The sequence below is a fragment of the Myxocyprinus asiaticus genome, chromosome 2 (genome assembly GCF_019703515.2).
Source record: "Myxocyprinus asiaticus isolate MX2 ecotype Aquarium Trade chromosome 2, UBuf_Myxa_2, whole genome shotgun sequence".
Lineage (NCBI taxonomy): Eukaryota > Metazoa > Chordata > Actinopteri > Cypriniformes > Catostomidae > Myxocyprinus > Myxocyprinus asiaticus.
This window is the reverse complement of record NC_059345.1, coordinates 41,208,295-41,733,047: the sequence shown is the minus strand read 5'-3', so window position 1 is coordinate 41,733,047 and position 524,753 is coordinate 41,208,295. Positions and strand designations below refer to the sequence as shown.

The following is a 524,753-nucleotide window of genomic DNA, read 5'->3' as shown; positions in this document are numbered from 1 at the left end:
GACTGATGAATTATGATTTTTTCCAAAATGTTAGACTTGCTTATATATCTAATGAGTTTTATAAACTAAAAGATGACTGCAAGCTGTCTGCCACTGAAAAGCACAAAACACAGCACCTACTGTTATTGTTAATGATGCTTTGCGAGATTTAATGATCAAGGTTAAATATGACTGGAATTGCTTGGTGGAATTCCACAAAATTCCCTAACCCTAACTCAGACAACCCAGATGCTATTTGCAAATCATTGACTGAACATAGTTGTTATCATGTAACTGAATGATTTCACAACGGCATTTGTTTTGAATATTTTTAGTACACATATACTGCATTTTTAAAAATAATATAGTACAAAACTATCATACAAAGAATCATTGTCACATTTTGCCTGTTTAAAATGTATTGATTTCAATATAATCAGGGTTGGGGAGTAACGGAATACATGTAACTGGATTTCATATTTAAAATACAAAATATAAGTAACTGTATTCCACTACAGTTACAATTTAAATCATTGGTAATTAGAATACAGTTACATTCAAAAAGTGTTTTGATTACTGAAGAGATTACTTTGCATTTTATTGTCATTTGTTTCATTTAATATTTAGTCCTTTCAGATGGAAAACATTTATACATATAAATGATGCGATCCAAAGTGCATTTGAACAGCGGTGAAACACTTTCTTATGATGTGTTACATTCATACGAGCAGACAGAGAAGTAAGTTTGAAGTAAGTTTGGAGCAGAAGAAATATAAATAAACCTTGTGTAAATTGTCAGCTTTACACTAAGCTAAAATGCTATTTCTATCCATTTTACATGCACGTTACCAAGAAAATTCACGTTGGATCATAATTAATTTTTTCTAGTAAGACCTTTGATATTAGGGCAAAAATCGTATTCTTGATAATAATTTTTGTATTGTTTTCCTGTAAAAATATCTAAAAATCCTTAAAACAAGATCAGTTTGATTGATCTTGTTTTAGAAACAACACTGCATAAGATAGTTAGGTTTTTCAGAGAATGTATTTTTAACATGTGTATTTTGTCTTACTGTACTGGCAGAGTTTTTATAGTCAAAACAAGTTAAAAAATTTACCAGAGCTGAAGAAGTAATCCAAAGTCTTTAGATTAAGTTACTGACCTTGAGTAATCTAACAGAATACGTTACAAATTACATTTTACAGCATGTATTCTGTAATCTGTAGTGGAATATATTTCAAAAGTAACCCTCCCAACCCTGCTTATAATGTAATTATTACAGCTTTGTTAAATACATAGCCTACCTAAAAGAAACAAAAATTGCTCATCAACAAATGTGTAAGTACATGGTGATGATTAAAATATATTGTGTGGTATACCTGAAAAGGAATAAATACGGTGTCTAAGACAATATTTTTTTTTAACCCAAGAATAGAATTCCTGAGAGGTCTGTTGAATAATTTAGCAATTAACCAGCTTCAACAGAGAGTTATGGAGACATATAACTCATGGAGTTGACGTAAATGTGTGACCCTTTTTAGACATCTTTCAAAATGAGAGACCTTCTGAGATGATGAGACCCCCATTTTGTATTCTGAAGCAGCTCCAGGAGGCTTGCAGTAGTGGCTCGTTATCCCCTTTTCAGGTCTAAAAGGCAGGCTATGATCAATAACTCATAAATCCCATCATAACATATATGAGAAACTGAGTGGTTTCCTAGCTTGCTATTACTGTCCAACAATCATCAGAATGCCAGGCAGTGAGTGAGAGACCTATACTTCAATATTTAGGAAAATGTGTGGTGATGATTAGGGTACAACAGGGCTAAATGCACACCTTAAGGAAAATGTGCTTTTTTTTCTGGTCACAAAGTGTATCGAGATTGTTACAGTATGGGGGTGTTACAGTCATAAGAATTTGCATGTTTCCATTGGTCATGGTATAAATATACTTATATATATATATATATATATATATATATATATATATATATATATATTATATTATATATACTGAATATTGATGGGGGGGGGGGTTGTGTTTATATATACAGGTGCATCTCAATAAATTAGAATGTTGTGGAAAAGTTCATTTATTTCAGTAATTCAACTCAAATTGTGAAACTCGTGTATTAAATAAATTCAGTGCACACAGACTGAAGTAGTTTAAGTCTTTGGTTCTTTTAATTGTGATGATTTTGGCTCACATTTAACAAAAACCCACCAATTCACTATCTCAACAAATTAGAATATGGTGACATGCCAATCAGCTAATCAACTCAAAACACCTGCAAAGGTTTCCTGAGCCTTCAAAATGGTCTCTCAATTTGGTTCACTAGGCTACACAATCATGGGGAAGACTGCTGATCTGACAGTTGTCCAGAAAACAATCATTGACACCCTTCACAAGGAGGGTAAGCCACAAACATTTATTGCCAAAGAAGCTGGCTGTTCACAGAGTGCTGTATCCAAGCATGTTAACAGAAAGTTGAGTGGAAGGAAAAAGTGTGGAAGAAAAAGATGCACAACCAACCGAGAGAACCGCAGCCTTATGATTGTCAAGCAAAATCGATTCAAGAATTTGGGTGAACTTCACAAGGAATGGACTGAGGCTGGGGTCAAGGCATCAAGAGCCACCACACACAGACGTGTCAAGGAATTTGGCTACAGTTGTTGTATTCCTCTTGTTAAGCCACTCCTGAACCACAGACAATGTCAGAGGCGTCTTACCTGGGCTAAGGAGAAGAAGAACTGGACTGTTGCCCAGTGGTCCAAAGTCCTCTTTTCAGATGAGAGCAAGTTTTGTATTTCATTTGGAAACCAAGGTCCTAGAGTCTGGAGGAAGGGTGGAGAAGCTCATAGCCCAAGTTGTTTGAAGTCCAGTGTTAAGTTTCCACAGTCTGTGATGATTTGGGGTGCAATGTCATCTGATGGTGTAGGTCCATTGTGTTTTTTGAAAACCAAAGTCACTGCACCCGTTTACCAAGAAATTTTGGAGCACTTCAGGCTTCCTTCTGCTGACCAGCTTTTTAAAGATGCTGATTTCATTTTCCAGCAGGATTTGGCACCTGCCCACACTGCCAAAAGCACCAAAAGTTGGTTAAATGACCATGGTGTTGGTGTGCTTGACTGGCCAGCAAACTCACCAGACCTGAACCCCATAGAGAATCTATGGGGTATTGTCAAGAGGAAAATGAGAAACAAGAGACCAACTAATTTTTTGAGATAGTGAATTGGTGGGTTTTTGTTAAATGTGAGCCAAAATCATCACAATTAAAAGAACCAAAGACTTAAACTACTTCAGTCTGTGTGCATTGAATTTATTTAATACACGAGTTTCACAATTCGAGTTGAATTACTGAAATAAATGAAATTTTCCACGACATTCTAATTTATTGAGATGCACCTGTATATATATTGAATATTGATGGAGCAGCATCATTTGTTTGAAAAGAAACAATAATGGAAGGTTGTTTTCATTCAAATTATATATTTAAAAAAAAGGTGACAAGAGGGCCTTTTACCCCACACCTCGGATTGGATAGTCAATGTGAGCCCACTTTGAACATTTTTCATAACAAATCTATTCGTCCCACTTAAGAAAAACAATGTTTTATGGGGGTTTTATGGGGTTCCCCCAAATATTATCCTTTCAGTTATTGGACAGTTATTGAAAAACTTTTGATTTAATCACCTTGAACAAAACTGAAAATAACAAATATGTATTTTATCATAAAACAAATGTAATAATTTCAGGGATTTTCATTAGCAAAAAAAAAAAAAAAAAAAAAAATGCAAGATTTTAGAAATGATTAAATACAGATCAAACTACTTCAAAATCAAACTTTAGACATTGCATGCAATGATTTCATGGATCAGGAAAATGTTGCAATGACAATTTAGTGACAAACAGGTGTTAAGGAAAGTGCTTTGGTAGATTTTGTTGCTGTTTAATGCTTTGGGAGAAAATCAAATCAAATGGGCATTTAGCCCCGTAGTTGAATTGTTCAGATAATATGTGATGATCAGTGAGTTTGCTGTAAATTTAAGAAAACAATTATGTGCTAAAGTAAAAATATGTAATGCAAAATAATTGTTTTATCCTAAAAATAACTGTATCAAGTAATAATTGTTAAGATTTTATTTTGGGTATAAATCTGGGAAAGCACATTTTTTTATTTTGCTGCGCCATATATATATATATATATATATATATATATATATATATATATATATATATATATATATATATATATATATATATATATATATAAACAGCATCATTGTTAGAAAAACTCGAAATTATTTACATAATTTACAAACAAATAAAGACAATGTATAATACTGTAAACCTTATTTAAAATCATCTTCGAGTACATGATCCACTTCAGTTCCCTGGAGAGACAATCCCTCGCACTGCCACTGGTTTCCTTCTTTTGCTGGGATTCATCCAGGAAGTAATTGTGACGTATTGCAAGTTATTGACCCCGTTTTTAACCAATCGCTTTGTAGGAAGTGTTGTGTTGCCCAATCATATCTCATCATGTTACTGAGTGGGCGGGATATTCTCTGTGTTGTGTTGGTTTCGTAAGCAAGAGCAACGATTTCGGTTTTGTTTTCTTTGATTTCCAGTCGCTGAACTGTAGGTTGAACATTCAGTAAAACCAGGTAAAATGAGACTTTTATGTATTAAAACCACTCGTCTGTTGAAAAAAGCCGTAACCACTAAATTGAAACCAATAGATGAACCTAGGAAAGACCAGAGCGACACATGACTGAAGTTTGTGTCCATCTGAACTAACGTGTCAGAACAGAGCACAGGATTGACGATGTTTCCAAATTACTGGCTTATTTCTCGCTTTGTGATGACAAGCCCCAAATAACTTAAATGTACAAGTGTAAATTAGTGGGAAATTGGGATTTGTCGAGGCAAAGACTGTTGACCTGCTGCTGAGTCATTAGCTAGCTAGTCAAAGAACCTTTAGCCAAGAGGCTAACAGAAGTTCAGTGAATCTTCCTGCAGAAAACAAAAAACATATGAACTCTTGTGACCTCTACAGCTTCAGTGCTCTCTTATACCTGCATTTCTAAAGCACACGCTCGGAAATAATGATGAACTTGTGGTATTACTTCTTTGCTGGCCATTTTTGTTAGCTAGCCTGATTTGATGCTTAACAAATGAAGTCGTCTCTTATGAGACCCACTGTTTTTCTAGAACATGTTACGTTCAGATGTGGTGCTCGGCAGGGCAAAATTGTTTACACGCGCTTATATGTTAATATTTGTAAAAACGTGTTATGCACTTGAACCCATTGTGGTCTATAATAGTTATGTGCATTCATAAAGGTGCAGTAATTTTTCAGATGAAACATTGCTCCTGGATTTTTGGGGACATCTATGGCGAGTCGTCATATAGGAGCAATAATGTTTTGAGATTTCTGGCTTCAGATCGACTCCTGTTATACTGGTCTTATTAATGTTGATCATCCCTGCTGAATCACCATTCACCCCCATTGCAACCTGCTGCATCTCTTCATCACACAAGGATTAAAATGCTTACAAAATCTCTACCATTTATACTCTTTCATAGTAGTACTTAATTAAGCTCATCTTACACACATTTTAAGCATCTTGACCAATGTTTATTTGCACAGGAAAACAAGAGGATAGTCATATGAGAGAGTGTTATTCATTATGGTTTACTAAATTTCTCTAGTTTCCTCACCCTTTTGCTATCTCTTTCCTGCAGGCAAAGACAAGCACTGTGTTGCACTGCACACTGGGTAATTCTGTTGACTGCAGCTCAATGGAAAAATTGTAACCATGTTCAGTTTTGAGGGAGATTTCAAGAGAACCCCCAAGGTGTCCCTTGGAGGTGCTAGCAGAAAAGTAAGTTTGATACGTTATGCTTGCAACATTATTTTAGATTTTTCCCCTTTTTCACCCAATTTGGAATGTCCAATTCCCAGTGCACTTTTAAGTCCTCGTGGTGGCGTAGTGATTCGCCTCAATCCGGGTGGCGGAGGATGAATCTCAGTTGCCTCCACGTCTGAGACCATCAACCCACGCATCTTATCTCGTGGCTTGTTGAGCGTGTTGCCACGGAGACATAACGCGTGTGGAGGCTTCACGCCAATCAACACGGCATCCGCGCCCAACTCACCACGCGCCCCACCGAGAACGAACCACATTATAGCGACCACGAGGAGGTTACCCCGTGTGACTCTACCCACCCTAGCAACTGGGCCAATTTGGTTGCTTAGGAGACCTGGCTGGAGTCACTCAGCACACACTGGGATTCAAACTAGCGAACTCCAGGGGTGATAGCCAGCGTCTTTTACCACTGAGATACCCAGTAAAAGATAGCTGGTAAAAGACGCTGGCTATCACCCCTGGAGTTCGCTAGTTCGAATCCCAGAGTGTGCTGAGTGACTCCAGCCAGGTCTCCTAAGCAACCAAATTGGCCCGGTTGCTAGGGAGGGTAGAGTGACATGATGTAACTTCATCGTGGTCGCGATTAGTGGTTCTCGCTCTCAATGGGCTGCGTGGTAAGTTGTGCGTGGATCGCGGAGTGTAGCATGAGCCTCCATGTGCTGGGAGTCTCTGCAGTGTCATGCAGAGCGAGCCACGTGATAAGATGCGTGGATTGATGGTCTCAGAAGCGGAGGCAACTGAGACTTGTCCTCTGCCACCCAGATTGAGGTGAGTAACCGTGCCACCATGAGGACCTACTAAGTAGTGGGAATTGGGCATTACAAATTGGGGAGATTAGAGGATAAAAAAAAAAAAAAAAATATTATTTGCAATTGAGTTGGCAAAATTTCTGCTGGGTCTATTTGTTTTGTTTCACAAATAAATTTCCGTATTTGTACAGGAGGAAAAAGCATCACTGCTTCATCGAACACAAGAAGAAAGAAGGAAAAGAGAGGTAAGCGTTGGACATGATGGTACTTTTCAGCTGTTTTAAACCCAAAGAGTTGCTGTGCTGAGAAATGCACAGATACAGTCACACTGTCTGTAGATAGACAGCCTTGTCTCCTAGCATCACACAACAAAATTGGGAGGGAAACAGGTTGAATATATTGCATGCCTTTTAAACAGTCATAGTTGGCTACATCTTGTAAGCTGTGATATTTGGACGGCTCTTTTATTGTCAGTGATGACAAATAAATCCCTCATATTAAGGATTGTGTATGATGTCAAATGTTTCTACACAGTGTCACAATATGACTTATTACACTCACGCTTGTCACATATAGATAATTAACTATTCCAGAATCTATGCTTAAACGTGGATGGTTGAATATGTTTTCAGATTAGAGCACAGATGTGAGGAATTTCAATGTGAATTTTGCTGTTATGAACAAACTGGAGATTATGGTATTGTCCTTCATATATGATTTTACTTATCTTTGCATTTTTCACAGGATGAGAGGAAAAGATTAAAGAATGCAATCATCATTCAGTCATACATTAGGGGATACCAAGATAGGAAACAGCAAGTATGTGCACTTTAAACTCTACAAGTGTGGAAGTGTTGTTCATATGTTTGTGGTTGACAATAAAACAAATTGTGAATTTTCATGTCTTTATCATGTTTTGCTTTATTTCATGTAGTATGCCGTTCAGAGGGGCTACTTTGACCACTGTGTGTGTCAGTGCCAGTCAGGCTCTGGCCCTCAACTTGCAGACAGTGGCACTCTCATCCAACTAGCTCGCCAGCTTCTCTTTTTTTACAGGCAGAGTAAAGACTCACACAGAATGGTAAGGACTGTCAGCAGATATGTTCTGCTTGTTCTGTTAAAAATAACAGTTGAAAACTGGATTAATTTTAATCACAATTTAAGAAATACCAGTAGTTGTCCTTGAGGGATCGAGGACAGGCTAATAGATGAACATGCCCTGTGTTAATTAAAAAGACATTACATGGCTTTTGAACTAGAGATCCACTGATAGTGGATTTTGCAGATACTGATAACTAAAGGCCCCGATATACTTCTGGAGATGTTCTTCTGTGTTATTCGTTCAGGGGTAAAAAGAAGTTCTAAATAGCCGAGCAACGGCTATTTAGGTGTCTGAATGTTCCCGAACATTCAGACACCTTCCACACCACTGTGGGAGGTGTTTAGAGGAGCATTTAAATATGAGGATGCTCAGTAAAACCTAAACTAATGTGATGTTAAAATGTGTAATCAATGACCTCATGATTCATTCTATGAGTGGAATTCACACTAGATAAGTAAAAGAAGTTGTTTTAACCACTCGATAATGATTTAAAGAAATATATGCAGTAGAAAATGTTTAATTGGTCTTGTTTAGATTATGAATTCATGACGATAATGAGCTAACATGCGACCATAATATGCGGCGTTTACACTGTTATTGTAATTCATGATGACACTGATACAACTGCAAAGATGGGTGTATAAAAGAGTGTTAATGTGCAGAATACAGACAAAAGAATGATGATTAGAGAGGCATATCTTACTTTGGACAGATGTGTAAATGTCTTTCGCTGCAGATGGCATATGAGATTATTTGAGTATTGAGCCGGTTAGAAGTTTTCCTAAAAGTTCGCCCAGGCGAGCTGTTCCGAACCACCGAAACAAATACAAAAATACCTTCTTTTTAGCAAGATTTTGTTCTAAATGAAGTCATACCCGTTCGTTCTTCGATTTCGTATGAAGTATATCTGGACCTTAAGCTGGCGATAAAGGCAGACAACCGATTAATTGGCCTATAGTTTTATAAATCAATTTGTAGAATGTTAAAAAGAAATTCTTAGTCTTTCATTACGATGACGGGCAGAGACATAAAGGATTCAAGAGTCCAAAATGAATAAAATCCCAGATGCAGTTTATTGTTTAACCAAGTATTACCAGAATAACCAGAAATTATTTTTAGATTTTGTGCCTAATGTGGGACTTTTAACTGTAAGCAAGGGCTCTTATTTTTGAGACATGACTCCGTTACAGTGCTCTATAGTAAAGTATTTTATAGCCTATATATTCACCAGATGTAGAGTTTTTTTTGTGTGTGTGTGTATGTATGTGTGTGTGTGTGTATATATATATATATATATATATATATATGTGTTTGTATATATATATATACACACACACACACACACACAGACAGACTGGCGGCCAATAATGTACAGATTTTGCTGTTTCGGAAGGAAATTGGTGCTTTAATTCACCAAAGTGGCATTCAACTGATCAAAATGTATAGTCAGGACATTACTGATGTAAAAAACAGCACCATCACTATTTGAAAAAAGTCATTTTTGATCAAATCTAGACAGGCCCCATTTCCAGCAGCCATCACTCCAACACCTTATCCTTGAGTAATCATGCTAAATTGATAATTTGGTACTAGAAAATCACTTACCATTATATCAAACACTGCTGAAATCTATTTGGTTCATTAAATGAAGCTTAACATTGTGTCTGTTTTTTAGTTGCCACAGTATTCAGTAGACTGGCGTGTCTTAAGGTCAATATTAGGTCAAAAATGGCAAAAAAGAAACAGCTTTCACTAGAAACTCGTCAGTCAATCATTGTTTTGAGCAATGAAGGCTATACAATGCTTGAAACTGCCAAAAAACTGAAGATTTCATACAAAGGTGTACACTACAGTCTTCAAAGACAGAAAGAGATGTGGAAGGCCAGATGTACAGCTAAACAAGTGGATAAGTACATCAGAGTCTCTAGTTTGAGAAATAGACGCCTCACATGTCCTCAGCTGACAGCTTCATTGAATTCTACCCGCTCAACACCAGTTTCATGTACAACAGTAAAGAAAAGACTCGGGGGTGCAGGCCTTATGGGAAGAATTGCAAAGAAAGCCACTTTTGAAACAGAAAAACAAAAAGAAAAGGTTAGCGTGGGTAAAGAAACACAGACATTGGATAACAGATAATTGGAAAAGAGTGTTATGGATCTTAAACCCATTGAGCTTTTGTGGGATCAGCTAGACTGTAAGGTGTGTGAGAAGTGCCCGACAAGACAGCCACATCTATGACAAGTGCTACAGGAAGTGTGGGGTGAAATGTCACCTGAGTATCTGGACAAACTGACAGCTAGAATGCCAGGGTTTTATGAGGAATAAGGTTTATAATGAGGAATAAGGTTTGTAATTATTTCCGAGATATGAAGTTAGAGACGCAATGTATTTGCTGATGAGGCATGTTTCCATATAGTGTTTTTTTTCTTTGCATGCCCTCACTTGGTTGTAGAACCAAACCTTTCTAACTGTATACTCCTCCAGTGCCGGCCACAGATGAATAAAAAAAGAAAAAATATCAGCAACTATAGGCATTGATTTTTTTCCAATAGCCGGTAGTTCCAAAAAGCAACTATCGGCACTGATTATTACAGTAACTATCGGTACTGCTTCTATTTTAAACTTTTTTTTAATCTTTGAAGCATCAAATGTGTGTTTATTTCAAGTGTTATAGTACGCTTTATAATTATTATAGATTTTTGAATCCAAGAACATACATTGGAATCATGTGCTTTTATGGATGTTGATTTATGAATTAAATTGCATTCATGTCTAAACTGTTGTAGATCTGGATGTGTCAGAGTTTGGTAAAGCACCATGCTCAGTTTATCAAGCTGCTTGCTGGGCCAGAAAGACAGAGCTGTCTGTTTCAGATCAAGAGAATACTGGGACACTGTTGCAGGTACACAGCTATATTGCCCATATGCTGCTTTGTGTAGCACCTTCCCCAATAGGAATCTCTCTAGTCACAGAGACAATTTAACCTTTAGAGATAATTACCTACTACAGATAATTGCTTCTGTTATTAGAGCAGCACATGTTGATTGTTAAGGCTTTTGTGTCTATTTTAGGATGCTACAAGCATGTAATGATGACAGTCAGAATGTGGCGGTCCCGATGCGAATGCTGGAGGTCTTCTCCTCTGAAAGAACCTACTTGCCATTTTTACAGGATGCAGGCTGTGTCACTGCACTTATTGAGCAAATTTTTCACTACATGGTACAGAAAGGTACAACGTTTGCCTTATGTTGGAATTGTCTTTGTTTTACAATAAGGCAATATATGCTTTATATACAGTTAGATACTGTACATATGGTTCTCTCTTTAATTTAGTGAAAGTTTGCATCATATTTCTTAATCATCTGTTTTTTTTAATACTTTGCCATTCTCTCTTTTAGGATACTACAGATCTCTGTATGTTTTGGTGAATCACAAGTTGCCATCAAGTCTGGAGTACAGCGATTCCCCCTCCATTCCACTGGCACATGTGCTGCTAGAACATATGCTCAAACCTCTGCACTTTACATACAGCTCCTGCCCTCCAGATGCCAGGTATGTTTGCAAATAGGTACATGTGGAGAACAAATAAACCAGCTCACAGTTTTCATAGCCTTTACAGTGCACGCTCTACACGCTCAATAGTGTTACTCCTGGATGGCCACGGAGAGCACTCAGTTTGAGCTGTTAGCGGAATGTCTTTGTTATGGTGTGTGTGGTAGATGGGTCCCCCTGTAAAAGATTGCCCACTAACCCCTTATTGGATGGGAGACCCTTCACTTTATCCTTCCAAGGGACCCATGGGTGGTAATTACCTCACTGCTGTGTTTACAGAGAGTTGTAAAATCCAGGCAGACCAATTGACTCAACATGTAATGTTTACTCAACATTTACCCTCCCTTCTAACATTCTGATTGACGAACACTGCTGTTTTCTTTTCACTCTGAAGAACGCCAAGAGCGCGAGAGAAGAAGCTTGTGCATACAGTCCTATGTTTGTCCTTTCTCTCTCTCTTTCTCTCTCTCTCTCACACACACACACACACACACACACACACATACACACACAGACAATCCAGCCAGATGTTCTTTTTCATGTATGTGAAAGCTTCAGATCGAAATTAGTCTTTTAATTTACTCTGAACGTTAATTCAATTTGATTGGAATTATCGTTATGTTTAGGCATAAAAGAACAACAAATGCAAAATAAATAGATGCATGCCAGATTTTGAATGTTGTCAAGCTGCTTTCTTTGCTCACCATAGAGAATTGTGTGGTTTGTTGTCTCATAGATACAGACCTCATATGAGGTGAATACAGTGTGGGAAAAAAAGCATGAACAGCATACAGATGAATCTAGAGAGGTTTTGCTCCATCATGTAATTGTAGTGATATACATTTTATAGATGGGCATATGTAACCTAGCTATACATAACTACACTGTTGTGAAGATGTAGTTCAAGCATCACTTAAGGCCAGTATTGATAGTAATGGTGTAAATCATGTTAATCCTTGTAAATATGGCAGATGCTTACATATTAAGTGGATATAGAGTATGACATTTAGAATTTGATTACACAATCTTATATCCTTACTTAAAACTGAGAGAGATGCATAATGAGGAAATAAAATATTAAGTGATTACTTTGGTTCACAGAAATATTTCCTGTCACCCTCACCCTTTTCTTCTTTTTTCTCTTCTCATTAATAGACAGTTTGTGTTTTCGGCCTTCACTGAGGACTTCATTTCAGCGCCTTTTACTGAACAAATCTATCATTTCTTCGTGCCAGCTTTGGCAGACCCAAGACTAGCTTTCCCTTTTCAGAACTTCCTTTGGTCGCTCCAGGTCACCATAGCCTCCTCTGCCCAGGCCCGAGCTCAGGCCCCCTGGCTCTTTTACTTTGTACTATCTGTTGGAGAAACAGGACTGGGTAAGTTCATGTGTCTCTGTGTGTGTTGTTTGTGTGAGGATTTGTTGTAAGAGGTTAAAACTACAATGTAAGATATATATATATATATATATATATATATATATATAAATAAATTGATTATAGTAATAAAACTATAGGTTTGCTTGGAACTCCCACTGTAAATATGTGATGTATTTTTTCTAATAATGTAATGTTTGAGTATATTGTCCTGTATGTTCCTTTTGTCATTAAGATGTATATGTTTGTATAGGTTCACTTTCAGAGGAAGGGTTGCTTTTGTACTTGAATGCTCTACAAACTCTGTTGCCATTGTTGCCTGTAACTGAGTGCAACAGTAGAACTGACATCAACAGTGATTCAGAAGATGAGGAAGCAACGACTCTAAAGCCTCACGCAGCACAGGTGAAGATACACACTCTCTTTCCTTTCCACATCTTTGCAAATAAATTATTCACACACCTGCATAGTATACATTTATGATCTGATGCATTTGAAGGGATTGATATAATTCTGTTTGTTTTTTTTCTTTAGGATGGCAGTTGGATATCTGTGCATTACATAACAGAGGAATGTGTTCAGAAGTTGGACACCAAACAGCAGACTAACACTTTGCTAACATTAGTGTGGAGAGACTCAGCAAGTGAAGACATCTTCACCATGATGGCCTCCATTTGTCACACTTTGATGGTGCAACACCGTATGATGGTGCCCAAAGTCAGGTAAGATCACACTGTACACACATAATCCATCTAAAACAAAATAACCTTGTCGTTTCTTGCAACCCAACTTCATGGGGCCCAGATTCACTTGCACTCTCATTCTCTTATTGCAAGGCAAGTTAGATGTACTGTACTGCTCTAATCAATATTAAGAGAAACATTGAAGTAAGAGCTATAGATGTCATTGAATCTGAATGTTATGCGCTTTTATATAAAACAGATACCCAAACATCAAACTGTCCTCATGTCCGATTGCAGGTTGTGTTTCTTTTTTATCTTCTGTTTTTCCTCTGCTTTTTAAAAGCTGAAAGCAGTAACATTGCTAATGAAGCAGTCAGTCAGTTAGGTATCATCTTACTGTGGTTTTGTTTTATTGCCGGGGCAAGAAGTGGACGGTTTCAGTTGCTGTCACTCATCAATTAGTGTAATGAGCTCTCCTTTCAATCACCTTTGCTTTATCTACGTCTGGTTCTGCTATGCTGACAAAATGAGAACAGGATTTCAGCAGAAAGGATGGAAGAAAGAGGGAAAATGATGGAGAGAGGTGGCATGATAGACAGAAGAATAGAAAGGAGTACTGGTTTAATGAGAGAGATGTCTGACTGGTTAACCAACTGTGCACTTAGAGGTGGTGTCAATCAGCAGGACCGGTTCTAGACATTAAGAGGCCCTAGTTGGAGGCCCCCTTCCCTCACAAAGCATATTTCTTGTTTGGAAACTGAAAGAATGTATTATGTTAGAGTAGTAATGTAAACACAGGGCTCGACAATAAGGACTGCCCGATGGCCCGCGGCCAGTGTGAGAAAGATTCGGGCCAGTTGCTAGAACTGTCACTTGCCCAGGGTCAGTGCTGTATTTACAACTTTAGCGCAAGTAAACAACAAGCGATAGAACACAAAACTTACACGGAGCGAACGAAGTCTTCTAACCGAGGAGCGAGCGCGAGTATATTTATCTCGCAAAGACGCGCAAATGCATAATATACTGGACGCGCCAAGGCAGTTGCGTGCACGCACAAGATCGTGCAGACACCGAGCACACTCTCCTAGCACTGTCCTCGCTCTTTTCCAAGTGTCTTAGCAGCAGCTATTACCAATGTGTAGAAAATAGCAGGAAAAAAACCCACTAAATTAATTTCGTAGTGGGATTTAACGTCTTTTGCAACACTAAGTATCCCCGCACATTCCGTGTTCACAGTGCGTGAAATCCCCACAATTTTTGTTTTTACATGTTGGTGAAAATGAGTAATCCACACATTGCAACACAAGAAATCAACAGTTTCTTTCTATAGGACTGAAAATCCATGTCTTTCCGTGCAGCATAGACTGTTTAACATGCATGTGCTCTCGTAAAGGGACAGAGCACTAGTTTTATTCCCACTTTAAAAAAACATACACATTTTCTCTCATTAATTCGCCTTTAGAGATGAAGCGCTGAATGAGACATAATAAACTCTGTTAAACCCCAGTTATACACGTGTCTGGAAATCACGAGCTGCTCAATATCCAAAATGTAAGTATAGATTTAATTAGGTAATGTTTCAAAAGGTAAACATTCATTCGACATGATAATGCCGTTTGATATGAAAAGAAGCAAAATCACTATGGCTATTATTATCAGAGCTGTTCAGCTGCAGGGTGAGGATGAATATTTAAAACAGTCTACTTCATTTCATCCTCATAAAAAACCTGTTACATGTCTAATTTCTGGACCATACAGGTATATTTGTTTTTGTTCTTTGTATATCAGTCAGTGTTGGTCTTGTTTGGGTTGTCTGATTTCATGTTATATACATATTAATTCACAGATTAGGCCTAATATCTACCTACTGTATATTACACATCACAACCGATTTAGTAGCAAGTCTGTTCTCTCAGCCAATAATCAGATCTTTAACTCAGTGAATAATCTTTGATCCTTCTTGTGAAAACACTACACATGGGCAAAAGTTGCATGACTAAACAGGTGACCGAAAACCTATCATCTCCTCCACAGAACTCTTCGCTTAAAAGCACATGTGTAAATGGCAGGACGGCTGATGTTAATATGATGAATTTATGAATTTATATCTGTAAAGCGCATATATGGGATTACATAAGGCATAAATCATATCTTGCAAATTATAAATGTGATTAAATTTTGGGGGACATTGTATTTTTTATTTTTTTCTCCCCAATTTGGAATGCCCAATTCCCAATGCGCTCTAGGTCCTCCTGGTGGTGTAGTGACTCGCCTCAATCTGGGTGGCGGAGGACGAATCTCAGTTGCCTCCGCGTCTGAGACCGTCAATCCGTGCATCTTATCACGTGGCTTGTTGAGCGCGTTACTGCGGAGACGTAGCGCATGTGGAGGCTCACGCTATTCTCCACGGCATCCACGCACAACTCACCACATGCCCCACCGAGAGCGAGAACCACACATTATAGCGACCACAAGGAGGTTACCCCATGTGACTCTCCCCTTCATAGCAACCGGGCCAATTTGGTTGCTTAGGAGACCTGGCTGGAGTCACTCAGCACGCCCTGGATTCGAACTCACAACTCCAGGGGTGGTAGTCAGCGTCTTTACTCTGTTTAATACTTTACATTGTATTGAAAACATAAGATATGTAAAAAATATATTATCTTTGTATGTATTTTTTTTAAAGCCATGATGCTAAAAACAGCTATTTGTCATTTTTATGTTGGGGCCAGTGAAAATTTTGTCAGGGCCAATAAAAATCTGAAGCACTGGCACAAACGGGCCAGTAGAAAAAATTCTTAGCGTTGAGCCCTGAAACATCAATTTTACTATAGAGTAGTTCACACAGTTAATTTTAAAATAGTTGTTCAATTTTATGTATGCCTAGAAGTAATACATATTGGTTTGATTTTTTTTTTTTTTTGTAATGGTTGAAATTTTTAATTTATTTTTATTTTTATACTTATTTTTATTAATTACTCTGGTATGACATGCAACAAAGGGTTGCTCATTCAAATAATCACTTATTTACATAACTGCTTCAAACAGTATAATTTATTTCAAAGATTTGATGCCATAAACTTTGCACTCTTTCGCAAATCGAATCAAAAATTAAATAGTTTTCTACTTGTTCTTTCTCAGAAGTGCTTATTGTTGCAGCCTGGTAACTTTTAAACAACTTTGTTGCCTGAAAAGCTGATAAAACATGTGCACCACTGTCTTACAAGTGTTGTATTGCAGCCAGCCAATCAGAATGGATTACCCGCCAGCTCTTGCCATTTTTGCTGCATAATTTTTATGCATCATGCTTGCTGTGAATGGTCATAGGCATGCTGTCCGAGACTGTTTTGTGTGTTAGAAGTACAGCAACTTAAACATAAGGGAGTGCAAATTAATCAATCCCATATCCATAGCACATTTTGATATAATTACATACTTTAATGACTATAATTTTAGAAGTAATATTCATGTCACAATCAATTATAGCCATTTCTAAAACTCCAGCACCAAAGAATAGGCATTTTTTTATTTACTGCTTTGAGATAAACTAATATAATAAATGTAAAAACATTTAATAAAAGTTTTTATTAATAATCATTGTACTGGTTTAAGAAAAGACTACTGAAAAACCCTTGTCTGTCAACCACTGAATAGCCTTTTAGAGGAATGTATCGCATTGTTTCCCTTAAGAAACTTGCTGAATTCAGTGTTTCTAGTCAAAAGCTCAACACCTTCAAGCTGGTCCACTATAAATCAAGCAACTAGACATTCAAAGAATTGTGGGCAAACAGACTAATATCTTGCTTTTTTATTTGATCGCCTCTCAGTTTCTGCTGCTCAACGCTGAGAGAACATTTTCTCAACCATGAAAACACATCCTTGACCATGCGCTAAAGTTTGAACACTCGAGATTTCACAAAAGTAGACATCTGACTCTTTTTACATGTTATCCGTTGCAACGCTTATAATAGGTGTCATTTGTGGATTTTCCAAGCACTAGAAATGAAACTTATCGTGCACAGCCTTGGCTATCTAACAAGTTCACATGTCTTTTGATGTAATCTTACACCTGACATCTTTTAAGAATAACATTTTTATTGATTCAAAGAAGTAAAAGAAAAACAAAACATATATACAATAAATTAACATTTAACTCCCACTACTTCCTCTCCCCAATCAAGGACCCACCCCGACCCCAAACGAACAACCCGGTGGTCTTACATAAGTACATACACACACAAAATAAAAACACCTGACATCTTTAACATCTCTTTACCTATGTACTGTACTGTATGTTCTGCTTGCCTTCATACATTACAGTAACCTCTCCAGAATATGTTTTCACATGGTTCCTTTTCCTCGTGCTGATTTTTTCCTCCATTTTGTTATTTGGTGATATTTTTATATTTTACTGCTTCATCCAGAAGAGAAGGCTTTTATCATAAATTCTGCCTTAAGTACTTTATCATTATTGGATATCTGTACAAAATAATTAGCTGGCCTAGGAAGATTAATTCCTGCAGGGGTAGATGGGATAGTTTTACAAGAGGCATAACAGCTGGCCCTGATTTACAACCTTTAAAGAAGAGCCAGTGAGCATGCAATCTTGGTCCGCTTTTGAACATTATCATATTTTAAAGCATAGAGGATTGCTGTATTTCAGACTATACAAGGTCATTATAGTATCAAAGTTGTGTTAGTGTAAATAGCGTGCTTAGACTTGTCCATGGAAAGGTCTCATTAACAATGTATGTTTTGCCTGATGTTTTACTATTTAAAGACACAAAAAAAAAATGAAATTAAGAGTAGTATGCAGAGAACACAAAGATAAAATGAAGAACACATAAAAAAGATGAAAAAATTTCTTGTTAATATGAGATTATTTGATTTTCTAAAAATTAAAAAGTAATTACCTTTGCATTATCCTTTTTATCGATGTTTAGTTGCTAGTACTTCTTTTGAAATAATTTATTTGTTCATTTATTTACACATTTATTTATTTACAATTACAGATTTACATTTAATTTTTGGACCAGCTTCTCAGAAAAATCAGAGTGTTGTCTTTTTGTTGGTGTATCCTACTTTTGTAGTGTTGCATTCCAGTTATCAGTGCAAATTCTGCTATTTTTTATGTGTGTTATTTTACTGGATAAGTGCTGCTTGACATTAATACTGCACATAGGGGGAAATGATCTCAAACGTGTAACCAAATGAGCTTTATTGTGCGATTTATGGTGGATGTACACATTCTTATCTTAACCCCAATCCTAATCTTTTTTTTCTCTCCCAATTACTTCCAATTTCTTCTTTCACTCTTACAAAAAACAAGCATGCAGTAACTAGCAGAGCGATTTCTCACACCCTGGTGTCATGGCTGTTAGGCTTAATGACTTGGGTGACCTAAACGTAGTATCTAATTTGTGATTGCAACACTGCTTCTATGGTCAGGCAGTTGTGGTTGTGCAACATTGTCTCTCTGCCTGTCATTAACTTAAATGGAGCCCCCACAGGAACCACTGGTCTGTTTACGACCCTGGAGCAGACTGCTAGTTTACTAATGGAAGGTGCCTCACCTAAATAAAGCTTAATGGCTCATTTAATCTTTCCTGTGGTCACAAACACAAAGACGAGATGAGAGGTGGGCTAGAAATTCCAGTTCACTGGGTCTTTTTTTCTTTTTATTTTATATGAGTGCTGGAAATTTGGGAAGTTAAGGGTTTATGGGCAGGAGACGTGGTAATTTGAACATTTAGAGAGATGAATAATTCCTGAAGTAACTGTGAGTGAAAGTATTTGTGAATCATGTTTAGTAAGTATAGCTTTTGTATTTTTAGAGACTTGAATCTTTCAGTTGTTGTACTTCAGCTAGAAACCTTTACGCAGTCTTTTTTGTCTTTTTCATCTTTTTCAGGCTTTTGTACAGTTTAGCCTTTAATGCTCGCTTTCTTAGACACCTGTGGCACTTAATCACATCCATGAAGACTAAAATGATCACAGGGTGAGTTTTCTACATTGTCCTTTTTGTTGTTTGAAATTGTACCTGAATGTGATTCGATTGATCATATTTTCGAATATAATATTAAAGCATATTTTTTTTCTCTCTTTATTCACACACTCTTTTTGTAGGTCTATGGTTCTCCTGTTGCAGGTGATGTCTCGAGGTTCTCCAATGTCTCTGGAAGACTCGAACAGGATTATCCCTCTTTTCTATCTCTTTAGTTCACTCTTCAGTCATTCACTTATCTCTGTGCATGACAGCGAGTTCTTTGGCAGCTCAGCAGATGGTAAACATTTATTCTGTTTACTCATTCTGCATAAATACAGAAAATAGATTGGAAGTATTGAATGAAACTAGGGTTGTCAATCGATTATAATTAGATGAGGAAAGGGCCTCTTAATGCTGTTTGTTTAACAAAACAAGCCTAGATGGAACTTGTGACAGAAATCAAGTATTTTTCAGCCTAAGTAAGGCACATTTTAATCACCACAGAAGCACGGCAAGTCTTAACTATCTCCAAAAAACAGAATGAGATGGTTTTGTCTGCAAGCGCTTTTCATGTGGAGTTCAAAGCCGCGCTTGATGTTTGCGCTGACATCCTGACGCAAATCATGAACGTGGCTTCACGATTGCTGTAGTAAAGCAGATAGCCACAGTTTGCTGGCTGATTAATATTGTGGAGAATGAAAGTTTAAGAGATGTAATGCCCCTTGCAATGAATATGCAACCTATGTGGGAACTAGTTCTTTCAATTTGTCAAACTCCCACTTTGAAATGTTTAATGTTACTTGAATTGGTGCTATTTTATCTGCATTTCTATCTTTAAACTGTGGAAGGCTTTGTTTGGAAAATTTTAATAAAGCATTATATTGTTACGTATTCTTTTATTTTCTTTCCTAAGAAGGAAATAAATGCATTTTAACAGGAAAAGAAGTATATTTAGAGTCAAATTTCAGCACTTTCAAAATCTGCTATTAATTGTGATTAACTATGAAAAACGAGTGCGATTGATCGCAATTAAAAAAGTTCACATGCGTTAACTTTGACAGCTCTAGATGAAACATTATTTCATCTCTGATATACTGATGCACACCTCACACTGCATTGAATTCTGTCCCCTTTTCTTTATTTTGGCCTTATTTATTTTCCTGCACTCCTTAAACATTTTGCTTTGAACCTATAAAAATATGTACTGTATATTCATTACTACTAATTTTTCATTGTTTGTTTGGGCAGGTCAGTGCCAGTTGTCGATGATGCCCTTCTCTCTGGTAGAGTTGGTGACCTTGTCTCGATGTTTGCGGGATGCCTGTCTGGGCATCATTAAGCTGGCGTATCCTGAGACTAAGACAGAGCACAAAGAGGAGTATGTAGCAGCATTCCGCAGTGTTGGCGTGAAAACCAACAGCCAAGTACAGCAGCGCATTCAAGCTCAACAGAAACGATGGGTCCAGCTTTTTAAGGTGATTCACTATCCATCTGCATCTCAGACCCTCTTAGTGCCAGGTGAAATGAGTGCAAAATTCACTTGTGTTAGGTGCTGTAATTGAAAGGGATTAAACATTACTAGGACTGAGAAAAGTGTCACTACCCTTTATTCCCTATTCATTAGGGCTGATGTCCTTAGTGGATGATAAGCATTACTTTTAGCCAGGATGCTGTATTAGCAGTACTAACAACGTCTTTGATGACCTAATTAGATGTGTTGACAATTAATGAGGCGAATAGTCTCAGCATCTGTTAGGGCCATCAGTGCTGATCTGCCAAGCAGGAAGGCCACTCACTCTGGAAATTAATAGGTTGTTTGCCAAGACTAAGTGAGCTGAATAATGACATTAGGTTATTAGTCAGCTATCCCCACTCTCTCTCTTCCTCCATCGTTGTCTTCCTCATTTCACTTCGATCCTAGTGTCTTTGTTTCCATCCACATGTCAACATACAGTGTTTTCTCATTATTTGTTTGTGGTTAAACCAGATCTCTTTGCTCTGAATTGACACTATTACTTACTATCCTTTTGACATTTACCTCATTGACCTATTCTTGTCCCTCCATGTATCAACAGCTTTTCTTAAGCTGATCTGCTTTGCAACAATGTCAGTCAACATTTATATATAATATAATAATGAATGTCTTAATGATGCACCCAATATAAAATTAATGTAAAACAATATATAACATTGTACACTGTGCAGAAATCCTCTGTTTTTCCAGTAATTTGTGTTGTAGTCTTATTCAGAAATTTCACTTGTATACATATGCATGGGAGAAATCTCAGTGTGATTAAGGCAGTAGAAGGAAAGTCCCTCTTTACAGTTAAAAGTTATTTTTTTTTTTTTTGCGCTGAAGAAGCACCATTTATAAAACCATTGTCAGATTTTACTGCTGGTTTGAAATATGATAGTTTATCGTTATCTTGATTATACCGTCCCTTATGGAGATTTCAGTCTTTCCCCATTCAAGCAGATAGAAGCTGTACTTGTATCAATAGAATATAATTTCCCCATTAGGTGAAACAATTATGGCCGCAGAGTGACCTGACTTTGCTTTAAAGGGACATTGGTCTAAATGCTCTCCTTAAAGCAAGGTCCTCATTAAGAAAATCTGAATCTTTGCTAAAAAACCTGGGGGCCGCACAGTTTTAAAATGCTCTTTTGCAAACCTAAAGGTCAGTTTTCACCTGAAGAGTAAAGTTTTCAGTTTCACATTTAAAATTTACTCCTGAAGGGGAAAGCTGAGAGTGACAAATGGCACGTAATGTTTGAGTAATTATTTTAAAAGTTATTTCTGCAAATGACTTGTTCTGAGTGAAACACCTTGTTAAGTGAAGGTTCGGTGTTTGGGTTCTCCTAGATGAGTTAGTACAGCATACAAAAGGCTCTGATAGAATTCCACAAAAGAGGGCGGCAAATGCCTCCTGTCAGCTAAAAGACCCATTAAAGAAGTAAGAGCAGGAGAAATGCATTTCCCAAATTGAATGTGCAATTTACAGTCAGCTCTAACGATGTTGACCCCTCACACACTAATGTTTGCCTCCAGCCATGGGCCGTCCCTCCGGATGTTTTATCACTCCTATTGTCGAGCTATCTATTTAATTGAAAGAAGTTAATTGAATGAAAATGATCAACTAAGCTTGTATTAATATTGCTAATGGAACTTTCTTCTTGGCCGTGTTTGGAGAGGGATGTCACCACAAGAGTTTTGGAGAGACCCATTAAGGTCTGCACTTAACCCGATGTGCTAATTAAGCAATGCTTATTCATTCCACTTAGACAAGAAGAGCATTCTGACCCCCTGTCCCACATAGCCACAGCAACAGAGTTTTGCTCTTGCCATTATTATGGACTCTCTGGTGTTAGCGTGCCTTGGTGAGAGATTGATAGGTATTCTCTAGAAATGGCCAGAGGTTTGTTTGACACTCTAGGAGAAAGAAGTCTAGAAGTAAATTTGGATGAATCTAGGATGTAGAGATTAATTGCCCAATGCTTGAAGACAATGAAATAAAATCCCCAATTGGTCGTTTTCTTTTATTTAATTTTTTTTATATCCATTAGAACAGTGTTTCCCAAACTGGGGTACGTGAGGTGACAATGGGGGTACACGAATACAATTCTGAGATTTATCGTTCTTTTAATTTCATCACAGTCTAAAATAACATTCAAACCCAGTTTATGTGTTTCTCACTGGCAAAAATAATTTTGTGTGCCCTCTAGTGTAGAAACACCAAAATAATGTATCTTAGTAATGATACTTAATGTATCATAAAGGTCAGATAAATATTAAATTAAATAACCCTATCTTTTGTGGTAAAATAAAATGCATCTACTCATGCGTTGTGCGTCACACAAGTATCTTTTTTCGCCAGCCCAGTACACTGCTAGGTGACGTAGCTTAGTGATAGCAAGTAAAATTGATACTTCACTGTTTTACCAGACTCGCACATGTCAGTTGTCCACGATTTAATTTGTCTGTTTTTTTATTTTTTACTCACAGTTTAAAATGTAATTTGTATTTAAGGTTAGATGCATAGGGAGTTTTGACTCGAAAGCTTTGATGACAGGTGTCAGACATCCGGTGCAGCCAAATAATTTTCCACATTCACATGCAGTAATTTTCACTTGCATTTGCTTGCACGTTAGACCTGCTTTTACATTGTTGGATGATGTTTTCTCAGCAAATGAGCACAACTTTGCTAACAGTGTCAAATGTGACATAAAAAAGCACCTTAAGCTGACCGCGCAATTGCACAGATACTTACCCGCAATGCTCAAAGTCGGCCGGCAATGCTGTACCTGCAATGATGCGCAATTCCAGGCACAGAACTGAACGCTATTATTGCGTACCGTGACGCAATGGGGGGGAGTTTTCAAGTTATGCAGTTATATCATATCTAGCATACCCATCTCAATCAGTAAGCCATTTATTCAATATGTATATGATTAATATAACATGTACAAAACATGTACAAATATAACTTGTTTAATATAAGAGAGTTGTTTTACAAAGATAATTGTGTTAAATATACATATTTCCAAAATACCTTGTGTGAATGTTATCTATGTGTTAGAGAGGGGGTACGTGAAAGGATGTTGAATGTTTGGAGGGGTATGCTACTGTAAAAAGTTTGGGAACCACTGCATTAGAAGAATCTAGCCTAGGCTTAGTCCATAAAATTTTGCCATGTTCATGCCATCTCATCATTGTTCAGTGCATGTTTCTTCTAAGCGACTACTAGTTAAACCTTTTTGTGACATATTATGGATACAGAGGGTCTTAAGGCTTTAAGGCCGAACAACGAACGGTTTTATTTAGAACAAAATCTGGCCAAAAAAAAGGTGTTTTTGCATTAGTTTCGTTAGTTCGTAGCAGCTCACCTGGGCGAAGTTTTAGGAAAACTTCTAACTGGCTGCTAAACACCTTCTTACTGCCATTGGTCCATGTCATCAGTAGGTGTGACCTATGTTCGTGTAGATACATTTTCCAAGACCAATTTTTTGGGATTTAAGCCCGAAGGGCTAGAAACCCTATTGTTTTTGTTAGGATTATTAGGGGCCAAGCACTGAAAGTGCATAGGCACCTGTCGTAATCGTTAGTGTTGTTGTTGTTGTTCTTCTTCCGCCACTGAGTCTATGGCAACCCATAGAACCGTATGCGGGAAAGTTGTGAAATTTGGCACACAGATAGAGGACAGTCTGAACATTAACTGGAGCAAATTTTGTGTCTCTAGCGCCAAACCCTCTTGTGCCACCAACTGCCCAAAATTTCACATGTTTATGCTAATAACTTTTGAACCGTAAGTGTTAGAATCAAAATTCTTCTTTCATCTGATTCCTTGGCTTGAGACAAATCGATTGTCTTCATTTTCCCTATGTCGTCATTTTCCATCTTGAAAATTGTTCCGCCATTTTGAATTTTCCGTTCGTCCGATTTGCACGAAAATTGAATCAGATCAACTTCAGACCAGGCTGACAAAAAGTTATGGAATTCAAGCTGATTAGTCAAACGGTTCTCGAATAACACGTGAACAAATTCGACGTAGAACACGGCAAATTTGACGTGAGGCTATTTCTCCCCAAATGACAACCATGACCTGAGGGTACCTGCACAGTTTCGGCACAGTGCCACCTAATGGTCACGAGATATGAAAATGCATATTTATGCGTATAACTTCTGAATAGTTTCATCTAACATCACAAATCTGGTCTTGTTAGATTCTGTGCAGTTTTCACATGTCAGCCATTTTGGACATTGCCCATTTTGAATTTTGTTGTAAAATGCTTTATTTTTCAAACGCATTGACATATCATTATGAAACTCGTTGTGTGTCATTGGCACAACTGAAGGTACTCAAAGTTTTGGGACAGCGCCACCTTCTGGTCAAAAGTTAAACCAAATTTTCATAAAATGCTAATAACTTTTGATTACTTTGTGCTATTGAGATCAGTCTTGGTAGATTCCGTGGGTCATGCCGAGAACGTGGATACCAAATATGCCATGATCGATCGAACTTATCAGTCCTTTAATATTCATTAAATAATATTCATGGTTTTTCAACCATTTAAAATCATGACCAGATTGCTTTACTTATTTTTTTTTTTTTGCTATTGTTGTGCCTAATAATGTTTGATGTGCTTGGCTCCTTAATTGCTGCTTGCAGCTATATTTTTTTATTATTATTCTTTTGCCCTAAAACTGATTTTGCAGACCAAACCATAAGGCCTAGAGACTTGAATCTATGGGGAATGGTAGTACTCTGGCTGGCTAGCCAAACACAGAATCAGCCCGTTCTGCCCATAGGTGGCGCTATAGTGAAGAAATTAAAAATACTTTTTGGACCCTAACTCTTGAACCGTACATGCTAGAAACAAAATTCTTCTTTTTCCCTGTGATTCCCTTCATCATGACATCATTTTGCCCCCTCTAAAATTTTTGCTCAGCCCTTTTGAAAAATGAACTAGTCCTAGGGTGAACTCTAACCCTTTTTTGAACTAGTCCTAGGGTTAACTCTAACCCTTTTTTGAACTAGTCCTAGGCCATTCGACCGATCGGAACCAAACCAGTGCAGAAAGATTCTCTGGAGTCCCAATATTAAAAATTATTTGAACTTTCGATTCATCGTCTCAAAGGTACACGAAAACGTACATAGTGGGCATGGCCACTTTAACTAAAATGGTTATAACTCTTATACAGAATGAGATATCATCACCAAATTTTGGACACTTATGTATGTGGCCATTCTGAGGACACTAACAAAAAATCTCTGCCTCTTGGTGGCACTATAACAGTTAGGAATGTAAAAAATGCAATATCTCTGTGCTTCCTAGCCTGATGGTTCTGACAATTAAGGCACTTTATCATTGTTTTACGTGCTAAAGGACTGTCTTATTAATACTTAATATCAATTGCATATGTACTTAAAGGACCTTAATAGCTTTAACCGCATTTATTGCTGCTTGCAGCTATATTTTTGTATTTTTTTTATTTATTTTTTTTATTAGTCTACAAAAGGAATCAAGTACTACTCAAATACTCTCAAGTGCCCATTCATTCATGTGCCATCTGCAGTGAATGCCAAAGTAAGATATGCCTCTCTTAACATCATTCTTTTCTGAAAGTCTGAATTTTGGCCATTAACACTCTTTTATACACACATATTTGCAGTAGTATTAGTGTCATCATATATTACAATAACAGAGTGTAATCGGCACATATTATGGCTGTATATAGCGTGTTAGCTCAATAGCTCCATGAATTCAGAATGTAAACTAGACAAATAAAAAATGTTCTACTGCATATATATTACTTTAAATCATCATCAAGTGTTTAAAAAAGCATGTTTTACTGATCCGGTGTGGATTCTATTAATTCTAATTAATATCTATTAATTGATAACACATTTTAATGTCACATTAGTTCAGGTTTTATTGAGCGTCCTCATATTTAAATTTACTTCTAAATGCCTCCCACAGCAGTCTGGTGGGTGTCTGAATTCGCAAACAGTATAACGTTGCTCGGCTGTTTAGAATTTATTTTTGCCGCTGAACAAAGAAGAACTTCTCCGGAAGTATATTGGTATTTCATAAGAATCTGCAAGCTTTAAAAAGATTTAGAAATGTTCACTTAGGCCACGTCCACACTAATGCTTCCTTCATGTGCTATATAAATATGAATAAATACGAGTCTCCCACTCGGAAGTTGCACATGAACGACCCCTCGAGTCCTAATTGCAACTGGAAAACTCTGAGATAATTTTAATACCTGAGTTTTAAAACAAGATACATGTACTTGAGAAGCAACATATAAGACATTTAGACTTGCTTTAAGAGAATGTATCTTAACTATAGAGTTGTGCTCAAAAGTTTGCATACCCTGGCAGATATTGTGAAATTTTGGCATTGATTTGAAAATATGACTGATCATGCAAAAAAAAATTCTTTTATTTAAGGATAGTGATCATATGTAGCCATTTATTATCACATAGTTGTTTGGCTCCTTTTTAAATCATAATGATAACAGAAATCACCCAAATTGCCCTGATCAAAAGTTTACATACCCTTGAATGTTTGGCCTTGTTACTGACACACAAGGTGACACACACAGGTTTAAATGGCAATTAAAGGTTAATTTCCCACACCTGTGGCTTTTTAAATTGCAATTAGTGTCTGTGTAGAAATAATCAATGAGTTTGTTACCTCTCATGTGGATGCACTGAGCAGGCTAGACACTGAGCCATGGGGAGCAGAAAAGAACTGTCAAAAGACCTGCGTAACAAGGTAATGGAACTTTATAAAGATGGAAAAGGATATAAAAAGATATCCAAAGCCTTGAAAATGCCAGTCAGTACTGTTCAATCACTTATTAAGAAGTGGAAAATTCGGGGATCTCTTGATACCAAGTCAAGGTCAGGTAGACCAAGAAAGCTTTCAGCCACAACTGCCAGAAGAATTGTTCGGGATACAAAGAAAAACCCACAGGTAACCTCAGGAAAAATACAGGCTGCTCTGGAAAAAACAGTGTGGTTGTTTCAAGGAGCACAATACGACGATATTTGAACAAAAATGAGCTGCATGGTCGAGTTGCCAGAAAGAAGCCTTTACTGCACCAATGCCACAAAAAAGCCTGGTTACAATATGCCCGACAACACCTTGACATGCCTCACAGCTTCTGGCACACTGTAATTTGGAGTGATGAGACCAAAATAGAGCTTTATGGTCACAACCATAAGCACTATGTTTGGAGAGGGGTCAACAAGGCCTATAGTAAAAATAATACCATCCCCACTGTGAAGCATGGTGGTGGCTCACTGATGTTTTGGGGGTGGGGGTGAGCTCTAAAGGCACGGGGAATCTTGTGACAATTGATGGCAAGATGAATGCAGCATGTTATCAGAAAATACTGGCAGACAATTTGCATTCTTCTGCACGAAAGCTGCGCTCTTGGACTTTCCAGCATGACAATGACCCTAAGCACAAGGCCAAGTTGACCCTCCAGTGGTTAAAGCAGAAAAAGGTGAAGGTTCTGGAGTGGCCATCACAGTCTCCTGACCTTAATATCATCGAGCCACTCTGTGGAGATCTCAAACGTGCGGTTCATGCAAGACGACCAAAGACTTTGCATGACCTGGAGGCATTTTGCCAAGACGAATGGGCAGCTATACCACCCGCAATCTACAGAGGTTAGTTCACTCTCCGTCTCTGTAGCGGATGTAACCCGATCCTTCCGACGGGTGAATATCCGCAAAGCCGCGGGCCCAGACGGCATTCCGGGCCGCGTCATCAGAGCGTGCGCGAACCAGCTGGCTGGTGTTTTTATGGACATTTTCAACCTTTCCCTCTCTTTGTCTGTAGTCCCCACATGCTTTAAAACATCCACCATTGTGCCTGTACCAAAACAATCAAAAATAACTTGTTTAAATGACTGGCGTCCTGTTGCTCTGACCCCCATCATCAGCAAATGTTTTGAGAGACTAATCAGAGATTACATCTGCTCTGTATTGCCACTCAATCTTGACCCGCTGCAGTTTGCTTACCGCAACAACCGCTCCACTGATGATGCCATTGCATCTACAATACACACTGCTCTCTCCCACCTGGAAAAAAAGAACACTTATGTGAGAATGCTGTTTATAGACTACAGCTCAGCATTCAACACCATAGTGCCCTCCAAGCTAGATGAGAAACTCCGGGCTCTGGGCTTAAACAGCTCGCTGTGCAGCTGGATCCTGGACTTCCTGTCAAGCAGACGCCAGGTGGTTAGAATAGGCAGAAACATCTCCTCATCACTAACCCTCAACACTGGAGCCCCGCAGGGCTGTGTTCTCAGCCCACTACTGTATTCCTTGTACACACATGACTGTGTGGCAACACATAGCTCCAATGCCATCATTAAGTTTGCTGATGACACAACGGTGGTAGGTCTGATCACTGACAATGATGAAACAGCCTACAGAGAGGAGGTGCACACCCTGACACACTGGTGTCAGGAGCACAACCTCTCCCTCAACGTCAGTAAGACAAAGGAGCTTGTGGTGGACTTCAGAAGAAAAGACAGAGAACACAGTCCCATCACCATCAATGGAGCACCAGTGGAGAGAGTCAGCAGCTTCAAGTTCCTGGGTGTCCACATCACTGAGGAACTCACATGGTCTGTCCACACTGAAGTCGTTGTGAAGAAGGCTCATCAGCGCCTCTTCTTCCTGAGACGGCTGAGGAAGTTTGGAATGAACCGCCACATCCTCACACAGTTCTACACCTGCACTGTGGAGAGCATCCTGACTGGCTGTATCTCCGCCTGGTACGGCAATAGCACCGCCCACAACCACAAAGCACTGCAAAGGGTGGTGCAAACTGCCAGACACATCATCGGAGGTGAGCTTCCCTCCCTCCAGGAAATATATACAAGGCGGTGTGTGAAAAAAGCTTGGAGGATCATCAGAGACTCCAGCCACCCGAGCCATGGGCTGTTCTCACTGCTACCATCAGGTAGGCGGTATCGCAGCATCAGGACCCACACCAGCCGACTCCATGATAGCTTCTTCCCCCAAGCAATCAGACTTTTGAACTCTTGATCTCCCACGATCAAAATACATCAGCACTGCACTTTATTACCCTTACTCTTATATCTCACACCGGACTGTCATAAATTATATTATTATTATTATATTATGTTCTCTCTTAACAACTGACTATCAACCGACAACCTGAATGTCAATACAGTACAATACTGTACATTCTATATATACAGTGCATATATATATACACTATATTGCCAAAAGTATTCGCTCACCCATCCAAATAATTGAATTCAGGTGTTCCAATCACTTCCATGGCCACAGGTGTATAAAATGAAGCACCTAGGCATGCAGACTGCTTCTACAAACATTTGTGAAAGAATGGGCCGCTCTCAGGATCTCAGCGAATTCTCGTGCTCCATCATTAGAGTTTAATGTGATCTCATGTTACGTTAAATGAGATCAAATGACTATTCGACAACAAAACTTTTTGTCGACAGTTTTTTATTGCTGACGTTGTTGATAATGTTGACTAATCGTTTCAGCCCTAGTTTCCAGCTGAAAACGTATTGGTGATACATTTTTGTTAGTTGTTTTAACAAGGGTACCACTACTGTTCTTAAAATGTGCTGAACATTATGTTTTGGATGTGTGTTATAAAAGGTGATTACCAACCTTGTGAAAATGTTGAAAGCACGAGATATTCGAAGACCTTTCTGTCCATCGGGTCACTGGCTCTCTGATGAGGTCAACATCAGGGCTGACAAGGTAAATTAAGAATAAAAATGTGTGTTTAATACCTGTTATAAAATTACTTGTTTTACAACAAAGGGATGGAACAGACTGTTAAAGTCAAGAATCTAAGGACAGCAGTGTTTTTATTAACAGTAAATACTTGATTAAACTAGATAAAGGCAATTGCAGAGTCCTTGATTAGTGTTATGTTCTGTTATTGAATGGAAAGTGTTCGCTTTTTAAAGAATAAATGCAATTTATTATGAATTGAAATGTGATGTACATGCAAAACTGTTTTGTGTGTTTGTGTGTTGTAGGTGACTCAGCTCTATGTGCCCTCCGCAAGACATGTGTGGAGAGCAAGGAGAATGGGACGTATTGGACCGCTTCAGTCCACATTAGATGGTAAGATTTGATTTGAAGAACAACCACATGTGAATCTGAATGCGTATTTATGAAGTGTCAATTTGTTCTAAGTGCCTAGAAGCCTCCAGTGTTATGGAATGAAAACAAACAAAATGTATGAAAACAACGAAATAAAAAAACATAGCTTAACTTTCATGTGGCCATTTCATTACAAATCACGACACAACAATCCAGAGGGTGTTAAAGTTAAGTAGCAATCATGCATCTGATATTGTCCATGCCACCCTTGAGCATATGTGCTTAAAAATTCAATTAGCCAAAGGCAGGACACATCTGGCTGCCTGTTTGTCTGGACCTTTTTCATTTCCCTAAATGGACTTTCGAGGTAGTGACGAATGGCTCTTGTATTGACCATGCTACGCCATATTTCTCCACCAAGATGTCCCTTTGATGGCGGGTTGGTGGAGAGAGAGAGAGGACTGACTAATTGAGTCCACCATTCTAGCAACGTATCAGATGAATGACACTCCTCATCTGCTGCTTCGGCAGTTTTTTTTCCTGTGTTCGAAACGTTTGTAGGACAGAGTTTTAATACAAAACAAATGTCTCCGTAATGGAGAGAGAAGACAGGTGGATTGGAAAATCGCTGTTGAGTTAATTAAAATTGTGTGGTAGGAAAGATGTAGACTGAATTGAGCGACCTTTAATGGGATGGTCTGTAAATACCGCATTCAGCAAGGCTAGAAGTAGACCATATTTAAGGTAGCGCAGGTTTACAGAAGCAAATAAATTAGATCTTTTACAACAGACACATTTAGACCCACAGTCATTGTCTTTGTATAAATGAGATATATATTTTATTTCCATTTAGTCAATTCTGTTGTAAAGGGCATTGCTTAGGAATGCTAATGTAAACCATGTTAAGGTGGGGAAGCATTTTTGAGGGTTGACTAGTAGTATATTTGTCTAGATGATGAATAGTGAGTGTTAGAGATTGACTGTCAACAGGATGGATGAAGATTAGAGGTAGAACGATAGTGGATTTTGCCGATACCGATATCTAAGATGGTGGGGAAAGGCTGATAACCGATTATTCGGCCAATAGTTTTTAAAATTGATTTGAAGTGTCAAAAAAATGTCTTGTTCTTTCCTTACTATGATGGGCACAGACAAAGAGTCCTAAATGAATAATATCCCAGATGCAGTTTATTGTTCAACCAAAATCCCAAACATAACCAGAAAATTTGGTGCATAGCACAGGACTTTAAGTATAAACAAGCCTGAAACACAACAGGGACTCTTATTTTGAAATGATGAAAAACTATTGGTAACTATCGCCATAGATTTTTGCCGATAACAATAGTTGCAAAAAGCAACTATCGGCACTGATTAATTGATAAAACCGACACATCGGTCTACCTCTAATGAAGATGAATGATTAATAAACTAATGGGAAGACCCCTTACGGTAAAAAAAACACATTGGGTTAGGTGAATATATTTTCATAATATTTGTAGATTTTTTTTTTTTGTGGCCTTTGATAGGAGGGGTGAGCAGAATTGTGAAATGACACAAGCCAGATTTTAAACTCGCATTGCCCACATATGAGAGCTGCAGTTTAATATGTACACTCACTGAGCACTATATTAGGAACACTATGGTCCAAATAAAGTGCATGACGTGGTCTTTTGCTGTTGTAGCCCATCCGCCTCAAGGTTCGACATGTTGTGCATTGAGATGCTATTCTGCTCACTACAATTGTACAGAGTGGTTATCTGAGTTACCGTAGCCTTCCTGTCAACTCAACAGTCTGGCCATTCTCTGTTAACCTCTCTCATAAACAAGGAGTTTCTGTCCACAGAACTGCTGCTCACTGGATGTTTTTTTGTTTTTGGCACCATTCTGAGTAAACAGTGTAAACACCGAGAATGTTGTGCGTGAAAATCCCAGGAGATCAGCAGTTACAGAAATATTCAAACCAGCCCGTCTGGCACCAACAATTATGCCACGGTCGAAATCACTGAGATCGCATTTTTCCCCATTCTGATGATTGATGTGATCATTAACTGAAGCTCCTGACTCGTATCTGCATGTTTTTATGCATTGCACTGCTGCGACATGTTTGGCTGATTAGATAATCACATGAATAAGTAGGTGTAGAGGTGTTCCTAATACGAACATGTGCACAAACTGCTAGGCCATGACTCCAACATATTTGGATATATTTAATGAAGATAGCTTTAGAGATAAAAGTAGTGTTTTTTTTTTTTTTTTTTTTTTTTTTATCTGGATGTTTTTTTTTTTTTTTTGTAAAGAAATTTTGTGAAAGACATTGTATGGAAAATAAAGGCTAACAGAGATTTGCTTCATTTTGTTTTTTCCCCCCTTAGTTGGACTACAGCCTCCACCACTGTCAGTATCAGAGGAGAGACACTTGGCTATCCTCACTGAATTGCCCTTTGTTGTGCCCTTTGAGGAGAGAGTGAAGGTAAGACAGCCGTCATTGATATAGAATAGAGTTTGTTTCACTGTCTTTGGACTGTCATGCAACACTTGTTTTTAAAGTTTTCATCCGTGTATTGAAAAGAAGGTAGAAAAGTACATTTATTATATTTTCCCAAACCTTTTTGTTTTTTTGTTTCAGATTTTAAAGGGCTAGTTCACCCTAAACTGAAAATTCTCATCATTTACTCACCCTCATGCCATCCCAGATGTGACTTACTTTCTTCTGCTGAAAACAAATGATGATTTTCAGAAGAATATCTCAGCTCTGTTGGCCCTTTCAATGCAAGTGAATGATGATCAGACCAAACTCCAAAAATCACATAAAGGCCACATAAATGTAATCCATACGACTCCAGAGGTTAAATCCATATCGTCAGAAGCAATATGATAGGTGTGGGTGAGAAACAGATCAATATTTAAGTCCTTTTTACTATAAATCTCCACTTTCACATTATTTCAAATTTTAAAAGTGAAAAAAGGACTTAAATATTGATCTGTTTCTCACCCACACCTATCATATTACTTCTGAAGACATAGATTAAACCACTGGAGTCCTATGGATTACTTTTATGTGGCCTTTATATGATGATTTCTGGAGCTTCAAAGGTCTGATCACCATTCACTTGCATTGTGAGGAGCAACAGAGCTGAGATATTCTTCTGAAAATCTTCGTTTGTGTTCAGCTGAAGAAGAAAAAGTCATACACATTTGGGATGGTATGAAGGTGAGTAAATGATGAGAGAATTTTCATTTTTGGGTGAACTATCCCTCTAAACACCATCAAGAAACTAAATGAACACATGCTCTATGCAAGCATTTGGGTATATACCAGTATGTGAAGTTTCTCAGCAAAACATTGTCTCATAATGTCTTTTAGATTTTCCAGAAATTGATCTATGCTGATAAGCGGGAGGTGCAAGGAGAGGGTCCTTTTTTGGATGGAGTTAACCTCACCATTCGACGGAACTACATCTATGAAGATGCATATGAAAAATTGTCCCCTGAGAATGGTAATCAAGGGAAAACGTACCCCTCAAACCCCTCATTACTCTTAATTATTATATAAATAATTATTTAGTAAAAGAATATTTAGCATACCAACATTTAAACAATCCTTCTTGGTGTCCCTACAATTTTAGTATAACAACGTATTGGATTATAAATTGTTTTTGATGGTAAATTGATTGTTCACTGTGTTTCCTTAGTACCAAGTATAAATTAATGACAATACAATTGTAAATCAAAAGTATTATTTATGATGGCCACCAACATCTTTTGGTGTGGGATAAAGAAAAAGCATTTAGCTTGCTTGGACAAAATAATTCCTAACAGCTCTCAACAAGACCCATTGTGATTTAGGGCCAGTTGTCTTGTTGATTGTAAGAAATTGTAGTGTAATAAAATTATTATTATTTGTTTTGCACCAGACATTTTTTTTAATGTGACATGGAAAACAAACCTGTCGTTTTTTGTGTTCATTTTTGCTCAACTCTAAAGTATAAACCTTTTTCAGTTTAAAACTATAATGTTTGGCAAATGTTTTATGATTTAAAGCCAATGCAGGGTGACAGCAGGTAATCAAATGTGTCTGGTTGTTTTGGAAATATTTTCTCAGACATAATAATTAAAAAAGGATACATAAAAACACCTTAGATCAATTTCTGGTGGGGTTTATGTTCTGTGTGCTGGAGTTATTTAGGTAAGAACTGTGATGGGCTGCCACAGTGAAGTGTATGATTAAAAGCAGTGGTTACAATGATAGACGTCTGTGTCTACGAAGCTGTTGTTGTTGAGATTTATTATCAGTAATTAATTTTCCTGAAAGATGACCTTTTTGATTTGAATGTAGCTCAGGTCAGTGTGAGCTTTCAAGGTTATATATTTAGGGGAATATAATTCGTCTGCGTTCTTGTAACACATGCCAGTTTTGGTTTCACCTCTCTCTTTGTTTAAATAAAGGTGCATTTAGTTGGCAAGCATTTCATTTCATTGTGGAATAAAGTAACCAGAACATGTTTATTTGATTATCTAGTTTTGCCACATGCATTCATAAACAAGTTTTTATTTTGAGAAACAAAATAAAAATACATGTATTATTTTCAATACTCCTCAGTTCACTCCAGACCAATTTAAAGACTTGTTAAATAGTCTTGATAGAGCTTTGCATGTCTCAAATGGCCTCTCTCTGTTTATTTCAGAGCCTGATCTAAAGAAGAGAATCAGGGTTCATCTGCTCAATGCTCATGGGCTAGATGAAGCTGGCATTGATGGTGGAGGAATATTCAGAGAGTTTTTGAATGAGTTGTTGAAATCGGGTTTTAACCCAAACCAAGGCTTCTTTAAGACAACTAATGAAGGGCTTCTCTATCCGAACCCCACAGCAGAGATGCTTGTGGGAGAATCCTTCACCCGCCACTACTACTTCCTCGGCCGGATATTGGGAAAGGTAGGGCAGATTTCCAGAAGGCCACATAATGTATTGCATATCCACACCTTGACTGGTGTGGCTATTCACTATAATTTACTAAAAATGTATTTATCTTTTCAATGGAGACCATATACAGCAAGTTAAAATTTTGCACTCTTGCAGTGGCTCTTCATTGGATTCTCTGTTGCTCTTGCCCTCTTTGTTGTCTTCATCTGTCTTTCAGTCACATACACACTCAAACACAAACAAGGTCATCTGGATAAATGCTGAAGTTCAAAGTTCAGGTTCAATCAGTGGTCTCAGGCTGAGTGGCTTAATTACCATTATAGATCTTATGCATTTTATTTACGAGGTCACTGGAGTTTAAAGTTTATTTGTGACCTTTTGATCCAAATGATTTTTTCCTTGTCTGATATTATGTAAGATCATTTTGGAGATAATCTCTAAGAAACCTCATGCACAATATTAGAAATGTATGGTCACTTGTAAATTGAATAGTTTTCTCACAATTACATTGCTTTGTCCAATAGTGTCATTATATAATTTAGAAAATATAAATTTGCTGCAAGAATGTTCAGGTTCCAAGTTTTGCAATTTGAGAGGATCATGTGTTTTTATGTATAGACGTACTATACAATGCTATGGCACAATCAGCAATTATAATACAAAAGTAGACATTGTCAGAGTATATCTGTAGTTGACATCAAATACTTCTAAGAGGTTGACATGTCCTGCAATGAGTCATACTCCATCTAAAACAATTTTTACAGCATTTTGCTAATTAGAATTATAATGCTGATGGTTTTATGACCATGTTAATTGAAAGACTACATGGTGAAAAAACTTGAACGGTGACAGGATAATGGCACCTAAAATATACACTTTCCTAACATTCATATGAACTTTAACCTAGTCTTTGTGTTGATTAAAAATTGATCAACACATTGTTAATGAACATGGTATGTGTCAAGTAGCCACAAAAAGTAGCAGTATATAGGTAAATAAAAAAATGTATCAACACGTATTTAATGAACATGTGTCAAGTAGCCACATAAAGTAGCAGTATACTAGTATTCATTAGACTACATGGTGAAAAATGTTGAATGCTGAAACTTGAATGGTGACAGGATAACGGCACCTAAAACATACACTTTCCCTCTTACATTTATATGAATTTTAACCTAAAGTGTTTGTGTTGATTAAAAATTGATCAACACATAGTTAATGAACATGGTATGTCTCAAGTAGCCACAAAAAGTAGCAGTATGTAGGTGTTCATTGGGAGGGGGATAGAACGCATTCCGTTTATATCACATATATTGAGATGTTCAGTTGGCTGCAGTAAAGGTGCATGCTAATTTTTTAGGCCATTTAAATGGTTCATAATAAGCAGAAAATGTTTTACAATAAAATCATTGTTACTAACTCTTTTTCTTATTGTCTGGCCACAAGGTAAACAAGACTCTTGATTACACCTAGTGTTTTCCTATTATGGTTACTCCCTGAGTCACAATGTATTGATGCTATTTGGCCATCTCTTGTGTCCCCGCTAGCTGGTATTTATTAGCCACTAATGTTTTTTAAGTTTCATTAATGCGCCGGCCCAGGATTGTTTATCGCAAAGCACATTGACTGGGGGAAGGGTAGATGAATTACCTCATGCCAAGAAGCTTGCTGCTCAATTAGTCTACTCCATTAGCCCATGATTCCCCATCTCTGTTTGTGTAGCCATCGCATTTGGCCATGGACGCTAAATCAGCTTGCACCATAAATAACCGGTGCTGTGTCGCCGGTAATAGAGTTTTGATCTGTTTTACAGTCACGGGCATCAACACAACTTGTGAAGAGGTAATTCAGGCCACTTATTACAGAGCTATAATGAACACACACATACACACACTTTGTATGAAGGAACAGACATAACTGAGCTACTCTGAAGAATGACTAGCCTCACCCCTTATTTTCCTGATCTTATTCCATTCAATTGCCCCCACTCCTTAGTAATGGGCAAAGCAATTATGGTGAGGAGATTGATTTGAATTTGACTTTCAATTAACCCTCCTTTTCTCTCCATAAATATGTGAAAGAGTGACAGACTGAGTGGAATATTGATATTTGTTTAGTGCTGTTATAAAGACGACATATAGATTAGGATTGCATCAATGCTACTGAGAGCCGGCTCCACCACAGATACACACAGACACCATATTAAAGGAATAGTTCACCCAAAAAAGAAAATGATGTGATCATTTACTCACCTTCGTGTTGTTCCTGTGTATTCAAATAATGTAAATGCACAACAAAGTTGGCACACTGTTACTTCCAAATCAATATAATGAAATCAAGAGACAAAAACAAAAATGTTTCAAGCTACATGCTCTTCATGAGACATCAGTATATAACTGAAATATACCCTAATTAATTGGAATTGGAATTGATTTGTAATCAAATCAAATAATGATATCATGAGGTGTATTGCAATACGTATCGTATCGTGAGGTGCCAGGCAATACCCAGCCCTACAAATGGAGATGTTCGGCTGAATGTTTGAGCTTTTCACATTCATTATGTCTTTTTTGACATAAAAGATGACAAAAATTTTATTTCTGGGTCGATTTTCCTTTCATGTCATCAGATTTAAGAGTTTGCCACTGACAGATCTAGTTAGCAGGCCCACACGAAATCTGTGCTTGCAGAATTCTCCAGAAAGCTCCACAGATTTCTACAAAAATGGGACGGCCATTATTTACAAACTTCTACACATCCCACTGCCCTTGTTTTTTTGTTATTTTTTTTTCATGTATAAAATCTTTTGGCTAATATGATTGATTGTTTTTAAGTAAAACAGTCATCTCCTCGCCCTTGTTTAGAATTACACTGGTGAATATTTTTCACAGTCCACACTTGCCCTCAAATACAGACTGACTTTCTCAGTCACACACATTATTTAATGAAACATTACTGTTCTGCAGTTCAACAAGCAGTGCTTAACTGTGCCTTTCCAAAGGGCAACAGAGAGGAAAGAGAAGGTCAGAACTCCTGATTGATGACAAGTGTGTTTGAAACCTGTTAAATTTTTTATTGATTCTTAATGCTGTAAATTAACACATTTATTTGGCAGAAACAGAAGGCAGCTGCTAAGTTGTTGGCATTTACTCTCCTGATGGTGCCACAATTTGCATTAATTGCGTTGCCACTGCACTCACTTATATTAAAAGGCCCAGCAATTCATTAATCCTTTATATCCCGAGTCATTTTGGCACAAATTCTGACAATAAAAACACATAAATAACTTGAAGGTTTGAAAAATAGTTGTGCGTCGTGCCTCCATATCCTTATTGCGGCCTCTTCCCCGGAGCAACGTTATTGATAGGTTTCAAGAGGGCACAGCACATATGTTCCCACAACAGGGCTCATGTGAAGAGTGATGATAAGTGAATTGTTTTGCATAAAAAATGTTCCATGTTTGAAGTTGCACAATTAACCTGTGTTTAGAAAATGCTCTGATTAACCGCCTGTGTGTGTGTTTTAGGTTCATGCATTATGGAGATTTGGGAAATTTATAATCCATTTAGCTTATGTGGTTGGGGGATTTTAGTGCAATCATTTATTCAAGGCCTGTATATTTTAATGTCCTCGGATATAGTCTTTTTAGGACTATTGCAGTACTTTAGCTTTTATGACTCACCATCCTTTTGCTTCTTAATGGAATGACAACTTAAGGATTCAACTGATGTTCTTGAAGTTTGAGCTGCTTAAATATAAAGTGTCAGTATTTGAGATGGATTAACCCACAAGATGAATATATTGTCACATTGATTTTGCCATCTGTTTAGCTCATGGTGGCTGGCTGCACATTACACCATATTTGATACTCCTGGGGGTCATCCTTGGTGAAATCTCACTCTCTCTTTCTGACGCCCTTTCCCCCAGGCGCTGTATGAAAACATGCTAGTGGAATTGCCATTTGCCAGTTTCTTCCTGTCGAAGCTCTTAGGCACCAGTGCAGATGTGGACATCCATCATCTGGCCTCTCTAGACCCAGAGATGTATCGAAATCTGCTTTTCCTCAAGAGCTATGAAGGTGATGTGGAAGACCTCGGCCTTAACTTCACAGTGGTCAACAATGACCTCGGGGAGGCCCAGGTGAGACACTTTGTTTCTCATCTTTGAGCTGATTTGCTTGACTTGTGTTCTTCTCTCTTTCCCACTCTCTCCCCCTCTCCCTCATTCGTTCTCTGGCATTGTTAATGATTGATCTAACTGTTGTTAGTCTTTGCTGATGGAGATAAAGCACGTCTCTTTCTAGACCTCTTTGAAAGGACTTCTTTGTTGACCCGCTCAAACATACATGCTGGAAGGAAGCTGCTTAGCATAGCATTAGAGCTAATCATCCAGCAAAACGTCTAGTAGTGCCACTCCTCACCACCAAACCTATGAAAACTACCATAGGTGTATGGAGGGCAATCATGTATTCTCTTCACATTTGTTTGAAATATACATCAATTTGAATTTCAGAAGTGTTTTGTTAGCTTCATATTCTCACATCATTTACTTATTTTACTTTTTTCTTAAAAGTTTAGTCTAGTATTTTCATCTTTTATTTACTTTCTCCTTAAAATAACAAGGTAAAAGCTTGTTGTGAAAAGGGTGTCAAGCACATATGCACTCATTTCCTCTGTGTTCCTCAAATGCCTTCAACACTTTCCTTAGCAGCTGTACTTTTCCACTTTCTATGAGGAATTAAACCATTATTCAACCCAGAAAACTGCTCCGTGAGAACAGGAATGCTTTTGGCACGGACGGTGCCTGTCACACTTCCATCTATTTGTTCTTTCTTCCAGGTGGTTGAGCTTAAACCAGGGGGAAAGGACATCCCGATAACTACAGCCAACAGGATAGCCTACATCCATTTAGTGGCCGATTACCGTCTGAACAAACAGATCCGAGCACACTGCTTGGCCTTTCGGCAGGGCCTGGCCAACGTTTTCAACCTAGAGTGGCTGCGCATGTTTGATCAGCAGGAAATTCAGGTAGCATCTCAGCTGGGAACACACACATGCACAAACATAGACTCATAGGAGATGTGGGAAAGTGGTAATGAACGGGCATGCATTCAGACACAAACCAATCCATTGTGTCACTAATTAAATGTACCAGACATATGTACATGTATACTTTCAGGTACTGATTTCTGGTGCACATGTGCCTATCTGTCTGGAAGACCTGAAGAGATTCACAAACTACTCAGGTACTATGAACACACCCATCAATCTTTTTTGCCCATTCGAATATTTATTAATTAATTAATTGGTTCATTTTGGCTTATTTACTAGTCTTTAGTTCTATCCAGAGGTGTTAGATTGCTATTATTTTTTTACATATGGACCCTTTTCACAGACATGACGCGTTTCCGCCTTTTTTAACAATGTAAATGTAGCAAACTTTTTTATATTTCCAATTTTAAAAATATTTAGTGTAAATTTGTAACATTGACTTTGTATTATATTAGCCTGGAATACGTTTTAAAAAATCAGTTATCATAGCTGTGATGAGACTTCTAACACAGCAGCTGAGGGAGTGAGAGAAAATTTGGTCTGTTTCTCCTCCTTACTGCTGTTATCCAGCGCTGTATATTTTTATCTTCTTTTGCAAAGATGTGAAAGCATAATCGTTTAATTTTCTTTTGCTGTTGGATCATACGGGTAAGCAAAAATTAAATTAACTGTGGTCCCCCATTCACCGCCATTTAAGTTTAGGCAACTATGATGAGTTCCACTTCGTGGCTAGCGGATGTGTGAAAAGGGTCCTTTCTGTATTTAGTTGTAAGGGAAAGTCGAAGCATGCACAGATCAAGTGTGAATATTTAGTATATTAATTATACACATTGTCCTGGCAACTTAGTAGTGGATGTTTATTTTATTTATTTTATTTTGATTTTGTAGTGCTGTTAAAAACAGCTTTTCCTCTCAAACAGGATGTAAAAGGCAAACATTTTTCAACCATGTATGACACCAGAGACATGTAGTTTTTAATACTCATGACTACATTACACGGCAGATCCACAGAGCAAATTTTTTTACAAGAACTGTTTTAAATAAGATTATAAGAAACAAACATAATCATTCTAGGAAACTGTAGAGTTTTTGAATTCATAAGTACATAAGTGATTGAATTCCTGCAGGACCAATGTATTTAACCTGCTTTACTTGCCATCTAGTTCATAAACTTTTCAACAACAGTGGTTAAGCTGTTAACATCTTTGTTTTAAACAGATACGTTTCAGAACAAAACTGAAACATTTATTAAATATAATGTCCAAGAGGTAGAGGTTATTATTAAATAACTTATTCTTGTATTTTAAGGTGAAAAGATGAGAACTAAAATCTTTTAATGATTGAACCCATAGACACTGATTAACATCCCAATTAACTTCCATTTGAGGAGGTCAAATGCAGAAACTATCTCTACATTGACCAGCCTGCATTTTTATCATGTAATTCGTTTAAACAGAGTGATAGCAGCCCATAAACACTAAAGCCCTGTTCACACGTGTCGCTGAATAAACACGTGTCGCTAGACAATGCGATCTGTGTTGCTGGTGGGCTCTCCTGCTGTTGCTTTAATGTTATTGGAGGACTGCACATCTGGCCATAGTAGCTTTGGAAGTTCTGATTACAGATTATACTGCCAGTAAAACTAAGATATCATTCCAATTTTTTCAAGGAATGAGTTCTATTGCCTCTAAAAGTGAACATTTTACAGGTGAGAATGGTTCTATATAAAGTGTAGCAGTGCTCAATGCATCATATCATGAACAAGATGAACAATCTATCAAACTCACTTGGAATGCCTAAACTGTTTTCCATGCATCATTTTTAATAGGCTATATCCATGTATGTGGTTACAGACAAATGATATAAAACAGTGAAATTGCTCACAGAAACGTTTAAATTCCTCGTCTTGCCTGCTCTCGACTCCAGCATCGCCCACACTCCCTGTCTGGAGATGGATGACGTGAGTTCCACTGTCTTCACTCTCATTGGTAGTCGCACCCGAATGTAGCTCGTCATTTGCATAAAGTTAAACTTTTTTCAACTTTGTCTTGCCGATCGCCACGGTGATCTCTGTCACCAACGGTCACTTAAATGTGTCGCCGGAAGTCGCTCTGCTCTCATTGAAAATGAATGGAATCGTGTTGCGCAGTGTCGCCGGCGGTGTGAACAAGGCTTTAGAGATGCTAAGAGATTATCTGACAATTCAAATATGGTTGTTTTAATTCACACATTTACATTCTGAGAGAATATTTTTTAAATTTTGAACTGCTTTACTACTCAGGTGGTTATTCAGTGAATCATCCAGTGATTAAAATTTTCTGGGAGGTGGTTGAGAGCTTCAGCGATGAGGAGAAACGCAAACTGCTCAAGTTTGTCACAAGCTGCTCACGACCTCCGCTCTTTGGCTTCAAGGTCAGTCATTTTGGCCAAAATCATCTGACTTTTACTAAACTTTTGGTATTTCTCTAGGTGTAACATTTATGCTATGAATACATCTGAGGGTCAGTTCTGTTGTGTCTGGAGTTGTTAAAAGAAAGTTAATATTTTATCTGTGGTTTTAAGGGGAAAAAGTAAAATGTACAAACACAGCCCAACCCAGTGTCTGAGCTGCATCAGTATGACTCCCACCTCTGTTATCACATATGGAGTTCAGGTGAAGTTCATACTGGCTTGCACCTGGTGATGATTTTGTCCCATTTTCTATATTTGTATTCAATAAAGTTATCAGATCCTCACCACAAAGAAGTCTGCTCCCTGCAAGATGTGTGTTGCCTTAACGGAGAAATAATTAAATGAACAGTACATGTTTTGACGCAGCATATCATCATTAATTTACACAAGGTTGTATGAGCAAACATGCACATTGTAACAAATCATTTTCACATTATAACTATTATCAGGATAGGGCTTATCTTGGTCTCTATTTGTGCTAGAGAGGTTGTGACCCCTAGCATTGTACTGTTATTTGAGGCTTTGCCAAATGCCACTGGGTGTGTGAAGTCCATCTGACTGAATAAAAAAGTTATAAAGGGCCTGTTAGTCAGAGCCTAGCGGGCTGCGCTCATGACATGTGATGCGGATGCATCATGGGTGACCCGAGTTCAATTGCCAGCTTGTGAGGTCCTTTCCCGATCCCATTCCCTCTCTTCTCTTCTCTCCGCTGTAATCTGTCTAATAAAGCAGAAAAAGGTAAAAAAAAATACAAATGAATAAAGGGCCTATTAAACTTGGAATGGCTTTCTCCTGATATTGACTGTATCAAGTGTGTTATCAAAGGTTGCTGAAACTGTCAGCAAAAGATGGGGATGAGTGGATAGTGTCTAAGTAGAACAGTGAAATGAAAGAGAAATATCCTCAAATATGTGTTTTTATGCCTTCCTTAGACTAACCAAGGACAGTAATTGTCATTTCATTGACTTTATTACAGATTTTAATAGCGGTCATTAGTTTAAAGCAGATTACTTTAGCTTATATGAATCTGGGTGGGGGGAAAATCATGGCTTCTGAGCAATTCCACAGATACGTGTTACTGCCAAAATTAAAGTGGGGCTGTTTAATGAATTTGACTTTGGTGCTGCAGACGGACTGAGGGACGGATGGAAAGGAGGAGTAAGGGAGGAAAAAGACGAAGAGAGACAGATCAAGGGGAGATGCCCTCTCACCTCGTCTGCCTCTTCAGCCAGCTCAGCCTTAATTAGGTGCCGTTAAACACCCCAGAATTCATTAGGGGAGAAATAGCCCTGTCAGAGTGAGCTATTTAAAAAAGATGATGGATAGCCTTTTCTCAAAATGATGGCTCCCACCGTGACACTTTCTCGACAAGCAATGATACTTTAATACCTTAATTGTTAGAAAAATTGGCTCGTTAAAGCAGGTTTAATCAGGTTCATTTTGGGGTTGAGCCTTGCACGCATGTGGTTATAGGCCCCACAATTTTTTTCATTATCTTGTTTTTCTTTCAACCTCTTATAGTTCTGAAAAGCTGTATGCCCAGCTGTTGCGTCAGGCTGTTGGCTGATTGTTGCATTTATTGGCACAGATGCTGATAAAGCTATTTTCTGCTTAAAATAAAATTGTCTCTCTTTGTGGAAGTAAATAAATAAAAATGTAATATTAAAGATGCTGTAAGCTATTTTGTAAAAATGTTCCTACTCCCTGAACAATATCAATGGCATAAGTGTCGTGAGATATCTCACCTGTCTCTGTGACAAAACTAGACTCGGGCTTTCTGCCTGTCAGTCATTTTGCACTCTATAGTATTGTAGTTGCAGTGAATTATTGAGGCCTAATGACATTTTTATGCCAAGTTGCTCATAACAGTTGTCAATTGAGGGCACTATTTTGCTGCTGTTGTTTATGACATCCGCTTCTGCTCAGTGTCGGTCTCAATAAGGGTGCATCTCAATTGTAAGGCTGCAGCCTAGTTAGGCTGTGTCCTTCCTAGACCAGTCTTTCTGAGGCTGTGTGCTAGGCTCCTCAGCATTCAGCGCTAGAATGAGATGGTCTAGTAAGTTCGCATGGCAAACCCTATGCCTAGAACCATGTGATATTTTACTTAGTTTAGAAAACACACAAGCCTTTATATGTTACATTTTGCAACACTGATCTTAGAATTTATATTGAAACCCTTTCAAATATGAAAAAAACGGAACCCTAGACTTGTAAAAACTCAAACTTTTAAAGCTTTTCAAATTCATGTAAATGCCCTTTTATTTATTTCTTTTTTTGTGTGTGTTTTGTTTCTTTTAATTTGTTGTATGGTCTCAACTACTTACCCTTTTTATTTTTGTTTTACATATTGTCATGGCTGCAAATGCAAATAAAAACTTGAAGAAAAAAAAGTGTGCATAACTGCGTTATAAAGGTTTCCACCTCCACGGTCACACAACTCTTTTCCGCATTTTTTTATAATTTGCGACGTGCAAGGGACTGTGGGTGATTGAAGGCCATGAAGAATGCATTTGATGCATCCTCCAAAATATGGCAGACGAAGTCTGTGAAACGAGGCTGCCTTCCAAGTGTCCTCACAATTGAGACGACCTTCGACGGTGCTTGATAACGTGGCAGCCGAGATGTCCAGCTTAACGAGGTTGCAGCCTTCTGATTGAGAAGCACCCAAAAGCTCATTTGGTATCTTTGGAGTGTGGGGTTTTGGAAAGAGGGGGTGTGGCTAATTCAACAGCTCAGCTTGTAGAAATCTAGAATGGCTAAAATCTGTCTCCTCCAAAGACATTAAGGCAGTCATATTAAACTTCGAAATTCAAGTATTCGTCGAATTTAAGATAAAAAATGCACATTAGAATGCAAAAATTGTGAATTCAATTTTAGATGTGTGCAAAGTGCTGAAGATGATGAGGTCTTCGGCCATTGCGTCTTGCTCTCTTATCAACCTCTCGCAGCATAAGCAGTGCCTTTTAAAATGCTGTGTCATGAAAGGAGTTCAATTTCAAAAGTGCATCTCAAGATTCTTGCGTTCTGTTCCACTCCATCTAGCGTCCTGTTTGAACATTCCCGTTTGCAGCACTGTGCTCAGATACATGCCGTTATTGTGGGGAGTTAGAGGCAAACAAATGACACTTCACAACAGATTTTAACTGAATACCACTACTATCTCGGAATATTACTACTGTACAAACAACTGTAATTAATGAAAACACTGTGGTACTGTCGGAATTTTGAAGCTTGAGTACCACAGTAGTTAACCCTTACGAAAATCGAGAGTTTGCCGCAAACTTTCCACTGATAATTTTCACATGTAAATGAGCTTTGTGGCACATTTGCGGCAAATCGTCCATTGTTGCCAAAGGTTTACCTCTACCGGCGAGGAGCTGCAAATTTCTGGCAAACATTTGTGGTGAATCAAAAGCTCATTTGCATGTGAAAATAACAAGTGGCAAATTTGTGGCAAGTTTGTGGCTAGTTTAGATTTTTTGTATGGCAGCAATATACCGTGCAACACTAAGTTTGCATAGAACTATTGATTAAATGTATGGGTATAAACTGGCTTAAACTTTTGATTGAATAATTGTATGCATTTTAGTTCAAAATGGGAAACACTTTGGTTAACAGCCAGGTGTTTTCTTTGCAATAATTTATGCCATTGCTGTTTGTATTATATTTATGCGTTGTGCCCTGTAGTGGACTTTGGAGACTGTTGATTTAAAAACCTGGTGATCATTGATTTCTTACAGCTTTTTACCCCCTTAATTGAAATAATGCCCTTACAATTTAAATATAATTCGAATTAGTAAAAATGTAAGTAAAATTTTTGTTTCTCAGCACTGTTGACAGCCCTAAAAGGCATGTTTCTTTTCTTCATATGTGTTTTACCTTGTAGAGTCATTGCTGCTCATAAGACATTTGTCATGTTTAAATAGGTACATTCAGCTTTCTCTTTGTGTTTAGGAGCTGTACCCAGCCTTCTGCATCCATAATGGAGGTACTGACCTGGAGCGTCTCCCTACGGCTAGCACTTGCATGAACCTTCTCAAGCTGCCCGAGTTCTGTGACCCTCAGCAAATGAGGAACAAGTTACTCTATGCTATTGAATGCTCTGCTGGCTTTGAGCTCAGCTGAGAAATGAGTCGTCTTCTTGATGGCCTTGGAATCCAGACAAGAAGCTATGGCCTTTGTCGTGGTGACCAGATAGGAAGTGACCAGAATGGACAGACTTTGTCTCTGCTGTGATTTGCAGAAAGTGTTGGGAAATAAAAACAGAGGACAAAAGACAGAGAAATCCAGAAGGACCATTTTAAGTTGTGGCATGGAATAGTACTGTATATGCTCAATTTTATTTTTATTTCAAAGAGACTGAACTTGTGATAATGGAACAGCAGTTATACATTCAAAGCAGCATCCCAGAAGGCATATGGTCAAAAGCACTAACACTGAACAGGAACATCTGAATGTTGGAGATACAATGGACAACAGAATAAAAATGGCAACGTAAAAATTACCTGTAGATTTTCTTTCATTCTTGATAGGACATTTTTAAGAACTGAGTTTTACCGTTTCAGCTGCTCTGTCAACGTAGTGCAGCAAATATTGAGTATTTATGTCCGCCAACAAAGATGCATGCATTAGTCTCGCTAACTCAAGAACAAGCTAAAACTAAAGCTTCTACATTATATCAGCATGCCTGAAATTTCTTAAATACGATACTAAAGAGTTGGCTTGGTTTAAGGTCACACCACATTAGCTGTACCAGTAAAAATGCACATTCCTTTATACAGGGCCAACAGTGTAGCATTTGCTGAAGATTGAATTTATAATTTTCTATTCCAAAAATTATTTTATGACTAATGTTCCTCCAACAAAGGAGTTTAATAGATAAGTGTCATGGCAGTTCGAACCTTGATGTGTGAGGTTAAAAATGGTCATCGGTAGCACATCTCAGAAAATGGTGTATTGTAGTCTTGTTTTAATCACGGTAAAATAATGACTTGAATTGGATGACTTTTTACCGAAAGAATAGTGTTTCATTACACTTGGAACAAATAGGTATTTTTTTAACAACACTGTTTAATAGATTATGCCAGTTAGCTAAAATTACATTAAAGAGCAGTTGCAACAGTCAGGCCTGTTTTTGAGATTTCAGGCCTCAAGGTTGTGTGTCCGTTGTGTTTATCAAAAAAAAAAAAAAAAAAAAATATATATATATATATATATATATATATATATATATATATATATATATATATATATATATATATATATATATTCCATACTTATCATTATGCATTTTGTAAATGCATAATGATGCTGGTATTTGTGCAATAAAGCAAAAATTAAGAACATGCACGTTTTTTTTAAGGGTTTTTAATGTCTGACAAACATGTCAATGAAGGAAAGTTGTGACTTTGAAGCCAAGGCCTGCCTACTGGACATTATTCCAGTATTTACTGTAGCACTTAGCAATTCAGTAGTATCCTGAAGAGAATTGTATTTTCTGTCAGCATCCTCAAGTTGCTTTTTGCTGCTACTTACTGAATGTGTTCAGCATGGCTGTAAGAGGACATGTTGATGGGTTGGAAAAGAGCTGATGATGGATATGTGAATATGTATGTCTAATTTTAACATGTGGTATTCCTTCACACAGTATTTATATAAACATTCTCTGTGTAATTTCTTCTGTTTGGCAACAGGTCGAACAGACCAACATCCATGCTGAAGTAAATTAGAATGACATCATACAAACAGGTGCTGAATATCTGATTGTTTACATGCATTGATGTGAAGAGTTTTTGTCTTGTTGGTGATGAGAAAGGACATGCGAAGTTGTGTGTAAAGATGTAAGTTTTCAGATTTGTACTTTAACAGTAAGTGCCCTAAATGATTTTTTGGAATGACAAACAACAGTGACAAAGAAAGGTGTTAATATGTACCAGAGTGTATGGAAATGATTAAATATGTTTTGAGTTTGTATTTGCATTTGCAATATCTGCATCATCATTTTTTTATTTATTTTTTATATAAAGTTGAACATGAGAGAAAGAAAAAAAAAAAAAAAACAGTGGTATCGAGAATCTCATTCTAATTTTATGGCCTTTGACATATAATTAAAGAAACATCAAGTGATGGAACAAGAAGGGAGGTTGCTCAAGACCACAGATGCATTATCCGTACAACATAAATTAAGGGAGTGTGCATTTGACATAAATCTAATAGGGACCTGCTATGAGAGCAAGAGATGGTTGGAGAGCAGGGAGAACTTTTTATTCCTCCTTGGATCATCTCCATATACTCCCCCACCCTTAATCTCAATCTCACCCTCCTCACATATACACTATCTGGAATGACTTAAGTCTCTAGACTCCTCTGACGAATCTTCAGCATTTTAGCAGCAAGCTCAGACCGAGGTAAAAAAAAAAAAAAAAAAACTTGTTCTATAGCTATGAGGGATTGATCTCAATTATGGGGAGATTTATTTGTGCCTATTACCTTATAATGGATTATAGCTCGCAAACATAATGCCGCAGGAAATCAATCATACCCATACGCAAAGATATACCAAAGGTATTTTATATAGCTTTTAGACATGTTACTATTGCACTTAAGGTCAAATCATTTCACACCAGACAATGAAAAGTTGAAAGATTTAATTTAAGAGAATTCATAAAGAGGAATTTGTTGTTTAAAACCTTGACATTAAGGAGGTCTGATAGCATTTGAAACTGAAGAGAGAAGAGTTTGCAATGCAATGTAATCTGTTTTCACATTACAGAAAGAAAATTGTATTATGGAGTGTGTGGAGGACTGGATTATAAGGGGTCCTGCCATTCCCCCTCATCAGCAAATAAAAAAATAATAATAATAAAAAATAACATGTAATTTTTCTGTTTTACAGATATTACATATCCATACATGTATGCATTTAAACATTTCCTTGTGCCCTGAACAGAGCTCAGAGACTGAAGCCTGTATATTTTGAGAACTTGATTATCTCTCTTCAATATTTTCTCCAGTGCAATAACAATAGTAGTATACATTCTGTCAATTGTCTTAAGCTAAAAACCTGAAGGAAATTTCATTTTAATCCATAAAAACGAGGAAGGACCATGTTGCACTTTCAGGACATCTCTGTCAATAAGATATAAATACAGATGCTTGCAAAGCTTTTTTTATTTTATTTTACACTAAATAACCAACTACTGGCTTTAAAGATCAAAAAAAATAAAAAAAAAGTTTTCGTGAGCAATTAATGTCATTAGAAGATCCAATGGCGCCTCCCTGTGGATGTTTTTGAGACACATAGAAAGAGCTGTAGCTGACCTAGCGACTGGGACTGGGTATTATACATACACGCACAGTGGGGTTCAAAAGTCTGAGACCACTAAGCTGCATTCACATTGAGCTTTAATTCTGGTAATTTTCTGAATTTTTTCACTTTGCACACATCTAAATGTCCCCTTTTGCTTTAATGACAACATGCACTAGACCTGGCAATGGGCTCAAAAAGTATGTGCAAAACCTGATGATCCATGTTATTCCAGCATTCCATTGATTAAAGGGTGTTCCAAAGAGAATGTCTTAACACGGTCAGTGTCTCAAAAGTATCAGTCAGTATCTGATGAGGCCACCAGCTGCATTAAGTACTGCAGTGCATCTTGTCCTCATGGACTGCACCAGATTTGCCAGTTCTAGCTGTGAGATGTTACCTCACTCTTCCACCAAGGCACTTGCAAGTTCCCGGACATTTCTGGGGGAAATGGCCCTAGCCCTCACCCTCCGATCCAACAGGTCCCAGACGTGCTCAATGGGATTGGGATCCGGGCTCTTCGCTGGCCATGGCAGAACACTGACATTCCTGTCTTGCAGGAAATCACACACAGAACGAGCAGTATGGCTGGAGGCATTGTCATGCTGGGGGGTCATGTTAGGACGAGCCTGCAGGAAGGGTACCACATGAGGGAGGAGGATGTCTTCCCTGTAACGCACAGCGTTGAGATTGCCTGCAGTGACAACAAGCTCAGTCCGATGATGCTGTGACACACCGCCCCAGACCATGACGGACCCACCACCTCCAAATCGATCCCGCTCCAGAGTACAGGCCTCGATGTAACACTCATTCCTTCAATGATAAACGCGAGTCTGACCATCACCCCTGGTGAAACAAAACCGCGACTCGTCAGTGAAGAGCACTTTTTGTCAGTCCTGTCTGGTCCAGTGATGGTGGGTTTGTGCCCATAGGCACGTTGTTGCCGGTGATGTCTGGTAAGGACCTGCCTTACAACAGGCCTACAAGCCCTCAGTCCAGCCTCTTTCAGTCTATTGCGGACAGCCTGAGCACTGATGGAGGGATTGTACATTCCTGGTGTAACTCGGGCAGTTGTTGTTGCCATCCTGTACCTGTCCCGCAGGTGTGATATTTGGATGTACCAAATCTGTGCGGGTGTTGTTACATGTGGTCTGCCACTGCGAGGACGATCAGCTGTCCTTCCTGTCTCTCTGTAGCGCTGTCTTAGGCGTCTCACAGTATGGACATTACAATTTATTGCACTGGCCACATCTGCAGTCCTCATGACTCCATGCAGCATGCCTAAGGCACATTCACGCAGATGAGCAGGGACCCTGGACATCTTTCTTTTGGTGTTTTTCAGAGTCAGTAGAAAGGTCTCTTAAGTGTCCCAAGTTTTTATAACTGTGACCTTAATTGCCTTTCGTCTGTAAGCTGTTAGTGTCTTAACGACTGAAAGGGACGTTTCTTTTTTTGCTGAGTTTATAAATCTAGACAGGGCCCATTTCCAGCAGCCACCACTCCAACACCTTATCCTTGAGTAATCGTGCTAAATTGCTAATTTGGTACTAGAAAATCACTTTCCATTATATCAAACACAGGTACAGGTATTGCTCAACATAGATGCAAGTTAAAAAATGACAATTTATTCAATAACTTTACACCTGCCAGACAGAATACGCAACTGAAATGAAAAGTTTGCTTTGGTATGTTAGATGTGTGGAGATTTCCCTTCTGTTCTGACACTCTCTGATCAGACTGCTCATCTACTGATCTGCATTTACACTTACTGCAGGGGGCAGAAATGCGCCTTTATCTGACTGAAATAAAATAAACTACAACTAACATAGTTAGATTATGTTACAATGAACATAAAAATAACATGTACTACAACTACTGCGAATTATAGTCCATATCAGAAATGTGCTTTTAAAGTGAGCACATCGAAGTAAGTTTACTCATCAATATATACTGTAGCGCAGTCGGGTACTGACAAAGGGCGAATTCCAAACGGAAGTTAGCATCCCTATGCCCTACTCCCTCCGAAGGGCTGAGCCCTTTAAGTGGGAACTCTGAAGGGAGCAGGGCACTCGCGTCTCATGTGCGGCCGTTTGGAACACGCTTGATGAAGGGAGTAATGTAAGACATACGTCACTTCCACCTTATTATCGTTTGAAACGTTACCATGACGACGCAGCGCAGTTGTTCTGACAACAGGAATCTCTTATTTATTGCTGTTAATTTACTGCAAATAAATATACCTTTTTAATAGTTTTTGTTCTCCAAACATTACATTTTGTGTATTATTTAAAATTTCTTACTGTTGCTATTTTAATATAATAATAATTATAATTATAATAATAATAATAATAATAATAATAATAATAATATGTACATATATGTATATAAAATACATGAATAAATAAATAATAATAAACCACAGGGTTAAGACTATCCTACATTAAAAAATGGACCCTGTTTTTGGAGTATCTTTCTGCTTATGGCTGTCTACTAACTTATGTTTGAGGACGAATGTAAACTGCGGAAGAGGAGAAGTAGCTGTTATAAAAGGGCTATAGCGCTTGCTCGATCATGATCATAAACGGTAAAATTACTTCCTCGAAGTGACCATCGCATGTACCCTTCGCTAACGGCCTTGTGGAAGGGCCCTCCATGGAGGGCTTGAGTTGCTCACTTTCGTTTGAAACACCCCTTCGTGTGGTGTCCCCTTCCCGCAGTGCCCTTCAAGGGCGCAAAAACGCCGTTTGGAATTCGCCCTAAATTTGGACTGAATAACGCAGCCATTCTGCAAAATTGTATTTAAATTTTCTTGTTTGTGCCTTACTATTATGTAACTTTGTAGTCCCTACATACTAGGACTGAAGGTTTGCCATGGTTGAGTGATTCTGTCAGTCTGCCAGTGTCTCATTTGAGTAACAAAAAGGAGACTTTAATGAACTGTAAAGACTATAAAATGTAGTGTTACATCAGTAAACAAATAGGGATACTGTAATGGTTGAAATTGGGGTGGTAAAGCTTCTACCCACTGATATATATATTATATATATATATATATAACTGGATTGCTCATGACGTCATATCAGTTAAGCCACTGCACCGCCATATTGCTATGCCCAAACATTCCAATGTCCCTATTGACTTCACAGGAAATCACCTCATTTCAGTGAGTAAACATTAGTCATTCAATCACAGATATTATATCTGAAATCTGCATGTACATCCCTACAACGCAAACATCCTACACATGTAATTATTTATTTAAAGTCGGGAATTTTTCCTGTTTCTTGAAAGCCTGAGCGAGTCATGTACAGTATATCTGTATCAAACAGTGTCCACATCTAACAAACTTCATCAATGAACAGATCAGCTGAATGTAAACAAGTTATCTGAAACTGAGGTAAGATACAAACAGACATTTTCGGACTTATTTATTCTGATAATCAAAGTGTTTGTTCAGAGTTACTTGTTTTATGTTTTCATCAAAAAGTGCCTTGTTTTTGCAGTCACTTGAACAGGAGCACGCACTCTCTCCCTCTGTCACACACACAGCAGGTGCTGAGACTGAGAGAGACAAGCAAAGCAAAGCTGGTTAAAATTAAACTGATATGCTAGGTTTAAATGGCCAACGAACACGTATTTATGACATGTATCCATGGATGACTACAGAGAGCACTTCAGTATGAAAACAAGCAAATCCCGGGCATTTAAGGCGATTTAGAAATCCCGCTCTGACTTTTTAAGGACGTGCTGTCACCCTAAACAAGCAGATATTTCAGCTTTTCCTACTTGCATAACAACTTGTGGACAGCTTTCCTGCTTCCTTTGGTGATCGTTGTGCTGCACTGATAGGCTGAACACCGGGGCAGGTGAATGCTCTGACATCGTGATCCGTGTATATCTTCTCCCTCGTAATGAATATGATCTGTAACAAGCAAATTAAACATTAAACATGACAGTCACTAGAGGGCGAAATGCAACTGTCGTATCCGCAGGTCAGAGATGCTTAAACGGGGGTGTTTTTGCCTGTTAGTCAGTGATAATATATGAGAGTTTGGGCATATCAAGATGGCCGCTCGAACACTTCCGGTGGCTTCACCTCCTGCAGGCAGTTTATCCAGTTCTATATTTATATCAGTGCTTCTACCATGTCGTGGTGAACTTGTTTGGTGGATTTTAAGTTCAGGTCTCTATTATGGTGACTGCAAGCTCTTCGAGTGGCCCATCGAAGGATCCCTCCCGCCCATGCGTACGTTGGGCACTCCTGTCCAGGGAGAGCTGGATTTTATTTAAATGTGAAGACGGGCGGCGGCCAAGCTCTCCATTGACTTTGTGTCACAGCAGGCGGGCCAGGGTTAGAGAGAGATCTGTACAATGGTAATTTACTGCCGTCCTGTGCTACCCCGGTCAAGTAGTTTATCCCTGCTGTGCCTGCGTGTATTGTGGAGATGCAACATTTTTGGGACAAACCATTTTTGCACAGGGTGCCTATCAAAGGCTGGACGTACATGATATGGAGGATTTAGGTGTGTGCAGCCCTCCCTCTGCTGTGTCGTAGTTTGTACATCATGATGGCGCCGCGGATGGCCACCTCGGTGTGGAGCGCTTCTATTGTTTCGTTGTTTTTGTTTGTTTGTCCTGTGTTTATTAATCTTTTTCCAGTCAGTTTTACCAGAGATGAATTGCTGAACATTCGACAACATATACCAGTCAATCTTTTCCCGGATTTTGAATATTCTGACGTTTTGTTTGACATTTTAGTCGGAGGCGCGGCTGTGTTGTTTAAACGTGCTATGAGACGCAGGCGAGGGAGACGAGCCAGTGCGCTGGTCAAGCTCCGTCGGCGGGGCTTTCGAACAACGCTGCCGAGCATTCATCTAGCGAATCTCTGCTCTCTTCCTAACAAAACGGATGAACTACATCTCCTTACCCGCACAAACAAGGACTTTTCAACCTCTAAAAGAAGATACTCTGAGAAGCTGAAAAACAAGTTTTCAGCCAACGACCCTGCATCAGTGTGGAGTTGCATGAAACAACTTCCGAATTACAGGACTCCTACCCCCAACCCTGTGGTGGACCAACAACTGGCTGACGACCTGAATGTGTTATACTGTAGATCTGAATGGCCCAATCTCACACCCCACACCCACTCTGACCTTCACTTCACACAAACACCAACACCTCCTGCAACCCCCCTCCTCCCCCCTCCTGCTACTCAACCTGCACTTAAGATCTGTGAAGATCTGTGAATAACTGTCTGGTTTGGTTCAGCTACGAAATCAGACATCAGAAGACTACAAAGGACAGTTCGGACTGCTGAGAGGATTATTGGCTGCCCCCTGCCCCCCCCCCCCCCCTTCAAGAACTATACACTTCCAGATTGAGGAAAAAGGCTGGAAAAATCACTCTGGACCCCACTCACCCTGCCCACTACCTTTTTGAACTGTTGCCTTCTGGCCGGCGCTTCAGAGCACTGAGCACCAGAACCGTCAGGCACAGGAACAGTTTTTTCCCTCAGGCTATCCATCTCATGAACAGTTAAAACTGCCCCTTTGAGCAATAATTAATGTGCAATACACAGCGTAGTCTTTTTATATTATCCAACACATCCTACCTCTTCTGCCTTACATTCCCTTGCACTGTACATAACCGATTTGTATTTAGATTTGCACTACGTATGTGTGTGTGTGTGTGTGTATGTATGTATGTATATTAATATATGTGTATATATGTATATGTATATGTATGTGTATGTGTATTTATGTGTGTGTGTGTGTGTGTGTATGTATATATACATATATATATATATATATATATATATATATATATACATACACATATATATATATATATATATATATATATATGTATGTATGTATGTATGTGTGTGTGTGTATATATATATATATATATATATATATATTGTCTATTGTGTATTGTATATATACTTTTTTCTTTTCAATATTTATCTATTTTTTATTCAATTTTAATTATTTTTTAAAAGTCTTGTTGCTGTTTTTGTATTGTTGTGTACTGGAAGCTCCTGTCACCAAGACAAATTCCTTGTATGTGTAAGCATACTTGGCAATAAAGCTCATTCTGATTCTGATTCTGATTCAAATCACCTCCCCCTTCATTGCCGAGACGGACTGAGATTTTCAGCCTCCATTTATCAAAAGATCTACAGATCTTCAGCCTCAGCCGTAAGGGCTCTTAATGCCCCCTCGCTCTTCCTGGCTTATCAAGCTGAGGTGATGGAGGAGATGGGGAGGCAGATTGATGTGGGGGCCTCGTTGTGGGCAGAGATCTGTGTCACTGAGGATCTCAACTTGTGCACTACAAGAGGGGCAGTCCAGAGCTTTGACCGCAGCATGGGTCTTGCCATGGTGGGTGAACTGGCTTTTTGGCTGGGTCTGTCTGGCCTGTCAGAGAGGGAGAAGATAGACTTCCTGGATGCCCCAGTGGAACCAAAAGCCCTTTTTGGGATTACAGTATCCACAATGTGACATCAGTCTGATTTAAGAAAGAAGGATGGAGAGGCTTTCGAAACCTGCCTTCCCTGGAAGTTCACTTCGCAAGCCCCTTAGATGGTGTATTCAATGTTCACAACCCATCTCAGAGGTGGGCAATCTGGGTTTAGAACCCAAACCAGCCTCCCAGTCTGTATTTCCCCTCTCCACCCACGGGGTCAGAAAAGAGAGAGGAGGACAGTTTGCACAAAAATTACATCCCATTCTGAATTTGGGGAACCTGAATAAACACCTCAGAAAATAGTTCAAAATGCTCACGCCTCAGAACGCACTCTCTCAATTTATTCCTAGTCTCTCTGAGGAAAGTGGTGATGACAGATGTGTCACTCACAGTTTGAGATGCGGTGTGTGTGAAGGCAGAATAGGGAATGGGGTTTGGCCCACGTCACTACAAAACATGCACATAAACTTTCTGGAGTTACTTAGTGTTTTTAGCACTGAAGCACTTTGTACAGTTCCTTTAAGGCCACCATATCCTAGTCAGATTGGACAACGTGACAACAGTGGCATACATAAACAGACAAGGGGGCATGCGTTCACAGCTTGGCAAGCTTTCTCTCAGCTTTCTCTCATTACGGGCGACGCACATTCTGGGAATGATAAATGCGGGGGTGGATCTGTGGATCTGCTAGTCTGTCATGGGATCTGTTCGTGGTCCTGAATTTGCTTTCTCACTCTCCCTTTGAGCCAATTGAAAGTGTAGAATTAAAGCGCTTTTTGTTAAAGGCAGCTTTGCTATTGGCTCTGACGACTGCAAAGCGGGTCAGTGAACTCCCTGCTTTGTCGGTTCATCACTCCTGTATGCACTTTGCTAATATAATAGCATGGGGTTGCGACCTCTAAGCGCAGCCTTACAGGAACACTGGTTGTTTCAGTTCTGCCACATTCCTAACCTCTAAGTAAAACAGTGTAATGTTGTATGTTGTAACGAGCAAGACTAACCCTGTCTCTCAAACCTGCTAATAAGAAAAAGTGTCTGGATTAACCAGTTCTAGAGCAGCACAAGCTCCTTAGCACTGCCTTTCCAAAAGCTTATTCTAAGAAAAGTACTCACTTCAACACTGATAGAGAAGCCATGGAGAACATTGACACTTGAAACATACATTCAATCTCCTCAACAGATCCCGTTTTTTTCCAAAGCCCACATGCTCTCAGGGGACAGGTGCACCTCTTGACTCACATGAAATGGCGTTCCACTGTGAAAGTCCATTCAAAAAGCTTCCTTTGGAGTCCTCATGAATAATACCTTACCCTTACCATCAGCCAGCTGTCCAGAATCCACCCAGAGTCATTTGTCAGATCCTTGCATCGGACCTCTCAGCAGAGGAAAAGGTCTGACCCAGCTTCTCTCTCTCTGCAGCCAGCTGTCAGAGTGAGAGCAGCCAGTCACAAGTCAAACCTCTCTTGACCTCACCACTCTTTATACCTGTGCATACAAGCTTCACTTTCCACTCCACAAGACAAATTCACTACATCTGCACAACTACTTTCCTGTCCCCAGAGCATGACCTTCAACATTCTCTGTTTGATATATTCACATTTTGAACTGATTCACCTAATGACTTAATGATATAATAAATTACTTAGCAGCAATTAACGTCAACAATGTTTATCTATCTTCGTGCACCCGAATGTGTACATATCTAAGATTACTTTGGACTAGGGCTAGGAAATTTAACACGCTAATTTCTATGGTTAATAGTTGACTGTTTTAACACATTAAAACGCAATTAATGCAGTATCTGTTTTTTTCAGTTCCTAAAATACTAATGTTTTTTGAGACTAAAATTGGCATATATAAATGTCCAGAAGGTACACGCTCGACTCAACTGCATATCCTAGCACAGAAACATATTGTGTGGAGCAGTGCATAATTATTCATTACACGCGACACATGTTCTGGGCATAATAAACACGGGAGCAGATTTACTGTACAGAGAATGGAGACTTGACCCGCAAGTGGTAAGCCAGGTGTGGGAGAGATATAGGCAAGCTGCCGTATCTCTTAGCATTGACAGAAAACGCTCACTCACTGTCAGCTAAATCAGTGTCAGAAGAGAAGACCAGTATGTGATCAAATAGCAGCCAGAGAAAATAATAGTTATGAGATTTTAAACTTCAGCAAATTAAACTTTAGCATTCAGTTTTTTTTATATATGTACTGTATGTATAGGCTAGTGTCTTTGTAATGTGTTCAATGGAATGAGGAAGCGGGAGACAGCGATTCCAACAGCATACCAACTCAGGTATGTCACTTTTATTAATAAACAAAAACAAATGTGTGCTCATCAAGCATGACGGTGAAGCTTCAAACGGCCTGCAGCAACAAACACACAAACAGCTTCGGTGTCTGTCTCACTCTCATCCCATACTCTGAGATCTCTCACTGCGAACACAGAAACAAGCAATTACCAACAATTCATTTCAGGTGATAACCTTTATCGCTTACTCTCTAGATGAATGCTCGACCATACCCTCACCTCCACATACCCCCACCGCCTGACTCAGGCCGGGGAACCGTCCAGACTGCCCACTCCCCACCCCCCTTCTGGAGAGGAAGTCTGTGACAGCCATCTGCATCCCCAGCCTGTGGACCACCTCGAACTTAAACGGCTGGTGTGCCAGATACCACCGGGTGATCCGGGCGTTGGCATCCTTCATGCGGTGGAGCCACTGGAGTGGGGCATGGTCTGAACAGAGGGTGAAGGCTCATCCCAACAAATAATAGCGGAGAGTGAGGACTTCCCACTTGATGGCCAAGCACTCCTCCTCTATGGTACTCTACTTAGTCTCACTCATAGAGAGCTTACGACTAATGTACAGCACCGGGCACTCCTCCCCCTCCACCACCAGGGACATTACAGCACCCAGCCCCCTGTTCGATGCGTCCATCTGCAAAACAATAGGGAGAGAGAAATCAGGGGAATGCAGAAGCGGCCCGCCACAAAGTGCAGCTTTTACCTGCGTTAATGCTTGTTGACACGGCTCCATCCACTGGACCGGGTCTGGAGCTCCCGTTGTAGTGAGATCAGTCAGTGGGCTGGTGACGTCCGAATAATTAGGCACAAACCTTCGATAATAGCCAGCCAGCCCCAGGAACTGTCTCACCTCCTTTTTGGTCTTGGGTCTCGGGCAGGTCGTAATCACTGTGGTTTTGTCAATTTGGGTCTGCATTTGACCGTGATCCAAGTGGAACCCCAGATACCATACCTCCACCCGCCCAATTGCACACTTCTTCGGATTTGCTGTGAGCCCCGCTCATCATAGTGACCTCAGAACGGCCCCCAGATGCTGCATGTGCCACTGCCAATCATTATTGTAAATAATGATGTCATCCAAATAGGCAGCGGCATACACAGCATGTGGTCTGAGGACCCTGTCCATAAGATGCTGAAACGTAGCTGGGGCCCAAACAAACCGAACGGAAGGGTCACAAATTGGTGTAAACCAAATGATGTGGAGAAGGCCGTTTTTTCAAGGGATATCGGCATTAAGGGGGACCTGCCAATACCCTTTGGTCAAATCCAGAGTCAAATAAAAGCGAGCTGCACCAAACCAATCAAGCAGTTCAATACGAGTCATTGGATACACATCAAATTTCAACACTGTGTTGACTTTCCTATAATCTACACAGAATGAGCCATCGCTCTTAGGTACCAGAACCACCGGGCTAGCCCAATCACTGTGGGATTCTTCTATTACCCCAATATCAAGCATGGCCTTTAATTATTCCGTCCTTCAGATGAGACGTTAAACGGAGGTCCAGACTCTCCGTGGTCATTAAAAATCCCAAATTCCCCCCATTGGCCCTTATCAATCATGGCTTCCTAATAATCCCCATCCATTATTTGGCTCTATCACTCCACTCTCTCCTCTCCACCAATAGCTGGTGTGTGGTGAGCGTACTGGCGCACTATGGCTGCCGTCGCATCATCCAGGTGGATGCTGCACACTGGTGGTTGTTGAGGAGAGTCCCCTGTTCACTGTGTAAAGTGCTTTCAGTGTAGTGTCAGAAAAGCGCTATATAAATGTAACGTTCATTCATTCATTCCCATACTACCTGTTTCTTGAGTTTGGGTAGGTGGTAGGGACGACTATGTACCACTACCTGGGGGTTGTCTCGATGAGAATAGTGCGGCCGGGGAGAGGCGAGAACATGTCAGAAAAATACTTTTGCAACCTGGCCACCTCCATTCATTGTGATGGCAAGAGGTGGTCTCCACAAGGAACCGGGGTAACTGATTGGCTATTAGATTCACCTCCGGTCCAAGCTCCTCCCTTTCCGGAACTACCATCGCCAAGAATATGGGGACCGCCTTTCTCCATGGTTTTAGGAGGTTGAGGTTTTAAATATGACGTGCTCTGCCCTATCTGTACACACTATTTCATAGTCAACTTCCCCAACTCGCCATGTGACCTCAAAGGGACCTTGCCATTTCACGAGTATTTTCGAGCTGGATGTGGGCAGCAATACAAGTACATTATCTCCCTGTGCAAACTCCCGTAGCCGAGCTCCCCTGTTATACAGCTGGGACTGACATTCTTGCGTGTATAGCAAATTCTCCTGTGACAGTCATCCAGTGTGTGGAGTTTTGCTCTCAGGTCAAGAACGTATTGAATTTCATTTTTACTCCATGAAGGTCCCTCCTCCCAATTTTCCTTCATGACATATAGCACGCCACAGGGCTTATGCCCATATAACAATTAGAACGGGGAAAACCCTGTGGAGGCTTGCAGGACCTCTCGCACTGCAAATAACAGGGGTTCAAGCCACTTATCCCAGTTCCGAGCATCTTCATGCACGAACTTACAAATCATATTTTTTAAGGTCCGATTAAATTGTTTGACCAAGCCGTTTGTGGATGGTACACGCTTGTCCAAATCTATTTAAACCCCAGTAATTCATACAGCTCGAGTAGTGTACGTGACATAAAAGCAGTGCCCTGATCAGTGAGGATTTCTTTCGGAATCCCCACTCGGGAGATAATTCTGAAGAATACCTCTGCAACACTACATGCTGAGATGTTGCGCAGAGGCACTGCTTCCGGACATCACGTTGCGTAATCCACCAGGACTAACGCAAAGTGATGCTCGCATTCTGTCCGTTCCAATGGCCCGATGAGGTCCATGCCAATTCGTTCGAAGGGGACCTCAATCAACGGGAGGAGGTATAGTGGTGCTTTTGGAGCGGCTGGCGGATTCACCAGCTGACATTAACGGCATGCTGCACACCACCGGCAAACATTCCCGTGAATGCCCGGCCAATAGAAATGGGCTATGAGATGGCTTAGTGTTTTCCCCTGTCCCAAGTGACCTGCCATCGAATTATGATGAGCTGCCTGGAATAACATTTCCCGATGGCTCTTTGATTCCAACAATTGGGTTGTATTTTCTTTTGTCACATTGTCCTGTGTCACTCTATACAACTGATCTTTTATAATTGCAAAATATGGATATGTGAGTGTGATGCTTGGCTGCAGAAGTTGACCATCAATCACTATCACTTGGTCAAACATGTGCTTCAGGTTTTCAGCTCGTGACTTCTCTAGAGGGAAATCCTCTACCGGGAATTCCCTAAGGGCGGGGGAGGATGATACCTCCCCTTCCCCGGCATCAGCCTGACGCGGAGCAGACGTAGACGGCCCAGGGCACGCCTCCCCAGCAGTGCTTCGCATATCCTACATTGCTCCTGTGGCCATCTCAGGGCTTTGGCTGTGTGCTCAAAGAGCACGTGGTAGGCCTCCAGATCATCTTGAGGCCCCATCTTCGTGAGCAGCACGTGAGGGTTCACTGCCGCCAGAAAGCGGGCATCGGTCGCCCCCTCCTGGGGTACTAAGCTCCGCAGCACCCGCTGGTCATCCTCCTGGGACCGAAGGAGCGCCTCAAAACCCTGCTGCTGCTCCACGCCTAGGTCCACGAGGGCCTAGTGTTGGGCCTGGTGGATGCTGGCAAGGGACCTGAAAAATTCCTCCAGCGGCGATGACTCCATGGCAGGGTATCCTTCTTCCTCTTCTCCCATGTTTCAGCACCAGTGTAACGAGTTCAATGGAATGAGGGAGCGGGAGGCAGCGATTCCAACTCAGGTATGTCACTTTTATTAATAAACAAAAACAAAATGCATCCGCGTCAAGCATGATGGTGAAGCTTCAAACAGACGGCAGCGGCCAACACACAAACAGCTTCGGTGTCTGTCTCACGCTATCCCCACACTCTGAGGTCTGGCCTCTTTTATTTCCTCTGTCTCTCACTGTTAACACAAAAACAAGCAATTAGCAACCATTCATTTCAGGTGAGAACCCTTACCGCTTATTCTCTTTCCAGACAAATGCTCGACCATGCCCTCACCTCCACAGTCTTATAATGCAATGGCAATGTACTCAGTTCATCTTCTCAATAAAGCTTAATATAAACTGAATCTGCCCATTTAATCATACAATTAAAAAAGTCCACTGGCAAACGTTCGAAGATTTTTCCCAACTTTTAACTACAGCATGTCCACTAATTTTATGGCATGTAAATATGTTTTTTTTTTAATCAAAGATTTATACCTGTAGAAATGTCTCTATTTGCAAAAAAATAAATAAATAAATAAAATAATAATAATAATAATAATAATAATAATAAAAAAACATAATAATAATTTAACATGTACTGTACATACAATATTAAAATAATTAAAATAAATGATGACTAACCAATTTCTTGAAAGTTCTTTGAGAAACTGTGCGATTAAATAGATGGAAAAAATTGTAATCAATTCACAGCCCTACATTGGACATTTTACCATCATAACATTTTTGGAAGTCACAGTGTTTTAGATAGGCTAAAAGTTGGCCGCTGGAGGCGCAATGAGACTACGGATAATAATAATAATAATACTAATAATGCTTTGCTTCAAGATAATTTTTTTTAATTAATTTGACATTTTCAAATTATAAAACCATTACCTGAGAAATCACACTTCTTACTGAGCAATCTCGCACATATCTAATGCTGTTTTTGTATCAGGAAGTGACGAAACGCACTAGAATCATGCCGCTTTTAAGCCTGATTATAAAGGTCGGCGGATTGTTGGAGAACATTAGCGTGACATCCCAGTGTTAAGGCTAAAGACTCTCACCACACGTCTGCTCATCTCTATCCATCACACAGCGAAGTTACTATGCTCATTTGAGACTGTTTTAGGAACTGACAGACCTCGGATCAAACAGAGGAATTTTCCCGAAAAGGAATAATACAGAGAGAAGAGAAACTCGACTGCATCATAGGGATTCACAGCGAAGGAAAGTCCAAATAAAGGAGCGGGAAAAGGACACTTGTCTCATATACGTGAGTTTATACATCATATGTCATTATGGTTATTCGCTTTGCTATTTTAGAGAGATAATAAACCTATTCGGGCTGTGTCTCAAACCCTAAGCTGCCTTCCTACACAGCATCTGTATGCATATATGATGCCCAAAACTGCAGCTCATAGGATTAGAGACGTAGTCACAGTGTCCTCGGAGATCAAGGACTGCTGGTGCGCCCTTAGATCTTCGAAAAACAGGTGACTGAAAGCAACAGCAGGAGAGACTTATCAAGAAAACAGAAGGGCAAAAGAAATACATATCTTCAGTAGTTATATATTCCTATCGGTGTACAAAGATCTTGCCGCAACAACAGCAGTTGCGAAATTTCTCCTTTGACATATGACACTTTGACCTAAATGTCATTTTAATAATTTATTTCATTTTCTGATAAACAGAAATCAGTATCGTTACAGTATATTAGTATCAGTATTGTTATCAAAAACCTCTCTTTATTCTTTGCTCTCTTTCTAGAAAGTTCCTCAACTTTGTTGAAGTTGACCCACCATCTCCAGTTCAATAACAGTAAAACCACATTGTAAAGATGTTCAGTGTTGCATGTAAACATGCTTTTGTTTATTTTTTTATATGTAATGACGCGTGCAGGTAAAATCGAGAAAGTGTGGTGAAAAAAATATGACTCGACTGACTTACAGTGACTTTCCAGAACTTTCTGTTCTAGGTGTCTGAACACACCTTACAGCAACTCACTGCACGCCTTCTTTTAAATGTCAGGTAGGCCTTTCTCATGCATGGATATGTGACACTCATGTCTGGCAGAAAGTATTTCCACTTCATCTCGGTTCTCACTTAGGGAGTATCAAGTGTTTCTCTTTCCTGAGTTTATGTTTACATCAATTAAAACTGGATGTCATAGTGCCCATACAAATGTTATGTTACTGATCCCACAGTATATGATTGTAAAGCCTCTTGTATGGCAACAATAAATTATTATACCTGGGACCATTTCATTAATTTTCAAAGAATTTTAGGTATTAGGTATTAAATATACAAAAATAGAGAGCTGAAGCTTTTTTGAAGCAATTTTCTGGACTCCGGGTTCTGCTCTGGTGTTCAATAAAGTAGGTTGAATGACGGACAGTGGTGTCTGTATTATGGTTCATTATTATGTGGGCTTGTAATGTTGTAGTCCGCTCTCTTTGAGGTTCTGGTCTGCAATTTCAAACTAACACGTTGTCTTATTTAGGCGTGGCTTATATGTTCTTTGTAAGTCTTAAATTTGAGTAGACAAGTGGTGTTCTCTAAATACAGTGGAGGACACAATTGACTGATTGTGCTGTGACGTGGCTTCGCACTTCCTTCATTTCAGTATAATCTTCTTTTGGACAAAAAAGATAAAAATCTTTTCTCCTGCCTCAGGAGTAAATTGTATAGCTGGAGTAGCATACGGCAGTTTGACAATTCTGTGAATTGGATGCTAGTGTTGCCACGGTACCAAAATTTCAGTACCAGTGAAATTTCACGGTTCTTGATACCACAGAAAATGTTTTGCTAATATGATAATGTGCTACTGAACACACTCCTTTAGCCTAATGTTAAATTTCAATGTAAATAATAAATTAAAATATATGCATGTTTCCTTCAAGTGTTTCTACACTTGTTTGTTTTTAAACAGGGCCCTACTGAAATCAGATTTATGTTTTCCCAAAATCCTTTTTTCCTTTTTTTTTTTTTTTTTTTTCTAATTATTTTTCCAGAATTCCATGTTTTAAAGTTTAACTTCATTATCAGATTGATTAGTTGTGCATTTCAGTGTAAAAGGAGTAACAGAGCACATGCTCATAAGTGTGTGAGCATTTGAAAGCAGTTGTGTGTCAGTAAGTCATTGTGTGGGTACTGGTGTTACGGTTCAACTGGTTTTCATGTTAACTGGTTAACATTTTATATATATATATATATATATATATATATATATATGTATAATATATTAGAAAACTGGATCGCTGATGCAACATTAAACTGCCAGCAGGAGGTTAAGCCACTGGAAGTGTTCAGGCGGCCATCTTTGTATGTGTCGCCAAAGGATCACAATGATCACCAAAAGAAGCGGCAAAACTGTCCACAAGTTGTTATGTAAGTAGGAAAAGCTGAAATATCTGCTTGTTTAGGGTGACAACACGTCCTTACCCCCGAAAGGGACTTTAAAAAAAGTCAGACTGGGATTTCTAAATCGCCTTAAATGCCCAGGATTTGCTTGTTTTCAAATTGAAGTGCTCTCTGTAGTCAGTTTAATTCATTGTCCTCCAGTCGAACCCATATCAGTTTCATTTTAGCCAGCTTTGCTTTGTGTGTCTCCCTCAGGCGCTGTGTGTGTGACAGAGGGAGAGAGTGCGTGCTCCTGTTCAAGTGACTGCAAAAACAAGGCACTTTTTGATGAAAACATAAAACAAGTAACTCTGAACAAACACTTTGATTATCAGAATAAATAAGTCCGAAAATGTCTGTTTGTATCTTACCTCAGTTTCAGATAACTTGTTTACATTCAGCTGATCTGTTCATTGATGAAGTTTGTTAGATGTGGACACTGTTTGATACAGATATACTGTACATGACTCGCTCAGGCTTTCAAGAAACAGGAAAAATTCCCGACTTTAAATAAATAATTACATGTGTAGGATGTTTGCGTTGTAGGGATGTACATGCAGATTTCAGATATAATATCTGTGATTGAATGACTAATGTTTACTCACTGAAATGAGGTGATTTCCTGTGAAGTCAATAGGGACATTGGAATGTTTGGGCATAGCAATATGGCGGTGCAGTGGCTTAACTGATATGACGTCATGAGCAATCCAGTTATATATATATATATATAATATATATATCAGTGGGTAGAAGCTTTACCACCCCAATTTCAACCATTACAGTATCCCTATTTGTTTACTGATGTAACACTACATTTTATAGTCTTTACAGTTCATTAAAGTCTCCTTTTTGTTACTCAAATGAGACACTGGCAGACTGACAGAATCACTCAACCATGGCAAACCTTCAGTCCTAGTATGTAGGGACTACAAAGTTACATAATAGTAAGGCACAAACAAGAAAATTTAAATACAATTTTGCAGAATGGCTGCGTTATTCAGTCCAAATTTAGGGCGAATTCCAAACGGCGTTTTTGCGCCCTTGAAGGGCACTGCGGGAAGGGGACACCACACGAAGGGGTGTTTCAAACGATTACTGAAGTGGTATTATTAGATCAAACAGCAGAAGTATGTAAGATAAAAAAATAATAATAACCGAGGTAGGAGATTCAAACTCGACCATCAATAATATTATCAGTGTGACAATTTAGTTTACTATCCATTTGAGCTACTAGACAGCAACAGTTTGAGGGGGCATCTTTGTATTCTCATGAGTGTGTGTTCGGTGTAAAATGGTGCATATAATCCAGCAGTGTGTCCATGTTAACTTGTAACTCAGTTTATAAGCTGATGGTCTTGTCCTATTATGACATTGAATAAAATATGAACGTAATTTTCTCGTCGAAACGATGCACCCAAATATTATGCGAAATCATAAAATCAGTCAGTAATTGAATGAACAAACTTCCAACATTAATAAAGCCATACTGAGTTTGTTTGTTATTATTGTGGACATATGCTCAGTAGGCTTAGGTCTAAATAGTGACATTAATGTAGATCAACATCATAATATCGGAAAAATAAGTAGCCAAAATTACCCGTTGTTGCCCATTGTCAATTAGTTCACTCTCATTTCAACATTTGGTGAAATGGTTTATCATGTTGGTATGCAATAGGTTATTGTGCCTAATAGTGTAACTAACTGTACCGGACTACCAGAGTATAACTATTTGTTCAAACTGCAAAAAGAGGGGTTGATTAATGATATACTCTTATGACCTTTCAAAGCTCTGAAGGGCTTGTGGTGAACATTCTACACATGAGCAGTGGGTAAGTAAAAGTGAGGATGTCTATTTATGTCTGAATATATTCATAGATCTAGATTGTTGTTCATTCAAATACTGATTGATTTTATGATATCGCATAATATTTGGGTGTAGCGTTTCGACAAGAATATTACATTCATTTTTCATACAGTTACATAATCGGAAAAGACCATCAGCTGTAAACTGAGGCACAAGTTAACATGGACACACTGCTGGATTAGACACACCATTTCACACCGAACACACACTCATGTGAATACAAAGATGCCCCCTTAAATTGTCGCTGTCTAGTAGCTCAAATGTGTAGTGTTGTGCTGATCGTTTTATTGATGGCCGAGTTTGAATCTCAAACCTCTTGTTTTTTAATTTTCTTTAATCTTGCGTACTTCTGCCGTTTGATCTAATAATACTACTTATTTTAAATTTGTACAATGATGCCAGCATCATGCAGTTATTTTACATTTAATGGAGAGCAAAATATTGAGTCAGAAGCATGATTTTAGGAATCGATGAATCTATGTCCGGTCGTTCACATCTGGTGTAAAACGGAAGAAGGTCACCAGTTAACATGAAAACCAGTTGAACTGTAACACCGGATCGAGTCAGTGCTCGGTACTACCGGTACTGTAGAATCACTGGTATCGTTGCATCTTTTTTTATTTTGGTACCGACTTGGTACTGAAGTACTGGTACTTTTGACAACAATAGATAATAGTGTTAAATGCCTTTGAATATAAGTTATATAAGAGACCGTCTCAGAAAATATTGGGTAATGTGCCAACTTCAAGGCCTCTATTATAGAGTGGACCAACCAAGCATCACTTTAGTTCTTCTGTGCTATGTGTCAGTGTAGTCCAGCATTTAGAAATTGATTCTATTGAAGGTGCCCTGGCTATTTGATTTTTTTTACCTTGAGGAAGAGTGGTACCAGTGTGCATTTCGCTGTAAGGGTGTAACGTCATCCACCTTATTTTTAATGTAAGAATTGGCTAGGATAGCTTGAAACTTTTGGTGTATGGCTGCAGGTAACTGCCAGTTATTTAAGCTGTACAAAAATACTTCTTTATGCTGCTTGATGTTGCAAACTAGCAATATTTTTATTTCATTTTTAAGATGCATTTTAGGATTTATTATTATTTGGTATGTCCCCCTTTTGCATAATGGACAGCATGCACTTGAGTTGGCAAATGTACTTATTTTTAATAAGTGACTTAGAAAACAAAACAAAAACAAAATGTATGACATAAAATGTGGAAACATTTAAGATTCTGGAATATTTTTGTCACTAATTCAAATAAGCAAATTTGTGACATTAAACATGTTTACTCCTTTGTACAAAATGTCAGATTTCTTGGCCTCCATTGAAGCACACAAGATGTTCTTTGGATCATTCTCAAATCATGATTGGAGAACATAGATCAAGTTTTGAACAACTTTGAGTCCATGAGTTTCATTGCATGCACTCATAAAATCAAAAGGGGCACATGCCAAATACTAAGACATTTTGAAATGAATTTATATTGTTCAACCTTTTACTCAAATTGTAATGCTGATACAATTATTTGGTATGATTTTTTTTTTTAATATTAAACCTAGAATGCATATGTGGGTCAAAAATAGCACAGCTGTCTACTTTTTTGACCATAATGTTTACATTAAGGGGAATTTTTATCTGCAACTCCAGGTATTCCTTAATTAAGATGTCTTTGACCGTGTTAACTGGCTTTTTTAACATTCAGTTGCATATATATATAAATTATAAGAGAGTTTGAATCACTACCCCAGAGCAGTGTTTCCCAACCACTAGTGTGCCGTGAAAGACTGCCAGGTGTGCCGTGGAAAATTATGAAATTCCACAAAATAAATGCATGAAAAAAAATAATTTCAGGGATCCAAACGCCATTTTGAAACCACAATCGGTCACTTTTGTGATTGTGAAGAGCAATGATTAATGTGCAAAAGTGACTATTTATACGCGTTAAGGGTCTTGCACATGATTCGCGTCAGCGCTGCAGAATACATTGAAGTCAATAAAGTGACGCCACTTTACACCAAAGTGTTTTTCACACACATTTTTACATCACCAATAATGTCTTTGAGAGTACTAAGCAACAAGAAATATTTAAAAACTGTCCAAATTTATGAAGAGACATTGAATGTCTCATTTCTTTTAATTAAATACTACCTTATTGTTTACGAATATCAAAGACCCCAGTTATTGAACAAATTTAAATTCACCAAGAAAACAGTTAGACCTAAACATAAACGAGTCCTTTTATTACTTTCTTCTATCAAAGCAACTGCAAGCTTTTTTTCTCTCTTCCAAATACATGTTTTCAATGTTTATTGTGCACATCTCCTGCTTTTTTGCGTGGCAAACTCGTAAAATCACCCCTATGACGCTCTCTGCAACTCTTGTCATGTGGAGGGCAATGCGCTGCTTGACGCTGGCGTTGAACGTAGCATTGATGCCTCAACTCAACTCGTGTGAAATGCGCTTTACAATGACGAAAGAACATTATTGAAACTTAAAATTATTATTGTCTATTATTGTGGTCTTTTCTGATAAAAGCCATGTTCAGCCGTTTAAATAGGCTACTGTAGGAAAATGATAACATAGATTTGCTTTGTGTTTATAATTCTTATACTTGAAGTCAGTAGATTTGTAGCCATGCAAGTTTTAATAAAGGAGAAGGTAAGGACGTTATTGAAACTCACTATAATTAGACTATTATTGTTGTCTTTTTGGATGAAAAATAAAGCTCGGACTGAAGGAGGACTATAGATCTGCTTTGTTCTTTTAATGCTTAAACACTATAAAGTTTCTTGGTAGATTTCGGTCATGAACGACTCGAAATGATTCACTGACTCACTCATAGCACATAAGACTCTCATTTGTCATCACCTAGTGACATTTCCAGAAGAGGTCACTGAACTAATCAGTTAATAAAATTGAACAAATTTGTGAAACAGAAGCAAGCCTCACCAAAATACTCTTTATTTTGCAGCTAATTCTGCAAAATTGTAAACTTGAATAAACTTGAATCACTAAAATAGCTGGAATTGGTGCTTTAGCTTTTTCTTTAAAAAAAAATATCCCCAGAAAATGTTTTCGTGGACCAGTGATTGTCTTGCCTTTTTCGCCCCTCATGAGTTTGCATCCCTGTAATTTGTTGTGGCATTGCAAGAACAAATCTACAAATTAGAAAAGAAGCAAATTTGTTGTTTTTTCATTGACCATTTAGCGCTCTTGCCACCTGTGACCTCACACAGCGTAGCCTACCTATGTGTTTTGTTTTTTGCACAGCCAAATTTCAAACATTACTAGTAAACGCGCTACTAAGACGGACAGAAAACACGGACAAGTTCTTGAAAAGGAAAAATATTGACAATGGTTAGCCTATGTGTAATAGTGGTGTGCCGTAGAATTTTTTAGTTGTAAAAACTGTGCTGTGGCAGAAAAAAGGTTGAGAAACACTGCCCTAGAGTGCATGTATGTCGTAAATGACTCGTGTGTGTTTATTATGGTCTTCAATGCATTTAACAATTTTAGATTACTCATGTAATACATTGGTTGTTTTCAGTTTCCATTTGTTATGTAATTGAACATATGTTAAATACATCATTTAGGTGATGCTTTTATACAAGTTTATAACTAAACTACTTTTTTTGTAAAAAAAAATAAATAAAAAAAAATCCTAGTCCGTTGCACTTATGTATGTGTTTGTGTGTGTAGGATTGTGGAAACATTTAATATTTTACCACCAAACATAGAAACTGTGCATATTTTTGTTACACAGCCTTTTTGCATTGTCAACCAAAAGTCGTACTTCTTTTTTTCAATGTGTGTGAAAACTATTCAGAATTTAATTAAAATATATATCAACCATTTAAAATTAATATTCATAACATCATCATTACATTTATAAAAATATTTTTTAAGAACATTTTAAAGAACAAGCAATATGCACATGCAGTGCAAAATGGAAGCAGTTTCTCTTGTGGGCATATGGTTATTTAATATTTATACCATGGGCTGTTCTAATACTTGATTCTGATTGGCTGGAATGCATGTAGTTCAAACCTTTGAATGCACAGGTAGTTCCGGTCGGTTTTAATCGACGTTTGATATTAATGTGCTGTTTGTAACCATAGCAACATAACATTACAGAGTAATATCCACTTTTCCTGGGGGGTCTTACTGGGGTAACGAATGTGGGTGGGACTTCTGCTGGAAGTCGTTCTACAGCATTCCCTATCTCTGGCTGCAGTCATTTTAAGACCCTGTTTACAGCCGGTAATAAGACGCGTTTCGGGTGATGATCCGAGCGCTAAATATAGTTGTAAACGGGGTACAAAATGTTTTGTGATTGGATCACAAAAAACACATACAGAGGTAGTCAAAAACCACATCGCATTTGAGGTTTAAAATGGCGTCCTGATGTGTCCCGGACAGCAGCAAATCACCACCTCTCACCAGTCAATCACCCGTCGAACAAATGTTTAAATTGCGTGTGGATTTAAAAGGAAATATCTGTCTGATTTTCAAGTTTTCCAAAGCGATTGCATACCCAAGTATAAGAACTTCACAGCTCATCCTCATTGTGTCTGTCTGATTTGAACATGCAGGGTGACAAGTACAAGCACACACATCTGAAGCTGAACTAACACAGGTACTCCACTAAAACAACCAATAATTTTGCTCGAGTTTTGTTCGAGCTTTCTTTGTCTTTGACTTTTTTGCGGTTTATTATCGTTCAGTAACACACTGATATAGTGACTGATGTATGTCCATACAAAATCATACACGCTCTCCTCAAAATCCCAATACCACGACGAAAGAATGAATGGATGTACGCCGCAACAACAGTTGTGTTAACTTGACAATGGAAGTAATGCCCATATTTCTAGTTAAGCATCACGTGACGTAGGAAAAAGGTGGATAATGGAATTTGGCTTGTTTTGCACGGAGGGTTAGAGATTGAAATCAGGACCTATTAAATGCGTCTTTAGCTGTCCAGCAAAGCGATTTAAACTGTAATGTGTTTAATGTTATGTTGCTGTGCTGAACATAACATTATGTTCCACATCTCTGACTCAAGCGCTGAAGGAGAAGCGCTGTTTATTTGCAGTGAAGCGCTACCATGCAAGGACAAATTGCGATTTCATTAATTCAGTCAATCGTGCAGTCTTCATGGATACCATACTGATGTCTCAGAGGTCCAAATCCGGAGGTTCCAGGGTGTTTTGAATGGTTCCCCTCTTATTATACAGTAAGTGCTACTTTTACTGTCACTACCACATTTGTAATGTCGGTTTTTCCACATTAATGTGAAAATGACAATGAACAACCCCTCTACATTCTGTGGATATTATTATTATTTCTGGATTGTGCATTTAAATTCACAGTTTTGACCAAGTGTGTGGTCGCACTACTTTTTCTTTGTGTCTGATTTAGAACAGGTGGAGCTGCAGATCCAAAGCTAAGCATTTTTTTTTATTCTTCCGGTCATAAAAGATACATATAAACTAACACAGATGTATAAATAAATGAGATAATAAAAATAAAAAATTGTTTGGGTCAGGAAAGTTCTCAGCATATAAGAATATAGACTTTTTATTATTAATAAATCAAAAGCATTTATTACTAAAACTGAAGGATGTGGTAAGGGACCATTTGAATACATTTCTTGGTATTATTCATCATCAGTAGTATTACTGACTGATACTGCCGATTCACTTTATGCATATTACGCAGTCTGCGTAGTGCACCTACTCCTTACAGGGCACCATCTTGCCCTAGGGGGGCACCAGAAACTCCACCGGCTGCTGTTCCTTGCACATACAAACCACGTACCCCCCCCCCCCAATTCTCCCTATTTTTCACAGTCTGATGTTGGCAGGTATTGTCATGCTGCCCACCCCTACTGGCATCAGTACAGATTTGTACCAAAACATTTTTGACAAGGCTGCCTGCTTATAGTCCTTTTGTAGGTGCTCATTGAAGGACGGAATGAAGTATTGACCTGGCATCCCAAACTGCTGAGCATGAATGTCAGAACACGAGCCTATCTGCTTCTGGCAGTGACTAACTAGCATCTAAAAGCAGAAACAGGGCTGCATCTACAGTAAAACAAATTCTTTCCACTTCTCCAGTTAAATGGTTTCTTAACTTGATCTTCAGGGTTTTTCCTTTTGGACTCTGATTGCATGCTTTTATTCTTTTTATAGCATTTGTAAAAAATGTATTGTGTCGTAATACTTGGGGCAGATTTAAACTGGATTTAAATAGGATTTTAAACCAACGGAGTCGTATGCATTACTTTTTATGCTGCCTTTTATGTTCTTTTTGGAGCTTGAAAAATTTAGACACCATTTACATTGTATGGGCATCATATCTCCATTAAAATATCATCTTTTGTGTTCCGCGGAAGGAAAAAAGTCATATGAGTTTGAGACGGTGAGTAAATGATGAGAGCATTATTAGTTTTTGGTAAACTATTCCTTTAACATTCTATAAATCGATTTAAAACTATCGGCCGATTAATCGGTTATCAGTCTTTTCTGACCTGTGTATGCTGTCATTAATCATCAGCCTGCATGTTGAGAAACTATAAGCTTATTTTGCCTCTAATTTTCTAGTTTAGCCTCAGAACCACTAAACCAGTGTTTTCACTAACAAAAACTGGATGAACTTTTGTTAGACTGGATCTGTGTTTCAGGGCCGGTTCTGGACATTTAGAGGCCCTTGGCAAACTTTATGTTGGAAGCCAAATTGTGGTTCGCGGCTCTTGAGTGTGGCTGCAAACGCAGTGCAGAGGGAACATTATCTCAACATTGAAAATATGTCCGTGACCATGCGCTAAAGTTTGAGCCCTCGAGATTTCACGATAGCAAAGTAGACATGAGGCTCATTTTACATGTTCTTTGTTGCAACGCTGATAATAAGCTTAATTTGTCGACTTAAGCGCTAGAAAATAAGTGTGAATGGGTTAAAATTTATTTTCGCATGTTATGATTTGTAATCGCGACTGCAAGCAAAACTGTTGCACTATACAGCCCTGGCTAACTACCTAGTTCACATGTTTTTTGGATGCCCCCCCGGCAATGTGGAGGCACTAGGCAATTGCCTAGTCTGCCTATAGCTAACGGCGGCCCTGCTAGGTTTGGTTATTACAATCAAGCGATCTTTCTGAGCTCTGCTGACAGCCAACTCTTAGTTGCACTGTGATAAACCAGCAAGCAAGCTCTAGAGAATTCAGCAGTCATTTCACACGTGTTCACACATTTGTGAGGTTGCCTTGCCTGCTGTTTCATAACAAGTCGCAAAGGAATGTACAACAGAGAGATGAGCGGAAGATAGAAGAGTTGAGTGATGAAGAAGACTTTCTTACAGTAAGTGTATTTCCATGAAGTTGTTTAAAAATGATTGACTGGAGCATGAGTCAGGAATGTAGACTGTAGGGCAAAAGGCGAGGTTTGGAAAGAAAAACTGCTTCATGTATTAAGTATTTTGTGACCATCTTTAACCAGTTTTTCAAACAAGGCCTTATTAAAATGTTTGTTTTAATAATTATTTTACGAGTTTTTGTGTGTGTACCGTTTTTCTGAAGTGTAGTACTCTAGTTAAAGGTTTCTTACTGACAAACCAATGTCAAACATTATTGTGAAATTTGAGCATGCTAGGGTGGCACGCAGGTATAAATCTTCCACTGATTTGTTAAGCTCCAAGGTCTTGGCAATACTGATCATGGTGTGCTTTTCGATGGGTGGATTAACCTTGGTAACCACCATTTAGTCATTTTAGCTGTTCCAATGAGCAATGGGCATTCAGAATCTCCTTGGGAAAATTGTCAGGTACAGATCTGCAAGCACCTTTGCTGACACTATGTGTGAAAAGAAGTGTGCTGCTATACACACGTAATACACCTAGATGTCCTGGAAGTAAAATCATTTTAATTATTTTAAAAGATTATTTTTTTGACATTGTTTAATGAACAGTATGAAATAAAAAAATTGAGAAACCTGCTAAACTGCTTAAAAAAAAAATGGCATTTGATCTCTGCTGATATTTTAGCAAAAGACTGGGATATACATTATTTACATGAGTTAGAATTAAATTGCATTATACTTGGACTGTGCAGAGGAAAACCAGTGCTGTGCCATGTCACCTCTGGGCCTGTTCTGAAGGACACTGCAGATATAAATAACACACTGAATGAGATCCAGCTAGAAAGCTACTGGAACTAGTCATTTGGCTCCTGATTGTTTGCATGCAGTTGTCAATTTGTTCTTTATAAGATGTTTACATCTGAGAGGGCCACTTGTTTTAAAAATTTGTCTGTTTATAAAATAGAACATGTATAAGAACATCTTTTTATAAATGATTTTAGTATGTTTACTATAACAGTTTTTCATTAGGCTTGAACCAATGTATGGTTGAGTATGGTTGAGTATGGCCATGTAGATGAGGAGGTAATATAAGTGTGGGGATGGGGGCGAGGTCGTGTATCTGTCTACGGGAGAACAGTAAGGCTCGTCACCTGGGCTGTCATTATTTCTAACACCTGTCTCTTGTTATAGTGATGGCAAAGGGAGACCTGAAAGGCAGACGGACACAGCAGTAAGGAGAGAGAGATGGAAGAGAGAGTTGGCTGTGTGTGTCCGCTACTGTTAACATGTACTCTCATCGACATTACTTGTGTATATATTTGGCCACTAAGAGCCCTTTTATGTTTTTGTTTGATGCTGAAGAAGTCATAAAAATACTCACATTGACTGTTCCGCTGCCTCCTGACACCTCCATTTGCCCTGAAGATACGAACATTGTTACAGTGGTGCCGAAACCTGGGAATTGGAGGAGAACGTCATAATGGAAGATTCACTGCTGGGCAAAGTAATCAAGTCACTTGCCAGAATCCAGCAGAATTAAAATCAAGCCCTCATGGATTTACACCTGGAGCAGGGACAGCATTTCCAACTCCTGCTCCAGCCACAAGTGGAGGATCGGCAGGTGTTCCGGAGCCTGATCAACAGAGAGGGGGCTGTAGCTGCAACCCCGGAGCCCACAACCCCTGTTACCCTTATCAAGATGGGGGCGAGCGACGATCCCGATGCCTACCTCGACTTGTTCGAAAAGGTGTGGAAATGGCCACCCAACCAGTGGGCTGCCCGCCTGTTACCTTTGCTCTCCGGGGAAGTGCAGCTAGCGGTCCAGCAACTTCCTGCCACCAGCCTCCTCAACTATAGAGACCAGAGGCCATCGTGCAACAGGTTGGCCGTAGTCCTGTACAGAACTGCCAGCGCTTCAGGACCCTGAAATTTTAGAAGCACGGCCGCCTGTTTACTTTCGCGCAACAGCTCAGGGATGACTGTCGAAAATGGCTGCTGGCTGAGGGAACCCGCATCACCGTGGACATCATTGACCTGGTGACATTGCATTTCATCTCCCAACTCCCTAGGGGGATGTGTGAGTGGGTGCAGTGCCACCACCAGGCATCGCTGGAAGAGGCCGTCCAGACTACATGATTGCGTTTCCGGGAGGCAGCGATCCAGAGGCTCTTTCTTCTCTCTCTTTCTCCTACTTCTCAACCCCCTCGCCCCTCCTATTTCCATCCTGTTCCGGCTCTCCGGAAGTGGGGAGGAGCCCCGCCCAAACCCTTTCCCCGACTCATGGAACCCTTCCCCTTAACTGTGTCTCACTCTTCCCCTGTCTCCCTCCGCTCTCCCCCCCAGGTTGACGAGACCGCCTCCATGGGCATGGTAGGGAAGACTGGGCTGGTTTGTGTGAGCTGCGGGGAAGCCGGGCACTGCCAGGATCAGTGTCCAGTGATGGAGGTGGGGACACTGATCTGGATCCCTGACGCTCCGCAGGCCACCCTCGATCAGGCAGGGATGTATCAGATACCGGTGAGTTTAAAAGGGGATACATATCAAGCTTTGGTGGATTTGGGTTGCACCCAGACCTCTATCCACCAACGCTTGGTGCAAGGCGGGGCATTGGGTACGAATAAATGGGTGAGGGTGCGGTGTATGCACGGGGATATTCACATGTATCCGGTGGTTACCATTGAGATACTATTCATGGGTAAAAAAGCATGAAATAGAGGCCACAGTTAATTCCCACCTCACCCATCCACTGATTTTGGGAACAAATTGGCCTGATTTTAAGAATTTATTAAGGGAAATATGTGTGGATGGGTCCTGTAAAATGTTGTCTCGGTGTATGACGTGCGAGTCTATGGCTGGAGAGGTGGTACCAGGGCCGTCTACATCTGCTCCGCGTCAAGATGACGCAAGAGAGGGAATTCCCGTCCTCGGGGTTCATTGAAGGGGATATTCCTCTAGAGCAGTCATGTAACTAGTCTCTCAAACAGGCATTTGACCAAGTGAAAGTCATCGATGGTCAACAGCTCCAGCCTAATGATGCACTCACATACCCATATTTTTCATTATTAAAGATCGGTTGTATCAAGTGACGCAGGACACTCAAAAAAAAAGAAAAAAAAGAAAAAGAAAATACATCCAAATTATTAGTACCGAAGAGCCGTCGGGAAACCCTTTATTTAATCTCCCGAGAAAAAAATGCTTTTTCCACACCGTTTGGCTCACACCAATTTGTGACTCATCTGTTCCATTTGTTCGGGGCCCCTGCCACGTTTCTGCGTCTCATGGACATAATTCTACATACAGCATATGCCGCCGGTATTTAGATGATGATATTATTTATAGTAATGACTGGCGGCGGCACATGCAAGATCTGAGAGCTGTCCTGAGGTCACTGCGACGGGCGGGGCTCATGGCCAACCCGAAGATGTGCGCAATTGGGTGGGCGGAAGTTCGGTATCTGGGGTTCCACTTGGGTCACGGGCAGGTGTGACACCAGGTTAACAAAACCGCAGTGAACACGGCCTGCCTGAGACCCAAGACCAAAAAGGAGGTAGGACAGTTTTCATCCTGCCACCATACAAATGCCATCCAAGGACGCACCTCTGGCCAAAGCCCATGAGGATGCCATGCTTCTCGTAGAATGAGCTCGAATGCCTGAAGGCAGAGGTAAACCACATGCTCCGTAAGCACTTAAAATTGCATCAACTAGCCAACGAGACAGTCTTTGATTGGACACTGAAACACCCCTGTTGCGGCCACCAAAGCACACAAATAACTGCTCTGACTAATGCCACTGGCTAGTACGGTCAACATGAACTCGCAGCGCCAGAACTGGGCAAAGCAGATGCAATCTTTCATGCTCCTCCGACTCAAATGGGGGAGGATAGAAAGCCTGAAAATTAATAGTCTGTAAGCAAAATGATGTAGAAACGACCTTGGGCAAATAGCCCAAGCGAGGTCTTAACACCGCCCTTGACCACCCTAGTGTAAAATCCATACATAAGGGATTAATCGACAGGATAGCAGGGCTGTTTTAAGGGTCAGAAACTTATTAGCGATTGTTGCCAAGGGCTCAAACAGAGCACCCGAGAGTGCCTCTAACAGATAAATTCCATAAAGGAACGGATGGGATGAAAATGTTTAAGCCTGCATACCTCGTGGATAAAACTGGAGACAAGAGAATGTCTACTGACAGGGCACATGCTCAGCTGCTATAGCGGCAACATAGACTTTAAGCATTGCCGGGGCAACCCCAGCCCCAAAATGCTCTTGCAAAAAATCCAGCACTGTACCGACAGAGTAGTGAACTAGATCTTTACATCGTGCTGTACACCAAGAAGCAAAAATACGCTACTTCAACCTATAAAGCATCCTAGTAGATGGAGCTCTTGCATTCAGAATGGTATCAACCACGGCGGGGGATAACCCATCATTCAAAAGAGCTCCCCTTTGAGGTGCCATACCCATAACTTCCACAAGTCTGGCCAGGGGTGCCAAATGCTTTCCCGAGCCTGAGACAACATGTCTGCTCTGACTGGAATCTCCCAAGGCACTTTCTTTACGAGAGAGACCAGAGTCGAAAACCATACTTGAGATGGTCAAAACGGCGCCACTAACAGAAGCCGGACCCGATCCTCCTGAATTCTCTGCAGAACTGCGTGCAGCAGACTGATCGGTAGAAACGCGTAAAGACGTGTTGTCGGCTACTGATGTTCCAACGCATCGATGCTCAGTGGTGCTGGGGCGAAAGGGAAAACCAGAGGGGACAATGTGACATCTCGCTCGAAGAGATCCACTTCTGCTCTGCCGAACCTTCTCCAGATTTGTTCCATAATCTGAGGATGTAATGTCCACTCTCCAGGCATCAAGCCTGTCTGGACGGGAGATCTGCCCCCAAATTCAACCAGCCCGGAAATTTCACGGCTCGTAGAGACCGCACATTGTCCTGTGCCCACAGAAGAATGCGCCATGCCAGCCTCAGCATGGCACGAGAATGCACTCCTCCCTGGCAATTGAACCATGAACACCATGAAGCACCATGAACATCTCAAGACAATTTATGTGCCAATATTGCCGCTGGCCCATCCAAACCCTGTAGGCTGGACGTCCCTCGTATACAACGCCCCAACCCATGGTGCAGGTGTCTGTCCTTATGACTTTGTGGCGACACACCTGTCACAACGGAATACTCGACATCAGAAGGTGGGTCCGTTTCCATGGTAACAGAGTTCGGTAGCACCCACGCGTCACTTTGAAGAGACGGAACGCATGCGTCAGTGATTTGAAGTCCCTTTGTGGAGTTCATCCAGCACTGAAAAGGTCTCACATGCCACGTGCCCATGGCAGCAGAAGCCGCCATCATGAGCCCCAAAAGCCTGTGAAATGTTCTCACAGGGAGAACGCGTCCCACTCTGAACATTGCTAGACACCAGTGGAATGACAGACTAGCTAGACAGACGTGCCTGCATCGCCAATGAATCGCCACCCCTAGAAACAGAGTCTGATCCCTTGGCAACAGGACATACTTGTCTAGGTTTACACACAGCCCTAGATTGCTCAGATGGCTGAGAATGTCATCTCGATGTTGGGCAGCCAAGTCTCTGAGTGGGCGAATCTGAGAAAGCACCTGTGCTTCGGCGCAATCTGAATATGGAAATAAGTGTCCTTGAAATCTGTTGTCACAAACCAGTCCCCTGGCTGCACTTGTGACATTATTTGCTTCTGCATCAGCATTCTGAATTGACATTTCATTAGTTTGGATTTCAAGCGTCTCAAATCCAGAATGGAATGCAAGCCGCCGTCTTTTTCCGGGACCAGAAAATAATGGTTGTTAAAGCCACACTCACTCTGAGAAGGGGGAATCTCCTCTATTGCCCCTTTTTCTAAGAGGCAATGAATTTTCCAAATAAAAAAACAGGGCTTCTCGAACAGAAACATCTTTCGGAACAACACTGTTGAATACCGGTGGAGTTTGCCTGAATATAATTACGTAACCATGCTTTATCGTTCAAAGTACCCAGTTTGAAATGCCCTCCAGCTGCCAAGCCGACAGATGGGCAGACAAAGGGACTAATGCATGGCTTTTGCCTGCAGCACAATCTGTAACCACTAGATGGTGCACTTGGCATACTTTTGGCGACTGCCCCCGAACCAGCGGAACAGCGGAGGGAAGCCTTCACTCCTCTACTACTGAGGCTGGTTGAAGGGAATTTGATAATGTTTTTGCCTTTTGTATTCAGGCATAAAAGATGAGCGCCCTGAGATGCCTTTGCAGCAGGAACGCTGACAGAATAAACCTTTCCCTGGTTTTTTGAACAGGGAAAAATGTACGAACGTTGGGGGAAATGTTTATTTGGGCCCCAACATTCTTTATTGAGGGACAACATGTGGTGCTTGCTTTTACTGTGTGTCTTGTGTACACTTGTGTTTGAACATTGAATTCTGTTATGCATGACTCGAGACCCTTGGTCATGGAGACAGAGGCGAATCCGGAATGTGAGTTTTTAATGTTCGCTCCCCAGCACAATTTGTGGGGGTAAACTGAACTATATTCTGGCTGCTGAGTGTCAGTGCTGGGCGTGTATCCTCATGGCCCGGCCATGCCCTCTGTGCCCATTGTTGTCACAGTGAACAATGGCGAACTCAACCCAATACTGTCCGAAGGGCAAACAGGTATGACATGGATATGTTTATATGGTCTGTTTTCATCCACTGAATGGGGGCTCACCCTTTGTTTCACTGCAAGTCCGTCAGGCTCGCTTCTGGTGTCCTGCCGGCCATTTAAAAGGTGCCGGTCCAACATCCAAATGTCTACATGGGTGTGCCCGTGATGGTGGGAATGAACGAGGACCACAATCCTTCTGAGGGGGTGCAAAACTCGTGACCGGCTCCTTATGCGGCTCTCTGGTGGGACGTTGCAAAGATACTGAATGTGAATGCACCGGAGCTGCGGCGGGCTTTTCTCTCTCTCTAAGAGGAAGCATCTGCTGGAACACAGCAATGTGCTGTTTCACAGCGCAGAATTTTTCCACCACCAACTGGACTACATCACCGAACAGTCCGGATTGTGACACAGGGGCGTTGTCATGAATATCTGTGAGCGTAAGCCACAGAGAGACTTGCGTGTGCAAAGCCGAAACCGCCTGGCCTGAAGCCTCGTAGGCCTTGCTCAACAAGGACGATGTAACTGTGCATAGCTTCGAGGGAAGAGCAGGCCTTGATTTTCATGTGGTTGCCAAAGAAGCAGAGAAATGGACAGCCAGCATCTCTTCCATCACCTGGACCGTAGTATATCTGTGGTCGGAAGCTTGACACGTATTAGAAAACTCAGAGGCCGATTGATTCTTTATCCTGGCTGAATAAGGTTGATCCCAGGACTTCGAAATCTCACGGTGGAGGTCTGGGGAAAAAGGAAGTGGCCTACGAGGTGTAGCTGTGTGCTGGCCTGCTAAAAAAAAAAGTAATCCAAGATCGATTTACAATCCTCCGACTGTGCTTCATCTGGCCATTCCAGGTGCAATTTTTCCACTGCACTTGTAATAACCTCCAGCAATTCCTACATAAGTTGCCGAAAGTCTGGAAATCCGACCGCTAGGAGGCAATACTTCAGCCTGGACGCTGGCAAGATCCTCGGAATCCAATGCCGCCATAGATATGGCATCGTCGTCCTCCGCGTCGAAGGAAACTGCATTGTCGGCCTCAGGGCTAGGATGCAAATGCCCACATGTAAACTCCACAGGAGAACGTCTAGTCGAATCCAGGGAGAGTGATACAGAGAACCGTAGGTCTGCCTGCTGGTCAACTCCCATCTCTTTGGCATCCCCGCCGGCCTCCCACGAGTCAGATGACCGCATGGCACCAGCACATGGCTTGACCGAATTTCCAAGGGAGGCAAGCCTTTCACGGAGTGTCCTGATGTTCATTAAATTACACTGTGGGCAATCCGATCCCTCCAACACGGCCTCTGCGTGGCAAAAACCCAGACAGGCAATACACATGCTGTGGGAATCTTCACCGACGTAAGCACTTCCATCCTGTGTTGCCACTCAAAAGGGAGAATAATAATGATTCTCGCTTCGACATGAGTCGTGGTACAACACAAGCCAGACGATATTGTGCACTGAAGAACAGAAAATCTGACTCGATAGCGCGAAGCGAGCGCCTTTATAGAGCCCATGACATAGCTCCCTAGGGGCGTCGCTTAAGCGCCATCAGCCAATAAATTGGCATGATTGTTTAAGGGCTTCAGACCATATGACACTCAGGGCGTGTCCCAATGCTATTACGCAGCTCGAGTTCCTACAAAAGGGAAATGTATTCATTGTGCACTCTTGCATGGGTTTTCCTGTGTCAAAAATGGTCTTCGGTGGTGACTGGCGTATATGTTCATCCACATGCTCCAAGTTGGTTTACATTATTGCATTTAATATATAACATGATTACTTAATTGCATTTCATGTTTACATTGAATATGTGTAAGTTTTCACCAAGTACAGTATATGAAACCTTTAGAATATAACGCAGAATTTTTTACTTTTAAGGTGCTGTGTGAAAACAAACTAAACTTAATTTAATAAACACCTTATTTCTATAATGTATTTTTTTAGAAAGACTAGCTACATTGAGCTAACCACAGACATGAGAAGCCATCTATGGTCTTATCTGTGCTTAAGTACATTAAGGGGTTTAAAGTCTGGACCTCCAAGACTTATCGACAAATTATACACAAAGTTTCCTCCAGCCTAATATATGTTCTTTTAGAATGATGTTTGATATGAGGAAATAAACTGGCCTTGTTTGCCTTCAGATATTCCTAAAGATTACTTAAATTATTAGGAGCCTGATGAAAGGAAAAAAAGATCTATTATGGAGTGGGAAACAAACATGTTCTTTGCAGGTGTTCCACTCGTGGGAATATTATAACCAGTATTGCTGAATTTGATTAAAAATATTTATGAAAATTAATAGCCTAAACACATTTAGAAACTTTACAACTTCCACAGTTGTAATAAAAAAAAGTTGTAATAGATTCTGCCTAATTGATTAGCATATTTAATGTGAATCTGCAACATTTTTGTCAAAATTCCACAGTTACTGTTGCTGTAAAATTATGATAAATTGTTAGTAAGGGGTATGATGTGCATTTGAGAAATATTTATTTTAGTGCATGTCAAAATAGTCCAGAGTGGATCCCTTGCGCAAGTGGTTCTGTGATCGCATCACAGTACACTCGCACGAAAACGCGCTGCAGATGAGAAGAATGTTATGTGCATTTAAATAAAGAACGTGAGATGAATATCATACATTTTGTTTTGGTGGCCCGAAATTCTGCTTGGGTGGCTGCCGAAAAATTGTCAATGTAGGAAAAACTCGTCTCGACTTTTGTAACATTTCAATTATGAGACATATGTTCCTGGTAAACACTTGTGTGTATTAGGCTTGTTGAAATGGAAAGTGGAAACCTAACTTGCACATGACAGGTCAGTTTTTTTGATGCTGTCCCTCTCAGTGGCCACCCACACACCGAAACACACCCTCTATTTTTTCATCCCCCTCCCCCTTCTATGCCTTCTCCAACTACATCTCTCTCTTTATGTTTGCCACTCTCTTTCCAGAGCCATTCTGTAGTAGCCAAAAGTTCAGTTCAACCCTGGAGTGGAAACCCAAGGCCTGAGCCATGGAAGATTATTACCAGATCCTGGGTGTGCCGAAAAATGCATCCCATGACGATATAAAGAAAGCGTGAGTACCCCGTGTTCTGACATGGGCATCTATTTTTGTACAGGGAACATGGTAGAGGCATTAATGATAACAGTGACCGTACAGCACGGGTTAGTTTATACTGCCCAATTTCAGACATCTACTGCTGCTAGTTTTTGCCTCTTTCTCTCTCTTATATTTTCCAAAAATCTCACTGTGTAATTAATATGGAGGGTCATTTTTATATGTGGAACTATATGTGGACTCTATGGAAAGGCAATATTTGTTAAACAGTTAAATTTGTTTTGATTCAAAAGAGATTTTTGTAAATTCTGAGCAATTCAGATTCATTCAATTCATTGAACAGTGATTGGATTCAGTAACTTTTGAATTTATAGGATTAGGGTTGTCACAATAACAAAATTTCAGTAGTCTGTCAGTACCAATATCAGTGGAGTTCCTAAACTTTAAGTGGTCAAGAAATTATTCAAGACAAGTAAACAGTCAGTAATTAAGAACAAAAAAAGAACAGATCACAGATACAAATAATAAAAAGGGCTTAATTTTAGGTAGGCCTAGCTAACAGTGTTCAAGTAAACGTTCAGAAATTAAAAATAGTAATGAAACGTAACATAAAACTTCTTAAATTACCGGTATAGTCTTCATTATATGATCATTAGTTATAATACATTAATACTCATTAAAGCTACTAATGTTATCTAGCCAGGAGCTGTAAGTGGTGTTTGATTAAAATAGACCTGCCGATGTGTAGTATGTCTATTATTTTCACTAAGTCCTAACGCACAGATCAGATCTTTTGATACAGATGGACTTTTGTGTCCCATTGGTGCACTTTATACATAACTAACTCTGTTCACATAATACCAAGATGAGGATTTTGACAAAATTACAAAAAAAAACCCACAAAATTGACGAAGTATTTGACCGTTAGCTTAGGCGTACATCTGCTCTGCCATGAACTCTCTCAAAACACACACACACATAACCACACATGCTGAAAGAAGCCACCTGTCAGTCAGACAGAGCACAGGAACCGAAATGAGACCTGTATCGTTACATCTTTTTAATTTTAGTATCGACTTGGTACCAAAGTACCAGTACTTTTGACATCTCTCTATATAGCATTGGTTCCTAACCTTTTTAAACAACGTGGCACCCCTTTATAGTGTTTTTTCCCCACGGCACCCCAACCACCGAAAAATAAATAAATAAAAGAATATGCTATTGAAAACACTCCTTTTTATTTAAAATGTTTAATATTAAACAAAATAAATGAAAACAATGTAGCCTTCAAGTGTTTCTAAAGTTAAAACGTCTTGACATTACACTAACAGGGCAAATAGTACTTTAATTTTTTTTTTAGTAAAAACAGCAATTAAACATTTAAAAAATCTTAGTATAAAAACATTAAAAAGTAATCTAATGCAAAATAAAACTACTTAAATTATTAACAATCTTTACTATGTGGTTATTAGATACAAGTGTACATTTAATACTGATTCAATGCAGTCAGAGTTTGAGTGAGAAGCAGACCTGTCTTTGAAATTTATTCGGCTTACAGCTACTAAAGTTATCCAACCTAAAGTGCTTTCCTCTCTTTCTTGTCAATATTGTTGTTTGATTATTATTAAGGTCCATTAGGCTGCATTTACACATCGCACAGATCAGATATTTTGAGAGATATGATTTTTGTCCTGGGACAAAACTTACACACTCTCATAATACATTAACGGCTATGTTTACATTAATATTACACATTAATATTAATATTAATATACAATACACTACGGTTGTACAGAGTGGTTATCTGAGTTACTGTAGTCAGCTTGAACCAGTCTGGCCAGTCTGGCCATTCTCCGTTGACCTCTCTCATCAACAAGGTGTTTCTGTCCTCAGAACTGCCACTCACTGGATGTTTTTGGCACCATTCTGAGTAAACTCTAGAGCAGGGAAATCATAAAGTAGGGGAACCAGGGCAACTTTCATATTTTAATATAATACAGTTTGCAGGGTCTGATATTCGGCACAGGATTGCGGGTATTGCGCACAATTTTAATCATTCATGCAAGTTCCACGTTCATAATGCGGAAAATTCCCACACACTTCTATTTACTTTGCAGCTGCGAATTAGTAAACCAATAGACAAAGAATCAAAATCAAATCAGTAAACTTGTTTTTGTATCAAACTCTAATTCCAGAAGCTCCGCGAGTAAATCCGCTCTGTCTCTCCCCCTCTCTCTCTCTCTCTCTTGCAGCTGTCAGCAGTGCATTTGAGCACTTGTTAAATTTAGTGCGCGTGTGCACTTTGTCGTGTAGTTACTGAACTTAAGATGTTACAGATGTATAAACCTTTCTAAACCTATTGATTCCACATGCAAATGACGCGTCTCCATAAGCGAGCAACACAATACAACTATATTGATCCTGTTTAGAATCAACAAAGCTGTTAACATTGCAAACGCGTGATGGCGAACAACTTTCATATCTTGGCGCTCCCTCATTAGTCATAATGCAGCATATTTTTATTAAAGGCAGAAATAACACACATGCTTTGTGTAATGTACCAGCTGCATGGTGAAGAGAGACACTTAAACACCTGTTACATATCTCCATCTCTAGTTACATCCAGGGTCGGAAATTAATGGAGGCTCTGGGCAATAAAATTCCCCTGCAATCTGATATAGTTCCAAATACATACATCGCGATCTTCATTTGAATTTTCTCTGAACATTATTTGTTTTGTACCGTCCGTTGTGCAGATTTTACAGAGTCATTGGCGGAAGCTCACGCCATAAACGTGCACAGACTGGCACTCCACTTCTCACGCTCCACATCAGTTCGGTGTCATGCTCGCGCACTAAAATGATTAAATGCTACATTGTAGGTAATAATAATATTAACAAAAATAATATCTGGATGTATTAAATTGCCTTGATGTTAAAACAAACATTATTAATGATACAATAATAATTTTACAGAACATTAACCACTTTTGTTGTATGAATCATATCTCTGATGTTCATTGTTAAATGTTTATTTTTGCACTGGTTTATTAAATTGGCATGAAGGAATTGCTAAGCTTTTTTATAAGCTCCTCATTCCAAATCTGGAGAAATGCTGTCATCTTCTCTGTGTCAGTGCATTAGTTTTGTAGGCTATGTTAATTTAATAGCCAAAATATTTGGAAATATGTGAATGAGAAAGTTTTGTTTCAGTAACAATGCTCATTATGCAATGATCATGCAACTTTGTAATTATTGAAACATGCCATTTTAAAATTGAATTAATTGTTTAAAGTATTTGACATAAAAGGATGAGTCATAAGGTTAGAAAAGGTAAAAGGTAAAAAAATGCCCCCATATGAGCCATGTAAGGGGAGAATTCCTCCCCAGCTCCCCATTTTCAGAAATGAATTTCAGGCCCTGAATGCGATGTTTATTTTCGGCCCACGGGCCTCAATCAAGTTAGATTTTTGGCCCTTCGCAGGAAAAGGTTTGGGCACCTCTGCTCTAGAGACTGTTGTGTGTGACAATCCAAGGAGATCAGCAGTTACAGAAATACTAAAACCAGCCCGTCTGGCACCAACAATCATGCCTGGTTGAAATCACTGAGATCAATTTTTTTTCCCATTCTGATGGTTGATGTGAACAACATTAACTGAAACTCCTGACCCGTATCTGCATGATTTTACGCATTGCACTTCTGCCAAACAATTGGCTGATTAGATAATTGCATGAATAAGTAGGTGTACAGGTGTTCCTAATGAAGTGGTCAGTGAGTGTATACAGTATGTGTAAAATAAAGTTTCCTGCAGTAAAATCATTTAAGTAGTATCCATCACAAGAGTTCATTTTTGCATCCATCATTTTTGCATGTAAAGGTCTGTGGTGGTCCTGAGGTTATATCAGAGGTGCATGGAAGCCTTACAAAAAGGTTACTCATAATTTATTTTCAGTGAGAGTGTAGAGAGCAGGCACAGTCCCGTAAAGAATGATTGATACAGGACAGTGATCCCCAAAACGGAGGTACGCATACCCAGGGGATATGTAAACAGGTTCCAGGGTGTATGCGAAAGAATTGGATTTTGCTATGTTGAACCTAACAAAATCACATGTATGGCTTAAAATAAAAATAAAATTAGTGACTAGTAAAATGTTGATTTTCCAATTAATCGCGATCTTCATTTGAACAATCCCGATATGGATCTTTTTTTACTCTAGGTGAAGTTAGGCACAGAGGTCCTTTTTTTTGCATGTTCAGTGTAAAAGTTTGGTTTGGACACACATTAAACAGGACAAACATGAGGTCCACGCAATCCATTGGTCATTGAATAATGTCTCTTTTAATACTCTTTCTGTTATTTTTTTTTTTGGATCAAAAACAACAAAAAAGAAACATTAATTCTAATCACACAGGGCAGGGATGCACTAAAGAAACCTTGTGCAATACACGTTATACAACTTGTATGCAATATAATATATACAATTCCAAGACATCATATGTATTGATGAAATACATAGAATTAGTAAATGTTTTAAAAGCTAAAATGTGACCTAAAATAAAATACAATTTTGTAAAATGTATATTTCATAATCTACCAATTTGGAAGGTCCCCTGTATAATAACCGCATTAGCTAAGAGACCATTTCTTTCCTATGTAAGCAAAATGGACATAACTAAAATATACAGAAATATAATTAATTATTATTTAATCATTAATAATAATCAATATTAATGATAATGTTAAAGCTGCTCTATGTAAGAGTTTTAGGTTAAAAATGAACAAATTGCCATTATTGATTGAGTACATTTAACAGTGTTCAAAACAATGTCCTTACCTTACCCCGATTCACTAAGGTAAGCCTATAAAAATTATTTGTATTTTGAGCTGTCGGGCTCGATTTGGCGCAAAATCGCTGGCTTATGAAGAACATCCTTGTGTCATTACGTCACGTACATGAAGATAGGAAAGAAAAGCCGGCTGTTTCATTCCCATGTAAACAGTAGATGGCGGTAATGCGCTGTTTTAGTTTGCGAGTAGCTGTTAAAAAGAAGAAAGAAACTACAGTAGGGCTGGGTGATAGGACGATGTAATCGATATTGACGATGTCTTAAAAAGATGCCGATTCCGAACGGACATGATCGGAAATATCGGGAAATGGCAAAACCATGGATCTGGAAAGTCGCCAAATATATTAAACAGTGGCCAGGGTGTGAAAATAGCACCCGCCACCCGCCAAATACGATGAGGTTGAATCAAGTTTGCAAGCTCCTGGTCCAAATGTATTTCATGCGCGGTTAATTTTGCTCATCTACCCGCAACAGGCGTGCGACCTGCTGCAAGATGTCTCGGAGTGAAACATGACAAGAAATGCTGTAAGTCACAAAGATGCACTTGAAGAAACACACTTTATTATATTTTTAAGAACAGACAAAAAAGCCATCAATAGGCATGTTTCCATCAATGCTATTTTTATGCGCGTTTTAGGATATCGCATAAAATCTGCTGGAAACACCAAGATGCGAATAAAATCTCCAAAATGCGCATGGAAAACTTATACACTCGTTTGAGGTGGACACATTTTTTTTATTCGATAAGAAGAAATGCTCAAACTATGATGGAAACACATTTACCAAATAAACTCATTGAATTTAACAGAAATACAAGATGCGCATTAAAAACTGTAATATGACTGAATAATTAATTCATAACCGGACAAACCAGCGGACCAATCATCACAACCGAATTGTTGCCCTGGTCATTCTGAAATACGGGTGTCCTAAAAAAACAAAGCCTGCATAGAGTTTGCAAAGCAAATTATTTAAACACAAACTTGCACTTTTTCCCGAAGAGCAGGTTTACTGATACTTTTAAAGAATATCTTTTAGATCACACCGCAAAGTCATGATGGAGGAATGCACACACACATAGTGCTCCCAGAACTGTGTGATGCGCTGTCATTTCCAGTCATGAAAGAGTCACACAGTCGCTAAAATTTTCCCGGAATTGACGATTTTGTTCTTTTGAATGCAAGGGATGGAAACGCGGCTTTATCCGCACATTCTTTTCCCGATATTCTGATTTTTCGCATAAATTCAATTCACAACTTGGAAACATGGAAACATAGCTACTGCTTGTTCTGATTCACTGTTTGTTCAGAGGCATGCAGCGTGAGCTGGAACAGGTCTCATGGAACAAGCGTAAAGAGTTTTCACTCTTTTTTTTTTTTTTTTTTTCTCTCATCTGAAAATTGTTTGCAAGAATTATGTCGTCTAAGAGAATGCTGCAAATGATCTCTGATCATCTCAGGAGGTGCTGTGAGTTTAGTTCACTTTATTTCTGCAGGTTCAGTAGCCTAATATATATCTTTTGTATTAAAGAAACAAAGACGAAAGTGATTAAATCAAAGTAATACAATACACGTTCACCTTGAACCTAAAATTTAGTTCAGTTTTATTTTCTTTAGGCAGCATTAACTAACTGTATTACCAAAGCGCAATACAAACACATATTCGAAAAGAACACACATTTGGCAGCATTAATTTGGGAACACAAGGGAATTTATTACGCTTATTTATTTTGATTAACATTGTCTTTACATTTATAGTTGTCTTTAGTTCTTAATCTGTACGCTATTTGTAATTTTCCACCTATTCATTCAAAATATGTGAGTACGAGTGTTGTTTATCTTCATCCAAGCAAGTAATATTTCAGTTTTAAATGTTTAATCATATAACATTATATCAACATGAAAATAGCATGTTATGACTCTGGCTCTGAATATCTCGAGTCATGATCACACAGAGGCAATAAGCTCAAATCATGAGATTCATCCGCCAGAAGAGCAGTGCTGAAACACGAATCACGTTTAGTGTTCTTCTGCAAATTGCTTGCAATTATAAGTTTCAACCACAGATGTCGCTAGAGAGCACAAAGTTACATAGTGCAGCTTTAATCTATATAGTCTTTGGTTTTCTATTTATGAAGGGGTACTTCAGCCTTACTAATGGTGGTACTTATTGCAAAAAAAAGGTTGGGAAACACTGATATAGAAGAGGAGTATGCATCAGAGCTGTGTGTTGGAATGCATGCCGTACCACTCTGAGGATAATGCTGCTCTTCAGTATGTCACCAGTAGTTTACACATGTAACCTAATTTCTTTAAATGTTTAAAAATAAGTATATTTTGAAACATTGTAAGCTACTGAAAAATCGTGATTCATTCAAATTTTTACAATTTAGATAGATTTTTGACCAAGACAATTGATTAAAGAAAAGTAATATTTCAAAATGAAAAAAGATAATTATGTAAGAGTCATATGCAGTTACTTTGGCTGGATTTATAATTAATGCATTGAGAAAATGAATGAATATTTACAACCCTAATAGGCATGTAACATACAGCAAGGACAGAATGTGAATGCATACACAGTCTGTCCTTGCCTTATTCATCTACTCCCTCCCTTGTCCTTTTTTTGTTTTTCAGGTAAGCTAACTTCTATTGAATCCTCATTCTGTAGGTCACTGCATTTGCTGATTTGTTCAGAGGGAATTTTCTAAAGAGCATAACTATGAAGGGCAAAGGCTATTAAAAGATGTGCAAAGGACAAATCCCCTTGTGTATGGAGTGTTTGGTTTACGCCTTTGACCCTGCCGTGTGCTGCTGACTCAGTCATAGTGTGCAGCACTACAGAGATGCTGACCTGTTGTCATACCAACTAAAGTCACATTGTGCAGCATGACCTGTATTGAAAGAGGTTGTTAGGAGTTGCCTGACATGTAATACAGTGATGTGTTAGCATCATAAATGAGGACAGTGCAGTGCATTTAGATGAAAAACGTGTTTCCTCAAACATCCTTGAACTGTTATGAATTGATTAATTGTGATGCCCTCTGTTTCGCTGATATTATAAGATGTTATAACATCTGTCAAGTGTTGAGGAATTTGTTTTTAAGGAAGCAATTTTCATAATTTTATTTATTGAATCATAATTTTATTTTTGCTGTGCCTTTGGATTGGATGACGTTATTATTTAAAATATAGCCTAATTTATTGTAATAAAGGTGTACTGTATGTGTGTGTTTTTACAGGTATAGAAAACAAGCATTAAAGTGGCATCCAGACAAAAACCCAGGAAACAAAGAAGATGCAGAGATAAAGTTCAAAGAGATCTCCGAGGCATATGAAGTCCTGTCAGATGGTACGAACTATATATTTTATTACTTCATCAAATATGATGCACTGTTCATTTCAATTTGGGAATTCAAATGTTTTTTTACTGGCTTAAATTATGGCCAGCGCTAAGAGTGGGCTACCGGGTCTTAAGCCCCATATGTTTTTAGTAAAGCCCCAAATGTCTTCATCATCTTTTAGGGATGCCAAAAGTACCAGTAATTCTGTATAAAGTCAATACTAAAATGTAAAAATGTTTTAACATTAAGTAATGTACTTTTATATAAGTAATGATACCGGTCTTTGCACAGCACTTAGTAAATTCTGTACATACAGGACAGTATAGTGTAAGCTTAATGCGTATGTGCGTGCATGCAAGAAGAGTGCTTGCGACTCGCAATTGCGGCAGTTTGTGTGAGCATTAAAAATTGTCTTTGTGAGATATTGGACACTATTAAAGCTATGTATCTATTTTTAAATATTTAGATGTATAACCCTAAAAACAGAGTAATGTGCAGATGTGCTCAAGGAATTTGCAAACATTTAGTCACGAGTCACTAGGAAGTTTTGCACAAAAAACAAAAAAGCAAAAAAATGCCATGAACCTCACAAACTTTTGCAAATCCAGCTAAGATTTTTTTTTTCTCATAAGCATCTATTTTAGCCTATTTACAACCTGCTAACTACTAAAATAACTTAACATCTGACAAGTCAGTAACGTAAAACTGTCAATCCTACACAATGTGTGTTGAACTACAGAAAGCAGAAAAGTGCTTTTTTTTTCATCATGTTTTAAAATGCGATGTGTTGAAAGCACAGAACTTCTGAGCCTTAAAGGTCAAGCCATTTCTATTTGTATAGCGCTTTTCACAACACACATTGTTTCAAAACAGCTTTACAGAAAATTATGCTGTAACTGGGTTTGAGGGACCTTAACGACTCACAGATGTTACATGGCCTTAAATATCCACTGACCCTTTTAATGTAAGGGATCATGTATAGTCAGCCAGTTGAAATGGCAAAATAAACTCTGACAGGGTGATCACCCTGTATCATCCTGAAGGGGTTTATTTTGTGATAAGATGGTTAGTTGAATAAGTTGTGATAGTTGAATCAGCAGCAAAGGGTTGAATTCTGGATGTTTTTAACCCTTGTGCTGTCTTTAAATTTTTTACCTAATTTGGTCTTCCCAGTCAAAAATTATCAGCCTATTAAAAATTGCTTATAAATCTCTCATTATGCTATATTATCACCAAAAATTGGATTAGATCTTTTTGTCAACTTGTTTTTTCAGTTAGGACAGGTTTTGTATTTCTATTTGGAACTTCCTGATTGTAGATCATTTTTAAGTGAAAAAAAAAAAAAAAGCATTATTTGTGGATAGTTTTGGCTATATAAAATATGAAAACATTCTGTTCTATTTATCACACTCATGTGCTTTAATGTTTAAACACAAAATTTGTTTTGAAAAACTTTTATTTAGTAAATAATTGCACAAAGTCACATGTGGTGTTCCTGGGCAGAAATGACTGGAAAATGAATGGGGAAAATAACAAAAAACAAGTTTTTTTTTTTTTTTTAAATGAACCAGGGCAAGTGGTCTAGTGTCATGATCAAGGATGTGATCAAGAGCCTCATGCACAGAGAACCGCTTGGCCATTGTGCTACCACAAATTGAATGATGAGCAAGGCCCTGTGAGGATTTATATACCTTAGCTGTGGGAAAGCTTTTGTATATTAGTAAACATTAGCTGCGTTTCCATTATTGGGCCAAATGAGGGCATGCTAGTGCGTGCCAGGGCAAGTTGCATTCCCACTGTCACTTCAGGGGCTTCATCGTGCATCCTCGGGGCTTTCATGTGGCCAGGGGCCAGTGGCCTTTGGCCTGCTGATTACCCTTGTGCCAGACGAGGCCAACCAGGTATTGAGGCGGGTACAGTGTCAAAGGCGGAGTTTCACCGAGATATGTATCCAGCGCACAACAGTACAGGTTCAGGGAAAAAAATAAAAATAAAATGCAGGTATAGTACAAATCCATTGAAATGAACAAAATGACAAAGCGGTGCCCAAAGAAATTACTTTCCATGGTTCGGTGAACTAGTGTTGTCACGGTACCAAAATTTCAGTAGTTGGTACCGATACCAGTGAAATTTCATTGTTCTTGATACCAGCGAAAATATGTTAATATGATAATGTGCTACTGAACACACCAGTTTAGTTATTTTTAATAATTTAATAATTATTTTAATAATTATAGTTTAATAATAATAATTTTCCAGAACTCAATGTCTTAGTTTAATTTCATCATCAAAATGGTGTCTAATCAATTAATTCTTAAAACTTTTAACAAGTGAAAATAGAACTTTTCAACATGTCATTGCATTTTTTCCCCCAAACTTTTATTCAACAGCAGTCTTGCTTGTGATATATTGCTTGATTAATATTATTATTATTTTTTTTATTATTATTATTATTATTACAGAAATATTACATTTTACTATACAGTTTTTATATATTTCTGTCACAATTTCTTCAATTTCAGGCATCTAGATTTTATTTTGAATTGTGCTTTTATGATGTGGGTTTTTTGCTGGAAGATTCACTTTACCAGATAAACAGTTCCCAACATGGCCCAGTGTGATAATTAGTGATGGGAAGATTGGATCATTTTACTGACTTGAATCTTTGAGTCTCGTTCAGCAAAACGAATGAATCTTTATTCGTCATTTCGTTCATTTGAGCAGAATTAAATTAAAATGTTACATTTTCAATAGCCAAATCTCCCCCAACACGTCTGCTCACGCAAACTTTGATTATAATCCCAATTAGGAAAAAATTATAATGCAGCCAAGGACAAATTATGAGACACAGAAAGATTAGTTCACCTCTGGAATCTTCTTGTCTGAGTGTTTCGTTCTTTTGTCACATGACCGCTTATGTGCATAGCGTATATGCGTGACAAAAGAACGAACGACTCGGACCAGAAGACTCGAGAGGTGAACTAATCATTTCTGTTTCCTGTACAGCACCTATGCGGTTTTCACATAACAAACGAGCGGAGGTTGCGCAATGCACATGCGCGGCCAACACAAAATGAACGAATCACTCTGAGACTACTCGTTCTTCTGAATCACATAAAAGATTCGTTCATGAACGACCCATCACTAGTGATAATTGAAGACTTAAATTACATCTGAAATCTCATTTGTTTACACTGGCCTTTGAGTCTGACAAATGAAATGTAGGACACAGTTTTGAAGTGTTTGTATTTATTTTAGGTGTTTGTGTATGTGGTCATTTTGAAATGTTATGTTTTAAATTCTATTACTGTGAAGCAATTTGGTCAACTGTTGTTTTAAATGCTATATAAATAAAGCTGAGCTAAGATTAAAGCGCAAATGCTGTGATTTAATTATATAAATGTATAGTTTACATGTGCTGTGTGATTCACAGTAGATTAGTGCTCTGTCATCTGATACAACGTGAATGATTCTCAATGTCTATGGAGTTTCTAGTGGATGAGCGGTTGGATTTATACATTCATTTAAAGTACGCATCTCTTCCACACTAAGATTGCAGCCTTTAGCGGTTTAATAAATCACACTAGGACTTGTCACGATTTTAATTTGATTAATTGGCCATTTTAGTGTAAGGAGTAACAGAGCACATACTCAAAATGAGCATTTTAAAGCAGTCGTGTGTCAGTCATACTGCACGCTGGTACCGGATAGACAAGGTTGGGAGGGTTACTTTTGAAATGTATTCCACTACAGATTACAGAGTACATGCTGTAAAATGTAATTTGTAACGTATTTCATTAGATTATTCAAGGTCAGTAATGTATTCTAAATACTTTGGATTACTAACATGTGCATGTAAAATGGCTAGAAATAGCATTTTAACTTAGCGTAAAGCTGACAATTTACACAAGGTTTATTTCTATTTCTTCTGCTCCAAACTTACTTCAAACTTCTCTGTCTGCTCGTATGAATGTAACACATCATAAGAAAGTGTTTCACTGCTGTTCAAATGCACTTTGGATCGCATCATTTATATGTATAAATGTTTTCCATCTGAAAGGACTAAATATTAAATGAAACAAATGACAATAAAATGCAAAGTAATCTCTTCAGTAATCAAAATACTTTTGGAATGTAACTGTATTCTAATTACCAATGATTTAAATTGTAACTGTAGTGAAATACAGTTACTTATATTTTGTATTTTAAATACGTAATCCCGTTACATGTATTTCATTACTCCCCAACCCTGCGGATAGAGTTGGTGCTCGGTACTACCGGTACTGTAGAAACACTGGTATTGTTACATCTTTTTTATTTTAGTATTGACTTGGTACCGAATTACCATTACTTTTGATAACACTACAGTGAACTTTCATAGACGATGTGCTGGGACATAGTCCAGTTGTTAGTGGAGAGACCACTCGGGTCATGGCAGTTACAGTTGTTATCGATCATTTATCTTGCTAGCTAATGTTTACAATCGATATAAACTCTATATTCTAAATAACTAGATAGCATGAGCTCCCCTTTTGCTTGTGAAATGGGTGAGGTGTGTGACATTGGCACCAGCTACTGGCCACAGCTGGCCAGTTGATAGCCCTGGCTCACACTGGCTCAATAGTGTAAAAGCGGTTTTTGATCTGCTGCTTTGTGAGATCATGAAATTTCCAAAACACATTGTCACAATATTTTGTCTGAAAGGTGTGATTAAAGAAAGACCATGAAAGAAATATTCTATTGGAGAGGGGTCACTGTGGGGCAAAGAAAATTCAGGTGTGTGTGTGTGTGTTTGTCTGTGTCTGTGATAATATTGGATGGATAAATGGATGTTGGATGCAGTTCAGGGTAGGATAAAGTTTATCTCTGTGGAAAAGAGAGCATGTAATACTCAGTTTGTGCGTGTGCACAAGTCCGAGGCCTTAATGTCTGCAAGCACACATGCACCTACACTGATCAGCCACAGCATGAAAACCACTGACTTGTGAAGTGAATAACATTGATTATCTCATTACAATGGCACCTGTGGGATATATTAGGCAGCAAGTGAACAGTCAGTTCTTGAATTTCGTGTGTTGGAAGCAGGAAAAATGGGCAAGTGTAAGGATCTGAGCGACTTTGACTAGGGCCGAATTGTGATAGCTAGACGACTGGGTAAGAGCATCTACAAAATGACAAGTCTTGTGGGGTGTTCTTGGTATGCAGTGGTTATTACCGACCAAAAGTGGTCCAAGGAAGGACAACCGATGAACCGGCGACTGGGTCATGGTGTGGCCAAGGCTCATTGATGTGTGTGGGGAGCAAAGGCTAGCCCGTCTGGTCCGATCCCACAGAAGAGCTACTGTAGCACAAATTGCTGAAAAACGTAATGTTGGCCATGAGAGAAAGGTGTCAGAACACACAGTGCATCGCAGCTTGCTGCGTATGGGGCTACGTCGCCGCAGACCGGTCAGAGTGCCCATGCTGACCCCTGTCCACCGCCAAAAGCACCTACAATGGGTACGTGAACATCAGAACTGGACCATGGAGTAATGGAAGAAGGTTGCCTGGTCTGATGAATCACGTTTTCTTTTAGATCATGTGGACGGCCAGGTGTGTGTGCATCATTTACTTGGGGGAAGAGATGGCAGCAGGATGCACTATGGGAAGAAGGCAGGCCGGCAGAGGCAATGTGATGCTCTGGGCAATGTTCTGCTGGGAAACCTTCTGTCCTGGCATTCATGTGGGTGTTACTTTGACACGTACCACCTACCTAATTTTTCTCTTATTTTTGATCTCCCCCATTCATTTTCAATGGCCGGTCATTTTTGACCGGGAATATCACAAGTGTGACTTTGTGCCATTTTGTACAAAATAAAAGCATTTTAAAACAAACTTCCTGGTTAAACATTAAAGCACACTAGTGTGATAAATAGTACAGAATGTTTTCATATTTTATTTGATTTTGCCAAAATTATCCACAAAAAAAAAAAAGCGGTTTTGTTTTTTTTTTTTACTCAAAAATTTGGTGCGTAAGCTCAGGTCAGTGTGGCCTATGATCAATAAGTTCCAAATAGAAAAAGAAAACCTGTGCTAACAAAAAGATCTAATCCAATCTTTGGTAGTAAGGTAGCATAATGAGAGATTTATAAGCAATTTTGAATAGGCTGGTCATTTTTGACAGGGAAGACCACAAGTGAAACTAATTAAAAAAAATAAAAAATAAATAAACATTTTGATATGCTATGTGAACAAAGTCAGAAAGTTTTAGTCCAATAGGATAACATTAACTAGCATTTTCAGGCAAAAGAAAATCCTCTTCAGGTCAAAATGACCAGAAGACAACATGAGGGTTAAGTGAACATGTTGAGCAATTAAACACGTCCTCAGTGTTAAGAATAGGAAGGAATTATGAGCGAAACCAGAGGGTGACACTCTCCTGGCCTAGATGCTTACTTTCCAAGCCAACATTTCTAAACTGTTCAGAAATAACCACATTTGTTCTTCCTGAAATGTGATTGCATGTCCTTGTCTGCTTTTGTTTTTATGCACATTTTGCCATGTTGTGTCTGATATATAAATTATGTTCTACCTAAACAGGTTTTTTTTTTTTTTTTTTTTTTTTTTTTTTTATATAAATATAATTATCTTTATATAAAAAACAAATTAAGTCAGAGTATGTCCCGGTCCTTTTTAAATATATACTGTAGGTAAACGTGTGTGTGTGTGTGTGTGTGTGTGTGTGTGCATGTGTTTGCATTGGCGTGTGAATGCATAATTTACAGACAGAGTTAAGACACAGCAAGTAGATACTAAGTAGAATAGCCTTTTGTCCATTTGTCCACATATGTGTGTATAAATTTGTGTATAAAAGTGTTTTTTTTTTTTTTTTTTTTTTTTTTTTATAAGAGTGTCTTGATATTATCCTTCCCCAAGCATGGATAATCACTTGCAGTAACAGTGGACTACTGTTGTGAAACACAGTTATAAAACCATTTGGCAGCTGTTTCTAAGAACAGAATTATTTACTGGCTCTGTTGTTCTCTCAGCATGACGATTGTTTGTTTTGGGCACATTAACTCAAGCCTGTGTACTTTTTCATTGTGAACTCTGGAGATCCACTTTTTCCTGTGAGTTTAGTTCCACTCTTGCTCTTTCATAAGTGTAATTTTTACATGCAAATCAAGACCTTGATTAGCTGGTTAAGGTGTATTTCAATGAGTTTGACTAAACTCTGAATGAAAGTTGATCTCCAGTAGCTACAGTAGATTGAACACCCCTGCTGTAAGTGTACTGTATGTATCGATGTTCATGTCATTCCATGTATAACTGAAGGAAAGTTGGCTTGTGTGTCACATTTAACTTTTTCTCATTTTTCAGCTTTGCCTTTTTTCAGAGTTTTACACTTCTGTATTACACAATGTGTGCCACATTCATAATTGAACAAATCATTATGTAAGAGCTAGAATGGTTCAATGCAGTTAGTAGCACAGTCAGTTGAACTTTGTGCAACAATGTGTGTTGGGAGAAGTGTGCAATTTATGTAAATCAAAATAATCAGTGCTTGTTTTTACTGTCAATTAATTGACTTCTCTTTTTTTCATACAGAAGAGAAACGTAGACAGTATGATAGATATGGTAAAGAAGGCTTATCTGGTAGAGGTAAGTGAAGATATTCCTTATTTAGTGTTTTATTCTCAGTTTTTACTTTACATTTTTTTGAAATGTGGTTTTCCTCTAATTATTATTATTTTTTGGGTGGGAAAGGAGGCCATTATGATAATGATGATTTCATGGGTGGATTCACATTCCGTAATCCAGAAGATGTCTTCAGGGAATTCTTTGGAGGCAGAGATCCATTTGCAGATTTCTTTGGTAGGTGCATAAGTAAAGTACAGTATTATTGATTTCTAAAGGGAAAGATGTACGTGGAAGAATTGCATATATAAATTGCATACAGAAAGCATGGTGTATTTAATTTATTTCATTGTATAATAATTAGACAACATTTAACTAATTTCAGCAAAAGGATTTCCTTTGCCAAGACACTGTATAGTCTCAGTGAAAACAGGTTCTTTGGCTAAGCATTAAAAATAAGAACTTAATTCCCAAAGAGGAGGAAATGAAGGTCATTTCATTTCTCACAGAGACTCTGTCGTGACGTGATTTGAATTATAATTAGGCAATTAGGTTTTGCATGAGATTATTGGGGCCTGGGGTCATTTGCAGATTAGTTTATGTATTCCGTTAGATTACTCAAGGTCAGTAACGTCAGTAACGTATTCTAAATACTTTGGATTACTTCTTCAGCACTGGTAGATTTTTTAACTTGTTTTGACTATAAAAACTCTGCCAGTACAGTAAGACAAAATACACATATTAAAAATACATTCTCTGAAAAACCTAAATATCTTATGCAGTGTTGTTTCTAAAACAAGATTAATCAAACTGATCTTGTTTTAAGGATTTTTAGATATTTTTACAGGAAAACAATACAATAATTTATTATCAAGAATATGATTTTTGCCCTAATATCAAAGGTCTTACTAGAAAAAATAAATTATGATCCAACATGAATTTTCTTGGTAAAAAAATATATCACACTAGGACTTGTCACGATTTTAATTTGATTAATTGGCCATTTTAGTGTAAGGAGTAACAGAGCACATACTCAAAATGAGCATTTTAAAGCAGTCGTGTGTCAGTCATACTGCACGCTGGTACCGGATAGACAAGGTTGGGAGGGTTACTTTTGAAATGTATTCCACTACAGATTACAGAGTACATGCTGTAATTTGTAACGTATTTCATTAGATTATTCAAGGTCAGTAATGTATTCTAAATACTTTGGATTACTAACATGTGCATGTAAAATGGCTAGAAATAGCATTTTAGCTTAGCGTAAAGCTGACAATTTACACAAGGTTTATTTCTATTTCTTCTGCTCCAAACTTACTTCTCTGTCGGCTCGTACCTTTTTATATTTCAAAATTTGGTCTTTCTCAGTCGCTAGTTCAGTCAGACTTTTCACTATCAGACTTAAGTCTTTCCACATTTACCCCTTTTCCAGTAGTGGTAAATGATTGGTGCCCAATCTGGAAATGGTCAGAAGCATTGGCTCCACACTGGCCACTTCAACCTTCTGGTCTCAAACCAGGAACTGTTAGCGTCAGTGGTCTGCGGGGGCAGTATAATGTCCTCACCCACATAAATCTTTCAAAACAACATCCACTCAATCTGGCTAGATTGACGCAAATAAATAAATAAATAAACAAATGAACATGGATCACATTATTATTAACGAAGCTATTTAGACAGGAAGGGCCAGATGTAAAGTGCATTCAGCTGACAGGCGTTTCGACTGTTAAAAAAGCTTTGCACCCTGACTCCCATATTTTGCATAACACCAGCCAATCAAATGGATCTTGAGATTTTTTTTTTTTTTGAAAGCTGTGAATGGTCTTTGGGAAGTCCAGGGGCATGCCTGAGACAAATTTGCTGTGCTGTTTAATACCGGTAAGTTACCGGTAAGTGCCACCCGATGTCCACTGGCCCTAACTACTGGGAGCAAATGGCAGAATGGCATGTGTGTAGTACATACAGGAACTCTAAATATGGCGAGGGCGCTCAGACCAGCAAGTGGGTCCAGAGGAGACCATGCATCATCCACTAGGAATGTTCTCAGAAATAGCTTCCGAATAAAATAAGAGGAGCAAGAGAAAGGGAATGCTAATATAGCACGGGGGCTAGAGAGTGAGAGAGAGTGTTTGTATTTTTATTTTTGTTAAAATAAAAGGAAGGAAATAACACGTATATGTTTATCTGTGCACAAAATTTCAAAGTACTCAGTTGTTTTTTTATTAGTCAAACGTATACTGTATAAGTATACACTGTGTGAATATTTCTTAAACAACTTCCTTGATGAAAGAAGGTCATTGGTGTTTACTTGTGTTTATGTAGCCATGACAGGGCCTGGGTGGGTTAGAATAACAGTATGTGTGCTTGTGAGAAGATATCAGGCATGGTTTAGCCTGCCAAATCAAACTGCTTCAAGGAGATAGAAAAAAGTTCAAATGAAAGTGCTGAGTACCTGAAAATGAAGATACACTGATCTAGGCAAGTTTGAGCAGGTATATCTCTGCGTTACAACACTGGACCCAATATTTGTGGGACAAATATTGCGCTATAGTGTTGTATCAATTGTTTGGAGAAATGATTTGCTTTAGAACATTACTAAGAGGTATTCCTAATAACAGATAAGTCAAATTTGCATATTTCATAGTTTGGGAGGGTGGTATAGTGTAGTGGTTAAACATCAAAGCTGTTAACATAAGTGTTGTTGGTTTGATCCCCACAAGGAGCAGTCCATGAGCTATCACCTTTGTGTCCTTGAGCAATGCACTTATGCCGAAGTTGCTCTAGGGGGATTGCCCCTGTATAAAGAGGGCTGTAAATCACTTCGAATAAAAGCTCCCCACTAAATGACTTGCTTCTTGTTCGGTAGCAGCTCATATTTCTGAGTTAAAGACCTCAAATTATCATTTTAAAGTCATAACGCAATCCCATACATGCATCAACTCTCAAGTGGCTTATCTCTTCCTGAGCTACTGTATATTCTCATTGTTGTGACGCCACAATTATGAGTTTTCTGTACTTCACAATTGTATTCACAATGTTTTTGGCATTATAAAACTAAACAACATATATTACAATTTCAATGCGGGTCATTATGTTTCCCTGGAGACTGTGTAATTAGACTAGCTTTGCGACTAGAATTACAGCTTTTAGACAGAGAGCAGAAACACTGTTTATATATATATATATTCACTCACCAACCACTTTATTAGGTACACCTGTATACCTTATTCGTGCAATTATCTAATCAGCCAATCGTGTGGCAGCAGTGTAATGTAAAAAATCATTTAGATATGGGTCAGGACCTTCAGTTAATGTTCACATCAACCATCAGAATGGGGAAAAATGTGATCTCAGTAAGTTCGACCGTGGCAGGATTGCTGGTGCCAGACAGGCTGGTTTGAGTATTTCTATAACTGTTGATCTCCTGGGATTTTCACACAGTCTCCAGAGTTTACTCAGAATGGTGCCAAAAACTATAAAACATCCACTTAGCGGCAGTTCTGTGGATGGAAACACCTTGTTGATGAGAGAGGTCAACAGAGAATGGCCAGATTAGTTCAAGCTGCAGAAAGGCTACGATAACTCTAAGCACTCTGTACAATTGTAGTGAACAGAATAGCATCTCAGAATGCACAACATGTCAAACCTCGAGGCGGATGGGCTACAACAGCAGACCACATGTCGGTTTCCACTTCTGTCAGCCAAGAACAGAAAACTGAGGCTGCAGTGGGCTTACCATTTGTGTACCTCAGCAGAAATCGAGATTCAACAGACCAGGCTATGTTTTTCCAGTCTTTAACTGTCCAGTTGTGTGAGCTTATGCCCACTGCAGCCTCAGCTTTCTGTTCTTGGCTGACAGAAGTGGAACCTGATGTTGTCTTCTGCTGTTGTAACCCATCCACCTCAAAGTTTGACATGTTGTGCATTCTGAGATGCTATTCTGTTCACTACAATTGTAATAAAGAGTGGTTATCAGAGTTATCGTAGCCTTTCTGTCAGTTCGAACCAGTCTGACCATTCTCTGTCTTGGCTGATTAGATAATCGCATAAGTAGGTGTTCAGACGTTCCTAATAAAGTGCTCGGTGAGTGTTTACATAATTAGTTTAAAACAATGTAGAAAACATATCTTGATTATTCTAAATTATATTTCTAAGCCATTTCAGGGCACATGCATGAATTTCGAGATATATTGAATATTGTCAGTGGTACCACTTTATGCTCTACCATTAAGGTTATCTGCTTTTAGGGACACACACACACTTTCAACCATACATGCAGTAGTGTCTAATAAAATGATTTTTTCCACTAAACTCATTGTTCTTTCTTATGATTTAGCTGATGACCCCTTTGAAAATTTCTTTGGTGGTGGACGACGTCATAGGGGTGTGAGCAGGAGCAGGACGGCTGGTTCATTCTTTTCCGATTTCTCTCCATTTGGTTCTGTCTTTCCTGGGTTTGACCCAGGTATGTTAATCTGTGTTTGGCTAGTGTTTTTTAATCCTAAATCCTGAAGTCCTGGGTACATGTTTGGTGTACTTTTGTGTTTTTGAGTATCCGTGTATAAGCTTCATCATCTCTTCAGGTTTCACCTCATTTGGCCCGATGGGTGGGGGTGGTTTTGCCTCATTCTCCTCCCCTTCATTTGGAGGTGGAGGAGGAATGGGAAACTTCCGCTCTGTTTCCACATCCACCAAATTTGTCAACGGAAGGAGGATTACAACGAAACGGTACTAAAGAACATTCTGTAATGGCTTCTAATTGTTGTTTCAATGGTGATTCATCACTTTATGCATGTGACACAGTAACACATTCATTTTCTTGTTATCTAGTCCCACTAAATATCTATGCAAATTGCTAATAAACCAGTTGCTTATTTGACTACACTTTTACTACTCAAAGCTCTTTTGAGGAGCTATGGTAAAGGTAAAAACATGTTTTTTGACAGTACAGGTATTGACTGAGATTATTGTGTTATTACAGCATTGTAGAGAATGGTCAAGAGAGAGTGGAAGTAGAGGAAGACGGTCAGCTCCGATCTCTCACAGTCAATGGTGAGGAGCAGCTTCTCCGACTGGACAACAAGTGATTTCTGAACTCAGAAGCTGAACATTCGAAACATGTAACCCAAACATTCCTAAACATAACCAACCCATCAAAACAGGCAGATGGCTACAGTACTAAAGCGCCTGCTCTCCACTAGTCAATAAACCCAACAAACCAAGTGTAGGTCACATGCGACGCATCCAAGTGGTGTGTGCTTTTAGTTGGTGCCGTTACCTTCCGCACAGTGAAAAGCTGACAAAACAGGGTGAACTTTCATTTATTCCTCACCAGATCAGAAGGCTCAGTTTGAACAAGCACAATTCATTCTTTTCTATTAGCCAATGGCCTTTCTTTGCTGTTATATTGCCTTTAAACTGGAGCTTAACAGGTTGTATCTGCTAAGAGCTGTACTACTGTTCATCTAAACTGTTGAAGTCTTAACCTCTCCGCACTTAATATATGATCTAACTAAAGTTAGTAATTACCATTTGTTCATGATATTAGACTATTGATTAATTATTGCATTTATTTGTTACTCATTTTGGCTTCTCGCCTAACTTGTTTAACCTGAAACTTTACAATATTAAGAATATAAATGTGTGACTTTATATGCTCCTATTTTGTGCTCTTTGTAAGAAAAAAAAAATAGATGGAGAGTTTCAGGTTCAATAAATCTCACTTTCACCAGTTTGGAATGTTGCACTCACATTTTGTTTGCGGTGGTTTCAAGAAACACAGAATTGCCTCTAATTTATGTGTAGGTGTGTGTCCACTTGCTTGGCTGCTGTATGTGTCTCACATGTGTTTCATCCCTGCACTCAAAAGTAAAAGGAGCTTAACATTTCTCTTCGATCTGCTTTCACCATCACCTTATTGCTAGTGCCAGTCTCTAAAATTTCCACACAAGCATGAGCACATAACAAATTTTTCATTTGATCTTTGTGTTGGTTCAACAGAGCTCTTTTTTTTTTTTTTTTTTTGTTCTCCTGGAAGGTGCTTATCAATTTATGCACACACAGACAGGGTATAACCTTTGATAAATATCAAGTATGTATACAAATCACATCCTCGTTTAAACTTCAATATCCATGTTGTGTGCTAAGATCAATACATCAGCAATGTTCATTCATCCAAACCTTTTATACTGATGATCTTGGGAACCAAAAAGCCATCGGTAGTAAAACTCATTGAATTTGCCCTAATTTTATATATATATATATATATATATATATATATATATATATATATATATATATATATATATTTTTTTTTTTTTTTTTCACAGAAATGAAGAAGAGGGATCAAGCAAAACTTGCAGTAAAACAAAGTTTATTTGAATTGGAAAGTAATAAAAGAAACCATCAGAAATGTGTTGATTGTCTTTTATTACTTTTTTTTTTTTTTTTTTTTTTTTTTACTGCAAGTTTTGCTGGATCTCTCTTCATTCCTGTTGATTTAATCCATGCACCTTGTGTGTGGGTAAAGTTTTTGCCAGATCTACTCTTGCAACAGAAATAAGGAAATGCCAGGAGAGCAATAAGATCTCTCCCATCAAAGGACTTTAGGCTCACTTTATCATTTGCTCTCACGCACAAATCTCCATATGGCCAATTCCTTTTAGTACTGAAGTTCTTAGATATTTAGTTTTAAAACAACAACAATTATAAGCTTAAAACTTTTAATTAAATGCAAAATAACTTTTACTATTTTGTTGATTAATTCATACTGGCATCAACGATCAGATCTGAGCCATAAAAGGCACCTCTCAGCTAAACAGGATTTGCCTTGACATCAGGGAGAGGTGTAATTAAAGCATAAGTAATAGTGTGTGATCTTGTAAAGATAATTTGCTCACAATACTCAAAAACAATCCAGAAGTGTTTATTAAAATGGGATCTTTTTAATTCTAATCCAGCACATTTTTTGTGGGAGCATTGTCAGAAAGGAAGCCAATGTTGGGTAACTTTTAAAAGAACAAAATAGACAGAATAACCCATTATTGTATGCCCATGTTTAAGAGAGGAAATGAAACGCGATAATAAATTGACTTTTCTCAATTATATTTTACATGTTAGATGATCACATTATAAAGTTTACTTGAGTAAGATTCTTGTTTATCTGGCTGGACATTGGATTCCACTGGAAGTAAGTATTTTCAAGCTAAAAGTGTTGTTCATATCACAAGTTAGACAAGTCATTGTGAGAAATCGTTCAGCTCTGTAGTACACTGGCGCCTCCTGCCGTTTACATGTTGCACGAGAAGCTTTTTCGTGGGTCAATGATGCCTTGACCTTTAGTAATGGCAAAAATATATTTATTTCTTTAAAAATAAATGTGTTTTAAGGACTGATTACCTTTTCTAGGACGCTGTTTTATCCACCAAAATACAGCTGCTTGACATAAGTTGTCCTCCGAAAAGCAAGCGGCTGGTTTTACATCACAAGAGGGCGCAATTTCTTCGATAACATCATGACGTCATGACGCCTTGATGAGAAATGGCGGTGTAATTTAAAAATTAGGCCTATGTTGATTTTGTAAAGTGCCAGTTTGAAGCAGACAAAAAATAATAAAAAATAAATAAAATAAAATTCCTTACTTTTCATTGTTTACCATTCGTTAAAAATAAATGAAAGGCATGTAAGAAATAAATGAAGCAGGCATTTTATTTGTTAATATTGAGAGCTAGAGCTACAAGACAGTATTGTCAGGTCACATGTGAATGCTGGGTGTATGTGCGGTTTAAACACAAAAACACTTCTGAGTGGGTTTATGACACTTTCCTACAAATTTGTTGTAGGAAACTACAGTATTCATAAAACTAGTAATGCTACTTAAAAGTTTTGCAGATTATCAAATCAAATCTCTTTTATTGTCACTAAGTGTGAAACACTTCCACACGCACTGCAGTTGCATAGATAGGTGAACATAGTATAGGCTACACAATGTACAGGAGAAACAATATAATAAATACACACTGACACAGTATACACATAACTGAAAAATGTAAATACCCATACACATATGCATACTGTATTATACACATAATACACCGATTTACAAATGTGCAAATGATTGAGACATTAAAAAATAGTGTGCAAAACAATGTGCATATTACTAAATATACAGTTGAGCCAGTTGCACAGATGTAGTAGAGGTTGGAATTATGAGATTCAAGAAATAGTTTATTAGTGATTGTAATGTGCATGATGAGATGCAAGAAATAGCAGCATTATACAGTGGAGTGTGATCAGTCTAGTCTGTGACTTTTCAAGTATGGTACTGAGAGGTTGGGTGGGTTAAGTTTTAGTGTTTTTTGATATTGTAGTTCAACAGTCTCCCCCACCAGCTGAGGTAATAAAGTGCCTGTTCATAAGCCACAAGTGCCATGTCCATCTCCTAAAAATAGAAGTGATTTCCATGCCCAAAATGATCCACAATTTTGATGAAAACGGAAGCTGAAAGCATCCAAGGCAGATGAGGAGTGTTTTCCCCCTGCGTTTTACTGCTGTCCTCCACAGGCTTTATGAAAGATGGTAAAGATAGGAGTGACAGAAGAGGAAAACATACGACCAGCTCTGGGTTTCTGTTAGTGCCTGCTGTGATGCTATCAAAATGTTAGAACAGTGGGAAGTGCCTTGCTGTAGACTGTGGGCTCATTAAAATTGAGGGATGCTCGCTTCCCTGGGTGTATGAATGATTCTTGGTGTTAGACAGTGTGGATGGAAGAGTGCCAAGCTTTTTACAGAGATCCAAAAACTTTTTCTTCTTTCATTTGCATGTCACTTACATAAAATAACATAACTTTTTTTTTTTCTTTTTTTTTTTAGATGAGATGACACATTAGACAAAAGTCAAAACACATAAGACACACTGGGTTCAGCTGACAGGTTGCTACCAAATGTTTCAGTACCTTGACATTGACCCTATTCTGCTGAGTTACTGACAAGTGGTATCTCCCATATGACCTTTTTTGTTTTGTTTACCATCACCGATAGTACGTTGTGTCAGCAGCATCGGACACCAGGGACCCCGTCCCGCAATCCAGGAAGTAAACACGTTTGTATAATCAGTGACGAGTGCGATTCAGGGGATTCATTTTCCCTGTAAGATTTCATTTTTACTGCACCGATGGTTAGGTTTAGGGGTAGAATAAAAAAAATAAAAAAAAATCATCCATTCCTCTTCACTGTATTACATGATTTACAACTAAAACAGCTCGCTTTTGGCACCCCTCTGTAGACATTTCGCCTGGAAACTGGAGCTCACATGTGCCCTCACATTCAAAAACACTTCCAGCTTCAACCACTGGGGGCAGTCCTTCAAATTTCAGTAAGCACAGACCGAGTTTAACTCAAGAACTGTTGACCTACTGATGTCGAATTCACAGTGCGATAACTCTGCATTTGAAACATATTTTTGCCACAAACACAAACTATGTAAAGAAAACAAAAGAAAACATTGAGAAGAAAAGGGAAACATTTTTGAATTCAACTTTGAAAGAAACATCCTGTCTTAATAGGTATTAAAAGATTACAATTATTTCAGTTCTTTAATTGTTTTCCCAAAAAATTTATTTATTTCTCCACTAAAAGTAATTCAATGATAATGGATTAGTCTTATCACCCGTGGGTAACCGCCATATAATAGCAAATATAATGATCTGCAAAAAACAAGGATGCTTTTAAACAAAGAGAACACACCTTGAATCCCCCTCCTATTTCAAAATTTTTGTCTTGCGCATGACTCTCTGTATCATTTCTTTCTTCCTCCTATATTTAAAAAGCTAGATATGATCTCTACCGCAGCCTTTCACAGATGAATAAACACTGCTTGTTATTCAAAAGTTGACGAGAAAGAGAAACCTTAACGGGAGGTTTTTACTCCGGTGAGAGTGGGACACAATGGTGGGACACTTATTTTTCACGTACCATCCCTAGAGATGATTTACATACCACGATTTGCTTGGATGCATTTCAGAGAAGCTTCGCGTGCGAGTGTTTGTATGGACGTGCGCCTACAGTAATAGACTACAAATTTAAGGGGTCGCCACAGTGACCTCACGGTAATAACACGTCCAATCACACGCGTGGGGAATCAAGTCTTGTGAGTGCTGCTTGTGTCTCTGTTTGACCAGGATCGTTACTCTTTGTGCTTTTCCCCTTTTTCTCACTGTCACTTATTCTCATCTGTCTCACATTCTCCCTCTTTCATTTTGTGTCAGTCTCTTGCAATTTTTCACTCTACTGATTCTTCATGTTTAGTTTTTTTTCTTTCCTCCACTAGGGAAGAAACAGGCTCATGTTAGAGACACATGAACAAATTTATTTTGGCTCTGTTTGGTACTACAAAAGCAAAAATCTGGAAGTCAGATGAACAAGCAACTGAAACATCTACTAGTGGTTACAAGTCACATCACATTTTAACCCAGTGTACTCAGTGTGAAAGTCAAGTCATTTTTATTTGTATAGCACTTTTCATAACACACATCGTTTCAAAGCAGCTTCACAGAAAGCTGTAGTAGAGTTTAGCTGCTCTGAAAAGAATTTGCGAATTAATACAATCAAATAGCCTCTTCCGGTGTAACTAATAAACATGCACAGTATATATTCAAAGCACCATTTCTCTAACAGACTTTACAAAAAAGTATTTTAAATAAAGAAAACAACACATTTACATACATTATAATGTGATATGTTATCACTTAAATGTATTTACTTGATGTTAAAAGGGAGCAGGGGAGCTTACATTTTACCTGGAGGCCACTAGCCAGGTGATGTTCTCCTTCAGGAGCCCTTTGAACACATACAACAAATACAAATGTTTTTACAACCATACATTTACAGTTACTGATGCATGGACAGACCTTTTTGGAGTTGAGTGACTCATCTCTTTCTCATCCCATACTGCTCTGTATGCTTAGTAGGGTAATTACGCCTGAGATTGTGTTCCTTGAAAACTGCAATTTTCTGCTTGTAGATTAGGCAGGTAGAAGTACCATTAAACTAACTAAATAAATAAATAAAGCTCCTTCAGCTTCTCCTGAAACTCCTGAATTCCAGGTCTATCTTTCTTGTAGATTTCAAAAGAGACATTTTGACCAACATATGTGACCCATCATTCACCATAGCCGTTGTGGTGATACAACCATAGCAACTTAACACTGTTTTTTTATGTAAGCAGGCTGTTTTGTTTGTTGTTGCAACTAAGGCTACAACAGCACCTTTACATTGCTATTTTAGGCCTGTAATAAGCAATGTGGAAAAATATATACAGTTTTAGTCTACACTTGAACAATCCTTTCATAGAGCTATGGATAGCATTAAAGGCCCAACCAAAATGCAGAAAGTGAAAATTGATGTGTAGGCCAAAGATATGGATTAACTATTAGGCGTGGTATGAAACTATCTAGGAGGCCGGTAGTTTGAAAATCCCTGTTTTAAAGTATCCATAGTAAAAACTATGACATTTCCCGATGCCACTGGTATTGCAGCTGCTTGTAGTGGTTCAGGTCATGTTGATCCCTCTCTCAAAGCTCAAACACAAGGGCCTTGCATGACAACAAGAGATTTGGTAAAGGCTTGATTATTAAATGCATTCTATTTTTCATCTTTTGGTGGAGGTGGAGGAGGGTGTTGCAGCAGACGCAGGCCTTTTCCGGAGATGAAAAAAGGTCCGGTAGTTTGAGAAGCAGCATCTGTCCCTTTTCTTCTCCTCTCTCCCCTTTAATTACACAACACAAAAGCCACGAGATGTGCCCATAATCTGCTCGCATAATCAGCCTTTCTTTAATCTCTTCCGAGCCTCTATCCCGTACTCTAATTCAATATAAATGTAAATTAACATGCAAAAAGAATAAAGAAATCTCAATCTATTTACATGAATAATCACAATAAAAGCGTTCCACATGAAATATGAATGAATGCATCACGTTTATTATGGAAAGGGTGGGGGATGTCATGCAAGGAGTGTTGTAGGAGCTATTTGAACTCTTAGTTTTCTTGTGTTTATGGGGGATGCAAGTGTCCGTGAACAGCAGGTTGAAGTGACATGTCTAAATGTGTGTTATTAGTGTCATTGGGGGCAAATGTAGAGAGAATTTGATTTTCAGATTCCCTGTGCAGACCTTGCACAATACAAAGTGAATAGAGTCGTTACTATGCTGGAGCTTAAGTTCAAACTAGTTTGGTAATGAAATTTGGTGAGTATAATCTTAAGTAACTGAGGGTCATGATTTATTAAATAAGGACAAGGGTAGTAAGGAACATGAGATCCATCTGACAGACTACAGGTGGCATTGGTATCTTTGTCTGTTCTTCTGCTTCATATGACCCTGTCATGCACCTTCTATTGATTTGCTAATTGGCATATATTTTCCTCAGTCCCAAGATGGGATGAATTACAAACAATGTTTAATGTACCAGATATGTTTTTCCATATTTTGGTATGAAATCTTTTCTGAATGTTTCAGAAATTTCCAAAGAATAATGTAATAAAAACCAACTTCATCGTGTTTTTTTAATGTGACTGTAGGTGAGCATTCACATGACTGAATCATTAAACCCAATTTATTTATTCTGAACTGACAATTTTCTATGTCTTTTGTTTGTTTTATGTGGTAAATTGCAGTAAATAATTACATTAACATAATTTATAAAGGTTGATTGATTGACTGACATTGCATTGAATATTATAATCACAGACTGTTAGGATGGAACAGACTTACTTGTATAGTTTTGTTTTTTTTGTTGTGTTTTTACACTGACGTCATACAAATTTGTTTTTAAATTTGAGTGTAAACCTTAGTCTACTCTGTTCTCCTCACGGATCTCCCTCATAAGCAATGCAGAAAAATATGAGAGGGAATTGATGCCCTGAAGCAAATCTTATGATCTCATATTTTAAAGAAATAAGTAACTGGACAGAGATCCAGTTACGTAAAGACATTTTATTCCAGTAAACACAACACCATGCTGCTGCTGCTGCTGCTTTTTTTTTTTTTTACCATCCACAGTTTTATGAACATGTATTGATCCTTATTGATCTCAATAATGCAATTTTCCTGATCTCTAATGAATTTCAATGATATTTAAAATTTAAAATTACCTCAAGGACTTTGCTACGGCTTTCTTTAACTTCCTGAGACCTGAACATGACTGCCGTTGCATTATCCATTTCCCTTTTTGATTTGTAACTAGTAGCACCCAATAAACATGCCAAAAAGCAAATAAAAGCTTTTCTAGAGCAAATAGTTTTCCAAAAAAAAAAAAAAGAAAAAAAAAAAATATTTATAATAATAATAATTAATGGCAACGTGTGGAGAGCGGGACTAAGATGTTAAATTTTAAAAAATACCAAGCTATAGAAAGTCATATTTTTTTGATCAAATTGTTTAAAATTTTTTCAGGAGTGTTGGTTATTCATGTTTTTGAGACTTTCCAGACATTACAGCATCATCCAATCACTGCCAGCCATGTTAAAATAAAATAATGCATTATAAATTCTGAATCTAAGTACTGATTATCATTGTCCCATGTCTGCCCACCATGGTGAGTGGTCCAAACATTGTCATGGTCTCGGTGAGTCCGCAGGTTTGTTCTAATGTGTTTACGTTCTCTCTATTTGTTTCAGGTGCCACTGGCATGCGGAATCAGTATTTCCATGGGAACATTGATTGTTTCCATGGGAACGCTGGTCATGCCAACTTTCAGCTGGCTGTCGGCCTGACCTTGTTTGTTTTCTGCCTATATTTACCCCACTCTGTTTCGTGTTCATTGCTAGATTATTGTTGTGTGTGTAGTTACTCACCGCCCTCTCTCTGCTCTAGTTGTTCCTGTTATGTGTTTTCTCTGTTGGTTGCCAGTCTTTGCAGTACTGCAAAGTGGTCAACTCTTCATCTGAGGATTCCTTATCGGTTATCCCTCTACACTACCATGACGCACTCACGCCAACGAACACACTTTCCTCCAGAGGATTCCTCGTGGATCTGCTCTCCACACTACCATGATGCACACAAGCCTACGAACGCACTCTCCATCACCACGCTGAAGGTGGTACCGGGTTACCATACGCTTCGCCAGCTCAGCTGTGTATTATAATTAATACATTCTGTTAACTTTGCCTCCACACTTGGATCTCTGGTTTCATACTTGACAGAACAATCAAGCCAGGATGGATCCAGCAGAGGACATTAACCTTCGGTCTGCACTTGCTCAGCAGGGAGTTTTGTTGGGTCGCCAGCAGGACCAGATCTCTGCCTCCAACCACACCATAGAGATGATGACTTCACAGCTTGTTGAGCTCATGTCCTTGGTCCAACAACCTTGCCTGCCTCCCGATACTGGTCCCACTGCGGAAGCTCCCGCACTGGCCCCAGCGGTTCCCCCCAGCATCGGATGCTCTGAACCCGTCTCAACCCTCTTCTCCTGCAAGGGCAGGGTTCTTCTTCGTGGAGAAGAAGTATGGCTCACTTAGACCCTGTATAGATTATCGGGGGCTGAATGACATCACGGTTAAGAATCGCTATCCTTTGCCGTTGATGTCCTTGACTTTCGAACTCTTGCAGGGAGCGTCTGTCTTTACGAAGCTGGACCTACGCTTATCACCTTATTCGGATCAGGGAGGGGGATGAGTGGAAGACAGCTTTTAACACCCATAGGGGGAATACTTTGAATATTCGGTCATGCCTTTCGGATTGGTCAGCACCCCGCTGTCTTCCAGAGGCTCGTGAATGACGTGCTTCAGGACACAGTCGACCAATTTGTGTTTGTTTACTTAGATGATATTCTGATCTTCTCACAGAACGTCAAGGACCATGTCCAGTACGTCAGGTGCGGGTGCTTCAGTGACTGCTAGAGAACTGTCTGTTTGTTAAGGCGGAGAAGTGTGCTTTTCATGTGCAATCGGTTCCATTCCTGGGGTTCAGCGTCTCGTCCGAGGGAGTGCGCATGGACCCAGATAAGGTCAGAGCAGTCTCCGATTGGCCAACCCCAGATTCCCGCAAATCCTTGCAAAGGTTTCTGGGGTTTGCCAATTTTTATCGCCGTTTCATCCGAAACTACAGTCAGCTCGCCGTGCCTCTGACAGATCTCACCTCCATCTGTACTGAGTTTTGGTGGTCCCTGAGGACTGAAGCCGTGTTTTCTAAATTAAAAAAGAGGTTCACTACCGCTCCCATCCTTGACACTCCGACCCTACATGTCAGTTTGTGGTGGAGGTGGATGCGTCAGAGGTCGGTGTCGGAGCTGTTCTTTCGCAGCACTTTTCCTCGGATGGGAAGATGCATCCATTGTCTCTGTGTTTTGAAATAGATACCTCCATTGCCCCACCTGACACCATTCTACCCGCCTCTCGGGTGGTGGGCATGGTGTCCTGCGACGTGGAGGTGAAAGTCTGCTCCATGTTGCGCAACGCCACCTTGCCCAACGAGTGCCCAACGGGTCTGTTCTTTGTTCCGCGATTGTTACCTGCCATCGAGGGGTTGCTCGCACCCAGGCACTCATTAGGCAGTGATTTTGGTGGCCTTTGCTAGTGCAGGATGTTCGCTGGTTCATGTCCACTTGCCCTATTTGTGCGTCTAGTAAGACCTCCAGTCAGCCTCCGGCTGGCTCCTCCAACTGCTGTCAGTCCCTTCGAGACCCTGGTCCCACATAGCCATGGATTTTGTCACCGGTCTTCCCTGTCCCATGGCAACATGGTCATCATGACCGTGGTGGACCGGTTCTTGAAGGCGGCTCATTTCATTCCCCTCCCCAAATTATCTTTAGTGAGGGAGACGGCAGTTGAAGTCATTAATCACATCTTCCGCATTCATGGCCTCCTGGTCAGTGTGGTTTCTGACAGGGGACCCCAATTCGTGTCGCGATTTTGGGCAGAATTCTGCTGACATCAGGGGGCTACTGTGAATTTGTCTTCTGAGTTTCATCCCCAGATGAATCGGGAGGCGGAGTGAGACAATCAAGAGCTTGAAAAGACCCTGTGTTGTGTAGCCTCCCGTAATCCATCTTCTTGGAACTCTCATTTAGTCTGGGTCAAGTATGCCCACAATTCCTTACCATCGTCACTTACGGGGCTATCGCCCTTCCAGTGTTGCCTAGGTTACCATCCCCCTCTGTTCCCTGCCCAAGAATCCATCGCACCTGCAGATAGTCAGAGAAGCCCTCCTCCGGACTGGTGCACGTATTAAGAAGTCGGCGGACCGTCACCAGTCTAAGCCCCAGCTTACGTCTGCGGGCAGAAGGTCTGTTGTTTTCAAAAGACATCCCACTCCGACTCCCCTCTCATAAGCTGGGGCCCAAATTTATCTGACCTTTTCCCATCGTGAAGGTCATTAGCCCGGTGACGGTCTGTCTCAAATTGCCCCCTTCCTCAGTCGCGTCCACCCAGTGTTTCACATCTCCAAAATTAAACCTGTCATTCGGTCCAATTTACATCCCTCCAAACCTGTCCCACCTCCGCCTCGCCTAGTGGAGGGCACTCTGGCTTATTCCGTCAAGTGGTTGCTCAATGTCAGATGCAGGGGCAGAGGGTTCCAATACCTGGTGGACTGAGAGGATTATGGGCCTGAGGAGAGATGCTGGGTCCCGACTCGGAACATTCTGGACCGATGGATCAGTTCCATCTTCGTCATGGTAACTCTTCTGGGTACGCCAGGAGGCATCTCTGAAGGGGGGGGGGTACTGTCACAGTTTCGGTGAGTCTGCAGGTTTGTTCTATTGTGTTTACGTTTTCTCCATTTTTTCAGGTGCCGCTGGCATGCAGAATCAGCGTTTCCATGGGAAACTTGATTGTTTCCATGGGAACGCGAATCATGCCAACTTTCAGCTGTCTGTCGACACCTGCCCCTTTTTTGTTTCCTGCCTACATTTACCCCACTCTGTTTTGTGTTCATTGCTAGATTATTGTTGTATGTGTAGTTACTCACCGCTTTCTCTCTGCCCTAGTCGGTCCTGTTACGTGTTACATTATTGGTTGCCATTCTTCACCGTAGTGCCCGGATTGTGTTTACCTTCCTGTTGGTTTCTTCGCTTGCTTTGACTCTTCACCTGAGGTTTCCTCATCAGTTATCCCTCTACACTACCACGATGCACTCATGCCAACGAAAACACTTTCCTCCTGAGAATTCCTCGCAGATCTGCTCTCCACACTACCATGATGCACACAAGCCTACGAACACACTCTCCTCCAGAGGGTTCCTCGCGGATCTGCACTCCACACTACCACAATGCACACAAGCCTACAAACACACTCTCCATCTCCATGTTGCAGTCGGTGCCGGGTTCCCCATGCTTCGCCAGCTCAGCTGTGTATTATTATTAATAAATTCTGTTAACTTTGCCTCCGCACTTGGATATCTGGTCTCATCCTTGACAAACATCATCTGCAGCCTGAAATTGAACTTTGAGTCGGATTTTAAGGGAGTGAATGTACTTAGCTGAATAGAGAGCTGTAGGATAATCCCTTGCTCAGTTGCTCAATATTTAGTGATTAAGGTTAACCTCCAGTGTGCTGTCTGTTTGCACTGGTCTCAGAAAAATTCGAAATGCACCTTATTTTCATCCTAACTCCATATAAAGCCTCTGAAAGGAACATTTTTCAGCTTTTGGATAAACTCATTGATTCTCAATGTGATAATGCACAGAAAATATATGATTTCTAAGGAAAAAATGTGCTATTGTACACATTAGTGTACATTGTTTTTAGCAGCGTAGTGTTTCATGATAAATCGCTCAAATTTTAAAAATGCCATATCGGATGAAACTAGAGACTAATCTTTTAACTCAAACAGGTTTTAATGTAAAGACTTTATTAGGTTACTTACCAGATGCATTTCTCCCAAAGACAAACTCCACTGAGATCGGCGCCATGTTGTTTTGTCACATGATATACATCGAATGTTTAACCCTTTACTGACAGCCCAGAGTCTTCTGAACTGAGAACAGCTGGTTTAAATGAATTTAAATTATGCTTTGCATATAGCGAAGCCAAAATACAACATCCACGCATGTGTACGCAGGGTCGTACGAGGTTAAAGACAGGACTTGGCAAAATACTGTAAGTTCTATATTTTGTCTTGTAATTCAAATGACTTGATTATGATATACTCATACACTGTATGGGTCATTCACACCTCTAATAACATTTAAAAGATGTGGATTGTCCATAATCCACACACATTGTACATTGTGCATTCAATCCATGTATATATCTGTAAAATAATAATATCAATAATAAAATAAAATAAAACATAAATGGGCAATTTAAATACCTTGCATATTCATTTTTGCTATCCTGGTCTTGTTCACAGGTATTCCTGATGACAATGCATTGGAGGAATGCCGCAGACAGAATGCCCTCTCTGGCACTGCATCACACAACCGTTATCTTAGAAATGTGCCCCAAAACCCTGTGGAGGAGGAAGAAGAGAGAGGCCTACAGAATCTGGGACTTGCCAAAGGTTTGTGTCCCAGCTGAGTACTTTGCCTGCAGGGTAGAGGTCAGAATAAGAGGGGGCAGTTTCATGAAGTGCTGATTCATAAAGATATACACTACTGTGTTTTTCAAGGTTGCATGTGAGTCAGATATTGAAAGCTAAGTTTTGTCTTGATGGCATCTATTTGTTCACAAACTTTATTTCAGTAGGCAACTTTTATGTTGCTAATACCTCTTGCTTTTGATGGAGGGTTATCTGCAAATTAATTTTCATGGTGAGCCCCAACAATGAAATCTCAGTGGAGTTATTAATTTTAAAGTGATTATTTTCTTTCTTGGTGTGTCCTTGGGCATAGGCAGAACACAGTTAAAATTTATTAGACAATACTAGAAAGATGTTTTCAAGTGTTAGTTTAGTTTAATACCTTGGATATTATAGTCACTGTTTTTTTGTTTTGTTTTGTTATTAATGAAGGTAAATGGTCATTTAGTGAGTGAATTTGTTAATGTCATATTCAATCAGAGTTCCTTGTATTGAATCACTTTCATTCTTGTAGGTTTTTTTGACAGCAGGAGAAAGAAACTCATGCTAAAGGAGGCAGACACCAAAAAGAAACGTGTGGCAAGAGTGGCTCCTCGGATTGGGGTGTGATTCTAAGAGTTCTGACAACATGTGTCTTGTGTTATCCTCACTGTTCACTTTCAAAACACTGAGAAGATATGAAGACTTGCCTGTTAAATACCCTCACAAAGGCTACAGTTATTCCTCTCTTGAAACTGTACACATACAAAGTTTGTTTCTCAAAGTTCTGCTTTAACTTATGTACATTATTTGAAGATTGAGTTCTGTTATTGACCTCTACATTTGTTTTGGAAAAAGTGCCATGGGAATGCATTAAATCTGGATGTCTTGACTATACAACTCACAACTAGCAATACCCAGCTACATTTCACCAATTCTTTATTTAAGCATCTATTTACATGGTTTTTTATTACCCAATAATATATCAGATTTGGTTACCTTCTTGCACTTATCATCTTGCATATCAAATGATCTTTCACTACCTAGATGAATAATAATAATAATAATAATAATAAAATGCAATCACACTTCCTTTGTTTATTTTATAATTAAGCATTGTTGTAGGGCATTCCCCTTCATTGTTGTGGTATTGGAAAATAGGCCATTCTAGACTAAGCAAAACCCCCATGTCCAAACACAACACTTGTAGGATAATTAAGCCCAACTGAAATATATTTATGTTTTAAACAGATATCTTGATTATTCTGTAAAAAATATGTTTGTATACACAGTGTTGGGGAGTAACGAAATACATGTAACTGGATTACATATTTAAAATACAAAATATAAGTACCTGTATTCCACTACAGTTACAATTTAAATCATTGGTAATTAGAATACAGTTACATTCAAAAAGTATTTTGATTACTGAAGAGATTATTTTGCATTTTATTGTCATTTGTTTCATTTAATATTTAGTCCTTTCAGATGGAAAACATTTATACATATAAATGATGCGATCCAAAGTGCATTTGAACAGCGGTGAAACACTTTCTTATGATGTTACATTCATACGAGCAGACAGAGAAGTTTGAAGTAAGTTTGGAGAAGAAGAAATAGAAATAAACCTTGTGTAAATTGTCAGCTTTACACTAAGCTAAAATGCTATTTCTAGCCATTTTACATGCACATGTTACCAGGCACAATCATATTTTTTATCAAGAAAATTCACGTTGGATCATAATTTCTTTTTTTCTAGTAAGACCTTTGATATTAGGGCAAAAATCGTATTCTTGATAATAATTTTTTTGTTTTCCTGTAAGAATATCTAAAAAAAACCTTAAAACAAGATCAATTTGATTTATCTTGTTTTAGAAACAACACTGCATAAGATATTTAGGTTTTTCAGAGAATGTATTTTTAACACATGTATTTTGTCTTACTGTACTGTTAGAGTTTTTATAGTCAAAACAAGTGAAAAAATCTACCAGTGCTGAAGAAGTAATCCAAAGTATTTAGAATACGTTACTGACCTTGAGTAATCTAATGAAATACATTACAAATTACATTTTACATTTACATTTATGTATTCTGTAATCTGTAGTGGAATACATTTCAAAAGTAACCCTCCCAACCCTGTGTGTATATATATATATATATATATATGTTACTCAGAAGTCTGTTTTCAGTACTTTCATATATATTTTTTATGAGGAAAATCATTCAGTTCAAACATATCAGTGAGACACTTTAAAGTTTGTTTGTTTGTTTGCTATACATTTGGTACATTATAATGCATTTAGCACTAAATGATAGAACACAAACTGAGGATTGGAAGTGGTATGTAAAAGATGCTTGAAAAATAGGGTGGCCAGATGTCCCGTTTTTCCCAGGACAGTCCCGTACTGAAGCACTTTTTCTAGTGTCCCGATTTATTCTGAAAAAATCATGTTTTGTCCCATATTTCCCCTCTCCTAAAATTTCTCTATTGCCTATGCGGCTTTCTCAGTCACGTGAGTATTCTAATCAAAGGTTGCCAAGGATACGGCTTGTAAAACCAATAAAACCACACAGTGTTATTTGAAGTACATGACTGGATTAAACTATCCAATCACAATCCCCTATCAATAGACGTCCAGTTAGTGAACTTATTGAAGAGTCAGTTTGAAAGAGCACACAGATGAAACTGCAGCTGGAAAAATGTCAAGGAAGCGTGCATGTACATTTAATTAGGATCTTCAAAAAGAGTTTACATTTCTAAAAAAGAAGTCACAGACAGATCCTAGTAAAGTGAGGTGTGAGATTTGTGGAGCTCGCTTTTCCATCACCCATGGAGGCCGCACCGACATCGCACAGCATGTTCATACAAACAAATAATGTGGATTCTGCAAAAAATAAGTGTGCCACACCAAGTATTAGCGATTCTTTTTTTGTGAAGTTCAGAATCTGATAAGGTACACGCAAGTGAAGGACATTTTGCTTATCATTCTGTTGTGAACGTCCATAGTTTTGCACATTCATGACCTGAGAAAAGTTTTGCAGGCCAGGCTGGAGGAATCATTCATACCCTCTGACATTAAAAAGCAGTTGGATGCCCTGGATGAAGCTGGTGACATGCGAGCGGATGATTTCTTTTGTGCAGAAAAACTTTTATTCAGCATCGGTGGATTACCTCCAAAATTGGAGCCGCTTATTGGAGAACACAGAACAACTTGAGTGGGCCCTACTGAGAGACATTCCAGAGTGGAAAGACATTCAGAGCAGCCTCGAACACTTCTACTCCAGAATCCCCACTCTCAGTTTGATTGATGAAACCATGCTCTTTGATGAGTGGGCTTGCGCGAAAAACACTGTCACTCGTCGCATCACTGAGTGGAACATGAATAAGACGGCCATGTCTGAGAGATGGACAGACGTTTTTTGTGAGCTGGAGAGCAAGACAATCAACTTCAGAGTCTTAGCCAAGGTCGTGGAGTTTGTTTTATGCCTGCCTGGGACATCTGCATCTGTGGAGCGTGTGTTCTCATTAATGAATGCAGCATGGACTAAATCTCGAATCAATGTAACAGTCATGAAGGCAATGCTTTTCATACATCTTCATTTTGGACTGGACTGCTCTGCATTTTACGATAAACTCTTGAAAGACAAGCGCACACTGAAAAAAATAGCTGCCAGCGAAAAGTACAAGGTGACAACAGTTACAGATGCGGATGCACCCTCTACTTTGCATTGATTTGTGCCTAGGCAAGGATACGTCAATTTCATTTTTGCTGGGAGGGGGCTGTCCCGTTTTACACAAGCAGGAATCTGGTCACCCTATTGAAAGTGTAACCATTAAAGTGACACATAAGAGACAGTGTAAAAGAAAATAGAATGATGAGAAAACACAGAACAGGCCAGTAGAGTGGGTGCTGAGAAAGGAAAGCAAGAAGGACAAAGGAGAAAAAGAAGGCAAAGAGATTTTTGAATTATTTATTCACCAATGTGAGAGAACATGTTTTCCCCACTCTGTCTTTTGATCCAGTCTTAAGCACTGTATCAATATTTTAGAGAATACTCCAGATGTGGCATGTTCCTTCAGAACTTGGAGCATGGCGTAATTTAACTCCAACTAATGCATGCATGTTTTTTATTTATGTTTTTTTTATTTTATGGTCTGTGCTAAGTTATAGCTCCTATATTAAAAAGGAAAAGTAAAACTATTTGAAGAGATGGAGAGATACATAGACACATTTAAGTAAAACATATTATTATACAACATTTAGTTCCAGTCATTATTATCACTCCATTTTTTCTATATTATTCGCTTCTGTATTCACAGCTTTCCAAATAGTGGTGGGGATTTGAATTGTCATTCATTTTGATTTCGTTCACTAATTCATTCAGTGACAATTTCCATGCAGGTATAGCTGCAGGCCGGAGAACTCCAAATGGGGGCGGAATCTCCAAAAGAGGGTGGGGTTACTCAAGAAGGGGACAGGATTACTCCAAAAGGGGGTTGCCCCAACTCCAAAATAGGACGTCACTTCCACACATGGTTAGGATTAAGGAATAGTTCACCCAAAAATTAAAATCTGCTGATAATTTACTCACCCTCAGGCCATCCAAGATGTTTCTTTCTTCATCAAAACAGAATTTAAGACTTTTAGGATTTCATTTCAGGACTCCTCCTCTAACAAAGCAAGTGAATGTACTTGACTTTTAACTACAAATGTTCACTTCCGTACATCTCTGTGATGCGCGCTCATGAGAGGGATGACGTAAACTCATTGGTAAGGTCACGCGTCACGTGGAGGAGGAGGCAGGAAGCGCATCATTGTTTACAAGAGAAACTTGCACAGAACACAGACCAAGTGCCGTTCACAAACCAAAACAGTCCAAAACAATTTCAAAACAATATAAAATAAAAAAATCATTTCCAAATAATAATAATTAATAAAAAACAATGTAAACAATGACGCGCTTCCTGACTCCTCCTCCACGTGACGCGTGACCTTATCAACGAGCTTACATCATCCCTCTCATGAGCGCGCATCACAGAGATGTACGGAAGCGAACATTTGTAGTTAAAAGTATATAAGTATTGTTTTGTTTCTAAAAATAATCAATCGTTTGCATTCAGAAGAACTTTATTTGTTGACTGCAGTCGTGTGATTATTTTGATGCTCCCTAAATATGCATTTTGGACCGTCAAAAAATGGAGTACATTCACTTGCATTGTTTAGAGGAGGAGGAACGAAATCCTAAAAATCTTAAATTCTGTTTTGATGACGAAAGAAACTCAGATACATCTCGGATGGCCTGAGGGTGAGTAAATTATCAGCAAATTTTCATTTTTGGGTGAACTATTCCTTTAAGCTCAAAGTATCCTTCGGTCAGAAGCGAATGCTGAGCATCTGCATACAGGACGCGCAACGTAAACCTCGTCATCAGCAGATTGCTTGAGAACTGAACGTGCGCAGCCCGATTTTTCGCTGAGCGTTCACGTCAAATTGGAAGCATACCTGGGGTTAGTGAAAGGGTTTGGTTTGGGACTCCCTATATCTTTGCTGGTGGTTTGGAGCTCCCGCCCCTTTTTGGAGCTCTGTCTGCTATATCCTTCTCACAATTTCTGCAGAGTGCAGATTACATGTTTACGACAGCAGGTGGCGACAAACAAGCACATTTTATGTTGTGGCTGTGAGTGAGTCATTCCCTACTTCCGAAAATCACATACTGTCAGAGTATGTACTGTATTTGATGAAGGACGCACTTCTTGGCCGGTAAAACAGTACGTTCTTATTTTGGTATGCATGCCTGTAGTGCATTAGGACATACTTCATTCGGGATGTGGGTATTGACCCGTGACCCGAATATATGACAAAATAACAACAACCGCGAAAATAAACGACTCTGGTTTTGTTAAACAAGCACCATTTAAGGACAAGGAACAACTTTCTTGGTATATGTATCACTTACAGTTGAAAAGAGCCAGCTAACTTCACTGCCATTCTTTTAAATCCAGAATTTTGAATGTGACGTCTCCTCAGCTCTTGAGGGTTAATGGGATTATAAAGTGTTCGATCCGCACTTCAGAATCTTGCCAGACATAGTCATCCAGCTATTTCTTGATTACTGTTTTATGAATACTGAGGACTAGGGTTGAAACTATTAGTCGACGTTATCGACAACGTCGACAATAAAAAATTGTCTACACAAATTTTCGCTGTCGAATAGTCGTTTGATCTCATTTAATGTAACATGAGATCACATTAAACTCTAATGATGGAGCGCGAGAGCAGCACTGCAGCTCGTGCCTGACTGAGGAGAGGAAGAAAACACAACTCACAGTCCAGATGCACTCTAAACTTTCACAGCTTCAGGTGATGTAGATCACAAAGTATGAGGGAATTATACAAAAACACCAAATAAGTAAATAAGTAAATACAGAAGCACTCTCGTTGTGGAATAAGTGGAGCCGGAGCTCTTTAAAGGAAACACCCCAGCGTTACATCTTAAATGCAGTTATATTTAATGCATTATAGCTTTATTAAAGTTAAAATAAAACGGAAGCAGATCATGTTAATAACTACAAACTCTGAAACAGGTATTTCTCTGTGTGGTCAGCACCTCTTCTATGAGTTGCGTGAAGTTTCCCAATCTTCTCCCAGCTAAAGCACGCACTTGCTGCAGCTTGATTATAACGTAATGGCTCGCGACTTATTGAATCATAATATGTGTGTCACTGCGCATTTCTTATTATGAAGAAAACTGGCAATACGCAGTTTTATTTATAAAAGAGTTTGCTTTTTGAGAGTTAAAGATGGATTGAAGTGAACACAAAGGTGAGAGAGGGTAGTCTTTGCCCCATTATACACTGCAACAAAATACATTTTGGTTTGTTTTTGTTTTGGCTTGTTTTCCAATATAAATATCTAAAACTCCTATAAAACAACATTCATTTACTTTAGCAGCTATACTGCAGAAGACATTATATGAGAATGTTGAAGATAATATAAAAAATATATATATTTTTTAAATATCTAAAAATCCTTAAAAAAAAAAGCATTCACCTGAGAAGCTGCATATAATATATTTACACTTGCTTTTAGAGAATAGATCTTGAATAGAAGTATATTTTGTCTTTACTGCACTCACAGAAACTCGCAGTACAACCAAGTGAAAAAATACACTTATGTACAAAATACACTTATATTTAAGATACATTCTCTTAAAGCAAGTCTAAATATCTTATATGTTGTTTCTCAAGTACATGTATCTTCTTTTAAGGATTTTTAGACAATTTTAATTGGAAAACAAGACAAAAACAATTGATAACAAAAGGATTTTTTTTTTTTTGCAGTGAATTTCTTTACTGAATTAAATTTATTTTATTTTAATTCAGTGAATGACATTTAGAGGTATTTTAAAAGATGATTGTGTGCTCTTTATTGTTAGTAAGCATGTTTAATGCAACCTTTTAAGTCAGGGCACAAGCTGAATAATCATTTAAGAGCTAATGATTAATCATTGCAATAATCCCTGAATAGTCGAATAATCGTTCTAATAATCGTTAGATTCGTCGATTATCAGAATAATCATTAGTTGCAACCCTACTGAGGACAGGACCCTCAGCAAAATCCTACTCTGTCCTTGCAGTTACATTCTCCCTTCCCTCTCGGGCCACAAGGGGGCCCCCTATAACTGTCTAATTGAGCCATAACAGCTTTAAGTATATTGAAAGAAATGTAATCAAAAACGATCTTGCTTTGCAGGGCCTCCTGTTGGCTTGGGGCCCCTAAGCGGCCACTTATACCGCTCATAGCTAGAAACGGCCCTGACTGAGGATTCGGACATATTAATCCATTGGCAACCTGTTTCAGCATACTATATAGTAGGGAAGTATGGATATTCGGCCACAGCGACTGACTCAAGTGATATGTTAAACAACACCATTTCGTTCACTGAATAGAATCATTCAATCACACAGATTCACTTACGAATGAAACACCACTAGTGTGAGAGCAGTATGGGGTTGTTCTTGATACATTTGGCTTCTATCTGAACTATCAGGTCAATTTTTGTCTGAGACATAAGTTATTCAATATTATTTACTATACTTGTTTGTTGAAATGTTAAAAGCAATCGTAATAATATCACACATGTAATCAGGCTGTTGGATATCAACACGGCTGTGATTACCTGCGACACGAGGCCTCACAGGTGCTGCTGATACAGAACAACAGCCATTGCACCTGTGATATTGGTTCAAATTAAGTGTGATAAGCATGAATTGAATTGAATTATATTAAAAGCCTCAGTTTTTTTTTCAACACATACCAATAAAGCTTAAACGACTAATGTTGCACTTAATTTTCACTGTATTTTCTGTAAATGTATTATCGCTAATTTGTGCAGAAAAAAATAAAATAAATACATTTTACTTGTCTTACAGAACACATAATTTGAGGGGTGTAGCTGTTGCTTAAGGAACTGGTTGAGACCAGATGCAATGTTTTGTTGTGCAGCATGTGATCTGGTAAAGTAACAGCAAAATGCATGGTATGGTGGCATGTTCAAGAAATAAACATAATTTGACTGAAATGATGGTGTTGTGGCATTATTTGAAAATGTAAGATAATATATTAAACAGACATGTTAAACAGAAAAATACATAAAAGAAAACAAATAAACAATAAACACAATGAACTCTTACTTTGGATACAAACACAACACATTTCTGATATGTTAAGATGTTGAGGGCCAGCATAAATCAGTGTATATGAGTGCATGTGTGTTGGTGTCAAGTCCATGTAAGAGTTTAAAATGTCAGTAGCCTTAACCTGTGACATGGAGTATAGTATTATACATAGCAGGGTATGCGCATATGACCTGTGGAGTAATTTGGGTCTTGTTTGGTTGACTGAAGTTTCACAGGGTTTAATTAGATTGCACAGCAGCAGTCGGTGGCTCACCTTCCATCCATTACTTTCAATTTGCAAGCTGTCTCAACGCAGATTAATATCAGATCCTGATGGGCAGGAATCAGGGGCGTAGATTCCAGTGGGTTGGGGGGAGGTAACCCCCTCAATAATCAAAACAAGCAAGTACAACCCCCCCTTCTTACAGATTGAGAGAGGAAAATGTCATTGTTTTCCATCCTAAGATCAAATGCACTGTTTATAAATGTTCCATACATGGAGCACTTTGAAGTAGGTTGTATTATATTTTACTGTAATACACACAGTACCAAATCCATTTTATCGTGATATTACATTTGGTTGGTGTTCGGTCATAACCATGACCTCTGATTTCAATTCCCAAACATTCATAACGTAAATAGTGCCAAATCAATTACAGGGCCATAGAATTTTTTCCAACTGAACTAAGACTTTATATACTATAATATTGCAAAAAGCATATGGGAAGAGAGCAAAAACATTGAACGATACCTATACACCTTGCTTTATAAAAGGTATCACACATTGATATTGACAACTGTGGTTTAGCAGTTAGCATGTTTGTGTACGGAGTAACACTAGGTGGAGATGTTTGTCAGCACAGTCTGCAGAAGAGGAAACACTCCTTTGGGGATGGTAAATCTTAACAGAATCTCTGGCAATGATATAGAAGAAGTTCTGTATGTCTTGTGGAATTATCTGTAATCCTGCATTATTTTCACTGACATTTACATTTTACATTTAGTTATTTAGCAGAAGCTTTTATCCAAAGCATTTACTAATGAGGAACATAGCAAACAATTTGTCATTCAAAAGTCAACAATATCTGCAATATCACACTGCCAATTTCTCAGAGTAGCTGGAGTAGTATAGAAGCTAGTGCAGAAGAAAGAGACAGACAATAGTTTTTTTTTAATTACATTTTAATCAAAGAGTAAGTGCAATTTTTTAGTTCACTTAAAATATGATCAAGACATTTAAATCATGGTAATCAATGAAAAGCATCAGATTGTGTTAATGTAAGAACATTGATGTGGGTATTCCAGAAAACAAATACTGTTCTTATTGAGCCTTTCAGTAGTAATATATATATATATATATATATATATATATATATATATATATATATATATATATATATATATATATATATAAATATTTATTTATTTATTTATTTTTTTAATTTGTTATTTTTTTTAATTTCTTTTGTTTTTTTTTGGTTGGACTGCAGACAATATCAAAGGGATAGTTCACCCAAAAATGAAAAATCTATCATAATTTACTCACCCTCATGCCGAGAGGTGTTTGACTTACTTTCTTCTGCTGAACACAAACGAAGATTTTTAGAAGAATATCTCTGCTCTTGTTTGTCCATTCAGTGCAAGAGAATGGTGGCCAGAACTTTTAAGCACTAAAAATGACAAGTAATCCATAAGACTCCAGTGGTTTAATCCATGTCTTCAGAAGTGATATGAAAGGTGTGGGTGAGAAACAGATCAATGTTTAAGTCAGTTTTTATTATAAATCTCCACTTTAACTTTCACATTCTTCTTTTCTTTTTGGCAGTTCACATTCGTCGTGCACCTACTGGGCAGGGTATGAGAACTTATAGTAAAAAAAGGACTTAAATATTGTTATGTTTCTCACCCACACCTATTATATTGCTTCAGAAGATATAGATATAACCACTGGAGTCACATGTATTATATTTATGCTACCTTTATGTCCTTTTTAAAACTTCAAAGTTCTGGCCACCATTCACTTGTATTGAATGGACAAACAGAGCTGATATATTCGTCTAAAAATCTTTGTGTTCTGCTGAAGGAAGAAAGTCACACATCTGGGATGGCATGAAGGTGAGTAGATTATGAGATAATTTTATTTTTTGGGTGAACCATCTCTTTAATATTCTCTTTAAATTGTACACTACTTAGAATTATCTCCTGTTGTACACAGTGATACCACACATTTCAGTTGAACGGGTGGAATGGCAGTTAGAGGAACAGGACTGGGCGATGACTAAGACAGCCTTGGTCTGCAGATCGCAACTGCTGCCGTAGGCTTGCAATGTTTTCAAAAAAACAAAACATTGTCTTTGTGTGAAGGAGAGTGAGAGAGAGGGAGATACAGAGAGTAGTGTGCCCTCTTGCCACCCACACATTGATCCATCTCCATTTCTCTCCATCTCCTCCTGTCCTCCAGAGTCTTTCTTTTTTCCCTCCCCATGTCTCTTTACTTCCCAACTTTCTTCTGTCTCTGCCAGTGACCCCCCCAACCTTTTTTATTTTATTTTATTTTTTACTTTCAACAAACATACACTACCACACCTGAGGGCAAAGTGCTTTAACATTCGCCCAAAATAGTTTCGAGCACATCTTCAAACATCTCTTTAGTTTACAGGCTTCACATGACTTTTTAAGTGATTTTGGCTACTATTAGCCTACTTTAACCTCTCTATCGGATTAGCTTACTGCTACTGTAATGGTGTATGTCTGGTCTACCATTGTAAAGATGTCTCCTCTCACAAATATATTTTCTTGAAGATTTCACATCCAGAACTTAAACGTATCTTTTATGTATGCATGCATGTAGGCTTTTCAAGGAATAGTTCTCCCAAAAATGAAAATTCTGTCATAATTTACTCACCCTTATGTTGTTGCAAACCCGTATTACTTTCCTTCTTATAAAGGTAAACAAAGGTTTTGGTAAGAAACAATCTGAAATTTAAGTCGTTTTTCTGTGCAAATCATGATGTTTCTTGCGCTTTCATGAGACAGTGGCACGCATATTCACGCAAGAGCTTGAGTTGTTTTTAGTGCTAAATGGTGCACGTCCTCGTGTTAACATGCACATGGCACACATGAACCTGCAAAAGGTGTCATGATTGTTTTCTGAAAAATTACTTAGATTCTGTGTTGTATCGTATGTCTTCGGAAAGACACTCAATGTCGCATAAACTTTTTTATGCTTTAAAGTGAGTCACTATCAACTGCCACATTATCAAAAGACAGGATATTCATTAAAACATCTTTTTTTGTATGGCATAAAGCCGCCTTTTGACTGTCAATGATATTCACATATGACTGTCATATTTCTCCCCCTAGTGGCAGTCGTGATGAACTGTCAATAAGCTTGCAATTAATTTTATTTGTTGTAAGGGAGAAGCTGCCAAAGGTTTGCAACCAAACCTCAGAATGACATAACTGTGTGTGATTTTGTTGAGCAGATGGATGTGTGTCGTTGGATGAGAGAAGGAATTATGATGCCGTCTTTGGCCAAGTGTGAAGTCAACTGTGGCAATACTTGTTATATTTATGATCTTATTGAATTCTACTCAATTGGTATTTGGTTCTTGTTGGAGTCATGCCAATGGAAGAGAATCTGCTTTTATGGTGGAAAGAAAATCCAAAGCGGTACAAGAAACTGTGAAGCTTATCAGAATGTGTGTGTGTGCATTGAATCTCTGAACACCAACAAAGTAAATTTTTTAAAAAGTCAACTTTCACCACTTTTTCTGAATAATAACATGTGAAATGATAAAAATGTGATAGCCTTTATGTAGACTCAGAGTTTAGGCTATATATCTATATTACCCTAATGCTGATAGTGCTGGTCTCTGTGCAAATGTTTTTGCTATTATTTTTATTAATGCATATTGTTCATTTTATTTCTTTCCAAAAAGAAAAGCAAAGTTTGTTGAAGTTAGCTTATTTTGAAACTGTTCTTGGTAATGTCTGTGAATAAAACAATATATTAAATTCATGTACTTATTTTTAACCTACATTTTAATTTAAGAGTAATCAATTACTTGTTTTTTTGTGGGTTAGAGTACTCGACAACAAAATTACTAAAAAATGCCCATCCCTAGTGTGGAATAAAGTTTAGGACAAAACCCATTGATATTTCTCACTTAGTGCTCATTGTTTTAAATGAATACATCACATCCGGTCGAGCAGTCGCATTTGGTCTAGTCACACAAGTTTTTTACTGTAATTCAACGCAGCCAAAGCTCAAATCAGATCTGAAAATACTGCATCTGCAAATGGTCAGAAATCCACGCCCAGAAGCCCCCATCATTTCCACTGGAAATGACTGACTTCCGGACTGTCGTTTGTTGGATGCAGTGAAAAAGCAGTATAAGAAAGAAATCATATTTGGAACAACACGAGAGTTAGTAAATTATGAATTTTAATTTTCTGAGTGAGCCATTCCTTTAGGCACCTTTTGTTCTACAAAATAATTACAGTCAGTAAGAGATGAGTTGTGTAAGTCATAATCTTGAAAAAGCAATAAAATATTTTATTTACATTTATAACACACTGTATTTGTTACATACAGTGGGTGATCAAATAAATGAACCATGTATGCATTTACCATGTGTACTTCAGTTATTTGTGGGACTTAAATAACCCTTTTCCCTTAAAATCAATTGAATAAATCATGAAAATGATGTAAGTCTAAGGTCAACTTGGCTACTTCTGCAGTCAATTTGTACTAGGCAGTTTAAAGTTTGTATTTTAAATACAAAGTTTGTATTTTACACTGTACAAGTGGAAAGATTGTACCCAAATGTCTTTTCAAAGCACTTATAATTACCACACGTTCTCAACTTAATTGAGTCTCATTTAAACCAACTCATGAAATAAAAGCCCTAAAAGCCCCATAATCTCTATAGTGTTATTTATGTTTGCACTGCCTTGTACACTTTTATTTCATGACCCTTAAGAGCAACGATCCCATTAATTTGTTTTTGCATGTCCAGTAGTTAACACACTAAAGCAAAAGAAAACGTTGACACAGCACCACATGTGGCATTAGCTCAATAGGAGTAGACATGATTTATGAATGGGTTTAACACATTAATTAACTTGCTGTTTTATGTATCCACGGGGAAACAGCCTGCCCTAGCCACAGCTAAATTCACCGTGTGGAGTAAAATCTACAGTTCCCCCTCACCGCTTGAAGGGCTGTTCTGTGATCTGTGACATCATATTCATAACTTCACAGTAATATGTTGTAAGAAGATAAAATGCTATCTAATAAGATAGATTTGAAATTTTAAGGATTGTGCAACTGCTGAAGGTCTGTTGTTGGGCTGGTTTAAACAGCTGCATCGTAACTCGGCTCAACTCAAGGTACATTTTTGATGAATATTCTCTTTTCCATAACATTAATGTGAATGAAGACTGGGGCTAACAAGCTCCTAAATGACAAAATAAATAAATAAATAAACACCATAAAAGTTGTCCATATGACCTTTGTTATCTTTCAAGTCGCCTGAAGCCGACGATAGTGATTGTGTTAGGAACAGACTGAAATTTAAGTCATTATTCACTAAAACATTTTACATCTGCCATAGCTCTCCTTGGCATTTTCACGAGAGAGGTAGCATTGCCTGATATTAATTGAATGAAAACTCTTTAAGTCATATATTTTCATTGAATATAACTGGTCTAAATGTTTGTTCATGACTGATTTGATATGGTTGTAGTGGTTAATGGCTCACTGGAGGAAAAGTTTAGCAGTGAATAAAAAATTTTGGTCTGTTCTTTACACAAACACTATCGTATATCTTCATAACACTTGGAATATATAGCACACAAGTCGTGTGGACCACCTTTTTGATACTTTTTTGGTACTTTTCCGTAATTTTTTACTTCCATTAAATGGAAAAAAAGATTTAAGAAAATTCTTTAAAAATTTGCTTTTTGTGATATGTGCTGGAATAAGCCCGTATGACTGCCGTCCTCCATGTTTTCTCTCTGAGAACATAGTGAGTGAAATAGTCGTAGTGTAATTCCGATAGCACGTTTGGCAGAATCACTCTGATTACTATCACACTACAGCTGAGGAATTCACCTTATGGGGCAGAGAAACTAGCACGCAGCCATCTTGAAAATATTGTCTTTGAAAATCCGGTCTAGTGGTTCTATATAGATATATATGGTGTTGATGTCAAAGTGTAATTAGTTAGTGAAGTGGATTTACAGGTTCTAGAGTTGCCAAAATGTATCATGAGTATTTTAAAGTGTTCAGGGGATGTCATAACAACTGGACGCTGAGTGGGGAGATTTTAAAACAAGAGTACTTCATTCATAAACACACAAGATCATACCTTCACGCTGTGTGACTCTGTGCTCATTAAACTCCAAGAGACAACACAAAGTCATTACAAATATCTTTGTATGACACCTCTGACAATATTCTCATGACATTCACTCACAGCGCTACAGTTAAGGTGAGTAGATTTTTTTGAGCGTTAAACCGGGACTGGGGAAGGGGTGCTACTATATTAATACACACACACAGGCAGGGTTGTGAGGGTTACTTTTGAAATGTATTCCACTACAGATTACAGAATACATGCTGTAAAATGTAATTTGTAATGTATTCCATTAGATTACTCAAGGTCAGTAACATATTCTAAATACTTTGGATTACTTCTTCAGCACTGGTAGATTTTTTCACTTGTTTTGACTATAAAAACTCTGCCAGTACAGTAAGACAAAATACACATGTTAAAAATACATTCTCTGAAAAACCTAAATATCTTATGCAGTGTTGTTTCTAAAACAAGATAAATCTAATTGATCTTGTTTTAAGGATTTTTAGATATTTTTACAGGAAAAAAATTACAAAAATTATTATCAAGAATACGATTTTTGCCCTAATATCAAAGGTCTTACTAGAAAAAAGAAATTATGATCCAACGTGAATTTTCTTGATAAAAAATATGATTGTGCCTGGTAACTTGTGCATGTAAAATGGATAGAAATAGCATTTTAGGTTAGTGTAAAGCTGACAATTTACACAAGGTTTATTTCTATTTCTTCTTCTCCAAACTCCATCAACTCTTGGTGAAATATACTTTCTGTGCTCCCAAATGTAACCCATTTTGATCTTCCCTTCTCAGAAGCTTTAATACAAACAGGAAGTTTAAAGAAAAAACACAGAAGAGTGGTGGGGCTGAATAAGGTGAATAGAGTTAAACTAACAGCTGCAGCATTGCTGTTCATCACTTCAAGGTAATCACACACTCAGTCTCTCTCTCTCTCTCTCTCTCTCTCTCTCTCTCTCTCTCACACACACACACACACACACACACACACACACAAACACATCCTTGTTTCTCTAATAACTTGTTAAAAACAGCTCAAGCTGTCATTACTAGTTCTAAAGTGTTGTTTTTAAATTAGTAATATAGCAGAACTAACAATGGCAGATTCTGTGGTGTAGGCAGTTCCACACACAAGAGTGTTTTTTTTTTGGGACAGTCCTTCTAATTTACTTGTTCGCTGAACTGTTGTATAAAAGCAATATCACACTGGCAGTCGTGCTGTATTGTCAATCTATCAGCACGGCTATGATTACCTGCCACTCGGCCACTGATAGCTGGACAAACAACACTTATGCTCGTGTGATATTGCTTTAATAATGTTAGACTGGTGCGCAACAAAGTGGAAGCTTATTCAATGGTTTCTATTTATTTTCTGAGAAAATGCAATTTCTTTCATTATCAGGTTGCCATTTATTGTCTTGCCTACTTTTTTATTTATCCTTCTACCACCTCCTGTTGGTTCATTGTACTGTGGTCAAAGTACTGTTTTGATTTAATTTGTCTGACGTGGTGCATGAATAAAACACAGACATGCACCACACAGATGCTCTTTGAAGTTTTTGTCTTTAACCACCTAGTTATGTGTAGGAGAGAGGCCCAAACTCTATCCAAGGATGTATTACCACACTCAGGATTCTTTTTTTTTTTTTTGTCCGGTCAGCTCTGTCTACATATCCATTTGTCTATCAAAACTCCAGTCTTGAAGTGTTTGAACTCCCATCTGGCTGCAAACTCCTGCATTTCAGCTCATGATGTTTTTCAAAATATTAATTCCTTTAACTCCATGTTTGCTACATTTATTGTCTTTAACATGTCCTTCCATTTTTTAACACACAACCAGTTTTTTGTTTTGTATTGTTAAAGACCTTCTTAGTATGTCAGCTACTAACACTGATAGACAACAAAATTTCTCCAAAAGCTTCTTTTCAATTTGAGTGTCAAATTGGTTACCGGTTGTTTCTACTGCAGGAGCTGCTTAGCTCATGTCTACTTGTTATACTTCAACACTGGTACATTACTTACTTGTGCTTTAAGGCTTTAAAGCTCTTTTGCAGTCTTGGAAATCTGCACCCTTTATTTACCATGTTAAAATTCTCAAGCTGTCCTTATCAAGCTGGATGTGCCAAATCACTGATTTGCATCTAGACTGAGAATACCTTTGCTATTTCTGCAACAACTTAAATGATGTTTAAGGATGTTTAACATTTTATTACTTCTTGACAATTAATTCAAATTGTAATCTTGAGAGGTCATTGTACTCACCCAGCTACTAACCCATTCAACTTTGTCAGTTTCAAGTCTCATAAACATCACAATAATGATAAATGCTTTGTTTATTATAAAATTGAACAAAGATAAATTATTTGTTCTCGAATTTTATAATGTTGTTGTGTTGTGGCTTTTCTGTTGTGTTGTGGCTTATCATGGCTTAATTCCATTGTGTTTTCAGCATTTATTTACTTTGCTAATTTGGTTGTGTTGTGCACCTCTAGGTCACTGTACGTTCAGCCCAACAGCAACAGTTACTCAAACAATGACTTGAGTTTGGGGCGGGATTGTCTGTTTGTTCGATCAACAGCATATTCGGAAGACTGTTTGAAAATTTTTATTTTAGCAATTTCGTTCGGTGTGGTGCAGAAATGATACATTTCAGCTTTAATTTAAATAAATCAACCTGTTTTATCACCAAACAAACAATTTTTGCGGTCTCTTAATCCCTTTAACAGCGTAAGGAAAATGCCGTTCTCATTTACATAACGTTCCTGAATGCCTTTTTCTGCAAAAACACTGGAGTAAACCATTCAAGGTCAATGTTTCAGCCAGTGTCTCTTGTAAAAGTATTGGGCTTTATTACTGGTCCTATTACCCCAAGGATAATGTGTATTATTGTGATAATCCACAATTTTATCTTTTATCAATGTAGCTCAGCTTTCAGTGATACATTTCACAAAAAATATATCTTTCCTGAACTGTAAAAAGGAGTAAAATTCAATTGTTACCTTAAGGATCTATTCCTACTAGATCTAACCCTTAAAAATGACTTGTGTTTGTGTGGCAATATATTCAGGCTGATTTAGACATATTAAGTATTAATTTTGACTTGATTAAAACCAGTTTTAATCAAAACATTTTCAAAGTGTGGTTGCAACCATTCTTTCTGTCTCCCTCTTGTTTTAACCTCTCTTTCAGTTTTGTGTCTTTTAGTTAATCTCTTTCTACTGGTGTCAGTGGGTTTGTCCTACACTGACTCTGCTACCCAGTCGACTAGCTGAGTGGCAGGAAGAAACGCAGTACTCTCCTCTCTTGCTATTGGCTAAATTTGATGGCACATGAAAGTTCCCCATAGGCTGAAATCCTAGTGGAGAGTTATTGCTGTTGCTAGGTTCCTGTTGCTAGGATGGGCTGTCATGCCGTAAGGGGGGTGGGACACACAATGAATTATGGATGATTTTTTTTTGTGTGTAGCATAGAGAGAGGACTCATCTGTGATGCAGATGAGAAGGGAGTAAGTGCGATAGGGAGAGAAAGAGTCAGAAAAAGCAGAATGGGGGGGATCTCAAACCCTTGGGCAGGTGTTTGGCAGAGTCCTGGTTGCTGTGGTAACCAGCTGCATAAAACTGATGTTGATTCTCATGCAAAGGCAAGGTTCAGAGTTCACTATCTGCTATTTGTTCAGCAGGAGCACCAAGGAGTTGACCTCTTGATCTTACCTGACCTCTGCTAACCTAAAAGATTATCCACTGATGACTGACAAGGCACTGAGAGAGGTAAAGAGGGGGCTGTGGAGGGAGGAGAAGAGAGGAGACGGAGGGGGAAAGGGACAGTTTGACAGCAGAGGTGTGGAGCAGAGGAGTAATATTGGGCCAAACTGGGTAGAAAGAGGAGAAATGAAAGTTAAGGAGGAGTAGGAGTGAATTGAGAAGAGAGAAACATATTTAAGTGAAAATGAAATGTGATAAAGCAGTGTCATGACCCTAAGGACTAATTATATGACCACTTTGCCTAAGTCAGTATGAGAGCAAGGTTTCAGTATTTGTTTTACACATAGGGATTACAGGGATGTCCTCCACATGAAGGATATTGAAATGAATTCATTATCTGGCTACATAGAGCTCCTCTCAGCAATTAGAGTCCTGAACAGCCGTTTCGAGTGTTGTAGAAAACATGTAGGTTTGTCAGAATGCAGATTAAATTGTTGCAGCTTATTGTTCCGCATGGTGCGTTTTGTTTTTTAGTCTTTTATTCACCTTTTTTCTTGCCGTGAATCACAGTCTCATTAAAATGCATAATCAGCTTACCCTCTCGGTCTAAACGTGCAGGTCGTCTTTACAATGGCTGCTAGCATTTTTAATAACATGTTATTGAATTTTTCACACAATGAACATAGGGTGGGCTTTTGGACTGACAAGCACATGATATGTCATTCTTTATGTAAGAAGAAGAAAAAAAAAACACACACATGCTTGATACAAAGGGTGTTTTTCTTTTTACTTTTTTTGTAACTATTGTAGCTGTTCCCCTATAAAGCATTTAAACCTTTCATATGGAGTAGGGATGACTAGCCTTCTGTGATGAGGATATGTGATGGTATAAAAGCCATAATTACCATAAACAGATGATGGACAATATGGAGCCTGCTGCTGTTTCAATGTCACAAACACAGAAACACATGCACATACACTGTGACAGTATTGTCTGTCAAAAAAACAAAACAAACAAAAAACAAAAAATTGGGGGGAGAATAAGGTCAGCGGCACATTGTAAAACCTACCAATTAAGTAGAATACAGCCCCAAATAAAAAAGTGGGGACATGTGGAAAAAAATGCCACAGGAATTTACAGTAATTATTGCCTAGATTACACATTCTACATCATTCGTCAAATTTTCTGGTCAGACTTTGATGCTTATACCTACTTGTTTGGTGTTTCTGTGTCTAATCCACAATCCTTTATAAATGTGTCATTAGCACTATTCTATTTGTGAACTCATCTGTGGTCCCTTTAAGCTACAAAATGTCTTCAAGTATGATCCTTCGTTAAGTTTCAGAATTGTAAGTAAGCACTCCCCCCACCACCAGGGTCTTATGGAATGCGCTTTCTTTTTTTCCAAATTCCTTTTCCTTTTTTCCCAAATTCCGTGTATTTCGTTAATTTTTTTTTCTGAATTCAGTGTTTTCCGTTTTTATTTTTTTTAATTCCTTTTTAAAGTTAATATAATTTTAAAACTGTCTAATCAAATTATTTCTTAAATGAAAACAGAACAACTACTTTTCAACACGCCATTGTATTATGTTTTAGTGCTTCAATACAGATCCTCACAGCACAATTCAAAACACATAATTGGAGTTATATTTTCTACACAGCAGGACATAACAGTATTTATTAAATTATTGATGAAAATTGTATACAGTACAAAAGTACTCTTGCTTGTGAGATATTGCTTAAATATAATCATTATTTATATATTATATTTATTATTTTATTCATTTATTATTCACTACTATACAGTAGTGATATATTCCTGTCGCAATTTCTTCAATTTCACCCGTCAAGTTAAAATGAGATTATATGTTGGCGGAAAACCGAATGAAGCACTTTTAATTTGTATGTCTTTGACGACAGCTTTTCACCTCCGGAAAAGCAATTCGCTATATGACTTAATGTGCTTATTAAACCGCAAATGGCTGCAATTCAATTATATAAATGTATAATCTGCATGGGCTGCGTGCTTCAGGGTTAATGAGCGCTCTGCTCTCTGTCATATGCTACACATAGAGTGCGCATGATGCTCATGATCAGAGAATATTTAGCCTCGAAAGGGACTTTTCTCATAATGCGGACGCGGTGTTGTCAGTGTATGAGCGGCCGGCTTCACACATTCATTTTGAAGTGCACAGCACATGCAGCCTGTATATTTATTTAATTAAATCACATCCTTTTGTGGTTTAATCATCACATTGTGACATCACGGTTTCAATTTGATTATTTGTGCTTTCATTCATTTTATCTAAAAAATGTCAGATTCTACATCATTCTGTATTTCATTGTTAAATCAGTTTTTATGACTGGATTCCGCGATTTCATCTGTGTTTTCCACATTGTGGAAATCATAGGGCCCTACACCACCCACATCCTTCCCGTAGTATCGCTGACCTCTGACTTTCAACTACAGAATCCATGGTGTCTAAATGTGTCTGTGACACTAATATACCATGACATTCTTGTTAGCATGGCTCTTTATCGTTGATAATTATGCAAGCACGGGGCAATGCCTCCTCGACTCTGAGCAGGAAAGGGAGGGAAATGCCAATTTCAGTATGCAGATGTTTAAAGTCCCCGTGGAGAGGATGGCCGATTAGATGTATGTTGATAAACTGACTTACTCTGAGTGACAGTTTGCAATATTGGGGTCACGGAGGTGACCTCCGTTGACGGCACTGATGAAAACGAGGAAAAAGAGGAGACAAAATGCCAGAAGTGTCCCCTGATGCATGATGGGACATGGATGAAAGCTTGTGAAATGTCACTGTTTTTTCTCCTCGTTTGTGTTGTCAGCCCCTCCTTGCATCCTGTATAGTTAATAACCGTGTAAGAGCATGAGGTGTAATGAGAGGAGCTTTAGATTATTATTCAGATCAGGAGATTTCTCCTATCTAACCTTTAGTTCCTTAAAATGTGGATGTCACCTTGTGTGTTAAATCATTTTGTGCAAAGATATCATTTTCATAAATAACAAATAACTAAAGACGTTCTGAATATTAGTCATTTCGTTTTTGAAAATTAAGAATGCATATTTTGAATATTTAGCCTTATAATGTCATTTAGTAACGATCATTTTTAAAAGTTAATATCATTTGGTTTAGTACAGTACACACACACACACACACAAATGTTGAATGAACTTCTCCATGCAATTAAATTACATTATCTCATAATTTTATTTTATTTTTTTAATGGATTTGATCTAGTCTTGTTGTATGAACTTGTCAAATCCAGTAGTTAAAAATATTTCAAAAGTCATAATTTTAATTATGTTGGGGTAGTGTAACTTTTAAAATGTTAAGCTTTTGACCAATCATTTGTTATTGTAATTGCACAGATTTATGAGTTCTTAGTCTCATATAAAAGAGACAACATCTTGCACATAAGTTTCAAAATAATAATTTTTACAGACATATGGGGTACTTAACGTCCAACAAACCACAATGACGGTGACATTCAACAACCAAAGGAGATGCACTCTAAGCTAACACCTCATGACACATAACTCAAAGAAGCAAGAAACACACCACCAGTGCAAATACTGCAATAAACAGTAAATATTAAAACATTAATTCATAATTTTTGCTCATGCCACATTGCATGCTGGGAAACAGACATGTTGAACGGCCAATGGAAATTATTTATGTTGTTTCAACACAAATGGATTAAATAAACTTGACTAAGTGTATTGCATGCTATGAAATGAAGCTGTGGCAACATGTTCAATAAATGTGTTGCAGTAGCTAATTTTCATTTAGTAAATTGAACAAGCATCATAAATCCTTTGAGTGTGTTTTGTGTTTATAGTAGAATATATTTGAAATTCATATTCCCCCAGTTAAATCACATGACTACAGTCAATTTCATGCATAATACATATGCATGAATGACTTAATTATTTTGAATGTTTTTTGGTACTAGACAGTCTTTTGGCCGTGTAGTCATGGTTTTTTTTTTTTACTTGTGACGTGTAAATAATTATCAAAGTTGATTTTGTTTGTACTTGGACAAATGGAAAGTTGCATGTTTATAGATTCACACATCTAATTCTTATGACAGCCCCCTATGGAAATTTATGGAAAAATGGCTTTGATCATGCAATATTATTTTGGACACTGCAACAGGCAGGATGTGATGGCACATGCAAGGGCTTATTTAATAAATAATAAATCACAAATAACAAATAATATTATTTTCAAAATGTTAAAATATACCGTCTACTCACTTTTCTGCAACAATAAAAACACACAGCTTTGAAATATGTATTCTACTGTATGAGCCAAGCGGTCAGTGTGTGACATTTCAATCTTCTATTGGTCACATGACTTCTCATCGTACAGAATTTGCAGGTGAGAGTTCACCAAGCTTGAATTTTGGTACATAGAGGAATGCAAAATTATTTCACATGAGATTGCGTTTCTGGTCTACCGTGTTCGGATGTGTTTGAATGGAAATGAATGGAGTGCAAAGTGTGAGACCATGGCTTTAGACTGCAATGGCTTTAATTCAAGAGTGTTAATTCATATATGAACTTTGAAAATTATTGCCTACAAAAAGTTGATTCTTAATTATATTTTATGCTTTAAAAACACATTTTGAGTGTAATTTTGAATTCCACCAAATTGTTAGCGTAAAATTCTGGTTATGTTACACTATTAAAAGTGGTAACCTGCCATTGTTACCTTAAGGATCTATTTCTCCTTGATCTAACCCTTATTTGTTTGGTGTAACCTAATGTAGTCTGGCTGATATAGTGATAATATTTTTTACTTGAATTAAACCAGTTAAATTAAACGTTACCACATGACTGGTGAGGGCATAGAAAGAGCTTAATCATGAAATCCATCTATATTGCAGCTTATCATGGCATTGAAGTTGGAATGCATTTCTCTCTCTCTCTCTCTCTCTCTCTCTCTCTCTCTCTCTGTGTGTGTGTGTGTGTGTGTGTGTGATTGTGTGATTGTGTGAGTAAACTCTTATTCATGCTCCCTCTATTCACTGGGTCCATTGCAGTAGAGAATATGGTGAGAGTTCCAGCCTTGTAGCACCATGTTTTAAAAGCTTGTTTGTGTTTTATAGGAGATCAAAGCAAGCAGGGGTCTTGGCCAGACATGAGACACTACTGCTGCAATCTGTTCCTCTCTCATTACAGTCCTGCACATTCAGATGGGAGAAAACAATCCCAGCTTCAGTCAGCCATCTCAAGGAGTCCTGGATCACTTCCCTCATGCCTCTTTTGGAAGTCGCCCAAGCCAAACATCATCAGGGTTTACCACTGTTTTTTGGGAAACTGGCTACCTGTGCATACATCTATTGATCTAACAGGTACTTTTAAAACTAGCCAATTTTCAGAGATGCTGCACAAAACGCTGCTGGTAAATCAAGAAGCACTTACATTATTTGAAGACCTTCTGATTTAGGACAAATTAAATCAATTGTAATTTTTTTACTTAATATTTGTTGGTTGCAAATATGTACATACAAATCTCAAGACTTGTTGGCCAGTGTCTGCAAAAATGAAATTCACACATCCAAGGTCAAATTTACCTTTTGAATCAACATTAATGGCTCTGTTACAGTTACAACTCACTGTAACATGGGCGTCACTTTGTTTTAAAAAGTGGTGGGGACATTGGGGGGTGGGGGGGTGGACAACAAACTCTAGTGCTGGATTGCCACATATTATAACACACAAGAATGAAATGGAAACTCCTGTATGAAAGCTATTTCAAAAAATGGTGTGGACAAAATTGGCAAAGGCAAAAAGTGGACATGTCCACCCATCCCACCAGTAAATGACGCCATTGCATTATAATAATAACTGTATAATATCTCAAAATGTATAAACTCAAATGTAATTGTCCACTTGATAGTTCTACAGTAGGTTTATACAGTATATACTGAGTTTTCTTTGATTCCAGAGTAAATGAAAATTGCCTTTAACCGTGAGATTCTTTGTCATCTGTTTTGGATTGACTCGCCTAGTTTTTAGGAGGGTTACGGGTGCAAAGAGATGATTATGAGCTGGATTGGAACTGAGTTTGAAGTACTATTGAAGGGAATCTCCTATTGAAAAGGATCTTCTTAAAAAGCTGTGATACTGGGGCAGTGATTGTCAGAGGGGACTTGGGCATAATATGGAATGATAATTGGGTTTCTAAGCGATTGTCACTACAGGGCTCTGATTGAGTCATACGCTTGAGGACTTCTAATCGTAACATTTATTCATTGCACTGTGTAAAAACTGGGAACTAGATAATCTCAGTTTGATCGCATCAGTGAGGTGCTCTGACCATGATGACAATTTCCCCTTCTGAAAAAGTACAGTATATATATGATAGTTCAAAACTTAAAAATGTATAGGTGTCAAATACTGTAGTTCTATGAATGTCTTTAAGAAAACAGACATGTCCTTATACACTATTTGAGCTGTAAAGCACAGAATAAAGTTGTCGTTTCCCAACATATTGCTTTACTGTTTGTTATTGAGTGATGGTGAAACCTCCACATTTTTGTTACTAAAAGGATAAAAAAATAAATAAAAAAATCCTGTCATAACCCTGTCATCATTTACTCACCCACAAGGCTGAATCCAGCTCATTTGCCAGCTCCTTATTCGCCTAAATAATCGTTCCACCTTAAAAAATGGTGGGTGGCATATATTTGTACATTTGTAAAATTATTTTCACAACGTCATTTTTAATTGAACGTTTCTATAAAAGGCGCCTGTGACAATGATTAAGCTAAGGAAGCCTGCAGCTCATGTAAGACCCATCCATCCCATATTCCATGTTCATGTGAAAGTCTGTGTAAAGATGACATTAGACAAAGTTTGCGATTGAGATTTGATTTTCTTTATCACTTTTATTATGAATCATCTAACATGTCATGTGTAACAATACTCACATACAGTAACTAACTCTGACTTTTCCCACACTATTTTTAAAGGCTTTATTAAATATGGCGCCATGCTGTGACGTAGAAAAGTTGATAAAAGTAGATAATAGTAACATTACACTTGCTTATAAATGTCTTTAGTTATGAACTCAAGAGCATCATAGACATATATCTACAGCACCTATATTGTAGGCTTTCTTTTATCATAAGATATCAACTACAGAGCAATGCACTTTAATTACAGTATACGCCTAGTGCCAAAATATATACACTCTAAAGTAAAAAATTATAATGTTCTTGACAATCTGAGAGGGTAGTGGGAGAGAGAAAATAATAGACTTAGAAAATTAAACATTACACCATCATTTGTGTATTTCTTTATATACGAAGATTAACTATTTGCTTTTTATTTTTATAAAATGTTCTTTTTTGTGTGTGTGTTTTTATTTTATTTTTTATTTCTGTCTTGTTGTATTGTTTGTACACTGGAAGCTTTTGTCACCAAGAAAAAAATCATTATATGTGTAAACATACTTGGCAATTAAGCTCATTCTGATTCTGATTGTGATCATTTTCTAGATATATGAATCCAAGAACATAATATACAATAGGTAAAGTATATTGCCTATCCAATATCGTATTTCCAAAGCCCATAACTGTAAAATAAAATTCATAATATTCTCAAAAGAAGATGGTGGTGGGTTTGAGTAAATGATGGACTAACGAAATTAAACATTACATTATGCTTCATCATTGAGATTTGAACCTCAGTACATATCGATACACAGGTACAGTGTATGCAAGTGCCTATTTTCATGGCTATTTTATTTCAAATAATCTCAAAAATCAGAGAACATTGTGCCATGGAGGGACTCGTGCTCTAACGGAATGAGCAATACCACCATATTCTGATGTGTTATGTTTGAAATATGATCCTCAGAACACCATCATCCACAGGTACAGTATATGCCGATTGCGCCTAACTGCAGAGCCCAAAACTATATTATTTCAAATATTCTCAAAAAAATGAGATCATAGTGGCATAGAGGGACTCATACACTAACAAAATGATCAATTTCATCAAATTCTGATGTGTCATTGTTTCAGTATGATTCTCTGAACACAGCAATACACAGATAGCATCTATGCTGATTGCGCCAATTTGCAGAGCCCACAACTATATTATTTCAAATATTCTAAAAAACAAAAACAAAAACGAGACTGTAGTGGCATAGAGGGACACATACACTAATGAAATTAGCAATACCACCATATTCTGATGTGTTATATTTGAAATATGATCCTCGGAACACCACCATCCATAGGTACAGTATATGCCGATTGCGCCTATCTACAGAGCCCATAACTATATTTTTTCAAATATTCTCAAAAATCCAAGAACGTAGTGGCATAGAAGGACTCATACACTAATGAAGTTAGCAATTTCATCATATTCTGATGTGTTATATTTGAAATATGATCCTCGGATCACCGCCACCCACAGGTACAATATATGCCGCCTATCGGCATAGCCCATCACTACATTATTTCAAATATTCTCAAAATCTAAGATTGTGGTGGCATAGAAGGACTCCAACACTAACGAAATTCGTAATGATATCCTGTTCTGATGTGTTATGTTGGAAATATGATACTCTGATAACCACCACCAACAGGTACAATATATGCCACCTATCTGCAGAGCCCATAACTACATTATTTCAAATATTCTCAAAAATCTGAGGTCGTGGTGACATAGAGGGACTTATACACTAACGAAAATAGCAATTTCACCATATTCTGATGTGTTATGTTTGAAATATGATCCTCAGAACACCATCATCCACAGGTACAGTATATGCCGATTGCGCCTAACTGCAGAGCCCAAAACTATATTATTTCAAATATTCTCAAAAAAATGAGATCATAGTGGCATAGAGGGACTCATACACTAACAAAATGATCAATTTCATCAAATTCTGATGTGTCATTGTTTCAGTATGATTCTCTGAATACAGCAATACACAGATAGCATCTATGCTGATTGCGCCAATTTGCAGAGCCCACAACTATATTATTTCAAATATTCTCAAAAAAAATGAGACCGTAGTGGGCTATATAAATGTATTCACTAATGAAATCATGCATAACATCATATTCTGATATAACATTATTTCAATATGATCCTCAGAACTCAGTCATCCATGCCAATCTACATAGCCCATAACTATTTTTTTAAATAGTCTAAAAAAAAAAAACAGACCATAGTGGCATAGAGGGACTCATACACTAACTAAATTAGCAATTCCATCATATTCTGATGCGTCATTGTTTCAATATGATTCTCTGAACAGCGATACACAGGTGTGGAATGTGCCGACAGAACATTGCATAGCCAATTATTGTACCGAAATCTGATTCCCCTGCCAGATTCTGACTACCCTTGTTGAATCTTCTACCTAAATGATTGGTTTCCTTCAAGCCCACCCCCACACATAACCCTAACCATAGTGGGAAGTGTGGGAGCAGGGATTTCGGCACAACACCGGTAAGCCCACTGCTTTCAATGAGAAACCAAATTCCATATGACTAATGCAAAGGACATCTATATTTTATGATCATAAAGCTAGTTTCTCATAATATCTTTGGCTAAAACATTTTTATGTTTTTTGTTTTTTGTTTTCAAAAGAAAGGTATTAGATATTGACTATGCATCTAATTCTATGAATTTAATCAGCTATATCTGGAGGAAAAAGTAATATGGAACATTTAACAGGCAGACAATAGTTTACAGTCACAATCATTTATTAAAAAAACAAAACAAAAAACAAAGACAACAAAGATGTATTCCAAATGTTTCATGCCAAGTCATTCCAAGTGTTCAGAAGTCATCTGATATTTTAAGAATATATGTCTTCCGGTGGGAGAGTGGTCCAGACACTGGATCTATCATATTAATTATTATGAGTTGTCATGAGACTGTGATGGGCATTCATACGAATATGACTATGTTTCCCAAAATATATAATAGTCTACTTGCCTACAAAAAACTTGATAATCCAGTGCTAAAACATCTTTATGCTTGATATGGGTTAAATTCCTCAAGCTTTCTCAGAATGACAATAGTAAGCTTTAAAACAATAAAGATACTTTACACAGAATAAATTAGCTGTATTTACTGTAAATGTAGTAATAAAAACATACAAGAACAATAATTTCTACATTGTTTGACAATTGACCTTACCTCAATACTGTTTTCTTATGCACTACCTGTTGTCTAATAATGATCAAATATTTACCGAAAGAAGCGCCCTCTAATGGCTGTGGGATCACACTTAAAGTTAAGAGTGTTATGACTGGTCTTGTTGCTCATGATGCATGATGTTCATGATCCATGATTCCCCAACCCCCCCCCCCCCCCACACACACACACCACCACATTTCTTCTGTACCCCTATCTGTTCTCATAAAACATTGTAGACACTATTAGGGTTTTACAGGAAAAAATAACAGAAATGCTTGTGTGTCAATTAAATACTTTTATTTTCAATTGAAATGGGAAACTATAGTAAGAATACTCTTGTAGCAGTTATTAGCTGAATACATTAATAAATGATTGGGATGAAATAATTGAATATCGAACATGAATAAATACTTTAACAAATAAATATTCCATTGAAATTCCTGCACAGTCCTCTATAATGTCTTCCATGTGCATCACTCTATGTGTGTATTTTGGTGAGTGGTAGTTCCTCTCTCTGGAAGTTGTGTGAGAGCATCTGTCTGGGTAGAAACACACAACTCTGTTCAGAGTCACAGTCTGTCTCTTACAATGTGAAAAAAGTGAAATGAAGTCCCAGGTTAGCTTTTTGGTAAGCAAATTTTGGATAAAAAAATTTAATATCTCCATCACTTACTTGCTTATTGGTGAAGAGGATAGAAATAGTTACCTATGTACCAAGTACCAAGCAGGTGGTACTTATCGAGCTTACAGTACCCTGGGAAGAGAGGATGCAGGAGGCACATGAGCGTAAGCTAAATAAATATCAGGCCCTCATCCTCGAGAGCCAACAGAATGGATGGATGGCCTGGAACCTGCCGGAGGATGTCAGCTGCAGGGGCTTCGCAGGGCATTCATTCTGGAGAGCTCTTGGATTGCTTGGTGAAAGGCCTGGCTAGGAAGTGGCTGGTAGCCAACATCACCAAGCAGGCAGTGGCGGCATCCCGGTGGATCTGGATAAAGCGGAATGAGCAGTGGCAGAGCCAACCTGGTGATGGGCTAACAACGGTGGACAGTGGGGGTAGTACCAGGATGCTGGTTCTACCGTCGAGCCCCCCCCCCCCATCATCGGCTTAAATCGACGATGTTGGGGTGCAGTACTGGCAAGTGGCATCCAACAGATGCCAATCAGGGCATTCATGGATGACCTTACCATCACAGTGAAATCAGTACCTGAAGGGAGATCGAATTTGGAGGAGTTGGGCGAGCAGGATGTAGTTCAAACCTGCAAAATCCAGAAGTTTGGTGCTGAAGAGGGGACATGTCCAGGATTGGTTTCATTTTAAGTTGAAAGAAGATACCATCCTGATGGTCCAAGAGAAACCGGTGAAGAGCTTGGGGAAGTGGTATTGGGGAAGCTGTATTGCCCCCTTTAGCATCAATGACAGCATGCAGTCTTATGTAATAGTTGTCTATGAGGCCCCAAATTCTTACAGGTGGTATAGCTGCCCATTCGTCTTTGCAAAATGCCTCCAGGTCATGCAAAGTCTTTGGTCGTCTTGCATGAACCGCATGTTTGAGATCTCCCCAGAGTGGATCGATGATATTATGGTCAGGAGACTGTGATGGCCACTCCAGAACCTTCATCTTTTTCTGCTGTAACAACTGGAGGGTCAACTTGGCCTTGTGCTTAGGGTCATTATCATGCTGGAAAGTCCAAGAGTGTCCCATGCGCAGCTTTCGTGCAGAAGAATGCAAATTGTCTGCCAGTATTTTCTGATAACATGCTGCATTCATCTTGCCATAAATTTTCACAAGATTCCAGTGCCTTTAGAGCTCACACCCCCCCAAAACATCAGTGAGCCACCACCATGCTTCACAGAGGGGATGGTATTCTTTTCACTATAGGCCTTGTTGACCCCTCTCCAAACATAGTGCTTATGGTTGTGACCATAAAGCTCTATTTTGGTCTCATCACTCCAAATTACAGTGTGCCAGAAGCTGTGAGGCCTGTCAAGGTGTTGTCGGGCATACTGTAAACAGGCTTTTTTGTGGCACTGGCACAGTAAAGGCTTCTTTCTGGCAACTCGACCATGCAGCTCATTTTTGTTCAAGTATCGTCGTGTTGTGCTCCTTGAAAGAACCACACCGTCTTTTTCCAGAGCAGCCTGTATTTCTCCTGAGGTTACCTGTGGGTTTTTCTTTGTATCCCGAACAATTCTTCTGGCAGTTGTGGCTGAAATCTTCCTTGGTCTACCTGACCGTGGCTTGGTATCAAGAGATCCCCGAATTTTCCACTTCTTAATAAGTGATTGAACAGTACTGACTGGCATATATATATCTTTTTATATCCTTTTCCATCTTTATAAAGTTCCATTACCTTGGTACGCAGGTCTTTTGACAGTTCTTTTCTGCTCCCCATGGCTCAGTATCTAGTCTGCTTAGTGCATCCACGTGAAAGCTAACAAACTCATTGACTGTTTATACACAGACACTAATTGCAATTTAAAAACCCACAGGTGTGGGAAATTAACCTTTAATTGCCATTTAAACCTGTGTGTGTCATCTTGTGTGTCTGTAACAAGGCCAAAAGGGTATGTAAACTTTTGATAAGGGCCATTTGGGTGATTTCTGTTATCATAATGATTTAAAAAGGAGCCAAACAACTATGTGATAATAAATGGCTTCATATGATCACTATCCTTAAATAAAAATAAAATAAAAATGTCACAATTTCTGCCAGGGTATGCAAACTTTTGAACACAACTGTATATATATACAGTATATATATATATATATATATATATATATATATATATATATATATATATTTATCGTTAATGACTCTGCCGATGTTCACATTGAAAGATTGGTCTGGTTTTATGCATATATCTGGTTGCATTAGTATATACTAAGCCAGGCACAATGTTAATTTTTATTCAAGCTGTGTTCTGGTTATAATTTTTTTATAATGTTACATCAGAATATGACATAATGCATAATTTCGTTTTAAATTATTATGATGAATGTATTTATCAAGCCCACTGCGGTCTATTGTTTGTTTTTTGTTTTTTTAGAATATCTGAAATAAATTAGTTATGGGCTCTGTAGATTGGTGCAATCAGCATACACGCTACCTGTGTATTGCTGTATTCAGAGAATCATACTGAAACAATGACACATCAGAATTTGATGAAATTGATCATTTTGTTAGTGTATGAGTCCCTCTATGCCACTATGATCTCATTTTTTTGAGAATATTTGAAATAATATAGTTTTGGGCTCTGCAGTTAGGCGCAATCGGCATATACTGTACCTGTGGATGATGGTGTTCTGAGGATCATATTTCAAACATAACACATCAGAATATGGTGGTATTGCTCATTCCGTTAGAGCACGAGTCCCTCCATGGCACAATGTTCTCTGATTTTTGAGATTATTTGAAATAAAATAGCCATGAAAATAGGCACTTGCATACACTGTACCTGTGTATCGATATGTACTGAGGTTCAAATCTCGATGATGAAGCATAATGTAATGTTTAATTTCGTTAGTCCATCATTTCTAAGTCTATTATTTTCTCTCTCCCACTACCCTCTCAGATTGTCAAGAACATTATAATTTTTTACTTTAGAGTGTATATATTTTGGCACTAGGCGTATACTGTAATTAAAGTGCATTGCTCTGTAGTTGATATCTTATGATAAAAGAAAGCCTACAATATAGGTGCTGTAGATATATGTCTATGATGCTCTTGAGTTCATAACTAAAGACATTTATAAACAAGTGTAATGTTACTATTATCTACTTTTATCAACTTTTCTACGTCACAGCATGGCGCCATATTTAATAAAGCCTTTAAAAATAGTGTGGGAAAAGTCAGAGTTAGTTACTGTATGTGAGTATTGTTACACATGACATGTTAGATGATTCATAATAAAAGTGATAAAGAAAATCAAATCTCAATCGCAAACTTTGTCTAATGTCATCTTTACACAGACTTTCACATGAACATAGAATATGGGATGGATGGGTCTTACATGAGCTGCAGGCTTCCTTAGCTTAATCATTGTCACAGGCGCCTTTTATAGAAACGTTCAATTAAAAATGACGCTGTGAAAATGATTTTACAAATGTATGTTGATAGTCTATTCAAATACCTGCCGACCACAGCCTCAGATTTTCAGTACAGCTGTACCTTTAAAAAAATACAGCCAATGAAAATAAGCGGGAGGCCCTATATGCCACCCACCATTTTTTAAGGTGGAACGGTTATTTCAGTGAATAAGGAGCTGGCGAATAAGGAGCTGGATTCAGCCTCGTTACTCACCCTTATGTTGTTCCCAACCCACTTGACATACTTTTTTTCTACGGAACAAAAACGAGATAATTTAAAGATAATTTAATCCAGTCCTGTTGGCTGACTTCAATACAATGTCAGCAGACTCACTTTAACACTTAATAAAGCACCCAAAAGTGTCATAAAAGTAGTTAATGCATCGTATTCCAAGTCTTCTGAAGTCAAACAATCACTTTGTATACTGAAAAGACCATAATTTAAATACTTTTCCACTCTCAAATCGAACAAATCAAATCATTGATAAACTATGTAAACAGCACTAAATCCAATATGGCGGCGTAACATCAAACCTCATTGCTTCTTAAGGGTCTCGTGACCCAGTGTCGTGACATCACATAACAATAACCAATGAGGTTGTGACATTACATTCAATTCAGCCAACAGGACTGGATTAAATTCTCATTAACTCAATGGCTTTTGTGTTTCACTGAAGAAATTAATCATTCAGGATTGGAACGACTAGAGGGTGAGTAATTGATGGCAGAATTTTCATTTTGGGTGAACTATCCCTATCCCTAACTATTACACCTTTAAATAATAGATCTAAAAATGATTACATCATGAATTACTTGCCAAGGACACTGTCACCTCCGAGAACACAGCCATATTATCTAGATCAAAACAAGGCTTTATGAAATCATGGCAAAAGGCAACCTTGAAGTGTATTAACCATAAGATTAACAATGAGTGTAAGTAATCAAACATACCTTTATGGAGCTGACCATGCCCTCAAATGCCACAAATGTTTCTCTCCCTCTAATCACATTTAATTCAGTCTCTCTAACAAGTTGTGGCCTGCCTGCATTAAAAATTCCAAACCTAAGAAAATAACTGATTACTCATTTGAAACTTTCTCACTGCAATTTGCGGTATTCTTTATAGCTTTATGTCTTTCTGCAGCTTTTAGCCACAGTAATATTTTTTTATTTTATTCTGCTGTTACACATCAGCAGTGATATTGTGATGGTATGTAAGTATAGCGCTTAGTACAGATGCACCCAAGGTCATTTGAGAGTGCCAATAGTCAAATAACTACTTACTGATTTAACTTGTGTTAAACCATACCCCCTTTTCATCTATCTACTCTGAATGTATTCTAAAACAGAATTCCTCATGTTGCTTGACTAGTTCAATGATCATCAGTGTTGCTTTTAATCTGAATACACATCTTTTTTGGTATGCTTTTGCCATCCATAACCTTTAAATATCGTCTAACTTCAATTGCCTTCTCAAAATTGTGGTAGAATTTTAGATTCAGTAATATCACTTTGGCTGTTTTGAACAAGTCAAATGGTATATGGTTGTTGTCAAATGATTGCCAACAAGAGCTAACAAAAATATCACAGGTACCACACAGTTACCAGGAACTGGAGTGTCCCAAATATCACAATCTGACTTTTTTTTTTTTTTTATAATGTCCATAAAGGTAGTTACCTTTACCCCAAAATGAAAAATACTACTATTATGATGCTGTTTTTGTCCTTTTAGCAGCTTAACACTCTCTGGTTCCCCTTCCACTTTCATTGTATGGAAGAAGGCAGCTCAGCCATTCTGCTAAACTTCTGCTAAATTATGACAGAATTTTCATTTACAATACTACAAAAGACAATAGACATTATTAAAAAAAAAAAAAAAAAAGTTCCCAAGCTATATTGTACATGCTTTCAATGATGATAAAAGCCCACGTACCACGATATCCCACATGCTCCAAAGAGTGCATCAAAACCCTTTTTCAAAAAATAGTCGATATATCTGCTTTCCCTCTAATTAAGCATCTTGGTACTCAGTATTTTAAAGGCAAGCTTTTGACACAAAAACACTGGATCCAGCACACAATTTGGAGCATAGTATCGATAATGTAACTTTTCTGACAGAAGAGATCCAAGCAATTCTTGATAGAAGGGTGAAGTTTTAAGATCAAATTTCAAAATGTATCTAGTGTAAGAATTTGACTGCATAGTGCCTATTAAAATGTTCAATTAAACTGTAATCCTTTCTTCTTGATATTATGGTGTATGTGTCTTTTTTTAGAAGCTGCTCTGGTAGGGTCCTGTCACAGGTCCAGAGCTACAACCATTATAGTCACCGAGGGGTACATGTTTTCCCGATGTATATATATATATAGACCAAAATGTTTGTTTCAATGTTTGTTTCTAAAAAAATCTACAAGAGGAAGTTAAGGCACTTACAGTACGAGGTACTTGTAACATCATGATTTGTCTCAAATACAGAAATTTTGCTATTAATAAAATATGGCATTATGTTGCTCACAGACATCTTTAAGACTGCATTCAAAGTTTAAAAATCTACATTTAGAATAATTAGAACAATGCAATATAAAACAGCTACTGTGTCATACTAATCAGTTGGTTTTTGGGACTTTGGAACAAGCCAAAGATTTCAAGGAAAACATGCAAATAATCAGTTATTTGCAATTCCAGCGTGTCACTGGATGTAATGAAATGTAATAATTTTGTACTAACAGTAGGGTACAACAGGGCTTAATGCCCCTCGGGGTAAAAGGCACTTTTGATTTTATTTTCTCCCAAAACACTTAACAGCAACAAAAACTACCACAGTACTTTCCTTAACACCTGTTTGACACTATACACTGCAAAATATTTCTGATCCATATGATCATTGCAGGAGGTAAATTCATGTAATATTTAATACTTTTTTAAAAGTTGCAAATTTATGTAGCTAGTGAGAGTCACTAAAATTATCACATTTATTTTAAGACAAAATACTTATTTGTCATTTACAGTTTTGTTCAAGGTAAATAAATCAAAAAATTTTAATAACTGTCCAGTAAGTGAAAGGATCGTATTTGAGGGGGCGAATAGATTGGTTATGAAGAATGTTCAAAGTGGGCTCACATTGACTGATCCAATCACAGTGGAGATTCATTTGTTTATAGAAGAGTTGAGATGTTATGAAAGCCAAATGTGATCGAAATTCACATAAAATGGTTAACCCATTAATGTTTTTTTTAAATAATTTTTTTATAAGCATTATCTTAATTTGTTACTCAAAAAAAAAAAAAAAAAAAAAAAAAAGCATCATGCTGTCTCAAAGGTATTTGCCTAAGTTAACACATTTTCTTCTGTAACTATTGCCCCTGTATTTACATGATTTCACTATAACACCCCTGGGGTCCTGTTACTGGTGGCCTTTAAAAAAAGGGGGGAAAAAAGAGTTTTAATCAAAGCAACCTTTCATTAGTATTTCTTTTCCTGCAAATTATGTTGCTCCATCAATATTTGTCATAAAGCAATACATTTTTTCAATCTTGATATACTTTGTGACTAGAAAAATATGCACATTTTCCTTAAGGTGTGCCTTTAGCCCCATTGTACCCTACCAACAGTAATACCTCTCTTTAGCACAGAGACACCTTGATGGTTAAAAGAGATACCTTCCTGAGAGAGAAAGAAAAGAAAATAGATAATGACATTCTGATTCGAGCAACCTGGAACAGACGAGAACAATCGCAAGGCAAATCATCAAGGACAATCTAAATGGATAAATTATAAAACGAATGATAGTAAAACTAAATTAATTAAAAAATCAGCTTGAGTTAAACTAGTTGTTGCCAAACGCAATAATTAATTGTGTAAGCTGTGCTGAACGTTACCAGGAAATATGAATTCCCTGAACAGGGGGCAACAGCATATCACAATCCTGCATAATACTCCAGTTACTGCAGGAAGCAATTACCTTCCATAATTTTTTCTAATAAACTTGTATCCCTCTGATGACGACCAATTAAACATGCACAATTATGGTTACCTTATAGTTATTCATAAGATGATTAGCATGCCCCCCTTACATTCAGACTGGCTGCATACTGATGAGGTGCAGGATAAGCGGCAGATACATATGCAAATCACATGCAAATCGACATACAGAAATAGCAGGAAGGCACGACGACGTCATAAGGGCTGTCAATAATGGCATTGTAGACAAGAAATTAAGAGGTATGATTCATGTGCCTAGGTAAAATGTCGAAATAATTTTGACTATTATTTATGTTGACTTTTAACTTTATTTAGTAGTTCAAGGATGAGTAAAATTTTTAATTCCAATTGTGATATTCAGCCCTTTTTTTCCTGTTCAGCTCCATATATTCCAAGTGAAGCATGCCTGAACAGATTTAGAAGAATTGAGTGACAGTTCGGGTGAGAATAACTGTTGGTACAATCTCTCGCTCCTTCTGTCATTCTTACTCTGATATCCACAAAGCGATTCATGAATGCAGTTATACACTTCAACACTTTGAGATTTATTATGTTACTTTTATATCATCCACACAAAAATAATATGTACAATTACATTTTGGCAGACCATTTTAAATCACAGGGTTCATTCTGTATATATAATCAATTCATCTATATGTAATACAATCTGATTATAAGTTGATCTAGGAACACAATATATAACAATAGAAAGATGATTTCAAGGATATCACAATTGTTAGAAATGTAATATAGTATTCTCATCATTGCATTAATATTACTCATCACCATCCATAACTTAAGTGTAGTCACATAAACTTACTGGATGCTAACATAATCGCAGTGGACTAATACAGTGTAATACAACACCGGTTAAGATCACATCTGCTTCACACAAACATATATTTCAGATATTTTATATGCACAACTAATGGGTATGTAAACACCAGTCTGAACTGCAAATACAAACTATGATTGCATGCCTAGTTGGCCAGTTGAATATAATTCTAAACAATGAGGCTAAATAATCTTACACACTTAAGACAAATAAATGTCTTATGCAATACATTGCATCAGAATTTGGATAGAGATGGAAATTTACATTGTTTTTTTGTTTTTTTTTATAATTATCCATAATGATTAGGTTATCAATACGTTTGCTCAATTATTTCTCTCAGTTTCTTGCAATGAAAGAGAAAAAAGATCACTTTGCACAAAAAGGGATGAAGAAGACAGGTTGGAAGTGTTTGTGAAAGTTATCCTTCACTGAGGCAGAGCTTTGAGAATGGCATTCACCTCTTCTGCCACAGCAGTCAACGCAAATTCAAACTGTTCCTAAAGAAAGACAGAAAGAGGAAAAGATGAATCAAAACTTAAAAACAGCACTTTGGAAACAAAGTAAAACATTTTGCACCAAGGACAGCAGAAACCAGTGTGATATCCATATTTTGCATAGACCTAGAAAAGAATATGTTGGCTTATGTGTCATGTAAGAGGGAGAAACAGCAAGAAGGAGACTTAATACCTTGCTGCAATGTACTTGCAAAATGTGTTTATTCTCTGACTCCTTGTATAAATGTGTGTTAAAAGCTGCAGAGAGTGTGTGACTCAATGTGCTCTGTTTAAACTGACTCAAAATCTGTCTCTTCCCAGAGGGGCACCCCGTAAAGATCGATCATTGTCTGAAGAGCAACCGAAACTGAAGCCTCCCTCTGCAGGCAATGGAATAAACCAAGCTAAAGTGGGCGGAAAGTTTGATGCAAGGCTTCAGAAAAAGGATAAGAAGCCCTCTTGAGTTCACTTTGTTTGCACTTTTCAGTATTCTGAACCAACATAAAGGTTTGTCTTTAAAAAATATTCAGTATCAGGGTGTAGCAGTATTTTTGTGACTCTAGAGGAAAATAAACAGTAAAATCACATATACCGTCTGATGAGGATTTTAATCATTCCTGTTACTAATGAATATACAATTTGATTAATGATTTAACCTTAAAGGCCCCAGTGGTAAAAGCTTATCGTAATCAGAGGGTCAGATGGAGAAATACATGACTTAATACATGTAAATTACCTTAAATGCATGTAAGAGATATACATTTTCACAAATACTATGCACTATCATGTACAAGGTGCTTTGGAAAGAGAACAGAAATGTAAAAACTGCATAGTGTAAATGCAACCATTTAGCCACTAGATGGTGTCATGTTAATGCTGTTACCCAGAAACGATGACGACATGGCTGTGGATATTTATCTGATCAGTCAAGCAGTTTATGAGGTTCTCTTCCAAGGTAAACAAAAGCCTGAGAGCTCACGTAGCTGCTAATGCACAAAACATTCCTATTCTGGGCTAGGAATGGAGAGGCTAGAAAGGATTTTAAGAGGCAGACCAATTTCACACACGAGTACCTGCTTTGAGACTGTTCTAAAAGTGGAGGGCAAGGGGGCATCTTTTGGACATATGTCGTATTTTGGAGCAAAACAGAGCTAAAGTATTGCCAGTACAGTAAGAATGCAATTATATTATTGCTTCATTATGTTACGAGAGTAGGTACAATTTCAGTCCAGACATTTTGGTCGAGAAAATTTAGGATTTTAGGAAACAGAATCAACACAACCACCATTACCGGTTCTCAAAGGGAAAGCAACAACCTTAAGTAAATAGTTAAATAAATACATGTATATTTTTCTTCTTTCTAATGAAAACAGTTTCATGTTGTTCATTTAAAACTGATACAAAAGGGGACAGCATGTCCCCAAAAGCAATCATTAATTTAAATTGCATTAATGTTTTGCACAGAAATAACCAAAAATAAAAAGTTTTAAACATTACTAGTCTACTCATTAATGAGACAATCATTATATTAGAGTCACTTAATATACAATACAATTAGTCTCAGACTAACTCTGAGGAGTCGGGGATGACAAGGGAGGGATGCAGACTAATTTTGCTGTAATGTTTGTTTCCAGCATGACTTTTACTGACTACTTTTAAAACATATTTTAAATCCTGATGGTAGGTTGTACATTTTGTTATCTTGCAGTTCCTTTAGAAACCCATCAAAAAATCCTTGTCTGCTGAGAAAACAGTTCTGCCTTTCATTCAAATATTATGAATTTGTCACAAGCCATAGTAAATAAAAACTACTTTTTGAACATTTTCAGATTACGAATGTAACACCACATTTGACTGAAGTTTATTGTTACTGATTATTTTAAAAACTAGATAGATTGCTAATTTTTATAAATAAATAATATAAATATATTATAAATAAATAAATAATTAGTCATTAATAAATAAATACATAATATAATCTTTATTCATAAACCTTTCAGAATAAGCTAATACACTACTTACATAATACTTATTCATTCAAATTACTTTCAGTATGGTCTAAATAGATTAGCAAATGTACACTTAAAACTGTAAGCTATCTTTGCAATACATTCTATGGAGGTTTTATATCTTAGTTTGCATGCAAACTTTGGCTATCCAGCAAGGATAGTTTTATAAACACCAGGGATTTACTCCTCTTGTTATCTCTGAACAGAGGAGTTCTAAACATATGTCATTGTAGTATAGTTTATAAAAGAGTTATTAAGAACTTATCAGGCATTATTGTGATGCTTGAGACTCTGAAGGCTCTCCTTGTGGTTGTTCAAAATGTTGATGCCTCGAACAACAACAGGACGCATTTTTCAAGAAAGTGATCCATTAGAAGTTCATTTTCCGAGCCTGGCATTTGGTGCTATATTGACAACGTGGTTAGTTTTGGATTTTATAGGATGTTTCTGTATATGTGCAAGTGTAATTGCTCCTATATTTAGTTGCTTGCTTAATGGGAAACAAACTGGACTTCCCCCTCATCCTGTTGATGAAGTAATTAAAAGCACTCCAAATACAGTACAAGGCTTTATTTGTATTAAAACAGACAAATCCATGAGAGAAAATTTGAAAGTACTCATAGCAGTGTGATAAAAATGGCACATTTATTCAAGGTATTTTAAAGAAACATTTTAGTTTTCACAATGAACAAACATCTAATTGATTGATGATTGAATGAATATTGATGTATTATTCTTTATTTGTTTCTTATTAAAAATAACCTAAAACGCCTACATCTTGTCGCATTTCCACGCGGTTCTTTAAGGAGGGAGTTTTGATGGTGTCTTACCTTAGTCTGAACCATGCTTGATCTTTGATCCCTCAAATGCTCCAGGGTAGCAGCAATATCAATCTCCTTAGCACCTGCAACACAGCCACATAACAAAGCTTATAGAAATTTACAAATTGGACAAAGTTTATAAACTGTGTCTCTACCTTGTTTTTAGCCGACATCAAAGTCAGAGAGGGAAAATTATGTTCTGAGAAAGAAAATAGCATTTTCTGAATATGTATAGTTTGTATACAGTATATGTGGTTCACATTTGGCAGATTTAGCCAAGGCCAGCCCTTAACATGGCTAATTTTAATTCTAACACACTCACTCATGTTAAGAGATTCAGACGGTGGCCAATACTACTAAAACTCAAGAAAACAAAGATACTGACCCAGCACACACTTTACACTTTTCTCAGTGCTGCTGTTCTTAACTATACAAACTTACAAAGGCACCACTGACTGAACCAAAACTGTAAAGTGAATATGCAATTTTTCACATGGCAGGAAGAGTGAAAAGACTGATTAGGAGAAATCTCCCTTTCACCTTTAGCTTAAATGACTTCTTCTGCAGGACCATTGTTGGTCCTCATAAATGAGAGGAGAGAAGTAGAGGTCTAACAAGCCTTATTTCTCATTCACTCATTCTTTAAAAAGAAAGACTACCACCTCCCGTCTTCACAGATTGATAGAGAGAGGGAGTTTGAGGGCGAAGGAAAGAGAAAAGCGGGAATCCTTATAGATGCATTCTGAAAGAGAGTGAGTGCAGCTGGGGTTTCAGCCTCAAAAGTGCTCCAACACTTTCATGTCTTAAGAAGTGCAAGATTCCTAAGTTTAGGGGGAGAGAGAGAGAGAGAGAGAGAGAGAGAGAGAGAGAGAGAGAGATGGAGCGAAAGTGGTGGGGGGTATCTAACAAGAAAGGGCTTTGGAATTAAAACAGCATTCTTCACTAATTTACAATTCATTCCTAGAGATGAAGAAAAGAAACAGAAAAATACGATGGCTGTGTTTGAGAAAAAAAAAGAAAAGAAGAACAGGAGAGACAGGAGAGCGAAAATGGTAATGGAAGAGGGAGATTTCTGTTGTTTAGGACTTTCTGGGGCTTTGATCACACAAGTGAACACTGGAAAGTGGGCAACCTGGGAGCCCCTCCTTCACAGAAAGCAGACAAAAGGGAGATGGAAGGGGGCCAGTGAGGGCTGAGGCTCCGGGCCCCTGACAGCATGGGAAAGAGGCCCAAATGTGGTGACACTCTCCCTTGTATCTGGCCTTTGATCCCCCATTATGGAAAAAGCTACGGACCATGATCAGGTCAGGAGTTGGGATGGACCAAACGCATGAGTGACCTCACCAGATGGGGTAATGAAGAATGGTTTGGCCAGGTTATAAAGGCACCTTCTATCTCCACAGATTGATTCACATAACTTGTTGACTTCAAATTTTAGCATGAGAAAAAGTTAATTGTAATTAGCAATGCTGAGACTCTCACAAGCAAACACAAGTGAAAATTCAGACTGCATTTTATCATCAAATGAGCTTAACACCTAATTCAGTTCTGACCAAGCTTTTCTCTGTCCTTTCCTTTTTCTTTCACTTTTGCTCATATTATTTGTTTGAGGTCCTTGAACGTTCATTAAAGTCCTCAATCATCCGTTAATGCATGGCAAAACATTCATGGGAAAATGGAAACATTTTGTGTTACAACAGCAGCTCCTCATTTGCGCTGTGCGCTCTTACCTTTGGCCATTTTATTTAGAACCATATCAATCAGAATGTAGGTTCCACTCCTTCCGGCACCATCGCTGCAAATGAAGAAAGATAGTCATTATCACTTCAGAGGAGAGAGCAGACCTGTCTGAGTGAGCATTACAGTGTGTCTGTTATGATGAAAACAAAGTGCTAATTTCTCTGTTGTGTTTCAGCCACATTGTTTGCTGTTGCATCATCCTTCTGCATTCACAATAAGTCTGTCAAAGACGACTGTTGTCTTGTTTTCCTTTTCTTTGCAGAACTAAACTGCATTTGCAAATATATATGTATATATATATATATATATATATATATATACACATACATACAGTATACACATCACAAAACAGCTCTTTTAAAGTAACTGTACACCCGAAAATGAAAATTCTGTCATCATTTTCTCACCCTCATGTTGTTCCACAACCCGTTTGACTTTATTTTTCCATCGAACACAAAAGGAGATGTTAGGCAGAATGTTACCCTCAGTCACCATTCATTTTCATTGCATCTTTTTCCATACAATGCATAGTGAATCGTGACGGAATTCTGCCTAATGTCTCCTTTTTTGTTCTAAAGAAGAAAGAATTTTAGATTTGAAACAACATGGGTTTGAGTAACTGATGACAGAATTTTCGGGGAAACTATCCCATTACGAGCATAGAAAAAAGGTCCAAACATAGTGGGAATTTCAAGTACTTGCAAGAGCATTTTAAACTTGTATTCAATTCTACACAATCTACAACTAACCAAACTCAGGCACAGCTGGATGGTCACTGCATTTTGATTTGAAATCAAGGTCACTTTTTAAGACATGCAGCTGAATATTATGAGTGCATTACTGAATGAATATGAGTGCATGCCACTTTCCGATGCTGCTCAGTATGTCACTAAATCCTCTGGTTTAAGCATACAAGCATATACATGGAGGTGGGGGTTTGGGAAATGAGAGAGAACTATTTGGGGAAACTCTTCCCTCTCTCCTGATATCATTTTTAATTATTCAAATATGCACGACAGCTGTGAAGCCTGTCTCCCCCACAATGAAACACTTCTGGATGATGTGATGACCATTAACCCCTGGTGTTAAAGATCATCTGGGCACTATTTTAGTTAACACAGACTCTCGAATCCTTCCAGTTCACACTGAGAGTAAAAGTTTTCCATTTCTACTATCAGTTATTTAGACGCCAATCACTGAATCCTCCACTTATCTTACCAATGGATACATTCTACCAGAGCCTGAGAGATAATTCAGATTTAAATCACAAGATTAAATATTGCTTTCAGTTTTGCATTTTGTACAAAGGCATATCCCCTCCAACAATTAACAAAGTTATAACCAAAATATAGCCATAGTATTTTAGACTGATGTAACTAGCTTTTATACTGTATGCTTGCATGTATGCATTGTTTTTTTTTTTTTAATTATAGTGGTACTTGCCTGCAATGAACAATTATTGGACAAGACCTGCCTCGGTAGCACTTGTTAACCTTTCTGTAATGACAGAAAAAAGAGCCCATTAATATTGGAAGTGTAAATAAACAGAACTTGGGCAAATTAATGTGCATTAAAAAACTGTTAGAGACTGCAACATTGCAATGCAAATAAATTCATAAATATGGGCATTAACATACAATATGGCATTGCTCAATATCAACCCATTACTGCCAATCAGTGAAGAAACAACAGGCATATGTCTTATACTTGTCTATCAAAATCATTTATAGACAAAAGGTCCATGTCAAACAATTAAAACAAATGGAGAGTCTGTTAAATCATCCACATTGTGACAAGCCATTAAGGAAGTTAAGGATGCTGTGGTTAGGTGTCATGATCCAAAACACATTAACCTTGCGCAATTATCATGCCTGCAAAATCATAAGGCCTTGTAAGATTTTAACCCACATACAGGTCACGTTGCTATGGAAACCTACTATGTTAACTCATATTGTTTCTCTCATCCAAAAAAACCTGCTTTGTGCATACCTCAAGGTTGATTTCTCAAGAGATACTAAAAGAGGGTTTTCAGATCATATCTAAATGCTCACAGAAAGATTCCCAATTCTACTAAACCCAAGATGCACGCATTCATATCAAAGTTTTCTGGTAGCATCAAAGCAATAGGATAAAAATATGTAAATTAGGACAAGAAAAGTTTCCTACACAGGAGATCTGATAGCAAAAGTGATTTAAATAAAGTGGCTGCTTCTTTGCAATAGTTGTGTTTTAGATAGGGCAGATCTAAAAGAGTGAAAGGGAACTGTATTGGGTAAGAGGGGCAGAGAGAGAGGGAAAGATCTGGCAAGTGAGAGAAAAGGGTGGGGAAGCAAGGAGAAATCAAGGGCCTGGAAGAGGAGATACAGTTTCCAATGATCACTTTTGTGACTATGCAACTGGGCTCATATAACTAGCTGCAACATCACAAAAATGACACTGGCAACCGCTAATTAGCTGGCCAACCAAAAACAAAAGATGTGAGTGAGAAATGTTTGACAGTTTCAGTGTGAGTCATGACAGTTTATGAGAAAAGACTGTGTCAAATGCCTTTGGGGAAATAGTCCGAATGGCAACAGAAACCTAAGCAACAGGAAAAAAGTTCACCCAAAAATGATAATTCTCTCATGATTTACTCACCTTTAAGCCATCCCAGATGTGCATGTCTTTCCTTATTCAGCAGAACCAAAATGAAGATTATTATAAGCACATTTCAGCTCTGTTTGTCCATACAATGAAACTGAATGGGTGCCGTGAGGCTGCTGACTGTTTGACGGTCCAAAAGGCATATTTAGGCAGCATAAAATTAATTCACACGACTCCAGTCGATCATTTAATGCCTTCTGAAGCAAATCGATAATTAAAACTTTATTAACTTTAAAAAAACACTTCCTGCTACCAGTAGACCCATGTCGCGTGACATAAGCGCAATGGCACATTCAAGCGTAAAGTCGGAAGCGTGCGCTTTGTTTACAAGTAAAGAACGTCACGTGAGAGTTAGATAATTCAAACAGCAATACAGCAGTGGGGGAGAGCAACGATTTAAAATAAAAAAACTAAAAATTATCGATTTGTTTCTTACACAAACCTAACAATTTGCTTCAGAAGACATTCATTGATTGACTGGAGTTGTGTGGATTACTTTTATGCTGCCTAAATATGCCTTATGGACCGTCAAACAGCCAGCAGCCTCACGGCACCCATTCAGTTTCATTGTATGGACAAACAGAGCTGAAATGTGCTTATGAAAATCTTCGTTTCGGTTCTGCTGAAGAAGGAAAGACATACACATCTGGGATGGCTTAAAGGTGAGTAAATCATGAGAGAATTAGCATTTTTGGGTGAACTAATTCTTTAAAGGTCTGATCACCATCCACTTGCATTGTATGCACCTACAGAGGTGAAATATTCTTCTAAAAATCTTTGTTTGTGTTCAGCAGAAAGAAGAAAGTCATACACATCTGGGATGGCAAACTATCCCTTTAAGGATATATTTCTAACGGATCTAATCCATAAAATTAGTTTTGTTTGTGTAACCTAATGTATTCAGGTTGATTCAGTGATGTTACTTTAGATGTTAACACATGAAGCACATTGTCACAAATTTTTTTCTAGATCACTTTCAAGACATTTCTCAGAGTAGGACTGATGATATAGAATCAGGGATCATATGTATAAGTCATCTGAGTAAGACTATACTGACCTAGGATCAGGTCCATTATTTATGAGTACATGTGCAACATCGGCATTTAACATGCTTTGTACATATGATTCAACATTCTTCCCATGATTCTAAAATTAGACAATAAATAAATAAATAAATAAATAAATAAAACCAGAATCAGCACTCCACCTATAATGTTTAGAAATGTCATCACTACAAACATTTTACGTTTACAAAATAAGATATTTCCCCAACTCACACAATCTCATTAGTATTTACAAGGAGAACCATTTGGAAATGTAAACCGTACTGTTCTGATTTGTTAAAATTATTTACAAATGATGGATATACCATACAGAGTGAACTGAACAAAGCCAACAACAGGAAATATTTGATTATACATAATATTATACATCATACATTAAAGAGTGACAGTCCATACTTTTTTGTGATCGGAACACACTTATAATAAATAAATGTATATAGTAACGTGGCAACATAATTTTCCTTCATTCTGTGAAGTAGTGTGACAAATAAACAAAATATCACAACACAACAGATCACTTGCTAAAATGTGTTTACTCTCCTTTTGCATAAACAAAAATGGAAGACCAAACAGACTGAGCTTTTGTAGGTATGCATACTGGGGTTGTTACATTTCTTTAAGGATTTACCCCTGAGGCCTATTACATTTCTTCAGAATGCTCATAGCAGGTGAAAAATGAGGGGTTTTTATACTGCCGTCAGCTTTTCTTTCATTGCAGTTTTATTGCTAAACATTTCACATTTAATTAGGCTGTCTGAATTAGGGATTATTGTGGAGGGACAGCCATACAACCATCTACACATGCAGTATATGGATCTGGTATAAAAAAAGTCTTTGATCTAAAGGACTTAATTACTTAAGACTTAATCAAGACAAATATTAAAATAGATGTTAAAACATACACAACTAAGCATGAATAAAAAACGATTAAAAACATAGATGTTTTCAATGAAAACTATGATTAAGATAAAAACCACATACAGAATGACATTCTGGCTTTTACAATTTAGTGAAATACAGCAGGAGGACACATACCTGCGGAAGTCCAGCAAGGATCTAGCAGACTCTGGAACATTCTGGTCCATCCAGGACAAGAAGTGGAACTGAGTAACTGTGCGGGTCTCATTAGTCTGGACGTTCTTTAAGTAGAAACTGCGTACCAGGAAATCATCACACCAGATATGTTCAGAGACCAGATTTACCTGCAGAAACATAAGAAGTGTGATTTAACACTATCACAGGAACATGAAGCTTTATAATGCATTTTTTAAAGCCTAGAATGTGCAAAAAATAAATAAAAATTAAAAATTAAAAAATAAATAAATTTCATACAGCCATATAACCATATATGAATTGGGAAATTTACTGATGTTTTGTTTAATTAAAATTTGTAAGTTTAGCAAAACAACTGCGAAACCAATATGTGATTTTACAGTTGGCACATTGACTAATTGGGTAAATATTACCCCATATAAGTCAAGGGAAAAAAAATATCTGGGTAACACTTAAAAATAAGGTTCCATTCACTAACTACATTAGTTACAGCATTAGGTTTCAGTAACTAACAATGAACAATATATATTATTTCCAGCATTTATTGATCTTTGTTCATGTTAGTTAATAAAAAAAGTAATATTGTTCATTGTTTGTTTGTGTTAGTTCATAGTGCGTTAACTAATGTTAACATTTACAACTTTTGATTTTAAAAATTTATTACTATATGTTGGAATTAACATTAACCAATATTAATAAATGCTGTAAAAGTATTGTTTAATATTAGTTCATGTTAACTAATGTTAACAAATGGAAACTTATTGTAAAGTGCTACCAATTTCTATCATGTAAAAATCAGAGAAGGCATATAAAACTTAAAACATTACCTCATATATATGATAAAGGTCAGAGCCTTCATCTGGCCAATACTGTTGACACTGCTTGATGCCATTTTCAGCAAGAGGTGTTAGCATGACAATCACCACACAGCCACTCTCCCAAACCATCTACACAACAGAGAAGAACATGCAAGAGGAATATTACAATGGAGACACAAAAGTGCTAATAACGTATAGTCAGGCAAAAATAAATTCTCAAACATAACATTACCCCCTCTACAGTAAGTATGGCTGGATACAGTAAGTTAAGCGTTTAGCAAAGCTCTCTTTTAAAACATAATTGGTCTTAATAACTCAATCCCACTCGAACTATAATTGAGGTTTAGTTTAGTCTTCCCACCCCACCTCTCTTGCCCTCTATCCCTCTATCTCTCCTTCTATACTGAACTTCCTCAGCCTTGCTCCATTTCCCCTAATCACATTTTTACTGTGTCCTTCAATCACGGAAAGGCCCACTGCGGCCATTAAGAAAATGAGGGAAAACACTGACTTTTAAGGGAGCAATAAAATACAATGGTCCTGCTCATAAAATAATCAAACTTACATGCCACATGTCCCTATAGAGTCATTAACAGAGAAATGTGGAGACATTACACCACGGTAAAAGTGGTTCAAAATGCAATATAAAATTATCATTATGAAAATGTTATTATTTCTAATCTTAAAAAACACTGGAGATGGAACTGATGGAAAATAATATCTCTTCAACACATGGTTATCTGATGAGAGGATGATGACAATACAAGACAACTTTCATCCAATTTAGTTTTTAGTAGAGTTTTAATTTTTTATTATATGTTTTATCATAACAGAATTTTGGATAGTCCTGCAGTGAAAATCTAAAAAAATAATAAATTATTATTATGGATTTCATTTTATACATTGGTCAAAATATAAGATAAAAGTTATTCACCATTATGAAAACTATTTCTTGTGTAGTTTGAGCATTGATTGATGAGCAAGAATACAAAGAAAAAAGAAGAGTGGAAATTGAAGGTCAATGTACTGTACAGTAGAAGCTCGAACTAATGTTCCAGAGCAGGTAATCAAATATTTTTGTGTTTAAGCTTTGCAGTACAATATGCAGAAAAGATCAAACAAAACCAACAAACAAACATGCCTCTGAAACAAAACAAACAACCTCCACAACATTGAACAGTATAGAGTCCGCTGTGCTTGGTCAGATCTTTGTCAAAAATTGCACAACTTGACAACCACAGAGTGTGCAAATAACAATTCACAAATCTTCAAGACATTCCTTTTCCTCAAATGCAACCTTTTCACAATAACGTGCATATGTAAAACAATTAATGGTTACAGAGAGGTACGTATATCTAAAATGTTCTAAAATGTTCTTTTTGCACTATTAGTAAAGCAGGGGGCCAATTTAACACATAATCAAAACATTTTAGTCCAAGTACTGTTCTGTTTAACTACACTTATATTCTTGTCTTTAAACTTTAGTTTCTGTTTTTGACCAGATTTAGAGAACAACTTTAGAGCTTTGTATCATGTAGGTCCTTAGCATTCATCTGTAATGTTTCTGTTTTTGTATTTAAATTATATACTGTATTAGGGAAAAGTCCCAAAATCCCAAGCCATGCCTAAATGAGGGAGCAAGATTTTTGTTTATTCAGGAAAAAGGTTTGTACTTTTACGTAACATAATTTGCTACTTTTATCATTTAGTGTTATTTCCGAAGGAATCACCTATTCATTTATGAGAAGGAACACTGATACAGTGACATCACAGTTAACTGACAGGGATTAATGCACTCTTTTAAACTTTTAATGGATTTTTTGGATTCATCACTGGGCTGAATGTCTATAAATCATCTGTACGAAATTAACTCAATTTACATCATTACTTTTTATGCCAGTAATTGGCAAAATGAATAATACAAACAACCAGTAACATCAATTAGCACTCACCCACATCTGTTAGGAAACACAGCATTGTGATTATAGAGGGTCAAGTGACACATTCAACCAATCAACACATTACCAGTCAATTTATTAAAAAGCGAATTAAATCAGAGGTTTCCTTTCAACAACTGTCTACTTATCTAACCTAAATGAAAACCAATAGGAACAAACAGGAAAGAAAACACACTTTCAAAATTGCTGCTAGTTCATCAGAGCGATCAATGCTGACACTAAAACAAAAAAGCAAACACTTAAATAAATAAATTCTACCAAAATCAATTTGTTATAATCATATCCCCATGATGAGCTTGTATTGAAGGTTGGTTAATAGGAAAAAAGTTTGGTGGCAAAATATTGCAACACATGATACTCTGTTCAGTCTTTCCACAGCTTACTGTAGGTTATGATTTGTGTGAAGGACACTGGTCCTAGTGCTCTTAAAAGTTACCTTTCCTTGTTCAAAACATCTGTGTAGGAGACAAGGCTCAGATGCTCACGTATAACACTGACATTTTAAGTACATAGCAGCTCTAACAGTGATTAATACAACACCTTATGGTTCAAAATTGGCAATTTTAAATTTAAAAGAATAGTTCACCCAAAAATTATAACTCTCTCATCATTTATTCACATGTATTTCCTCTGCAGCACACAAACTAAGATATTTTAATAGAGATATAATGTCTGTTTGTCTATACAATGCAAGTGAATGGTGACCAAATGTTCAAGCTCCAAAAAGCACATAAAGGCAGCATAAAAGTAATCCATAAGACTCCAGTGGTTTAATCCATGTCTTCTTAAGAGATCCAATTGGTTTTTGGTGAAAAACAGACCAAAATATAACTTCTTTTTTCACTATAAATCTTGACATCAGCAGTCTCCTTGGCAATCCAGATTTTAAGCTTGATTACACTTCCTAGTGCCATCTACCGCTCTGCTCTAGATTTGGTCACCATTCACTTGCATTATGTTGACAAACAAACATCGTATCTCTAATAAAATATCTTTGTTTGTGTTCTGCAGAAGAAAGAAAGTCATAAGAGTTTGAGACGACATAAGGGTGAGTAAATGATGAGAGAATTATCATTTTCGGGCGAACCATTCCTTTAAGGTAGAATGTAAATCGCTTTTGCAGACCGATAAAAAGTTCCATTTCTAACCTCAAGTAATATTAAAGGAATATTTTACCCAAAAAATGAAAATGATCTCATTTACTCACCCTCATGCCATCCCAGATGTGTATGACTTTCTTCTGCAGAACACATATTAAGATTTTTATAAAAATATCTCAGCTCTGTAGGTCCATACAGTGCAAGTGAATGGGTGCCAATATTTTGACACACCAAAAAGCACATAAAGGGAGCATAAAAGTAATCCATACAACTCCAGTGTTTCAATCCATAACTTGTGAAGTGATATGATAGTTCTGGGTGAGAAACAGATCAATATTTAAGTAAATTTTTGCTAGAAATTCTTCTCACTTCCCAGTATGTATAAAAAATGTGAATCACCAAAAACACAAGAAGATGAATGTGAAAGTGAACGTTAAAGTGGAGATTGACTGAACAGAGAGGAGAATTTATAGTAAAAATGTACTTAAAAATGTATCTGTTTCTCATCACCACCTATCATATCACTTTTGAAGACATTGATTTAACCACTGGTGTCATATGGATTACTTTTATGCTGCCTTTATGTGATTTTTGGAGCGTCACAATCTTGGCACCTAATCACTTCCATTGTATGGACCAACAGAGATGGGATATTCTTCTGAAAATCTATATTTGTGTTCTGCTGAAGAAAGAAAGTCATATACATCCGGGATGGCATGAGGGTGAGTAAATAATGAGATAATTTTCATTTATGAGTGAACTATTCCTTTAAGGAACTATGCACTTGTCAGTCTATTTTTTTTCCTGAAATGCAGGAAACAGAATAGTGATTAGGTTTTGAATAATTATTAATTAACCTAATAGAGCAGACCAATTATATTTACATAATTTATTCATACAAATGTGTTTTGTCCATGTGTACAAGATGTGGACAGTAAACACTGAGTATCTTACCTGCCAGAAATCTGCCACAGTGGAGTGAAGAGGACCTTGAGCGCAGATATAGGCTGGATTTCGGGGGTCATGGTCCATCTTAAAAGTAAAAGGATATTCAATAAATAGAGCCCATGAATATTAATATATACACTTAACACTGACAATGAACCACATTGGAGAAAGACAGTTTGTGAGAGACGTTAAGGGAAATGCACAGTTTGTGTCTTCTACAGCAGAATTAAAGTGATATAGCTGAATGTTTTTATTGCAATGCAGGTCAGAATCAAAGACAAACATGTTCCAAAAGCTGGAATGTCAAACAAAATGAGGAAAATGTTTCAGTGTAATATCCTGTGAAGTCACTATGGTGACTTTTGAGTCTAGGAAGCCTCTATGCAAGCTGCACTGTTTCATCTGAGTTATTTATTTGCTTTCTGAACATTTCTTTGGTCCCCTTCAATCTTGAGGGAAGGGGTAAACAAACGTGCTTGCCAAGAGAAACAGAATGTCCACAAATTTTGTTTGCACTTAAAAAGGTTTGCGAGAAAAAAAGGTAAAGCAATAGCAAATCGAAAAACATTAAGGCACAGAGGCATGTCACTAATGAGAGCAGAGTCCTCTCTCTCACGATCACCTCCCTTCTCCCAACCCCTCTCTCCCCGTCTTTCCTTTCTCATTTTTATCTATGCCACATCCTCTCTCTCTTCCATTTCGATATCGTTCTATCATCTCCAGTCACCTCTTCCCCTCTCTGTCCTCTCTGAGCATGTGCATTCTTTAATACCTCTGATTAAAGCCAGCTCTGGGAGTAAAGCGAGGCATCCCTCTAATCAAATGCATTTATAGATGAGAGGCTCAGTGGCTGGAGGAAGGTGTCTGCATGTAATTGTGTGTCTGTCTGACTGAAAGCTGTCCCGATGGAAAAAAAAGCTAATGATGGAAGAAAGAAAAAAAATTTAAGATATGGACTATGACATCCATAATGCACTAGCCATAATTAAATAATGACAGGCAAGAGCTTCACCAGCAGTTCAGCTATTTAGCAGCAAAACCATAACAAGTAAAAGCAGATTTCAAACCGAAGCAAGGGGAAAATCCATCTCCTTAAACTTGTTTAATTGTATATATTTGCAAACTGTCTATACAATTATACTGTGCATGGTCATAATGGGACAAACTATAAGCTTATTGATCAATCCTCCGTGCATTTAATTTTCAAGCTATGTTTACCTTAAAGGTATAGTTCACCCCAAAATGAAAATTCTCTCATCATTTACTCACCCTCATGCCATCCCAGATGTGTATGACTTTCTTTCTTCTGCTAAACACAAATAAAGATTTTTAGAAGAATATCTCAACTCTATAGGTCCTCAGAATCCAAGTGAATGGGTACCAAAATTTTGAAGCTCCAAAAACACAAAGGCAGCATACAAGTAATCCATATGACTCCAGTGGTTTAATCTTTATCTTCAGAAGCAACATGATAGTTGTGGGTTACAAACAGATCAACATTTAAAGCTGAAGCATGTAATTTCTGTGCCACTAGTGCCATAAAAGTATAAAAGTAATCCATAAGACTCCAGTCCTTAAATACATATCTTCTGAAGTGATATGATAGGTGTGGGTGAGAAACAGATACATATTTAAGTTCTTTTTACTATTAATGTCCACTTTCACTTCTTTTGATTTTGGTGAATTGCATTCTTCGTGCATATCGCCACCTACTGGGCAGGGTGGAGAACTTAGAGTAAAAAATTACAAAGCTGAAGTATGTTACTTTTTCAGTGTTAAAATACTTTCTCCTACCCCAGCTTAATATGCAGGGAAAACTGTAAGTAAGCCATTCATACATTAATTTTCCAGAAAACTGTAAACACTGTGTCTCTGTGAAAATTCCTGTCTTTGTTTTGAGTGACCTGTCTCAAAAGAGACCAAAACACTGACCCGGCCAATGGCGTGAGTTGGGGGCAGTACTATCAGTTTCTCTGACCAACTGCAGATTGGGGGGACATATACAGAGAGCTGTTTTTTTTTTAAATGTTTATTTTTGCAATTCCGTTTGGTGGCGCTAGTGGCGCAGAAATTATATGCTTCAGCTTTAAATGTTGATCTGTTTGTAACCCACAACTATCATATTGCTTCTGAAGATAAAGATTAAACCACTGGAGTCATATGGATTACTTGTATGCTGCCTTTGTGATTGTAGAGCTTCAAAATTTTGGTACCCATTCACTTGGATTCTGAGGACCTATAGAGTTGAGATATTCTTCTAAAAATCTTCGTTTGTGTTCAGCAGAAGAAAGAAAGTCATACACATCTGGGATGGCATGAGGGTGAGTAAATGATGAGAGAATTTTTGGGTGAACTGTCCCTTTCAGAGATGAACAATTTAGAACATAGCTGTTATTCATATTTGTCAGAGTCTAATTTATAATGTCTAATTTTTCATTTTTCACAGCCAACCAACATCCCACTACCTGTCTATCAAAGAGTTATCAAGTCTAAAATAACCCAAGCAAACAAAGAAACTATTCAATGGCTGCAACACATCCTGTCCATACTTATTTTAGAGAAAATATATTGTCTGGATGCATTACAGGAGAACATCCTTATGACCTGAAAGGAGGGAAAGTCGTCATCAGGTTGGAATGTGCCCATTTTGAGTTGCAACAAAAGCTGGTTTTCTGTGAGAAGGTAAAATATGCAGTCTTGTTAGGGCATCAGACCTGAGCTTATTATCTGAAGGAAAGGTTAGAGAGTGGACGAGGGTATAACACATGTTCCAAACACTTCAAGCGTTGCTGCTGCTCTTTCATCTGTATGTGTGTGTTTGTCCTTGAAGCTTCGAGCTACAATCATTTAGAAAGTGTAGAATGGCTTATGAATACAAATTCAGGCAATGTTTCACACATGCAAAATGCTGTAATTTGATGAATATTGGTCAGATGCTACAGCTTTCTGTGTGTTTGCGTGTGCTTGGTAGTATGTATGTATGTCTTTAAAGCACAAAAGCTGATCACAAAAGCCTTTCAAAACTTTTGCTAAAGTAATTGCACGGTTCAGTACTTCTGCACTAATTTGTCTATAGCTTCACAAAAGATGAAACACCACTGAATGAGGGAGACAGATACAAACCCCATGGTCACAGTGAATGACACGCATTAGCATGGCAGAAAATGGATATAATTGTGTTGCACAACCTTAATTGCTGGCAAGAGCAATTTAAGGGTTGAACAATTATATATACTGTACATAAGGCGGCTAATGCAGGCAATCTATATAAACTGCTTTTTGACTACCCACACTCTATAAAAGGAGTTATTATCGTTATTATAAATTATTTGTCATTTCACACTCAGAGAGATTACTTTATTTTAAGCTAAGATCAGCATCCAGGAATGCCTTATAAGGGAAACATATCAGGATATTTAAATTATTGTAAATATTCAACAAATATTTTTGTGTTCAAATCAAAATTCCTAGAAGTCAAAATGAATGGACTAAAGTATTTTATTCCACTCTTTAAACATGATATCCCTTCAACATGTAAACCTAATTTTACTAAATGACTAAATGCTTGTTTATTTAAGTGAAAGATATCACATCATCTAAAAGGCTTTGTACCACTCGTACCCTTGTTTTGTTTGTGTGTGTGGGTTTATGTGTGAAAGAGAGGGACATGGAAAGAGAAAACATAACTTAGTGACCAAAACTGGAGGTGAGGGTGTAGGTGTGAGAAGGCTAAGAAAAAATATCACAAATGATTTACTTTGAGGCTATTTTGCTTTCTTGCAGCTAATGAGAAAGAAGCTACAAACATTGACAGACATAATTATCAAAGTTGTTGAAACGCACATTGCCAAATCCCTGCTGCGCTTTAATTACCGCGCCTCCATGCATTTGTCTCCGCACCAGCGGATCAGTGCACCCAACCCCGACTGCAGCACGAAACCCTCGGGGAGGGAGGGCTGACTCGCTTCTGTCTTTTGTTTCCTCTTTTGACGAGTCCAAAAATAACAGCATGTAAAAATGACTCAGTTTGACTTTCTCAGTGTGATGTTTCTTACACAGGTATCATATTGATTAATATTCGGTGTATGTAATGATTAAGAGGCAAAAACAGAAATTGCAAGTCTTGTATTGTGTCTGTGATGGTGATGACTTCACATAGCTGTCTCAACATACATAAAAGAAATACCCTAGTGCCACCATAAGACTCAATGATCATGCTGTAGAACATTTTTTAATGCTTTTGTGTGTTTTGATTCCAATATCACACACATAATAAACTTCCATTGGTAGATGAGTCTCTGTCCACAGTGTGGCTACTTTCTTTAATCAAATATGTCTGCCATAGAGAAACAAATTTGTTTTATTATGTTTTAAAATTGAAATTAACAATTTAAACCAACTTTTACTAGTAAATGTTCTTTGTGTCTCTTTGTAATTATTTCGTTCAGTGTCTGTGCTTCTACATATACATGAAAGAGCATATTTAACAGTCTGGGACAGTCAACAGCCACTGTTGATCCACAGAGCAGAGAAGAAGAGAAGAAAAAAATGAAAATATGTATGAGCAATGCATAAAATATAACAGCAACCCACTAATAAGGGAGAAGTCCCAAAAAAAGAAAAGGAAGTGGACCTGGCAAAGTCCAAGCAAGTGGCATAAATAGATATAAATACTGTGTTCTGAAAAAGCCCATGTTATTAGTAATATGATTATAGTTTTAAATGACGAAATCGACTTATACTCCCATTGAGAAAAATAAACGAACCAACAAACAATGTTACTCACATTTTTTCCTAGCCCAAACCTAACCATAAATTCTAAATCTTCACCCAAACCTTAAATCTAACAATGATTTTAATAGGAAAGTAACTTTTGTGTACCGCGGAAGAAAGAAAACATTTGGGTTTTGAACGAGACAAGGTAAGCATATTCCAGGTTATTGACATGCACCAGTCATTTGTGTTGCATAAATAAATATGGAATGAGTAACTAAATTTGCTCACAGAAAGGATCGTTAGGAACTTAACAATTCTGGTTCTGATTCCAATTTCTCTTAACGATTCCGGTTCTGATTCCTCTTTATGGTTCTTTCAGTACTTTTGAGAAAGAATGATTTGGAAATAAGAAATGCAATTCTTATTGCATTTACTGCCCTTAGCAGCCATTTAATACTGTATAAGGCATGTTTGCATACTTTTTAGAGGCATAAATGCAATCCAATAATTGATACTAACTATATTTTAAATAAAAAATCAAAACAAACAAGAAATGTGATAACATATTTCAATCATTATTTTAGAAAATTCCACTGATTACATCAAAACTCATGTTTATGCATCTTTAACTGCACATTGTCATACTAACAAGCAGTCAGTCACTGCACTGCCTGATTGAAGTATCACATTAAATAAACACAATAACTGTCAGGGTTCTGCCCTTAGTTTTTTTCCTTTGTGGCAGAACCCTGACATGTATGTGTTCTTTGTCTGTTTTGTGTATTGTGTCTGGATTCAGCCACTTCGGTTGGTTCGATTTATTCACTCTGTGGCTGAGTCCAGGCACTTGTGTTTTGTCTCGTGCTGTGTGAATGCACTTGGGTTTGTGTTTTTCTCATTCCCTTGTGCATTTGTGTCTGTCTACAGTGATAACCCCGCCCTCGCGTTCACCTTGTTATCTGTCTAGTTATTTGTTAATGTGTTTCACCTGCCTTCCTTGTTTACCTCTTGATTTCTCCCTCTTTATAGTTCCCTCGTGTGCGCTGTCCTGTGTTGGATTGTTTTGTGAGGAACCCTGTTCTGTTGAGTATTCTAGTCCTGTTATGCCTCAGCCAGTGTTTGTATCTTTGTTTATGTTCCTGTTTTTCTCCATCGTGAGAGTTTTTGTTCTGTTTTATTTTTCATTTAATGAAAGTCTTATAAAACTCATTATTTCATGCCTGCATTTGGGTCCTCCTTCCTGCACTTTTGACATAACGATCCAACCAGTTATGGACCCAGCAGGCATGAGTTTTTTATTTTGAACACCGGTCCCCTATGCGCTGTAGAGTGCAGGTTAAGGAGCTGTTTGGTCTCTGTCAGTGAGAGGGTATGCACTGGAATTTCTGGTGTTGTCCTCTGGCCTAGAGTTCAAATCAGTCCTACCTGTTAGATCTTTTTAAGGCAGGTCTGATGGAACCCATCAGGTCTTGTGTTTCGTATGGGAAGGAGGGGGAGAGTCTTTCAGAGGTCATCAATTTGGCTATCAAGTGGGATGGTATCATCTCAGCCTGGACCTCAGCCTGAGGACAACAATACCCTCTCACCGGCAGTGGAAGCCGTGGTTGGCCTTCCCGCCACTCAGAAGAGGAGGAGGACTAGACGGAGCTCAACGGCCAAACCTGTGGCCAACCACAAGGAGGCGGAGGAGCCCGCTGCGGACCGCCAGGAGGCGGAGGGGCCAGCTGCGGACCGCCAGGAGGCAGTGGGGCCCGAGGCCGTCGACGAGCCTGTCCAGTTTCCTGTGGCCGTCGATGAGCTTGTCCAGTTTCCTGTCGTCATTGAGCCCGTCCAGTCCCCCGGGGCCGTCGACGGACCAGTCCATTCACCAGCAGCCACCGACCATTTCCCTGTAGTCATCGACTAGCCTGTCCAGCTCCCTGTGGCTGTTGACAAGTCTGTCCAGTTGCCAGCGGCCGTCGCCACCCTGCCTGACCTTGTCCCGGTTCCGAGGCTTCCTGACATCATCCTGCTCCCGAAGCCGCCGAACCCCACCCCCCACCTTGACCCTCCTCCCAGGCCTCTGGACCCCACCCCCTACCTGGTGCCACATCCCAGGCCTCTGGACCCCACCCTTGATCTGTACCCTCCTTCCAGGCTGCCTGACCCTGCCCCCTAACGTGGAGCAACATCTTTGGTTTCCCCCACCCTCCCCCCTTGGTCTGTTCTGCCGGCTCCACCTTAGCTGTTCACCCTGGACTATTCTGTTCCTCCCCCAACGGTTAATTATGTATTTTGTTAACTGTTTTTCCCCCTCTCTCTGTCTAGTTTTGGGGATGTCTGGTATCTGTCCCCTTGAGAGGGGTACTGTCAGGGTTTTGCTCTTAGTTTGTTTTTTTTTTGTTTTTTTTTTTCCCCTTTGTGGCAGAATCCTGGTGTGTGTGTGTGTGTGTGTGTGTGTGGATTCAGCCACGTCAGCTGGTTCGGTTTATTCACTCCGTGGCTGAGTCCAGGCACTTGTGTTTTGTTTTGTGCTGTGTGAATGCACTTAGTTTCATTTTTCTCATTCACTTGTGCATTCGTGTCTGTCTTCAGTGATATCCCCACCCTCTCATTTGCTTTTTTTTTTCTTGTCTGGTTATTTGTTAATTTTTCACCTTCCTTCCTCGTTTACCTCTTGATTTCTCCCTCTTTATAGTTCCCTCGAGTGTTCTGTCCTGTGTTGGATTGTTTTGTAACTCTGTTCTGTTGAGTACTCTAGTCCTGCTCTGCTTCAACCAGTGTTTGTCTCTTTATATTCCTGTTTTTCTTTATCGTGAGTTTTTGTTCTGTTTTATTTTTCATTTAATGAAAATCTTAAACTCATTATTTCATGCCTGCATTTGGGTCCTCCTTCCTGCACTCCTGACAATAACAGTTCCAGAGACAGTTTAGACTGTGTTATATAGCATAATGTTGTACTTCAGGCTAGTGAGACTTCAACTTATTTCATTTCGAGTTGGACATTCATAACTTGTGCATCAGTATAAGGTTAACTGAGTAGCCGCTCTGATGTACTACAGTTCTTGATTCACTAAAAATAACTGTATTATGAGAGTCATATATTTGGGAATCAAACTACACCAGAATTGGAGGATGTTTCACGCCGACTATAAAAAATAAAAATAAAAAAAAACAAGTAAGGGTTTAGGATGAAATCAGCAGCTTGCAGCGGGAAGTACCTGCCAAAATAGCCAGAAAAGTGAGCGGTTTGTCATATGACTCAGCTTTAATTAAGGGCTTGTTTAACACTAGCAATTCAAAATGCTACTTACTAAATGTCTTCTGAATGAATTGTTCATTTTTGTGCCATCATATTGTTGACAGTTCTTAGCTTTATTATAAAACATATAAACTCATGTATACATATAAAAATATAAAATTGTTTCATTGTGTATAGGTCATTTATTGAGCAGATCTTGGTTCAGAAAATGTGCTCGCCAATAATAGCCTAATTTTGGTTAATAATGTGATTTCCCAAGTTGTTTAAGTTGCTGTAGTGTACTGTTTCAATCTTAATTGTGATGTAATGTAAGGTTAAATAAAACCAAAAATTGAAGTTGATTCTGCGCACCAGACAAGTTCAGGTAAAAAAAAAAAAATGAGGCTTGAAGTTCAAGGTCCAATGAGAAGAAAGTTTTACTGAAAAAATCCAATATACATAGTGGTAAAACAAAAAAGTGTACAAAAGTGCACAAACAAAAAGTGAATATGTGCACAAAAAGGGAAAAAGAAATAAGCAAATGTTTCAGTCCATTTCGGACTATCTTCAATATCTTCAAGCACTGAAGATATTCCGCAATGGACTGAAACGTTCACTTATTTATTATCGCTTACACTTTTTTTGTATGTATGTTTTATTTCCATGATTGGGCACGATATGTAAAACATGTTTAAACTGAGTTTGGCTACTCACAATGGGACTGGCGTTTATGTAATCCGATCTGGACTGGTTATTCTCCGGCTTCAGAATGACTCTGGAGTGATCATCTAAAGAATTCAGAGACAGACAATGACTGTGACTTTATTAATGAAGTAAAATACTCTTTAATATAAAATGTATTACTTTATTCAATAAAATATAAACTATACAAATAAAAAAACTCTTAAATAAGGGAAAGGCCAGTTTACATTTTATGAACGCCAATGCTTTTTTATTGCACAAAGCAGAATGCATAAGCCTGTGACAGGCTTTACTAACAGTTTTATACCAGACTCATGGCATAGTGCACAAGAAAACAAATATAAATTCACTTGATGGCTGATACAATTTGTGAAACACTCACACACAAGGACACCCTGTGGGCGGTTGCGCTGGACGTTTTGTTCCTCCTGACCCACTGAGCATGCTGCTGGCTCAGCCTGGTAACTACAGAGAGCCTCCCACTCCTTATCCAAACGGTCTCTTTTCTGCAGGTGATCTTCCATGTAGGACTGCATGAGACACATGGGAAAAAGAAACACAGAGGGGGAACTTGAAAAGTTGCTTGCTAGGTCCTACTGATGAGATAATATTATGAGATAATATGCAACTCAGTGAACTCAATGTCAGTGTGTCAACCAAGAAAGAAATATAAGCATTCCAACCCAAGGTGTAAAGCACATATAAAGCATTTACATTTATATAAAAGGGTTATATTTGATCTGTTTATGCAATGTCAACAAAAGCATGAACCATGGTTTTGTGCTAATGTGTTTCATGTGCTATTTGCTTTCCCATGTAAACGTTTTTGTATTAAGTCTCCTTCCCTCCCTAAATCCGCCGAATAAAGAAGCTCCATAGCAAGTTTCCATTCGTCGACTATAATCCAGCTTTACCACAAAGGCCAACCTATAGCTTTATGTGCTCTCTTTCTTTCCAACAATACAATCCCTCACCTATCCACCTTTAGACAGACAAGAGCTCAAACCCGCTTCGCACGGGAATCGTAGACAGTAATCCTAAACACACACTACAAAAGAGGAGCGAGAGACAGGGAGGGAAAGAGAGAGAGAGGTAGAGAAGGTAGAGAAAGGGGGTTGGAAGAAAGGGGTTTTTCCTGACAATCACACATGCAATTAAGACTCCTGAAAGGCCTGGGCATGCCAGTGCCTCTTCAGCCTGCTTCAATCACTCCTTTTCACTGCTTGCACAAATGCTGATATGATTGTCTGTGCTTAAGCTGCCTTCCCAAGAAGCCTAAATTGAATTCAACAGAGACAAAGGAGGGTAAAGAGAGAGAGAGAGAGAGAGAGAGAGAGAGAGAGAGAGAGAGAGAGAGAGAGAGAGAGAAACTGAGTATCTGGCCAAGGTGTAAGAGTGTAAGTGTTATTTGGCGTTTGGTGTCTTGTTTTTTGGCTGCTTATTTCTGGCCTCCAATTGTTAACCCACCTGAGGGGGTTTACCTTGTATTTGTATGTGTTTCTGGGCATGTTTATGTGTGTTCATGAGTTTATTATGTGCAAACAAATACACAATCATAACCTAATGTCAAGAATCCACTTGGCCCTTAAAGAGAAAGCAATCCTTAATCTCACAGGGCTTTGACACACACTGAAACATTCTTGCCAGCCAAAAAGTCCCCCTTTAAAAATCATATTTTTTTAAATTTATAATGCATATAACATCACAGAAATAACACACACACACACACACACACACACACATACAGAAATTACAGAAATACTTGAACCAGCCCATCTGGCACCAACAATCATGTCATGGTCGAAATCACTGAGATCACATTTTTCCTCATTAAGATGGTTGATGTGAACATTAATTGAAGCTCCTGACCTGTATCTGCATTATTTTATGCATTGCATTACTGCTACATGATTGGCTGATTAGATAATCACAAAAATAAGTAGGTGTATAGGTATTCCTAATAAAGTGCTAAGTGAGTATATATACTGTGTGTGTATATATATATATATATACACACAGAAAAAAAAATAGATGAATAAATAAATAAATACATAATACATTTTATATATATATATATATATATATATATATATATATATAAAATGTATTATGTATTTATTTATTTATTCATCTATTTTTTTTTTTTTTTTTTTTTGTAGCTTATTGCACTTCTCTGAACAGTGGGCAGTATGGCAGTGTCTGTGTTCTGCACTGTGTGACCATGTCATAAGAGATGATGAACCATGTGACAAGTCGCTTAATAGAAATCATTATGGTTCATTTGGAATTCATTATTTAGTGAAGGAGAAAAGACTTTGATTAAATGCCACTGTAATAAGATTAACTCCAAGAGGAAAAAATGTGGCTAGAGGCCAAGAAGGTCTGTTGGTCAGAAGGCTTTCCTTCAACCTTTAGGACACAAAAATCCTTTCAAAATGTTTTGTATATTACTCAAATTTTCCTTAGCAATTGCATAGAAGTTCGAAAACTCCCTGACATTAAGCATAATAAGCATACCTAAACATCTTGGAGTTTTTCCCTTGCCACAACTGCATTAGACTTATTCACTGAGGGCTTTAAGACATTAGGTCATGATTTTCTGTAAAGCTGCTTTGAAACAATATATATTATGAAAAGAGCTATACAAATTAAATTGACTTGACTTGACATACTAAGTTAGTCCTCCACTGATGTCAAGCAACTGAATAATAATAACCAAAGCACCATACCACAAAACACCTGCCATTTTTACCATCATAAACCAAGACAGGCAGCTGCACTAAAATGTTCTCATCCTTCACGTCACATATCACAAGAGATACAAATTACCCTGCAATCAGTTTACTTCTCAAGTTCTGTCTGAGTACTGTGAGTGGCCGATTGTCAAATGTAAGTGGCCATATATGGTTATTATGGGGGCAATTTGTTCTTCTGGAATATATCTGACCTTCTGCTAGCTGCATGCTGGACATAAGGTTAAAAGAGATAGACTGTGTGTGTATGCGTGTGTGTGTTTCTGAGCCCATATGTAACAGTAACTCTGTCTATTTGCCTTCTCTAATACCATGTCTATTAGCAAGATGATGCTCGATTTAATCAGAGACAGAGGGATTTGGCAACCAGCCAACCATTTAATCCCTCAGGTACTTCTCTCTCTGACAGACAGCAGTCTCTTTTCTTTCCTTTCACAAAAAATCACTTCTCTTCTTTAAGCAGGCAAGGCAATATCAAATAAGTAGTAAAAACAGCAACATGTCATTACTGATTTTCAAATGCACACACACACACACACACACACACACACATGTTGGTGCGGCTATCCTTATGAGGACTCTCCATAGACATAATGATTTTTATACTGTATGAACTATAGATTCAATCCCCTAACCATAACCCTACCCCTAAACCTAACCCTCACAAAAAACTTTCTGCATTTTTACATTTTCCAAAAAACATCGTTTAGTATGTTTTTTAAGAGATTTGAATTATGGGGACACTAGAAATGTCCTCATAAACTACATTTATAGCATAATACCCTTGTAATTACCAGTTGTAACCTAAAAAAAAGTCCTTGTAAACCACCCAAACCCACACCCACACACACAAACACACACTCACACACACAGAGACACGCACACACACACACACACACACACACACACACATACACAGAGACACACACACACACACACACACACAGAGACACACACACACACACACACACACAGACACACACACAAACACACACACACACACACACACACAGACACACTCACACACACACATGTTGGTGCAGCTATCATTATGAGGACTCTCCATAGACATAATGATTTTTATACTGTACAAACTATAGATTCTATCCCCTAACCCTACCCCTAAACCTAACCCTCACAAAAAACTTTCTGCATTTTTACATTTTCCAAAAAACATAGTTTAGTAGTAGTTTTAAGGCATTTGAATTATGGGGACACTAGAAATGTCCTCATAAACCATATTTATAGCATAATACCCTTGTAATTACCAGTTTATAACCTAAAAAAAGTCCTCGTAAACCACTAAACCTGCCCACATACACAGACACACACACACACACACGCACACAGACATACACACACACACACAGACACACACACACACACACACACACACACAGAGACACACACACACACACACACACACACACACACACACACACACACACACACACACACACACACACACAGACACACACACACACAGAGACACACACACACACACACATACACACACACACAGAGACACACACACACACACACATACACACACAAACACATACACACAGACACACACACACACACACACACACACAGACACACAGACACACAGACACATACTTCATACTGAGAATATCCGAGATCTGTTGCTCTACTCAGACTAAATACAAGATGAAACCCCTGTCTATGTTGCACATACGTGTAATAAACACACATTGCAATGGAGCAACAGTGGTAAGCTGTGGAGCTGTCCAAGGTTCTGAATTGGTTCCTCACAATTCAGCAACAGCTATATCTGATGAAAAGTTGAGATATCTAGGCTAAAACTCCGACTCTTAGACCAAGGTGTTTCAAGGTACACGAAGTGGAGAAGCCACTTTGAAACTGTAGTTTCCCAAGCTACTTGTAACTAAAAGTAGTTAAACTACAGTCAAGCTATTCTTTTTTTTTTTTTTTTTTTAAGTTGTTAGCTACATACACAACAAGTTTCGAACAAAAAGTAGTCAAACTACAAACTACATTGAAGCTTTTTTTTAAATATATATATATATATGTTTTAGATATATAATAATTGGATGATGTTATTAAATTAAATGATATCACCCGACAATTACATATTTAATTAGCATGACATTATACAAATAGGTTGACCACATTAAATTTAACATAAATGTATACTTAATATACACTAAGAAAACAAGAAAACTCTCTGTTTATAGTGATAAACAGCAGCAATTAACTAAATGTTTTGCTTCAAAAATAAAACAGAGACTACTGGCATAGTCCCTTGAAGGCTGTGCATGGGCTGTAGTCAGTCAGTGAATAATTTATGTGAAATAGTTCATTTACCTGAACTGTCCAAACAAAAAATGAATCACTAAAATGAATCAGAATTCCCAATGCTAAAAATAAAGGAAACTTTGCTTAAAGTAATGTTCCAGGTTCAATACAAGTTAAGCTCAATAGACAGCTTTTGTGGCAGAATGTTGATTACCACAAAAATTTATTTTGACTCATCCCTGCTTTTCTTAAAAAAAGAAGAAGCAGAGATTGAGGTTACAGTGAGGTACTTACAATGGAAGTGAATGGGGAATCTTTGGAGGGTTTAAACAGAAATGTGAAGCTTATAATTTTATAAAAGCACTTGCATTAATTCTTCAATCAAAACTTGTGTATTTTTCGAGCTGATAAGTTTTATAAATCATAATTTTTACAGTCGTTTTAGGGTTTTAGTGTTTGTTGATATTACGTTGTCATGACAACACCGAAGTTGTTAAATTGGCTATAACTTTACACAGAAAATGTTAGTAAGTGATTTTATCACACTGAAATCATGTTACATGCATATCCTTTATGTCTTGTGGTTATACTTTTGAAACAGTGTGTATTTTAATGTTTTTTTTTTTTTTTTATAACAGAAAAGGAGGGGCAAGTCAAAAAATATTTTTGTGGTAATCAACATTATGACACAAATGCTGTCGATTGAGCTTAATTTGTATTGAACCCGGAATATTCCTTTAAAAAGGTTCATTTACTAGGGGGCCTGGGTAGCTCAGTGGTAAAAGACGCTGGCTACCACCTCTGGAGTTCGCTAGTTTGCTAGTTCGAATCCCAGGGCATGCTGAGTGACACCAGCCAGGTCTCCTAAGCAACCAAATAGGCTATAATGTGGTTTGTTCTCGGTGTGGCGCGTGGTGAGTTGAGCGTGGACGCCGCGGTGGATGTCGTGAAGCCTCCACACATGCTATTTCTCCGTGGCAACACGCTCAACAAGCCATGTGATAAGATGCGCTGGGATTCGTCCTCCGCCACCTGGATTGAGGCGAATCATTACGCAACCACAAGGACTTAAAAGCACATTGGGCATTCCAAATTGGGTGAAAAATAAGAAGAAAAAAAAAAAGGTTCATTTACATGAACTGTCCGATAGAACCTATTCATTTAAATGATTTATATTTTCTAGCACTACATGAGAGAGAGAAAGAGACTATATTTTCATGTGATGAATCCTATGTAAAGCCTGTGAAAAAGGTTAAACAGTCATTATCGTACAACGTACTAGCGGACAGAAATCAAATAGTCTACACGGTAGCCTATATATCAAACCACAGAAAAAAACTAACAAAAGAAAGCATCATGACTGTCAATCAAAATATGATGGGAGAGCATAGGGCCATTAGAATGCATATGCAGCTCCACTGCAGATGAAGCCAGCCTATAGAAATGTCTTCTTATGCTTTGCTCTTAGCTTTGAGGAAGGATGAAAAACACTGCCCTACAGCAACCTGACATACTGAGAGATTACGCTATCAGAATAGTTATCATTTCATAACCCATCTATGATTGCACCCATTGAGAGATGGATAGTGTGCAAGCAGTACATTGCACTAGCTCGTGATGAAGCCACTGAACAGAAATCATAGTTGTGTGTAATTCTAAGGTTTTCTGTAGCACAAAGTATTATCACACTAATCAGAATGGCATGCGCGGTTTCACAAAATAAAGGTAGTGTATTGAAAAGGTTTTACTTTCCATGCTGTGTGTCTACAAAGATGACATGCTCCAAGATGCTGGTTTAAATCGGCTGAGGAACACAATCAAGGCAGGCGATGAATTAAATCATCACCAAAACACTTCACAAACTTGAGATGTTTTTTTTATTTTTTATGTTTGAACAATGGCTTTGTAATTGTGTAAACCTAAGCACATGCATGTCTGCCTAACAACACACATGGTTTTATTAGCTGTTGAAAAAAAGGCCATCCATTACAGGAAAACACAATGTGCTGAATGAATCAACTCAGTGGCTGTCTTTGGCGCCACTGTTGGATGTATGACAGATTCCCTGCTCGGAAATGAACACAACGCTACCAGGCACATATCAGTCTTTTCTGCCAAAGCTGTGCTGAGATGAATAAAACAAAAGTTGGGACAAAATTAAAACGATCCATTGTGTCAGAAAAGCCAGAGCCCATGGGGCCCTCCAGTCCTTTTCAGAGCAAAAACAAACCCAAAGTCTGCAATAAGTGACTGATGTGAGAAACAGGTGAAGGAAAACAGAGAGAGGGAGAAGGAGAGAGAAACGCAAGTGTAAGTGTAAGTCATAGACTCCTATGTCCTAATACTAATACTCCTAATACTCCTCCCAATCCTGTTTTAATGTATTGTGTGCATATATTGAACTGTGATAGGAGATGGTCTGTTTACCAGTATCATGTGTCCAGTGGAGATGTCCATGTTGGTTTGTGTAGGCTCTTCACTCCAGGAGGATGTGCTGCTGCGGGCGGAGGGACTCTGCATTGGCCCATCACTGAACTGTGATGACACACTGTTAATGCGTGATGTGTGCGAGGGGTGGAACACCTGATCTAATCGCTCTCCGCGCTCTGATGTCTGCACCGCCATGCGCTGGCGACAGAGATCCTATCGAGGGAGAGGACAAACATTATCTGTCAAGACATTACACCCTGTAACAAATATTTTTTTGGTTCCTGGGTAGTAAGTGTTATTTCCTAATTTCTTATGCATCAAAAGCATAGAAAATGTCTATTATTCCACACAAACTTTGCTTTTATGACCAGGACAGTGATATTTTGAAATGTACCTATTTTCCAGAACAATCCAGATAGATTCAGTGCTGAGTAAACTTGGAGTAACTTCTAGAACTTTCTAGAACTTTCCAGTAATATAAATAGTAGTATGAATACAGGGGCCTTAAGCCCACCAGTTCAGTTTAGTTCCAGCTGCCTAGGTGGATACATATCAAGACCTTGCTGGATGCCTTGAAGTATGATGAGTATGGCTGGGAGGTCATAGAAGACTTAAAAAGGGTGGCATTCCTGATGGGTCTCCAAGGCGGTTTTACCAAGTTTCCCTGCTATCTTTGCCTTTGGGACAGCAGGGACACCAAGGTGCACTACCACAAGCTGGACTGGCCACAGTGGACCGAGTTCTCTGTGGGGAGGAACAACATCAAGTGGAAGCCACTGGTGGACCCCCGGAAAGTGCTGATGCCACCACTGCACATCAAATTGGGCCTTATGAAACAATTTGTCAGAGCTCTAGATAAGGAGTCGGCAGCCTTCAAGTACCTTCAAAACTTCTTCCCTAAGCTGTCTGAGGCAAAGGTCAAAGCCGGTGTCTTTGTCAGACCACAGATAAAGAAGATCCTGGAGTGCAATGAATTCCCAAAGAAGCTCACTAGTAAGGAGAAAGCAGCTTGGAACAGCTTTGTCGCAGTGGTTCAGGGCTTCCTGGGCAATCACAAGGCCGAAAACTATGTGGAGCTGGTTGAGACTCTGGTGAAGAACTACGGCGCAATGGGCTGTAGGATGTCCCTCAAAGTCCATATCCTTGATGCTCATCTTGATAAATTAAAAGAGAACATGGGAGCGTACTCAGAGGAGCAAGGCGAGCGCTTCCATCAGGATATACTGGACTTTGAACACCGCTACCAAGGACAGTATAACGAGAACATGATGGGAGACTACATTTGGGGGGCTGATTCGTGAAAGTGATTTACGGTATAATCGTAAATCTCGAAAAAACTACTCACTTCTAAATCTGTTGTAGTCATTTTTGTATTACTTCAATATAAATACATGTTAATTTGGATTCATATGTTGTTTTTTTCTGAATTTATGTGAACGAAAAGACACACATTTGCCCATTTTCTCATTGGAAATATCACTGTCCTGGTCACAAAAGCAAAATTTGTGGGGAATTATAGCCATTTTCTATACTTTTGAGGCATAAGCAATTAGGAAATAACACTTACTACCCAGGAACAAAAATTGTGTTACATAGTGTAATCTGGTGCAACTCACAAGGCTGTTCTAAACAGACAAACCCTTGCATTGTTGATAATGCTTAGAGCATTATTACAGGCATTTATATGGAAAACTTTGTGTGTGTTCATGTACCTGTCTGACCTCCTTTACTATAAAAACACACTGATATTGCATCAGGATCCTTTTTTTATTGTTTTAACTAAACTTGCGATGCAGGAACAGACATGGGATTTCATTTGTTTCCACTTTGCACAAGATGGATGTGAAATAACATGTTACTTATGCATTTCAATGAGGGTTCGAGATACAGCCAACAACATGTTACATCACTGTCTGCTCCAGAATATTAGCAGACAGAAGATTAAGAATGATTAGTATGTGACAGTATTGCAATATAATGTTAAACCCAACAGCTGAAATCTGTCATCTGTATAAACTCACCCACCCATCAGTTCAATAAATAAGTATTGATGCTACCAGTCATATTTAAGCACAGACTCATAGATAAGGTTCCATTCTCAAAAGTAATGAAACATAAACAAGTACAGTATAATATTCACTTAAAATATGACAGCAGTGTTAATATCATAACAAAAACTATAATGAAATAAAAACATTGAATTGGGAAAACTGGAACTAAACTAAAATATATTTTCATGAAACTAACTTAATTAAAACAAATTAATGAACACTGATTAGTTTTAGCTTTACTTTTGATACACAGTAGGCCATTGTAATAACCTTTATGACCTACATTTATTAAATATGAAAAAGCTACTAGAGTGTGATAACACTAAATGGCCCTGAGAAATTACATTCCATTAAACATATTTAAAGATATACTGTAATACCTCTATACATTTAACAGTTAACACATTAATAATAATACACATATTTTGGCAGCCCTAACAAACTAAAACTAAAATAAAAACTAAATATACTGAAAAACTAAACTTAAACTAAAAGTCATAGAATGAAAACAAATTAAAACTAAACCAAATTGTAAAGACAAAATGGAAATAAAAACTATATTAAAAAACTTAAACTCTAATAAAAATAGAAACAAGTCATTAAAAACTGCCAATCAATGCTGGAACAATGACACTAGGTTCTGCCACGCTTTAAAGACATCTTAATCTTAAAATGTGTCATAATTTAGAGTTTATGACTGTGACATAACCAGTAGGTTCTGTTAAGGGTTAGAATAAGGGATAAAAAATTGTTTTTTAATCTACATTGTATTAAAGGAATATTCCGGTTTCAATTAAAGTTAAACTCAATTGACAGCATTTGTGGCATAATATTGATTACAACAAAAAAATATTTTGACTCATCCCTCCTTTTCTTTAAAAAAAAGCAAAAATCGAGGTCAGGGGCGTTTCTAGTACTTGAGGAGGTTCGGGGCTTAGCAGGAGCAGGAGCTGGGGGGGGGGGGGGGGGGTGTTCTAGCAATATTATTGCATAGCCTACATTTAAAATTACATTCGGGGCTACAGTCAAAACATTCGGGGCTGAAGCCCCGGAAAAATGACTTGGCGATGCTGATGATCGAGGTTACAGTGAGTAAGTGAAAGGGCCAAACCATAAACATTAAAATACTCACTGTTTCAAAAGTATAGCAACAAGACTTTAACAACATGTGTGTTGACATGATTTCAGTGTGATAAAATCACTTACTAACCTTTTCTGTGTAAAGTTATAGCCAATTTTACAATTGTGTTGCCATGACTATGTAATGACAACAAACCCTAAAACCCTCAAACGAATGTAAAAAATTATGATTTAAACAACTTTACACCTCAAATAATACATGAGTTTTAACAGAAGATGTGATTTTATAAAATTATAAGCTTCACATTTCTGCCTTTAAGCCCTCCAAAAATTGGCCCCATTCACTTTCATTGTAAGTGTCTCACTGTAACCTCGATTTTTGCTTTTTTTTTTAAGAAAAGGAGGGATGAGTCGAATTTTTTTTTTATAGTAATTAACATTATGCCACAAATTCTGTTGATTGAGCTTAACTTGTATTGAACCAGGAATATTCCTTTAAATATCGATGATGTGTTACTATTTAACATTCCTAAATTAGCAATTCATTCAAGCAATGTAACAAAACAGAAAATAAAGATCTCTCTTTCTTTATCTCTCAGGATATAGACACAGGAAATATTGTTTAACTGCTATAAGCACAAGTCTTCTTTTTGCCTGACTACCTTTCTTTCATTGACATCACTTCTATAAGCTTACGTCACTGTGGAATTCCAAGCTTCTCTCTATCGTTTGTCACTTTCCTCAAATCAAACAAAGAAGTGGGATGAGAGAACAAAAGTGGAAAAAATAAGTCCTTCACTGTTTGATGGCTTTGATTATATCTACTGTATATAATCTCTCTTGATAGAGGTGGCTGCGTCAAGGGGATAGATTTTTAAAATCTCCTGTTCAAGCGTCAGTGATTCTATGAGGATATCGCATGACTGCATGAGTGTACAAGCTGGTTTCTGAAAATGATCTTAATTTGTGATGAAGAAAAAAGTGCATAATGTAGTTACAAAGATACAGGTGTCAGAAGAGCCCTACTAACCTGGCTCAACATTTAAGGTGTTGTAAGGAATTTTTAATGGAATGGTACACAGAAAATGTTCCTATTTTTCAAATGGTCACCACTTTACAGCTCCTTAAGTCAAACAATTCTGATTACAAACACTTTTTTTGCTATTATTGCTGAAGAATTGTTAAGAAAAAAGAAAAAGCATTCTGAAAAACAACGGTGTTCATTTTCTGACAAATATCTTTGAAGCAATTTGCAAGAGCCTTTTTGTAAAATTTTAGAAGCCTTTTTGAAAACATAAAAAGCTCCAGTTTCAAAGTGAAAATGTTTTGCTCATTGTTCAATTGTGATTACTTTTACTTTTTATTTTCCTTTTTTTCCCTTTCTTTCCTTTTATTTACTCAAAGGTGAAACAGACACAGACAACTACTTTTCGAAGCAGTTGTGATTCACAGAATGACCCCATCTAAGAGCAAATATCCAACAGCAAAAAAATGTCCAGATTAAAAAAGAGAGCAGAGTAAGGTGAATGTTTGCGGCGTTTCACTAATGGAGCTCCCCCAGTGAAAGAAACCAGGAGGGAAGGTGCTACACAGAGGCCACAGAGCAAACAGAGCCCCAAACATGGCCATAAACTGTCTCAACCTTAACATTAATATCTATCTGTCTACCATGAGTCAGACTGACTTAAAAGATAGTAAAACTGTAAAAACGTGCCCACAAAAATGCTTTCATGCACTTCCTGAAAAAAATCATGTCTGTTTAGTACAGCCAGCACAAATACATGCATACATTTGGTTCTCTTATATTCACTGATCTCTAGGTAGCTAAAGGAATTCAATTAACGTAATCATTTAGCAGGAACTTTTATCCAAAGCAACTTACAAATGAGGAATGTAACAACAAAAGTGATTCATTCAAAATTGCTGTGAAAATTACAAGACAAAACAGAAATGAAAGTGAGAAACAAGTGAGACAACATTAAAAAGTGTTTACATTAAATTAAGTGCAAGTCCTGAAGGCAGCGAGAGACACATTACTGGGTAGAACTTGAAAGACCATATCACCATAAAGGCACAGTGAAAGTGACTGTATGACTTGAATTTATAAACGAATCAATTGAAATTAAATTAATTAATTAATGACTAAGTTCTTACACAAGTAAATTATAAGGTCTTTTAATGTCTAATTCTTAAAAAAAAAAAAAAAATGCATGCATTATAAATATGGTTAGAATGTGAGGGAGAAAAACAGCATTATGGAATATATTCAGTCTAAAAAACACTGAGCATTGAAAAGCTTGGCCTCATAACACTGACCTTTTCCAAAATTCAGCAATAATGGAAGAGAAGATACAGATTAAGGATTTCATTTAAGCACGTGAGTGGAGTACATATCCAAAAATATATTTGCTATACCTTTTCACAATAATATTTTTTTTATTTTGTTATCAAATAGGGGGAACATATATAAACAAGGTGAAAAACAAGTGTGAATATGTGTTGGTAAGGGCATACTGTACATGTATGTGTTTGACGAAGGGCAAAAAATACTGGTGTATTTGTAACTGGCAGCTTAATGTAGTGAAAGGGTGTGTATAAGAGTGTGTGGTTGGGTGGGTGGTGATGGTGTGTGTGTGTGTGTGTGTGGGGGGGGGGGGGGTGTTTGATCTGCTACAGAATCATTGCAGCAGAACCGATTCTAATTGCATGTTTCACTACAAGTGTCCCTGTGCATAAGTCTGCATTCATTCTGGTTAGAGCAGTTGGGAAATCCCTTACGACACAGTATGAGCTGTGTCTACGCCTTTGATCTTAATCGCTTAAAAAAAAATCTAAGCAACCTTGCAGATCTAAAGGGCAGAGTGCACTCACCATATACCACAATACAACAACATTACACACAAATTAAAATCAATACAAAGTAATTAAAAGCTGAAATGGAAACATAACAAATGTGTCAGGTTATAATGTGCAACTGAACTGTAATAATATTGATGAACACGGCTTATTTTGCCACACTGATAGGGCCGATGCTCATGGAAGGGATTTCTTGACAAAGTGTGAGAGGTTTATTAAATATTGAAGGCGGGGGAGGAAGCCAAGCGCTTGCACCCTGCGATCCAGTCTCATTGAGTACAGCTGAGCCCAACACAAAATCAATAAGCCTTCACTGCAAGGCCTCCCTCCAGGAGCCGCGAAAGAAAGGTCAGACAACAAACTCATTTCCCTGCTAAAAAGGGCTCTGCCTCAATTAGGATTCATATTAAACACTGCAGTCATGCAAGGACATATGCGCCTGCTCCAGTGTGTCATAATTAAGGAAAAGAAGCTTTAAATGAATCACATTGCCTTTTTGTTAATGAGCTACAATCGTTTTTGAGCAATTAAGAACATGGTTTACACCTGGTGATGATTGTGTATATAGACAGTGTTATTCGGGAATGGTTTATCGGATGAGAGGTGAAAACTTATTTAACACATCTTTTTTTTTTCTCCCCTTTTCTCCCCAATTTGGAATGCCCAATTCCCAATACACTCTAAGTCCTCGTGGTGGCATAGTGACTCGCCTCAATCCGGGTGGCGGAGGACGAATCTCAGATGCCTCCACGTCTGAGACAATCAGTCCGCGCATCTTATCAAGTGGCTTATTGAGCGCGTACAACTCTGCGCACAACTCACCCCGTGCCCCACCGAGAGTGAGAACCACATTACAGCGACCACAAGGAGGTTACCCCATGTGACTCTACCCTCCCTAGCAACCGGGCCAATTTATTTGCTTAGGAGACCTGACTGGAGTCACTCAGCACGCCCTGGATTCGAACTCATGACTCCAGGGGTGGTAGTCAGCGTCAGTACTCGCTGAGCTACCCAGGCCCCCTATTTAACACATCTTAAAAAAAAGGGATAAGGCTCACAACATCAAGAAAACATTCTGGGTACCTTTAACTAACACTCTTATACATGTTAACATGCATGCTTGTTCAAGGATAAATGTCAAAGTATAGCATGATTGGCTGAAATACTCAGCTTGCTCCTACCTGATAGGCTGCTGTAGCATCGTGGCCTGTGTCATTTCCTAAACTGGCAATCTTCTCCTTCAGCTTATGGTGGGAGCTATGGCGTAAGCAGTACAGCGTCCCCGACATCCCCAATACCATGACAATAAAAACCAAGGACACCACCAAAAGAATCAAAAAGTTGCTTGGCTCCACTTGACTTTGTTTGACAACTGGGATTTGGTTCAATTTGCCCCTCTGGAATTAGAACAGACAAAAGGGAGAAATCCTAATGAACATTGTGAATAAAAAAAATAAATAAATAAAAAAAATGATGCTAGTTATTTATAGCTGTGTTTTTTTTATCACACACACACACATGTTGGTGCGGCTATCCTTATGAGGACTCTCCATAGAGATAATGTTTTTTATACTGTATGAACTATAGATTCTATCCCCTATCCCTACCCCTAAACCTAACCTTCACAAAAAAAAAAAAATAAATAAATAAAAGATAAATAAATAAAAAAAAACTTTATGCATCTTTACTTTTTCAATAAAACATAGTTTAGTATGTTTTTTAAGCTATTTGAATTATGGGGACACTAGAAATGTCCTCTTAAACCACATTTATGGCATAATACCCTTGTAATTACCAGTTTGTAACCTAAAAATGTCCTCGTAAACCACCCAAACCCACCCACCCACACACACATACATATGTCATTAGCCATTAGAAACCACCCAACTGACCACAACAAAACATTTTTGAGCTGGTGGTAGCTATCGATATATTTTTTATGGTAGAGGCTATTTGCACAAAGTGCAAAAAGCAACAAAAAGCATCTTCTTTGCCATAATTGCAAATAATGTTAGATGCTATTTGCACCCCTAATTAAACATGGTTAACATATTACCACCATATAACTGTAGTAACACCATGGTTAATTGCATTAAAACTACCGCAAAAAAAACATGGTTACTACAATATCAAGGAAATATTAAGAGTGCCGACAGGAAACACACAGGGGAAAAAGTGGGACAAAAAGCAGAATCTAACCCAGGTCGTCCACACGAAGAAAAACACATCCACATGGTTGTTACACCCCACACCACTGCAGCAACACTATGGGTGCAGTTTGTCTTCAATTTCTGTGTATTCACCAGACTATTGGAGTGCAAATAGCGGCGCTGTGTGGAGGATTCAAACAGTCCAAGACGCGTGTGTTTTATTATCTAGCCTTCATACAGCCATACACAAACAGTACATTGACCTCAGGCTGATATATGGGAAGTCAAGGCCTGCTTCACTCTTGTATTGGCAGGTTGATGCATGCCACCACAGAGCAATTAGGGTCGGCCTCTCTGCACTAGCTTGTTGCTAATTAGCCTCCAAGTCTGGGGTTTGGTCAGGATGGGGGAATTGGCTCAGACCTCCAAGTTAATAAAATGAAAGAGGGACTAAGCTGAGGGGGAGTACCTAAAAGGTCCATGCCCTGCTAACGTTCCAATGTAGATGGGGTTGTCAGGCTTGTCAGCCCCTCGGGGGGAGGCCTGACAGCCGGAGCTAAGCTGCGGGGAGATTGTCGACGTATTGTTACCAAATGCCTTGTGAGGCTGAATAGAGTGAGGCCTTTAAAATGGGGTTCAGAATTTTTCTTTAATCAGACTCTATTCATATTCAGTGCTATCATATCATCCAAATGATCATGACGAACTGCCGTCCCGTTATTGATTTTTCTAATCTGTATTTAAGAATAAAATATTATTTTCTGTGTTCTTGAATGCTGATTATCTGCTTCACATTTATTAACCAAGAATTCTTCTTGAATCACTACACAACATTTATGACTATTACACCAAGACTTAACAGAAAGCAAATTTATCTAGCAAACAATTTTGAAATCTGCTACCCGATTTAATCACATTCTGAAATCCCCTATATAGTGGCTACATATTGCTGAAAATGTTAGCACCTAATTGTGAGGTGTAGTAGTTTCCAAGGATTAGTTTATACTCTGATTGTGAGCTTCTGTTGTTTCCGAAATGGTTTGCTTTCCACCCATCAAATGTAGCATGGAGAGTGTGTAGAGAGAAGGGCGCATTCAGCTGGAATAGAAAGCCCCCTCTCTCCCCTTCCCTCCATCTCTCTGTAGGCTTAGCGCTCTCAAACGAATTACATGAAAAGATCTCCAACATGAAAAGCTGGTTCTGAAAAGAAAATTGTGCTAGCCTAAATAATGTCCACAATTAATTATAACTAAGTAGAATACATTAATTAGGCATTTGAGTAAGGGACAGAAAAGAGGAAAGATATAAAAGAAAAAAATTAAAATGTTGTCCTGAGATGACTCAGTCTTTCCCCATGTTAAAAAAGATTACAGCATATGTGAAATTAATGATCACTATGAAAATTATCTATCATGATAAAAAATAAATAAATAAGAAAAAAAATGAAAGAAATAATTGTTGAAGCACAGATGAAATAATAGTCCATCATGGTCAAAAAGAAAAAGAAAAGATACAAAAATAAATAAAAAATAATAAATGAAAGTGGTGCATGGAGTGTTTTACTCTTTTTGCTAGTGTAATTTACACCAACAGTGACATACCTGCTCTTGACATGTAATGTAGACTCTGTGTACTGTGGCCCATTTTTTAACTCTGAGAAACAAATAGAAATCAGTTTTGCCTTTAACCATCTCCCCTCTGATTTCTTTAAGAAAAATCTTTTGATTATTTTAATTGAAAATAAAGTGTCAAATTATTTCTCTTCCTTCAAAATCTGTTTTCCTAGTTTGACTGATAGAAAACCTGCAAAGATGCACTTTCCGTAAAAGCAGAGAGTGAAAAAAGAACAAGAGAGAAAAAGATGAAAGAAAGAAAGAAAAAAGAAAGAAAGGGAAGAAGAGACAGAATCCTTTATGCTTTTATGGTTTTGTTCCTCTGTGGGGAATAAAATTGGACTTGCAAATTTCACATGAGCCACTGAAGGAAGACAGACAGGTTCAAATCAAGCTTTCCCTCAAAAAAAGTACAAAGGTTCTCAAATCCTCATACAAAATAAAAATAGACGGAATTCTAAATAGCATAAATCTACATTAAATTTGTCCGAATTCTACAATAATTTGTTTCAGTACAGAAGTATTTAAAAAATATTACAAAGGCAAAAATAAAATAAAAGAATTTAACAATGATCTTACAGTCAGTGAAGCATGTCAGGAAAATTAAACAACATCCATAATTATAGATTATGAGACGAGAAAGAAAAAGCTGTTAATAAGAGAGGAAAAATTTATGACGAGTAAAAGAGAAAAGCAAGAATAAATAAAGGAGACAAAAAGTGGAAACTATGTTACTGGATGAAATGTCTTGAATGAATGGGTGTGTTTGCAGGGTCATCAGTTATTGATTATCATTATAGTTTTCGGTTGATGAATTACTTGACTGAAACTTAACAACACTGAAAAATGTTTATCTTTATACTCTTTATAATCTTTGTACTTTACATTTCTTGAGCAATAAATCAACAACAAAATGTGGATACCTGTGAATCTGTACCTACACATCATAACACTAAAATGCAGGACTGCTGTCTGAGGCAAAACCAAATCAACACCTAACACAAATACCAATGTCCAGTGTGCAACCATACAAATTTTAGCTACAGCAATTAACTTATTTAAGCAATCTGCATGTTTGGAGTTAGAAAGTTTTTCCCTCTTTCTCTCTTGCTTCTTTCGCTTACAACAGGACAGAAGACAAACAGAAGGATTTGGATATCAGAGCACGGACAAAAGGCAGATGGATTTGGGATGCTCTGTCTTATTTAAATGATTGAGGGAAGGGTTGGGTGGAGGAGACTGTGACGGGTGAAAGGTTGAGACAAGGGCTGCCCAGATATCCTTTCACTTTTACACACAATAATCTCTTTACCTTAAACCATCCAACCACACCAATCCCTGCTCTATTCCCTTCAAATCTGGGGAAAATAACAAATAGCCTACACTGAAAGCAGACACATATCAAAAGAACATTTTGATACATCATATTAGACAATGTCTTTTTTTTCCCCCTTTCATTGTATGCACTTTTCTTTTCTTTTCTTTTTTTTTTTTTTTTGGCATAACACAGCACTTTAGTCTAAAATGTATATTAAGTGTAACTTGCCAGTGAGGCAAAATAATTCTGTTTCACTAAATTGCATTTTCACAAATCTCTGTGGTTTCCAGTTGGCCAAATAAAAATCTGCAATTAATTTGCACATCCAGGAATATAGGCAGATTTATTATGAATTGACCATACATTTTCTCTTTTATAAGCTATTGCATATTATTTTTAATATTAGACACAATCAATACCTACACACACACACACACACACACACACACACACACACACATATATATATATATATACGCGTTCAACACTAAAACTAAATACAATATGGAACAAGCACATCATTTATTATGTGAAACGGGCAATTTGTAAAGTCATTAAAGTTTAGACTATTGATTTCAGTATGAATCATGTCTACAGAAAACCAGTAACAAAAAATAAATAGTCAGAGATTACTAAAACTAACTAGCTATAGACTAATAAATAATCCCTAAATCACGTGGCCTGAAAATGAAAGGTGAGCTAAGTTTTCACTTTCTATTTAACGATCTACCTGCGTATTTTTATCTTTTGTGATTATTCATTTATTTTTAACTCCAAAACACTGCAACTTGCGAGGACCCGCAGCCTCTGAACACACCGCTTTTTCACTGCGATCGGTTTCTGTCTCACCCAAAAACGATCAGCTCAAAATAATGTCTCCTAACGATTCCCCTATCTTCAAACGAAAAGAAGGGTGTCTGAAATACCCTTACCACAGCTCTCTCCACTATCCGCATACAGTAGCCTATATAGACTCACGACCCATATCAATTACATAACCATGTGTAAACCAACTTATCCATCATATTTCACACTACGAATGCACTTATCGCAGGAATCATCTATCACAAGAAACGTTTAAATGAAAAGCGTGATGAAATGTGTCATGTTACACCCCAGCGCCATTTAGGCTAAGTCTTGCAGGACGGTGTTACTCTCATTATCAGTCCAGATGCATCCGGATGCGCATAAGTTTTAAGTGACGCTTAATGGAGCTTTCACAGCCGCGCGCAGCCTCATTACATTTATTTACCGACCATAATAAATGTGCAGCAACAGACAAGTGCAAGTGCACACAGTTACCTGGTCCCATTTTCGGACAGCGCGTGAGGGATGCTTTTCTCATCGCTGAAGCAAGATCCTATTCCGCCTTTCTATATCAGATGTCCGACTGCAGCCTCCGTTCGCATCGCCGCTGACTAATGAAAGTTATAACCTCCTCCCCATTCGCGTCCAACTCAACAAAAGACCGCCGCTTTTTTTTTTTTTTCTTTTTCTTTTTTTTTTCTAACAGAAGCGGCGAAGAAAAAAATAACAAAAGAGTTTGAAAGAGAAGGACTGAGGCAGAGAGGGAGAAAAAAGCGAGCTAAAACGTCCGCCACATTTCCCAAAGACTTATAAGAAGCTGCAGTGGGTTGTCTTGTCCTTTGAATGATCATGTGCGACTGAAAAGACAGGCTTTTTTTCACGGAGCCCCTCCTTATATTCAGCGCGAGTCGAATCGCTTGTCTGTAGCACATGTCACATCCACTGGTTGCTATAGCGATGCCTCCACATGTTGCCCACAGCGCGCGCGGGCATGAGGGCCAGATTGAATGGACGGAGAGCTTGTCACTCATTTGTTCAACTACACTGGTGAATTTCGGGATTTCTTTGCCCAGTGAATTGCTCGCACTTGAATCTTCCCTAGGCGTTCTCCCAGGTCTTTAACCCGTTAAAATAAGATCAACTGCATTATAATTCACTTGTGATCAATGAGATGGAGCCCATGCTGCTGATGGCAGAGAACTAACATAAAGTGTAGACTAAAACTGTGAGAACACAGTGAAATTATTATTATTATTATTATTATTATTTTGTATTGAATTTTCTGTGCACTATTGTGAGGTTTGAGGAGGGCAACAGCTGCAGGGAGCAGAGAGGGATTACCAAATCTAAGGAAGAGAATGGAGAGAGGGAAAGAGGAGGAGGGGAGGCTTGTTTTAGTGTTTGTGTGTGAGAGAGAAAGAAAGCAAAGCAAGCACTCAGAGAGGGAGAGTAAGAACTATACAACATGTGCCCATGAAGTATAAGTGGCTTTATGTGTGTGTGTGTGTGTGTGTGTGTGTGTGTGTGTGTGTGTGTGTGTGTGTGTGTGTGTGTGTGTGTGTGTGGTGTCTTTGGGCTCCAGGAGATTGGGGGTGGGGTCCCGTCAAATGCAGATGAGGAGTCTGCAGAGGGGTCTTCAGATTATCTTTGGTTTCAGCTGCACTCCTCCCTCCTCTGTCCCCCTGCTACCCTTTTGTCCCACAGCATGACAGCTGGAGTTGGCAGAGAGAGGAACAAATAAAGTGTTTTGCCTGTTCTAGAATCTCCAGATCTGATGAACTTAAACACACAACAGCATGGGCACTGGCCAGACATACTCCCGCCTTTAACCATGCCTTCTCGTTATTGTCCTTTCCTTTGCTCGGGTTATCAACATTGCATTCAAATTGCTTGGGTGCACTCTTGAGAATGAACAAACAGCACACCACCACACAACTACGGCATGCCTAGATTTGAACATTTCTCAGAACATTTATAATGTTTTCTTGTTTTATTTTTTTGCATGGACTTTATGAATGCGTGACTGTTTTGTGAGAGTGTGTGTGGGTCAGGATTGGCCTACACAAGGGAAATGGCTTAATAAGCATCATAAATAATGTCTTAATAAAAATGTGAAAAATGCAGAAAGGTTTCTGTAAGGGTTAGGGAATAGAAAATATCTTTAGCTCAGTATAAAATCAATAGAAGTCAGTTGAAAGTCCCCACAAGGATTGAAAATATCAATATGTCTGTGTGTGAAGTGCACAATTTGTGTTCTAATATGCATTGAATCATTATCAGAATTCAGAGCTTATGATGCATCAGCCATTTGTGTAATTTTCCAGAGAGCATGATGACTAAAAATCTCACTGCCATGTGTGACAACACAGAAACTGTTCAAGGAATTCATAAGAAGACATGACATTATATCAATATATTGTAAATTATAAAAGGAAGACTTTTTAAAAAATGCCAGTTTATATCTATACGCTGTAGGCTCCACTGTGCATTTACAGCTCTGCGTTGGTGTGTCTGTGTCATTCTGCAAGTACACCACCAAAATGCTAGTATATTAAGAGAAAATGCCTTAATTTCTGAAATAAATATACATTTAATATATAACCAAAATAAATGTAATTTGTGGATTAAAAAGTATTTATTAAATTATTGTAGCATTAAAAATTAGTTGATCCAAGTATGTGAACGTGTTGAGATTTTGGTACATATTATTTACTATACATGTTGTCTGCCATAAATCAGGCATGTGTACTGTATGCTTACTCTTAAAGGAATATTCTGGGTTCAATACAAGTTAAGCTAAATCGACAGCATTTGTGGCATAATGTTAATTACTACAAAAAATTATTTTGACTTGTCCCTCTTTTTCATAGATAAAAATAAAAAAGAAGCAAAAATCGAGGTTACAGTGAGACACTTACAATGGAAGTGAATGGGGCCAATTTTTGGAGGGTTTAAAAACAGAAATGTGAAGCTTATACATTTTATAAAAGCACACATTAATTCTTCTGTTAAAACGTGTCTATTAATTAAGCTGTAGAGTTGTTTAACCATTAAATGCATGGTATTTTCCCAAACACTCTTACATATTCAGGTCTTTAGAGACCCGACATTTATATCTATCAAAAATGGATCAACAAAATGCCCAGATAGTGTAACATGTTAAAATATTTTCAAGATAATTAGAAAAAAAATAACATGAAATATATTTTGATATATTTTGATGTTTTATTTTTCATAAATTAAAGAGATAATGCAACAAAATAGGACAGGATTCATTATGTTCACACTGAAAATTCATGAGATGCAACTGTCTGTCAATCACATACTGAGCTACACATAACACATAATCTACACATGTGTAATGTATGTGTAACATTTGTGTAGCTTATGTGTATTTTATGTGTATTTTCTCAGGCACTTGTTGAGTTTAAATAGATGAACAACTTACATAATTTCAATAGTACACCCAAATGACAGTAGTCATATCATAGTGTTCATGTGTTGTACTTGCTATAGTTTACTTCATGTTGTTTCTTTGTCAAATAGCAATGTCAAATGTAAATCAACTGAATCACTGAAATATCAGTGCCACATTGAGTAAGAAATAACATATATTTTGTTTATGTGCACGCATATGGGATACTGATAAATCACCATTGTTAATAGTTCACTGTTGCACAGAAAGTCAACATGATATCGTATTATTTATTTGTATGAACACAGCACTCATTTCTCTTGTTATACACAAATAAATAAATATCCTGTGATAGTAAACTTAAATAGATATTAACTAATTATCCAAAATATAATTTATGGAAGTGCAAAAAAAAAAAAAAAACTCTTTCATACCATGGATCTCAAGAGACCCTATACACTTTTGGTACTTAAACCATGAAAATAATATCTTTACTGAAAAAAATATTTTTTTGCAATTTTGGCATTTTTTGTGTTTCACACTATTTATAAAGAGATAGATTGAGGAATACTAAAGAGGTGTGGGCACAACTCCAAAAAATGGATGAGGTACAGGGGGTGGAATGAGGTCCCGGGTCTGTAATGACCCGAGGTATGTGTTTAAGGGTTTTTATAGTTATTTAGGGTTTGTTAACATTACATCATCATTGTAAAATTGAATGTTATTTTGCACAGAAAAGGATAGTAAGCTATTTTATTACACTAAAATCATGTTAAAATGCATAAGGGCAGATTCACTAAAGAGTTGTTCCACTTTTGCACGTGGTATTTCAGTGCAAATACCTGCATCTTATTCACTAACCACCCGCAATCATGTTTAGCGGGCACAATCAGCACTGATCAGAATTGTGCGAGCAAATTGTGTTCAGCACCGATTTTGTGGGCATGTCTGCGCCGTTGCCTGATCTTCATAATTCCTTAAGTGAATTGGGCGCTTAACGAGTGCAGTTAGCGAGTGCTAAAAAAACGGCAATTCATTCTAAGTTAATCTGCCCCATATTGTTTATGTCATGGGGCTATACTTTTGAAATAATGAGTATTTTAATGTTTATGGATTGGCCCCGTTTACCCATTGTAAGTGCCTTACTGGAACCCAGATTTTTGCTTTTTTTAAAGAAAAGAAGGGACGATTCCAAATTATTTTTGTGGTAATCGATATTATGATACAAATGCTGTACACTGAGCTTCACTTGTAATGAATCCGGAATATTCCTTTAAGTCACTTAAATAATAATAAATCAATGTTTTGACGCTATAATTCACAATGAATATAGGCAATATAACCAACTCTAAACAGGTGCTTTTTTGGACAAATTTGAAGTGAAATGTATGAAATATGATTATTTGCTGTGCACCATATTGTGAAACATACGGTCAAAAAATTTTACAGATCGGAAAGCTTTTGAGTAGAATACAACAAATATTGTGTTACTCATTTACATTTACATTTATTCATTTAGCAGGCCCTTTATCCAAAACAACTTAAAATGAATTTATATACATAAAAACATATATAAAGTACATTCCGAGAGAAGAAAAAAAATATTTTTTTGAGAGGGGCCCGTTTGGCTACGGCATAGGTTTGACGCTGAAGTATAATTTGGCCTTAACAAAACCACAACAAGTGCATATGCTGCAGTGCCACTAAACACTATACTGTATAAAGAAAGCACTGCATGCCTTCTGGATGTAAAGAATCCTGTTGTGACTGACAAACTATAGTACCATCACCTGATGTACACACTTAAAAGTACTGATCAATCTAAATCACAGAAAGCAGAAGGAGAGAGCGATGTTAAGCAAGCATCTGGATAGAGGGTGAAGTCATAGGCTGAGCAGCTCGTAAACAGCTCCTCCAACCATATACCCACACACTGAGCCATCTGTCTGCATCTTTCATCAAGTATAACCATGTAGTGTCTACTGTAAAGACTATTACATAGTGAATGTAGGCTTCATGTAGGTGGTCAATTCGGTAAGCAAAGACCAAGCAAGACTACCGAAATACAAAGCACTGCCTCCTGTGGTCAAAGCTGGAAGTGTTTTTGAATTTATGGGCACATGTGAGCTCCAGTTTCTGGAGTTGATCCTTGCTGCAGCCTGTAGCGCGATGACGTGGTGGATCTAATCCTCTGTGTATTGGATTTTGGTGACGTTGTGGATGTTTTGGTTTTTATGCATTACAGTGAGTATATTTACTTAGTATTAAAATATTACACTGAGACATTTGTTTAGCTTAGCTTTTCATAACCATGGATTTCATAATTTCTTTTTCCTTGTTTTTCCTTTTCACCCAAAGAAAACAAATATATGAATTAAGCAATATACTCCTCACTATAATGTGCTCCTCATTTTAACACCTCCGCTGTACATGAATGCCATGGGGTGAATTATTTTTATCTGTGTATTTACATGTAGTGGTCAAACATACTTGGAAGTATGCAAAAGTGAAATTAAAGTGAATCTGGAGCACTTAAAAAATGATGCGCTCAGCACACGGAACCGAATGGAGCACATCTGTTTCTCTGAGCACGAGATGGAGTTGTGTAGCACAGAACCACTTTGAATACACTGTAGTAATACTTATTCACAATACAGACAGGACAGAGCAGCGTGCATAGACTTTGAAGCGAACAGCTTGATTTATTTATTAATTTAATTAAATAGTCGTAGCCCTTTGCGGTATAATAATTGCACAATGTCATATCACAGTTTAATTTTAATTAATTGTGCAGCCCTAATATATAAATGTGTGTGTGTGTTATATGAATACATACTATATTAATTACAGTTAAGTATGCTATAGTAATAAAACAAAACATTAAAATGTAAATATGCATGTGCATTAAAACATCCACTACGTCACTAAAATTCAGTACGCATGAGATTAGATGCTGTACATCATCGCGCTACAGTCTGTAGCGAGGAGTACTTGTGTTTCTGGGTGAAATCTCCACAGAAGGGTGCTAAAAGCTAGCTGTATTTAGTTATAAATGATGAAATACAGTGAAGAGGAATCCATATTTTACCCCTAAACCCCAACTCTAAACCTTACCGTCAGTAGAGTAAAAGTGTAATCAAAGAGGGAAAATGAAACCTCAGAATTACAACTTTCACTGATTATGCAACACTCTATCAATCACACCACAGGAGACTGTAAACACATCTAAATCCATGCAAAAATGTCTGATGGGAGATGCCGCTTGTCAGTAACTCGGCAGAATGGCATCGATGTCAGGGTACTGGAACATTCGGTGGCAACATGTCGACTTCCCGTGTGATCATGTTGGTTAGGTTGTGGCAAACTGTCTGACACAAAAAGGTGTCATACTGACTCTGTGTTCTCACGTGACAGAAATACCTACATTCATTCAGATACTTTGTTATTATTTGTTGAGTATAATTCTCATCCTGTGTAATCTTTCTGACTTTAAAGTTTGTAATTTTTCCTGTTCTTGTATTTTTTTTTTTCAATGTTACAATATTCAATGTAATAAACAAACACATTAAGGCCCAGATATACTTCATACAAAATCAAAGAACGAATGGGTGTGACATCATTTACAACAAAATCTGGCCAAAAAGAAGGTGTGTTTGTGTGCATTTCAGTGGTTCGTAACAGTTTGCCTGGGTGAATTTTTAGGAAGAAAATTGAACTCCGGCTAAACAGCTGCTTACTGCCATTGGTCCACATCATCGGTAGGTGTGACCTGAAGCTCCACCTGCCTTGAAGCCGACAGCTAATTCTGTTTATCTTGTTCAGTCAGTCAAAATCAGTCAACAAAAGCACATTGGCGTATAGAGTTATTAGCGAGCTGGTGCAAATGTACCTACATCTGTGCGATTGTTCCTGTAGAGATATTTTCTAAGACCATGTCATACGATTTTTTTTTTCAAACTACTCAAATTCTCTGAAGTGCCCATTCACTCATGTACCATCTGCAGCGAAAGCCATTCACACAACTGCCCAAAGTAGAGTATATGTCTCTCTTATCATCAATCTTTTGTCTTTATTCTGTACATTAACTCTTTTATACACCCATCTTTGCAGTAGTATCAGTGTCATCATAAATTACAATAACAGAGTGTAACCGGTGCATATTATGGCCGCGTGTTAGCACATCAGCGTCATGAAGTCACAATGTAAACAAGACAAATTAAACATTTTCTTCTGCATATATATTACTTTAAATCATCATTGAGGGGTTAAAACCACTTCTTTTTCTGACTTCATGTGAATTCTACTCACAGAATGAGGCATAAAGTCATTGATTACACATTTTAATGTCACATTAGTTAAGGTTTTACATGTAGGGCTCTATTTTCGTGAGTGCGCAAAGTGCAGTGCTACGCGCTACGACCATGCGCAACATCTTATCCAATTTCTGTGAGTGCTCTAATTCTAAGTGCAATTTTCATGCCAGCGCAAAGCGCAAGTGGGCATGGGTGGGAGTGTTTGCGCTACTGTGGGTGTAGGCGTGCAAACTGTGGGTATACTGTATATATATATATATATATTATTATAATTTTTTTTTTTTTTTCCCTTTTCTCCCAATTTGGAATGCCCAATTCCCAATGTGCTTTTAAGTCCTTGTGGTCACGTAGTGATTCGCCTCAGTCTGGGTGGTGGAGGACGAATCCCAGCTGCCTCCGCGTCTGAGACCATCAACCCACGCATCTTATCACGTGGCTTGTTGAGCGCGTTGCCACGGAGACATAGCGCCACCCACCGTGGCAACCACGGCCAACTCACCACTCGCCCCACCGAGAACGAACCACATTATAGCGACCATGAGGAGTTTACCCCATGTGACTCTACCCTCCCTAGCAACCGGGCCAATTTGGTTGCTTAGGAGACCTGGCTGGAGGGTATACTGTATGTTAATGAAGTGGCGCAAAGCACAATTTGCTATTTTCTTGAGAAATATGTAATTGCGATAAGATGTTTCAATACGACCTCTTAACTCATCACAAAGTCCAAATTTAGTTCCTGCATTTGCAGTTTGGAGATTTCACCAGCAGGTGGTAATAAAGTTAATGTCCAAATTCTGAAAGTACAGAACATCAAATAATGTCCTTGACGATCACTGTTGAAGCCGTTTGTTGAAACATAAAATTATGAGATTTGTGTTACATTTTCTAGAGGTCATGGTTTATTTTTTCAATTATTATTATTATTTTTATTGTTATGTTTGTCACTGCAAAAGGGACCAGTGAAAGAAGGAGAGTAAAATGTTTTAATTTGGTATGATTTTTTATCACTTCTTTATTTTGATTATATTTTCGTTTTGTTTGAAGTTTTGCTTAATTTTTTCGTGTTTCAATAAATGAATTAAATTTTTCAAAAAATCAATGTCGACTGGTAGAAGTGAAGTGCGTGCCGATACAATTACTGTTAATTCTAGCCATGATTTATGTGTCAGAAGATTAATAATGATGATTAATAATACTTTGTAATAATTCTCTTTGATTTCTTTCCTTTTATTTTTTGTATTTAATAAATTCCCTGTTTTTTAACTCTGCGTTTGGGTCCTGTCTCTGCATTCCCTGACACATGGTGTAAATTGGCTGCTACTAGTCTGTAGTGATGTAAGAAAACAAAAGAAATCAAATAAAACATTTGACTCAGCATTTCTGGATAAAACACTTACCGACAAAACCAAACATTTGCTTAACACATCTCATTTGAACACATTCCATTTTTCACTAGTTTTACAATATGAATCCACTTCACCACTGATAAGCCAACATCAGAATGTTGTGTGACATTTTCGGGGCATTTTGTAGTGAATTAACTTTACATTTCCTTCATGGATGAAAGAGATTTGGTGGAGGGGAAAAGATGGGAAAAACAAGCCATCTCTAATCAGCGCTGAACACTGCAGCACTAATTGGCGAGCGCTAACATTTGGCTTGCTATGTCTCATACATATATAAGGCTTAAAGGACTAATCTAGGGAGAGATATGTGTCAGCCATGTTGCTGCAGTCTATGCCGTAGATTAGCTTGTTAAAATAAGCTCCCTCATTGTCTGAATCTAGGCTAGAGCTAGACTCATGCCAGGCGGTTCAAAGCTATGAACAAGCTAGCGATCAAGGTAAATGCTACGCTTGTCATCTTGTGTATATAGACTCAGCATGATCAAAACCCAGCACACACAACACATACAGCTGAGTTAGTTACAAAGTATTACAGTGAAAAATCAAACATATAAAGAAAATCAAACCATGAGCCGACATAGTTACTAAGAATAAAACCGGAATATGGAGAGTAGAATGGAAAATGCAAATTTGTGCATCTGCTTGTGTTCTTTAACATAACACACCCCCCTGATAACACATGTACATCACCCAGATTGCTCATCTGCAATCAGTCTATAAGGTGTATGTCAGTAAGTATGTCTCGGATGGCAATAAGACATTCATAAGATATCTTTGAGATATTTATAATTTAGAATGTTTGTAAATCTGATATTTTTAAGATGTTTAGCAGATTGTGATGCTTTCCAGATGAAAAGATCTGAAACGGACAACTTTGTGCTGAGTCATAAAAACTCTTTAAGCACAGCAATTATTGTTGCACTGTGCCACTGTTTTGGTGAAAAATGCTGACTCACGGTTCATTCCACTATAGTTAAAGCTGCTCAGGCCAGGGCAAACAATTACAAGTATTCCCTTAATGCCCATATCAATACTTCTGATAGACTCCCTTTAAAGTTTAAGAGTTTATGGATTTCATTAGGAACATTGTCCTCACAGGGCCTTCAGCCATAGTTATTATGTTTGACTCTATTAGCAATTCTTACTTTTCAAAGGACATGCTTGGAAGTCATTTTAAAATGAGTTGTGATGAAATCCAATAATGGAATTTCAGCACATTTTGGCATTTAAGACATTTCAAATATCAGACAGAAGGTTAAAATGAATCTGCTTAAATTACAAAAGAGTTACAGTAGTACAGTGTATGTTGTGATCTTTGTTATTGTCCCATTTGTGTGACTAATTGAGTTAGTGATAGAGAAAGATAGACTCGATGTGACTTCATCAGATGGTTAATACTGTATAAACAGTGTATTAGTAAGGTTCAAAGGTTTATTTTCTTCATTACAGCACAAAAACAAAGAAACATTTATAATTTATTCCTTCTCACAGATTAAATTATAATCTCACAGATTATGTATCTGGAGCATGAAAATCCCTTCAGTTTAAAACACCTCTGCACGGAGTATAAGGTGCCACACACTCTGATTTTTGTCCTACTTTCAACTTTGTGGTTAAAACACAATTTGATACTGATATTCACCACTTCAAACTTAAGCATTAGAGAAGGCAGTAGAAAAGCGTGACTGCTCCTCTACCGCCTCTCAAGCCTTAAAAGACCAGTGACCCAAGTACTCTGATCTACCTGCTGAAGAATTTGGAGACTTTTGGTTATTTACACAGAGATTATTTCTTACTGTTATTGTGTTGCCTCAAATAAGATATCTTCACTTTATGGGTAAAGTCCTGCAGTTACATTAAAAAGCAATTACTGAAAGTCTAAAAGTGCAAAAAGAAAGATTACCATGAGGTCATTGTTGACCAGTGAAGAGATGTGAATGTTTAGCAGCTATGACCCACAATTCATCTAGGCCTACAAGAATTTCATAAAATTAAAAAATAAATAAATAAATAAATTGTATTGCCCTGAAGAGGCCATTTTCACTCACAATAAGTCATCTCATTTTGTTATTTTTTAAAAACATTTGTACAAAGCTACAAAGTATGTTTTCGTAGAGACAGCACTTTATGAGAGATTATAGGAGGTGATTTTAGAAGCAAATAAGATACCTAAATGTTTTACAGAAGTTTTCTCTCTGTCTGTAATAAACTAGGAGCTTATATTGGGCCACTAGTAAGGACAATCTAATTGTGATTGCACTACAGGTGCAATAGCATACAAATTCAATCACCTTGAGAAGGTGATGTGTCATTATCATTATTGTTGCTGTTGATGTTTCCAGGTAGGGTTATCAAAGATCTGTAAAAGGAATCTGAGACAGCTTCCACTGTTACAACTTACCATAGACATCATTACTTGCTATCAATACATCACTGTCAAATCTGCCACCTCTTTACTGTATGCAGTCTTTTTACAGAGGATTAGAACTCTCGCATGGTAATGGACATTTTCAAAACAGTCTGGGATATAAAGAAATGAGAGTTTGAAAACCTCTCCAAAAATTGCTGCTGGAATTGTCACTTTTATTCTATTCCCTATTTTGCATATTGTAATGCATATTGTACCCTAGATTGCATGCATATTGTAATGTATTATATTATAATATATATATATATATATATATATATATATATATATTTATGTGTAAACATCTCTTTGTATTTACTGTTACAGTGTCAGTCGTTGCAATATGAGCAGGTGTCAAATGTGACCAATGTAATTTCCGTTACCTCATACATACTGGCGAATAAAAGAGATTCTGAATCTGGAAATCTGCATGTTTTTTGAGGACACGTCATAAAGAGCTATCAGATTAGTCATTGTACTAATCACTTCAGATAATTATTACAAGGACAAGAAAACAGTCATAGTCATAGTCAACAGTCATCTATCAGCAAAATGTTGATGTTGACCACTCATGTAGTTATTTTCTTGTGTTTGATAGCCTGTGTATGAGAGTGACCAACTGGCTTTATTTTATTTCCTTTTAAAACTCTTTTATGACAGTTACACATGGCTTTCTTGTAAAGGCATCTGTCTAGGAAATGGATATGATGGTGAGGTCACCATGAATCTATTATGCATGTGTCTTTTAAATTATGAATTTTGATTATGACCTGATTTTCATTAGGGTACAGGAATCTAAGCCATTTTTATACTGTAGATTATATTATCCTTATAGCATAGCCATTCAGAGCCTCAGATAAATACTTAAATATAATAACTAGCACTGTATTAACTAGCATACAATATTATGTGACAATGCATGAGCTCATGTGCCAAAACATGAGTTGTGCCAATAGCAAAACACACAAATGGATGCAAATAAATGCTACTTTAATGGAAGAAAGGCAGAAATGCAGTATTTTGTACACCAGTCATGCTGATGGTATTTACGTGAGACCTCTTTAATGCAGCAATGGTTAAAGTCCACCATCATGCTAGAAACAGCCTCCAGATGTAAACTGTTCTTGTTTTCTGATGATGCTTGTAAAACTCTCTTAGCTTTTGCTGAAGTACATTTTCTTCACACTAAAAGCTAGTCTTCGGAGGAAAACAGCAAGCACAACCTTATAATTAGGGAGCTGAAAGCACGGCAACTTTGTCTATGATATTTTATGTTACCCTAAAATATCAATGGCATTGTCAGATGTTAATTTAAGTCACTGATGTGTCTTAATGTGGAGAATTTATACAAAATATGACCATCTGACCTCTGACCATCTGATTATATACTATCTGATAGATCAGATTTTTATATATATATTTTTTGCAACACGTACGTTCAACAGCTTATGCGTTTTACAAATTTGCATTCCCAGTACATAGTGGTAATTACTAGTAATACATCAGGTTTGAAGTCATCATACAGGGTTTCAATAGCTTAGCTTTATCTGTGTCCCAAACTTGAACATGTTTCTGCCTCTCTTAAAAATCAAAGACACTGGGGGCCTGGGTAGCTCAGCAAGTAAAGACACTGACTACCACACCTGGAGTTGCAAGTTCAAATCCAGGGGGTGCTGAGTGACTCCAGTCAGGCTTCCAAAGCAACCAATTGGCCTGGTTGCTAAGGAGCGTAGAGTCACATTGGGTTAACCTCCTCGTGGTCGCTATAATGTGGTTCTCACTCTTGGTGGGTTGTGTGGTGAGTTGTGTGTGGATGCCGCGGAGAATAGCGTGAGCCGCCACACACGCTAGGTCTCTGCGGTAACATGCTCAAGCCACGTGATATGATGTGCGGATTGACTGTCTCAGACGTGGAGGCAACTGAGATTCGTCCTCCGCCACCTGGATTGAGGCGAGTCACTACGCCACCACGAGGACTTAGAGCGCATTGGGAATTGGGCATGCCAAATTGGGGAGAAAAGGGGAGAAAATCCACACAACCCCCCCCCCCAAACAAATCAAAGACAATGAGATCTGCATGTTCAATCCAAGGGGAGCTGCATAAGCTTTACATATTTTTTGAAACAGTAAAATATTCCAAATAAAATATCAGGTTTTCAAATATTTTTGGGGGTGTATGGCACATCAGCCAACAATTTAAAAATGTAAATTTAATCACATGACACTGGTTGCATTTGTAAATTGTAAAATACCAGAGGAAAACTTTATTGCTCACGGTTTCTCTTTCATAGCTCAAGAGACTTTTAACTTTGTCTCAGATGCTTCTCATAAAATTCCTTAGTAAAAATAAAAATAGAAACAAATGAGACAACTGTTGACATATGGTAAGAGTAGGGATGTAACGGGTTCAAGGTTTCACAATATACTTCGGTTTTAAAACGGACGGTTATCATACCGTTGAAATCTTCTCATTGATGGTATTGCATGAAGATAAAGACAGATTTTTTTAATTAAGACAGAATCTGCAACATTCACACAGCATCATATAAACTTGGCTAGATAAAATAAATCTTTAAATTGCGATTTCCTCATGTTGCATTTGACTGTCACTCAATTTTAAAGGTGACATGCAGGTGTCGCGAGTGCTGCGCATCATGAGCACATCAGAAGTTCAGCACGAGCGGAGTGCAGCATGAGTGCAGCACGAGCGCAACATACAGACATGTTCGAGCCTGAAACTTTATTTCCGACGCCACAGAAGTTGAAGTCTGCTGTCTGGGATTACTTGGCTGTGTATGGTTACCCAGTCTGTAAAGTTTGCTGCAAAAAAGTATCTGCTCAGACGGGAAACACTTCAAACCTTAAGCACCATCTCCGTGAGCATCATCCCACGGAATTTGCGGAGATGAATGTAAGTGGAAATACAGTACACAGGATAATAAATTATAGCCCCTGTTTTATAAAAACACCAGATTCAAAGTTTTACATGATTTGTAATGACTAGTTAAGCTAAAGTTGTGTTTATGCTTTCTGTCACATTCACAAATGCAGCAAACGGATTTAAGACCTCGTTCAACTTTACGATGTGCCAACTGTTTGTTCTTTTGCCTAAGAGCAGTGCAACAGTAGGCCAATTTGTTTGATAATACTAATAATATGTTTTATTTGTAAAACCTAGTACTAAATAGTTTTCCCCTTCTGTCACTCACTCGACGTTGTGTCGATGTAGTGACACTAGGGGTCGCTCTTGAGAGCCCCAATCACCTCAGATCTTTGAGAAAAGGCCAATGAGAATTGGCGAGTGGAATTTGCATGCCACTCCCCTGGAGATATGGGTATAAAAGGGAGCTGGAATGCAAGATTCATTCAGATTTTTTCTTCGGAGCCAAGCGGTTGTACTATCAGCGAGCTGAATACTACTGCTGTTCCATTTACCTCTTAAGAAGCATATGCTGTTGGATATACAGCGCATTTCCAGCGGCTTTCTCTCTTTCTGCACGACGAGTGCAGATTTCACCCCGGGCGCTTCGACAGCATTAAAAGAGTGTACATTCCTGCTAAAGAGTATATTTTCTCTATTAGAGCACACACATTGACGTTGAATGTCTTTGTGTGATTCGTGGATGCGGTCGTTATCTCTCTGCCTCCGACGGCCACGGGCGCTGCCTCACGTGTCTGGGCAGAGATCACACTGAGGCAGCGTTTGTGGATGGTTCATGTTCTCATTGCGGGGATATGACCATGGCAACGTTGCAGTCGCGGCTTTCCTTCTTCCGAGGGAAAGCCACTCTAGCCACGCCCCACGCTGTTCCCGGAGGTGCATGATGAACTCACGAGGTCGTGGAGGGCACCTTTCGCTGCCCGAAACAGACTTCCGGGTTCGTCAGCTCTCACTACCCTCGACGGCGGGGCGGTCCACGGGTACACGGAGGTCCCTCGGGTGGATCAGCGGTTGCGATGCACCTGTGCCCTCAAAATGCCACCACCTGGTGGGATCATCCGGCGCTCCCCTCCAGAGCCTCTAGGACTATGTCGTCTCTGGCAGCCAAAGCCTACAGTGCTGCTGGACAGGCCGCCAACACCCTGCATGCCATGGCCCTCCTGCAGGTACACCAGGCCAAGGCACTAAAAAAACTGCACGTGAGTAGTCCTGATCCGGATGTGCTGCAGGAGCTGCGCTCGGCAACTGACCTTGCCCTCCAGGTGACGAAGGTCATGGTGCGAGCACTCGGGCAGGCGATGTCCACCTTGGTGGTCCAGGAGCTTCACCTGTGGCTGAATCTGGTCGAGATGAGGGACGCAGACAAAGCACGCTTTCTCAACGCGGCCATCTCCCAGATTGGACTTTTCGATGACACCATTGAGGACTTCGCCCAGCAGTTCTCGGCGGTGAAGAAGCAGAAGGAGGTCATCCAGCACATCTTGCCCCGGCGCGGCTCAAGATCCCGCACCCCGTCTGCTCACCGAGGGCGTCCACCTGTGGCAGCGAAAGCCCAGGTGGCTCCGCCTCAGCCCGAGCCTAGCTCTCGGCCCCAGCGTAGAGCCCCCCACAGGAAGCTGACGCCCCCCGTCTCTCGGGCTGTCACGAGGACCCAGAAGGCTCCTAAGTGCCCCTGAGACAGACGACCCAGGGAGCGAGACGTCCGCTACGGAGCTGGTATCCAGACCACTCCATCCCCCGCTGGAGGGCTGGGAGGTAAATCCTTTGTTTCCTTTGTTAAGGGAAGTGGGCATCTGCATACTCAACTACCTCGATGACCGGCTGATTCTAGCACACTCTCGAGAGTTGCTGTGCGTGCACAGGGATTTGGTGCTCAGGCACCTCAGCCGTCTAGGGCTTCAGGGCAACTGGGAAAAGAGCAAGCTCTACCCGGTTCAGAGCATCTCTTTTCTCGGCATGGAGTTAGACTCGGTCCAATGATAGCGGACCTCACAAGCGAGCGTGCACAGTCAGTGCTGAACTGTCTGAAGTCATTCAGGCGGAGGACAGCGGTTCCACTGAAACACTTTCAGAGGCTCCTGGGTTGATGCATATGAGACTGCTTCAGACCGCTTTAGCACCGGCTTCAGACTCGAGTCCCGAGATGGGCAAGATGCCACGGCACACATCACGTAGCTATCACGCCGCTCTGCCGCCACTTATTCAACTCTTGGACAGACCTTGCGTTTCTACGGGCAGAAGTTCCCCTACAGCAAGTGTCCAGACGTGTTGTGGTCACCACAGACACCTCCAAACTGGGCTGGGGCACCGTGTGCAATAGGCACGCAGTCGCCGGTTCCTGGTCAGGACCGCGACTGAGTTGGCACATCAACTGCCTAGAGTTGCTGGCTGTACTACTCGCCCTGCGGAGGCTATTGCCATTGATCCAGGGCAAGCATGCGTTGGTCCAGTCCGACAACACAGTGACAATAGCATATATAAATCGTCAAGGCGGCGTACGCTCTCGTCGCATGTCGCAACTCGTCCGCCATCTCCTCCTCTGGAGTCAGTAGTAGCTGAGGTCGCTGTGCACCACTCATATCCTGGGCAGACTCAACGCTACAACGGACACGCTGTCGTGGCAGACAATGCTCAGCGGAGAGTGGAGACTCCACCCCCAGGTGGTTCAGCTGATTTGGAGTCGATCTGGCAAAGCACAGGTAGACCTGTTCGCTTCCTGAGAATCCTCCCACTGCCTGCTCTGGTATTCCCTGACAGGAGCCCCCCTTTGGGACAGATGCGCTGGCACACAGCTGGCCCCGGGGGCTGCGCAAATACGCATTCCCCCCAGTGAGCCTTCTTTTGGCACCTCTCTAACAGACATCTGCAGAGCAGCATGCTGGGCAACACCCAATACTTTCACGAGATTTTACAATCTCTGGGTTGAGCTGGTTTCATCCCGTGTTCTTTCAGGTACGAACAGGTAGAGTTCGGTAATACGGAACAGCTGGCCGGGTGTATCGCTTGTGTATAGCGCCTTTCCCCTCCCCTGAGGCGAAAACATGCGCTTTTACCCCCAGACGAGTTCTTGAAGTGGTGGACCCTGGATGTCCTTCTTCCCTAGCCCTATGGTTCGCGAACTCGGCGGAGGAGTTTGCAGCCAGCCCCACTACGGTGTCTAATATGCCCTGTACTGGGATAGGTGCTCCACAGTTGCCGATTACTCCGGTAACTCCTGTGATGTATATTCCGCGGTACGCTCTCTCTGCCCCCGGTCGCTGTGTTTGTAGAGTCTCCCCCCCCACTTTTTTCGTGGCGGGACCTACCACCGCACCTCTTCCATGTGTGGCTGCTGAACCCATGTGTCATATTGCAACATGCTGACCTCCCCTTTTGGGCAGGATGTGGTCTCCACGGGGTCTTTTCCCCCTGAAAGAATAGGAAAGGAAAAGAACACCTTCCCCGATGCGTATGATAGCGATAGATGGCCCCAGCTGAATCTAATACTCTGTGGAGAGGAAACATAGAGAGAAAAGGCCACGGCTGGCGCGGCCTGCTCCTATGCTAGTTACATTGCTTCCCCCCCTCAGGGATGTGGGGAACTACATGACGTCTTTTGGGGCGTTGGGGGAGGTTACGTGCAGTCTGATGCACCTGCTATTACGCATGCAGCAGCTTGCTTGCACCTGCATCGGCAGTTCACGTAACACGGTTCAGCTGTTGTGGCGTTTCGTATAGGGACCCCTAGTGTCACTACATCGACACAACGTCGAGTGAGTGACAGAAGGGGAACGTCTCGGTTACTGTTGTAAACTCCGTTCCCTGATGGAGGGAACGAGACGTTGTGTCCCTCTTGCCACAATGCTGTACTAGCCACTGAAATGGCCGGGACTGTGTCTCGGCTCCTCAGCACAAAACCTGAAGGAATCCTGCATTCCAGCTCCCTTTTATACCCATATGTCTGGGGGAGTGGCATGCAAATTCCACTCGCCAATTCTCATTGGCCTTTTCTCAAAGATCTGAGGTGATTGGGGCTCTCAAGAGTGACCCCTAGTGTCACTACATCGACACAACGTCTCGTTCCCTCCATCAGGGAACGGAGGTTACGACAGTATCTGAGATGTTTACAAAATTCATGGCTTTTGGTGTTCAGGACATTGACAATATGCATGCAAGAAATTTACAGTGAAACTGTGGCAGAAATTGTCAGTATTGGACAAAATGCCAATAAATAAACTGCACATAAATAATATATTTTCAGTAGGTATTGTAGAATTGAACTAAATCACAAATGCAACAAATTACTGAATGCATGCAAATACATATTTTAAGTGTTAACCTGGGCAATAATCATTAAAAATGATTACAATTCAATTTCATAAATCATAAAATAACAATAACAAAATATTTTTAGTTATAATCATCTGACTACTGTACATGTTGCCAAAAAAATGTTATTAATGTTTACCGGTTTGTGATTTTTTCTTTTTCTTTTTTTACCTTGTCGGATTAAGAGAGTGTCCTGATGTTCAAGATCAAAAGTTAAAGGATTAAAGTTGAAGAAATCCAAAATATAGTTCAAGAATTGGTTATAACTGAATATTTATCTGTGTGTTTATCAGAAATAGCCAATTTCATAACTAAATATTGAACTGCTTTTAATATTATCAATGCACCTAAATACCGTGAAACCGTAATACCATGGTAATTTTTGTGACAGTTATCGTACCGTGAAAATGTCATACCGTTACACCCCTAGGTAAGAGGATAGAGCTGTAAAATAAATGTGGATGGCATAGTTCAGATAATTTTGCCTAGGAAGAATTTAACGAGAAATGTTCAATTTGAAACTTGGATATCTTGGCAAGTCTGAGACATTGTTGAGATCTTTTCTGAAACTTTACAGAAGACAAATGTGAGTTTACTGGGGTCTTTTCCTCAGGAGAAAAATCTGAGTCTGTATTTACTCTCCTGCTAACCTCATTGCTCTCTAGGAGAACCAAGCGAGATATTAAAGACATCTCATTTGCGATTTTTCTTTCTCAGTCCTCAGAGACCCAAGCATAGAGATTGATGATGTATTTCCTTTTTCCTCCTTGAATGTGTAAGCATTTTGCTTTGAGCTCATTATTGTGTGACTTTAGCAAGCTGTGAAATTCAATGTGTATTTTTTTCACACCAAAAAGGTTGTAGTGATACAGTTCAGAGTGTAAGCTACTGTTGTATATTTTGGTTGTTGTTGTTGTTGTTTACCATTTTTAATAATAATAAAAATAAGTTATTGTTTGACTACTGTAAGCAAATGTTGCAATTGTGCAACACAAGGAGGGCAAAGGGGGTATTTATTAAATGTGCTGTTTCTATTTACAAATTGTGAAGCATTTACTCAGACAATATATTTGGACAAATTTTGTTTTAAAATAGTAGACTGTGCTGCATGTATGCAGAGCGCAGCATGTATTTGTAAGACCGTCTATGTGTTTCCAAAGCTCTGACACTGATTTAAACCAATAAATCTCTCACAACGTCCATTAAAACCTAAAGGCTGTGTTCTAGGTTTCAGAAACAACACATTAAACACATTTAGATTTGGCAGACACTTACCACAAAAACAACAAAGCAAAGGGGGCTCCAGTAACAACAATCACATCAATGGCTGCTGATGTCACGGCAACAGTGACAACACAGTTGACGCTGATGGCTGCAAGTGCCACACACTCTGAATTCTCCCAAAATGTTTGCCTCATTTGTCAATCCTCCCCCGCCCACCACCTCCTTCAAGCACAGACATACAAAGCACACATGTTGCTGACTGCAAAAGAGGTCGGCCATTAAGGAAGAGGGTCCATATGCCATTACAAGACAGAAAAGAAAAAAGACGAAATGGTCACATAAATTCTCATTAGCATCTTCATTATTACAGAACAACCAGTGGGAGAAGACGTTTTCCCTTCGCCCAGTCATCACCATGACAACATTACTGAAACACAGCTTGATATTCTACATGTGTGTGTGTGTGTGTGTGTGTGTGTGTGCCAGTCTATCTATCTATGTGCAACTATGTTTCTTGGGAAGTGGGGTTGTTATTTGGACACAAGCTTTACTTTGTCTGTCTATTTTCCCCTCTACCCTTGAGCTTGCAGAGTAGGAGATGGTCAAGAGTGTGGAATGGAGCCAGACTGGCTTGATTCATCCCTGCAAAATTCCTACTGACAGGCCAACAGTGAGACCTGACTCAGTGCCAATCACTCTGATTTTAACGCTTAATTACTGCTAATCTAACACAGTGTCACAACCGCTAATGATGCTATGGAGCCTGTATTTTTCCATCAGTTCACAGCAGACCTCGACTACAGCTAATGGTGTCTTAAGTTCACTTGAAAGCAGTTCTCTTTTTGCCCCGAGGCAAAAGAGAGAGCACAACCCTAGCTCTGGGGAATGTGAAGTTAATGCTGCCTGTATAATGGCATGAATTACTATGAGGAACCGTCTGGTTTTATTTTTCCTCTGTTTAGTTCTACCACCAGACATTAGAAGAATCAGATAGTCAGTAGGTGTTGGTTATATTACATCAACCACAGCAAAACTGTTTTGAAACAGAATTCTTGAGAGTTCAGTCCATGACTGTCCAAAACAGATTCACAGGACATCAACCAAAATATATGTTTATTAGAACACACTCTGAGCAGACGGTACAGACAATCAACAACATATTCGATTAGAGCACATTATAAATTCATTACTTTTAATGATCAGCTCATGTTGAGGAGGTTTAAAAGCCTTGATTATTTTCGCAGTGTTTCCACAATCTGCATTAGTATTAGCACCTCATTTAAGCTGAATAACCTTGATGAAAGGCATACTGTGCAGAAAAACATGGCATCAATCATATACAAAAGCATGAACAGGACAGACATGCATTAAGTCAGGAAAAGGTTAGGGTGGCTATTTCCATATGTCGTCAGAAATCCAGACATAAGACGAAAATAAGTGTGATACTGGCATACACTATATTTAAGTATGTCAATGTTGAAAAGGAAATGAATATGTATAATTAAGCATTGAACATGAAAATAAAGACATTGATTTGATGTATAAAAAGTTGCTGATGAATGATTATATTTATGTAGACCACTATTCAAAGTATACGTCCAAAATTCTTCATGGTATTACTAATTTGAAATGGCCAATTTAATGTACTTAGCCAAAGTATAACCACATTGAATGCAGTGTGTTACTAAACAACACACCAATGTAATAGAAGTGTTCAGATAATATTGTGAAATGAGTATGTGATTAATCTGTTTATGTTACTTGGGTTTCAGTTGGATTCTTCTCAAATACATTTAACATGCTTTTCAAAGAAGAAAATGTATATTTACACCGATCAGCCACAGCATTAAAAACCACCTGCATATTATTGTGTAGGTCCCTCTCATACTGCCAAAACAGTACCAACCTGCATCTTAGAATAGCATTCTTTTCACCACAATTGTACAGAGCAGTTATCTGAGTTACCGTAGACTTTGTCAGTTCGAACCAGTCTGACCATTTTCTGTTGACCTCTCACATCAACAAGGCGTTTCCGTCCACAGAACTGCCCCTCACTGGATGTTTTTTGTTTTTGGCACCATTCTGAACAAATTCTAGAGACTTGAAACTAGAGAGTTGTGTGTGAAAATCCCAGGAGATCAGCAGTTACAGAAATACTCAAACCAGCCCATCTGGCACCAACAATCATCCATGCGCTGGTTTGAGTATTTCTGTAACTGCTGATCTCCTGGAATTTTTACACACAACAGTCTCTAGAATTTACTCTGAATGGTGCCAAAAACAAAAACATCCGGTGATCAGCAGTTCTGTAGATGGAAATGCCTTGTTGATAAGAGAGGTCAACAGAGAATGGCCAGACTGGTTCGACTGACAAAGTCTATGGTAACTCAGATAACCGCTCTGTTCAATTGTGGTGAGAAGAATAGCATCTCAGAATGTGATTCTGAGATGTGGGTTGGCACTGTTTTGGTGGCACAAGAGGGACCTACACAATATTAGGCAGGTGGTTTTAATGTTGTGGCTGATCGGTGTATGTCTAGTGTCATTTTCAAATCAATAATAATTTGGTGATTAGTTACTATGGTTTCAGGAAACAGTTGTGACAATCTAGTTAATTTCTCCACCGATGGATCGTACTATGTTGGTTGAGCAGTGAGTTGCGTCGTTGTACAGGAAATGCACTGCCTAACATGTGTTCAATTTTTTTTCTACTATCCGTTAAAAGCTACACACACTCAGAAAAAAATAACTGTTTAAGGTACAATGGCTGTCACTTGGGTGGTACTCTTGTTATAAATGCACCTTTAAAGGTTAACAAGTCCTTAGGGTACAGTTATGTACCCTAAAAAATGTGTGTACATACATTTTAACTAGAGGTACAGAAAAGGTCCCTTGAGGGTACCACCCCAGTGACTGTCGTTGTACCTTAAAGGTACCATTTTGTTTTGTGAGAGTACAGGCTCAATTTCTATTTAAATTCTAATGCATATAAAATGTCTAAAGTGTGGCCAGTGTTTGTTTTTACATAAATCTTTATGACATATTATAAATCCTCATTAATATTTTAGTCAGATGTGCTGCTTTGCTTGTTTTACTGCCACATAAAAGGGACTTCCATTGTACCATGGACAGCTCTCTGTGTAAATCAATGAATGCTAACTAATCTACCACAAAGCCATAATGTCTGAACAGTGTATTTATAATATCTCAGGTATACCCTTGGTATTACAGAGTCTCTCTAATAATGTTTCGCTGGTAGACTCACAAAGTGATGCCTGCAGTGAGAAAGAGCAGTTAACCATTCACCAGGCTTCAGACCTGTTCTGCCTTTGACCCCACCATTGCTTAACCATGTGACCATGTCCATGTCCAACAAAATGGCACTGAGAGGGAGACCCTGCCAGGCTGACATTTAAACTCCAGCATTGTACCCAGCTGTGACCCCATACCACTCTCTCTCAAAGCCTGAGGGGGCTTGCTGTGTCTGGATTTTTCCCTCCCTCGCTCTCTTTTCAACACAAAAATGAGATGACATGCACCTCCAGGAAGAGCTATGAGGAGAACTAGACAAGATGAACATGTCACATTTAGCAGATCATTCAAATGCACAATGATGACAATAACAGTTAAAGACTGTTATCAACAACTGATCATTTCATGCTTTGTTTGTAACTGGTTTATGGTATGCAGAGTAATTCACAGAATGAAACTAAGCCAAAAGTAGGAAAATGTTAGCACATCTCAGGGGAAAATAATGCTATTATTCTCCTGCAAGGTGTCTGATGTTGTGATGGTAGTCATCTTGAACTTATACTGACACATAGTGGTGTGGATGGACCAGTGTATAAAAAGCAAAAATAGTTTTTGGTTACCGATGCTATTGACGAAAATTAACAGTCAGCCAGACAAATTTATCAAACTGATTTCACTGTGAATTTGGCAACACTAAGTCAAAGGTTTTTCAGCTGAAATCAGTCTGTGCTAACTGAAATTCAAAGCACTGCCCCAGTTGCTGAAGCGGGAAGTGTTGTTGAATGTGTGGGTATGTGTAAGTTCCAGTTAAAGCATGAAATGTCCACAGAGTGTCGCCAGAAGCGAGCTGTAAAGCGAGTTGTTTTTAGTTGTAAATGATGTAATACAATGAAGAGAAATGCATATTTTATTAACTCTACCCCCAAACCCAAACCCCAATCCTAAAACTAACCATCAGTGAAGTAAAAATAATATCTTAGAGGGAAAATGCAACCTCTGAATCCCGCTCAACATTGTTTGTGTGAGCGTGATTACTTCCTGGTTCCACCCAGGAACATAACCCGCATCTCTGAGGCTGCTGATGCAATGTCCCATCAGTAGTGCCAATGGAAAATGTAAACACATTTGAATTGTTGCAAAAACGTCTAATGTGAGATGACACGTGTCAGTACCTTTGCAGAATGAGGCAGATGTCTGGGTACTGGAACATTCGGAAGTAACATGCTGACTTCCTGTGTGATCATGTTGTAATTTATTCAGTCAGCGAAAGGGTAAAGAAAGTAGTATTCGGCTGGTCATGCAAGCTCAGCATGGCTGCTCCTATGAGGCAGCCCAGCTCCATGTAAAATAAAACAGCTTTTATAACAACCTAGTCTCATAGAATGAACGTTACTATAACAACATTTTTGTAAACTGAGTTTTACGTGCCTCTTTCTACGTTTTGCTGCAGTATCCTTGTGAAATTAACACTAGAGGCGCTACAACAACTCTGCTATTTATTCACTTTTACATAAATCAAGGTTACTATGGCTGTTTATGATTTTATAAACACGTATTTTTCTCTCTGTTACTCACACACTGCTATGTTATGATATCGAAACTCTTTTACTCAAATGCATCATTAGAAAAATGCTACATTTTAACGCTTGTATTACAGACCCACCTACATTTACACACTTATTCCAAAGTGATTAACTTGCACGGTAGCTCAGCCGACAGAGTGTTGGACCTAAGACTCAGAGACCGGGCCTCGAGCCCAGCCAAGGATGCTTAAAATAGAAGTGAAAGTGCCATAGAAGGGACATGAAATGACACGGTTGCTTCAGTAAATGTGCTTTTCATGTCGCATTTGCTTTTAAAACACTATCGATTAGGTTTAGGTGTCGATTTAGGGTAAGGATGTATGTTTTGTTCACCTCTAATTACATTTTTTTGAACACTATTGGTTAGGTTTAGGTTCAAGGTTTAGGGTAGGGAGGTATGTTTTACTCATTAAAACATTCATCTAAAATTCACCTTAAAAACCTTGTCTGATTACAGCATCATTTTACTCGCTTTTGGCACTGGACATTTCACTGGGAAACTGCATCCAAATGTGTAATGAAGCAAGTAATTTTGGTTTGTAAGTATGTTGCCATTGTCACGTAAATTTCATGAGTTTTATAAGACTAACTATATGGCTGGAATCTTCATCTCATGTGAGTGTACATGATTTGAAACATATTTTTCATTTTCATATTTTATTTTTCATGAAAATCATTTTTAATAAAAAAAATTAGAGTCCACCTTTAAACATTAGAGATTGGTTTTAAGGAATAAAACTGCCACAGAGCAGCATGTGGGAGTGCTGGTATAGTTTGAAGCATTTGTTGTCAGACTAGCTCTAATGGCATGACAGCAACAGCATTTACAGTACTTTTAATGCAAGTTTTAAAATAACACACAAAGGTTGTAATTTTCATAAAAACTACCGGTCTCTCATGTCAGTGACAGATTATGTAAAAAGACTGCAGGGTGGAAGGTCAAAATAGCCGGTTTAAATCCCATCAGTTTAAGGCCAACCACCCCTCTCCTATAAATATCCATCACCTTTTAAAAGGGAAAAGGTAAGGAAGGGAGGTGTAATGAGGGATAGATACAGGTACCTACACTTCACACACTATTTGCCTTTCAACACTCATAAATAAAATAAAAAACAGCCTCTCACACTGCTTTGGAGAGCTGCTTCGGGGGTTGATTGGTGGGGGGATATGCATGTGCAGAGTGCCATCAAACGCTCTTTTCCTGACCAAAAGGTCAGACCATGGTAAAAGGTTGCCAGAGTCGCAAGTCCACCTCTTTTTCCTCGCTTTCATCCATCCTCTGGAGCCTTTGCTCCAATGAAAGAGAAGGAGAGAGAAAGAGCAAGAGAAGAGAGAGTCACACTGAGCTGGGTTTGCTGTGTAGCGGCTGCTCCGATATGACATTTCACACAGGGATCCACCACAGAAACTGCTGGCATTTAAGTTACTTTTAAAGCAGGCAGACTGAGCTTCCTCACAGCATGGCTGTTGTTAGTGGTGGTTGATGTACCTGCTGAAATCTTTATCGTAGGCAGCTCAGATCCTGGCACATGAGATATAATCTAAAAATGCAGCATAAACTAAGTTATAACACCCGGGCTCTGACAAAAGACACACACACTTTATCTGTCAGGTTCACACAATCTGAACATTACACACCACATTAGCACGCCAGCATCTAGTTAACACACAGCCTCTTTGCAATGGAAGTTAGGATGCCCTCCATTGGTTGCTAGTGTAGGAGGATATGATGTCAGTTAATGTTGCAAATAATAGCAAAGCTGAGCTTTGAACCTGAACCAAGCAAAGGGAACTTTGACCTCATGTACAAAGTTGATAAAGAATAAAACAGCTTTAGAAAATGCTTTTATGGTGGGTTTTTGGTTTGACACACAACACTAACCTCCTATTACATTAAAGGCATGAAAGGTAACATTACAGTAAGATTACAGATGATCAATATAGTGTGTTGAAATACAAAAGCTTCTACTAATGAATAAGACTTTGGGATTATTCCAACTTTGAACCAAAATGAAAAAGTGGTGTTAGAGAAATATTATCATAATATATGTAAGGGATAATGTACAGTCAGCCGGTTGTTATCACACAAGAAATCTCCACAGGGTGATCAGGATCGCGATGTGAAGTGGAGGTTTATTTTGTTGATTTAAAACTTGATTAAACATGCAACAGGATCGACACAATACAAAAAGCATCTACTAAAAAGAGTGGACTTTCATCTCCAGACCCCTGAAAAAGACTCTTAGAAAAAAAGGAATAAGAGAGAACGAGAGGGAAAAGGGTTAAGCTTTGAAGTTGTGTGCAGGACTCTTGGTATTTATTAGGATCAACTTATTATCTGTGATTTCATTTCATTTTGTCCCCTTGTGTAACTCCCTCTTCCCCTGCATTAGGAGGACAACACCATTTGCTTTGATGTCTGAGACAGAATTATCAGGGCTCTGCAGTGAAGAGGTAAAAAAACTCTGACTCACAAATCCAAAAAGTGGGAGACATGTTAGGGTCCGTTCTTGTCCATGGCAAAAGTGTGTCATGAACCATTCTCAGTCAGTTTGTTTGGTGCAATGGACATAAAAGCAAACACAATCACAATCTTGAGAGTACATACAACAGAAATAATTCACACACACAATTTCCAGAAATTACATTAGCATCTCCAAACATCCGTCTTGTGTCATAATTTTAAGGACACAGTATGCTGTATAATTGTGTGTATTATATTTAGTGATATTATGATGTTCAAAACTTCACAGACAATCCAAATAATAATGACTTATTAGGAAATTATGGTTTGGGTGAAGCAATCAACAAATAAACTTGCAATAAAATCAATGGCTTCAACCACAATAATCAAAAACGTTGTGAATTCCAAATTGAGCAAAGCATTTGTCATAAATACATATGCAAGCCTGGAAGTAACCAGGTAAATATTGATATATTTTCCTAGCACAATGGAAGCTCACACAGGCCTATTGTGTTGCTGCTTTTGAGCTTCTGTTACTGAATCAATAATAATCTGATGATACATCTGATTTGATTGAGGTGATCTTTAAGGCATGCTTTAATCTCTGCAGTTGTGAGCTCCCTCACATATCGCGTACACAACAAACTGATGTTTGATCCAACTACCAATGAAGCTCCACATTTACTGCAGTGCTGGCTGAGCCAAAGCTGAAAGCCACCATTATGGGATAAAGTGGATATTCATTTGTCATTAAAGGCCATATTTGTTGGCCTTCGGTATAACAAGTATTTGTGTTGCCATGGTGATCCTGACTTTGTCTTTTCCATTCCGTTTGGCTCATTAGAATCTTCAAGGTCATTTGTAGTGAGGAACACATTATTGCAAATACCTTTTATAGTAAAATAAAATTCTACGTTTATGATTCTGATGAAGACCACCATGTTGTAAGCTTGCACTGAAACAGCACTAAAACTGTTAAAATGCAGTGTATTTATTAATCATTTAGAAATGGTCCTATTATAAATTACATTCAGTTTAATTATAATATACACTCAACAACTGTTTCAATAAAATAAAGCCGCAAAATAGGGAGAATAAGTGAAAACAAAATGACCATACTGTGTGAAGGCATTGGACTAATTCAAATTCTCTCTCTCTCTCTCTCTCTCTCTCTCTCTCTCTCTCTCTCTCCTCTCTGCGAGTATTCCTGAGTCTCCTTCCTGTCTAATATCTGACACAAGTGTGACTCTGAGAAGCTTTTTAATGAGTCGAGAGTGTGAATAGGGAATTTATGGGAAACCCCATTTACATTTCACAACAGGAACACCAACATGTCTCCCAAAAAGAGAGGCAGTGGTGTCTCAGCGGTTAAAGTTCTGGGTTAGTGATCAGAAGGTTGGGGGTTCAAGCCCCAGCACTGCCAATATGCCACTGTTGGCCCTTGAGCAAGGCCCTTGACCCTATCTGCTCCAGGGGTGCTGTATCATGGCTGACCCTGTGCTCTGACCACAGCTTAGCTGGGATATGTGAAAAAAAGAATTTCACTGTATATGTGCAAAGTGTGATAAATAAATAAAATTATTATTAAAAACGTCTTAACTGCTGCGGTAAAATATCAGTTAACACACCTTTTGTAGAGCTGCTATATTAACCACTACTTAGAAGTTTTTAGAAATGTCTGAGGGAACATTTTCAGGTTTCAATTTAAAATCTGAATTATTAAATAGAATTGTGATTTTGTTCAAGGCTGGAATGGACAGATTTTGCATGACAATAAATCCTAGAAACATTTAAATAACATATATGGGATACAATTCACCCAAAATGAAAATCCTGTCATCATTTATTCACCCTCATGTTGTTCCAAAAGTGTGTGATTAATTAATTTATTGTATTTGTTGTGGGACACAAAAGAAGATGCTAGATATAATGACAGCTTCAGTCACCATTCACTTTCATTGTGCGGAAAAAAATACAATGACAGTGAATGGTGACTGAGGCTTTCAGTCCTTAACATCTTATTGTGTGTTTCATGGAAGAATGAAAGTCATAGAGGTTTAGAACAACACAAGGGTGAGTAAATGATGACATGATTTTCATTTTTGGATGAACTGATCCTTTAACTCTTTAATTATTGCATAATTATTGTACTTATAGTTCATACTTCTTTAAGAGCCATTTTTAAATAGTTTATTATGGTGTACTAAGTAGCGTATTACATCATATTTTAGTATTTAGTTATGTATCCTTTCACGGAGTGACATGGCACTTCTGTTGGCCAAAATGTTGGTGTATGAAGTCTACGTCTGACAACATTATCTACAGTATGTTATCTATTGCAGATACAAATTTGAAAGGGACTGGTGAAAAAGTTATCTTTTGTGAACTTAATGTATAATTCCTACAAATGCATGCTCTGATTCAACAGCATATCCCTGCCTTGACATGTCACAGTATTATATGCTAATGTTTATTTCCACTGCGTGCAATTCTATTCTCTTGTGGTGCAGACCGAGGGAGAGGAGAGACTGAAAGAGAAGAGGGTCAATGCTGGGAGGGAGAGAGACCAGGAAGGCTCTCAGAGGTTTTGCTCACTGGTGGAAATTCTGACAATAAGGCTACATAAATAAAAATTCAAACTAACACACTTTCTTTGTCTGCAGTGATGTTCTCAATGAAAAGCTAGCATGCATTTAAACTCTAAAACTAATTTATTAAATCTGACCCTGTCTACAATGTCTTTAAAACAAGCTATTTATTAATTAATTAATTTATGTGTTTAGATGTTCTTTTTATCAGCTGCTATTAATTATAGACATTTTTAAGTCCATTTGGCTCTCTCTCTTTCCTCTTTTTTTTTTTTTTTTTTTTTTTTTTTTTGGTTATGGTTGAACTATCCCATGCTACCTTCCAAGGTCCCATTTTACAATGAGCATTTACATTTAAATGGCCTACCTAGTTAAATTACTGTGAAATAACAGGAAGTAAATAAGCAGAAAAGGTTTACAAGCCTCACACTAAAAGTATTCTCTCAAAACAAACATTAATGATTTTCTCCATAGGAATGCACACTCAAAAATACACACAATTGCTCTCTCTTTCTCACACACACACACACACACACACACACACACACATTGGTATTGGTGGTTTTACGAGGACTCTCCATAGACATAATGATTTTTACCCAGTACAAATGTACTATTCTATTCCCCAACCGTAACCTTACCCCTAAGCATCACTAAAACCTTGTGGCATTTAAAAAAAAAAATATTTTTTAAATGTTTTTTAAGCCGTCTGAATTACGGGGACACTAGGGATGTCCTCATAAACCACCTTTATAGCATAATACCCTCGTAACGACTAGTGTATAACCTAAAAAAAAAAGAATCCTCGTAAACCACCAAAACAAACACACACACACACACACACACACATCAGAAAATTGAAGATGAAATATCTGCCTGTCATAGATGATTTTCTGCTCTTTCTGCATTATCTGTTGAAGGTGTGGCTTGGATAATTCATCTGCTAATGGCTGCATCCATGCATTAACAGTCAGAAATAATTCCTCTGTGCACCAGTTTATTCAGAAACTCAGTCAGATGCACCATTTGACAGGATGTGCCTCCTGCAAATTTGAGAGTAAAGTGGCCAACAGCAGTGGTGCATTCGTACACAACCTTCCCACCACCTGATCCTTACTCCATCACAACCCATCCCATCCTGAACTGCTTCCAGAATATTCGTCCAGCACTTTACTGTATCCATCAAGCTACTCACATTCCCCCTCAAACTTAACCCATCTCCTTTCCACCAAGATACTTCACCTGATCTTAAAGGGATAGATCACCAAAAAATAAAAATTATGTGATAATAAACTCACTCTCATGTCGTTCCAAACCCTTATGACCCTTATGTGAAAATAAAAAGAATTTAATTAATTTTCAGAAAAATAATTTGTTGCAAATTCATGAACACTATGAGAGAAGCTTGCTCACAGTGGCTCGCATTGTTTAGTGCTAAAGAATGGCCATGGATTATATTCACTATTTGTTTTCCAAAGTATGCGGTAACGGAGAGCATTTTCTAAACACTTTTCAGTGGAGGAAAAAGCCATTTTAGTGTAGATGAGAGACATAAATATAGCAAAGTCAATGTGTTTTCAAACAAAAACATACTGTATTAGTGTGGAGGTGGCCTATGATACTTCTGGGTCCTTTTTTAAAGTTGCACTATGCAACTTTGGGCTTTCTATTGACATCTGTGGTTGAAAGCTAAAATTGCAGGCAAATTACAGTAAAGAGGAACACTTGACATCAGTTATGTTTTGGCACTGATCTTCTGCGTGGATGAATCTCATAGTTTGAGGTTACCCGAAATTTGCCTGTGATTACTCTGAGATATTCATAACATGCTATTTTAACTTTGCTATCAATTAACCTCCTGAAACCCCGCCTCCACGTACGTGGACATTACGTTTTGGCTTCGCTACAGGCTACACATAATTTAATTCAATTTAAACAGACTGATCTCAGTTCAGGAGACTTTAGGCTGTCATTAAAGGGTTAAACTTTTGAGCAAGACAACATGGTGCCGATCTCAGCTGAGTCTCTAGTTTCATCCGATATGCCATTTGAAAAATTTAATCGCTTTGAGAATTAATGGATGCATCCAAACGCTGGAAATTGTTGCTTTCATAGGCTGTAGTTAGGATGAAAATAAGGTGCATTTCAAACTGTTCTCAGACCAGTGCAGACAGACAGCACACTGGAGGTTAAATCATTCCCTAATTAGGGAGCAAGGGAGTATCCTATAACTTTCCTATGCAGCGAAGTGCATTCACTCCTAACATCTGGCCTAAAGTTCAGTTTCAGGCTGCAGATGATGTTTGGACCACTCAACATGTTAGGCAGATATGGGACAATGGTAATCAATACTTAGATTCAGAATTTTTCATGCAAAATTATATGGCTGGCAGTGATTGGATGATGCTGGACATTATTTTGAATCAGATTTATTTATGCTAATATCTGTAACGTCTCAAAAACATGAATAACCAACACTCCTGGAAACATAATAAACAATTTGATTAGAAAAAAAAAAAAAATCTGACATTCTATACACTTTTATTATTCTTTTTTTGAATACATTCTAAAGCCTCGGTGGACAGTGCAAGTAAACTATAATACTAAATTAGTAGGTCTTTGAACAGAACAGAACTTAAAACTGTAAACTAAAATAGAGGATTCAATAATGATGGGGAAAAATAAGAATATAATATGCAACAAAAGAATAACAATAATAAGCAGTTTCCTTAATCATTTCTTTGGCAGTTAAAATAGAGAGAGGGTAACACGCTAATCAAATGAATATGTACATTACTGTGATGTGAAATCTGTACATTGTAAACAACTTAAGATGAGCATACATTAATGGGTCATGGGGAACAACCTTTTACCTATAGTGGATTTTAGATGCCATTTTAAATAGTCAACTCTGTTTAAACAGAATATCTGCATAAAGGGCAGTGGAAATTGACACTAAGTTGTGCATTCTGCAACTGGGGTTTTTATGAAAATGAAGCATGAAATGAAAAAAACCACATCACTGTTACAAAATACTCAGAATTCATGAATATTAGTTAACATGTTACAGAAACTTAAACGGAAAACGGAACCAATGAAACACTTTGTGATCGGTAAACACATGAGTAATGTTCGAATCATTAAAGCATGAAAATGCATATAAGCTTCAACAACCCTACCAGAAAGCATATCCAAGCATCTTAACAAGTAAACAACTTTGCCAAATAGTTAACAGTTAAACATCCATCCAAACACTGCTGGTCTTCTGGTGCTGTCCTGAACTGCGACAAACACCTGTCGCTTCCCCCAGCCACCACACACGCAACATAGCAGCCGATCCCTCTTTTCTGAGCTTGCACACATGATGTAAACATGCAAGAACAAATGACATAAGCTTGCTATTTCAGGCCAAATCTCACCAGAGAGCTCAAAATAAAAATCATTATTGTAGGCTTACCATATTGAATCGGAGTAAGGCAAGGACAGGGTTTTGAACACAGATTTTGTACGCACTCTCTCAGTAACGGACTTTTGTTAATTTTTACTTTTAAAAAAATATAAAATCTTCCGCAGTGCAGGTTTAAGCTTTAAAATGAGACATTGTATTAAAAAGACACAAGGGGATCTTCATTTAAACATCTCTTTTTGTATTTCGCATAAGAAAGAAAATCATATGGTTTGAAATGACATGAGAGTGAGTACATTTCTGAAGCAGAGCCTCCAGTATCCCATCTGATTTGAAAGTAGCCTGCATAACCTCCACTGCTCAAAAAAGTCCAACTTTGACCCCTCTGATAGCAATAATTATAGGCCAGACTCTCCTTTTCATGTCACGGACTCTGGAACACACTGTCAGATGCACCATTCAACACACTTCTAGTAAGTGTCAACCTCACCCAAAACAGCCTGTTTTGTATTAACAGCTTTGTTAATTGCAAATTATCTAGCATCATACACAAAAAGCTCTTGTTTTAAAATATTTTTTTTTTCCAAAGTGATATACTTAACAACTTTTCAGAACATTGTTTTATCAGTTTAAACTTCCCCGAGAACTACAGTATGTTGTTGCAATTCAGTGGTGTTGCACCTAATGGATTTGTTATGTTTTTCTTTGAATTCCGAATTAATATCTTTCTCATTTCATATTTTGTTGAGATTGCTCAAACTGTTATTGTTCTATATTCTGACACCACAGCGGCAAAAGTATTATCTCGAGGCAATTGTACAGACAAAAGCTCCAAAGAGCAGCACAGAAAATGCCACCTGGTTTTGGATGATGACGGACTGGGCTTGTTCTTTTTAAAGCTCTCCTTCCGTCACCTCTCTACACCTGGACGTCTACCACACTTCCCACCAACTGTTCGGCAAAGAATGTGAGTTAACGATAGGCCTGTGCCGCTAACATAGAGTGACGGGGATTTAGTCGCTATGGAAACCCCTATCATAGATGACGTGGGGTGGCAGAGTTGCTGTCGCTATGACAACTGGGCCAGCTGATATACAGGTAGTCAGGGGGCGGGTGATATCACCAGGTGTTGTGTGCCCCCTGTGACCCCTGGCAGTGAAAGCAGGAAAAAAGGTCAGGCTTTTGATTTTGCCTTATATGAGCTGTGTCTATCTTTTTCAGTTTTTATTTCTCTCATATCCCAGTCTTCTTGCTTTCCCTATTTCCTGTTCCCTTTTATTTTCCATTCTTTGTGTGTGGCCTTGCGTTTCTTCATTCCTTATACACCTATTACTTCTCTCTCTCCTTCTCTTTCTCTCTCTCCCAGTCTTTTAATCAAGGAAGGAGCTATAAAGAGGTTCATCTTTTACAAGGAAAAAGATATGATATACTGGCCAGCAAATTAGTTCATTAAAACATTAATTAACACATTTATCAACAATCAAAAAAAGAAATCTCCTCCTTCCAGCAATTTCTCACCATCCCTTGCACCCTCCTCTCTACCAGATTTCATACATGTCCAATGTATTAATAAGATATCATGTTATATATATATATAATATATATATATATATATATATATATATATATATATATATATATATATATATATATATATTATATATATATATATAACATGATATCTTATTAATACATTGGACATGTATGAAATCTGGTAGAGAGGAGGGTGCAAGGGATGGTGAGAAATATATATATATACTTTGCCTCCTTTGTATGGGTTTTGTGTAATCATGGAAAAAAATACACCTAGGTACAAATACTGTATGTTGGGATTTAAAACAATATGCAGTAACCTATAAACTTTGTGCATGCACACAATAGTACAACAAACCTCTACAGGCAAGAGCTACAGTATATATGACATTCAGACATCACATAAAATAATCATGTCTTCATATTAAATGTTGCATGTGCCCACATGTGTGACCTGTGGAAGGCCTATTGATACTCTCTCCTTATCTCTCTGACATTTACTTACCTCAGTCTGCATCTACGCAGTCACATCCACTACTGTCAAATCAGATGTCTAGCTAAGCATTTCTGTCATTACTTTCGGAGGGAGAGAGAGAGAGAGAGAGAGAGAGAGAGAGAGAGAGAGAGAGAGAGAGAGAGAGAGAGAGAGAGAGAGCTTTCCAGTCATGCATGATGTGAGAGCAGAGGAATCCTATGACTTGATTGGCCCCCATGGGAAGTCTTTTCTCTTTTCTTTCATTTCATTTTCTTTTCTCTTTTCTTTTATTCTTCCTATCTCCTCTCCATTCTTTGATCCAGATCCATTGTTACCCTTTATAATCAGCTCTATCCTTTTTATCTCCTCTATATGTATATCCTTTTTTTTTTTTTACTTATTCTTTCATAAGCTGCATCAATCCACCTACTGTACTTACACTCACACACCTCTGTAACGAGAACACATACTCACTGAAACACACTCTGTCCTATCCGTGGTTCTGCGTGCCCTTTTATTTTGTGCAGGAGCTGTTATTTCAGCCTTATCTGATCACATTCACACAGTTGAGATAATTTCTCTCCACATCTCTTTCCTTTCCAGCTGAGAGTCTTGATCCCCTGCCGACCCCTGCAGAGCAGCCGTGATTAAGGCTAATTACCAACAAAACGGGCCAACATATCATACTTTAGACAACAGCCCTGCACTTGTATATCAAGGTGATGACTTTCAGAAGTGAGCGTGTGTGTTTGTGTAGAGAGAGAGAGCGAGAGAGAGAGAGAGAGAGTTATGAGGAATGAGAAAGAAAGGGTTAAAAATTAGTAGTACAACCCACTGTCATCTTCAGTGGGTTGTAATGAGTGCTCTGGGTTAAATAGACTAGGCCACTTTCCTTGCACTTCACTATGAAAATTCTTGCTGAAAAATTGATTATCATTGAAAATTGATAAAGAAGGCACAAAAAGGGTCAATTCAGATTTTAAACATAGCTAGCAGTGCTACATAATTGATGTACTGTATGTCTCTGAAGAGTTAAAATGGTTTACTCAATGTGGAATCATATTTCTCAAATTAGATAAACTGTCCACTAAAGTTTGATTTGGTGAGTTTTTTTTTCTTTTTTTTTTTTCTTTTTTTTCCTACATACACTGCATTTATAATGTAAAAATATATAATGAAGTGCAGCTTGTTTTGGGATGTGCATGCCTGATGTATTCTCCTCTTTGCTTGTTTGTGGTACACATACTGAGGTCTTATGGTCACATTCTCTATTGGAAAGCTCATTTAGACCAGGTTCATAAAGGCTGCTGGCACATCAATACCCTGCTTGATTACATTCTCACGCTGAGAGGCCTCAATGAATATTTATCAATGTAAATGCACGCACACCATCCCCTTTCATCACATCCGTCCACCACCCCTCAAAACCTTCTTCACTTAATTTCTTTATGAATATTAAAGGCTGCATTATGTCAGGTCACAGACTGACAGCACTTGAGCTAATCCTGTTATTGTCTTAGCGAGATGGCTGCATTTCTTGCTTAATGTGTCAAAAAACATGCATCCTTTTCATATATTTATTTTTGTAACCCCCCCCCCATTGTTGTGTTTGTCTTACGTTGGCATAGAGACAGCCCTAAGTGGATTGGAAAACAATTTGTGGAGGTGGGAGGATGGGTTATCAAAGTGCTGCTTTCAATAGGAAAGCAGCACTAATTCTTGGCAAACAATCAGTGCCTGGGTTTTCATGTAATGGTAGCATCACGGAAAATGGAACATGGAAGGAAAGTTGCAAATTAAAAAGATCTATCTCTGTGATTATGCAAAGCCAAAAAAAAAACAAAACAAAAAAACAAACAAAACACACACACACACACACACACACACAAAACACACACACACACACACACACACACACACACACACATATATGCAAACAGTACATGCAAACCATCAGAAATGTACATAGGCTACATGATTACAGAGTTCCCAATGGCATTTAAAATATGCCCCTAGATTAAAATTAGTTTAAACTGCTTTATACAAAGCACATTCTTTCATGTGCTGGGGACAATTAAAATACAACATTTGATTATTATGGATGAATTTTAAATGCTTATTATTTCATGTCTCTTGCACTCCACTAAGAGACAGAGCTATACAGGCCAGCACTGCCATTTTATGAAAAGCCACACTAAAGCTAAAAAAAAAATAAAACTAATTAATCCCATAGTATGCTCCTGATCATTTACAAACATATGGCCTCTTGCTGACTTGCCCCTCTGGGCAAAGCAGAGAGTGTAATACATCATAAGTCAGAAACTTAAGTCATAAGTCCTTATTCAAACTTTGATCATTCCTACTTTAAGTAGAAAAAAGGTTTCAATATATTGCTGTACACTGTAACATCTTATTGACCACTGTAACATCTTATTGACCTTGCTGAAGTCCCAGCCCATCATACAATGAAAGCAAATGGTGGCTGTCTGTGTCACATATTCCCTGTTTTTGTGTTGACTTTTATGTTGAAATTCTTGTTTACTGACCATCCGAAATGGATCTAGCAGCGTGCTTTGTCCAGTTGAGCCGAGCAAACTTACCAATTAGAGAATACTCTCGTCTGTTTAGCATCGTTGCCAGATACGTGAGATTTACCGATTCCCACTTGAAGTCCTTGTATCAGATCAGCCTCCTAGCTCACAAGTGGAGTTAATTTTAGAGACATTCGCTTCAGAGGAACCTCCTCTCTCAACCCTGGTTCCAGTTTCCGAGTCTTCCACGCCTCAGCCTGTTCCATGTCATGTCACAGCTACGCCTCAGCCTGCTCCATACCATGTCACAGCCAAACCTCAGCCTGCTCCACGCCATGCCACACCTACGCCTGAGTCTGCTCCACGCCATGTCACCACCAAGTTTAAGTCTACTCCACGCCATACCACAGCCCAGCCTCCCACGGCCCTTGTTTCCAAGTTAAATTATCCCGTTTATGTCGGTGTGTAGGGTCACGAAGACCCTTCCTCACAGCTTGTCAGTACTCACGTCTGCCACGGCCAACGAGCCAACCCCCACTCCTGCCATGGCCAATGAGCTAGAAGCCTCGTCCGTCCCAGAGCCAGCATTACCATCCTCGTCCGTCCCAGAGCCGGCGTTGCCAGCCTCGTCTGTCCCAGAGCCGGCATTGCCAGCCTCATCCGTCCCAGAGCCGGCGTTGCCAGCCTCGTCTGTCCCAGAGCCTGCGTTGCCAACCTCGTCCGTCCCAGTGCCAGCATTGCCAGCCTCGTCCGTGCCAGTGCCAGCGTTGCCAGCCTCGTCCGTCCCAGAGCCTGCATTGCCAACCTCGTCCATCCCAGTGCCAGCGTTGTCAACTTCGGCCATCCGGAGGAGGAGAAGGAGAAGAAAAGTTTCTGTTCCCAAGTCTCTTCCCTTGTACACGACCACGGAGGTCATTTCTGAGTTTCTGCCCATGCCCACGACCACAGAGGTCGTTTTCCAGTTTCTGCCCATGTTCTCGACCACGGAGGTCATTCCCGAGTCTCCTCCCATGAACACAACCACGGAGGTCGTTTCCGAGTCTCTGCCCATGCCCACGACCACAGAGGTCGTTCCCGAGTCTCTTCCCATGTTCGTGACCATGGAGGTAATTTCCCATTCATCCAGGACTCTTTGTCTTGAGCCTGCCACGGCTCTGCCTTCCACGGCTTCGCCCCTCGAGCCTGCCATGGCTCCACCTTCCACGGCTTCAACCCTAGAGCCTGCCACGGCTCTGCCTGCCACAGCTCCGCCCCCAGAGCCTATTCCTCCAGTGGCTTGCCCCCAGAGGCTATTTCTCCAGTGGATCTGCCCTCTCCCCCAGAGACTCCTCCTACAGCGGCTCTGCCACCTGACCCAGTCCCTGTCTTGCAGCCACCTCCCAGGCCTCCTGGCCCTGTCTCAGCCCTGGGGCCATCTCCCAGGCCTCCTGACCCTGTCTTTCAGGCACTGACCCTGGTTTCAAACCTCCCTGTCTTTGCCTTGTTCCTCTGCTCCCCTTGCGCCCCCCTGAACTACCTGTTTTCCCCCACACTCCATGGACAATTTGTTTTTGTTTTTTGGAGCGTCTGGAATCCGCTCCTTAAAAGGGGGGCTCTGTCACATATTCCTTGTTTTTGTGTTGACTTTTATGTTGAAATTCTTGTTTAGTTCCTGTTTCTTGTTAGTTTGTTGTCCTTTTGTAGTTTCATTTTATGATTGGTTTTCCCCTGATTGTTTCCACAGGTGTTCCTCATTCCCTTGTTTGCCTCCATGTATTTAAGCCCTTGTTTTCTCCTGGTTTCTTTGTCAGTCTTCACATGTGTTGTCATGTTCTGTGCTTGGTTTCCCATGTTTTTGTTTCATTCTATTCTGAGTTACTTTGTTTATTTTTGGTTTCCATTAAAAGCTGCATTTAGATCCTCATTCCACGTCTGCCTCGTTACAGTCTGTCCCTAACTTTCTGCCTAATATGCTCTATACGTTTTTGTTCCACCAAGGAAATAAAGTTATGCTGTATGGGTTTAATCAGCAAGAATAAGTTCATCAACCATCTTCACCAGAAAGACCATTTTGCAAGTTCTGCTGTTGAGCAACAAGGCTATGATGGAGCAGTGATCAATTGGCTCTATAGACCTCCTACCCAAACAACACAGACTTAAGGGCAGATGCTGGATGGTTAAGTTATCAAATGCCCCAGCATAAGAAAAAGTCTCAGTTGCTTAGTTTTCACTTAACCTTGTGCGACACCATGTACACAAGCGTGGATGTTCTATTTTGGATTCGCTATATGCAACACATAATTTAAATGTATTTAAACTGACTGATCTCAGTTCAGAAGACATGTGGCAAAACAACATGGTGCCGACCACAGCGGAGTTTGTCTTTGGGAGAAACACCAACAAAACTACATCTGGTATGAAACCTAATTATGTTTTTACACTGAAACCTATTTGAAACAAAAGATTAGAGTCTCTAGTTTCTTCCGATATGCCATTTTTATCATTTGAGCGATTTATCGCAAAACGGCATGCTGATAAACACTATGTACACTAATGTGTACTTTAGCACAATTTTTCCTTAGAAATCCTATATTTATTGTGCATTTTCACATTGCGAATCAATGGGTTCATCCAAAAGCTGAAAGATTTTACTTTTTGAGGTTTTATATGGAGTTAGGATGAAAATACGATGCATTTCAAACTGTTCTGAGACCAGTGCAGACAGACAGCACACTGGAGGTTAAGTCATTCAATAAATAGTGAGCAAGGGAGCATCCTATAGCTCTCTATACAGCTAAGTGCATTCAATCCATACTTCCTATCAAAAGTTCAGTTTCAGGCTGCAGATGATGTTTGGGCCATTCAACATGTTTGTCAGACATGGAACAATTGTAATCAGTACATAGATTCAGAATTTATGATCTATAATTTCATTTTAACATGGTTGGCAATGATTGGATGATGCTGGCCATTACTTTGAATCAGAATTAATTATGCTAATTTCTGATGTAATGTCTGTAATGTCTCAAAAATATGATGTAACAATATAAAGGATGGGCAAGGAGGAGGTGGAACCAGACAAACCATCAAAATAATGTTTAATGAAAACTTAAAAAGACACAACATAAACACACATGGCAGCTGCGTGTGGCTCTCTCTCTCCTGAACTGCCACATCTGGCTCGGCCTTATCCCTCTCCTTGGCTGATTAGCCTAATTGGGGGCCGGCTGTGCACACTCACGGCCCGGCCTCGCCCTCCTCCTCGTCACACATGAATAACCAACACCTCTGGAAACATAAAAAACTATTTGATAAAAAAACAGGACTTTCTATAGTTTGGTACTATTTAAAATTTCATATCTTAGCCCCACTCTCCACATATTTTTAGGAATACTATTTGCTCTAGAAAAAAAATTATGTTTATACGTTTATTAGGTGCTACTAGTTACAAATCAAAAAGGGACACAGCAGTCAAGCTCGGGTCTTAATAGGTTAATTAAATCTGTACAAGGTCATCCAAGTGATTATTCAGGTTATCCAATACAAAAGAAAACAAGCTTTACAGTTTGCAATCAAAGTTATTTAACTACCCATACAATATACAGTAATCCTGGGCAGTATTGTTTATGTCTTAACCGGAGGTTGTGTTTCATGTGGAATGACACTTTATTTCAGTTTAGGTATCCTGTAAAATTGCCAAATGTCTGCATGTTAGGCAATAGTCTCAAAACATCTGTCTATGCATTTGATTGAGATCTCTCTCTCTCTCTCTCTCTCTCTCTCTCTCTCTCTCTCTCTCTCTCTCTCTCTCTCTCTCTGTTGTGTGGCCATTTTGATTTGACAGAGCATTTTTGTCATGTTGCCACTGCAGCAGACAGCCTAGTGAATCAGTGACAGAGTGATCCGCTTAGCTCTATTTAATGGCAATCACACACACACACACGCACACACACACACACCCACCCACACACATGTTGGTGTGGCTATCCTTATGAGGATTCTCCATAGACATAATGATTTTTATACTGTACGAACTATAGATTCTATCCCCTAAACCTAACCCTACCCCTTAACCTAACCCTCACAAAAAAACTTTCTGCATTTTTACATTTTCATAAAAACATAGTTTAGTATGTTTTTAAAGCGATTTGAATTATGGGGACACTAGAAATGTCCTCATAAACCAAATTTATAGCATAATACCCTTGTAATTACCAGTTTGGTAATTGGTCCTCATAAACCACCCAAACACCCCCCCCCCCCCCCCCCACACACACACACAAATATAAAGAACACGATCAATGAAAGAGTTACCATGATGTAACCCAAATCCTTTGAGCAAAAGAGGTGAACATTGTACTATTAATATTAAATTATAAAATACATTTAAAATAAATGCCATTTAAGATTTGGCTTTTGGTGTTTTATATGTTCTTATAATCTACAATAATAGAGCATTTTACACTAACCAAAGAGTACCAAAAAATATCATGGCATTACCATTGTATTCTTTGAAGTACTGTACCCTGGATTACCATGTAAAAGCCATGGTATATGAGGGTAAACATTCAGTACCATGGTATAAGTAAAAGTGCCATGGAATTACCATCTAGATACAGTACCATTATTGTACCAATATACCACCACACAATGTTTTTGTAGATGTTGTTTTTTCCAAATCTCTTACAACCCCAATTCTGAAAAGTTGGGACAGTATGAAAAAGCTAATAAAAACAAAAAGGAGTGATTTGTAAATTATATTCACCCTTTGCTATATTGGCAAATCACTACAACTAAACAATATATGATGTTTTACCTTTGAATTTCATTGTTTTTTTGAAAATATAATGTAATTTCAAATCAGATGATTACAACACACTCCAAAAATGTTGGGACAGCCGAGTGTTTACCACTGTGAAACATCACCATTTCTTCTAATAACACTTATTAAGCATTTAGGCACTGAAGAGACAGGTTTGTTAAGTTTAAAAAGTGGAATTCTCCCCCATTCATTCATTATGCAGGTCTTCAGCTGCACAATTGTACGGGGTCTTCGTGGCCAATCTAGCACCCGCACTCTCTGCTTATTCGGCCAGTATGTGGTTTGAAGTTGTCCTGCTGAAAATTCCAGGACATCCCTGGAAAAGACGATGCTGGATGGCAGTATATGCTGCTCCAAAATTTTTACATATCTGTCTGCATTCATGGTGTTCTCACAGATGTGCGAGTTACCCATACCATGGGCACTGACGCACCCATGGGCCATACAGACACTGGCTTTTGGACCTGACGCTAATAACAGCTTGGATGGTCCTTTTCCTCTTTGGCCCAGAGAATATGATGTCTGTGTTTTTCAAAAACTATTTGAAATGTGGACTCATCTGACCAAAAAACATGGTTCCACTGTTCTACTTTCCATCTAAGATGAGAACGAGCCCAGAGAAGTCGGCAGCACTTCTGGACAGTATTGATGTAGGGCTACTGCTTTGCATAGTGAAGTCTTAACTTGCATCTGTGGATGCAGTGGAGAATGGTGTTGACTAACAAAGGTTTACTAAAGTTATCCCAAGCCCATGTTCATGATATCCATTATAGATGAATGACGTTTTTTAAGACAGTGGCGTCGGAGGGATCAGAGATTACGTGCATTCAGAAGTGGTTTTCGTCTTGCCCTTTTTGCCCTTTACAAGATTTGACCAGATTCCTTGAATCTTTTAACTATATTGTGCACTGTAGAGGGTGAAATGTCCAAAATCCTTCCAATTTGTCTTTGGGGAACATTGTTTGCTGAAGCATCTGTTGGCAAATTGACAAGTCTCGAATGACACTTGCTCTTGAAGGACTAGGCTGATTTTGGGGGCTCCTTATATGCTATGACACAATTGCCTCAAATCAAATCAAATCAAATCAAATCCCTTTATTGTCACTCAACCATATACACAAGTGCAACAGTGGGTGAAAGACTTGGGTGCGGCTCCAAGCAACATAGCAGTTGTAGCAGCATAGCACCTGTTTAACATCTCCTGTTTCACATTGCCTTGTTATTTCAACTCGTCAAATTGTTATTAGTCTTAAATTGCCCCTGTCTCAACTTTTTTGGAGTGTGTTGCAATCATCTGATTTGAAATTACTGTACATTAAAAAAAAATTTTACAAATCACTCCTTTTTATTTTTATTAGCATTTTTCATACTGTCCCAACTTTTTTGGAATTGGGGTCGTATAAGCAAACAGCAAGGATAATGGAATTTATGGAACATTGATAGTAGGGCATAAAATACTAGTTCAGTAATGTTGTGAACTCAGTTATGAAGTTTACATGTAGTTGCTACTGTACGGCCTCAAATAAATAACTTGAACATATCTCAGTTGATGTTGGTGATTTAAGTGATAATCTGTAACATTTCATGCTTGAGTTTGACATACGAAACCTCTATAACAGATTATTTAAATTAAAGGGACACTGTAGTTCAGCCAAAAATAAAAATTTTAAAATAATAATCTGTCATCATTTACTCATCCTCATTTTGTTCCAAACCCGTATAATTATTATTATTTTTTTTTGCATGGAACACAAATGGATTATCTAGCAGAATGACAATGACATCTATGGAAAGAATGACAATAAAAGTGAATGATGACTAGGGACAGAGCAGCTTGGACATTCTGCTAAATATGACCTTATATGCACAGTGGAAGAAAGAAAAGTCGTATGGTTTTGGAAAGAAATGAGGGTGAGTAAAGGAAGACAGAATACAATTTTTTGAAGAACTATGTATCTTTAAGGGAGAGATTTTGAGCATAAAACATGCTCAGTATGGGTTGCACTCTGGTAAAGGAGGATGTCATCATTGGTGAGGGGGGAAGAGGGGAGAGAGAGAAGACTCCTTTCCTTTGACTTACATCACTCAGTCCGGCCTCAAGAATCCGCAGACCACTCTGTTTCTCCAGCTGTCCTTTCTGTTCAACTGTTGAAGAGAAAAAAGGGGGACTGAGTGAGACAACATCATAGGGTAAAGCATGTTGTCAATGCTGAGGTGGAGATGCGTGTGATAGGAATTATTGAGCTCATCAGAATGAGTGTAGTGGAGTCTGCTGTATGTGAAATGTGCACACAGACATCTAAAATTACTTTCCATATTTCAAAAGCTATACAAGAAATCATCCTGGTTACTTTCGTAACCTCCGTTCCCTGATGGAGGGAACGAGACGTTGTGTCGATGTAGTGACACTAGGGGTCACTCTTGGGAGCCCCAAACACCTCTGATTTTGAAAAAAGGACAATGGGAATTGGTGAGTGGAATTTTCATGCCACTCCCCCAGACATACAGGTATAAAAGGAGCTGGCTCGCAACCACTCATTCAGGTTTTGTGCTGAGGAGCCGAGACAAGGTCCCGGCCATTTCAGCGGGTAGTTCAGTATTGTGGCAAGAGGGACACAACATCTTGTTCCCTCCATCAGGGAACGGAGGTTACGAAAGTAACTAGGACTTTCCCTATCTGTCACTCACTCGACGTTGTGTTGGTGTAGTGACACTAGGGGTCCCTATATGAAACGCCACAATAAGCTGAACTGTGTTATGTGGACTGGCGGTGCGAGATGGGCAGACTGCTGTGTGCCTCGTAGCCAGCGCACCAGGCCACACGTAACCTCCCCCAATGCTCTTATAAGCGGCGAACAGTCCCTTCGGGGACAAGTCGACTGCCCAAAAAATAGGGACAGGCTAGCCCAGCCATCGCCACTTTTCCTCCCTTTTTTTCCCCAAAGAGAGTGGAATTTGTTTACCGACTAGGGGGCCATAAGTGTCTATGTCAGGGGGATGTCACTCCCAAGGGGAAGACACCGGGGGGTGGGGGGGTGGGGGGGGGGTATTTTGAGTGGAAATATGTCACATGTTCTTACTGAGTCTTGTCGGAAGTATGTCATGTGGAGAAGTCCCATGGTAGGTCCTACCCGAGGGGGGAGGAGCTCTACAAACACGGTGACCGGGGCAGAGGAACCTCTGCCCAAGGAAGACGCAGTTTACCAACAGGGAAACGATTTAGCGGAAGATATATCACATGAAGTCACCTATGGGGAACCAGCGCATGTGGAGCACCTACCCTTGCACAGGGTCTGTATAAGTAGGCTCACTGGGGGAAATGCATATTTGCGTAGTCCCGGGGGCCAGCTGTGTGCCAGCGCATCTATACCAAGGGGTGCCTCGGTCAGGGCGTACCATAGCGGGCAGTGGGAGGATTCCCAGGAAGCAAACAGGTCTACCTGTGCTTGACCGAATCTACTCCAAATCAGCTGGACCACCTGGGGGTGGAGTCTCCACTCTCCCGAGCGTAACCTGTCATGACAGCGCGTCCGCTGCGGTGATGAGGTCGCCCAGGATGTAAGTGGCTTGCAACGACTTGAGGCACTGCTGACTCCAGAGGAGGAGACGGCGGGCGAGTTGTGACATGCAACGGGAGCGTAGGCCACCTTGGCAGTTGATGTATGCTACCATAGCTGTGTTGTCTGTTCAGACCAACACATGCTTGCCCTAGATCAATGGCCGGAGCCTCCGCAGGCGAGCAGTACTGCCAACAACTCGAGGCAGTTGATGTGCCAACGTAATCGCGGGCCAGTCCAAGAGCCGGCGGCTGCATGCCCGTTGCATACGGCGCCCCAGCCTGTCTTGGAAGCGTCCGTCGTAACCACGACACACCTGGAGACCTACTCTAGGGGAACCCTAGGTCAGTCCAAGGGCTGAAGAAACGGAGACAGATCGGTGTGACGACCACGCGGCACCATGCCCATCTCAGGACTCGAGTCTGAAGCCAGTGCTGAAGCGGTCTCATATGCATCAACTTGAGCGATGTGGCCACCGCTGAGGATGCCATATGCCCCAGGAGCTTCTGAAAAAGTTTCAGTGGGACCGCTGTTTTCCATCTGAACGCCTTCAGACAGTTCAGCACCGACTGTGCGCGCTCGTTCTTGAGGCGCACCGTCATTGAGACATTTGGAGTCCAACTCCAAACCAAGAAAAGAGATGCTTTGAACCGGGCAGAGCTTGCTCTTTTCCCAGTGGACCCAAAGCCCCAGCCAGCTGAGGTGCGTGGGCACCAGGTCCCTGTGCGCACACAACACATCCCGAGAGTGAGCTAGAATTAGCCAGTCATCGAGATAGTTGAGGATGCGGATGTCCACTTCCCTTAGCGGGGCAAGGGCTGCCTCTGCGAACTTCGTGAAGACGCGAGGGGACAAGGACAGGCCGAAGGGGAGGACCTTGTACTGGTACGCCCGGCCCTCGAAAGCAAAACACAGGAAGGGTCTGTGTCGAGATAAAACCAAGACGTGGAAGTACACGTCCTTCAGGTCTACCGCTGCAAACCAATCTTGATGCCAGACACTCACTAGAATGTGTTTTTGCGTCAGCATCTTGAACGGGAGTCTGTGCAAAGCCCGGTTCAGTACTCGCAGGTCCAAGATTGGCTGCAACCCACTGCCTTTCTTCGGTATGATGAAGTAGGGGCTGTAAAACCCTTTCTTCATCTCGGCTGGAGGGACAGGCTCTATCGCACCCTTCCGCAGAAGGGTAGCGATCTCCGCACGCAGGATAGCGGCATTCTCGCCTTCACCGAAGCAGACACTGTTGAAACTGGGCGGGCGCCTGGCAAACTGAATTGCGTAGCCGAGTCAGACGGTCCTGATCAACCACTGCGACGGGTTGGGGAGCGCGAGCCATGACCCCAAGCTCTGAGCGAGGGGGACCAAGGGGACAATCGTGTCGGACGTACCGGTGGGTGGGGCCTCGTGACGGGGCTGAGCCTGAGGCGCCACGTCGAGGGGGCTGGAGCCCCGACTTCATGGCTGTGCTGAGTCTGGGAACATCGAAGCACTTACCTGGCTCCGGATATCCACCATAGGGCCGGTCAGGAAGTGGGGAGGAGGAAAGTTGTCCCCACAGTCCGTCAGAACCGGCCTGGCATGGGCGTGTTTGTGCCACAGCTGGGCGCGCAGGGGCGGGGGGGCTGCCCCTGGAGTGCCATACCTGCCATAAAGGAACGGTGGCCAGTGGTCATGATAACGACGGCCGTGAGCACTGGATATGTGACCCAGGGAATGAGGAAACCGCTCCTTTTCTGAACGTGTAGGTGTCACAGCCCTTCGGGCATGCGGCGAATCAAAGAAAGGGCAAAGAATTCTCCTCCCAGCCCTCCACCGGGGGATGGAGTGGTCTGCTTACCATCTCTAGGCCTGCAGCAGGTCTCCACGTGCCTGGGTCGCCCATCTCAGGGGCGCTTCGAAGCCTTCCTCGGGTTCTTGGCGGCCGGCCGTGAGACAGGTGGCGTCTGCTTCCTGCGAGTGGGGCGGGCTGCAGCGGAGCCGGTGTTGTTGCGGCAGGAGGATGCCCTTGGCGACGAGCAGATGAGGTGTGAGGTCTTGAACCGCGCCGATGCAGGATGTGCTGAATAGCCTCCGTCTGCTGTTTCACCGCCAAGAACTGCTGGGCGAAGTCCTCGACGGTGTCGCCGAACAGGCTGACCTGGGAGATGGGGATGTCAAGGAACCGTACCTTGTCAGCTTCCCACATCTCGACCAAGTTGAGCCATAGGTGGCGCTCCTGGACCACCAGGGTGGACATCGCCTGCCCAAGAGTCTGTGCCATGACCTATGTCACCCGGAGAGCATGAACGGTTGCCAAGCGCAGCTCCTGCATCAATCCCAGGTCAGAACTACCCTTGTGCAGTTCTCTTAGTGCCTTGGCTTGGTGCACTTGCAGGCGAGCCATGGCGTGCAGGGCAGAGGCTGCCTGTCCAGCGGCACCACAGGCCTTAGTCGGCAGAGATGACGTAACCCTACAGGTGCTGGACGGGGTTGGCGGCATTTCGTGGGCCCAGGTGCACCGCAACCGCCTTATCCACCTGGGGAATCGCCAAGTACCCCCTGGCAGCCCCACCATCGAGAGTAGTGAGAGCGGAGGAGCTCAGAGACCGGGTCTGGGCAGTGAAAAGGTCCCCGCCACGACTTCGTGAGCTCCTCATGCACCTCCGGGAAGAAAGGGACCGGGGCAGGGCGCAGCCATGAGCGGCACTCCGGGCCCAGGAACCAATCGTCAGGCTGCGAGGTTTCAGGGGGGGGGTGGAGGGTTCCACTCCAGCCCAACACACGAAGCCGCCCAGGCAAGCATGGCTGCCAGCTGCGCGTCAGGCTGCGACTGGTTGACCACACCCGAAGGTGGAAGCCCAGTCGAGTCCTCAGCATCAGATTGGACAGCCCACTCTCCAATGCTGCAATCGAGAGCTCATCTGCTTTGCGAGCGCTGAAACGAGATCGCGAACTCGCCCTGAGACGAGCCGGCAGTCTCATCCCAGCGGGGCAAACAAGCGTACTGGGGAATGGGAGGTCCGTGGGGAGTTACCCGGCGGAGTGGCTCCCACTGGGGTCCCCAAATCGCCCCCAGTGCTAACCGATGCGGCCTCAAACCCGTAGGTAGAAGGACCGAGGCAGGGAGCCGCTGGGGTGGTCTTTCCCTCTAATGAAGGAAAAACCATGACTGCAACTTTGCCATGGTCACACTCTCGCAGTGAGAACATGACCCATCCACGAACGCTGTCTCCGCATGGGCAGCGCCCAAGCACGTAAGACCGCGATCGTGGCCATTGGAAGCGGAGAGGTAACGAACGCAACCAGGAAATACACACAAACAGAGAGGCATCATTAAAAAGATGCTCTCTGTTAATGCCACTCTTTTAGAAGGGAAAAAAATACTCTTTCAGTAGGAAGAATATACTCTTTTAGCTGCTGAAGCACCCAAGGGTGTTCTCTGCACTTCACCAGTGCAAGAGGGGGAGAAGCTGCTGTAATGTGCCGAAAATCCAACAGCTTTTCGAGGTGAATGGATCAACAGAGTAATTCAGCTCGCTGAACACAACTGCTCAGCTCCGAAAAGAAAATCTGAACGAGTGGTTGCGAGCCAGCTCCTTTTATATCGGTATGTCCGGGGGAGTGGCATGCAAATTCCACTCGCCAATTCCCATTGGCCTTTTTTCAAAATCAGAGGTGTTTGGGGCTCCCAAGAGTGACCCCTAATGTTACTACATCGACACAACGTTGAGTGAGTGACAGATAGGGAAGCACATATTCATTATATTGACAAATAGCCAGAGGTGAAGTCAAGACCAGACCCTCCAAGAACAAGACTCAGACCAAAACTAGACCCCTCGAGACCCATACCTAGACCAAGACTAGTCCCCTCGAGACCCAGATCCAGAACAAGACTGTGTTTATATGGTCTCAAGAGGTCTTGAGACCAGGACCACAAGATCAAGACCTCGACACTGCAAATAACACAATTCAAACCAGTGCAATTACAAATATAAAGACAATTGAACCAGGATGTTCAAACAAACTTATACTATAAGCATAAGTAGCAATCAGTGGGGTCGAAGCACATTGAAAAACAAAAAGGTTTGATTGACCTCATAGACATACTTAGGACCTTGGACAAATGTGTTGCATGTTAAATGACAAGCTGATCGCAACAAGGGTCCCAGAGTCTGAGAATTTTTTTTTTTTTAATTGTTATATATCCTCGGGGTGTGTCCCAAGTTTCATAAACATGGATCACTCCTTTCAGGAGTTATAAGCATTTCAATAAGCTATGCCACTCCCAGTAGTTTTTCAAAATTCAACATGTTTTTGATATTTATTTGCAAAGAGACTTAAGAGAATTTTTGCATTTGTTTAATTATGATTTGGCAAAACTTAATTTGGCCAAAAGTTTTTCAAACTAAAATAGAAAACAATGAGATTCAAGTGATTTTAGCCGTTCCAGAATTTCCACAAACTGAGCCATTGAATTAGCCACGCCCCATTTCCAAAATCCCACACTCCAAAGATACCAAATGAGCTTTACTGAAACCAATATCGAGCAGAAACGGCTGTCATAAACAACAGCAGAAAAAAGCACCCTCAACTTACAAATGTTATGAACAAAATGTCATTATGCCTCAATAATTCGCTGCAACTACAATACTATGAGAATGCACAAAATGATTGACAGGCAGAAAGCATCACTGACAGCGCCCCTGTGCTGTCACACAGACAGGTGAGATATCTCACAACAATTATTTATCTTTCATGGAGTAGACATACCTTTCCATGAAAAAATCTCTTACAGCACCTTAGGGACTAATGCATTTATCACACATTTTTATGGATTTGCACATTTTTATTTGACTCGCTATTTTTCTCTGAATCTTGCGTGTGAGTGCGAGATTAATCCATCATTATTCAGAACGCTGTCCGTCATTCTGACACATAAAAACAAGCAAGAAACTCTGCTTAAACCATCTTCGCATGGTATATTTCTCCCTCGGCCTCTGCGTGCGCGTGAAATAAAGAGAGGGAGGGAGAGAACAGTGCTCGCAGCCATGTGAGAGTGAAAAAAAGGCACTTTTAATGTAAAAATAACTACCGTGCCTCTTTTAAAAGTATTTGGTATTTGAGGGAAGATGCAATAGGGAGTTTTTATTCTGATGGTAGGCTGCAATAAGTTCATAAATTTTGGCCGTTAGATCAGCTGTTACTCGTGCCGGTGCAGCCAAATAATTTTCTGCATTTGCAAGCAGTATTTATAACTCGCAAATGCTAGTAAAACATTTGCACTGTAGAGCCCTGATTATTGAAAATAATTCACGAAATTTACCGTATCCTAACTGGATGAATTAAATAGTATTTGTCATTATTTTCTTTACTAAAATACAAATATTTGGGGACCAAGTCTATTTTTGACTTCTTATGGGGGGTCCCTAATGTAGTATGGGGGGTCCCAGCCTCGTCGTAAGCAAAGACTGTGATGTGCTTGTGCAATCATCAGGGTTGGGGAGTAACGGAATACAGGTAACGGGAATACGTATTTAAAATACAAAATATAAGTAACTGTATTCCACTACAGTTACAATTTAAATCATTGGTAGTTAGAATATAGTTACATTCAAAAGTATTTTGATTACTGAAGAGATTACTTTGCATTTTATTGTCATTTGTTTCATTTAATATTTAGTCCTTTCAGATGGAAAACATTTATACATATAAATGATGCGATCCAAAGTGCATTTGAACAGCGGTGAAACACTTTCTTATGATGTGTTACATTCATACGAGCAGACAGAGAAGTAAGTTTGAAGTAAGTTTGGAGCAGAAGAAATAGAAATAAATCTTGTGTAAATTGTCAGCTTTACGCTAAGCTACAATGCTATTTCTAGCCATTTTACATGCACATGTTACCAGGCACGATCATATTTTTTTTATCAAGAAAATTCACCTTGGATCATAATTTCTTTTTTTCTAGTAAGACCTTTGATATTAGGGCAAAAATCGTATTCTTGATAATAATTTTTATATTGTTTTCCTGTAAAAATATCTAAAAATCCTTAAAACAAGATCAGTTTGATTTATCTTGTTTTAGAAACAACACTGCATAAAATATTTAGGTTTTTCAGAGAATGTATTTTTAACATGTGTATTTTGAGTTTTTATAGTCAAAATAAGTGACAAAAATCTACCAGTGCTGAAGAAGTAATCCAAAGTATTTAGAATACGTTACTGACCTTGAGTAATCTAACGAAATACACTATATTGCCAAAAGTATTCGCTCACCTGCCTTTAGACGCATATGAACTTAAGTGACATCCCATTCTTAATCCATAGGGTTTAATATGACGTCGGCCCACCCTTTGCAGCTATAACAGCTTCAACTCTTCTGGGAAGGCTTTCCACAAGGTTTAGGAGTGTGTTTATGGGAATTTTTGACCATTCTTCCAGAAGCGCATTTGTGAGGTCAGACACTGATGTTGGACGAGAAGGCCTGGCTCACAGTCTTCGCTCAAATTCATCCCAAAGGTGCTCTATCAGGTTGAGGTCAGGACTCTGTGCAGGCCAGTCAAGTTCTTCCACACCAAACTCGCTCATCCATGTCTTTATGGACCTTGCTTTGTGCACTGGTGTGCAGTCATGTTGGAACAGGAAGGGGCCATCCCCAAACTGTTCCCACAAAGTTGGGAGCATGGAATTGTCCAAAATCTCTTGGTATGCTGAAGCATTCAGAGTTCCTTTCACTGGAACTAAGGGGCCAAACCCAGCTCCTGAAAAACAACCCCACACCATAATACCCCCTCCACCAAACTTCACAGTTGGCACAATGCAGTCAGACAAGTACCGTTCTCCTGGCAACCGCCAAACCCAGACTCGTCCATCAGATTGCCAGATGGAGAAGCGTGATTCGTCACTCCAGAGAACGCGTCTCCACTGCTCTAGAGTCCAGTGGCGGCATGCTTTCCACCACTGCATCCGACGCTTTGCATTGCACTTGGTGATGTATGGCTTGGATGCAGCTGCTCGGCCATGGAAACCCATTCCATGAAGCTCTCTACGCACTGTTCTTGAGCTAATCTGAAGGCCACATGAACTTTGGAGGTCTGTAGCGATTGACTCTGCAGAAAGTTGGCGACCTCTGCGCACTATGCACCTCAGCATCTGCTGACCCCGCTCTGTCATTTTACGTGGCCTACCACTTCGTGGCTGAGTTGCTGTCATTCCCAATCGCTTCCACTTTGTTATAATACCACTGACAGTTGACTGTGGAATATTTAGTAGTGAGGAAATTTCACGACTGGACTTGTTGCACAGGTGGCATCCTATCACAGTACCACGCTAGAATTCACTGAGCTCCTGAGAGCGGCCCATTCTTTCACAAATGTTTGTAGAAGCAGTCTGCATGCCTAGGTGCTTCATTTTATACACCTGTGGCCATGGAAGTGATTGGAACACCTGAATTCATTTATTTGGATGGGTGAGCGAATACTTTTGGCAATATAGTGTACGTTACAAATTACATTTTATAGCATGTATTCTGTAATCTGTAGTGGAATACATTTCAAAAGTAACCCTCACGACCCTGGCAATCATGTTGTCAGTTTTATTATCAGTGAGTTGAGATCGCTGCTCAGTTTACCCGGTAGCCAGCTCTGGCTCAAGCAGCATGGTTGAAGGGGTAACCCTAAATTTTTTTCTTGTTCAATAATCCGTATAACTCAGAAATATGTCACAATATAAAAGTAAAGTCAGTCGCAACTTCCAATATCAGTGCCATCCAAACCTCCTGTCCCATTTGTAGGATGTGTAGCCTACCTTTATATGATGCATGTCTGTATGTTTTACATCTGTCGTCTTCAGTAACCCTTTGTTCTTAATTCTGGCTTCCAAACAGCTGCCACTAGCACCACCAAATGGATAAACATTGTTTTCAAAACAGCTTTCTGCATACGCTCTCATCTGCCATTGGTCAAACAAAGTGATAGTCAGTTCACGCCATTGGTTAAGTAATGTAGATGGAGCAGGTCTAAGCGGGTCACTTAAAACAAACAAAGCAATTTTCATAGCACCACAGAAAGACAGTGTTTACCAGTTTCAAGAAAATTAACAAATGAATGGCTTACTTATAGTTGTCTCTGCATTTTAAACTGGGATAGGAGAAAGTATTTTAACAGGAAAAGTTACATACTTCAGCTTTAAGTCACTTTTTTGGTGGATAAGAGTCTGGTAAATCGAATTCCTCTGTTATGTTTTGCAGTTCGTGAGTAGCCCCAGTTTCACATGAACTGAAAGTTCACCTTCAGTTCACGATACCTGCAAGCGTCACAAGGACACCTTCCGTAACCATAGTAACAGCTGCACTAATCAGCCAGGCAAAAGCACAAGAGATTTTCACATTTAGGCTTAAACGAAAAACTCTTTTAGAATATATATTTATTATACTTTATTTAGAACACCTGTACACCTACTTATTAATGTGATTATCTAATCAGCCAATCGTGTGGCAGCAGTGCAATGCATAAAATCAGGCAGATACAGGTCAGGAGCTTCAGTTAATGTTCACATCAACCATCAGAATGGGGAAAAAATGTGATCTCAGTGATTTCAACCGAAATACCTTGTTGATGAAAGAGGTCAACAGAGAATGGCCAGACTGTTTTGAGCTGAAAGAAAGGCTATGGTAACACAGATAACTGCTCTGTACAACTGTAGTGAGCAAAATAGCATCTCAGAAAGCACAACACGTCGAACCTTGAGGCGAATGGGCTACAACAGCAGAAGACCACATCAGGCATTTTATACATTTCACGATTTTTAACCTTAGATTCTAAATTCTGAAGATTAAATTAACTGTGACATTTATAATCCATATAATAATATAATAATATTATAATATAAACCGTATAATCGCGACATCCCTAGTTGAGATCCCTGTCCTTAATTGTGCCCCTAGATACAATTAACCTCAGGGAGACTATTTACCCTCAAAAAGTCTTGAGTAAGTTGCTTTTGGTAAAAGTGTTTCAGCCTGCATCCAGCTCAGAGTTCATTTATTCTGTGAGTCTGGAGACAGAGGGTAAAAAGAGTCCTGTGTTGTTACAAAAACTTAAAAATAAATTATTATGAATCTCATTATATTTGTCAGCAGACAGATCAAAATTGGGCACTGCTTTTAGAAATGGACTGTTTTAGAACATTTAAAGTCAGAGTTCAGGGGTTCAGGTGATATATGTTTTCTTTCAAAACTTCTCAGAGCCTTAAATTCAGTGGTACTTTTCTGCAAAAGTTATGCTATGTTTATGTGAATTCTCAAACAAGGACAGGTTAGTCATTGTTTTGGAATTTGAAGTAGCTGTGTTGGAAGCATTAGTGAATTTATTTCCATCTATCAAGTATTCCCAGTTCATGGGATGATGTTTTAAATTGCCACACCTACTCGTTTGTGCAAATTCTCTCAACCCTAGCAACTCGAGTTGCATCACACTATGTCTGCCAGCATGCCACAAACAGTGAAAAAGCAGTATGTGATAAATATTGTCTATGTTGACATTTGGCCTGCAGTAATGGGATTTTGCCTAAAGCCCCAACAAAGCAATTCAACCAACACTTAACACACTAAATTCACCTGCAAAGGCTTGCTGTCTCTCCTCCCCACAAGCCCACTAAAAATCAACCTGAAGGTCAGCAATGGCAGTATTAATGTCAGATTTAAAATAACTGAAAACAAACAAACAGCAGTTTAAACCAACACACAGCAAGCTCCAAAGTGAAGGTGTGAACCTCAGTGGTAAAACAATATGACTTCAACAGTCTTTCCATTGTTGCCTGGATGAAACACATACTAAACTGTTAATAATAATGGAAATACTCTTAAGAATTAAAATATATGAATGTATATATATGAAATATTTCCTTTCATTGTTACACCCGGGTATACTTGATTGTGATTTGTAAATCATGGCATTTTGTATAATGGCCACTGACCTTCATAATTGATCATTGTCAAAGGAAACCTTTTTCCTACATAGCTGTCCTAGCTTCATGTCTCTTGTATCAAAGTGCGGTCACACATACCTTCGCAAGGCAAAATTCCGCGGATGAAGATGGCCTGGGCAGACATTGAGCATGTGTGAAATCATCAAAAATATAATTGTCAATCAATCTCTTTTTAATGCACTTTATACTCCGTGAGACTTAAGATAAAAAGAAACTCACTGCTAAAATGATATCCTTGTCCATTGTGAATAATCATTGTAGATGTATATGAAGCACTGCCCACACAGAGGTCACTGCCAAACCAAGCAACTTCCCATTGGTCAACACGGTGATTTCGGCTGTTAAAGTTCACCAAACTTGAACTCCACACGAAATCCACAAAGGCGCGGATTCCCATTGAGATGACTGTATTTCGCCCTGTGGCAGGGTGAGTAAGAGACAGACACAGTGGGTGTGGCGTCAAGCCTCGGAGAGGCATTTATTGGAAACAATAATAAACATAAAAAGTGTCCAAAAGGGGTAATAAAGTGTCCAAGGGGGAATAGTGTTCATAATATAGGGGGAATCTGGCATCCTCGCGGTGAACGGGGCTCCGTGAAAGGGGCGGGGTAGTGTTCATAGGATAGCCCAGGCACAGGCTGGGTCAGTCGGCCGCTCACACTCTCCTCCAAAGTCCACGGCGCGTGGGGCGGCGGTGTCACTGGCGGCCTGTCTTCCTAGGCCCGCGTCAAGCGTGAGGGGAAGGTGGCCCGGCATCTAGCCCGTCGGTGCAACGTGAGAAGTTCACCCCCGGCGACTCATTATAACGTCCGAGGGTCTGAAGAATGGGTCCGGCAGCGCGTCCACTCGTCCGACCCCTCCCAGCTCATGGAGATTTGAAGCCGGCTCCCCGAGAAGAGGTACGCACTGCGTTTTAAAGACAGTGGTGATGAAGCATTATCCCCATCAGGTGTGCTTCATTCACCGCTGACCAAACGAGGCTTATTAATTATGCACCTCTTTTCGCTCTCCCGCCCAACTCCCGTCATGAGCCTGGCTGAAGGGCGGCCCTAAGAGGCGGGGTGACGATGATGAGCCAGAGGGGCAGATCATTCCGCCACAGCCCATGGAATTTCACCATGTGAAGGTATGTGTGACTGTGCCTTTACTCTGCAGTCTTTTTTCAAATCAGATCAACCATTTTTGCCCATTTATTTGTTTATTTGGTAATATAGTTTTATAACCTTTATAATACAGCTTTTTTTACAGCAAGCAGGTCACTACTTAACTGAATTTTGTCTGTTATGTAGCTGCCTTTTGCTTTCAGAGACCACGTCAAAGAGGATCTCTTTAGTAGTTTTGCCATTTCAACAGAACATTTTTAAATTATCCCATCCAAATTAACTTGTTCCAACTAGCTTTGACTAGATCAAAGTGCTGTTCTGTCTGAAGAAAGCCAAAATGTTTGTTTCAAGCTGCTATGGGAATGTAACATTTTATTTTCCTAAGGATGTATTTGATGTCACAAAGCTATTTTCATATAGTGGCACACCAAGCAATAATTTCAATGCAGCAATTCTATATTTTTTTCATTTTTATTACTCTGAAACCTTGCCAAATGAATAATTGGGAAAATATATAGTGAATCTGACTGTGGTTTTGGGTTAGTTTACTACACACATAAAGATTACCCTCTTTTCTGGTGCTCATCTGGTTGTCAAAAACTTTTCACATTTAACAGTTTTCAGCAACAAATAGGCCATTAGGCATGTTCATTACGATAGGTGGGAAAAATCTCACCCCACTGCTGTTCTAAATGTGTGAACAATTAACCTGTCGTGTTGTATAAGCAATAAAAGAACAATGCAAAACATGAGTGTGATCTCTAAGTATGTGTATTTATGCATATCCAAGCATGTATAGAATCAAAGAAAATGCATTAGTTAAGAAAGCTCAATGTATAAAATGAAATACTTTCACAGACTTTGATTTCCATGCAAGTTGCTCTTTTCAAGCACAGCTTTGATAGAGCATTTAGAAAGAGGGAGAAATAAAAGGCTTTTTATAGATTACACAGAAATGAAAAATAATTATACAGTGTGAAATTATAATTGACTTTGTTTACTTTGCTGGAGAAGGAACGACAGAGGGAGGGAATGTGGTTAAGAGGCAGCACTGAGATAGCGAAGAGAGAGAGAGAGAGAGAGAGAGAGAAAGGCAGGTATATAAGAAAAACAGAATGTCAAACAAGCAGGAAGATAAAGGAAGAAAAGTGTGAAAATAAATGGCACAGCAAAGAAACCGAGGGGAAGAACTTGGACAGAAACGAGAAACATTCAGCAGAATAAGAAATAAAAAATCACTCACAATCCTGGAAAGTGTGATTAAAAAGAGAGATGTGAAGAGAGTGTGGGAGAGGAAGAGTTCTGAAGAAATACAGAACAAAATGATTTGAGCGAAAAAGAGAATTAAAGGAGAATTCTCTAAGAGCCCCCAGATGACGTCTATTCTAATGACACCAGCTTGAGTTTGGTCTCCGGTGCTGGTCTTTTCAGCTGGAGACTTTATGATTAGGATTTTAATCTATCAAAGCCCATTCCTCTCGTCGTACACTCTTAATGCTATATTCCATATGATTAAGCACGATACCTCAGACCAATCAACGAGTGCGCTCATCTCTCCTTACATCACTGTCTGTCTTTCTTTTACTCATGAAAGAACTATATTCCTTTACAGTATCTCTCTTTCTGCCTTTATCTGAATTGTGGTGCCGGCAAGAGCATCAAAGCCCGGTCTCTATAAAACAGGTTTGTGTATTTGTGAATGCGTGTGACAGAAAGGGAAAGAGGGAGCATGTGAGCTAAAGTGCCTATCAGCTACTGCATTTGAGAGAAAATGAAAGTACACTTTTTTTTTCTGTCTGGGTCTTAAAAATCAACATAAGCACACGGGAAGTTGTCATGTTGTTTCAGAGATTTCCAGTACCTAGGATTGGCCACATAATGCTGACTCACTGACAAGCGCTATCTCCTATCAGACATTTTTGCATCGGCTGCAGTGTGTTTACACTTCCTTGTTGCATGACTGGAAGCACGTTGCATCAGCAGTGTGGGAGACCCAGGTTCGTATCCGCAAACCAGGGAATAATCGCGAATGCATAATCAGTGACGAGTGTGTTTCAGAGGTTGCATTTTTCCCTCTAACATTACATTTTTACTTCACTGATGGTCAAGTTTAGGTTTGGGGGTACAGTTTATACAACTTTTTTTGGGTGCCCTTCTGTGAACATTTCACCAGGAAAATGGAGCTCAAACTTGCCAATATGCCCAACAACACTTACGGCTTTGGCCACTAGGGGCAGTGTTTTGAATTTCGGTAAGCAGGGCAGTTAAGCTATTCTGTACCGCAACATCATGTCTCAAGATGTCTCAAAAGATGATTCAAGTTCACAAAACATTTATTGCTGCCATATACATATTGTTTTGCCTTACATGCACACACGCAGAGGCAAATATGCTCTCCAATGTTTTTAAAAGGTCATTTTTTCAGCTGAAAATGTATTTTGCTTTGAAACAAGTAAATAAAATCTTCTTTTTAATGAACTACCAATATAATGTTAAATAAGTAAATTTGATAAAACTGAATCACACACATTTCAGTGTCTCAAAATTGACTTCCAATTAAGAACTTTAGTTAAGCTCAGTTGACACCATTTGTGGCACATGTTGATTTACCCAAAAATTTATTTAAACTGGTCCCTCTTTTTCTTTAGAAAAAAGCAAAAATCTGGGTTCCAGTGAGGCATTTACAATTGAAGTGAATAGGGCCAGTCCTATTGCGTTAAAATACGCACTGTTTCAAAATATAGCCAATTATAATTGCACACTGTGCAATTATAAGTGTCACATTTCTGCCTTTAATCCCTCTAAAAAAATTGGTTCTATTCACTTCCATTGTAAGTGCCCCATTGTGACCTTGGTTTTGCTGTTATTTTAAAAAAAGTAAAATTAAATTTTTGTGGTAATCAATATTATGCCACAAATGCTGTCAATAGAGCTTAACTTGTATTGAACCCAGAATATTCCTTTAAAGATAGGAACACACACAAACACTACCACAAGAATATGTACAAACCCTTTTTAGCAGAAGCATGCCACTAATATTCATCCATCATTTATTGATGTGTTTTTCTCTGCAGAATGCCTAAGAAATGCCAAAGGATTGTAAATGCAACCACGTTAGCAAACATGCCTTCTCACATCACATATACGCACATGAGGGGCTAAATCTCACTCTTTTGCTATTGACCCACTCTTGCGAATGAAACTGCGCCCAGGTTAACCTTGTGTCACAGCCAATCCCCAGAACCCCTCAGAGTCTCCATTTATTAGAGCTCAGAGACTGTGGAGGCCTCCTCCATCCACTTTGCACTCAGGCCTGTCTGGAGCCACTTTAAATGTAAATGAAAGGCTGGGGACAGATTCAGGGAGCCCGAGCATTTCTCAGGGGAACAGGACTGAGTGAGTGTCAGATGCCCTGCTTTTTAAAAAATGCGTCATGAAGGTTTGTGTTTTGCTGCGTTTAGAAGTGTATACTGGATTTGGATGTGGTTAAAAGGTAATGAAAGATCATTCGAGATAGGATCTGCTCACAGATAATGAAAGAAGATAGCAGTAAAATATTTTTGAGTTGTGAAGCCACCGTACACTGTAAAAAGTAGTAACCTGCAATTGTAACCAATTGTTAAAAGCTAAGGAGCTACAGTATTTCTACCTGATCTGACTCTTAAAATAATTTTTGTTAGTGTAACCTAATATAGCTTGATTCAATCATGCTCCATAATATTTTTCATTTAAAGTAAAACCAGGTAATTTAGATGTTACCAAAAATTTCAGAGCAGAATATGAATTACACACATACATACATACATACATACAGACAGACACACACACACACACACACACACACTCGCACACTCACACACACACACACACACACACACACACACACACACACACACACACACACACACACACATGTTGGTGTCCTATCCTTATGAGGACTCTCCATAGACATTATGATTTTTATACTGTGCAAACTATAGATTCTATCCACTAACCCTAACCCTACCCCTAAACCTAACCTTCACAAAAAACTTTCTGCATTTTTACATTTTCAAAAAAACATTGTTTAGGATGTTTTTTTAAGCTATTTGAATTATAGGGACACTAGAAATGTCCTCATAAACCAAATTTATAGCAAAAATGTCCTTGTAAACCACCCAAACCTGCCCACACCCAAACACACACACAGACACACACACACACACACAAGAATGCTGCATATTTGCTGATTTTATTCAGTAAAAATTGCCTTGACTTTTGAAATCATTCAAGACAGCCCATTGGAAAAAAAAAAAATGTGTCAAGCTTAATTTTCAAGTCGTTTTTCAACTGACTTTAATTGGGTGTTTTATCAGTCACTACAATTTTATTCCAGATACTGTATGCATTTCCCATTGTTCCAGCTGTGTGAATGAGTCCTTCACACCAAATCCTCTTTTAATGTATTTCAATTTATAATTTATAATTAATTGTAATGTTTGGTTTAAAAAAAAAAAACTTGCCAAAAACACACAATGTCTAAAGCTAATCTGTGATGCAAGTTGGCGGTTCTGTTTTATGTAAGAAAAGTAAAAATTTTCACATGTATACATATTGGTTAAAGTTTCTATACATTTAAATAGCTAAACTAAAAACAGGTCTGGCATTAATATAATTTGCTTGATAATTCAAAGTGGATTCTCAGAGGTTTGAAGTAAATATACATAAAAACAACCATTTATATCTAGAGAATCTTTGGAAAGGAACAAGGACAACATGTTCAACTGGCTCAGAATCAAGCTTGATTTGGCTGTTAGGTTAAATCAAGGGATTTTATTTTAACCACTCTGCTCATCAGAAACAAGTGCTACTTCTCTCTCTCTTAAGCTCTCATGGCTTGTCCTGCAAAAGTCAAGACATCTGAGGGACTTTTGGAAATTGTGGCCCACTTTAAACAGAAAGTAGAGCATGACAGTAAAAATGTAAACAAGTCAGTTTACAGTGCATCTTCATAAATGTAACATTGCCAATACTCTTAAATTCACTGCAAAAGCAGTACACTTTCCTGTTGCTGACATTGTACAATTTAACTGAAAATATTTTAGCATGAAAACATATCCACTGACACCACTATCACTTTACTTAATTTTATCAAAAGCAAAGTTTTTCAGTGACACATTTTAACTGCAACATGAGTATTATTTGTCAATCAGCATCCTGTATTGAGCAGACGCTCTGACAGAGAAGCACTGTGTGTGCATTTGTTTAAATTTATTGGGGAGAGGAAGTGTGATTGAGGAATTGCAAATGGCATGAAATAAGGTCCACCCCATCAGGCCTTTCCTCTGATCTGTTTGCAAAAACATAATGCAGTTTCAGGATGACAGCAAAAAGCATTTTCCAGAAAGTGCTCATGGATCTTTTAATATCACATCTTAATCTCCACCACCCACGTTCCTCTGCTCACCTATAAGCCCAATCAATCCATTGCTCTCCGTGGCTGCCAATGAAAATAGCTGCAAGCAAAGAGATGATGACAAGTGCCTGCCCGATGTGGCTATACCCGTTATCGAGCAATCACTCCAGCATTAGAGCAGACATCATGACAGATGCCAAAGACACCACATATGAAGCCTGTCTATACATATCTATCACAGCGAGTGAGAGAAAAACAAAAACAGAAAGACAGAGAATGAATAAGATATAGAGATATAGAGGTCGGGGGGGGGGGGGGCGTGGGTGATATATAAACCATGCTTGTTTTGCAGCCAAACAGGCAGAACAATGTTTCACAAATGCCATTCAATTAGCAGAGAAAAGTTTGCCGATTATGAGTTAATAAGCAAAAAATGCAGAGAGCGAAAGTGAAGGATGGAGATTACTGCATACAGTAGTAGGCTACAGTTGCAGAATGTGCAAAGGGATTCATGTAATCTCATTAAAACGGATTACCATATGTAAAAATAAAACAGAAAATAAACACCAACATCTTAAACAGATGTTCAGGAGATAAATCACCACCTTGGTTAAAGGCACAAAGTGTCCAAGCCAACAACATACATATTCAGCCTTCTAAATTAAGCCTTTCCATTCAACAAGAAGTAAAAGACTGGTCTCAGTTGTAGCATGGTCACAATGCTTGTTATTTCAGGAGGAAACAAATTCACAAATTCAAAAAAGCACAAATTTAAAACCGCTTTCTCTCCCCACTCCTTTTGCAATAATTTCTCCTCCTGCAGTTATGTCTTGTCCTTGTATATTTCAATGGCAATATGACATTGTGCTGGCCTGGCTTTGATAAACCTAAAATGGGAACAAAGCAGGAAACTTTCTGTTCCTGAGTCCACCTATGAATATTAGAGAGAAAAATTAGATTTGGTAGTGGAATTAAGCAAAAGAGTGAAACCTTGAGAGGGGGAGAGACAGAAAGATAGAGATATACAAGGAGAGGCAGAGAGAAGCCAAATTAAGATGGAAGGGCAGAAAGAGGGACGGACAGACAGAGATGAAAGGAGAGAGAGAGAAAATAAAAAGAAAGTGGAAGTTGAAGAAACTGACAGATGAGAGATACAACAACAAAGAGATGGTGTTTGAGCAAGCAGCTGAGCAGCAAGAAGCCATGCAGACTAGAGCTCTGTTCCAAAACCTAATGTGAGCTGCCTCCGAAGGTAGCAATTTAAGGCATCAAAGACGAAGGCTGTTCCAGAAGGTAGGCAACTTAATTAACCTCATTTTGGCCAAATTCTAAGGCAATATTTCTCAGGATTTGTTTAAACTCAGCTGATCATAAAGAAACATTACAAAACATTTTTCGTTGAGGCACTGGATAGCACAGATTTCAGAAATAACTAAACAATGAAAACCGATAAGGGCTTGTAGTCCTAACTATTGGTTAGCTTGTTATAAGGCTTGATTCTAAAATATAATCAAAATATTAAAATATAATATACAGACAACAAGTCACATAAAAATAATTTAGCAAAAAATAATAAAGGAAACACAGCACCCTTTCATTGTTTTGACTGACCATCGGAACCTAGAGTATATACAAGGTGCTAAAAGACTGAATCTTTTTCACTGGTTTCAATTTAGGTAGGCCCCAAAAGAGACCACTTGACTGCGTCAGGAGACACTATGGGAGGGCACCTGTGCCGTTTTTGTGCTTCGTATATATTCACACATTCCCAGTGCTCCTTACGAAGTCTTGTATTTCTCTACATTGCAATTCTGAGTGCTACATCTGTCTTGTCTCTCTGGTTTATTTGCCTTTTGCCTGTTTCTCTGGATTACTCACCTAGATCTTTATTTTGGATTTGTTTGTGTGCATTGCTGCCCTTCTGGTTTTGACCCTGCCGGTTCTGCCTGCTTCATATTTGGATTCTCCCTCATTAAACTCTGCTCTTGGATTCTAACCCTCTGCCTAAGTCTCTTTTGTCACAACACATATAATAAGCCTTCTAAAATTTTCATTTATGTCTCAAAATGCCAAACCCTGTTTTGAAACTACAGCTTTTGTAATATAAGTAGATGCTCACAGCTTTTATTTAGTAGTTTTCACAGTGACATTTGCTTGAAAGAGTCATAAACTTTTTCATACAATGCAGACTATAAGTCTAAGTGGCTTTGTATATAAAGTAATACAAACTTGTAGAACAACTGAAGATATCAATTGGTATCATTAAATCCCTTTAAGAAATAATTGTATTACCAGTCATTTTCTTTACATAGAATGCACCTGTCACGAATTCCCTTGTGTTTATCCCATCACCTTCCCTTTATGTTTGGACTTTTATACTACACTTCCCATGATGCACCTTTTGATCACAATCATCTGTTCCCCATCTTTGTTCCCAGGTGTTCTATGTTTTGTAATTACCCATGTGTGTATATATAGCCCTCATGTTTCCCTTAGTATTTGTCAGTTTGTTAGCATGTAGTTGATGATGTTACTCACCTAGTAAGCCAGCAAACTGCTGTTATGTTTGATTTCCCTTTTACTCCAGTGTTTTAGTTTCATCTTTGTTTTCTTCTCCTTTATCTTTTGAGTTCCTAAATAAATAGTTCTGCAGTTGGATCCCCACTCTCTCATCTCATCCATCCAGTAGTGTAACAGAAGAACCGACCCGAAAAGGATGGATTCAGCAGAGCAACTCTGGCAATTCACCCAAGGGTCATCTTCAGTGGAGGCTTACTGTGTAAGGTTCTGGATCTTGGCCTTTCAGGTGAGCTGGGATGAGAGAATCCTCAGGACCATGTTCTGGCTAGGACTGAATGATTTGGTGAAGGAGATGGTCCCTTTGGTCTGCGACGGCCTGCCCCTTGGTGACTTCATTACTAACATTGTAATGGCTGGTCTTCTGCATTCTACCCCAGCAGCCAACCCTCTTGCAGTGTCTTCCACGGCTCCCTCCTCCAGGCCTTCCACGAGCTAGTTCTGCAAGAAGTCCCAGAGCAAGCGTTGCAAGCCTCACCTGTCCCAGAGCCAGCTTTCATGCCTGCTCCAGCCCCGGTGATCCTGGCTCTGCCCCTCGAGCCTCCCATGGCTCTGCCTTCTGAGTCTCCCACAGCTGTGCTCACAACTGTCCGGAAGTGGAGGAGGAGAAGGGCTCCTACTCCCCAGGCACTGCCAGTGCTCACAACCACGGAGGTCGTTCCCCTATCACTGCAAATGCTCGCGTCCACGGAGGTCGTTCCCTAGTCACTGTCACTGTCCACGGAGGCCGTTCCCCTATCACTGCCCGTGTCCATGACCACAGAGGCCGTTCCCCTATCACTGCCCATGCTCACGACCATGGAGGTCATTCCCCAGACACTGTCACGAACTCCCTTGTGTTTGTCCCATCAGCTTCCCTTTATGTTTGGACTTTTATACTACACTTCCCATGATGCACCTTTTGATCACAATCATCTATTCCCCATCTTTGTTCTGAGGTGTTCTATGTTTTGTAATTAACCGTGTGTGTGTGTATATAGCCCTCATGTTTCCCTTAACATTTTTTGGTTCTTGTTAGTTTGTTAGCATGTAGATGATGTTACTCACCTAGTAAGCCAGCAAACTGCTGTAATGTTTGATTTCCCTTTTGCTCCATTGATTTAGTTTCATTTTGTTTTCTTCTCCATCTTTTGAGTTCCTAAATAGTTCTGCAGTTGGATCCCCACTCTCTCTCGTCTCGTCCTTCCAGTGGCATAACAGCACGTCATCTGCCAGGTTTATTTGTAATGAATACAGTGTCTGCTTGGGACCTTTTACAGTACGATACTGGTTTAACATTTTTACATTTAGTAATTTAGACACTTTTATCCAAAGTGACTTACAAATGAGGAACATAGCAAGCAATTTGTCATACAAAGTTCAAAAATATCTATAGTGTACTGCCAAGCTCTCAAGGTTGTTGGAGTAGTATAAGTGCTAGCGCAGAAGAGACAGAGAAGTGTATATATATGGTAGAGTAATTGCAGTTTAAGTTCAATAGTAATTGCAATTAGTGTGGATTGGTTAAGTGCTCATGGAACAGATTGTTTTCAGCTGGGTCTTGAATGTTGAGATGGTATCAGCAGATCGTGTGAAAGCTGGAAGCTCATTCCACCACAGTGGAACAGAGAAAGTGAACGATCATGAAATAGACTTTTGAGCCTCTTTGTGGTGGGACAGCCAGGAGCCACTTGTCATAGACCGCAGAGAGCGATTTGGAGCATAGACCTGGAGAAGTTAATTGAAGAGGGTGCGGTTCCATTGGCTGTCCTGACAGCCAGAGTCAAAGCCATTCATTTGATGCGGGCAGCTACAGGTACCCAGTGAAGTGAATTCAAGAGTGTCTTTCTATGTATGCTGTTTGTTATAATTTCTTAATGCAACAGCAGTCAGCCTTAAAATAATGTGCAAGTGCAGTAACCATAAGAAAAAATGCATTTTATATGCTTTCATGCATCACCCATATGTGCATGATTTGACAGGAGTGGACCAAATACAGAGAAGAAAAAAACGGGAAAAAGAAAGAGAGGGAAGAAAATAGAAACTCAGTCAAACATTAGGCTGTTTACACCTGAAACAGTCCTGCATGTGTGTGTTGTACATATGAACTGTCGACTCTCATTTCCAGCATACACTAATGGTTGTCAGGACCTGTTTATTAAGAACCAAACACCCGTGCAGAAAATCTTTGAAATCTATTTCACGCATCGTCCAACCGGATTATTTATTAGCTTTTCCACTTTCTTATCATCAGTCGTGATCAATAACTGATTGGTCTACCTGGGAGGTAAGGTGAGGATGCATTACCTGATTGGCCTAAAAATTGCCTGGCAACCTCTGAAATGGAACAAAATCATTCTCAATCTCTCTTTATGACTCCGGAGCCTTACGCTGTATTTAGATCGCTGGATTTGGATCATCTCAGATAAAGGCTGCTATTGGATATGGTGCATTTCACTCTTTTCCAGGTGTTCTATAATGCAAATGCACTCACATACAACAATGCAGCAGACACACTGAAACAAGCAATGATCCCACTTCACATCAGACTTTTCATGTTCTAACTCTAGATGACATTTAAATAGAGAAACGCTGAAAATAAGACTGACACACTGGAAAGAGCTTGAACATACTCAGTATAGCTCTCTCTCTCTCTCTCTCTCTCTCTCTCTCTCTCTCTCTCTCTCTCTCTCTCTGATATGCACACACACAAACACACACACTGATTAATAGGTTGTGACTTCTGTAATACTGTGTATATAGGCATGTCAAATGAGAGGAGATGGTGATGCTAATCTTTCACACTGATTTAAGCAGCTGGCACCCCAGAGTTTTTTTTTTTTTTCTTTTTTATTCCTTTTTAAAATATACTGTATATATATTTCCAAAATGAATGAAATACTATTACGAATAGTTTCAAACAACATACTATTGTGCTACCGACTTACAGTTCTTCACTGAAACCATCATTTTGGCATAGAATATTTAGACAGGACCTCTGAAAGCATCTAAACAAAAAACATAATACATAAATCTTCTTCTGTATGAAATTAATGCTCATTTCCATCACTCAAATTGGAATTCCAGAAAACTTTCCAGCTAACATAATAGACATATTTTTTGAAATACTAGTTCAAATGTAAAACCTCCTCATGTGTATCATTTGCAATACAAATTAATCTTCTAGTACCTTTTGTCACTCTGTAGTGCTGATGTGACAGTTACACATCTTTAGATGATTAGATACATTGGTAACACTTTACAATAAGGTTCCATTTGTTAACATTAGTCAATGCATTAGGTATGATAAACTATCAATGAACAATATATTTTTTTCAGCACTTATTAATCTTTGTTAATGCTAGTTAATAAAAATAACTGCTTTACTTGGCAGCAGGCAGCATCTGTCAGCATATATATATATATATATATATACTGTACAGGGTGGCACCCGGCACCCTGTATACGCTCGATGAGCACTATATTAGGAACACTATAGTCCTGATAAAGTGCCTGACGTGGTCTTTTGCTGCATCCACCTCAAGGTTCGACATGACACTACAATTGTACAGCGTGGTCATCTGAGTTACCGTAGCTTTCTGTCAGCTTGAACCAGTCTGGCCATTCTCCGTTGACCTCTCTCATCTACAAGGTGTTTCCGTCAGAACACAGAACTGCCACTCACTGGATGTTTTTGTTTTTGGCACCATTCTTTGTAAACTCTAGAACAGTGGTTCCCAACCATGTTCCTGGCGGCCCCCCAATACTAAAAATGTTGGATATTTCCCTAATCAAACACACCTGATTCCACTCATCAGCTTGTTAGTGGAGACTCCAAGACTTGAACTGGATGTGTTTGAAAAGGGACTGATGAAAGTGCATATATATATACAGTACTGTGCAAAAGTTTTAGGCACTTGTGAAAAATGTTGCATTGTGAGGATGTCTTCAAAAATAATGCCAGAAGTAGTTTTCATTTATCAATGAACATCATACAAAGTCCAGTAAACATAAAAAAGCTTATATATTGCTGTGTGATATTGCTTATATACAGCAGTTCAATGAACAAGTACATTTTAAAAAAAACTTAGGAAAAACTGAATACGGTCATAAAAAACTCATTTGTGCATGGAACTACTTGCTTACGCAACGGATCAGAATCTGCCATTGCTGGTTCAAACCAAATGATGTGTCCAAGTCTTCATTAGTACTTAAAAAATTTAACTTTAGAGCTAGTATCATGGCTTGGGCTGTTTCTAACAAGTTATTGGATAAACAAGGATGGATGTGTGTGTGTGTGTGTGTGTGTGTGTGTGTGTGTGTGAGTGTGTGTGTGTGGACAGGATTAAGTGGTTTACGAGGACTTTTTTTAGGTTACAAACTGGTAATTACAAGAGTATTATGCTATAAATGTGGTTTATGAGGACATTTCTGGTGTCCCCATAATTCAAATCGCTTAAAAAACATACTAAATTATGTTTTATTGAAAATGTAAAAATGCAGCAAGTTTTTTGTGAGGGTTAGGGTTAGGGGTAGGGTTAGGGGATAGAATCTATAGTTTGTACAGTATAAAAATCATTATGTCTATAGAGAGTCCTCATAATGATAGCTGCACCAACATGTGTGTGTGTGTGTGTGTGCGTGTGTGTGCGAGAGAGAGAGAGAGAGAGAGAGAGATGGAGCATGTGCCATGACCTGTTGCCACACCCAAGCAGAGTTGCTGTCAGCTTTCTGAAGATCATCTTTCTCAGTGGAAAAATAGCCATCCAAGCGTGGGTATTTCTCCCTATTTCACGGTAGCCGGTGCGAAAGAGTCATTCACTATAGAAACTGCAATGTCCTCCATTTTAAACAGCGTGTCCACTCCAATGTGGGAAGTCCAGTAAGCACCTTGAGTTTGTGTAATTAATCAGCCTGTAGTGTATTTCAGCTATGATGAGCCATAATGCTGAAGTTGTTCGTTTAAAGCCGTTTTAAGCTATTTCCTAGCTTTAGTAGTGTAGCAGTAATATGAGCGGTCACATAGTGCTGTTGTATGTAAACACTGACTGATGCTGACTTACTTCACATCACCTAACTGGCTCATATAACACACAAAAATGCCACCACCTGCTGGCTAACATATGTAATGTCAAAACATTACATGTAAAGAGACACATACAGTAGCTCTTAACACATCTGCACTGCTCTTACACTTTAGTTTAGAATGGCACAAACACAAGTGGAGTGATACACACAGTGAACCATCCGAGTGCTGATGGTGTAAGACCATCAGTACTCATGGAACATCTCTTGTCCAATCAGATTCGAGTACCAGAACTAACTGTTGTATATTTCCTATTGACACACTAAAGCTGAAGATATAAAAAAACATCTTAAAACAAATGTTTTTGTGAACATTTTATGTGCCTAAAACTTTTGCACAGTACTGTATATATATATATATATATATATATATATATATATGCATTTTCATCTATGTAAATATCACTGTGAAACTATCAAAGTAGATTCATTTATTTCTATGGCTTCTCAGTCACAAAGCCAAATGTGTACACATCCAGGAAGTGAGCTCTGGCAAGCTGGTATCCAGCTGCAGGTTTTCCCCCCTGTGGGATCTCTGAGACACAGCAGAAGGATGTCCATTTTGGCTAAAAACAAGGCAGTAGGATGTATGGGGTGTGAATAAGCTTGCACATGCTCAGTGGAGCTCAGGTCCAGAATTCTGCCTGGACCAATAAGCAGCTTTACTGGCACTGAATCTCAGCAATGAACTAAACAGTGCATGAATGTTTTTTGTCAATACATATTTAAGCTGCAAATATGTTATTCAAATACATGGTATATTGATTTAAATGATGCCAGTTGAGAAAGGATGGGGAAGCGTAATGACACAACTATCAGGACAGATTTATTGTGCTCTTAACCACTGTCAAAGGGATAGTTCACCCCAAAAATACAAATTATTTCATCATTTACTCACCCTAATGTTGTTCCAAACCTGTATAACTTTCTTTCCTTATGCAGAATGACAGCCTCAGTAACAATTCACTTTCATTTTATGGAAAAATATGCATTGAAAGTGAATGGTGACCTTTTGTCTTCCACGGAAAAAAGAAAGTCATGCAAGTTTGTAATGATATGAGTGTAAGTAAATGATGACATCATTTTCAATTTTCAAGACTGCTATACATATAATGGAAGCAAAAATCTGGAGGAAAAGCAAACATGCACAACACAAACAATGTAAAAACCAACACAGACATACTTGGCGTAAACTTGCCATGCTACCAAAAGCTTCATTACTTTCCTCTGCAGCTGGTTCATCCCAACACTGCTTCATGAGCATGGTTTACGGCCCTATGGCCAGAGAGACAAAGAGAATGAGAGAGAAACTAGTGAGGCAAAGAGACTACACTGCAAGGTCACCTCATTACAACCCATTTGTTCCAGCTGTCATTAAAAATCATACACAGCGTCACTCAAAGTGGGAACGAGAGAGGAGGAAAAAAGAGAGAGAGAGGTATAGCTGAAAATGACACCTATCAGATATACCACATAACACCCACCCACCCACACCCACGTCCACACACAGCAAAATGAATTAATCACTGAACCCTGTCATGACCTTATGGCTCAAAAACACATCCCACCACAGCCTCCATAACAAATGCCTACCTCCATTTTGGCCTTCTTCTATCCTGTCTCCTCTCAGCTGCTACTCCTTAATAATGAGGAACTGTAATATTGGGAGAAGAAATTTTAATAATATGTTATCATACAGTATATGGTGCAGTGATAAGTCTAGCTGGAGGGAGGGAGAAACAGCTTTGGAGAGCTCTGCATGGATAGTCATTAGTTGGACTGAAGTTTGAAAATGGCCACCCCAGAGCTTAATTTCCCATTTTGTTTCTCAGGAGAGATAAAAAGGTAGGTGGCAACCCACAGCACTGCAGAGCAGATATGATGGTTTTATTAATAAAGAAAGTCCTGGTTAAAACAAAGAACTTCTAAAGCAGAGTTCTCTCTGCTTTTTAATACTGTGTGTTGAGAGATGAATGGAAGACGATTGAATTTGGAAAACTGCACTGTGGTTGTGAAGTACTGCTGTAATAACACTCACTCAACATTTCAAAAATTCTAATTTACGCACAATACACATAAGCACTGATAATACTGAAAAAACTGATAGAACAAATTTGGTTAAAAGTAATGTTCCAGGTTCAATACAAGTTAAGCTAAATTAACAGCCTTTGTGGCATAATGCTGATTACCACAAAAAAAAATTATTTTGATTCGTTCCTCCTTTTCTTAAAAAAATAAAAATAAATTGAGGTTACAATGGAAGTGAATGGAGACAATGAAAGTGAAAGTGGCCATTTTTTGGAGGGTTTAAACAGAAATTTGAAGCTTATTAATTTTATAAAAGCACTTGCATTAATTCTTCTGTTAAAACTTGTGCATTACTTGAGCTGTAATGTAGTTTATATTGTAATTGTTTACAGTCGTTTTAGGGTTTGTTGACATTGAATCGTCATGGTAAAGAAGTTGTAAAATTGGCTATAACTTTACACAGAAAAGGTTTGTAAGAGATTTTATCACACTAAAATCCTGTTTACACACATATCCTTAATGTCTTGTGGTTATACTTTTGAAAAAGTGAGTATTTTATTGTAAAAAAAACAATGGCCCCATTAACTTCCATAGTAAGTGCCTCACTGGAACCTCTATTTTTGCTTTTTTTAAAGAAAAGGAGTAACGAGTCGAAATAAATGTTTGTGGTAATCAACATTATGCCACACATGCTTTCGATTGAGCTTAACATGTATTGAACCCGGGACATTCCTTTAACCCTCAGGGGTCGACGAACGTGCCGGCGCGTCCTGCTGGATTTTTTTCCTCACAACAGCGGAAACAACTTAAAATACTCCGCCATTTTTGGGCATACAGATAAGTGTAAGACATAATTAGAAACTATAAAGTGTCTACTTTTATTTGTGTACACTCACAATAACTACAAAACCTTGTGCTTTTGTAAATTAAAGAAAATAATCAGGGTGCGCTTTCAGCCGTCTCTGTCTCTGTGAGCATTTTTCTGAAACACGTCACAAAAATAAACTGAAACTCTGCGAATACTTATCAGACAAACATGAAACATATGTCTAAAGAAAGCTTAAAATGTCTACTTTTAAATAAAACAATTCAAATTTAAAACAAATATTCTCCTGCAATGTAATCTGTATGAAACAAAGCGATGTACATTTTTTCCTGGCTCAGCTAATTATCGCTAATGTGATCACACCCACCAGCAGAGCGTGCTATTCATACGGTAATGTGCTGAGGTGATCGATGCAAATGGTAAACGCCCCCAACAATGCCTTAAAAAACATCAAGTTCATCATCAGATTCATTCACTTTCCTGCACGTTTGGAAGATGGCACGCTACACAGGTGAGGAAGCTCTTCAGATGGTCCTGGATATTGAGGAAGAGTTCACATTTTCCTCAGAAGAAGAGCGGGAATCTGACGAGGAACATTTTCATTTTGAAGAGTGACTTGATCCAGCCGAGGATACAATTTCAGATGAGTAAGTCTTTACTTACATTAGTTGACATGCTATTTTATATAAACATGTACATATTTTACTAGTTGGACTATTTCCAGACTTGCCAGCCAAGATTCAGAGTATTGACATTTGAAATATGTCCTAATAGGCAAGTTTTTGTTATATTTAAATGTTGTTTCGGCTAAAGCAGGTATTTAAATTGTATGCTGTATGATATAAATATGATATGTAATATGATATAAAAATAATATGAATGTTTAGATTATATTTTAACTAGTGTTTATGCTGCCTCATTATCATCAATGGAGCTTGTGCTTGCAAATATCTGTTCGAGTGTAAATGTGTAAAATGTGCTGTAAATATGCCCATATTAGAAAATCTGCATATTAGAATGATTTCTGAAGGATCATGTGACACTGAAGACTGCAGTAATGATGTTGAAAATTCAGCTTTGATCACAGGAATAAATTGCATTTGACAATATATTCAAATAGAAAACAGTTATTTTAAATTGTAAAAATATTTCACAATATCACTGTTTTTGCTGTGTTTTGGATCAAATAAATGCAGACTTGTTGAGCAGAAGAGACTTCTCATAAAAATTTTTTAAAAAATCTTACAGATCTAAAACATTTTAATGGTAGTGTAGGTCTAAAGTAAAGTCTTTATGTAAAGAAAATGTATAGTCAGATTACTTCTTTTAACTTAAACTTGATTTTGTGAATAAACTACAAACAATACGTTCAATCATTAAGTCTCCTCACATTCATTCTCTCTCGGGGGAGGGGTCTTTGTCTCCTCAGGTGTGAATCACATCAGTATTCATGATCATCCACGCCTCCTCGCATATGGCCTTTCTAACACTAAAAGTGTCTTACAAAAGTTAAATGACTATATTGTTTTGTATGAATGAGTGATCAGGATGGTTTCACATCATTTTTTAGCAAAAACTCTAGGCTACAAGATCCAGGTCTCAAAAGTCTTGTGAACAAATGTTTAGTATGTGTTATATGGCCTTATTTCAGTGACTTAACGTTTTTGTTTTTTCAAAAACCACGCATAAAAGTTATTTTCTCAAAAATACAAACATGTACATACATGTTGCTCACATTTTATTGTAGCCCAGTTTGTGCTGAATACAGTGTTATCAGACTTTATCCATTAATATGTTTTTAAGCAACTGAAAAAAGCACAAATGTCAAGGCATGTCAAAACTTCTCCAGGGCCCAAAACACCCTCAGACCCCAGAGGGTTAACCACTGAAGCACAATACAATACTTTTTAATATTGATTTTATATTTTAATGTCTGGACAGTTTGAAGCATTTCAGTGTTTTCACTGACTTAAATAAATAGACAATTTATATGAATTAGCACAAAGGAAGAGGCATTTAGGCACATAAGCTTCCAAAACATACTAACAGCCTTATCAGGTCACACCAAAACAACATGAAAATGGACTTTGACCCCAGGCACAATGTGTGCTGTATCACACGGTGGAGGTGTCTGGAGCTCCACTGCCTGGCATTCACCCTTCCTGAACAGTCTTGCCCTCCAAAAAGCAAGAAGGGAGTCTAGAGGAAACATGGGCCTCCTTTTGTTCAGGCACCCAGTTTAGACTATTCCTCCACCAATCAAGATCTCATTACAGCTTCACTTCTTCAACCTGGAATGTGCTGTACAGCACCTTTAGCTCGAACACAGGACAAATATCTAATCTGGTTCAAAGATCTACAGACTTTCGGCAAGCTTGGGACGTTGCTTTTGCTTGTCATCACAGCGGCTATAATTACATTGTTGTAACACTGTAATAAAAAATGCACCTGCATATTCAAAGAGATCATTCAAATATAACAGAAAATGTCATGATTTAGTCACCCTCACATTGTTCTAAACTGATATGACTTCCTTTCTTCCATTGAAAACAAAAGGAGATGTTAGGTAGAATGTTAGCCGCAGTCACCATTCACTTTAAATGCATCTTTTTTCCTTACAAAGTCAGTGATGATTGAGACCAACATTCTGTTCCACAAACAAAAGAAAGGCATATGGGTTTGGACTGATATGAGGCTGAGTGAATGAAGACAGAATTTTAATTGTTGTGTGAACTATGTCTTTAACACTTTCAGATACTCTTTTGTTAGTTAACACGTGTTTGAAATACAAGTGGTTTAGGGGTGACTGTACCAGACATGACAAGTCAGATAAACTCAAATGTATCAAGTAAACTATCATTCCCTGTAGCCTGTTTTAATTACAGCTACACTATATTGCCAAAAGTATTCGCTCTCCCATCCAAATAATTGAATTCAGGTGTTCTAATCACTTCCATGGTCACAGGTGTATAAAATGAAGTACCTAGGCATGCAGACTGCTTCTACAAACATTTGTGAAAGAATGGGCCGCTCTCAGGAACTCAGTGAATTCCAGCGTGGTACTGTGATAGGATGCCACCTGTGCAACAAGTCCAGTCGTGACATTTCCTCGCTACTAAATATTCCAGAGTCAACTGTCAGTGGTATTATAACAAAGTGGAAGTGATTGGGAATGACAGCAACTCAGCCACGAAGTGGTAGGCCACGTAAAATGACAGAGCGGGGTCAGCGTATTCTGAGGCGCATAGTGCGCAGAGGTCGCCAACTTTCTGCAGAGTCAATCGCTACAGACATCCAAAGTTCATGTGGCCTTCAGATTAGCTCAAGAACAGTGCATAGAGAGCTTCATGGAATGGGTTTCCATGGCCGAACAGCTGCATCCAAGCCATACATCACCAAGTGCAATGCAAAGCGTCGGATGCAGTGGTGTAAAGCACGCCGCCACTGGACTCTAGAGCAGTGGAGACGCGTTCTCTGGAGTGACGAATCACGCTTCTCCATCTGGCAATCTGATGGACGAGTCTGGGTTTGGCGGTTGCCAGGAGAACGGTACTTGTCTACTGCATTGTGCCAACTGTGAAGTTTGGTGGAGGGGGAATTATGGTGTGGGGTTGTTTTTCAGGAGCTGGGCTTGGCCCCTTAGTTCCAGTGAAAGGAACTCTGAATGCTTCAGCATACCAAGAGATTTTGGACAATTCCATGCTCCCAACTTTGTGGGAACAGTTTGGGGATGGCCCCTTCCCGTTCCAACATGACTGCGCACCAGTGCACAAAGCAAGGTCCATAAAGACATGGATGAGCGAGTTTGGTGTGGAAGAACTTGACTGACCTGCACAGAGTCCTGACCTCAACCCGACAGAGCACCTTTGGGATGAATTAGAGCGAAGACTGCGAGCCAGGCCTTCTCGTCCAACATCAGTGTCTGACCTCACAAATGCGCTTCTGGAAGAATGGTCAAAAATTCCCATAAACACACTCCTAAACCTTGTGGAAAGCCTTCCCAGAAGAGTTGAAGCTGTTATAGCTGCAAAGGGTGGGCCGACGTCATATTAAACCCTATGGATTAAGAATGGGATGTCACTTAAATTCATATGCGTCTAAAGGCAGATGAGTGAATACTTTTGGCAATATAGTGTATGTTCACTGTGCTCCCTAAGTACATTTGACAGCACAGCTTGTTAAACAGCATAAATGTTGCAGAGCAACAAATTCTACTTTAAAATGTAGATTAGTCACCTTTCATTGTCTGTGCATCGGCAAAGTTAAGTTTGTTTAAAGGTTCAGAGTGTCAAAAACAAGTCAGATTTGAAATGTATATATTTTTATGGCTGGTGATGAGGGGATGATTCACTTTGCCTGATGCGAAGTCTGAGGTTAAAAAGTGCACTTATTAAGGTTGTGGGTGGTTAAAAGTTTATGATTCAGGGTTTACAATATGTGCATGCACTTAAAGCATAAGTACAGTATAAGCACATGTTTAAAACAGGATGCAAAAGACGTGAGAGTGGATGCTTTTATGGGCATGATAAATGTTAGTCTAAGGAACAAAAGTTGAAACATTGATGCAAAATATGTATTACACAAAAAAATGTCTAACTAAGGATTGACACCGTGAGGGAGTTCACTGCTGATTTAAATATGTTTTGGGATGATGTTTATATGACTGTGTGTTGAAGTCCTTACATGTTACATCAGACAGGTTTCACCTTAAGCATCCATTCCTTAAGTCATTTACTAGAATAGTCAATGTGTTTGGTTGAGCAGCACTATTTTACAGAAGATCTTATAGCTATGCAAATGGTTGCAGGTTTATTGAAAACTTTTTTTCAGTATATTTCAGTAAGCATGATAAATATAAATTTTACTTGCTGTCAAAAGTCATATGGTCATGGTTAGATACAGAAACTTTTTCATTTTAATTATGGATGTGGTCTAATATTGAAAGAAAACATTCTTCCATTCTTCAACTCTTATTTAGCAGTCTGAATTACAAGATGCTTCCATGAGCACCTATTAGACAAAAAAAGTACTACTTCATATCACATAAAGCTGCCACAGGTTCATGTTCAAGCACAGATCAGGGATGAACTTGGTCTCAAACCATGAAGTATAATTTATTTAAATCAATGTTCTAGAATCAAATTATTAGAACCTTACTACAAAATGAAACAAATGCAACATAATAATAATATTAATTTGATAAATAATAAATCAATGGCATTTAATAATAACAAATATTTTTATTCTTTATTTATCTAGTGCTAATAATAGTAAAGTTGTCCCTTTTTTGCATGTAGCGGTGGTAACATTGGCAAGTGTCTAATGGAATGTGTAATGAATGTGGCTAGTGTTCTGTCTGGCTGAGGGTTGCTCTGGTTGGCAGAATAGCACTGCCAACATCAAGCCTTGCTGTACTGCCAGAGACTAGAGAGACCACATAGAGCAACTGCAGGAGCTTACACTGTCTGGCAAAGTCAAAATACACCCAGGCAAATACAGACACACAATGGCAAACACACAAATGGCCAGCTGAAAACAAAACCCACCTCTAAATGTCCTCATGTTTATGGCAAAACCGTATCACACACACAAACACACACACACACACACATTTAGTCTGTTGTGTGACACACCCCTGCTAAAAAATTGTTTTTCAGCTGCATACCTTAACGACAAGTGTAATTGAAACATAATTTTCTTGTCTTATTAAATCTAAATAAAATGTACATAGGGTACAATAGGGCTAAAGGCCCCACGTGGTAAGGCAAGGCAACCAATAAATAACAATAAATAAGAAAAGTAATACAAAAAAATTTTTTTTTAAAGTACAAATTATTCAAATGAATAAAGAAAAGAAAGAAAAAGAATACAGAAATAAAATGATGCTGTGGAATAAGTAAGTGCAGTACAGTGCTCAGTGAATAAATGCACAGCTAAACAGGTGTATTTTCAGTCTGGACTTGGATATGTTGCTACTGTTGGAGCACATCTGACCTCTTCTGGAAGCTGGTTCCAGCTGCTGGTGGCATAATAGCTAAATGCTGTCTCACCTTGTTTTGAGTGAACCCATTACATTTCTAACTGACCTAATCTTAATGATCTGAGAGGTCTGTTAGGTTTATATTCAACAAACATATCTGCAATATATTTATGTCATAGGCCATCAAGTGATTTATAATCGAGTAATAGTACTTTAAAATCCGTTTTTAATGTAACTGGAAGCCAGTATAAAGACATGAGAACTGGAATAATATGCTCCGATTTTTGGTTCGGATGAGAATCCTGGCAGCAGCATTCTGAATGAGCTGCAGGTGTCTAATGGTCTTTTTGGGAATGCCGGTGAAGAGTTCATTGCAGTAGTCCATCCTACCGGTGATGAATGCATGAACAAGTTTCTCTAAGTCTTGACTTGATACAAAACATCTAATTCTCACTTTGAGATTATAGTAGGCTGATTTAGTTATTTCTTTGATGTGATCCAAAATGACACCAAGATTCCTTACTTAATTTTTTGTCTAGAGTCAAGGTATGTGTGGAATTTCACCTTTGTTGCCAAATACAATGACCTCTGTCTAGTTGTTGTTTAACTGAAGGAAGTTTTGGCACATGCAACTGTTAATTTCATCAATGCACAGGCACAGAGCTGTTGTCATATGGCAATAGGTCTAGGTAAATCTGGGTGTCATCTGAATAGCTATGGTATGCAGTTTGGTTCTATTTCATAATTTGGCCTAGTGGGAGCATACACAGGTTGAATAGGAGCGGTGCAAGAATTAAGCCTTGTTGGACTCCACACATCATTTATGTCCACTCAGATTCATAGTTGCCTATGTTCACATAGTAACCCCTCTCTTCTAAATATGACCTGAACCAGCTGAGGACTGTCTCAGAGAGCCCTACCCAGTTTTCCAATCTGTCTAGGAGAATGTTGTGGTCAACAGTGTCAAAGGCAGCACTGAGATCTAGTAATACCAGAACTGATATTTTGCCTGAATCAGTATTTAGCCAAATATCATTTAGTATCTTTATGAGTCCCGTCTCTGTGCTGTGATGCTGTCGGAAACCAGATAAGTAAAAGGCTCCTTTGATTTGATTTTCTCCCAAAACACTAAATAGCAACAAAAACTACCACAGTACTTGACTAAACATCTGTCTATAACTATACACTGCAAAATTTTCCTGATCCATGAGATCTTTGCGTGTGGTGTCTAAAGGTTGAATTTGAGGCAATTTGATAAAAATTGTAATACTTTTAAAAAATTTGCAAATTTATGTAGCTAATGAAAATCCCTGAAAAAACACATTTATTTTTATTCATTTTCAGTTTTGTTCAAGGTGATTAAATCAAAAGTTTTTTGATAACTGTCCAATAATTGAAAGGATAGTATTTGGGGTAAAAAAAATTATAAAAAAAACCTGTTGCAGGGGCCCCTATAAAACACGTTGTTTTAAAAACATTTAATTGGGGGAAATTATTTATTCTAAAAAATGTACAAAGTGGGCTCACACTGACTGATCCAATTACAATGGAAATTAATTTGTCGTATAGAATACTTGATGTTAAAAATGGTTAATTTGTTTGTGTCAGTCTGTCTCCCTCATTTTCTTCAAGGACTCTTATTTTGAAGTTTTCCCCCGGACTTCATTTCCCATAGTACACTGCCCTCATCACTTCCATCTGTTTCTTATTATCCTCACCTGTGTTGCATTCCCTCATTAGTTCCTTTTGTATAAATATCCTCTAATTTTGCCCCCACTCTTTTGTTAGTCCTTAAAGTGTTGCATTGAGTTTATGAAGTGTTACGTTGTGTAAGTTTTGATGTTTAGATTTATAGTTTGTTCCACTCCAGTGTTTGTTCTACTCCTACGATTATAATTAAATAATTGAAAGATTCTACTCCTGTGTCTCCTCTCTTCCACTCCTAGACACCAATGTTACAGTTTGAATTTAACAGGAAATCATGCACGCTTTTCTGAAGTACTGTAGTTATTTTGAGTAAGCATTATCTTGATTTGTTACTCAAAAATCATCTTGCAGTCTCAAAATGATTTGCATTAGTTGACAAATTTTGACCTAAACTATTGCCCCTACACACAATATCACTATAAACCCCTTAAGGGCCTTTTTACCCCAAGGGTGTGGGTCTTTTACCCCTTTTTTAACTGAATTTTAATCAAAACAACCTTCCATTATTATTAACAAATTATGTTGCTCCATCAATATTCAATAAAAATAAATAATTTTTTTCCCATCTTGATACATTTTGTGACCAGAAAAAAAGCAAATTTTCCTTAAGGTGTGCCTTTAGCCCCATTGTACCCTACTGTAGAGTTGCTAAAAGACATAAGGAAACTGTTTTACTGTTATCGAAAGCACAAAACATTCAAATGAGTAGACTTGTTTCTTAGCAGTGTGGCATAAAAACAATGGGGAAAATTATGCACAAAGAACTCCACAATTTAATGTAGAGTTTTTTGGGTCAAAAGACACCAGGCAAAAATGCTAATACAAACAATAAGGCAAACAAATGTTAATTTTTTTAATGACAAAAGAACATCTTTGAAAATCCTTCCGAAAGCAATGTCAGCAACTTTGCGACTCTTAACACAGAACAAATACTATTTTGGTTGGGTTAAGAGACATTTCTTTGTATAAAATTAAATAAATGTATACTGAGGTCTACATAAAACTGCTGGTGCATTAAGTTCCTATAAACACATTTACAATTGAAAAAAAAAGTAAAGGGTATGAGAAAATATGCGAGATCTGCATTGTGCAAGGGTGATATTTACGAGGCAAACTTCAGCAGGCTTTTTTGACAGCAGGGGACATCGACTGATGACATCAGAGGAGTTCTCACCACTGTGAGTTCTGTGAGCCATCCATTAGATCAAGAGAGAGAAAAAGACATAGATGGACAGAGAGAGATAAGGACCAAAAGATAGTGAGACAGCAAGGAGAACGTAGGCACATAGAGATGTAGATGGAGAAGGAGAGCAAAGAGTTCGTAAGCATAAGCAACAGTAAAAGAGGACTGAGTGTAAAGAGCATAATGTGACAAAGGTGAAATTTGAGGGAAAAGACAGACAGACAGACACACAGACAGACAGGTGTAAAGGGAAAATGAGAGAGAGTAACTCTTTTTGGAAGAAGAGACAATGCATATAAGTACCTGAGAGTGTGTGTACCACGTGAGTGCTAAATGTGTGTAGGTTAGTGTGTACGTGCGAAATCGGTGTGGAAAAGGTAATTCTCTGGCTGTTTACACCTCCAGGTGATAATGTGACACCTCCTCGGCCGAAGCGATAGATGTAAAGAGAGTCAGAGGGAGAGAGAGAGGGATGTGTCTCTGGTGTGTTGACAGAAAAAGAGAGGTGTTGTGTGAAGTAGAAAAATATCCAGAGGGCCACTCTTTCCACAGTACTCTTCAGGCAAGTAATTAGTGTGCCGCTAGTGTAAAGCCATGAATACGAGGGTGACCATCACAGTGTTGTGAAAGAATTTACACCTTTTTATTAACTGTTGTCTAACTGTATAGAAAACCCATTTTAACCAAGCTGGATAATTGTTGCTGAATTGCTGTAATCATCCGTTTTCAGCATTTATCTTCAAGGAGAGATTAAGTGCATTTTCAAGAGCAACCATAAACATTGTCATTGTCATTGATCATTAGAGAAAGCTCATTTCGATATGTGTGCTACTTTTTTGCCCTTCCTACTATACAAAGGTGACAGATGCTGCACCACATGACACATCTCACTCAGGTTTATAATAACATACTTTTGACGCATTCCCCATGGGCAAGAGCCCCCACGCAAACCTGAAGAGCAGTGAATATATGAATTCTGCTCTGTTCGGCCTACACTACTCAATCAGAAGCAGATATTGGAGTTAAATTGAAAGAGTCTGTCCTCTTGAAGCTAAGACTCAGATATGGCAGACTTATCACCATGAGAGCAGGAGGATGGGGGAGTGGGGATGACTTACATTGGAAGCACAGTAGCACCCTGGTGGACGCTGGCTAGTGACCCATGACAGTGTGCCTGTATCGATTTAAAGAGCGAGATAGAAAGTCCAACCAAGAGGAGCGATATTCCTCTTAGGGGTAATACATAATTCATTCCTGGCTTTATCTTTTTCCCTCACTTTTCTTTGCATGTCTCAGTCTTTCTCTCCCTTTTCCTCTCTCAGTTTTTCTTTTATTGAAGGGTGCACACTAGACAACTTTCAGTTTTAGTGAAGGATTAGTGGTTGGCATTTTTGGATCCATCCCAACGGAAACTTTGTTCTACATCAGGACAAAAATAATGGTCAATCTGTAGTTGCATTGGAATCAGCAGTGTATTCTAGGGCATACGAATGCATACGCCATATGCCCACCGATCTTTCTTAAGATTTTGCGTATAACCTCCTAAAATAAGTGATTATACATATGGCCACCAGAACAACAGGTAGGCATTTGATCCAAACTTTTTCAATCTACTAACTTGATGCCGCAGCACCGTTGAGTGATTTTATTTTATTTTTTTAAGTGTACTGAGATTCTCTCTAAACTGATGGCACAACCAAGACAGACAGTCCGACTAAGATGATCCACCAATCAGAACGTTTATTTCAGACGTGATTGGATATTTGCTAACTAATCATATTTTCCATTTCAGTAAGGGCCGGGACATTTCCAGCATCTTATGCTGATCCACAAGGATCCCTGGAGTAACCATAAATTAACCAGTAAATTTATTTCCTTGCTGAACTTAAATGTGTATATATATATATATATATATATATATATATATATACTGTATGTATATATATATATATATATATATATATATATATATACATTTTAATTTAACTTATGCAATTAAACTTTGTGAAAATACTGCATGTTATTGCACCTGTGCTAGTTTTTGATGTTCTTTACAGATGCTGGACAACAGTGTCCCTTAATTATATCTTCTTCTTTTTTTCTTTTTTTTTTTTTTTTTGCATTTTACTGCTGTTGGTGCCTTTTCTTGTGATATCAAATCCTTTTAATTTATATTTCTAAGAAGGAAAACAATTTCACTATACACCAAAATTAACATTACTACACTCATGTAAGCTATACAATGCTTAACAGTTTATTTCCATATTATGTACGTATTAGTTTATTAATTAGAGTAATTATAAAGTATTAGGCTAACAATTTTCATAGTAGCCTAATGAAGGGAACATTTATGACACCTAAGTAGCGTACTGTACACCATGCCAGCAAGAAACTTACCCTGATATACATTTTTTAACTTCATGTGGGACTATAATTACAACTGCCTTTTTTTTATTTATTTAAAAAAAAATTCTTTTATGGAAAATAAATATTCTGTGAATTTTCATAAATTCACAGTATGCCCACCTCTACAGACACTACTACAGCACTGAGTGCAATGGCTCACATTTAATGTTTAGAGAGGAACCTATATTGTCCAGTCCCTTTAGTCAAGCTGTTACCTTGAAGGCAGAGACTAGGAGGATGTTAATGAGGTCGTGGGTGAGTGGTATCTGTGAAAACATACAGATCGCTAAAGTGACCCATAAGTGGGGTATAAAGGGGATTTTTTCTCTTTGTAAATGACACAAAAGTTTTTGCAGTGACCATCTAAGAATGGCATAAAGAGGCATACAATAATCAAAAAGAGGAAAGGAAGCAAAAGCTGAAAGGTTGATGAGAGAATGAGAGGCTTTAATAGACACAACACTGATTTACTGAGGAGTCACAGTCTGCCATCTACTCAATGACTGACACACAAGAGTTTCATCTGCCAGTCAAAGTGCAGACTATACAAAAGGTGGATTTACCAGCCAAAATGATAATTATTTGACTGAACACAGAGCCTAAGAGCCATAGGCTTCATTTTGGGGTTGGACGGGTGGGATATGTCCCTACCACTTTTTGCCTTTGCCAGCTTTGTCCCCACCACTTTTTGAAATATCTTTCGTCAGTAAGTGTCTAATGCAGAAGAATCTCCAGTTCTTGAGCACAAGTTTCATGTATATAAATGTGTAATATTATGTGTAATATTTATTGGAACACTTGAATTGGCCATCAAAAGTCAAAACAGTAAAGATTATTTGACATTATCTGCACATAACCTCATTAATATTCATGAGTTTCACCACTTTGTCTAAATTTCTGTGATTTGACTTTGTCTTCATATTGATGTGCTCTCAATAGTTAGTACTATCATACATTCTGTGTATTTGATACTGCGCATCAGTTTTCATATGTCCTTATGTGTGATTATTCTGGTTGAGAGCAGCAGCGCGCACGTTTTCAATGTACTTTTTTAGCTCTCTCGCCCGCACGCCTGTGCTGTATGTGTGTGTGGGAAAGAGATCGCCATTCACTAGACGTGCTCTGCCACTCTCGTCCAGAAATATCAATAATGTCAGTGCACTTTAAAAAGTACGTTCAACATAAATTATTAAATAGAACATGTTTTATCAGACTCACGCTTACTACTCAAAGTCATTTCTAACTGAAAATTTTGACTATTTCAAGACAAAATCAAATTGACTACATATCAGTGACATTTAAACTAATATGACGGATGAAATAGACCATGATGAAAATTGTACAACTCAGTCTGTCACATATTTGTAGCGCAAGCTCTGTGTGTTAGCTATAAAGCTGGCACTTGCGTTTCAATGGCAAAAAAGTCAGACAATACAATGAAGAACACAAGTGAGGGGAGAAGTCTCTATTTAAGAGAAGTTTCTATTTAAGCAATATCACACGAACAAGAGTGCGATATGGCCCTACATCAGCACTGCTGTGATTCGGCCGCAGAACGAGGCAATCACAGCAGTGCTGATTTAGGGCCATACAGCATGATTGCGAGTGTGATATTGCTTATATACAACAGTTCAATGAACAAGTACATTTTAAAAAATTAGGAAAAACTGATTATGCTCATAAAAAATGCATTTGTGCATGGAACTACTTTCTTACGCCACGGATCAGAATCTGCCATTGCTAGTTCAAAACAAATGATGCATCCAAGCCTCTCAAAAACATCACTTTAGAACTACTAGTATCACGGCTTGGGCTGTTTCTAACATGTTATTTGAGAAACAAGGATGTATGTGTGTGAATGTGTGTGTGTGTGTGTGTGTGTGTGTGTGTGAGGGAGAGAGAGAGAGAGAGAGAGAGAGAGAGAGAGAAATGGAACGTGTGCTATCACCTGTTGATGAAGCTGTAGTCTGTTAGTCAGCTTTCTGAAGATATTGTCATTTTGGTGAAATTCATCCTATTTTCTCAGTGGAAAAATAGCCGTCCAAGCAGGGGTATTCCTCCCTATTTCACGGTAGTTGGTGCGCAAGAGTCTTTCACTATAGAAACTGCAATCTCTTCCACTATTTTGAACAGTATGTCCTCACCTATGTGGAAACTCCGTTTAGAGGTAAGCACCTTGAGCACCGTGTAATTAATCAGTCTGTTGTGTCTCTCAGCTGTGATGAGCCTTAATGCTGAAGTTGTTAGTTTAAAGCCATTTTAAGCTATTTCCTAGCTTTAGTAGTGTAGTAGTAATACAAGCGATCATGGAGTGCTGTTGAATGTAAACACTGAGTGATGCTGACTCACTTCACGTCACCAACTGGCTCATATTACACACATAAATGGTCTTTTGCCTCCACCTGCTGGCTAAAATATGTAATGTCACAAAATTAAATGTAAAGAGACCGATAGCTCTTAAAGGGGTCATGAACTGTGAAATCAAAATTCCCTTGATCTTTTTACATATAAGAGGTCATTGTACTATAAAAACATCCTGTAAGTTTCAGAACTCAAAACTTTCTCATTAGTCTAAAAACAGCTTATATTGAAGCCAATCTGCCAAAGCAACAAGATGTGGAATGTGCCACTTTATTACGTAATAGTGGCAAAACACCGCCTCCACAGAAGAAGATCAATGCCTGCTTCTACATCACTGCCTGTTTAGCCCCGCCCACCAATTCACACATGTAGTAGGTAATAACGAGGGAGGCAAACGCAGGTCTACGCAGAAACCAAACGATAAAGATGGCTCCAAAGACAACAAGACGCTGTGCATTGCCAATTTGTGGAAAAACACAGTCTTTGCATTGCCTTCCTTCTGATCCCAATGTTAGGAAAGAGTGGATGAACTTTATTTTTAATGAAGTTCCAGACCGCGTCAGTAAGAACTTGGTCCTTTGTTCACTTCATTTTACCGCAGATTTGTTTACAAACAAGGCACAATTCGATGCAGGATTTTCAGAAAGATTGAAACTGTGAAGCTGTGCCGACTATATTGGATAGTGACAGTGTGAGTAACTGTTTTTATTACGTGGTCACTATTGCTTTGTCTGTTATTACAGATCGTTTGATATGTACTGAGTATTTATGCGTTTTTAACCTAAATCACAGCAGCATCCATCTATGAAGGATGTAGGATTTTTAAATATGCAAAACTGTTGCCAATCATACCAGTGGGCGTTTACTTCTGAGTCTACAATCTGCCACGCCTATTCAAATGGTGTGTTACGATGGGGGGTCAAAACAGGACAGAAAATAGCCTGTTACTTCTAAATTATTATGTTTTTTGATGTAAAAATCTTGATAATATTATAAGTGGACCTCAGAGAACAGTACAAAATAAAAAAAAGGCAGTTCATGACCCCTTTAACACATATGTACTGCTCTTACACTTTAGTTTAGAATGGTACGAACACAAGCGGAGTGATACAAACAGTGAAGCATCCAAGTGCTGATGGTGTAAGACCATCAGTACCCATGGAACATCTCTCGTCCAATCAGATTCGAGGACCGGAACTAACTGTTGTATATTCACCTATTATCCATTCTAAATATAATGTGAAAAGAACGAAACGTCAGCCCAAGGTGAGTTTGATATTGACTTTAGGGAAGTAGGCTACACCTGGACACAGCAGGAGGACTGAAAAGTGTCAAGTGTAGTACTGTAGTATATACATATATATATATTTTTTAATGGTATCTAATCTTTTCTGTTTTTATTTTATGTTGTTGTATTTAATTTTATGGACATTATTAAATGTTTTAATATTACCATTTATTAAATGTATTAACACATTAAATATATTTAATTAATTACATTAAATGTATTTCACCAATAATTTTAGATAAAACAACTAAATTGAATGGACAAATTGAAAATGAAGTAGAAATAAAAACGAAATTGAAAAAATTTGAAAAAATAATACCTCTGGCTGTAATGACTAATGCAGCTTTCACTTTCTTTGGTGTATGTTTGTGTGGAGGGGAAAAACAACAAATAATTGAAATGTAAACAGAACGCAATAGTTTTGTTTAGTAAACAGAAGACAGTAAAGATTGTAAACAGAGCTAAGGCTCTGGGTTACTGATCAGAAGGTCGGGGGTTCAAGCTCCAGCACTGCCAAGTTGCCACTGTTGGGCCCTTGAGCAAGGCCCTTGACCCTATCTGCTCCAGGGGTGCCGTATCATGGCTGACCCTGCACTCTGACCCCAGCTTAGCTGGGATATGTAAAAAAAAGAATTTTACTGTATATGTGCAAAAATGTATAATGTGTGATAAATAAATATAATTAATTAAATTAATTAAATAAGTGTGTTAAAGGACAGTTCTGTCTTCATACACCTAAAGCATATGCTTTCATTCTGAAACCACTTTGAAATTTGTTCAGCAGGATACCATTTTTTATTTATTTATTTATTTATTTATTTTTTTTTTTTTTGGCATTTATATTGACAAATTGATTTTCTTAGTTGTGAAGGTTAAAATAAGTTTAAAATATTGATGTTGAGTTTACGGTTACAATTTTAATTCAGATTCTTGAACAGATTTATTCGGACTTGGACTCGGCCTGTTATGGACTCGTTCTTGAGTCCGATTAGGCCCCTTTTGGACTCAGCCTCGACACGGACTCGATTGTTTAAAGACTCTGACTTGACTCGAACTCGACTAAGGTGGACTTGAACCCAACACTACCTTAAATTATACATTAAATGGTTCACATTTCATTGTTTTAGGCAATTTTAAGCAAGAGTTAATCTTTTGAATAACAAATTGTATAAGGGCACTCTAAAGAACACATTTTTTAGATCCAGAAATTTTCTGGGATTTTCTGGGAGATTTACTATGTGTCTACGAAGGACAACACAAACTCCCTGTTGGAGGAATACTGAATTTTTTTAGGCTAGGAAACAAATACAGCCATAATGATGTCTACATCTTTTGCACTTTAAAGAAGTTTAGTTTAAATAAGTGAAAATTAAGTCAAACTTGCGAATCATACTTCAGATACAATGCAACTTACCACAAGACAAAAGCTCCCTGTGAGTTGAGCCTTGTGACAATAAGCGTGATGAGCCAATTTACGGACAAAAGAAGGTGTAGTGGAAAATACAGGCTTAAAAGCAGATAGAAGATGCAATGACAGCTGAGTTAATGAGAAACCAAAGGCTAAACCGAGAATCTGATCAAATAGCTTTTCATGGCAACACAATGGATGTGAAATCTGTTATTGTATTAAAAAAAAACAGACTATGTAATTGAAATAAAGGCAGTTCCCTTTCAAGTCAGTCACTCGATGTTACTTATGTTGAATAATGACTAGGGGTCACTCCTGAGTTCCCGATCTCTCTGAATAGTTTTCAATCATGCTAATTCTGAATGTCAGATGTCTTTCGAGGGCCCGCCTCCATGCTTAGCTAGCATATAAAAGGCAGGGAGACAGGCTCGTCAGAACCTTCTCCTTCAGCAGTCGAGAATGTATCTCTCTCCTCGTGCTCTTCATTGTGAGTAAGCAAAGTTGCAGCGGACAAAGTTCTCTTCAGTACAACTAGCAGTACTAAGCTTGCCTATACACGGGGCAAACAGAGGATCTTTGTTCCCTGAGTGCCCAGCAAAGTATATCCTAATGATTATCAAAAGAGGAGTGATTTTCCTCTTGAAAAAATTTTGTTTTGTGTTTTAAATTTCCTTTTTTTGCATACAAACAAAATGCAACACTGTGATGTATATGTCCTTTTTAGGACAGGATAATCTTAAGTGTATTTAATGAATGTATACTCTCAGGCTTGGGCAGCACCCATGATGAAGCAACGTTCAACGATGCACAATGTATTCTCAGCGAATGCATGAGCATTGCAAGCTATGCTCACGGTAGGCGTTCTTTTCGAAGAACGCTGCCACGTCTACAGTTTCCCACAACACCTCCTCTGGGAAACACAGACAGGTGTGTTGCGAGGCTTAGATATGGAGCATGGAGAATTCAGAGAGGTTCCCACCGGCGCAAGCTTTGCAGGCTTCCTGCTCCATTTGTAAGCGTTTTCACCCATGGAATATGCCAGCAAAATTCTCAGTTGGACAGAGGGTTCGTTTTCATTTAGCATATTCCCAGAAGAGCGGCGTTGGAAGGCAAGGCATGTTTTGTATTCTCTCTAGCAAGCAGTGCCCCGTGGGTGCAGTCTTTGCCTGAGATGCACGTCGAACTCTCCAAAAACGTTGCATGTGCCCTACCGAGTTGGCATGCACATTTCAGGAGTAAGTGCCTTTACCACGTTAAAACCAAAAGGGAGCAGAAGGGCTTTACCATCCTTCAGCAGGCACATTTATGCCCCACTTTTGCACCTAGTAGCACCCTTCACTCCCGTCCAAATCCTAGGGGATCAGGATGAATAAAATTCTCGCACTCTTCAAAGGGTTGCGCAACGCAACTTGCATGGCGTGCTACTGACATATCTGGGTGAAGTATCCCTCTTGATAAAATACTGTTTTGTGTGTTTTAAAAATTGCAAATTTTTTCATACAAACAAAAGGCAACACTTGTGATATATACGTGCTTTTCAGGATGAAATTATCACAAGTGTATTTCCTGAACATTATTCTCTTTCAGGCTTGGGCAGCACCCATGCTAAAGCAACGTTCAGCAATGCAATGTATTCTCTGCAAATAGAGGATTGGGCAGCGCCCATGCTGAAGCAGCGTTCAGCGATGCAATGTATTTTCTATGAATACAGGTATGATTATCATAAGAGGAATGGTATCCCTCTTAATAAAAGGCTGGGAAACCCACCATGCCAGCCCAAGCTGCGGCCTGCACTAATTTTAGCGCAGTCAGGAGCTCAGAGTGGCAAGCACAAAGTTATATGGCTGGCACATCTGCAGCAACTGGCAATGCGTGTGTCCACAGGCGCGCGCAGTTATTTTATTCTCCATCACTTGATAAACTTCAAAATTAGGGAGAATGATTCCTCTGAAAGTATTTCAGAGAGCACCTAGGTTATGGCCGCATCAGCCGCTGCCACACTACTGTGTTGACAGCATATAATACCCCTTTGTTGGGTCTGTGCGAGAGGACTATGGAATGCATGATGTCACAGGATGATGTCTGCGTTTTCTAATGCCACTATCAGGCGCACAATTTATTCTCCATCACTGGAAGAAAAAATGACTCCTCTAAAAAGGAAATTCTGGCTCCGAAATCATTTCGACGCACCATCTTCCCTGGCAGTGTCATAACAGCTTTCCCAACGATGATCAGAATGTAGAATATGCTTTCTGAATTAAAGGGATGACTGGCTAATTTTAACACAGTCATTGGTTTGGTGTTGCAAGCACAGAGATACCTTGCTGGCACATCTGTAGCAGCTGGGTATGAGAGTCATTTAGAAAATGTGTACTCATACCGGCTCAAAGAATCTAATTTCTCAGAATGGAAATAGATTTGAGCACAATGCTAGCATGTCTGGCAGACGCGTGCATCCATTCCATTATCCACACTTGCAAGTTTCAAGCTGGGGGGAAATTGGCTCCTGAAATAATTTGGTTTGACCATTGCCTCAATAGCAGCCACACCATTGGGTTTATTGCATATGAGAATCCTTCAGTGTGGGGTCAGTGCGATAGTGCCATGGGATGCATGGAGCCATGGTAAATTACGCCTGCTGGTGATGCGCTGCTGTTGGCTGTGAGGTCACAGTGAGAGGAAACTGCGGTTTATCAAGTGGGCATCATGGTGACCAGACGCAATGTGGCCACCACAGACACATCCAACACAGGCTGTACAGCCCTGTGCAATAGGTGCTCAGGTTTCGGCACTTGCAGGGGTGCGAAGCTGAAATGACACATAAATTGCCTTAAGTCTAAGGCAGTATTTCCGGCTCTGAAAGCCTTTTATCCAGAACTCCAGTGTCTGCATGTGCTGTTCCGGACAGACAACATATCAGTGATGGCTTATATAAACAGCCAAAGGGGGAATTTGTTTGTATCCAATGTTTAATTTGACATGCCATCTTCTTCTCAGAAGTCACAAACATCTCAAATCTATCCGGGCAGTTCATATTCCCTGCTGTTTGAATCACTGGGCTGATCTGATCTTGCGTCAGAGCATTCACCCCGGAGAGTGGAGACTCCATCCTCAGGTGGTCCTGAGAATTTGGGAAACATATGGGGAAGCAGAAGTGGATTTATTCGCTTCCCAGGAGACCATACACTGCCAACTGTGGTACTCGCTGAGCCAGGCTCTGCTGGGAACGGATGCCTTAGCTCACAAATGGCCAGTAAAGATATGCAAATATGCGTTTCCCCTAGTTGGCCTGATGCACAAAGTGCTGTGCAAGATCAGGATGGATCGGAAAGCAGTGCTACTAGTTGCGCCGAAATGGCCCAACCAGCCCTGGTTTCCGTAGCAGGTCGAGCTACTTAAAGCTCCATCATGGCAAATCCCACGAAAAGGAGATTTACTCTCTAAGGCACAGAGCACAATCTGGCATTCACAGCTACAGCTGTGGAAGCTATAGCAAGGGTGAAAGATGGATTGTCACACAAAGTACTTGACACCACTGCAGAAGCCAGAGTCCCCTCTATCAGGTGCCTGTATTCACTAAAGTGGCGAATCTTCTCAGACTGGTGTGCATCATGGAACGAAAACCCAGCAGACTGCTAGGTGAACATGATGCTTCACTTTATTCAAGAGCGATTGATGCGGGTTTATCCCCATCAACTCTGAAGGTGTATGTTGCGGCGATCGCGCCCCAGTTAAAGGTATTTCAATAAGCAAGCATGATCTTGTTTGAAATTACTACGGGAGTGAGGCATATCAGATTTACTCGGCCAGTTACAGTCCCAGTACTGGAGCTGTCCTTGGTGCTGAAAAGCTCTATACGGCTCTCCAGTTGAAGCCGCTGGACACGGCAGAACTACATGTTCTCTTGTTTAAAACCGCTTTATTACTGGCTCTCGCTCCAGTAAAGTGGGTTGGTCCTAGATGTTATTAAGATAGCATATGAATCACATGGCTTGGACTGCCCTGTGGGGATTAAAGCCCACTCCACAAGAGGCATGTCTTCCTCTTGGACATCGGTAAAATGTCTGTCATTGTTAGACATCTGCCAAGCAGCAGGCTGAGCTTCCCCGAACACATTATTCGATTTTACAATCTAGATGTTTACTCCCTGTCTTCACAGGTGTTCTCGGTGAAGGGAATTTGAGCTCACATCACAATGAGTAGCAGTGAAGCAAATGCCTTGAAACATGAAAGCTGTTGGTTACTACTTTTATGTTTTAAGTTTCATTCTGAACCAAATAGTTCAAATAACCAGTATTATCTGTTGGGTAAAAACACTTCTCACTGGTTATGCAGTATAATTATTATGGCATAAAACCCATTTGATATATTCCCTTGAGCGGTTAGATACAAATGGGCAGGATGGTTAAAGATTGACTGTAAATGATAGCAGTAATCTTATATATACTGGACATGTTTTATCTGCCTCACAGAAAGTTAGGCAGTTAGGGCATTTATTTATCTAGCTAATTTTTCAAAGATTTCATATGGGAAGATTCAACTCTTCCTTAGCTTGGTTTAAGGTGCCACAGTAAGTGTCCCCTTTCATAACCAGGATTGAAAGACTGTGATTCAGTCCTCCCTACAACAGTTCATCACCTCACCTGATGTGAGTTCTATGGAAAAATTGGCTAAACCTCATCTATGGCAGTGTCACTAGGTGTCACTCGCTGTCTTGGACTCTTCCCCACCCAGGTGGGGAAACGGGCTGTCTGTGAGCTTGCTACCACATGATGGGGAGCAAGACAAGCCATATCAGTATTATGGCATTATTTTATTGGGACCCATAGTCGTCATTCGATGTAAGTAACGTTGAGTGACCAACTTAAAAGGGAACCTGTAGGTTACTGAAACCTGGTTCTCTGAAAGAAGGGAATGAGACGTTACCTATTCCTGCCACGATACTGATTACCGCTGAAAAGTTGCCTGAAATCCTCTCGCTGCTTCAGTCAAAGAAGGTCCTGATGAGCCCGTCTTTCTACCGGCCTTTTATATGCTCGCTGAGCATGGAGGCGGAACCTCAAAAGACATCTGCTAATCAGAATTGGTGTGATTGAAAACTATTCAGAGAGATTGGGGACTCAGGAGTGACCCCTAGTCATCATTCGACATAAGTAACGTCTCGTTCCCTCCTTTCAGGGTACCGGGGTTATGTTTCAGTAACCTAGACATTTTCTCTAGGTTGAACTGCCTTGAAAATGTAACTAGCAAGTTTGTTTTTTTCCGCAGTTTGTTTTCTCTGTGGAAGCAGATATGGTCATAAGCTAACTTGTTTCTAATGAAAATACTGAAAAATATATCAAACAAAGAGACATATTCATGAATTTCTCCTTTAGAGCAGCTGCATAAAGAAATGAGCAGAGTCTGGTTGAAGCCGTGTGCTAATCAAACTGCAAGTCCTTTAGAAGAGGAAATATATTAATTATACCGAAAGAGCAACTACAAAAGCAAAATGGGGGCTTTGAACAGAGAGGGCCCTAAATGTCACCCGCTTGCTTTGAAGTGAAGGGTGCCTGTCTTTGTTTTTCCTCTCTCTCTCTCTCTCTCTCTCTCTCTCTCTCTCTCTCTCTCTCTCTCTCTCTCTTTTGCTCCTCTCTTTTTAGCTGTGTGTGTGTGTGTGTGTGTGTGTGTGTGTGTACTTGTGTATAATACATTGTGGGGACCAAATGTCCCTACAAGGATAGTAAAACCTGAGATCACCTACCTTGTGGGGCCCAGCCTGTGGTCCCCACTAAGGAAATGGCTTAGTAAAAATACTAAATGATGTTTTTTTGAAAATGTAAAAATGCTAATAGGTTTCTGTGAGGGTTAGGTTTAGGGGTAGGGTTAGGGAATAGAAATTATCTTTAGATCTGTGTAAAATACATAAAATGCATGGAAGTTTATGGAGAGTCCCCACAATGATATAAAAACAAGTTTGTGTGTGTGTGTGTGTTTGTGTGTGTGTGTGTGTGTGTGTGTGTGTGTGTGTGTGTGTGTGTGTGTGTTACAAAACACAAGTGAGCCAGACAGAACACTACTGCTTTTAAGCGGGCATCTTGGACACACATTTTTCCATTATACAGAAAGAAAACATGTCCAATACGTGTGTACACACATACACATACTCTTGCACAGATGCCCTTAGGAACTGTGCCATGAATACACTGCAGTATCATTTTCATAAAGGTCCTTGAAATTTCCTGAGCATTCGGCAAGGCCAATTAAAAGTGCATAGTATTTACAAGCCTGACATTGCAGAGTTAAATCAGATATACAAAACTGACACATCAGCCAAAACCACAATGAAATCACAAAAAACCTGAAGCAAAGACATGACTTCCTGGTTTTTTCCAACAGGAGTTCAAAATAAGGCTCTGTGCAATTACAATCAGCATTAACCTTGAAGAAGACTCAATTCCCATCACTACTTGTTACCATCAAGAGCCTGCCATCTGAGGGCATTCAGGAGATACACAGAATTGGAGAAAGAGGATTACGAAGCAGGAGAGGCCAGTGATAGAGAAGCAGAGATGAGAAATGTGTAAGAAGGAAGAAAAGTGGAGTTGTGTTGTTTAGTGAAGAGAGCCGCAGTGAAAGACTAGAACATTCTGCCAGCATGTAGAGGACCTCCTGTGGATGTAATCGATCAGATCACCCTCCTCCTGTTAGACTACCTGAAAGAAACCAGCTGACTATGTTTCTTGGAGTGAAGAGTGGAATATAGTCTTTGAATCAGCAAAAAATTAATAAATCAGGGATGATTTATTTGACCGTGTTAGAAAGTGATTCTGAATAAAAATGCTGCATGTATCTGAGAATCAACTTATCAAATGTAACAAAGTAGACTTAACTGCAGAGAAGGATGTTGCAAAGTTTAAGTCCAAGTGAATAAAACTGATTAAGGGTGGCACGGTGGCTCAGTGGTTAGCTGTTGTCACAGCAAGAAGGTCCCGGGATCAAGTCCTGGCTCAACTAGGGCTTTCTTGCATGTTTTCACGTGTGTTTCCTTCGGGTGCTCCGGTTTCCCCCACAAGTCCAAAAACATGCAGTTTAAGTGAATTGGAGACTCTAAATTGTCCTATAGGTGTGAGTGTGTGTCCCCCAGCCACTGGGGGTTGCATCAGGAAGGCCATCCGGTGTAAAACCTGTGCCAAGCCAAATGTGCTGATCACGGATGGTCCGCTGTGGCCACCCCTAACGGGAGCAGCCGAAAGAAGAAGAATAAAACACTGATTCAATCCAAATTATAAAAACAATATAATTTAATAATCCAGAAGCAAGTCCAGTTAAAACATGGAAAGCAGATGAATGATGGAGATAAAGTAAAGAGAAAAGAGCTGCTTAGTATCTGAGGCATAACAAATAACGACTCTGATCATTTGTCTATGAATCTTTAAAGGAAATAAACTGGGGAATTACTTTATCAAGGTGATTAAGATCTTACAGCTTTAGATCACTTGTGGATGGCCAGAGCATTAGAACAACATTGCTTTCCAATGTTTGAAATTTGCTTTAAATGGTAATGCATGAAGGTGTCATATTCTAAGTCATTATCTGAAAACTCCTCTCAAGGCTCAGCAGAGAATATGAAACAGTGACTGATATAGATTAATTTGCTGCTTACAAACAAGTGTTTGGTGCACCATTTACGGGTTCAGAAAAGAACTGCTGTCAATGGGCGCTTCACTCAAATTTAGCTGAAAATATTAAAATCATGCTGTTTGTGTAGTAGAAACACCCCATTTCCTAAAGATCATTAGAGATTTGAGCTAATTTAAATTTCCATCATGACCAGTGGATCAGGATAAATTTAGGATTTGACATAAATTATGATATTTCAGGGATCACCGCCAGTGTTATTGCGTCTGCTCAATTAAGACTCATTTGCCCTGAAGCTGCTGTTGGTAGATTTAAACTTTTCATGAAGGGATCGCACAAACTCTGATTGCAAACAGCTGTTAATTTCAGAAGTGCAACCGCTGTGACAGATATGATGTCAAATATGATCTAACGATGACAAGTTTAAACTGGTTTTGTCAAAAGTTTATAAATAACCTATGTATATTTCGTCACTATATAAACCATAGTTCCCTATCTGTCACTCACTCGACATTGTGTCGATCTAGTGACACTAGGGGTCACTCTTGGGAGCCCGAGACACCTCTGGTCTTTGATAAAAGGCCAATGAAAATCGGCGAGTGGTATTTGCAGGCCACTCCCTCGGACATACGGGTATAAAAGGAGCTGGTATGCAACCACTCATTCAGATTTTCTCTTCGGAGCCGAACGGTCATGCTCACTGAGCTGAATTACTACTGTTCATTCACCTCTGCTGGATCTGACGGTGCATTTCAGCGGCTTCTCCTTCCTCTGCACTGGTGCACTGCAGAGAACGCCCCTGGGCGCTTCGGCAGAAAAAAGAGAGTATATTTTCTGAGAGAGTTTATTTCTCTAAAAGAGTATATTTCTCTAAAAGAGTGGCACACATGGAACATCTTTTTAAAGACGCGTCTTTTTAAAGATGCCTTTCCGATTGTGTGTTATTCCTGGTTGTGGTCGTTATCTCTCAACTTCGGATGGTCATTATCGCTGTCTTTCGTGTCTGGGCGTGACCCACACGGAGGCAGCGTTCGTGGATGGTTCATGTTCTCACTGTGAGAACATGACCATGGCAAAGTTATGGTCGCGGCTTGCTTTCGTAAGGAAGCAATCCACCCCAGCGGCTCCCCGCCTCGGTCCTTCTACCTACGGATTTGAGGCCAGCGTGGCTAGTACTGGGGGCGATTTGGGGACCCCAATGGGATCGCCTCCGCTGGGTATCCCCCCGCGGACCTCCCATTCCCCAGCACACTTGTCTGCCCCAGTCGGGCTTCCGGATGAGTCCGCCGGCTCATCTCACAGCGAGTTTGGCCTCTTGTTTGGAGCCCGCGAAAATGATGAGCTCTCGAGCGCAGCATCGGAAAGTGGGCATGTCCAGTCAGACGCAAAAGCCTCAGCTGGGCTCCCCCCCTCGGGGACGATTGCCCAGTCACAGGCTGATGCAGAGATGACGGATATGCTTTACCGGGCGGCCGCGAGCGTCGGGTTAAAGTGGAACCCTCCGCTCTCCCCTGAACCCTCGCGGCTCGATGATTGGTTCCTGGGCTCGCAGCGCCGCTCAAAGCAGCCACGCCCCACTCCAGTGCCTTTCTTCCCGGAAGTGCACGAGGAGCTGACAAAATCGCGGGGGGCACCTTTTACTACCTGGTCCCGATTCCTCAGTTCCCCCGCCCTCACTACCCTCGATGGCGGGGCGGCCAGGGGCTATAAGGCGATTCCCCTGGTTGATAAGGCACTCGCGGTGCACCTATGCCCACAGAGCGCCGCCACTTGGCGCAGACGCCCTAAGCTCCCAACCAAGTCCTGTAGGTTCATGTCGTCCCTGATGGCTAAAGCCTACAGTGCTGCTGGACAAGCCGCCTCTGCCCTGCACACCATGGCTCTCCTGCAGGTCCACCAAGCCAAGGCACTAAAAGAACTACACGAGGGTAGTTCCACCCCAGATCTGATGCAGGAACTGCGCTCGGTGACCGACCTCGCTCTCTGAGTGACGAAGGTCATGGCACGGTCTCTCGGGCAGATGATGGCCACATTAGTGGTCCAGGAGCGCCACCTTTGGCTCAACCTGGTCGAGATGGTTGAGGCCGACAAGACACGGTTCCTTGCTGCCCCCATTTCCCAGGCTGGCCTATTCGGCGACACCGTCAAGGACTTTTCCCAGCAGTTCTCGGTGGTGAAGCAGCAGACGGAGGCTATACAGCATATCCTGCCCTGGCGTGGCTCAAGATCCCGCATCCCGTCTGCTCGCCGCCATGGGCATCCCCCTGCGGTGACTGCACCGGCTCCGCCGCAGCCCGCCCCTTCGGCCCGGCCCCGGCGTGAAGCCCATTGCAGGAAGCAGACGCCACCCGTCTCACAGTCGGCCGCTAAGAACCCACGGAGGTCGTCAAAGTGCCCCTGAGATGGGCAACCCAGGGTCGAAGAAACCCACTCACCTGGAGCTGGTAAGAAGACCACTCCATCTCCCAGTGGAGAGCCAGGTGGAGAATCTTTTGTTGCCTTTTTTTTAATTTCACTGCATGCCCAAATGGCTGTGGTACCCAACAGTTCAGCAAAAGAGTGGTTTCCTTCTTCCCTGGGTCACATACACAGTGTGCATGGTCATCATAATGACTACCATCCACGGGTTTTTTCCTTGCAGGATTGGCGCTCCAGCGGTGGTCTTCCCGCCCCTGAGTGCCCAGCTGTGGCACACAGCCACCCCCGATGTGGCAGTCTCCACGGGTTACGAGGACAGGCCTCTTCCTCCCCCGTCCCAGACTGTTCCGGAGGCGGTCACAAGGAGCCAGGTAAGTGCTTCGATGTCCCTAGACTCAGCACGGCCACGTCGTGGTGTGGCACCTCCAGCTTCGCCCCACCGCGAGGCCCCACCTGCCGGTATGTCCGACGACGTTGTCCCCTTGGTCCCCCTTGCGCGGAACTTGGATGCGTGGCTTGCGATTTCCAATCCTTCACGATGGCTGGTCTGGACCGTCTGACTCGGCTACATGATTCAGTTTGCCAGGCACCCACCCAGGTTCAGCGGTATCCACTTCACCTTGGTGAAGGACGAAAATGAACGGTTTTACAGCCCCTACTTCATCATACCGAAAAAAGGCGGTGGGTTGCGGCTAATCTTGGACCTGTGAGTATTGAACCGGGCCTTACACAGACTCCCGTTCAAGATGCTGACGCAAAAACGCATTATGGCGAGCATCTGACATCAAGATTGGTTTGCGGCGGTAGACCTGAAGGCCGTGTACTTCCACGTCTCGATCCTTCCTTGACACAGACCCTTCCTGTGGTTTGCATTCGAGGGTCAGGCATATCAGTACAAGGTCCTCCCTTTCGGCCTGTCCCTGTCTCCTCACATCTTCACAAAGGTCGCAGAGGCAGCCCTTGCCCCATTAAGGGAAGTGGGCATTTGCATTCTCAACTATCTCAATGACTGGCTAATCCTAGCTCACTCTTGGACATGTTGTGCACACACAGGGACTTGGTGCTCTCACACCTCAGCCGACTAGGGCTTCGGGTCAACTGGGAAAAGAGCAAGCTCCTCCCGGTTCAGAGCATCTCTTTCCTCGGTTTGGAGTTGGACTCAGTCTCTTTGACAGCGTGCCTCACAAACGAGTGCACCCAGTCGGTGCAGGCCTGTTTGAAGGCGTTCAGACAGAAAACAGCGGTTCCACTGAAACTTTTTCAGAGGCTTCTGGGGCATATGGCATCCCCAGCGGTAGCCACCCTGCTCGGGTTGATGCATATGAGACCGCTTCAGCACTGGCTTCAGACTCGAGTCCCAAGATGGGCATGGCACCGCGGGACACATCGCGTGGTCATCACGTCAGTCTGTCACTGTCTTTTCAGCCCTTGGACCGACCTCTCATTTCTACGGGCAGGTGTTCCCCTAGAACTGGTCTCCAGGCACGTCGTGGTCACGACAGATGCCTCCAAAACAGGCTGGGACTCTGTTTGCAACGGGCACGCAGGCCCGCGACTGCATTGACACATCAATTGCCTCGAGTTGTTGGCAATTCTGCTCGCCCTGCGGAGGTTTCAGCCGTTGATCCAGGGCAAGCACATGTTAGTTCGGACAGACAACACAGCAACGGTAGCATATGTCAACTGCCAAGGCGGTCTGCACTCTCGTTGTATGTCACAACTCGCTCAGCAGCACTTCAAGTCGTTGCGAGCCACTCACATCCCAGGCAACCTCAACACTACAGCGGACACGCTGTCACGGTAGGTTACCCTCAGGGGAGAGTGGAGACTCCACCCTCAGGTGGTCCAGCTGATTTGGAGTCAATTCGGACAGGCACAGGTGCACCTGTTCGCCTCCCAAGAATCCTCCCACTGCCCGCTCTGGTATGCCCTGACCGAGGCCCCCCTTGGCATAGACGCGCTGGCACACAGCTGGCCCCCTGGTCTGTGCAAATATGCGTTTTCCCCAGTGACCCTGTGCAAGGTCAGGGAGGACGAAGAACCAGTCGTCCTGGTAGAATGCTACTGGCCCACCCAGACGAGGTTTTTGGACCTCACACTCCTCGCGACAGCACCCCCCCCCCCCCGGCGAATTCCCCTGAGGAAGGACCTTCTTTCTCAGGGACAGGACATCATCTGGCACCCGCGACCAGACCTCTGGAATCTCCATGTCTGGCCCCTGGACGGGACGCTGAAGACCTAAGCGGTCTACCACCCTCTCTGTAGTTCTTCAGGGTCTACAGAGAGCCCCCTTTGAGCCTTTGCAGTCAGCTGAGCTTAAGACACTCTCCTTGAAGACTGCCCTCCTGACTGCGCTCACTTCCATCAATAGGGTAGGAGACCTGCAAGCGTTCTCTGTCAGCGAAATGTGCCTGGAGTTCGGTCCGAACACCCAACACCTTTGTAAGGTTCTACAACCTCCGGGTGGAACCGGTTTCGTCTCAGGTAGTGGCACGCAATACAAGCGGATAAGCCTGGGATAGCCGGCCGGGTGTATCGCTTTCACATAGCGCCTTCCACCTCTTTTGAGCTGAAGATGTGTGCCATTAATTCCCAGTAGTGTTCACAAATTATGTTCCCTGGTTGACTTCCTCCGAGCCCTGTGGCAGTCGAGTCTTAGGAGAGACTCGCTGCCGGCCCAGTACACGTGCTAACTAAGAGTGCTGTTCTGGGGTAGGTGCACTGCATGTGGCAGTTCCCTGTAAGGCAAACCCCATGCGATGTATATCTTTCGCTAATTCATTTCCCTGTTGGCAAACTGCGTCTTCCTTGGGCAGAGCCCCTCTGCCCCAGTCTCCATGTTTGTAGTAACTCCTCCCCCGTTGGGTAGGATCTACCTTGAAGACTCTCCACATGTTCAGAAAGACCATGTAATGTATTTTTCCACTTATTTATCCCCCCCTCTCTTTGGGCGAGGTGTGGTCTCCACGGTGTCCTCCCCTTGGTAGGGACATTGCCCAACTAGACCTGGCGGCCCAGTCGGATAATCCCCCTTCTTTTTTAGGGTGTGGAAAAAAAGAAGGGGAAAAGAGACCATGACTGGGTTAGCCTGTCTCTATCTTTTGGGTAGTTGACTTGTCCCCAAAGGGCCGTTCGACACTCATAACTATGTTGGGGGAGGTTACGAGTCGACCTGGTGTGCAGGCTATGAGGCACACAGTGGTCTGCCCGTCACACATCACCAGTTCACGTAACACAGTTCAGCCAGTTGTGGCATTTCGTATAGGGACCCCTAGTGTCACTACATCGACACAACATTGAGTGAGTGACAGATAGTGAACGTCCTGGGTACTTGCGTAACCTCCGTGTCCCTCCTGCCACAACGCTGAACTACCCGCTGAAATGGCCGGACCTTGTCTCGGCTCCTCAGCATAAAACCTGAATGAGTGGTTGCATACCAGCTCCTTTTATACCCGTATGTCCGGGGGAGTGGCATGCAAATACCATTTGCCAATTTTCATTGGTCTTTTATCAAAGACCAGAGGTGTCTTGGGCTCCCAAGAGTGACCCCTAGTGTCACTACATCGACACAACGTCTCATTCCCTCCATCAGGGAATGGAGGTTACGCAAGTAACCAGGATGATATCCCTTTATAATAACTTGTATTCACATAAACATTATTACAATATACACTCTTATTAAGAACACTATGGTCCTAATAAAGTGCCCGACGTGGTCTTCTGCTGTTGTAGTCTTCCGCCTCAAGGTTCGATGTTTTGTGCATTCTGAGACACTATTCTGCTCACTACAATTGTACTGAGTGGTTATCTGATTTACCGTAGCCTTTCTGTCAGCTCAAACCAATCTGGACATTCTCTGTTGACCTCGCTAACCTCTCTAATCAACATTTCTGTCCACAGAACTACCGCTCACTGGATGTTTTTTTGTTTTTGGCACCATTCTGAGTAAACTCTATAGACTGTTGTGTGTGAAAATCCCAGGAGATCAGCAGTTACAGAAATACTCAAACCAGACTGGCACCAATAATCATGCCATGGTCAAAACTGATTGGCTGTTTAGACAAACACATGAGTAAATAGGTGTACAGGTGCTCCTAATAAAGTGCTAAATGAGTGTATAATGCTTAACAGATTATTAAAATTTTTGTGCAAGATTTCCACCATTGGAAGCTGCTGCCAAAAAGAACCCTGGAAGCACCATTGCCTGGTGTGTGACGTCACAATAAATTATTCTATTCCAAAACACTTTGGAATGATAGATGCCAACAATCTTTGGGGCTTATTATTTCCAGTCAACTAAGTATTCACTATAATGATGTCTCATCTGGAGCTGGGGTGAAAAGGACAGGTAGCACACAGATGGCCAAGCTGTCTGCACAACAGGAAGAGATTCTCTTGGATGCATCAGTGGCAATCCTCCTGAGAAAAGCAGGACAAATTAAGACAAAGTGAATTTGTGCATGGGCTCCAATGGAGCAATATTTATATTCAGAATGTACAGCTCTGATGGGTAGTCTAGAATGCTTGTCATTTCGGGCTCAGAACAGATTATCAAATCATTAGGTTTTAACTTAGACTGATGAGCTTATTCCATACATATATGATAGCCAAAGTCCAATACAACATTCTTGTCTGCTGTAGATCAGCAGTTGCTTTTCCTGGATGTAAATTCTGATTCCAAACATACTCTGTTTGCTTGACCAGCCAGACACAGCAACACTGACTCAACCAATGGCGTCAGTTTGAGGCGGAACTATCTATTTGTTCGACCCAAGGGCGTAGATTTGGCTTTTTACCAATGTTTCCATTGATCATGTTATAAATAACGGGGGTGGGGGGGGGGGGTTATCTCCCCCATCCTCCACAAACGCTGTTTACCTTTGAACAGTCTCTACAGAGCAGTGTGTAGTCTCTCTCTCTCTGACAGCATGTCTCATTTGTCTCTTTCCTTAATCTCTCACACTTGCCAACACTTTCGTCTTCATCAAGCCCAAATCACTTGATATTATCCATGCTTGTTTTCCACAAATACCTCACAAGGGGAATTAGCAAACAAAAACAGTGCCCACATTCCCCTAATCCCTGTCTACATGCAAAGTCTCCACCAATACACTACAGCTCAGGCCGGCTGTCGAACTGGCTGCCATTGTTTTGAAGTTCTGCTCCGCAAATCTATGTTGACACAGCAAACGTATTAATGGAGCTTCCTGTCTTGCACAGACTGGGAACTGCCACGGTTTGAGGGGACATATCACTGAGCTTCTGTGTACAGTAAAGCACATCATGCAAGAAGGTAGACATTTTTTAAAGAAGGCCTATAAGTGTGAAGGTTTCTTGGAGTGGTTTGCATTCAGGTCTTCGTGTCTTTGAGGGTGTTTAAGCAAGATTTAATTTTTTTATAAGAACACAATGGCCACACCAGTTCAGTCTGACACAGAAGAGATCACAGAGCTGATAAATCTTTATCTCCTTTACACCTCCACTTCCGTCTCAGGTTCAAAGCAGGATAAAGCTACAAGCACAAAATCCCCAGCCCTAATTGAGATGCCATACATTATGCCCAGAGTACAGCACATCCTGACATTGCTGTAATCATGGCCCCATTTTCACACTCTTTCAAACTCCAGAATTTTACTGTGAGCAAAGCCTAGACACATATCCAAATGCACAGAGGACAGCATGATACCTAATCAAAGTCTTACATAATGTCTCAAAATCACTGTGAGCGTGATTACATGATAGCACATAGCTATAAGTCTACAGACTGGTAACTCAGCCAGACATTGGCTCAAATTAACAAGAAGGGGCTGATGGTGGTAAAAAAAAAAAAAAAAAGGAATTAGGGGCCATCCATTTAAGATTCAACAATGATAAGTTAAAGAACATTAAAGATGTTTTATTTTTGTAATCTCAATATATAGCTATGTATGTACAGTATTGTAAGACCAGATATGGAATGTAAATACTGATGAATGTTGCGTGTCAATATTAGATTTATCTCCTCTTCTCTTTTTCTTACTTATTTACCATACATATCCAGATTCTTAATTGAACATCTGTAAAATATAATCCTAGCATTCAGTCGAACTGAACCCAAAGCATGTAAGTATACACCAGTCTGATTTACATTTTACATTTAATCATTTAGCAGATGCTATTATCCAAAGCGACTTACAAATGAGGAACATAGCAAGCAATTTGTCATACAAAGTTCAACAATATCTGATCTGCAGTGTTGTTCTGCCACGTTCTCAAGGTGGCTGGAGTACTATTGGCGCTAGTGCAGAAGAAAGAGACAGAGAAGGATTTTTATTTAGATTTGTTGTACAGTAAGTGCAAGTAAAGCTCAATAGAATTAGTGTGGACTGGTAAAGTGCTCACAGAACAGATGTGTTTTCAGCTGGTTCTTGAATGTTGAGATGGTATCAGCAGATCGTGTGAAGGTTGGTCAGTGAACGAGCGGCGCCTGGTGGTCCCGTCGCATAGACGATTGTTCACTTTCTCTGTTCCTCTGTGGCACCACAGTAGGGTCATCAGGCTGGAACGACAGGTAGAGCTGCGTTTCATCTGCATATCAGTGGTAGGAAAAGCCATGTGTCTCAGTGATCGGTCTGAGTGATGTAGTGTACATCCAGAAGAGGAGGGGTCCAAGCACTGATCCTTGAGGAACACAAGTGGTCATCTGATGTGACTTGGACACCTCTCCTCACCATGAGATCTTGCAAGATCTGCCAATGAGGTATGACTCAAACCATCCAAGCACAGTTCCTGTGATGTCCAGGTCAGAGAGGGTGGACAGGAGGATCTTGTGGTTCACTGTGTCAAAAGCAGCAGACAAGGAGGATGAGGACAGATGATTTGGAGTTAGCTCTCGCCAATCACAGGGTTTCAGCTACTGATCTCAAAGTAAATTTGGAAACAGAAGGTTGACTTTTCTTGAGCTAAACCCATTCTGTGCCTACCAAAATTCGAAGCACTGCCCTCAGTGGCCAAAGTGGGAAATGTTTTTGAATGTAAGGGCACGTGTGAGCTCCAGTTTCCAGATTAAATGCCTACAGAGGGGTGCCAAAAGTGAGTTGTTTTTATCTGTACATATAGTATGTGATACAGTGAAGAGGAATGCATATTTTGTTAACTCTACCCCTAAACCTCAACCTTATACCTAATCATCAGTGGAGTAAAAATGTAATCTGAGAGGGAAAATGGAGCCACCGAATCACACTTGTCACTGACTATGTGAATTCATACTGGTTTCAACATTTGACAAGAACCCGGGTCTCCCACCCTGCTAACGCAGCCCTGCTTCCAGTCGCGCCACAGAAGGTAAACACTTGAACCAATGCAAAAATGTATGATGGGAGATGGCGCTTGTCATTAGCTCCATAAGCCTGATGTCAGGATACTGGAACACTCGGAAGCAACATGACGATTTCCTGTGTGATCATTTTGTACAAATATACAGGTACATGCACCAAAAATCCTTTCATCTATCAAAATAAGTAAGCCTGTGTTATGTTGGGAAGATAAAGTAGAACATGTTATAGAATATGATCACAAACAAACAAAATGCACTCTTACATTTGCATACACAGAGCATACAGCTGGATAATAGGCAGGAGAGGAAGGAAAAGAATGAAAGAGAGAACAAGAGCCCAAAGTGCCATTTGATGACATCCATGCAGTGCCATTTGACTGACAGGTGACATCCATGCAGAAGCTTCGACTCTGACAGACTCTCCCGTCAAGGAGGAAAATGCCCCCAACTGCTTTAACACACACAGTGATTCACATATCTGAACACCATCAATTTATTTAAAAGTATATATATATATATATATATATATATTATTTTTTTTATTTTAATTTTTTTATTTATAATTTATTTTGAATATGGCATGTATATCTCTGTCTCTTCCTCTTACAAACAGTCTGTTAAAGAAGGGGATATAGGGGAAATTTTTTATCACAGAACTAAGTGCGCTCAACCAAGGAGGGCAGTCAAGGATGAGAGGAAGAAAAGGGCGGGAGAAGAAGGAGGGGAAAAGACACATAAGAGTGTGAGAAAGCAGGGGAAGAGGTTATTAGAGGAAGGAAGGATGAGAGATAGAGGGAAAATTAAGAAGGGCAGGAATTAACTCGACTCAAAGAATCTGAAGCGGAATAAAAACAAAGGTGTCCTTTCACATTTGAGGTTTTTACATTGAAGACATTTTTGAACTTGTAAGAAAAAGCTACAAAAACATGGACATGACAGTCTTGTGATTCAGTTGCTATTTAATGAGGATGCAAAGACCCAATAAATGACTGCATCTCACCAGCATGCTCCCTGAAAGCCAGTGTAATGCTGACAAAATTGGTGCAGACTAAAATGTGCATGATTCAATTTTACATATAGAACTGTACATATGCATATACAATGCACATTCAATACTGATACAACTGGACATATGCCAATACACTAATGTATCTTTCTCATTATCTGTATCTATTTTTTATTCATTTGTATTTAAATATTCCTTGTAAGCGCAATCTTACCTGGCCATTAAAAACCTATTATGAACATCTTTTATGGTGACTTATGGTGGCCATAACTCATTTTGTGTCTGTCTGCACAGGTTTTTAATTTTTTTGTAAACACTCACTAGACTGACATCTTTGTGCCACGTCTTCCTGTTTTTTTAGCTTCATGCGGATGAGTGCCACGCTTTTATGATGCCGTGTCATGTTAAAATAACTTGTTTTTTTTTAAATGCATCTTGAAACACCTGCATTCTGTTCCATTTATTGCACTGCATCTAGCTTTTGTTAATGTAAAAAAGCATTCGGTGTGAACAGCCCCTTATATGAGTTATCGTGCCTTGTTGTTTTAAAAACAATATCAGAAATAACTTTGATTACTTTATTTACAGTATTATTTCCATAATTCTTCCAGTATGTACAGTATGTATACTAATAATCTGAACTGCAGTATACAATTAAATAAATAGATAAAGTTGAATTGGTCAGTAGGAATCAGAATAAATCTGTAGTCAGGTAGAAATCCTATTACTAATCTAATGAATACTATTAGAACACTATTGAACTGTCAAATGCTGATGAGATATGAATTATTGCACACCTGTACTGAATACTCACACAGAAACATACCTGTAAACACTCAAAGAATCAGCATGATAACACAGTCCAGCACACACACACAAAATTATCTCATCGCACAAATAAACATGCAAGCACACACGTATTTCACAACCAGTTGGTGGCAAAGAGTGAGTCAGGTATATGTAAGCCATTACTTTAGCTGGAGAGGCTAGGGTAATTATGGCTGGCATTTTGACAAGTGTTTGGTGGAGTGAAGGTCAACTGTGTCTGCGTGGGAGATCTATGCTAATCTGCTCAGCTGGAGCGCAGACGAGCAGCCCCTGCACCGCACCACTGCAATTACAGAGAGAAAAAGAGAGACAGATAGAGTGAGAGAGAAAGAGATGAGTGGATGAGGAAGTAAACACAGCAGAGATGTCAGATTTGTGGACGGATGTGAAGAAATGTCAGTTAGAAAATAAAGACTACATGAGAAAGAGGGAGTATAAATCAGAAATAAACAGACTCTTAAAAAGACACCAGCTTGGTTTAACTTCCTCGGAATGAACAGAGGGGCAAGGGACAGGAAGATAAAGAGAGGAATAAATAAGGCTGTCACAAACCATCACCCCATCCAGTCTTAAAGTGGGGGCATGGCCACAGTTGTTCTATAAGGTCATGAACTATGACATGAACTAAGACTGAGGCACGATCACAATCCCTCTTCCTCCTGTCTTACCTACAGTGTATTTGTGCTTTTTGGCAAACTTTGTATCTTTAATTCTCGGTTCTCTCCTTTTTGATCTCTTTACATTAACTCCTCCTTTGCTATCCCTCTCTATTTCTCTGTTTCTCTCTGGTGTGGAGGCAGATGTAGATGGCCTTGACTGTGGTACTGGTTATTCTCCCTGTGGGATGTGACCATCAGGGTTCCATGTTCCATCTGCCCTAACCTGTCCAGATTCTGACCCATCCAGGTTTCTCACGACCTGGACACACCACCAGGTCAGACCCTTAGAGACCCTGATGATCTCCCCCAGAGACATGAAGGGCCAGACAAAGAGTGGACATCCCTCCACACACTAGCTTGACACGCCCTGATACCCTCTATTTCACACACATACATATATGCAGTGGTTGAGATGGTCCTTGGTGGTGTTTAGATGTGATAGTGTATGGATATATATGAGTACACTCACCAAGCACTTTATTAGGAACACCTGTACAACTACTTATTCATGCAATTGTCTAATCAGCCAATCGTGTGGCAGCAGTGCATAAAATCATGATGATACGGGTCAGGAGCTTCAGTAAATGTTTACATCAACCATCAGAATGGGGGAAAAAAATTGATCTCTGTGATTTTGACCATGGCATGGTGCCAGACGTATTTCTGTATTTCTGTAACTGCTGATCTCCTGGGATTTTCAAATACAACAGTCTCTAGAGTTTACTCAGAATGATGCCAAAAACAAAAACCATCCAATGAGCAGCAGTTCTGTGAACGGAAACGCCTTGTTGATGAGAGAGGTCAATGGAGAATAGCCAGATTGGCTCGAGCTGACAGAAAGGCTACAGTAACTCAGATAAACACTCTGTACAATTGTAGTGAGCAGAATAGCATCCCTTGAGGCAGATGGGCTACAACAGCAGAAGACCATGCTGGGCACTTTATTAGGACCATAGGTTTCCTAATAAAGTGCTCAGTGAGTGTATATTTCTGTAGAGTGTAGGGAATGAGGATAGATTAAGATATACAACTTAAGTATGATTCACACAAGTTTTCTCTAATGGTTACGAATGATAAATTCACTTCTGTTTGTAGCCATTTAAAGGAATGTTGCAGGTAAAATGTTTGGGATAATGTTGATTACCACATAAAAAATCATTTATGACTAGTTCTTCGATTATTCAAAAAAATTAAGCAAAATGTGCGGTTACAGTAAAGTTCTTACAATGGAAGTGAAAGGGGCCAGTGCATAAGCAACATGATCACAGGGGAAGTCGGCATGTTGATTCCAAGAGTTACGGCCACATTATGCCATCTCACTAACAAGCGCCATATCATATCAGACATTTTTGCACTGGCTCCAGCATGTTTCCCAAGCAGAAGTGCGGAGAGACACAGCTTGGGATCCCCTGTTGAACAAGGAAGTAATTGCATTCACATAATCAGTCACGAGCACTATTTGGAGGTTGCATTTTTCCCTCTAACATTACATTTTTACTTCACTGACGTTAAGGTTTAGGTTTGGGGTTTGGGTTGGAGGGTTCAGTTTATAAAATATGCATTCATCTTCACTGTATTATAGCCTGTACAGCTGAAAACAGCTCCCTTCACAACTTGCTACTGGCACCCCTCCATGGACATTACAACCGGAAAATGGAGCTCGCATTTGCCCATATGCCTAACAACACTTGCAGCTTTGGTCACTGTGGGCAATGTTTTGAATTTAAATAGAACAATTTCACTGTGAGATCAGTCTGCCATGTACACACTGTTTTAAAAGTATAGCTACAAGATGTAAACTTTGTACATGTTAACTAGGGCTGTCAAATTTAATGTAATTAGTCTGATTAATTATATAACACGTTATAAAAATTAACGCAATTAATCATGCCCCCTGACATGTAAAAGTATAATTTTCCAACCATACGAGCCGCAAGTGGGCGGAGAGATCTTCCAGTGTTCATTACGTACATGAGACGGTTGTAGAGGTGATGTCAGCAAGCGAAATCACTGACTATTTCAAGCTTGAAGTATATGTGTTTTTATGAGCCACGTGAATAGGTGGCAGCACACCTCAACAAACCTCACAAGCAGCACAGCCAGAGAATGAGATTCGCTCACTCTGAGGAACACAGCAGAATATATGAATTTTGAGACATGATTTACAAAGTTTACACTGCTTTTAACTTAACACAGCATCCTAAAAATGCTGCGTTTATGATGCTGAATACCAGTGAGAGGCTCCAAACGTGTCCGTCTGAGGCAAGCACATGTAAATAGAGCAACAATTAAAAATAGATATAAACGCAAGAACGTGTACTGTGAAAACAGGACATATTGACGAAGTCAATGCAAAGCAGATTGCTGTTAACTCTAGGCTTGTTCAATGATATGAGAATAAAACATATTATGTTCTTTATCCACTTTTTGTATTGTCTAATCATTGCTTTATTCATCTGCCACAATAATGCAATTTATTTTAAACTGAATTTCAATCCGTATTGTTGGGGCTTCGTTCAGGAGTGGGTTTGGTTATTAGCAATACTTATTAAGTATCAAAGATAATTATTAATTATTAAAATCAATAGAACATTGATTAGAATCAACATTAGCTTATTAATCCTTCAAATCAACAATCATCAAAGATAACTATCAATTATCAAAATCAATAGAATATTAATAAGAATTTAATTTTGCCGGGGCACCACCCTGGAATCAGGGACTAACAACCAGATGTGATGAGGAGGGGGGCGTGGCCGGGCCGAGAGGATTCACGCCCGGCGCTGAGTTGCCCAATCAGCCTGAGAGAGATAAAAGGAGGAGCTGGGGACACCAGATAGAGAGAGAGAGAGAGAGAGACACGCATGCAGCAGTGTTTTGTGTGTGCTCTTTTATTTATGGTAATCTTCGTCAGTGTTTATTAAAGTCTTTTTGATTGTTAATCCGGTTCCTGCTTCCTCCTTTTCTGATCCCCGTTACACTGATGCTGAAACCCGGGAAGGAGGAAGGATGCGGCATCCAAGAAGTCCTCACTGCTGACTGGGGGTCGCGACACCGAGGGAGTGTTCGATCTGGTGGCACTGGAGTCCCGCGTCATCCGGCAACCGGAAGGAACATCTAAAGGATCCAGTGCCGTCAATGTGGGCGGAGAGACTGGTTAATGGCATCTGCCCGCTTAACACATGTCTCCGCTGGTACGATAACTTAGGGACAAAGCTGGGCTCTATCGCCAAGTTATCTGTTTGCCAAATGTGTGTGCGAGTGTGTTTGTGAGGGGTCGTGTTTGTGTGCAGTTAGCACAAGAGAGAGAGAACAGGGTGACGGCACCGAAGCCGGTTTAGCGATCGTGGGAGAGACAGCAACCGTTAGTTTTATCACTCAGAGACGCGGTGAACACTTGTAATCCGTCCGCTGCAGTCGTTGGTTCTTTAATGGATAAACTCAGTGTGCCGGTCTCACCCACGATGGTGGAAATGCACAAACAGCCCAACATGGTTGGACGACAACACAACAAATCTAATTTGTGGTAACAGTAAGTTACAATAATACCTTGAGTATTATTAGCAGCAATGAGCGGACTCGACGGTCTGTAAACTGTACATGCAATTATCTTGATATACAAGAAAAACACACTATAATAATCTGTCTCTGCCCAGATGTAAACTTCTTACTTGAGTCACGTGAGGACACAGGTAGAATGTGTGTTCATCCGTCGTTTGACTCAGGCTCGGTTCCTCGAAGCTCGGGTGATGATGGGAGGCCGTTTCCTCATTCTGTCGGCGGGTGGTACGGCGGCTGATTCTCGGCAGGTTGGCGGAGAAATCTTATTTCTTCACTTCTGCAGGCAAAAGGGTGAGATGCGGATTGCTCAGCAGTCACCTTCGGATCCGTTAGAATCTCGGCTCGTCCAGCGAGATGGAGATTGTATGGCCAAAGTTCAGGTACATACATTACTTCCTTGGGCAGCAAGGCTACACCTGGGAGCAGCAAGGCTGCAACTAGATGTGGCGAATACTGTCGCTGAAAGCAAGCTTAGGAGGAATATCCGGAGTTTTATACTCATCATGGTTGAGGGATGTGTTCTGTTGTGCATTTCATCCAATAGGAGTTCAGAGTTCGATCCTTCAGAACTACACACCTAGGTGTAAAGTGAGCAAGGCTTGATGGGATCTGTAGTCTGTTTGAACTTCCTTTGTTTGATTTTGGCTTTTATCAGGCTTTGAGTGTTCCTGCAGGCCTCAGTCAGGCTTTATGACTGTGTGTAGGCCTGCCTTTGTCTCCTATCTGAGCACATGAGGCCCAACAGTATTATATATTTATTAAAGGCCCTACATATTATATTTATAAATATTTGAATTATTATGCATTATTTATATGGATTATCTTTATTTGGGGGCCTTTCTCAGCAAATAATGACCTATGTGATTAATTGCGATTAATTCAATTAATTTATTGGCATGTAATTTAATTAATTCAATTAAATGTTTTTAATTGATTGACAGCCCTAGAGTTAACATGATTTTAGATAAAATCAGGGATGTATCGGTCTTGTGGCGTTTACAAGATTACAGGGTTTACCGCCGTTATGTTATCATGACAACAAAGTTACAAATAATGTTAGAAAGCGATTTTATGACACTTAAATCTTGCTGGCATGTATAATGTTTACTTTTTTAAACTTTTGAAACTCTGCACTGAAAAAGTGGTAATCTGAAATTGTAACCTGTATTTCTACTTGATCTAACCCATAACAAATTATTTAGTTGGTGTGACCTAATATTTCAGTTAAATTTAGCTAGATTCAATAACATTTTTGAATTGAATAAAACCAATTAATGTAGATGTTATCACATGAAGCAATTTTTTTTAGGTTAGCCTACCTCACAAAACATTTTTTACAGTGTACATTCAAACACTTAGATTTAAACAGTGTAGTTGCAAAACAGCACATCCTCTGTACAAAAACACAGCCACTCTCAATGCACACAAACACAACTCCCACACAAACATTCTACTTTAAAGTGGCTGCAGCACAATGCATTCTGTTTCATCACAAAACCTTTGCTCCGCTATCACAGAAAAAATCGACACTGTCTCACGTTCCCTTTCAGCATATGAATTTAGATGAGCCCATTTTACTCTCATGATTGATATGCAGCATTATGAGTTTAATATCATCTGATCAGAGCATCATAAAAAATGCACCAGTGTACAACAGACTTTAATGAAATCTCACCCAAAAGACAAATGATGACGCAGAATGCCCCTTCTTGAAAATGTAGCTTACAATTCTCTTGACAGAATTTTTCAGAATGCCGTAAAAAATGAACAGAACATACAATATATGATGTTTGTAAATATGCAAATGCTGCAGTCAGGCTGTTGGAACATCTGTGCTCCTGTGCCAAAATGAGGAGCAAATAAACAAAACAACAGTTTTTTTTTTTTTTTTTACAATATTCAAAATTCAACTAAACATAACAGCAAAAGTGAGAAGGGATTGAAAAATATGTAAGATAAATACGTTTTGCAATATGGTGCTGCTTAAAGGTGCAATATGAAACAATTTCTATGTAATATTCGCCTTTTGTTTTGCCAATGTGTGAATGGCTTGTAACACAACTTAAAAAATGAGCCCTTCCCGGACTTCCTAGGTTGCCTATTAAAGCCTGTAGACTGATTTTCATGCGAAGAGAGTGGGTCGGTTTTGCCGAGAAAATCCAAAGGATGTGACGTTTATGCACGCTCCTGAGAGCCTTACCTCAGTAATAGCTTCTCTTCCGCTGTTCAACAGCGACAACAGACAGTCTGCAACACTAGGTAACATTATCTTAGAGATGGAATCCAGCAAACATCCGGCTCCCAGCACAACACCGACTCCTACACAAACTCAGAGTAAGCCAAAAAAAAACAAATCTACTGAATCCCGTCTGGCTGTGCGGGAACATGATCGTGGTCAAGCGAAAACTAGAGTGAACATCGGCAGGGCATTTGATTCCTGGAGGGACCTTCTTTTCGGTTTTGGGGATCAAAACCGACCCTGAATTGGCGTTCTTCTTATTGGACAGGTAAGCTTACATAACTGCAAAGCATGTGAAATATAATGCCATAAGGATTGATCTGTGTAATTTTAGCTAACTTGATCTTACCTGCTAACGCTGACGAATTGCAAGCTACCTTGCTTCGTAACTTTCAAATAATTTCAACGATCTTCTCTTTATACTAAAAGTCAGGTATACAGGATAAATTTAAGCAAATATGCTGGTTTCTTGATCGAAGTACAACACATGACATACAAAACATACAATAGTGCAACATAACAGTGCAGTTCAACAGTAAACTGTCTGGTATAGTTCGGTAGTATGTAGCTGTATGTGTGTATCAGTATTCTATGTTAGCTGATAAGTAGTTTCAGTTTAGTCTCAAAGTTTGTAGTAAAACAATCATAACTGTGTAATTTTAATAATGCTACCTCATCTGTCAGCATGATGCCAGTGAATCGTTCAGTCTCTTTGTACGTTACGTCATTGTTTTGGCCAATGCTCGCTCGCTCATGTCCCTATGGAGTGTGTGCGAGAGAGCGAGAAACAGGTAGCTGGCTGCAGTTCACTTAACAGCCACAGGTGTCATTAATAACAAGGGTTTCTGAATCTTACATACTGCACCTTTAAGGTACAAAGCCGTCACTAGTGTGGTATCCCTGTTTTGGGTACATATTTGTACCCTTAAGGTATAAAAAATAAATATAAAAAAATATAAATATACCTTTAAAGGTACACAATAGGCAGAGGTGGGTAGTAACGTGCTACATTTACTCCGTTACATTTACTTGAGTAACTTTTTGGAGAAAAACAATTACTTTCAGAGTAGGTTTAAAATGGGTACTTTTTACTCTCACTCAAGTACATTTCTAATTACATTTTTTTACTTTTACTTCTTTACAATTGGTAGCGTTCCTGTCGTTACATTACTGGGTTTAATTTTAGTTAATGTGTAATTTATTGAGAGATTACTGAATGGGACTTTTACGACAGCAGAAGGTCACACAGCTGCGCTGCTCAGACTGTCACTCAATCACTGCTGCAGCATTAAACTCTTCAAAATGAAACACTTTCTTCACTCCGCACAGTGAAAAAAAGAATAGTTTCATCAAGCAATGCCTTCATTAAACACCAAGACAAGCGGATATTTCAAGATTAAAATCACAGCTTCAATTTAAGGCAGCACCCTGAGGTAACTTTTGGCTCTAATCCTAATGCTGGCTTTTCTGTGTAATGTGATGGTCATTTTCAGGGTGATAATGTAACTGGGCTCTTATGACATCAGTTTTTAAGTGTACATTTTTAAATCAGTGCAGCAATATATCAGTGCGCTTTGTCCCGCATCCCGCATGTCATGAGCAGTTTTTTCGCATTTACCCCGCACTGGAAACTACTGCAGCTACTTCAGGTGGATTAACTGTATAAATCCATGTAAACATCCAAGTTGAGTGTAAATAAATTCAATTTGCTCTGCCATTCATGTGATCGACAACTGGAGTTCGAACAGAAAGCATTTCTGTGCGTGCACAGCGACGTGCGCGGGGTGCGCGCATGTGAGATGTGCGGGCGCGAGGCGATCGTTTGGTGAAGAGAGTGGCTGTGTCTGAAATCGTTCACTCATTCACTATTTCCTATATAGTGAATGGCAGTTAGTGCACTATATCTCAGCAGTAAGTGAACGAAATGAGTGAATTCAGACGCTGACGTATACACCGAGTGTGCCCTACGCACTAGGCTGCGTACTCTGCATTTAGAGAGTGGCGGTACTGCTGTACAGAACTAATGATCTAAATTCTTTCAACACTGAAAATTGTAACAACACTGAAATAAGAATCCACACAGGACTTTAAAAGCTATGAAATAGCTAAAGTAGGCATTAATAAAACATGATCTTGCTTTGGTTTATATTTCAGCATTATATATAATGTCCTTGTGGGACATTTTCACATTTTCACTGTAATAATTACTAGAAATGTTTCCAAACCTCTCTTCTTATTGACAAATTCATCCAGGTCTGACAAGAGCCCTTAAAGGGATAGTTCACCCAAAAATTATAATTCTCATTATTTACTCACCCTCATGCCACCCCAGATGTGTATGACTTTCATCTGCTGAACTCAAATGAATATGTTTAGGAGAATTTCTCAGCTCTGTGGCAACATTTTAAAGCTAAACAAACAAACATTAGTCAGCATAAATGTAATCCATAAGACTCCAGTGGTTAAATCAGTATCTTCAGAATTGATGTGATAGGTGTGGATGAGAAACAGAGAAACAGATCACTTTCACATTCTGCTTGTGTTTTTGGTGATTAACATTCTTCTCTGCATATCGCCCCTTGCTGTCTTGCAAAATATTACAAATATTGATCTGTTTCTCACCCACACCTATCATATCACTTATGAAGACATGGATTTAACCACTGGAGTCTTATGGATTACTTTTATATTGCCTTTATGTGCTTTTTGGAGTATACAAATTTTGGCCTACAGAGCTAAAATGTTCTTCTAAAAATCTTAATTTGTGTTCTGCAGAAGAAAGGAAGTCATCCACATCTGGGATGGCATGAGGGTGAGTAAATGAGGAGATAATTTTCATTTTTGGGTAAACTATCTCTTTAAAGTGATAGCTCAGCCATAATTTAATATTCTGTCATAATTTCCCTACCCTCATGTTGTTCCAAACCAGTGTGACGCTTTGTATTATGTGGAACACAAAATATGTTGGACAGAATGTTAGAGACTGACAGTCTCAGTCACCATTCACTTTCAAAATATGGAAAAAACATTCATTGAAAGTAAATAGTGACTCAGGCAAACATTCTGTCTAATATCTCCTTATTGTGTTGTATGGAAGAAAGAAAGTCATACGGGTTTGGAACAACATGATGGTGAATGATGAATTTACGTTAATAATAATAATAATTCTGTAGTACATGTTCAATGTATATTATGTAATGGAATATAGGGGAGTAACTCACTACTTGAGTACTCTTTTAATTGGATACTTTCTTCTTTTAATTTTTTAAGTAACTGTACTTTTACTTGAGTACAGTTTTTGGCTACTCTACCCACCTCTGACAATTGGTCCTTAGGGTGCAATTAGGTACCCAAAATGAGTTAAACATTTTAACTACAACCCAGTGATGGCCCTTGTACCTTAAACAGTACCTTTTTTTAGAGTGCACTGCATGTATCATCCTCTCGTACAGTGTTGTATAGTGTAAAGTGGAATTAGCACACATACAAAGTGGAAGACAAAATAAGCCACATTAATTAACTTGCGGATGGCAAAAGGTGAGAAGCAGCAAAATTAGGGGACAAGCAGAAATGAAATGTGACAGGCAGAGATGGGGAAGAAAGCACTTTATAAAAAGAGAAATGAGATAGAGTTGGAGAGATGAAGAGAGAGATGACACATTGTAAGATTACACTGTGCAGTTTAGGGTGCCATTTCATCAACACTATGGATGAATCAATGGCCCGTTAAATGATTGTAAAGGAGTCACACAAACACACACACACACACACACACACACACACACACACACACACACACACGTACACAGATAAAGCAGGGAGTTCATCTTTTGTTTTGAGATGAAGCGGGATTACCATATCCATGTCTTTTGTCCAAAGCTTTCTTTCTAGATGAATAGAGTACAACAGCAAATTCCTCAATCTTAATGAATGTACCCCAGACCCTCCATAAAGCCCTTTAGTTAGTTGCTGTGTTGCTAGCAGCTTGAAAGTCTTGAGCAGAGCTCTGCATTAGAATACCAAATCCCTGCCAGTATACATACAGGATATAAGCCTACCCATCTACAGTATACTGCTGTACCTCCACTGGAAACAGTTCGGCAGGAAGTGATTATTTTTTTGTCAGGGAAAATTAATGGTTACATGTTTGTGAAGCCATGGTTACAGAAATGAGGTGACATAGAGGCGATTTTTGAGAGGGTACACTGTAACATAGCAATAAGGGTAACACTTTATAATAGCTACATGGTATAAATCATTTGCAATGCATTACTAAACATACATTTATCACTAACATGCATTTTCATATTAATTAATAATATACCATGTCTATATTTGGCATATATATTCTTCCCTATACATTTGTTTCTTTTGCTGAAGCCATTTCATCAGATAATGTATCAGCATAGAGATACTGTAGATCCTGTGTGTGTACAAATGTGTTTAATTTCTACCATGGCCAGCCTTTAGGGAGAATGGATGAATGATTTATATGGCATAGATAGTTCTCACTTTTTTTTAAATAAATAATTTGCAACTGTAATTATAAACGAATGATATACTATTTGTATATGCATTTTGATGTATTTATAATGTATGAACAAATGCTTTATAAATAATTAAACAACTCTTAACTCAAAGATCACAAATACTTTACACATTACTATATAAAGTGTAATATAAATATTATTATTAATACAAAGTGTAACCCAAAAAGAGTGTAATGTCTGAGTATATGATTGGTTAGTACAATTAATATATAATTAGTAATGCATGTTTGGTACAATAAGTGTGCAAATAAACCTTTACAAGGATCAAATCATAGAAAATGTTACATTAACCGCTGTTGTGCACTGACTGAATGAGTTCACACTGTAGGATGGTTTTTAAACTTGTGAGTGTAGTACATACCCAGTCCTCATCAATCAGTTTTAATCAATAAATACTTTTAAAAAAGCATACATATTTTCTAAAAAAATTTATATTATAAATATGCAAAATTTTGTAGATATATTTTTTAATAATAGGATATTTACACAAAGTGGTATTTTAGTTTTCCTTCTTAGTAAAATTCAGAGAGACAGACAGACAGACAGACAGACAGACAGACAGATAGATAGATAGATAGATAGATAGATAGATAGATAGATAGATAGATAGATAGATAGATTTTTGTTAGTTTTTGTTGTTTTAAAAGGTACTGTACATAAAGCAGTGCTACTGAAAATACAGACTAGATTTATATTAGCCATGTATGAACATGAAACAGATCAACAACCCAAACATAATCCTAAATGCTTAGATGAGATTCAACATATTTCCATTGATTGCAAATACTGTACCATGCAGTTGCCTAAATACCTTAGAGGATTATGTGATGCCAAAGGCACAAAATAGGAATAAATGATTAGGTGCAATCAGTGTATACATGAGTAATAAAGTGTGAGGAGAGATCCTCTCTGTTTAAATAAAGTAATAAATTGGTATTCAGGCACCAGGGTTTTCATAATTGATCTGCCGTGTGAGAGTGGCTGATCATGTTGACTTAACATTTTGTCTGACATTTGGGTCTGACGAGCCCAGCTATTAACTCTCTCAACATGCTACAAGAGACTCTCAAAGGGAGGAGAGACACACACACACTCACAAATAAAAGTTGAAATTCACACCACAGCATTTGGACAAAATTGGAGCACATTTCTGCAGATGTCAAGGCATTTATGCGCATCATTTTAACATGCACGAACACCCTCTCGCATACACGGCACCACTCAGAGCCAGAAAAGGATGAGATGTTCAAAGACTCAAACATCTAGTCACAAGAAGGACAACTGTTTACATACAAACACAATAGTTCACACTCCTCAGAAATGAAATGACGCTTTCACTACCAATGTCAAAACACTGACAATCGACTAAAAAAAATATTTATTTTCATTAAATGTACTTCACATAATGGCTTGTTGACTGCATATGTCATTACTTCTATGAGCAGTAGTGAAAATGATTTGTAGCAGAAAATATACAGTAAACAAAGAGAAACGGACAAAAAAAAAACTCTAAGCAAAGCACCAATAGCAACTTACAGTTTTGTTTCGTCACATACATAGTGCCTATATTTTATTTAAATAATTATGCATTTCAGGTCCAGTTTTGCAGTTGTTTCTGGTTTGGTTACTATGAAAAGTGTCCTTGGCATATCTCTTGTCTTATGTGTCCGGGAGCACAGACACTTTATGAGTTAAGGGTCAAATCCTTGTTGGCCATGGTCAGAGGAGGTTTTTTAGAGTGGAGTAAAGCAAAAGCTTTCTTGTTTATGCATTAGAGGGCTGCCTGCCCTCTTGTAGCTCATATAAAGAAATCCATTTTGAAATAAATCCCATTCAAATTTCCATGAATCTGTTTTCCCTGGAAGTAATTATTATGGATCAAGGGAAAACAGCCCTTATGATGTCAGATTCTTTTTGTTTTTCTTTCATTCTTAGCCCTTTCCTTTGTGCATTAAAGATCAAATATGAAATCCTGTGTGTTAAGAGACTGATAGAAGGGATGCAGGGATGAGGTCAATTCTGTTTCAATTCCTGAATCAGATTTGCCCAAATCCTGACTCCAAGCTTGAAAGTCAAGGCAGTGCTGTCAGAAACCATAAAAAAACATAAAACCCATAATGTAAAAAAGGTATAATCAAAAGGCATGATCAGCACAGTGCTGTATTGGCTAAAACATAACAACTATGCACATCATTCACAAAGAAATCTTGATCAAGAGCAATGGTCCCTGCTATTTCACATACATTCAAAATAAACAAAAACACCACCAAATCTGAAAATGAAAAACAATATTAATTTACAGAGCATATCGGGATGAGGAATAAGTGAAAATTACACTGAATGTAAATTCTTGAAAAGGGAAAAGCAGGGGATGAAAGAATCATATCACACTCATTTTCACTAAGACAGTACACGCACACCTCTGTGTTTATAACATACCAATAATTTCATAATGCCAAAGCTTGCCTGGACTTGAGAGGCCATGTTTGATAAAAGTTCCGTGGTGTTTTAGTTGTTTGTTTGCTTGATCTTGCATGTGTGAGAGAGTGTGTGTACTTGTGTTTTTTTTAGATGTGTGTGTAGAAAGGGGGCTTTAAATCTTGAAAATAAATAATGCTGCAATCAAGGTCATGGCACTATTAGACAATTCTTCCCCAATGTGTTGGCAGATGATCGGAATAGCAACTAGAATGCAGCAGTGGAAGGAGTGGTGTGTGTGGGTGTGTGTTTGTGTGTGTACCTGCCACTCTGGCTAGCTGGGCTGTGCTGATGTTACGAGCATTGGGGCGCACTCGAAAGGTTACTGCTGGACCCAAAACCCTGAGAGACACAAAGGAGAGAAAGAAAGAGAAGACATACAAAGAAACAGACAAAGAGAAGAAAACAAGACAGGAGAGAGAAGGAGAGGAAGAGATTAATAATACTGGGCAGTGAGCTTTATGAGCAATTCCTTAAAAAATTTGTTATTGCAACTGCTGTCAATTCCAACTCCTTGGTTCGACTATACAGAAGTTATACAACAGATCAGTGGGGAATATTACATTTTCATTAATTTTCTTATGACAGAGCTTTACTGTCAGCATTCCTGATGTTCGTGGAGTTTAGAATGTTTAGTGGATCATCCCCATTCAGCAAACAGGTCCAAATGGATAAAGAAATTGTCCTTTGTTCAAAAAGATTTGTTCACAAAAACATTAAAGGCAATGCAATGGATCGGAATATGTTTGTAGTACTTAAATTGGAGATATGTTGTGCAAATGTATGATGGCATTTTGATCAAATGGCATTTGTGATTGAGCCAAACAGCTGTCAGGGGGGAGATCCCAGCTGTACTCCTCATTCATTTATCTATGAATAAATTATCTATTCATATACCAGAGAATCCTGTAAAGTATAATATTTCACTGTAAATTGTTCCTTTAAATGGAATGGAAATTAAAAATGGTAAATATAATCAAAATATGCTGAGGTTTGCATGATACATTTATAACACACACCCATACCCAAAATAGAAACACAGTCTTAGACTTAAAGAAAGAGTTCACTCAAAAATGAAAATTCTGTCATAAATTTATTTCTCATCCTCAATTCGTTCAAAACCTGACGTGAATTTATTTCTAATGCTTAAAACTAAAGGAGTTGTTTTAATGAATATGCCAGTCCATATTTTCAATACAAAGGCAGTGGATAGTGATTCACTGTCATGCTTCAAAAAGGATGCAATAGTACAATAAAAGTAGTCCATGTGGCCTGTGCATTATATTCCGCTATTTCATTTAGAGCTAAAAACAGCGCAAGCTTTTGCTTAATACACTTCTCTCGTAGCACACATGAATGATCAATGGACGTCAAGATTTTAATTGAAAATGACTAAAATCATATGCCTTCAGAAGACTTAGAATGTGACTCATGAGTTGCGTGGACTACTTTTATGATACTTTTGAGACCTTCTTCAGCTTTAAAGTGAGTCACTATCAATTGCTATTGTATTAAAAATGTACTAATCAGGATATTAATTAAAATAGACAGATGCTATTTGCACCTCTATTTAAATACTAAGATACAATATAGGGGCATCACTGCAGCGTGTTTATTTAGAATCCCACAGACACCCTACACCAGAGTCCTGCACATGGGCAGGTACCCGCGGGTACCTGACAGGTGAACTGCTAATATTTGATGTAATGGGTGGAAAAATATTTACATTGTCATTTGCGGTGAGGGTCGGGAATCAATAGGCAAGGGTGGACTGCAGGTCAAATAGCCAATGCTATTTTTTTACATGTAAAATAATGTTCATCTTTCTCATCTTTTTTCTGTTAATTGTTCTGTTAAGTACTGAGGGTGTGGGTGGGTGCAGGTTTACAAAACAGAACCCATGCAGGACTATGCCCTACATCAACCCCTACCCCTAAACCTAACCCAATCCTTACCTTACAAAAGTTAACCATTAAACCATTGTACTGCAGTAAGCATAGTATCACAATAGTTTTATGTGGTAAAATCATAGTAACCACAAAATTAAACATGGTTACTATATTATTACCAGATTACTGTATAACACAATGGTTAATTGCATCAAACTATGGTTTCCACCAAAAAACATGGTTACTACAATATTTCTATAGTAAAATCATTGATAATTTTTAGAATTGTTAGTTCGCAAAAGAAGGGACACGACCAAAGCCAAGCTGCGGAAGAAAGCCATCACCCCTCTAGCCCGGACGAGGAAGGGAACGTGTGCAATCGACAAACAAAGAGAGGTATCAAAGGGAACTATCAAAAATCAACATGTCTGTAACTTGGAATGCCACTATGACATCAATGCAGACCCAGAGATGGACTGCTGTTTATCTAAACTACTCATTACTAAGAACATGACTGTTTTTCTGTTTATCATTACTAAATAACAATGGTGTGATTTTTGAGGTGAATCGGATGGCGAATTTTGGAAAAGCAATGGTCCAAAAAGGGATCTTCCTAGTTTCTGATCCTGAGGAAGATGTATTTATCTGGGGACTGTGTGCCAGGGTGAGGTGGAGGTCACAAATAGAGAAAAAAAATAGGATAGAAAAAGAGAGGAGAATATAAAAGAGAAAAAGACAGAGAGGTGGAAGACTACAGGAATGGATCTGTCACCAGAACAAAATCCCATTCACACATCAGCATGAGGTGAGAGCAAGTCAAAGGTGACCTCACATCCTCAGCAGAATTAACACAGAGACACTCAGATATCTGCTGGAAAATAACTGGTGGTTATAAGAATGGTTAAAGTTTCACTATAGTAAGACATGTCTCAATGTAAAACCATCAAGACACAGCTTATACATAATACCACAAAGAAAAATAATACTCAAAGATATGATATCAGATACAGGATTGCATATAATCATGCAATAATATAGAGCAAAAATAAATGAATAAAGAAATAATTACAAAATACACATTTCATTTATTTTCTACCTACCAGTGTCCTCATTCTCATATACACACAACCTTATCCTTTCTGTACATAAACTCCTTACAAATACACAACCCTCTGAAAACACTGTCACTCCACTTGTATATACTTTCCCTGTTATAACACCACTGATGCTGATAAGATATCAGAAAATTGCCACCAATGTCCAGTACACAGAGGGAGGTAAGCCATAACATAATGATACTGCTTCTTATTTAGTCTCCCATCACAGCATGAGAGAGAGTGTGGGATGGAGAGAAGTGGAGTGCGTGTGTGTGTGTGTGTGTGTGTACATGTTTATACTACATTGTGGGGACCAAATGTCCCCACAAGGATAATAAAACCTGAGATCACCTACATTGTGGGGCCCAGCCAGCAGTCCCCATGAAGGAAATGGCTTATTAAACATAATAAATTATGTTTTTTGAAAATTTAAAAATGCAAAAAGTTTTCTGTGAGGGTTGGGAGTCTATGGAGAGTCCCCACACTGATATAAAAACAAGTTTGTGTGTGTGTGTGTGTGTGTTGATGTTGGTATAGAAGGAGAAGAATGGGTATGTAAAGAATAAATTATGAAAACAGAAAGAAAGCAAGAAAAAGGCAGAATTAGTGTAAAATAATGCGTGTATGTATTTTTTTAAGAAACAAAGTGTGTGAGTTTGTGTTTGTGTTTTAATGTGTAATGTGAAGGCAACCCAGGAATGTGTGTATGTGTTTTTCTGTGCCCCCTACTGTCTGCACAAAGTACAGCCCTTACGTCATGTCTGGAGTTTAGATAGGTGCTACGCTGACTCTTTCAATAACTGCAACACAGTGTGAAGCCCAAACATGGCATCACTGTTATTGTGTGCATCAATGTCTACATGAGTTTGGGTTTCCGTGTGTGTACTGAATTTTTGTGAGCTTTAACACCAAATATATAAGAAGACATGAGTTTCAAAGCTGAATATCTTGTCTACTGTGATTTTACAATGTAGTTTTCTGGCCCCAAAAATTACATTATGGCATTATGTTTTATATAACAGTGCGTATAATTCAGAACACCTTTCCATTATTTCTGAGAAAAGATGAAAAGCATAAGCTGACAAAAGATACATTAGCAGGTACCCGCTTGAATAGATATTCAAGCCATCATTCAGGAGAGAAAATTAATCAAACACACAGAAGAATCTCACCTGGACAGTGCCGAACTACACACAAAACTCACACATACATACACGGAGGTTTTTTTATGATCCATGAAAATATAGAACAATGACAATGAGCAAAATATTCAAATATGGATGGGAATGACTGCTTTTAAAAATGTACATTCTAAAACCAAAGGCTAAGGCCACATCCACACTAATCTGTTTTTCACTTGAAAACTCAGCTTTCAGTATCCTTATGTCACTATTTTCTCAATTTTGGGGAAAGGGAGAGTGTTCGTGAAATGCTCCTTTTTTGGTGGAGAAAAACATCATTCTAGTGTGGATGACAGGTGTAAATGTAGCTAAATCAATGCATTTTTAAACTAAAATGTATTAGTGTGGACGTGGCCTAAAGCAGGTTTACTTCAGCTGTGATTGATTCTGTCAGTTCTTAGGTGTGTCTTTAGAAGTCTTTAGTATTTTACAAAGACATGGTCTGGCTCTTTTAATTAATATAAGTAATTAGTAATTAATGAAAATTAGTAATTGCTTTAACACTTGCATTTCCTTAATCCTTGTCCTTAAAAGCTGTCCTTGGCCTTGCTTATAATGTGTCTGAGAAATACTGAACCGCAATAAGTTTCTCAGCAAAATATAAAAGTGTCAGAACACATTTGCTGCATTCCAAACAAACAAGCAGAAAGCTATTTTTAATCTGTGAACTCTCAGAACAGCGGCTCTTATTAGAAATGTTCTGTAATTTAACTGAAGTTTACCACTGCAGTCAGGTCAGTATAATACACACCTACACATACTGAGATGCATTGTCTCTCTCTAATACATTTATAAAAAACTTGAACTTATATGCACACAATTCAGAACACACTCAAAATCACTATGCTTTCACTTGAAAATGAATGCTTAGCCCAAACTATATTGCAAAATGGAAAAACAAAAAAACAACCACAGGTTGAGTGTTCCATTAGTGCCATTAGTGTGTCAAAACAGCATGAGACTGTGTCTTCAACAAGTCTGTTTGTGTGCCTGTGTGTGTGCGAGCACACTTACGAGAGCTGTAGAAAATCCGTTAAACGAAGGTTAACTCTCTCAGCTAAGAACTCCACAAGGTTCAGACCCTGATCTGTGGACAGAGAACTGGGTAAAGACAAAAAAAAGAGAGAGGGAGAATAGGTTTACGACATTGCTACAGTGTTCTGAGTGTTTTAGCATGATGCTATATACCACTTGTGAATTCTCAGGGCCAGCAAAGCCTTCTCTGCTGGCCTAACATGCCAAATAAATAAATATTTTTCATCCTTTCATTCTCAGTCACCTTTTTGCCTATGTATTTTTAATCACTTTCCACTCTTAATTAATCTACAAAGAAATAGAGAAAAACTAAAAGTTTATCCAGTCAGAATTTATTCCTTGATGCTTACAAGCGAAGTGTGACAACTGTTTCACAAATCACATATCCAAAGCAGCGAGTGAGTCTGAGCTCCACCCCCTCAGGCCTTCAGAATTTCTACAGAATCCCTCAACAGTGCAAATGAATGAGCAACTAAAGTCAGATTGTCAGATTCATCAGCCAATCAGATTGATTTATTGGTGTGATCTTTAGGACATGTCCTGGTCGAGGCCTTCTAGCTGGCCTTGAGTGACGCAATCCGCTTGATCTTGCTGACAAGTCAACTGTCATTACTGCCACTATCCCCATTGAGAAAGAGATCCTTATGGATTTAAAAACACAAGATGTTCTGCATGACCGTGTGATTGCTTAATTTATTAAACAGGAAAGGAGGACTGATTTTCAGTTCAAGTAAATTGGTAAGTGCTTTTTGCATTGTTATAGCAACATCAAGAGTTTTCTAAGTGTAAATTAGGCTGCTGGAGCATTCAGTGTTGGATCAAGTTTTGAAAAGAAGTGCTGCGTTCCATTCAACTCGGAAAGTCGGATTTTACAACTTCTTACTAGGAAAAGTGCAATGGATTGCATCTTTAAGTCAGAATTACAACTTGTAGGCTCATGCAGAAATTCTCAACTCCGATTTCGCCGAGATGCAGATGCATGATGTCACACAAACATGTCGACACTCAGGGAGATATACAAAGTGATAAACATTCACTTTATTAAGTAATATCGATAAATGAATTTGTTTCCACATTACATGATATTAAAGCTTGTTTAAAAAAACGCCTGCAGAAACAGGTGTATAAAACATTATAATCCCTTTTGATAATCATACAACTGAAGCACAAATGCTAGCGCTGCAGCATTGTTTTTTAGTTGGGTTGCTAGGAGACATCGCTAATGAACCCCTGCTAAGCTAATGGGAGCATTGCAGTTTTGTTTCCTTAAACGTCATCTTCCGAATATCAGGGAATGGAATGCATTTATGGTCGGAGATCGGAGATACCAAGTAGGAATATCTTACATCCAACTTGAATGGAACGCAGCATAACTGTGTACCCTGATGAAACTAAATGTATTGCAAGCAACATTTAAATCGCAAATATTATTCGATTTTTCCAAGTATTATAGACCTCCTTGGTAGATTCATATGAAAAATTATGACTTTTTGAATGTCTGTTCGGGAGACGTTCATTTCACAAAACAGTCATGCTGCAGTTAAAATTAGGCTTGCTTGAGCATTAAGTGTCGTTTCAAGTTCTGACTTTCATGCGTGGACATGTTTTTAAAATGTCATTTGGTATTATTAGTTAGCTGCGACATAATGTATGATGCCCAAAGGCATAGGGTGTCTTATTCATTGTGAAACTGTGCTTTCTTAATGGCAAGAATCACACTGAAGGCCTAGACTTTTAATGCACGGCCCACCACTGATATATACGTAGTTGCTGGGGATTTCTGGGTGGTTCCTAGGGCATTGCTTGGTTGTTGCTTACCAGCTCATGTCAAAAGTGCCCATGCCCAAGTATCTGATATTATGGTCCCTAGATATGGCTCAGATTCTTCCTTCATTGTGAATATAGTATATGGTTTTTCACTCAATTTATTATCCGTCAAGCAGAAATCATAAGTCTGTTTGCTTAGTATGCTAATTACTCACATACTATTACTTTTGTATAGAAATGTATTAGTCTAGTTCCCCATAAAGTCACAGTATACGGTTCTTTTTTATAAACTGTAGAAATACTACTGTAAACTATACTGTGAAATTCATGCAACTAGTAGCCAGGAATTTACTGTAAACCTACACTAAAAATGTTTATAATGTAGTATTGCCACTAATTAATAAAATAATTATAAGATGAACATGACAAAAAACTACAAATGTTTAACATGTTTAAAAGTGAACATGTTCTTTAAAATGTAAAAAAAAATAATGGCTTTTCAACACTAAAAATCATAAAATTCAAGTACGAAATGTAAGCCAGGCAATAGGTGAAACATTTAAACATCAACTACACATAGCCTATCTGGGTTCTGCTGGGCAGATCCTATGTAGGAAGCAATATTTAAAATTACCAGTGAACACAGCACATAGGATGAATAAAGAGAACAGAGGGTACATGAAAAACATAGGGAATTGGACACAGGTGGCATGTGTGCTTTGATAAATCACCTGATTTTGCAGCAATGAGGCAAACAATAAGGTGCAAATGGAATCCCTGTGATGTGTGATGTCTTTATGATATGGCCATGCCAAACCCAGTTATAAACACACACACACATTTGCTCACACATCTACCCATGTGCAAACACACACACACAGTGACTTGCACATAAGCCTAAAGAATGATATGCATCCAAATGGAAATTGTATTCACACACATGAGAAAGAAAGTGAGAATCAAAAGATGCTGTAGGGCAACATTTACACACCTGCCTCTCCCTTTTCAATACACACTTACAGAATTTAAAATATCCTTATTGAAGATGTTCCTGTGTGTTTTCAGGTACTCTAAGTTAAATGGGACCACAGTAAGTGAGCCATAAAACATTGGAGCATCTGTGAGATAAATCAAGTTATTGGAGATGCAGTGGCTGTGATACTATCATCTTTCCCTTTGAGAGATGTGCACAAATATAACACACACACAACCAAATAAACACTAACACCAGTGCACACAGATGACGCATGAGGGAAGCAAAATAAATCGCAGGTTAGAGTATGGACATTGAATTAAGACAAAATGTTTATAAACATGTTTGAAATAATTTTTCTTAACTTAAAATTACTATGTAATTGTGGTGAGCAGGGCGTGGCCGAGCGTCGTCTGGGCAGAGCGAGGCTGGGGAGATAAGTGGTGAACGAGTTCTAGTTGTGTGCCACAATGGTCTCGCATTCCAGTGAGGAGCAGCGGGAGTACTTAAGGAGAGGAGACAGCAGCGGATAAGAGAGAGAGACGCACGGAGCAGTGTGTGTGTGTGTCTGTGTCAAGGTGTCTGCTGAAAAGCAAGGCTGTTGTTCGTGGAATGTGTTTTAGTTGGTGTGCTGAAAAGAATGGTTATGTTTATGTTGATGTACACTGAAAAGTGCTACAATTAAAGTTCGTTGGAGTGTTCACCCGGTCCCAGCTTCCTCTTTCCATAGAAAGCCAGAGGGCCTGCCACATTTGGCACAGGTGGAACTCGTTCACCACTTATCTCCCTGGCCTCGCTCTGCCCAGATGCCACTCGGCCATGACCTGCTTGCCACAGTAATCTCAACACAAACACTTTGTGTAGAAAGAACCTAGTTAAATTGGGTAAACCCAACTAAATTAGACATGTCAATGTAACTCAAATAAATCTCTGTTATTTCTTTATGTTATAGTAAGTGAAAGTAAATGTTAGCATGCTAAACACTGGTTAGAAGCACTACAGGGGGTAGGGTTAGTAAATATGCTATGGTAAGCACAGCATTTGCTCAGTGACGCAAGCTATCAAATTAATGTGTGACATCTATCTGTCTTTATCATTAGCTGAATTGCCACTCTTCATCATAACGGTCACCCCCAAAACTCCAACATAACAGAAACTCTTCTAAATTTCAACATAGCAAAACATTAAAAACGAACAAGTAACCTCTTTATGTTCATTTTGCACAAAAATAAATTAAATAACACATATTTTGTAACATATACATTTACTTATCGAGTCCCATGCAAAGCATGCTAGGAAATGGAAATCCCCTGCTCGTTTTCATCAGTTACATTAACACCACAAAAAGTATTCATGTAGTCCCAACACAAATGGATTAAGTAAACTTCCATTTTACAAATTTAAATGGATAGGACACAATGAAATCAGGCTGTGACAAAATGTTATAGAATTGTTTTGCTTTAGTTCATTTAAATTGAACAAGCAGCAAGTCGTTTTTTTAGTGTACTGTTAACATAGTTCCTGTGTAGTAATCATAGTTTAACTGTATTTTAAACAATACCATAGTAACCATAGGTAAAACCATGGATGGATCTTTTACCATGGTTACATCAATGTAACTATGGTTTCTATAAAACATACCATTGTATTTGTTATGAAAATGTGTAGCCTAAACATATGTAGAAACTGTAAGTATAACTGTCATACTTCCTAATTTCATATCTACTTTATAAAAATGTAGATGTGTGATAAAGAAGAACAAAACACAGAAGAAACCGGGAAGGGAGTTTGAAAAGATAGATAAACGTCTTGGTTACTGATGTTACCTCTGTTCCCTGATGGAGGGAACGAGACTTTGCGTCGATGTCGTGACACTAGGGGTTCACTCTTGAGAGCCCCAATCACCTTTGCTTTATTCAGAAAAGGCCACTCTCCGCCCTGGACATACAGGTATAAAAGGAGATGGCGTGCACCACTCATTCAGAGTTGTGCTGAGGAGCTGAGAGAGAGCCCCGGCCATGTCAGCGGTCGGTTCAGCGCCGTGGCAGGAGGGACACAACGTCTCGTTCCCTCCATCAGGGAACAGAGGTTACATCAGTAACCAAGACGTTCCCTGTCTGTCACTCACTCAACGTTGTGTCGATGTAGTGACACTAGGGGTCCCTATACGAAATGCTGCAGGCGCTGAACCATGTCAGCGAGTTAGGTAAGGTGTCTCCCGGGTCCCAATAAGGGTGGGAGGAGGACTTACCCACAGAAGCTACAGGAGATGGCCTTTCCTGATTTTTGTATTAAGCAATTTCCCGCCGAGCACCTGCTAGAATAGCGCTGGGGAAGTGCTCTACCCTTTCCAGGAGGGAGAGCACTACGGAGACCACATCCTACCAGAGGTAGGTTAACATATGGAGAATACCTCACATGGACTTACTGACGGGGAAGTTCACATATGGAATGATACCACTGGGGAAGACCCTGTCAACGGAGAGGGTACACAGCAACAGTGGCTGAGGCAGAGCAGAGCTCTGATGAGGGGAAACACAGGGTTCACCTAAGGGGAAACCAAACAGTGGAAACGCATCATACAGGATTACGGGGAATCACCATATATGGAGCACCGAGCCCAAGTACACGGGCTCACCTGAAAAGGGGCATACCATGAGTACTGGGCCTGGCGGCGTTACTCCTCCACCGAGTTAGCCACCGAATAGTGCTTAAGGAATTAAAAAAGCGTCCAGTGTTCACCAGTTACGGGGAACTGTTATGGACAAGATAGCGCACATTATCACCTCAAAAGGGGAAAGGTGCAATGCAAGCGATACACCCAACCAGACGCCCGGCCTACCTGTTGTTACCCCGTAACACTCGGGCCAAAACTGGTTCTATGCGCAGGTTGTAGAACCTCGCAAAGGTATTGGGTGTAGTCCAACCCGCTGCTCTGCATATGTCTGCTAGAGAGGCACCCCTCCCCAGTGCCCAGGAGAAAGCAACACCTCTGGTGGAGTGCGCCCGGACTCCCAAAGGGCACAGCAGTTCTTGTGATTGGTGAACCAGAGAAATGGCATCCACAATCCAATGGGACAACCTCTGTTTGGAGACAGCTTTCCCTTTCTGCTGCCCTCCAAAGCAGACAAAGAGCAGCTCCGAGTGTCTAAAGCTCTGCGTGCAGTCCAGATCTCAAAGGGGTGTCCAGGGGCTCAAAGGGGGCTCTCTGTAAGGCAGGTAGGACCACAGAGAGATCCCAAGAGGGAATCAGGCATGGTCTAGGGGGATTCAATCTCCTCACGCCTTTGAGGAACCTGGTGATCAGGTTGTGCTGTCGAGAGGGTCTCCCATCCAGTGTATCGTGATATGCTGCAATAGCAGCCACGTACACCTTCAGGGTAGAGGGAGACAGCCGTCTCTCCAGTCCCTCCTGTAGAAAGGACAACACAGACCCGACTGCGCATCTCCGTGGATCTTCCCCGCGGGAAGAACACCAATTCATGAAGAGACGCCACTTCAGAGCATTCAGCCGCCTCGTGGAGTGTGCTCTAGCCTGAGTGATCGTGTCTACCACCACTGGCGGAAGGCCTGCTAGGTCCTCCACGTCCCATGGGTGCCGGAGCGTGCCCTGCCCCTGAGTGAGAAGGTCCTGCCTCAGGGGAATGCGCCAGGGAGGGGCTACTGCCAGGAGCATCAGGTCTGAAAACCAAGTCTGGTTAGGCCAGTATGGCGCAACCATCAGGACTTGTTGCCCGTCCTCCCTGACTTTGCACAACATCTGTGCAATGAGGCTCATTGGGGGAAACGTGTACTTGCGCAGCCCCAGAGGCCAGCTGTGCACCAAGGCATCTGTGCCGAGGGGAGCCTCGGACAGGGAGTACCAAAGGGGGCAGTGAGAGGACTCTCAGGAGGCAAACAGGTCCACTGTGCCTCTCCGAATCTCTCCCAAATCAGCTGGAATGCGTGGGGGTGGAGTCTCCGCAATGGTGACCATTGGCTGGGGCGGACGAGTGGCCCCAAGAACCACCGTACTTACCTGTTTGCCGGCTTTCTTTCGACAGAAAACAAGGGAACGCGAAATACTCATGTCCCGCTTGCTGACCGGAAAGACTTTCACCGCCTGGCCGTCGTGGGTGCGAGGGCTGGAGGGGCTGAGTATTGGAGAATGACCCAGGGAATGAGGAAACTGCTCTTTTATTGACAATTTGTGTGCCGGAGCCCAGAAGGCATCCGGCGATGTTAGGATACCCACCTCGTGGTGACCCAGGGGCGGGAGTGGGGCCCGTGCACACACCTGGGTCAGAGTCGTCAATGGGAGCTGCCTCATCCCTGGGTCATCCATCTCAGGACTGCCTCGAAGCCTGTCTGGGGTTCTTGATGGCTGGCTGGCGGGCAGGCGGTGCCGCCTTCCTGCGGGAGGATCTTCTTCTCAAAAACCGCCATATGGGCTCTGATGGTGGGGGATCCGGGGCCAGCACCACAGGAGGACGGCCCTGGCAAGATGCAGACAGGGCACGGGACTTCGGAGGCCTATAGGCGGCCGAGCCGCGCCGCGGCAGGATGCATTTGATGGCCTCCATCTGCTTCTTCACCGTCGAGAACTGGTGGGTGAAATCCTCGACAGTGTCGCCAAAGAGCCTCCCTTGAGAGATGGGTGCATCGAGAAAGCGGACCTTCTTGGACCTTCTCGGCGTCATGCATCTCCGCAAGGTTGAGCGACAGGTGCCGCTCTTGGACCACCAAGGTGTACATTGTCTGGCCCAGGGCACACGCCATGACTTTCGTCACCCGTAGAGCGAGGTACACAGTTCCTGCATAAGCCCTGGGTCGGTCCTACCCTCATGCAGATCTTTGAGCGCCTTGGCCTGGTGGACCTGCAGGATGGCCATGGTATGCAGGGCGGAAGTGGCCTGACCCGTGGCATTGTAAGCCTTCGCCACAAGTGACGAAGAAAACGTACACACCTTGGAAGGGAGCCTTGGTCGGTTCCTCCAGGTGGCTGCGCCCTGCGGGCATAAATGCACCAAAATGGCACGCTCTTCCTGGGGAAGCTTGACATATCCCTTAGCCGCTCCGCCGCCAAGGGTAGTTAGGGTGGACGAGCCAGCGAAGCGTGTACAGGCAGAGAAAGGTGCCTTCCACGACTTCACGAGCTCCTCGTGCACTTCCAGGAAGAAGGGCACTGGGGCAGGGCACGGCCGTGAGACACGCTCTGAGCCCAGAAATTAATCATCTAGCCGTGAATGCTCAGGGCAGGGCAGAGGGTTCCACTCAAGCACAATGTTCTCGGCCGCCCAGGCAATCACAGCTGCCAACTCAGCGTCCACCTCATCCTGAGCTCTACCACCCGAGAGCGGGAGCTCAGAAGATTCGTCCGCTTCCGAAAGCATAAGCCCACCCTCCAATGCTGCAACCGATAACTCATCCTCGTTGTGAGCCCCGAACAAGATATTAAATCCACCCTGAGGCAGACCGCCTACCTCACTCGTGAACTCTACCGGGCAGAACGAGCATGCTGGGGGCTGGGAGGTCCGTGGGGATTGAGCCGGTGGAAACACTCCCATATCCACATCCAGATCGCCCGCAGAGCTCGCCGATGCAGCTGCCTGAGTTTCAACCCAGGACGCACCCAGGGGAAGCACAACACTTGACCATGGGAGGGTGACCACTGATATGCGCCGTAAATTCCAGCAGCAGAAGATAAGGTGACAGGACGAACACACACACACACATACGCTCGGCTCAGAAGAACAAGTCTGAATGAGTGGTGCACCCCATCTCCTTTTATACCCGTATGTCCGGGGCGGAGAGTGGCATGCAAATTCCACTCGCCAATTTTCATTGGCCTTTTCTGAATAAAGTAAAGGTGACTGGGGCTCTCAAGAGTGAACCCCTAGCTTCACTACATCGACACAATGTCGAGTGAGTGACAGACAGGGAACCAATTTTCACTATAGATAAGCAATCCCACTGTGAGCCATAACAATGCCCTTTCAGAAATTGCAGCATATTGCATATTATAAGGTCTGTGACTGACATGAATATACAGTATGTATATCTATGTGTCCTACATGAGTGCAAACATAATGAGAGTCCATGTACAGTAAGTGTTTCTATTTGTACTTACTCTTCAGTGATAATGTAGCCAAAGTCTCCACTGTGTGGACCTGAATACGCTGCAACATTCACCTCCACTCTCACACCTTTCTTTTCCACCTCCTCTTTCTCCATGGAATTTTTTTGTGGCTGTTTGTCTGGTTGAACCTCTGGTTTCACTTTTGGAGAATTGTGGATCCACTGGTCTACCTCTGCGTCTCTCAGTGGATCTTGATGCAAAGCATCAAGTTCCATTTTCTTCTTCATCACATCCAGTTCTGTTTGTGTTGTCTGGCTATGGACGTTCTCCAGACTAGCTCTCAATTGGTTCCCAGCATTCGGCTGACCAATGTAACCCAGAAAAGGCTCTTTTGCTTGGGGAGGTCCAGCAGATTCAGGGCCAGAGTTCTGATCCAAGAACTCCAGTAGCTGGCTAATAAATCCTTTTTCCTGAACATAGAAAATTATATTTGGAATTCTACTGACATCATCAGTGTGATATAGGAATAATGAGTCACATAGTCTTGATGTATTCCAACACATTACCTTGTCATCCAATTTAATGGCCCCTTTTTCAGTTTGTGTTCCTGGAAAAAGAAGTTAAAATTTTGATCAAGACTTGAAATCAGGATCTAACAGTCATAGCTATTGTGTTCCATAAAAATAAAATGAAATGAAATGAGCATTGCATATAATTATTCCACCTTTACTTCAATCAGTCTTACATTCCAACTGATCAAATTTCTGTAAAAGAAATATATCACCCATAAATTGTCATAATTTACTCATTACACTCCAAGCCTGTTTGACTTGCTTTCTTATGCGGAACACAAAAGGAAAATGTTCTATGTATATCATGCTCCAAATTTTCAATACAATGGTAGTGGATTCTCCTTTTGAAATTTCATTTTTGGGTGAACTTTTCCTTTAAACCTGTACTCATAAAATTAGAGTGGAGGACTGTTACTGGGGATTTCAAGCAAATGTAACCAGAAATAAATCAAATATATGGCTTTGATAAGGGATTACTACCTTTAGCTGTGGTGTCTTTAGTTTTCTCTAACTGCTCAGTAGGTTCCCTCTTCACCTCTACTTCATCCTCTGGCCTTTCATCCTGTGTGGCCTCTCTACCTTTGACCCCTTTCACTCCATCCACCACCTGCAAGGCCTGGGTGATAAATTTGGAGAGTTGGTCCAGGTCCTTTGGGGTCAAAGAATCCACATTAACGCTCTGGCGTCCAAGCTGGTTTACCACTCCATCAATGAACTTCTCTGAGAGGACACAGAGTCAGAGAAAAATAATGTTATACTATTTTGGAAGGTTAAAAGCAGGGATGTGCACGGGGGGGGTGGCAACAGTGGCCCAAACTACTGCCCCTTTGCCCTCCTGGGCTGAGGTGGCCCTTTGAAGAAATTAATTTCATTTGCATATATTCATTTTGCAGATGCTTTTTATCTGCAGTGTCAAGTGATATATGATGAATAGTACAACACTCTCTGTGTGATTTTTGTTGTTTGTAACAGGTAAAGGATGGGCAAGGAGGAGGCGGGAAATGGCTGAACAGTCAACATAAAGTTTAATGATATAAATGAACTTAAAACAACATAAAATATAAAGGAACACAGACACACATGCAGTGTGGCCGTGTGAGTCTCTCTCTCTCTCTCTTTCAAACTGGCACCTCCGGTTCTCCTTTATCTTGCTCTCCCGCTGATCAGCTGATTCAGCGCTGACCGTGCACCATCACGGCCCAACCACGCCCTCCTCCTCGTCACACTGTTGTTGTTGGTTTATGTAACTATGCGCTAGGTGTCCGTCTTCGGCTGTTGCATCGAATCTCTGTTTTGCAGGGCAGCGGATCAGGAGCGACAAGGGAAGGGGGAGAGGGATCCTAAGTGGGTTCAAAGCTTGACACTTGAGAGGGTCCAAATGTCTCAAAAATGCATATTAATTAGTATTGATATTGCTTGAGTGGGACCAAATGCGTTAAAAACTTGCATTAGTTCATAAGGTGAAACATCAGAACGCAGAGCTGAAGTAAGTCTCTTAAAAAATCATACTTTTCTTTCATTTTGTTGTTATGTGGGCTGCCTAATTACTATAAATTCTGCACTGCTAAATCATAAAGTTATAATATAAATTATAAAGAATGATAAAGATAAAGTGAGCCCTTGAACTGTTTGCTGAACTGAATATATGAAACAAGCTGTCTGCTACAATTTTCTGTTTATTTACAGTGAAGGCAGTTAAATAACCATGGAATTTAACTGCATAATGTTAAACAAAAAAAAGGTCTGCATATCAGGCATCACATTATGCTGGGCAAAATTTATTTGTTCAAATTGTGTGTTGTATTCTGTTTATAGTACCATGCCTTCACACAAAAAAGAAGATTGAGACAGAAAGATAAACAACAGAGCAAGGCTGCTAAAGGGAGTGTTTCTTTGCAAAGCTGGACTTAAAGCAACAGAAAGCAAGCAGGTGAATCATGATGAAATATTTAGCAAAAGATCCTTTACACTGTGTCTCCAGTAAAGTATTTTTCCCTCAAAATCCTTTGCCATAGGTGGAAGTAATGTATAACTTTGTTTGAAAGTAAAGCATATTTTAAGTAATATTAATATATATACTAATATTATATAATATTATATAAAGAAAGAAAGAAATAGAGCAAGAAAGAAAGAAAGAAAGTGATAGAGCAAGAAAGAAAGGGAGAGAACAAGAGAGAAAGAAAGAAAGAAAGAAAGGGAGAGAACAAGAAAGAAAGAAAGAAAGAAAGAAAGAAAGAGAGAGAGCAAGAAAGCAAGAAAGAAAGAAAGAAAGAAAGGGTGGGAGCAAGAAGAAATGGAGAAAGAAAGAAAGTAAGAAAGAAAGAAAGAAGGAAAGAAAGATCTCACCATCTACTGAACTGAGGGCATCCTTGGAAGCAGCGCTGCTTGTTCCAGATTTGAAAAACAATTTCTCGATTCGTGGTTTGGGAGGCTGCTTGGGAGCTTCTGGCCATTTTTCTGTTTTGGTAGCTGGAGTGCGCTGAAGGCTAAAATAACGCAGCATTCCCTCTGGTTGACCTTTACCAAGATCTTCTGCTTTCGTGAACCCAGCTTGATACCGCTCAAGCTCAGCGAGAGGGACTCCAGTACGATCTCGCTCAAAACCAGTGAAGGATGATCGACTTGTGGGAGGTTGTTCCTGGTGATCAGGTCGACCTTGGAGGAAGGAGATGTGGAGAGGTTTCTCTTTGAGCTGGATGAAACCCTTCTGATTTAGAGGTCCATTTCCCTTGTACTGAGGGGAAATAAAAATCACATTATCAATTTAGTCTCGCACACACTACATTATTAAAACACAGAATAAAATGATAATATACATAAAGTATCAGTCAGTTAAAATGCTAGGGAATTTTGTTGCAGAAATTACATCATGAAAGTGGTATGAGAGACAAATATTATAGTTATATAAATGTTTAAGTGCATGGAGTGAAATCCATGACATTTTTAGCTGCAAAATAATTTGAACAGTCTCTCTCATTATGCTCAGCATATTGTTCTGCTCTAGATTATATAAAACAATTAGATTCTCTCCACCCCTGCAGAATGGAAGGCCGTACTGGCTTTAGAACAGCAGGGTGGGCTTCGATGAACAAACCACCACATACACATGCTGGCTCCAAAAGCACCACAGGGAATTAAATGTTCAATAGTGCAGTGAACTTTTCAACTCTCACCACTGTTAACTTCAAGAGCAGTTGTTTGGTAATACTGTGTGAGTACCATGTATTGCCTTGCATTACGTGTCCACAATAGCAATGTGTTTAACTGACAGTTGTGAAGTGAAGTGCAGAGCAAGTTATGTCATGCACTCTTTTGTAACTATTATAATTTGTGGGTATTAAGTAGGAACAAGGGAAGTGATGGTGCTAAAACCTCCCATGTTTTCAAAGGATTCTAAATGCAACGCAAAAGAATCTAACAACTTTTATGTTTTGAAAAAGGCATATAATTGTAACTTTTCAGTGGGCGAAAAACAGTGGTGGTCCTGACTCACATGGTGACCTAGGCAAGATCAGACATAAAAAAAAGACATAATGATTTCTACCCAGGGGCTCAAGTGAATCGGTGAATTATTTATTTGAGCTGGTTCGTCACAACCGTCTGAACGAAGCTATTCACTAAAATGATTTGGACCTCCCAACGGTACATTCAATTCAATAGGTGAATCGTTTATAACTGATTCATTTAATCATTCAACTTCCCATGACACAGAGAAGACAGTTTAGGTCAGCGCATTTGATTAATGTCTCGGTTTGCTCGGCTGCTATGAGTGCAATACAATGTGACAAATGGCAGTGTACTGTTTTCTCATATTACACCATAACTCGTTAAAAGAAGTTACTAGATAAACCATACAAATGGGAAAATACAGTAGTTGAACAATTGTGTTACTTCCCTATACTGATGCTGGGCAAGGCTCGTCGGGGAACGCTGTCGCATAGATTACACTGCTGCCCTACTGCCAGATTGCCTACATCGCCTATGCCAAGAACCACCTCTTGTTATAACCCAATGTTTTCATTAAACAGTTACAGTTTTTACATTTTATGTTTACATTCTCAAAACAGTATTTGCCAATCATATCTTCCTCTTCGTTGACGCCTGGTGACACGTCTCAATTTTGCAGCACAAGAAGGGATGAGCAGCTGAGGATATTGTATCAGAAAAGCATTTTGAAAATGGGAATTTTATGAAGCACTGGATGTTGTGTGTTTAGAAACTGAATGTAAGTTTTATCAGAGGGTGCTATGTGACTTGGCTAAACTCAAAAATTGCACTGTTCACGAAATTGGACTTTATTTATCAGACTTGCATCTGCAAACAGGGGTACTCATCAGGGAGATTGAAAAACTCGTCCAGTCATGCTTCTTTCTACAGTACATGTGTCTATTTAAAGGTGAGGACTCTGAGTGAATTTTTGGGGTTCTATGAAGACACCAAACTTGCTGAGTTGCTTCTCTACCGGTAAGTTACACTCAAGGTATTGCCACACAAGTTAGCTCATTACTGTCGAGCTCCAGATAAATTCTTAAGATACTCGGAATATGTCTCGTTATGCTTACTAGTTACCAGAAGAACCATTTTTCCTCGTGCTGGATTCCCCGCACACACAGTTGCAGTTCAATCCGGCAATGTTATCGGATGACCTGATTCCTCTGCCATGCTTTCTGTCCGGTGTGTATCCTGTATGTTATAGTGGTCTTGTTTAATACGACATTAAACTTTTATCACATTTTATTTAGTATGGCCTATTTGTTCATAGGGAATCAGAGAGTGTGAAAAAGTGTGATGAGTCTAAGTGGTTGGCAAAGGTTGTTTGAAAACATACTTTTTTTTTTTTTGTAATTCCGTTTGGTCCCACTAGTAGTGCAGAAATTACATACTTCACCTTTAAAGAGCACCTATTATGGTTTTTCAAATATTACCTTTCATGTAGTGTGTTATATAGCTGTTTATGAATGTAAAAAAGTCTTCAAATTTTCAAAAATCAAAGTGCATGACAAATGGAGTTATTGACTCCCAAAAGAAAGAACCGATTCTGAACACCTGAAACAAGTCGTTAGTAATTCCAGACTTACTTCCTGTACTAACCTATGTAATCTGGTAACAAAAAAACAGCCTCTGGTCTTCATTGGCTGCTCGCGAACAGCTTTGACCCGCCCTCAAACACTACACTAAGCGGTAGACCAATCACAACAGACTGGGACATCTGACCAATCAGAGCAGGGTAGGCTCTCTGAAAGGAGGAGTTTAGAATGAATCCTTTAGAACGGATCATTGAACGAGTCATTTTTGACACTGGGAAAAAAAAAGGTAATGCTGCAATTTAAATTATAAGCAAATTAAAGTGTTTTTTGACCTTGGATGCATGTAAATCTATTGTATGAGACCTTTAAAACAAAATTAAGCATGTTTAAAAACCATAATAGATGCTCTTTAACATATCCAAAACCTACTGGTGTGGGGTGACCTGAGAAGAACTGTGCTGAGTTTTGACATCTTTTGATAAATTATGTGCTTATCTTCTTTAAGATGTTTTAAGATTTTGTGTTTGGTCTTCAAAGTAAAAATGGCTTGCTCTAAATTCAAAATAATACTTACCTTCCAAAGGACTTGCTGCCCTTGAGGACTCTGCTTGAAGAAGCCAACTTCAGTAGGCAGGAAACCGAGCTCCTGTAGGTACCTCTGCAGTTCTTCTTTTTGAGCCTTAAGTTTCCTTTCAGCATCAGGAACTCTGTTTAAAATACAGGTCCATTTTGTATAAATATGTACACAGTGCTCAAAACACATACCTGCTTATATCCAATTATCTGTCATATCAACAACTGTTACTTTATACAAAGAGATTGAAATTGAACTGGTTAATTGAACTCAACAACAACAAAAGTTCCAATAAACATATTACTCTCATGGCCACTTTTCAGGTTTTATGAGCTCACCTGGTGTTGCCAGTGGAACGAGACAAGGTGTTTGTATATCGTCCAAAAGGAACCTTGGGTAGCTGAGAGAGCTCTTTTGAGATTACTTCCTGAGTTGTGTCATCCTGCCAAGTATATCCTATAATAAAAAGGACAAAGAGAACCATAAACTACCTTAAACATAAACTAATAGGATTATTTTCATAAGAAACCCCACTTACACATTGAATCCCTGACATTTAAAAAGATATTACAAAGACCCTACAAGAGATAAACTATTTTAAGTCAGTATAATGCATAATTTTGATTCAGTCATTAAGCATTTTACCAGCCATTAGACATTTAAATACTTTCCTGTTGTTATTCTAATTATTCACAATAATTAGTCCATATCTTTACTAAAGACTTGCACAGTACTCAAAAGAATTTGTATGGGTACCCTACGTGTGCCAAGTGGTATCTGCCTTCTTGGAACTCTCTTTCATTCAGTCATCTGAATTTCCAATATACAAAATGCCATATTCAGATGAATGTCAAAATTGCAGACCAATAATCTCACCCACTGTTATCTACTAAAGAAAATTTTATAATAACAATAACACCTTTTAGATGCATTTCAGGAAGGAGAAATATTGCCAGACACATCAAATCCCTACTAGTTATTTTTATGCAAGGATGCGTTTGTCCACCTTTCATGCAAATGTCACCCAATCAAACATACTTGAGATTATTCACCACGCTAAGGGACACAGGTATGTGGTGATTGGATGGATGGATGGGAAGAATGTTATTAACTAGTCACAGATGCGGAGGAACAGATGATCTGAAGAGCATCTTCTTAAGCCCCTATAGATGTGACCTCATTAGCCTTCTACCAGCCTCCAACACTCAATCCTGTTAATCTGTTTTCCTAGAAATGGGTGGTGTTGAGGAAGAGGGGCTGAACAATGTAAATCTCTTATTGACATACACTACCGGTCAAAAGTTTTGAAACACTTGACTGAAATGTTTCTCATGATCTTAAAAATCTTTTGATCTGAAGGCGTATGCTTAAATGTTTGAAATTAGTTTTGTAGACAAAAATATAATTGTGCCAACATATTAATTTATTTAATTATAAAACTAAAATTTAATTAAAAAAAAAAAAAAAAAAACTTTTTTGAAATTGATGACTTGGACCAAATAATAAAGAAAAGCAGCCAATAAGTGCCCAACATAGATGGGAACTCCTTCAATACTGTTTAAAAAGCATCCCAGGGTGATACCTCAAGAATTTGTTTGAGAAAATGTCAAGAGTACATGTCTGCAAATTCTAGGCAAAGGGTGACTACTTTGAAGATGCTAAAATATAACACAGTTTTGATTTATTTTGGATTTTGTTTAGTCACAACATAATTACCATAGTTCCATTTATGTTATTCCATAGTTTTGATGACTTTACTATTATTCTAAATGTGAAAAAAAAAAAAAAAAAAAAAAAAAATATATATATATATATATATATATATATATATATATATATATATATATATATATATATATATATATACATATATATATATATAATAAAGAATGAGTAAGTGTTTCAAAACCTTTGAACGGTAGTATATATCTGTAAGGAAGGGAGAATACAGATCATGGGCTTATAGTGCCTTAGCTTAAGTGTGGGGCCTTGGCTCTAGAATGTGGCCAGATCCACACTGAAACTCAGCACAGCTGTATATGATATGCTACCATCTATGGATTCTATACATCATTGCTGATGAAATGATGCTGGATGAAAGAGAGACCATATCACATTTGCTATGCTGTGCCCTTTTTTAAAAACTGAGGATAAGTGTTCGGTAATATTACACTGAAATATATCTTTAATAGTTTTATAGTATAAAGTATAGTTATAATATATAGTATATTTTTATAATAGGTTTTTTATGGGCAATATCGAGAAAGATAGAATTACTACAATGATAGACAGACATCTTATGTGTCTGTTTTTTATTTTTCTTTCTTTCTTCTTCTGAACCAGTTTACAATCTCATACTGTAGGCCCTTTCCCACTGCAGGTACTAAAGCCTGTTTTAGGTACTTTTCCCCGGGACTAGTATTTTTCATCATTTTCGCTCCTGAGGAACTCTAGTTCCTCGAAGCCATTTAGGGGACATTTTTGGCTCATACTCTGGGATAGGTACTTTTGAGGCATATATGGACTGTGGGAGGTGCTGCAGCCTGTGATTGGTCAAAAATCTGACACAAAAGCATTGAGAAAGAAGAGTCCACAGCTGCCATTTGTAATCAAACTAGCTGCTAGCCTGCTAACCAGAGTATTGCGCTAATTTTACAATTCCCTTAACAGAAATAAAATAAAAACAACAAAGTATTCAAAGAGGATGATCCGTTTTACATATGTGTATGCGAGGGGTGAGCAGCAGTGCTGCGTGATTTCATCGGGAGAGTTTAGAGTTTTCATCACATATGTACTGTTTGTACTGTGTGATTGTATAGAAAATAAAGGGATTTCTGGATTACTACATCCAATTTTTCCTGGGATGAAGAATACAAATAACAAGATGTTTATCGAGAGTGGGTAATTGAACTCTTTTGTACACTAAACCGTCATGAAATCTAGTTTACATGAGAGAAGTATTGCATGCCTGTTACTGCGTGGTTAACTTGCATCAAGACATCTTTTTTAAGTCAATAAGTGAGTATTTCATTACAGTAATTTATGTTGAGACAAAAAAGCCTTTATTGAGAAAGATTGTGTTGATAAATAAGGTTATAGTGCATTTTCAACATTTTGTCCGCTGAGTTCAGCGTGTGCTGCGTGTTAAAGAGCGCCTCCGCCGTCTTGTCATTATCGCCGTCCTACTCAGTGTTGGTGATTTTTTTGTTATTGTTGTTGCTATTGAATCGTGCATGCAGACATCTAGAAAGTAACTTCGGGAAAAAGTACCAGGACTGTAGGTGGAAAAGGGCCTTATTCTGTATGTAAAAAGAGTAACAAAACAATGTAGGTATATTTCAAAATAAAAAAGCAGGAGTGAGGGAATGAACAAGATTGTAACCAAAACAGCAGGCAAAAGGACATTTGAGCATTTATATGTTATCCAACCATTACCCTCCATGGTAAAACACACACACACACACTTACAACATCCTTACCTTCCTGTCACCCATGAAAGCGGCACCCTTTTGCCTCAGCAAGGGTCTTGGATGGAACCTGATACAATGTGCTATTACTAATTAGCAGTCCAGCCACTGATGCTGCAGCTAGTGTGTGTGTGTGTGTGTGTGTGTGTGTGTGTGTGTGTGTGTGTTTTCTACATCTATTGTTTTTCGGATAACAGAGTGAGAAAGGAAGAGAGAATGCAATGGTCTTTAAAGTATTAAAATTCCTTTTCGTCTTCCATCCTTTGTTTTGATGAGGTGCCCCTTTCTTTTGGTTGCGTCGGTCAATACACAAATGGGTTCACAAGTTAGAAACCAGTGCCAATTAGGGAAGCTGATAAACACTGATTTAATTCTGTTTATCATGAATTGCTTAATTTATTGTGATAGTATAACAGCATTAATTAGGCAGGGGGCAGGAGGGGCTGTCCTGGACTATAAAGGATTTTTATAGTATCTTCATTAAAGGTGAAGTAATTTTTTGATGTTAAAATACTTTATGATATCCCAGCTTAATAAATAGCTACATACTGTAAGTATAAGTCAGCCTTCGTAGGTTATTACTGTAGGTGTTCAGGAATCCTGTTTAAAAACAGGCATTATCTTTTGGTTTTGTAATTTGAAAATTTTATATTTTTGTAAACCTTTTCATATTTCTGGATTTGGAAGTAAACTTTAGCATAAACATCTGTAGCAGTGTGTAGGAGACCACACAAAATTGGTTTTTAATGTACAGCACTTTGGGTAAATCTGTAGTTTTTAAAGTGCTTTATAAATAAAAATGTAATTTAATTTTAAATATTATTTTTGCAACCCATATTAAGGTCACTGTGTAATGCACTCACTGTACTCCTACTTATTCATGCGATAATCTAATCAGCAAATCATGTGGCAGCAGTACAATGTATAAAATCATGGAGATATGTGTCAGGAGTTTCAGTTAATGTTCACATCAACTATCAGAATGGGGAAAACATTTGACCTTAGTAATTTTGACCGTGGCATGATTGTTGGTGCCAGACAGGCTGGTTTGAATATTTCTGTAACTGACAAACTCTCCTGGTATTTTCACGCATTTTCACGTCTCTAGAGTTTATTCAGAATGGTGCCAAAAACAAAAAACATCCAGTGAGCAGCAGTTCTGTGGATGGAAACGCCTTGTTGATGAGAGAAGTTAACGGAGAATGGCCAGACTGGTTCGAGCTGAAAAAAGGGCTACGGTAATTCAGATAACCACTCAATTTTAGTGAGCAGAATAGCATCTCAGAAACCACAACACATCGAACCTAGAGATGGATGGGCAACAACAGCAGAAGACCACGTCGGACACTTTATTAGGACCATAGTGTTCCTAATAAAGTTCTCAGTGAGTGTATATGGGTCTCAATGTTCACAACTGCACTCCTGAAACAGAAGAACAAATTGTATATAAATACTGTAATGCTTGACACACAGTATATTCAGGGCATTGATCAAAACTGTGATCATAAAAAATCCCATGATTGTTTTTGAAACAAGATTAACAAGTTTCTTATTCTTCATTTAGAAGTCACCAGCCTAACAATTACAGAATGGTCATTCATTCAACAAATACTAATCAACGGATTAGTATTTGCAAGCCTCCACTGTTATCCTGAATATTGGCTCCTAGACATTCAACCCTGCAAGCTTCATTAGTACTCACATTCACAATCAAGGATCGGACTACTAATGCCCCCATCCAATACTACCAAAAGGTCTCTGTGACAAGGAGGAGGGCGAGGCCGGGCCGTTACTACGCACACCTGGCCCCCAGTTGGGCTAATCAGCCGAGGAGAGGGATAAGTGCAGAGGGAAGCGGCAGTTCGAGAGAGAGAGAGCCATATGCAGCTGCCATGTGTGCGTTTATGTTTGCGTCTTTTTAAGTTTTCATTAAACATTATTTTGACTGTTCAGCCGGTTCCCGGCTCCTCCTTGCCCATTTTAACCCTGTTACAGTCTCTTAAACCTCTTTTGCCTCCTACACACAACGCCGATCTACTGCAAAACCAGTCATTGCCCCAAAACTGCCCGAAATGGAAAACACTGCAGCAATGAGTGCTGTTTACCACTAGTCAAACATCTGTTAAGAAAAGCATTTAGGAATCCCTCAGGAGAGAGCCTGCAGACAGATTAAGACTGTCTGGCAGTCTTGATGTGAACTTTGTTGCAGAGGAGCAGATGTAGAAAGATAGAGAAATAATTTGATATTCATAAACCCTCTGTGGAGGTGTGAACTGCCAAGAGCTTTGTAGAAACTGTTGACATTTGCTATACTGACACCACTTGTGGGGATAGAAAAAAAAAAAAAAAAAAGATATTCCCTAAAACTAAATGCATGCAATTATGTCTCAACAAATAGTGAATAGTATTCTCAGGATTGTTTTATTAAATGTGTTTGTAAATATGCAATCACACAATTAAAATATATGCACAAGGACACGTGACCTTTGCTGAGTTAAAGCACTGATACAAACAAATTAACAACCATCCATTATACAGTTTTACAGTGGAATGATGCCAGTTTAGCAATATTGTTTATTATCAGGCCTTCTGAGAATTAATCTTGTGTGTGCAGGTGAGTGAATGAAAATCCAAAATAATGTAGGACTGGTTATTTGCACATTGGGTAACAGATATAAATCAAACCTGCTAAGTTTTTGTCACTTACTGCAATGATCTCTGTCAGTCAGAAATGGTGCTTATCTCTCAATGTCAAATAAATTTCTGAATGACTGAAGTTAAAAGGCTCAAAATTGCTTGTCAGAGTGCATTTTGCCAGCATTCATGCAGCTGCAGACATCTAATTAGTTGCCTTATTATTGCTGTTAATTTGTACTGTATTGTTATGCATTTGTGTTCTTCTGTTTGATTTACAAGTTATTTGTTGTGCCACATGCAAGTTTTTTTATTAATTACTTATATAATTAGAGCGAGTTTGAACATCTGCAAGAAATGTAAAGAACTGGTTGTAATGCAACTGACTTTCTTCCTGCAGTAGGCCTCTCAAGAGCTGATCATGTATACACCTCTCTCTTTTTTCTCACACACAAGCAAGCATACAGGTGCCATGATGGTTTTAGCAGAGACTAAGAGTTACACTTAAATGATGCACAGTACTGCACCATAGCGGCCAATGTGTAAGGGTTAAGTTTAGGGGTAGGGGACAGAAAATATAATTAGCTCAGTATACTGTAAGAAATATAGAAAATCTATGGAAATTCCCCACTATGATTTAAAAAAAGAATGTGTGTTTGTTTTTTTCTGATTAACAATTTTTATTGATTCACATAAATGTACCTCATAAAACAAAACATATATACATAGAATCAAACTTAACCCCAACTATTACTCCTCCCCCTCCCAATCCCACCCTAACCCCAGCAACATAACAGTGGTCTTAAATTACATAGACACACATGCACACACATAAAAATAAAAAAAATACATAAAAAATAAATAAATAAACAAATAAAAGAAAACACAACAACAATAATCACACATCCACAATGACAAATACCCACCCCATTTCTCCACGAACACTTTATACCTCCCCGTTCCTCTGAATGTAACTTCCTCAAAGGCCGCCACCCTTCCCATCTCCGAGCACCACTCCTGAAAAGAGGGTGCTCCAGCCAACCTCCAGCCCCTCAAAATGATCTGCCTGGCGATCATGACACTGGTTAAGACCCAATTCTTTATGCGTCTACTTACAGTGTCAATGACCACCCCATCACCCAAGATACAGAGTCTGGGGCAGAATAATACCTGAATACCTAACGTCATGGTTACTTGTGTAACCTCCATTCCCTGATGGAGGGAACGAGACGTTGTGTCGATGTAGTGACACTAGGGGTCACTCTTGGGAGCCCGAGACATCTCTGGTCTTTGATAAAAGGCCAATGAAAATTGGCGAGTGGTATTTGCATGCCACTCCCCGGACATACGGGTATAAAAGGAGCTGATATGCAACCACTCATTCAGGTTTTATGCTGAGGAGCCAATAAGGTCCGGTCATTTCAGCGGGTAGTTCAGAGTTGTGGCAGGAGGGACACAACGTCTCGTTCCCTCCATCAGGGAAAGGAGGTTACACAAGTAACCATGACGTTCCTTATCTGTCACTCACTCGACGTTGTGTCGATGTAGTGACACTAGGGGTCCCTATATGAAACGCCACAATTGGCTGAACTGTGTTACGTGAACTGGCAGTATGTGGTGGGCAGACTACTGTGTGCCTCATAGCCAGCACACCAGGTCGACACGTAACCTCCCCCAACATAGTTATGAGTGTCGAACGGCCCTTTGGGGACAAGTCGACTACCCAAGAGATAGAGACAGGCTTAACCCAGTCGTGGCCTCTTTTCCCCTTCTCTAATTTCTACTCCCTAAAAAAGAAGGGGGATTATACGACTGAGCTGCCAGGTCTAGTCGGGGGGTGTCCCTCCAAAGGGGAAGACACCACGGAGACCACACCTCGCCCAAAGAGAGGGGGGGATATTTAAGTGGAAGAATACGTCACATGGTCTTTCCAACCATGTGGAGAGTCTTCAAGGTAGATCCTACCCAACGAGGGAGGAGTTTCTACGAACATGGAGACTGGGGCAGAGTTTGCCAACAGGGAAACTAATTAGTGGAAGATATACATCGCATGGGGTTAGCCTTACAGGGAACCGCCACATGCGGAGCACCTACCCCAGAACAGGACTCTTAGTTAGCACGTGTACTGGGCGAGCAGAGAGTCTCTCCAAAAACTCGACTGCCACAGGGCTCGGAGGAAGTCAACCAAGGAACAAAGATGTGAACACTACTGGGAATTAATGGCGCACGTCTTCAGCTCCAAAGGAGGCGGAAGGCACTATGTGCAAGCGATACACCCAGCTGGCTATCCCAGGGTTATCCACTTGTATTGCGTGCCACTACCTGGGATGAAAGGGGACAGCCTCCCTTCCAACCTCTCCTGCAGGAAGGAAAGCACTGATCCGACTGCGCATCTCTGGGGGTCTTCCCGTCAAGAAGAACACCACTTAGCGAACAGATGCCACTTAAAGGCATACAGGTGCCTCATTGAGGGGGCCCTAGCCTGAGTGATCGTGTCTACCACCGCAGGTCCTGTCCAGGGGCCAGAGAAGGAGATTCCAGAGGTCTAGTCGCGGGTGCCAGAGGGTGCCCCGTCCCTGAGAAAGAAGGTCCTTCCTCAGGGGAATTCGCCGGGGGGGGGGGGGGGCTGTCGCGAGGAGCGTGAGGTCTGAGAACCACGTCTGGGTGGGCCAGTAGGGTGCTACCAGGACAACCTGCTCCTCGTCCTCCCTGACCTTGCACAGAGTCTGTGCAAGTAGGCTCACTGGGGAAACGCATATTTGCGTAGGCCAGGGGGCCAGCTGTGTGCCAGCGCATCTATGCGGAGGGGAACCTCAGTGAGGGCGTACCAGAGTGGGCAGTGGGAGGATTCTTGGGAGGCAAACAGGTCCACCTGTGCCCATCCGAATCGACTCCAAATCAGCTAGACCACCTGAGGGTGGAGTCTCCACTCTCCCCTGAGGGTAACTTGCTGTGACAGCACGTCCACTGTAGTGTTGAGGTTGCCCGGGTTGTGAGTGGCTCGCAGCGACTTGAAGTGCTGCTGACTCCAGAGGAGGAGATGGCGGGCGAGTTGTGACATACAACGAGAGTGCAGACCGCCTTGGTGGTTGACATATGCTACTGTTGCCGTGTTGTCTGTCCGAACTAACACGTGCTTGCCCTGGATCAACGGCCGAAACCTCTGCAGGGTGAGCAGAATTGCCAACAACTCGAGGCAGTTGATGTGCCAATGCAGTCGCGGGCCCGTCCACAGGCCGGCGGCTGCGTGCCCGTTGCAAACAGTGCCCCAGCCCATTTTGGAGGCGTCTGTCATGACCACGACGCGCCTGGAGACCAGTTCTAGAGGAACACCTGCCCATAGAAATGAGAGGTCGGTCCAAGGGCTACCGCCGAGGATGCCATATGCCCCAGGAGCCTCTGAAAAAGTTTCAGTGGAACCGCTGTTTTCTGTTTGAACGCCTTCAAACAGGCCAGCACTGACTGGGCACGCTCGTTCGTAAGGCGCGCCGTCAAAGAGACTGAGTCCAGCTCCAAACCGAGAAAAGAGATGCTCTGAACCGGGAGGAGCTTGCTCTTTTCCCAGTTGACCCGAAGCCCTAGTCGGCTGAGGTGTGAGAGCACCAAGTCTCAAGAGTGAGCTAGGATTAGCCAGCCGTCAAGATAGTTGAGAATGCGAATGCCCACCTCCCTTAACAGGGCAAAGGCAGCCTCTGCGACCTTCGTGAAGATGCGAGGAGACAGGGACTGGCCGAAAGGGAAGACTTTGTACTGATACAACCCTCGAATGCAAACTGCAGGAAGGGTCTGTGTCGAGGAAGGATCGAGACATGGGAGTACGCATCCTTCAGGTCTACAGCCGCGAAACAATCTTGATGCCGGACGCTTGCCAGAATGCGTTTTTGCATCAGCATCTTGAACGGGAGTCTGTGTAAGGCCGGTTCAGTACTCGCAGGTCCAAGTTTGGCCACAACCCAACGCCTTTTTTCGGTACGATGAAGTAGGAGCTGTAAAACCCCTTCTTCATCTTGGCTGGAGGGACAGGTTCTATCGCACCCTTCCGTAGGAGGGTAGCGATCTCCGCACGCAAGGTAGCAGCATTTTCGTTCTTGACCAAGGTGAAGTGAATACCGCTGAACCTGGGCGGGTGCCTGGTGAACTGTTTCTTTATTTTATTTTTTTCTCTTTTTTTCTAATCGCGTAGTGAAGTCAGACAGCCCAGATCAGCCATCGCGATGGATTGGAAAGCGCAAGCCACGCGTCCAATTTCCACACAAGGGGGACCAAGGGGACAACGTCATCAGACGTACCAGCAGGTGGGGCCTCGCGGTGGGGCGGAGCTTGAGGGGCCACACCACGTCGTGGCCGTGCTGAGTCCAGGGATATCGAAGCACTTACCTGGCTCCTTGTGACCACCCCCGGAACAGCCTGGGATGGGGGAGGAAGAGGCCTGTCCTCATAATCCATGGAGACTGCCACATCGGGGGCAGCTGTGTGCCACAGCTGGGCGCTCAGTGGCGGAAAGACCACCGCTGGAGCGGCAATCCTGCAAGAAAAAAACCTGTGGACGGTAGTCGTGATGACGACCGTGCACACCGGGAATGTGACCCAAGGAGGAAGGAAACCACTCTTTTGCTAAACTCTTGGGTACCGCAGCCACTTGGGCATGCGGCGAAATCAAACAAAAAGATTTTCCACCCAGCCCTCCACCGGGGGATGGAGTGGTCTTCTTGCCAGCTTCAGGTGAGTGGGTTCCTTTGTCCTTGGGTCACCCATCTCAGGGGCACTTGACGACCTCCGTGGGTTCTTAGGCGCCGACTGTGAGATGGGTGGCGTCTGGTTCCTGAGGTGGGCTCCACGCCGGGGCCGGACTGAAGGGGCGGGCTGCGGTGGAGCCGGTGCAGTCACCGCAGAGGGATGCCCTTGGCGACGAGCAAATGGGGTGCAGGATATTGAGCCGTGCCGGGGCAGGATGTGCCGGATTGCCTCCGTCTGCTGCTTCACCACCGAGAACTGCTGGGCAAAGTCCTCGATGGTGTCGCCGAATAGGCCAGCCTGGGAAATGGGGGCAGCAAGAAACCGTGTCTTGTCGGCCTCGCCCATCTCGACCAGGTTGAGCCAAAGGTGGCACTCCTGGACCACTAGTGTGGCCACGTCTGCCCGAGAGACCGCACCGTGTCCTTCGTTGCTTGGAGAGTGAGGTCGGTTGCTGAGCGCAGTTCCTGCATCAAATCTGGGGTGGAACTACCCTCGTGCAGTTCTTTCAACACCTTGGCTTGGTGGACCTGCAGGAGAGCCATGGCGTGCAGGGCAGAGGCGGCTTGTCCAGCAGCACTGTAGGCTTTAGCCATCAGGGACGACGTGAGCCTACAGGGCTTGGACGGGAGCTTAGGGCATCCGCGCCAGGTGGCGGCGCTCTGTGGGCATAGGTGCACCATGAGCGCCTTATCCACCGGGGGAATCGCCGTATAGCCCCTGGCCGCCCCACCATCGAGGGTAGTGAGAGCAGGGGAACTGCAAAATCAGGGCTGGGCAGTAAAAGGTACCTCCCACGATTTTGTCAGCTCCTCGTGCACTTCCGGGAAGAATGGCACTGAAGCAGGGTGTGGCTGCTTTGAGCGGTGCCGCGAGCCCAGGAACCAATCATCAAGCCGCGAGGGTTCAGGGGAGAGCGGAGGGTTCCACTCTAACCCGACGCTCATGGCCGCCCGGGAAAGCATGTCCATCATTTCGGCATCAGCCTGTGACTGGGCAATCGTCCCCAAGGGGGGGAGCCCAGCTGAGGCTTCTGCGTCCGACTGGACATGCCCGCTCTCCGATGCTGTGCTCGAGAGCTCATCATCTTTACGGGCTCCGAACAAGAAGCCAGACTCGCCGTGAGACAAGCCGGCGAACTCATCCGGAAGCCCGACTGGGGCAGACGAGCGTGCTGGGGAATGGGAGGTCCACGGGGGGATACCCGGCGGAGGCGTTCCCACTGGGGTCCCCAAATCGCCCCCAGTGCCAGCCGCGCTGGCCTCATACCCGTAGGTACGGAAAAGCAAGCCGTGACCACAATGTTGCCATGGTCATGTTCTCGCAATGAGAACATGAACCATCCACAAACGCTGCCTCTATGTGGGTCATGCCAAGACACAAAAGACAGCAATCATGACCATCTGAAGTTGAGAGATAATGACCGCAACCAGGAATAACACACAAATGGGAAAGGCATCTTTAAAAAGACACATCTTTAAAAAGACGTTCCATGTGTGCCGCTCTTTTAGAGAAATATATACTCTTTTAGAGGAAAAAAGCTCTTTCAGAAAATATACTCTCTTGTTTTCTGCCGAAGCACCCAGGGGCATTCTCTGCAGTGCACCAGCGCAGAGGAGGGAGAAGCCGCTGAAATGCGCCATCAGATCTAGCAGAGGTGAATGAACAGTAGAATTCAGCTCAATGAGCATGACCGTTCGGCTCCGAAGAGAAAATCTGAATGAGTGGTTGCATACCAGCTCCTTTTATACCCGTATGTCCGGGGAAGTGGCCTGCAAATACCACTCGCCAATTTTCATTGGCCTTTTATCAAAGACCAGAGGTGTCTCAGGCTCCCAAGAGTGACCCCTAGTGTCACTACATCGACACACCATCGAGTGAGTGACAGATAGGGAACACCTCGCATACCAGATTCTGCACCTTTAACCAAAACTTTTGAATTTCAACACACCCCCAAATGACATAGGTTAAATCTCCATACTCTGATTGGCATCTCCAGCAGGTGGGTGTGTCTTTAAGACCAAGCCTATACAATTTAGAGGGGGTCCAATAGAACCAATGTAAAATCTTTTTGAATTGTATAAAGTTTCTTACATTCCTTGAACCGATCGCGTTTCTCTCTTGTCGAACTCGCAAAGTCCGGGAACAAGAAAATATTATGGTTCTTCCAAGAAAACTTCCATTTGCTCCTCGCCTGGCACAACACAAGATCTTTATCGGATGATCTCAGAAATCTGGCCAGAATCGATCAGGGCCTATCTCCCTCAGCAAATCTGTGAGCTGGGACTCTGTGAGCTCTCTCGATTTCCAGCTTGTGGCCTGTTATGTCGAGCAGACTCGGGAAAAGCTCGTCCAGGAATCCCACCATATCTCTGCCCTCCTCATGCTCAGGAATTCCAACAATTCGAACGTTATTCCTGTGGCTTCTATTCTCAAGATCTTTAAGCTTTTCAAGGAGATGTTCCAAATCAACTTTGGTTGCGGGCAGATTAGCGGTTAATTCCCTCTCCGAAGATTCCAGACAATCGATTCGTCTCTCAGCATCAGTCACTCTTGTAACTAACTCAGAAAATGTTATTTCCATCGCTGTAATCAATCGACGTATTACAGTGAGATCCTCCAAGTCAGCAAGAACCTTCGTCAGCTTCACCGACATGTTGGAGAACTGACGCTGGATCTCCTCTCCCGCCACGCATTCTAAATCGAGTCCCCGGTCTGTAGGCCTGTCGAGGCTTTCATCCTGAACACGTAAGTGTCTTTTAATGTCTCCAGAGCCCGAGGATTTTGACTTCTTTGCCATGTTTTACCTCAAAGCGCAAATGTGTAACTGGGTGTATCAAATTTTACCACATTATAACATGAGAATAATTAAAAATGAGCAAAGTGCGCAGAGCTCGTCGCTCACACGTTTGCTTCTTGCGTGGCATCACGTGACCCCCTGTGTGTTTGTTTTTTAAAAGTCAAATAAAAATATCCATGGATTATGACATTTTGATCTGTAAGTATTTATTGCTTTTGAGCTTGTAAACAGCATCAGAAACAAACCAAAAAACCTTTGATATGACTCAAACATCCAGCTTTTGCTTTTAAAGAAATAACTGAAATGAGAAACTCAAACAATAACTTTAAATAATTTCAGAAAAGCATTTCTAAAATACCCAGCTCTCCATTATGTCTGACCACATTCAAGACTCCAGCCATTAAATCCTTTTTAAAGGAACATTCCAGGTTCAATAAAAGTTAAACTCAGTCGAAAGCATTTGTGGCAAAATGTTTTAACAGAAGAATTAATGTAAACGCTTTATAAAATTATAAGTTCCACATTTCTGCCTTTAAACTCTCCAAAAATTGGCCCATTGTAAGTAACTCACTGTAACCTCAATTTTTGCTTTTTTTAAAGAAAAGGAGGGATAAGTTGTAGTGGTAATCAACATAATGCCACAAATGCTGTCAATTAAGCTTAAATTGTATTGAACCTGGAATATTCCTTTAATTCTTTCCCCCTCCTTCAAACTCTCCATCTCCTTCAGCTGCTCTCTGCAGCTTCCTCTCTGTCTCTCTCTATTCATTAATAGCCTCCTTCTCCAGGAGACATCTGTAACTTCCCATGTTGTGCTTATACACTGACCACAGTTGAAGATAAAAGAGATGGCGCAGCACATTATGAGTTTGCTATAATGTTAAAGTCCAAGACCCGGGACATCCAAAGAACATCTAAAGACAATAGCATTAAATAGAGGGCATCTCACAACAGGGAAAGCTGTCAGATGCCATGATGGACCTGTATGACAAAGAGAGAGCATTCTTCCTGTCCAGTCAATAGCATCGATCTAATGACACTGTGTAGGGTATGTGGCGGTTCCACAAATTGTGTGATTTCTTCGGCTTTCTAGATGAGTGATAAAGAGAATTGTGAGTCGATGGCATTGATGTTCTCTACATTTATCTGCCTATCTACCTCTCTCTCCCTCTCTCATGTGAGGAAGAATGTGGAAGGATGTCAGTCTGCTAAAGGTTTCTGGAAGGCTGACAAAGGGTTTAATGAGATGGTTGAGAGATGGACAGGTTTTCTCAAAAACACACAAACAACCAAACTCGGTCACACTGTAAAATTACAAAAATGTCTCATAGACACACACATACAAATGCACACATACTTTACAGGGAAAAAATGGCCAGGAGAACAATATAAGACAATTGCATACATTTAATGGTTCATTTGTCTGCTGAATTGGCCACACAATTAACAAAACACACAATCAAAGCACATGCACAGGACATAAACATATTAACTTCTGCACACACACAAATGCACACAGGGGATATAGAGACCTTTGAGAGCTCCCTTGCAAATTGCTCTAAAATTACTATAAAACACTGCAACATAGCACGTCAATCAAAAGTCGAGCTTTCAGACACCATCTGCATCAAAAAAGAAAACGAGAGAGAGAGAGAGATAGCTGAACACAGCCTTTCTTCCTCCTGATTCCTCTCTCTTTATTTGGCTTGGGTAATTGGAGTAAGTCGGCCATCTCTCTGGCTCTCTAATATTCATTACCATGTTGGTAATTTACCCAGAGACGGTTGCGTGCCTTCCACGCTTTTCAACTCTCATTTATGCCTGTTTGAAAAGATCAAGCTGGGAGCAAGCCTCCGCAGCCTATTAACAGCTCAGATCCATCACCAAGACAGACAGGATGGAGCATGCTGCCCTCAAATGGCTATGTTGGAGACTGACAAAATGGTATCGCAAAAACCTACTTTGATTATTCATATACATTTCTCTAAAAAGTAATAGTGCTAACATAAGCAGTTTGTAGTTTTTCTTATTTACACTACCGTTCAAAGGTTTAGGGTCACTTACTCATTCTTTATTTTTTTTTAATAATTTTTTTTTCTTCACATTTTAGAATAATAGTAAAGTCATCACAACTATGGAATAATAGAAATGGAAATATGGGAATTATGTTGTGACTAAACAAACTCCAAAATAAATCAAAACTATGTTATATTTTAGCATCTTCAAAGTGGCCACACTTTGCCTAGATTTTGCAGAAGTGTACTCTTGGCATTTTCTCAACCAACTTCTTGAGGTATCACCCTGGGATGCTTTTTAAACAGTATTGAAGGAGTTCCCATCTATATGCTGGGCACTTAGTGGCTGCTTTTCTTAATTATTCGGTCCAAGTCATCCAAGTCAAAAACCTTTTTTTTTTAAATAAAATGTTAGTTTTGTATGTGCTGGCATAATTATATTTTTGTCTACAAAAATAATTTCAAACATTTTAGCATATGCCTTCAGATCAAAAGGTTTTTAAGATCATGAGAAACATTTCAGGCAAGTGACCCCAAACTTTTGAACGGTAGTGTACATCCTATTAAATAAAATGGTAAAGAACTCCAGTTGATTACAGCAAAGGTTATGGAGGTAGATCTTCATGCTTCTTAACTTGTGGAGTTAATACTTGTTATATTTCATATGGAAAATGTTTAGTAAATTGAATTATTAAAGCTAAATTCATTAATTGATCATTGTCCCAAATGCTGCTCAGTGTTTTAGGAACACTGCTCAATACTAGGGCTGGGTAAAATATAAATTTTCTGATTAATCATGATCTTCATTTGAACGATCCCGACAGGGACTTTTTCTTTTACTTCAAAGTTTACTTTCTGGTTGTGTTGATTGTAATATCTGTTAAATGAATAGCAACTGAACTGCATAGTTTGGGCCCAGAGGTTAACATTGTGTAATATATCAAGTTAGAAGGTTCCCTGTATAATTTAGCATTAGCTGAGAGAGAATTTCTTTCATATGTAAGCAAAATGAATATTACAACTGAAATATACCCACATGAATCAGAATCTAATCAAATCGTGTACCCAATACAGCCAAGGTGCTAAAAAGCTGAAGCCAGTGTTGGTACCCTCTGAGTTCAATTTAAATATTACACAGCATTATATATTGTAAATAAATTGTTTTCTTCTAATGTATGGTTATGAATGGGACAAAGTTTACGAAAGGAAACATTTTCTTATACAGTACATTGATTTAGATTCAGATTAGTGCAGATGGCATACACAATTGAGCACACACACACACACACACACACACACACACACACAAACACTTTCCAACTGATCAGCCCAGTGAGCATCATTCATAAGCATAACACTCTCAACAAAATCACTTTGAACTTCAACATAAATAATTAGATTTGCACATTAATTGCCTTTAAATTTATGATGTAACTTTTTTCACCACATTGTAGCAAAACTACTACACATTCAGCAGACCTATGTTTCTGCTAAATGTGTTTCTGGAGTTCTGTTCAAACAATAAGGACACAGTTACAGATTAAGTCAGCTTTACAGGTTAAGACTCACTACGCTGCCGAGGAACAGTGATAGTACATTCAATCCAGGCCTGCTAACACAGTGTATCATTGAAAAACCTCTCTGTCATGAAAGCCCTCAGATGTGCAATTCCAAGCCCCTGAACAGTGGATGAGTGCTCAATCTCATCCTTTCATCCCACTCTCTTTCATCTGTCCCTATGACAGACAGCAACATCATTCCACAAAAGATGTGTGCACGTTTGGCTGTGTCAGTTTTTACTTGAGTTGAAAAGCTCTGGTACTGATTGTGACACGTTTCTGCTAAGGGTAAAATTCACTAGCTATGTACATTGAGGAAACCAGAGACAGCTGTGACATTTTGATGATTTCTTTAGTCTGTGGATTATTGATCTAATCACGGCAACAAGGTACACAGCAATCAAGACCGACATGGCCACAGTAGCAATTACACTTCCATTTATTCTATTCAGAATGCTACAACACAAGCAATTAATTTTAAGGAGACAGTAACATTAGAAGCGCAGTGTTTCCCTTAGGATTTTTTATGGGTGCGTGCATCCACGAGCCTGCAACACCAGACCCCCATTTACACATGTTGGAGGAATAATAGCTTAAAATGACCTTAGAATCATTATAGATGGGTTATTCATGTTCGTCTTGTTATGTGTTTGCTTATTATGTACTGGGAGTTTATAATGAAATAATTTATAGTCAAATAATGAAATGCTTCAATGCAGAAAATTACTTTATTTTTATTAAACATAAACACCAATAGATCATATAAATCTATTTAAAACAACATACATGTCACAGGGCTCTAGACTAAAATATAGTTCTACAGATGGAGGCACCAGATTGGTAGCATCAGTGAAATATATATATATATATATATATATATATATATATATATATATATATATATATATATTGTTTTTGACCTTAATTAAAAATAAATAAATAAAAATAGTGACATTATTATATATTTTATATTATTTTGTCGCCGAAATGCACATTTGACAGTATAGCATTGATTTTGACTTGATGCAACAGTAACATCTGTATGTAACCTAATTTATATAGGGCTAAATTGAAATATTCTGAGTGTAATCATACTGATTAAGTACAATCATCTCTTTTAATTTCTGAAGGGAAACAAAGTCAGTTACTTTTTCCTACAATCAAAGAGCAGATTCTAGAACAGATTTTACACTGAAGAATAACTGATTGCCTGGTCCATAATAATTATGAAAAGTTGCCATAGTTCCATAGGAAAAAAGCACACAGCTTCACCTCCAGGAGGGGAAAGGCGCTGTACACAAGTGGTACACCCGTCCAGTTGCCCCGCATACTTACCTGTTCATACCTGACAACACACGGGATGAAACCGGCTCAACCTAGAGATTGTAGAATCCCACAAAGGTATTGGGTGTTGCCCAACCCTCTGCTCTACAGATGTCTGCTAAAGAGGCGCCATTGGTTAGGGCCCAAGAGGCTGCCATACTCCTAGTGGAGTGTGCTCGAAGCCCAAAGGGGGGTGGCACTTCCTAGGCCTGGTATGCCAAAGTGATGGCGTCAATGACCCAGTGGAAGATCCTCTGTTTGGAGACAGCCCTCCCTTTCCACTGTCCTCCGAAGCAGACAAAGAGCTGCTCACAGCGTCTAAAGCTCTGCACGCGATCCAAGTAGATGCGCAAAGCATGCACCGGACAAAGCAACGACAAGGTTAGGTCTGCCTTCTCCTGGGGCAGCGCTTGCAGGTTCACCACCTGATCCCTAAACAGGGTCATGGGAACCTTGGACACATAGCCCGTCGGGGTCTCAGGATCACGTGAGAGTACACCGGACCGAACTCCAGGCAGGTGTCGCTGACAGAGAACGCCTGCAGGTCTCCAACCCTCTTGATGGACATGAGCACAGTCAGGAGGACAGTCTTCAATGAGAGCACCTTTAGCTCAACTGACTCTAGGGGCTCAAACAGGGCTCTCCGCAGGCCCCGCAGGATCATGGAGAGATCCCACGAGGGAATGACGTGTGGCCTGGGAGGATTCAGCCTCCTCGCGCTTCTAAGGAACCTGATGATCAGGTCGTGCTTCCCAAGGGACTTACCGTCTACTGCGTCATGGTGTGCCGCTATAGCGGTCACATACACCTTCAAGGTGGAGGGGGACAGCTGCCCCTCCAGCCTCTCCTGCAGGAAGGAAAGCACCAATCCGACTGCACATCTCTGGGGGTCTTCACGTCGGGATGAACACCACTTAGCGAACAAACGGCACTTCAAGGCATACAGGTGCCACATAGAGGGAGCCCTGGCCTGAGTGATCGTGTCTACCACTGCCGGTGGTAGGCCACTTAGGTCTTCCACGTCCTGTCCAAGGGCCAGACATGGAGATTCCAGAGGTCTGATCGTGGGTGCCAGATAGTGCCCCATCCCTGAGGGAGGAGGTCCACCCTCAGGGGAACTCACCAGGGAGGGGCTGTCACGAGGAGTGTAAGGTCCAAGAACCAAGTCTGGGTGGGCCAGTAAGGCACCACCAGGACGACCTGCTCCTCGTCCTCCCTGACCTTGCACAAGGTCTGTGCAAGCAGGCTCACTGGGGAAACACATACTTGTGCAGCCCCCGGGGCTAGCTGTGTGCCAGCGCGTCTGTGCGAGGGTGTACCAGAGCGGGCAGTGGTAGGATTCCCGGGAAGCGAACAGGTCTACCTGCGCTTGGCTAAATCAACTCCAAATCAGCTGGACCACCTTGGGGTGGAGTCTCCACTCTCCCCTGAACGTAACCTGCCACAGCAGCACATCCGCTGCACCGTTGAGGTCGCCCGGGATGTGAGAGGCTCACAACGACTTGAGTCGCTGCTGACTCCAGAGGAGGAGATGGCAGGCGAGTTGCAACATGCAACGCAAGCATAAGCCGCCTTGGCAGTTTATATTCGCTACTGTCGCCGTGTTGTCTGACCGGACCAACACATGCTTGCCCTGGATCAACGGCCGAAGCCTCCACAGGGCGAGCAATACCGCCAGCAACTCGAGGCAGTTGATATGCCAACGCAGTCGTGGCCCTGTCCAGGAGACCGTGGCTGCATGCCCGTTGCATACGGCACCCCAGCCTCGCTTGGAGGCGTCTGTCGTAACAACGACGCACCTGAACACTTGCACTAAGGGGACCCCTGCCTGCAGAAATGCAAGGTCCGTCCAAGGGCTGAACAAGTGGCAGCAGATCGGCATGATGGCCACGCAATGTGTGCCGTGGCGCCATGCCCATCTCGGGACTCGAGTCTGAAGCCAGTGCTGGAGCGGTCTCATATGCATCAACCCAAGTGGCGTGACCACCGCCGAGGACGCCATATGCCCCAGGAGTCTCTGAAACTGTTTCAGTGGGACCGCCGTTCTCCGCCTGAATGACTTCAGGCAGTTCAGCACTGACTGCATGCACTTGCTCATGAGGCGCGCTATCATAGAGACTGAGTCCAACTCCATCCCAAGATGCTCTGAACTGGGGACAGCTTGCTTTTTTCCCAGTTGACCCAAAGCCCCAACTGGCTGAGGTGCCCGAGCACCAGGTCCCTGTGCACACACAACAAGTCTCAAGAGTGAGCTAGAATCAGCCAGTCGTCGAGATAATTGAGGATGCAAATGCCCACTTCCCTTAACGGAGTAAGGGCTGCCTCTGCGACTTTCGTGAAGACACAAGGTGACAGGGACAGACCGAAGGGGAGGACCTTGTACTGGTATGCCCGGCCCTCGAAGGAGAACCGCAGAAAGGGCCTGTGCCGAGGTAAAACCGAGATGTGGAAGTACGCGTCCTTCAGGTCAATCGCTGCAAACCAATCTTGATGCTGGACACACGCCAAAATGCATTTCTGTGTCAGCATCTTGAACAGGAGTCTGTGCAAGGCCTGGTTCAGTATTCACAGGTCCAAGATTGGCCGCAACCCAGCGACTTTCTTTGGCATGATGAAGTAGGGGCTGTAGAACCCTTTCTTCATCTCAGCTGGAGGGACAGGCTCTATCGCGTCCTTCTGCAGAAGGGGGGCATCAGCATCCTGTGGTCAATCCCAGGTCAGGACTACCCTCGTGCAGTTCTCTCAGCGCCTTGGTCTGGTGCACTTGCAGGAGAGCCATGGCGTGCAGGGTGGAGGCGGCCTGCCCAGCGGCACTGTAAGCCTTGGTCGCCAGGGGTGATGTGAGCTTACAGGCCTTGGACGGGAGTCTCAGACAATTCTGCCTGGTGGCGGCATTTTGCGGGTACAGGTGCACCGCAACCACCTTATCCACCTGGGGAATCGCCGTGTACCCCCTGGCCGTCCCACCATCGAGGGTAGTGAGAGTGGAGGAGCTTAGAGATCGGGTCTGGGCAGTAAAAGGTGCCTGTCACGATTTTGTGAGCTCCTCGTGCACCTCCGGGAAGAATGGGACTGGGGCGGGGCGCAGCCGTGAGTGGCGCTTTGAGCCCAGGAACCAATCGTCAAGCCGCGAGGGTTCAGGGCAGGGTGGAGGGTTCCACTCCAGCCCGACACCCACGGCTGCCCGGGCAAGCATGGCTGTCGGCACCGCGTTGGCCTCAGACTGGGCAACCACACACGAAGCCCTGAATGAGACATCAAACTCGCCATGGGGTGAGTCGCCTGTCTCATCCCAGAACTCGACCAGGGCAAACGAGCGTACTGGGGAATGGGAGGTCCGTGGGGGATTACCCAGCAGAACCACTCCCATTGGGGTCCCCAAATCATCCCCAGTGCTAACCGACGCTGCCTCATACCCCGTAGGTAGAAGGACTGGGGCGGGGAGCAGCTGGAGTGGCTTTCCCTCTGAAGAAGGAAAGCCACGACCGCAACATTGCCATGGTCATGTTCTCGCAGTGAAAACATGATCCATCCACGAATGCTGTCTCAGCATGGGCGCAGCCCATGCAGGTGAGACAGCGATCATAGCCGTCAGAGGCGGAGAGGTAGTGACCGCATCCAGGAACTAAACACAGACAGAAAGGTATCTTTAAAAAGATGCTCTCCATCAGTGCCACTCTTTTAGAGAAAATATACTGTTTTATTGCAAGAATATATACTCTTTTAGGTTGTCGAAGTGCCCAGGGGCGTTCTCTGTACTCAATCCAGCACGAGGGGGAGAAACTGCTGTAATGCACCATAAATCCAACAGCATGCAGAGGTGAATGTACCAGCAGTGAAATTCAGCTCTCTGTGAATCAACCACTCAGCTCCAAAGATGAGTAGTTGCGAGCCAGCTCCTTTTATACCCGTATGTCTGGGGTAGTGGCATGCAAATTCCACTCGCCAATTCCCATTGGCCTTTTTTCAAAGATCAGAGGTGTTTGGGGCTCCCAAGAGCGACCTCTAGTGTCACTACATCGACACAACGTCGAGTGAGTGACAGATAGGGAACTGCAAGTTACTTGCGGAGGAACATTTTACGTGAGTTGTATTTAGGCACTGCTCTTCTGGCAGATGAATCTCATGGCTTGAGTGAGGACTCGGTAGATTTCCTGCAGAGCAGAGTCATGACGAGCTATTTTCATTTGATATTATGTTATTCGCTTAAAAATTTATAACCGATATATTACTTACTTTGAGGAAGATAAACAACACTCTTAATTATATTTTAATATGATTATTAAAGCGTTTTATCCACTACACAATACACAATGTTTGTATTGTACTACACATATCATATCAAGAGGTGAAACTTGTGAAATGGCTGATATGAGTCCAACAGAAGACACTTCATTTTTATATTACAATCTACAGCCTCAGATATCAATGCAAGTGAACCATTATACTACAACAGTAGGTCTATGCACTGCAAAATGAGGATTTAATAATGAAAATAATACACAGAAATATGCAATATAACAATTACAGTAATACATTTTTAATCGTTTATTTAGAAGTAAAGTTACAACAGAGAGATGCATGCTAAACAAATTAATAAAAATTATTATGCTATGAAATCGGTGCATTATAGACAACTTGAGATAAGTATAAATTCATGAGGAACCACCTTGTATCTATAGTGGCTTTTTAGATCTGTTTAAGCATCTGCTAAAAGGATAAAATGGCAAGTGTCCATACACAGATTTATTGCTCCAGAAATACTTTTTTGGCTTACACTTGCTTGCAACGTTTAGACCATAAGGTCTTCATCAGGCAAAAAAAAAAAAAGTGAAAAAAATAGCCTAAGAAAACAGCAGCACACACATTTAGAGACACAATTTGGGAATCTCGAAACTGCAGCAATGTTATAAAATACTCATGTTATAAAATATTCAGAGGTCATGAATAACAATAACTTCACTGAAGAAAAACAACTTATAAACACATTGCGATCGGTACACATGAGCAACGTTCGATTAATTAAAGCATGACAAACATTATAGCAGGTAAACTACTTCGCCAAACAGTAACAAAACATTAAACCCATTAGGAGAGTGATTTCACTCCGCTGCTGTCCTGAAACTCCTGAAACCACGACTTGTTTGACTGAACAGCTGTCGCACTCACTTCCCGCTTCTCGAGACACAGCGGACCTTCTTTCTCAGCTTACGGATATGACGTAAACACGCAAGGACAAATAATGAATGCTTGCGATTTCAAGCAAAATCTGACCCGACAGCTCAAATTCCCTCAAAATAAAAATCATTATTGTAGGCTTATTGTAGTGAATCGGTGTAAGACAAGGACATGGTTTTGAACATGGATTTTTTATGTACTCACTCAATAATGGAACTTTGTTAATTGTAACCTATTGAATGTAAAATGTGAACATTGCAAACAGACATGCAAGGGTGCTGGCAGAAAGGATAAGAAAGACAAACAGGTAAACATGGGAACTGGATGTTGACCGTGATTTCAGGAATACCACATGATCCTGTATCAACATTCTTGTTGGTCCTGGAACAAAATTTCAATCAACCAATCAGATTTTAGAGTTAGATTTGGATTAATGTTGGGTTAGGCTTAGGGCTAGGGTCAGTGGCTTGTAAACCATTCTTATAAAACTATCACTTCCCTCTAATTTTAGGTGTAGGTTAGGGTTAGGGCAAATGTTCTTTAAAATAAATGTTTTTCCAGGACCAATAAAAGATGTTCCAACTAAGGCTAGATGATAAAACAATATCGATATTTACCAAAAAAAATACATTTCCGATATCGATGATAAACTTTTGAATAATTTGCGATATTTAGCCTATGTTCTACGTCTAAATGATCTGATCAGGTACGTCTCGCTAAAAACACAAGCACTTCGGCAAAGTTATACACACTTTACTATACACACATACTAGGTAACTGAATCACAGTCATGAAATCAGCCTGTTAGGAAGTATTAGCAGGCTAACGGCTACATAGCCCAGCTGTCATGAAATCGGTAATGAGGCTCTGTAGCTGCTAGCTAGCTATCTGGCCAATATGATATTGTTGTGTGCAGAAACAATACAGAACTGACAATGCAATACAGCTATCAATTGAACACAACAACAACTCTGACATCCACACCATTGCTGTTTATTTATGTACTATTTAGTTAAAAAGAAATTCCAGATCCATAGTGCTGTTACAGCCAAGAAAGTGTTTCTTCTTCTTGTGCTGTTTATTGGTGGTTGGCAATCCAGTTTATGGTGCATTACAACCACCTACTGAGCTGGAGTGTGGAGCGTAACAAAGTCTTTCAGTGTACTCAAACGACGAGATTATGAAGTTGGCAGAATTTCATCAAAAAGAGGTCATACACCTTATGAGGATTAAATCCTAAACTGGGTATACTTTAAATGTAGCTTACGTTCTAGGGTTTACTTGTAAACAAACAAGTTATTTACATTCATTCTTGAGGTCTAACAAACATGTAGACGGCATTTCATCCCCCATTAATGGTATGAAATGTATTTTGTGATAAATATTGATATCGAACGATATGAGAAAAAATATTGTGATAGTATTTTTTGCCATATTGCCCAGCCCTAATTCCAACAGAAACATGTGATACTTGGCAAAATCACTCAGTGACCCAGTGTGATACCTCTGTGGGCCAGCTTCTGGAGAACAATCCTCAAACGCTGTATAGCTTCTGGAGACACATCATAGGTGTAGGAAACTGTGCCTGAATAACTCTGACATCGCCCAAACACTCCATCTGAAAAACAAACACACAGACATCTTTTACAAATACATAAGGTATGGCAAAAAGAAAATCAACTGCAAATATATTTTACTCATAATATTTCTATTTTCATTCCTCATGGTATGAACAGTTTATACACAAACCACCCCAATAACACACTGTTTGTTGCACCAATCCCAAATAATCAAATTATCAGCAACCATTAATGGTTAATACTTTATATCATGTATGCAGCCTCTTGCTCTTTAAATATGCAAGAAACCATAATGCTTTATTTTGTGATAGTGACAACCAAGATAAGATCATTCAAGAAGAAAACTGGCATGAGGGAATAGCACAACTGTTTGTGTCCACTGATCATCAGTTTGTTTTGTTGAATGTTGAAGTTTCTGCTTGGTGCCATAATAGCCATAGGGGTTTAGGGTATTTCTTTCTTTCATTCCTTTTTGACACTTTCAAGATAAGCACACAGGCCAACAGGAAATGCACCCATACACAGACCCTTGATTATCTCTCCATCACCAGGGACCCAGTGCCACTCAATAGTCCGTTGCTAAGCAACCCAAACCATAGCTCAGATTGGCTTCATAATTCAATGGCTATCTGGGCGAACAGGGAGGATAGAGGGTATAGCAGCTGTCCTCACGAGGAATACTAATGACCACAAGTGTTCCTTCACCATGTTAGATGAGCTTTCATATATTTTTTGTAAGTGCTCTTCTGGGACATGGCGTGACTGCCTCTGTCAGACTAATATCCTAAGATAAGGCATACATGGTCTTTAAGATTTTTGTGCTACAGTATCATTGTTTATTGTCAATAATTCTGTCATTGTAAATTACAGACTGGCTCACTGATTATCTTTGGGCAATCACAAGTAGCTTTTTTTCAGAATGGAATTCTAATATGTGAGCATAAGCACATTAGAACACAGTAAGGAAGAGAGAGGCGGAGAGAGAAACACAGAGAACAAGAGTTATAAAAAAGAATTTCAAATCCAGTTATGCAATGAAAGGAACCAAGAGATTAAGTATTTCAAATGAAGAATGAAAACATAAAAATAAAGCTATAGTCTAATTTTCATAGCCAACTTTAGCTTATGCATACTAAATACCTTGCACAAAAAAAAAAATATTCCACGAAAAAACTTTTGCATACGCACCAAACACATGACATAACCAACAGCAAACCAACCTTTTTTTTTACTGCCTCCATGCCGGTTTCCATAGCAACTGTCCTCACTGCCAGCTGCCTTTTTTTCTCAGCTGTCTCTGGGAATAATCACTCTAATTACAGTCATCGTACTCAAATATACTGCAGACTTGGTTGCACTTCCAGTGCTCGATTCCTCTCTAGCTCTACACTGTACAACCATAAAATAGAGCCTTAGGGAAATAGGGTGAGTGGTATAAAATCTATCAGGCAGTTTGAATTATCAAACATGACACATTCACTTCCCACTTGGTGGTAAATGATATGCCTCTAGAACTGTGCACTTTGTCACTCATTTGCAAATGCTCTTAATACTGGCCAAGATAGGCTTACTAACTGTTCTAAGAACCCTGTTCAGTTAGTTTTTTCAAGAAAATCCAGGACTGCGCTATGATTAGTATTTTGGCTGTTCTGTCCTCTAATAGATCAGAGCAAAAGTGAAATGGATAATATAGATAGAGGCTTCACAACCTTTGGTCCATTTTGACAAGCTGCCTTGGATGCTCACAGTACAAGCTGACAAATGGTTCAAAGCATTTAATATTCCCACCTACATTCACTGCAAAAATGTTTTGAAAAGGTAACCAAAACAACAACAAAAAAATAACAAAAAATATATATATTTATGCATGTATATGTAGTAATACCTAAATTATTTTAGATTATTTTATTCCTTATACAATATTATTTCACACAACTAAATTAACATTAGGTTAAACAAACAACAGTCATTTTTAAGTGTTGATCAAGTAGAAATAGATCATTTAAGGTAAAAACTGCAAATTACCAAAAACTTACAATTAATCAATGTTAAATTTAAGCTTGCAATTGTTTTTAAACTTATTACTATAGGCTTTTAAAAAAATAACAATACAATTTTTAAAAAGTCTCATTATCATTGGCAAACACTGTGTCGATGTGCACTGAAAAAAATATTTTATAATGAAGTAAATATAGCAGAAACAATTAAGCACTTTCTACACTGAATAAGTTAAAGTGTGAATTTGAAAATATTAATTTACATTTGTATTCAATTCAGACATGTAAAAATAAATGCTCTAGCTTATAATAAATATTATTTATGTTTGTATGTTATCTTTAAAAAGCATCATCATATACCAATCCTAAAGTAGAAAACCTTGTCATATTTATTTGCTAATTTAAGTAAATTTCACAACTACATGAAATAAGTAAATTTTACTTAACTTTTTAAGCTGGTGTTCTCAGCATGCACTGGGCTTGAATAATTAATGAACTTGAATGGTTTCACTGTTTGCAAGTTGATTTACACCGTTTTTATTGTTGATTTCATTGTTAGGTTTGGTAACTTATTATTTTGTGAAGTTGGAAGTTTATTTTCTATTTAAAATTACCCATTAATGATTAAAAATGTTTTTTTGTTTTTTTTTTACTGTTATCGTCATGGAGTTTTGTGCACTGAGTGTTGATGTCTGCATGCACAGCTCAAGATATCACTTCATCAGCCATTAAAGCAAGGTGATGTTTTTTGATAGTTTACATAGCATGCATTAAGCATCCAAGTGTGTATCATGTGGTACATGACTAAGTGTGCTAAAAATGCATTGAAATGCAATGGTAGTACACTTTTAAAAGCATGGCTTAATTCAGTGCTACATTGCTCAAGTAAAATGTTAAAACATTGAGTGAGTAAAGTTTACTTAAATCAGAGTATTACGAAGTACATTTTCTTGAGAATTTCTAAGTAAAGCCACCAAGAATTGTGTGTAACCTTTACTTGAAAATATGGTCTGTTAAATTTACCAACAATTTCTGCTTGGAACCCCACTCCAAATGATTTTCATTGTGTTTACACTGACCTAATCTTACCTGATGAAAGAATCTATTCCTCTGTCTCATTTAAGTCACTTCTAGTGCTAAATGTTATATTATAGTGACAACATGCAATTTAAAGTGATGTAAATACTTTCACATGCTGCAATTCTTGTGATCTACCACAAGGAGGAGACTCAACAAGCAAAAAGGATCACAGCACAGCCCTCTTGTTATGTGAAATAAAGGGGTGAAATGTTTTATGTCCAGACTATTTTAGTTGTGTACATACTGTTTAAATCTGTGGATAATACCTCGAATTCTAGATGCAAAATTATTTATTAAAGATGTTTAACCAATTTTTTTTAAAGATCCAGAACAGTATGAAAATAATCCTACCTGTACTGTTAATGGTAATGTTTACAAATAATAATTTGACAAAAAAGTTGCATATCCAAGGGGAACTGTTTATTGTATAGACACATTTTATTCTGATCTCTCAAAGATACAACTAAATGTGTTTCTTACCAGGTCAACCATTCCCTGTCTACACCCTGATAGGGTCAGCATGGTGTAAAATGGTTAATAATCTATTTATTATTTCATTTTAGGTATAAATATTGTTCCATCTTGTAGAAGGACTACACATAATTCATAATAACACAAACAATAATTGAGTTAAACACATTTCGTACTAAGACAAGAAACCAATAGTTGATATCGGCATAACTATAACTGATGGAGCAAGAATAAATATGAACGGTCAAATGAAATAGAGCATTATTCTAGACTTGAATAAAACAAACAGCATTAACCAGTTTATGCTGGTTAGTAGTGCTGGTTTGATGCTGGACTAGCTGGTTGACCAGCATAGCCATAGTAAGTACCAGCAAAACATAGCTGGTGAAGCTCATCAAGCAGCATTTTTGTTCCGATAAAGCTGGGAGACCAAGGAAGTCTTGCTAGTTAATTTAGTTTAAAAAGCCTGACTGGGACACCAGCACACTGGCTTTCCATGATGGGGACCAGCATCCAAAACACAACATACAGTATTCTGGTCACAAAATACACTAGTTTTTCAGCAGGGAAGTCCGAGAGCATCTAAAATGATTTCCTTAAACACCTGCAGTGAAAAAAACTGCAAGTGTTCTTGAATAAACTCAGAATGTAAATTGCACAGCAACTAAAAAAAAAATTAATTCTACTGTGCAACACTTTGGTGCAAATACATAAAAGATATCTAGTCTAGCAGTGCATTCGACAAAGACAGAAGAAATGAGACACTAAACTATTATCTCATGTCTGAGATTTTTTTTTTTTTTTTTTCTTTTTTTTTTTTTTTGATGGACTGGAATTAAAAGTCATTTGTGGACACAAGGATTGCTTGTGGCTTTCTCTTTTTCTAGCTTTTCTGTTTCCCCATGAGTACACAGATCATAAAGCACCTCTTCTTGGAAGAGACAGGACAATATTATGGTATGAAGTGTATTTAACCTTGTCTTTTTCTCTGGCCTGTCAGTTGAAGTCATTGGATGGGCTTTACTCAGACATGTTTAATGGAGTAAAATCTAAATTTAAAACATCTCCTATCCTAGTCTCAGGTTATGATTCTTAATACATCACATTAAACCCACATTTAACTGAGGTGCAGTCAGAGATGGCGAGGATTTAAAATGTATTGCTGTAATATTGCCAGCGCCAAAAACACACAAATAAGAATAACTTGTGTCACAACTCTTCAATGGCTGTTTCAATAAGAAAGCAAGGTCGAGAGGATGTAAACGAAACTTTTGGGAATGAGGCAGTAATATACTTCCCCACTGACAATGCTGAGGCAATTATGCATATCGATGAAACAAGTGCATGTTGCAACCAAATCAATACTGATTCTGATTTTTGCTCCTTTTCCTGAATTGTATTTTTCGGTCTATTTCTTAATCGAGACCTTATTGTTAAGTCATGAGATGGGCAGGAACAGGCTGTTGCTGTGCGTATGTAAATGACAATGAATAACAAAGAGTTTGAGGATTACTCAGATTCTCATTCATCTGTTCAAAGACATTAAAACCATTACTATAATGTGTCTAATTCTCAGACTGCATGGATCACCACAGAAAATCGATTCCACAGTGTAGAGTGAACAACAGAGCAATACTAATGAAGATAAAGAACAGTTAGCGCCACAGAATAGGAGTCCATTTTAGCTAAATTAAGGACCACAAATTTAGTTGATTATCTGGATATGTTGAGGCCTTTGTTCATTATGGGAATTAGCTCATTTGCAGATCTTAATGAAAGTTGAGACAGTTTGGCGGTGTAAACGTTCAATGCATTACTTTTTCAGTAATGCAGTATTTGGATGATTGATTTCCAAATTTGAGAACAATTTAAAACTTTGCTGATGCTTGACAGACACACTCTGACATTGTATTCTATTTATCATTAAGTGAGTGGGTGTCCATTTCCATTTGCTCGAATCCATGGTATGCTGCTATTAATAGTATCAGAACAAGAAATCAATAACATTTTCAGCAGCTGCAGTTGGAATGCAAATTGTTGTACAAATGTCAGTGTTATGACAAATATCTAAATCAAAATAAAATGTTAAATCAAGAAAGTCAAAATCTGTGTGTTACACAACCTAAGACTGCTGTGACAAAGTTCAGTGTATAGGCCTACATATTAACTAAAGATCAGATCCAAATATAATTTGCAAGATATGCATCTAATTTCTTCACACTGGTTACATTGGTGGATTTTAAAGGTGCACTAAGTAAGTTTCTGCTTATTAAAAAAGTTTTACACAAAGACCTGAATAGCATTTTTTAGAAATATGTTAAAAATGATGTACACTCACATGAGAAGACTCCAGCCATAACAGTAATTGAAATAAAAGCTGTTTAATTTTACATGGAGTGGGTCAGCCCCTCATGGGCACTGCCATGTTGACAGCTCATGAGACCGTGTCATACAATTGACTGAGTTACTACTATTAATAATTACAATAATGTTTACTTTATATAGCACTTTCAGCCAATGCTCAAACATAAAAGTACATGTAAACAAAACTAGCAAACCAAACAATATAACAATGAACACAATGTACTATACAAACAATAATGGAGCAAAAGTCAACAGTATAGTCTAGAGTGATAGTATCAGCAGGACTGTGATCCAACAGATAGTCCAAACAGAATGAGTGCAAGTGAAAAAATTAAATGTCCAAACAAGAGGGAGTCATTAAACGAACCACTACCTAACCATGTCCTGCAGGTCTCACAGCCCGGATCACAGATAAACGGTGCAATATCAAACTGCATCCTTGGCACATAGCAGTCAACATTCAACAGAGAGCTCACAATCAAGTTACTGCTGCACGGACCCAAAATTCATTTGGATTAAATCCAAAAATGTTCATAAAAGGGATGTGTGTAGTACGAGATGGAGAAAAACACAGACTAAAAGTAACAAAACAGAAGTTAAACAAAGATCTTCGGTGTAAAGTGGCAGCGTTTAATAAACAAACTATTCATTATAGTATAGAGTGCAAAACCTCAAGTACTACTGGGACCGATGGGACAAGTAAGAGACAGCAGGTGCATCAGTTCGCTCTTTATAAGAGACAGAGAGCCACTCGCCATAGGGAAGCAGTTGAGCATAGTGTGTGGGGTGTGAGAAACATGAAGAGAAATTGAGCCTTCTTTTTGAGAATGTGTGATCATCTCGTGCAATCGCAACAAGCGCTTTTCTTTTTTTTTCTAAATACTATTTTTATTACATTTTCTTGAACACTTACAAAACAATGTATATCACATGTCTGTAACAACACATATAATGTACAAAAACAAAACAAACAAAACAAACAAACACCGGGGCTCATATTACATGAAAAGTGCAATAGCACAAATCAACATCGGATAATACAATGTGTACTTTGGGAGTCAGAGTTTACCATAAATTGCAGTCAATAATAACCACAGATATAAGCAATAAAGTAGGGTTAATATAGTGCACATTAAAATATATTTTCATATGAATATAATACTTAATCAAGCATTTTGTTCCTCCTTTATTATATTGTTAATATCCCCATGTTCAATAAATAATAAAAAGGGATTCCAGACCTTCTTAAATTTGTCTTCTTTACCCTTTAGAATATGTCATCTTTTCCATTGCAATGCATGAAGATATTTCTCTTAACCATCGAGTTATATTAGGCCTTTCTATCTTTTTCAAATAAATGGCGATGAGCCGTTTGGCATGTAGAATACACATGTCTATCAATACTTGAGTATCCTTTTTAATATTCCAGTTATCTGGATAAATACCAAGAATGAAAAACCCAGGATCCAGTGGTAATCTCACCGAGACTATATGCCATATCATATTATTAATTTCTTTCCAGAACTCTTTTATTTTATCACATTCCCACATACAATGAATTAAAGTGCCTTTTTCACTGTTACATTTAAAACAAGTATCTGGTATATTGCTATAAATTTTATTTAATTTTACCGGAGTTATATAAATACGCATAAGCCAATTGTACTGTAACAGTTTTAGTCTGCTGTTAACTGTCTGTGTTTGGGCCTTTGCACATTTTTGCTCCCATTTTTCCTTATCTATCTTCAATCCGAGGTCTTGTTCCCACATGGCTAATCTGGATGTAGATGACTCCTGAGAACCTAATAATAACATGTTGTATAAACAAGATATGTGTCCTCCACCTTGGCTTGGTTTAGATATACATTTCTCCAGATTAGTTAGTTCTGGCTCAGCAAGCCCTTGTCCCCGGGCAGTACGTATAAAATTCCTAATTTGTAAATATTTATAATGTTTTTTAGGGATTTTTAACTTGTCAGTAATATCAGCAAATGACATTAGAACACCATCTTTGTATAGGTCTTTAACTTTCCACACACCATTCTCAGCCCAGAGTCGAAAGCCTAAATCCTTTCGACCAGGTATAAAATTTTCATTCCCCCATATTGGGCTAAATACAGATAAAGACTCTTTCCCCCAGACATTTATCATGTTCAGTACTATTGGATTAAATGATACTGCACTCAAATTTTTCTGTAACATTTTTGTATTGGCTGAATAAAGATATAAGTTAAGAGGAATCTTAGATTTCACAAATGAATTTTCAATTTCTAGCCATTTAGGAGGAGTGCTTGCCGAAAAATGAAACATTATCGCCCTTAATTGGGATGCCCAATAGTATGATTGAATATTTGGGAGTTTCAATCCTCCCCTATCATATGGTAGGTAAAGCAGAGATGTCCGGACTCTTGGATGTTTATTATTCCAAATAAACTGGATAAACATTCTTTGTAAATTGGTGAAGAATGAAGCAGTGGGGGGCAAAGGGATATTTTGGAAATTATATAGTAATTTGGGTAGTATATTCATCTTCAGTATATTAATTCTACCAATTAATGAAATTGGTAAACTTGACCATCTATCTACAGACTTAGTAACTGAATTTGTTAGGGCACTGTAGTTCAATGCGGTTGTTTTTTCTATATCTGACATAATCTGAAGTCCTATGTAAATTAATCTGTAACATTAAGACTGGAATTTAAGTATGATAATTTTGACTTTTCTTCTTGATTAAGAAATAAAATAGAGGATTTAGACGAGTTTATCTTATAGCCAGAAAATTTCCGGAACCTTTTAATAAGATTGAGTAAAGCTGGAATAGATTGGCTGAGTTCGGTAAGAAATAATAAAACATCATCTACATATAGGGATATGTAGTGTGTTATTGAGCCGAACTTAATTCCACTTATGTTACTTTAAGCTTGTACTGTAATAGCAAGTGGTATAAATTTGGTAAGACATTTTCTAGTCTTTTTGCCAATATCTTACTAAGTATCTTTGTATCAGAGTTTAGTAATGAAATTGGACCATAGGATTCACACTTTGTTTTTAATTTGTTGGGTTTAATAAGGAGCATAATCAGTGCACCTCTTAAAGATGGTGGGTGAGTACACCTTGTTGGTATGACTATTTAAACATATTTAAGATAGGAGAGGCTAATTATTTCTTAAACTTCTTATAGAAGTCAATAGGAATTTCATCTGGTCCAATGACACTTAAAACTTCCTCTTCTGATAAATCTGCTTCAAGATTGTCTTTTACTTCATTAGAGATCTTAGGAATTTTAACCTCTTTTAAAAAAGTTTCTTGTTGTTTCCTATCTTCTGTATATTCTGAGCTGTATAAAGAACTAAAAAATTCTTTAAACACATTATTTGTTTTGACAGGATCCGTCGTAATATCTCCCCCATATTCCTGAATAGAATTAATAGCACTTTCTGACTGCAACTGTTTGATTCTCCATGCTAAAAGTTTCCCTGGCTTTTCTCCTTGATCATAATAGCTTTGTTTCAGTTTCATCATACTGCTTGCCACTCTAGAGGTGGACATCTCTTCATACTGGGCTCTAAGAAATAACATTTTCTGATAAATTTTTGTATCATTAATTTGGTTTTGAAATTGTCTTTTTTCTAGGTCTTTCAATCAAGAATCCAGAAGATTTAACTTTTGATTACATAATTTTGATTTTGTTTTAGTGAAACTAATTATTTAACCTCTAATAAAGGCTTTAAATGCTTCCCACATAATACTAGCTGATGTTTCTGAAGTATTTATATCGAAATATAGGTCAATCTGTTGTTCCACATATTCAATACATTTTGCATTGCCCAAACACTTTGGATGTAATCTCCAGTTTGGTGGGTCACTTCTTAAATTAGCATCCACATATATCAGAGATATACAGTAGAAGCATGATCTGATAGTACCATACTATCAAACCAACAGTCCTGAATTTTTGACAGAAGAGGTGCTAACATAAGAAAATAGTCAATTCTTGAGTGAGTTTTTTGCGTACTTGTATAACATGAGAATTGAATATCAGTGGGCTTTTGGTTTCTCCATATATCAATTAAATTTAGGTCATTTATAAAATTATTCAGTACTTTTCTTGTTTGATTGTGTGACCTATCTACTCCAGAAGATTGATCTTTACCCAGATCTAGGGTGCAATTAAAGTCACCTCCCATTATATAGTGACCATGTTGTGAGGAAATAGTTAAGAATAGGTTAGTAAAGAATGCAGCATTATCTGTATTGGGACCATATACGTTAATCAAGTTCAGTGTTTCTGACAAAAGGGTTAACCTTTACAATTACATATCTTCCCATAGTATCACATTTTACCTCAGACATCTGAAATGGTATAGATTTATGAATCAAGATAATTACCCCTCGTGCTTGACTACTATAAGATGCAGAAAAAACTTGTCCAGGCCATCTCTTTCTAACCCTTATTATAACTTCAGACCTTAGATGTGTTTCTTGAAGGAACACAATCTTGCACTGCAATTGTTTGAGTCGGAGCATGACCTGCTTGAGTTTTGAAATACTGTTAAGCCCCCTACAGTTCCAGGATGTAATTTTAAGCTTTACTTCTCTAGACATTATTATTAGTTATATCCAATGTACCATTTTTCTCTATTCAACACTGGCATGTCTCCAAATACAACAGAATAGACATCTTCATGAACTTATAGACCAAAAATAAAAAGCAGCCCCTAGTCAAAGAACAATTATACATAAAAAACAAACTTCCCAAGTCTCTTCAACCACCCTTATTCCCTGAATTTAACTTCACTAGGAACAACACGGGTTCACCGACTCACTCCCCGAGGAACTGTTCTTGTTGTGTCAACATCTCGCCATCACTTCCATACTTTTTTTGTTATTACATTTTTTTATTGTTAATAAAAAATATAGTGTGTAAATATAAAATAACTAAATACCCACATATAAACACACACACAAATAGTACATAAAAAAGAGACAAAGTTCAACATATAGGGAAAAAATAAAAAATAAAAAAAATAAATTGTCTCCCTCCACTGCACCACACCTGGACCTCTCCAAATAAGATAAATAACTGCCCCATTTTCTGCCATAACTTGACAGGTTCTCCAGCCGTCTGGAAGTCATCTCCTCGAAAGCTGCCACTTTACCCAACTCGGTGCACCACTCACGAAATGAGGGTGCATCAGTTGACTTCCAACCCCTAAGGATTAGCTGTCTGCCAATCATCACGCTGGTTAGGACCCAGCTTTTCATAAATTTATCTCCTATATTCAGGACCCCTCCATCACCCAAAATACAAAGTCTGGGGCAAAATGAAAACTGAGTGTCCAGTACGTCACACATAAAATGCTGGATCCTCAACCAAAATTCTTGAATCTTAATACAACCCCAAAAAATATGCGTTATGTCCCCGTCTTCTGACTGGCATCGCCAGCAGGTGGGTGAGTCTTTAAGACCAAGCCTATACAATCTAGAGGGGGTCCAGTAGAGCCGATGCAAAATCTTAAATAGCATCAGACGGATCCTTGCATCTCTAGATGCAGACCTGATGCTTTTTAGGATCCCAGCCCACTCTACCTCCTCCAATAACAAATTTAAATCTTCCTCCCATAATCTTTTGAGAGAATTTAAAGCTCCGTCCCCCAGATTCTGAATTAACAGGGAGTAATACACTGATGCCTCATGACCCTTCCCAAAAGCAGCAATCACCACTTCCAGAGTATCTGCCGCTCTAGGGGGTGTATGCTATTCCCAAAAACAGAGCAGAGCAGGTGGCACAGCTGTAAATACCTAAAGAACTGAGATCTGAGAATCCCAAAATGTTGAATCAAATTTTCAAAAGATCTCAATATTCCACTCTCATATAGGTCACCAAGTGTATTAACCCCCCTCACAATCCAATCTGACCAACAGAAAGGGGACTTATTAATACATATTTTAGGGTTCAGCCATATGCTCGAGGCTATGTTTAAATAAATATCATAATTAAACACTCTGGACACTTTTGTCCATATTGAGTGCAAATGCAAAATAACAGGGTGCGACTTAACCTCTCCGGCTAGTTTAATCGAAAGGCTTTGCAGTGGCGAGATAGGGGCAAGAACTTCCTTTTCAATACAAAACCAAGGAGGAGCTCTCTCAGGTGGAAGCGACCAATGAGCCAAATGTCTGAGACCGAATGCATAATAATAAAACAAAATCTTCGGTAGGCCTAACCCACCTTTGTCAATCGGCCTATGTAACTTATTGAAATTTAACCTGAGACGCTTACCATTCCAAATGAAGGACTTCGCTATGCTATCAAATTGCTTGAAATAAGAGAGGGGGACATCTACAGGGAGAGACTGCAGTAAGTAATTGAATTTTGGAATACAATTCATTTTAATAACATTAACCTTCCCAATCATCGATAAGTGTAATGAAGCCTACCTGTCCACATCATTCGAAAACGTTTTTATTAAGGGATCAAAATTAACTCTGACTAAATCAGACAAATTTGCTGGGAATAAAATCCCCAAATACTTATATAGTGCCCTGTTTGGGCCACTGGAAGGCACCCGGCTGGAAGGCCGTAACTGGACAGTACGCTGTCAAAGCCAAAGCTTCGGATTTAGACCAATTGACTTTGTATCCTGAGAATTTGGAAAAGGAGTTAATAATTCTGTGGAGGCAAGGCATAGATCTAGTAGGGTCAGAGACGAATAATAAAATATCATCTGTGTAAAGCAGAAGCTTATGCGCCACACCTCCCGCAATCACCCCTGGAAAATCATCCTCCTTTCTTATTGCGGCTGCTAATGGTTCCAGGGCAATACAGAACAATAATGGGGAAAGAGGGCAACCCTGCCAGGTGCCCCTATCCAGAGTAAAATAATCTGAAATTAACCCATTTGTTTGCACCGCTGCTACAGGGTGTCTATAAGGCAACTTAATCCAACCAATAAATGTACTCCCGAACCCATACCTTTCCAAAATCTTAAAAAGATAATCCCATTCTACCATATCAAAAGCCTTTCCGGCGTCAAGAGAGATGGCAGCGACCGGAGATTGATCATTCACTACTGACCACATGATATTGATGAGACACCTAATATTATCAGAAGAGCTACGGCCTCGAATAAACTCCACCTGATCTATATGTATAAGTCATAACTTTACTTAATCGATTAGCCAGAATTTTGGACAAAATTTTTACATCTAACTGGATCAGGGAAATTGGGCGGTAACTTTTACACTCGCTTGGATCTTTGTCCTTTTTTAGAATCAGACTGATCTGGGCTTGCGTCATGGTTGGAGGAAGCTTTCCGTTCTTTAATGATTCCGTATAAACTTCTAACAAAAGTGGAGCCAGTTCTGTAGCATAAGATTTGAAAAACTCCATCAGGAAAAGCCATCAGGCCCCGGAGACTTGCCTGTAGACAAGGCCTTAATTACCTCATCAAGCTCCTCCAAGGTTATCTCAGAATCAAGAGAGTTTTTTTGCACAGTTGTCAGTTTAGGGAGATCTAATGGTTCCACAAAGTTCCTAATATCTTCATCAGTGGATGAAGACCTGGAACTATAGAGATCAAAAGAGAATTCTTTAAAAGCATTATTAATATCAATGGCCGAGGTAAATATTTCACCACCAGCAGATTTCACTGAGGGAATGGTAGAGAAAGACTCTCTCTGCTTTATATATCTATCCAAAAGTTTTCCTGCTTTGTCCCCCGACTCAAAGTATGACTGTCTTGCCCTGAATAACCAAAACTCCACTTTCCGTGACAAAATAGTATTATATCTATATTTCAATCGGGTCAATTCTCTGAGGCCATCAGCGGACATATGGCGCTTCAGCTCTGCCTCGGCACTTTTAATATTTCCTTCCAACTCCACAAGTTCTTGTGCTTTGGAGTTTTTTAATGAATGAGGCATACTGTATGATCCGACCCCTAAGAACCGCCTTAAGTGCCTCCCAAGCCACGCCCACAGAGGATACTGAGGACCAGTTGGTCTCCATATAAACATTGATTTCAGTCTTTAACATTTGTTGGAAATCAGGATTTTGCAAAAGGGACACATTAAGGCACCAACTATATGATTTCTTTTTCTCTGTATATGGCAACACCTCTAAACTCACCAGAGTGTGATCTGAGACTAAGATATTTCCAATTGAGCAATCAACAACAGATGAAATGAGGGACTTGGACACCAAAAAAAATCTATTCTAGAATAAATCTTATGGACTGATGAAAAGAATGTATAGTCCCTATCGGATGGGTTCAGAAATTTCCAAATATCTGTAAGACCAAGATTTTTACACATCCTGTGAAGCGTCAATGTTGCTCTAGGGGGTTTACACACTTTTGCTTCACTATGATCACGGACTGAGTCCATCAAAAGATTAAAGTCTCCTCCCAATATTATATCATGAGGGGTGCCAGCGGCTTGCAACATCCCTTCAAGATCTATAAAAAAGCCCTGATCATCAGCGTTAGGTGCGTAAATATTAGCCAAAATCAACTTTTGCCCTTGAGTTTCAGCTAAAACAATATTGACTCTCCCTAATTTATCTTTAATCTGTTTGAGACATTTGAATTGTAGATGTTTATTTACCAATATAATGACTCCCTTGATCATACTTGACCCAGCACTAAAAAAAAAACATGTCCACCCCATATCTTCCCAAATTTTTCAGCTTCCTGCGGGGAGAGATGTGTTTCTTGAAGAAACACTATATCATATTTCTTACGTTTAAGAAAAGTAATAACCTTCCTTCTTTTTATGGGGTGCCCCAACCATTCACATTCCATGTGGAGAGAGACAATCCATTCATATTAACACTTGACATTTTGATATAGTAGAAAAAATAACTTGTGTGTCAAATACAAAGTTATACAGACCACATTCCCCATTAGTCAAACAACCGGCGACAATCCCTCTAAACTCAAAAGGTCCATGAACGCCCACGAGTCCCCACGACAACTTTCCCCAGCAGGAAAACTTTTGACAAATTTGTGAGGCAAAATTACATAACAGAAAATACTTTGTAAAAAAAGCCCAGTCAATAGGAAGAATGAACACAAAGGACATGTAGATTAATTCACAGAACTGTCTCAAAAGTGTGATCTTCCACAAAACAAATTCCAGCTGATATAAATCGTTCAGATTCCTCGGACAGACAAACGATTGTTCAGTGAGCCAGCCGTTATGAGTTCAGCGGATGACGTAATCATTCCAGTGTCCCGTAAAAATACTCAACAAACCAAACCACAGCCAGCTGGAGGAATAAGCATGAAGAACGAACAGATTAATCCACAGCTGTTCCAAAGGAGTGTTATTCAATAGAACAAGCTCCAGCCGCTAGGCGGAGCCAACACAAAAAGAAACAAAACCGGCATCCCAGTTCCCCGGATGGGCGAGTCAATTCACTCGAAGGCCGCATAAACGTATATACCATGACTTACACAATCCGTCAACTTTATAAAAGACATCCTTTGTGTGAGCATGTAGATATTTTGCGGTCATCCGTAGTGTCTATTCTCAAACTGGCTGGGAACTTCAATGCAAATGTAATCTTTCATCAATGCAAAAGTTTCTTTAAGGAAAAGTGTTAATCCACAAAACAGGCTCCAGCCGCTCGGTGGAGCCATCGCAGTTTACTCAGTCATTGATTCAATAAAAGACATTGCCTGATTGGGACATATAAATACTTTGCGACCGACCTTCGTTTCTATTCTCAGTTTGGCAGGGAACATCAGAGCAAAAGTGATCTTTTTCTGATGTAAGAGTTTCTTACATTCCTTGAACCGATCGCGTTTCTCTCTTGTCGAGTTTGCAAAGTCCGGGAACAAGAAAATAATATGGTTCTTCCAAGAACGCTTCCCTTTGCTCCTCGCCTGGCGCAACACCAGATCTTTATCGGATGATCTCAGAAATCTGGCCAGAATCGATCGGGGCCTGTCTCCCTCATCAGACTCTGTGAGCTCGCTCGATTTCCAGCTTGTGGCCTGTTATGTCGAGCAGACTCAGGAAAAGCTCGTCTAGAAATTTCACCATATCTCTGCCCTCCTCATGCACAGGAATTCCAACAATTCAAACATTATTCCTGCGGCTTCTATTCTCAGAATCTTCAAGCTTTTCAAGGAGATGTTCCAAATCAACTTTGGTCACGGGCAGATTAGCAGTTAATTCCCTCTCCAAAGATTCCAGAAAATCGATTCGTCTCTCAACATCTGACACTCCTGTAACTATCTCAGAGAATTTTATTTCCATCGCCGTAATCGATCGACGTATTACAACGAGATCCTCCAAGTCAGCAAGAACCTCATCAACATCACCGACATGTTGGACAACTGACGCTGGATTCCTTCTCCCGCTGCACCATCCATATCGAGTCCCTGGTCTGTAAGCCTGTCGGGGCTTTCATCCTGAACAAGTAAGTGTCTTTTAATGTCTCCAGAGCCCGAGGATTTTGACTTCTTTGCCATGTTTTGCCTCAAAGAGCAAATGTGTAACTGGGTGTATCAAATTTCACCAAATTATAACATGAAAATAATCAAAAATTTAGCAAAGTGCACAGAGCTCGTCGCTCACACGTCTGCTTCTTGCATGGCGTCACGTGACCCTCCATCACTTCCATACTTAAGCTCTTTAGAATTTAGCAAACTATTTACACTGATATGCAAGAAAAAGGGAGGATTAAAAATGTACATTTCCCCACACATCATTTTAGATTAAGTCTAACAAAAAAAAAAGAAAAAAAAGTTAATATTCAATTATAAGGTGAGCATACTTTGTCCAACTGATTTTAGTCCTTTGTTTGCACTTTTTCAGACGCAATACCATGCCCATGCAAAACAATGTCCAGCAAAAAAAATAAATAAATAAAATAAAATAAATAAATATATATATATATATATATATATATATATATATATATATATATATATATATATATATATATATATATATATTTATTTATATACATACACATACATAGAATAATAATAATAATAAATAAAATTATCAAAACAAGTGTATAGTGTGGGCATTCTCAAAGTCTAAAGTCTTTGGCATTATATTTTCAATCCAGTTCTTTACATCAGTGACTCATCCCATTTCTATTTGATTCTACTCAGGTGGATTGTCCAAAAAGGCTTCAACTTCACCAGGGTTTTCAAAAGTATATGAAGTTCCTTTGAAAGACAACTGTAGCCGTGAGGGGAAGATGAATCTGTAACCCAGACCTTTCTTGACCTCATTGTAGTGCTGGCGTTTCTTGCTGACCTCAGCTGAAAAATCAGGAAAGAGCATCACTCGCTTGCCTTTGTACAGAACTTTTTTTTTTCTCTGGCTGCATTCAATACTCTGACTTTGTCTTTGTAATTGAGGAACTTCATTATTAATGCCCTCGGCGTGCTTTGTCGTCTGATCTAACATTTGCGATTCTGTGAGCTCGTTCGATGATCAGCGGCAAGCGAAGCGGTTCCACAGGCTCACTTGAAAAGGGGAATACCATGAGTACTGGGCCTGGTGGCGTTACTCCTCCACCGCGTTCGTTACCAGACAGTGCTAAATAATTAAAGAGGCATCCGGAGTTCACCGGTACGGGGAACTGTTGTGGACAAAAAGCACACATTATCACCTTTGAAAAAGGGGAAAGGCGCAATGCAAGTGGTACACCCAACCGGCCGCCCGGTCTACCTGCTGTTACCACGTAATACTCGGGTCAAAACCGGGTCTATGCATAGGTTATAAAACCTCGCCAAGGTATTGGGCATAGCCCAACCCGCAGCTCTGCATATGTCTGCCAGAGAGGTCCCCCTTGCCAGTGCCCAGGAGGATGCAACACCTCTAGTGGAGTGTGCCCAGACTCCCAAGGGGCACGGCAAGTTCTGAGACTGGTATGCGAGAGATATGGTATCCACAATCCAATGGGCCAACTTCTGCTTGGAGACAGCTTTCCCCTTCTGCTGTCCTCCAAAACAGATAAAGAGCTGCTCCGAGCATCTAAAGCTCTGCGTGCGGTCTAGATAGATGCACAGGGTGTGAACTGGACACAGCAACGACAAGGCCGGGCCTTCCCCCTCTGAAGGGGGCGCTTGCAGGTTCACCACCTGGTCCCGAAAAGGAGTGGTTGCCACATAACCGGGCCGGGGTCTCAAGATCACGTTAGAGTGTACCAGCCCGAACTCCAGGTATTCGCTGGTAACAGAGAGCGCCTGCAGGTCCCCCACCCTCTTGATGGAAGTGAGCGCCACCAGGAGGGCCGTCTTCAGAGACAGAGTGCTGAGCTCGGCCTGCTCCAGGGGCTCAAAGGGGGCTCTCAGTAGAGCAGGTAGGACCACAGAGAGATCCCAAGAGGGGATCAGGCTCGGTCTAGGAGGATTCAACCTCCTCGCGCCTTTGAAGAACCTGTTGATCAGGTCACGCTGTCATGAGGGACTGCCGTCCAGTGTATCGTGGTGAGCTGCTATGGCAGCCACGTACACTTTCAGGGTAGAGGGAGACAGCCATCTCTCTAGCCCCTGAAGAAAAGACAGCACAGACCCGATGGCGCATCTCTGTGGGTCTTCCCCATGGAAAGAACACCAGTTAGCGAAAAGACGCCAATCCAAGGCATAAAGCCGCCTCGTAGAGGGGACCCTGGCCTTAGTGATCGTGTCTACCACCGCTGGCGGAAGACCTGCTAGGTCTCGTCCCGTCCAGGAGCCAGATGTGGAGATTCCAGAGGTCCGGCCACGGGTGCTGGAGTGTGCCTTGCCCCTGAGTGAGAAGGTCCTGCCTCAGGGGAATGCGCCAGGGAGGTGCTATGTCAGGAGCATCAGATCTGAGAACCAAGTCCGGTTGGGCCAGTACGGCGCAACGAACAGGACTTGCTGCTCGTTCTCCCTGATTTTGCACAGAGTCTGTGCAATGAGGCTCACTGGAGGAGACGTGTACTTGTGTGGCCCCCGAGGCCAGCTGTGCACCAAGGCACCCATGCCGAGGGGAGCCTCGTACAGGGAGTACCAAAGGGGGCAATGAGAGAACTTTTGGGAGACGAAAAGGTCTACCTCCCAAATCAGCTGGACTACGTGGGGTGGAGTCCCCACTCCCCACGGAGTGTTACCTGCCGTGAGAGCACATCCGTTGCATGGTTGAGGACACCCAGAAGGTGAGTGGCTCGCAGCGACTTCAACGTATGCTGACTCCAGAGGAGGAGGTGGCAGGTGAGTTGCGACGTGACGTGAGCGTACGCCGCCTTGGCAGTTTATGTACGCTATGGTTGCTGTGTTGTTGGTCCAACACATGCTCGCCCTGAATCAATGGCAGAAGCCTCCGCAGGGCCAGAAATACCACCAGCAACTCTAAGCAGTTGATGCTCTGCCAAACCCTGTCCAGAGCCCCGAGACGCCTGCCCATTGCACACGGCGCCCCAGCCTCATCCCCGAGTCGCCCATGCCAGGGCCACCTCGAAGCCCGTCTGGGGTTCTTGGGGGCTGGCTGACGGGCAGGTGGAGCCGACTTCCCACAGGAGGAGCCGGGGCTGGCACCACAGGCTTGAAGGCGGCCGGGTCGCACCGCGGCAGGATGTGTTTAATCGCCTCGGTCTGCTTCTTCACCGTCAAGAACTGATGGGCGAAATCCTAGATGGTGTCGACAAAAAGCCCCCCTTGGAAGATGGGTGCATCAACAAAGCAGACTTCCACATATCCACAAGTTTGAGCCACAGGTGCCGCTCTTGGACCACAAGAGTGGACATCGTCCGGCCCAGGGCACGCGCCGTGACCTTCGTCGCACGTAAGGCGAGGTCGGTCGCAGTACGCAGTTCCTGCATTAGCCCTGGGTCGGTCCTACCTTCGGGCAGATCTTTAAGCGCCTTGGCCTGGTAAACCTGCAGGATAGCCATGGCGTGCAAGGTAGAAGCGGCTTTGTCATTAATGAGGAAGAGAACTTACAGGCCTTGGAAGGGAGCCTTGGTCGATCGCGCCAGGTGGCTGCACCCTGCGGGCATAAATGCACCGCTACAGCGCGCTCTACCTGGGGAAGATCGACATATCCCTTAGCCGCTCCGCCGTCAAGGGTAGTCAGGATGGACGAGCCCGCGAAGCGTGTACGTGCAGAAAGAGGTGCCTTCCACGACTTCGTTAGCTCCTCATGCACTTCCGGGAAGAAAGGCACCAGCCCACCCACCGATGCTGCAACCGAAAGCTCATCCTCATCACGAGCCACGAACGACACATTAAATCCGCCCTGAGGTGGACCGCCTGTATTGCTTGACAGCTCTTCCGGATAGAACGAGCGTGCTAGGGGATGGGAGGTCTGCGGGGGTTGAGCCGGCGAAAACGCTCCCATATCCACATTCAGATCGCCCGCGGTGCTTGCCGACCCGGCCGGCTGAGGATCAGCCCAGGATGGAGCGGGTTGGGGAGCAGCCACGGTGGCTCCTTGCTTCATGAAGAAGGAAGTGAGCCGTGACCGCAACGTTCTGACGGGCATGTTCTCGCAATGAGAACATAACCTTTCCACGAAAGCTGCCTCGGCTTGCTGGGGCCCCAAGCACTCAAGATAGATTTCATGGCTGTCCGGAGGAGAGAGATAACGGCCACATCCAGTAGCGCAAATGTGGAAGGACACCAAGCGTTTGCGCGAGCTCTTTTAGAAGGAAATATTGTCTTTTGAATATACTCTTTTAGCACCCGCGGACTCAGCCGCCGAAGTGCCCAGGGGAAGCACAACACTCGACTGTGCAAGGGTGACCGCTGATATGCGCCGTAAAATCCAGCAGCTTAAGCGAATGGTGAGTGGACAAACACAATGCATGCATTCGGCTCCGAAGAAAAAATCTGAATGAGTGATACACGCAATCTCCTTTAATACCCGTATGTCCGGGACGGAGAGTGGCATGCAAATTCCACTTGCCAATTTTCATTGGTCTTTTCTATTTTAAGCAAAGGTGATTGGGGCTCTCAGAGATCGAACCCCTAGTGTCACTACATCGACACAACGTCGAGTGAGTGACAGACAGGGAACCGTTCTTTTTCTCAATTATCCTCGCATTCAGTGAGGGGAAAGTTAGACTTTCCATGTCCTGAACATATGGTGAATTTGTGCAATAGCCAGATATTTGTGTAGATAATCATTTGTAAACAGAGAACAAACTGATTTGATGATGTCCGGGATTGAGAACGCTGACACACATCTGTATGTAGAACCAAACACAATCAGGATATCTGCATGTATGCTGGTTCAGTGACGCTTCACGTTATTACTTTTTACAAGCAGCACAGACACTGAACAAATAAGACGCTCTTTAAACACTTAAAGAATGGAGAATAATAGCAACATTTCTGTGTATTTTCTTTAAAGGTTCGTTTTTCATCTATTTATATTTTGATGAAAAAGGTTGTGCATATAAGCTGACATCACTTCTGTAACAGTTGTGATGTATTTTTTTTAAGTCTGTAGTTTTGACTGCAACCAGCAACTAAGCATTTTGCATAAATACAATTGATTGAATAAGACATGATAAAATGTGCTCACCTAAAAGTTATTGGTTCATGTTTTGGAGAGCAGTGTAACTGAACTATGACCAGACAAGCTTTATAGCACACTCCTGTCCAGAACTTCTCTATATACACAACATCACTGGGACCCATCATTCAGGCGCATGGTTTCTCTTACCACTGCTACGCTGATGACACGCAACTTTACTTGTCTTTCCAGCCCAATGACACCACAGTGACTGCTCAAATTTCTGCCTGCCTGGCAGACATTTCGGCCTGGATGAAGGAGCACCACCTGCAACTCAACCCAGCCAAGACTGAACTCCTTGTCTTTCCAGCCAACCCTGCTGTTGAACACAACATCACCGTGCAACTACAGTAACGCCTTCCAAATCAGTTAGAAATCTAGGGGTAACCATCGACAACAGACTAAATTTCACAGACCACATCTCAAAGACCGCAAGATCATGTAGATTTACACTCTACAATATCAGGAAGATAAGACCCTTCCTCTCTGAACATGCCACACAACTGCTTGTCCAGTCACTTGTCATAACTAGGCTGGACTACTGTAACACTCTCATTGCAGGCCTCCCTGCATGTGCAATTAGACCCCTGCAAATGATCCAGAATGCAGCAGCACGTCTGGTCTTTAATGAACCAAAGAGAGCACATGTTACACCACTCCTTGTCTCTCTCCACTGGCTGCCGGTTGATGCATGTATCAAATTCAAGGCTCTGATGCTGGCATACAGAACAGTCACTGGGTCTGCTCCAGCATACCTAAATTCATTTATGCAGAGTATGCGCCCACTAGAAGCCTGCGGTTGGCTAAGGAACGTCACCTTGTTGTACCAACACAAAGAGGCACCAAAACACTTTCCCGGACTTTCAGCTTCATCATACCACGTTGGTGGAATGACCTTCCCAACTCCATCCGTGAAGCTGACTCATTCTCTGTCTTCAAAAAACAACTAAAAACACATCTTTTCCATGAGCACTTAACTAGTCATTAAAAAAAAAAAAAAAACCTTTCCTGTTGCACTTTATTCTGTTTTGAATACTATTATGATGCTAGTGAAACTCCGACGGGAATAAATGTAAATGTAAATGTAAATGTGGAACTGGACCATGGATCACTTCTGACAACTGCTACTGCTGTTGCACGCGCCACTGAGTGTTGTTACACTCATCGCAGAGTTTTGCAAAGAGAGCACTAGGATGCTCCAGACTCTGACACAATTTTATCAAACTCAGTCTGAGGGTCAGTGAAAAGTGATTGGCTGGCCGCATTGAATCACCCTCTGACTTACATTAAAGGAATGTTCTGGGTTCATTACAAGTTAAGCTCAATCGACAGCATTTGTGGTATAATGTTGATTACCACAAAAAAATTTTTGACTCGTTCATCCTTTTCTTTAAAAAAAAAGTTCCAGTGAGGCTCTTACAATGGAAGTGAATGAGGGCAAATTTTTTTACGTTAAAATACTAACTTTTTCAAAAGTATAACCACAAGACATAAAGGATATGTGTGTAAACATGATTTTAGTGTGATAAAATCACTTACTAACCTTTTCTGTGTAAAGTTATAGCCAATTTTACAACTTTGTTACCATGACGATGTAATGTCAACAAACTCCAAAACCCTAAAACGACTGTAAAAATGATGATTTAAACAACTTTACAGCTAAAATAATACACAAGTTTTAACGGAAGAATGAATGTAAGTGCTTTCATTAAATTATAAGCTTCACATTTTTGTGTTTAAACCCTCCAAAGATTGGCCCCATTAATTTCCATTGTAAGTGCCTCACTGTAACCTCGATTTTTGCTTTTTTTAAAGAAAAGGAGGAACGAGACAAAATACATTTTTGTGGTCATCAACATTATGCCACAAATGCTGTTGATTTAGCTTAACTTGTATTAAACCCGGAACATTCCTTTAAATAAAGAAATTACATCATCGGGAGACTCTGAAAAATGGTGGTACACAAGAAAACTGCCGGTACTCCGTAGACTAAATTACAGAAGTGCAGGTACTGTGTTCCAGTGAGTACCCGCCCACTTCAAGCAACTGCGGACAGGTAAATCTGCAACTGACAATTTCACAATGATATACAGACAAGCAATACATTTTTTGTTTTGTTTTTTGTTTCCTAACTTTGTAAGCATGTAATTCTGGTTCTGTTCTCCCTGCAAAAAGTCTTATTTGATTCCACTAGATGGAAGCAAGAACAAGGAATAAGATTTTTCCTCTATTACATTCCATTACAAAATACAGATCTGAAATGTCGGTGGCGTTCAAACGCAGCTGAGCACTCACACCATAGACATCCAGTCTATTTTGGATTGCATGGGATCAGACCCAAGTAACATTGCCAGAATCGATCCAGGAATGTGTCTGTGTGAATAAAGGCAGCATTGATGGCGTATATATCATGCAAAGGAGAGTTTTTATGCAGAATAGGGATTAAACAGTTTACGGTGTACCACGGTTTGAAAAACATGCGGCTGTCATGCCTTTGCCATTTTTTTCAGATGTCGTAGGAAAGCTATATATATCATTTAATCATCAATAGTTGATAACTTATTTTTCTGATGATTTGTTTATCATGCTTTTTCTGGTGGACTGCAAATTTTTTTCTGGACATCTGAGATATAACATTGGATTATTTAACCAAGCAAGATCACAGACAATAAAACCTAAGATAAGAGCTGATTTGGAGTTTTGGCTACTTGGGGCTTACAGAAGCACTGATCAGAGCAGACATGAGACATTTTTCTTTGTTGTCTTACAGAGATCATATTTTGTGAAAAACTTCATTCATATGCATAATTCTATATATGCACCTCTACGTGGCGCTCATTTGCGATGTGCAAGTTTTCAGGCTTTATTTTGTTATTTTATGTAACAATTGCAAAAGTTGCCTTTTCCACTGAGCTGTCATGTTTAGATGAGGCGAGAGAGCAGGATCCAAGGGCAGCAATCCTTTAATTCACAATGACAAGAAGGCGAGGATACACAGAAGACGATGACTAAGGTTACAAAACAAGACAGTCGTTTGAGTTAACAAACTATGCCACTACGAAAAACAAACAAGAACTGACAATGATGGAACAGAGGGTATTTATACACAAGGTGGCTGTGATGAGGGCAGTGAATCCTTTGTTTGGGGACAAGACAAAAACTATTTCAAAATAAGAGTCCTTGGAACAACGGTGACTCTGACATTACAACTCCTGAAAGAAGACCATGGAGTACAGGAGGGATTGGCGGATGATCCTGTGGCTGGGGATGATCAGGAGGCCAGGGAGGCGGCCACAGGGCAGGGACCGGTCGGGGGGCCTGGGAGGCGGCCACAGGGCAGGGACCGGGTCGGGGGACCTGGGAGGCGGCCACAGGGCAGGGACCGGGTCAGGAGGTGGCATTTCGGGGGTGAGGGCGGAGCCGTGGAAGACTCTGAGGGCAGAGCCGAGGGAGGCTCGACGAAGGCAAGCGGAGCCGAGGGAGGCTCAAGGGGCGGATCCAAGGAAGGCAGAGTCGTTGGAGGCTCGAGGGGCAAAGCCATGGAAGGTGGAGCCATGAGAGGCAAAGCTATGGAAGGCGGAGCCGTGGGAGGCTCGAGGGCAAAGCCATGGAAGGCGGAGCTGTGGGAGGTTCGAGGGGCAAAGCCATGGAAGGCGGAGCCGTGAGAGTTCGAGGGGCAAAGCCATGGAAGGTGGAGTCATGAGAGGCTCGAGGGGCGAGGCCGTGGAAGGCTTGGGACTGAGAGCCATGGATGACTGGGAACTGACTCCCATGGTGGAGGGCACAGGCAGAGACTGGGGATCGACCTCCATGGTTGTGAGCACTGGCAGTGACTGGGGAACGACCTCTGTGGTCATGAGCACTGGCAGTGACTGGGGAATGACCTCTGTGGTCATGAGCACTGGCAGCAACTGGGGAACGACCTCCGTAGTCGTCAGCACTGGCAGCAACTGGGGAACGACCTCCATGGTCATGAGCACTGGCAGCGACTGGGGAGAAGGTGTCCTTTTCCTTCTCCTCCTTTTCCAGACAGCTGGGAGCTTTGTTACGGGAACGGTCAAGGCTATAGGCATTGGCTCTGGGTCGTTAACCATGTCAGGCATGGGCACTGGCTCGTTAACCGTGTCAGGCATGGGCACTGGCTCGTTAACCGTGGCAGGCATGGGCACTGGCTCGTTAACTGTGGCAGGCATGGGCACTGGCTCGTTAACCGTGGCAGGTATGGGCACTGGTTTGGCCCGGGGTTCCTGCCATAATCCACAGCATACGTAGAAAATGCCACCTCCGTGGTCACTACCGCCTACTGCGGCAGGGGATCGACCACCGGAGCTTGGAGAGGGTGAGCCCCCCCGAAAATTTATTTAGGGGGAATGTATGGAGAGGAGTTACCTTGGAGACAGGGGCCATGGAAGGCTTGGAGCAGTTGTCCTCATCCTCCCTTCCCACAGTGAAGGGTGAGCCACAGAGTTGCAGAGCCACCTCCACATACTCAGCCAGCGTCCAGTGAGGATCTGCCAGAGGCATCAGTTCCTTCAGTGCACTGTTCAGACCAGCTTCGAAGAAAGCCACTAGAGTGCGGTCCTCATAATGCACTAAATTCGCCAGTTGGAGAAACTCATGGACATGATCCTCAACCGGACGGTCCCCTTGCTCAAGGAGGATAATTCTCACTGCAGGTATATCCATTTTGTTTGGTCAGTTCTTCTGTCACGCTTAGTATAGATGAGGCGAGAGAGCAGGATCCAAGTGCATTAATCCTTTAATTCACAATGACAAGAAGGTGAGGATACACAGAAGACAATGACTAAGGTTATAAAACAAGACAGTCGTTTGAGTTAACATAAACTATGCCACTACGAACAACAAACAAAAACTGACAATGATGGAACTGAACTAGAGGGTATTTATACACAAGGTGCTGATGAGGGAATGGAGAACAGGTGGCTGTGATGAGGGCAGTGAATCCTGGGAAACGTATTTTGGGAATAAGACTAAAACTATTTCAAAATAAGAGTCCTTGGATCAACGGTGACTGTGACATGAGCGCTCAGTCTACGTAGTGAACACAAGCTGTGCAAACCACATGTCTGCGGGGCACAGGAGCTTTTCACATTTCTGTTGCTCTTTTTTAGTTATTTTGTTTATTAAGTAACGCTGTTGAAAATGTTTGAGATCTTCCTGCCAGAACTACGCTTACACTTACATTTACAAATTATTTTTTTTTTTATTTTTTTTTTTTCTAAGAAGAAAAAGTTAGTGCATAAGTAGGAATGGGTCAAGTGCTCATAGAAGAGATGCGTCTTTTATTTGTTTCTTGAAAGTAGCAAGTGGTAAGTTTATAGGAATCATAAATTATTTTGGACAATGCACTGTGTTGCTTTTGTACTGGCTCCACATATTAATAAATACAATCAAATCAGCACTAAAATATTTCACACAGTATCAAATGATAACTTTGTCTTCAATCATCCACCTAGTCTCAGTCTCTGAAGTAATCAACACTGTCATTCTGGACATAGTGCCATGTCCACCATTTGAAGCTTTTAAAATCTGCCTAAGACTGAAAACAATAGGAACTACAGAAATTTAAAACAGCTACTGTAATAAAATAAAATAAATGGCTGCCACTAAGGCTACGTCCACATTAATCCGGATACATTTTAAAATGGTGTTTTTGTTTACTAAACGCTCTCCGTCCACACTGCCATTTCAAGCGTTTTCCACAAATTGCTCGTCCACACTAAAACGTAGTTTTACCACATACCCCGTTACTAATGACACTGTGCTGCCTGGCCCTATACCAAAGGACAATCCAGCCCTATTTACAATTTTACCTAAATCTCCTCATTTAAACCTTAACTCCCAACTAGTCTACTGCAACATGCTATTTGTTATAATAAGCATTTGCAATTTTATCTCTTTATTGCATCCACAATGCTGCTGCCCTACAGCATTCACACTGCAGAAATCAGAATGTGCCTCAGGTCTCTCTTTTGGCTTCCTGTGGCTGCCAAAATATGCCATTGATTTAGGCCTACAGTGCAACCCCTGACCTGTGAATTGGGTTACAATATGTTGTTTACAACCAATAAGCCACTTCCGGGCTTCACATTAAACTGCCTGTTTCTCTTTAAGACACTACCGAGCCCTCATATTCTGTTGAAATACACCAGTCAGAAAAAATTAATATTTTATATCTAGGGTCTCTGATTGAGATGATCACGATGAAATGTTGTTAATAATCAGTCATCCTAAGATTAGGAAAAGTAATAAGGTCAAGTCATAAGTCCTCAAGTCATCATAAAGTAGGCTAACTTTATATTTCGAGCTAGTAAAATAGCCTTGGGGTCTCTAAGACCCCAAACAGAAGGGATCATGCCTCATGAGTCATGCTTCTAAAGGTAGCAAAGTTAGGGCTGCTGCACAGTTTGTCACTTCATGTTTTTTTTTGTTTTTTTTTTTGTTTTTTTTGTAATGACCCTGTTTCCATTTGTCTTGGGTTCTCCGATCACATGTGGTCAGATGAGACACACCGCTATTTACACCTGGTCGCTTAAATGTGTTTCCTGTGACCACTTGTGTTCGGATTTGGAGGGGAGGGTCTCTGTTTGTCAGTGTGTTACTGCATGATAAAAAAGAGCAACAAAGTCCCAGAAGTGGTTAAAATGTAATCTAAACACAAACACAACATATCTAGCAGAATTATCCATTATTTTAGTGTATTACCTGTATTAAAGGATCTTCAAGTATTCGTGCTTCTTTTCTGTGTTGATATCAGACACACTTAAGAAGATCTGTGAAGCTTTCATGATTGTGTATCAGCTTTTTTAAATTTTACGATCAGACGGTTAGTTCCTTTTAAAGCCGCTCGAAATTGGCAAAGTTTATACTCTTGTTTTAGCGCAGTGGTTGATTGACAGGTGAGGGACGGTGCTTTACTGCTGTGGGACACATACAGGATGGATTAGCATTTAGACCTCAAATGTGATGTGGTCACATGCGTTTTGTCCACATTCATATGTGTTTTTTGTGATCCGATCACAAAACGGTTTAGAGCCCATTTAGACCTGTATTTAGGGCTGACCACATGTGATCGGATCACCCGAAACACATATTAATACCAAGTGGAAACGGGGTCAATGAGAAGTATCTGCTATGAATGGTAACAAGTGCATAAAGTGCTACATTTTAACAACTAAAGTTTAAAAACTCACCATTGATGCAGATTTCATATGACTCACACACTTCAACCTCAAACAGACAACCTGCAAAAAAGAAGAAATATGAGAATATCAAAGGATGGAAAGACACTGATATGAAATGGGTAAAGGGATTAGTTAAAAACGACTTGTACAGTTCATCAAGTTTCTCCCTACAAGTTTCTTTTGATCTATATCTTGAATGCAACCCTATAGGGTATACAGAATCAGCCATGTAAGACAGAGCTTTAATTAGTGGGTCTCCAGAGCTGTGTAGTAAATATGGTTTGCAATATCATTCAATATCCTTCATTTTTAATAAACACTCTTTGTCTGCACACTCAGTTTGAAAAGCCCTGGAATGCTACCTGGAAGACATATAATTAAGTTTTATCTTATTAAGGATTCTTCATACTACAAACAGATCACTTCTCTCTGTGTGTCACACACATACTTATGCACACCCTGCAGCTGTGTTAAGATTAATTAAAGTGTATCCTTATCCTCAACGTGTAAGAGAACATCACTGAAGGAACTTCTGGTAAAGAGTTTCACCATTAAATGGTTGTGAATAAAGGTGTAGGGTTTAACACCTTCATTTAAATCTAAATACTTTAATATTGCCCATATGATCTCCAAAGTTTTAAAATATTTAAAATATTTTGGCAAAATCCAAAGAAGTCGCAACATGATGTCTTGACTTTTTGTCATGAGGCATGCAAGAACCAATTAGGTTTTATGTTATCGACATAGCTGCCATATTGGATTTCAGTAATGTTTATAGATTTTATTAATGATTTGATTTGAGAGTGTACATCAGACAAAGTGATCACATGCCTTCAGAAGACTTGTTGAGCCGAGGTGTCATGCACATTCTGAATTATGGGACACGTGCCCCCTTAGATTTGTGAGACAAGATGATTTTGAATAGATTATTTTAAATTCCAAAAGCGTATTTGTACCTTCAATAATTAAATGAAATGATTATTGCATGTGTGGCGGGGTGAGCAAGAGACAGACACAGAGGGTGTGGCATCAGGCTGCAGAGAAGCATTTATTGGAAATAATAATAAACTATTGCTGTCAGTCGATTACAATTTTTAATCGTGATTAATCGCATAATTTTCTTTGTAGTTAATCACAATTAATAGCAGATTTTAATAGTGCTGAAATTTGACACTATATACAACCCATTCTCACTCCCTAGGCATCAAATACTGCCACTCGTGCAAGAGCCCAGCACGTCAACAGGTGGACGCAAAAGGAGCCTTTGGCGTCAGTTTCCGTGTGTCTTGTGACTGATTACAATGAGCTCAAGTTCAATTTCAAGACACGTGAGAGCCAATGGCGTTTAACATTGCTGACACGTTCTCGATGAAGCGATTTTTAAATGTGTTAGAATGAGTCGAGTGTGGGATGTGTTACGGCGGACACCGGGGGGCAGCGGTTTTGAAGCTTAAATTTGGGTCTGTTCTTCACACTAAGCGATTATAAGATATGAAATAGGGGGCCTGGGTAGCTCAGCGGGTAAAGACGATGACTACCACCCCTGGAGTCGTGAGTTCGAATCCAGGGCCTGCTGAGTGACTACAGCCAGGTCTCCTAAGCAACCAAATTGGCCCGGTTGCTAGGGAGAGTCACATGGGGTAACCTCCTCGTGGTCGCTATAATGTGGTTCTCGCTTTCGGTGGGGCGAGTGGTGAGTTGTGCGTGGATGCCGCTGAGAATAGCGTGAAGCCTCCACACGTGCTATGTCTCTGCAGTAACGCACTCAACAAGCCACGTGATAAGATGGCGGATTGATGGTCTCAGACACAGAGGCAACTGAGATTCGTCCTCCGCCACCCGGATTGAGGTGAGTCACTATGCCACCATGAGGACCCAAAAGGCATTCCAAATTGGGGAGAAAAAAGTGAAGAAAAAAAAAAGACATGAAATACAAGCGTAATAAAGCGTGAATAAACGTGGTGGATTTCATACATAATGTAAAGCATACCCCAACATATCATGTCAGAATGACAAAATTGTTCCCCAACATATCATTTCACGATGATAAAAATATGATGCCCTTCGCGTCAGTCTTTGACACCAAACGTTTCTCACTGAAAGCAATGCGCTTGCCTGAGGCATCGTAAACTGACGCCAAAGTGTCGTCCACCTGTTTACGTGCTGAGCTATTGCACAAGCGGCAGTATTTGACACCTTGGGAGGGAGAACAGGTTGATATATATACTTCTTTTCTTGTCAAAATTCATTTATTTCCATATTACGAACGAAAACAAAACAATATGTCACAATATAATGCTTTATTAACATTTTCCAAACAAAGCCTTCCACAACATAAAGATAAAAATCCACTAAAATAGCACCAATTCAAGTAACATTAAATGTTTCCCAAAGTATAAGTGGGAGTTTGACAAATTGAAAGAACTAGTCCCCACTTAGGTTGCATATTTATTGCAATGGGCATTAAATCCCATAAACTCTCATCCTCCAAAATATTAATCTGCCGGTAGACTGTAGCTATCTGCTTTGAAACAGCAATAGTGAAGCTGCTTTCATGATTCGCATCACAGAATCATCGCAAACGTCGAGCGTCGCTTTGAACTCACCATGAAAAGCGCTTGTAAAAAAAAAAAAAAAAAAAAAGAGCTCCTTTCTCCATCATTTTATAACTGACAGGGAAGCACTATCAGAGATTCTTTTATTTACTGAGATAACAACCACCGTGGCTCTATCACAGGAGAGAGAGTAACAGTCAACTAGTGTTTTACAAAAGTACCGCCCATAGAATGTCTATGGTACCGCCACATTATGCTGTTTTATGATAAGCTTGTAGGCTCCCCTTCTTATAAGGGTTCTGGGGCTGTCTGTTTGTGGCGTGTGCGTCAGTGTATTGACTCCAGGTGGACACATCACAAAGGTTCCGCCCTTCACACCAGTGTTTATGCTATATTAACGGTAAATACATTAATCACGATTAAGAAAAATGAATTCTGACAGCCCTATAATAAACATAATGTCCAAAATGGGAAAAATAGTGTCCATGGGGAATAGTGTTTAAAACAAAGGGTAATATGGCCTCCTCGTGGTTAAAGGGGATGTTGTGTAGGATGGGGAGTGTCCAAAGAAATGGTCCAGGACATGGGTGTGATCCGGCAACCGCAACGTGCACCCTTCAGTGGTACGTGGCACGAGGGGCGGCAGCTTCTCTGGCAGCCTGCCTTCCCAAGAGCCATGGCGAGTGTGAGGGGAAGGGCAGCCCAGCATCCATGCCTGTCAGCCACGACGCGTGCTCCATTCCCCCAGCATCATATTAAATTTGCATTCATATTTAATTTTATGGCAGCATTGATGAGGCACCACTCACATCAGGTGTGCAACATCATCCACTGCCCAAAAGAGTCTTATAAAATTATGCTTCTCCTCGTCTCAAGTCCACTCCCGTTATTAGCCTGGCTGAAGGACGCCACTAAGAGGCAGGGCGATGATGACCAGAGGGAGGGGCGGGTCATTCCGCCACACATGTAAAAAAAAAAAAAAAAAAAAAAAAATCTCTGGTTGAAATCTTTATTCACATATCTACATTTTGTCAGCCCAGTCTCGCTATAGGTGGCGTTCCGTGGCTGAACTTGGAGATCGGGCTCATGGGGAAGGTGGAGCACAAAGAATAGGCGCAGTGTCATGGTAATAAAAACCAATTAATTGCATCAACAACAGTGCAGTTAACCTTTGCCAACTATGTGTGATCTCTGTGGAACAGTCAATAAATTTTTTCATAGTCTAATATAGATTTTGTCTATGTTTTTGTATCGGTCGCTGTTCATTTGTGGTGTCTTTACACTCTCTTTCCTTCATGTTTAAAGAAAGCAGTAGCTTATTATTTTATTTCAGTGTGAATCCTCTACTTTCCAGTCATTATAAAAATATTAAATAACAAAAGGTGGTTTTACATGGTTCATCGGTAGCCGCGGGTTCAATGGGAAAAGGCGGTGCGGGTGGCTAAATAGACTGAGGTGGCAGTTCTTGTCAAGCTCATTTACGAGACATTTACATGGTCTTGCATGATTTACAGCACACACTGTTCAAGGTAAAAATATTTTATATTTTTGTGGCTGCTGCGTGTCATTGATCATCTCACACAGATAACTTTTTTCAGCAGGCATTTAACTTAAAATGTTCAGTTCCTTTAAGCACAGTCTGATCGATTGCTCCCTGTTCCCTATATAGTGCATTGTGTGGCAATCACTGTATATGGAAAAGTAAACAAGTGAGCGATTTTACATTTAGGCTGAGATCCTTTTGTGGTAAAACTACTTTATGGAGAAGGAACACACTCATGGAGAAATACAAAAATTGTATTTCGTTGTTTTATTAGCTATCACTGAACATGGAATACATTTTTTACAGTAATTGCCTTATTCAGAGATAGGCTATATGTTTTCACTCTCTATTGAGCTTTCCAGTCACTCTCGCTTTGATTTTGGTCTGCATTTAACAGCATGTGCAAACTTGATAGCACATGCAAAAACTGGTCTGGGCTGATCTACTAACACAGTCTACAAAGAACTGCATCTATCTAGCGAGGATTTTATCTTTTCAGATGCACAAAACAGCTAATTTGCATTTTTCTGGAATTTTTTGGGTCTTGCCTCCATGAAAGTGCAAAATAAGTGTGGTGTCAATGCAAATGAATTAAATAGCACCCACTCTTTATTAATCCTTTAAGTCATTTTAGAAATGATAACTCAGTGTGCAAATGAATACCACTGAAAGACAGCTATTAATCTGGGTCACATTGAGCACCATGGCTGTGGTGATTGAGGCAAAACATTTACCCAAGGTGTACCCAATGCCTGGATGTTGGCACGCAGTAATTATTTCACGAAAATTATATACTTTTGTGATGGATCTGCTATCAGAATTACAGAGCAAATCACAACATAAATGTCCATTGCCACAAAACAAGGGACAGAGTGAGGGTGTATCAGTGACAGTCTCTTTTATTAGGACTCGCTCAAGCAAGTATAAGGATTACGCCCAACATCTCCATTGGTGAGAGAGAGAGAGAAAAAATAATAATGAAAAAAGTGTTGTACAAATATTGGAAGTCACAAAACTTGCATTTACTTCTGCTTCTTAACCTTTTCAGAGGCCGACTCACAGCAAGCATGACCAGGACTACACACTTCAAACTAACTAACAAAGTCCTTTCACATTGTGAGTGCTGCTTCAGTGGCGTGGGGTGTGATGCTGGTGAGACTGTGCCTTTTCAACCGGGTTCTATTCCGCGTTTGTCGCACTTTTTTCTCATTGTGTTTCCTGTCTCCTTTCTTAATATTTTCTTTAATACTACTTATAATAATACATACAAATTAATATAAAGGTAGTTTTACTATAGTAATACTGTAGTAACCATGTTTTTTGGCAGAAACCATAGATTTGATGCAATTAACAATGGTGTTACAACAGTAATATGGTGTTTGTATAGTAGCCATGTTTATTTTTGTGGTTACTATGATTTTACTACAAAATACCATGATGATACTATGGTTACTGTAGTAAAACCATGGTTAATTTTTGTAAAGGAAGTTTAGGGTTAGGAGCAAAGAATATTTGCCACTATTTGCTCTAGGGTGCAAATAGCATCTGCCTTAAATTAAACATTTCTCTGTTCTGTTTTCTCTAGTTATGTCACAAGCTAACCAGTTAGTCTATTAGCTTATCACAGTCTCTTCTACTTTTCATTTTTATCATGTTTCTCATCACTATCACCACCTTATGATACGCCAGTATGATTATATTCTATAAAACTTTTAAGTTGCTGTATATTTAAAGGGATAGTTCACCCAAAAATGAAAATTCAGTCATTGTTTACTCACCCCTTTGTTATTATAACCCCATATGACTTTCTTTTTCTTAACACAAAGGGATAAATTGTAAAAGGTGTGAGCGGACAACCCCATAGATGACGACAGCAACAAGTTGTGAGCATACTCGACCCAAACTAAATTATCGCTCAAAGAAGAAGGGTTTCGAGAGGCCATACACCACAGGGCCTTCTCCAGTTGTTGGTTAGCTCGCTCCGCCTGCCCATTAGTCTGGGGATGAAACCCAGAGGACAAACTTACTGTAGCCCCCAGCTGTTGGCAGAAATTTGCCCAAAAACGTGACACAAACTGGCCTCTGTCAGAAACCACGTCCACCGGGTGGCCATGAATACACAAGACGTGATTAATTACCACTGCCGCTGTCTCCCTCACTGAGGGGAATTTGGGGAGGGGAATAAAATGAGCTGCCTTTGAGAACCGGTCCACTACAATCCAAACGACTGTATTGCCATGGGAAGGGGAGAGACAAGTAACAAAGTCCATGGCTATGTGCAACCAGGGTCTCGAAGGGACTGACAGCGGTTGGAGAAGCCCGGCTGGGGGACTACAGGAGGTCTTACTAGCCCCACAAATGGGACACGTGGTGACGAACTGACGAACATTCCGTGCAAGCGATGGCCACCAAAAATGCTGTCTAATGAGCGTCTGAGTATGAGCTGCCCCTGGGTGGCAGGCAATGTTGGACGAGTGACCCCACTGAAGGATGTGCGTTAGAAATGATCGCGGAACAAACAGTTTACCCACTGGGCATGTGGCGGGCGACGCGGTATTACGTAGCGCGGTGTGGACTTTAGCCTGCACCTCCCAGGATATCATGCCCACCACTCGAGGTGCGGGGAGGATGGTATCCGCTGGGGCGGGAGAGGTCTCGATTTCAAAACATCGAGAAAGGGAATCGGGCTTGACGTTCTTGGAGCCCAGACAATACGAGAGCTTGAAATCAAAATGAGTGAAAAAAGCACCACGCAATTCAATAGTGCAGTCGTAGGGGCGATGAGGAGGAAGGGTCGAGGCACGGGATCGGCTGAATACCGCCCTCAAGTCGTGATACTCCTGCGGAACACCTGAAACATCTGCCAGCTCATCCTGCAACGAAACACAAGTCTGGACAGGGGAGACAGCAGAGTTAAGACAATGTGAAGAACAGAAAGAGCTCCAAGACAAAACAGAGTTGATTGCCCAATCTACGCACCACCGGGGTAGTAGCAGACCGGAAGAGGAGGAAAGACAGCTGTTCTGAATGATTCCAAGAGACCATGGTGACAGGTCTAGTGGCATGTGTGATGACTGACAAGGGTGTATCACTAAGAGTGTGGGCTGTGATGGGTTCCTTCAGTCAGCATATGGGAAGCCGCCACCTTACAGCCAAATCCGAGTCTAAAAAGTTCCCCTCGGTGTCAGAGGTGAAGGTAGAGGGCTGTATTGAGAAGAACAAAGAGCAACGAGAGAGAAACGCCCTGACAGATCCCTCTCCCGAGTATGGAGCTGGGGGAAGAATTCGCACGTTTGGCCTGCTCGCAGAGTCGTGGGAAACAGTTGATGGGGAGGAGGTAAATCCTGCGCTGGAGGGGGATCAGGAGGGAGGCTGGACCAACGGCATAAACTCAGCGAGCTGTGATGCCATCATCTCCATGGCGCAGTTCGAAAACTTCGAAAAACTGGTCTTGGTGTCGGCTAAGTAGAGCCCCTTGCTGGGCCAGAGCGGAACAAATAGTGCTGTCCTCCGCTGGGTCCATAACTGGCTGGTTTGTTCAGTCAGTGAGCTGGGGAAAAGAGGAACCAATAAATAAATGTCAGTCTTTTATTAAACACAAAAAGCGCTCAGCGCCAGCTTGGTCGAGCTCAAAATAATAAAGTCAGGAGGGCGAGGAGAGTGTGTTTGTCAGTAGGTGTTGTAGTGGAAGTCCGGAAAGATCTGCTGAAGATAGGTGAGATGCGAAGCAATGCCGAAGACACAAGTTCCCCGACACGCGGGTAGATATTTCAAGGAATCCTCCTAGGGAGCAACCAACAGGGCAATGGCGATTTGTGGGGTAAACACCACCTCGAGAACAGTGCAACCAACTCCACACTAAACAGGAGACAAACATGAGGGGTATAGCAAACAATAAACCAGCAAACAAACAGGGGAAACACACGGGATAAAATAGGGCGTGCAATCAGAGGTAGACAGGTGGAGCATGTGAGAAACACATTACCATAATCGACGCCTCCACGGGAGCGATCAGCGTTCCCATGGAAACACCGATTACGCTCACCGACTCCACCTGTGAAACACAAGGGAGAGAGAACAAACAAACAACAGAATGAACCGGCAAACACTGGAGCCATGACAAATGAATAGAATCTTATTGTAAAGTGTTGTCGCACGCTTTATTGCATAAATCTTTTTCATTCAGTGCATATTATGACTAATGGTGTGCCATTACAAACACACAAAATAACTTAAAAGAGCATCAAGATGGTTTTTGTTTTGAGTGGGTTAGATGGAGTGGACCAATAGGTCTGTAAAGGGAAGGAACGAAAAGGCATAGAACATTTTTAAAAGTAAGAAAAGATGAGAAGAGGAAAAACTGTCAGTGGAGTAAAATATATAAAATAACAACAGAGGGACAAATTTCTAAAGGATAAAAGAGAATGGAAAGTGATATGCTACAACTGCAGTGTGTGATCTGTTTGAATTCATAGCTTGTACGGCATGTGAAAGTCACTGTCTTTCAATGGTTCAATGTGAGGAAATATGTGCTGCTCTTGATTCTATCATTACCTCAATATAGACTCATTCATCACTGAGCGCCGCCTCCCTCTGAATCATCTCAAGAGTAAAGAAGAATGACACAGACAGGTCTCCCTGCTGACAACTGATATGGCAGCAGCAGATGTGCATAAAAAAATTTAAAAACATTTATGTAATTATTGGGCAGGTCGTTTATTGACAGATGAGGCAGAATTAGAGGCACACACACAGACTGGTGAGGCTGAACACAGACAAGAACATGAAACAGTTTGCCGTCTCCATGGAGATAGGACTGAAAGGGAGCTCTTAGGTGACAAGAGGAAATATTACAGAGCTTTGTGCACGTGCTAATGTGTGTGTGCCGGCACATGGCCAAGGGACTCTTTAGCAGCTGTCCTTTGATAAAACACAAGGGAAAGACAAATGTGCCTGTAAGGGAGAGAGAGAACTAGAACCAGTGCTCTCTGCTGTTCTCTTTTTGCCTCTCCCTTTTTCATTACCACATACATTTATTACTTTGTTCCCTTTAGAGAACTGTATAATATTTTTTTCTTTCTCAAGCCACAAAACACACTATAACTGGTCACATTTGCTCTCTCTCTCTCTCTCTCTCTCTCTCTCTCTCTCTCTCTCTCTCTCGGTGTCCCTGTCTGTACCCCCTCAAAGAAGCATAAACCTTTATCTCCAGCTGTCATTACTGTAAAAAAATGTTGTTGATAAAGGAGCTGAGGCTCATGTCTCTGTTGCAGACTCTCATCACAAAATGAGATTGATAAATCAATGAACTAGAGCAAAACAAGAGAAAACACGAATAGAAAACACCTTAGATCTACGCATAAATACCAGTTCATAACTGAAATATATTCAGTCCTGGTTAGATTATTTCTGAAATGTAATCTGATTACAAATTACACAACTAAAATTTTCAGTAATGTAATCTTTTAGATTACATTTTTTAGGTCATCTATTTGGGGTGCGTTTCCCATAAGCATCGCTAGCCAACTATGGTTGCAAGTTCCATCGTTATCAACATAGTTTAACGATTTTGACTTTTGATAAACTTAAGAAAACTGTTGCGGTGTTTTGCAGAAAGTGTCGTTCTGAAACGTCACGTAAACACAAATGCAGCCGTTTAAGGGATTAAATGCTGTTAAGAGAAAGCACTTTAACACACGTGCTTCTGTCAGAAATCATGGTTTATGTGTCCATGTTAATGCATAATTGCCATTCTTATAGGTTTTTGAAGAGTGCGTATGTACGTATGTGCTCAAATGTGTCGGGGGAACCCCAAAGTCTGATGTAAAAGGAAACCCCTCTATAGCAGCGCAATGCATCTGTCACATTTATACAGTGCACGCAGCTTTCAAGTCTTCAACAGCTTTCGCGCAATAAACAGCTTCCTGGAGTATGTGTAAATGAGCTATTATAATTTGATATCCACAGAAGTTATTACTCCACTTCCTGCGTAACTTCATGAATGACAGCTCTATATGGTTGAACCAACATGGAAGCTAGCAATGTTGGGTAAATTACTCAGATTATGTAATCCACTACAAATTACTAATTACTAACTCATCTAAAAAGTAATCACATTACTAATTATTTTACTTTTAAGTTACTTTCTAAATAATTTTTCCTAGAATAGTTTTTGGTTTTCCGGTCAAATTCAATATATCTATATTTCCTCATTCATTGTTGCACACTCTTCATCTTTCACAGAAATGCTAACAGAAGTATATAAGTATTCACATTTTAAATGTGTTATACATATTACTTTAGTGCGTGTACTTAATTGAAAGTCAGTAACTGTAATATGATTACAAGAATTAAAAATGTGTAATGTATTACATTACTTTTTTACTTAAACGTAATTAGATTACAGTAATTAATTACTTTGCAATCAGATACACCCAACACTGCTGGTTAGTTAATTTCTCTAATGATGCATCATAATATGGTGGTTAAGCAGTGAGTTACGTAGTTGTATGGGAAACGTACCAGAGTCATTTTGGATTAATTATTACATGATTTCATGAATACCTAATTGTAAGTGGTGTGTTAATGTCATGTCAGAATTGCCGTAATTACAAAGCGTTCACATCTTCGAAGAACTTGTAAATAATGTTGTAAACTTGGAATTCTTACAATTCTTAAATTCTTACACTTCATGTCATGTAAATATGGCAGTGGCCTTGACAGTTAAAGGTAGTGAACACATATTTCTGTTTGATATGCCAGTTAATTCGCCAGCGTTTCCTTGAGCACTTTCTTTTTTCTTAAACATTTTGCAACAACATATAGAGGTGAATTAATTCATTAATGTAGAGATATATATTTTGCTGTTATCAGCAACAAAGCTGTTTTTGTGTAATGAGTGCTGTCACAGAAAAATAATAACTTCAGAGGTACCAGGACATGAACAGCTCCAAGTGGAACCTCATAATTATGGTAATTCTGACACGCTGTGAACACAGCATAAGTACAAATTTACTGTCTTTACATTATTAAATTTGAGTCGATATGTTATCTTGTAATTCATAAAAAGTTATCTGATTAATATGCACATTAAGAAATATATAGTAATTTAATTACAAGTTCTTAATTTTTGTCATTTGTTTACATAATCAAGATTACATGTAATTCATTACTACCCAACACTGAATATTATACAATAAATGCAGGCATGGTGATGCTATTAGCATGCCGAATCAGAAAGCTGGCTATAATAAATGGTCTGTCAATGGCAGAAGCGTCAGGTTTAGATTCTGTCTCTATTAAGAATGAAGACAATCTTATAAACTCTCCTCTACACACTGTGTTAAAGCTCTGTAATTACTCCTGGGCACTCAAGTCTTATCAAACCACTCTGCCTTTTTTATTAGAACTTGTCAGAATTCTCATCAGCGTTCTATATTAATTACCCTCGTTCCTCAATCCGACAGCTGCCTGGACGAGAAGTGTTCTGCCTGCCACTAGCTCGACAAAACGATTTGTTATCTCTGAAGAGTGTCTGCACACGCTGGCCGGTCTGTGCTTGTTGGCTCCTGAGGTTGATTAAAAGGAAACATAATTAAAGAGTAATAGCTGGAGACTATGTTTTTCACTATCGAGAAGACAAGAGCTGAGAGGCTCCCAAGGCCCACTAAAGAGAAGCACTTCAGCAATAGAATACTATGTTCCAATCTTAATCCAACACTTGTTAGACTGTTGGTCACTGTCAATGACAATATAATGAGAAGATAATATGCATTTAGACTGAACTTGTTGATTTGAGACAGTACATTATAAAACATGTTTCAATGGAGCTGACAATCATTGCCTATTGCCAAGAGCAGTGTCACATGTAAATATAAACTTCAAAAGTCAGACTTCAGCAAACATATTTTTCATTCATTCCAGAATTATCTTCTCTTTCTAATATCTATCTTCGACTAGCAAGCACAGCCACCAACGCTCTATGTACAGATTCGATTTTGTGCTTGTGTGTGATTAAAATTCCCTTCTAACTCCAAACCACAGGAAGCACACCAGGTGCTGAGCACATCTGACTCTTCACCCCCTCCCACAGCAAGGCGCTTTGACTGAAGCCTACAGGCTGACGTCTTCATTAAGAACTCATTTTAACCCACCTTTCACACATTGTTTTATTCAGGCTGGGAGATTTATACCCATTCAAATTCCTGTTTTTTTTTATGAACATCGAATGCTTTCTGTGGTAAATAATGGTATATCCATGACCCTGTTGCTAAATTCTTGCACTCCATGCAAAACTAATTCTACTGGCTTCGCAACAGGTGCTGTGAAAATGGATTGTGGTAAGGGGTTAAAAATAGCCAGTGCCAAGTGACCTGAATTCTGAATTCTGAATTCATTATGATCCATGGAGGGCATAAGGACTCTATTCACTCATGATTGGGCTTGTTTAATAATTTTTGGCCTGATTTTTTTGTAGACAATGTGAATATTGATGTAAATTAAACTATATAATTAAGGATTTTGTTACACTGCATACAAGTTAAATGGTGCCATTTGTATGAATGTGACATATTCATTCAAAAAGATACAAAAAGAACCAATAGCCTTAATAATTATTGTTTTATTGCTTTCTAGAGATAGCAATGCCAAATGTGATTTTGGTAACATCAATGTTGAACTGTTCCAAATGATATAATATTATATAATAAATGTATTAAAATAAAATTATTTTATAACTCAAATGAATCAACTTCATTATATATTTGAAGTACAAACAGTTGTCAAAGAATGCAAAGGGAACTAAATATTTAAGAACAATGTTAAGGGTGGTGACAGCATGGACATCATTGAAAAAAATTATTGGTGTCTCACATTATCTTGATAGAAAAACAGAATTATTTATTATGTTATTTGTCATTGATAAGAATTGATTACTGTTTTTTTATTATTATTATTTGAAATGGAATACTGCCTACTTTCATTATTTTACATGCAATCCCAAATATTATCACAAAATATGTTTAATATACAGTAACCATTCATGGCTGTTTGCAAATTAGGAAAATGTACTGATAACAGCAAGGCTCATAGTGGGACTTGAATGATGTTAATATATGATCATTGTTGAATTCTTTATATGTTACCTATAACACGTTATTGCAAAATGCTACTGTATGACTTTGTACCCACAGATAATTACAGAGATTATGTGCAACATGTTCTCAGAAAACGTGTAAAGATATAACATCAGCAGTAGCCACTAGGCCTATATGATTGTGCCATTCTGTTATAATCTACAGTTGAATATGAATCCCATAAGAAATTAAATTAATGTGTTTTGCCTGCTCACTCTTTAAAAATGGTACATATATTACCAGTACTCCAAGGGTATGCAAAATTTTGAGCAAAACTGTATGTAATGTATATATTTGTTTTTTATGTTGTTTGGCATTTATGAGCCACATGACTTTTTAATGACTCACAGATAAGCAGTGGACATGAACAAAAAAGTTTGTGAACTCCTATTATTTAGATTTCTTCATGAACTGCGTGTTCAATTAATTATTGACAAGGCTTGTTTTTTTGTTTGTTTTTGTGTTACATGAGACTGTCTTTAGTTAAGGTGGTTTTCAAACCGGGTTACATTTTCTGCAGTCTGAATCTGAATGCGATTGTTCCAGGCCCCTTGTACCTGTAGCATTGGTCTGGTTTCACACTCACTTATGATTCTGTCGAAACCTGGCACATTTACGTACATACACAACATCACAAACGCGCACAGTGCACATAAAGGAGAACACAACATCGCTATATTTGTGTGTTTTTTATTCATTTTGCACCCGAGTGAACAACATTTACGCCTCTGTGCATTGCATGCCGTAATTCAGCAGATGTGCATGTCCAGGAGAAGGCGACTATCTGCTGCTCCCAAACGCTCTTTTTTGAGGAGACAGCTGGTTGCAAGCTATGCCTTTGCAGCTGTGCTTACGTTCTCCTGCCACTCAAGGTGGACGTGTATGTGTTTTTGTGCAATGGATGATGCCATCAAACTTAAATCGACAAAAACGCAAGCGCTTGTTATTTTACTTCCTGAACAAGAGCGAACCCTAGTACAGGTTGCGTTCTCACTCATGCAAATCATACTACAGTTCCACTGCAACCAAACCACCTTCTAAAGGTAGTTTCGAGTTCGGTACCACAGTCCACTTCTGGTCCAAAAAACAGCTTTTATATGACCAGTTTTTCATGTGAACTGTACTCTGATTCAGACTAATCTGCCAGTGTTAAAGGCGTCTCATATTATGGCAAAGGATCAGATCACATTTCAGCAGCTACTGCTGTATCAATCTAAAATGACTCAACTCTTTTTTAGAAATCGAATATTGCTGTAAATGTTATTACAAGAAGATTAAAGGAAAAATTATATTATATTTCTTAGTTAAGAAAATTGTCTAGCTGTTTTTTTGTTTGTAGCGATCTTATATGGCACTATAACCCATCACATTTACTATGATCGCAAAATTCTGGCCTGTTAATAAGTACCTATAATATCAAAATCCACTCAAGGAGGTAGATCCTTTTCCTATTTGGTTCCTAATCTATGGAATAGCCTTCCTAGCATTGTTCGGGACTCAGACACACTCTCTCAGTTTAAGTCTAGACTAAAGACTCATCTTTTCAGCCAGGCATACACCTATTTTATCCCACAACTCATAGTTATGCAGCATTAGTCAGGTCTGCCAGAGCCAGAAACACTTCTCATATTTTATAACTCTGCTTTAAAGTGAACGGCATCTAAGATAATATAATTCTATTTGTTCTGGACTAAGAGGCACACCTCACTGACCTCTGCTTACATCATCTTGGTCATAGGATGGACTACATTCTATTAAAATTAAATACATAGACAATAAATTAATGCCAACTAAAGCCTTCATCAGCCAAATAAAATAAGGACACTGCATCTATATGTACTTCCGCAGTGAATTCAGGATGGACTTCAAAGACACTTAATCATTAATCTTACAGTTCAATTAATATCCTTTAGTTGTTTTTTTTTTGTGTGTGTGTTTTTTTTTTTTTTTTTTTTTTTTTGCCCACCAACATTTACTCAGTTTACTCAATTAATACATGACTTGTATTACACATAGATAACTAATATTGGCATTAAATTCACGCTGTATAGACAGAGGGGAAATCGCTCCCCCAGCTGAGCCTGGTTTCTATCAAGGTTTTTTTTATTTCTATTAACTAACATCTTAACTTACAGAGTTTTGGGTTCCTTGACACAGTCGCATTTGACTTGCTCTCTGGGGGCCTATAGACAAATAATTTTTAAAGCCTGATTTTCAATCATGTTTTTCATTTAAACTGCTCAAATGAGGACTTTTAATCTTTACAGTCATTTTCTGTTACAGCAGAATTTTGTTATGTGTCTTGTGAAAAATACTTTACAAATAAAAATTACTTGACACACAGACCTCTCATCTATCAAGATCACTTCATCCTGAGGATCCATTTCAAATATTGACAATAAAGATACCTGACCTCTGACCTCTGACACCAATAGCTCTCTATTTCCCATGCTGCAGAGAGAATCACTGCCCTACATATCAGGCACTTGACCTTGAATGTAGAGATTCTGTATATTCTCAACTTCAATTTTCCTAGTCTGCCCTCTTTTCTGAGTTTTTCTGAACTTCTAAAACTGTCAAAAACGTAATTGTTGAAAACTTCTGCTTTAAACTCCATAATATCATTAATTAAGCAATATCACATGAGCAACATCATGATTGTGTTATTTTGCATTTATGCAACTATTAACAAGTAACCTATATTTTGGATACACTATATCACCTGCTATTAGGATGATTTTTGCTCTGTCAATGAAAATATTTCCAAAAGACACCAAAACATTGCGTATTACTGATCAAGACAGCTGTCAGCCAAAGAACATGGACTAGATGAGTAATACAATCAGTAAAGTGTCCCAATACATTATATGAAATATCAGCACTCTTTGAAACGCTGCTTGTCCAAACAAATTAGAGGACAGGAACTACGATAACTGTTGTATAACACTCATTATGAATTTTTTTTTTTTTTTAAATAGCTCTAAATTGTACTAAAACAGTATTGTGGACAAATTCTTATTGCAAATTGTTCAATACTCAAATAGCTTTAGGCCTGCAATGCTTTTTTACGGCACTAAAAATAAAATAATTGTAAGTGATTCAGTAATGTCCTAATGTTATTGTAATGTCATCAGTCACTTTTACTCATAATTCATACAGCCACCTCATTTTTGAACAAGATTACCAAAGTAAACGAATGACCAGTGCTGGGCCGATTACTTGTGAATTGTAATCAGGTACTGATTACAAATTACATGACAAAAATTGCTATCAGTAACATAAAAGATTACATTTTGGGGGGTAATCTAATTCAATTACTTTTGGATTACTTTCAACCTAATTATATTTTAATTTGTCACATGCTTTGAACAGGATAATCATTTTAACATAAAAGTACAAAGAGGAAGAAAATGTATCCCATTTATTATTACTAACAAAAAGAGCCTCACCAAAAGAGCTCCTTATTACTTTTTTAAAAGTGCATTAAACATTACATGAATGAAATAAACATTCAATTTAACAGCAATGACAGTGCATGGCCAAAGTTTATAATTCAAAACACTGAGACATCAAGTTAATTTTAAGTGCATAAAACAATAGCAGAATTATGAACATTAATGACCATAAAATCAACATAAAATGAAAAAATAATAATAATAATGACCATAAAAGCAAAAGCAACGATGATGCCTAGGTCAAAGCTTTCCTCTTAAAACACTTTTAACCATTACTGCTTACTGATAGTCCATCACCTATTTCAAAACTGAGGTGCATATCTACTGCGCTTCAGGGTAAGAATATGATGCTATTGATATGAAAATTATCAATAAATTATTAACAATTTACTGCCATTGCCTTGTTAATATGTAATAATATAATCTATAAAAAGTAACTATAGTCAGATTATAAGTATTTTAAAATGTAATTTAATCCAATTGCTAGTACTTGATTTTTAAGATCAGTGATCAGTGAAGAAGCATATATTTGTTCAAGGTCAAAACAATTATATTCTCCTTCACAGCCCGCACTCATATGCTATTGGCTTGCACTATAATCAGTCTTTACAGGCATGAAAAGCCACCAAAGAAGTCTTGCGCTTCAAACTAGAGCTCATTGGCTTTAAAAGGGAGAGACGTCAATGAATGAGAAATATGGGTCAATGTATGAAGGTAAACAAGAATGATTCACTGACTTAAAATATTTTTTTATAAAGACCGATTTGTTCATGAATGAAACATCATTATTGGAAGCAGTGTAGAAGGCGCGCAGCTGACTGGGGCTAGCAAGCATTATGTTACAGCAAGAATATTAATGGTCCATGTGAAATTTCAGCAGTGGCACTCATGATTTCCTTTGAATGCATAAGGGAAACACTGAACAACCATAGGATACATTTAATTAAGAAACTTTTCTTATCTCTTCTCTTTCCATTACCATCAATTCTGTTATATGACAAGGACACTCTCTTCCTTCAACCTTAAGTTGGTTTGTTTTCAGATTCACACACTCCCTTGCTAAACGTCCTTTTGTCAAGTAAAACAAGGAAGTATGAAAAAAAAAGTGAGAAGGGGGTTGTTGGGTTGGATTGAGAGAGGGAAAATGAGAGTGCAATGGAAAAGAAGCAGTGTCATTTTCAGTATATAGTCCGCCATACAGACAGGGTTCATGACGGGTATAAATTAATAGCACATCTTGAATGTGAGAGATGTGTGCCCACTAGGTCTCAGTCAAGGTGAAGGCAAAAACACTTAATAAATCAACCATTTTTGTTTTCTTAGAAAGGAAAAAAAATGCCACATCGCAACTCACCTGTAAAACATGTAATTGATATGGTATGACAATATTTAATATATAATATATAAAATAAATGCATTTCTTTTTTACACTCCATGCCTATTTTTGTCAATTGAAAAAGTACAACAAGTAACTCTTTCTATTCACTTTTGGTTTAAACTAAAACAAATGGAACGTGGCAGATTTTTTATTTATGTATATTGCATGCAATTTCATGGCACTACAAATCATATGCTTAATTTTGTTTTATCTTCCTTATTGTTTATTGAAACATTAGGGGAAATACTTGATTTCATTTTGGTGATGCTTAATCAAGGGGCGTTTCTAGGATTTCAATCGTACAGGAGATCAGCCCCCAATGACACTATAAGATGTACATTTAATGTATTCCACTCTGTTGCAAAGATAGCGTTTTATTTTTTTAAACTATGTTTACACATCATTCAAGCAAGCCAGCTAATATTCATTCAGAATATTGACATTTTCTATAATAAACACTTACATTGTTATAAAAATAATAAAAACCGCCATATTATCGTAACTGTCTATTTTTTGGCAATAAGCTTCATCTGTCCTAATTTATTAACAAAAATTATAGAACATGAATCAACCATTTGGCAACTTCTATAGTTTACAGTTATAACAAATACCATAAAAACTTTTTACTACAATAAATGTCACATTTAGCTTGGTTGTCATTTAGTGGAGTGAATTAACTCTAGATGGTGTTTTTCTGTCTGTCATTAACTTGTGACTTATGACTTTTGAATCCATTCACCAAAAATATTTGTTCAGATTGGTTTAGTGACCTTTTTTTTTTCTTTTTTTTTTTTAATCAGACCTTTATGCCAGTAGGTGGCAGCAAATGAATGTCTTCTATGTGTTGAGTGACTCACTAAACCACTGTTAATGCACCAAGTCATTCATGACCAAAACAAATCTAATTATATGTCATTAAAATGTACATTTCAACAAATCTACTAGAAACATTTGCAGTGTTTCAAGAGCATCATAAACATTTTCCTAACAAATGACAACAAAGAATATCCTATAATTTTGTGAACTGTTGTGTAATACTACAAATAAAAAAGACAATATTAGCCTAAAAAAATGTCAACAAATAAAAAGTTTTAACTACGTCCTGATGTTATTGTAAAGTCATCATTCACCTTTTCCCATAATTAATCCAGTCCCTTTCTTTCCTTGTTTGCTCAACGATATTACCGGACTAAACAAACGACATGCCTCCTCCACTTCTTCAGTCGGTCAACAGATCCTGATCCTCATTCCTTCACGAACAAATCGACTGATTTGTTCCATTTAGACTTAAATCTCAACTGGTTTAGTGAAGGGGGCATTTTCCTTCAGTGGGTCAAACCAATCATATGCTCTTTCATCAGTCTTTACATGCAAGAAAAGTCACCAAAGCAATCTTGTTGAAACTAGTGCAGTGCTGCCGCTGTTTAAGACAGCTCAAAATCAGTGTTTAAGGGGGACTTTTGGGCGATCACAGATTTGCGTGCTGATTACAGAGTTACAGATTTTAGGGAAGCTGAGATTAAATATAAACAATAAAGTCTAGCAATGCCTATGCACTTAATGCCTTGAAGATAGTTTTTTTTTTATAGTTTTTTTATAGATAGTTTTTCAGGCAACTGAAAACACATTTGTTTAGGTTTTAAATGATTGAACCATATACTGTATACACACCAATGAGCCAAAACATTATGACCACAGGTTAAGCGAATAACACTGATCATCTCCCAACAAGGCCACATGCCCAGGTCTGGGAAGATTAGATGGTATGCGAACAACAATTCTCATAGTCAACGTGTTGACTGCAGGAGACTTGAGGGACTTTGACAAGGGCCAAATTGTTATGCCAGATGACTGGGTCAGAGCATCTCTGAAAAGGCAAGGCTTGTGGGGTGCTCCTGGTCAGCAGTGGTGAGTACTTACTGACAGTGGTCCGACAAACTACAAACAGGCGACAGGGTGTTGGGAGCCCAAGGCTCTTCTATGCGCGAGGGCAGCGAAGGCTATCCCGTCTGGTCTGAACCGACAGAAGGTCTGTTGTTGCACAAGTCGCAGAAAATTTTTATGATGTTACGGGAGGAATGTGTCACAACACAGTGCATCGCACCCTGCTGCAATTGGGGCTGCACAGCCGCGGTAAGAGTGCCCATGATGACCCCTGTCCACTGTCGAAAGCACCTACAATGGGCACGCGAGTGTCGGAACTGGACCTTGGAGCAGTGGAAGAAGGTTGCCTGATCCGTTGAGTCCCATTTTCTTTTACATCACATGGACAGCTGTGTAAGTGTGCGTCGTTTACCTGGGGAAGTGATGGCACCAGGATGCACTGTGGGGAGACAACAAGCCGGTGGAGGGAGTGGGCTGCTCTGGGTAATAATCTGCTGGGAAACCCTGAGTCTGGCCATTCATGTGGAAGTCAATTTGACAAAATGCGAAAGGCAGAGGCAACACAAAAGCAACTGTTCTGAAAATTGTTCACATATATGCAATCTTCTCACACCCACATACATTATGTCCAATTTGGCCCAGAACAGAACCTAATAAAGTTTATTGACACCATAGTTTACAGATTGAAACTGTTATTGTGTCTACATGTTGTCAGAAGCGTAGGCAGTTTTCTAATATCTATCCAACAATCTTGACATTAAAGAATGTTACTGGTTAAAACCAGTTGCTTTAAACTTGCTTTTCTTTTTAGATTTTATTCAGTCATGTATTTGTTGCTGTATAAAAGGACATAAAGAACATATTGTGACTGTCTGAGATGGAGCAAAGCAATCTTCAAGGATAGAAAGAACACAACAGTGCAAACAAAATTGCACAGGGAAATCACTTCTGCAGTTGAAGTGAATAAATGTGTTCTATCAAAACATAATAAGCTTTCACCTTTTCATTCCTTAAGTGAGATAAAGATTAATACGTTTGGCTTGCTTGATGTCCATGATGGATGGCTCAAGCACAATACTCAAATTAAGCTCTAAATACCCCCTTGCATTACTTAATTTATAAATACTATACTGTTAATTCATAATGGATGTGAACAGAATTAGAAATATAGATGGTGTTGGGTGGTGAAGTGTTGCAGGAAGAACAGCCACAGCAGCAGACAATGCTAAGTGGCTGTTTATGTACCTTTATGCTGTGATTGACAGCATTAAATCAACATGCTCCTTTGTTTAGAACTCCATATATTAACACCTGTTAAGCAAACATCTCTACAGCAGTCATCATTGATTAAATCCCTGTTTATGGGCATTTACACAGACCACCACTAGCCTTTTATGGATCCTTCAAAACATCAAACTTATCCTAGTAAGCCCCAAATGGTGTCACTACTCATAAACTTTTTTTGCAGTAGGTTGAATTGGGAAGACTCAAGGGAGGACAGTAATACAATAAAGAATACTTCTTTCAACAAAAAGGCCTGATAAAGAAATAAAATATATAGAAAAGTTATATTTGAACCACAAGTCAGCAAGGTAGGTTCAGTTGAAAGCAAGTACCCACTAGGGGGCTCCAGGCATCAAACTATCAGTATGAATTAAAAATGTGAGCGACATGGTGGGATTCTGGGAGTCAGGAATAGGCAATATGACTTTTCCCTCTGTCCTGCTGAATGATTTAGATGTGTACATGGGAGACAATGAGAAGAAAGAGAAATGGAGGAATAGAAGAAGAGAAAGAGGAGAGAGAGAGATAGAGATATATTTTCCTCTAATAATGAGGTGATTGAGAGCTATTTCTCTCTAGGAAAAGCAGAGAAAAGGCCTGCACCCACACGACAGACCCTCAAAACACGAGGGAGAAATAAAATGGAAAGGTGAGACACTAAAAGTGCTGCTGAATGAGGGGAATGTGAGAAAGAGAACTGCCATTCTAATTAGCCAAGTCAATTCACATGCTCAGGCATGAGCAATGATCATTAACGACATAAGAGATCACCGTCTATGCCTGAATAACAAAACAAACTTTCCAATGTAAGGCATACCTAGACACTGAGAGTGTATTAGTTCCAGTTCATGCAGTGTCCGTGTGGGAGAGTTAAGAAGAATTTTAATCAATTGTACTTAAGCAGCTCTTGATGTAAAAATGAATTCCAGTGTCCAGTTCAGTGGTGGTCTGAATGCTCATTAGTAATTAATGCCATCATTAAAGCTTCACTACGTAACTTTGTGCTCTCAAGCGACATCTGTAGTTGAAACTTAAAATTGCAAGCAGTTTGCAGAAGAACACATTACATCAGTCGTGATCTGGCACTGCTCTTCTGGCGGATGAATCTCCCAATTTGAGCTTACCTGGACATCACCTGTGTGTGATCATGACTGGAGCCGGAGTCATAACGTGCTATTTTCATGTTGATATTATGTTATACGATTAAACATTTGAAACGGAATTACTTGTTTTGATAAACAACACTCTTATTTGCATATAAATGAATTTAACACTTAAATCGCTTTTCTGACACTACACTCAAAGCACTTTTAAAAAGAGAACAGGAGACTCCCCTCAGCCACCACCAGCAGATCTTAATATGATTATTCAAGTGTTTTATCTACTATTAATGTTTGAATTGTACTACAATTTTCAATTTAAGAAGTTAAACTCATGATATGGCTGATACGAGTTCAGTAGAAGACTACAATTACTCCGTTACTACAATAGCATGTCAATGCTATGCACACAATAACATGTAAATTAAAAACATAAAACGAGGATTCAATAATGATGGGGATAAAATATACTTTATTAAACATAAAAGTAATATGTTTAAATATGCAATATAACAATTATAAGTCAATTTCAGAAGTCATACATATTAATCATGTCACAGTAACTTAACCGGACAATGTAGATGCACCGTGATCAGTTAACACATGAGTAATGTTTGATTCATAAAAGTATGACAAGCAATATAAGCTTCAACAACCCTACCAGAAAACATATTCAAACATTAAAGCAGGTAAACAACTTTGCCAAACAGATAACCGATAAACATCCATCTAGACTGCAATGATGCTGTCCTGAACTGTGTGAGAGTGTTACTGAACTGAGTTGAACAGTGTAGTTAGTTTCTCCAGCTGGAACATGAGACAGTCGGCCCTTCGTTCCTTTGTGTGCGGACATGCCATAATGACGTAAGGATGAACGTCATAAACTAGCAATTTCACGCCAAATCGAACCCGACAGCTCAAAATACAAATCCGTTTTGTAGGCTTACAGTAGTGAATCGGTGTAAGGTAAGGACATTGTTTTGAACACTGAATGTTTTGAATGTACTCAATCAGTAATGGCAATTTGTTCATTTTTAACCAAAAAATCTTTTTGCACTATTTTAGAACACTGAGGTCCTGGGGCAAAATGTGCACACAGAAAGGCACATGGCTTTGCTGAACATTTGTTGTTAATAATGGCCCTTAATGGGACTCATTTAAGAGAGAAAATATGTTGAAAGAACTGAGAAAATGTGAGAAACTGGACATTTCCATTTTGAGAGGAAAACGGGCATTGTGTTTTCGAATGTGGAAAATTAATTGTCAAATAATGACTGTGGAGAAAATGTGCAGCTACTCACTGTGTGGAGCAGAAATGATCTTGTCTCTCCAATAAATGATTGCTATTTACAGAATTTATGGGGAACACAGTGTAGTCCAGTGTTTCTTCAACCATCATGAGGAAATAGTCATCAAGCCAGCATTTTGTTAAGATGTGCTGTATTTTGTTTCATTTATTTCTCCTTGCATATACATGTATATAGATTTGAATCAAAAAAGAAACTCTATGGCATGATCTGCAAACTCAGGAAACTCATTTCTGAAGTGAATCAAGAAAGATTAGACTAATTTGTGAAATTACCGCTATAGCTTGCATTTGGATGCAAGTACCACAGATTGTGTGTAGACCAACGGAGAATTCAATATCTGCATAGCAAATATAAGCTTAGAAAAAACTTTGAATAACACTAGCACATATAGGTCATTTGGGAAATAATTTGAGAATATAACTGAATCAGAGTGTCGCACACAATTTTGTTGAAGCAAGCATGGTGGAATTCCAGGAATAGGCTACATGAAGACACCTTTAGCTGAAAGTATCTCACGGTCTGTACCTTTACTTTCCATAGGGAGTTTCTTTAGTTACATATGTTAATGCGTTTAACATTTGGATGTGTTCCTGTATGTAAACACTGTTATTTGATTGGTCATTGCCCTTTTTATTTTATTTTTTTACTGTTTTTTTTTATTTATTTTTTTTATGATGGCTTGGCCTTTTGTTACTGTTCTTTCAAACTTGAAAAATCTACTACTCTAAATCTACTTTGGGCTATTTGGAGCCTGATCTCATGAAAAGTACGTCACTGTGGCGACATTTTAGCTAAATTAAATTGTGGTTCATTACATGTATTGCGGCGGTTTCAAGGTGAAGTGTCCACTGTGTGGCACTAAAAGGGAGTTACATTTTCTCCCAAACAAATAAGGTTTTTATGGTTAATGCTCTATTGAGTTTGAAATCAACAAAACTGACCTTCTTACACTAAACCTTCAACCTTAACCTAACCAATAGTGTCAAAAAAGTAAATGCGAGATGGAAAATGAAACCGCAACACATCATTTTGTGTGTGGTGCTTTTATGACACTTTTGGCTCACTTGTGTGCTCTTCAGGACTCGTACTCCAGTCCTTCACAAGTACAATGCTCCTTCAGTTGAGCTACCATGCAATTTGATCACACTCAGATAAGTTTGTAAATGTAGTTGTTTAAGTAATGCAAATGTTATAGTCATGCGCCATAGTAAATGTGTTTTGATGTCATAAGATAGCATTACATGAGGAACAATGTGAAAAGTGTCAATAAACTGATAATCATGCCTTTTCACCTGTGATCAGGGACAAAAAACAGTTCAAGAAATGAAAACAAAAACCAAACTCAATGTTTTGCAGAATGTAACTGAAAACGGGAACAAAGTACCTTTCAATTGTTCCAGAGTGAACTTTTTATTTTTCAATGCTGGTAACCAGTTAATAACAGAGTAATTTCATTCTGATAAATGTTATCACAGCAAATTTTTTGAATTACACCACTTTCTGTTGCCCAAAAAAATGGGGCTTCACTCTTTTTAGTAGAACATGATAAGCATGTGCTTTGATCCTGAGGGAAACTGCATTATTACACATTTCTTTCCCTAATTGCACATTGTGGATGTATGGTTGCCTTCTGTTTGTTATTAACAATTTTTATTGATTCCATTCAAAAGACAAACAAACACAACATAAAATACGGAATCAAATATATACATTAAACCCCCCCGACACAAACAAGCATTACAGTGGTCACCAATGATTAGAACTTTAGAACAAAATAAAAAACATGAAAAAAAAGTATACTTTCAAAAAACAACAAGAATGCACATACACATCTAAACTAGAAATCCCTCTCCAATGCCCCTCCATGAGAACCCTCCAAAAATGCCAAATATCCACCCCACTTCCTATCAAACAAATCCCATTTTCCCAGCCTTCTAAAAATCACCTCCTCAAATGCTGCCACCCCGCCCATCTCCCCGCACCACTCCTGAAACGAGGGTGCCCCAGCTGACTTCCACCCCTGAGGATAATTTGTCTGCCGATCATAAGTCCGGCTAGGACCCAACTTTTTAAATGACTATCCCCAATATTAATGACCGCCCCATCGCCTAAGATACAGAGTCTGGGGCAAAATGAAAATTGAGTATCCAATATGTCACACATAAAACTCTGAACCCTCAACCAAAATTCTTGGATCTTAACCCATCCCCAAAAAACATGGGTTATGTCCCCATCTTCTGATTGGCATCGCCAGCAGGTGGGTGTGTCTTTAAGACCAAGCCTATATAATCTAGAGGGGGTCCAATAAACTCGATGTAAAATCTTAAATTTCATCAGACGCACCCTTGCATCTCTAGTTGTAGACCTGACTTTTTTTAGAATCCTAGCCCACACTCCCTCCTCCAATACCAAATTTAAATCTTTCTCCCATAATCTCTTGAGAGAAGTTGAAGCTCCATCCCCAAGACTCTGAATTAGCAGGGAGTAATACACTGATGCCTCGTGACCTTTTCCAAAAGCAGTAATCACCATTCCCAGAGTATCTGCTGCTTTAGGGAAGTGTATGCTACTCTCAAAAATAGTACAGAGCAGGTGGCGCAGCTGTAAATACCTAAAGAACTGAGATCTGTGAATCCTAAAATGTTGAACCATATTTTCAAAGGATCTCAACACTACACTCTCATGTAGGTTACTGAGTGCATTAACCTCCCTCACAATCCACTCTGACCAGCAGAAAGGGGACTTATTAATACATAATTTTGGGTTCAGCCATATGCTCGAGGCAACATTTAAATAAATGTCCGAATTAAATCTCTGGACACTTCTGTCCATACCGCGTGCAAATGCGAGATAACAGGGTGTAACTTCTATGGTTAGTTTAATAGAAAGGCTTTGCAATAGCGAAATAGGGGCAAGAACTTCCTGTTCAATACAAAACCAGGGAGGGGCCCTCTCAGGTGGAAGCGACCAATGAGCCAAATGTCTGAGACCGAATGCATAATAATAAAACAAAATCTTGGGTATTCCTGGCCCAGCTTTGTCAATCGGCCTATGTAACTTATTGAAATGTAATCTGGGACGCTTACCATTCTAAATAAAGGTCTTCTCTATGCTATCAAATTGCTTGAAATAAGAGAGGGGGACATCTACAGGGAGAGATTGTAACAGGTAGTTTGGATTTTAATTACATTAACCTTCCCAATCATAGATAAATGTAATGAAGCCCACCTGCCCACATCGCTCAAACCTTTTTATTAAAAAGTCAAAATTAACACTAACTAAATCAGACAAATTTGCTGGGAATAAAATTCCCAAATACTTAATTCCCAGTTTGGGCCACTGGAAGGCGCCCGGCTGAAAAGCCATTACTGGGCAGTACGCTGTCAAAGCCAAAACTTCGGATTTAGCCCAATTGACTCTGTATCCTGAGAACTTTGTAAAGGAATTAATAATTCTGTGGAGGCAAGGCATAGATCTAGTAGGGTCAGAGACAAATAATAAAATATCATCTGCGTAAAGCAAAAGCTTATACGCCATACCACCCGCCACCACCCATGGAAAATCATCTTCCCTTCTTATCGCGGCTACTAATGGTTCCAGGGCAAGACAGAACAATAATGGGGAAAGAGGGCAACCCTGATGGGCGCCCCTATCCAGAGTAAAATAATCTGAAATGAATCCATTTGTTTGTACCGCTGCTACTGGGTGTCTATAATCCAACCAATAAATGTACTCCCAAACCCGTACATTTCCAAAATCTTAATAAGATAATCCCATTCTACCATATCAAACACCTTTTCGGCGTCAAGTGAGATGGCAGCGACCGGAGATTGATCATTCGCTACTGACCACGATACTGATGAAACGCCTAATGTTATCAGAAGAGCTACGGCCCCGAATAAATTCCACCTGATCTATATGTATAAGAGATGTCATAACTTTACTTAATCGGTAAGCCAACATTTCTGACAGTATTTTTATGACTGTTGCCTTCTGTGAAATGCTGAAGACCTTTTTGACAACTATATATACAGTAATTACTACATATGCATGCATTATTAATCCAGATGCATGGAAAAATATGTTTACTGATGGAAACAGTTGTTTCCAAGTCTTTATAATTCTTTTCATTCTTATAATTCTTTTGTCAAGAATTATTGTTAGGTACGATGCATTAATACAGATTTGATGCTTCTGGGTTTTGACTGAGAAGCAGATATGTAATTAAAACAAATAATGAAAATAAAATCATTAAACAATTAAAATAAAATAGGAGAGATTTTGGCTAATCATTGATTTTAGATGTATATTTTATTTAATATTTTTGGAGATTTATTAAATATTAAGAATTTATTTATTGAAAAGATGTTATTTTATATTTCTACTATGCTTGCAATGATTTCTATGCTTAAAATTCCCCCACATGGGGAAAATTATAATAATAATTGCTTATATTTTCACTTATTTTGGGTGAGGCAAGTCCTGAATTTTTTGGGTGAGTCAAGTCCTTTATTTTTTCCAGTCCAGCTTGTTTCTCTTGTGAGATTTGGTAACACTGCAACTGGAATATCTCCCACCCTTGGCACAGAGTACTGTCATTTAAAAAAATAATGTTATTAACTTTTCTTTTATTTAGTTCCAAGTTTGCTTGTCTTGAGAGAATAGTGATGCATTTTGCCAAGATCTTAAGTCACTGATTGTTTACTCAGTCAGTAAAATGAGCAAATATGCCTGATGAATAATGATAAAAGTAGATACAGGCACACACGCACACACAGTCACAGACACATAAATCCCATCTACTGGAGGTGAGTGTGGCATGATGCCAGTCTGCGTTACATGTGTGTGCCAGAACGTCAGACACTGTGGGGAACTAAAAGGATGCTGGTATACACTCACGGATAACAGCTTGTGTCTATACACACAAGCAGAAGAAAGGACTCTCTCTCACACACTCCCACAAAGACCACAAGATGACAAGACCACACGCAGATACACAAGCTCATCTACCAAAAACAGGACAGAGCTGACAGGTACATTCAACTAAGCAGTGCTTCAGAAAGGATTTAGATTTCATACTGAGATGATTAGGAATGACAATCACAGCTTCAAGAAGCCCTGCAGACAGTCTCATTGAGAAATATCCAACCAATGCAGTGTAGTATAAAGTACCCAATCGCCATACTTAAGTAAAAGTAATAATATCTTTATGGAAATTAATTAAATGTAACCAAGTATCAAAAGTACAAGTAAATGGCATGAATAATGGCACAGCTGATTAGAAATATGGAAACCTATCTGCTTGGCCAGAGTGTTGGCAAGGTGCTGGAGTTGTTAACTCAATAACCTCTCCGAATGATTCAGTAAGTGGGTGAATATCATTTTACTGTTGCCCATGGGTGCACAAAACAACACAATTATACACCAAAAGTCACAATAAAAATGAAACAATCCACACAATGGATTCACAGTAGTATAAGAAAAGTGCTGTAAGTAAGATTTGTCATATGGACTAATGTTAACACACCTAACATCACAATGTTCATAATCTTTGAGCCAAGAACTAGGGATGAGCGTATCGATCCTAAAATATCGATACTTCCAATACTAATGTTGTATCGAGATTATCAATCCTCACATAAAAATATTGACTCTTAATTTTGTTTTTAAGTAGTGATATTACTATTTAGCTACCATGAAAATTAATGCATTTCATAAGCTTCAAAGTGGGAAAAAAAGAAGTATATATTAGCAAACATTAGGTTTGTTACTAAGTTTATTTAACCTTTTCATGAGTAGGGTCTAAATTCCCATGCAGTGCCCCCTGGAGTTATTTTTGCACGTGACACCGCACAGCCGGTATAGGGGGGCAGAGTTTAGGAGTATTTTATTTTTTTTGTCATTAAATAATAAAATAAAACAAATGTATATAATATAGTAAATATGTAAACAAATGGGTTATGTCTGCTGCACTGTATTTGTTTGATTTATTTTGTTTATATATAGCTATAAAAAACAAATGAACAGATAATATCAGCAGTCCGGTTTGCCTATGCACTGTTTGACATCTCAGACATTGTGTGTGTGTGCGTGAGTAGCTGTTTGTTTGACGAATGACAACCACTAATAATGTAAACAAATGGCAGCACGCATCAGAGGAGATCACGTTTGATGTGTTGACTGTGTGTATAAAAGCGGTAAACTTTGGATGTATTTATATAAAATAAATGTATTCTGTTGTTTAAAAGACTGTATGAGTAACTGTTTGAGCGAATATAAATTACAGATGCTTGACCAACGCAGCCTGTGTTGGCGCAAAAGCTGATCCGAATCTGGCAGCGTGTAACGTAACTGGCTGTTGCAGAAACACATATGTGTGATGCTACTCTGTGGGGCCCAGTTATTAACTGTCACATATGTGTGAGGGTACGTATGAAAGGGTTAAATTAAAAGTTGTTAAAACATTGATAATGTTCTGTATTTGTTGTTATGAAATGAACAATGGTTTTATTTGAGTTATATTGTAATAACCATGACTGTATTAACCGTGGTTTTATGGCGAAAACCATGCTTTTTACTATAGTGATATTGTAGTGTTATTTTTGTGGTTACTATGGTTTTACTAAAAATACCATGGTTAAACAAACTGTTACTGTAAATGATCTATAATATATAAAGATCAGTGGTTACTGCAGTAAACCAATGGTTAAACAATACAGAAGTCTGAGTATTATTCCATTTTAGGCCTATTAAAAAAAACAAAAAAGAAAAAAATATTTAAATTGCCCATTTTTTTCCCAAGAATTTGCACACACACAAAAAAATCCATTTAATAGAGGTATCTGTATTGGTTTTGGCAATATTGGCCTTGATAGTAAAATATATTGATAAAAATTAGTGGTATCATCCATCCCTACCAAGAACATATCAAATTAATTTCTATCTGTAAACACAGAAAAATTCTTACATGAACAGTCTCCTCTCTTTAGGACCCCCAGAGAAAAACCCAGTGTTGTCTGGAGCACTTCTCTTGTGTCTTTGAGTCATGATTCACAATTCATGATTCCAGAAACAAACTGTTCAAACCGCTTTGCGAACCAACTGATTCACTGAAAAGAACCAGCTAAACAAAAACATTTTATTCACAAAACGGAGCAGAGAAAAACTATTTTAAACAGAATATGGAAATATAGCCAATATGTTGTATAGCCAATAAGAATGTCAGTAAATTAATAAGTAAATAAATAGACTAATTTTTTTTTTTTTAATCAAATAATAAAAAATAGCAGCAGGCATTCTCTGGTGTTCATTGTCTTAAAAATAAATTACACTTTCAAAATACAGCAAATCATTAAAAAAAATTCCAGTTTCCTCAAGTAAAATGTCTACAAAGCCTGATTTTTTGACAGGCAATTTTCTTTGTACACCTACAGAATCTGACTTGGGACCAAATCCAGAAAGTCCAGGTCCATTTTGAGAAGAATGATCTATAAGAGGCATGTTTCTGCCTTTCATAGTTATTATTTAAACAAATCAGTTATAATTTGATCTTTAAATGTATTATTTTTACTCTCCTGCGGTGTGATGCTCTTAATTGATTGATTATAAAAGTTGCATCCATTAGTGTTTTTAATTTATTTAGATAATACAAATTACACAAAGGACTTGAAGGTTAACTGATAATTGTTATCACGGTGTGCCATGCTACTCCATCTAAATCTACTTCAAATTGTATCATAATTATTGGCATTGCAGTTTTCAGACATCAATGATAATTGAGTAACAACATGGAAAATGAGTACTTACAAATTAATTTCACACTGCATGAACATCGAAATAAACTACTGAAATTAAAAAGTTGATTAAAACAGCATCTAAAACACACACGTTACCTTATATAAGTATATACATTTTAAGCTAAAATCTTGTTGAAAATAAAAAGAAATGGAAAGTCCATGTCCATTTGTCAACAACCTTACACCTCTAAACCAATGTGTACATAGACACAATGTTAATAAATGTTTGGGTGAAAAAAAAACTAAAAACTAAAATTCCCTTGGTAAACTAACAGCTGGTATTTTAAATTAATGTAATACATACAACCTTAAACTTTTAAGGAATGGCAAGGATACTTAATGGCAAATTCAGCATTTATTTGTAAAAGTAAAATTCAAATTTACTGAATAGTCAGTTACACAGCAAATCCATTTTCAATAAGGAAGGACATATTACACCTGTTTTCATTCAGTTCAATTTGTAATAATCTGATCTTATGAGAAACAGATGCTAACTGGAAAATGTGCACCATGTTGATTAAGCACATAAGCACATTTTTCAGGGATTTTATTTTTATTAATGTTGAAAATTAACTAAAGGTAACATGCTTGACAGAAGCTTTATTAAATGCACTGAAAAAGTTTAATCTTACTGGGCTCAAAAAATCATCTCTCTCGAACAGACCTCAGAGAGTGCCTTGTATTTGATACGTACACAGAATAGATGATGAATTATGTAATGCTAACTGACTGAGATAAATGGTTGGGTATCATGTCTATCTCAAACTGTGCACATTTATCCACGTACGATTGAATGGGGCTATTTTGATGTACTTTCAAGCATTCTCTCAGGAAACTAAACATTTAGTGTTGTGTGCAAACTATGGCTGATATGTGAACCGTGAAGAGAACAAAACAGAACAGAAAAAGGTTGCCAGTTTTTTTTTTTTTTTTTTTCAAAGTCTCATTTCCTCTGTGCTCCAAGCTCCTTGAGGTGTCAAGAGAACGTGGGAGATTTTGTTCACCTCAAACGTACAGGAAGCACCAGAGATTCTATGATCCATAAATAACATCTTTTAAAAGAGCCCAGTTTGAATCTCTTAAGCTTCCTGTACATTTAAGGTGAGCAATATCTCCCACGCTTCATATCAACACACCAAGCTCTAGAAGCTGCAGAATAGGATGCTGGGAAATTACCGTCTCCTTTATGAGGATCATTTGGTAAACATAACACAGTAGGACTTATTAAAAACAACAATGCACATCTGCATGTGCACAAAGGAAAACACAGTCAATTAAATCAACTATAAAGAGGACATTGAGACTAAAAAAGAAGAAATTTAACAATTAATTATTCTAAAACGCTGACTATTTGCATATCTCACAGGACAAGTCTGTTTCACTCTCTTTTTCAGTCTCTGGAATCTCTAGTTTCTGTAAAAAAAAAAAAAAAACCCCGCATTGCGCATTCTGTGACCGTGCTGATGTTCATGAATGGCTAGGCCTTTGTTGCTTACTAATCAGAAAATCAATCAGAAACAGCAAGGATATAATTTTTTATACAACATCTGCTTCAGAAAGAAACAAAAACATACACGTTACAGAGAGAGAGAGAAAAAGACAGACTTTAATGGAGACTCAGAGATCAGTGCCATATACTGTAAGCCTCTAACAGACTGTTAACTGTTCTTTTCATCAGTGCTTCACATAACTCACTCATGCCAACCCAATCCAGTGTCTGCCAACATCATAATGTAAACCACTGAGAGTGCCAATGAGTCAATGAGTCCAACATCCAACACATCCATTCTTCTCTAACCACAGCTTGGTTAACAAAACATTATCCTGAGCAAACCCAAATTATGTCTTTGCAAGTCATTCAGTAATGTATTGTGTATTCTGGGGAAATTTATTTTAACTGAAGAATGAAGCTTGCCGGGCTTTGGCTTTTGTGAAAATGTGGTTACAAATGTGGTAACATACATACATACAGTGGCAAGAAAAAGTATGTGAACCCTTTGGAATTAGCTTGTTTTCTGCATTAATTGGTCTTAAAATGTGATCTCATCTTCAAAGTCACACATACAGATAAACACAATGTGCTTAAGTGAATAACACACAAACAGTTATAATCTTTAATGGCTTTACTGAACACATCCCATTAAACATTCACAGTACTGTGGGAAAAAGTAAGTGAACCCTTGGATTTAATAACTGGTCTATCCTCCTTGGGCAGCAAAAACCTCAACCAAGCATTCCCGGTAGCAGCGGATTAGACCTGTACTACGTTCAGAAGGAATTTTTGACCATTATTCCTTACAGAACTGCTACAACTCAGCCATATTCTTAGGATGTCTGATGTGACCGTCTCTCTTTAGGTCATTCCAAGCCTCTCTATTGGGTTAAGGTCTGGGCTCTAACTGGGCCACTCCAAAAGATGGATTTTCTTTTTTTGAAGCCATGCTGTTGTGGATTTACTTTGATGTTTATGCTCATTGTCCTGCTGCATAACCCAGCTTAGAAGCACACAGCCACCCTGATATTATCCTGTAGGATATCTTGATAACCTTGGGAATTCATTTTTCCCTAAATGATGGCAAGCGGTCCATGCTCCGAAGCAGCAAAGTAGCCCCAAATCATGATGCTCCCTCCACTGTACTTCACCGTTGGGATTATGTTTTCAAGTTGGTATGCGTTGCCCTTTTTACACCATATATAGAGCTTTATGTTCTTCCCAAACAATTCAACCTTAGTTTCATAAGTGAACAAAATATTTTCCCAGTATCGGTGAAATCAAGGTGGTCTTTAGCAAACTTTAGGAGCGCAGCAATGTTTTTGTCGGAAAGCAGCAGCTTCCTTCGTGGTGTCCTGCCATGGACACCATGCCTGTTTAATGTTTTCACTCTAGGGTTCTTTTTTACCTAATTGAGTATTCTGCGGTGTGCCCTTTGAGTCATCTTGGCTGGACGGCCACTTTTAGTGAGAGTAGCCACAGTACTAAATTGTCTCCATTTATAGACAATTTGTCTAACTGTGGACAGATGAATATCTAAGCTCTTCGAGACAACTTTGTAACATGTTCCAGCTTCATGCAAAGCAACAATTCTTGATCGTAGGTCTTCTGAGATCTCTTTTTTTGTGAGGCATGGTCCATGTCAGCAAACTAGAAAATGTTTGAGTGCTTTTATTTTTATAAGTCAAAGAAGCTCTAATCCACACCTCAAATTTTGTTTTAATTGGATGCCAGGTTTGCCAACTCCTGACTCTAATTTGCTTTTGTTGACATTAGCCTAGGGGTTCACATACTTTTTCCCAACATACACTGTGAATGTTTGGTGTATTCAGTATGTACAAGAACAATACAAGTATATCTACACATATACATATGTATGAAGCTGTATCTGTTTACATCTTTAGTCAGGTCGTCCCCAGTAGAGATTGGCTCATGCTCTTGGCCTGTGTGTTTGACAGATGAAGCCTGCCAAGATGCTTTAGCCAATCGTAACGCGATTATGTAATCTACTATCAGAGTAGCTGTTTATTTGACGACCCCATATGCTTGAAAGACTTTTCCATGCACAAGGAAACAAGCTCAGAGGTAACTATCCTAAAACAGATATAACCAGCTATTTTTTGCAGAAGCACAATAACATATAACTGATGGAAGCAGGATTTTACGCGACCATGCTGTCTGCAGACGTTAGAAATGAAACGTTGATTTGATTAAACAAGCAATACATCATGTTTTGAACGCCAGACTTGTTTTATAATTTTTGATAATCCTGCTAAATTGCGAAGACCAGACCAGCATATGTAAATTTAGCTCCTTTAAAACCATATTCGTATAAATATCACACACTTTGTGGGACGTCACATTTGACTAACTCACCGAATTTCCTGTCTGTGATGGTAACGGCGAGCGCGTGGAGAGACAGAAAAGCGAGGACCAGCGCGCGCACAGAATCCATCCTGCCCGTCGAGTCCAAACACCTCCAGTTAATTCAGCATCTCGGCTCTCACGTTCCACGGGTTTTGTGATTTGAGCGGAAGTGGGCCAAAGACGAATGTGAATATGAGCGACGGTGAGATGAGTGAAGCTCCGGTACCTTGTGTCCTGTACTGAACTCTGAGGAGCGCGAGGTGCATTCAGCACCACGGTCAGCGCCCCTCCTCAGCTACTGACGTCACTAGCTCACATTCGCTTTTTCTTCAAAATTTCGTTTCTGTTGCTGACTTCTGGTTCTGCGTGGTCAGTTGTACTTTGTTTGCAGCGATGGAACTCGCTTCTCTGCGTTTCCCGTACTCTTATCAGACAGCCAAACGGAAGGTCTCGAGACAGGGTTGTTATCTATTCTGTTTCAGAGCAGTCTTATTGCTCAAAGGTTGTGCCCTCTACCGAAACGTGAAAATGATTCTTCTCGTTCTTGGTAAGCTGTACTTGACCAAAAAAAGATTAAGAAAGTAAAGGTTATGCTATAACCAGTCTAGCTTTTTAAAATGACATCTCATGTACACAACCTTGAAAACAGTGAATGTTAAGTTTTTTTAATGTAGAATCTGGACTGATAGGGTAGACTAAATGCTTACAGATGGAGACAAACACACTTTAAATCATTCATCAATAAGCCATAATGTCATGTTTAATTAAAACAAGGGAGGGGGGTTTAATAGGACATACTGTACATTGGCCCACATCTCCTGGGGTTATGCCAGCAAACAAAAACTTGGTACAAATCATAAAAGGATTAATTGATAGGGAAATGGAGCAATAACAGGACACATTGCTAAAATAATGAAGACGCTTAAGTTGCATGTCTTTTCATTGAAGTATTACCTTAGGACATGTTATTATATATTCACATTATTGAAAAAAGCCTTTGAGAAAACTGGTGAGACAATTACCAGTCAGCAACATAAGAACTCCACTGCTGCATTTGAAACTGTACAAACATGAGTATCATGAGTGATGGACAGTGATACTAGGGAACTAAGATGTAATTTTCTGAAAGTCTTCTTTGCAAAAGGTTTGCTTGTATATTGCATACAAAAGAAATTTGTAAAAAGGGTGAAAATAAAGAGAAACATAAGAAAAAGAAAATATAGCTGTGAAAACCAATAAAAAAAAGAAAAAAGGGAACAGATTTTATGAGAGTATATAAATGCACTGAAATATAATTAGCTGGCCGTTTAACCATTTGATTGTTGGCATGGAGTTAGGATATCATTCAGCATCCTTACAGCAGATTCATAGATGGCCCTGAGATTGAGAGAACAAATCAACATCAGCAGTCACACAGCTATCGTTGTGCATCAATTAGGAAGAACAAGATTGAGCAGAGAGACTTGAAATGGCATACAATTGTGTTAAAGCTTTCACTCTTGAACAGTGCAGTCCTTGACATTCCAGTCCAGACAAATATAATTTCAACAGCAATTAACATTACATCTAGATTACGCCAAATATATTACCTCTGTATATTTTCTGAGTTTTCTGCAGTGATGTTGTAATGACTCTGTATTTGTCTGCGTATGGACACAGCAATTGCCTTCAACTCCACATTAAATGTGTCAGCTGCAATGGACAGAACAGGAAGGTTAAAAAAAAAAAAATCAAAACAAACCCAAAAAAAAAAAAAAAAAAAAAAAAAAAAAACTGTGCTTCTGCTCAGGTGTTTTATCACAGAAGAAAAAAAAGTCTTGCTTTATATTTATGGTCTGATTTTACTATTGTTCCATAATAATTGCTTTGCTGAGCACTAAAACATAGCCAATGCAATGTGAAAAGAAATATGACTGCACATCTCAAATTACCGATACTGCAGATACAGCCTTAAGGCTCGGGTATTCTTCATTTTTTCGCGTTCCTGGTCGTCTCGCACACGGTGGAGTGCTCAGCCTTTTCAAGTATACTCGTTTGACCGCAAGCAAATACAAACGCGTCCTACGCATACGCAGTATGACTGCTTTGTGATACTCGGAGTACGGTCAATGGCAGGCACATGTGCCGACGACGCGCAGAGATGCGTACAGTCCGCGTAGACTGTGCTGATGACAAAATCTGCGTCAAGCATACTGTGCGCATTCCGAACAGCAATGTGGGAAACCAAAGTATACTTTGGCCTTTACTTGCATTACTGTCAAGCATTCTGATGTTGAACTTACTAAAAGTAAAAAGGACGAGAGGAAAAATAACACTCACATTGTTTGATGATGGTCAGAATGTGTGTAACTGCAGCCCACTGTGTGATGCTATCGATGGCCTCAGAGTCTATAGAGGAGCTCATTTCAGACATAAAAAACCTAGAATGCATTGGAAAAAAATAATAGTGTATAATAATGTTTTTAAGAAAGTGATTGAACCATTTTAAATTAATGGGGAGTACACCTGAAGTTTTATAATTCAAGCTTTTTATTCTATCTGGTGTTTCATGTTACCTGGTAACTGCTGGTGATCTGAGGATAACTTTGAGTAATGTGTTTGAGAGAGGTGGAAGGTCATTAAACATCTCTGGTGTCATCACTTCTTCCACATGAGAGATCTGCATGAAGGAACATGAAATTGCTCATTAATTCCTACAAGTATTCCTCCATGTCTTTATTTATTTATATTATCCTTCAACTTATTTTATAAATAACGTTAGACAGGAGCTGCCTATTATTCGGTCTCAATAACAATAAATATTGTCACTGTCAAATAATTGTAAGACAAATATTTCTCTCTCTCATTCTGAATACAATAAATAGAATTGAAAGCACTTAGTCCTGTGAACTATTCTTCATATTAAAACAATAAGGGAAAATCCTACTCAAAATCCACAGCATTTTTTAATGTAAAATATAATTACAATGCCAACTCCAATATGTTTTCGTATAACTGCTTATTTACCTTCTGCAGGGTGCGGCTGATATCAATAATAACCGCTGCACAGAGAGATGAGAAGACTCCTGTAATGAATTCGGATCTCTCAGTTGTAAATTTAGCCAGCAGAAGAAAGTCATGGAGAGCTTCCTCAGAAGAGCAACACAGCTACAAACACAAAGAATGCCACTTTAAACTGAAGTCTGAAATGTTATTGTCATCCAGTCAGAAAGTAAGAAACAAACCTCATACTAAATGTCAATTTCAGTTGGCACACATATTTGATAAAGCTGTCCAGAAACATTTGTAAATTAAAGTCTGTGGAAGACTCTGCTTTACTAGCCTCACCTCCTGACCCTCTTCCTTGTCTTTTCGTAGTCGATGTGCCATGATTTCAACAACTTTCTGGAAGATGTTGGTCAAAATACGGACAGTGAGGGGCAGCTGTTCATCCTGTCCCTCTGCCTTATGGGACAGGCAGCCCTGTGCCACCTCAGTAAGCAGAGCAAGCATAAGAGGGATGCACATATATCCCTTGTCTAAATGAACACACACAAAATCATTAATATAGTTTCAAGTATTTCATTGTCGTATAACTAAACGTGCAGTGGCAAAATATATTATTGTATCTTATCAAAGTACAAACAAAATAAATCAGTCAATTTTATACAATCACTAGGCAGCACTAATATTAACCTCATGCGACTCCACATACACATGCATGGACGTTGTATTTTGTCTTCGTTATACGCAACGCATAATTTAAATTTATTTAAATGGACTGATCTCAGTTCAGGAGACTTTGTGCTGTTAGTAAAGGGTTAAACTTAGTCATGTGTCAAAACAATATGGTGCCAATCACAGCGGAGTTTGTCTTTGGGAGAAATGCTAACAAAACTACATCTGGTAAGAAACCTAATTAAGTTTTTACATTGAAACCTGTTTGAGTCAAAAGATTGAAGTCTCTAGTTTCATCCGATATGCAATTATCTACATTTGAGCGATTTATCGTGAAACACCACACTGCTAAACACAATGTACACTCATTTCTACTTTTCGCACATTTTTTCCTGAGAGATCCTATATTTACTGTGCATTATCACACTGAGAATCAATGAATTCATCCAAAAGCTGAAAAATTTTGCTTTCAGAGGCTTTATATGAAGTTAAGATGAAAATAAGGTGCATTTCAAAATGTTCTGAGACCAGTGCAGACAGACAGCACACTGGAGGTTGTTATTCACTAAATAGGGAGCAAGGAAGCATCCTATAACTCACTGTGCAGCTAAGTGCATTCACTCCAATAATCCGACCAAAAGTTCAGTTTTAGACTGCAGATGATGTTTGAACCACTCAACATGCTTGTCAGACATGGGACAATTGTAATCAGCACTTAGAATCAGAATTTATAATGTAGAATTTTATTTTAACATGATTGGATGATGCTGGCCATTATTTTGAATTAGAATTAATCATGCTAATTTCTGATGCAATCTGTAATGTCTCAAAAACATGAATAACCAACACCTCTGGAAATATAATAAACAATTTGAATAAAAAAAATCTGACATTCAGTAGCATGTTTTTTTTTTTTTAAATTCACAACTTAGTCCCGCTGTCCACATAAGTTGCATCAATTTTTAGGAAAACTATTTGCTCTAGAAAATCTTTTATTTGCTTTTTTTTTTTTTTTTTGCATGTTTATTAGGTGCTACTAGTTACAAATCATAAAGAGAAATGGAAAATGCACACAGCTTGGGTTGGGTCTCATGAGGTTAAAGGCCTAAGTCTCACCAGACTGCAGTACAGAGGCGACATGCTGCAGTAAGTAGTCTCTGAAATCATCATCTCCAACAGAAACTCGCAGCACATTCTTGCACACTGTTAAACAGGTCTGTCAATGAAACCGGAAACAAATCATATAATTCACAAAATAATTTGTGCCTGCAAAATTTTTAACAATGGAAAGGAACAATAGATTAGTTTAAGGGCAAGGAAAATGTAAGTTCTCATTTGTTTGATTTTTATGGAGGATGGTGATATATACAAGCTTCATAAAGAAAAGAAAAAAAACCATAAGTCCATACAACTTGCGCACTATACTTCATGTCTTCTGAAGCCATACAATAGCTTTGTATGAGCCACAGACCAAAATAAGCAATTATTCACTGAAAATCTTCCCTTGTGAAATTTCATTTGTGCTTCTGCATATTCAGATTTGTGATTAGTTATAATGTTTGCACAAGTCATTGCCATTGTCTTCTCTTGGCAAGTTTGAATATGCACATTTGTGAATGATGTTTAAGAGCTGAGCAAAGGGGAAGATTATCAGTGTATAACAACTTAATTTCAGTCTATTCCTCACACAAAGCTATAGTATAGCTTCAGAACACTTGGTATATAGAATTACATGTATGGTGCTTTTTGTCGTTTTCGAAATTTGACAGCCCATGGTCACAGTATGCTTCTACTGTATTAAAAAGAACAATGTAAATAATCTGACAAAATTCTCCTTTTGTGTTCCACAGAAGAAAGTATTTCATTCAGGTTTGAAACAACATGAGGGTGAGTAAATGACAGCATTTTCGTTTTTGGGCAAACTATTCCTTTAACAATTTAAAATACAATTTACATGAATATATATATATATATATATATATATATATATATATATATATATATATATATATATATAAACCCTTCTTTCAAATTCTTTTAAACTTACTTCTACCGTTCTCTTGCTTAAAGACAACTGCTGCTCATTACTGGAGCTGGCCAGGAAAGGGAGTATTCTCTTCTCCACCCAGGACACTGAGTGTTCCAGGGATTTCAGGAACTCCCGCTCCTCTGGGTACTGAAGAATCAGAAAGAAGTGCTGAGTATGAGGCTCATTTGTAGAATCTAACAATGAGCTGACAGAGAGAGAATGCGCTTAAACTATGCTTGCTCCAGGAGGAATAAACTTGCAATTAGTGCAATCTAAGCCTTGTCTGATGAAAAGCATTTGCCATATGATGACCACATTCTGAAACATTACAACCACACTGACAGTTCTCCACCACAGGACAGACAGAAGTTTAAATTGTAGGACATGCTTGAGATCCTGAGATCTGTACTTTAGCTGCAGATATCAGTTTGTGTCATGTTACTGCAGTGATTTAAGTATTTATTGTTGATTTTCTGAAATATGGTTCATTTTTTTGCAAACCTCAAGTCTCTTCACTTCTTAACATCCTTTCTGTGCGTGCATTCATTGAATGTTTACTTTGTTTGGAGGGTGAATAACTCAGAGTGCATGCAATGTGTTTCTGGCCATAAACTCACTTTGTGTTGAAGGTGGATACTGAGTCGGCCATGGAAGATAAAAGCTCTCAGTGCTGTCTCAGTGACTGCCACATTGACCTCACCACCACTCAGAGAGGAGAACAGCAGCGACTGGATTCAAATGCACACAAAAGTGCAATGATTTCAAAATGTATGAAACATTTTGGAATCAAGTCAGAAATATGCATTCAAATAAAATGACAGATAAACTTTCTATCAGATAACATGCATACTTTTCTTAGGACAAAGGCAGAAAATGTTAAATGTATTATCAGAAAACAAGCATAATTAATAATAATCCTCATGTGACCTAGGTCTCATGTTGGCCAACAATTTTACAAGTATTAAGCTTTGACTAGAATAATATGATCAAAAACATGACATTTAATGTCCAGTATTATCTACAAAGCACGATTCTTGAAAATACATAATTACCTCATCGACTTCATAACTAATGGCAGTATAATATCACGACAACACAAAAGAGTGTCCTTGCATCAACTCTCTGTAATGGGAGTAATTATTCAACCTCATGTCTATGGTACCTTCCATTTGTTGAGGGCCTCATGGAGCTGTCTGATCTGATCTAGTGGCAGCGTGAGCAGACAGTCTCGTGTTTTAGGATGCAACAACAGATAATCCAGATAGTCCAGGCCTAGATCTGGCTTCGACTCCTCCAGCCCATCAAAATGCACTTTGCCAGTTGTATTTTCATCACCCTGCTAATGAAGAAGGGTGGTTATAGAGGATCTGAAAGCTATAGGTTGACTTATTTATGGTTTTTGCTGATTAACTGGTGCCAATTACAGCTTTCAGAACTATCGGCTTACAGCTTTTCGGATAAACAAAATTAAATGCCATAGTTTTTTTCCCCGTGGGTGGTGCTAGAGCGTTTGCAATAGTTATATTGTAATATTTTGTAGATGATTGAAAGAGAGCATATTTTTTCCCCTTAACTTTTTGTAATTCACCACAACTTATCCATTTAATAATCATAAATTATTTAATTGTTCATATTACTTTTTATAAGGTTCACATTATATACACAGTTAAATGTATAAATAGTGCTATATTTTCATTCGGTTTACTGATTATAAAATGTACAGGCCAAAACAAATCAGAAAACTGCTTTCCCCTCTTTGTTATCCATTATTGGTCAACCTCTAATGAAAATACCATATCACCACACAGACAATTACACTCCACAAGTCAGCATTGTAAGGATATTTCACATAACATTTACCCCTCTCACAGGTGCAGCCTCTGTGAGCCAGTTCTCTATCAGTTCAACAATATGGCTGATCTGCCCCCAGCTACAGAGACACTCCACTGACTGACTGTAGGCTGTCACAGCAGAGCCCGCTTTTAGACTCCTCAAGTGAGACATCACTTTACTCCTGCAGATAGGGACACATAATCATACAGTAGACACAGACTGTCCGACAGATCGCTCTAAAGCCTTGAAGACACATTCAATCCCACCAGCATTAAAGTACGCCTGTCGGATCTAACGGGAATCAGTTGGATTCTTGAATTGGCATTTCAGTTTTGAGCCACACTGCTGTCCTGGGGAAACAGCTAAGACACCATGTGGAATGTGTTACACACTCAGCAGGAAAGAAGACATTTTTCAAAATGCTCTATTTGTCAATGAACTGTCCTTTTAAAAAATTATACGGTATTTGCGATGATTTTTCTGCCTATGTAAATGTAAACTACGAATATTGCGAAGATTTTATTGAGCTTTTTATTTGGCCATTAAGTTTCCTAAAGAGCATGTCATACTAGTTTTGTGATCCATCCTTTCCTGTTTTAATAAAAAATATGTTGGTAAACATTGCCATTTTTTATTATGTATTTTATATTGGTGCATTTAGTGAAAATCAGTGTGGAAGACATGTCTTTATTATTTTTAACTAGAATGAAATAAATGAAATTAGTTTAAAATCTAAATTTTAAACCATTTTGGAGCAAATACATAAATTAGATATGGGCATTTTGAGTAATTTTGTAGTTGAGTACTTTAACACATAAGAAAATTAGTAATTGGTTACTTGAAATTTAGAATTTAAGTTCAACCTTCAACCTCTTTTTATCATTTAAAAATGAGCACTATGCATAAACAGCAACATCTAGATTCAAAAATGACAAAAACAACAACAACAAAAAAAAAACATTTGTGCACACACATACTGTAGAAACATAAATTTCAAGACTTTTTAAGCGATACAATCACTTTAAATAATGACAGAATTTTCTTATTGGGTGAACTATTCAACAACGTCATGCATCCACAGCGTCAACCAATGCATTGAGTTGTAACGGCAAGATTTAGGTGAGAGAAGCAGTTTTAACTGCTGCCCATGGAAGGCAAAGGCACATAGAAAATCAAATTACAACATTCGAGTAGTGTTTTCTAGTCGGATATTTAAAGCTGAATGAATACTCTATTAATCGACTACTCGTGCACATCCCTAAAATAAATATCAAGATGTATACTGAATATCACAAAAAGGCTGGAAAATATTTATATATTTTTCTGTCCAGCCCTAGAATTAGTTAGAGATTACTTAAGGAGAAAGTAATACTGACCTCAGAGCTGTAACAGCAGAGGCAGGAAGCAGGGAGGCTAGAAGAATGAGAGGGGCTTTACACCGTTCCTCCTGTACACACATACACACACATACACTAATGTTGCAACCAAATTGCATCAGCTCTGAAGATTATTACAAATCGCCACTTTACTCTTTGAATCATTCTTCGGTTCACTGTGTGAAGGTGCATTTTACCTGAAAGACCTTAAGATACTGAGGTAGCACAGAGGCAAACTTTGAAGTGGTATACTTGAAGGCCTCCTGGTTAGCCTGTAGAGATTTCTGAACACTTTTCCACAGAATGACCAATATCTCCAACAAGCAGGCCATTGAGGCAGTGTCCTTAACTGATAGAACATCCTCCAACATCTAGTGATAATGAAAAAATAAACTAAACATTATGAATTATGATCTACAGCTGCCTCAAAGGAATAGTTCACCCAAAAATTAACAAAATTCTTTCATTTATTTACCCTCATGCCATCTCAGATGTGAATGACTTTCTTCTGCTAAACACAAATTAAGATTTTTAGAAGAATATTTCAGCTGTGTAGGTCCTCAAAATGTAAGTTAATGGGTACCAAACGTTTTAAGCTCCAGAAAGCTAATAAAGGCAGCATAAAAGTAATCCATAAGACTCCAGTGGTTAAATCCATATCGTCTGAAGCGATATGATAAATGTTGGTGAGAAACAGATAAATATTTAAGTCCTTTTTAACTATAAACTCACCTCACTGCCCAGTAGGTAGTGATTTGCACAAAGAATGTAAATCGCCAAAAACAAAAATGTGAAAGTGCTGACAAAGTAAAAAAGGAATATTCAGGGTTCAAAACAAGTTAAGATCAATCGACAGCATTTGTGGCATAATATTGAATAGCAAAAAAAGTAATTTCGACTCGTCCCTGCTTTTCTATAAAAACAAAAAATCAAAGTTAGAGTGAGGTGCTTACAATGGAAGTGAATGGTGCCTTTGCAGTAATTCTTCTGCTAAAACTCATTTATTAGAGCTGTAAAGTTTTTTAAATCATCATTTTTATAGTCATTTTAGGGTTTGTTGACATTACATCGTCATGGCAACAAAGCTGTAAACTTGGCTATAATTTTACACAGAAAAGTTTAGTAAGTGATTTTATCACACCAAAATCTTGTTAACACTTATTTTGTTTATGTCTTGTGGCTATACTTTTGTGAAAATGAGTATCTTAACATTCAAATATTGGCCCCAATTTACTTCCATTGTAAGTGAATCACTGTAACCAAGAAGGGGGGCAAGTCAAAGTTAATTTTTGTGTTATTCAATATTATGTCTCAAATGCTGTTGATTGAGCTTAACTGGTATTGAACCCGGAATAGTACTTTAAATATTCTTTAAATAGAGATCTGTTTCTCACCCACACCTATCATATCGCTTCTGAAGATATGGATTTAAGGACTGGAGTCTTATGAATTACTTTTATGCTGCCTTTATGAGCTTTTGGAGTTTCAAAATTTTGGTACCTATTCAATGTGCATTGTGAGGACCAACAGAGCAGAAACATTCTTCTTCAAATCTTTGTTTGTGTGCAGCGGATGAAAGAAAGTCATAAACGTCTTCTATAGCATGAGGGTGAGTAAATGATGAGAGAATTTTTGGGTGAACTATCCCTTTAAGTTTCTCATCATTCCACGGCTGTCTCTCATGGAAGACACTTTTAATCTGAATGTTGATAGTGCTTCCACCTGATGATATGTGAAAAAAGAAAGTGAGAGTCAGATTATATAGTCTCACCGTGCTGTTTTCTTTATTGCTAGATGCAAATTCCTCATCTCCTGCATTTTGAATGCACACGTTCAGACACTTTCGGATCACCAGCATCAGTTTAACTACAAAGATAAAGCACAGTGAGTTTTATTATATTTCTGACCATACAAAAGGTCAAAACTAAACCGTACTAGCTCAACACATAATGGAAAACAGAATATCTATTTTATACAAGCTTACAGTACATCATAATAACCCATGTAATCTAAAACAATCTAACCAATATTAGCAGGAGCTGTGTAGAGGTACGCGTAGCGGTAAAACTTGCGAGCTGCTCCAGGATTTGTCTGAATCAGGGTGACACATCGCTCACACCAGACTGTCTCTGACTGATTGACTGGAAAGAATGAGTTGAAGAGAAGATCAACAATTCTCTTGCAAACAGGAGGCGAGTCCAACTCAAGACGAGCCAGCAGGTGTTCCAGGGAACAAACTTTCCAAAACTGTGGGATGACAAAGGGGGATTCTTTTTATAATTAAGCTAGTAAGCAAACATTTTGCCTGAACTTTTCATTCAAATCAGTTAAGAACATTAAGTTACAGTTACACAAACAAACAAAAGCTTTTACCTTGGCTGCTCGGACGCCCTTGATCTTGAGAAGCATGCTCACGAAAGCAACGCGCACCTTTTCAGAGGTGTCATGGAGGCTACTCTTCAGTGCAGGTAACAGTTTTTCCATGAGTGGATGGCTTAAACTGTTATCTAGAATTATAGACATGCACTGCAGAGCAAACAAACAGGCCAACTGTAATAACACTTAATCATGCACAAAAAAAATTAAAATATATAGGCAACAATCATTTCTCATTACACAGGTAGTCAGATAAAAAAACTTAGCTATAAAACTATAATTATGTACATAAACATTATGACCACAACAGATCAAATTAATTGTGAACATACAGTATAATTTTAACTTTGTTTAACACTTCAAGTTAAAAAGCAGTGCTAACACTTTAGTCTAAACATTAATGATTAGGTACATTCCACTCCTTGTTAAAAGCCATTTAGTTTGAAGCTCTCAAATGACTAAATTACATAGAAATTACTGCTCAGAAGACAGTGTCCTTCCTCAATCTGTAAATGGCTTTAAATTGCGTTCCATTGCAAAACTGGAAAGATGCCGAGCAACTGATCCTCATTTTTCTCTGATCATCAATTTTCAAGTGACTGAAAGACAGCAATCACTGGTAGGGGTTTTACCATGAAGACAGAGCAGCGGACATCTGGAGAGCTTGTGTCATTAGCCAGCTGCAAGATGAGTTTCTCCAGTAGGTCTGTGATGACTGTGGAGGGGATGACCTCCCAGCAACGAGCTAGGACAGAACACACACCCAGCACTGCAGAGGAGCGCACAAGGGGCTGAGGATCATCAAGAAGAGCCTATAAAGATGCAGAGGGTCAATTTGATGCTCGTATAAGCTATTGATTTCTTAGAATTGAAAGGAAGACATTAAGAACTTTCCTTGTTTTTATTTTTACAACAATATCATATGAAATAGCCTGTCAGACAATGAGTGCATGGGATCAGCTGTTGACATACAAACAGCAAGTCCAGTTGTTTCTGAACAGCCTGGTCCACCATCTCACTGTTCATGCTAGGATCATGGATAGGGAAAGCCTCAGTAAAGAGCAGTGTGGCGTTGGCACGAACCTCAGCATTAGTGGCCTGTTTAAAGTAGTTATAAACATGTCCAAATGAACAAGGAAATGACAAAAATGACATTAAGCATGAGGACTACATAAAATCAAAACAGTAGTAGTAGAAAGAGTGGCATATACACTCACTGAGCATTTTATTAGGAACACCTGTACACTTACTATTCATGCGATTATTTAATCAGCCAATCATGTGGCACAGTGCAATGTATAAAATCATGCAGATAAGGGACAGGAGCTTCAGTTAATGTTCACATCAACCATCAGAATGGTTAAAAATATGATCTCAGTGATTTTGACATTGGCATGATTGTTGGTGCCACACAGGCTGGTTTGAGTATTTCTGTAACTGCTGAGCACAGCCTCGCCAAAACTTGACAGTTGAAGACTGGAAAAACGTAGCCTGGTATGATGAATCTCGATTTCTGCTGAGGTGCACAGATGGTAGGGTCAGAATTTGGCACCAACAGCATAAGTCCATGGACCCTACCTGCCCGGTATTAACAGTCCAGGCTGGTGGTAGTGGTGTAATTGTGTGGGGAATGTTTTCTTGACACACTTTTGGCCAGTTAATACCAATCAATCATCGCTTGAATGCCACCGCCTATTTGAGTACTGTTGTTGACCATGGCCACACCTTCATGGCCACAATTTTCCCATCTTCTTATAACTACCTCCAGCATGATAATGCACCATGTCACAAAGCAAAAGTCATCTCAAACTGGTTACATGAACATGACAATGAGTTCACTGTTCTTCAGTGGCCTGTCCACTCATCAGATCCCAGTCTAACAGAATACCTTTGGGATGTGGTAGAACAGGAGATTCGCAGCATGAATGTACAGTAGGGATAAGTGTTAGGACGATGTAATCGGATATCGACGATGTCTTACAAATCTCCCTGTGGTGATGGGGGCGTGGCCGAGTGACATCTGTAGAGAGCGAGGCCAGGAGAGGAAGAGCGGTAAGGATTGACACCTGTGGGAAATTATCTCTAACTGCTGTTCTGTGTTGCAATGAGAGCTGGAGAGGGATAAAAGGGCAATCCAGACCGTCGGAGGGATAGAGAGAGAGTGACACGTGAAGCTGGCTGTGTGCATTTGTTGCTGAAAAGCTAACCCCTTTGTGTCGTCGCTTGAATGAAAAATGTGTTGAATAAAAAGACTTACGTTGAATTGTTTATCTGGCTCCCGATTCCTCCTTCGAAGAGAACTAGTGAACTGTTACAGTGGTGCCGAAACCCGGGATTTTTTGGAGGAAGATACACCATCATGGAGTCCACGCCCTTCGCCGAACTTCAAGACCCTCGCCAACATCCACCAAACACAACATCGGTCTCTGCTTGTGCTGCGTCATGAACAGGACAGCATTTCCAGGCCCTCCTTCAAGCTCAAGCGGATGATCGACAGGAGCTACGGAGCTTGATGCCCCAGGGGGATTCTACTGACGCAACCCCGGCCACCAGCCTCGCCATACCTAACTTCACGCTCACCAGATGGGACCATAAGATGACCCGGAGGCGTTCGTGGAGTTATTTTAGCGGGCAGCGGAAGCATCGGGATGGCCGAGACCCAGTGGCTGGTCCGGCAACTGCCGCTGCTGTTGGAAGAAGCTCAACTAGCAGCCCAACAACTCCCAGTTGCCAACCTCCTGGGGTATCAGGACTTGAAACGAGCCATCTTGCAACGGGTCAGCCGAAATCCTGAACAACATCACCGACATTTCCGCTCGCTAACGTTTAGCAAGCTCGGCTGCCCGTTCGCATTCGGCCAACAGCTCCGTGACGCCTGTCGCCGGTGGCTGCTGACAGAGGAGCGTGACGCAGCTGTGGTAATAGATCTTGTGGGGCTGGAGCAATTCATCGCTTGGTTGCCGAGAAGAACTGTGGAATGGGTCCAGTGCCACCTGTCTGGCACCCCTAGACCAGACTGTCCAACTGGCGGGGGACCATCTGGCGGCATATCCGGAGGCCGGCGAGCCCTCTTCTTCTCTTTCTCTCTCCTCCCTCCCTCCCTGTCTCCTCCCTGTTTCTATTCCCCGGAAATGGGGAATTATGATCCCAAAATCGGTTCCCCGATCCCGTGGACCCTCTCCCTAACCCTCTCTGCTCTCCCCCACAGGCTGATGAATCCGCTGCCATGAAGTATGGGTCGGTCTGCTGGAGCTGCGGGGAGCCTGGGCACTTCCAGGACCGATGCCCCGCGATGTAGGTGAAGACATTGGTTCGGATCCCCGATGCACCACAGGCCGCCCCCGATTGAGCAGGAGCATACCGGATACCTGTGAGTATTAAGGGGGGTACATACCAAACCTTGGTGGATTCAGGATGTAATCAAACCTCCATTCACCAAAGCTTGGTTCAATCTGAGGCTTTGGATACAGGCCGGCGGGTGAAGGTAAGGTGTGTGCACAGGGATATTCAAAATTACCCTTTAGTGACGGTCATTATTAAATTTCAGGGACAAAACATAGTGACGAGGCTGCGGTTAGTAACCGCCTCTCCCATCCACTAATTTTGGGTACAAATTGGCCGGAATTTACAACGCCATTGCGCCCCCTTCTGCTGATTGGTCCCTTCGAAAGAAACTGTATGGACCTCATCAGGCCATTAGAACAGACAGCATGCGGGCATCGCTTTGTGTTGGTTCTGGTTGACTACGCAACGCAATATCCGGAAGCAGTGCCTCTTTCAGTGTGAAGTGTTGCGGAGGCACTCTTCAGAATTATCTCCAAAGTGGGGATTCAGAAAGAAATCCACACTGATCAGGGCACTACGTTTATGTCACATGCACTACGCAAACTGTATGAATTATTGGGGATTAAAATGGTTCGGACCAGCATTTACTACCCCCAAACGGACGGCTTGGTTGAACAATTTAATCAGACCCTAAAGAATATGATTTGTAAGTTTGTGCACAAAGATGCTCGAAATTGGGACAAGCGGCTCGAGCCCCTATTATCTGCAGTACGAGAGGTCCCGCAAGCCTCCACCGGGTTCTCCCCATTTTAATTATTGTACGGGTGTCAATCACGCAGCATGCTTACGTCCTACGGGAAAATTGGGAGGAGGGACCTTCAAATAGCAAAAACGAAATTCAATCCGTTCTTGACCTGAGAGCAATACTCCACTTACTGAGGCAATTAAAACACAGGGGAATTTACTCCAGGCTCAAGAATGTCAAAGAAGGCTGTATAATAGGGGTAATCGACTACAGGAATTTACACTGGGAGATAAAGTCCTTGTATTACTCCCTACATCAAGCTCTAAATTACTCACTAAGTGACAAGGACCTTTGAGGTCATGCGGCGGGTTGGGGAAATCAAATATGAATTGGTGAAACTAACGGATAGAGGCAGAGCACGTCAAATTTACCACCTTAACCTCCTAAAACCTTGGAAAGAGGCGGTCTCCATGACTTTGGTGATGGTGGTTCCAGAGAGGGAGGAGCTCGGACAGAGGTGAACTTAAAAGCCACCGACCGAGTCACCCCGGTCACTTGTAGAGACCACATCTCTACGGGGGGGGGGGGGGGTGTATGTGGTGATGGGGGCGTGGCCGAGCGACATCTGTAGAGAGCGAGGCTGGGAGAGGAAGAGCAGTAAGGATTGACACCTGTTGGAAATTCTCTCTAACTGCTGTTCTGTGTTGCAATGAGAGCTGGAGAGGGATAAAAGTGCAGAGAGAGCAACAAGTGAAGCTGACTGTGCTGAAAAGCAAACCCCTTTGTGTGTTACACTGAAAAGTGTGTTGAATAAAAAGACTAACGTTGGATTGTTTATCTGGCTCCCGCTTCCTCCTCCGAAGAGAACTAGTGAACTGTTACACTCCCGATGCCCATTTCGATACTGATTGACAGACGATGATTGACAATTTCGGTAATGTGGCATAATTGTTGGTGCCAGACAGGCTGGCTTGAGTATTTCTGTAACTGCTGATCTCCTGGGATTTCACCCACAAGTCTCTAAAGATAATCAGCACGGTGCCAAAAAAAAAACACATCCAGTGAGTGGCAGTTCTGCTGACTGAAACACCTTGTTGATAAGAGAGGTCAACGGAAAATGGCAAGACTGGTTCAAGCTGACAGAAAGGCTACGGTAACTCAGATAACCAATCTGTATTCTGTACAATTGAAGTGAGCAGAATAGCATCTCAGAATGCACAACACGTCGAACCTTGAGGCGGATGGGCTACAACAGCAGAAGTCCATTTTGGCCCTTTATTAGGACCACAGTTTTCCTAATAAAGTGCTCAGTGAGAAGGCAATATTTATCAAGGCATTATTTAGACTCAAAGAACAGCACATTTAAAGACTAAGCATACTAAAACAACTCAGCTGATTTATGATCTACCTTTAGAGCTTTCCACAGAATCGGCTTGTAGAGTCTGTGCAGCACCTCATCAACACCCTCTCGAAACTTCTGCTTGTGGAAATAAGTAAGGATCTACAGGCAGAAACCGGAACAATTTTTAATTATAGCATACTTGGATTCAGCTTATTAAATGTGCTACATTTTAATGGGATAATATACAAAATGTCCCTACTAATATAATACTAGTGTTCTGAGATGTCACATCTGTCTCAACAGTCCTAGGCTTTGCAAAAAAAAATAAAATAAATAAATAAAAAAAGAAAGAAGAATCTGAAAGTGGGACATGATTGTTTAGCCAATCAGAAGACTTTGATCAGGTTTGCTGACATGCACTTGAAGGGTGGCATTTCTGGCAGAAATATGTGAAATGGCTAATATAATTAATAGCATCTTTAATGGCATGACAAAAGAAGTTTAAAATTCATAACACTAATTTATTTGTTCCAGCTCTCAAGTCTTCCCAGTAAGTCCATAAAACTGTACCAGAACAAATTTAGCAATGTCCCGAGAACATAAGCAAGCCTGCAGGAGCAGAATTCATCAAGTTAACAACTTCAGTTTAATAATCCACTTCATTAGTCTAATTTAAACAGGATTTCTGACCTGTCTAACTTTGCCGTGCACAGGGGAGTTTCTGTGCAGTAACAGAGCATGTTGCATTAAGTCCTGGATGCAGGTGGATTCAATTTCCTCCAGGAAAGGGCCCGATGCCTTTCTCCACGCTCTGAAGTAAATCTCAGCCACATGAACAGACAGAGTTCTGTGGTTATAGCAGAAGAGGGGGAAAAAAGATGACTGTAAAGATTAAAAGCAACAGCAGATCAAACAAAACACAGCCTACTCAAAAAGTGCAAACACCCACAATACTGCTTGTGTGTCTCATTTAAAATTAACATGTGAGGGGGCCTGGGTAGCTCAGCGAGTATTGATGCTGACTACCACCCCTGGAGTCACGAGTTCGAATCCAGGGCGTGCTGAGTGACTCCAACCAGGTCTTCTAAGCAACCAAATTGGCCCGGTTGCTAGGGAGGGTAGAGTCACATGGGGTAACCTCCTCGTGGTCGCGACTAGTGGTTCTCGCTCTCAAGGGGGCGCGTGGTAAATTGTGCGTGGGTCGCGGAGAGTAGCATGAGCCTCCACATGTTGTGAGACTCTGCAGTGTCATGCACAACGAGCCACATGATGCATGGACTGACGGTCTCAGAAGCGGAGGCAACTGAGATTCGTCCTCCGCCACCCGGATTGAGGTAACTGCGCCACCACGAGGACCTACTAAGTAGTGGGAATTGGGCATTCCAAATTGGGAGAAATTATAAATATATATATATATATATATATATATATATATATATATATATATATATATATATATATATATAAATGTACGTGGACTTTATTACAACTTCATGCATCAATGCATATATTCATACAGCCTTTCTTGGCTTGTTTTATTAAGTACAAGTTTTGTGTTTAAGAAGATTGTCCTCTTTGAGTGATCACCTTATTGCTACAGGCGTAGTGCCATGCAATTTTTCCCCCAAATAACATTCTGTAGGCTACTCACTATTAACAGCCCAGTTCACTTTCTGCACAGTTTAATATAATATTTTAAAGCATTATAAAACAAGAGGTCATGAGTGTGTGAAATACTTTGGGAAGAACTGCAGCTGATTTTTAATAGTTTCATGAATCATCCGAATGAAGTTTTCATTCCAGGAGAAAAGGAAGGCAAGGAACCGTTTCCCCTGAAAAGTAAGTGAAAAACAGTTATATACACAGTTATCAAGGGTAGAAAATTATCGGTCCGTCTCATGAGCACACAGACACTTAAACACACACCTCTTCTTGCTTGATGTGAGAGACTCTGAAGAAGCACTGAAGCAGAGGATCAATGACCTGCTGACCCCTTTCAGACCCAAAGTCTACACTGAGAAGCACCTCTCGCAGAGTACACAGCCTTCTGAGTTCATTGACCTGGGATCAAGTCCACAATGCATAAAACACTGTTCATTTACAATGAATCCTGCAAATATCATAATATCTTTGAGTATCTCACGCAATATTATCTGCCCGTTTATAATATTTGAGATGCACCCAAGATCAAAACTTGACACCATGACTATCAAACACATCTACACAAAAAGTTAAAGTGGTTCTAGTACCGGTTTCTCAAGTGTAACTGTGTTCTCCAAACAGACAAGGAAAGCAGTCCAACCAAGTTCTTCTTTCCCTTTTAGACCCTGCCTCCACCAGCATTCAAATAGCCAATGAATAGCCTGCTGAAGAGGTGTTTGTGACAGTGGCAAAGCACTCTCTAAACCTGAAATAAAAAAATACATGGGAGCAAATATATTCAATATAATTATTTTTATTTATTTAAGGATAGTGATCATATGAAGCCATTTATTATAGTTGTTTGGCTCCTTTATAAATCATAATGATAACTGAAATCACCCAAATGGCCCTGATCAAAAGTTTACATACCCTTGAATGTTTGGCCTTGTTACAGACAAACAAGGTGACACACACAGGTTTAAATGGCAATTAAAGGTTAATTTCCCACACCTGTGGCTTTTTAAATTGCAATTAGTGTCTGTGTATTAATAGTCAATGAGTTTGTTAGCGCTCACGTGGATGCACTGAGCAGGCTAGATACTGAGCCATGAGGAGCAGAAAAGAACTGTCAAAAGACCTGTGTAACAAGGTAATGGAACTATATAAAGATGGAAAAGGATATAAAAAGATATCCAAAGCCTTGAAAATGCCAGTCAGTACTGTTCAATCACTTATTAAGAAGTGGAAAATTTGGGGATCTCTTGATACCAAGCCAAGGTCAGGTAGACCAAGAAAGATTTCAGCCACAACTGCCAGAAGAATTGTTCGGGATACAAAGAAAAACCCACAGGTAACCTCAGGAGAAATACAGGCTGCTCTGGAAAAAGACAGTGTGGTTGTTTCAAGGAGCACAACACGACGATACTTGAACAAAAATGAGCTGCATGGTCGAGTTGCCGGAAAGAAGCCTTTACTGCGCCAATGCCACAAAAAAGCCTGGTTACAATTAGGGATGTGCGAGACTAGTCGACTAAACGGTTCGGATGCTGCTAGTCGACACTAGAATTACTAGTCGGTTAATATTTCCACCCCCCCATTAAACTGATCATAATTTTTACACATTTACGTATGGCTTTATATTTTTACAGAGGCTGCACTTAAATTACTGTCATATTAATGTTACATATTTTAAATAGAATTAATAATACAAGTATTATTTAAAAAAGAGGATTTCTGGAGCAGACACAGTTTAATTTCACCTCAGGCTGCACGTGCTGCTTCTCTCTCTCTCGCAGCGCGTGCAGGAAAATATCCTCTCGCTAGACAAGCAAACTCAGCAAAGTAGTTCTGAAATCATTTCGGTAGTGCGGGAATCGGCTTTTCAAACATATGAAAGTCCCTATGGATGTTTTCACATTTGAGTCTTCTTTACATCTGTGCATGCTTAGATGTTATTTTTCCGCTGTTCAGGCTTTTTCAAGTGCAGGATAGACGCCTCAGGTGAGTCAAGTCCCGTCTTTCACCAGATCATGTCGACGGGTTAATTTTACTCATCAAAAAATTTATGCTTTTGAGTAAGTAGCCTAGAAAATAACTGTTTTAGACTAGGTATGCAATTTTTTTTAATCTGCTGATTAAGAAGGCTATTTTCAACGAGGTGCCGACTGCTTAACGGGTTAAGTTATCTTTTATTCTGTGTGAACGTCATGTTTAGAATACATTAGGTTTATTCTAGGCTACATCACAGGCCTATTTTTTCTATCCTATAGCTACTTTTTTTTTTTTTTTTTTTTTTTACATCGTAACTGTTAATGGTTAATGTTCTTTACCGAACAGGTGTCATATTAGATCAGTGGTTAATGCACTACTGCACGTCCTGAAATACGCACAACTTTTCAGCGCATTTTTTTCTCTCTCATAGATTTGGCTTAGTCTACCTGTTAATTATTTTCAACAATGTCCTGACTTTTACTTTGTGATTTCCGTTTAGAACAGGCTTTTAGGGTTGTTCCATTGATCCTGCACTATTCATTCAATTGTTTTCAATACATAAACCTGTATTCACTAAAGGTAAATGAGTGTGATGTTCTATATTTAATATACAATGATCATAATTCAAGGCGAACACGTCGCAGATAAATGCCCCTTTTCAGTGGAATTTAGCAACGGATTTGGAATAGATTAAGTAATTTAAATGAGTTGCATATATATATATACATATATATATATTACTTTTTTTTTACTGTTTTCTGAAGGTTGGTTTCTCTTTAGACTAGTTGGTTACAAAACTTCCGTTTAAACGACAGTCAAATTAGTCGTAGCGCACATCCCTTGTTACAATATGCCCAACAACACCTTGACACGCCTCACAGCTTCTGGCACACTGTAATTTGGAGTGACGGGACCAAAATAGAGCTTTATGGTCACAACCATAAGCGCTATGTTTGGAGAGGGGTCAACAAGGCCTATAGTGAAAAGAATACCATCCCCACTGTGAAGCATGGTGGTGGCTCACTGATGTTTTGGGGTGTGTGAGCTCTAAAGGCACGGGAAATTTTGTGAAAATTGATGGCAAGATGAATGCAGCATGTTATCAGAAATTACTGGCAGACAATTTGCATTCTTCTGCACAAAAGCTGCACATGGGACGCTCTTGGACTCTCCAGCATGACAATGACCCTAAGCACAAGGCCAAGTTGACCCTCCAGTGGTTACAGCAGAAAAAGGTGAAGGTTCTGGAGTGGCCATCACAGTCTCCTGACCTTAATATCATCTAGTCACTCTGGGGAGATCTCAAACGTGCGGTTCATGCAAGACGACCAAAGACTTTGCATGACCTGGAGGCATTTTGCCAAGACAAATGGGCAGCTATACCACCTGCAAGAATTTGGGGCCTCATAGACAACTATTACAAAAGACTGCATGCTGTCATTGATGCTAAAGGGGGAGAACTAAGGGTATGCAGACTTTTGAACAGGGGTCATTTCATTTATTTCTTTGTTGCCATGTTTTGTTTTATGATTTTGCCATTCTGTTATAACCTACAGTTGAATATGAATCCCATAAGAAATAAAAGAAATGTGTTTTGCCTGCTCACTCATGTTTTCTTTAAAAATGGTACATATATTACCAATTCTTCAAGGGTATGCAAACTTTTGAGCACAACTGTATCTTCTATTATCATAGTTTTTCTAAACACAGTGGTGATGTGAATTGCTAATGACACCACCTGAGAACAACCCTCAAACCATTTGGCTTCCATTAACTCAAAATTGTTAAGCATCCACAAATACTTTAAAGTCGAACAAAATATGAAAGTAAAGCATTCTTGATTACTTTTACTAAGAGTTACAAGTGCTTACAGTTTAGCACCTGGGCACAGTCAAGAAGAGAGGTATAAGTGTCATTTTCCTGCAAAACATCTACAGACACTGTTGAGACAATGGTGACTCCCTCTATTACTGCCATGGTCTGTGTCTGAAAGTAAACAAGAATAAACTACTTGTCATGCTTGCCATATGCTTATCATCATTGTACCACAAATAAAATCAGAGTGAGAGGCAAAGCCTAAAATTAAACGAGTTAATCCCGCATCTCACCTGTTCTTCTGAAACCTCCACCTCCATGTCCGCAGCATCCTCCTCCGCCCCAGTGATCCAGCACTCTGGAGGGTGAGCAGTGAGGGTGTGCTGCAGTAATTTCAGTAACTGCTCCCATAGTTCCTGCCTCTGACTCTTCTGAAGCTCAGACAAAACCTCCGCAAGGTCAAACGGATCAGCTCCATCCTTCTGAAAAACAAGGATTGAGTAGTTTCTAAGACTTCCTTAAAGGAATATTTAAACCAAGAACTATAAAAACCAAAAATTCTCTTATCATTTACTCACCCTCATGCCATTCCAGATGTGTATGACTTTCTTTCTTCTGCAGAACTCACAAATTTTTAGAAGAATATTTCAGCTCTGTGGGTCCATCCAATGCAAGTGAATGGTGACCAGAACTTTGAATGTCCTAAAAGCACATAAAGGCAGCACAAAGTAACCCATCCAGTGGTAAAATCTGTCTTCAGAAGCAATAAGATTGGTGTGGGTGAAAAACACAATATGTAAGTCCTTTTTTACAATAAATCTCCACTTTTACATTCTTCTTATTTTATTTTTGGTGATTTGCATTCTTTGTGCATATCGCCACCTAATGGGCAGGAAGGAGATTTTACAGTGAAAAAGAACTTAAATATTGATCCACACCTATAATATCACTTCTGAAGATATAGATTTAATCACTGGAGTGTTATGGATTACTTTTATGCTGTCTTTATGTGCTTTTTAAACCTTCAACGTTCTGGTCATCATTCACTTGCATTGTTTGGACCTACAGAGCAGAAATATTCTTCTAAATATCTTCATTTGTGTTCTGCTGAAGAAAGTAAGTCACACACATCTGGGATGGCATGAGGATGAGTAAACGATGAGAGAATTTTCATTTTTTGGTGAACTATTCCTTTAAATACATAGGTCCTATATAGACTATTTTTTGTCTCTTGTTCGCATTACAACCACAAACTACATGTATTGTACATATAAATGTGCTGTTTAAAGTGTCAATTATATAACTTATAAAGTCTTCATGGACGTTAGCTCTTGTGTTTTCATTAAAAATAAATGCAATTAAATGACATTACCAGAGACGTTTAGGGATTCTAATGTGATCAGGTGAGAAAATGATTCTGGAAAGACATGACTCACATGTAACCTGATGAAGTTCAGAAAATCCTGTATGTGCTCGTGATGGACAGAGTCCAGGAACTGCTTTCGTTTCGACATTTTTTTCTCTCTGAGAGTCAGAACAGAACAGAACACAGATACAAGTCAATACTTCAGACAGTCACATCGAGCTGATGTAATGTAAAAGTTTAAATGTTAATGGGACATTTCTGTAAACCGCAACTAGAAGTCAAACAGGCATTCTACCAAGCGGTCGATAAAACTAACCAAACGTAAAGCTTTTATTTTTTGCACTGTAAACAAATTAAACGTTGAAGAACGTTGTTGGTAATAATTTCCAGCACAAACCCGTCACGTTTGTTTACAAACAGAAGATCCTTAACTCGCTCCTCTCCGTCCGTTTCAGTATTTCCCCGCTCAAACTCAAACAAGCGTCATGACGTCAGACGTATTTTATTTTTCCTTCCTTCTCTTCCTCATGTGATAACGCCACCTGCTGTAGACGAGATGCATGAAGCTTTCAATAATACATTTAATCGTGGTCCCAGTTTTATAACCGTAAACATCTAATTTATAAACTAATCTTTATAAAATGTATAACAAGAAAAATACGACAGTTATTATTGAAATCAATGGGCAAATTCCCGTAAGTGATCATCCCTATGCCCTACCACAGATTATTTAGCAGAGACGGCCCACTTCTATTAAAACGAATGGGGAAAATTGGAACGCCCAACGGTTAACGGATGTAGAAAAAGAAAGTTCCGCCTTACTACCTTTTAGATACAAACATAGCCTGTCACTCAACTCGCGAAAGCGCATGCGCATTAGCTATACAAGCCGGGAAAACTGCGTTTTTTTTTTTGTTTTTTTAGCATAATCTGAGTTAAAGAAGCACACTTTATGATACTGTTGTTGTCAAATTTGACTGGTAATTGGAAATATGTTATTTGATCGTAATCTTGACCAACCGTTTTAGAGTTTTCGGTCTTTCCCCATTCAAGTAGACAGGAGATGCACTTGTATGCCGCTTGTATACATGGAAAAATAGCTGCCCAGCCTGCCCGAGCGCTCAAAAGATGGCCGCCGAGTGGATTGCCTTGCTAAAAAGAGTTTGGCCCTTCTCACTACGAATGACAGAGCTCTTGATGTTGGCATGGTATTACTATATGAATGTCCCCTTCACTAACAGTCTTATGGAAGGGCCCTTCGAGTGTAGTGTCCCCTTCCCGCAGTGCCCTTCAAGGGTGCACAAATGCCGTTTGGAAACATCCAATCTCCTATAATCTACATTTGACAGCTATTGTATACCAGATGGCGCTAAAAGCACATTGTATATTAAGCAATTTTTTTTTTTTTTTTTTTTTTTTTTTTTTTTTAAGAATTGTCTCAAATAATACAAAATATTACATACTGCTTACTACTTTACTCTTGCTGGAAAACAAAGACCAAAAAACCTTTACTCTATTTTCTTAATACCAATACCAACCAACAAAATAGTTTATGTTTATTGGAAGATGTTGCTCTATGTCAATATTACATTATCAACAATTTTCAGCAACAACAAAAAAATGTTAACAAAGGGCAAATTTTCAGCATTGTTTTATTAGATTGCTTCATGAAGAAACAACAGTATGAACAGACAAAAATAAAAATATTTTTAATAATAATAATAATATAAAGATAATAAAAGACATTCAGTTTTTGCCTTACATAGGCTCTCTGAGAAAGAGAATCACACTCAAAGGGTTCAAATAAATGGAGTTCACCAATTCAAGCTAAATTTATATTTCAGTAATATCATGCACAATGCATAGAGAAGAATAAGGCTGGAAATCAAACCAACAGCCATTTCACAGTCTTTAGACAATCCATAACCAATACACTGTGCGACCAAGCAAATAATATATTTCACATAGTATATACACTATTTTGCTTACTCTTAGCTTACTGTTTCTATACAGGCTTTTTCATTTGTGTTCTGTGTAACAGGAAACAGTAAAATACTTTTAAAATAAAGTATTATCAATAAATTATGAAGCGCTAAGCTTAACTTAGATTTCCGTTACTGTGGTAGATAACCAAAGTACACCAAGTCGAAATCAAAGCATCAAAAAAATATACTGGGGGAAAAAAAGTGTTCATATATACATACAGAGTTTATTTCATTTGCAACCCACATGTGCAAATGTGACCCTAAACCACCTCTTTGGCCATGTGTTTTATATAATATCCTGTTTCAAGCAACAATGCTACATGAACACGTCTTGACTTTCTGACAACAGAAATAATTTTTTTTTTTTTTTTCCCAATTTGTTAACATCAAGTAGTACAAAACCCTAAAACTGAGAATATTGTCAAAATAACTGTGTGTTCATTAACTGTTGTTCACAAGGAACCCAAATGATTTGTAATATGTACCATTTAAGAGCCATTGACACAGGAAAGTGAAACCATGTGTTCCACGTGCAGCAAACACAAATAAGAGAGAGTGAATAAACGGATAAAACATAAATTGAGGATAAAAAGCGCATTGAGGCTTAAGGTGGCAATTTTAGTCTGCTGTGAATGAGAGAGGTACATTGTAGGCCAGTGTAAATCCCAGTAGAAGTAGCCAGGTTTAGTTTGCTAAACACTGCTTTTCTGCCAGGGAATGCTTGGGCTCTGACATGCCAGTGTCCCAGTTATCTAGTGTTCCATTATCATGCTCGGTCCTGCTTTCTTGTATGGACTGCTACGTCTGAATTATTTTCTTTGATCCATCCTCAGTCAGATTATACCTGAAAAAGAAAGACTTTATAACTAAACAACAAAGAAATCCAAGTAAATGTACAAAAGTGACAGTATGAATAACTGCGTCACTGAATGAGAATCATACCATCGAGTCCATCCTTTAGAAATGTCTTCACTTGCCAAATCCACAAGTGCCTGTGACAAAGACATTAGTGAGCTTCCATAGAAATCCATTTGTGAACAGAATGAGAAACAGAAGAGAATATGAAATATATTGAGGAATACAGCAAGTGTGTTTGTTACCTTGCCCAGCAGTACTTTGTGTTTGGAGAGCAGTCCTCCTCCATTCTTTACAGCAATGTCCAGAGTCCTCCTGTGCAATTCCACTATAGACACACTAAACTCAAAGCTGACAAAACCAATACAAGATTGTTACTATTGTGTTCATTTATACTGTAGCAGTGATGATATTTGTTTAGTATGTGTTATGCATCTGCACACAGGTCTGGCATCATTAAACTTTCAGTAAGGCAACTATATAAAAATAAACTTTCACAGAAACATTGGTAGTTGCATCATACATTATAAAGTCAAAATATGGCTGACTTGGTTTGGAAGGTAAACAGTTTTGCTAAAAGCTCTGCTTGGAACTTCAGTTGTGCTGTCATCCATATGTGTTTGGCATTTTGGTACTTCCAATTGAATTGTTTTCCTGTGAATTAAACTGCATTTTATTTTAAAAGCCCTTTATCACACTTCCACTTTCGCATGGTGGAAACTTCTAACTGTAGTGTAAAAAACTTCCACTTGAGTCTTTATCAATGGCAGCAGAATTACATGGAATAGTCGATTTTTTGATGTACAATTCATCACAAATATTTAAGCTAGCACAGTTTGTAATCATTGCCCATGAATGTCGGAATAAATGTTTTTAAAGAGAAGTACAAAAATTATTTGGACACTTTAGCCACACACAGCCATGCAATTAAATAAAAATATTTGAAGTGTCATTTATTTAAAAATAAAAAAAATAAAAAAAGACAGAAAGAAAAGAAAACAAGCATGCTTTTCAAGCAAAACATATCAGTATATCTATTGTTTTAGAATTCCAAAAGTCTTTGGACACTTTCTGGTTGTCAAACTAATTGGAACTATGGAACATTTCCATAGTTAATGTGCTGAACTACATCTGTGGTTATTCTGCTAGGACAACTGTGTGAACTTGAGGGGAACTGACTTAACACATACAAATGCTCCATACAAAAGCAATAGCTTTTTTGTAATTAAAAATGTTTTATTGATTAAAAAACACAGAAAAACAAGACACATACACACCGAATCAACATTTAACATTTAATTGCCACTAATATCCCTCCCCAATCACCAACCCCACCCTAACCCCCAATGAACACCACTGTGGTCACATAAAATAATACACACAAACAAAAATAAATAAAATAAATATTTAATAAACATACATAATTAAACTAGACCTCACTCTCCCCATCCCTTCCACGAGAGTCCCCCAAAAACCGCTAAATAATTACCCCATTTTCTGAAAAACAAGTCCCCAAACCCCAGCCTTCTACTTGCCACCTCCTCGAAAGCTGCCACCCTCCCCATCTCCGCACACCACTCCAGAAATAATTTCGCTCCGTCCGACTTCCAACCCCTTACAATAATTTGTCTGCCAATCATAATACTGGTCAGAACCCAATTTTTTATATGCTTGTCCCCCAAATTGATGACCGCCCCATCGCCCAAAGAACAGAGTCTGGGGAAAAGTCAAATTTGAGTGCCCAAAACATATAAACTCTGAACATTCAACCAAAATTCTTGGATCTTAACACACCCCCAAAAAACATGGGGTGTGTATCCAACTTCTGACTGGTATTGCCCGCAGGTGGGTGGCTTTAAGACAAGCCTATAAAATCTAGAGGGGGTCCAGTAGAATCAATGTAAAATCTTGAATTGCATTAGGCGAACCCTTGCATCTCTAGGTTCAGACTTGACATTTTTCAGAATCCTAGCACATACTCCCTCCTCCAACACCAAATTTAAATCTTTCTCTCATAATCTCTTGATTGAACTTAAAGCTCCATCCCCCAGACTCTGAATTAACAGGGAGTAATACACTGATGCCTCATGACCTTTTCCAAAAGCAGTAATCATCTCTCCCAGATTATCTGCCACTTTAAGGGGTGTGTGTTACTCCCAAAAACAATACAGAGCAGGTGGTGCAGCTGTAAATTCCTATAAAACTGAGATCTGGGAATCCCAAAATGTTGAACCCAATTCTCAAAAGATCAGATCTCAACACCCCACTCTCATATAGGTCACAGAGTGTAGCAACCCCCCTCACAATCCACTCTGTCCAGCAGAAAGGGGAATTATTAATACATAATTTAGTGTTCAGCCAGATGCTTGAGGCAACATTTAAATAAATGTCCAAATTAAACACTCTGGACACTTTTGTCCATACTGAGTGCAAATACGAGATAACGGGGTGTAACTTAACTCCTCTGATTAGTTTGATAGAAAGGCTTTGTAATGGCAAAATAGGGGCAAGAACTGCCTGTTCAATATAAAACCAGGGAGGGGCTCTTTCAGGTGGAAGCGACCAACGGGCCAAATGTCTGAGACCGAATGCATAATAATAAAAAAAAAATCTTGGGTAGGCCTAGCCCACCTTTGTCAATCGGCCTATGTAACTTATTGAAATGTAATCTGGGACGCTTACCATTCCAAATGAAGGACTTCGATATGCTATCAAATTGCTTGAAATAAGAGAGGGGGATATCTACAGGGAGAGATTGTAACAGGTAGTTAAATTTTGGAATACAATTCATTTTAATAACATCAACCTTCCTAATCATAGATAAATGTAATGAAGCCCACCTGCCCACATCGCTCGAAAACCTTTTTATTAAAGGATCAAAATTAACTAACTAAATCAGACAAATTTGCTGGGAATAAAATGTCCAAATACTTAATGCCCTGTTTAAGCCACTGGAAGGCGCCCGGCTGGAAAGCCGTTACTGGGCAGTACGCTGTCAGAGCCAAAGCTTTGGATTTAGACCAATTGACTCTGTATCCCGAGAATTTAGGAATTAATAATTCTATGGAGGCAAGGCATAGATCTAAAGGGGTCAGAGACAAATAATAAAATATAATCTGCGTAAAGCAAAAGCTTAAGCGCCATACCTCCCGCCACCCCCCCTGGAAAATCATCTTCCCTTCTTATCGCAGCTGCTAATGGTTCCAGGGCAAGACAGAACAATAATGGGATAAGAGGTCAACCCTGATGGGCGCCCCTAACCAGAGTAAAATAATCTGCAATTAATCCATTTGTTTGTACCGCCACTACTGGGTGTCTATAAAGTAACTTAATCCATCCAATAAAAGTACTCTCGAACCCATATATTTCCAAAATCTTAAAAAGATAATCCCATTCTACAATATCAAATGCTTTTTCAGCGTCAAGTGAGATGGCAGCGACCGGAGTCTGATCATTTGCCACTGACAACATGATATTGATGAAACGCCTAATGTTATCAGAAGAGCTGCAGCCCCGAGTAAACCCCACCTGATCTATATGTATAAGGGATGTCATAACTTAATCGGTTAGCCAGAATTTTTGACAATATTTTTACGTCTAGCTGGATCACGGAAATTGGACGGTAACTCTTACACTCGCTTGGACCTTTGTCCTTTTTAAGGATAAGACTGATCCGGGCTTGTGTCATGGTTGGCAGAAGCTTTCCATTCTTTAATGATTCCATATAAATTTCTAACAAAAGTGGAGCCAATTCTGTAGCATAAGACCTAAAAATTCAGCAGCAAAACCATCTGGCCCCGGAGCTTTACCTGTAGGCAAGGCCTTAATTACCTCATCAAGCTCTTCCAAGGTTATCACAGAATCAAGAGAGTTGTTTTGCTCAGTCGTCAGTTTAGGGATTTCTAATGGTTCCAAGAAGTTCCTAATACGTGGAACTATAAAGATCAAGATAACATTCTTTAAAAGCATTATTAATATCAATGGCCGAGGTAAATATTTCCCCACCAGCAGATTTCACTGAGGGAATGGTAGAAAAAGACACTCTGCTTTATATATCTAGCCAAAAGCTTCCCTGCTTTGTCCCCCGACTCAAAGTATAACTGTCTTGCCCTGAATAGCCAAAACCCCACCTTCCTTGACAAAATAGTATTATATCTGTATTTCAATCAGGTCAGTTCTCTGAGGCCATCAGACGACATTCGGCCCTTCAGCTCTGCCTCGGCACTTTTAATATTTCCTTCCAACTCCACGAGTTCTCGTGCTTTGGATTTTTTGGTGAATGTTGCATACTGTATGATCCGACCTCTAAGAACCACTTTAAGTGCCTCCCAAGCTACGCCCACAGAGGATACTGAGGACCAGTTGGTCTCCATCTAAACATTAATTTCAGTCTTTAACATTTGTTGAAATTCAGGATTTTGCAAAAGGGATACATTAAATTGGCAACTATATGATTTCTTTTTCTCCGTATGTGGCAACACCTCTAAACTCACCAGGGCATGATCTGAGACCAAGATGTTTCCAATTGAGTGATTAACAACAGATGAAATGAGGGACTTACATATATATATATATAAAAAAAAAATCTGTTCTAGAATAAATCTTATGGACTGATGAAAAAAAAATGTATAGTCCCTACAAGATGGGTTCAAAAGTCTCCAAATATCTGTTAGGCCAAGATTTTTACACATCCTGAGAAGCGCCAATGTTGCTCTAGAGGGCTTGTACACTTGTGCCTCACTATGATCAAGGACTGAGTCCATCAATAGATTAAAGGCTCCTCCCAATATTATATCATGAGGGGTGCCAGCGGCCTGCAACATCCCTTCAAGATCTATAAAAAAAGCCCTGATCTTCAGCGTTAGGTGCGTAAATATTAGCCAAAATCCCAGAATTTGCACCAGAATTTCTGCTAAAACAATAATGACTCTTCCTAGTTTATCTTTAATCTGTTTGAGACATTTTAATTGTAGAGGTTTACTTATCAATGTAATGACTCCCCTGCTCTTACTTGAGCCAGCACTAAAGAAAACATGTCCACCCCATATCTTCCCAAATTTTCCAGCTTCCTGCAGGGAAAGATGCGTTTCTTGAAGAAACACTATATCATATTTCTTACGTTTAAGAAAAGAAATAACCTTCCTTCTTTTTATGGGGTGCCCCAACCCATTCACATTCCACATGGAGAGAGATAATCCACTCATATTAACATTTGGCATTTGACATATTAGAAAAAATCGATTGTGTCAAAAACATTATAAAGACCACATTCCAACATTAGTGTAACAATCAAGCCCCAACCCTCCCCTCCCCTGAACCAAACAAACAGAAAAAAGAAAAACATGCTCATTAACCCCCACACGACAGTGCCAATCAGTGTCCATCCCTCTAAACTCAAACAGTCTATGTATGCCTACGAGAGTCCCTGCAACAACTTTTCCGTCGGTTTGTTCAAATCCGGTGTTTCTATACAGATTTTGTAAGACAGAATTACACAGCAAAAAACAGTCTATAAAACAAACTCCAGCCAATAAGCGGAATGAACACAAAAAACGTGTAGATTCATCCACATAACTGTCCCAAAGGTATGTTCCTCCACAGAACAAGCTCCAGCCACTAACGGAACCAGCACCAAAAAATAAATAAATGTTCAGTAAGCCAACTCATTCGGTCGATAAATGAGTGCAACAAAAGACCCAATCACTCCAATGTCCTGCAAGAGATATTCCACAAAACAAACCCCACGCCACAGGAGGCATAAGCACCAAAAACATGCAGATTTATCCACAAGCTGTCCCGAAGAAATGATATTACACAAAACAAACTCCAGCCGCTAGGCAGAACCAGCACAAAAAGAAACAAAGAAGGCGCCCAGCTTCCTCGGGAAGTCGAGTGTATGTTCTGTAAGGCAGGCCCACTAAACAGCAACATGAAATACACCAAATGGCTTACTCACTCCAATGTTTTTATGAAGGACAGTGCTTGCTGTGGGCATGTAAATTCTCTACGGCCATCCTTAGCATCTATTCCCAGTTTGGCCGGAAACATCAGACCAAACGCGATCTTCCACTGATGTAAGAGATTCTTGCATTCCTTGAATCGATCACGTTTCTCTCGTCGAATTCGCAAAATCTGAGAACAAGAAAATTCTTCCAAGAAAGCTTTCCTTTACTCCTCGCCTCGCGTAACACGAGATCTTTATCGGATGATCTCAGAAATTTGGCCAGAATTGATCAGGGCCTGTCTCCCTCAGCGGATCGCCAAGCCGGGACTCTATGAGCTCACTTGATTTCCAGCTTATGGCCTGTTATGTCGAGCAGACTTGGGAAGAGCTCGTCTAGGAATTTCACCATATCTCTGCCTTCCTCATGCTAAGGAATTCCAACAATTCGGACATTGTTTTGTCGATTACGATTCTCCAAATCCTCCAGTTTTTCCCAAATGCGCTGCAAGTCTGTCTTGGTCACTAGCGGGTTAGCAGCTAATTCCCTCTCCGATGACTCCAGATAATCAATCCATTTCTTGATGTCCGACAATCTTGTAATAAACTCAGAGAATTTCGCCTCCGTGGAAGTGATCGATCGACGTATTACAGCCAGATCCTCCAAGTCTGTGCCGACTTTCGCCAGTTGCCGCTGAATTTCTCTCGCCACACCGTCCAAATTGAGTCCCTGGTCTGCGGCCCTGTCTGGGGTATCAGCTTGAGCATGTAAGTGTCTTTTAATATCTCCAGAGCCCGAGGATTTTGAATTCTTTGACATACTGTCTTCATAAAACAGTTAAGAATCAGGGTGTATCGAATCTCACCAGTTTATGACATAAAAAGTGCGCAGAACTTGCCATTCACACGTCCAACCCTCGCATGGCGTCCATACAAAAACAATAGTTAAAAGCAATTGCAAAAATGGAAAAGTGAAGTTAGTTCTGAGAAAAGGTCTTTCATTTGCTTGCTGATGCCACTTGGTTTAATATTTTATCATCTAGGCAATGACATTCATACATTTATATGTTGCTAAAGTGTCCAAATAATGGCTGTTTCTCAATGCTAAGAAAGCAAAGAATGGTGTTGTGCTCTCATTAAGACCAGTCTTGCCTAGTTACCTTGAAAGAACAAACTCGGAAGGACAGGAGGATTCGGTGAAGGATGATGTTGAATGAGTTCACAAGAGCATAAGAATGCAAATTCAGAAACGGCAACTGTTTGGGGCCACTGTATGTAGGCAGTACAGAGCCTGATTATTTTAATTAAAGAAATGCAAGAATACAAAATAAACAAGAGTATGCAGAGCAAATTAAAGAGTATTAGAGCATTAGGAGTTCAAATTAAACGATAATAATGTTTGCATTTCTCTCATGTTTTTACTTTCCATAATAATATCCATTTATGTTTTAAGATCAATTATAAATGTTTAAATAAAAGGAATCTTTCCAGACCAGAGTCTGACTACTTACTGGGTTGAAATGAAAAATCTCTCATTGGTTTACTTAGACACAAAGTCTGACTTGTGTTTGCTGGTGCACATTATCTTAGGTCTTATTGTGTGTTACTAAGTTTCTTACGATTGGTCATAGATAGGGTTGAGCGTCTTCTTGTGTGTGCTGGTTTTTCTGCGGCCACTCCGGCTTTTGTCTGGCAACAGGTACAGACGGATATAGGGATCTGAGCCATCTCTGGTGAGTGCAATGAGGTTTCTGAGATTATAACACACAGAAACACATAATCACACAAATGCAAGAGGAATATTAACACAGAGACCTGTTCAGACAATTTCTGTTTTGTCATACATTTATGCATATTCAAACACATTTACATTTACATTTATGCACTTGGCTGACGCTTTTATCCAAAGTGACTTACAGTGCCCTGATTACAGGGACAATCCCCCTGTAGCACACTGGAGTTAAGTGCCTTGCTCAAGGACACAATGGTGGTGGCTGTGGGGATTGAACCAACAACCTTCCACATACCAGTTCAGTGCTTTAGTCCACTACATCACTATTATTAAAGGGATAGTTCACCCCCAAATTTCTTGTTCACGTCTCATCATTTACTCAGCCTCATGCCATCCCAGATGTTCAGTTTAATTCAGTTTTATTATTTATCCCTTTGGAAAATTTCATTTGCACAAGTGTCACTTTAAAACATCCAAACACATGTTAAAATAAATAAATAAATATTCATGTCAAGAGCAATATGGATTTGTCTGGATATACTCAAATAAGAGTAAAAAACTACAATGAGTTTAACCTACTAACTGTTACAGGGATGGATTAATTAGTTTCTAAATCTTTTAGTTCTTCCCCCCGGCATTCTATATCTATGCTTTGATGGCATAAGATCAAATTCTTTGTAAAAAGGATGGTTTGGAAAATTCAGTATTGTATGCACTTTCTCTATTACTTGTTAGTTATACATTTCCTTAAGCTGAACTTGTTGCACTCCTATCACCTTGGAAGCAGATGTGTATGACTTTCTATCTTCAGCAGAACATAAACTAATATTTTTAGAAGAATATCTGAGCTCTGTAGGTGAATGGTGGCCAGAACTTTGAAGCTCCAAAAATCATATAAATGAAACATAAAAGTAATCCATATGAGCTCAGTGGTTTAATCTCTACCTTCAGAAGAGATATGATAGGTGTAAGTCCTTTTTTACTCTTAATCTCCACTTTCACTTGTGAAAGTGAAATTAAACAGGCACCACATGTGACTTTAAGTGAATATTTATGATAAAAAAGGACTTAAATATTGATCTGTTTCTCACCCACACTTATATCGCTTCTGAAGATATGGATTTAACCACTGGAGTTTTATGGATTACTTTTATGTTTCCTATATGTGATTTTTGGAGCTTCAAAGTTCACTTGCATTGTATGGACCAACAGAACTGAGATATGATTCTAAAAGTCATACACATCTGTGATGGCATGAGGGTGATTAAATGATGAGAGAATTTTCATTTTTAGGTGAATCATCCCTTTAACACACACTAATCAACAAGACACAAAGCTTGCAATAGTAACAGTACCTGTCTTACACTAATTCACTGATCATCTTTCTAATATTTCACAAATGCATGTGATCAGTAAAAAAGTGAAAATCAGAACAACCAAAACCAACAAATAAAATGACTTGAAAGGTGTTAAGATGGAGTACAAAGCAATAAAATGCTTTGTGTGTAACAAATTTTTGTGTGTATGTGTATATTCTCACCGACATGCATGAACCACAACAATGAGTTTGTTCCTTTGGGAGCTGTGTCGAATTGTGAGCTGGACTTCACCAAGTGGATATTGGCTTATTCCAGAGCCACTGTAAGAGAGAAACTGTGTTAAGAGGTAACACGTGCAAGTTAAACTTAAAAAAACAAACACACAATGAACACAGGCCTCTACTGATGTAAATGTTCTATACATTGAGTAAGTGTGCCACACCACACAGACACAGACTTACTTTTGTAGTTGATGTAATCTCTGTTGCAGTTCAAGTGTAGCACAAGGCAGTGAAATGTCAGAGGCCAGACTGTGCATAGAGTCTCTGTGAGATGGGTGCTCGTGCGAACTACTGATCCCCAGACAGGAGATACTGCGGCCTGTCTCTGCTAACCTCACTGGGGAGCCACCTGATCCTCTTTTCCCTTTCGAGGCGTCTGGTGGAGAGTTAGGTGATGGGTTGTGTGGCGTCTGGATGACTGTGGAGTTGCTGGTTGCTGTTTGAGGTTGCGAGGACACAGAAGTGTGTCTGACTCGGACAGATGATTGCTGACTGGACAAAACCTCCTTCTCCAAACAGAGGACCTGTTTACACAAAATTATACAGTATTCATAAAGGCAAAGATTTACTCTGCTCATACTCATGCTGTATATTGACCCTTTTGTCATCCTAAAACACACACACACACACACACAAACCATACTCTTTTTCAAATGAAAAACAAACACACAATTCCTTTGAATCACACACATACAAAGAGACACACCAACCCTGAGAGCAATCTTGAGTTTGAGGGTGCTGCTGGGACCGGAGTTCTGCAGGGGGAACTGCTGATTCAGTGTCATTTCTGGCTCCTTCAGAAGAGAACTAAGTGCCACTTGCATACTACCCAGAGAGCACTTGTGTTTACTATCCCTCACCTGAGACACACAAAAAGCATCTGTGATTATCAGTTTACTTCTCACAAATACAAAACTCGAAGAACGAATTGCACCCTGTAATAGCCTCATTTATTTGCATGTGCTGTCTGCGTTGTTTTAGCACCTGATAAACTAAAATAATTATGCAAATCAGGTAACGGTGCAAACACACCCAAATTTCTTGGATAAACATAATTTACATGTCGTAATTCTTGCAGGCCAGTTCTTAGTGCTAGGTTTTGGAGGATGCAGCTGCTTTCCGTGATCTGGCACACTTTACTGGAAATGTACAGCATCACTATACAACTGCAATCCAGCATGTTTATGTCGAAAAGTATTTCTTCTTTTCATGACTGCATGCATATATATATATATATATATACACACACACACACACACACACACACACACGTAGTTGTGGATTTCTCAAAATGAAACATTTAAATCTTACTAACTCTACATCTTACACACCACAGAGAAATTACAGAAGGTAGACAGACGTAGATAACATTACCTTATCTTAATATTTATTAATTACTTAGCATTCCAGCTTATGGGATAGTTTCTTCTAGAATACCTCAACTTCCAGTTCCTGAGTGCGGGGGTTGTTGATAAGAAACGAAAAGGTCTCCTCCCACAGTGGCTCACTTGTTTTATACCTCACCTGAAACCACAGGAGCAAAAAAAAAAAAAACAGCCCAGGGCTGAATATACTTTGACATGATCATTGGTATTCCTTGTATTACTTGTCCCCAGCAGGATAAAGTTCATGAAATAATGTTACCTTGCTTGTGTTAGTCTTTTGTCCTACAGTCAGTTTGACAAAAGAGTTTGGATCTATGCTCACTTTCTTCCCAGACTGTAAAAAAACATATTCAATTTTACAATATGTTATGACATAATCTATTAATATTCAACAAATCTACTTAAGCTATCTGGTAGCATAATTCAACATATCTTGCTTTTTAGGGTTAACTTTGATTCCATAATTCAGTTAGCCTATTTGTTTTTTATTTTTATTATTATTATGTTGCTTAATAGTGGTGTGATAAGATATACAGTAGTAGTTGGATGGCTGTTTTTTGCTAAATCAAGTGACTTGAAATGCATGCAGCAGTGCATGAGGAAAGAATACATAATGGAAAATTGTTTAAGAAATAAGACCAAATCACAAAAAAACAAAAAAAAAAAAACAGTCCCCTCCATAAGTACTGGACAGTGAGACACTTCTCATAATCTTTGCTCTAAAAGCCACCACAATGGATTTGAAATGAAGCATGACTATGACTGTAGTACAGACTGTCAGCTTTAATTTGAAGGGATTTACATCCAAACTGGGTGAACGGTTTCAGAATTACACCCCCATTTTGGGGGGCTCAAAAGTAATAGGACAAACTTACATAATCATAAATTACATTATTTTTCTAAATACTTGGTTGAAAATCCTTTGCAGTGACTGTCTGAAGTCTGGAACCCATGGACATCACCAAATTCTGGGTTTCCTTCCAGGTCAGGTGAATGACACAGCCATTAAAGAGTACTCCACTTATTTGCCTTAAAAATCTCTTTGATTGCTTTCACAGTATGTTTTGGTCACTGTCCATCAGTACTGTGAAGTGCCGTCCTCTCAGTTTTGCAGCATTTGGCTGAATCTGAGCAGATAGTATAGCACTAAACACTTCAGAATTAATCCTGCTGCTTCTGTCAGCAGTCAAATCATCAACAAACACTAGTGGCCCAGTTCCATTGACAGCCATACATTCCCATGACATAACACTGCCTCCACCATGTTTCACAGGTGATGTGGTATGCTTCCATCATGTTCATTTCCTTTCTCCATACTCTTCTCTTCCCATGTTTCTGGTACTGCACAGGTTCATCTTAGTTTCATCTGTCCAAAGAAAAGTGTTCCAGAACTTGGCAGGCTTTTAAATGCTTTCTGTCAGTCTGATCAGGCCTTCCTATTCTTGAAGCTTACCAGTGATTTTGCACCTTGTGGTAAACCTTGTGAGAAAGTATTTACTTTCATGAAGTATTTTCTTGACTGCAGATTTTGACAATGATACATCTACCTCCTGGAGTGTGTTCTTGACTTCATGTTGTAAATTGTTATTTCTTCACCAAGGTAGGAATTTTGTGATCCTCCACCACAGACTTCCAGGGTCGTCCAGGCCTTTAAGTTTGCTATCTCTCTGATGGACTTTTTTTGTTTTTTCAGCCTATTGATGGCCTGCTTTACTTGCACTGACAGCTCTTTGGACCTCATAATTACAGTTTACAGCAACAGCTTCCAAATGCAAATTCTACATTTGGAACCAGCTCCAGACCTTTTAACTGCCTAATTTTTTTATTAAATAACCTGGGAACAACCCACACCTGGCCATGAAACAACTCTTCAGACGATTATTCCATTACTTTTAAGCCCCTGAAAATGGGGGTCGGTGTATAAAACATGATGTAAACCATTCACCCAATTTGGATGTAAATAATAATTTCAAATCCATTGTGGTGGTGTACACAGCCAAATTATACAACAACTGAAAAGTGTCTCACTGTCCATATACTTATTTAGGGCACTGTAGTTAAACATAATAGTCAAGAAATCATTAAGGTCCAGATATTGAATGCAGTGCCTGTGATGCATGCCACCGTACGACATGCATGCATTCTCAATGTACCTTTAGGCCTTTAAAAGGAGGTTTGTGGCCATCAGGGTTAAAGTCAAAAGGATTAGTCTTTCCACAGGAATGGTTGAGAAAAATTGAAAACAGGAAAGTTAATGTAAGAGGACATGCAAGAATGAGAGTTAGATCGGACAAATCTTACAGATTCTTAAAGGGATAGTTCACCCAAAAATGAAAATTCAGTCACTACTTACTCAACCTTAAATTACTTTCTTTCTTATGTGGAACACAAAAGGAGATGTTAGTCAGAATGACAGCCTCAGTCACCATTCACTTTCTTTGTATGGATAAAAGATGCAATGAAATTGAATGTTGGCTGAGGCTGACATTTTGCCTAGCATCTCCTTTTGTTTTCCACAGAAGTCGTCATACAGATTTGGAACAACATAAGGGCAAATGATGATAAAATTAAATTTTAGGGTGATCTATCCCTTTAATTAAAGATTACTAAAACAAATACAATCTATTAATTTCAGTAAAAAGTAAGTTTTGTGGCATAAGCGACTGTAAAAATCATATTAGAGAACAGCAGCAATATATTTTTTGAGCAAATTGAAAAAAATTCAGCTGTCAAATAGGCTGTTATTTTTATTTTACACTGCAAAACAATGCCTGCAGGGCTATAAAGACCCTAAAAACATTTTTGACTGCTCTCTAGCTCTAGACCAGGAAATTTCTATCACATGTCTAAGAAAGACTAAGCTGTATTTACATCAAAAATGCGACCTCAGAATCACCTAAAAATTAATAAACAAAGAATGTAAATAGTTGGTATCTGATGGTCTCATAAAATACATAATATACACAATATTTTGTCATCTTAGACTGTTCCTGATGAATTGTGGCAGTTTTCGTTGAAATGTAATGTCGATATCTAATTTTCTTACAACAAATTGTAATCATGTTACACATGCCTAACATGTGATGGTGGCAATTCTCATGTACCAGATAAACATATTTGTTGTCGTTCACTTGTTAAGAGTAGGACAACCTTAATGCCCAATCATGCTTTTAGGTACCCAGTCAAATCTAGGTCTTGAGAACCACGATGCAGATTACTGGCAAACTCACAAATAAAGTTCTATAGAGAGAGTCAGGTTTCTCACAAAAGACTAGACCAGAGGCCCTCCTCTCCTTCAGGTTTCCACAGCCAAAGTTGCCCTCAAAGATACTCTTCATTGGAGGAGCAAGGCACAATGAAAAGCATTAATAAAGTGTGCACTTTAAAGAAAGCGGGACTATATTTGCTTCAGGAGATTCAGTTACATAATCCTATCATTTCATATTTAAATGTGCTAATTAAATGACAAATATTGCTTAGCGGCCAGCAAAATGTAATTTGTACAAAGTACCTTGCAGATGCTACGGCTGGGTGGAATGGTATTCTCTGCACACATCAGTGCAGTTTATGTAAGACATTTTAGAGTGAGAAATTGTGTATTTGTTCACATATGTATTTAAATTAATTTAGACTATTGTAGATCATATGCACAAAACCTTCAACTGCATACTAAAAGAAGAACCTAAAAAAATGTATATGCTGATTAGCATGAAAGAATTTAAGACTTCTTCCTTCTTCAGAAATGAGATAAAATCAACCTATATTCTTAGGCAGATGCTGGGTGCGTGCACACACGCGTGCGCACACACACTCAAAATATACTCGTTGTTCTTACCGGCAAATTTCTGGCAGAGTCTAGGTAAACAACTAGCAGAGCTGAGGAGAGATTGTCGTTAGCCCTTATGCCTCTCAGAACCTGATGAGAGAATGAATGAGAGGGAAGCTGAGAAAGAACTGATCAAAGGTTTAGCTGGTGTTTTTTCTCCATGAAGTCTATCTGTGAGAAAATAAGTTTGTGTGGGTGTATATGCGAGTGCATACTTGATCTAGTTTTTCAGAACTTGGGTACAAAGACAGCCACTCTAATCTCAGATGAAGCTTGCCTGTAGTTACTTCTTCCAAGTCAAACCACTGCGGAAAAACCATGAGTGATCAGTATACTGGAATGGCAGCTATGTGAAACAACATTCAACTTATTCTAAATCGCTGATGAAACAAACTTTCAAAGTTCCTAAGAAATGACAACATGTTAATAATTTTTTTGTAAAACAAAAACACCCAAAACTGCCAATATTCCATATATATACTTCTAAAAAATTACATTGTAATTTATTGTTGGGGTACCACTAATGTATATTAGTAGGCATAAACTATGGGATGTTGATCAAATGTGTATTATTTCATCATTGTTTGTAATTTACATAATTCCAAATCCAAATGTGAAATTGTGCATTGATCCAATGGTGGGCCATTAATTAGAGGATACTGAAATAAACCTGTTGGTGACATTTGCTAAGGATGTGAGCTGTAAATTAAATTTGTGAGAATGTGAGTGTGACTATTACCTCATCAACCTTCTGTTCCTTATGGAGCTCACTCAAGTCAATCATTAGACTGGGGAAAAAAAATGAATAAAACAAAAAAAATAAATAAAAAAAAAGTTATTATAATACAGTTATCACATACAAAGACTATAATATAGCACCTGCCCAAGAAGTCATCTTTATCTGGGTCTTCATCGAACAGCTCAATTTCCAGATGTTGTCCTGAATGTTCATATACTAGTGCCTGAAGATGAAACACACAAGTGCAAACACATACATGTAAAGATATTAGTTTTGTGCATGATTATACTGCATGACAACATATCACTTGGTTGTTATTTTGTTAGTGTCTGTGTGTGTGTGTAAATGCATTCACCTCATACACCTCATTCCATTTGGGGTGCAGACATTCTTTGATGGTCTTGCTTCTGAAGAGCTGGTTGCAGACCAGCAGCATGCCATATGGGTCTGACTTGCCTTTAATCAGCCCACCTAGATACGTATCCTTGACTTCTAGATTCTGAGCTTCAAGAAAATGAATCCTAAGAACTCCCTGATGAGAGAGGGAGAGCGAGAGAAAATTAAATGCAATAAAAGACAATAAGAGATATTACTAAATATTGATCTGAACAACAAATTTAAGATTTGCTGATGAATGGGCTCTTAGATGTGTGTGTGTTCACCTTTGGCATGGGGAAGCGTAGTTGTGCCAGTTCAATCTCACCTATCAGTGGTACAGTGATCCGGTTGGGCAGCACCATGTAACTACTGATAATATCCTGAATCATGTGATCTGAGAAGCCACTACCAATGAAAAAGATAATTATTTAATGACATAATATTCTGATAACAGATGCTGTTAAAATCTCAAAATGAAGGTAAATACATTGAAACCACAAAACAAATTGTAACAGTGAAATTATTGTAATTGAATAATTAATGTAATTAGAACAGGATTTCTAGAGAAACAAATAAACAGAGCTAATCCTGTACCTCCCGGATGTACAGCTGAGACAACAAGAAACATAAAACACTCTCTGACACTGTCTCCCTGACTTCTCCGACAATTTTACAAAAACAAATACTCAGGATCATCTGACACTGTTTAATCATGTGGTTTGTAACATTAGCTTAAATAAAAAGTTTCTAACATTCATGAGAGTCCTTGATCAGCATTTGGCATGAGAGTTTATGCACCTATAAGTAAATTGGCCTGTAGCAACTGGGCAAGTTCCTCAACCCACTCACTCATTTAATTTATCTATTATTTCTCTTGACCGTTCAGCTTCACTCACATGTACAAATATGTTGGAATTCTTAGCTGGTTGCTTATTTCTCATACGGTGTACAGAAATAGTATTAAATTAAATTGTGTACAATTATATTAGAGACTACATTTTACTGTATAATTTTGTTGCATATGTGTATGTGCACATGGCATCACAATTAGCTATAAAACATTATATTAAAAGCCCAACACAAGACTGTTTTATGCTCTTAGTCTTGTGTTGTACTAAGAGTCTATGGTCCCTCTTTTAAGAGCACTAGCGCTAAGTGCAGCGCTATGCCATAAGTCATACCTGCAAAGTCAATGGGCATGGCCTTGAAGGTTTGGTATTTTCGTGCAAGCATGCGCTAAGTCTAGTCGCAAGTGGGTTTGACTAAATTTTGCACGCAAAGCGCTAATGGGCAGGGTCAAGTGCAATTTAATTCGGATGTTCTTCTCTGGCACCATCTGCATCCTATTTTATAGGCCATTCCCTGTCAATCACCAGCGATATAAACAAAGAGAGCACATTCATAAGAAGTTGGTAGTGTAAATGTATTAACAGTAATTATCGGAATGCACTTTTTTATTTTATTTATTGAAACACAAAAAAATTAAACCAAAAATATTTTTACATTGAAATTACACTTCAAATGAAACAAAAATATAATCAAAATAACAAAGTGGTCAAAAAAAATAAATAATAATAATTCCAAATCCAAACATTTTACCCTTTCCAACTTCTTCCACCAGCCCCTTTTGCAGTGACTTAAAAATCACTCCATGACAACATTTGGAAAAATACCAATATAATTAAATCTTAAATACAATTGTAAATATAAACATAATAATAATAATTGAAAACTAAACCATGACCTAAATGATAGTTTAACACAAATATCATAAATATTTGTTTCATAAAATGGCTATCATAATTATCGATAATTTAGTGTTCCACTATACTTTTTTAGTTTGGACATGGACTTTATTACAATCTGCTGGCAGAATATCCAAACTGTAATTGTAGGAACTGAGTTTGGACTTTGCACCAAGATAAGACATGCTTTTGAAAAGTCTTGGTGCAATTACCCATTTCTCAAGAAAACAGCAAATTGAGCTTTGTACCACTTAATTTACATTCAATACACCCACAGATTGGGCAAACACTCCCAACCACGGCCACTTGCACTTTGCTAACATGAAAATTGGATAATACTTTGCGCATTGTGCTTACACAATCAAAAAAATATAGCCTAGCATTTTCAAAGCCTGAGACAGTCTTATACAGTGTTAGGCAGTGTGACTATAGTGAAAACAAAAGCTATAGTGAAATCTGAGCATTATAATAACAATACTATTAGAGCAAATTCAACTATGAGATTAAAATAACAGTATTTTCTTTAAGTGCACAATACTTCTACTAGTATTGCTAATTTGGTTCAGCATACATCCAAAATATTTGGTTGCTTTTTCGTATTTTAACATTACACCAAGGTAAAAAAGGTTGTCAAGAAATCTCCACTTAGGTTTAAACTTAAAAATGATCAATGACACATTTAAAAGACAAAATTCAGAGGCATTAACCTTTATGTGACTGTTGGGCTTGATCTACAACATGCTTCAACTATGAATAACATTGACAGCCAAACAGACCAACAGAGCTTTTAGGTAAACCCATCGGATCTGTTCCCCTAATCATATACTCAAAAATGAACCATGAGCCTCAAAAACAGATCACCAAATTCTGAAATAGATCACTAGTCATGGTAACATGAGTTGAAAACAATGTATCCATCACAGAATGCTTAGCCTAAAGCTTTCTGAATGTTTAAGGAAAAGAGTGCACCTATTGTATCAACATGAATAAAATATCAACCGTTTAATTTGTTGATGGAAAAATGACAGTGAAGGCTAAATCCTAGGTCAGATTAAGTAACTACCTTCAATTATGGCCAACTAATAAAAGCCTTCTCAAAGGTGTCCCTAAACTCCATGGCCATTAGACAGCCATGGCCAAAGCCTCATGAGAGATTCAAGAAAATCAATTAAAGAAGTTAAATTGCTTTTTTGCCTTCTATTGCCCATTTAGCTTGATTTAAATCTCCTCCTATCCTTGAACCTTAACTTGGTCTCACTTACCACATATTTTTCCAAAACCTGTTTTGTTGCCATTTGTTCTTTCTATCCATCCTTTACACCAGGTTATTCCCCATCCATCTGTTTATGTTTTCTCTACTTTTGTCCAAATAATTATGTCACTTGCCAGCAGTTATTGACATTTAATCTCTCAAATTGTAGAATGATGTGAAAAAATGCAGTTTCATTGCAAAATGCTAATTATTTACACAGTAATAAAAGAGCATAAACATTCACCCTGGTAACACACCACGATGAACATAAATTATAAACATCATAAAAATGAAAGGAACCAGGATACTCATTCTCATTATTGATTTGCTTGGCAAGCAGAGGCAGATCCCTAAACATCTTCATAATGCAAGCATAGCACTCTCTGAGGCTACAATCATTACTCACCTGTCCTGAACAGTGGGACTTTACAGCACAGAAATGCACTGCATTATTGTGGCCTGGACTGACAGATTTCAGATCAGTGTACTCTTTGCCCAGTCTTAGGTTAGTTGTATGATGCAAGGAACATGGCTGACACAGGAGCAGTACTTCCTTGCAGTAAAGAACCAACAAACTTTAACAGTCTAAGACAAAGCACTCTTAACTCAAATGTTGCAGTGCTAATGATCATCAGCTAATGGTGCCTTTGTTTGTGTGCTGGTTGCAATAGAGATGATCAAACTGTGCTTCTAAACAGCTTGAAATGGTGCAGTGATTGGGGTTTGCAGCTATGCTTCTCCTTACATAGAAAGTAAAATCAAGATACACAAACCAAACTACAAATACAAAAAAAGCTGAATGCATTTAAAAGCTAAACTTTGGAGCAGCTCTTCAATACACTAACTTATTATGAATACACATAAGCCCTGCCATTGATCAACCCTGCAGCAAAGCATTAAAACCTAGTATCTGATGAATGACAGCAATTAAAGAAGAATACGTTTAAAATACGACCATGCACACACCACCACATTGTGGCCCGTGTTAGGAAACAGCTAAAGCTGTGTATTCACTCACCCACCAGTGTGTCTGCATGATCAGCACAATCGGAGGTGCAACAATCATGAATCTCCTCCTACTTTTACCGCAGACAGTATCTTACAGCAACACATTAAGGTTTCACCCACTAATCTGGAATTACAGCACTCGTTTTGATCATGTCTCTTTGGTTAACATTTCTTCTAAATAACTGTAATAGAATTGTGAATGCACTGCAGGGCAATGCAGTTAACCTTTATCCAAGATCTGAATAATTAGTAAGGTAGCTTGAGCTTATTATGGGGTCTTGCACACTGGACTGAAGACTGTACCATTTAAATCCCTGTTTATGATGCATACTCTTACAGTTGTGCTCAAACGTTTGCATACCCTGGCAGAAATTGTGAAATTTTGGCATTGATTTTGAAAATATGACTGATCATGCAAAATGTTAGGATAATTTAAGGATAGTGATCATATGATGCCATTTATCATCACATAGTTGTTTGGCTACTTTTTAAATCATAATGATAACAGAAATCACCCAAATGGCCCTGATCAAAAGTTTACATACCCAGGCAATTAAAGGTTCATTTCCAACACCTGTGGCTTTTTAAATTGCAATTAGTGTCCATGTATAAATAGTCAATGAGTTTGTTAGCTCTCACGTGGATGCACTAGATACTGAGCCATGGGGAGCAAAAAGAACTGTCAAAAGACCTGCGTAACAAGGTAATGGAACTTTATAAAGATGGAAAAGGATATAAAAAGATATCCAAAGCCTTGAAAATGCCAGTCAGTACTGTTCAATCACTTATTAAGAAGTGGAAAATTCGGGGATCTCTTGATACCAAGCCAAGGTCAGGTAGACCAAGAAAGATTTCAGCCACAACTGCCAGAAGAATTGTTTGGGATACAAAGAAAAACCCACAGGTAACCTCAGGAGAAATACAGGCTGCTCTGGAAAAAGACGGCGTGGTTGTTTCAAGGAGCACAATATGACGATACTTGAACAAATGAGCTGCATGGTCGAGTTGCCAGAAAGAAGCCTTTACTGCGCCAATACCACAAAAAAGCCTGGTAACAATATGCCCGACAACACCTTGACACGCCTCACAGCTTCTGGCACACTGTAATTTGGAATGACGAGACCAAAATAGAGCTTTATGGTCACAACCATAAGCGCTATGTTTGGAGAGGGGTCAACAAGGCCTATAGTGAAAAGAATACCATCCCCACTGTGAAGCATGGTGGTGGCTCACTGATGTTTTGGGGGTGTGTGAGCTCTAAAGGCACGGGGAATCTTGTTAAAATTGATGGCAAGATGAATGCAGCATGTTATCAGAAAATACTGGCAGACAATTAGCATTCTTCTGCACGAAAGCTGCGCATGGGACACTCTTGGACTTTCCAGCAGGACAATGACCCTAAGCACAAGGCCAAGTTGACACTCCAGTAGTTACAGCAGAAAAAGGTGAAGGTTCTGGAGTGGCCATCACAGTATCGTGACCTTAATATCATCAAGCCACTCAGAGGAGATCTCAAACGTGCAGTTCATGCAAGACGACCAAAGACTTTGCATGAACTGGAGGCATTTTGCCAAGACGAATGGGCAGCTATACCACCTGCAAGAATTTGGGGCCTCATAGACAACTATTACAAAAGACTGCACGCTGTCATTGATGCTAAAGGGGGCAATACACAGTATTAAGAACTAAGGGTATGCAGACTTTTGAACAGGGGTCATTTCATTTTTTTCTTTGTTGCCATGTTTTGTTTTATGATTGTGCCATTCTGTTATAACCTACAGTTGAATATGAATCCCATAAGAAATAAAAGAAATGTGCTCACTCATGTTTTCTTTAAAAATGGTACATATATTACCAATTCTCCAAGGGTGTGCAAACTTTTGAGCACAACTGTATCTATTTATATAAATGTATTCACAAACACTCCAGCATGCCTGATGTAGTCATAATTTTGAGTCATGAGCAAGTTTGATATTGGATGTAGTTTGTAAATTCATGGATGAATGAGAATCTAATAGTCCAATTACTAAATTAATTTAAGTTTAACCAGCAAAAGTAAACATACATTACTGAACAAAGCCACTGTTTACTTTTTGTGAGACCTGAATGGACACTACAATTGGAGTATTGTCCTACAGTTATGGGGAAATTACAGTTAAATAAAAAAAAAAAAAAAAAAAGTGGTCCACTCAAGACCCTGGTTTATTAATCTATGGATGAGAACAAAGAGGGCCTTAAAAGCAAATCAAAAAAGTTACAGGACTAGCAGCATCACCAAGATGAAAATAACCATCAAAACAATCACAGGTTTTATAAGATGCTTTGTGGGACTGAAGTCAAGTTACAAAGTGTTCCTAGAAACAAAGATTGGTTGGCTAAGTAAATGACAAAATCCACTGTAGGAGTTAACTTACTTAAGCCCTGGAATGTCCAATATGTTTGTGAGGCCCGTCCAGTTTATGTCCAATAGCTGAATGAGAAAAAGAGTGAGGAATATATATGAGTTATAGAAAAACTGTACATGTGAAAATGCAGGTATACCGGTTTTAAAAAAAAAAAAAAAAAAAAAAAAAACACGTCTGAACATGCCTGACGCAAGTAATATTATACCACCCTTGCTTTCAATGGCAGTCAAGTCCCACTGTTTTGTGAGCACAAAAAAAGCAATGCTATGTACTGTGAGAGAGCGAGAGAAAGCATTAAAAACAGGGAGAGATGTAATCTAAAATATATTTTTATCTTGTTTCCCTACAGGAGTTTGTTTCAAGGTGCCACTGGCACTGCAGAAAATTATCTAAAGAAGAAAGGATGTCTCTGCAGTGCATCAGAAAGAGAAAAAAAAGCCAGATTGCAGGACACTGGATGCTACACTAAAACCTATTCAGTGTCCCTATGCCTGCCTCATTTAAGTCCAGCAAGAATTTCTAAGAGTGCTAGAGATGAAGCTAAAATCAGATTGAGATGACGTGCTGTGAAATTTGCCCTGCTTCTAATCTGGTACTGACTGACTGACTGTAGAAATTCGGTCAGTGATGTTGACTGTCTGCCACTGCCACATGTTGTAAAGAGCTGTTAAGATTTTTTTCATACAATGCTTTTTTTTTTTTTTAATCGCATTTTATGGCGGTTGGCAAATCTTTAATAGTCTCTATCATGCAATTCTTCAAATTCTGAAGAAAATATTTTTTCTCTCTCTCTTTTTCTTCCTATTATAACTGCCCATCAGTTGTACTTGAAGACGTCCTTACACCTTGGGAGCTTCTGTGTCCACTGAGAAATGAACCTATTGCCATGGGAACTGCTGGTGTGATTGAGAGGAGAATATCCTCCACTTCCTCACCTAGCCTAAAACATGGACAAATGTGTCTATTAAAAATAATCACATTTTGTTCCCAATCCACTAAAGTGCAATGAAAACTATTTTTATCATTTAAAAACCTCTGGTGACACTGACAATATGAGTGGGAATGTAGGGTTTCCTTTGGGAGATTAGAGCACTCAGAACTAAGTCACTTGGTAGCATTTTGCCATACATTACCAAAATCCATCATAGTGGCATGGGAAAAGAGTTACCACAAGACTGTGCTTTCCTTTTTTTTTTATAATGAGATGAAATCAAGCCACTTTGGCATGGAGTTTGGGAGAGAAAACATGGATGGTGGAGGGACATCTTTGAAAAAATACATCTGTCATTTTTCAAGCACAATACTAATAAACAATGGGAAGAACTCCATTTATTTACAGTATATTCACACCAACACACAGCCCTTTATGTATTGAAACACCGATGGGATTTTTGTAACTGAAATGAAGTCAATTGCGGTTTCTGTATGAAATTTTATGATTGAAGGTCAACACTGGTAAATAAACTGAGATTAAGTGTGCTGGAAAAAGATGTTATATTATTAATTGCAGGCTGGCATAAAGTGCAGTGTTTGCATTTTTCTTGTGTGTCTGGTTTATAGGGATGCACAACATATCGGCAGCCGATATTATTGGCTGATAACTGGGAAAATCAAAATATTATAAATCGCGGCGATAATGGAATTACCAGCAATATTTTTGCAGATAATTTGTAACAGTTTATTTGCTCGTGGCTGAGAATCTCTGGCTGCCTGTGGCTTCTTTCCTTCAGGCTAGGGATGGGCGATACCACTTATTTTCTTTTCGATCCGATATCAAGTACTTTTAGGCCAGTATCGCCGATATCGATACCGACACCTCTATTAAATTGTTACTAATTCTTTGGATAAAATAAGTAACTTAAATTATTCCTTACATCTTTTTATATATGTATAGGCCTAAAACAGACATTTATTAGGCTGATTTGTTTACCTTTTAAAAATTAGTAAGTATAAGCCACATATAAAACCTCAAAATTAACCATAGATATTAATATATTGTTACTATTACCAAAACCAAAGTTACCATATGGATACTACAGTAATGCTGTAGTAAAACCATTGTTAACTGTATCAAAACCTTGCTTTCTGCCAAAATAATAAAATAGAAAAAAACATGGTTACTACAGTCATGGTTAATATAATATTACTACAGTAAATCCATGGTAAGTTTTCATAAGGGTATCATTCATTAATGAGGATTACAGATCATTATCAATGTTTTAACAAATCTAAATTTAAATAAACCTGTAAAAATTGTCACACGAGCCCATTATAATATATGTCATGTCTAGGTTTGTCATTACTTAGTGTGAATAACTCCAGATGCTGTTTTTCTGTCATTACCTCAGGAAGCACTGCTCCCTCTTTGAACGAGTGCTATGACAAAGAGTGAGCGCTGTCTGACTGCTAGTGTATTTTAGCATTTCTGCGCGTCAAGAAAAAATAGTTCCTGTGCAAAATTCGCTAATATAATTATTTTTTTCAGCTTTGAAGCTTATGATATGCATTCATACTCATGTATTCTAAATAATAAGATCACTAGTTAAAAAAAACATCAGTATCGATATTTTTATTGATGATCGATATTCTTGATACCACATCAGTATCGGAAGTATCAATACTTTAGTATCGATCCGCCCATCCCTACTTCAGGCAGAGACTCGGGCAGCCCCAAGCGACAGCGTGTTTGTGTGAATGAAAGCCAAGCTCATGTTGCTCTGTGAGGATTATTTTAACATCTCTGCACCTTTCATTCGGGATCATCTGCTGTGAGTAATGACATGCCATTTCCCATTTTCCGTTTATGTTTCATGATGCAATAAATGAAAACGCGACAAAAACATGCATGTATGTTACTTGGGGGCGATCATTTTCACTTAGTACTTAATGATACATAAACAGAATGTGGGAAATTGCAGATCGTTATTTGCAGCACGGCACTGCGATTAAAAAAGCCTCAAAACAACCTAACATGGTTCATAGAAAATTTTCACAGAGTAATGCTGCCTTCATGTGCTATCGGAATTATCCTACTTCCCACTTCTGAAGTGGTAATTATGAGTACATCGTGTTCACATGCTTTGTTGTCAGAAAGAACAGAAAACACTTTAGTTCACCAAAGTGGCATTCAGCTGATCACAATGTATAGTCAGGACAATACTGATACTGAATACTGACTAAAAACAGCACCATCACTATTTGAAAAAAGTCATTTTTGATCAAATATAGACAGTCCCCATTTCCAGCAGCCATCACTCCAACGCCTTATCCTTGAGTAATCATGCTAAATTGATAATTTGGTACTAGAAAATCACTTGCCATTATATTAAACACTGCTGAAAGCTATTTGGATCATTAAATGAAGCTTAACATTGTCTTGTGTTTGTTTTTGAGTTGCCACAGTATGCAATAGACTGCCATGTATAAAGGTCAATATTAGGTCAAAAATGGCAAAAAAGAAACAGAAGCTCGTCAGTCAATCATTGTTTTGAGGAATGAAGGCTATACAACGCTTGAAATTGCCAAAAAACTGAAGATTTCATACAAAGGTGTACACTACAGTTTTCAAAGACAAAGGACAACTGGCTCTAACAAGGACAGAAAGAAATGCGGAAGGCCAGATGTACAACTAAACAAGAGGATAAGTACATCAGAGTCTCTAGTTTGAGAAATAGATGCCTCACATGTCCTCAGCTGACAGCTTCATTTAATTCTACCCGCTCAACACCAGTTTCATGTACAACAGTAAAGAGAAGATTCAGGGGTGCAGGCCTTATGGGAAGAATTGAAAAGAAAAAGCCACTTTTGAAACAGAAAAACAAAAAGGAAAGGTTAGAGTGGGCAAAGAAACACAGACATTGGACAACAGATAATTGGAAAAGAGCGTTATGGATCTTAACCCCATTGAGCATTTGTGGGATCAGCTAGACTGTAAGGTGCGTGAGAAGTGCCCGACAAGACAGCCACATCTATGACAACTGCTCCAGGAAGTGTGGGGTGAAATGTCACCTGAGTATCTGGACAAACTGACAGCTAGAATGCCAAGGATCTGCAAAGCTGTCATTGCTGCACGTGGAGGATTTTTTTTGAGAACTCTTTGAAGTAGTTTAAGAAGTTCTGAACATTTTTTTTCAAAAATTGTAATAGTAATTTTTCATGTTATTAATGTCCTGACTATACACTGTGATCAGTTGAATGCCACTTTGGTGAATAAAAGTACCAATTTCTTTCCATAAGAGCAAAATCTGTACATTATTCCAAACTTTTGGCCGCCAGTGTATTTTCACTACAAGTATAGTCTAAAGTAAAGTCAAACTTAACAGAAAAATAAATATTGATGGGAAACATTCACACACAAGGCAAAAGTGAGAATGTTTACTGAATGTTTGCATATTTATGCAAATAACTTGCTAATCACTTTGCACAATACTTGAGTTTTGTGACCCTTTTTCGTTGCTTTCACTATGATACTTTCCAGTTGTGTTTATTGGCGGTTGACACAACAGCTTTTGCTTAAATGGCGCCACCACATGTACTGATACTGTATGTATACGACAACGGCTCCGTGCACGTGTACTATGTAAGTGTAATATAAGCGCAATGTATTGTAAGTTGCTTTGGAAAGTTAAAGTCTGCTAAAGAGATAAGACAATGTCGTTTCATGTATTACTTAGCAAATCACTGTAAATAACAGTTGCTCAGAGAGAAGTTCAATTCTACACCATGGTACACTACAAAAATCATATTCTAACAGTTTTCTACATAGCTAGTATATAAAGACAGACAATGTTAATGAAGTAACAGCAATGTGTAACTCTGGTATGAGTTCATATACTCACTGGTTTCTTGAGGAAGAAGAGGGAAAGCGCCCCAACCAGCGGCATATTCCCCAGAAGTGGTTCAAGAATCACCCGCAGCACTCCATGTAGCTAGTTATGCATATACAGAGAGAGAAAGAAACAGCACATTAAATGTTGAAGCACAGGGGGCCTGGGTAGCTCAGTGGTAAAGACGCTGGCTACCACCCCTGGAGTTCGCTAGTTCACTAGTTCGAACAGCCAGGTCTCCTAAGCAACCAAATTGGCCCAGTTGCTAGGGAGGGTAGAGTCACATGGGGTAACCTCCTCGTGGTCGCTATAATGTGGTTCGTTCTCGGTGGGGCGCATGGTGAGTTAAGCGTGGTTGCCGTGGTGGATGGCGTGAAGCCTCCACACACGCTATGTCTCCGTGGCAACGCGCTCAACAAGCCACATGATAAGATGCGCGGGTTGACGGTCTCAGACGCGGAGGCAACTGGGATTCGTCCTCCACCACCCGGACTGAGGCGAATCACTACGCGACCACAAGGACTTAAAAAGCACATTGGGAATTGGGCATTCCAAATTGGGAGAAAAAGGGGAAAAAATCCAAAAAAATAAAATAAAATGTTGAAGCTCAAATGCATAAACAAGCAAGGATTCTCACAGGAGTTCTTGTAAATGTTTTTTTAGAAGTGAGCATTGTTAATGTGATCTTAAATAGCTCCCTAAAAGGTGTTAACAGAGGTAAAAGAGAATTGGCATTCACCAGATATACACTATATTGCCAAAAGTATTCGCTCACCCATCCAAATAATTGAATTCAGGTGTTCCAATCACTTCCATGGCCACAGGTGTATAAAATGAAGCACCTAGGCATGCAGACTGCTTCTACAAACATTTGTGAAAGAATGGGCCGCTCTCAGGAACTCAGTGAATTCCAGCGTGGTACTGTGATAGGATGCCACCTGTGCAACAAGTCCAGTCGTGAAATTTCCTCGCTACTAAATATTGCACAGTCAACTGTCAGTGGTATTATAACAAAGTGGAAGCGATTGGGAATGACAGCAACTCAGCCACGAAGTGGTAGGCCACGTAAAATGACAGAGCGGGGTCAGTGGATGCTGAGGCGCATAGTGCGCAGATGTCGCCAACTTTCTGCAGAGTCAATCGCTACAGACCTCCAAAGTTCTTGTGGCCTTCAGATTAGCTCAAGAACAGTGCGTAGAGAGCTTCATGGAATAGGTTTCCATGGCCGAGCAGCTGCATCCAAGCCATACATCACCAAGTGCAATGCAAAGCGTCGGATGCAGTGGTGTAAAGCACGCTGCCACTGGACTCTAGAGCTTCTCCATCTGGCAATCTGATGGACGAGTCTGGGTTTGGCAGTTTCCAGGAGAACGGTACTTGTCTGACTGCATTGTGCCAACTGTGAAGTTTGGTGGAGGGGGGATTATGGTGTGGGGTTGTTTTTCAGGAGCTGGGCTTGGCCCCTTAGTTCCAGTGAAAGGAACTCTGAATACTTCAGCATACCAAGAGATTTTGGACAATTCCATGCTCCCAACTTTGTGGGAACAGTTTGGGGATGGCCCCTTCCTGTTCCAACATGACTGCACACCAGTGCACAAAGCAAGGTCCATAAAGACATGGATGAGCGAGTTTGGTGTGGAAGAACTTGACTGGCCTGCACAGAGTCCTGACCTCAACCCGATAGAGCACCTTTGGGATGAATTAGAGCGAAGACTGCGAGCCAGGCCTTCTCGTCCAACATCAGTGTCTGACCTCACAAATGCGCTTCTGGAAGAATGGTCAAAAATTCCCATAAACACACTCCTAAACCTTGTGGAAAGCCTTCCCAGAAGAGTTGAAGCTGTTATAGCTGCAAAGGGTGGGCCGACGTCATATTAAACCCTATGGATTAAGAATGGGATGTCACTTAAGTTCATATGCGTCTAAAGGCAGATGAGCGAATACTTTTGGCAATATAGTGTATGTGAAAGCTCTGCCGCCTTAATTAAACTCTATCAGCGTAGAGAACCTCTGTCTGAGGAAGATCAGAACTGTGTCAAATAAACCACTATGTCCCTCAGGCTGATGATAAATGTTTCAGTATCTCGAGAATGATGCATTTATTTATTTTACTGTTGACAGCATTCCACATGCTCTGTGAAATTCTTAAGAGCCTTTACCTTCACCAGTTCTGAGCAACAGAACTATGAGCTTTTGTTTTGAACACTGCGATCATTCATTACCAAAGAACTCCCAATCAGAACATTCAAGTCAATGGCCTTCCTCAAGCGATCCTTTATGGCTCCTAATAATGGACAAATCATAAGGTGGAGACGAGTTGTATAACATTCTCAGCTAGTGTTTATATTCAGGCCTTAGTATCTTTCTGCAAAGTCTCATTCTAAAATACAGGGACTGTGGCTTGAGTGTGATGAATTTCTAATGCTACATTATGCATTGATATGTGAAAGAACTGTGACACTAATCAGCCTTTTATAGCTCTGCACTGTAAAAGTTTGAATACACTATTTCAACCAACTGTCAGTCAACTATCTATGGTATATTTAGTAAACAATTACATCATACATGGTGTCACAGAGATTATTCTGCAACACATTTAATGTGACAGAATTAAACTCTAAACTCTATAACTCATGCACAAAATGGTCAATATGTAAACATGTGCATACAAGTGTGTGTGTGTGTGTGTGAGTGATCCTGCACTACAAACAGTACAAGGACATTTCAGTATTTGGTTACACATCCCCACTATAAATACACACACACCCTTTCTGTAAAAATAGGTTCTGTTCAGGCGACAAGAATTCTTTCCATGAAACACGTGGTTGCATCACAATATAGGAAAGAGCTTCTCTGTATCCAACTCATTAACTCTGTAGCCTTGGCTAACATAATACATTGTGTCATGGAGACAAATTTAACAGATGATGCCATCCATAAGACAGCTGCTGTATACAGTATGTATCTATTGTGAATTTATTATTCCACATAACACAATTCTACTGCATATTTGTGGTACAAGAATCACTGTATTATGAGAAGATATAACAATATACCTGTATACTTTTGATCCCTGCTCTACAGTAGTACCTTTTGACATCCACATCAATTTCAGTATTTCCAACATAGCTGTAAAAGAAAAGACAATCATCAAACCATTTAGCACAAGCAAGAAGCTCACCTCATATAAAATAACAAAATGTATCAAAATATATCAGAAAGGCTTATCAAAGTGATGTCACCTGATCTGGAGGTCCATGATGATCTGCCGTTTGTCCACATTCTCAGTGTAAACTTTGACCCCATTGATCCTGAGAGGCTGCAACAGAGATGAGCACAGATGCCCTGTCAGGCAGGCTGACATTTCTTTAACCAGCATGCATTCTCCCACAGAACCCTGACAACATAAACTATTTCCATGTGACAGTTGGTCAGCTGTCTTTTCCAAATGCGAAGGGTTTACATTTCTTAAGTCAACCTTCCCACTCCAAGTGCAGTATATAACCTTTATGTAGCAAGTACTTAAACATTGCTAATCTTCATTTAAGATGGTCTTACACCACAAATATCTGCACAGTCTTTGAATGAAACATGCACTCACTGAGCACTTTATTAGTAACACTATGGTCCTAATAAAGTGCCTGATGTGGTCTTCTGCTGTTGTAGCCCATTTGCCTCAAGGTTTGACGTGTTGTGCATTCTGAGATGCTATTCTGCTCACTACAATTGTACAGAGTGGTTATCTGAGTTACTGTAGCCTTTCTGTCAACTCCAACCAGTCTGGCCATTCTCTGTTGATCTCTCTAATCAACAAGGCATATTATCAGCAAAAAGTATACTGTATTATAATTATACTGGATTTAATTAACCCCCTCCAAAAAGAAAGAACACAGTTGACACATATTTAGGCAGCAGATACATAAATATTTCATTTATGTTTACACATATTATTTGTTTAATTAAAAACAAATTTGGACACATACATTTAGCATCTTCTCATATTACAGGATATAACGGCATTAAATCCCATTGTACTACATGAAAGTCCAAATTGCATATGTCCCCTAAATAATCTTCACAATAAAATGTTTAATATGGCCTTTGAATTAATGCCTAGTCTCTATTTACAGTACATAGTTTGATTCATGTAGCACAGTGACGTTTCCTCCAAGGAGGCAAGGGAGGCAGTGCCTCCTCAAAAAATTTGAATGAGAACAACAATCGACTGTAGATAAATATAACAAATTACATTTTACGAAATGTGAGCTCATATAATGTATATTGCAGTCCTATTTCTAAAATGACACTGTCCAATAGTGACAGCAGATCAAGTTTCAGAGGGAGGCCTCTCTTGCCTCCCTTCAGCTTATTGCGATCTCACTGAGCTCCTAAAGCATGGTGTAACTGTGAGTGGCGTAACTACACAATAAAGGCGAAAAGTCACATGTGAGGAGGCAATGTCTCCACTTTGATTTGATTGGTCATTACCCTGTCATTCATTCGTCAATGTGATTATACCCAGCACGCATATCATGCTTGCAGCGGATCCACAGATCGCTGTGAATGGAGCGAACTGGTGGAAGCAGATGGACTAATTACAGAGTAAATAACTAACTGACACAGACAACAGCACTTCTGGTCATATCAGAATCAAAAAGAACTTGAAATGACTTGAAATAGCTTGTGAGTAAGCCGGTTTTAGTGAGCACATCTGTTAATTTAAGGCGTACCTCCGTGTTATCATGACTTGATGCTTGCCGAGAAGTAAATGATCCGAAAATAAGATGACTATTAAAAATAATAGCCGGACAACAAATAATAGTAATAGATACATAAAATATGTATTTAAATAGTATGCATAAATATATACTTTTTATTTGACTTGGTTTAATAGTCTGTTAATATGAGCATTCAAAACATTATAGTTCTGTATGCTTGTTAATAGCATATGTTAAAAGGTATTCCATATCCTTTCCCATACTGGAATCTGATATACGCCCATGAAAATGTAAACTATTGTTCATATATTTGGCCATACATATTCAAATTCCACTTTGATTTGGGAAAATATGTTACATATATGAAAACATTCTACAAAAAAAATCAATTTTAGTAGTATTTTTAAATGTGTGTTGTTGCATACAATGCAAATTTTATTTTGTGATTTTTATACAATGTGAAAAAGTATGTGACTTTTTATATTAGTACAATACATGAAAATACATACTATATGTTTTACATATATCATATTTCTGTATGGGTTTCATCTGAAAGCTATGTAAATGTCAAATGGACCTGAAATATGAAAAATGAACCCAGAGACAGCACTCTGCCTCGTCATTTCAAAAGTCCACCACACGCCAGGTAGCCTGACTAGCTTCATCATTTACAACAAAATGGTCCGAATATAAATTGTTTGGGGCAGTTAACCTAAACATATATTAAGCATGCTCTGCTCAAATGTATTGAATTACATAAGTCATAAAAAATATAACTTAAAAACTGGTTTTACAAATGTATTTGTAAGGCATGGGTAATAAAAATGATATAACTGTATTATTTTGTATCAAAACTGTAGTACTATATCAATATAACTGTAGTTTATTTTTTTAATTTTTCTGTAGGCAAAGAGAATAATACAAAAGTGGATGAAGTGATGAACTGCACTGAATGTGATACAATGAAAAAACTTTTGTAAGAAAATACAAATGCATGCCCTTGAAATTTTTCCAGCACTGCCATTCAGCACTTTCACTGTGCCTATAAATGTAAAAAAAATCCTGTATATTATTAAGAAAAAATATGGCTTAATAATTTCTATAGCTAAAAGCCTTTGATTGAGACTGAAGTCAATACAATTAAAATTAATTGTTTTCAATAACACACATGACCAGAAGCTATTAAATTCAATTAATTAAATTTTTTAGAATAGTAGATACAGGACAGGAAACAAGGAGAAAAGGGGGCAACAGAACCAGTAAATGACACGAGCCAGACTCAAACTTGTATCGCCTGCATGAGCACCTTGACTCAACATGTTGGAGCATGCACACTAAATCTAAGTCACTTGTTCCTGAAATTTCACTACCCTCATACATACTATTTCCTTTTAAGATCAAACACAGGAGCAGGAAATGGAAATGAAAATGAAATTGTATGTGAATACGTTTGTGTGTACAGTATAAGGTGCAAATTTCAACTTGTACGATTGGGCAAGCTCACTTGATTGATTTTAGATTAAAGTTATGAACCGAGACTTTCTAATACCGTGGTATCCATGAGAGTTGAATGTACATAGTACCTACTGACATTTGAATGTGTGTGTGTGTGTGTGCACGCGCACATGTGTGGGCATACCTTATCTCCGAGATCAATCTTGTTGAAGCTGAACGTGCTGAGATGGGCATTGGCTTCTTTTATGGCTGGCTCAATTGTTTCTTTAAAAAGCTTCTCCACAAACTGACACACATAAGGCCACATCTGTTTCACTGTCTGAAGGATAGAAAGGGTAACTGCTCATTACTAAGCAAACATGGTGATAAATTTAAGGCATTTTGATTTTTCACTGGACTTGAGTTTGACACAGTAAATCGTTAGATTACTAAGCCAATCCATTAAAATATTGCTGTTGCAAAAGTATAAGATACATTAAGCATAGTTATCTTTTTTAAATGTCAATTTAAAAACATCAATGATTTTGCAATGTTTCATGTAAATAGTTTTGCATGAGTTTGAATGTTGCAGAAGTATGAGACCATTCAGGTACATGAATTAAGCTACTGGGCGAGCTGCCAATGAAATATTCAAATCAGTCATGTTGTATGAAGCCTGGCTGTGCATAGTGCAAAATGAGCATAGAACACTGCAGAATGCTGGATTACATCACCAGTGTACAACCACTGTTATCTCCCAGAGTGTGTGTACAGTATGTGTGTGCTTGACGGAGAGAGAGAGAGAGAGAGAGAGAGAGAGAGAGAGAGAGAGAGAGAGAGAGAGAGAGAGAGAGAGAGAGAGAGAAGCCCCTTTCACACACAGATCCTGGGATTAATCCCGAGAAAAGTCGTTCTGGCAACTGTTCTGGGACTACAAAATTTGTTCATTCACACTGCAAGAGCTTTCCCGTAATCTGTGCTCGCATTCACACACATCCTGGAACAATCCCATTAAGACAAAAGTGACATAACGGTGTGACATCTAATGTACATCTAATGTACAGCGTCTTAAGTTTATTGATAACCACGTTCGAGAAACCACTCTTTTATTCTTTTGTAAACAAATAAATTGCGTACGGTACAACTCAACTCACGGTTAATTTCATCTGTAACACTTTACAATAAGGTACCATTTGTTATCATTAGTTAACAAAATTAGTTAACAGGAACTAACAATGAACAATACTTAAGCATTTATTAATCTTAGTTAATGTTAATTTCAACATTTACTAATACATTTTTAAAATCAAAAGTTGTATTTATTAACATTAGTTAATGAAACATGAACAACTGTAATTTTATTAACTAACTAAATTGCGTAACAAATATATTGCATTATATATGCATTCACTAATGTTAACGAATGGAACCTTATTGTAAAGTGGAACCATTTCATGGTCTGTACGGATGGCGAGTAGCTCCCTGGTCCCTGTATGAGATTTGCGTGATAGCCAATTTTATTGATTTTATTCCGACAGTTAGGTCTACTTTTATAAATAGCTCATAAGATCATTTTTGTTTTTGTTATATTGGCTGCTGTCTACTAACTGAAATGCCTCCAAAGAACAATATAGATTGAAAGTGAAAGTAACCGTCCAAAAAAATGCAGGTTAGCAAGGTGCATTGCAATATTATTATTAAATAATAGAAAAATTATATAAAAAAAAAAAAAAAAAATTCAGTGATACTACTCTGCAGCAGTTACGTTGTACATTCGATCAGTAATCGCATTTGTAATTTAGTTTGATTCTAATCGGGTTTACCTTCCTAAATAGAAAGAAAACTAACTAGCTTACACCGACAAGGTAAAACTATGCCTTTTTTTTCCTTCAGACATTAGCATTTATTACAATAAAAAATTATTAGGCTATTCATTTGCAGTTTATAACAAAACATATTAGTAATATACACATTGTATGCTAACTGAAGCGCTACGATTAGACACTGAGAAGCATTGAGGCAAATGTCATCTTTTCGATCATGATTTCAACAAGCTTTAAAATTGAAAACAAAAAGCTATATTTGGGAGAAAAACAGAAATGTATTATTTGGAACCTAAGGTTTTGGAAAATAGCAATAAATACATTTTCAGTATCATTATGTTCTTGCCCTTTTAGGGTTAAGAAAATAAATGTATGAACAAACAGTTGGCCTTTCGTAAGGTTGCAAGTGCTGTGGCGAGTTAGTCTACCTAAAAAACTAGACTGAGTTATTACAAAACTGGTAAATGTTTACTGTATCTGGTTGTGTTTCTTATGTTAGCGGGTCTATAATTAAGTAGCCTATACCTACCATATTTTCACTTAAATTCATCTTCGCAAATTCTGTAGAATGTTGTTCACGGAGATTATACTTCAGGTTCCCTGCATGACACCGCACTTTTTTCGTCACAATTTACAAACTGGGTAACCATCATTTGGTTAAATACCTAAAGTTTATTTTAAACATTTTTAAATACCCAAGTACTGCACATCACGGACTTCAGACGCAACATATATGAGGGGGAAATAAAGTTCAAGCTCCAACATTTGGTGTGCTTCACTCTGAATTAAAAATTAATTGATAAATCACATCAGGTTTGTGAAGCTGTAAATGTAGCCAATTATTTCTTGATTTAACTGATTTACAATGGAAATGTTAATTTCTTTACTTATATATTCATTTAAAAAAAAAATAGAAAGAATCATGACTCACACACTGCTGTGAATAAAACAGCTTATGACAGCTGTATGTTGTTTTTTTTTTTAAACCGCGGTACACAGTGAAACTGATGAATCTCTATTCACACCCTTCAAGCATTCGGCTCAGCTTTTGTTCCCACAGACACGTCCCGGGATTGATCTCGGCAATGTTACTAGGGTCTGTGAGTGGTGGTGGCGTAGTGGACTAAAGCACATAACTGGTAATGAGAAGGCTGCCGGTTCGATCCCCACAGCCACCACCATTGTGTCCTTGAGCAAGGCACTTTACTCCAGGTTGCTCCAGGGGGATTGTCCCTGTAATAAGTGCACTGTAAGTCGCTTTGGATAAAAGCGTCTGCCAAATGCATAAATGTAAATGTAATGTCTGATCCCAGGATTACATTTTCAGGCATTCCGGCACCGGCTTGCGTTCACACAGAAGGCTCCCTGACATTGATCCCGCCGATATCCCAGGATCAGAGCCCAGTGTGAATGAGGAGAGAGAGAGATGAATACAGTAAGAGTGGTATGATGATGATTACTTAAGAGATGAGGAAGGATGGACAATTATTTATCATCATTTTCTCACCTTATTTAGCCACTCAGCTCTCTCCACATCTGGATAATGAACCTGGTAGGAAAATAAATTATTAAGATTAAACATATGTTACAACACAATGAAAGAGAGGATGAAAAAGACAACTTCTATAAAGATACTGCAGTGTTTTTAAAGAAACCCCTCTGTCAATCACAAACACACACCCAATGTCTGACAAAATAAAAGGACTTCCTGTCTAAACGTGTGAAATGCTTCCTGAACAAAAAAGGGCCACCCATATCTATTTTTCCCCTCTGAATTCTTTCACTGCAGGGGCTTTAGCATGTCTGTATGTACAGCAATAGGGTGCAGTGAGCATAGTTGTAGTTAAATCCCTGCAAATGTAAAGTGCTGCAATGCATTAGCATCACAGCAGAGTGGGAGCGGTGCAAATGACACACTCAGGACAATAATAAACTGACACACTCGACAATAAGGATGGCCAGCTGGTGTGAGAGAGTTTCGGGCCAGTAGACGGAACTATCACTTGTCCTACAGTTCATTGTCATCATTGTGTTTTTATGTCTTGCATCTTAAACATTGTAAGAAAATTTAATGAAAATAGTTGTTGCGAATTCTGCTGATTTAAACTTACCACCAAGGTTGTATTATAAAGCTGGCTAACATAGATTATCTATGATTCATTTCACATGCCCACTGGGCATTTTGAATATTTCATTATGCCCTTTGGCCTTACTAACACTCCAGCTGTCTTCCAGACACTTGTCAATGACGTGCTCCATGAAACGATCAATAGATTTATTTTTGTGTACCTGAATAACATTTTGAAATTCCCCCATCTCTCCAGGTGCACATCGAGCACATCAGGGATATGTTGCAGAGGCTGCTGGGAACAAGCTGTTCGTGAAGGCGGGGAAGTGTGTGTTCCATGCACAGTTGGTTTCGTTCTTAGGGTACATCTTGTCGCTCAGGGGCGTGCGTATGGATCCTTTCTAGGTGAAAGCCGTCACCGGTTGGCCAACCCCGGACTCTAGCAAGGCTCTAAAGAGGTCTGCAAATTTCTACCTGCGTTTTATACGCAATTGCAGTCAGGTAGTTGCCCCTCTCATGGGTTTGATCTCCACCAAAGCTAGGTTTTTTTTTGGTCGGAACAGGCACAATTGGCATTTAATTCTCCTAAATCGCGGTTTTCATCCACCCCCATTTTAACTATTCTGGATCCAGCCCGACAATTTTTGGTGGAGGTTAATGTGTCAGACACGAGTGTGGGTGCGATTCTCTCACAGCGCTCACCCAGGGATGGCAAGATCCACCCCTGTGCATTCTTTTCACACAGTCTCACACCGGCAGAATGGAACTACGACGTCGGTGACTGTTAACTGTTGGTGGTCAAGCTCGCCTTGGAGGAGTGGCATCACTGGCTGGAGGGGACAGAGATTCTGTTTTTGGTTTGGACTGGCCAATTTAGAATATATTACATCAGCTAAGAGATTACATTCTCAGCAGGCTCGCTGGGTTGGTAGGTTTAACTTTACCCTTTCCTACCAACCGGGGTCCAAAAACGTCAAACCTGATGTGCCCTCTTGACTCTTTGAAACTTCTGAGGATTCAGGCTCCCCGGACACAGTCATCCCCTCACATCGAGTGGTGGCGGATCTGTCCTGGAGAGTCGAGTCAGAAGTGTGGGGAGCACTTCGGGGAGTGACGGCCTCGAAGGGAGTACAGTCAGTCTGTTTTTTGTGCCGCGGGCAATCCACCCCTCCGTCCTTCAGTGGGGTCATTCCTCCAAGATGGCCTGTCATCCAGGTATGAGGCACACTGAGGCCGTTGTTCAGCAGCGGTTCTGGTGGCCTACAGTGGTGTGGGACATACAACGTTTTGTGTTGGCTTGCTCAGTTTGTGCTCGTGGTAAGCACTCTAACTGTCCCCTGGAGGGACTTTTAAAACCTTTGTCCGTGCCTTCGAGACCCTGGTCACACATCACGCTCGACTTCGTCATGGGACTTCCTCCGTTCTGTGGCAACACGGTCGTGTTGATGGTGGTGGACAGGTTCTCGAGGGCTGCCCATTTTATTCCACTCCCAAAGCTCCCTTCAGCACGTGAGATGGCGACCGCTGTCGTTGATCACGTCTTCCGGATTCATGGTATTCCTGTGGATGTGGTTTTGTCAGCAGCTGGGTGCATCGGTTAATCTGTCGTCTGGGTTCCATCCCCAGACCAACGGCCAGATGGAGCAAGCCAACCAGAGCCTAGAGGGGATGCTCTGCTGTGTGGCCGCTAAGAATCCCTCATCTTTGAGCGAGCAGCTCATGTGGGAGGAGTATGCTTTCAACTCCCAATTGGCATTGTCTACGGGTCTCTCCCCATTTCAATGCTGCCTCTGTTCCAGCTGCCGTTGTTTCCGGATCAGGAACTCGACATAGCTATGCCCTTGGCCCACGCGTTCATTTCTTGCTGCCGTTGCACGTGGAGGCTGGCTAGTCGGGTGCTTCTCAAGGCTGGGAGTACATTATAGCTCAGGCGGATTGTCACCGGTATACTGTCGCTCAAAAGGTCTGGTTATCTGCTAAAGACATTCCTCTTAATGTATCCTCCCGTAAGCTTGCTCCCAAATTCACTGGGCCATTCCCCATTTCTAAGGTGCTCAGTCCGGTGTCCGTCTGTTTGAAGCTTCCCCACGCCTTGAGATGCATCCATCCCATCTTTCATATCTCCAAGATCAAGCCTGTCTTCCAGTCTTCACTTCACACCACCAACGTGCCCCCCCCCCCCTTGTTTGTGTGTGTGCTCTCCTCTAAGGTTCTCAGACCCCGGGAGGCTGCCGGCTCCAGTACATCCTTCGTCTCTTCTCACGCTCGAGCCAAGCGTGTCTAAAGGCTCTGACGCTTCACCCTGGTTGGACCCCACTCATTCCCGTGAGGCCGCCAGCGGTTCCAGTTTCTGCATCTGTGTTTTGTCGTGCCATTCCATTAGTTTCAAATAAAAGACTGTTTACTCGCTTCTGCTGCTTTTGGATCAGACCTATCACCTCCATAAAAGCAAACACTGAATTTCACAGATAGCATTTTCCTATGCAGAAAAGGCCACCCATCTTAAAAACTTCACACAGTAAAACATTCTCTAAGCCTTCTATAAACCTACTATACACAAATTCTACACACAAGCAAAACAAATGTATAGGGCTACTACATTTGAATCGCATCACCATAGTAACACAGCTGCAAAACCATTCTCTCAAAGTCATTAAGCAAAAGTTCAAAAGGTAATTCTCAGGTAACCCACATCAAGTTGGCAGATTTTACACCTGCGCACTCAACCTGAGATTACTTTTTTGTTACCATTGTCCTATAATACTAACCTCTTTTAATTATTATAAGTAACATCTTTATTGTAATCTGTAGGATCAAAGTAGTGGCCTATGTGTTTGTGTGTTTAAGAGAGAGAGAGACATTCTTCTGGAGTACACTTACTCTGAATTTAATTTCAGCCCAAACAGCGCTGGTGTAGATGTTTGTTTTGGAGCAAAGTATCGCATATGACAGCACAGCACTTTTTTCTGGAGTAACTCGCTCCCTGACATATTCATATCAGTTCAGCATAACCATCAATCTTTTTTTTCTGCAGAGAGGGCAAGTATCACTGAACACAGCCAAAGCTACTGTGCCCTGCACTTGCCTTGGGGATTCACTCAAACATGAATATTAAAAACAATTATTTAGTAATAATGATATGTGGGAAAGACACTGAACATTTCCATGGCAACAGTGTTTCTATGGTCACTAAAGATCTCAGAGGATTACTTCACACTGAATAGGTCATGGACAGAATTTCCCTTTGAAAGAATATTTCCAATTAAAGATGCTTGTCTGATTGTTGTCACAGTATAGTCCAGATGTTTTGTAAGACTTCAAATTACTTACAGTAAAGTAATTTGATGAAACTGTGGTAATCTGTAAGATCAATGTTCTATCTTTCCATTTAATAACCCAGAGTTATGTTATGATGTGACACTAACTTTTTGTCCAGATCTATTCAGTTATTAAAAAATGTATTTGATATAATAGGCCTACATGCCACAAACGAGAGGAGACCCTCATTACTGTGTTTGAAGTTTTATTTATTTTTTAATCACGATTATGAATATGAAAAGGCACATGTTGTTCAGGTCATATGGCGTAACCCTAAGAAAACTTTTTGATATTCATGACTCAAAAAGTCAGGATAATTGTACAAAAAAAAAAAATTTAAATAAATAATAATACAAAAATGTACCTTAAATTGTTTTTGAAAACTTTAAAATTAATGATTAAATAGAGTACACTAATGTGTATTTAAGGTGCATGGAAAGTATTTTAATACCTTTCACCTGATGGCTACACCACTTTTTTAAGCAATTAAGTCTATTTCTTTGTAGGGCTGGGCGATATGTCTTAAATTATCTCTCAATATTTTTCAGCCTATTGACGATATTTGATATATATATATATATCTCAATAATTATGTATTTGCTCTAAAATGGCTCAGGTGTTTTTTTTTTTTTTTTTTAAATCAATGATACATAGTAGCTTAATAAAACACATTATTTACCTTCAAATGTTTTTACTAATACATTTTTGTGAATGAACAAGGTGTGCAAAGCTACTTCACTGACTTATTTGAAACCCCAGTTGAACATTGCATAATACTAAATTATTACTGTGGGACACGTCAGGTTGATTATTTTAATATAATGCTGAATTATCATTATTATTCTGATTATTAGATTTGTGTTATACAAAAGTATTATATTTCTGTCCTGTTTACTTCATCTTCACCAGGGGGCTTTTATTTTGACACCGAAAGTGCTGTCGTATTTACTTCAACTTCACAGGAAAAGCAATGTGTATTTGACAGTTTACAATGTTCTGCATTTCCTGAAACGCTGTAATCTCCTTTTTTTCTGTTATTCTGTGACACGTATGTAGATTTGTATAATAATTTGTAACTGTTACTAATGTTTGGAATTGTGCGAATGCTTGAACCTGCATTACTTTGATTTCACAATGCACATGAACTGATCTGAGAGCGCCACTATGCACACAGATCAGCGTGTCACTGGTTTGTTCTGAATCACACACAGACCATGTTTATCTGTCTTTAAAATCACAGCCTTTTGTGGATTAATAATCACATATGACCAACTTGCCATTTTGATGTTATTTTGTTTAATTGTGCAGCCCTGATGGATCGTGAAATTAGTCTACTGGTGCGCTCCATGAAACTTAATGGCCAAATGAAAGCACATTAAAATCAATCGCGATATTCACGATATTGTTCAATTTGACATCGTCAGCAAAATTATCTAGATTATACCGTTAATATTCGATATATCACCCAGCCCTATTTCTTTGTAGAAAATGCTTTAAAAAAAAACTAATTTAATTATGAAACCAACATTGACAAAAAGTTGTGTGTTTATGTGTTTTATATTAGATTTTTATAAGATTTTTCATTTTTATCACCTCGCCTGGACAGACTTTGAGGGATGAGTCAAAATTAATTTTTATGGTATTCAATATAATGCCACAAATGTTGTTGATTGAGCTTAACTTGTATTAAACCCGGAATATTCCAGAACAGTCCCCCCCCAACAGTTTTCTGATCTCCTAAAGGTGAGTTGCCTCATGTCAGTAACTAATTTGATTAAGCTTCCGAGGCAGTTGAGGATAAAAAAAAGAGATAATAACAGGTGCCTGTGATGTGATGGCAATGCATCAGATTAATGACTAACACTACACAGACAGGAAGATTGCATGATCAGTGCAGGAAACCATCAATGGAATTGCTATAGCAGTAGTTAAAGAGAAATGTCACATTAAGTACAAGTAAAACTGGTGGAAGCCATCGGGAGAAGTTAACTTACATGATATGCTTCAGTTTATAGTTAATTTGTGTCTGTATGTTACTTTAATACGAATTTTTAACAACATTGTAGGGTAAGAAGTAAGGTAGGGATGTTCAAAACTACCAATTTCCCTAATTGACTAATCGGTCAGTTGTTTGAACGACTAGTCAACTAGTCAGTGTTAAAGATAATACTATATAATTAAGCTGCATTATATTCACATGACCCAGATCAGACACGTTTCAGAGGGATATATGGACGAAGCGCAGCACTTCAACATGGTAACTAACGGATATTCAACAAATAAATAGTTTTGTGCAATTTGATGTTATTTAGCCTATCAAAGTAAGAAAAGTAAGAAATAAGTATGGCTCCATTACAGAGCAGCACAAAATCACTTATGCACATCCTGAATACAGAATGATGTGCTTCAATGTGACCGGAGTGCTTCAGGGTGATCCTCGCTGCTCATTCAAAAGTGCAAAACTGCAAGATAAAAACTTGCATGTACACATCTAGTTCACAACATACAGTTTACTGCAACTATTTATTTAAGACGTGTCAGACAGAATCAGCAAAAGACTTAAATCTTCCCACAACACCTCACAAATATGGGAATAGTACTGACAGCAGAGGATTTAACGTCCGACAGTGATCATCTTGTAATGTATTTTTGATGCACTGCTATGCTGTAACAACAGCGCATAAAATCATCATGCAAAAACACTCTCTAAGAAGTTGCCTCTCTCAACTGATTTGAGAATTGTGTTTCCCATTAAAAACACCACCAGTAAAAATAAAGCTGCACTATGTAAGATTTAAAAAAATTAACAAATTGCCATTATTGATTTAGTACATAAACAGTCAGTGTTCAAAACAATGTCCTTACATACCCTGATTCACTACGGTAAGTCTATAAAAATTATTTGTATTTTGAGCTGTCGGGTCGGATTGGAGTGAAGTTGCTGACTTTTGACATACATCCTTGCGTCATTACGTCATGTCTGTAAACACAGGAAAGAAGTACCGGCCGCCACGTTTTCCGGCTGGAGAAACTATGTTCAGTAGTATGCTGCAGTCTGGATGGATGTTTATCTGTTATCCGTTTGGCGAAGTTGTTTACCTGCTATAATGTTGGATATGTTTTCTGGTAGGGTTGATGAAGCTTTTATTGCTTGTATGAATCAAACATTACTCGTATGTTAACCGATCACGATGTATCTACATTGTCAAGTGTTACTGACATGTTTAATATATATGACTTCTAGGGCTGAAACAATTAGTCGACATTATCGACAACGTTGACAACATAAAAAATTGTCGACAAGAATTTTCGTTGTCAAATAGATGCCATATAACGTAACGTGAGATCGTGTGAAATTCTAATGATGTGTTAGAACGTGAGAGCAGCACTGCAGCTCGTGCCTGACTGAGGAGAGGAAGAAAACACAACTCACAGTCCAGATGCACTCTAAACTTTCAAAGCTTCAAGTGATGTAGATCGCAAAGTATAAAGGAATTATACAAAAATACAAAATAAGTAACTACAGAAGCACTCTCGTTGTGGAATAAGTGGAGCTGGAGCTGCCGCTCCGCTGAAACAAAACTTGTGTGTCAAGTGTCTTTAAAGGAAACACCCCAGCATTACATCTTTAATGCAGTTATATTTAATGCATTATAACTTTATTAAAGTTAAAATAAAACGGAAGCAGATCATGTAAATAACTACAAACTCTGAAGCGGGCATTTCTCTGTGTGGTCAGCGCCTCTTCTATGAGTTGCATGAAGTGTCCCGATCTAAGGGGGAGAAATTGAATCTTCTCCCAGCTGATGCACACTCTGTCACGGGGACACTCGTCCCTCGAGCACGCACTTGCTGCAGCAAGATTATAACGTGATGGCTCGTGACTTATTAAATCGTAATATGTGTGTCACTGTGCATTTCTTATTAAGAAGAAAATTGGCAATACGCAGTTTTATTAATAAGAGAGTTTGTTTTTTGAGAGTTAAATATGGATTGAAGTGAACAGAAAGGTGAGTTTGCCCCATTATACACTGCAACAAAATACATTTTTGATTTGTTATTGTTTTGGCTTGTTTTCCAATATGAATATCTAAAACTCCTTTAAAACAACACACATTTACTTTAGCAGCTATACTGCAGAAGAAAAACTTGTTATCTGAGAATGTTGAATATAATATTAAAAATACAAATATATTTAAAAATATCTAAACATCCTTTAAAAAAAGATGCATTCACCCGAGAAGCAGCATATAAGATATTTAGACTTGCTTTTAGAGAATATATCTTGAATAGAAGTATATTTTGTCTTTACTGGACTCACAGAAGTATAACCAAGTGAAAAAATACACTTATGTACAAAATATACTTATAGTTCTCTCTTAAAGCAAGTCTAAATATCTTATATGTTGCTTCTCAAGTAAATGTATTTTTAGACCATTTTAAATGGAAAACAAATATTTATTTCCTTTAATTCAGTGAATGACATTTAGAGGTATTTTTAAAAGATGATTTTGTCCTCTTTATTGTTAGTAAGCACATTTAATACAACCTTTTAAGTCAGGGCACAAGCTGAAGAATCGGTTAAGAGCTAATGATTAATAATTGCAATAATCGCCCGAATAGTCGAATAATCGTTCTAATAATCGTTAGATTAGTCGATTATCAAAATAATCATTAGTTGCAGCCCTAATGACTTCTGACTGTAACTGTTATATCGCATATTTAAGCATATATTTTCATGTTTAATAAAGTATATTTTAACAGTATCATTATTGAATTCTTGTTTTATGTTTTAGTTTATGGTTGTGTGCATTGCATAGACGTACTATCGTAGTATCACGGTTCACTTGCATTATCAACTGAGGCTTTACAATATAATATAAAAATAAAGTATTCTATTGAACTTGTATCAGCCATAACACAAGTTTCACCTCTGATATATTATATATATATATGTGTGTGTGTGTGTGTGTGTGTGTGTGTGTGTGTGTGTGTGTAAAGTACAATAAAAAACATTAATAGTAGATAAAATACATAAAAAATATACTGGTAACTGGTGTTTGTTGAGAAGAGTCCCCTGTTCTTTATGTAAAAGCACTTTGAGTGTAGTGTCAGAAAAGTGCTATAAGTGTAAAATTCATTCATTCAAAATATGTAAATAAGGGTGTTTTTTTTATCTTGATCAAAGCAAGTAATATTTCAGTTTTAAATGTTTAATTATATAACATAATATAAACATAAACATAGCATGTTATGACTCCGGCTCTGAATATTTTACAGTCATGTTCACATACAGGTGATATCCAGGTAAGCTCAAATCATGAGATTCATCCGCCAGAAGAGCAGTGCCGAAACACGACTGACGTAAAGTGTTCTTCTGCTAATTGCTTGCATTTTTAACAGCTTTAATGTTAATAGTCGACCCCACTAATCGACTAGTCAGTTTGACTAGTCGATTAGTCGACCACCCTGGCACACCCCTAACATTATCTATTTTTCAAATCTTTACATCAGAACTTTTTCACCAAAGAGCTTTATACTTGTTTTAGTTTCTAGAGAGTATATCCTATGATTCAACATTGCTACTAAGAATGTTGTCCTTTCCCTTGCAAAAACATCTTACAAGGTCAAGTGGGACACCAGAGTCACAGGTTTGAGTGCTTGTATTGTGCAAGTCATTGATTGAAGACCATCCTTATCTACACATTTCAAGGAATTAAATATTAATTTGGAAGTCAACAAATTCACCCCTCAGGTTCAATAGTCCATTTATGTTTCATATACAATATTTACTTTTTGAACTTGGCTTTAGGCTAAGTATTTCAGTATTTTGATCAAATGGGAGGCATGTTGCATCCTCCAGAAAACATGGTTCACCTTCTCAGATAAAAGGGCAAAAAGACTTGCTCTATCTCATGGACAGCTTGGGTATTAGCTGAGACCCGAACATAGACAGTTAAGTCACAGCACCCAGAGTTTGCTTAATGATCACATAATGGAAAGCAAACAAACAGACGTGCTTGATTAAAGCAAATACACACTTGATCTAATTAGCAATAGCTTGATCTAATTATTAGCTGCATTGTGTTAGGTTACTAAGAATTTGATTTGAACATAATGCAGTTTTTGTCAGTTTAAGCATACCTTGCCAACTACAAAGGCCTCAACAAATAGGCCAATAAAGTTGTCATGGCTTGTTGTTCCAGTCACATTAAGTCCCATGACTCCCATCAAAATAACATTACACTTTAACCAGAAGAGACTCCAGAAGCAGTTCGACAGCTTCTTGCTTTTTGAGACACAGTCAGTGTCAGCAATGAAAGAGACGTTTAACTCACCCATGATGGTAACTCAGTTGCCTCCAGCTCCGGTTTAACAGTGTCCTCTTGCTCAAAGAAGGAGAGAGCTCTGTTCAGCCTCGTGTTCTTACATCTCGTGTTTCTCCTCCAAAAGAAATATATAGTAACTGCAATCAAAAGCCAGCTAAAGCTGAACTCTAAATAACCCAGGACATAAATGGGGAAGATAATGATGAAGGTCTTGGCGAACTTCAGCCACGTGCGGGTCAATTCGCTGGTGCAAGACGACGAGTCCTCGGTGAGCTCCTCCGGTGTGAATGAGGGGATCGCCCCGTTTGTCGGCGTAGTCTGTCCGCTATCTTTAGGTCCCGAAGCACCTGCAGCTTGAGAAACATTTCCGCGAACAGCCGTCATGATGTCCTCTGTCATATTCAGCACAGACTTCGTCCGTTGTCACGTTGCAGGAGTCGTGGTGCGGTGGTTATGTGTCTGCTTCCAAATTGTACACAAATGTCAACAGCGAAAGTAAACATGAGACTTCAGACCATCCTTTACACACTGTGCTTGTAAAGTTTAACGCCCAGTTCAGTCAGTTCGAGGACGTGTTTCACGTAAGTTCGCCCGTACACCAGTCCATTTGGTTGCCGACACTGAAACGCTTTGGCTGAATTTTATATCAAAATATATACCTGCGCATAATTGGGAAGCTAAGTTCCAGCTCGTGGAACTCACAGGAGCCTCTGGTCGCGTGCTTTGCTTCACTGGCTGTGTTGTCAAGGAGCGCGTGCTGCTGCTGTGTTGGTTTACAGACAGCCGATCGCTGCGCACACACGCGCGCGCACTCACTCACAGCGGGTCTTGAGAGGTCAGTATGGAGGTCACCTACAGAGCAAAACCGCCTCCCTGAGTCCAACACCTGCACAACAACGGCGGAGGGGGAAAATAAAAGGATGTCCAAGAGAAAACAATTATCAACCGTTAACTGTTAATTAAACACCGATTGGTCTAAAAAAACAAAAAAAAAAAACAATAACAACCAGGTTAAAAACTGCTAAAGAGGGGAAAAAACTGGTTGGCTGGTCGGTGGGCTGGTTTTAGAGGGGTTTGGGACACGTTTTAGCTGGTCAGGCTGAGAGATGTGCTCCGAGATAAACCAGCAGAGCCCCATCTTGGCCAGGCCTTTTTCAACAGGGAAGAAGCCGTTAACCCTTTAACTGACACTACAAAAATCCTTAAAGGTGCACTCTGTAATTTTTTCCTCATTAAAAAAGTTTAACTCCTAAAGACAGGAATTGTAATTTTGCAATATATGTAGGAAATCATGAGCACTCACATTAAAATGAAGACTCCAGTCATATCAGTAATCTTATAAAAGCTGTTTTATTCTACATGGAGAGGGTCCACACATGGGGGCTGCCATGTTAGAATCACATGACCAGCCGAATACTACTCACTTAATCTCAGTAACCGTCCTGTTATTTGCATTTGAAACTGAAAACTATTGATTTTAAATGATGCTGCATCCAAGCCGCTAGTTGTCAGTTTAAGTCCAAGATGACACAAAGACAAAGGTTACTGAGTACCCCTTTAAAGGAATTCATTACAAGTTAAGCTCAATTGACAGAATTTGTCACATTATGTTGATTACCACAATAATAATAATAATAATTTAGACCAGGGGTTTTCAAAATTTTTGATGCAAAGGACTGCAGAAATGATGATCCCCTTGTGAAGGACCCCTTCCTAAAATATAAAAATACCTATAAAGACACATTCATATTATGTGACAAGAATAAGTATAATATTATAAAGTCAACATTTTGTTTGTAAATTTAATTAATTGGCTTTTAGATTGTCATTGTTCTATGGCTAAAATAAATTATGAAATATTGTTTTGTTTTTTTACCCACTATTAGAGTAATATATTACATTTATTACAACCCTTACAACCCTCAGTCAACAAGCTAAAGACAACAGTGACATAGAAAATCCCTAGAAAGATACAACACAAATACAAACAATTCTTGAATGTACACTCCAAAGAGGAAGAGTATCTGTGATACTAAATGCCAGTTTGTTTTCATTTCTTTCTGTTAAAAACCTTAGCTGCAATGTACACATTAATTGTACAGTTTTGCCAGGATTGAACAGTAATAAACAACAATCTGTACACAGTAAAATAACAGTATAGCACTGCATTGAGCCTTTGTGCTTGAATAAGTATGTGTGCTTTGGCAATGCATTGGAGCTACAAAAAAATAAATAATAATAATAATAAATAAAAAAACACATACAAAATTATTTATTCAGACTTAATAGAAGTCTTAGTTTAATTAGTGTTGTTGTTTTGTTATCAATAGTTGTGTTTTGTTTGAAGTCACCATTATGATGATTAGTGTTCTCGAGCTGGCAACTTGAACCTTCTTTATTATTATATCATGTTCTTCCAGCCAGTCAATTTATGTTTAAGTAAAACACAAATAATTGCACTTGGAAGACAAAACCTAAAGTCAGACTGAATGTCTGATCCTACCTTGCAAATGGCACTATATGTGACAATAGTGATGTATTACACATACAAACATAAAAGCAAAAACAGTAAAGGATATTTCAGCAAAATGATATCAGCAAGTTGAGTGTTTGATGTGTTTGATGAACTTATAGCATGACTCAAGTTGTTATGAAGACACACAGATATCAACTCTTGGCATACAAAACGCAACAGTGGTGACAATTAACAAACATACATAAGTAATAGCTGAACATTAAAATCCAAGTAACTTAGACTGCAACAAAAACAATGTCAAAATAAACCAGTAAATAGTAAAAAATCGAAGTAATTTCTTCAAGCCGCAGTGCATGCTGGGAACAGAGCTGTTCATTTCAATAACAGTAGATAGTATGTAATTTGCCTGCTATATGCTGCTAAATTACAGTTGTATACTGTAGCTGTAAAAACAGTATCTAGCTGTTAATTTCAGCAACAGCAAGACACCATTAATTTTACAGTAACATGCTGGCAACCCTGCTGCCAGTTCTTTACTGTTTTTTGACGGGAAAATCTTTAAGAGTGTATGGTCGTTTTAGGGTTTATGGCGTTACATCGTCATGGCAACAAAGTTGTAAAATTGGATATAACTTTGCACAGAAAAGGTTAGTGAGTGATTTGATCACACTAAAATCATGTTAACATACAAATTAGCCCCTTTCACACATGCAACCAGGTAAATTACAGGAAAATTGTTGGGTTGCCTTTTTACTGGTAAATGTACCACATGTGCTGTTCACACATTCCATCAACATGGAAATTTATGATACTGGAAATTGCCAGAGCAAAATGTACCATTTTTTTTTTTTTCAAAAGGGTCGTGTTTGGAGTGTACATTCATATGATCTCTAACCTAAAAATAAATGCAGTAAATTTTCTGGAAAAGGCTGTATGTGTGAAAGGGCCATTGTTTACATCTTGTGGCTATAATTTTGAAACAGTGAGTATTCTAACGTTTACAAATTAACCGCATTCACTTCCATTGTAAGTGCTTTACTGGAACCAGATTTCTGTTTTTTTTTTTTTTTTTTTAGAAATGGAGGGACAGATCAAAATAAATTTTTGTGGTAATCAACATTATGCCACAAATGCTGTTAACTTACGCTTAACTTATATTTAAGGGAAAATGTATTTTAAAAGAAGAATGTCTCTTTAAAAAGAAAAATGCTACTAGTGAGTGAAATAACAGATTCTTGCACTTTTTCATTCAACAATTATTTACCTTAACAAGTACAATGCATTTTGTAGTATGTAATATTGTGAGGATTCTCAATAGCTTCGTCTCCCTTCAATGTGATGAAATTTAAACAACTCAAACAACTACATGGTTTCCTGTTTCATGACACTGATGGTGGGTTTGATTGGGCTATCATGTGTCAGAAAAGCATCAGCATCACCAAGCTTCCATTGAAATGATCTAGCTTTCATAAACAAATGCTTCTCTCTTGGTCTTTAATTTACAAAACACAACTTTTCCCCACATATATGTTATATTTGGAATTATAGTATATTTTGTTTAAATGTTATTATTATTATTTTTTTAATATATACTGTAAATAGTTCTCTAATAATATAGTTTTAGTAAGTCAACTTTTCAACCAAGAAAGGCTTTTATTGAATTTACGAATTATCCAAATTTACATTTCCAATAACTCCGAATGAATTTGCTGTAGTTACGGATGCTATTCCTTCAGGTATTAAAATGTTTCTTAGAAATAATGTATTTTCTCCGCTTCCTTTACACTCAGTAGATCCTGTTACTACACCAGTTGGTCAGGACTGTTTCTCTTCTTGCTTTAATAAGAATAATAATAGACGTATTTGTGCTCTTTTTCAGAAAGATATCGTCTCTAGTCCAGCTGTGTTAACCTTTTGAATAATCAAGTTGATGGTCTTATTTGGAATTTACCCCATAAATATCTAATTACAAACAAAATCAAAGAAATGTCTTTTAAGATTATTCATAAATATTATCCTTGTAACTATTATCCAGAAAATACATTTAATTGTTTAATATGTTTCTTGTGCATTTTGTGAACTGCATCCAGAAACTATTTTTCATTTATTTTGGAGTTGTCCTTACTCTGTGTGTTTTTGGTCAAACTTCTGCTCATTTGTTAAAGAACATATTATGTCTAATTTCCAAAATATTTTGTTTGGTTTCTTTAATTATGATATATGTCTCATTGTAAAGGATATTACTTGATTAATCTGTTACTCCTCTTAGGTAAATTTAGTATACATAAAGCTAAGTATGAGAAGAACAAACCACTGTTTATAATGTTTAAAACAGAAGTCCGACAATACTTGAAAACAATATTGAACTTGAAAAATAAGAAAGCTGTGAAATGTGTCAAAGTATTTAGCGTCTTTAATGTCTTTACTTAATGTTTCCCCTGGCTGTTTCCTATCTTGTTATTATTAATTTTTTTGTACTTCTCTGTAAATATGTTTTATTTTTTTTTTCATGTTGTTTTTGATTATACAGCAAAAAATAAATAAATAAATAAAACTGTGTCAGAAAATGAGCTGGCAATAATTCAGTGTTCTTCCATTTTTATTCCGCATTTTTAATAATTTTAATCTGGTTGAGAAAATAGTTAAAGGGTTAAAACTCCATATTTGACTTCATATTTTAAATTGTGAGCTTTGTATATTAAGAAGTTATGGCAGTCAACAAAATGGTTGTTTGGGGTTATATTTAAACGCATTTTATTAGTTCGATTTATTAGTTTTCGATTATAAGAAAAAATTAGACTGCGTTTCACAGTACATGTCGCGAGGAGACAAAAGTGCCTCTGGTTGTTCCTTGAAGGGTACTCAGACTTACAGGCTCCATGTGGTTAGGATTAGGGTGGGGGCGGGGCTAGGGCATATGCTGCCTCCCAGGAACAAACGGAGGCTCCTTTGTATATTGGGCAACAGACGTATCGATCGATTACTCTTTTCTCGATTTAAAAAACTGTTGTTGCCATGACGCGTTAAGGTTACCATGGTTACATTTTAACAACGCATGCGCCGTATGCATGTAGCAGTGTGGAGTCAAAGCTGTCAACATAAACTTGTGATTGTTGCATCTAAAACGAGACAAAACAGGAGGATCTCTGAAGTAATGTACCCTCTAAAGGTAAAGCCAAACCTCTCCCATATGCAGCAGCTGATGTGAGGCAACTGTTTATCGCGCACATTTTTAAGATCAACAAGACGGTTAGCACGAAAATTCTGTTTACCTACGTCACTTATTCTATCTGTTAAATTCACAACCAAGAACTGTCATTTCATCAATTTAAACAACTGTAGAAAGAAATAAGTGCAGTATTTAATCGGCTATATTTGGTAATTAAGCCATGAGCTTCAGTCTGCTCAGAGACCACTGCAAAATTATCAGTTTCTCTGGATTTACTATGTATAGGTATGTGTTTGAGTAAAATTAACATTTTTGTTTTATTCTATAAAGTACTGACAACATTTCTTCCAAATTCTAAATAAAAATATTGTAATTTAGATCATTTATTTGCAGAAAATGACAACTGGTGAAAATAACTAAACAGATGCCGTTTTCAGACCTCGAATAATGCAAAGAAAACAAGTTCATATTCATTTTTAAACAACACAATAATAATGTTTTAAGTAGGAAGAGTTCAGAAATCAATATTTGGTGGAATAACCCTGATTTTCAATCACAGCTTTCATGTGTCTTGGCATGCTCTTGACCAGTCTTTCACATTGCTGTTGGGTGATTTTATGCCACTCCTGGTGCAAAGATTCATGCAGTTCGGCTTTGTTTGATGGCTTGAGGCCATCCATCTTCCTCTTGATCACATTCCAGATCATCACAGATCCTCCACCTGGTCATCTAATGTTTAGACGGAGACCTGGAGAGACCTTCAAGCCACAGAGTCTCGTACCCTCTGTGAAATTTGGTGGAGGATCGGTGATGATCTGGGGGTGCTTCAGCAAGGCTGGAATCGGGCAGATTCGTCTTTGTGAAGGACAAATGAATCAAGCTACGTACAAGGTTATCCTGGAAGAAAACTTGCTTCCTTCTGCTCTGACAATGTTCCCCAACTCTGAGGTTTTTCCAGCAGGACAATGCACCATGCCACACAGCCAGGTCAATCAATGTGTGGATGGAGGAGCACCGGATCAAGACCCTGTCATGGCCAGCCCAATCTCCAGACCTGAACCCCATTGAAAACTTCTGGAATGTGATCAAGAGGAACATGGATGGCCACAAGCCATCAAACAAAGCCGAACTGCTTGAATCTTTGCACCAGGAGTGGCATAAAGTCACCCAACAGTAATGTGAAAGACTGGTCAAGAGCATGCCAAGACACATGAAAGCTGTGATTGAAAATCAGGATTATTCCACTAAATATTGATTTCTGAACTCTTCCTAAGACAAAACATTAGGATAGTGTTGTTTAAAAATTTATATGAACTTGTTTTCTTTGCATAATTCGAGGTCTGAAAACACTGCATCTGTTTTGTTATTTTGACCAGTTGTCATTTTCTGCAAATAAATGCTCTAAATGACAATATTTTTATTTGGAATTTGGGAGAAATGTTGTCAGTACCTCATAGAATAAAACAAAAATGTTTATTTTACTCAAACACATACCTATACATAGTAAATCCAGAGAAACTGATAATTTTGCAGTGGTCTCTTTTGCAGAGCTGTGTACAGTATTAACACCTTCACTGTATATATTTCACTCATCCTTCATAAGAAAATAACTAAAGAAGATACTTGGAGGTCTGATGACTTAAAAGTGCACCTTCAGGTAATCTACAATTTGTTTGTGTGTGAGAATAAGAGAAGATTTAAAAGCACAAGCCAAAAATGTTATCATATTCCCAGGGACATCATGAGGAGAGCAGAAGAAGAGATGGATTAAAAGGAGAAGAGGAGCACAGGAAACACAGGGATGGAGAATCTATAGATCGCAGACACAGAGACCCTGATCAAGATGCAAGGAGAGAGAGAGAAAAACAGAGGCAAAGCAAAAGAGAAGGAAGTAAGCATAGAGACCCAGAAAGGGACAGAATCCAGGATGGCAAGAGGGAGGAGGTAAAAGAGGATAGATACAAAGAGAAAAGGAGTGAGCGAGTAAAGGCGGTTGCTAACAGCAGGCACAGGGATGGTGATAAAGGGAGTGATGAAAACAGCAAACAACAGAGGGATAGAGAGAAAGACAGGGACATAGAGATGTACAAACAGCGGGAGAACGATAAAGAGAAAGATAGAGAAAGGGAGAAAAGGAGAGCTGACAGAGACAGGGAGCGAAAGATTAGAGAGGAGAGACGAGGAGGAGGAAAAGATCTGGATCATTCTAGAACAGAAGAGCGGGTCGGAGACAAAGAAAGAGAGAGGAGAGAAGGACACAGAGCAAGAGAAAGTGACTACAGTCAACATGAATTTGAGGAAAAACAGAGAGAGGGAGAAAGGAGAGAGAGACGCAGTGATAAAGAGCACTCTGGCCACAAAGAAAGAGGTATGATTATTACAGTTACTTACTACCAATAGAAAACTTTTTTGATCCATGCCATACATTTAGTATGATCACTTGTCTCCTTTGTCTTTCAGAACACAGAAGAGATAGAGAAGATGAAGAGAAGAGAAGACGGGGAAAAGAAAGCCATGTAAGCTATGCGTAAGCTCATTGCTATTTAGATGCGAGCAGTGTTCTGACAAACTGATGTTATTAAGAAACGTTTTGCTGCTGTTGCCAACAGGAGGCAGAAACAAATCACTCTCGAGAAGCTGAACGTGAGCGCCGGCACCAGGAGAGGAAAGAACCGAAAGATTATCTCAATGATATCAAAAATAGGGATAAGGAGAGTGAAAAAGCCAGGGAGAGGGAAGAAAGAGACAGACGGCTTGAAAGAAGGCACAAAGTGGATTCAGACTCAAAGAGGAACGACAGAGAACGGACAGGGAAACATAAAGAATTCTCAGGCCACAAAAGCAGTGATAGGCTAAACAGAGACAAAGAGGTACAAACTCTGTCACATAAATGTCTGTGATTAGTCTCACTATTATCAATAAAATGTATTTGCATTATTGATAATGTTTGCATGTATGCAAGCTAATGAGTTATGTGTAATGAAGTCTGGTTTAATGAGACTTGTGATATTTTATGAGATTATACACTGCCGGACAAAAGTGTGGAATAATGTACAGATTTTGCTGTTATGGAAAGAAATTGCTACTTTTATTCACCAAAGTGGCATTCAACTGATCACAATAGTCAGGACATTAATAACATGAAAAATTACTATTACAATTTGAAAAAAATGTTCAGAACTTCTTAAACTACTTCAAAGAGTTCTCATCAAAACATCCTCCACGTGCAGCAATGACAGCTTTGCAAATCACTGGCATTCTAGCTGTCAGTTTGTCCAGATACTCAGGTGACATTTCACCCCACACTTCCTGTAGCACTTGCCATTAGTGATGGGAAGATCGGATCATTTTACTGACTTGAATCTTTGAGTCTCATTCAGCAAAATGAACTAATCTTTTTTTCCAAGTCATTTAGTTCATTTCGTTTATTTAAGCAGAATGAATTAAAAATATTACATTTTCAATAGCCAAAAACCCCCAAAACCCGTCTACTTACACAAACTTTGATTATAGTCCCAATAAGGAAAAATGTATAATGCGTGAAACAAATGATTATGAGAAACAAATGATTAGTTAACATTTGGATTGAATCTTCTTGTCTGAGTCGTTCATTCTTTTGTCACGTGACAAATGAATGAACGACTCGGACCAGAAGACTCGAGAGGTGAACTAATCATTTCTGTTTCCTGTGTGAACAGTGTATAGCGTATACAGCTTCAAAATGAATGGATCGGTCATGAATGACCCATCACTACTTGCCATAGATGTGGCTTTCTTGTTGGGCACTTTGCATGCACCTTACAGTCTAGCTGATCCCACAAAAGCTCAATGGGGTTAAGATCCTTAACACTCTTTTCCAATTATCTGTTGTTCAATGTCTGTGTTTCTTTGCCCACTCTAACCTTTTCTTTTTGTTCTTCTGTTTCAAAAGAGGCTTTTTCTTTGCAATTCTTCCCATAAGGCTGCACCCCTGAGTCTTCTCTTTACTGTTGTACATGAAACTGGTGTTGAGCGGGTAGAATTCAATGAAGCTGTCAGCTGAGGACATGTGAGGCATCTATTTCTCAGACTAGAGACTCTGATGCACTTATCCTCTTGTTTAGTTGTACATCTGGCCTTCCACATCTCTTTCTGTCCTTGTTAGAGCCAGTTGTCCTTTGTCTTTGAAGAAAGTAGTGAACACCTTTGTATGAAATCTTCAGTTTTTTGGCAATTTCAGGCATTCTATAGTCTTCATTCCTCAAAACAATGATTGACTAACAAGTTTCTATTTTGCCATTTTTGACCTAATATTGACCTTAAGACATGCCAGTCTATTGCATACTGTGGCAACTCAAAAACAAACACAAAGACAATGTTAAGATTAATTTAACGAACCAAATAGCTTTCAACTGTGTTTGATATAATGGCAAGTGATTTTCTAGTACCAAATTATCAATTTAGCATGATTACTCAAGGATAAGGTGTTGGAGTGATGGCTGCTGGAAATGGGGCCTGTCTAGATTTGATCAAAAATGACTTTTTTCAAATAGTGATGGTGCTGTTTTTTACATCAGTAATGTCCTGACTATACTTTGTGATCAGTTGAATGCCACTTTGGTTAATTAATGTACCAATTTCCTTATGAAACAGCAAAATCCATACATTATTCAACACGTTTGGCCGCCAGTGTAAATCTCCAGTTTATGTTTTGTATTTGTGTGTGTACATGTATGTGTATAGGAAACTACCACAAGACCTCAGTTAACTCAGAGGTCTATTCAAGCTCAAATGGGTGATCCAGAGATCCCTGTAAGATTCCTGTTTTAAGTTTTTAAGTTCTCTAAGCATTAAATGAACACTACTTCTACTGCTGCTAATACTAATAATGACATTTTGTTATTATTTTATGCACTAGTGGAAAAGCATAACACACTTAAAGTTTCCCCATCATTTCCATCATTCTATTCTTTTTTTCTCTTTTCTTGAATTTTTACATAGCCAGCATGATTAAGTTCATTGCAAATGATTTTTTTAGTTGAATGAACAGAATGCAGTATAATATACCAGTCAAACATAAAGGCCACAAAAAGCTGCATTTCTGCATTAAAACAAACACATTGTGTCAGCCTAAAAGGCTCATCAGATATAAAACCCCCTATTTTAGAGTCTCAGAAGTCTGGCAAGACTTTTCTCACAAACTAGTACCTAGCAGGATTTATTTTGTATATTTTTAATTTCATTGCTTGTAAAGCTAATGTGATTGTATGCCTTTTTGTTTCAAGGTAGAGGATGAAGAAACGGAAGAGGATAAACAGTCAGGCAAGGATTAACGTTATGATGATTATGAGGGGGATTTTGAGGTGTGGATCAGTCCAGAGCAGAGTATACATACTTTACTAGCAACTGATGGTACACAGTTCCATAAATGGTTAACAAATTTACCTTTGTTGATAACAAACATTTGTTTACTGTTTATATCTCCCTGATGTCATATCTTAAAGGGATAGTTCACCCAAAAATGAAAATTCTCTCATCATTTACTCACCGTCATGCCACCCCAGATGTGTATGACTTACTTTCTTCTGCAGAACACAAACAAAGATTTTTAGAAGAATATTTCAGCTCTGTTGGCCCTCATTATGCAAGTGAATGGTGACCAGACCAAAAATCAAGTAGAGGCCACATAAAAGTAATCCAAATGACTCCAGTGGTTAAATCCACATCTTCAGAAGCAATGTGATAGGTGTGGGTGAGAAACAGATCAATATTTCAATCCTTTTTACTATAAATCTCAACTTTTACACTCTTCTCCTTCTCCTTCCGCATTCTTGTTTTTGGCTATTCGCATTCTTCTTGCAAATCACCACTTACTGGAAGGAGAATGTATAGTAAAAAAAAAGGACTTAAATATTTATGTTTCTCACCCACACCTACCATATCGTTTCCGAAAAATGTAGATTTAAATATTTAAATATGGAGTCAAATAGATCACTTTTATGCTGCCTTTAAGTCCTTTTTGGAGCATCAAAATTTTGGTCACCATTCAGTTGCATTGTATGGACCTACAGAGCTTAAATATTCTTCCAAAAACCTTCGTTTGTGTACTGCAGAAGAAAGAAAGTCATACACATCTGGGATATCATGATGGTTAGCAAATGATGAGAGAATGTATTTTATTTTTGGGTGAACTATCCCTTTAATAACAAACTTTAAGAATAATTTTGGATTCTTTTTTTTTTTTCATACTTTATTATGTTTTTCTAATAACTGTAAACTGATAAGGTGTTCATGCTTTTAGGATTATGAAGAAGATTTTGAGAATGTAGATGAAGAAGAGGATGATAAGGAGGAGGAAGAGGAGCATGACAGTAGACTGAGAGAAGAAATAAGGGAACTGAGCCCCAGGAGAAGAGAAGAGATTGAAGCCGTCCACAGAGCCATTAATGAGGAGAATGAGAGAATCTACTCGGCAAGATCACAGCGCACAACCACAGAGTCAGCTTTCCCCACTAGAGGTGGATAAATAACACAATATGATATCAGATATTCATAAAATCAGAGTAACAAGTTGGTAAGAAGTAAGAGGTTGATTTGATTTGTGATATTTGTACTCACAGACCTATCTAGCACATTATACTGGTGAGTTTGAAAATGAAAACACCTCATAAATCAGTGTTTTGTTCTGTTTTCACAGAGAATCACTCTAACAGAGGTCAAACACATGGCAAAATTATTGATTTTGTATTAGCAAAGCAGCGAGAGATCAGCCAAAAGATGGCCAAAAAACAGAAGCAAGTCCTTTTTCATCTTGAATATCTTGAGTATCTTATTATTAGTTAATAGTAGCTTTAATAAAAAAGTAATACCTTCTTTTTAATAGTAGTCAGTGTAATCTTACGTCTACCTGGTTGAAGGCATCTGTACTTAAAATATATCAGAATTATTTAATTTCTAAACCTTTATATGTTCTTTTCCAAGTAATTATTATTATTATATTATAATAATCGAAAATACATGCAAAATACTTTTGAAAAAATAAAATAAAATGAGTAAAAGCCAAATGATTGATTGATTTGATTTGATTTGATTGAAGGAAGCGCAGTGAGGAACTGCTGCGTCTAATTGATTTAGACTTCTCCATCACCTTCTCTCTCCTGGACCTGCCTCCTGTGAATGAGTATGACATGTACATCAAGAGCTTTGGAACAACCAATACAAAACAGGTTAGGGTTTCCACAAAGCTACCTGTTTAATTTATGTGGCCTGCAAATGGGGAAGGATAATATTTTAAAGTACACTATACGGCCAAAAGTATGCGGACACCCCTTTCTAATTAACGAGTTCGGTTACTCCATCAATTCCTGTTAAAGTTCACCCAAAAATGAAAATTCTCTCATCATTTACTCACCCTCATGCCATTAAGCAAGTGAATGGTGACCAGACCAAAAATCCAGCTCAAAAAATCAAGTAGAGGCCACATAAAAGTAATTCAAATGACTCCAGTGGTTCAATCCACATCTTCAGAAGCAATGTGATAGGTGTGGGTGAGAAACAGATCAATATTTCAATCCTTTTTTGCTATCATTCTCCACTTTCACATTCTTCTCCTTTTGTTTTTGGCTATTCACATTCTTCTTGCATATCACCACTTACTGGAAGGAGAATTTATTGTAAAAAAAAAAAAAAAAAGACTTAAATATTGATCTGTTTCTCAGCCACACCTACCATATCGCTTCTGAAAAATGTGGATTTAAATATTTGAATATGAAGTCGTATAGATTACTTTTATGCTGCCTTTATGTCCTTTTTGGAGGATCAAAATGTTGGTACCCATTCACTTGCATTGTATGGACCTACAGAGCTTAAATATTCTTCTACAAATCTTTGTTTGTGTTCTGCAGAAGAAAGAAAGTCACACATATCTGGGATGGCATGAGGGTGAGTAAATGATGAGAGAATTTTCATTTTTGCGTGAACTATCCCTTTAAGACGATACATAATGCCACTCCATACAATGGCATTGTGTGCTTCCAATTTTGTGGCAACAGTTTGCAGGAGAGCCCTTTTCTATTCCATCATGTTGTTGCCCCTGTGCACAAAGTGAGGTCCATAAAGAAAATATTTACTGCATCTGGTGTGGAAGAACTTGATTGGCCTACACAAAGCCCAGACCTGAACCCCATTGAACATCAATTGGAACGCCAACTGTAAACCAGGCCCCATCGCCCAACATCAGTGCCTGACCTCACAGATGCTCTTGTGTCTGAATGGGAACAAATTCCTGCAGCCATGTTGCTACATACAGTATAGTGGAAAGCCTTCCAAAAGAGTGGAAGCTGTTATTGCAGCAAAGGGGGAATTGGTGCATATGGTTTTGAAATTAAATGTTCATCAAGCACATATGGTGTCCACAAACCTTTGGCCACATAGTGTATTTGGCTGTATCAATAAACAATATGGTTTGAGGCAGCATGAGATAATATTAATAATATATTAGTCATTTTTACACACCTTCAGTCCCTGTAAAATAGATTTTTTTGCGATCTTATGAGGTTCTTGTGTCTCCAGGCCTATGTGCAGTGTAATGAAGACAATGCTAATCGAGACGTACAAACAGAAGAAGTTGAAACGATGGACAAATGGACACAACACCCACCAGAAGCCAAAGCAGTGTGTGGAGGTATTCTGTTCAGCACTTAATCTGCTGTCATTAATGACAGAAATGTCAAAATAATAAACATATTCTATTTTACACTACTCCATTTATTCTGTTGTCTTAACTGTAACTAGGGCCCAAGGTTTCTCAAGAAACAACTGATGAGTCCATGGCAAGAATGACCACTGACTCTCAACGTTTAACTACTTTCCTATTTTCTGCCACACAGGTAGAGAATGTTGTTCACTGGTGTTTATTCTTTTGTTTTAAACACTTGTTAACTGTTAAACAAGTGTCTGTTATGACATGAGGAACCAAAATTTCCCTGATCTTTTGACATAAAAAGAGGTAATTGTACTATAAAAACATACTGTAAGTTTCAGAACTCAAAACTTCCTCCTCACTGCAAAAAAAGCTTTTGTTGAAACCAAGCTGCCAAAATGACTCATTTGCTACTTCCTCTACAGTGTGATGTCACACTGTGGTAGACATTTGCATCTGACCACCTTCACAACAAGACACATCAACGACTACTTCACCTTTTAATCACTTTCATAGCCCCGCCCAGAAGCAGTGAGCAGTGATATGGCAAGTAGAGAGAGAAGGTTAGTCAAGAGCAGAGAGCCAATCATAAGAGTTGCCGTTTACTGTCAAGTCTTAAAGGAGAAGCAGCACCAAAACTGAGTTTCTGACAGAGGGTCAGAATGAGAGTGGAAAATGATAATGTTTTGCAAAATGTATGGCTATTGTTTTGTGCAAAACACTACTAATACTATAAGTGAACCTCAAGAAATAATCATTAATATAATCAAAAAGGCATGTCATGACCCCTTTAAAATAATCAGTAAATACAGTACATTAAACTTGTCCCCACAAAAATGCAAAAACAATAGACAGTGTTATGTGTATCAGAACAAGCTCTACGTTTTTTGTGGTGTTAGTCTAAACAGTTCAGCTTTCTCATGTGAATGACTTAATATTTATTTGTGATGTGCTATTTTGTATCTTAGGTGATGGCTGTGCTGAAAGAGGAGAATATGGCAGAGAGTAATTCTCTGAGGAGACTTCGCTCTCAAACAGATGCGCTGTCCTTCAGTGATGGCTGCCTTCAACTCAACACTAAGCTTCCCTTTCTGCATGGTGACAAAGACTTTGTTAGCTGTTTATGGATTACATTTGCTGATAAACAGCAGACGCAATGATTACTGGATGACTTCACACTACTTAGATTTGGTGACTACATGATATTTATGTAAAAGACAAAATTAAAGTTGAGATTTGATTTTAAAATAACATGAATTAGTTCTATTAAAGGGGTCATGAAATGCTCTGTTTTATTTTCTTCCCTGAGGTCCAATATCACACACGTCATGACATGAAATATTCATGATTGAAACGGTTTACTCATGGTTTTTGCGATCGTGTCCAAGTGTTTTTAACTGCCCCATCCTTCAATAATAGTTCCCTTAGAAGCTTGAATCGTATTATGACTCGTATGATATGAGCCGAACATACAATCAACTCTAAAATATGCTAAAGACACATCCAGTTTCCACTATCATTCCATCATGTTTACATACACCAACAACTAAAAATAGCGCAGATGGGCGAAAGAACACATCCATGATGCATTCTCCTCTTCAGAGTTGTAACTTGACACCGCACCTTTTAAAAGCAGCCCGAGATATGATATACAAGCGGTCAAATTTGTCTCTCTGTACATTTTTATGGAGAATAACATTTTAATTCAGACAGGCACATGAAGGTATCCTGTGTAAGTCCACTTTGGATGAATCTCCAATGACAGGCCCATCTCTCTCCTCTTCACCTGTGTGACTGACTGAGCACCAGTGACCGGGGCCAAGGGTGCAATGAGGAAAAATAGGCATTTCATAAGCAGATGTATTTGATCCTTGTGATGTCACAAGTTCCACGAATTCCAAACGAGCCGTTTTTGCAGCTTGGTTTAAATAAATGCTCTTTTTTTTATTAAGGAGAAAGTTTTCAGTTCTGAAACTTACATTATGTTTTTATAGTACAGTGGCCTCTTGTATGTTAAAAGATCAAGGAAAATGTTATTCCTCATGTCCTGACCCCTTTAAAAGTCATTACATCCTTAATTACATTTTCAGTGTAAATTTCACTTAATTGGTAGATAATTGCCTGAAAATTCAGTTACAAACACATCAACAAATTTGAACTGAAACAGTGTTTAATATGGTGATTAATATGGACAAAACTTTGTGCTGCACATGTATGTTTAATTGTTTGCAGGTCGACAGGTGAGTTTGCTGCAGTTCTCTCACATCCAAAGGCAGACTCTTCTCTCTGTTCATCCTCCTTCCCCTAAAACCAATGCTGTGCGACTTGACAGTGAGACAGTCATCTGTGTGTGGAACATCTGGGAACCATCCAGACCCCAAAAAATTCTACTTTATGAATCTGAGGTATGCAGAAGCAAACAGGACGAATAAATTCGGCAGAAAACTTACCCTATAATATATCCCTGTCCATTTGTTTATTAAATTCAGCTATATGAATAACAGTGTCAGACTCTCAGCTTTGTTTAATACATTTTACCATATTTTAATCAATTCCACAGATTTTTCCCAATAATCAACACAATCAAAATGTGTAAAAATGTGCAGATTGCCCTTCTTTTTTTTTTTTTTTTTTTTTTTTTTTTTTTACTTCTGTTTTGTTTAAATTCTAATTGTCTATCTGTCCCAGGTGAGGTGCTGTTGTTTCAGTCCTGGTAAAGTTACTTTAGTGTTTGCCGGTACATCAGTGGGCTCTGTGGTTGTGTGGGATCTCAGAGAACATTCTGGTACTCACTGCAACTTGGTGGTCGGCGAGGAGGACTGGACACTGCGTTACCCGACTTTCTCCACTGGTTAGTGAACACTCACTGCTTCTGCTGCAACTACTCCATCAAAATAAATAAAGTATCAGACTAAGTTTGAAGGACTTGAAATGTTTAAACTGTAAATGTCATAATCCAACATTGCAGCCACTGTAATGGGCAGAGTTTTAATGTGTGGAGTCCATTTGAAACATCAGGAGAAGGGTCATTAGATGGTGGTGGCGCAATAGAGTGTGTCCTAGAGACCCCAAATTTGGTATGGGGCTATTCATGCCATCCCTATCAGTGTGCCAAATTTCATAATTTTCCTATGTATGGTTCTATGGGCTGCCATACACTCCCATTGGGGAGGAAGAATAATAATAATACTAATGGATACAATCGGTGCCACAGCACCTTCGCTGCTTGGCCCCTAAATATAAGAAGAATAAAAGTTGCAGTTCTGGTTCAATCTAAACTGATGTGGGGGTTTTTTGTGTATGGACACAGATGCTGTGCTTTCAGGGGTGGGTCATCTCTCTCCTGTAGTGTCCATTGAACCTGTAATGTCAACTGGTGAAACAGGTTCAAATAGCACACTAACTGCAGACATAGAAGGTAAAAGAAACCATACATGTTAAATCAAATAATTGAAATATATTTTTTAAATCAGTTTGGTAAATTGATTTCCTTGTGCAAATTCTAGAGTATCTGGGACTGTCATTCCCATTAGGATCTCTGGATGAAAAGGGGGTATTAACTCTCTGGGTATGTTTGCATTTCACCAGTAGCTTTATTTCACAGAAATGCTTTGCATGAAAGATTTTTGAGATTGTGTACTCTTTGTTCCATAATTCAGATTTTAAGATTGCTGAAAGTCCAAACATTTATGCAGTTTTATAAAATAATTATGATGTCTATTAGGTTGTGGTTGAGCTGCCCAAAGGAAATGATTCTGGATCTCAAACAGACTTGGGTAAGTTGAATTTACAGATGAAGATCTTTTGTGAAACATATTTTCATGCCCATGTAATAGCCCTCCCTTTGTTTGAATTATTTTGTGTCTGCCTTGATAGGTCTAAGGCCTGGTGGTAAAGTTAAGCTGCTCCACAGCTCCTCTCTACAGACCACTGAGAAATCACCTCAACCCATTATGGGATGTGGACCTCCTTTGAGCCTTCAGCTGAAGTTCCTCCCTTCTGACTCTAATCATTACTTCATTGGTACCAACATGGTCGGTGTTGTATAGCATGAACATGTTGAATAAAATAATAGCTAGTGGTGAATCATTTTATGGGTTGTCTTTCCCATTAAATAGACTGTTAATAAGTCTGTTGGTCTATCTTGGTCTAGAAATGTCTTTTAATTAGTAAATGGAAGATTTTTATTTTTATTGAAGGGTCTGGTTAGGCATGGAACAAGGCATAGCTTGAAAGTTTTTCCAAAGTTCTACAGATCACAGTTTGATAGCTGTGGACTGGTGGAGGTTACAACACTTGACTTTAGTCCTTCAGGAGAACCCTTTTTCTTGGTAAGAACAGCTATTATTGCTTTTTACATGTTTTGGGTATTTCTGTGCTTGTGACAGACTGTCAATTCTTTTACACTGTTTTTACATAATGCAGCTGCCTTTAGTATGTATTGTTTAATGTTTTTGTGTAAAAATTTCAGGTTGGCTGCAGTGATGGCACAGTTCGCTTACACTCTGTCCTGAGGGAAGCTCCATTGATGGTGTGGTCTGGATGTTCTAGTGGCACTCCTATTCTTTCAGTGCAGTGGTCTCAGACACGGCCAGCTGTGTTTTGTGTTCTGGATGCTGCGTCTGATCTTCACATCTGGGACCTAACAGAGAAGGACTATACGCCCGTCATCACTGAGAATATACACAATGACTGGTAAAAACCAGAACATCAAACATAAATTTTGTATACAGACAAAATTGGTGCAGAGCATTAATATTACTACTGTAGATAATGTCATTAAATACTTCTATTTGTAGTTACTGTGGTACAGCATGTACTTCAGGAACTTCATTCGCAATCTTCTGTTTTCTCCCTCTTTTTTTAAAGTGTAACCGCTATGGCTGCATTTGGTGAGCCAGCCAAACAGAACACATTCTCTGGAGTTGCGCTTGCCAAGCAGTCTGGCAAGGTGGAAATTCAGTATTTCAAGAAGTCGCTTACAGTACCTAAAGCTTCTGACAAAGAAAAGCTTCAGTCTGTTTTACAGGACACTTTTTGATATATATTCTCATTTTGCAAATCAGAAACTTGTCTGTTTGAGCCCAGATTCAAATTAATATCCATTTAAATCAATTTGCACAATATGCAAATAACAGAGGACAACAAAAAGTGAATTGAGAAAGTCATAAACAATATGGACAAACTACCTTAATTATATTTCATTGTAGTAATTTCAATATAGTCACTAAAGTTACATGCTTTAAAGGGTTAGTTCACCCAAAAATGAAAATTCTGTCATCGTTTACTCACCCTCAAACTTGTATAACTTTCTTTCCTCCGTGGACCACAAAAGAAAATGTTAGACATAATGTTAGGGACTGGCAGCCTTAGTCACCATTCACTTTCATTGTATGGAAAAAAGATATAATTAAAATTAATGGTGACAGAGGCTGTCAGTCTCTAACATTCTACCAAACCATTTCTTCTGTGGTTCACGGAAGAAAGTCACACAAGTTTAGAACTACATAAGGGTGAATAAATTATGACAGAATTTTCATTTTTGGGTGAACTAACCCTTTAGCAGTGTCTGTAACAGTATGAACAGTAGAGCATGAGAAATAGTTG

The 524,753-nt window shown here is 39.1% G+C and overlaps 6 protein-coding genes across 11 annotated transcripts; 3 read left to right on the top strand and 3 right to left on the bottom strand.

Annotated features, from left to right (window-relative positions):
• The first annotated feature begins 4,529 nt into the window (after window positions 1–4,529).
• LOC127451633 (ubiquitin-protein ligase E3C-like) lies at window positions 4,530–49,399 on the top strand. Its single transcript, XM_051716472.1, has 24 exons — window positions 4,530–4,647; window positions 5,729–5,868; window positions 6,854–6,907; window positions 7,407–7,481; window positions 7,597–7,743; window positions 10,551–10,666; window positions 10,836–10,993; window positions 11,163–11,316; window positions 12,472–12,692; window positions 12,943–13,094; window positions 13,224–13,411; window positions 19,284–19,370; window positions 19,499–19,656; window positions 20,607–20,833; window positions 30,542–30,646; window positions 30,931–31,018; window positions 33,370–33,467; window positions 34,362–34,494; window positions 35,683–35,930; window positions 39,846–40,058; window positions 40,757–40,945; window positions 41,097–41,163; window positions 43,251–43,381; window positions 47,375–49,399. Exons 2-24 carry the CDS (start codon window positions 5,803–5,805, stop codon window positions 47,543–47,545), a joined length of 3,246 nt encoding a protein of 1,081 aa, XP_051572432.1. The 5' UTR covers window positions 4,530–4,647; window positions 5,729–5,802; the 3' UTR covers window positions 47,546–49,399.
• Window positions 49,400–64,285: 14,886 nt separating this feature from the next.
• On the top strand, window positions 64,286–121,039 carry LOC127451856 (dnaJ homolog subfamily B member 6-like). Of its 3 annotated transcripts, none has more exons than XM_051716853.1 (10): window positions 64,286–64,582; window positions 85,537–85,663; window positions 93,735–93,844; window positions 101,424–101,477; window positions 101,583–101,690; window positions 105,790–105,918; window positions 106,037–106,181; window positions 106,435–106,505; window positions 119,801–119,950; window positions 120,483–121,039. In XM_051716853.1, the coding sequence occupies exons 2-10, from the start codon at window positions 85,599–85,601 to the stop codon at window positions 120,575–120,577; spliced, it is 927 nt and encodes a 308-aa protein (XP_051572813.1). In that variant the 5' UTR covers window positions 64,286–64,582; window positions 85,537–85,598; the 3' UTR covers window positions 120,578–121,039. The 3 variants fall into 3 exon arrangements, with proteins under 3 accessions (XP_051572813.1, XP_051572829.1, XP_051572820.1); XM_051716860.1 differs by lacking the exon at window positions 64,286–64,582 and adding an exon at window positions 75,764–75,928; XM_051716869.1 differs by lacking the exons at window positions 119,801–119,950; window positions 120,483–121,039 and having other exon boundaries at window positions 106,435–107,184.
• A 36,278-nt stretch (window positions 121,040–157,317) lies between these two features.
• On the bottom strand, window positions 157,318–432,520 carry LOC127451658 (receptor-type tyrosine-protein phosphatase N2-like). The gene is made up of 23 exons (XM_051716512.1): window positions 432,007–432,520; window positions 396,709–396,759; window positions 367,997–368,110; window positions 343,121–343,238; window positions 342,783–342,915; window positions 339,528–339,915; window positions 337,662–337,901; window positions 337,176–337,216; window positions 336,661–337,079; window positions 327,791–327,877; window positions 322,872–322,951; window positions 245,167–245,231; window positions 195,733–195,948; window positions 188,562–188,777; window positions 181,484–181,631; window positions 181,114–181,187; window positions 172,470–172,547; window positions 168,467–168,586; window positions 167,622–167,788; window positions 164,323–164,376; window positions 162,870–162,934; window positions 161,149–161,222; window positions 157,318–158,312 (listed from the first exon to the last, which is right to left on the bottom strand). The coding sequence occupies exons 1-23, from the start codon at window positions 432,083–432,085 to the stop codon at window positions 158,241–158,243; spliced, it is 3,099 nt and encodes a 1,032-aa protein (XP_051572472.1). The 5' UTR covers window positions 432,086–432,520; the 3' UTR covers window positions 157,318–158,240.
• Window positions 432,521–432,739: 219 nt separating this feature from the next.
• LOC127451607 (condensin-2 complex subunit G2) lies at window positions 432,740–455,965 on the bottom strand. Of its 3 annotated transcripts, none has more exons than XM_051716410.1 (27): window positions 455,852–455,965; window positions 455,525–455,612; window positions 454,382–454,570; window positions 454,145–454,259; window positions 450,890–451,047; window positions 450,567–450,701; window positions 450,378–450,472; window positions 449,331–449,487; window positions 448,707–448,799; window positions 444,241–444,366; window positions 443,901–444,080; window positions 443,266–443,418; window positions 442,917–443,139; window positions 442,664–442,758; window positions 441,090–441,263; window positions 440,893–440,963; window positions 439,544–439,697; window positions 438,846–439,022; window positions 438,301–438,411; window positions 437,702–437,830; window positions 436,771–436,870; window positions 435,325–435,515; window positions 435,004–435,144; window positions 434,553–434,656; window positions 434,317–434,417; window positions 433,587–433,689; window positions 432,740–433,374 (listed from the first exon to the last, which is right to left on the bottom strand). In XM_051716410.1, exons 2-27 carry the CDS (start codon window positions 455,600–455,602, stop codon window positions 433,305–433,307), a joined length of 3,423 nt encoding a protein of 1,140 aa, XP_051572370.1. In that variant the 5' UTR covers window positions 455,603–455,612; window positions 455,852–455,965; the 3' UTR covers window positions 432,740–433,304. The 3 variants fall into 3 exon arrangements, with proteins under 3 accessions (XP_051572370.1, XP_051572385.1, XP_051572377.1); XM_051716425.1 differs by having other exon boundaries at window positions 438,846–439,019; XM_051716417.1 differs by lacking the exon at window positions 455,852–455,965 and adding an exon at window positions 455,771–455,807.
• A 1,124-nt stretch (window positions 455,966–457,089) lies between these two features.
• On the bottom strand, window positions 457,090–505,827 carry LOC127411884 (extended synaptotagmin-2-like). Of its 2 annotated transcripts, XM_051647739.1 has the most exons (23): window positions 504,831–505,827; window positions 494,614–494,655; window positions 491,489–491,623; window positions 488,374–488,450; window positions 488,188–488,260; window positions 485,144–485,233; window positions 480,315–480,370; window positions 474,180–474,300; window positions 473,873–474,049; window positions 473,658–473,740; window positions 473,518–473,566; window positions 472,994–473,083; window positions 472,788–472,868; window positions 472,183–472,284; window positions 469,212–469,286; window positions 469,005–469,091; window positions 468,278–468,427; window positions 467,748–468,091; window positions 467,508–467,606; window positions 465,855–465,986; window positions 458,540–458,645; window positions 458,382–458,431; window positions 457,090–458,283 (listed from the first exon to the last, which is right to left on the bottom strand). In XM_051647739.1, the coding sequence occupies exons 1-23, from the start codon at window positions 505,218–505,220 to the stop codon at window positions 458,238–458,240; spliced, it is 2,655 nt and encodes an 884-aa protein (XP_051503699.1). In that variant the 5' UTR covers window positions 505,221–505,827; the 3' UTR covers window positions 457,090–458,237. The 2 variants fall into 2 exon arrangements, with proteins under 2 accessions (XP_051503699.1, XP_051503708.1); XM_051647748.1 differs by lacking the exon at window positions 472,183–472,284 and having other exon boundaries at window positions 504,831–505,825.
• A 4,546-nt stretch (window positions 505,828–510,373) lies between these two features.
• Window positions 510,374–524,464, top strand: LOC127415572 (cytoplasmic dynein 2 intermediate chain 1-like). The gene is given in 22 exon segments (XM_051654351.1): window positions 510,374–510,466; window positions 512,070–512,123; window positions 512,201–512,834; window positions 512,927–512,982; window positions 513,076–513,336; window positions 515,189–515,257; window positions 515,731–515,808; window positions 516,747–516,963; window positions 517,143–517,243; window positions 517,546–517,671; window positions 519,017–519,128; window positions 519,239–519,333; window positions 520,115–520,244; window positions 521,379–521,551; window positions 521,835–521,997; window positions 522,457–522,564; window positions 522,653–522,714; window positions 522,871–522,922; window positions 523,023–523,180; window positions 523,346–523,477; window positions 523,618–523,841; window positions 524,016–524,464. Coding segments are annotated over 22 exon segments (3,192 nt in total). The 5' UTR covers window positions 510,374–510,451; the 3' UTR covers window positions 524,188–524,464.
• The last annotated feature ends 289 nt before the right edge of the window (window positions 524,465–524,753 follow it).

What these genes read in the sequence shown, in the direction of transcription:
- LOC127451633 (XM_051716472.1), top strand. Translation starts at nt 5,803, where the DNA reads ATGTTCAGTTTTGAGGGAGATTTCAAGAGAACCCCCAAGGTGTCCCTT. An exon ending in ATACTGGGACACTGTTGCAG is followed by an intron (nt 10,667 to 10,835) that starts GTACACAGCTAT and finishes TGTCTATTTTAG; the next exon opens with GATGCTACAAGCATGTAATG. An exon ending in TCCTGCCCTCCAGATGCCAG is followed by an intron (nt 11,317 to 12,471) that starts GTATGTTTGCAA and finishes TCTCATTAATAG; the next exon opens with ACAGTTTGTGTTTTCGGCCT.
- LOC127451856 (XM_051716853.1), top strand. Translation starts at nt 85,599, where the DNA reads ATGGAAGATTATTACCAGATCCTGGGTGTGCCGAAAAATGCATCCCAT. An exon ending in TCCATTTGCAGATTTCTTTG is followed by an intron (nt 101,691 to 105,789) that starts GTAGGTGCATAA and finishes CTTATGATTTAG; the next exon opens with CTGATGACCCCTTTGAAAAT. An exon ending in CTTTCCTGGGTTTGACCCAG is followed by an intron (nt 105,919 to 106,036) that starts GTATGTTAATCT and finishes TCATCTCTTCAG; the next exon opens with GTTTCACCTCATTTGGCCCG.
- LOC127451658 (XM_051716512.1), bottom strand. Translation starts at nt 432,085, where the DNA reads ATGGATTCTGTGCGCGCGCTGGTCCTCGCTTTTCTGTCTCTCCACGCG. An exon ending in TAAAGACACCACAGCTAAAG is followed by an intron (nt 337,217 to 337,661) that starts GTAGTAATCCCT and finishes TTCTTTTTCCAG; the next exon opens with GAACACAAACTGAAAAAGGG. An exon ending in CCACTGGACACATGATACTG is followed by an intron (nt 181,632 to 188,561) that starts GTAAACAGACCA and finishes TGTCTCATGCAG; the next exon opens with TCCTACATGGAAGATCACCT.
- LOC127451607 (XM_051716410.1), bottom strand. Translation starts at nt 455,602, where the DNA reads ATGTCGAAACGAAAGCAGTTCCTGGACTCTGTCCATCACGAGCACATA. An exon ending in TGGAGGTTTCAGAAGAACAG is followed by an intron (nt 454,260 to 454,381) that starts GTGAGATGCGGG and finishes GTTTACTTTCAG; the next exon opens with ACACAGACCATGGCAGTAAT. An exon ending in ACAAGGAAGAGGGTCAGGAG is followed by an intron (nt 435,145 to 435,324) that starts GTGAGGCTAGTA and finishes TTGTGTTTGTAG; the next exon opens with CTGTGTTGCTCTTCTGAGGA.
- LOC127411884 (XM_051647739.1), bottom strand. Translation starts at nt 505,220, where the DNA reads ATGACAGAGGACATCATGACGGCTGTTCGCGGAAATGTTTCTCAAGCT. An exon ending in GTTGTGGTTCATGCATGTCG is followed by an intron (nt 465,987 to 467,507) that starts GTGAGAATATAC and finishes TTATAATCTCAG; the next exon opens with AAACCTCATTGCACTCACCA. An exon ending in TCTAAAGGATGGACTCGATG is followed by an intron (nt 458,284 to 458,381) that starts GTATGATTCTCA and finishes TTTCTTTTTCAG; the next exon opens with GTATAATCTGACTGAGGATG.